Below are 568,733 nucleotides of genomic sequence, written 5' to 3'. Positions count from 1 at the left end.
ATGGCAAACATACATTATGGCATTCGTCTGTATGGCTTCCGTCTATTATGGCAAACATACATTATGGTATTCGGCTGTATGGCAATCGTACGTATGGCAACCGTCCGTATGGCAAACGTATATATGGCTGATGAGGTGTCGTCGCTGTGGAGGAACATCCATGGTGCTATCGAAACAGCTGCGAGAGAGGTGGTTGGCACGACACGTGGAAGACTGCGTAACAGCTGGTTTGATGCCGAATGCCAGAGAGTGACAGATGAAAAGAACCAGGCCGGGAGTCGCATGCTCACTGCGGCAACGCGTCAAAACAGAGAGACGTACAGAGAGACTAGAGCTGCGGAATAAAGAATCCATCATCTATTGAAACGCGAGTACGAGGAGCACGTGCTCGCCGGCGCAGAGGAGCGATACGCCAGCAACGACACACGGAGTTTCTATAAACCGGTGAGATGCAGGAATTTTGCCATGCCTGTGATGTGCAATGATAGTGCAGGCAACCTGCTTACCGACAACACGGCGGTAGTAGCCAGGTGGAAGGAGCACTTTCAGACACTGTTGAATGGAGAACTAAGCGCGGAGATCAGCAGGGACAGGATAAGAAGTGTAAGCGATGGTCAAGGTGTGGAGCCACCAACACAGGAAAACGTCAAAAAGGCAATCAGTGAGCTGAAAAACGGTAAGACTGCTGGGAAGGCGGGATCCCGGCTGAACTTCTAAAAGCGGGGAGCGAGCGGCTGTACGAAGCAATCCACCGGATCATTGTCAGGATCTGGGAGGAAGAACAAATGCCGGAGGAGTGGTTGGATGGCCTCATTTGCCCAATTTTTATAAAGGAACATCGACTGGAGTGTAAAAATAATCGAGGAATTTCATTGCTCAATTCTGCCTACTAGGTACTTTCCCGTATCCTGTTCTGCAGACTGAGACCGTTAGCGGAGTCATTTGTCGGCGAGTACCAAGCTGGTTTTTGTGAGGGTCGCTCCACGACGGATCAGATGTTTACCCTGCGTCAGTTGCTAGACAAGTTCCGGGAGTACAACTTGCAGATACACCATCTGTTTGTGGACTTTAAAGCGGCGTACGATACAGTTAATCGAAATGAGCTGTGGCAGATAATGCTAGAGCATGGTTTTCCGACGAAACTAGTTACGCTGATTCGTGCGACGCTGGACGGATCCAAATCATGCGTTAGAATAGCGGGTGAGACCTCAGCTGCTTTCGTGACGTTGGATGGACTGAAGCAAGGGGACGCACTCTCTAACCTGCTATTCAACATTGCCTTGGAAGGTTGCATTACGAAGGGCAAACGTGGAAAGGAATGGAACCATCATCACGAAATCTCACATGCTTCTTGGGTTTGCGGATGACGTCGATATCATCGGAATCAACCGTAGAGCAGTGGAAGTGGCCTTCAGGCCCTTTAAAAGGGAAGCGATGAGATTGGGACTTACCATTAACACCGCCAAAATGAAGTACATGGTTGCTGGCAGGGAACGTGGGAGCCCAAGTGGTGTTGATGCCGAGTGGAGTTAGATGGGGAACGATATGAAGTAGTGGAGGAATTTATATACCTTGGTACATTCGTGACATGTGACAACGATGTAAGCCGCGAAGTGAAACGACGAGTCGCAGCCGTGAATCGGGCTTTTTACGGATTACGTAACCAGCTGAAGTCCCGTAGTTTGCAAATTCGCACAAAACTAGCGCTCTACAGAACACTAATCCTCCCGGTGGCCCTTTACGGACACGAATCATGGCCGCTAAAGGAAGCTGATCGGCGAGTGCTTGGGGTTTTTGAGCGTAAAATTCTGCGATCTATACTTGGCGGCAAAATGGAAAATGGAGTATCACTGCCCTTAGCCACGTTGGGAATTCCTCCCGGACCGGGCGCCTTTTTGGTCTTCAGCCACTAGCCCCTGCCCAGTAAACCATTTGGTTTGTATATCTCGATTGCAACTGAGATATACGAAATCATATCTGAACGAAAAACTACAAGGTATACAGCCCTAAGGGTTGTACGAAAGGGTGACGTAGAACTATATCAGATCATTAGATCAAGGACTAATGTAAACTGCATTTCTGGCATATGTATGTTTATAAGAATCTGTGAGTGCCATTTTTTAACTGAATTTTTAAAAGAGAAGAACGAAATATTCAAATTCAATTTTTTATTGAATGCATTGGTTGCTTTGAAAATACATGGACGGGGGTTCTTAAGTAAAAGGCCTGCAACCAATGAGACATAGGGATTTCTTTTAAAAATCACTTGTGTGCATCATAAAGGTTAAATGGTAATGAATGACCAGCGCATAGATTATTGTATTGAAAATGATTATGCTCGCTGCTCAAATCCGTTAATATTCGACTACATCTTGGATGGAAAAACCATCAAACGAGTGAGCAGGATTAAGGACTTAGGAGTCAATCTAGACGCAGGGTTGACTTTCAACGATCACGTGAATACGCTGGTTTCCGAGTGTCTTGCACTATTTGCTGTAGTAAGACGATTCGCAACAGAACTGGATGACCCGTATACAATCAAATCTATATATGTGAGCCTGGTACGATCAAAACTAGAATTCGCAAGTGTGGCGTGGAGGCCAATGTATGCAACATACATGAACAAATTGGAAGCGGTACAGAAAAAAGTCGTTAAATTTGCCGTGAGAAATTTGGGATGGAGAGGAAATCTTCCGGAATACAAAGATTTGTGCTGTCTGCTGGATATGGATACTCTGGAAAATAGATACCAGATTGTGGACGTTAGCTTTTTTCTCAATTTGCAGAGAGGACGATACGACAGCGATTATTTGAAATCCAGGATAACTGCTAACCAGAGTACAGTAGTTCTGAGGAGACCAAGGCCATTCACTCTAGAACACCGTCGAGCTAACTACGCGCGCAATGAACCAGCCTATCGCTTTATGCAGCTAATGAATAATTTTAGAAATGTACTAAATTTAAATATGTCGACTGATACTATTAAGGAAAAACTTAGGCTATTTCTGAGAGGTCAATTACATGTACACTAAAACCTCTACATTTTATATTATTTTGTATTTGGTATTATATAATATATAGTTGTATCGTATAGTAGATGACGGGCTAAGCCCATATATCTTGACAATAAATAAATAAAACTCGCTTGTGGCCTTTAAAAGGGCCATTAGTTACAAATAACAGTATAGTCAAAGCACGTTCATCGCAAATATGACGTGCCATTCGAATGTCCTTCTCTTTTGACATGAATGGCAACAGGCACGTAAGTTAGCGGCGTCGATTCACTGTCTTTTGCTCCGAGGAGATTTTACTACTTAACTTTCACAGCTTACCGCTTGTTATATAGCAGAAAATATGGCTCATACGCAAAAATTTGTTTTATTTGTATGAGAGTCCTTATCCTCAAACCATTATAAAATAAATTCATGCCTACAATAACCTCCCATGCCAAATTGGGTTCCATTTGTTTGATTAGTTCTAGAGTTATGAGGAAATTTGTATATCATTTGTATGGGAGCCCCCTCCCCCCCTCTTAGAAAGGGAAAGGGTCTCAGTACACCATAGAAAAAATTCCTGCCTTCTGAAATTTTTATATGCCAAGTTTGTTTCAATTTTCTTGATTAGTTCTCGAACTTTGAGGAAATTTGTCTTTCATTTGTATAGGAGCCCCCCCTCCTCTTACGCCCTACTTAAAGTTAGTCTCCAGCCCCCCATAAAATTGTTGGTCATTTTATCTATCCAACGTCATATCAATTGTTCAGTTTCATACAGTAGCTTAGTAGTTATTAGCATTTGAAATCTTTCATTCAAACGTTACACTTCTATTTTCGTTTTCACAAAGTGTTACCCAGTCCCAATATAGTAAACAAAGACGTAGTCCTACGTCAAAAGTTATATTTTTCGCCATATAAGAACATATATGTCCCAAAGTGGAGGCGATATACGTGCGAAAATTTTGCCAATTATTTGTAATTCTCTTTTGCGTAATTTTTATAACACGCAACTAAATACTCCTGAATATATGATTAAGATATAATCAAATACTGCAATCGTCTATACTGCTTTATAATTCACAGTCATGAATTGTATATGAAGACACGCACGACTGCAAAACAACTTATTTGGCATACTCTAATCATTATACAATTCCAATGTGAAATTCACATGAAAACGATTTAATGTGAACTTTCTATTACGATTTTGTGTTATCTGGGTAGTCACCGTTTGGTGCTACTAAGCCCGTACCTAATAATAATAATAATTTATTCAGCCGAGAGCCGGGGTGGCTCTTGCCGTATCAAGAATGCCTATCCATTGTACTCGGTCCTGGCCAACTTGTCGCCAATTCGTTGCGCGTCTCGGCACACGCAAGTCGGCTGCAACCTGGTCGAGCCATCTAGCACGTTGAACCCCTCTATTCCTGGTGCCGGCGGGGTTCTTGAAGAGAACGGATTTCACTACACAGTCGTCCGGCATCCTTGCGGCGTGGCCGGCCCGTACCTATTCGAGATTATTCTGGCTAACGCGTTGATAGTTAGTTCTGGCTTCACTACCTTCTCACAGGGATAGTCGACGTGACCGTTGAAGTTAAACCTATCATCTATCATTACTCCAAGATGCTTAAGCATACGCGTTGAGGCAATTGCGTGCTCTCCGACAATGATTTCTGTCCATTGTACGGCTTTAAAGCTACTGGTCAGCAGGACCTCCGTTTTGTGGTGGCTATTTGCAGCTTTGCTCCCTGAATCCAGTTTCCTATTAATCTTATTGCCTCGGTCGCTAGTATTTACACCTCCTCCAGTGTTTCGCCTATCACCGATAACTAAAGTGACCAGATTTCTGTTGGATGAATGCGGGACATATTGAATAGCTTTTTTGCTAAATCGATTCGGTAGTAAAGATGGGGTCATTTAGAAATTGGGCACTTCATTTTGACGCTAGCGGCGTTCCCAGTGGTCGTGGATGCTAGCTTTTGGTAGCGTTATATTATTTGCAAACAGTTCTGCTCGGTATATTTTTTTCGCAGTTTAAAGATAACGTGGTTTCGAGATATTCATTATGCAGGAGGAAAAATGATGGTAATTGTGTGCGGTCACCTACAGAATCCATCAACGTGGGCTCGGGAGCTGGCGGGACTGACGGATTATCCTAAAAGAGCTGGGGTGGGAGTAATCGAGGGGTGCAAGGAAACTCTCAGGGCTGTCCGCAAGGCGTAGGCCAGGCATTGGAGTTGAACTCTTGATCGCCAACTGCGATTGAGGGTCATTCGGCAACTCAAGGCTGATCTCAGCATCACGGATTGTGCTTTGGCGAAAAAAACTGAATACTGACCACTCTACTGTACGGCGAATCCGTCTCGGAATGGCTACAAGTGTTACCGTACCGAGCAAGTGGGGAGCCCAGCCGGTTACCGAGCAAGTGGGGAGCCGAAGCTTCAAACAATAAACCAAGGCTAGAATCCGGTCTCGTGGGCTGTGCGGCCGAGTGGTGACGAAACGCGATGCATGTGTCTGACTTAGTGATGACTAAGCTTCAGAGAAGGTCGATTTCAACTTTCGATTTGTCCATTTCCTCGTGGTGTTTTAGCTGCCACAAGTGAATGTTTGACGTTAGCATTTTCATAAAATTCCGCGAAGGCTTTTGACGTAAAAGCCGCATCTCTGTCGGATACGACTGTTTTCGGCATTCCAAAGTATTGCAAAATTTCTTTTAGGACAGAAATTACCCCTGAGGCACTACAGCTTTTAGTGGGACGCAAAATTATGAATCTGGTGAACACATCAATTACACCAAGAACCTGAGTGTTCTGCCTCTTACCCTTCGGGAATGGGTCACAGTAGTCCACATGGATAACCCAGAAAGGAATAGGCTGTTTCATGAGAGTATGGATTTGAAATCGCGTTTCGTCCAACCCTCGTTTGTTGGCGGTGCACTAATTACAACATTTTACATATTGCAAAGCATTCATGTTCTCAAACCAAAAGTCGCGACCTACCAGCTCGATTGTCTTCTCTATAGCAGGGTGGCGCATGTCGTCATGCATAGATTTGACAACGTGAAAACGAACCTTCGTGGGAACTACGAACTTAAGGCCATGTGTGCAGCCACCCAGTCGAAACTATCAACGTTTATTTGCATTATTAGTTCTTGTTCGCTCTCTAGAGCTCGTCGAACCACATTCCTGCTTAGGCTGTCGACATGGTCCATACATCGTCCGGATCTGAACTTCAATTCAAACGAAAACTCCTGGATGGTCAGCCACCATCGTGCGATTCGAGGATTGAGTTCTTTCTTTGTACGTGTCAAGGCCAACGACTGGCAATCCGTGTAAACTGTAAAGTTCTTGTTGAGAAGATAGTAGCGGAATTTTGACGTAGGACTACGTCTTTGTTTACTATACTGGGACTGGGTAGCACTTTGTAAAAACGAGAAATAGAAGTGTAACGTTTGAATGAAATATTTCAAACGCTAATAGCTACTATACTACTGAACGAAACATAACAGTTAATATGTCGTTGGATAGATAAAATGTCCAGCAATTTTATAGTAACATACTAATAATAATTTTTTATACGCTAAATAGTGAAAATGTGTGTAAAGAGTCAAGGTCGAATTTTTCCATACATTTCCCTTGTTATCGCTTAGCTTCACAGGCACGGACGACAATTAGATACACCAAAGGATTTGGATCCAAATGATAACCTTGAGACCACTTTGTAAGCCACACCCCTTTTCCAATCCAATCGGCAACATCGATGGCTATTGACGGCAACACCGGTCCCAAAGACAAGCGGAATCAGAGGGCAATGGCCAACGTGAATCCCACACGACGCACTTAACATTACATTTTGCATTATCCCCATCGCAGACATGCGAAATTGTTCGATAGCTTGCTCAATCAGTGTCGGAAAATCATTTAAGCAGCAGCAGCCGATATGGTTTCCCCCACCACCTACACTAGCTTACAAGCAGCAGCGGCAGTGCCAGTGACTATAAAATGGTACTCTTGGTTCGCCGTCTGCTCATTCATCGCACAATCGCACTGACAGACGGTCAGTATTTACCATCGACGGCTATTGGTGGCGAAAGCAACGGCATTTATAATGAGTATTATATGACACAGTCCTACGTCACCATTTCGTACAACCCTTAGGGCTGTATACCTTGTAGTTTTTTCAGGCTTTCCACGACTGCCAATGCTTCTAACTCGTAGCTGTGATACCTGGATTCGGTATCGGTTGTTGCTTGTGCTTGACGGTTTACGTTGATTTGGATGAGTATTCCTGCCAATCCAAACCTACTCGCGTCGCAATGCACTTCGTGTTCAAGCTTCGAATCATACAATGCTAAGACGGGTCGCCGAGTTAAAGCAAGTTTGAGACTTTCAAATGCTTCTTGTTCCAATCTGCCTCAAGTAAACTGCACTTTTCCTGTGAGCTGCGTCAGTGGAGCTGCAATTTGCCCATAGTTTTGTACAAAATGACGGAAATATCCGGTTAGTTCTAAAAACTGTCTAACAGCTCGTGCATCTTCGGGCGTAGGGAACTTTTCTACGGCTTCAGGCTTACTGTCCCCAGGCATCACGCATCCTTCGGTGACGATGTGTCCTAAATACACAATCGATCGTTTCAGAAATTCACACTTATCAACCTTGAATGTCATTCCGGACTTGGACACCTCAATCAAGAAGCGTTCTAGCATTTCTGGATTTTCTTCCTCTGTTTCGGTGGCAATGACTACGTCATCCATGTAGAACGAAATACCCTGATCTTGCAGTGGTTCAATGATCTTGCTCATTAATCTGCCGAACACACCAAGGGAATTCGAAAGGTCAAATGGTACGCGCTTAAACGGGTATTGACCATCCGGCCTAACGAAGGTAGTGAATTTTCGGGAATCCTCCGCTACGCCTATCTGAAGATAACCGTTCAACATGTCCAGCACACTAAAAAGACGCTTTCCGCTCAAGTTATGGATTTCTTCTTCGACGCGATTTGTAGGGAAGTACTCCGTCTGAATTATGGCATTCAGCATGCGATAATCCACGTACATTCGATGTCCCCCAGTACGCTTTGGCACGATGACAACGGGACTAGCGAACTCTGACGAAGACTCCTCAATGATGTCGTTTTGTAGAAGATTAGGATCCTTTATTTCATTTTGCAAGGATTTCCGTCGGCCTTAAACTACCCATAAGGTAAGGAACATGCTGGACAACTTTATTCTCCTTCAACGAAATGTGCATCTTCTCGATTTCAGTGTACCCAAGCTCGCGCTGGTTTACCTACCGCAAAACAGTCCCGATATTGGTTTAGTAGTTTTACTAGTTTTGCTTTAATGTCAGTCGTGGTGGAAGGTTCAACAATTAGATCGCGAATAGACAGCGTTGTTTTTGCAGGACTTACTTACTTAATCATCTCCAGGCCGTGGTTTCCTCTGCTGTACGAAGAAGTCGTCTCCATTCCACTCGGTCCATGGCCGCAATTCGCCAGCCACGTAGTCTACGTAGGATCCGCAGGTCGCCTTCCACTTGATCGATCCATCTTGCTCGCTGCGCGCCCCGCCGTCTCGTTCCAGTCGGATCGTTATTGAGAATTTTTTTAACCGGGCTGTCGTCCGACATCCTCACGACATGCCCAGCCCATCGCAGGCGACCGATTTTTGCGGTTTGAGCGATGGGTGGTTCCCTAAGCAGCTGATGCAATTCATGGTTCGTTCGCCTCCTCCACGTTCCGTCTTCCATCTGCACTCCGCCTTAGATGGTGCGCAACACCTTCCGTTCGAAAGCACATTGGTCCTCCACGAGCATGGTCCATGCCTCATGGCCGTAAAGGACTACCGGTATAATCAGCGTCTTGTAGATTGTTAACTTCGTGCGGCGGCGAATTTTGTTCGATCGCAGCGTCCTACCTAGTCCAGCTCCAAAGTAGGCACGATTCCCTGCCATAATGCGTCTTTGTATTTCACTGCTGGTGTCGTCTGCGGTAACCAGTGAGCCCAGATACACGAACTCTTCTACCACCTCGATTTCATCACCGTCTAAATGAATCCGGGGAGGGAGGACAGCATTCACTTCTTTAGAACCTCTTCCTTTCATGTATTTTGTTTTCGATACATTAATGACAAGTCCTATCCGTTTGGCTTCAGCTTTCAGTCCGATGTACGTTTCCGCCATCCTCTCAAAGGTACGTGTAATGATGTCAACGTCGTCAGCGAAACCAAGAAGCTGGACGGACTTCGTGAATATCGTGCCACTCGTGTCTATACCCACTCTTCTTATCACACCCTCCAAAGCGATGTTAAACTGCAAACATGAAAGCCCATCACCTTGCCGTAACCCTCTTCGAGATCCAAAGGGACTCGAGACTGCCCCTGATACTCGAACAACACACATTACTCGATCCATCGTCGCCTTGACCAATCGCGTTAGTTTATCCGGAAATCCGTAGTAGTGCATAATCTGCCATAGCTGATCTCGATCGATTGTGTCGTACGCCGATTTGAAGTCGATGAATAAATGATGCGTGGGCACGTTGTATTCGCGACATTTCTGCAACACTTGCCGAAGCGCGAAAATCTGGTCCGTGGTGGCACGGGCACCTATGAATCCCGCTTGATATTGCCCCACGAACTCCTTTGCAAATGGTGATAGTCGACGACATAAAAGTTAGAAGAGTACCTTGTAGGCGGCGTTCAACAATGTGATTGCGCGGTAATTGCAACAATCCAACTTGTCGCCCTTTTTGGAGATCGGACACACGATGCCTTCCGTCCACTCCTCCGGTAGTAGCTCATCCTCCCAAATCTTGACAATGACCCAGTGCAGCGCTCTAGCCAGTGCGTCACCACCGTATTTCAGCAGCTCGCCGGGTAGCTGATCAGCCCCAGCCGCTTTATTGTTCTTCAGGCGACCGATCTCTTCTGCTACCTCCTGGAGGTCAGGGGCTGGTATTCTGTCGTCTTCTGCACGTGCTCCAAGATCTATTGCCATATCGGTACCTCCATGTTCAGCTACATCGCTGTTAAGATGCTTGTCATAATACTGCTTCCACCACTCGATCACCTCACGTTCGTTCGTGAGAAGATTACCGTCAGAGTCTCGACACATTTCGGCCTGCGGCACATAACCTTTGCGCGAGCGGTTTAACTTCTCGTAGAACCTCCGTTTATCGTTAGCACGGTACAGTTCTTCCATCGCCTCGCGATCTCGATCTTCCTGTTGGCGCTTTTTCCTCCGGAAGACCGAGTTTTGCCTGTTCCGTGCTTGTTTATATCGATCCACGATTGTGTTTTTGCAGGAGCTCCTTCTTTTACTTGCACGTTCATAATTGCAATTTCCGGATTTTTATATCTGATAGTAATTGTATTTAGAGATTTCACAACAGTCACACCTTTCTTGTTGAAAAAGTCGTCTCCCACCAGCAGGTCATAATTCAGCAATGCATCAGGAACAATCGAAATCTTCATCTCGTTGGCGTATCCGTCTATTTCGATCGTTGCAGTAACAATCCCTTTGGTTTTACACTCACCTCCACCAAATCCTTTCAATACCGATGTGTCCCCTTCAATGCTCAATCTCAATCTTTTCGCTACCTTTTCTCCCAACAGTGTTCGCTCGCTACCCAAATCAATGAATGCGGTCAATTGGACGCCTTTGATGATAGACATTTTAGCGTAAACCACATTATTCACATGGTGGGGCGGTTCGGTGCCACCTCGGAACGAAAATCCTTTCTTTGTGGGCACTTCCGCGCCAAATGGTCTTCAGCTCGGCAAACGAAACATTGCCTCTTGACTGGGTGTTGACGCAATATGTGGTTGTGGACCCTGTTGTGGTTATTGTCACCTAGGTAACAAACCCTTGTCACCTAAGTGACAAACCGTGTCACCTAGGTGACAAAGTGAGTCACCTAGGTGACAATTGTCACCTGATTCGCGGCGACTCCAACATAGTGACGTCACTCGCCTTGCAGAATAAAAGGGTGATTATCTCCGTGCTCTGCATGGAAACTCAATCCCAAGAAAGTCATTGGTTTTATTAACCATCTAGGGTAATGTCGTGACGGTCGGGCCACTGTTATGGTCAGGCCACCACGATTTTTTCAGTTTTAGTCACTCGAGACATTTATGTTCGAGCATTGTGAAACTTCTTTACGTTTACGTTTCACAATATTGTGAGTTTCAATCGTGTAAAACACGCGTACTGAATTCAGTGATTGAATCTTACCAAAAAAGTTTTTCAGGCGCAGTGAACTTTTCTTCAAGAAATGATTCATGAAATGCAATTAGGTAGGGTAGATGATCCATTAGTTGCGCCACTAAGCACAATATACCTTCATTTTGCTTGTTTATTGAGGTATATGCTTCAATTAATGCTTGTGGGATACAAATTTATCAAATACAAGGTATTTGTCACAAGGCAAGACAATTGTTTTCGTTGTACGAGAAGCTTTATAAAGAAAAAATGAATTTTCCGATTCAATTATATTGTACCAACAGTTGCGTTAATGTTTCCTTAATTAAGTTTAATGTTCCTTTAATTGTGTTATTCCATATACATTGCTAGGTTGCTAAGTGAAAAAACATCGTAGCAAAACTATAGATGAGCGCCTATAGTTGTGCGCTCCAACTGCGCGTTAGATTTTGGAAAATTGGCATTTTAGCAAATAATGCTTTAATTTTAAATGGTGTAGTCTAACTACCAATACTTCTAAAAACCTGTCTTATATAATGAATGTAATTGTTTTATCTAAAATGCTACGGTGACGAAAATATGCATTAATAATGAATAGTAGCGCAACTATTGGTACTACCACAACTACTGGATCAACTACCCTATAGAAATAAATATTGAAAACGTATTAAGTGTGTTATGCTCCATACGAAGGCTATAGAAAAATCGTGCCATTGTAGTGATATTGAATTTACAAAATAGAGTACTTGTACTTATATGGGCCGTTTTTCACGGAATTTTTTGTCTTCACGTAAATGCCTATAATTTTATTATTTTTCGTGTAATCAGTTCAAGATTTTCCAGAAATGTACCTTATTCTTAGACCTTTGTAACGATGTGTTTAGATTTCCGAAATTCTATTTCAAACGGAAGTTATGGGCGAATGCCAAAACATGGCCCAACCACGACGACATTCCCCTAGTAATTAATTGGTGCACAGTCTTACAATAATCTAGCTCAACTCTTGCAATGGATATGAGCGATTCGTAATATGTGTACAGCAATTGCCAGCGGTCAGCTACAAAACACAATCTCCGGAGCCCGGTAGTATGCATAAAAATTAAAAACGTAAACTTAACTTCCCGGGTTCGTCCAGCATCGAAATACTGGGGGATAACGAAGCGGAAACTGAAGATTAAAAGAACAGTCACCAGGGAGGGTGTGCAGCGGCTGACGAGCGATGTCAGCAGTAGGTTTTTTCATGCAATGTAACATCATTTCCTATGTGTCATCCTTAGAAACTGTTTCGATTAAAAAATTAATCAATGCGGGACGCTTAGTAATCCGGGACAAGCCATCCAAACCCGGGACGTCTGGTCAGCCCACCGATAGCACAATATCATCGGCAAAGCCGACAATAAGCAGTCCTCTGGGCAGTTTCAGCGTCAATACCCCATTGTACATCCCGTTTCAAAGCGTTGGGCCGAGGATGGAGCCTTGCGGAACTCCGCCGTGATGTTCATCATCTTCCGCCCTTCTGCGGACTCGTACACAAGCATTCGGTTTTGGAATTAACTTTTCAGAATTCTGCACAGGTATCCAGGCGCGCGCCTGTGTGTGTGTGACTCGAGACTACTGAGCTTGAATTCAGGGCCCTGATGAAGCGGGCATCAATTAACGATAGAATTATCCGGCATTCGGTGAGCGCGAACTGGAGAGAGCTGTTGGAACAAGCTTGTAGACGAGATAAGAGAGCCTCAGCCTGGACTAATTGATATCTTAGTGGTGGCAGAATGAATACTAAGATGCTGCTAAAGAACAAAGCTGATTGGCTACTGACTAACCGTACAGAACAACTTAAGCGATGGACTGATCATTTTGAACAGCACTTTCGAGTTTCAAATGTCGGAGATCAACAAAACCTGCCAACGGGCGACGCCAATCCAATAGTTCATCGCATTAACCGTATCAGCTCTAAGGTGCCATCACGGAATGTAATTGAACCAGGCATCAAAGCAAAAAATCCCGCAGAGCACCAGGGGTGGGACTGCTAACCCATCTTTGTCAGCCCAGATGATGCATCAGCTATTCAGCGTTATATGTGAAACCGCAACTTTTCGACTGGATTGAACTGAGTGCGTGGAATGTTGACCAAAGTCTCTATGATGAAGAAGATTAATTCTTCGTTCGGATTCGATATTTTTAACGATGGAATAAAAGAGGGTAAAAACCATGACCCTTCACAGCTAGCTCACATCAATTTATTAAATCTTACCTTGTAGGAAACTTTTAAGTTTATATCTTGTTGATTAGATTTATAATAAGAGAACACAGCTCCGAGTTGGGGTGGTGGTCTTTACTTAACCGGTTTCATCTGCCATAGACCGTCGTTGAGGTAGTGACAATTCTCCACTCCCACGCCCTTGTTGACTTTGGCACTAAAATGAACAAACATTTGGATGATAAAACAAAATTCACAAACATAAGAGAGACACTCACATATCTTCGGTGGAGAGCGTCGTCTGGCCGATGGCCAGGGCGTGCTGTTTGCCTTCGGCCATAATCGCTACCACCGTGCCCTTGTCGACCGGCGTCATGCAGGCACCGGGCGACGTCAGCCCGGGGCACATGATGTTCGCCCCGCTCAGTACGAACCGAATGGCACCCTTGTCGACCTGCTCCATCGGCAGGAAGAACGGAAACTTGTGGTACAGCCGCAACGTTGGCATCCACGAGCCCTCCCGGTGCCGAAAGAACAGCTGATCACCGGAACTGCTGACCAGTATTTCGATGTGGTCGTGGCTAACAACAGCATTGTGAGAGATTAATAATCAAAATTTTCTTTTGCTTATTAGAAGAAAACAAAGGTACCATTTTACGATGCGAAACTGATCCTTCTTCGGCAGTACCTGATCGATGTGGCTCTCGATGTGCGGAAATTGTTCGATCAGCTTGTTTCGGATGCCCTTCTGGACGGAGGACTTGAGCTGCTGTACACCGGAGATGCTCTCCTTTTCGTCGAACCTGCGCGCAGCGTAGGAAGAGGGTAAATCTTTGTTGTTTTTAACACAATTAGCCAAAGGTGGTACTTACTTTTTAAACATCCTAGCCTGTCGTAATTCTGGAATCGAACAAAGTTATTACTTTAAACAGTGTTTTTTCGGTGGAACAGCCTAAAAATGCTGTAGATAATCCTGCAGGATGTTTTTTTTGGAATACCGCACTAACAAAGTTTATAGCTAGTGCCAATGCCGAGCGGAGCGAGATACATTCGTTTGACGTTTTTGATTAAAATGTGAAGTTTTGCAATTTCCTATTGTCCGACCGTGTGACTGGCGTGGATAAAGAAACATGCACATAATCTTGCATTTGTCAGGTTCTATCAGATGATTGCCGTTTCTCCAAAGAAGATTTAAACGAGGGTGATAGATAGTGCTTGCATTTTGGAATGCACTCGTATTTCAAGCAACAAAAAACCACTGAAAGTAGAGTAATTTCCGAAGAGCTTTTTTATTTTTTCATTTATAAATTTCTGCATAATTTTTTTAAAACTTTAGATATCCGTAACCAGGTAAATTAATTGTACTGATTTCAATTTGACATTATGGAATTTAACCTGGCGAAATAAGATATACCTTCGTTTGACGTTCTTTGGCAGCTACCGGCCGGTGGGCGGGAGAACAGCAAAAACATCAACAAATAAATAGTAATCAAACGAAAATCTATAGGATTAGAATCACATTAGAATGCACTAAAAATTGAATATAGTTTTACAAAACCCTTAGAACGATGGACATTCTTCATCCTCACATGCTGAGCAAGCAGCAGCTGCTGGCAATTTTTCATCAGGTAAAGCGAACTATCATTAAAATTATGTAGCTTTCAAATCAAGCTTGTATAAATTGCGCTTTCAGCGTCACTTCACCATCCCTCGCCTGGAGGAACTGAGCCGCGATGAACTGATCGACCTCTACAGTAAACATTTGCTTCCGCTACCCCGAAGGGGTAGCCGTGCAACCGCGAGCGACCACTCCCGGCCGCAATCTTCAGCAGATGTTGAAATGAAAGATGCTTCACCGTCAGCCAGCAGGTCAAACCCGTCCTCCAGAGTACGACAAAGAATCGTATTCTCAGATTCTACGGACCCACACCGAACGGAATCGGTGGATAACGTCAGTTACGGTGTGAAAAGGATTCGATTGATATCCAGTACGAGTACTAGCACCAGCTCCAGTACTAGTCAGCCACAAACCTCAAACAACAGTAAGCGAACCTTGGAAGTCAGTCCAAGTCAGCAGTTGACTAATGGGGGAACTAACAAACCAGTGCAGGTTCCCAGTAAACGACAGAAAATTACTTGGCCGTAGGTAATAGCTGGTCGTCCTCAATGTGGCACATTATATGTGGCACAAAGTACATGTGAGATTACACATAATATGGGTAAGTATTTGAACAGTATAATATATGACCCTAATAATTTAATTCTAAACACAGAATAATTTATCGATTAGACAGTATTTTCGAGGGTTTTGAAGATGCCTGAACAATACCGGTCTTAAAACCGGCCAGTAGTGCTGCTTGGCTGTCCGTGAAGATACCGATTTTCGCATGTCCGTACTTTTGTTTCAAGCATATTGTTGCACACACGTATAATATTACATATATTTCTGCTTGAAAAACGGTGGGCCACTTTCCTAATCAGATAGTTTCCCTGATGCCAGGTCCGAGGACTCCGGAGCCTGTGCAGGCCCCCATTTTTGAACCATCTGTAAAAAAGCAGATAGTTCCAGATGGAAGATCGGGTCCTCCATTATTCCACATTGAGCAATCTGTTTCAATCACCTCATATGGCTTCCATTCCAGGGTGTCAGATTGAACTTCCGAAGTATGCGAAGATGACCGATTTGGTCACCTTCGAGTATGGTTTTACTCCTTCACAACCGTAGTGCGCCGAGCTCTGCTTCCTTCTTCACATGAAGATGCAAAGGCAGTAAGCATAGCATTGCCTCCATGGCTGCAGTAGGTGTTGTACGCATGGCACTGGTAAGACAGGCCAGGTGCTGAAATTTGTTTAGTTTGGCTTGGGCTGTCACCTCATTCACCTTTCGGCACCATACGACTGCAGCATAGGTTATCCTAGGCCGTGCAATAATAGTATATGACCAAAAGGCTAGTTGAGGCTTCAATCCCCATGCTTTGCCAAACAGTAAGCTGCGCGCCCAGATAGCCGAAGTTGCTTTCTTAACCCATTATGACCCGGGTATACTTAAATTTGGACCAAATGAAGTGAAACTCTGTAATCTATTACATTATGGCTCGAATGTGTCGGGAAACGAAAATTCGTCATTTGGAATGGTTTCAAGGCCAAAATATCGCCGGTGCAATATTTCGTAGGCTCAGTTTCAAACAAACAAATTACAAAGTTGTTTACAGATTTCTTATCGAATTTTGTGATAGACTTTACATATAAATATCAATTTACATGTCAGGTAATGTTTCGTCAATAATTGTAGACTCTTTCATGCGTTTTGGAGACAAAATTTTTTCGCTATTTTTTCAACTTTTTTCCGCAATTTATCACAACTTTGCACTGTTGAAAATACAGATGAAATGACAAAAACTGACAGATTATCTCACACACACATCAGATTGATATCTTATCTCTCTTGTAGTGATATATTTACAATGCTAACTATTGAAATTCAGCAGTAAACAGGTTTTGAAAACGAGGTATGATATATCATACGCTAGGACATAATGGGTTAACAGCGTAATCTAGGTGGGCAGCCCTGTTAAGTTTTTTTATCGAGAATTATTCCGAGGTGTTTGATTTCATTACTGAACTGAGCTTCAGTAATGTGACACCATACAGTATTAGGGAAATTATGGTATGTTTCCTTCGCCTAGTGAATGGTATAACCAAGCTGTAATAGCTTGTGAAGGAGTGCGTCGGCCACCAGTGACCAGAGCAGGGGGGAGAGAACTCCTCCCTGTGGACATCCTTTGATCACCGAAATCGTGACCGACGTATCTCCCAATGGTGCTGTAATTTCTCTGCTCGAGAGCATTGCTTGAACCAACTCATTGTAGTGTGGTCAATTCTCTTTTGACAGAGAGCCGTATTAATTGACGCGAAGGACGTGTTGTCGAAAGCGCCTTCAATTTCAAGAAAAGCACAATGTGCTTTTTCTCCATATTTGAACGATCGATTAACGTTGCTTAGTGCTCAGTGCAGTGCGGTTTCCGTAGTAAAGGTAAAGAAAAGGGATTTGTTAATACACATTCTACTACGGTGGAGAAAATTCAGCAACAAAATGAAAAAACTGCTTCATCAAAACCTCAAAAGTCAGCTGAATCGAAACAGTGTTTGGTTTGTTCGAAAGTAGGTCATGTGGTACGAGAGTGTTTCACCTTCAAGAACATGAGTTTGGAAGATCGCTGGAAGGCAGTGGACCATCGTCAATTATGCCGTCGCTGCCTAAGTTCCCATGGGCGATGGCCATGTAAGCAGGGACCATGTACTGTTCAAGGATGTTCCGAAAATCATCATCGCTTGCTTCATCCCTGTGATATGACCAACGTCAGAACAACAGTAGCACTACATCGTACTCTGCAAGGGCTACCAATCTTCCGTGTAGTGCCCGTGACGTTATATGGGAAAGATCGATCGATGGATACGTTTGCTTTCCTGGACGAAGGTTCGTCTATTACCATGATGGATCAAGCTGTCGCTGATCGTTTAGGAATTGCTGGCAAACCAAATTCACTGTGTTTGCAATGGACCGGAGGAGTTACCAAACAGCTCTCCGATACGCAAGTTGTCAGCCTTCAGATTTCAGGTCTAGGCATGAAAAATCATGCCAGTATCATGTTGACGAAGTCCACACGGTGGACAATTTGGATCTACCCAACCAGACTGTATTATACGAAGAGATGGTTGAGCGCTTTCCTTATCTTCGTGGATTGCCTATTAAGAGTTTTAGTGACGCTGTACCCCGAATTCTTATAGGGCTCAGCAATGTAAACCTTCTGACTTCACTAAAGAAACGAGAAGGTGCACATGAACAGCCCGCTGCGACTAAAAGTAGACTAGGATGGGCCTTCTACGGTGTAGAATCAGCTCACACATCGCGAGTAAACCAGAGGGTAATGCATATTTTCAAGCAATATTCTTCAATGAAAAGTGGGGAATTATCCGTAGCCTCCTTAGTAGTAGAAAAAGAAGATATTAAGATATAAGAAGGCAAATTTTACAAGAAACAACTGCAAGAAAATTTAAAACGGGTTTGTTGCGGCGACACGACTATACAGAATTTTCTGACAGCAGACACACCGCAGAAAAGAAATTAATATGTCTGGAGCGAAGGCTGCTCAAAAATCCGGCACTGTATGAACGCGTTCGTGTACAGATTGAAGAGTATCAAAATATGGAACACGCAAATTTCGCCAACGAAGAAGAACTTTCTGAATTAGATCCCCAGAGGAAACGGTATCTTGTATCTTGTGGCTCGTTGCTAAATTAAAAGGAATTTTGCTCAATTCGAAGCTCCTAAAAGGACCGGACCTACTGACTTCATTGACTGCAGTTTTGCTTCAATTCCATCAACGAGCAGTAGCTGTAACTAGCGACATCAAAGAAATTTTTCATCGGCCTTTTATTCGCCCCAACGATCGTCGATCTCAGCTGTTTCCATGGAGGGACTATGGCGGTCAGCCAATCAAATCAAACGTAGATGAGAGAATGTTATTAGCATGTACTTTGAATCGTATCCAGAATATCTTAAGTCAAGTTTGGGAACGTTGGATTAGAGAATATCTCCCAACAATTTCTTGTCGAACAAACTGGTTTGCGAAAACTAGACCGATACGGCAGATGAGCAAGTAAGAAATAAATGGGTCAGAGGACGGGTTTTGCAAGTTTTCCCAGGTCGAGATAATCGAATTCGACAAACAATGGTGCAGATGACGACAGGACTACCAAAGCGACCGATAGTGGAACTAGCTTTGCTGGACGTGATGGAGTATAGTAATGCTGAGGACCAGCCACCAGCAATACGGGTCGGGAATTGTTCCATGTCCCAGCCTACCCAGCCCAGTAGTTCATCATTTGCGAATGTGTCTCGCCGCTCTAGGTGTAGCGCTAGATTGACAGTTGACATTGTCATCACTGGATCCGGCATTTTACCCGACGCTGCCACAACGGAGTAATAGACCCCAAAATTTGTGTACTGTAAATTTATATTTCTATATTATTAAATTTACTTCATTAAAATAAAAATATAATTTGTTACGCTAAAGAATATAAATGGACTAGAAATGTAAGTAGCAGTTAGAAATGAGATATTCAAGTAGGTACTCTGCCCTGGCGTTTGTGTCCGAGCTGCCCCATATCGTGTGGTGCGCATTTGCGTCGCAGTCTATCACGTACGGCTTGTTGACTGTCTTGCAGTACCGCACGAGTTCAGCAACCTCGGGCGGTGGTATTTCGTCCTTGTCCTCTGGAAAGCAGGCGACCGCTTGATCCAATAATGGATCGAGCCTTGGCGAGCGGGCGTTTTTGCTAAGTTGAGCGGCCGAGTCGCCCACACCGACAGGCTGCGGTTGCCACAGGCGACAGCCGACAGGTCTGCTATTAACTGGTGGCTGCTGCGTACGCCTCTGGCGAGGTTTTCGCGGCGCCCGTCTAGTATTCGCAGGAGTGCATTGTTTAGGCGGCGGCGGGTCACTCCCGGAGGGAAGTTCCGCATTTTCCAACCTCAACGTTGCGGGATCGCATTGTCTGGGTGATGGCGGGGCGCTCCCAGAAGGGAGTTCCGCTCGTACCGTCCTCGACTTTGCAGCAGAGACTGTTGCGCCTGTGTTGATCAGACCTCTGCCAACCTGTCGCATGCGTGCTTTGCCAAAAATGTAGTTTAGCATAAAGCGCTGCTCGGCGATCTGGCTTGCCGATTTTTGGTCAACCTCCATCAATAGTTCCACGGTCATTCCAAGCACAATGCGACGCTTGCGTTGAAGAGCCGTCGTTCTGATTCTGATACTCAAATTTCTCTCGTCCGTGGTGGAAAGTACCTTATGAAGGTGTGAGCCTTCGGCAGGTCCTTCGTGTCGTAGGCCCGTAGTTGTGCCCCTTCCCACGGGACGAGAGTAGATGCCGTTTGCTCCAGCCATTTGACCGTGTTCTGGTCTAAGCAAGCCAGTGTCAAGTTGCCGTTCTTGAACTGGCAGCTCCTGAACTTGGGCCTAACGTCTGGAGTCTCCTGGTCAGATATGTGATCCAGAAGAAAGGCGCGGTCAGTTTGGAGCTGATCCGTAGTAAGCAGGGTCAAGGGATAATCAACCGTAGTTAGGGCTACGCTGCAATAACAACGAAGTGCGGAACAACACCTGGATAAGATCACAATAGATCAAAATGCTGGTCGTAGTGATAATATCCACACACACACACACACACAAAAAAGGGCTACGCTGAAAGCATCCACTATTTCCTTGTATGTGCACGCCGAGGGTAGCTTTGGTGCCGAAGGTCCCGCGCAGGCTCGGCTGCTTGGTCTCTTTTTAGTAGGACCTTTATTGCGGATATTCAGGGACGCCGTATCAGCAGATCGCTGCCTTTTGGTAACGACCTGGTCCCGCTTGCCAGGCTGGACGGCCGGCAGAAGGGCGAGTTCGTCCGCTTCCTCCTTTGAGTAGCCCTCGCTACGATACAACTTCTGCCGTTGCCGTTGTGCGTTGGAGAGACGCTTGGCCACATTTTCGTAAGCCTTAGGTTGCCGCTTGACTTCAGGTAGCGTCAGTGGATCGGGCTGGTTATTCGCGTCACTCTCCGCATTCGCATCACTCTCCGGATCAAGGATGAAGCCGTGAATCCTCCTTCCAGCGTTTTTGAAAGGTTTTCCATGGCTATGGTTGTACTCTGCTGGGGAGAAAATCAACTGTCCTTTACCAGCTTGGAACAGAGGGAGCAATTTACTGCACAGGGTGCTCTGGTACCATGCAGGCTCCGTTCGACCTTGGGAAACTTTATTAGACCCCCCCAAGCATTCATCCCTAGGCATGGATCGCGTTACATCGAGGATTGGGGTCCTCTTCCGCATTTTGCCCAAAATGTAGCATGCTTCTAGACCACTTGCTACATTGAGAGCAAAAGATTTTTACAAGATTTGCCGCGGAAGAGACTCGATGTGCGGTTCCGGATGGATCCACCACAAATTTGCCATGGAGCCATCCGGAGCCGCACGCCGAGCGACAAATCTTAACACTCCTTCTTTATTCTGGCTTGTGACAGACAGCTCGGGTCCCGATCCAATTTCCACATCACCCGCTCACTCTTTTTTAGGGAGCCACACGCGGCGGTTCCTTAGCAAAGGCCCGTCACTGACGGAGTTACAAAGGGAAGCACTTAGGCGTAGAGGGGTTTCGGATAAGTTAGTCCATTTCGTCGAGGCTCAGTACGAGGCGTTCTCGTGCAAGCTTTTGACCGACGGCGTCTTGTCCGACTGCTGGCGTTAGACTGCATTTTATCACCGCTTCTGTTTCTCATCGTTATGGATGAGATATTAGTTGGAGCAATTGACAGTAGACCAAATCGAGGATTGCCTTGGAATCCTCTAACGATGGAGCAGCTAAATGATCTCGACCTAGCCGACGACATTGTCTTGCTCGCACAACGCCGAAACGATATGCATAGCAAGTTAGATGATCTCTCAGAGAGCTCGCAGGCAGCAGGTCTCACATCAGTAAATGTAGCAAAAACTAAGTTTATGGTAGTGAACACAACGCCTGATGGTGGTACCAAGACTGATATAGCCACACGAATCAGGAAGGCCAGGGGTGCCTTTGCAGGACTGCGAAATATTTGGCGCTCAAACTACGTACGAAAACCCGACTTTTCAATTCAAACGTTAAATCCGTGCCTGCGAAACTTCTCAGCGGAGACAATGTAAAAATTGCAGGTATTTATTAATCAGTGCCTGCGATATATCATTCGTGCTTGGTGGCCTGGATATCTAATGAGGAAATCCATCGTCGATGTCATGAACGGCCTATAGCAACAGAAATTCGTGAACGTAGATGGAAGTGGATCGGTCATACCTTGAGGAAAGGAGCAAACGAGATCTGCAGAGAAGCACTCGACTAGAATCCGCAGAGACAGCGTAGAAGAGGCAGATCCAGAGGCTCATGGCGACGCAGCTTAGCCAACGACACATCCAGGCTTTAGACGAGAACCTGTCCTGGCGACAGGTAAAACCTATGGCGGGTAACCGTCAACAGTGGGGATCTCTGATTTCATCCCTGTTGACCCTGCATCAGTTACTAGACAAGTTCCGGGAGTACACTTTACAGACTAATAATCTGTTTGTGGAATTTACGGCGGCGTACGATTCAGTCACAAGAAATGAGCTGTGGCAGATAATGCTAGAACATGCTTTTCCAACGAAACAAATAACGCTGATTCGTGGGATGCTAAATGGACGTCAGAATAGCGGGCGAGACCACAGTTGAATGGACTGCAGCAACACTCTCCAATCTGATATTCAAACATTGCCTTGGAAGGTGCAATACCAAGAGCAAACGTGGAAAGAAACGGGACTACCATCGCGAAATCTCACATGCTTCTTGGTTTTGCGGATAACGTTTATATCATCGGAATCAACCGTAGAGTAGTGGAAGAGTCGCGTCGATTTAGCATTCTGTTTAGCTTCTTACTGGCAATGGTTCAACAATTAATAAATTACTGCAATAATCTGAAAATGAAATAAATTGAAAAGTAAAGAAAAAACCAAATCAACTTATGACTCATACACCCACTTGTTGAATTTGCATAATTCCAGTAACGCGAATACCGACCAGCCATCAACCATTGTCAAGCATCAAAAGAAAGAAAAACCTACCCTCCTTGCTAGCGAAGCGACCGGACCCCATGAACGAGCAAACCAAAACACGCAAGCAACGAAAATAGCCACTTCCTTAAAGTGGAACTCACTTCCTGGACGTGTCACGCACGTGCTTCCAATGCGTGTACTCGCTGCTGGTCACGGGCACGCCGACGGCAATGCGATGCTTTGTTTTAGTTCCGTCTCTTTCCCGAGCAGCGAAGCCGGTTGCTGGATGGATGGATGGATGCATTGCGCGGCGAACACAACCCGAGTGAGCACGTGGAACGAACCGGCAATCGACACACGAACGGGATGGTGACAAACAAAGCCTACAGCAGCGCGACAGCGGATATCGATCCGTTTTTCCGTTGACAGACGGATGGCCGCGGTGAGCATGCGCGTCCTGACGTCACGGACGTCCACGGTTCTTCCTTTGGCAAAGCAGGAAAGGACAGCACTGACTGGGAAAAAATGGCGTCAAAGTGAACGGATTCAGTGGTGGTGCTGCAAGGTCTGTACGCGGTTGAAAGTTAGTGAAAAATTTCGAGGTTTTTTGGCACCCTCGAGGGTTGAAAAGTGCGCTAAACTGATCCGCTAATGTCGAGGAAAGTAAGTGTGGTGTAATTTCTGTTCGGGAATGGTGTGCCAAGGTGAATTTTTGCTCTTGAATCTGGGATTCTTAGTGCGGGCAAGCGTGTAGGTGGGTTCTGCAGATGTTTCAACATCTGCAATCGTAAAATTGGTTCTTTTTCGATGAAATTTGAATGCTTGTAAGATGACTCATTCGCGTTGGGGTGTTTGGGTGGTGAAACGCGAATTGAAAAATCATAAAAGTTTAAAGGAGATTTGTTTTTTGGCAACTGATGGTGAAATCTTTTTTGTTATTTTTTTTTCTTTGTCGCTTTGCCACACAGGAAAATCGATAGAAGGATAGCTTAGGCTTTATTTATCACTGTAACCCGAGACAACCACAAACCGTGTACCCCTCCTGGAGTAGTGGAGGGGTGGTACAGCTGCAGACAGTCTGTGAGCCGATTTGTAGCAGTAGATAACCGCATAACTAAATAAATAAATAACAGAAAAACGGAACGGACAGGCATTCCGTTCTAAATTCCGACCGACGGCAGTCACGAACGTCATGTCGTACTAGAGAGCGAGAGACAGATTACTAAATACAGGGAAAGTTATTGGTGCAAATTGCACTGCAGTTAAGCTCTAGAACAGACAGACAGACACCATGGAGGAACTGTTGATGACTATCGTAAAGGAAGCCACTGGCAGTAAGCAGCAAAACTTAAAACAAGCCGCACAAATTGCACACGGTAAGTTGTAAGTAAGGGGATGACTCATCATCCCTTGACTGCTGTGGAACTTTGACCTGTACTTGTTTGCTTCTTCTCTTCCCAGACAAACTTTTACGCCAACATGGAATTCACCGGGATCCTTCGTACGAGCTTCGATCGGTCTGTTTCACCGCACTGCAGATGGCGCTGGAGACGAAACGGCCAAAATTCGTCACGTACGGACTGAATGGATTGCATGTGAGTTGCTTTAGTTAAGGCTTAGTTTTAAATTGGGACTACGGCTTACGGGTTCATGGCGATTACAATATTTTTGCACTGATCAATCCGTCGAAAATATCCTAATTTGCTAGGAAATACCAACGAGCGGTGGAGAGAAAAAAACAGAGCCTGGAAAAAGTTTTCTGAGCATCGCCCCTTAGGAGAACTTGGCCAAATACCGAAGAACAAGGCATCAGTTGATCGCGCCAACCTTAAGAATCCTTAACCTTAATGAATCGAATCCATATACATATTTTAGTCCATACAGCGGTTCTTAAGATAACCTATGCTTCGTATTTTCCCGCAAAACCTGGGGCGCGTATTCCAAGTATCGTTTTAATTTCTTGCAGAGGTAATCTACGTCAAACTTCAAGCAGACAGCAGAGGCTGGATAGATATGGCTAAAAACTCAAATGAGACTCTCATGAACTTTCGTGACAAATCACGCAACCTTTTCAGTGAATAAGCTGCATATCCCAAGTAACAATTTTAAGTTTTATTTCGTTCCACTAGTGGTTTTCATGACCAATTCCATAAAACCGCTGATAAAACTATGAGGTCCACCAGAACTTTCTGATGACCGCTATAAAACTGCCTTCCGACCAAGTGGCCCACTCTTCAGAAGGTTCTCATACCCTCTATCCAGCTTTTTACGAGCCATAAAATTTGACACTTCAGTAATACATTGCGCGTTTCCTTTCCGTACGTTCCTTTGGTTTTACGGTGAACGTACGGAAACAAAACATGCGATGTATTGCTGAAATGTCAAAAATTATGGCACGTAAAAAGCTGGATAAGAATCAGGCCATAGTTAAAGTAGTATTATCACGCTTTGCTGAAAGCAGCAATAAAACCGATCATGCTTTTCGCTGCTGAACAGCTACCGCCATAATTTAATAAAGCTTTTCGTTACAAAATTATAAAGCATACAGCTTGCTCTGGTGAAAAGGTAAATACATCCGCCAGCTTTGTTAACTTGAAAATATATCTGTGAGCAGAAAAGTTAAAGTTTTACTGTTAGATCATCCCAATTGATTTAGTTTGCAGCGCTCCCGCAGAAACCACTACTATTTAGGTGCTTGCATATTCCTAGGTTTACTGATTAGTAGGGATTATCCCTGAGTTAAGTCCGGCACGACGAGCGGCAGCGAGTAAGGACAGCGTGTACCCAACGTTTGTGCAGGTTGAAGGCCGTCAATATTTTCGGCCAAATATGAAGTTCGGCCATTCGTGTTTCGGCCTTTTGTGATTCGGCCATTTGTGTTTTGGCCATTCGTAGGTAATCCGGGTTTATAGCTCTCCTCTTGGTATTGCGCAATACCATAAAAAACAAGAGGTAATAATTAATACCACAATAAAACCCATATAAAATGCAAGTAAAACCCAGTGGCTTCAGAATTGTTACTTGAGATGTCTGTAGAATTTCAGGCAGCTTTATCGCGATACATCATATAGAAGGGCCTTTTATTGCGTTGATCGTTCACAAACTTCCAGAAAGCTGTGCGGTGCAACCTGAGTTTCCTTTGATATTGCTGAAAACAAACACGAGTGACCCACTTGAACTTATGATTCACTCTAACGTAGCGATTCTAGAATGAAAGCGCACGGTATCTAGAAGATTTAAGACGCCTTGTGCGGCTGTGCTACGATGATCTACTCTGAAAAAATCGTACGAAACAGCAGCGGTAATGGTGTCAAAATCGCTAGCGTGATTGTCTTCTACAGATATGATTAACGGAGGATGATGAGGAATGAGGTACGCCTTTAACTAACCGCAGTGGAGTTGTTGCGACTACGGCGCGATACCGCTTTGCCAGATACCTGGATCAAGCGTGATGCTGCGATATTTTTTATCCAAACCAATTTAAAAGGAGATGAAGTCCATTACATTTAGGTTGGCATCTTTCTTCAGAAGAGGAAACATCTTGAGTGTGAGGATCCTCACACTGTAAACAATCCCTACAAACCCTGTAACGGCCTCGGACTTCACGCTAGAATGGAATCGAAACAGGTACAGTCGTAAGGAGCTCCTTTCGAGGAGAGATAGTCGGTACAGTCAGTGAAGCGGTGGACTTGGTGCCGATGAGGGGCGGCAAGTTCGTCTTCAGTGGTGGTTCTCTTAAAGTGATTTGAGAAGATAGCAGCGTCAATGCTGTATCGGTGACCTTGGAAAGCTGCAGCATTTCTTCACTATTGATGGAAAAGGCTTTTTTAAGCTCACTAATGGCTTCACGAAGGCTGTCTTCAATCGATGAGACAGCTGAGTTTACCGATGACATGACCACTTTGTAGCTCATGGAGGGCATACAAGGACAATCTATGATGATGAGTTTCAAAGCACACGAAGCGTTTAAATCACGATCCACAAGCACTGCTTGAAGAGAAACCTATCGTACATCCGAACATTGGTTGGTTAAGGTAGCCTGTCCACGTCGTAAGAACGAGGAACGACAATACGGCAAAAGTGGTTCCCTTCTGGCTAACTTGCATCATTACTCATTTCATATAACTACTGATTGGGTTTTCGTCAACAACTTCACTGAAACCAGCAATAGCGGGACCAACCGAACAAGATAGCTCAACCGGGTCGAAAACAACTTACCGAGTGGCTCAAGATCGCGTTGAATAGAGACAACAGCTTGAAACAACAAAGATCCCAGATTACTGCCTTGTGGGACCCAGAAGTATTACTGAATCCAATCAAATAAGTTCACACAGAACAGTCCGGCATAAAACCACGCTTGTCTACCGAAATAAAGCTTTAGGTGTTGTTAAAAATTGCACTGTTGAGGATAATTCACCATGTGGTTTCTTATGTCTCGTTTTTCTCCATTTTTGAATACAAACAACATGACAACCGTTGCTCAAACGATTTATTTAACACCAAATTGAGAGGCACGACAAGAGCAGTGTCACAACAACATAAAATAATAGCGGGTGTAGAAGACCACCCTACTGGAAGAGCTTTACATACTTCTTGAAGCCTACAAATGTCCAAAACATTTTAGGAGTAGTTCGCAAATCAAATTGGTCCCACAGTACGTGCTACGGCTTACTGCTACTCCAGACAGCATTTCAAGGAGGTCTCAGTCTGGGTAAATTTTCATTCAGCCAAGTGCAGAGTGCAGAGTCATAAAACCGCAAACAATGTTATATCATCGACGTCAATCTCGTTCAACGATGCAGCCCAGTCTAGAGGGAAAGGTGTTGAACAAGTACATCCAAGGTAAGACGACGATCACTGGCGTGGTCAGACTGGAACACCAGGGGGCATGTGCCCCACCTTCGCTAAATGATCTATTTCAAAACAAACAAATTAACACAGAAGTCTGAAGAATTTAATTTGTTAACCCAATAAGTAAATTAGTTGCGTAAAAACATATCCACTTTCAAGTGCAATTAACGTCCAATTTTAAATCCAATTTCAAGTCTGGCATCAGGTAAAATTTCAAGATTAAATTTGAGCCCATTTTCTTAATTCCTATGAGCGTCAGTGGAATAAATGTTCATATACTTTTCATACTCATTCGCGTACAGGTCGGCATCGTTTGGTTCTTGCTCGGTTTGCAACATTGTAGTACACTGTAGCAAGTAAAAAATCACATCAATATACGTTGAAGGCGGATCCAAACAGGTGAAGAGAATCGATGCCGCTGTCTAAACCGAATACAGTTAGCATGATTACATCACAGTTGCCTGTCATTAGTTGCAAGGAACAATATATCTAGTTCGGTCCTTAAGTCTCGCACATTCTGATAGTACGCACAGATACTATCCGCGTGTCACTGGCATTTGTAGAAAGTTCCGAAAGTTTCGATGGCAGCCTCCGTAATGTCAACTTTAATGCGTTCTGTATAACCTTCAACCGGTAATGATCCTCGAGGAGGAACTGGTTGAGTTCAAAATGGCATCGTACTTGCCTGAGAGTGCTTGTCGGAAGATCCCGTTCCCCCAAGCACAACCGAAAGACCAGTACTACCTAGTTGACCGGAACTATCAGGAGCTCGAGGAATAGATTCGACTCGGGTCGGGACTCGGGAGGCTCAGCGACTCACTTTGTACTGTGAGCAATGCATCCGCCTTGGTCTACACGACAGCGGTAATCAAATGACCAATAATGGGAATTCTGCTGATAATAGGTTCGTGGTAGTTTAACGGCCGTCGCCCACATCAGAGGGTTTAACTTGCTTGGGACTAAATACAACAGTTTCTTCGTGTTTTTCACATGTACTAGACTTATGATGTGTAAACCTTTTCCTAGAAGCATCGAACAAGCAGAAAAAGTCCTTGGTAGAGATGCGGATTTATCCGTGGTTCGACGAACAACGTAGGGATTTTCTTACGGACCTACAAATCTACACTCGAATCGATGAATTTTAATAAACTTTACGGAAACTTAAGCTTTATTCTTTTTAGAGCCGATAGGTACCTATGAAAGTTTCTTATAGAGTTCTTCTGAAAAACAGAACCGAACAGAATAGTAAAGAGGGTTAACCACGTTAATGCTGCTCATCCTGTCAATATGAACTTGCATTTGTCACTTTGACGACAGATAGGACTATCTCTTCACCATTGTATGCATTATTAGCTTTTTCAGTTTCAGGTCTTCGCTCTCTGGCCGTAGTGAATTCACAAATAGTAATAGTGATATTTTGTCTGTTGCAGTACGGTAAATAGGTGAAATATTTTCGTTTCTTTTCTTCGAACATTTTACGGCTCCCATACGATTTTTGAAGTACGTCAGAACTTTAAAATCTTTTCTACTGTCAAAAGAATAAGTTTGTTCTTTATGGCCAAGTAACCGAAATCCATGTTTTGTTTTATTAATAAGCTTCTTCTTGTTACGCTAAAATTAGAAACTGTACTGCTTTCAGAAGGTAATGAAGAGATAACTAAAATACGCAGAAAAGCAACAGTTAAATACCGAAAAGATGACGAAAATGTGATAGATAGTTGACGAAAGACTCCATAACAGCGACAAAAAGAACAAGAACACGACAAAAAGATGTTTAAGAGGCATCAAAAAAAGCTAAACATGCTAAGAAAAAAAACGAAAAGATGTCAAACGATGAGAGAGAAAGACGAAAACACAGTAAAAAGGCAAAGTTTTTGTTGTCTTAAAAACAAATAGTACGACGAAGAACGACGGTTAAAAAGTGACGAAAAGACAACAAAAACATCTGACGACGGAAAGACGCCAAACAAGAAGACAAAAACAACAAAAAGCCGCAAAAAAAGCGCCAAACAATACCAGAAATAGATGACAAAAATACTATGAAAAAAGACTAATAAGACCATGAAAAGACAACAAGACTACAACAGAGAGCTGACAAAAGCATGGCAAAAACGAAGAAAAGGCTCTTGACAATGGCAATGATAAAAAGACGGCGGAAAGGTATTGAAATGACCGTAACGACTGCAAAGAACAACAAATAGACAGCTTAGAGACGACAAAAAGACGACGAAAAGGCGGCGAAAAGACAGTGAAGAGTATGTGAAAAGATGATGAAAGAACGTAAGACGACAAACATTCAATAAAAAGACGCCGAAAAAACGCCAAAGAAACGATAAACAATGACAAAAAAGACAATATAAAACAACGGAAAGTGTAAATAGATGGAGGCAATGGAGGGATGATAAAAAGACGTCAAAATAGCGACAAGAAAGTTACAAATTAAGTTACAAATGATGACGGAACATTCAGTTGTGGAGCAGGGATTACAAATCAAGTTTTTTTTCTCTCAGCGTTTAGATCTGTCGATATTAGAATGATTTTCCATACTCTTCGAATACATCGTCCATTGTTGCTGAATAGAAACCATCATTAAATTATAAAAACAATATTCAAGAAATGAAAAATTTAAAATTCAAACAAGCGGTTCGTGTCTTGTTACACAACCAAATTTATTTACCGTAGCTAACACTGTTTCTCTATGTTTCAGCGCATCATCCGTGATGAGCGATTCTTCTTCGGTCTCGAGCCGGAGGACGATTCACTGTGGCTACCGGCGCAGCTTCTTAGGGCCACCTCCGGAATGTCAACCGTCGGAAATGAGGACACCGTCGTAAATGTTCTGCGTCTTTTCCTCTCGATGGCCTGCTCGCCGACGTGCACCCTAAACGGACGGTTGCTCATTGAACTGCTCTCGAAGTGCGGTGAATGCTGGGAGAATGGTTCACGCGCCGTTAAGGCAGCTTCGCTGGCTGCCGGCAGTCAGTGTCTGCGGGCGTTCTGCACCTTCCTGAAGGACGAAGCGGAAGACATTCTGCGAACGGGTCCGGCAGGAATTATCAATCTCGGCATGGCGGCCGCCGTGTATAACGAGGTCATTCCGGTTATGCAGTGGCTTTGCAGTAGACTGATCGAACCGAGCACGGGCAGTCCGAAACGGACCGACTCGGTAGGGTCGCTCTACCTAATGGAGTGTATTTTGACACTGGTGACTTCGCTGCCTCCGGATGTTCATGCCAATCCACACTTTACGGCTTTTCTGTGGCAAAAGTTTTGCCCTACACTGGCGGCTACTCTCGGATCTCCCGGCCGAGTTAACATGGACAAGAAGTTTACCTACAAGTGAGTTTTTTTTGTCAGTTAAAAACTGATTTTAAAATAAAAATCCGGGTATTTTTTCACAGAGACGCCATCCATCTAATCGAAAGCGAACATCGTGGCTTTTTCACCCGTCCGGGATTGGACGGGCCGCAGGCCCGTTGCATCTATCTGACCAGTATTCAGCTGTTGCGGATTGCTGGAGCACAAGGAACGTTGCGTCCGATGTTGGAGGCCCTCTTTCACCGGATGCTTCTGCTACCCGCGCCGGCAAACCGTGCCGAGCCGCTGCGCTGCGTCCGGGAAATCCTGAAGAGTCCGGAACGGTTGATCGATCTATCCGTCATTCTGTACCCGGACAAATCCCAAGGACAGAGCTGCAGCGATGATATGGCACTGTTCCGACTGTAAGTCGGCCATTTTTTTCTAATTTTTACAAACTATTTCAACCCAATTTTTACAGAATAATCGACGCCATGGAGGAATGTGCGACTTCGTCGCAGAGCGGCGGCACCTCCGTGGACAATTCGATGAACTCCAGCGTGGAATGCATTGTGGCACTGTTGGAAAGTTTGCAAATCCTGTGCTCGGGACGTTTCGACGAAACGGTTATCAGCGATCGCATCGCTGATGCAATCAACAACCGTTACTATCACCTGCGAGAGGCCGACTATACCGGTCCGTTGACGTACCAATCGATGGCCCGACTGCCGGCTCCCTACCGGGATGCCGTGGCCGAGCTACGGCAGAGTGGTTTCGAAACCTCCTCCGAGTCGGAGGTCGATGCCGAGCAGCAAATCGACCCGGAAGGTGGTTCGCTGGGTTCCGGCGATACGGAAGGACCGGAGGATGAGGCACACTCTTCGAGTGATGATGTCTCCTCCAAAGCGGACGGAAACTGGCCCTGGGCACACTTGGAAGAACCTCCACACGTTCGTTCCGATGTTGATTGCGACCGACACCACGCTCGGGAATTCGCCAAAGTAGTCTCCAAGGACCTAGTCCCAAATCTACTGAAGCTGAAAGCTTCCGTAGAAGTCGATGAAGCTATTCAGGAGTTTGCGTCCAGCATCTGTCAGCAAAACAGCATGAACTACTCCGACTACGACTACAATCTAACTGCGTTGAACGCCGATGGCATCTATTTGGCCACCTATTCGGCCCTGCTGCTGGCACTACAGCTAATGAAAGCCGGTCACTACGAGGAAGGCCACGAACCGATCCTAATCCCGTTGTCGGAACAACAATTCGTCACATCCGTTCAAAATGCCGGCGTTCTGGTATACCTTAGCTCCGCCTGGCTTCGCGAACTGTACCAATGCATTCTGGCCACCAATCCGTTAGCTTCGTTAAAAGCCATCGAAAACACCGACGGCTCACACTGTGCTCTGGTGGACATGCTGTACGATGCCGGAGGCATCGGTCCCACCCAGATGCTGTCCGACTGGCAACGTCTCCAGTCGGTAGTTCGCGTTCAAAGCGAACCAAACGGCAAACAATTAGCCGCCCGAAAGCTCGCCCGCAGGCTGCTGACCTGCTGCTGGGATTCGATGGTAACCGTACTGACCGCCGGGCTAGGAGAAGTCGACGAATCACGCACGAATCGACTGATGAAACTGTCGAAGAAGACCCTGCGGGTCAAGAAGAAAACCCGCTGCTCCGGGGAAGCCCTATACGCTCTCAGCCTAGAGGGACTTCACGCCGCAGCGACCTTGAGCAACGCGCTCAACTTACAACACTTGGCGGGTAAAATCCTAAACCTAATTGCGACCAATGTATGCCAGAATTCCGGCCCGAAGATACCGGCCAGTCAGGCACTGTCGATGGATGTGGTACTGTCCGGAGGTTTGGAACTGGGTTCGCACTCGGCAGACTGCTGGCTGCCGGTGTTTTCGGTTTGTCGACACGTAACTCAACTGGAGCACGATTTGTTCAGCTCGCAGAATGCCGCCATGGGCGGCCCCTCTTCGAACGTTGGTAACAACGGAAAGGATGCCGATTCGCCAGCTAAAGCTGGCGGTCAAGTGGACAAACTGAACTTGTCCTCCTATCCAATCGATGAAGACGAAACTTGGTAAGTTTGACATGCTCTTAACCATTTGTTGGATTGAAACCCTCTAATTTTCTCTGGTTTTTAGTGTGGACGTGTACAGTTTCCTGCAAGCTCCGCTGCCGAACGCCAACGCCAACGTGGCAACCATCCTGAAGGCATACTCCGGCCATGAGCCGGTCAATCTCTCGCAACCGGACACGGCTAAGATGCTGTGCGCGCTGTCCCACCAGGCGGACAACCTATTTTCGGATGCTGCCGAACGGCTTAGCCTGCCGGCGCTGCTGCACTTCCTGAAGAGCCTTTGCCGGGCTTCCCGCGAACAGCTGTACCGTAGCTCGTCCTCCAAGAAGGGCAAGAAATCCTGGTGGTTGGGACGACCCTGGAAGGTGAAGAACGACTCGCTGCCGCTGTCGTTGCTGCTGCACCGGGTTGGCGATGTTACACTGAAGGTGTTCCGCGGACCGAGACCGCTGTTGCACATTTTGAAGGTTTGGGCCATCACCGGACCGCATCTGATGGATGTAAGTAATCTGTGTTGAATTTACTGTTTTTGAAGTTCGGTTTCGTTTTTATTCTGTTTAGGGGGAAGGAAACAGTTCACGATTCGAGGAGTTGTTCCCCTACGGTGGGGCCACTTTTCCACTTCCGCAAATGTAGTAACCTTTCCTGACAGCTATTGGCCTCCTGCCAAGCGTTCAGTAGGTCCATCCAACATCTGATCCCTGAAAAGCAGAAATTCATACCGTTCTACAACGAGTGGCTCTTGGTTGATTTGGCGGCTGCTTTCCACAGCCAACCAAAGTGTGGCACTCGTAGTGGGTTCACAGGCCAGACAATTTCGATTGCCGCTCAATATCCGACAATTCGTTTGCAATTGAATTCTTTGGATTGCACCATCTGTCAAACTGTGCTGCATCCTAAAAAGTAATATTCTATGGATATCATTCATTCTTTCACGGCGGGCGACGACACGGTGAAGTGTAGTTAGAAACACGGCATTGTGGTTCCTCGTCGTAATCTGACTGCATGCTGCAGACTTGATTTATACTAAACAACAGTAGTTAATCTCGTATATCGCGAATGGTCTTCTTAAAAGTAACACTTTAAGGTTCATCTTTGGTATTTTCTTGGATTAAAGCTACCAAATTGGCTGTAAAAGCTTTCCATCAGAACAGCGAAAATTCTAACCGGTGCTGAATAGGGGACGAATCTGTCTGCAAAAGACTCCACTGAATTTTGGAATTACGATAGTTTGTGGTTTGCCCAACGAAGCGACTTTAGTAAAGATGTGGATACGTTTTGATGGAGCTAAAGGTCTTGTACGCAGCGAAGCTGAATTGGGAATGACCATCAGAATACAGCGTTCCAATAGCATACGACTGATTAGAGTTACATTAGATTTATTAGTGTGTATCGTGCGCATTTCGGGGACATTCGAGTCCCTTCGAGACACGGCGAAAATAGAGACAAGGTGACAGCTTATCCTGCATACTTTTCGACATCGCTCTTGAGGAGAGCAAGCGGGGCGATAAACTAGAACTGGAAGATGGGTTCGCGATATTTGGGATCGCTAATGACCGCGGAGCACATTACTAATAAGGATAACTCGCAATGCATTTAAGCAGAAAATCGAGTCTACTTTATGCGAAGACCTTTCACAAAACGCTACGCAAGCATACGTCACCGTACGAAGGTATGTAAAAAAATCTTAGATGATGGATCTCTTAAGGTTTTAAAGCTGTGACACTGCTTACGGAGAACATATATGTCCTTGCTGTGTTCGAGCTGAAGGTGCTGCAGACGATATTTGGCCCAGTATAAAATGAATCCGGAGAGTAGTAGAGGCGTATAAACTACAAGCTACAGCTACTGCTTGAAGAGTTTCCCATCGCACATCTTATTTATTTTATTTTATACCAACAGACACGTCCTAATGATAACTTTAATCTAACTGGCACGAAAAATGTTTAAAAAGTTCCCACGAATAGTCCCATGAGTAAGATGAAAAACGAACGCAACTGACACTTGACTAAAAACTCGTTGTAACCCGATGATAGCTCCGTTTCCTGCATAATTTGTTCTTCGAAACGGTATTTGAAGAAACATTCTGTTACGAAGAGGTCATGGTTGAGCTCGTAGATTAATATGGTTGAGAAACCATGGACAATCGGCCCTCGCCCTCAGGATATCAGCTGCAAGGATTGCTCGGCACAGATTTCTCCTGGTTGCTAGAATGTGCAACCCGCATGATTAGCATCAGGCGCACTTCGTATTTTGGTAGCTGGAGTGAGGGTGAATCGAATGAATTTGTGTTGTATTTTCTCCAACCGAAGCAAGCGCACAGTACATATTATTCAAGCAATGTATATCAGTAAAGCTTTTCGCGGTTCTCGAAATTAGGCCAAAACTGCTTAATGCGACTGCGTTTATGTACTGCTTGAGGTGAGCTGTGAGTCAAGGAGGACTCCCACATGCTTGATACAGGACTCTCTTTTAATCTGTTCACTGCCGAGATGATAGCCGAAAAGGATTGGCCGTTTTTTCCTGGAGTACGACACAACTGAATACTCGTTAATGCTGAGCACCAGTCTATTTTCGTTACCCCATCTTGAAAAGCTCTCCAGTTGCTATTGCAGGAACATGCCGTCTTTTACTTTTTTGACCTCGTGATAGATGGTAAATCTTGACGAGCGAGACTTGAATATCATTTGTTGACAATCGCGACAACTGGCGGTAGATTGCGATCCGCCGAGACGACAATAATGTTGGCTAGGACGGCGACTGAAGTTTTTGGACGGCGATTGTGACTAAGGTACGACACTTCGACCGACGATTCGGTGACTGTGTCAATTCAATTCTGATCCTTATCTGATTCTGACTAAGAGTTTTTATATAGGCTTGCTATCTAAGTGGCTTGTGTCGAGAACAGAACGTATTGCGTCTACTCAGTATGTATTATTATAGAGGTTATGGCGAGAAATCTATACGATCATTTTAGGGTGTATCTACCGACATCTATTAATTTAGATTGAGTTGCATACAAGTTATATAGACATATTTGTGTACAAGTAGATTTAAGATTTAGAAGTAACAATTTAGAATTATAGTTTAAATTTAAGCTAAAGGTATTTAACAGTAAGATCATCAGCAAAGGAAAGCCTGGGTCCTCGTAGCGAAAAGTTTACATCAATGAAGTATAGTACGAAGATGAGCGGACCCAGATGGCTACCTTGTGGAATACCGGACCTAGCGATAACCTTGCAGAATTTTGATCCTGCAGAGAGGTCGGTTTAGATTGCATCCGTTTCTAAACTCCTCGACATTGTATCCGTACCATAAGTAGTAAATGAAAGGAGATTCGGCGGGGTTTATCGACGTGGCATGAATCCATGCTGAGAACCGACAATAAATTACTTACAATAGTAAAACACTGGTTCCAAAACTACTTTTTCGAGTAGCTTTGATGCTCCACACAAAGCAGTGATACCTCGATAATTATTATTGATGCCCTTTTTATGACCTTTCTTATGAGCCGGAAAGAACGTCGTTTTCCATAACATCGGAATAATGCCGATAGACGGAGACAAATTGGAAAGATCACGAAGATGAGCTAACAGACCTACGGTGCATTTCTTGAGAAGAATAGTAGATATTCCATCCGGTCCAACGGAGGTGGACGGCTTCTGGTATCTGGTGAAAGCCGGTAGGCTAATGAGGATGCCGGATAATAATGTGGCGAAAACCTGCTGTTTTCTTCAGGAAATTCAGCGGCATCAGATACTTAGGGGACCAACGTGCGAGATGGTACGAGCAAGATTGAGTGTTGCGTGCTGCAACGAGGAAATGACTATTTAGCAAATTTTGCAATTCAAAACACTAAACATTGTATTGCACAGGTTGTATTTGTGGAATTTCACCAAATCTCGGGTAATTTTTCAAATAGACCTAGGGTATGTTGCTGCTTCGTCGTAATTGCCTATTCCCGGCCTATCACACTCAAATTAGGCCATTGCAAATCATTTTAAAAGTTTTTGTCAACCCCACCCGTTTTTGTCTGTATTTCGTAGACTTTTGCATGGTAATTAACAACGTATATATTAAAAGCAAGAATAGATTTGGTTTTCACGTTTAAACTTAAAATAAAAATGTATAAAATCCATTTTTTGCTCGATTAAAAAACTCTTTGTTTTTTTCGCCCCCCCCTTCAGTGGCCCAACACCGGAGGGACAAAAGCTTTTTGAAATTTTGAAATATTTTATAAAGTTTTTGTCCTTCCGGTGTTCGGCCACTGAAGGGGGGGCGAAAAAAAGCAAAGTGAATTTTTTAATCAAGCAAAAAAAACTTGGGTTTAAGCATTTTTATTTAAAGTTTAAACGTAATAACCGAATCTATTCTTGCTTATAATATATACGTTATTGTTTTCTATGCAAAAATCTACGAAAAAAAGACAAAAACAAAGGAATTTTTTTTGACGATTTTCGGAAATTCCATTCTTTGAATTTCCATTTTTGTTTCGTGCTAGAAGCGTTAACTCAACTTGTACACTCATTTTTCGAGTTTTTCAGACTGTAGAACCACAGACAATTGATTTTATAAAAAAAAGAATGACTCATATCCTACAAATTATTTTTCTGCCCCCCGATTTTTCAAGACAATTTCCAAGGGGGGGGGGGTGACAAAAACTTTGAAAATGACTTGCAATGGCCTTATTAAAAATATTAGCGACTAGTTGAGCCCGAATCTTACGATCCGGAAAATATAAATGTCTGTTCAGAATTCCGAAGACTGCGGATACATTCCATTGGCCAGTGTTTGCGAAGATGTTTAATCTTTGTATTAATTCTTTGAGTTCTTATATTGCATAATATAGCTCTAAGAAGTTGTACCTAAAAGAGTCATAGCCGGAAATTGAAACAAATAGTTTTTATGGTCGTATTGGATTTTATTTAACTGAATAAAAACTTCTAGCTGTTTGCAACATTTATGTAATCTGATTAGAGTAAAATGCTGCTTAGAAAATTCTTGATCGTTTGCTATCATTAACTCACTTTTTAAAATTTTGCGACTTGGTTCCGTCTAATTTAACACCGACCATATGATATCGCGACAAGCAATCGAGTTGAGCAGGCGAGTCAAGCAATGGATCATTGAAAAAGCTAAAAAATTTAACAGATGGCTCCAGCATAGACATGTTCTGTCAAACCACTCGACGAACGTCTGTCAAACTGCCTTGCAATCTGATTGGTCCACCTAAAAAGACCGATTCAGATTAACCGTTATCAACCGTTATCAACCGTCCACAACAACGGAACGGCAAGAAATTATGACGTGTAATCTGTATCAGCCTTAAAGTTTACTCTAAATATACAACGCCTTTAGTGTCCATCTATCGGTAAGCATGAGCAAAAGCTACCTACAATCCATTGAGTCAAGCAGTTGGACCGAGCAGTCAAATCGTGCAGTCTAGTCGAGCAGTTAAATCAAGCTATTCAGTCAAGCAGTCCGAACGAGCAGTTAAATCGAGTAGTCGAGTAGAGCAGTCAAGTCGAGCAGTTAAATCGAGCAGTTCAGTCAAGCAATTTAATCGAGCAATTAAGTCGAGTAGTCCAGTCGGGTAGTTGAAACGAGTAGTCTAGTCGAGCACTTGAGTCGAGCAGTCGAATCGAATGGTTTAATCAAGCAGTCGGGTCAAGCGGTTAAGTCGAGCAGCTCATTCGAACAGTTGAGTTGAGTAGTTCAGTCGAACGGTTTATTCGAGCAGTTGAGTCGAGTAGTCGAGTCGAGTAGTCCAGTCGAGCAGTTGAGTCGAGTAGTCCAGTCGAGCAGTTGTATCGAGCATTTGAATCGAGCAGTTGAATCGAGCAGTTAAGTCGAGCTGTCGAATCAAACAGTTAAGTCAAGCAGTCGGGTTGAGTGGCTAAGTCGAGCAGTCTAGTCGAGCTGTCGAATCAAGCTGTCAGTTGAGTCGAGCAATCAAATCGTGTAGTCTAGTCGAGCAGTTGAATCGAGCAATCAGGTTGAGCAGTTGAGGCGAGCAGCCGATTCGAATAGTCCAATCGAGTAGTTGAGTCAGGTAGTTCATTCGAGCAGTTGAGTCGAGTAGTCCAGTCGAGCAGTAGAATCACGCACTTGAATCGAGCAGTTGAGTCGAGCGTCGAATCTAACAGTTGAATCGAGTAGTCTAGTCGAGCAGATAAATCATGCTGTCCAGTCAAGCAATCCAGGCGAGCAGTCGAATCGAACAGTCCAGTCGAGCAGTTCAATCGTGCAGTTAAGTAGAGCAGTCAACTCGAGTAGTAAGTCAAGCATATGTGCATATTTGCGGCTACTTGCAACTAAGTGTAGATCGTATGCAGAGTTGGTGCTCCCGGAATTTTTTGTCACTTAGTATCAACAAATGCAATGTGATAACCTTTCACCGTAGACAGAAACCGATCATGTTTACTTATTCAATTGTAGTGATGTCCGAAATTTTCAATTATTCGATTACCGATTAATCGGCGAGCGTTGTCTGAACTAATCGATTAATTCAACTATTCGTGCTAGTGGTACTCGATTAGAAATATTCGAATATTTTTTTCATTAATTCGATTAATCGAACGATTATGAACGATTAGCGGCCATTATTCGGGGATTATTCGCATTCATATTATTTCCTTTGAACTATTCGATTAATTCAACTACTCGTGCTGGCAGTATTCGATTAAAAATTATTCGAATATTTTTATAATTATTCGATTAGTTGAATTAATCGAACGATTAACGGACATCACTATTCAATTGCTGGACACAGACTTCAACGGGTCTACCAAATTAGAGACTTGGGAGTGACTCTTGACTGTGAGTTGACCTTCAAACCTCACTACAACGACATTCTGACGAAAGCCAACAGACAACTTGGTTTTATATTCAAAATCTCCGAAGACTTTCGCGACCCGCTGTGCCTACGGGCGTTGTATTGTGCACTAGTCCGCTCAGTTCTTGAGTTTAGTAGTGTGGTAGGTTTGTTCGCTACGCACTTCGTTGCCTACCATGGCGTGATGCTACGAACCTGCCTTCCTACACTGATCGCTGTCGGCTACTTGAAATTGATACCCTAGAACGGAGAAGATTCTTCGCACAAGCTCTCTTTGCTGCTAAGATCATCACTTCGGAAGTCGATTCGTCTGAACTACTCCGGCAGTTTTACTACTATGCTCCAGAGAGAGTTATACGTCAACGCAACTTTTTACACCTCGCAGCTCGTAGTCGACAATACGGACAAAATGAGCCAATCCGTGCCATTGCCAGTGCATTCAATCTCGCTTACAGCATTTTTGACTTTAACATTCCATTGCATGTTTTTATGAGAAGACTATCAAGATCCTGTGTTCGTTTTATTTTTCATTAAGACAATATTTTGTCAGATGAATTTTATTCAATAAATAATAATAATAAATAATAATATGTGACAAGTAGTCGAATCGAGTAGTCCACTCGAGCAGTTAAATTGAGCTGTTCAGTCAAGCAGTCAAGTCGATCTGTCCAATCAAGCAGTTGAGTCGAGAAGTCGAATCGAACAGTTCAGTTGAGCAGTCCAGTCGAGCAATCAAATCGAACAGTCTAGTCAACCACTTGAGCAATCGAGCAGTCCAGCGGTCGAATACAACCCATTGCTACGAAAGCATGACGTCCTGTCAGGGACCTGGTTTTAGTTACCGATAAGCCTCTTATGACGTCCTGTCAGAGACCTGGTTTTCGGTACAGACATAAGCCTCTTATATAAATAGATTTTTATGACACACAATGCAAAATTAGTTATTCCCTAATAATTTAATTTGTTGACTATCATACGCGATCAATCAAAGTGAGCTGAGATCTATTTAAATGCTTTTTTCATCAAAGAATTCTTAGCAGCCAAATTTCCTACGTTTTTTCGTACGACGACGAAGAAAACGCATTGTAGTTATTCTGCAGCCGGAAAAACTTGCATGACCAGCAGAAATTTTGTAGAATAACATTTGTCATGACGTCCTACACAAATACATGCGCGCTAGCTTCGTAAGCATTATTGTTATTTTTAGTTCGGACGATGAAAAATTTGATGGGCGGATTTTAATACGGTACGACGAATTTAAGAAATAAATCTGTTGCGTAATTTCAATAAAATGCTTTACTGATCGCTTTTTAGTGAATTCAAAGTGCACAGATCGGAAGGTAAGTGTGTTTGAGTCAAATCAGCACAAGAACTTTTAGAGTATTCATTAAATCCACCTAAGAAATGGTTAAAATTAGAGTGGCTTTTCTTACTACGATGGGAATTAGAAATAAACTCTATGTGTATGACTGAAGTTTTTGGAGCGTATTAGTTTAGGCCCTATTTGTTTATTTATTTCCTGAGAGTTTCAAAACTATCCGACATAAAATGAGTTTTCGGTGATCATTTTTGTCTGTTGCATTTTTTTCTTCGAGTAAGGTCTTTAGTCGTTTTCGGCCAATGAATGCTCACATCCAAATGAACCAATTGCTATTGCTTTTGCAGCAAACCAAAATGTACGAAACAGTTTTTATCAAAATTTATTTCATCAAACTAGTATTGTTATTTTTCCGTGATTCAAATATTGAATAACAATCTTTTCCAACTTGCAGGCCGCCTGCCACAAGGACCGCACCATCTCGAAGCGTGCGATCGAGTACATTCACGACATCATCACCGCCCTGTTGGTGGAACAATCCGAACTGCCCCATTTCCACTTCAACGAAGCGCTACTGAAACCGTTCGAAAACCTGCTCAGCATGGATTCGTGTGACGTCGACGTGCAGGATCAGATCGTCGGCTGTCTGTACGAGATCGTCGAAGCGCACCGCACGGAGATTCGCTCCGGTTGGCGCCCGCTTTTCGGTACGCTGCGAACCGCCCGCAACCGGCCCGTTCACCTGTCCAACATCATCGACATCTTCCACGTGTTTCTCGAGACGGACAACACGCTGGTGTTCGCTAACGCCGGGCTGGATTGTATCCTGTGTTTGTTGTCCTACTTGGAGATATCCGGTAGTGGAGGTGGTGCGAATGGGGTTGGGGCGATTGCCGCCGATGGCGGCGGTAGTGGCAGCTCTGCTGCCAATGACGACAATAACATCCGATCGAGTGATTTTTTATATGATGCTCTGAAATTCCTCGAACGTTGCTCATCGATTCTTAGCTTTATGTACAACATGCCCCAATGTCCGAATTTGCATTCGACCTATAAGATCAAGGGGATTACCTACACTCACATCATCGATGCTAACATTCCGAATTCGATGGAGAATTTTACCTACTTTGGGCAGGACTATTTGCAGAGCAATAATGAGCAGTACATGATCAGCTATCGGTCGCTGCATATCGATAAGGAAACGATTACGAAGATTGATGAGTTGGATAAGCCCAGTGGGGTTTTGAAAGTTTGGTTTTTGCTGCTGGATGGACTGACCAACTCGCTGATTGTTTGTCCGATTGCGCATCAATCGCCGATTTTGCAGTCGATTTTTAAACTGTTTAAATCGTTGCTCGTCAATCCGGGGATTGAGTTTGGATTTTACTGTATCAATCATCTGCTGATTCCGATGATACAGGACTGGTTGCGGTATGTTAATAAAGCGCAGAAAAATTGGAGTTTGATCGAGAAGAATTTCAAACATTGCTGTTGTATGACGACCGATTTGGTTGTGGAGTTCATTGAGAAGTCACAAACGATCGGTGGTCTGGAGGATCGGGTGGTGATCGGAAGTGAGCAAAGTTATCAGTTTAATCAGAATCAGAATCATCAGAAAGAGTCGGTGAAGAAGAGTAAGCTAACTACGATCGTACGGCCGGTGGATAATTTGAAGTACAGTAAGTTGAGGAAGGTGACGGTGGAGGATCCGCCGACGGCGAAACAACAAGCTGCCGGTCTTGGTGGTGGTTATTATGGTGGTAAGATGAAGGATGAGGACAGTTGCAGTGCTACGAAGATTCCGACGGCGGCCATCCTGGCGCTGAAGCAGCTGCTGCTGGTGTTGATCGAGTGTTCGGCCCAATCGCAGGAGACGATCGCCCGGGTCGGTGTCAGCTGTATGAAGCACATCATCTTCTCGACGGGGCACATCTTTAACGAGGACCAGTGGATGGTGATTACGTCGGCGATCCATCGGGCCAGCACGGTCACGATGGCTCCACTGAGGCAGTTGATCTTTGCGTTCAACGAGAATTCGAATAGTTTCTACGGGGATTGTGCGAATGTGAAGGTTGCTGCTAGAAGGGACAGCACGCTGGAGGAACTGCAGAGGGTGCACTCGCTAGCTCAGCAGGTGTTTTTGATGGATAATCAGAGGGATGTGTTGAGCTGTAGGATCAATGGCGGGACTGCTACCGCCGGTGGCGGTGGATTGAATGGGGCGAATGGTGCGGGCACCAGCTCAGATGATCGATCGTATTCGTTCTTACTTTATCCGCTGAATTGTAACACGAACATGACGCAGTCATGCTCGGCTAATGGAGGAGGCATCAGTGCGTCGTTGCAGAGCAACGGGATGAATCTGGATAGCTACATAATTAGAATTCCGTATCGTAACTTGATCGTCGGTTTGTTGGCCAGTCAGATGTTGCTGCAGCTGATTGCCAATATTCTGCTGAACGGACTGACAAACGTTCCGAATGAGTTGAACTCGTGCATCTACAATGGAGGCGACAGCAGCGGAAGTACCAGCAAGGCGCTGTTCCAGCTGGGCTACCGAAGCAAGGAGGTGTTGCTGCGAACGCTCAAGCAATTCCTGATCTGTTCGATGGATTTCGACACCCGGCCCGGGTTGAAGTTCTTGATTCAGAAGGTATCCAACATAGAGAATGCCGCAAATCTGTACAAACAGATGACATCGTCGTGGATCATCAATTTCATGACGCTGGTCGACGTTTATATAAACAACATTCGGGCGTACAATTTGAACGAGGACGACATCAAGTACATTCTGGACTCGTGCAGTCATATGACCGCCGCCAGCCAGCAGTGGAAGAAGAACGAAAACTTCGTCCATTATCTGCTCGCTTTGCGAGACCTTTGGGATCTCATCTCCGAGCACTACATCGACAATTTGGAGGCCAATGGGAACGAGGGGTCACCGATAACGCACATCGTCGAAAACAAGCTCGAAAAGTACGAACGATTCGACGATAAACTGGACAGTTCCGGGAGCGATGAGGATCCAGGATCGAGCAGCCCGGAGGGTGACGGTGGCGGAGGCCAAAACGGTGCGGACGCGGATTCTCCCTGTCGCCAGAGCATGCAGGAGGACATCGATCCGGAGTCGCCATCGAAGAGCGACGAGGAAAGCGTTTCGGTTTCGACCATTGTCGGCAATCATCGGATGAATCCCTTCAACATCGCAGCCAACCAGCAGCAACATTTGCAACACCAGCAACAGCTGCAGCACCAGCAGCAGCAGCAACAGTCGATCTCACCGGAGATTGAACAGCAGCGAACCAACAGCATACAGAAGGATCTGATTTGCAAGCGGTCAGCACTGAAGCAGCTGATCGTGGCCTCGATGGAACTGTTGAAACTGCTTCCGGAGGAACAGGCGGAAATGCTGAACCTTTTGCTCACGCCAAGGATTCGGGAAGCGTTCCGCGCCGTCCAGGAGCAAGGCGCAGGCGTCCTCGCGATGGAATAGAACCGGCTGCTGGCCGTTTCCGGATGCACGGCTTTCTTCTACGTACGTACTTTTGACACAAACACAAACACACACACATTCAAACACACATATGCAAATGAACATTTCGATGGAAGACAAGATATAATCGACTAGACTGAATTCGTTTAACAAAATATTTATCGCAAATTTACAGACAATGCAATGCAAAAAAAACAAGACCCAGAAGTTAAGGTTGAGTGGCGGTTCGAGAAATGAAAAAAAAACACATATTTTGATGATATATAGCTTATACATGATTTATACATTTAAGCCTGGAAAACAAAATCATATATACCTACATATATATACACATTTCCCTGCCGCGGTAAGAAAAAAAAAACATATTACTGTTGATATACGCTAAGGAATTTACCGGAACAAGCCGATTATTCTACCAATATACTTGAGCTATGCCCTCCACACAGCAGCTGTGACAAAAATACACACTAAAACTTCCTTCAACACAACACAACACACACACTAGCAAATAATATGCTCAAGCTATGAACAAACACACACAAAGTATACCCTTCACACTTCAATCAGCCGCTTCTGCTCGCACAAGGCATGTTCTTCTTCTACCTTCTATTACGACAAACTTGTATAACCAAGAAAAACGGAAACCAAAAAACGAAAAAAAGAATCAATTAACGAGGAATCTTTATAATCAAGCAAGCAATCCTCAGCAGCCGCGCGCCCCCTCCCCCTCCCCTATTTAATCAACCATCATAAACAACAGAGGAGGTGTTGGCAGCCGGGCAGGCAGACAGGAGTTGCTATTCGGTTTACTTTCAGTCCTCTATATTCGCTTCTATACGTATATGGTATTTATCTCTCGCTTATAGACACCCAAACACACCCACACTGAAACCAGTTCCACAAACAAACAAACAAACAAACACACTCTTACACACACACACCTTAAAACTCTTAAAACTCTATTGAACTGCTTTCGTGAATTTTCAAAATAAAAAATAACACAATTATATTATCGAACATCTTTGTAAAACTAAGCAAACACAATTCACCCAAGACTGCAACAGTCGAAAGCTAAATGAACCACAACAAACGACCGGAAGAAAAATTGGATTAATTGTTTTCTTTTGAACTAAGTTCCACTAACTTTTCCTCTTACCGTTAAACTTTCCTTTTGTCTCCAGTCCTTCTCTTCTTTCAAAACCGGGATTGCCATTCAGCACACACCCACACAGAGATCTATCTCTAAATGTGTGGTTCTCTCTGAATCGAATCGAATCAGTATATTCAAAAAAGAAAAAAAAAACAATAGAGAGCAGGAAATAAGCAAGTGAAAAAAAAAACTGAACAAAGTTATAATAACGTTTCATTCCTTACAACCAACAGGCAAGAAAACAAAATCCAAGTATTTACCACAAAATCCAAAGCAAAAAATGAAAACAAATCAAGATAATAGAAAACGAATTAGTCTCTCCTCGCAGCTCACACTCTGACTCTGACATGAGTGAAATGGGAACACGGGGGGAGGAAAGGGAATCCGGTATAAGAGAGAAAAGCGAAAAATAAAAAACAAACAAACAAACAAGTGGAAGCCACTCGGTACATACACAAGTACACACCCACTCACACACACACAAACACACATACACATACATACAGAAAAACGTTGAGCTGTCTCGTAAACAATAAACAATTGAAGGTAATTATTATTATATATATTATATATATTTGTGCAAACAAGAATGCGTCGGTTGTTCGGTTGGTTTTGACTAGGAAATGGCAAAAGAAATCCCATTCCCAAAGTTGATTGTGATTTAGCTGACATATGGATGATGACGCAAGTAAACTACTATTCCTTTGTTTTCTTTGACTTGAGTTTTCTTTCCTTTTCTTTGAAGCACAAGTTGCTTAAGTTGTTCTTTCCTTTGAGCTTTGCTTCCGTTGCCTTGTTTCCGTTTTCCTTTCTTAACATAGAGTTATTTTTTACCATTCTTTGGATTTCCTTTCTTTCCTGAGTTTTGCTTAGATTTTCTTAGATTTTTTCTTCCTTTGTTTTGAATTTTACGTCTTTTTCTTTGAGTTTGGCTTGTTTTCTTTCCTTTGTTTCCTTTGATTTGAGATTTTCTTCCTCCTCTCTGAGTTTTCCGTCTTTTCGTTTAAGTTTTGCTTCCTTTGATTTGATTTCCTTCATTCGTTTCCTTTGATTTGAGTTTTTCTTCTTTACTTTTAAATTTTTATTCCTTTTCTTAGATTTGTTCGTCTTTTCTTTGAAGTTTTCCTTCTTTTCCTTAAAGTTTTCCTTTCTTTCTTGAAATTTTTCTTCTTTTGAATTTTTCGTCCTTTCCTTTGAGTTTTCATTTCAACAACTTCCTTTCTTTAAGCTTTTTGTTCTTCTCTTAGATTTTTTCTTCTTTTTCTTTGAGAAGAGAAAGAAGTCTTCTTTTCGTTTCTGTGATTTGAGTTTTCTTTTCATTTTTTTGAGTTTTTTTCTGTTAAGTTGTTCTCTTCTATGAGTTTTGCTTCGTTTTCTTAGGTTTTTCCTTCTTTTGTTTTGAGTTTTTCGTCTTTTTCTTTGAGTTTTGCTTCTCTTCTTTCCTTTGTTTCCTTTGATTTGAGATTTTCTTCCATCTCTTTGAGTTTTCCGTTTTTCGTTTAAGTTTTGCTTCCTTTCCTTCATTTGTTTCCTTTGATTTGAATTTTCCTTCTTTACTTTTGAGTTTTTATTCCTTTTCTTAGATTTGTTAGTCTTTTCCTTGAAGTTTTACTTCTTTTCCTTAGTGTTTTCCTTTCTTTCTGGAATTTTTTCTTCTTTTTTGAGTTTTTCGTCCTTTCATTTGAGTTTTCCTTTCAACAACTTCCTTTCTTTAAGTTTTTTGTCCTTCTCTTAGATTTTTTCTTCTTTTTCTTTGAGTTTTACTTCTTTCTCTTCCTTTCATTTCTTGGATTTGAGTTTTTTTCTTTTAAATTGTTCTCTTCTTTGAGTTTTGCTTCGTTTTCTTAGACTTTCTTCCTTTGTTTTGAGTTTTTCGTCTTTTCCTTTGAGTTTTACTCCTTTTGTTTCCTTTGTTTCCTTTGATTTGAGATTTTCTTCCATCTCTTTGAGTTTTCCGTCTTTTCGTTTAAGTTTTGCTTCCTTTCCTTCATTTGTTTCCTTTGATTTGAATTTTCCTTCTTTACTTTTGAGTTTTTATTCCTTTTCTTAGATTTGTTAGTCTTTTCCTTGAAGTTTTACTTCTTTCCCTTAGAGTTTTCCCTTCTTTTTTGAAATTTTTCTTCTTTTTTTTTAGTTTTTCGTCCTTTCCTTTGAGTTTTCCTTTCAACAACTTCCTTCCTTTAAGTTTTTTTGTTCTTCATTTTCTTTGAGTTTTACTTCTTTCTCTTTCGTTTCTTTGATTTGAGGTTTCTTTTCATTTCTTTGTTTTTTCTTTCTTTTAAGTTGTTCTTTTGAGTTTTGCTTAGATTTTCTTAGATTTTTTCTTCCTTTGTTTTGAGTTTTTCGTCTTTTCCTTTGAGTTTTGCTCCTTTTGTTTCCTTTGATTTGAGATTTTCTTCCATCTCTTTGAGTTTTCCGTCTTTTCGTTTAAGTTTTGCTTCCTTTCCTTCATTTGCTTCCTTTGATTTGAATTTTTCCTTCTTTACTTTTGAGTTTTTATTCCTTTTCTTAGATTCGTTAGTCTTTTCCTTGGAGTTTTCCTTCTTTTCCTTAGAGTTTTCTTGAATTTTTTCTTCTTTTTTGAGTTTTTCGTCCTTTCTTTTGAGTTTTTCTTTTAACAACTTCCTTCCTTTAAGTTTTTTGTCCTTCTCTTAGATTTTTTCATCTTTTTCTTTGAGTTTTACTTCTTTCTCTTCTTTTTGTTTTTTTGATTTGAGTTTGCTTATCATTTATTTGAGTTTTTTTTCCTTTTAAGTTGTTCTCGTCTTTGAGTTTTGCTTCCTTAACTTTAAGTCTTCCTTTCTTTTATTTGAGTCTCCTTCCTTTCCACGGAGTTTCCCTCCCTTTCTTTTGAGTTTTTCTTACTTTTCTTAGATTTTTTCGTCCTTTTTCCATGGAGTTTTTCTTCCTTCCCTCAATTTTTCTTTTCTTTTTCAAGTTTTCTTCCTTTCCTTTTCTTTTCCTTAAAATTTCTTGCTTTTTTGAGTTCGTCCTTTGAATTTTGCTTCCTTCCTCTTCTTTGTTTTGAGTTTTTAAGCTATTCTTTCCATTGAGTTTTTCTTCCTTAACATTGCGTTATAGTTCCTTTTCTTTGATTTTCCTTTTTTCTATTTGCCTTTTCAATCTTTTCTTTTGAGTTTTCTTCTATTTCCTTTGAGTTTTCCATCTTTTCCTTTAAGTTTTGCGTCCTTCGTCTCCTTTGAATTATGTTTCCGTCCTTTTGAGTTTTTCTTTTTTTTCGTAGATTTTCTTCTTCCTTTTTTGGACTTTTCCTTCCTTATCTTTGTGTATTTCTTCCTTTTCTTGGTGTATTCTTTTCCTTCTTTAATTTTTCTTCTTTTTTTTAAATTTTCCTACCTTTTCTTTAGGGTTTTCTTCCTTTTTTTTGAGTTTTTCTTTCTTTGCTTTGTACTTTTTTTCGTTTTCTCTAAGATTTTCTCCTTTTTTTGAGTTTTTCTTCCTTTTCTTCAAATATTCCTTTTCTTTTAATTTTTCTTTTTTTTTCTTTGACTTTTTTTATTTCTTATGAGCTGCTTAATTTAATAAAATTTTCCTTCCTTTTCTTTAAGATTTTCTTTTTTTTCTTTCAGTTTTTCTTTCTTTGTTTTCAATCTTTGAATTTTCCCTCTTCTGGTGGTTTATTGTAGAGCACCGAAACTGAGACTGGAATGGCGATATGGAATGACTGCCGAAACGATTTGGTGACTTATTATGTTGGTTTATTGATTGGGTTATGACTCGATTAGGACTCGATCATGACTGACTTATCGGTGCGAATGGGTTCCGTTTTATACCCGATCGAACCTCTATACATTGATACAATTTATACTTATTACTAGGAAGATTCCTGGAGTAACCAAGTAGTAAAAGACGCGTAAGCATAAAGTATGCATTGCGCGCGTTAGCATAATAATTCTAGCGACGGCACCGCATTCGGTTTATAGGAATGGGCACGTCTTTTAATATGTATACTACACTCTTTTCTTTTCAATTTTACTTCGCATTTTTCTTTTCTGTAGAATGTTTCTTTAGATTTTTACTTTCTTTCTGGTGCTTATTACCAATCTCACTTCACGGTGAAATAAATTTCACTTCCAAACTCACGTCACTTTTTTTACCTATTCCCGATTCCACGTAGAGTGAAGTGAAAAAAATTTCATTCGTGAAGTGAGATTGGCAGTGAAGTGAGTTGCATAATAACCCCATTGACAAGATTGACGGAATAGCGTCGGATTGTTTCATTTGCCTACTCATGCGAACTTGTGCAATAAAATCTACGGTCCCTTATCAATGGTCCGTGGAATAAAAGGGATGCCCTTCTTATTATTTCCCTTGCCGGACGGACGGCCTGTGCTCAAAGGCTAGTGCTAGTACAGTAGTGCACATGTGCCATATTTCCATCTGATTCTGCATCATCCTTGATTCTGCATTCCGATCGGAGAATCGTTCCAGTATCTCAGACCATAGCGTAGGATGGTCGGCCTCCCAGCCAAACATCCAAAGTAACGTGGGCGACGGCGGTTTGGAGGTCGGGGAGGAAGTGACGGTTACGAACGAGGAGTTCATCGAGATCGCCAAATCCCTAAAGGTGAGCAAGGCACCGGGGCCAGACGGAATCCCGAATATGGCCATTAAAGCGGCTATGTTAGAATTATTCGGGGCAGATGGCGGGAAGATGGCCACTTCCCGGACAGATGGAAGCGACAGAACCTGGTCCTATTGCCGAAGCCGGGAAAACCTCCGGGTGTCCCCTCGTCATATAGGCCGATCTGTCTGCTCGATACTGCCGGCAAGGTACTGGAGAGGGTTATCCTTAACAGACTCGTACAGTACACGGAGGGTACAAACGGTCTGTCAAGAAACCAATTCGTCTTCCGAAAAGGCATATCTACGGTGGATGCCATCTTGTCTGTCACTAAGATAGCCGAGGTGGCAATCCAGCCCAAGAGGACAGGTATCCGTTATTGCGCAGTTGTCACGCTCGACGTGAGAAATGCGTTTAATAGCGCTAGCTGATGGGACTCCATAGCCAACTCGCTTCGGAACGTCCAAGTGCCGGTGTCGCTGTACAGGATCCTGGAAAATTATTTCCAGAATCGTGTGCTATGCTACAACACGGAGGAGGGTCAGAAATGCGATCCAATCACCGCAGGGGTTCCGCAAGGTTCCATACTGGGCCCGGTGTTGTGGAACGTCATGTCGAGGTGTTGAAGCTAAAGTTCCCGGTAGGGGTGGTGATTGTCAGCTTTGCGGACGATATCATCTTGGAAGTCTACGGTGAATCTATCAGAGAGGTTGAGTTGACGGCTGCCCACTCTATAAGCATTGTTGAAGATTGGATGCGATCCAGGAAACTGGACCTAGCGCATCATAAAACGGAGGTTATCGTAGTAAACAACCGCAAGTTGGTGCAGCAAGCAAATATCAGCGTCGGGGACTGCACTCTTTCGTCAACGTGGTCCTTAAAACTCCTTGGAGTAATGGTCGACGACAAGCTCAAGTTCGGGAGCCACGTCGACTATGCCTGCAAGAAGGCTTCCACAGCTATTTCGGCATTGTCTCGTATGATGTCTAATAGCTCTGCGGTATACGGCAGCAAGCGAAGGCTTTGAGCCAACGTGGTCCAGTTCATACTCAGGTATGGCGGGCCGGTGTGGTCATCGGCGTTAGGTACCAAAAGCTATCTAGCCAAGCTGGACAGCACCTACCGTCTCATGTGCTTAAGAGTGGCGAGTGCGTATCGCACAGTTTCACATGACGCAATCTGCGTCTTAGCGGGTATGATGCCTATTGGTATCATCATCAGCGAGGACGTAGAGTGCTTCAACCAACGTGGAACTAGATGCATACGGAGTACCACAAGATCGGCCTCGATGATCACATGGCAGCGGGCGTGGTCTAATTCCACAAAAGGCCGGTGGACACATCGACTTATCCCGGAACTATCCGGGTGGATCAACAGGCGCCACGGCGAAGTCAACTTTCACCTGACACAAATTCTGTCAGGGCATGGTTGTTTTAGACAGTACCTGCACAAGTTTGGGCAGGCGGAGTCCCCCGCGTGTCCCGAATGCGTGGACGTTGTGGAAACTGCAGAACATGCTGTCTTCATATGCCCTCGTTTCGCGGGCGTGAGAAGCAACATGATGGCAGTGAGCGGACAGGACACTAATCAGGATAACTTAGTCCAAAAGATGTGCTCTAGCTCGGAGGTCTGGGGAGCGGTCAATGCGGCTGCTACCCAGATCGTACTTGAGCTACGAAACCGCTGGAAAGCCGATCAATGGCGAATAAACAGCCTAACCACAATAGCCCCTCCCTGAAGTAATACCGATAAGGTGGTGCCAGATTGAGGCTGGAGACTCGAGTAGGGTTTTAGTGGGTCTCGACGTCGACGCCATGGTTATTCTGCCTCGATGTAGATCGTGATCTTACAGTTCCTACTTCACTGATGTCACCGTTGCTGTCCAGGAATTGATCGTCCTCGTCACTGTCGTTACTGACAGCACCATTGCCGTTGGAATGAGTGCTAAAGTCCAGTGTGTCCTGTAGCTGGCAAAAGAACGACGGATTAGAGAGAGGTTTGGCCTTCTGAAAACAGGCGGCGTAGGCTGTTTCCAAAGTTGGTTTGGGGGAAAATGTTTCTGCGAAATTCGCACTAATGCATGCATTATTGAGAGATTCTTCTGCTGCTTAAGTTGCACGGTGTATACTTCCGGTCCATTTTCGACAAGCGACACGTAAACCTGATATGCTGAACAACGTGGTGTAAACTTCCTTGCCGCTATACCGCTGCTGGCATGTCGTGTCGTTTAACATACCTATCACTCTGAACGGATTGGTGCTGCTGGTAGGAATTAATTTGCACTAAAATTACCCGGACCGTGACGATACTGTACTGGACACCTGAATTTTCCTTCCTTTCTTTGGAATATTTCTTTTTTTTATTAAGTTTTTCTTTCTTTTCTTTGAATTTAGTTATATTTTACTTTGAGTTTTTCCTTTCTTTTGAACGTTTTTTTCTTTCGAGTTTTTCTTTTCTTGTGCATTTTTTCCTCTTTGAATCTTTCTCTTTTTTCTTTTATTTTTCCTGTTTTCCTTTTGAGTTTAGCTTCCTTTTCTTTAGTTTATTTACCTTTTCTTTGAATTTTTATTTCTTTCCACATATCTTTGCACATATCCTTTCCTTTGAGTTTTCCTTCTTTTGTTGTGAATGTTTCTCTTTTTCTTCGGAGTTTTGCTCTCTCTGCTCTAGTATTTATTTCTTTGCTTTGAGTTTTTCTTCCCTTCCATCGAGTTTTCCTTCCCTTTGAGTTTTTCTTCCTTTTCCTCATATCTTTGCTTTCTTTTGTTAGACTTTTCCTTTCTTTCTTTTGAGTTTTTGTTCCTTTTCTTTGAATTTTTCTTTCTTTTTTTTAATTTTCTTTTGAGTTTTTCTTCTTTTGAATTTTTCTACCTTTTCATTGAATCTTTCTTCAAATAGAAGAAGCCCTTTCGTTCCACGGAATTTTGCTACTTTCTTTCCTTTGCATTTTTCTTCGATTCTTTGTTTTCGTTGCTTTCTTTATTTTGAATTTTTCTTCTTTTTCTTTAAGTTTTTTCGTTTTTCCTTTGAATTTCCCTACTTTCCTTTGAGTTTTTCTTGCTTTGTTTCCTTGTCTTTTGTTTATTCACCGTTTCTCTGAGTATTTCTTTCTTAACTTCGAGTTTTTCATCTCTTCTGTATTTTTTCTTCAGAGTTATGCTTGCTTTGCTTTCTTTGCTTTAATTTTTCTTTGTTTGCTTTGAGCATTTCTTCCTTTCGTTAGAGTTTTTCTTCTTTTCCTCGGACTTTTGCTTTCTTTACTTTAGGTTTTCCTTTTTTCCTTTAAATTTTTGTTCTTTTCCTCTGAGCTTTGCTTTGAATATTCCTTCCTCTTTTTTTGTGAGTTTTTCTTCCATTGCTTTGAATTTTTCTTCTTTTTCTTTTAAATTTTCTTTCTTTCCTTGGTGTTTTGCTTCCTTTGCTTTCTACTAAAGTTTATTTACCTTTCCTTTGAATTTTTCTTCCATTTCCTTGAGTTTTGTTTTCTATCCTCGGATCTTCACTTTATTTTCGTTGTGTTTTCTTTCTTTTCCTTTAAAGTTGTCTACTTTTCCTCGGAGTTTTGATTTCTTTGCTTTAAATTTTCCTTCTTTTCCTCAGAATTTTTTATTTTTTTCACGGATCTTTGGTTTTCTTCCTTTGAGTCCCTGTTTTCATTTGAATTTTCTGCCATTCCTTGAAGTATTGCCTACTTCGCTTTTGATTTTCTTTGGTTGCTCTCAGTTTTCCTTCCTTTCCTTTGAATTTGTCTTTTTCTCGAATATTTGCTTTCTTTCCTTTGAGTTTTTTTCTTCATTTTCTTTGAGTTTTTTTTTATTCTTCTGGTTCCTTCCCGTCCTTTGTTTTCTTTGTTTTGAGTTTTTTTCCTCTTTGAGTTTTCTTTTCTTTAAATCGTTCCCACCTTTGAGTTTTGGTTCCTTATCTTTAGGTTTTCCTTCCTTAACTGAGTTTGTTTGCTTTGATTTCTCTTCGATTTCTTCTGTCTTTCCTTGAAGTTTCCCTTCCTTTCTATTGAGTTGATCTTCCTACCCTTACTTCTTTTCCTTTGATTTGAATTTTCCTTTCCCTTGAAATTTTCTTTCTCTTATTTGAGTTTTCCTACATTTGCTTTGAGGTTTGCCTTCTTCCATTTCTTCGTTTTCCTTGATATAAGTTTTCTTTCCTTAAGGTTCTTCCTTTTCTTAAATATTTCTTCAGTTTTTCGACTTTTGCTTTGAGTTTCCCTTTGTTTCTTTTGAGTTTTTCGTCCTTATACCTTTTCTTTGAGTTTTGCTTCCTTGCTTTCCTTGCTTTCCTGTGTTTCCTTTAATTTGAGTTTTCTTCCCTTTGCGATTTTCTTTCTTTTAAGTTGTTCTCTCCTATGAGTTTGGCTTCCATACCTTTAAGCTTTCCTTCCTTAACTTTGAGGTATAGTTCCTTTTCTTCGAATTTTTTTTCTTTCCTTGGAGTTTACTTTCTCTTCTTTACGGGTTTTCCCTTTCTTTTTAGTTTTGCTTCCTTTCTTACTTTTGCCTCCTATGAATTGAGTTTTCTTCCTTTTCATAGAGCTTTTCTTTGTTTTCTTTGAGTTTTCCTTCTTTTTCTTCGAGTTTTGCTTCCTTCCTTTTGAGTTTTTATTTCTTTTCTTAGATTTTTTGTTCTATTCTTGGAGTTTTTCATTTTTCATGTGTGTATTTCTTAATTTCTTTAATTTTTTCTTCTTTTTCTAGTTTTTCTTCATTTTCTTAGAGTTTTCTTCCGTTCCTTGGACTTTTTCTTTCTTGCATTTGATTTCTTCTGTTTTCCTTGAGTTTTTTTTCATTTCTATTGAGTTGCTTTCTATTTTCTTGCAGTTTTTCTTCCAATTCTGTAAGCTTTTCCTTCTTTCTTATGACTGACTCTTCCTGTCTTCAGAGTTTTTTCTTTTATTTGTGTTTTACTTCCCTTTCTTTGGGTTTTGCTTCATGTCCTTGGAGATTTAACCATCCTTTCTTCTGTGTTAAATAATAAATTCTTAAACTTTTTCGTGGAGGTTTCTTTCCTTTCCCCCAAGTTTTTCGTCTTTCTATTAATTTTTTTCTAATCTTCCTTTATTTTCTTTGTTTTGGGGTCTTTCCTCTTCTTTGAGTTTTCTTTCTTTTAGGTTCTCTCCTTTGAGTTTTACTTCTCGTAATTTTTCTTTGATTTCGTCTGTCTTTCCTTAGAGTTTTGAGTTTTCCTTCCTGTCCTTTGAGTACAGATTTTCTCTCTTTTTTGATTTAAATATTTCCTTCTTTTGAGTTTTTCGTCCTTTCCTTTAGGTTTCGTTTCCTTTTATTGGTGTGTCTCCTGTGCTGTGATTTAATTTTTCTTCCTTTTCTTTAAGTTTTCCTTCCTTACCTTCCTCCGTTTCCTTTAATTTGAGTTTTCTTTCCTTTCCTGGAGCGTTTCTTTCCTTTGAGTTTTATTTGTTTGCTTAAGTTTCCCTTCTTTTCATCGAAGTTTGACTCTATTTTTTTAGTTTTGCTTTTTTTTGCTTTGAATTTTTCTTTCTTTTCGTCGAATTTTCTTACTTTCGATTTGAGATTTCCTTCTTTTCTTTTGAATTTTCCTTTCTTTTCATCGAGTTTTCCATTTCCTCTGAACTTTTTCTACTTTTCTTTGAATCGATTTTTTACCTTTAGTTTCTCTTTCTTTTCTTTGAATTTTGCCTCCTTTGCTTTAAACTCTTTAGTTTATTTACCTTTCCGTTGAGATTTTCTTCTTTTCCTTTGAATTTTTCGTTTTCTTGAAGTTTTGTTTGCTTTGAGTTTTCCTTCCTTTCCTTAGAGTTTTTCTTCTTTTTCTCTGATTAATTTCTGTTCTTTTCCTTGAATCTTAAATTTGGTTCAAATTGCCCTTCTTGTTTATGAGTTTTTCTTTCTTTTCCTTTGATCTCTTCTTTTCCTCGGAGGTTTGCTTTCTTTGCTTTGGTTTCTTTTTCTTTTCTTTGGGTTTCAATACCTTCCTTCGAGTATTTATTCTTTTCTTTTGAATTTTTCTTTCCTTCCTCAGAATTTTCCTGTCTCTTTGAATTTTGCATCCTTTTCTTAAAAAAAGAGCCTTGCAGTTGGCCTCGTGGTATGACGCTGACCTAATAAGCCAGTCGTCGTATGTTCGAATCTCGGCTGGGAGAGGCTGTTAGTGTTAATAGGATCGTAGTAATTGGCTGTGCAATTGTACTGCACTCTAACGGTTGGCTGCACAGTCTGTCGTATTAAAACAGAAGGTAAAGTTTCGATAACGGAATGTAGCACCTAGGCTTTGCTTTTTATTTTAAAATAGAATACGCAAAACTCAAAGGGAGGAAACAAAAACTAAAAGAAATATGAAATTAAATAAAAGAAAAATTATCCAATTGAATTCTACTATGTATATTTCTTTGCGACGGAAGTCGCAAGTCGTAGGCGAAATACGTATCTGTCGCAAAGAAATATTCATAGTAGAATTAAATTGGATAAGTTTTCTCTTATTTAATTTTCGATTTCGTATTTTACTAAGACGCTCTAGAAACTTCAGTAAAAGAAATACTTTTGACTAAAAGCTCAAAAGAAAAGGTGGATAATTCAAAGCAAAGAAAGCAAAGATTTGAAGAAAAGAAAAAAAATTCAAAGCTAAAGAAAGAAAACTCAAAGTATCCAAAGAAAAACTAAAGCAAACTACTAAAGAAAAACCTTTCGTTTTTCTTTCTGTCCTGAGTTTGAGTTTCGCTTTCTTCTTTAATTTATTTACCTTTCTTTTGAGTTTTTCTTCCTTTTTCTTTGAATTTTCCTTCTTTTTGTGTGAGTTTTTCTTCCTTTTGTGTTGGTTATGCTTTCTTTTGAATTTTCCTTCCTTTGATTTGAGTTTTCTTTATGTTCTTTTGAATACTTCATCTCATCTTCATCATCAGTTTTATTTCATTTCCTTTGACTTTTTCTTCTTTTCCTTGGAGTTTTGCTTCGTTTGCTTTCTTCGTTTTAGTTCTGCTTCCTTTCCTTTGAGGTTTTTTCTCCAGTCCTTGGTTTCTCTGCTATGAATTAAGTTTTACTTCCATTCTTTTTAAATCTCCTGCCTTCTTTTGAGTTTTGCTTGCCTTTCTTTGAGCATTTTGCTTCCCGTTTTTCGAGTTTTCCTTCTCACTTGCTTTTCTTAGAGTTGTCCCTTTCTGTAGAGTTTTCCGTCCTCTCTTTCCTTTCTTTGAGTTTCCATTTCTTTGCTTCGAATATTCCATTCTTTCCTTTGAGCTTGGCAAAAAAAAGTATGAAGGTCTGTGCCTTGGGGCGCGAACGCGACATTGACGTAGAACTACAAATAAAGATACAATTCGACAATGCTGGATAGTGAATTTTTAAACGTTCAACAGACTTTATTTTTACTTTATAATTTACTTTATTGAAGTGAATACCATGAAATATCATTTTCATCAATTAACATATCAATTTTATCAGTTTCCTAGAGTTTCTTAGAGTTTGAAGTTCCAATTATACTCGGGAGGTTGGCGATGATGTCGGGTTTTAAAGATAACTTGGGTAAACCTGTTGACCAGTTGATGAACGACATACGTTAATTTGCTCAAAATCTAAAATATTTGTCATAGGACGCACAACTTTTGGTTAACCAAAAAATAATAAAGGATTAAGCTGGGTTATTCGACTTGCTTTCAAAAATATCTGAAGCAAATGCAGAGCATCAAATCGAACGTCCGTAACCTATTGTTGGACAAAACCGTCGCTATACTTTGAGTGCGGTTAATTCTTCGCTCTGAGAATTGTTGTGTTACGTCGTACGCACGAATATTCCGTCTAACTTGTTTAGATACAAGACCCTAAGTTTCGAGTAAATTATTTCAGTATTTCGAAATAATTGTTCTTTATTACGAACACTTTTTACGTTCAGGACATCAAGTTCGTCTAGGTTTGATGTTCAAACTATATAGTCAAATATAAATTATCAAAGAGGAGGGGTAGTTTTAACACTTCTACAAAATTATTTACGCTCAGGACATCAACCTAGTCTAGGCTCAGTCGAAACAAATAATCTCTGATTTGTTAGATGGGGAAATTCTATCACTTTTTCCTGGAAATGTGGTAGTCGCCATCGCGGGTGTGGAAAGTAAAAGCGTGCTTACACTTGATTGCTTGATTTGCTGATTGAGTGCTTATTTCAATAGTGTTTTGGCAAATTCCTCTTAAATTCTCTCCAGCGATCAATGCATAAAAAAATTCTTATTCTTATCTGTTGTGAACAACTGTCTGGGTTTGTTTTTTGTTTTCTTCCGCAGCGCTTTACTTCGCTGTTTAATGGCTTCCGCTACTGTTGAATTCCACCAGGGGACCGCTCTTGGGTGTGGTTTTATTGATGTCTTTGGTATCGCTGTAAGTGCGGCTGATTTGATACAATCTGTTTTTTTCTGTTATAGAGTATGTTTTGTCTGGAAGAAATATGTTTTGCATCGTGTCCTCAAATACACCCCAGTTTGCTTCGCGTTAATTTTCCATCTGGCTGCGATTGAAGCAAGTTATAATGCACTTCAGACTTCCTATCGGACGAATCTTCGTTCTTCAAACGTGTAGAACAATATCTACAATAGCAATACAAGAGAAAACGACAATAGCTACGCACCAATCAATAGAATGCGTGCTGTATAGATGCTGTCTGATTTCGAACTGTATCAGCCGAGTGGACAAAAGATATCGTTACAAAACTCAGAAGCTATAGAACGCAACGTCCGTTACAGAGACTAAGAACTACGTGAAACCAAATTTAGAACGAAATTTTTGGTGGAAACGAAGAAGCTAGCTACAAAATGGTCCAATCGACGGATGCGTTTCAAATCATACCCCGCAAAAATTTAGGAAAGTTTATGACAAATTCGATCAAAGTTTCTTGGTATCACTCTCTATATCTCAATGTTTGTTATTCTTCGCGCCAGCAGAAGGTCGACAAGTGACTCAAAAACGAGGATTATTTTTTGTCCCTGAACCTAGACAAATGTGATGTCCTGAAAGGAAAGTACCCAGCGAGATAAAGCCGGCCACTGCTTGTTTTACTATTCGATGGACATTTTCTTAGCAGAGATATTATAGGTATGTAGCTTAACCGGTCAGCCCTTTGATCCGAATAGCCGCGTTTTCTTGTCGTTCTCTTTGCACAAAACAAGAGCAGTTTCAGTGTTGTGTGCAATATCATTTTACAGGTTGTTGCGAAAAATAGGGATGTTAAAAATATACACGCGTTCGAAAACACAAAATCACGCTTCCGAGTTCCGATCGAGGAATAACCACTGCGACAACCAGTAGACTTACCATTATGTGCGAGAAAATATATACGTAAACAACTCACAAGCCTGCTTTGAGCGTTTTGCCAGCATAAGCAAAGTGAGCGAAAAATATGTACACAAAACAACAACTCGCTGACCGCTGACCGTCTTCGTTGCTTAGCGACCGAGAAAAAATACAGTCAATTCTCTTTTTACACGGTTCGAATTTCAAGCTAACCTAACTAGGGTTTGTTTTCATATGCCCGCGTAACAACACAACCGTGGGTTCCGTGGTTTCTACTCGATTCGCTTAAATTGTTCTTTTCTTTTGGTCAATAGGTGACTGCTTAAGCATTCGAATTCCGGTATCGTTCGGCACCGACCGGTGACGCGCGACGCGGTATCGAAAATAGTTCATTACAAGTGTAATATTACCCTGATTTATCAACTGTGTCTCATTCAGTGTAACTTAATAATGTGCCGGGTAAAAAAAATAAGAAACAAGTGAGTGCGCGATCCGTCGTCCATTCCGGGCTGAAATGAGTCAGCTGTCATTACGCCAGTGACTGCACTGACTAGCTACAGTCAGTTGTCCGGGCTTCAAAGGTCGCCCGGTTCGCACGTATGGTTCGGAAATCGCAGCAACCTGCGACTGAAGCAGATGGATGTGATAATAATTTTTAAATCAGTATGCATTGAAAATAGATTACACACTGGCTGGCGGTGTATGTGATTAAAATCGCCAACCACACCGGGACCGGCTACGGAAGGGGTTCCGCGCGAAGTGTGTTGAAGCATTTTTGTTTGTCGGTCATCGGAGTAGTGTTAGACACTGTTTGCAGTAAATTTCTAGTAGAATGATAAAGTGAAATGTAGTGAAATTATGACGCGACTAGTGGTGTATTTTGTCTTATCACTGTATTTCGGGAAATGATAATTTAGTGGGAACGAAAAAAAACTCTTCGTGGAAATAACTGATAACACGATCGTGGGATCTGTTTTATCAGTTGAACAGAAAAAAAACACGTTTAGCTGCTGGTGCTGATTAGGCCAAACAGTAAGTAAATGTCATTAAAACATACGTAAAATGTTCATCGGTAAAAGTGAAAGTCAGCTTATCGCTGACTTTCGCAAGAACCATGAAGTTTAACATTTTTTTAATGAACCCCTAAACTATCACGCATTGCTTCAAGTGGAAATTCAAGGCCGGTGCAAAACAAAATCGCATCGCTAGCCATTTTATGGTTGCCGACAATTCCACTGTTTTGAGTTGGGTTTACCGATTGGTCGTCCAAATATTTGTTTTAGCGTTTTCTTTCTCGTTGATTGTGACGGGTGACGGTGACGCTTCTTCGGTAGGAAGCAGACGCGGATATTCAAATTTGTGAGTCGGCGGTTGGACCATTTATAGTTTGGACGATATGCGTTCCGAATTCGAAATGTACCATCACGAGTCTTGGTCAAAATTTTGCTTAAGCACTCAATTTGATGTAGAAACCGTCTAAATGTGCCATGAGCTCAGTGCTAAACTAGATTTTTCGTGATTTGTTTAGTATTGTGGAGTGCATTTATCAGTGATAAATGTCAAGTTAGAGAGAATAGGTGTTATAAACGCAGTAAATTACACTGGCAAGAAGTAGCTCTAAACCTTCGCTTTAAACACAGTGGTTTCCCTCGGAAAGCTCGTCTTGTGAACAATTCACTTCAAAGTTGATCTGGACGCACGCGAAACTAGCGTCCTTTATAATCGAATGTCACATTTAAGATTCAAGTTCAAGTCTGGTGAATGATGTTTTCACTGAAGAACATTGCGTCCCAGCATTTTCAGCTTACTCCAGAAAACAGACAGACAATCACAACTAGTTTCCAGAATATATATGGGAGAGCGGAGTCAACTAGAGTCGTTGTCGAACCTTTCCATTTGCATCAGAACAAGATATCGTTTAATATACCATCGGTTAATGCAGAGAAATTGGAGCATATACTGAAAGGAGTTCCATTCATAACCATATTTTACAAGCTGGTGGAGTTTTGATGATTGGAATCTTCCGAATACTAGGTATAACTTTCCTCCAGAGCTCAATGTTTCTGATACCTAAGACCCGGAGCTAACTTTGAGAACCATCGTGCCAGCTAGAAAAAGCTGGCTTCTGCAACGACACCGCGCCAGGAGTTATTTTCCATATTATAATCACTGCCGAATAGATGTCCTGAAAGTAAACTGTGCTGTGGTAAAAGTGCACAACCGTTGGTTGTATCAACCCATCTTGACGGGAACCTTAGCGGAGATCGGGTAACCAACCCCGGTGGAAACTAAGGTCCTATACTAACATGGGAGGAGGCACAGTGTTGTCTCGACACTGAAAGATGGCAACCCCATCCCGAGACTCGGTAGCGTATGCCCTAGTACGGCTACCTATCTAAACCCAAAAAACTAACAACAAGAGTCAAGAAATATCTTCTCGGAATATTCGGCATGGACCAAAGCGACGAAATAAGGACGTGGAATGGAGACTTGGTACCTGAAACCGCAGATCGCTAAACTTCATTGGTGGCGACAGGGTGCTGCTCGATCAGCTAGAACCCCGAAAGTTTGGCATTGTGGGACTGCAGAAGATCTGTCGCAAAGGTGAGCAGGTGTGGAGGATCCGTGGCGGCAAAGCCCAATTTTTCCAGAGTGGTGGAGTGACCAACGAGCTGGGAACGGGCTTCGTACTGTTGGGCAAAATGCAAGATCGCGTAATGGACTGGAAAGCGATCAACGAGAGGATGTGCGTGTTGAGGATAAAAGGCCGTTTCTTCAACTATGCTATCATAAACGTGCCTTGTCCACACGAAGGTAGACCCGACGACGAGAAGGAAGCGTTCTATGCGTAGCTGAAGGCAACGTGCGACAGCTGCTCACGACGGGACATCAAGATCGTCATCGGGGTCATATGAACGCCCAGGTCGGCCGGGAAGCAATATACAGACCGGTGATCGGGTCCCATAGCCTGCACACCGACACGAACGATAACGGCCAGCGATGCATCAACTTTACGGCTTCCCGAGGCTTGGTGATCAAAAGCACCTTCTTTCTCCACAAAGATATCCACAAGGCCACCTGGAGATCACCTGACCAACGAACATCGAACCAAATCGACCATATTCTCATCGAGGGCCAGTTTTTCTCGAACATCACCAACGTACGCTCCCTACGGAGTGCGGATATTGACTCGGACCACTACCTAGTAGCAGTACATGTGCACTCAAAACTATCGACGGTTTATACCTCGCGACAAAGTCACCCTCCTCGCCTAATATTCGGCAGCTAGACAACCAGCGAACTGCCGAAAACTACGCGCGTGTATTGGATGAAGCTCTGCCTTCCTCTGTGGAGCTAGATGCTTCGACCCTCGAAAACGGATGGAGTAGGATACGCTCGGCCGTCAACGAGGCCGCAACCGTGGTGCTAGGTGTGGAAACCTCGAGTGCGCGAAATGATTGGTTTGACGGGAAATGCCAAGAAGCGATAGAGAGGAAAACAAGAGCTTGGGAAAACTATCTGAGCATATCCATGAGAGAGAATTTGGCCAAGTATTGACGAGCGAGGAATGAATTGACCACGATCCTGAAGAGGAAAAAACGCCAGAAGGAGGACAGAGATCGTGAGGAGTTAGAACAACTATTTCGGGCTAATGACACCCGCAAGTTTTACGAGAAGGTGAACCAAACTCGCAAGGCCCACACACCAAAACCTGACATGTATAGGGACGCGGGAGGGGATCTAATCACAAACAAGCGCGAGGTGGTCGACAGGTGGAAGCAGCTCTTCGATGAGCACCTAAACGGCGAAATAGGAGCAGGAGACGTAATGGAAGTTAACCTCGGAGTACCTACAAATGACAACAGTGTACCGGCTCCTGATCTCGAAGAGATCTGGCGAGAAATCGGTCAGCTGAAGAATAATAGAACCGCCGGAAAGGACCGACTCCCGGCTGAACTCTAAAGAACCGCTAGCAACGGCACTTCACTGGCTGATTTCAAGAATTTGGGAAAAAGAGAAACTACCAGAGGAGTGGATGGAAGGTGTAGTCTGTCCCATCTAAAAAAGGGCGACCGGCTAGACTGCTGTAACTACCGCAGCATTACACTGGTCAACGCCGCCTACAAGGTGCTCTCCCAGATTTTGTTGCGTCGTCTATCTCCAATACATGGGGGTCCGTGCTACTACGGAACAAATTTTTACTCTCCGACAAATCCTCCAGAAATGTCTAGAAAGCACAACGTGCCCACGCATCATATTTTCGTGGATTTCAGAGCAGCATACGATACCGTTGAACGCGAACAGCTATGGCAGATAATGCACTAGTACGGTTTTCCGCACAAACTGACGCGGCTGATTCGGGGACACTCTCAAGTCCTTTCGAATCGCGCAGAGGGTTACGGCAAGGGGATGGACTGTCCTGTATGTTATTTAATATCGCTATTGAAGGTGTGATCGGAGGAACGAGAAGAACGATCTTCAGCAAAAGTAGCCAACTCCTAGCCTTTGCAGGCGACCTCGAAAATATTACTAGAAACCGTGGGACGGCGCAGGCAATCTACGCCAGACTAAAAACGGAGGCTAGGAGGATAGGGTTACAAATTAATGCGTCGAAAACCAAATATATGGTAGGAAGAGGCTCCCGAGAAAGTACCGATTGCCTTCCACGGACAGTGACGTTTGACAGCGATGAACTGGAAGTGGTTGATGAGTTCGTATATTTGGGATCTCTGGTCACCGCCGACAATAATACGAGTAAGGAGATCCAACGAGGCATTCATGCTGGAAATCGAGCCTACTTTTCCCTCCGCAAGACGTTTCGATCAAGGAGCATACGCCGCCGCACAACGCTAACGATGTACAAAACGCTAATAAGACCGGTAGTCCTCTACGGACTTGAGACACAGTAACTTTGCTTACGGAAGACATACGTGCACTTGCCGTTTTTGTACGAAAGGTGTTGCGGACTATTTTTGGCGGAGTACAAACGGAAAGCGAAGAGTGGCGGAGACTTATGAATCACGAGCTACAGGCACTGCTTGGAGAGATTCCCTTCGTACACCTGGCGAAAGTTGGGAGACTACGATGGGCCGGCCACGTCGCAAGGATGCCAGACGACTGTGTAGTGAAATCCGTTCTCTTCAAGAACCCCACCGGCACCAGGAATAGAGGGGCTCAACGTGTACGATGGCTCGACCAGGTTGAAGCCGACTGGCGTCTGTCGAGACGCGCAACGAATTGGCGACCAGTAGCCCAGGACCGAGTACAATGAAGAGGAATTCTTGATACGGCAAGACCCCCCCCTTGCTCTCGGCTGAATAAGTAAGTAAGTAAGTAAAGTTTGCTCATCACAATTTATCAGGTTTCTTCCAATGGATATAACTAATTTTTGGTAGGCAATAAGCCTTTGATAAGCCCGAACAATATGCCAAACATCAGCTTTATTGTTAATTGAGCACCACCTATTGAGTTATTCGATGGATTGCTTTATGAGTGTTCTGATTTGATGGGTTCAGGAAGCTAAAAACGCAGCAGAACGAGATGAGCGTAGGTTGATGTTCCCAGTGGCAACAACTGCATTGAAGAGGTAAATTGAAAGGAGCAAAACGAATTACTATAAAGAGCTGTGCCGTAGCGTTGTTAACAATCCGTGGGGCGCCGCGTACCTTGTTGTTATGGCAAAAATCAAAGGGCTATCGATAACTGTGGAGCTTGATCCAGAAAAAATGAACGTCTTCGAAAAAAACTCTCCCCGAGGCACCTGGCCACCTACCTTGTACTTAGACGAATGCGATAACGCCGAGCGTGTAGAGGTGTCCAGCAAGGTGTTCGTAGCCGTTGCAAGAGGTCTGGAAGTGAAGAAGGCGCTTGGCCCAGACAGAATTTCTAACGAAGCCCTAAAAGCCGCAATAGAAGGATTTCCGGACATGTTCAGGGTGGTGCTGCAGAACTGTCTAGAAGAAAGTCACTTTCCGGACAGATGGAAGATACAGAAAGGGCTGGAAAAAGGATCGCAAGTTGACTGTGACTGCATGAATGCGTACACTTTCTGCATTCAACTTGCGCTTCAAACACGATCATTTGATTGTTGTTAGCTGCGCATTTAGCAGTCAATCTGCCGCTTGCGAAAACTGCCATCTGCAATTCGGTTCGCCTCTCAAGAGTCATTCTTTTGCTTTGTGTTCATTTTGAAGAGTGTAAACTGCAAACTGACCGAGAGCCAGGGCTGAAAACAGTTGACAGAAAATAATGAGTTTGAAAAAAGGAAAATATCAGTTCAATATATTCCCTCTATTGTAACACCAATATCAAATCATAGCACACGGAGATATTTGATACCTACATATCCAAAGGCTGATTTTGAATTTGCGCGCGTTTTACTTTCCCTACGCAGTCTAGTGAGCTACTTTCAGTTATCAAAAAAATCAGCATTCCACAAATGAAATGATTTTTTCAGTAACGCCTCTAGACACACAAGCAGTTAACATACATTGCACCTATGTTCGCAAGAATTTAGTTTTAAGATTTTTTACTTAACACTTTAATTCTAATCACAATAATTGTACAACTAAACAAAAAATATTGCTGCATATACCTGAAAAAATTAAATTCTAATAGCGTCTGAACTAACCATTCATGATTCAACACACAATGTAAATTATATTATAAGCATTTTTATGAACAATCTTGATACGCATAGGCGCTCCCGGAAAAAATCATTTAGTTGAAATGAAAATGATTTTCTTTAAAGTTCAGACTCAGTGATATCATGTGTGAGTTGACTGCCACTATCGCTAAAGGAAAAACAAAGTTCACATACTGGACGGCGGCGTTCACGATAGCGCCCTTAATTCATTTATCAGGTAGCACGAATCATAGGTTGCTGATTTCGTAGCTAACTCATTTTGGCGCATTTTAACAGTATGATTTTGAATTTTTGCAGCTCTGCCGAGAGCATAAGGTGACGGTTTTTTTCGTTTTACTTTTTCTCTAAAAATCGGCTGCTATATTTTATTGAAAACTTCTCCAAAGACACCACCGTTGAAAACTTACGCATTTTTTACCCAATTGCTATTTGCTAATGTCCGCTCTTTTTAGAAACTAGGCTACTGTGCGATGTTGACAAGCATGCAGAGTAAGCTGTCCCCTTGCCTTAACCTTCACCGCGTCGCAAAGGGACTAGAGAGTGTCGCCGAGAAGCGCTTGAAACACATTACTCGGTCCAATTTAGCTCTGTAGTCGCGTCAGTTTGTCCGGAAAACCGTGTTAGTGCCAAATAATGCCTGCCCTAGCTAGTTTCAATCGACTGTATCGTATGTTGCTTGGAAGTCAGTGAAACTGTGATGCGCTTGCGCAAAAGGTCCTCCCGACCTTTTGTGCAAGATTAGTCGGATGGTAAAAATTTGGTCCACAGTGGCGCAAAGTGGCTTGCCTGGCATTTTTCTACGAGGCATTGTACCATGTTTACAAAGCTCTGCTGGTAGGCAGTCTTTACTTGCGGTTTTGGTGGTCTTTAGCAACCCGATTTCTCATTTGACCTCTTGAAGTTTGGGATACTATTATCTTTCATGAGCATTTCTCTGTTAACTCCCATTTTGGCTACTTCTGCTACTTCATCATTGAGGTGATCCTCATTGAAGAACTGTTTCCACCTATCGATCACCCTCGTCTCTACATACGTCAGGTTTCGATGCGTAGCGCGTACGATATTAGTGTACCTTCTCATAAAACTTGTGCATGTCATTAGCGTGCTCCATATATCTTCAAGGCTCGAGGAAATTGCCGTATCTTAAACCGAGCAGGACGATTTTGTCGCGGGATATATATCGGCGGTTATCGATGCATATTTTCATCGATAGATTTGGTTTAATATTCGTTGGTCAGATAATCTGCAGGTGACGTTGCGTGTATTTTGCCAGGAAAAAAAGCTTAATGCGGACACAACACGTTCCTTAATTTATCCGTCCGCTCCGGATCAGACGCTGTTGTGAGCCGCTCCCAACCTGTAGTGCAGGCGCTCACTATTTCTGTAGCTGAGTGCCTCCTTCTATATCAGCATGCAACCTTAATTTTCACCGGGTTTGGCTACCCAATCGCCTGATATTTAGGGATAGGAGTTGTTTATTTTATATATGTGGCGGGGTTTATTTTATACAAACAGTTGCGCAAGGCACCGACAACGGTACGCGTAGTCCAGCTGTTCACCCTTCTTTTCGCAGTAATTGTTCTTTTAAATCGCTGATCGATCTACTCGTTTTCGCAGTCTTCTCAAATTTGTACTTGTTGGAATGCTTTTTACCCTGGAACAGAGGGTTCCAATGATTTTTCAGTACACACAAAACTGTTAATGAAGAGCTCCTTTATTCTACTTATTAGACTTAATTATTCGATTCACTACAATTCGCCGTATTTGCCATCGTCATCGCTATAATCACTCACTTATCCGGCACAAGTTCCCTCGCCGATTTCGTAGTCCACAGAAATCGGTGCCGCAAATGTTGTTTACTCTTTCGAAACTGCTTATCAGTCCCGTGTAGCCAATCCAGATATCCGAAAGTACCGAAACATTCATTAAACCTAAAAAAAGGGAAACAACACAACATTGCACCTTTTCAGTGACCAACGTTCAACCCTTCCCTTGGATACTCACTTGGCATGATGATAATCGTGATACTCCGGACTGGGAAAGAACGGCAAATGGTACCCGCAGTGATCGCGTACCGTGTTGACGATGACCAGCGGAAACCAGAGGGCAGCCGTCGCCAGGTGACTCTTCATCAGATGGATTCCGATGATCGGCGGAATCATGTTGCTGATGACGTGCTCAACCGGATGACAGTACATGGCAGTCCAGGCAAACGGTGCCGTCCATTCGTGGTGGGTTTTATGCACGAATCGATACCACGGCCGCAGGTGCAGCAACCGATGCACGTAGTAGAATCCAATCTCCGCAAAGAACAAACAAACGCACAGATCTCGCAGGACTTCGAACGTGCTTGGCAGCACGCGGACGTTCGGAAGATTCGTCTTACCCGCCGTATGGAACCCGATGTAGGTTAGCGGGATGCCGATCACCGTTTGGTTGAACAGAATAGTCTTCATGACGCGTAGCAATCCGGCCCATTCGACCGGTTCGTTCGTTCCGGGTTGCGTTTTGTACTTGCGCAACCATCGCGGACGGTTGAAAACGTCCATCAACACAAACAGACCGCCGAAGGCCCAGAAGAAACCGTTCACCCATGTTGTGAGGGCCCACACGTACAGGAATTCCGGATCATCGCCTGCCAAATTGAGGAAAGTAATTTCAACTTTGAAAAACTAAAAAACAAGGTTCAGCAGACTCACCAATCGTATCCAGTAGTGTGTTCCACTTGGCTTGCAGGAAGGTATCGGAACCATTGTGGAAGCCGTCCATCGATGTCGCTAGACAGGAACTACTTTGAGCTTAATCTACCTGTAACTCGCGCCTCCACCAGGTGCCAATGTGCGACGGCGTGTGGAACGTGTGACACGACCGAGTGGATAAACTTCGCCCCGAACCGAACCGAGTGCCGATTGATTCGCAGCGGCCGGCGGCAGATAAGATTAGATATCGGTTGGCCTTCTATCTAATATCGGATCGAACGAAAAGCACCCCGTCACCAACCAAAAAACCGAGAAAAAAAAGGGAAACTCATCGCCCGAGCCGAAAGGGGATTCCGTTGACGGATTTTTATGTGAATTTTTTCTTCGATCGGTGATTTATGAGGACCGTATTTGGTTCATACCAATTGGGAGAAATTAGGTTGATTGCAAAGATTGTGCCTCGTAAGGTGGTAGGTAAATTTTGGTTAGTCAATTCAGGTAAGGGTCTGTTCTCCTATAAATTTCTAAGAGATATCGCACAGAAGAACGTACTAAACCTGTGGGGGCGGAGTGAAATCAAAAGTTTGCAGTTCTATTTTTGGCAGATTTGCACTTAAAATCCGTTAATTAAAATGCGGTTTATCATGAACTAGTGATCGAATTCTATAGAAAACTATTAAAAACCTCAAATAACGCCTCTCCAAACAATTCTGTAGGCTCACTAGAAATGACAAAGGCATAAATGAACACCAAATGAACTGGTGGTTGGTGCTGACGTTCGCTCATTCGATATCGTCCATATACGGAACACGGCACGGCACACTACGACGAGCACGAGGCAGGAGCACCGAAACAAATTCAACACGCGTGCGCCTTTCCGAAAATGTTTGACAGTTTAGCATCTCTGATATCGTAGGGAGCATCAACCAAAACACGTAAAGCATAAAGAAAGTGAAGTAAATCTGGTATGATAGGTAGGTAGATACGGAAAGAAAATAAGCAACACCGCGCGTACGCGACTGTGATTCCTGCCGTCGCCGCGCTGCCATGAGAGAACGGACGGAGAAAGGAACGATAATGAAGATCAAAGTAAATTGATATATACCAGGTATGTGACCATCGAGGGTTGCATTAGTGTGTGTAGAAAGAAGAAGAAATAGTTCTGAAATATGGTGGAACTTGCATGAAAATTAAAACTAAATTAATTGTAATTAATGAATGCAGCTATATTATTCCAATATAGGAATATATTTTTAAGTCATTTGCACTTGTAGCCTTCTTTAATTATGCGTAAAAAATTTGAGAACATGGGTGACTAACTATTTCGATGTACAATTGATAAATGAATTAATGTTTCTAATACTTCACGATCAATACGGTATAAGGTTGCTTAAAATAAAACACGTTCCGTCCAACATTTTGCTTGCATGATGCTCTTGAATATCTGCCTCTGATGTCTTCTTTTAAAAAATAGTTTTATTCGAATAGATGCTTGTGCTACTGCTTGAAAATCCTTAAGTTGTCACTATTCCAAGATGATACCTTTTTATCATAAATTTGCCCGCTCACGTTGTTTGATATATATGCTCTTGTCTCAACACTACGTAGAAAACCATAAAAAGTAATCTTAGATTGCTACAAAACAGTCTTAGATGATAATTAACACTTTAAAAGCTTACCAGAAATCAGACGAAAAATATCGCGGGCGGATTACAATGTTGCTCATGTTGCTTATTGAACAATCATGTCCGAGCATTTTAAAGAATTTCTTTTTTGTTTTACTACTTGTATAGGAAAGCGATATAAGGACATTTCTTTGAGATATCTTGATACCGCTTTGACGAAAAAATTTCCGCTTGCAATTTGGAATGTTGTACTTCATTGTATTCATGAAAATACATACTAGAAATAATGTTCTAAGCATAAACATAAAAGCTGTAAGAAAAAACTACAAGGTATACAGCCCTAAGGGTTGTACGAAAGGGTGACGTAGGACTGTGTCATATAATACTCATTAAATAATATGTCAAACTAGATAATCTGTCTTACACAATTATTAATAACTGCTTGATAGAAGCTCAGCCAGGTGTATCTGGGACTGGACAATAAAATCGGTGCATTTCTTGAGTCATGAGGATACAAGCAGTTCACTTCCCTACTATTCCCTAGCAATTTAGCAGTAAATAGAGTAAATAGAGCAGAGATAGTTTGAACATTGTTTCACGATCCACTATGTAATTTAAGTATTCACCAGATTTTCACAACTAATTTAAATTGAAATTTTAGATTCAATTTTAGATTCACGAATAAACAAACATTTGTTGCCATCAATGCACTGAGTTGTAGTGTATTTTTGTAATTTCGCTACGAAATTTATTATGAACTTCTTTCTAAACAGCTCAAATAGCATGCGATAATTTTCTATAAATATGCTTACCTGTCATTTCATGTGACGGAATTATAACGGTATGCGATGGATTGATATCTGCGGGCGATGCCTCTTCGTGCGACAAACTTGCAACTTCACCTGCCGAACTAGAAGCACTCTCACGCTTTCGTTTGCGTGATAATCTAGTACGCTCTGCTCCTGTTAAGGATATCCTTGGTTCAATTACTACACCAGCCACTTGTTCACGAATACGTTTACGGTGGTTACGTAAATATAACGCCTGCAACCATTTAGACATAGCGAATTCTTTAACAAATCACTACTGTATTTCACAAAGGTTGAAATAGCAATGAATGGCCAGCCCACAGATCATTGTAATAAATATGTTATGCGTAGTTTGATATTTGAACCAACTTCCTTCAAATAGTTTCTGGCCGTTGGTTACAAATAATAATCAAAACCATTTTGCACATTTGAGATAAATTCTGATTATGCTTCATTTAATTAGTTTGCGGCCCTTAAAAGGGCCATTGGTTACAAGTAACATCAACCTCTTCAGTGCAGTCAACAATCGGTGTTGCCACCAATAACCGGTCTTGCCGCTAAATGCCGTTGGTTTCGCCACCAATAGCTGTCGATGGTAAATGCTGACCGTCCGTCAGTGCGATTGTGCGATGAATGTGCAGACGGCGAACCAAGAGTACCATTTTATAGTCACTGGCACTGCCGCTGCTGCTTGTAAGCTAGTGTAGGTGGTGGGGGAAACCATATCGGCTGCTGCTGCTGCTCGAATGATTATCCGACGCTGAATGAGCAAGCATTTTCCATGGAACGTTGAAACGTTAACCATTTAGAAAAGTGAAGAAAATTCTTTTGATTCTTCAATTACTCTAGTTCTTATAAGAACTGTTTAAGACCACAACGGCCTACTGCTGAATTTGCTGCTGCCCGTCAGTCGATTTGCTTCCATTTGCTGTTGGTTTGCGAAAATAACCGCCAAAATGCTATTGGGTGCCTCGAATTGTCATCGAAAATGACATTAGATGCCGCAAAGGTCCTTGGATTTGCCTCCAATAGCCGCCAAAACTGCTATCGTTACCTCCCGATTGCTATCGTTGTTGGCTCCGATCGCTGGTGTTTGCCGCCAAACGCCGTTGCTTTCGCCACCAATAGCTGTCGATGGTAAATGCTGACCGTCCGTCAGTGCGATTGTGCGATGAATGAGCAGACGGCGAACCAAGAGTACCATTTTATAGTCACTGGCACTGCCGCTGCTGCTTGTAAGCTAGTGAGGTGGTGGGGGAAACCAGATCAATTGCTGCTGCTGCTCGAATGATTATCCGACGCTGAATGAGCAAGCATTTTCCATGGAACGTTGAAACGTTAACCATTTAGAAAAGTGAAGAAAATTCTTTTGATTCTTCAATTACTCTAGTTCTTATAAGAACTGTTTAAGACCACAACGGCCTACTGCTGAATTTGCTGCTGCCCGTCAGTCGATTTGCTTCCATTTGCTGTTGGTTTGCGAAAATAACCGCCAAAATGCTATTGGGTGCCTCGAATTGTCATCGAAAATGACATTAGATGCCGCAAAGGTTCTTGGATTTGCCTCCAATAGCCGCCAAAAATGCTATCGTTACCTCCCGATTGCTATCGTTGTTGGCTCCGATCGCTGGTGTTTGCCGCCAAACGCCGTTGCTTTCGCCACCAATAGCTGTCGATGGTAAATGCTGACCGTCCGTCAGTGCGATTGTGCGATGAATGTGCAGACGGCGAACCAAGAGTACCATTTTATAGTCACTGGCACTGCCGCTGCTGCTTGTAAGCTAGTGTAGGTGGTGGGGGAAACCATATCGGCTGCTGCTGCTTAAATGATTGTCCGACACTGATTGAGCAAGCTATCGAACAATTTCGCATGTCTGCGATGGGGATAATGCAAAATGTAATGTTAAGTGCATCGTGTGGGATTCACGTTGGCCATTGCCCTCTGATTTTGCTTGTCTTTGGGACCGGTGTTGCCGTCAATAGCCATCGATGTTGCCGATTGGATTGGAAAAGGGGTGTGGCTTACAAAGTGGTCTCAAGGTTATCATTTGGATCCAAATCCTTTGGTGTATCTAATTGTCGTCCGTGCCTGTGAAGCTAGGCGATAACAAGGGAAATGTATGGAAAAATTCGACCTTGAATCTTTACACACATTTTCACTATTTAGCGTATAAAAAATTATTATTAGTATGTTACTATAAAATTGCTGGACATTTTATCTATCCAACGACATATTAACTGTTATGTTTCGTTCAGTAGTATAGTAGCTATTAGCGTTTGAAATATTTCATTCAAACGTTACACTTCTATTTCTCGTTTTTACAAAGTGCTACCCAGTCCCAGTATAGTAAACAAAGACGTAGTCCTACGTCAAAAAAAAGACAAATCTTGCGTATGGTTCTACAATTGATGAAGGGACGGTAGGGGAAAGAAATGAAAATTTTTGGTGAAGGAGGGGGAAGAGCGGAAAGGAAGAGGGGGGGGTATTGGTAGCTATGCTTGACAAGTAGTCATTTTGACTCCTACCTTTTGTCCAATACTGGAAGGTGCATGAGTCGAACCAAGCTGTAATCTGAGATTATAACCGGATTCGAACCCACAACACCCTCCAGGGCATGTGGTTCGCTGGTACTTGTACCTTTGAACCATAGAGGCGCTGGACAAAAGGAGACCGCAAAATCCACTTCTCAAGGATAGCTACGCGTGTTGGTTGTGTTATCGACACATATTGTGCCGCTTCCTGCATCAATTGCAGATTACCACCGAGCGAGAAGTTTTTAATCTAACTACTATTTACTTTCAGGACGACGACACTGTGCCGGCCCTTACGACTTGCAAGGTACTGCACGTGACGCTGTTCGTCCGTCAGCGTATGTTAGCCGCGTTTCTCGGCGCGGGTTTTCGAGGGAAGGCCCCGTTCCTATGTAATAGACTAATCTCAAGATTTTAGTCTTGACCTTGGAATGAGGTCATACATATATTAATATTTTTTTGAAACGATGGTTCTACAATTGATGAAGGGACGGTAGGGGAAAGAAATGAAAATTTTTGATGAAGGAGGGGGAAGAGCGGAAAGGAAGAGGGGGGGGGGGGGGTATTGGTAGCTATGCTTGACAAGTAGTCATTTTGACTCCTACCTTTTGTCCAATACTTCTTTCCCCTACCGTCCCTTCATCAATTGTAGAACCATCGTTTCAAAAAAATATTAATATATGTATGACCTCATTCCAAGGTCAAGACTAAAATCTTGAGATTAGTCTAAATCTTGCGTATCCAACGATTTTTTTAAAAAATTAACTAATTTTCCATACAAAATGCTCGAAATCTCAGAACTAGTGTAGATGTGTTAGTGCAAAGTGTATATGACAGCTCGCATTGTCATATACCTGGTATATATCAATTTACTTTGGTGCATCATATGAACCGGGTTTGAATATTCATCGTCAAATGAATGAGGCGGAAAGCATATACAAACACGCGCGTTAGCGCGTGAAGTGTGTTGGTATTCTTATCTTCATTCATATATATATATATATATATATGTATATATCAATTTACTTTGAATGAAGATAAGAATACCAACACACTTCACGCGCTAACGCGCGTGTTTGTATATGCTTTCCGCCTCATTCATTTGACGATGAATATTCAAACCCGGTTCATATGATGCACAGTGTGTTGGTGTGTATAAATACACTACGGATATCGCTAAGAGATGTTCAATTTTACATCGTGCTAAATACAGTCATAATCGCAGCAAACATACAAAAAATACCATATAAAGGTGAAATTTCTGCCAAAAGTGGAACATTAAGGATTTGCCCTTACTTACTTTACTTTAGTGGCAACGGTGCGTTACCGATCCTGCGCCGAACGAATTATGGTCCTCCAGTACCGTCGGCCCTGGGCTGCCGTTCTCCAATCGCCACGAACACCCGCTGAACGTGCATCGTCTTCGACAGCACACACCCACCGGGTGCGGGGTCTGCCGGGGAGCCTACGGCCTCTTCCTGGATCTCTGCTGAAAACATTGCCACATTGCACTACCTTCACTATATCAGCATATTTGTATACTTGGTACAGCTCGTGATTCAAGTGTCTGCGCCACACTCCATTTTCCATTTTGCCACCAAGTATAGATCGCAGAATTTTACGCTCAAAAACCCCAAGCACTCGTCGATCAGCTTCCTTTAGCGTTCATGATTCGTGTCCGTAAAGGGCCACCGGGAGGATTAGTGTTCTGTAGAGCGCCAGTTTTGAGCGAATTTGCAAACTACGGGACTTCTGCTGGAGGTATATAAATTCCTCCAAGACTACTTCATATCGTTCCCCATCTAACTCCACCTCGGCACCAACACCACTTGGGCTCCCACGTTCCCTACCAGCAACCATGTGCTTCGTTTTGACGGTGTTAAAGGTAAGTCCCAATCTCGCAGCTTCCCTTTTAAAGGGCCTAAAGGCCTCTTCCACTGCTCTACGGTTGATTTCGATGATATCGACGTCATCCGAAAAACCAAGAAGCATGTGAGATTTCGTGATGATGGTTCCATTCCTTTTCACGTTTTCCCTTCATAAGGCACCTGCCAAGGCAATGTTGAATATCAGGTTAGAGAGTGTATCCCCTAGCTTCAGTCCATCCAACGTCACGAAAGCATCTGAGGTCTCACCCGCTATTCTAATGCATGATTTGAATCCGTCCAGCGTCGCACGAATCAACGTAACTAGTTTCGTTGGAAAACCATGTTCTGGCATTATCTGCCACAGCTCATTTCGTTTGAATCGTACGCCACTTTAAAGTCCACAAACAGATGGTGTGTCTGCAAGTTGTACTCCCGGAACCTGTCTAGCAACTGACGCAGGGTAAACATCTGATCTGTCGTGGAGCGACCCTCACGAAAACCAGCTTGGTCGGTACTCGCCGACGGAGGACTCCGCTAACGGTCTCAATCTGCAGAACAGGATACGGGAAAGCACCTTGTAGGCAGGATTGAGCAATGTAATTCCTCGATAGTTTTTACACTCCATTCGATGTCCCTTTTTGAAAATTGGGCAAATGAGGCCATCCAACCACTCCTCCGGCATTTATTCGCTCCTCTGCGCCGGCGAGCACGTGCTCCTCGTACTGGCGTTTCTTTAGACGATGGATTCTTTTTTCCGCAGCTCTAGTCTGTCTGTACCTCTCTCTGTTTTGACGCGCTGCCGCAGTGAGCATGCGACTCCCGGCCTGGTCCTTTTCATCTGTCACTCTGTGGTATTCGGCATCAAACCAGTTGTTACGCTGTCTTCCACGGTTTTCGCAGCTGTTTCGATGGCACCGTGGATGTTCCTCCACAGCCCACTTATATCTTCTCTTTCTATCTGCTGGTCTGCGATTCGTTGGTCAAGCTTCCTGGCGTACTCCACTGCCACGCCGTCTGCCGTTAACCGCTGGAAGTTGAAACGCAGTGTCCTCTCAGTGCGAGCTTTCACCGTGTTCGACAGCCTTGCGCGAATCTTACTCACTGCGAGATAATGGTCAGAGTCGATATTTGGTCCCCGAAAAGACCGTACATCGATAACGTCCGAAAAGTGTCGACCGTCAATCAAGACATGATCAATCTCAGAGCTAGAGTCTCCATTTGAATGCCTCCAGGTGTGTTTCCGAATATTCAAGCGTGGAAAGTAGGTGCTACAGATGGCCTCTGGCCGCGGCAAAGTTTATGAGCCTCAGACCGTTATCATTGGTCGACAGATGAAGGCTATGTCTTCCAATAACTGGTCGGAAGAATTCCTCCCTCCCGATCTGCACGTTTGCATCTCCGATGATGATTTTCACGTCGTGTTTTGGGCACTCTCCATAGGTCCTCTCAAGCCTGCCGTAAAACTCGTCCTCAGCAACATCGGATTTATCATTTGTCCGTGTGTCTACCTCACTACCTTAACGGGGCCGCGATACCTACATCCCGCTGATGGGTCTGCCATCTTAGGTATAGCTTGCGGGATACAGCATTTCATATTCAGCCGCCCGTTTCGAGACAGACGCTGTGTAAGCCGCCCCTCACCTGGAGAACAGGCGCTCTAGTTCGCACCTCCTAGCTTAACGGCTTCAGTAAATACATGAAGCATTTCCGGGTAAGGCAACGGAAAAATATCAAAATGCCTAAATTATTTACCGAAAGTTACAAAAAATGCATCAAAGTATGATGTATCAGTGCACCTAATTTCGATCATCAATTTTAGGGGGTGATTCTAATCCCGATCACGTCATGATGAGCTGTTAAAGTACAAAACTATTGTCAACTAGTACCAAATGTTTAGCGTTCATATAGTCTGACAACAATCCCCTACAAGTCATTTGCTACTTGCGTTAATGATCATTATTCCCAGCTAGCATTTTCATTTGTATAAAAAAAGGTAAAAATCAGCATTACGTACAGATATACATGCTAAATAAATCGTATTTCATGCGCAAAATTGGCATATCCGTACTATTTTGGAGGCGATATACGTGATTACGAATAATTTTGAGCGTTACGACTATATAAGTATTTATATACGATAATATCTGATTAAGCGCGAGTCGCTCCGTACTACTCTACGATTTTGTGCTGAAATTCGTATGTATGTCAATCGTTATCATTATATACGACAAAAAATCAACTTAATCCCACTTTATCCAGCTTTAGTTACGATTTCGAGTTTGTTAGGAGATATTTACGATAGTTTTCGTACATTGATATACCAGTTGGTGCTAGCTGGGTTATCATTAGATTAATATTAATAAAATTCGTTTGCTTGAAAGCTCGACAAACGGATAATAAAACTGTCGCCTTCTTTTATCTTCGTTCATCAACAATTACAATAAAATTGGGCCATATTAGACGTTTTCGTAATGTTTTGATTATAAATAACAGTAAAAATCAAATCAGAAAAGTTCCAGACACAACCGCCTAGTTGGCGTTGAACTACGTAAGGCTGGTTTTCGCGAAACAATCTTGGATATTAAAGAATACTATTTACACCAAATACTTTTACCAGTGCCAAAATCGTCGCATGTTCGAATCTCAACTGAAAGAGGCTGTCTGTAATAATCAATAGGATTTGTAGCATTGTCCGCTACAGCTGGCTGCGAAGTCTGTCGTATAAAAACAGAAGGTTAAAATTCCAAATCGGAATGCAGCAGCTAGGCTTTACTTTGTAGTCATTTCACTAGTCTTTACATGTCAAGACGGCGAAACTACGCAACCGCCGCAAGTTTATTTTCCTGGTTTGTCTCGAGCCGAAGCAGCTGCAGCAGCAGCCACAAGCTTGGTGTATGTAATGGTCGTCCGTGCCGGGGAAGCAAGACTACGGAAAATGTATGCCAGAAATTTGAGCTTGAAAGTTTTCGTTGATTTTCACTATCTAGCAATTGGAAAACGATCTTTTCAAGAAAGCCACCTAATTGCCACGTCTTTTATGATCGAAATTCGTGTTAAATTGGAAGAGCTATTAGCGTTCAAAATCTTTTATTCTTTCGTGACGCTAGATTATCTTCAAAGTTTGGACTGACGCCTTGCGGTAAGACGTAATTCTACGTCAGAAGACCTACCATGTTCAATAATCCTACCATGTTATCACGTTGCGAATTAACCTAAAATCCAAATAGCAGTTTCGTTAACATGCATTTTGCGAGTTTATAACTTTGATATAGTGATCGGAATTAAAAGCTGGTAAAGAAGTTGTGTTCATAATTCCGATCAAACAGTTTAATGGAATAAATTCCGCAAATTCAGTTTATTTTCAGCCAAATTTGATATAGAACGGTGATATATGCTTGTTTCTACTTATTATCATAAAATACCGAAGAAGGTAATATCACAGACAAACAGACATAACTCTTGGAAGAAAAATCAACAAAAATTATCGTACCTCACATTTAACCTGAACACTAGCACCATCTATGATCGACATTCCCAAATATCAAATAGCAACATGGGTATCCCTCGAAGTAGCAAGTATTTTTTATGGGGAATTCCCCTTCTTTCGTCAAAAAGCGCCACTTTGACCAAAACGGAGACATTCCCAACTAAGCCCAAATTTGAAATGACGGTTTAATCGGTACGAAGAATGGAAAACGAGTGTTATGTCTGTTTGTCTGTGGTAATATGTTTCCACGCTGCTATGATCTTAGCAAATTTGATCGTGCGCTTAGCACTTAGCAGCTCTGAAAATGCATTTTGATGGCGTTTTTTAATACTGTCTGTCGAATTTAATTTATTTTGAAGTGCATGGTGCCCCAAAGGCAGTCAGTTTCCAACAACTGACACATAAACACATAGCACAATAACTGGGCATGCTCATGTACAACAGATTTTGGCTATTTTGGTTGAGTGATCCGAATTAGGAGCTGATCGCAATTATATGCGGTCACGGTATAATAGAAATGTCGCAGCTGTTAAGTTTTATTTCAGTGCGACAAGCGGTCACAATGAGAACAATTTTGTATTGATACGCCAGTGCACAGTGGTCAAAAATCAAAAGAGCGAAAAGTAAAACTTTTTTTCCTAGCGTGTTTTGCTTTCATTTTAGCATTTTAAAGAAGTCGAAAGTTGATCATGGCTTACAATGATAGAAATGACTTTTTTGTGTTAGGTAATATAGACATGATTACTTCGGCAAAGTTGTAGAAAATATAAAAGCAACTAAACTTGACGAAGAAATAATACTTCTATATCCATCCGGTGCTGAACTATAAAGCATTTTCTTAGAAACTTATTTACTTGCTTATATGTCCATGTCCGGCGGTTAAAATTTTCGTCGTTTGGTTATTTTGTATTTTGTCTTCAATTTTTCGTTTTTTGTTTTGCTAAGTGTACTCCGTCAACTTTTCCGCCGTTATTGTCATCTTCTTGTCGTTTTTAGTTTATTTTAATGTGAGCTGTATGACAGCTTGGGTCATTCGTGGTTTCTGTGGGATTGTAATTTGAACAAAAGTCCTCGGCGTGAGAGATGTGAATGCTAATCACTACACCGTGTTAACCCTTCGTTTTGTTTGTTTCCTTGTAACGTTTGTTGGTCGTTTTCCGTTATTTTGTACTTCTGGTATTCTATCATCGTCTTTTTGTCTCTTTTAAGTGATTTGGTCGTCATTTTTTATTACCTTTGTGGCGTTTTTGGTTTGATGGCATCGTCATTAGTGTTTTTTTTTTGCATAGCTTGTCACTGTTTTGTTAACTTTTATTTGTTTCTCCAATACCTTTAGCCAAAAGCTACATCTATTTACAGTCTTTTCGTCGTTTTGTATGGCTTTTTTTGGCATTTTTGTCAATGTTTGTTACGTTTTTTTGGCGTCTTTTAACCTGGAAATTAAATAAAAAGAAAACTTATCTAATTCAATTCTACTATGCATATTTTATTCTTGACAGATGCGTATTTCCAGGTTTCGTATTCTATTAAGACGCTCCAAAACTTCAGTCTTTTGACCGTATTTTAGTCGTCTTTCAACTTTTCGCCTACTTGTCTTCACTTCTTCGTCATATCTATTCGCAGGCATTTCACTGCCTGTTCGTCGATCGTTCTTTCATCGTCTTTTCGCTTCCTTGCATTGTCTGTTCGTCATATTATCGGTGCTTTTTCGGAACCATTTAGTCGTCTTTTTGTAATCTCTTTACTGCCCTTTCTCCGTATTCGTCATCTCATTGTCATTTCTCTGTTACATTTTTATCGTCTTTTTATGGTCTTTTTCCCATCTTTCCATCGTATTTCCGTTTTATGACATTTTACTGCCTTTTTTTCGTTTTCATTGTTATCTTTCTAACATCTTTCGTCCTGTTTGTTTCCAAGACTACAAAATTGTTGTAATTTTCTTGTCTTTTCGTTATTCTTTTGGCGTCTTTTCGATGACGTATATTCGCCATCTTTTCGTAGTCTTCTTTGTATGTTTTATCGATTGTTCGACAGTTTTTAAATGTCTCTTTCCCATTTTTGTCGTGTTTTTTGTTGCAGTTTTGTGTCGACTTTTTATCGCATTTTTGCCATTTTTTCAGCACAGTTCCATTGACTTCTATTCACGTTTTCGTCAACATTCCGCTGTCTTTTGCCGGCTCTTCGTTGTCTTTTCTATTTATTTTAGTCAACTTTTCATCGCTTTCTGAGCCTTGGGCAAATAATGGAAAACGACGGAGATTTTATTTGTCGCGTAAAAAGAGCATATTGTACAATAATGCATATGGAACAAGAATTCCGTCTACTTGATTAAAAAGAACAACCTTACTCAAGCAACAATGTGAGTTTTATTGCATTCTTATGGTGGTCTTCAAGACCAAATTTGGTCTTAAATACCATCATAAGAGTAGAATAAAACCCAAATTGTTACTTGGGTATTCATTTAATTTTGAAGTTCTATCGCACTACAGACATCATATTACGGAACTGCCAAAATGTGAGAAAAACTAAAAATGAAAATATTTAGCCATTTTGCCGCACTCCAACCAGGAAAATATCAGTATTATTATAAATATCTGCCGCCAAAGCGAAAACAGCTAGTTTTTATTGACAGCATAACAGCAATAAAGCAAATCTTCCATTTTAAAAACACTTCTCGTTAAAAAAGGTATTCTATTCGCTTCTTTCTCTCAGCAACAATAAAGTAGTCCTTTTCGGGATATTATTCATTGCATGTAGCGTACGCGTACTTTTTGTCACTAAATGAAACTTTCAATTTTTTCCGCAAAGTTTATGAAAATCCGTAAATTCGAGCACTTGATCCGTAGATCCGCAGAAAATTCCTAAATCCGTAGATCTGGCATCACTGCCTGGGTGTCTTTGGCTAAGCTGCGTCGCCATGAGCCTCTGATTCTGCCTCTTCTACGCTGTCCTTGCGGATTCCAGTCGAATGCTTCTCTGCAGATCTCGTTCGCTCCTTTCCTTAAGTTGTGACCGATCCACTTCCACCTACGTTCGCGAATTTCCGTTGCTATCGGCCGTTGATGACACCGACGATGGAGTTCCTCATTGGATATCCAGTTGTCAGGCCACCAGGTACGAATGATAATATTCGCAGGCACCGGTTAATGAATACCTGCAGTTTTTGCGTTGTCTCCACTGAGAAGCACCACGTTTTGCAGGCATACAGCAGTACGGATTTAACGTTTGAATTAAATCTGATGACCTGCTTTGAGCGCCAAATGTTTCGCAGGTCTGCAAAGGCACCCCTGGCCTTCCTGATCCGTATGGATATATCAGGCTTGGTACCACCATCGGGCGTTGTCTGGCTACCAAGATATTGAAAGGTGTCTACCTGTTCAACTTGTTGTCCCGCTACTGTGAAGTTGGTGGAATTGTCAGTGTTCACTACCATAGACTTAGTTTTCGCTACATTGACTGTGAGACCTGCTGCCTGGGAGCTCTCGGCGAGCTCATCTAACTTGCTCTGCATATCGTTTCAGCGTTGTGCGAGCAAGACGATCTCGTCGGTTAGGTCGAGGTCAGTTAGCTGCTCCATCGCCAGAGGATTCCAAGGTAATCCTCGATTTGATTTACTGTCAGTTAGTTCAACTCCATAACAACATCCATAACGATGAGAAACAGAAGCGGTGATTAAATGCAGCCCTGTCTCATGCCAGCAGTAACAAAACATGCTAAAAAGACTACGAACAATACAGAGGCAGTAAAAAGACAACTAACAACAAACAATACGACGAAAAAATGGCAAATAAAGACGACAAAAATCGTCGCAAGAAACAACAAAAAACAAAATAAAAGGGGCGATCAGATGACGAAAATACGACAAAATCAAACAAACAAAATACGTCAAAGAAATGTCGATAAGCCGATGCATAAAAAAGACCGAAAGAAGCACACAACGACAACCAACAGGCGACAAAAACACGACGAAAGAACAACAAAAAGGTAGCAAAAAGAAGACAGCAGAAAAAAGGTCAAAAATGCGATCAATCGAAACGCCATAAAAGACGGCAACAAATAGCTGAAACGAGACAAAAAGCGATGTGAAGATGCCGAAAATATGACAAAAAGACGCCAAAACAACAACAAAAATAACAAAAAAAACACAACAAAAAATCACAAATACGACCAAGAGATGACAAAAAAAAATGGCAAAATGAGACAAACAACATGACATGTGCCAAAAATGACGAATAGACGACGGAAAACAAAAAAATACGATGAAGACAATCAAAAAACGCCAAAACAGCGACAAAAAAGAGGACAAAATTTGTTGGCAAAAACAACATTTCGGTTGTCTTTTTTAAATTGCCAGAAGGGTATTGGGGTAAAAGGCAACTGCGAACTGTGTCTTAAAAAATAACAAAAAAAGTTGAAAAGATGACAACAAAAACAGAAAAAGTACAAAATGATAATGCCAAAATAAAGGTGTTAACACAACAACAAAAAAGGCGACGAAAAATGCAAAAACGAAGGTCAACAAATGACGAACAGACGACGAAATAATGATGTTTAAATGGCAAATAGAACATGAAAAGACAACAACAATACGACAGAGACATGACTAAAGGATGGCGAAAACGCGTGAAAAAACTACAAAAAAATAAAGAACAGACAATATAAGCACAACGAAAAGACAGCAAATAGACGGCTAAAAGACAGGGAAAGTATGACGGAAAGGTGACGAAAAAGTGATGACAAGGCGAAAAGCCGATGAGAACAAAAGACGAAGGACGAAAAATACGATGAAAAAACGCCAGAAAAGTGACAAAAATGTCAAGAGATGTAGTAAAATGACGAAGACTAAAAATAGATGCAGAAAGAGATGATTGAACGACAGCAAAACAGCGACAAGAAATGCCCGAACAGACTATCAAATCAGGACAAAAAGACGCCATCAAGTGCAATCAAAAACGCAGCAAAAGACGATAAAAAGGAACAACAAATCGCTGGAAAGAAACAAAAAGACGATGTAAAAATACCATAAAGGCAGATGTTAAAAGGCACGAACCGAACCGAAAGCCCCCATGAAGAAAAATGAAAAATGAAAGATATAAAAGTATAGATGAAACCTCAATAACGAAAGTCGAGAGCAAGCGTTCTTGATTCATATATAAGGTACCCCTTAGGTAGGTAAGGTATATAAGAATGTCTAGTATTATTATTATTAAAACATCAGGTAGTACAAATCGAAAATTATTTAGACTTTTCAGCAAAACGAATAAATAATACTAGTAAACCAGCAAATGAAATACAATTGTTGGTTAAAATTTAATTTGAACTAAAATTTGATTAAACGACGGATTTTTCCTCAGCGAAGTCTGGCATCGCATTGTGGGCAGTTGTAGGTACAATACTTTCAGGTAATGAGGATCCTTGAATCCCGTCCTATTTTGGCGATTTCACTGTCGATTTCCTGCCTGTGAAACAAGACAACCGAAGAAAATTGATAGGCAAAAAAACTGTTTGTTAATTTTTTACTCTTTAGTGATTTGAAAAGGAAAATTACAACAGTCGACTTTCTTTAGGTCAACGCGTAGAATATTTTCCGTTCGATTGGTGCTACAATGTTGGAGTTCGATCAGAAAATCAGGAAAAGTCATAAGCGTCCAAAACCTGGCCACTTTCCGAGTTCAGGTCCAGGACCATAGTCCAGTCCAAATCTAATCCCATTCTGGTTCAAAATTTGATTCAAAATTTAGTCCAAAATACTACGTTTGTTTGAAAGCTGTTATTGCCTAGTATGTCAGTGTGGAATCATTTCGGCATCAAATAGGAGGTTTTCACGACTGAATCTGTGAAATTTCAAAAAATTTCCGGTTGAAACTTATAGTTAGTAATTTTATAAATAGGTCTACCTCATGTTTTTTTTGAGTTGGTTTATGAGTGAAGTCAGGTGAAGGAAATTGTGGAAGAAAGCCCCTTGATAGTTTACTATGACGGTTCGGTTGTCGTGTATTTGGTGGGATCAGAGATAATTGTTTCCTCTGTCATTTAAAAGGCACTTTTGAGTTAATTTTATTAAGTCTTCAAATGCAAATCATAACTCCTTTCTTCGGTGATAAACATGCGGATCAAACTATGGTTTTATTTTCCACAAAATCTGGCATCACTGGACAAACGGTAGGTCCTGTGGGCCGTGGCTCAGTTGTTTGCCTGAAGTTACAACTGAATTTTACAACCAGGTAGTCACCATACCCCGAGTGTAGTGTCGCTACCCCGCGGCCACAAAGTGGTTTTAGAAAAAGCTTCTTCTAACTTAAAATGCGTTCGGAAATCTTCGGAATCGGTCAGTTCAATAAGTGAGTTGTGAGTGTGTTAAAGTTAAAGTGTTAAAGTTTTACAACGGAAAGCTGTGGGCACAGATCAGCACAGTGGAGTAACTGAACGGTTGACAACATGTATTCTAGGGAGCTGTATTGCAACGGCCTGCCGGAAGAGACGATGAGGCAGATCTTCACTTATCTACCGCGGCTGGAGGACCGACGGCCGCTTTCGTTAGTTAGCCGGCAGTTTAACGATCTGACTTTCGACCATAGCTATTTGGAGTTTATTAGGCTAAAAGTGATAATTAACAGTGAAATCTTGGCAAAACCAAATAAAATTATGAGGAGCTACCGCAGCATTTCCCTGGGGCATTTTCCTAACAGATTGAATCTGTCAGAAGAGGACACGAAAAATATACTAACAATGGTTGAGACACCTTGCCAATCCCTGCTGGAATTTTATTGTTTAGGTTCTTATTTCTCAAACTGGCTGGTGATGAAAATTCTTTCGATGTGTACTTCAGTTAAGAAAGTCCATCTTATTCATTGCTGGAACCTATATGGCGATGATTTTTTACCGGTTCTGGTGAATTTGGAGGAGTTAGTATTTAGGGAACCAGCGGAGATTAACGTGGTTCGCCTAGCTCCGAATTTACGTAAGCTTCACGGATGGAGCAAGATTGATAATCTACCGAAGATCGTAGACCAATTGTCACTGGAGCACCTGCGTATGACTTATTCAGTTAAAAACTTCAATGCATTGGAAACATGCGCTGGAGTAGCCAAGCTTACATCAGTATGTGTGGATTGTATTAATCAAAACGCTTTGGAACAACTGTGTCAATTTTCGCCAATGTTGACCGAATTAAAGATGAGTGTCTTCGATATTACATCGTTGCGATGTTTGACTAGATTAACGCAGCTCAAGGTAAATTATTTAAATTATCATGCTGATCCTTTTATCACAATTCTTTTTCGTTACAGATTTTATCTATGAAATGTTATGAATTAAACTTATTTTGGAACGTAGATGTACGCTTGATCAACGTTGAGATACTCGAACTCTTTTTCGCGGTTTCACTCAAAACGGTTTCGCGCGTTCCTATGCGTTTCGACGTTCCTATGCAACATATTTTTCCGAACGTTCACTATCTAAAATTGTGGTGCCATTTGGACCCATCAACCGTCGGAAAGATCAGCGATGGTTTCCCGCATCTTAGAACCGTAGAGCTAACCAGTGAAGATCTGTTCGACTTGCTGGAAGGGCTAACCGAGCTGCGTGAAATTGTCGTACATACTGAGGGCCGACAGGAAGAACGCTGCTATTTACAAACGTTACCGTGTACGTTTGCAAAGTTAGAACAAATAACGCTACAGAACGGTATACTAGAGGTGACCGAAGAAATGGCAAAACAAGTTCCAAACTTGCAATTTGTGAATGCATTCGGTAGTCGTTCAGTGTATCACCACGAAGACCGGCTCCCCAAGCGATGTAAGGTTAGGCGGTACCGCAGTAGGGCCGATATATTCCACAATGTAGGCTGGGGCCGCCCATATTAGTTCTGTACAGTTATTTCAGGACTACGAGCAGCTTGAATCTGGATCACACGTGGCTAAAAACTGTAATTATTTATCTTAGTTATCTTCATTTTTGTAACAATAACTGTTAACTAACTATACCCACTTGAGTCGTAATTTCAACCGAAATTTTCAACCTCACTTAACTATTTCGCAGCTCCTAGAAATCATTCTCCATACGAATTTACAATATTACAAGTTGAGTTTAGGAAAATTTACCTTTTTTTCAAGCACAAATTCTCTGTAATTACTTCAAATTTATAATAAAAAAAATACTTCTGCACTACCACTTGGTTTCAATTAGCTATTTGTTTTGGTTTCTCTCCTTCCGCCTTCGCTTCCGTCGATGACAATTCGGAATGATGACAGTTTTCGCTCACTGTTGAGCGCAGGGTTGCCAGTGGTGCCGTAAACAGCCTCGCCCCGTAATTCTGGTGTGTGTCCGCTACTAGAACCTACGATCTCCTGCTTACTTAGCTTAGTAGCTAGCGGCCGTTTGTAGACATCCTTGGTCGCCAAGATAAAGATTAGACTAGTGATGGAGGATGGAGGAGTGGAAGTTAAAGTTCATGACCTTTCGGAGAATATCAGCAATGACGAGGTTATCGCTTTTCTGCGACAATATGGAGAAGTGATTAGCATTAAGGTGAAGGTCGTCAGAGGCCAGCTGTTTTTTTTTACTGACTTCTGTGCACATCTAATTGTCATCGGGTCGAATTTAAGGTTTTTCATCTAAAAACACAGCAGCGGGTGGCACGAGAAGGAGTGGGGTTTTCGCGCACCGGCAGCGGGAGCTGGTCATGCGATTGCGGCACTACCAGCAGTAGTGGCATCGCCACTGGATTCATCTCGTTTAGCGAACCCATTGCGAGTAACTCGATTGAGTCGGTAGTATAAGTTTACTGTTGTATTAATCCACTTGCGAAGAAAATATTTCTGGGATAAATTTTTTTTTCCATCAATCTATCAAAAAAATAAAGTGGGAATAATATATATAAGAAGTATAAAGAGTAAAGTCCAAAGTGTCTTACTTACTTACTTAATTGGCCTAACGTCTTACGACAAGGCCGGCGCAGTATAATTTCTCCATCTGTTTCGGTCCATGGTAACTGATCTCCAGTTCCGCGGGCACCCAGTGCTCGCCAGATCTCGCTCCACCTGGTCTTGCCACCTCGCTCGCTGTGTCCCTCTTCGTCTTGTTCCTACCGGATTTGATGTGAAAACCATTTTTACAGGATAGTTGTCCGGCATTCTAGCAACATGTCCTGCCCAAGGTATCCGTCCAGCTTTAACCACTTTCTGAATAGTTGGTTCGCCGTAGAGACGCGCGAGCTCGTGGTTCATTCTTCGCCTCCATACACCGTTCTCTTGCACTCCGCCAAAGATGGTTCTTAGCACCCGCCGTTCGAAAACTCCGAGTGCTCGTAGGTCCTCTTCTAGCAGTGTCCACGTTTCGTGCCCGTATAGAGGAATACCAGTCTAATTAGCGTTTTGTACAGTGTGCACTTTATACGGGGGCTTAGATTGTTCGACCACAAGTGTTTGTGGAGTCCGTAGTAGGCCCGACTTCCGCTGATACTACGTCTTTTAATCTCACGGCTGGTATTGTTGTCCTCTGTTGCCAGTGAGCTAAAGTATACGAACTCGTCGACTACCTCGAACTCATCCCCGTCGATTACTACGGTACTGCCCAAGCGGGCCCTATCACGCTCGGTCCCGCCCGCCAGCATATACTTCGTTTTAGACGTATTTATCTTCAATCCAATCTTCTCTGCTTAGCGTTTCAGTCTGGTGTACTGATCTTCCACCGCCTCAAATGTTCTGCCGACAGCATCCACGTCATCAGCAAAGCAGATAAATTGACTGGATTTACTGAAAATCGTACCCCGCATTTCGATCGTCGCTCGTCTTATAACACCTGCAAGCGCAATGTTGAATAGCAGGCAGGAAAGACCATCTCCTTGTCGAAGTCCCCTACGAGATTCGAATGGGTCCGACAATCCACTCAAGATTCTCACACAGCACTGGATCCCATCCATCGTAGCCTAGTATCTAGTAAGCTTACCCGGAAAGCCGTTTTCGTCCAAAATTTTCCATAGCTCTTGTCGGTTTACGCTATCATATGCGGCTTTGAAATCGATGGACAGGTGGTGCGTGGGGACTCGGAATTAGCGGCACTTCTGGAGGATCTGCCGCAGGGTGAAGATTTGGTCCGTTGTAGACCGACCCTCCATGAAGCCGGCCTGGTAACTTCCTACAAATCTATTTGCTATTGGTGATAGTCGATGAACGATGATTTGGGACAGCACTTTGTAGGCGGCATTCAGGATAGTGATGGCTCGGTAGTTCTCACAATCCAGCTTATCACCTTTCTTGTAGATAGGGCAGATAACCCCGTCTTTCCACTCCTCCGGTAGTCGTTCCGTATCTCAAATCTTGACAATCAGTTGATGCAGACAGCCGGCCAACTTGTCCGGGCCCATTTTAATAAGTTCCGCTTCAATGCCATCCTTTCCCGCTGCTTTGTTGTTCTTCAGCCGCCCGATGGCTTCTTTAACTTCCCTTATCGATTGGGGTGGCACATCTTCGTCGTTTGCTGCACCAATGTGGTCACTTCCTCCGCTATCATGGTCCTCCGCCTGCACGCCATTCAGGTGTTCATCGTAATGCTGCTTCCACCTTTCGATCACCGTACGGTCGTCAGTCAAGATTTTTTTTGTCGGAAGATTTGGCCACTGCGACCATTATTTTGATCTATTGTGGTATTGTGGTCGTCAGTCAAGATACCTCCATCTCTATCTCTGCACATTTCGGCACGCGGCACGAAGCCTTTACGAAATCCGTTGAGTATCTGATAGAACTTCCGTGTGTCGTGAAAGCGGTACAGCAGTTCGAGTTCTTCGCACTCCTTCTCCTCTTGGTGGCGCTTCTTCTCCTTGAAAAGTCGGGTTTGCTGCCTCCGCTTCTGATTGTATTGCTCCACATTCTGACGGGTGGCTCTACGCAGCATTTGTACCCGGGCTGCGTTCTTCTCAGCCAATATCTGCTGGCATTCCTCGTCAAACCATTCGTTTCGTCGATTCGGTGCCACACGGCCTAGGACGTTCTCCGCTACGCTGTTAATGGCTGTTTTCACGGCATTCCAACAGTCCTCAAGAGGGGCTTCATCCAGCTCACCCTCTTCCGGCAGCGCGGTTTCGGGAGATAACTCGTAGTTTTCGGCGACCTCCGGTTGCTTCAGTCGCGCTAGATTATACCGTGGCGGACGGCGGTATCGTATGTTGTTCACAACAGATAGTTTTTGACGTATCCTTACCATCACTAGGTAGTGATCCGAATCAATGTTAGCGCCCGGATAGGTTCTGACGTCGATAATGTCTGAAAAGTGCCGACCATCTATCAGAACGTGGTCGATTTGTGATTCTGTCTGGTTGGGTGATCTCCAGATGTACCGATGGTAGAGGTTATGCTGGAAGAAGGTACTACGTATGGCCATGTTCTTGGAGGCGGCGAAGTCGACAAGTCTTAGGTCGTTTTCGTTCGTTTGCGGGTGGGCGCTGAACCGTCCAATCACCGGTTTGAATTTCTCCTCCTGACCAACCGGGGCATTACAGTCCCCGATGATAATTTTGACATCATGTCTTGGGCAGCGGTCGTATTCACGCTCCAGCTGCGCGTAGAATTCGTCTTTGTCATCATCGGTACTTCCGAGGTGAGGGCTGTGCACGTTAATTATGCTTATATTGAAGAATCGGCCCTTGATTCTCAATCTGCACATTCGGGGGTTGATCGGCCACCACCCGATCACCCACTTCTGCATCTCGCCCATCACTATAAAAGCTGTGCCCAGCTCGTGTGTATTGCCGCAGCTCTGGTAGATGGTATGACCATCTCTATACGTACGTACCATCGTTCCTTTCCAGCATACCTCCTGCAGCGCCACGATGTCGTACTTGTGGCTCTTCACTTCTTTAGAAAGCACGTGAAATTTCCGAGGAAATTTAGAGACCGGCAGTTCCATGTTCCTAATTTCCAATCATTAGTCCGTTTTCGTCGCCTGGATCTTTGCCGGTTGTTCCGATTAGAGTTATTATTATTACTTACGGAGTCCATTGCTTTGTTTTTTTTTAGTGGTTCAGGCTTGCAAAGCCCGCAACCAACCCCACAGTATCGCCGGAGGGCCAATGTAGCTCGAAGGAGCCCTCCTCCCCTGTCAGCATACGACCTTGGTTTCCACCGGGGTTGGTTACCCGATCTCCACCGAGGTTGCTCGTATCCCGGCTGGTACCACGAGGAGGTAGGGGTAGGAGTTGCTAGGTAAGAGGCTGTGAACCACTGTGGGGTCAATTTTATGCCCAGTGCACAAGGCACCGATGGTACGCATTACCAAGCCGTTTACCAGCTAAAGTGTCCAAAGTGTCATTCAAGTTATTGGTGTTATTGGCTGCCATCAAGCACCTTTTATTTTACACCTGTTCTTAGTAATGCTGCTGCTGTTACGTTTGTATTTGTACTACAATTATTCGACTCTTAGCAACGTTTGCGCAACATTCATTCCACTCTTTCACCACACTTGCTCTAAACAATGCGGTTGATACGTTTGCGCAACGGTTGCCATGGTTGCCTTTAAGCAACCGGTATTCCACACCTGCTCTTAGCATTGCTGCTGATACGTTTCCGTAACATTAATTCTTCTCTTATTCCATACCTATTCCACAGTTGTTTTAGTTATAACTTTCAGAGCGATAAGTAAACAGAGTGTAAATTGTCGAAAATCGGCGTACTTTTTGTAGGTGTTTGATGGTGCTGTGTAAATCTACTATCCAGCGATTTGTAGTGAACGATTTGGATTCGCAGGTCTAGTATACAATGATCCCGCAACGAAATCGTTGGTCCCAAGACCAAGTGTTTCTTCCCCACGGCTCTTTAGATTTGAATTGTAAAGTATATTTTTGACGGAGCTATCGACAAAACGTACGAAATTGAGACATGTATCGTTTTCAGTTCTCCTGATATACGAAATGTATGCGGTAGGATTTCGGAAAGTTATTTATAAATAACTTTTGTTTTCTTCTTTTTTATCGTTTTAATTTGTATGTCGTTGGATAGACAATATGACCAGCAATTTATGGAACAATTTGGCTCAAATTTGGCATGTGAGGATTTTTGGAGGCATGAATTTATTTTATGATGGTTTGAAATCCCTCACCCCTGTGGATAACGACTCTCATACAAATAAAACAGAAATTTTCGCGTATTTTCTGCTATGTACAAGCGGTAAGCTGTGAAAGTAAACTAGTAAAACCTTCTCGGAGCAAGAGACAGTGAATCGACGCCGCTAACTTACGCGCTTGTTGCCATTCATATCAAAAAAGGACATTCGAATGGCACGTCATATTTGCGGTGAACGTGCTTTGGCTTTAATGTAACTTGTAACCAATGGCCCTTTTAAAGGCCACAAGCGAGTTAAAGTAAGATTATTAAAAACATGTCAAGCTACGCATAATCCAGGGTGGCAACTCAACCAGGAAAACCGGGAAAACCAGAAAAAGACCAGGAATTTTTTTTCACCAGGAAAAACCGGGAAAAAACCAGGAATTTTTACCCAAAACCAGGAAAAAATTAGATGCTTGCTGATTGCTTAATTACTTGTGTTGGTTCGAAAAAAACAAAAGGTCGGCTTTCCCAACTGTCGACGGTCATATGCCCTGACTTTCACCTGTCGCCAGGAGAGGTTTGCATCAATAGTCTCAATCAATTGACGGACTTTGACGGCGTAACCCACCATTAGCCTCTAGGTTTGCCTCTTCTGCTCTCCCTGTGGATTACAGTTGAGTTCAGGTTTCCTGCAGATTTCGTTCGATTCTCTTCTCAAAATATGTCAGATCCACCTCTACCTATGTTCCCAAAACTCTGTTTCTATCCGGCGCTGGTGATATCGACGATCGATTGTTAGGTCACCAAGCCCGAATAATGTATTCAGGCAACGATTAATAAAGACATGCAGTTGTCTCCGCTGATAGATACGCAAAGCACCACGTCTCGCAGGCAATAGACCGGATTTCACGTTAGAATTGTAAATCCGTGTTTGAGTCGGTAAAGTGATCTTATTTGAGCACAAAACATTCCAAAGTAAGATCCAAAAAATCGCCGCTAGTCATCCTGATTTGTGTGTTTATATCGGTCTTGGTACCACCGTCTGGGGTTGTGTGGCTGCCAAAATCTTCCACCTCAACCTCTACTGTAAAATTGGAGGAATTGTTATTGTTCACTCCCACTGACTTGGTCTTTGCCACGTTGACTATGGTCGCAAAGACCTTGAGTTGTAGCAGATACCATCTAAATTTCTCTGCATATCATATTGCCATTGGGAGAGTAATAGAATGTCGTCGGCCAGCTCGAGATCATTTAATTACTCCATTGTAATCCTCGGTTAGGTTTGGTATCAATGCCAATTGAAATTTTATCCATAACCACGAGGAACAGTAGCGATGAAGGTATGTCACCCTGTCTCATTCCTGTAGCAACCCTTATAGGGCCTACAGAAGGATCCAATCCACCGGAAATGTTGCAGTTTTCTAGATATTGCTGAAGAGCTGATGCAACATTTGCGATGACGATACTGGGCAAGCTTTCAGCATCTCGGCTGAAATACAGACTATTCCTGGTGATTTACAAGACTTCATATATCCAATTTCAATCAACGACGGCACCTCCGGGTTGACATGGTCGATGCGACGTACTGTGGGCATCACGCGCTGCTGATTTTTCTAGTCTGCGGATTTTGAGGCACGGAAGAGTTGTTTAAATGTTTAGTTCAACGGTTAAGCTTGTCTCGGTCGGTCGAACGGTCGATCAATAATTAGCCAGCTCTGCCCGTGGCGACATCCTCGCATTGGTGCTAACACCACTAACGTAGCAAAAAAAATTTACCATAAGTGGATATGTCTGCTGGTAGTGACCCTCTTCAACTAGTTAGTTGACCCTAGCTCTTTTGGCGCGTTTACAGCTACAAGCTACAAGCTGCTAGCTTTTCTTGCCCATTAAGCCGACTGGCAAGACAAGTTATTGGGCAATGGTCTGTGAAGTAATCTGTGGTCACATTCCGCAACTCTTAATTTTACAAAATTGAATAGCAAACTTCTAATTCGAGTTACAAAATGACTTAAATTTTAAATAAGTACGAAATTTCTCTTTAAAGTAGTTAATCGTACTAAATTAAGTTAACTTATGAAAACGAGTGGTTTCAATCCTCAGAAGGTATTTTTGGCTCGGGTGGCACGTTCTTCATGTTTATTTTGGACATTTGTGCCTCGCCGCTTTGGCTTCTCATCATCACTTACCTGATGGGAAGGGAAAAGGATCAGGAAGGGAGGGGGAGGGTTTGGAAAACGTCACAAAAACATTTAAATAAAAGAAAACTTGTACTCCCGTATAGAGATGCCAATACTGGGGGGTATTTCGAAAACCGGGTTTTCGGTATTGATGAAAACCGGTAAAAGTTAATAATCAAAAACTACATTTAAAAATTTTGTGATTTGAAGAAGATCTTTCCATAATCAACGAATAAATTTAAATATATGAACTTTCTCTGAAATTCTACCAGTACAGTAAATCGAACAGCAGTTGTGCGATACCTGAGAGGTGTTCCGAGAGCAGCTCTAGAGTCGTAGAGTTTGCAATTTTTCCGGTACAGCACTTCGACAGTAGCCTTGACTGGTTCTGGCAATGCAATGATTTCTTCATTCTTCATGAATTACTCATCGCATAATTAGTACAGCGTACATTTACTTTTTAGATCAGGCAGAGACGTTCGAAGAGATGATTGGAGCCCGTAGAATTGGCTCATCCCTGTCAACAGGCTATTCTAACTAATCAGAAAGTTATTTTTATTCCAGTTTGTATTAGCAACCGAACGAATCCTTCTTCCGTGGTGTGTTCTGACATTTCTCTAGAGTACTCCGTCAATTTTCACTAAAGATTTTTTGAACAGCTTCACTGTATATCGCACATTTTTGTTGTTGCGTAATATTCTTAATTAATCGGCATATTCAAGTAGGAAACCGGACGTGGTTTGCCCTTCACAAAACGCTGCAAGAAATCAAGAAGCATACGCCGCTGTACGAAGCTGACAATGTACAAAACCCTTATTTAACCGGTAGTTCTTTACAGACTTGAAGCTGTGACGTCACTTACAGTGGAAATACGCGCTCTTGTCGTGTTTGACCGGAAGATGCTGCGGATGACATTTGGCGGACCACAAACTGAAAGCGGAGAGTGGGAACGTTTTATGAATTACGAGCTACATACACTTCTTGGAAAGATTGCAATCGTATATCTGGCTAAAGTCAGTAGGCTGAGGTGGGTTGGGCATGTCGTAAGGATGCCAAATGACAGTGCAACAAAAGCGGTTCTTTTCAACAACCCCACCAGCACTCGGTGGGATCGACATGCTAGATTGCTCAACCAGATCAAAAGCGACTTGTAACTACTGGGAAATTAGCGATGAGTGACCCATGGAGTGGACTGAGTTGAATGGAGACAACTGCTTAAAAAGCACGAGGCACTCCGGCTCTATGCTGACAACAGTGAGGTGTTTCAGGGGTTTCCCTTTGAAAAAATTACATGATTGAATTATTATTTGTAGAACTAAAAAAAGCAAAGCAAAGCCTAGGTTCCGTTATCGAAACTTGACCTTCTGTTTTTATACGACAGAATTCGCAGCCAGCTTTTAGAGTGCAGGACAATTGCAGGGCCAGTTGCTACAATCCTATTGACTCTAACAGCTTCTCTCAGTCGGGATTCGAACATACGACGACTGGCTTATTAGGTCAGCACCATACCTCGAGGCCAACTGGGAGAATTATCAATCATGAAATTAAGTTTGCCCTAGACATTCAAAGTTTTACCAGCGATTTAAGCTTCTTTAGTTGTTATTGAATCATGCTAGAAAATACCGGTTTATGATCGTGGAAAAACCAGTAATTCGGTATTGGAAAAGTGCCTGGCAATACCGGTAAAACCGGTAAAGCATTTCTACTCCCGAAGGGATATTGGTCGTCTTCGAAAAGAGCATAAAACTTTTAACTAAGTTAGGAAACTTAGCACCCCCGAGGAGATGACCTAGCAAAGCGTTTAATCCGTCATGCGGAATTGCAAGAGTTTAACCATACCACCCAAAATCTTAATCCATGCCTTTTATAAGTAGGCATGAATGAGTTGGGGGGTATGGCACACAGAACCCTGTGCAGGTCTCTGAGAAGCGCATCTTTCAAAGATGCCGTAAAATGACGGCTTACCATCCCAACTTAGAACCGCAGGTCTGTAAAAGACAGACTTGGATGAGAAAAAGTATCTTGTCCGATTTTGTCTTGATTTTGCTTCTTTCGTAGATTTTTCTCATAATGTTTGCCTTTAGCAGAAGTAGCCGACTCATTTTCATGAGAAAATTCTGCTAGAGAACCGCTGGTTTTAATCCTAGTCAGTGTAGCAAATATAAATTTTTTATCTTTACTCTTTCACATTTAGTGAAAGGGAATAGATTACCCGGCAAACTTTCCAGCATTATATTCAACACAAAAAACTTGTATTTTTCCGTTCTTGATGCTAATTTTGAGTTATATTCGAAAACCAGGATTTTTTCAAAAATCGACCAGGAAAACCGGGAAAAAACCAGGAATTTGAAATCACAGATTGAGTTGCCACCCTGATAATCAAATTTAATACAATAATCTGTGGGCTGGTCATTCGTTACTATTTCAACCCTTATGATGCACTGTGATTTTTAAAAGAAATCTCTATGTCTTAATGGTTGCGGGTGTTGTACTAATGAACCCCCGTCCACGTATTTTCCAAGCCACCATTGCATTCGATGCAGAATTGAATCTGAATAGCTCGCTCTTCTTTTTTAAACATTCACTTAAACAATGGCACTCACAGATTCTCTTAAACATACATATGCCAGAAATGCATATTTCTAAATGCATTAGTCTTCGATCTAATGATCTGATATAGTCCTACGTCACCCTTTCGTACAACCCTTAGGGCTGTATACCTTGTAGTTTTTAGCAAAACGAATAAAAAATACCAGGACTAACCAGAAATCAAAAATACCAGGAAAGGAAATTTGATTTAAAATTTGTTTAAACTACAGATTTTTCCTCAGCGAAGTCTGGCATCACATTGTGAGCAGTAGGTACAATGCTTTCAGGTAATGAATGAGGATCCTTGAATCCCGTCCTATTTTGGCGATTTCACTGTCGATTTCCTGCCTGTGTAGCAAGCCTGTGAACCGAAGAAAATGTATGGCCAAATTTGACCTTGAACCACATTCGTTAATTTTTTACGCTTTAGTGATTTGAAAAACAAAATTACAACAGTCTACTTTCAGCTTTCAACGCGTAGAATATTTTCCGCTCGATTGGTGCTACAATATTGGAGTGCGATCAAGAAATCCCTAAGTTATAAGCGTCCAAAACCTGGCCACTTTCCGAGTTCAGGTCCAGGTCCATAGTCCAGTCCAAATCTGATCCCATTCTGGTTCAAAATTTGATCCAAAATACTACGTTTGTTTGAAAGCTGTTATTGCCCAGTAGATCAGTGTGGAATCATTTCGGTATCAAATAGGAGGTTTTAACGACTGAATCTGCGATATTTTAAAAATGTTAGTCTTTCCGGTTGCAACTTATAGTTAGTAATTTGATAAGTAGATCTATCTCATGTTTTTTTTGAGTTGATTTATGAGTGAAGTCAGGTGAAGGAAATTGTGGAAGACAGCCCCTTGATGGTTTACTATGACAGTTCGGTTGTCGGGTGTTTGGTGGGATGAGAAATAATTGTTTCCTCAGTCATTGAAAAGGCAATTTTGAGTTACTTTAAAATAAATTTTAAAATAAATCATAACTCCTTTCTTCGGTGATAAACATGCGGATCAAACTATGGTTTTATTTTCCACAAAATCTGGCATCACTGGACAAGCGCTAGGTCCTGTGGGCCGTGGCTCAGTTGTTTGCCTGAAGTTACAACTGAATTTTACAACCAGGTAGTCACCATACCCCGAGTGTAGTGTCGCTACCCCGCGGCCACAAAGTGGTTTTAGAAAAAACTTCTTCTAACTTAAAATGCGTTCGGAAATCTTCGGAATCGGTCAGTTCAATAAGTGAGTTGTGAGTGTGTTAAAGTTAAAGTATTAAAGTTTTACAACGGAAAGCTGTGGGCACAGATCAGCACAGTGGAGTAACTGAACGGTTGACAACATGTATTCTAGGGAGCTGTATTGCAACGGCCTGCCGGAAGAGACGATGAGGCAGATCTTCACTTATCTACCGCGGCTGGAGGACCGACGGCCGCTTTCGTTAGTTAGCCGGCAGTTTAACGATCTGACTTTCGACCATAGCTATTTGGAGTTTATTAGGCTAAAAGTGATAATTAACAGTGAAATCTTGGCAAAACCAAATAAAATTATGAGGAGCTACCGCAGCATTTCCCTGGGGCATTTTCCTAACAGATTGAATCTGTCAGAAGAGGACACGAAAAATATACTAACAATGGTTGAGACACCTTGCCAATCCCTGCTGGAATTTTATTGTTTAGGTTCTTATTTCTCAAACTGGCTGGTGATGAAAATTCTTTCGATGTGTACTTCAGTTAAGAAAGTCCATCTTATTCATTGCTGGAACCTATATGGCGATGATTTTTTACCGGTTCTGGTGAATTTGGAGGAGTTAGTATTTAGGGAACCAGCGGAGATTAACGTGGTTCGCCTAGCTCCGAATTTACGTAAGCTTCACGGATGGAGCAAGATTGATAATCTACCGAAGATCGTAGACCAATTGTCACTGGAGCACCTGCGTATGACTTATTCAGTTAAAAACTTCAATGCATTGGAAACATGCGCTGGAGTAGCCAAGCTTACATCAGTATGTGTGGATTGTATTAATCAAAACGCTTTGGAACAACTGTGTCAATTTTCGCCAATGTTGACCGAATTAAAGATGAGTGTCTTCGATATTACATCGTTGCGATGTTTGACTAGATTAACGCAGCTCAAGGTAAATTATTTAAATTATCATGCTGATCCTTTTATCACAATTCTTTTTCGTTACAGATTTTATCTATGAAATGTTATGAATTAAACTTATTTTGGAACGTAGATGTACGCTTGATCAACGTTGAGATACTCGAACTCTTTTTCGCGGTTTCACTCAAAACGGTTTCGCGCGTTCCTATGCGTTTCGACGTTCCTATGCAACATATTTTTCCGAACGTTCACTATCTAAAATTGTGGTGCCATTTGGACCCATCAACCGTCGGAAAGATCAGCGATGGTTTCCCGCATCTTAGAACCGTAGAGCTAACCAGTGAAGATCTGTTCGACTTGCTGGAAGGGCTAACCGAGCTGCGTGAAATTGTCGTACATACTGAGGGCCGACAGGAAGAACGCTGCTATTTACAAACGTTACCGTGTACGTTTGCAAAGTTAGAACAAATAACGCTACAGAACGGTATACTAGAGGTGACCGAAGAAATGGCAAAACAAGTTCCAAACTTGCAATTTGTGAATGCATTCGGCAGTCGTTCAGTGTATCACCACGAAGACCGGCTCCCCAAGCGATGTAAGGTTAGGCGGTACCGCAGTAGGGCCGATATATTCCACAATGTAGGCTGGGGCCGCCCATATTAGTTCTGTACAGTTATTTCAGGACTACGAGCAGCTTGAATCTGGATCACACGTGGCTAAAAACTGTAATTATTTATCTTAGTTATCTTCATTTTTGTAACAATAACTGTTAACTAACTATACCCACTTGAATCGTAATTTCAACCGAAATTTTCAACCTCACTTAACTATTTCGCAGCTCCTAGAAATCATTCTCCATACGAACTTACAATATTACAAGTTGAGTTTAAACACAAATTCTCTGTAATTACTTCAACTTAATAATAAAAAAATACTTCTGCACTACCACTTGGTTTCAATTAGCTATTTGTTTTGGTTTCTCTCCTTCCGCCTTCGCTTCCGTCGATGACAATTCGGACCGATGACAGTTTTCGCTCACTGTTGAGCGCAGGGTTGCCAGTGGTGCCGTAAACAGCCCCGCCCCGTAATTCTGGTGTGGGTCCGCTACTAAAACCAGACCTACGATCTCCTACTTACTTATACTTAGTAGCTAGCGGCCGTTTGTAGACACCCTTGGTCGTCCGCACTAGCGGTTTGCCCGAACGCGCCCGTAGACGGTGAGCAGTTGTTACGAAGTGTTCTTAGATAGTAGTTTCGGGAATACCTTCGGGCGGTTCAAAATTCGTCAATTTTTAGCGTCAGTTAGTCTGGCGACAGATCATTCCTTTTTGTCGTATATTTCGGAAACAGTATCAAACATGACGTCTGTCAGATCCCGCGAAAACACCTTCAAAATTGACTTATCCAACTTTCCAAAGAGACCCCTCGTTCGAGGACCTCCACAAATTTGTGCACCTCCAGTTGGGTCTACAATTGGAGCGGATTAAACGTCTTCAAATGAGTCATGCGTAAAATTGCGCATTTGTTAAGTGTTCGGAATTAAAAGTTGCCCAGGTCAATATCACCAAGATAAAGATTAGACTAGTGATGGAGGATGGAGGAGTGGAAGTCAAAGTTCATGATCTTTCGGAGAATATCAGCAATGACGATGTTATCGCTTTTCTGCGATAATATGGAGAAGTGACTAGCATTAAGGTGAAGGTCGTCAGAGGCCAGCTGTTTTTTTTACTGATTTCAGTACTTGTTTCCACTATCGTTTTGTTTATGCTAAGTTGCTAGTAGTAGGTAATTATAGGGGGTAGGGAACAATTATGAAACGTAGAATCACGTATCTATTTTTGCTGTTGAACTAGATCCGATATTAATTCTATCACATAAAATGTTGTTTACGATGAATTTTATTATCAGAGAATTTTATAAGTATATTTTCGACACTTTACGACCGTTAATTTAATAGTGAAAATTATTGACCAATTTCACGCTCAACATGAATATGTCATCACTCCGGTTTCCTTGGTAACGTATCAACAACGACGGTCGCGGTTTCGAAATTGCACTCGAAACGAAGTAAAGTTTTTCATATCAATTCAAGTGAACAGTTTGGGCAAAATCATTAAAATATCTTACCAGATAACTGTAAATTAAAGTTTTCTGTGTTTCAAGTTAAGTTTCACGAGTAATGTGATGAATGGAACAGCCGAAAAAAATTAAAGAAAAATCGACTGCGAAAAAGTGGAAATATAGTGACGAATTTTAATTGGGCAGAAATCTCAGTATTTAGTATAAGTTATGCCCCAAAACCGTCTTAATGCAAAATGACTCCAGCAGGTGGGGAGAAGAGCCGGCTCATTATCCACGATGTGTTGTTAATCGGGCCAAGATTAACCCTAGAAAGTTGACTGTTTCACTCTCCCTAGGCCCACCGCTTCAAACAAGTGCTGTGATGGTCCCTCCCCCTTCCCGATTCGAGTTTATTTATGAAATGTGGTCTACATGGGTAAAAATAGAACAATCTCACCAGCAGTCCATCGAATGGAATAGAGTTGCGTCATTTTAGTTTCTATAAGTGCTTCTAAATGCCCAAAACCTCGATTTTGAGATCAGGTAGCCGGGAACCACCTAGTATCGCACCTCCTAACTTGGCTACTATAGAGCACTATAACCGGGTATGGCCACGTGGAGGCGCTAAGCTCCAAAACACTTCACAAATAATATTCACTAAAGAGGACATCGTCTCATAGTTCCCTGTACCGTTCTATCTACAAGGATGCGCAGAAAATATTATTATTGGAGGTGATTTCAATTGTGTCGTAGCAACAAAAGACGCAACTGGCTCTAGCTACAGAGACTATAGATTACAGAGGCGCCGAGACACTCAAAATCCGCTAAATTTTGAAACAAAACGGAGAGTACCATCATAAATAAAGGTACTTTACTTACTTATTCAGCCGAGAGCCGGGGTGGCTCTGGCCGTATCAAGAATTCCTCTCCATTGTACTCGGTCCTGGGCTACTCGTCGCCAATTCGTTGCGCGTCTCGACACACGCAAGTCGGCTTCAACCTGGTCGAGCCATCGTGCACGTTGAGCCCCTCTATTTCTGGTGCCGGTGGGGTTCTTGAAGAGAACGGATTTCACTACACAGTCGTCCGGCATCCGTGCGACGTGGCCGGCTCACCGTAGTCTCCCAACTTACGTCAGGTGTACGATGGGAATCTCTCCAAGCAGTGCTTGTAGCTCGTGATTCATACGTCTCCGCCACTCTCCGCTTTCCGTTTGCACTCCGCCAAAAATAGTCCGCAACACCTTTCGTTCAAAAACGGCAAGTGCACGTATGTCTTCCGTAAGCAAAGTTACCGTTTCAAGTCCGTAGAGGACTACAGGTCTTATTAGTGTTTTGTACATCGTCAGCTTTATGCGGCGGCGTGTGCTCCTAGATCGAAACGTCTTCCGGAGGGAAAAGTAGGCTCGATTTCCAGCTTGAATGCGTCGTTGGATCTCCTTACTCGTATTATTGTCGACGGTGACCAGAGATCCCAAATATACGAACTCATCAACCACTTCCAGTTTATCGCCGTCAATCGTCACTGTCCGTGGGAGGCAATCGGTACTTTCTCGGGAGCCTCTTCCTACAATATATTTGGTTTTCGACGCATTAATTTGTAACCCTATCCTCCTAGTCTCCGTTTTTAGTCTGGCGTAGATTGCCTCCGCCGTCTCACGGTTTCTAGTAATGATGTCGAGGTCGTCTGCAAAGGCTAGGAGTTGGCTACTATTGCTGAAGATCGTACCTCTCGTTTCGATGCCCGCTCGCCGGATCACACCTTCAATAGCAATATTGAATAACATACAGGACAATCCCTCCCCTTGCCGTAACCCTCTGCCCAATTCGAAAGGGCTTGAGAGTGTCCCCGAAACGGTTAAAGTTAAAGGAAGTGGTTCCTGGCTTATCACTATGGGAAGGATCAAGACTCGTTGCTCTGGATGCAAAGAACATTCCGCGTCCAGAAATCTATCATGCTTTCTTTCCACAAAGCGCGTCATTCGATAACGAGAGAATCAGAAGACTCATAGAGAGTCAGAATGAGAATCTAGTTACTGATAAATGGCGAATTCTGCAGCGAACTAATCCGAATGGGAAACATGCGGATTGGTCGCTAACAATTGATGAAGCTTCTATGCGTCAACTCGTGAATAGGAACTTCATCATAAACTTTCGGTTCGGCGAAACCCGGCTGAGGAAAACAACTCCGAGGCAACGGTAAATAACAAGTTAGCCTATTGAGGCAAAAATCTCTGAGGCCAGTACTAGCGAAGTCAAAGTGAATCAAGGGTCCGCTGGCGCTGAGTCTCAAAACTCCAAGAATCCTGACAACCAGGGGATCCATGAAGCTAGTGGAACCAAACAGGAGGTTCCACAGAACGCTCAAATGGCTCCCAACAGTGATTCTGGTAAAGAGAAGACTCATCGAGGTGAGTCTCCCATGCCCATGGATCTTGACAGTATGGCGGTGCCAGGGCCGAGTGGAACCAAAACAGTGGTCTCCACAAGTGACCCAGGAAACTCCTGTAAGATCCGTGGAATCTCCCCCCCCCCCCCTCGATTCAAACCGAGTTCGGGTACTGGCAGTAAGAAAACTGCCACCATGAGGTCTAAACCTCCAGGGAATCCGTTTCTCCTAAATGCTAGTGAGCGGAAAATTCACAAAAATGCAGAACACTAGGGTTCTGCAGATAAACCTCCATCATGCGAAAGCTGCATCGGGCATACTTTCCAGCAGGTTTATCAAAGATGCTGTGGACCTGGCCTTGATTCAAGAGCCCTGGGTCTACAAAGGAAGAATACAAGGTATTCAAACAAGAACATGTAAGTTATACTATGATGACAAGCATGACTCTCCGAGAGCTGCTGTCTTGGTTAATTGTTGGTCAAATATTAATTGTTTTCCCATTACAGAGTTCATTAAACGAGACATCGTCGCAATCAGAGTTGAGGTACCAATCGCCAGGAGAAAATCCGATATTATCATAGCATCGGCCTATTTTCCTGGTGATTGTCGTGAGGCTCCCACTCAAGAGGTTGCGGCGTTTGTAAAATACTGCAGAGAAGTCAACAAAGACTTTACCATCGGCTGTGATGCCAACGCTCATCACACTCTGTGGGGAAGTACTGACATCAACAATCGAGGTGAGTGCCTTTTTGAATTTCTCTCGTCAACCAATATCGATATTGCTAATAGAAGCAAAGAACCATCATTCATAAATGCTATCAGGGAGGAAGTCTTGGACCTGACCCTGTGCAGTCCAGTAATTTCGGAGAAAATACGGAGAACTGGCACGTGTCGGACAAAGCATCGCTGTCTGATCACAGGCACATTATTTTCGAATGGGTGGGTGGCCTAGTGTCACAGGTCGCATATCGAGATCCTAGGGAAACCAACTGGGATCAGTATGCGCTTGAGCTCGAATCGAAAAGCCTCACTACAAGAATTTGGTCGGTTCAACAACTTGAGTCGGCCTCAAAGGTCTTAAACCAAACGATAGTCTCTGCTTATAACAGTAATTGTCCACTTAAAAAGGGTTACTTCAACTAGGAATGTTCCCAAAATGGCGCGAAAACTGTTCAATAGAGCAAAGATTACTTCGGACTGGACTCAATATAGGAGAGCTCTAACCGAATATAGTAAAGAACTAAGACGATCAGAAAGGAAATCTTGGGTACACAATTGTGAAAGCATTGAAAGTATTCCAATTGTGGCAAGACTTAACAAGACTCTTGCTAAGCATGATTCGAACGGACTCGGTACTCTCAAGAAAGATGACGGTTCGTTCACAAAATCTCCGACTGAAGTACTAGACTTAATGATGGGGACTCACTTTCCGGGATCTTCCTCAGTTCATGCTGCTGCCAGCTCGGACTCTGATTGTGACATAGGATGTTCTCAAAGAAACTCTTCGGGATCTGAGAGAACAAAAGAGATCGCATCCGGAGTCGCTGGGTTGGTCTTCACTAGGGCTAGGATGGAAAACGCAGTGAGATCCTTTCAACCTTTTAAATCGGCAGGTGCAGATGGGATTTTCCCAACGCAGATTCAAAATGGAGAATCAGCGCTAATTCCATCTCTAATCGAGATTTTTAAGGCAAGTCTGATACTAAATCATATTCCGTCTACATGGAGATTGGTAAAAGTTGTATTTATACCAAAACCAGGAAAACGTGACAAATCACATCCAAAAGCCTTCAGACCAATTAGTTTATCATCAGTATTGTTGAAAATTATGGAAAAGGCATTATATGAATACATTAAGTCTGAATACATGATCAGATATCCATTATCGAAACACTAGTTTGCTTACCAAGCTGGGAAATCTACAATCACAGCACTACACACGCTCGTGACAAAAATTGAAAAGTTTCTTTCATCGAAAGAAACAGCATTAGGTGCGTTTCTCGATGTCGAAGGGACCTTTGATAATGTTTCTTATTTATCAATGGCAAATGCGATGAAGAAAAGACAGTTTGATAACTGTATAGTCGAATGGATCCACAGTATGCTCGGAGCTTGGAGGGCTGTCAACAACGGTGACTGCAACCAGCGGTTGCCCACAAGGAGGGCTTCTTTCACCCCTTCTTTGGTCATTGGTAGTTGATGATCTTCTGAGAAGCTTAGAGGCAAAAGGTTTCGAAGTTGTGGGTTTTGCTGATGATTTAGTCATCATGGTTCGTGGAAAATTCGACGACGTGATATCGGATAGAATGCAAAGGGCCTTAAACCTCACACTATCTTGGTATAGTAAAGAAGGCCTGGACATTAGTCCTTCAAAAACAACAATTGTGTCATTCACTAGGAAGAGTAAACTGAAGTTACAGTCTCTGCACCTTGGGGAAGAAGAAATTAAATGTAGCGTCTCAGTTAAATATCTGGAACACACACTTAGATTCAATAATCAGCCAGGCAAACACTGTCCTATGGGTATGTTCAAAAATGATGGGAAAAACATGGGGCCTCAAACCAAAAATGGTGTTGTGGGTCTACACCGCCATTGTGAGACCTAGGATAGCTTATGCTTCGTTAGTATGGTGGCCTAAAACTTCAGAAGCCACGGCTATCAAAAAGTTGAACAAACTTCAACGATTTGCATGCATGGCCATAACCGGAGCAATGAAAAGCACACCTTCGAAGGCTCTAGAAGCTATCCTCCACCTGCTACCTCTGAATCAACACGTTCAGTTAAAGGCTAAGAAAAGCGCCCTAACACTTAAATGATGGAAAACAATACTCGACGGGGATAAAATCGGACATTTGAGTATCCTGAAACTTCTACCTGTTTATAAGGCACCTGTCTCGCTCCAGCTACCAGCCTACCACTTCCTCAATAAGTAATAGGTAAGCCTGAAGCGTACAGCAAAAGAAACAATGGGGCATACCACAATAGTTCAAAATAATGAACGCAGTGGTGAGAGTACCCAACAGAAGAGGATAAAGGGTTTGGAGTTGTATTTTATTGGTTCAGTACATAACTATGTTTAAATCATTGGATATGTTAAGCTAATTATTAAATTCTAAATATCAAGAAAGTACTTGTGAACTGCTAAAGTGGCGAAAACTGGTGCCGTTACCGTAGTTGAACTAAATTGCAAAAGAAAACAAGGTTTATTAATTTCGATTGATTTAGATCATGTATTTAACAGAGTTAACCATAAAAACCTGAGTTAACCATAAATGAACCTGAACAATAACATGGTAAACCTAATAGCTAAAATCATGAAGTCTGCTTACTCCAAAGTTTTGGTCAATGGAAATCCCTCCGGGAAAATTCCGACAGAAAAATCAGTAATACAAGGAGACCCATTAAGTATGCATCTCTTTGTAATCTATTTGCAAACACTACTAGAGAAACTTGAATATATTTGTACCAATCCCTTGGAACTTGTATAGTAGCTTATGCTGATGACATATCTATTATTCTCATAGATGATGAAAAACTTAGATTAGTACACCAAACATTCGTAGATTTTGAGGAATGTGCTGGGGCAAAACTTAACATAAATAAAACCACCGCAATTTTCTTGGCAGGTCCTTGCTGTGATATGCTACCAACGCCTTCTTCGTTGGTAAAAAATGAGTCAGTCAAAATTTTGGGGATTATCTTTTTGACGTAGGACTACGTCTTTGTTTCCTATACTGGGACTGGGTAGCACTTTGTGAAAACGAAAATAGAACTGTAACGTTTGAATGAAGGATTTCAAATGGTAATAACTACTAAACTACTGAGCGAAACTGAATAACTTATATGTCAAGTTAACTAATGTTTATTTGAGCGCCTTAGTAGAATACCTGCAATGATAAAAAAGAAGAAAACAAAAGTTATTTATGATGTCGTTGTCGTTGGATAGACAATATGACCAGCAATTTTATGGAGGGCGTAAGAGGGGAGCTCCTATGCAAATGAAACACAAATTTCCTCAAAACTCGAGAACTAATCAACCAAATGGAACCAAATTTGGCATGTGGGGGTTTTTGGAGGCATGAATTTATTTTATGATGGTTTGAAATCCCTCACCCCTGTGGATAAGGACTCTCAAACAAATGAAACAGAAATTTTCGCGTATTTTCTGCTATGTACAAGCGGTAAGCTGTGAAAGTAAACTAGTAAAACCTTCTCGGAGCAAGAGACAGTGAATCGACGCCGCTAACTTACGCGCTTGTTGCCATTTATATCAAAAAAGGACATTCGAATGGCACGTCATATTTGCGGTGAACGTGCTTTGGCTTTAATGTAACTTGTAACCAATGGCCCTTTTAAAGGCAACAAGCGAGTTAAAGTAAGATTATTTAAAACATGTCAAGCTACGCATAATCCAGGGTGCCAACTCAACCAGGAAAACCGGGAAAACCAGAAAAAGACCAGGAATTTTTTTTCACCAGGAAAAACCGGGAAAAAACCAGGAATTTTTACCCAAAACCAGGAAAAAATTAGATGCTTGCTGATTGCTTAATTACTTGTGTTGGTTCGAAAAAAACAAAAGGTCGGCTTATGCCCTGACTTTCACCTGTCGCCAGGAGAGGTTTGCATCAATAGTCTCAATCAATTGACGGACTTTGACGGCGTAACCCACCATTAGCCTCTAGGTTTGCCTCTTCTGCTCTCCCTGTGGATTACAGTTGAGTTCAGGTTTCCAGCAGATTTCGTTCGATTCTCTTCTCAAAATATGTCAGATCCACCTCTACCTATGTTCCCAAAACTCTGTTTCTATCTGGCGCTGGTGATATCGACGATCGATTGTTAGGCCACCAAGCCCGAATAATGTATTCAGGCAACGATTAATAAAGACCTGCAGTTGTCTCCGCTGATAGATACGCAACGCACCACGTCTCGCAGGCAATAGACCGGATTTCACGTTAGAATTGTAAATCCGTGTTTGAGTCGGTAAAGTGATCTTATTTGAGCACAAAACATTCCAAAGTAAGATCCAAAAAATCGCCGCTAGTCATCCTGATTTGTGTGTTTATATCGGTCTTGGTACCACCGTCTGGGGTTGTGTGGCTGCCAAAATCTTCCACCTCAACCTCTACTGTAAAATTGGAGGAATTGTTATTGTTCACTCCCACTGACTTGGTCTTTGCCACGTTGACTATGGTCGCAAAGACCTTGAGTTGTAGCAGATACCATCTAAATTTCTCTGCATATCATATTGCCATTGGGAGAGCAATAGAATGTCGTCGGCCAGCTCGAGGTCATTTAATTACTCCATTGTAATCCTCGGTTAGGTTTGGTATCAATGCCAATTGAAATTTTATCCATAACCACGAGGAACAGTAGCGATGAAGGTATGTCACCCTGTCTCATTCCTGTAGCAACCCTTATAGGGCCCACAGAAGGATCCAATCCACCGGAAATGTTGCAGTTTTCTAGATATTGCTGAAGAGCTGATGCAACATTTGCGATGACGATACTGGGCAAGCTTTCAGCATCTCGGCTGAAATACAGACTATTCCTGGTGATTTACAAGACTTCATATATCCAATTTCAATCAACGACGGCACCTCCGGGTTAACATGGTCGATGCGACGTACTGTGGGCATCACGCGCTGCTGATTTTTCTAGTCTGCGGATTTTGAGGCACGGAAGAGTTGTTTAAATGTTTAGTTCAACGGTTAAGCTTGTCTCGGTCGGTCAAACGGTCGATCAGTAATTAGCCAGCTCTGCCCGTGGCGACATCCTCGCATTGGTGCTAACACCACTAACGTAGCAAAAAAAATTTACCATAAGTGGATATGTCTGCTGGTAGTGACCCTCTTCAACTAGTTAGTTGACCCTAGCTCTTTTGTCGCGTTTACAGCTACAAGCTACAAGCTGCTAGCTTTTCTTGCCCATTAAGCCGACTGGCAAGACAAGTTATTGGGCAATGGTCTGTGAAGTAATCTGTGGTCACATTCCGCAACTCTTAATTTTACAAAATTGAATAGCAAGCTTCTAATTCGAGTTACAAAATGACTTAAATTTTAAATAAGTACGAAATTTCTCTTTAAAGTAGTTAATCGTACTAAATTAAGTTAACTTATGAAAACGAGTGGTTTCAATCCTCAGAAGGTATTTTTGGCTCGGGTGGCACGTTCTTCATGTTTATTTTGGACATTTGTGCCTCGCCGTTTTGGCTTCTCATCATCACTTACCTGATGGGAAGGGAAAAGGATCAGGAAGGGAGGGGGAGGGTTTGGAAAACGTCACAAAAACATTTAAATAAAAGAAAACTTGTACTCCCGTATAGAGATGCCAATACTGGGGGGTATTTCGAAAACCGGGTTTTCGGTATTGATGAAAACCGGTAAAAGTTAATAATCAAAAACTACATTTAAAAATTTTGTGATTTGAAGAAGATCTTTCCATAATCAACGAATAAATTTAAATATATGAACTTTCTCTGAAATTCTACCAGTACAGTAAATCGAACAGCAGTTGTGCGATACCTGAGAGGTGTTCCGAGAGCAGCTCTAGAGTCGTAGAGTTTGCAATTTTTCCGGTACAGCACTTCGACAGTAGCCTTGACTGGTTCTGGCAATGCAATGATTTCTTCATTCTTCATGAATTACTCATCGCATAATTAGTACAGCGTACATTTACTTTTTAGATCAGGCAGAGACGTTCGAAGAGATGATTGGAGCCCGTAGAATTGGCTCAGCCCTGTCAACAGGCTATTCTAACTAATCAGAAAGTTATTTTTATTCCAGTTTGTATTAGCAACCGAACGAATCCTTCTTCCGTGGTGTGTTCTGACATTTCTCTAGAGTACTCCGTCAATTTTCACTAAAGATTTTTTGAACAGCTTCACTGTATATCGCACATTTTTGTTGTTGCGTAATATTCTTAATTAATCGGCATATTCAAGTAGGAAACCGGACGTGGTTTGCCCTTCACAAAACGCTGCAAGAAATCAAGAAGCATACGCCGCTGTACGAAGCTGACAATGTACAAAACCCTTATTTAACCGGTAGTTCTTTACAGACTTGAAGCTGTGACGTCACTTACAGTGGAAATACGCGCTCTTGTCGTGTTTGACCGGAAGATGCTGTGGATGACATTTGGCGGACCACAAACTGAAAGCGGAGAGTGGGAACGTTTTATGAATTACGAGCTACATACACTTCTTGGAAAGATTGCAATCGTATATCTGGCTAAAGTCAGTAGGCTGAGGTGGGTTGGGCATGTCGTAAGGATGCCAAATGACAGTGCAACAAAAGCGGTTCTTTTCAACAACCCCACCAGCACTCGGTGGGATCGACATGCTAGATTGCTCAACCAGATCAAAAGCGACTTGTAACTACTGGGAAATTAGCGATGAGTGACCCATGGAGTGGACTGAGTTGAATGGAGACAACTGCTTAAAAAGCACGAGGCACTCCGGCTCTATGCTGACAACAGTGAGGTGTTTCAGGGGTTTTCCTTTGAAAAAATTACATGATTGAATTATTATTTGTAGAACTAAAAAAAGCAAAGCAAAGCCTAGGTTCCGTTATCGAAACTTGACCTTCTGTTTTTATACGACAGAATTCGCAGCCAGCTTTTAGAGTGCAGGACAATTGCAGGGCCAGTTGCTACAATCCTATTGACTCTAACAGCTTCTCTCAGTCGGGATTCGAACATACGACGACTGGCTTATTAGGTCAGCACCATACCTCGAGGCCAACTGGGAGAATTATCAATCATGAAATTAAGTTTGCCCTAGACATTCAAAGTTTTACCAGCGATTTAAGCTTCTTTAGTTGTTATTGAATCATGCTAGAAAATACCGGTTTATGATCGTGGAAAAACCAGTAATTCGGTATTGGAAAAGTGCCTGGAAATACCGGTAAAACCGGTAAAGCATTTCTACTCCCGAAGGGATATTGGTCGTCTTCGAAAAGAGCATAAAACTTTTAACTAAGTTAGGAAACTTAGCACCCCCGAGGAGATGACCTAGCAAAGCGTTTAATCCGTCATGCGGAATTGCAAGAGTTTAACCATACCACCCAAAATCTTAATCCATGCCTTTTATAAGTAGGCATGAATGAGTTGGGGGGTATGGCACACAGAACCCTGTGCAGGTCTCTGAGAAGCGCATCTTTCAAAGATGCCGTAAAATGACGGCTTACCATCCCAACTTAGAACCGCAGGTCTGTAAAAGACAGACTCGGATGAGAAAAAGTATCTTGTCCGATTTTGTCTTGATTTTGCTTCTTTCGTAGATTTTTCTCATAATGTTTGCCTTTAGCAGAAGTAGCCGACTCATTTTCATGAGAAAATTCTGCTAGAGAACCGCTAGAGAACCGCTGGTTTTAATCCTAGTCAGTGTAGCAAATATAAATTTTTTATCTTTACTCTTTCACATTTAGTGAAAGGGAATAGATTACCCGGCAAACTTTCCAGCATTATATTCAACACAAAAAACTTGTATTTTTCCGTTCTTGATGCTAATTTTGAGTTATATTCGAAAACCAGGATTTTTTCAAAAATCGACCAGGAAAACCGGGAAAAAACCAGGAATTTGAAATCACAGATTGAGTTGCCACCCTGATAATCAAATTTAATACAATAATCTGTGGGCTGGTCATTCGTTACTATTTCAACCCTTATGATGCACTGTGATTTTTAAAAGAAATCTCTATGTCTTAATGGTTGCGGGTGTTGTACTAATGAACCCCCGTCCACGTATTTTCCAAGCCACCATTGCATTCGATGCAGAATTGAATCTGAATAGCTCGCTCTTCTTTTTTAAACATTCACTTAAACAATGGCACTCACAGATTCTCTTAAACATACATATGCCAGAAATGCATATTTCTAAATGCATTAGTCTTCGATCTAATGATCTGATATAGTCCTACGTCACCCTTTCGTACAACCCTTAGGGCTGTATACCTTGTAGTTTTTAGCAAAACGAATAAAAAATACCAGGACTAACCAGAAATCAAAAATACCAGGAAAGGAAATTTGATTTAAAATTTGTTTAAACTACAGATTTTTCCTCAGCGAAGTCTGGCATCACATTGTGAGCAGTAGGTACAATGCTTTCAGGTAATGAATGAGGATCCTTGAATCCCGTCCTATTTTGGCGATTTCACTGTCGATTTCCTGCCTGTGTAGCAAGCCTGTGAACCGAAGAAAATGTATGGCCAAATTTGACCTTGAACCACATTCGTTAATTTTTTACGCTTTAGTGATTTGAAAAACAAAATTACAACAGTCTACTTTCAGCTTTCAACGCGTAGAATATTTTCCGCTCGATTGGTGCTACAATATTGGAGTGCGATCAAGAAATCCCTAAGTTATAAGCGTCCAAAACCTGGCCACTTTCCGAGTTCAGGTCCAGGTCCATAGTCCAGTCCAAATCTGATCCCATTCTGGTTCAAAATTTGATCCAAAATACTACGTTTGTTTGAAAGCTGTTATTGCCCAGTAGATCAGTGTGGAATCATTTCGGTATCAAATAGGAGGTTTTAACGACTGAATCTGCGATATTTTAAAAATGTTAGTCTTTCCGGTTGCAACTTATAGTTAGTAATTTGATAAGTAGATCTATCTCATGTTTTTTTTTGAGTTGATTTATGAGTGAAGTCAGGTGAAGGAAATTGTGGAAGACAGCCCCTTGATGGTTTACTATGACAGTTCGGTTGTCGGGTGTTTGGTGGGATGAGAAATAATTGTTTCCTCAGTCATTGAAAAGGCAATTTTGAGTTACTTTAAAATAAATTTTAAAATAAATCATAACTCCTTTCTTCGGCGATAAACATGCGGATCAAACTATGGTTTTATTTTCCACAAAATCTGGCATCACTGGACAAGCGCTAGGTTCTGTGGGCCGTGGCTCAGTTGTTTGCCTGAAGTTACAACTGAATTTTACAACCAGGTAGTCACCATACCCCGAGTGTAGTGTCGCTACCCCGCGGCCACAAAGTGGTTTTAGAAAAAGCTTCTTCTAACTTAAAATGCGTTCGAAAATCTTCGGAATCGGTCAGTTCAATAAGTGAGTTGTGAGTGTGTTAAAGTTAAAGTGTTAAAGTTTTACAACGGAAAGCTGTGGGCACAGATTAGTACAGTGGAGTAACTGAACGGTTGACAACATGTATTCTAGAGAGCTGTACTGCAATGGCCTGCCGGAAGAGACGATGAGGCAGATCTTCACTTATCTACCGCGGCTGGAGGACCGACGGCCGCTTTCGTTGGTTAGCCGACAGTTTAACGATCTGACTTTCGACCATAGCTATTTGGAGTTTATTAGGCTAAAAGTGATAATTAACAGTGAAATCTTGGCAAAACCAAATAAAATTATGAGGAGCTACCGCAGCATTTCCCTGCGGTATTTTCCTAACAGATTGGTTCTGTCAGAAGAGGACACGAAAAATATACTAACAATGGTTGAGACACCTTGCCAATCTCTGCTGGAATTTTATTGTTTAGGTTCTTATTTCTCAGAATGGCTGGTGATGAAAATTCTTTCGATGTGTCCTTCAGTTACGAAAGTCCATCTTATTGATTACTGGAACGTACATGGCGATGATTTTTTACCGGTTTTGGTGAATTTGGAGGAGTTAGTATTTAGAAAACCAGCGGAGATTAACGTGGCTCGCCTAGCTCCGAATTTACGTAAGCTTCACGGATGGAGCAAGATTGATAATCTACCGAGGATCGTAGACCAATTGTCACTGGAGCACCTGCGTATGACTTATTCAGTTAAAAACTTCAATGCCTTGGAAACATGCGCTGGAGTAGCCAAGCTTACATCAGTATGTGTGGATTGTATTAATCAAAACGCTTTGGAACAACTGTGTCAATTTTCGCCAATGTTGACCGAATTAAAGATGAGTGTCTTCGAAATTACATCGTTGCGATGTTTGACTAGGTTAACGCAGCTCAAGGTAAATTATTTAAATTATCATGCTGATCCTTTTATCACAATTCCTTTTCGTTACAGATTTTATCTATGAAATGTTATAAATTAAACTTATTTTGGAACGTAGATGTACGCTTGATCAACGTTGAGATACTCGAACTCTTTTTCGCGGTTTTACCCAAAACGGTTTCGCCCGACGCGGTTCCTATGCGTTTCGACGTTCCTATGCAACATATCTTTCCGAACGTTCACTATCTAAAATTGTGGAGCCGTTGTGACCCGTCCACCGTCGGAAAGATCAGCGATGGTTTTCCGCATCTTAGAACCGTAGAGCTTACCAGTCAAGATCTGTTCGACTTGCTTGGAGGGCTTACTGAGCTGCGTGAAATTGTCGTACATACATACATGTCGTACATGTCGCGCCCACGACGCTGCTATTTACGAACGTTACCATGTACGTTTGCAAAGTTAGAACAAATAACGTTGCAGAACGGTATACTAGAGGTGACCGAAGAAATGGCAAAACAAGTTCCAAACTTGCAATTTGTGAATGCATTCGGTAGTCGTTCAGTGTATCACCACGAAGACCGGCTCCCCAAGCGATGTAAGGTTAGGCAGTACCGCAGTAGGGCCGATATATTCCGCAATGTAGGGTGGAGCCGCCCATATTAGTCCTGTACAGTTATTCCAGGTCTACGAGCAGCATGGATTTTGATCATACTCAGCTAAACACTGTAATTATTTATCTTAGTTATCTTCATTTTTGTAACAATAACTGTTAATTAACTATACCCACTTGAGTCGTAATTTCAACCGAAATTTTCAACCTCACTTAACTATTTCGCAGCTCCTAGAAATCATTCTCCATACGAACTTACAATATTACAAGTTGAGTTTAAAAAAAATTAGCTTCTTTTCAAACACAAATTCTCTGTAATTACTTCAACTTAATAATAAAAAAATACTTCTGCACTACCACTCGGTTTCAATTAGCTATTTGTTTTGGTTTCTCTCCTTCCGCCTTCGCTTCCGTCGATGACAATTCGGAACGATGACAGTTTTCACTAACTGTTGAGTGTTACATGTTTTACAAGGAATTGAGCTTTTGCTAAACCTAAATGAATCCTACTGCCATAAAGACTCATAATGCCCCAATTAAAGTAATGTATGATCAATGAAGTATAAAATAATTGATTTTCTAGATGTTGCACAACCGGGGAACTCGGCTGTCTCATAACCGGGGCGGTGGTCATATTGCAAAAAAATATATAATAATTTTTGAGTCAATTATTTTAGGAAAATTTGTCTGTGTGATGAAATAGAGGTAAAAAACTAAGCTTATATGCCTTTACCTGACCTTTTTTATTCCGTTTGGTACACAAAATAATCTATTGCGAAACATGCGAAGAAACTTTTTTGGGTGTTTTCTCAAACACGTTTCCTACAAAGCATTGTAAATGTTGAACTTTGAACGTTGTTTGCTCAAAAGTTATATTACTATGAGACTAGACGTTGGCAGGGGACAATCCCCTACCAACCGGATTCAAAGCGAAAACCATTTTTACGGGGTTCTTGTCCGGTTTAGGCAACTTTCTGGACATACTGGGTTTGCCGAAGAGCTGCGCCAGCTCGTGGTTCATCCTTGTCCTCCATACACCGTTCTCACATTCACCGCCAAAGTTAGTCCTAAGCACACGACGTTCAAAAACGGCCAGTGCTTTCAAGTCCCCATCGAGCATTGTCCTCGTCTCGTGCTCGTAAAGGACTACCGGTTTTATCAGCGTTTTGTATATGGTACATTTGGTACGGAGGTGAAGCTTACCAGGCCTTAGGGTCTTGTGGAGTCCGTAGTAAGCACAACTTCCGGTAAGAATACGTCTGCGTATTTCTCTGCTGCAGTTGTTATCCGACGTCCTCAATGACCCGAAGTACACCAATTCGTCCACCACCTCGAACTCGTCCCCGTCGACTACCAAACTATTGACAATGCGATCTCGATCGCGTTCGTTTCCTCCTGCTAGCAGATACTTGGTTTTGAACGTATTCACCATAGGGACTTGGTGTCGCAGCACAAAGATTTGATCCGTTGTCGATCGCCCGTCTACAAAACCGGCTTGATAACTTCCTACGACATTCTACTTGCTAGCGGCGATAGACGGCTAAAGATGATCTAAGAAAGCACTTCACAGGCGGCGTTGAGAATGGTGATCGCTCGATAGTTCTCACATTCCAACTTGTCGCCCTTCTTCTATATTGGACATATTCCTCCCTCCTTCTACTTCTTCGGTAGCAGACAGGTAGTCAACCTATTCGGACCCATCTTGATAAGGTCGTTACGTAGATTCCTCTCAGCGAACCCAATGGCGTCTTCCGCTGCGCCGGTAATGGCTGCTTCGAAGTCAATGAGTCGATAGCCGTTTTCGTTCGTCAGCGGGTGTGCGCTGAACTTTCCAATCACCGGTCTGAATTCCTCCTCGTGGCCAACCAGAGCGTTAAAGTCTCCGATGACGTTTTTGACGTCATGTTTTGGGTATAGAATTGAGAGTTTTGCTGTTCCATGTTCCAAGATTCCAAACATTAGTCCTTTTTTGTTGCCTTGGTCTATGCCGATGACTCCGGTCCCTATTTACATTATTTGCTTCCTGTTGTCACTGCTGGGCACAAATTTTCAGTGGCGGGTAAATGTCATTGGTGAGACATAGCAAACGAACATTTGGCAACACTCGTAGTGGAAGAAGAACTCAAAAAACCAAAAACAAAGAAAAATTTATTCTAAGCTATTGGTGAAGTGCGGATTAATTAAAATTGGGATATTATTAAATAAATTGCTTAATCCTAAACTATAAACTTAAAATTTGCTATATTGTTAAAAAATCGAATTTCTCAGCATTGTAAGTAAACTTAAAATTAAATTAAAATGATCTCTAACAAAAACTTAATCTAGAAAATTAAAGCTATAGGCGTCAGGCAAATAAGAACTGTGCACGAGGGTCGAAAAGGTTTGGGGTTTCAAACCCCCCCCCCCCCCTCCTCAGGAGAAAATTTGATATACAATTTCAAGCTTGAAATTTCACAACCAGCTGTTGTTAAGCACTGGAAAATGTACGAGGCTGGATGGCCGGGATGGATCGTGCTGTTTTAAACTCCATTTGAATCGATCGTGGGTTACTCGTCGCCCATTTCCCAGGCATCTCTGAAGTCGCAGTTCTTTACTTAAAAAATGAAAAATGTCGCTTTAGACCTGAACGAACCATCTCGCGCGTTGAGTCGCTGTGTGCCGGTGTCGGTGGGGTTGTTGTACGGAACCGTTCTCCTTACGACGTGCCTGGTTCACTACAGTTTACCGACTTTGCCAGAATGCCAGAATTTCGACTGAATGCCAGATTACACAAAAGCTATGTGTTGCGTGTGCAAACTGACATCCGCCGGAATCCGAGGCAATTTTGGAATTTTGTGAATTCCAAGCGAAAGAATTGTGTTATTCCTTCGAATCTTTGCTTCGATGGTGTTGATACAACATCGACATTGGAGTCGTGCAAACTATTTGCAAAGCTTTTCGCTTCAGTTTTTGTTGAAAGTGCCGCCTCTGAGTCTGAGCTGAGATTGCTTCAGAATCTGTACCGCTTAATTTGGTTTATCAGGGCACGTTTGAAATCACAACGGATATGATTGTACTCGCCGCAAAAAACTAAAATCCTCGTTTTCTGCTGGTCCAGATGGGATCCCAGCAATTGTTTACCGCCGCTGCGCAGATGTTTTGGCAGAACCGTTATGTCGTATATTTAATAAATCTTTTGAACAAAGAAAATTTCCGGCGATTTGGAAGCAATCTTACATGTTCCCAGTATTCAAAAGCGGTAACCGGCAAAATATAAGGAATTATCGTGGCATAACTAGCCTCTCCGTATCGTGTAAGGTTTTTGAAATAATTGTTAGCGCTGTTGTTATTGCTCATACGAAAAGCTACATTTCCTTGGATCAGCATGGATTTATGCCAGGACGATCCGTTTGCACTAATCTTTTGCATTTTACGTCGACGTGCATCTCGCATATTAAGCAGAAATCTCAAATCGACGTAGTTTACACCGATCTGAAGGCTGCGTTTGACGGCGTAGATCATCGAATACTTTTACGGAAACTCTCCCGGCTCGGTGCATCGGAACATTTCGTCGAGTGGTTAAGTTCCTACTTGAGCGATCGAACGCTACGTGTACAGCTTAACTCATGTTATTCCTCCGCATTCGTCAACAAATCGGGTGTACCTCAGGGCAGTAACATGGGCCCTTTGTTCTTCTCGTTGTACTTCACCGACGTAACCTTACTTTTGAGCGATGGATGTAAATTAATGTACGCGGACGATTCAAAATTAAATCTCGCAATTCGGTCTATCGAAGACTGCTGTAATTTGCAAAGCTGCTGGATATTTTCGTGAACTGGTGTCGTAAGAACCGGCTCATCGTAAGCACGGTAAAGTGTCAGGTCATGACATTCCACCGAACTGTCAGCCCAATATTGTTCGAGTGCAACATTGATGGTCATGTACTCAAGAGAGCTGATAAGGTCAACGACCTGGGCGTTGTTCTTGACCCTAGGCTCAGTTTTAACGTTAATCGCTCGACTGTCATTTCCAAAGCAACCCGGCAGCTCGGTTTTTTATCCAAAATCGGACGGGATTTTAGGGACCCATACTGTTTGAAAGCTCTGTATTGCTCTCTGGTGAGACCGCAACTGAAAAATGCTTAGCTCCTACCTAGCGCCTCCACGTGGCCATACCCAGTAATACTCTATTGAGTAGCTAAGCTAGGAGGTGCGATGCCGCATGGTTCCCAGATGCAGACGGCTGAGCCACACGGCCTTGGTAGCAGGTAAGAATAATATGTTAATTTAATTTGGCCATTGCAAATAATTCCAATAGTTTTTGTCACCCCCCCTTGGAAATTGGCTTGAAAAATCGACGGGCAAAAAAATAATTTGTAGGATATGAGTTAATTTTTTTCATAAAATCAATTGTCTGTGGATTCTACAGCCTGAAAAACTCGAAAAATGAGTGTACGAGTTGAGTTAATGCTTCTAGCACGAAACAGAAATGAAAATTCGTACAACGGAATTTCCGAAAATCGACCGAACAATTTTTCTTTCGTTTTTGTCTTTGTTCGTAGATTTTCGCATGGAAATTAATAACGTATATATTAAAAGCAAGAATAGATTTGGTGTAAACGTGTAAACTTTAAGTAAAAATGCCTCAAATCAATTTTTTTTTGCTTGATTAAAAAAATCTCTGTTTTTTTTGCTCCCCCCCACTTCAGTGACCCAACACCGGAAGGACAAAAACTTTATGAAGTATTTGTAATGGCCTTATTTGTTTCGTTTTAGCTCAAGCACCTCCTATTGTTCAATTAAAACTCTAACCGTAACAAGCTTAAATAATGCACATGGATATCGTACGGAAAAATTAAATTACTTATTGGATATTAGATGATGGAAACTGACGCAATTTTTTTTTCATTCGAAGGATTGATGGTGAGATTGTTCTATTTTTCCCATATATGCTTCATTTAACTTTAATTTTAATATTTTATTCCTATCCTATACAGTCATCCCAGTATTATGGGCTAGTTAAGCATGATGATGCTACAAAAATATAGGTAGAAACACAGATTTAAATAATTTACAGTTTATTTATAACTTAATTGGTTATAAACATATCATAATTTGATGTTCTGTAGGCAAACTTATTCCAAAATCACACACTTTTTTGCAGAACAACAAAATGTAAGCATGTTCCATTCCCAATATTATGGGCCACTTTTAAACCTGGTAAGAATTATGGGTCAATGCTCCCAGTATTATGGGTCAGTAAAACAAAATTGGTTTTATTTAGAAATACCGAGCGCGTGTGTGTGAGGGGGGGGGGGGTGTATTTCTCGCGATTTAGTGATCTTGTTGTTTTTTGTACTGTCTGTCTGAGTGAGTTGAGATTAGAACCAATTTTAGCTTCTTCTTCTCATCAAACTGATTCAATCTATAATGGATGGTACTCAGTGCTGTGTTCGGATTTCGAGTAGATTGTCAAGTTCATTCGAATCGCGCAGAGGGCTTCATCAAGGTGATGATCTCCAGGATAGCACATGGCAAAACAAGTATACAAAAGGTAGCTAATGCTATCCGGATACGATAGGCAGAACAAGTTGCAAGAATGCCGAACAACTACCCTGCAAAGTATTTGCCTCACATCCGGTAGGAATAAGACGACCAGGGATGCAGCGAGCAAGATAGTTAGACTAGGTGGAGCGAGTCTGAGAAACTGGAGAGCGTTGGCCCGAGTGCATTGGAGAAACTTTGTTCATCAGGCTTTGTCTTAGAACGGCAAGCCAACTAAGTAGACTAAGTAAGTTCAAGAAGAAAAAAAGTATTTGGTCCTGGCTTATTAGTTTTGGGTGGATTCCAAAAATAACGCGGAACTGTACTGTACGGTAGATTGCGATCCCTTGCAACTTCCCGAATTTTTTCGGTTTGTCTTGCTAGATTAAAAGCGTAATGCAATATATCAGGATCATAGAGCTTCGATTTCTGTATATTGATTTTCCTTGCACGTTTTTTCGTTTTACTGTCGAAAAAAATTACAATTATAGTCAAAAACAACGAATACTGTTGATCTATATGCTTGACCCATAATACTGGGAAAAGTAAATTTTGCTCCCAGTATTATGGGCCATTGCATAATTTCGTATATTAAAGCGGAAAATGCATTTTTCTAGGTGGTTTCACCGTAATTCTATGAATATCAACCCGGTAGCAATGTGACAGCTCCCATACTAATCAAACGTACCTAAAACTGCTGGTTCATGGTTCACGACAGATGTTTGAAAGCGGCGTAAAGATCGTAGAAAGAGTTTATTATCATTTGTTTTGGCAAAAAATCCCTTGTGCATATAAGATCTGAATTGGTTTATTATTTCAATAGAGTATTTTACGAACTGACAACATTATGTCAAGTATCAAAACGTTTCCGTAGTAATGACAATAGCAGCATAACTGGTTCTTCTGTCATAATAACATGCTCTATTTGGTTCTGTCATGTAACAGAGTGTTTTGGTACAACTGCAACGATCTCAATTGCTTAACTTGTTCTGTTAACGAAAAAATCGATCCAGCGATCACGAAAGAGCATTTCATTTTAAATTGCGCAGCGGATAACTTTCAATGAAACACGCAATATTTAAATACTTTACAGCAGACAACTCGTACACAAGAGTGACAACCTGTAATAAATAACGCTTTTTATCTTGTAAACAAATCAATCAAACAACCCACCAAGAATTCAAACAGTTTTACCGAAAACATGAAACGATGCTGAAATAATCAACACGCACTTTTCAAATCGTTGTCCAGACAGCTTTTTGCGTTCACATTTAACGTAACAAAAATTAACATTTCCTTTGGAAATCGAAGGTGCGTCAATTTTGAACGGCTCGTAAAAACGATCGTCGCGACATTTTTGACACTGGCGGGTGTTATGGGAAACTGTTAATAACTGTCACTTTGTTACGGGGTAGATGAATACATACCTATTCCCTCGATTTCTATCTATTTTACGCTCAGACACCCAAATTTACTCTTAAATGTCTTGGACACTTTACTTTTTGTTCTTACAAAGTATAAAAATTACCTTTTTGCCGACCGGTTTCGGGTAAGTAGTTACCCATCTACGGGGCCGAGTCCAACTAATTATGTTGATGAGAGCAGCTACATACTTAACTTTGTTAAGCCGAAGAGCGGCGATACTATTGGAGCATCATCCTCGTTCATCAGTGGCCGCTCAGCTGTGAGGATGTGTAATGACTCCCACCAAATTTACGCCGCTATTCAGCTTATAATTCACAACGGACTTTTTATAACAACCGCAAAAATAACAACAAATCGAAAGTCAATTGGAGCCAACTGACAACTATCGGAAAATTAAGAAAATTAACGCATTTTCTCTTTAATCAAGTTTATTGCTGTCAACCATGCAGCAGAATGTTGCTGCTATCTTCTGAACTCATACTCGATAGTTAAATATTAATTTGTTACGTATAAAACTAACGTAAAGCATAGACTGGCCCATAATACTGGGTGGCCCATAATACTGGGGTGACTGTATACTGGGTACAAGAACACCTATGAAGATTGCGTGAGTTTTTGCGCATCCTCTTAAAGCAGGTGGTCAACTAACGTACCCATTTCTACAATCGTAATGACATGGCCAGGTGTATGGTGTACTTACGGGTACATCATATCAGCCACCCATGATGTGTACGGTTGTCTATGCTATGCTATGCTATGTTATGCGTAGAATTTGATTTTATAGTAGTTTTACAAAATTTGTCAATTTTCAAAGATTATAAAAATCCCGAAAGAGCTCTTTACCAGATTTTAGAGCATTATTTGCGCTTTAAAAAATCTTCAAAAAAAGACATGTTTTGAGATAATTCACAATTTATGATTTTTATCACGTATTTGCAAAGCTTTTTCTTTCAGTGTAATTGATTACTGAAAATACACTGAATTTACGTCATTTTCATAAAATAAATAGTTTTCGAGATAGAATATTTTGTAAAACATAATCTCATTTCTAAATACGCTCTTTTTAAAAGTTTCTCTTGAAGAAAAAATTATTTTAATGTAAAATGATTCGGTGCGTGACTGTAATGTATTAGCAAAACTTCATTGCAATCAAAAATAGTCGAGTCAAACCGTTTGCAAGCTGGAACAAGCTGAAATTGCTCTGTAACAAAATTATAACAAATTTTGATATAAGAACAAAACTTGTAATAATTCTGTTAGCCTCATTATTTTGTCTGATCAAAAATATAACAAATTCTGTTATTTCTATCTAATTGAGACATTTTTTGTTATATCTTTGTTATAATTATTTACTACAAACCGAAAAATATACTTACTCAATTGTTGGTCGACTTTTAATTCCCATATTTTGTATCAATGTCAATCAATTAATTTAAATCTAGAATACTTATATGTAATAGCGGGAGAATCATAAAAATGTCTTAACTGCGCAGAATATGGTACGTTCACGGTAATTTTTATTTATTTGTATAATATTCTGTTTTACGCAACTTGTTTGAACTGTTTGAACTTTGACATTTCGATTGACTTTTAACGAAATGGAATCGGTAATACCATGCTGCATCAAAATCCGGACGGTACCAATATCCGGACACCTTCACTAATTTATCCTTATTAAGCAATAACATATACAATTTATGAGGTGTAGCTATGTGGATTACTTTGCAAATATATCTAAGATCCTTTCAACATAATCGGTGGTTAAGTAGGCTGCGCGAAATAACTTAAATAAATCCAAACGTAACGTTGGTGTCAAATACTATCTTTTTTCTACGAGTTTTTTCAGATTACTAAATAGTAGTGCTTTCGCGATTTAAGGTTTTGGGAACTTATTATTACGAAGAAACCAACTCGTTAGGCTTAGTATCAACAAAGAAGGTCAGTTTTAGTTAATGGAGACGGTGTCATTGGTTAATGTGGTGAAATAAAGTGTATTTTTATAAATAATTACGCTGTCCGGATTCAAAACCATGTTTTTAAATCCGGACATGTTTGACAATTCTTAGAAAATGCGAAAGGACACGTTCAACCAGGCAGAAGGTGTAGTAAGAAAAAGTGTTTCGATCCATGGAACCGTCAAAATATTTGGAATTCCAAAATACTTTAAGGCATTTAATGCAGAAGTACTTAATCACTTTCGTTCTCTGGTTAGGTTAGTGGGTCAGTGTAACACTTGACTAAAAGCGTACCGTTAATAACACCAAAGTGACATTAAAAGTAAAAAATTGTATAGAGAGATGATTATTTACCACTACATTTTACAAGTGATAAGCTGTTTACTTATAGGCATACATTTCTTAGACAAAATACTAGAAAGTTTTGCCTGTCCGGAAAACAATTCAAAAGTGTCCGAATATTGATTCACTGAGATGTGAGGTGTCCGGATTTATGAACAAGACTAGCCTGTTTATTTCTCTTATTTTAATGTAGTTTATTGAGTTTCTATTGTAAAATTGACATGTTATTGAAAATTTAGGCTTTATATTTGATTATAGTTTAATATGCTCCGTAAACAATAATTTCACAACATTCTAGTAATTACTAGAGCACAACATTCTAGTAATTACGGAGCATATTAAAAATATGACCTGCTTAAGTGTCCGGATATTGATGCAGCATGGTATATTTCAAATGACACTATCCCACAGTGAACTCTGTTCCACAATCTATTCAACAGAGAATTCACCGGTGAACCACCCGTGCCACAAACTGACTGCACATCCCTAGTTGGCATTTCTCTTCATTGCACAGCCAACTACGGTTATGGCAAGTGGCAACACCAACACCAGCACAGAACGGTACGTTTCGGGCGCCGAAGCGTGGAAAAGCCGTCTTGGTTTTCGTCGTCGTCGTCGCGACGCTGTTCCTGATGCCAGCGCTAGGTTAGCTCCTGGCCTGGCTGACTGACTGCGGACTAAGCTTGTGGAAAAACCGTGGTGGAGCAATCACACCACACCGACATCGAGTCAGTCGTGAGTGAGTTTTCACCAGGATCGAACGCGTGCGTTGTCGTCATAACGGGACGGACGGTCGGACGGAACAGGCTCGCGTTGCAGTTTTGCCATCTGCCATCATCCTTTCCCCCAGTCAGTGTTAAATAGTGTCCCTATTTTTCCCATCTTCCATTTGGCTTCTCCTGTTATAGGCGCAGTGTCACAGTGTTGTGGAATGAGAAATAGTAAACTTTTCGATTCCGACGCTGTCGGATCGGTTCGCGTGTAATCCTACGTACGTACGGTCAGCTTCCAGTTCCAGTTCCATCAGATCAGAGAGAGAGAGAGGAGTGTTTGTTTGAATTTTTCATCAGCCATTCAGTCATGATGGAAACTTCACAGGTTTCGATTACCATCCATTACCATGTTTGACACCTGCTGGTCCGGTAGGTCTCGAAGGGGGTTTTAAAAAGTGAGGATTTGTCCCTTTACCTGGAGAAGCAAAAACAAAGTGAAGTGAAGTGAGCCAGCTGCTGGGCTGTTTGGTAAAACGCATATGTTTTTATTGAAATGAAATACTTCCAATGTGCAAGGTTCAAAGGAAACCCCGACCGGATGGCATCGGCAAACATGAGTTGAGTAGTGAGTGAGTGCCCGCGCGAAGCAACCAACGAAAACGAGGATCCGTGAAAACTAGTGTGTGCGTTCGGTTTTCCGGTTTTGTGTTGTGTCGTGTAGTTTGCTCCTGCCTGATCCTGTGTGTGGGTTGTGTGTCGGTCGAGTGCGCTTTTTCTTTATTCATACCTGTTCGTTCCGTACGGTGAGTGTTTAATTCCCTGTCGGTCGATTTCCTTCGGTGACCCAGTTTCTCTTGCACCGCCCGCATTCCGTGTACCCGTTCGTTGTGAAGAAGTACACTGCGAATTCAGGATAGTCAAATGCAGGCAAAATTGTCCACCACCATACCAGATAGAGCAGAGGAAGGAAGAAAAAGCCATATAATGTGATTTATCTGCAGTGCGCGATTTTCCGCATAACACGGTGAAGAGAGCTCGTCCTTTCCTCCCACACGATCTCCTACTCTTCGCCTCTGGCTCCGAGTACCGGAGGATACCCAGCAGATCCAGCCCGAAGGAAATGAATTGATAAAATCTTGAATACACTGTAACCATCCTACGCCGGGGAGTTGAAAATAACGAAGAAAAAAATAATACAGCAGAAGAATAAGCAGAAGTGTAACGATGGCCTACATAGCAGTGCAATTTACCGCGGACCGGAATTTGCCGGAAGCACTTGAAACGTCGGTCGATTTCCGCAAAAATCGTTAGGAAGCGTTGTAGGAAGTTTTCCGGATTCCGGTCCCCAGCGTGTCCGTCATTTAATTGGTACCGACCGAAGCAATTTGCAGCACACAGAAGAATCCCAGTCAGTAGTGAGTAGTGCGCTTTGTGGATGTCCTGTGCAGTGCACTGCGGAGGAGCTTCGCAAGTTCGTTCAATTCCGTTTGTTGGAAATAACAACAATTCCAGTGAATAAACGGAGCAGCAGCAGCAGTAAAAAAACGTAAGCTTTTACTGTTTTATTCCCTCTTCTGCACATGTAGGTATCCTTATTTTCGATTCCGGGAAAAGAAAGGGTTTCTGTGCTTGGCGAAGGCGTCTCCGGTTACCGCCGTACCGGAGTAGATTCGTTTGGGAAATAAATTGAGTGCGAAAATGTGCGATCCCCCTCGCTGCCCGTCCGTCGACTGACCGACCAGCACCAGCAGGACTTCACTTTCGGTCGAACCGACGGACCGACCGACACGACCTCGTTTGTTGGATATCCCCCGTTGCTTTTATGGTTCGGACGGTCAGACGACCGGACGCGCGTCGGTGGGGTTGATGATGTTTTTTTTGCTGGCTAAAGGATCAATATCGACATTGTATGTGATATGTTTGAGCAAAATCTTTACGTACATATTGAATATCATTATGGGTGGACTTTCCGTAGCTAAACTGCTTTAATCAAATCTCCGAAATTGGATGATAAAAGTGTAGCTTTGTTTTTTTTTCTGCTGAAAAGCTTTACAGTCATATTTTCCAACCTAATTTCAACTTTTTCTGTTGATAAACATAATCTAATGACAGATTTCGTGTCAACTCGTCCATAGGGCTGGCATTACCTTCTCAGAATTCAATGAAACTTGGTGTGCGCGAAGAGTTCATATAAACAAGCAACTTTGCGTGCTTATTTCTCCGAAATTGCTCACTTACTTTTAGCAGTAGAGAGCCAGGTTGGCTCTTGTCGTATCAAGCATTCTTATACACTGTACGGCTCGGTAGCGGGCTAATTGATGGTCCACGAACTAGTCCAGGTTCAGAATCTGGTTCAAAACCTGATCCACAATCTGGTTGGTGCTTTAAGTTGGACCCAAAATCTGGTCCAGAATATGGGCCTGGTGTAGGTCCAGAATCGGGTCCAAAATTCGATCAAAAATGTAGTCCAAAATATTATTCAAAATCTGATAATTGAAGCCCAAAATCTGGTCTAGAATCTGATGCAGCTCCAAGATGTGAATCAGGTCCAGAATGTGGTCCAAGTTCAGAATCTGGACATAAATGTAGTGCAAACTGGTCCAGATCTGATAAAAATGTAGTTCAAAATCTGGTCCAGAATTTGATGCAGGACTAAAATCTGGCTCAGGCCCTGAATATGATCCAAACCAAGTCTAGAATCTGAGTCCAAAATCTGATTAAAAATTTGATCTAGTCCGAATTCGAATAACAAAGTGGTTTAAAATGTGGCGCAGGTTCTGAATTGGATCCAATATCTGGTCCAGAATATAGTCCAAAATCTAAAAAAATGTAGTTAAAGTATGGTTCACAAACTAATCCAAATCTGGAACAAAATTTGATAATACACGTTTCCTTCAGAATATGGTAAAAAATGTGGTCCAAAATATTATCCAAACCCAGGTCCAAATTTGATAAAAAATGTGGTCCAAAATATGTCCAAAATCTAAACAAAAATGTTGTCCAAATTTGGTGTAGAATCTAGTTTAATCTCTGTTCCAAAATTGGGTACAAAATCCTGGTCCAGGCTCAGATTCTGATCCAAAATACAATCAAAAATGTAGACCAAAATATCTAAAATCTGGTCCGAATCTGATAATAATGTGGGCCTAAATCTGGTCCAGAATCTGATGCAGGTCCAAAATCTGGATCAGGTCCAGAATGTGGTCCAATATCTGGTCCAGAATCTAGTCTAAGCTCTGAACAAATATAGTTAAAGGATGACCCACAATCTAATAGAAATCTGTTACAAAATTTGGAACCAAATTTGATACAACCCATTTCATTCAGAATCCTATAACAAATGTGGTCCAAAGCATTTTCCAAACCATGGCCTAAATTTGATAAAAATGTGGCTCAAAATTTGGCCAAAATTTAATCAAAAATTTTGTTCAAATTTGGTGTAGAATCTAGTTCAATCTCTGTTCCAAAATTGGGTACAAAGTTTGAAACAAAGCTTGGTAAAAAAGTGGTCTACAATTTAGTCCAGATCCAGGTCTCAAAACCTGATCCAAAATCTGGTTGGTGATTTGAAATCTGATTAAAAGTGTGAAATCTGCTTCAAGACGAGCATCCGCTTCCGGTCCAAAAACTGCTAAAAAATTGGTTTCTAAATCTAGTTAAATCTGGTCCACAATCTTGTCCAGAATAAGGTGCTGGCCAGGTCCAGATTCTGATTCAAAATACAATCAAAAATTTAGTCCAAAATATCTTAAATCTGGTCCGAATTTGATAATAATGTGGGCCTAAATCTGGCTCAGGTCCTGAACATGGTCCAAACCAAGTCTAGAATCTGAGTCCAAAATCTGTTTTTAAATTTGATCCAAAAACTGGTCCGAAATCGAATAAAATAGTGGTGTTAATTGTGGTCCAGGCTCAGAATTTTTTCAAATATCTAGTCTTTAGTCTGATAAAAAATGTGGTCCAATATCTGGTCCAGAATCTAGTCTAAACTCTGAAAAAATGTGGTTGAAGTATGGTCCACAATCTAATCAAAATCTGTTCCAAAATCAGGAACCACATTTGATAAAACACATTTCATGCAGAATCTGATAAAAAATGTGGTCCAAAATATTATCCATACCAGGTCTTAATTTGATACAAATGTGGTCCAAAATAGGGCCAAAATCAAATTAAAATTTTGTTCAAATTTGATGTAGAATCTAGTTCAATCTCTGTCCCAAAATTAATTACAAAGTTTGAAATAAAGCTTGATAAAAAGGTGGTCCACAATCTAGTATAGATCCAGGTCTCAAAACCTGATTCAAAATCCGGTTTGGTGGTTTAAATTTGATTGAAAATGTGACCCAAGATCTGCTCCAAATGAACATTCGCTTCAGGTCCAAAATCTGATAAAAAATTGGTTTCCAAATCTGGTTAATATCCCGGTCCACAATCTGGTCCAGAATATGGTCCTGGTCCAGGTCCAGATTCTGATCAAAAATACAATCCAAAATGTAGTCCAAAATATCTAAAATCTGGTCCGAATTTGATAATAATGTGGGCCTAAAACTGGCTCAGGTCCTGAACATGGTCCAAACCAAGTCTAGAATCTGAGTCCAAAATCTGTTCTTAAATTTGTTCCAAAACCTGTTCCGAAATCGAATAAAATAGTGGTGTTAATTGTGGACCAGAATTTGGTCAAATATCCTGGTCCATAATCTGATCAAAAATGTAGTCCAATATCCGGTCCAGAATCTAGTCCAAATTTTGAAAAATTTAGTTAAAGAATAGTCCACAATCTAATCAAAATCTGTTCCAAAATCTGGAACCACATTTGATAAAACACATTTCATGCAGAATCTGATAAAAAATGTGGTCCAAAAAATTATCCTAACCTAAAACCTGGTCCTAATTTGATAAAAATGTTGTCCAAAATAGGGCCAAAATCAAATTAAAATTTTATCCAAATTTGGTGTAGAATCTAGTTCAATCTCTGTTCCAAAATTGGGTACAAAATTTGAAACAAAGCTTGATAAAAAAGTGGTCCACAATCTAGTCCAGATCCAGGTCTCAAAACCTGATCCAAAATCTGGTTGGTGGTTTAAAACCTGATCAAAAATGTGACCCAAAATCTGCTCCCAGACGAACATCCGCTTCAGGTCCGAAATCTAATAAAAAAATGTTTTCCAAATCTGGTTAATGTCCTGGTCCACAATCTGGTCCAGAATAAGGTCCAGGTCCAGGTTCAGATTCTAAACCTGAGTCCAAAATCTGATCTAAAATTTGATCCAAAAACTGGTCTGAAATCGAATAAAATAGTGATGTTAATTGTGGTCCAGGCTCGGAATTTGGTCAAATATCTGGTCCATAATCTGCTCTATATCTGGTCCAGAATTTTGAAGTCCAGAAAAAATTTGGTTAAAGTATGTATGGTCCACAATCTAATAAAAATCTGTAACCAAATTTGATAAAACCCATTTCATACAGAATCTGTTAAAAAATGTCCAAAATATTATCCAAACCTTCGTCCAAATTTGATAAAAATGTGGTCCAAAATATAGCCAAAATCTAATCAAAAATGTTGCCCAAATTTGGTATAGAATCTAGTTCAATCTCTTCTACAATATCTTGGGGACCCATCTAAAATATCTTGAAAGAGAAAATCAACACTAAGAAGCCATTAGCGGATTTTATTCGCGGTGGACTTTTACGAGGTGGAGAGTAACAAAGGGCTTTAAGTGCTCGTACTTGAGCCTAAGCCTGACAATAGCCCGTACCAATCAAAGGATTGTGGGGTTGTCTAGAGAACTTGTCATCAGTTGGCGAAAGCCCGAAGGGTCACGTTGACAACGTGAAGCTCAGTGGTAAAATTGCTTATTTTATTTAGCAAAACGTTTCCTTTTCTACTAAGTTTGACTCTTGAAATAATTGTTACTATGAATCGATATTTTACTGATCCTAACGTGTTCTGAAGGCTAAAAAGAGATAGAAAACTGAGACTGTATATAAAATCAATCTATGTTTAGTGTATTCGATAGTTAAGCCATCCTCAAGGAATGTAATTGAAATCCTCGCTGGTCGCGATGCGAACACCAGTCGACACTGAACATCAAAAGTACAAGTCAGCAATTTGTGTGCACTTGTGAAAAATGCATTGTTCGGCCAGACTCTATGTGACTTAATGAATCATACGGTCAGTTGTTTATTTTGGTCTATTACGTAATGTTTAGTTTTCATGATTAGCAATGTTAGATTCGGGTGCGTACGTATAGTACACTCTATTCCAGAATTGGGTACAAAATCTGGATCAAAGTTTTATAAAAAATGCCTAGTTTAGGCCCAAAATAGATCCAGGTTCAGAGCTTGGCTTAAAACTTGATTCAAAATCTAGTTGGTGGTTTGAAATCAGATTAAAAATGTGGCCCGAAATCCGGTTTATATTCTAGTCCAGTTCCAGAATCCGGACCAAAATTTGACCAAAATCTGGTCAAAAATTCGATCCAAAATATGAACCAAAATATTATCTAAAATCTGGTCCAAATCTGACAAAAACGTGGTCCAAAATCTGGTCTAGAATCTGTTACAGCTCCAAGATCTGGATCAGGTCCAAAATGTGGTCCAAGTTTTGAATCTGATAAAAATGTGGTACAAAATCTGATTTATAATTTAGTCCAATTCCAGACTCTGTTTCAAAATTTGATCTAAAATCTGGTCCGATATTTGATAAGAATGTGGTCCAAAGCATGACCCACAATATAGTCAAAATATGTTTCAAAATGTGGAACAAAATTTAATAAAAAATGTCCACGATATAGCACAGGTCTAAAACCTGATCCAAAATCTGATTGTTGGTTTAAATTCTGATGAAAAATGTGGCCTAAAATCTGGTCCAAGACGAGCATCCACTCCAGATCCCAAGTCTGATGAAAAATTGATTTCCAAATCTGGATAATATCCGGATCCAGTTTCTGAATTTGCATCTACAGCAAAATTTTATCCAAAATTTGATAAAAAATATGTTGCAGAATCGGGACAAGGTTCACGATCTGGTCCAGAATATGGTCCTGGTTCAGGTCCAAATTCTGATCCAAAATTCAATCAAAAATGTGTCCAAGTCTGATAAAAATCTTGTCCAAAATCTAGTTCAGGTTCAGATTGTGGTCCAGATCAGGTCTAGAATCTGGTGAAAAATTAAAAAAAAAGTGTTGGTTCAAAATTTGGTCCAGAATTTGGTACAAAACTGATTCAAAAATCACAAACAAAAGTTGATAAAAAAAATGCCCAGGTAACCAACAAGCATTTCCAATGCAACTTAAATGCAAGCCAAAAGGCATTTAAGTCGCTACTTTAAAACTATTTTGGAAAAATATGCGACTACTTTACTGCCAGCCCTCTTATAGTGCTGAGAATGCTTATTTGCAGCTAGTTACCGACAAGAAGATCTCAAATAGAATTGTGAATGCCAATTTACAACAGCTAAGCAGCCAAAAGGCTGATAAACAGCAAACTGCAGTATAAAACGCCAGGGATGCTAACAAACAATTGATTTACTGCTTATACTAATGCTTATTTGTTACCTGGGTGTGGTTCTCGATGTAGATCAGGTCTAAACTATGGTCCAGGTGCGGAATATGGTTCAAAACCTGACCGAAAATTTGGTTAGCAGTTTAAAAACTTATCAAAAATGTGGCCCAAAATCTTGCTTATAATCTGGTACAGTTCCAAAATCGGGTCCATCATTAGATCCAAAATCTGATTAAAAACGTGGTCCAGGTCCGGAATTTAGTCCAAGTCTAAAAACTGGTTTTGGTCCAGAATGCGGTGCAAAATTTGGGGCAGAATCTAGTCCAAATCTGTTCCAAAATTCCAAAATGTGGTCCAGAATTTAGTCCACGTCTAGAAACTGGTTGGTGATTTTGATTTGATTTGATTTTGATTGATTTGATTTTGATTTGGTTTGGTGAAATTTTTTCAAAAACAATAAACTTGGAAGGCACACTGATTCAAAAAACGAGAGAGAGAGCCAAATTGAGTCTTCGCTAAGGGCGCCACAATGTCATCATGCTACGGCTCTGGCGTCCAACGCCAAATGTTGAACCAAATTTGTCACTTAAAGTAGATGCCAGCAATAGTCGAGTGATATCTGCTAGAAACACTGGGCACAGTCGTCCGGCATCCTTGCGACGTGGCCGGCCCACCGTAGTCTTTCGTCAGGTGTACGATTGGAATCTCTCCAAGTAGTGCCTACAGCCCGTGCTTCATACGCCTACCCTACGGTGACCAGAGATCCCAAATATATGAACTCATCAACCATTTCCAATTCAACGCCATTCAATTGTCACTGTCCATAGGAGGCAAACGTTGCTTTCTCTGGAGCCTCTTACTATCATGTATTTGGTTTACGACGCATTGATTTGTGCCCAATCCTCCTAGCCTCCGTTTTCATTCTGGCGTAGATTGCCTCCGCCGTCCCTAGGTAATGATGTCGAGGCTAGGAGTTCGTTACGTTTGCCGAAGATCGTTTCGATGCCCGCTCGCCGGATCACACCTTCTATAGCAATGTTGAAGAACATACAGGACAGTCCATCCCCTTGCCGCAACCCTTTGGGCGATTCGAAAACACTCGACGAAAGTGCCCCCAAAACACGCACATAACGCATCCACTCGCTCCAGAAGGATAGCTTTCATCGACCGCGTCTGTTTGTCTGGAAATCCGTACTCGTGCATTATCTGCCATAGCTGATCGCGCTCGATTGTATCGTATGCTGCCCCGGAATCCACGAAAATATTTCGGATTTCGTCGGATTTCGTCTTATTTCGATTAGAATCGGACCTTTCAGAATAAGATTTAGACTGATTTCTATTGGATTTGGGTAAATTTGATTGGATTTGATTGATTTTAGACTAATTTGGATCGGATTTGGAATAAGTTCGGTTGGATTCGGATGATTTGGACAAGTTTGGATTTATATTGATCGGGTTTGGCTTGGATTTGGACAATTATCGATTCGATTTGGTCAAATTATAATAGATTTGGATGATTTTGAATGGATTAGATTGATTTTGGACTAATCTGTATTGAATTCGGACAAATTTCGGCATTTGGATTGGATTCTGATAAAATTTGGACCTGTTTCTCAATTGATTTGGATGATTTTTGGTCGGATTTGAACTAAGTTGAATTGGATTTGGACTGATTTCGAACGGATTTGACCAATTTAGATTAGATTCGGATCGGCTTTGGATTAATTTTAATTGGATTTGGCGGGATTAGATTGATTTTGGACAAATTTGAATCTGATTTGAACTGACTTGGATAGAGTTTAAAAAAATTTCGATTATATTCGGATCAGTTTGATCGGATTTAGACAAATTTAAAAGGCATTTCGACTAGTTTTAATTGGATTTAGTCTATTTTCGATTGGATTTGGACCTTTTTGGATTAGATTTGGATTGATTTCCTTCAGATTTGAATGATTTTGAACGGATTCGATTAATTTGGGACTAATTTGGTTTGGATTTGGGCTAATTTGGATCGGATTTGGATTTAGTTGTATTGGATTTGGATGATTTTGATCGGCTTGAATTATTTTGGTCGGATTAGATCGGTTGGGTGAGATTTGGACTTTAAATTAATTTGCATCGGATTTGGATGGGATTTAGACAATTTTCTATTGGATTCGGACTAATTGTGATTGGAGTTGCACTGATTTGGAGTAGTTTTTGAATAATTTCGATTGGATTTGTATTAATTTCAATTTGGAATGACTGATTTTATATGGAAAATTTTTGATTGAATTGAGACAATTGATAAAGGATTGGGCCTAATAAGCCAGTCGTCGTATGTTCGAATCCCGACTGGGAGAGGCTGCTAGAGTCAATAGGATCGTAGCAACAGGCCCTGTAATTGTCCTGCACTCTAACAGCTGGCTGCGAAGTCTGCCGTATAAAAACAGAAGCTGAAGTTTCGATAACGGAATGTAGCCCTTACCACCTAGGCTTTACTTTGCTTTCCTAATGTATTTGGATGGTTTGGAACGTATTAGATTGATTTTGGACTAGTTTGGATTAAATTCAGACGAATATCGATTGGATTTGGATATTTTAGGTCGGATTTTGACCATTATTGATTGGATTTTGATAAGATTTAAGATAAGATTAGTTATTACCCATTGCTTGGGATGATTTTGATCGGATTTGAACTAATTTGAATTGGATTTGAATTATTTTCTATTAGATTTGGATGATTTTCAATGGATAAGATTGATTTTATACTAACTTGGAATTGATTTGGACAAATTTCGGCTGGATTTTGATGATTTTGGTTTGATTTGAGTAATGTAGATTAGTTTTGGACGAATTTGGTTCAGTTTCGATGAGATTTGGACGATTTTGTTCGAATTTAAATCAATTTTGAACTAACTTGATTTCGATTTGGACTCACTTGAATTGGATTTGGGTGGATTCGGGCAAATTGAAATGGGGTTTGGACTAACTTAGATTGGATATTGTCTTAGTGCTATCGGATTTGGTCTAATTTGGATTTAATTTGGACCTTTTAGGATTGGATTTAGATCACTACTTATTGGATGTCGATGGTTTTGATCCGGTCTGGAAGGGGTTTGAACTAATTTGGTTTAGAGTTTTACTACTTTAGTCTGCAATTGGACTTAGGTCTGATTTATACAGATTCGGTCGATTGGATTTAGAACGATTTAGCTTGGATTTGGACTAATTGGATTTAGATGATTTTGGTCGCATTTCTACTGGATTTGGACCAAATTGAATCTGATTTGCACTGATCTGGAGCAACTGTGAACCAATTTTGTTTGTCTATGGATGACTGTGGTCGGATTTAGACTAATTTTGGGTGATATTTTTTGGAACGGTGGTTCTACAATTGATGAAGGGACGGTACGGTAAGCTACGCTTAACAAGTACTCGTTGTGACTCCCACCTTTTGTCCAATTTGTAGAACCAACATTTCAAAAAATACTAATTTACAATGCATTTAGTTTTATTTGGATGGAATTTTGCACTCATTTGGATCGGACTTGGACCAATCTAGATTGTGTTTGAACTGGTTGAACTTGGTCTAATTAAGACGCGTTTGGATTGGATTTGGATGATTTTGAACGGATTAGATTGATTTTATACTAACTTGGAATGGATTTCAATTGGGTTTAGATACTTTTTGTCGGATTTTGACCATTTTGCATTGGATTCTGATAAGACATATGATTTGGACATATTTTTTATTGATTTGGATGATTTTGCTCGCATTTCGACTAATTTGGTTCGGTTTTGAACTAATTTGGATTGGATTTCAACAAATTTCTATTGGATTTTGATGATTTTGGCCGAATTCTTAATTCGTCTGCCTAATATAAGATTTGAGCCGGATTTAGATTGATTTTGATTGGATTTAGAGGATTTTGCTCGGACTTAAATTGATTGGACAAGGTTCGATTGTTGGAATTAAAGATTGTTGGAGAAAAACTTCAGATTGGTTTTGGGCTTATTTGAATTCGATATGCACTGGCTTGGATTTTCGATTATTTTAGGTTTAATTTGGTCGAATTTGGATTACCTTGTATTGGATTTAGAATACAATGAACTGCATTTCGACTGGTATCGGTTTTGGACTTCTTTAGACAGAATTTGGACCAGTTAACTCCGATTTGGATTAAATTATTATGATTTTGGTGTGATTTTAATTGGTTTTGTACTAATTCTGTAGGATTTGGGTAAATTTAGATTGGATTTGAATAAACATGGATCGGATTCAAACTAACCTAGTTGGATTTTGAATTACTTGATTTTGAACGGATCTGATTGATTTTTACTACCTTGGATTAAATTCGGACCAATTTAGTTTCGATTTTGGTCGGATTTAGACCAAGTTAGATGAGATTCCGATAAGATTCCGACATATTTCTAATTAATTTGGATGATTTTGGTCGCATTTGGCCTAATTTGGACCGGATTTGAATTAGATGTGAAATGGATTTGAAATAATTTCTATTGAAACGATTGATTTTATACTAGGGTAAGGAACGAGTTAAGCAGTGTTACCTATTTTAATCAGTTGAACATAAATGATCCGAAAATGCACTTTTTTATTCATATTTTCAAAATCTTTTGATAGGATCATCTTCACAAATCACTTAACCATACATTTGATTCACACAAACACAAACTACTAACGAATTAATCAAATTTTCAGCACTGATTACAACCACTCTGAAAGTCAAGCACTCAATTGTCACATACCATATTATTCAGTTTTTTTTTTCTATTATCTAAGGCTTTGTCACTAGCCAAAAGTTTTATTATTTTCTAACAAAACTGAAAACAAATTCTGAATTGACGGAACCTGTTCACCACTAGCAGCAGCTGCAGCACAACTGATGAACTTTCGTGTTGACTGAAGTTTTTGGAGCGTCTTAGTAGAATACGAAACCTAAAAATAAAAAATAAGAAAACTTATCCAATTTAATTCTACTATGTGTATTTTATTCAATGACAGTTCGAAGTTCGAAAACAGACACTGAGGAAGCCTGCAAGTCGTAGGCGAAATACGTATCTGTCATTGAATAAAATACACATAGTAGAATTAAATTGGATAAGTTTTCTTATTTTTTATTTTTAGATTTTTAACTTTCGTGTTGCCAAGACACTGTTTCGGTTCTGGAAATAAGAATTTTAAGTTTGAAATTAACTGAAACCTCCTATGGTGAAAACGTGGTTCAATACTTTCAAGAGAAATGTATGTTCATAATTAATTTTGCTTTATTAAAAACAACACAAAAGACAGCTTTTTCAATAATTTTCGAAGATTTTCTCAGTGATTTAATAAAGCAACGATGTGTTTCAATGTTATTTGCTTTGACAACACTGTTCTGAGTCGGATCGTTTGTACTGCTATATGTTTACCTCTTTTGTTCTCCCACCATCCTTATGAACGAGTGAGAGACGTCAAACTCGCAGTTTCCCATAAGAACACCAGAGAATAAAAGAGACGACGAATACCGTTTCCCGAACGGTGCAGTGAGTGTATGCCCCGATAAACAATTTAGACAGATGGCATTTTACGCATCTATGCCGATACGCTATGCCGATTACGCATCAGATGCCGATTAGTAGGTCGCGGATAGGAACGCGAATTTACTAAATAGGGGGAAAAGTTCGAGGGATTTTTTAACGGGACGTAAAAAAATTCAGATTTCAGGATTGCTTAAAAAAGCATCTTGCGGGTGAAAATGGGTTCGGTGTGTTCAAAATTAGTTCTGCCGCTCCAACTTCTAAAGCGAAAAATCAAAAGTTTAGCTCAACAATAGTGTCTTCCAATGGTAACATCTTGAAGAACTAAAGATAGCAAGAAGATTGGTATGCTGATATCCCCCACTTAGTCAACCCATCGCTTGTAATAAGGTAAAACGATCAGTGACCCGCTTAGACTGCTTAAAACTAATTCTTTACCCTAACTTACAATGGATTTGGACAATTCTCGATTGGGTATTGATGATTTTGGTCGGATTTGACTAATTTCGATTAGATTTGGAATTATTTGTATAAGATTTGAAATAATTTCGAATGGATTTGGAGGATTTTGGTCGAATTTAAATTGATTTGGTTGGATTATATTAGTCTTGGACTAATTTAATTCGTTTAATTCGTTTTGTACTGATTTCGATTAAATTTGGAAAATTTTCGCTTATATTTGGATTAATTTGGTCGGAATTGGGCCATTGTGAATTGGATTTGAACTGATTCGCATTAAATTTGGTCTTATTCGCTAGGATTTAGTCGAATTCGGATTGGATTTGGACCCTTTTGTATTAGTTTTAAATTATTTTCTATTGGATTTAGATGATTTCGGTCCGATTTGGACTAATCTGAAAGGGTTTCGGACTAATTTAGATTGGGCTTGGACTAATATGGATTGGATTTGGACACTTTGATCGGATTTCTAGCGATTCGGACGATTTTAACTTAATTTGAACTAATTCAGATTGGATTTGTACCGATTTAGATAAGATTTGAACTAATATCTGTCGGATTTAGACGATTTTAATGGGATTTAAACCACCCAACATTGAAGGTTTTTTTTACACTCTTATGATGGTTTTTGCGACCAAAACTGGTCATAAATACCGTTATAGGAGTGCAATAAAACTCAAATTGTTACTTGGGCTATTTGAATTGGATTTGGATTTTGTTGATTTTGGTCGGATTTGACTATTTTAAATCAGATTTAGACTAATTTGGATAGGATTTAGATTAATTTCGATTGGATTTAATCTCATTTGGTCGGATTTTTGCTAACTTAAATTGATTTTGGACCGATTCGGATTGGATTTTGATTATTTGCTATTGGATTTGGATGATCTAGGATGGATTTGGGCAAATTTAAATAGGATGTGGACTAATTTTGATTTGGCATGGACTAATTTGAATTACATTTGGATTGGAATTGAACTTATTTAGTCGGATTTGTATCAAATCGGTCGATTTGAGATTAATTTGAACTGAGTTTGAACTAATTTAGTTTGGATTTGGACTAATTTCATTTGGATTTTGATGATTTTGGTCGGATTTGTACTGGAATTGGACTAAACTGAATAGATTTGCACTGATCTGGGTAGCGTTGAACTAATTTCGATTGTTATAGATGATTTTGGTCGAATTTGGATTGATTTGGATGGGATTTGAACTAATGTTTTAGTTTAGATTGGGCTAGAACTAATTTGGTTTGGAATCGGATTAATTTTATTAGCACTTCAGTAATTAGGTCGGATTTTAAGCTTTGTATCGGTTTTGGACTTCTTTAGCTTGAATTTGCCAACCAACTCCTTTGGTTTGGTTTGGATTGATTTAGAATGGGTTTGAAGTGATTTGGATTGGTTTTGCACTAATTTAATCGGACTTGGCTTAATTCAGATTGCATTGCAGACTGATCTAGATTGGATTTGGATTTATTCAGTTGGATTTGCTCAGATTTGGTCGGTTGAAGTGACTTTGGACAAATTTCGATTGGATTTTTATGAATTTGGTTGGATTTAAAAAATTTTAATCGGATTAGCTTGGTTTTGGACTAATTTGGACCGATTCGAGTTTGATTTGGACACTAATTTGGGGTTTCCGAATTTTCGTGTTACTGAGGACAGACGACGCAACCAAATCTGAAACAGCACCTTGTAGACGACCATTTTATAAATTATTTTATAAATGATTTCATCACAGACGCATTCTAGCTGCGAACAAGTTGTTATAGATGTATCATCAGTTGTATTATTGTTCTTTAAATATAATCAATATAGATCACAATTAGGTTTTCTTGGCTTTCTATAATTTTCTGTAGTTATAATAATTCGGCTTTATAATCAAATCTAATATGCTTATGGTCCGACAGTGATTCTTCATCAGTAACAGGCCATTTGACAATTTTCCTGACAAAATCAAGCGGTCAGATGGAGATCAAGAACCTCCTTACGGTTAGAATTTTTGACGAGCTTCCACTAATATTCGAACTTAATTTCAGCCATATAGTCCAAGTAAAATATTGGGGTTTGTTATACTCTAAGGATGGCTTTAATGACCAAAATTGGTCATTGAAACCGCAATAAGAGTACAATAAAACTATCATTGTTACTGGGGAGTTCACGTTCACAAGTTCACAAGTCAGACCGGAGCAATTGAAATTATTTTAGATCTTGTGAAAAACGAATTCAAAGCGGCTGTAAAATCATATTTTAAGGTCTAAAAAAATTTGTCTAATAACCATGGGGTAAATAACACAAATTTATTTCATCAAAATCAAAACTAGCCGTTGGAAAAAATGTTTACCTATAACATTCTAGATTTTTGGTAGAAACTCACTAAAGAAGCTAGGTAACTAAGGTAAAGATAGCATTTTGTGATTGTTTTTACCTACATACATTCGTTAAATCATACCTACGACGGGTATAAAAAGCGATCGGAAAACATTCACACTTCAGTCAGAAGTATTCAATCGATTTGTGTCGAAAAGTACTCAGTTTGAAGAGAACATTAGTTTGAGTTCAAAGTTCTTCTTTGTGTGATTTCGAATTCATATACAATGCAAAGGATGGATTACGCACTGTGTGTTATGAACCCTCGATGCAAGCCAGCACCGAAGGCGGAATCAAAGCAGAGGATTATAGTAGCTAAAGCCACTACGTCGTCGTCGTCCAAAGTGACCAGTCCCATGCGCTCCATAGTTCAAAAGATACGGAAGCTCTTCAGTTCAGGAGGAAATAAGCGTCAAATTGATGACGCCAGTAGCGGAGAAACGAGGACCGAAAATAAGCAGGAAGTTAGAAAGCAGAAGACAAGCCGATATGTAGCTCCCCTTCCTACGGACGGGGCAATCCTTTATTTTATAACACAGAAGTAAAATTTAATAAATATAATTATTATCAAAAAATCGGTCTGCTTTATCATTTCTGGGGACCAATGGGACCAATTTTGACGACTAACATCGTCATGAAACCTTGAACGCTAATCCTGGGTAGTCTTTAGGAGTAAAAATACAGTAAAAAATATTTAATTGAGAACCGTCAGCAAAATATCACCAGGAAATATACTGACATATTTAGCACGGTCTAAATGCTGCCTTATCTCTCCGGAGACTGATTGTCTGTACGGTTAATTTCGAAACCTCTCTAAAGCCAGCTCCAATAATCATGGGAACTAGAGATACAAACCGTTTTAATTAAGGCATCCAAACTATTGAAAATGGAGCAACACGAAACAAACCCGCTTGGTAAAGCGCTCGTCTCGCACAGCGGGGGACCGCAGTCAAAATTTAATTTAAATTTCTGATTGCTTCCTGCCGCAGGGATATTATCCGGTCGCGGATAAAATCTTTTCCGCCGCGCGCTATCCACCATCGGGACCGACCCGGTCCCGGGGGGTGGGTGTGGGCGTATGAAAAACGAAAACAAAAAAAAAAACAAAGGATCACATTCTGCTCGCTTGCTTGCTTTGCGTGCATTTGCGTGCAATCGGGCGCTCATGCTCGCTCGCTCACTCCCAAGCTGATTAATTACGCTTAAACAGTTTAAACAGTCAGTTCCAGTAGGTACCTCTACCGAGTTCGGTCCGACCGAACCGTGTGTGCATTATACCGCGGAAAACCACCGCGTAATTAAACGGACCGGTTTTGGAAGCTTTTGTTTGGTTTATTTGAAAAACGAAAAAAAAAATGGTGGTCGACGGACGGGTGCAAAACCGACAGCCCGGTTAATTGAAATGTACAAATTATGCACGTGTTATGATTAAATTGACTTCAATTGTGCCAACGTTTTTTGCGTGACATGATTTTGTATTATTTATTGATTGGATGAGGTTTATTTCAACAGAAAAAGTTGAAATTAGGTTAGGAAATGTGGGTGTAAAGTTTTTGGCAGGTATCCAAATGGCCTGGAAAATCTAGAAATCGTAGGATAGCGAATCTATTATTACTTATCACAAAAATACCGGCCTATAAGGTTGAGTATTCTAGTATTCTGGACTTTCAGACGCAATTAGATTAAACTTCAAAATTGAAATTGTACTAAAAATTATACTTTAAACTGGCATTAGGATTTTAAGTGAAATCGGAATTGAATTAGTTTAGGAGTTGGATTTGTAATAAAAATTGAAATTTAATTTGAATTTAAGTTTGAAATTAGACTTAAAATGCGACCTAAACTAGATTTAAATTAAACTGGAGAATTCCAAAATAAGAGTTCAAATTTTATTTGAAATTGACTTAAAATTATACCTAAAATTGGACATAAAATAGACCTGCTATTAAATTGGGCCTTAATCAGAGATGTAATTGAACATGAAATTGCACTTGACATTGGACATTAAATTAGACTTGTCTTTAGACTTATTTGCTGTACTTTAAACCGGACACGGCCACGAAATTAGACACGAAGTTTTACTTGAAATTAACTTGATATTTTTCGTCCCATTCTCTCATTCTCACCAGGGATTGAAAAAGGATCGCAGGTTGAATGTGACTGCGAGAATGCGTACGCTTTCCGCATTTAAGGTGCGCTTTTTGAACGATCATTTGACTGTTTTTTTAATCCAGTCAATACCTACCGCTTGCGCTACTGCCATCTTATAATTCATGCGGTCTCTCAAGAGAAGCTAACAGTCGTTCTCCCGAATTTTTTTGGAATACCTAAAATAAAAAACTTGAATTGGCAAGCTGACAAATAACTTCAATCAAACAAAAAACACAATAAATAACATAACTATTTACTATAGAGTATAGACGATTGAAAGTTCTCTCTTCCCCTAAGCACAAATGATTTACGATCATTATAAGGCGCAAGACCTATTTACCGTGTCAGTAGCAAACGTTTCCAAGATGATTCAGGGCGAGACGGCCGCAGGCAAGCACCGGCCACTGCGGGAGCAGCCCCCCTGCAGAAACCACTTCTATTTAGGTGCATGCATTTTCATAGGTTTACTGATTAATAGGGGTTATCCCTTAGTTAAGTCCGAACGAGCGGTAGCGAGTAAGGACAGCATGTACCCAATGAATGTGCAATTCGGCTATTCGTGTTTCGGTCTTTTGTGATTCGGTCATTCATGATTCGGCTATTAGATATATTATGCCATTTATTATTTCGGCTATTCGTGATTCGGCCATTCGAAGGTAATCCGTTTTTTCACATTTTGTTACGTGATTTTTCCATTCCAGTACCGTTTTCTTGGTTGGTTGTTGGTTATTGGCTCTCACTTTCCTTTCGTTTTTCCTCTTTTTCGCTCGTTTTCCGTCCGATGTTTCCAGTTTCATTGCTCCAGTTTTCCTCGTTTGCTGTCCCTTTTTTTCTATTTTCAGTCTTGTTGAACATGATGAAATGTTTTTCGCTTGTATTCTACTAGTTTCTTTCTTGTTTTTCGTGCTCTATTTTCTTTTTTTTTTTGACGTAGGACTACGTCTTACGGCAAGTTTTGAGATAGGGTGTCATTCCAAAAAATCGAAAAATGCGAGCGTCACGAAAAATGAAAGGTTTTAAGCGCTAATAGCTCCGCGGTTTTCCGATCGATTTTCAATATTCTTACACCAATCGATCGGAAAATCTTCTAAGAATTTACTCAAACGGAGAAAAGTATGGATTCTTGATGTTGAACTATTGAAAAATTGAAAATAATGAACCTATGTTTTACCAGAATCCTCGCTTCGTGATTGGTTGGAAGATTCTATACGATGATCTAAACCTATACCAATTTGATATCTGTGCTTGGGAAGCAAGCCAAAACAAGTGACAAAGCTTCCTGATTTCAACAAGATTTCTTAACCCGGTTCAACCTAGACCATTTTGATGTCCTTGCTTGGGAAATACGCCAGAGAGAGTGACAAAGCCCCCTCGTGCCAACAGATTTCTTACGAACGCGATTAAACCTAGTCCAATTTGATGTCTGTGTTAGGGAAGTGTGCCAGAAAAAATGACAAGTTCGTTATCCCAATAGATCGCAAATTCTTTACTGCGAGACGATTAAACCTAGGCGATTTTGAAATCTGTGTTGGAAAAATGTGCTGCAGTTGTAGTGTACGGTTACAATATGACTCTGTATGAATACGCATGCTTGCCGATTCATTAGAAGTGTAGTGAAAAGATGTGCTGTTGATAAAATAGGATTGAATTGGTAAAATCCTTTCAACGTGGGGAACCATGAGTAATAAAAACAATGTTTAATTTCAGTAAGGTAGCAGGAAAGCAATAGTTTGTGGTCTTGATTTTGTTAAATTGTTTTCAAATGTACATTCTTTTGAGAATTGAACGTATGCAGTGTTACTACTTTGATAAATGTTACATACAACGCATGTAGCATGTATATATGTTGCATATAGCATGTATACATGAAGAATCGAATGATTACAAGCATGAATACATGCTACTATCACTACAAAGACACTTACGTAGTCCTGCGTCACCTATATATGCGGTCGTGTCTTATACACAACCACTCTGATTTTTTCCGTTTTTTTCGTTTCCAGTTTTTAACCTTTTCTAACTGATGTTATCTCCTGTTCTTCCCGGTTTTCGACTTCCACTGTACCATTTTTCCTCTTTTCGATGCCTCGTTTTTTCGTCATTTCAGTCACGGTTATTCTGTCTTTCCCTTTTCACACCGGTTTTCTTTTTTTATCTTCTGTTTTTTACTCTTTTGTTTTGCTTTTCTGCTTTTTCTGTCCCATTCTCCCATTTTTTGATCCATCTTTCTCCTTTTATATCCCGTTTGACCACTTTTTCTCGTTTTCCTCGTTTCCTCTACCGGTTTTCTATTCTTCCTTTCCTTTTTAGTTTTCTGTTTCTGAAGTTCTTGGAGCGTCTTAGTAGAATACGAAACCTGTAATTAAATAAAAAGAAAACTATTCCAATTTTCCAATCAACAGACACTGATGAAGCGTGCAAGTCGTAGTCGAAATACGTATCTGTCGCGAATAAATATAGATAGTAGATTTTAATTGAAACAGTTTTCTTTTTATTTAATTTCAGGTTTCTGTGTTTTTAGTTTTTTGTTTTCTGTTTCTGTTCTCTTTCCTATCTCGTTATCCATCCTTCACTCTCCTTTTTTCCTATTTTTGTCTGTTTTCCTTTCCTTGTTTCTTTTCTCCTCTTTCCAATCCCGGTTTTACCTTTTTCTGAGCCCTGATTGTCCATTTCCGTTTTTATCTTTTTTCTTCCGTTCCAATCAGTCCCGGTTTTCTTATTTTTCGATTTTCTACCCAGTTTTTCTTCTATTTCCATCTTCCTATCATTACGTCCTGCTTTTCTTCACCTTTTCTCACCACGTCACGTTTTTTCAATTCAATTTATTCTTTTCTATTTTTTTCTCTTTTTTTTCTAGTTTTGCTCTTTATGACTTAGAACTACGTCATACCGCAGGCTGTCAATCCAAAATTTGGATTCAACCCAGCGTCACGAAAAAATGAAAGATTTTGAACGCTAATAGCAAGCTCTGCCAATAATGCATGAATTTTCATGGTTTAGAAGTCCTGAAAGTAAACAATTTTGTTAAAGCATAAAACGTCTTCCTTTCAACCTAGTTTATTTTTAAACATTGAATCCAGTCCAAATTGATGTCCTGAAAGTCATCAGAAAAGTGGGCAGCAATCCTTTCCTTTTGCCAGATTGTATCCACATTCGCGACTACGAAGTTGCTATTATTTGTTTGGTTTTTGCGTTAGCAAAAGCGAAGGAAGTATTTTTGCTTTTGTTTTCACGCAAGTTTTGACAATGGGGTTTCGTGTAAGTGCGAACAGGATTAAAAATCTCTTTCGCAGTCGCGAATAGATACTGCAAGATTTTTTTCGGAACTGTTGTCTTACAAGGAAACACGGCTGAAGGGATATTTGTGCAGGTGAAGTAACGCAGCAATTTGTAAAGTGAGGAAAATCAGCGACTCTTTTATCCGAAAATAGTTTTGAATGTTTCAATTGCTGCTTTGCATCAGTTAGTTGTCTGCAATTCTTTACTATTCAATAGTCAAGCATTAATTTCTTTCAAAAATGATGGAGAAGACAACGCAGAAGGGATCCGTAGTGGTGCTAATGTTAATTTGACCGTCAACTCAGTATAAGGTAGTAAGGTACAAAACATTCTGCAAACAACTTTAACTTACTTAGTAGCCTTCAATCATTAAAATGAATAAAACGATCTGAAAAATTATCGACTTGCTAAAATTTGGATTTCTCAATCTGTAGCACAGTCAAGCCATCTTAACATAACAATTCTCGGGTAATATTTCAAATAAACCTAACTGCCAATGAGAGATTCTCTTCGTGTATCCTCTCTTTCGCTTTTTACGGCGATACTAATGGATTTTAACACATCAGCTTTGCATGAAACGGTTGCCCGAGTCACTAATTAGCTAAATGTTTTGAAAATTTTCTTTTCTATGCATTTATGTAGCCGTGAAAAGCGGAAGAGAGGATACACGAAGAGAATCTCTCATTGTCACTTAGGTCTATTTGAAAAATTACCCGAGAATTTTTTGATATTATCAAAATACATATATATGTGAATAGTGTATGATATTAACGAGAGAATTTTGTTAATAGCTGGGTGCGTGAGGGAGATACGGTTCGTTAATTGAATGTTCGTTAGTTGGGCCATGCTCCAAGTTGAATGTCAAAATTCTATTGAACTTTTGAGTTTAAAAATTTCAACAACTGTCAGTCGGCCCAATTAGTGAATCAGCTGAAGTGCAGTCGTGACCCAATTAACGGATTCAGGCTGTACTCCGATTCTGGCACAGGTAAAAATATTTGTTTTTGGCATCACAAATTACACAAATTACATACCAAAAATACGATACAATTATTTAGCACTATTATTTACTTAACACTATTTTACGCCACGCATATGTCAATATAGTGTTAAAGACAAGCCAAGGTTTCTTATCAAAAACCCATCTAACGTAGTTCTACGCCAGCTACGCGGTTGTGTCTGGAATACAATGATCTTTTATGATCTCTTTTCTCCTTTTTCTACTTCCGTATTGTTTTTTTTTTCTATTCTTTCATTTCTATCCCGTTTTTCTCCCATTTTTGTCCAGTTTATTCTTATGTCTTCGTTTTGTTTATTGTTTTTCCTACTTATCTTTCATTTTTCTTCTCTTCTCTTGCGTTTTTTTTTGTTCTGTCTCCTCGTTTTTCCTCCAGTTTTCTTCAATTCCACTTTTTTTATTCGTTTACGTTTTCAATTCTAGTCTCTCTCTCTCTCTCTCTCTCTCTCTCTCTCTCTCTCTCTCTCTCTCTCTCTCATTTCTTTGTTTCTATCCCGTTTGCGCAGTTATTGTAACGTTTTCCTTTGTGCTCTTCTCAATTTTTACTCCCTCTTTTACTTTTCGTCTTTTACTAACTCTCCTCCCTCTCGGTTTTCGTCTCCAGTTTTACCTTTTTCTTTAGTTTTTTTTGACGAAGGACTACGTCTGACTTTAATAGGGTGGCACGTTAGGAAAGCGTGACGGGCTGGTACCGAATGGCCGAAACACAAATGGCCGAATTCCTGGAATGTCTAAATCAACAAAAATTTTATTGGTCATTTTGTGAGACCTTAGACATTTTGAATAAAATTATTCATCTGTTTCTCTCCGCGAATTTGAAACAACCCACTGAAAAACCTTAGTTTCAGAAAAAACAAGACATACTCTGCGTCTTATTTTTTTTATTTTTGTAGATATAGTATAGATAATTGATAGCTGTTTCTTCCCCTAAGCGCGAATGATTTACGTTTATAATAGGGTGCGAGGCCTATTGATCGTGTCAGTAGCAAATGTTTCCTAGATGTCTCAGAGCGAGACGGCCTCAGGCCGCGAGTATGCGCCGGTAACCCGCCATCGGAAGCGCCCCCGCTGAAACCACTACTATTTAGGTTCGTGCATTTTCCTAGGTTTACCTACTAGTAGGGATTATCCCTTAGTTAAGTCCGAACGAGCGGCACTGAGTAAGGACAGCATATGCTCAACATTTGTGCAGGGTGAAGGCCGAATATGACGTTCGGTCATTCGTGTTTCAGCCTTTTGTGATTCGGCCATTTGTGTTTCGGCCATTTGTAGGTAATTCATCGTGACACGTAAAAATGGTAGATTTTGAACGCTTATAGCTCAGCCAATTCTGAATATATTTTTACAGCCACAAAAGATGTGCCTTTCGTATAGTTTTCATCAAAAGATTCAATCAAAATCTTTCATTCTAATTTCATTATTAGTTTTCGTTGCTAAGTTGCTACAGCTAACACTCTCTAGCCACGTCGCTGATAAAACGCAGGAAATGAAAAAAGGAGGGACATTGAAAATTTGTTTGAATGAAGCCAAGATTACTTGATCACAACATCTGTTATGCTGCATAGCATACGTGCTGCTTGTTGTACGTAAATTGAACCATCGCATCGTAAGAATGACACCAACAGTTAGTAACAAATTGACCAAGAAGGGCAAGGCAAATGAATAAGTCACGCCATAAGGAGAGCTAGAGCAGTGTTTTTCAATAGACAATCAGCAGCATGAGCTGTTTAATCAATGATATGTTCAAATGTACTACCGCTAGGTTTTCCTGTATGGCTCACTACCAGAAGTGCTTCACGATTACTTCTCACGGGTTTTAGTTCTCTATTAGTTAGCTGTCATCTAATGAATTGGGTAAGCTGGTTGTCTCTGAAGCTACCAAGGTTATTACCTTGTACACTTACTCTAAACTAATGTTTTAGAATAAGCTCCATGAATCATCAGTCAGCCATTTCAAGGGCAATACGGGACTTCAAATTATTTCATTTCTTCGCTTGGCAAAATAGTTTTTTAATCAGGATCCTTCCTTATTAAATCAACCAGAAACCCTTTCCAACTCTTAAAACAAAAGGTAGAAAAGGAGATGCTATCCACCGCTGCAGTTTCTTAGGAGTCTAAAACCCAATGAGATTAATTTTTTGTAAGGCGCTAGTATTTACTATAAGCTAGGCAATTATCAAAAATCTACTAATTGGCCTGAAGATTATTGAGGAATCACAACGGGTGAATAGTACCGCAGGCTTTTTGTGATCTGCACCAGCATTTTACTGCAACAACTTTACGTAGTCCTACGTTAAACTGGCGGTTGAGTCTTGAAAACAACCTTCCACTTTTTTTTCCTTTTTTCCGTTTCCAGTTTTTAACCTGCTCTTCATATTTTTCGACTTCCTCTGTACCATTTTTCCTTTTTTGGTTCCCCTGTTTTTTCGTCATTTCTGTCACTTTTATTCCGTTTTTCCCTTTCCACTCCGGTTTTATTTCCTTTCTTTATCTTCCTTGTTTTTACTCTTTAGTCTAAACTGTTCTAGTAAACGTGCCTGTTTTTCTTTTCTGCTTTTTTCTGTCCCATTTTACCATGTTTTGTTATAGATTTGACAACTTTTTCTAGTTTTACTCGTTTCTTCTATCGGTTTTCTATTCTTCCTTTCCTTTTTAGTTTTCTGTTTCTGTTCCCTTTTCTATCTCGTTATCCATCTTTTTCTCTCCCTTTTTTCTTCTATTTTTGCCTGTTTCCCCTTTCATTGTTCCTTTTTTCCACTTTTCAATCCCGGTTTTGACCCTTTTTCTAAGTCCTGATTTTCCATTTCCGTTTTTCGTCTTTTTTCTTCCGTTCGAATTGGTTCCGGTTTTCTTATTTTTCGTTTTTCTTTTAAGTTTGCTGTCTATTCCTATCTTCCTCTTATTATATGATGCTTTTCCATCCTTCTCGTTAGGTTCTCTTTTTCTTTTTCGTTTTATCTTCTCCTGTTTCAAGTTTTTTTCTCTCTCTGTTCTAGTTCTCGCTCTTTCTATTATCTCTTTTCTCCCTTTTCCTGCTCCCGTATTTTCTCTTTTCCTTTCTTCCATTTCTGCCTTGTTTTACCCCGATTTTGTCCCATTTTATTCCCATTTTTTCGTTTTCTTTATGGTTCTTCCTACTTTTCCTTCGTTTTTCTTCTTTTCTCAAGCGTTCTTTTTTTGCTCAGTCTCCTCGTTTTTCCTCCCGTTTTCTTCACTTCCACTTTTTTCTTATTTCTTTATTCTATTGCGTTTTCTTTTCTTTATTCTATACGTTTTTTTTTCTTTTTTATTGCTAGTCTTTTTCGCTCTTTCGCTTTTTTTCTCCTTTTCTATACCGTTTGTCCAGTTTTGTCACGTTTTCCTTTGTGCTCTTTTCCAGTATTACACCTTCTTTCTCATTTTTCGTTTTTTGTATTTTTGTTTTTGTTTTCATTACAAATATTTTATAAAGTTTTTGTCCTTCCGGTGTTGGGCCACTGAAGGGGGGCGTAAAAAAACAAAGAGATATTTTTAATCGAGCTAAAAAAATATTGATTTTAGGCGTTTTTACTTTAAGTTCAAACGTGAAAACCAAATCTATTCTTGCTTTTAACATATGCGTTATTATTTTCCATGCAAAAATCTACGAAAAAAGACAAAAACGAAAGAAAATTTTTCGGCCAATTTTCGGAAATTCCGTTGTTTGAATTTTCATTCCTGTTTCGTGATAGAAGTTTTTCAGGCTGTAGAACCTACAGACAATTGATTCTATGAAAAAAATGGTATCATATCCTACAAATTACTTTTTTGCTCCCCGATTTTTCAAGCCAATTTCCAAGGAAGGGGGGTTGACAAAAACTTTTAAAATTATTTGCAATGGCCTAATCGTCTTTTATTTACTCTCCTGCCTCTCGATTTTCGTTGTCGTCTGTTCAGTTGTTCCTCTTTCAGATGACCTGTTTCATCTCTTTTCTGTCACGTCTATTCTGTGTTGGCTCCCTTTTTTTCCCCTTGCTCTTCGGTTATCCTTTTTTATCTCTCGTTTTTGTCTTCTCTCCAGTTTCATCTTTTTCTTTGGTCCTTTTTTCTTGTTTTTCTTTTCTTCTTTTTTATCCCAATATCCCATCTCATTCTCATTTTGTCCCATATTTCTCCCTTTATATGCCACTCTTCCCGGTTTCCTTGTCTCCTCTATTAGTTTTCACCTTTTTCTCGATTTTTCTTTGCTTTTCGAATTTGTATTTTCCTTTTTTTGAACTAGCGGTGTATTTTGATGTACAATTGGGGTACAATTTCAGTGTCCCATTTTAAAGCCAATTTCATGCTCAATTTAATTTCAATTTCGCCTCCGATTGCAAGTCCGCTTTCATTTCCAATTAAGATTCAACCACGCATAAGTGATTTCTGGGATGAAAGCAGTTTTTATGCTCAAAACAAAAGATTTGTTCACGAAAATGTATCATTGTGTTCTGACACAAAGGAAATGTCCCATTTTACGTCTAATTCCGAATCTAGTTTAGTTCCAATTTCACCACCAGGTCGTGCTCCGTAACAGACGTGTTTTCAACCCACCTCATAGAAATAGGAATTATTCTCTTCATGAACCAACGTGCCGTTTTATGAGAGCTTTCAATGATCTACAGCATGTAGTGGTAATTACTATGCCACCAACTACCATTAAAAATAGGCTTAGTTTATATTTAAGGGGACAACTGCATTTCTTTTAATCATTGTATTCATTTGTATTCATTGTGTTAATATTAAGTTTTTTTTTGGCAACGGGCTTGTAGCCTATACCTTAATGACCAATAAACAATAAACAATAAACCACCGATTTCAGATCAAGCTTCTGGCGCTTCAATTTTTGGAAACGATGACTCTACAATTGATGAAGGGACGGTAGGGGTAAGCTTTCCCCTACCGTCCCTTCATCAATTGTAGAGCAATCGTTTCAAAAAATATTAATATATATGTATGACCGCATTTCAAGGTCAAGACAAAAAACTTGAGATTAGTCTGCTTCAATTCTAATTGCAAGCTACCAAGTGCAATTTGAAATCCCATTGAGATCTAATATCAATGTCCCACTTCGAAACCAATTTCTAGTCTAGTTGAATTTTAATTTTACCACCGATTTCATACACAATTTCACGTTCCATTGAGGTCCAATTTTAGGTTCAATTGAGAGTCTAATTTATTGTCATTTTCACCACCGATCTCTAGTTCAATTTATGTCTAGTTTTATGCCCAATATAGTGTCCCATTTTAGGTCCGATTTCATGGATGATTTCATTCCACTTTTGAATCAAATTTCTGGCGCCGTCGTTTATCCTTTGGTTTTATACTCGTATTTTGTTATTTTCTTTACCGTTTTCGGTGTTTTATTCTTCCTTTTAACTTTTTTCGTTTCTAGTTTTCGTCCTTTCATTAACTTTCCTTCTCGTTTTTCTTCTTTGTCTGTTCCGTTTTTCCGCATCTAGCTCGATTTTCCTACTTTTATGTCGCATTTATTCTGATCTTGATCCCGTTTTTATCTGCCGTTTTTCCTCTTTTTTTATCACATGTTTTCTGTTTCGTTTTCTTTTTCGTGTCTCGTTTTCCCCGTTTTTCTTTTCCGTTTTCCCACCTTTTCTCTCATGGTTTTTCCTTCCCCTTCCCCATTCCGTCGTCCCTGTATTTGTCTCGTTTTCTTTTACTTTTCGTTCGTTTTTCCTCCTCATGTCCGCTTTTCTTTTACGTGTTCTGTCTTTTTCAGCCCTGTTCCGTCTCCCTTTTTAACTCGCATCCTATTTTTTTCGTTTACGTTTGTTCCGTTCTTCCTTTTTTATGTCTTTCTTATCTGTCACGTTCTGTGTTTCTTCTCCGTTCACATTTTTGTCATCCGTTTTCATTTTTCTTCTTGTCCTGTTCTCGTTTCTCCTGCTGCGGTATTTTCTCCTCCTGTTCTATTTCGTTTTTTCTTATTTTTGTTCAATTTTGACTTCATTGTTTTACCACTTTCCTCGTTTTCCAAGTCTTATTTCTTTTATGAATTTAACGCAGAAGCTAAAGAGCTTCTAAAGAGTAATGTTTAATTCAAAACTGAGTAGTACCGTCAAACGGGGTAACTTGCAACAGCGGGGTAACATGCAACATATCGCTATATCGATCCAATTTACTGTACTTTTTGATCTGTTACTTCAATTTTTAATCTATATCAGCCACTGAATCTTGTTGTTGTTGTTGTTTTGGTGATTTTTAAAAAATCCCACAAGATGGTGTCAAATTCGTCGTCAATTTTTCGTCAGTAAAACGTTTGTGTCGCCCACAGGCACTTCAAATAAAAGAAACCTTTCATACATTTTTTATAATAAAATCAACAATTAAGAAACAAAATACTTGATTTATGATGACTAGTTTTGTTCATCTTACTTGTTACCACGTTATTCGTAAAACAAGTACTTAAACGGGGTAACTTGCAATAGCTGGTAGCTATAAAAAGCTGTGTTCCGTTACCTTCAAGAGGCACGTTATCATTTAATTTTGCATCAAATAATACTAAAGCACACCTGAAGAGTGTAAGATACTTTCGGTAAGTCGGAAATATGCCAGTTTTTCTCTGGATATACTGAAAATGGCCATAGCGAGGCCAAAACGAAAATAACCTCACTAAGAGAATTGACCAGCAATATGACAGTGTCTAATTACGATCACTCGTAACGTAATGAACATTCATATATTTAACTCTCCCGCTCCACTTCATGACGCGATTTTGCACAATGGATATACGACGTGTAATGCGTTGTTACACAACTCCCGCTTCCCTATCAGGTATCAGCATATTTGGCTCGAGCAGCACGTTCCTCACAATCATGTGGAAGATTAGCATTCCCTAAGTGCCTTACGCAATATGTGAATGGTCCTTAAAAAAGGCAGCTCATAAATTTGTTTCACCAACGTGACATAGGGCATTTATGCGTATATTCATAGCAAAAACATTAAAAATCGCAAGTCGGATTATCATTTGCATATTCGAGTCAAAAAAACTCATACAAATCTTTAAATTCGTTGAATTTCCAAAAAATATTACTTGCAAATTACCCCGTTTAAGGGGTTCTAGTAACAAATTAGTTAAAAAAATCTACTACAGCCAATATTTATCGCAAAGTTTTTCTCAATATGTGAAATTGTTCTATGGTAGACCTAATTACTTTGTATTGATTAAATGTCCTAAAATGTACTACAGATAAGTTTTCACTTGCACTCATAGTTGAGAACTGTTGCAAGTTACCCCGTTTGACGGTACTAATACAAATTATGTTGTTTGGGATACAATATCGAGGAGTCCATCTTAATGAGGGTACTGTCAAAATCTGTAGATCAATTTTTAACTAAAGGGATGGGGAATGTTCCCTTAAAAATATTTGCTGCAGTTAGTTAATATTTGGAAATGTCGATCATAGTTGGTTCTTCTAAGAGTTATGTCAGTTTGTCTGTGGTACAGCTGAAGCGCAATTCCCCTACACAGATATTAAGATAGCCTAGTAGTTCATAGTCGTAAAAAAATTTTTATCTGTTGGGACCAGGAGACATTGTTATTTTTTCTGGCGTATTTCTCAAGCATAGGCAAGCAATCGGTCTAGGTCTAATCGTCGGAATCTTTGACCTGTGAAAGAAGAATGTGGCATTAAAAAATTTCTACCTAATAGAAACTTACCCTTACTAAAAACGGTCGGTAAAAATTTCGATGTCGACGTTTACCGATCGTTAGTAATGTTTGGCATCAAAAAGAAATTACCGATCGTTAGGCTGTTCCAAAGTTCGGTAAATTTTACCGGTACTTTTTTTTAGGTGTTTACCTACCATGGGTTTAAGAAGCGTACGGAAACATACCATTTCAGTCAGAAACATCCTACCGTTGGTGTGAAATCCACAGTTTTTAAACTCTTCTTTGAAATTTAAGTTTTGAAAAACAAACGATGTCTTCGATGTGTAAATTAGATTGTGGATTCTACGGTAATCCAGCACAGGACGGATTATGTTCGTCCTGTTATAAGGCTTCTACGAAAAAAATCAATGTCGCGCAGTCGGATTCGAAAACCTCCGATCAATCCGAGGCCAAGGTCGACGACGGCGTCGACAAGGGCACCAAAATGGAGAAGAAACTGCGCTGCCTGACTTGCCGCAAAAAGGTCGGACTCGTTGGCTGCGTTTGCCGCTGTGGTGGACTTTTCTGTGGTCTGCATCGCTATACCGATAAGCACGATTGTTCGTTCGACTATCGGAGTCTCGCCGCAGCCGAGATAAAACGCAACAATCCGGTCGTGACCGGTGAAAAGATCCGGAAAATTTGATTTTTAATTATATTTTGTATTTTGTAACTACTATTAACTTGCAATGTAATAAATAAAATTACAACGAAACTTTCATTTTTCACTCTTCATAAAGTGGCATCTATAGCTATCTACTAAAATTGAAAAATAAATGGTAGGTAACTTTTTTTGAACGGCATTAGGTTAAAAGGGACCTGCGATAGTCTTAAAGTGAAGGTCGTCAGTGTCCTGTTGTATTTTTACTGTTTTCAGTACTTGTTGCCATTATCGTTTTGTTGAGAATAGAGTTGCTAGTAGTAGGTAATAATCTGTTATGAACAATTCACATAAAACGTTCTTTACGGTGAATTTTATTATCATCATCTATTTATAAGAAATACGCTGAAACTGAAGCCAATGATTTGGCATCATTGTACAAAAACTGCCAGCACTTGCTGCGGAGCAAAATGCTATAGCAGTGTGACTTGATTGTTTTCAACATGATCCGCTTCTGTTTTGTTTACATCAATTTTGCACAATAGAGCGATATATCTTTCAACTTAGTCAGTGTAAAATGCATTGCAAAGCTTTATACACACTGGGTCCGAGTATAATATTCAAGGTGCGTGACAATAGCTTAAGTAGATTTCATAACTATTTCAATACTTGTTAATCAAACATTTAAGCAAAAAGTATGCGTGTTCGATTGGCTCCCTTTTGACAACTCTCGCTGCTCGATTGGCTCCCAGGATGACTGCTTCCGCGTATCTCTCACCTCTGAGTATTTCTAGCTTATTTCTTTGATTTTAAGTCACCGCAAAATCACTATCTTCAGGTTTTGTTGAAAAATTTTCGGTGAAATAATGAAACTGATGAATATATCGCGTAACGTTTCAGCCTACTATTCTTCAGCTATCGTCTGACGCATTCTTCTAGTATTTACGCCACATTCATATCAGTTATTCAGCCTTCATCAGTGGGCTGGTTTTCCTTCCGTCCAACTGGCTTGTTGTCAGAGTAACAACAACAAGCCAGTTGGACGGAAGGAAAACCAGCCCACTGATGAAGGCTGAATAACTGATATGAATGTGGCGTAAATACTAGAAGAATGCGTCAGACGATAGCTGAAGAATAGTAGGCTGAAACGTTACGCGATATATTCATCAGTTTCATTATTTCACCGAAAATTTTTCAACAAAACCTGAAGATATATTTCTAGCTTATGTCTGTCACCAAAACGAGGGGCGCGATATGTATTTTCGTGGTAATAATCGCCCCCCCATTAAGCAAAGACTCAAACCAATCATACCAGATTACATACAAGACGAGCAAAAGTAACGTAGTTGCACCTCATAGAGTTACATAGCGTTAGCGTTACATAGCGTACCACCTATTTACTCTCAATGGACCATTGAAAAAGCTAACAAAATTCACAGATGGATCCAGCATAGACATGTTCTGTCAAACACTCTCGACGAACTTTTGTTGCCTTGATTTTTTTCCTTTGAGCTCCCTTCTTTTTCTATGAGTTATTCTTCCTTTTCTTCAATGTTTTCTTTCTTTATTTTAAGTAGCCTTTTCATTTGAGTTTTGCTTTTGTTTCCCTTCCTTTTTAGTTTTTTTCCTTTCTTTTGAGTTTTTCTTCTTTTTCTCGTCCTACCCTTGGAGTTTTCCTTCCTTTCCTTTCCTTAACTTTTTCTTCTTTTTATTTATTTTATCGTCCTTTCCTTTCCTTTGAGTTTTTCGTCCTACTGTTGGATTTTTTCTTTCTTTGCTTTGAGTTTTCCTTCCTTTTCATTGAATTTTTCTTCTTTGCCTCGGAGGTTGGCTCTGTGCTTTAGTTTTTCTTCGTTTGCTTTGAGTTTTCTTTTTTCCCTTTGATTTTTTCTTCTTTTCCTCGAATCTTTGCTTTTAAATTTTCTTTCTTTTATTTCCTATGATTTTTCTTTCGGATAAGTTCTCTCTTTTGAGTTTTTCTTTGTTATCTTTAAGCTTTACTTTTTTAACTTTGAGTTATAGTTCCTTTTCTTTGTGTTTTCTTTCCTCTTTTTTGCATTTTTCATCCTTTCCCTTTCCTTTGATTTCTTCTGTCTTTCTTTAGAGTTTTCCTTCCTGTTCTTTATGTTTTGCTTTCTTTCTTTTGTTACTGTCATTTGAGTTTTTCTTCTTTTTATTGAGTTTTTCTTTCTTTTATTTGAGTTTTACTACTTTGCCTTTGAGTTTTGTGCTTCATTCCCTTCCTTTGTTTGATTAGATTTGAGTTTTCATTTCTTTTCTTGCGGGTTTCCTTCCGTTCTCTTAAGTTATTCTTCCTTTTCTTAGACTTTATCGTTCTTTCCTTGGAGTTCCTTTTATTTGTGTATTCCTTCCTCCTCTTAACTATTTGTTCTTTGTTTTGATTTTCTCTTCCTTTGAGTTTTGCTTCATTTGTTTGCTTTAGTCTTCTCTGAGCTTTTCTTTCTTTCAAGTTGTTCTCTCCTTTCAATTTTGCTTCTTATCATTGAGTTTTTCTCCCTAACTAGTTGCAGTTCCTTTTCTTTGAGTTTCTTCCCCTTCCTTGGAGTTTTTTCCTTTTCTTTGCCTTTTCTCTTTTTCCTTTGAGTTTTTCTACCATTTCTTTGAATTTTGTTTCCTTTACTTTTAGGTTTGCGTTCTTTCATTTGATTTGAATTTTTATTTTGTTGCTTTGATTTTTTCTTCCTTTGAGCTTTTCTTAGATGATTTCTTCCTTTATTTTAAGTATTTTGCCTTTTCCGTTGAGTTTTGCTTTGTTTCCCTTGGTTAGGATTTTCCTTCTTTTTAAATTTTTTTCCTTTCTTTTGAGTTTTTCTTCTTTTTCTCGTCCTATCCTTAGAGTTTTCCTTTCTTTCTTTATTTTTTCTTTTTTTTGAGTCCGTCGTTCTTTCCTTTAAGTTTTCCTTTCTTTTCTTTGAGTTTTCCGTCCTACTGTTAAATTTTATCTTCCTTTTCTTTGAGTTTTGCTTCTTTCCCTTCCTTTGTTCTCTTTGATTTGAGTTTTTTCGTTTTTCTTTGATATTTTCTTCGAATCTTTGCTTTTTTTCCTTTGAATTTTCCTTCCTTTCTTTTGTGTTTTTCTTCCTTTTCTTTGAGATTTTTTTTTTGACTTTTTCCTTTTCCTGGAATCGTTGTTTTCTTTGGTTTCAATTTACCTTCCTTCTTATGAATTTTTCTTGTTTTTCTTTTGAGTTTTGCTTTTTTTCTTTGAATTTTTCTTTTTACTCGGAGTTTTACTTCTTTGCACTTTCCTTCATTGGAATTTAACTACTTCCATTGAATTTTTCTTGTTTTCCTCGGAGGTTGGTTCTCTTTGCTTTAGTTGTTCTTCGTTAGCTTTGCGTTTTCTTTTCATCCTTTGACTTTTTCTTCTTTTTCTTGATTCTTTGCTTTGAATTTTCTTTCTTTTATTTCATTTGATTTGAGTTTTATTTCCCCTTATTTGAGTTTTCTTTCTTTTAAGTTCTCTCTTTTAAGTTTTGCTTCCTTATCTCTGTTTTCCTTCTTTAACTTTGAGTTATAGTTTCTTTTCTTTGTGTTTTATTTTCTCTTCTTTGCATTTTTTATCCTTTCCCTTTCCTTTCAGTTGGACTTCCTTTGATTTATTCTGTCTTTCTTTAGAGTTTTTCTTCCTTTTCTTAAAATTTTGCTTCCCTTTTTTCTTTTGTTTGCTGCGATTTAAGTTTTCTTTCTTTTTATTGAGTTTTTCTCCCTTTTCTCTGAGTTTTCCTTCTCCTTTCCTTTGAGTTTTGCTTCATTCCCTTCCTCCGTATGATTTGAGTTTTCATTGCTTTCCTTGCGGTTTTCCTTCCTTTCTTTTAAATTTTTCTTCTTTTTCTTAGACTTTTTCGTTCTTTCCTTGGAGTTTCCTTTCTTTCTGTGTATTCCTTCCTCTCCTTGAAAATTTCGTTGTTTTGAGTTTTAAGTCCTTTGAGTTTTGCTTCCTTTGTTTCCTTTAGTCTTCTTGGAGTTTTTCTTTGTTTTAAGTTCTCTGCTTTGAATTTTGTTTCCTTATCTTTAAGTTTTTCTCCCCAAACTTTGAGTTGCAGTTCCTTTTCGGTCTATGACCGACTGTCAAACTGCCTTGCAATCTGCTTGGTCCACCTAAAAAGACCGGTTCAGATTAATCGTTATCAACCTTCAACAACAACGGAACGGCAAGAAATTATGACGTATAATCTGTATCAGCCTTAAAGTTTACTAAATATGCCACGTGGGACATTAGTGTCCATCTAGCGATAAGCATGAGCAAAAGCTACCTACAATGATCCATTAGACGCGAGGCGACGCGCGCGGGTTACAACTATCTAAATATTTATATAATCTATTTATATAAGTGGCTTATGTCTGTACCGAAACCCAGGTCTCTGACAGGACGTCATAAGAGGCTTATCAGTAACTAAAACCAGGTCCCTGACAGAACGTCATGCTTTCGTAGCAATGGGTTGTATTCTCAGTCGACCGCTGAACTGCTCGATTGCTCAACTGGTTGACTAGACTGCTCGGCTGAAATGGTCGATTAGACTGCTCGATTTGATTGCTCAACTGGACTGCTCAACTGGACTGCTCGACTGAACTGTTCGATTCGACTTCTCGACTCAACTGCTTGGTTGGACAGATCGACTTGACTGCTTGACTGAACAGCGATTTAACTGCTCGAGTGGACTACTCGATTCAACTGCTTGTCACATATGCTTGACTTACTACTCGAGTTGACTGCTCTACTTAATCGTACGATTGAACTGCTCGACTGGACTGTGCGATTCGACTGTTCGACTGGACTGCTTGACTGGACAGCATGATTTATCTGCTCGACTAGACTGCTCGATTCAACTGTTCGATTCGACGCTCGACTCAACTGCTCGATTGAACTGCTTAATTCCACTGCTCGACTGGACTACTCGACCCAGCTGCTCGAATGAACTGCCTGACTCAACTACTCGATTGGACTATTCGAATCGGCTGCTCAACTCACCTGCTCAACCTGATTGCTCGATTCAATTGCTCGACTAGACTACACGATTTGATTGCTCGACTTAACTGACAGCTTGATTCAACAGCTCAACTAGACTGCTCGACTTAGCCACTCAACCCGACTGCTTGACTCAACTACTTGACTTAACTGTTTGATTCGACAGCTCGGCTTAACTGCTCGATTCAGCTGCTTGACTGGACTACTCAACTGAACTGCTCGACTCAACTGTTCGACTTAACTGCTCGACTGAACCGCTTGACCCAACTACTCAACTCAATTGCTCAACTCAACTGCTCGACTATACTACTCGATTCAACTGCTCGCAAAACTTCCCTGCGGCTTACAAAAGAAGAACACGGATAATAAAGCATTTACAAGCTGCAGACGTTCTGCAAGTGGCAGAAAATGTCGCCCGTGACCAGAAAACTTATTCCCGCCGTTTGTTGGTCGTCCGCTATGGCGAAAAGTTCAAATTTCCCTCGTTGTCTGTGTTATTATGGTATTAACTCTTCAATCGTTGTGTGACCCTTAAAAGGACAGATTGTTTGATTATCATAACTGCAGCTTAACAATAAACATGCACTAACGCACTTAGCGTAATTTTCTTTTACGCAAACCAGGCCCGGCTTGTTGCAACGAGCCAACCGGAAAGCCTCAGCAGCCAATCAGCCATGCGATTGACGCAAGCACTTCAGCAACTAATTATTCCATCATGGCAGCCAGCTCAAGCTTCAATAGGGAACTGCAGACGTGCTCGACTCGAGCGTGACTTTCGCTGCCCTTGATGTTTTCTCCTTTGCCGCGTCCAGACATGCCAATGAGATGTTGGCAATAACGCAGCTAGCGTTTGAATAATGCTGTTCACCGGCTTACCTCTTTCGACACTACACCAATAATAGGAACCCGTACACGAAACGTGAATTTGTACTAGCAAGCAATGCTTATAGAAACTTGAATCGTCAGCTATATTTTACATAACCATAACCCCAAATCCCAAACGTTTCTGGTCATTTGTGAATTGGAAACGAAAAACACAAGGTCCACCATCGGTAATGTCACACGGTACCGATGTAGCAAGCTCTACGAGCTCCTTTTGCGAATTGTTTGCCAAACACTTTGCCAGTGTATTCAAAAACGGAATCATTCCCGCACAGCAAATCAACGAAGCTCTTCTAAATGCTCAGGAAGGTATTCTAGAAATGCGGATCCTTACGTTTCCTCAGGCAGATATTAAAAGTGCGATATACAAATTAAAATCATCGTGGCAACCTGGACCAGATGGTATTCCGCCTATTATTTACAAGAAATGTTGTGATGCTCTCTGTGCACCTCTCCCTGCTATCTGCAATCAGTCTATATCGCAATCGACGTTTCCAGATGTTTGGAAGGAGTCCACTGTATTCCCGGTATATAAAAAGGGAGATCGTGGCGACGTGACCAACTATCATGGAATTACCTCCTTGAGCAGTGGCTCTAAACTACTTGAGATTCTTGTGAGCAAGCAACTAATGTACGAAGCTAAGCGACACATTTCTACCCTGAGTGATCTACTATCACTAATCTGGTGAAGTTTACATCATACTACAGTCAAAACCTTGAAAATGGTGTTCAAATCGACACAGTATATACGAATCTGAAAGCTGCCTTCGACCGTGCGGATCACAATCTGCTTTTAGCCAAAATAGAACATATGGCATCGAATTTTGTAAACTGGTTAAAGTCATACCGACGATTGACCGCCTCTCAGTAAAACTAGGCGATGTCTCCTCTAGCGAGTTTTGTAATCATTCTGGCGTTCCACAAGGAAGCAACCTCGGTCCGCTATTGTTTTCCTTATTCTTTAACGACGTTTGTTTCCACAAGGATCCAGATTGCTGTACGCTGATGATCTTAAAATAGTTGTGCCGGTAAAATCTTTTGAAGACTGCTGTAAACTACAAAAACTAATCGACATTTTTGCGGACTGGTGTCTAAAGAATGAGATTTTCATTAGCGTGCGCAAGTGTTCGGTAGTCTCTTTTAGTCGCAAGAACGAACCCATTACATGGAACTACCGCATCAGCAACGAAGTACTGGACAGAGTTTATGTAATCAAAGACTTGGGAGTGCTTCTTGATACGAGCCTCCGTTTTCGGGAACACGACTCATATATAACATCTAAAGCTAATCAAAATTTGGGCTTCATATTCACGGTATCCAAAGAATTTAGAGATCCATATTGCTTACGTGCCCTGTACTTCTCTATTGTGCGTTCAATCCTAGAGTATGCTGCTGTAGTTTGGAGCCCTTACACTGGAATTTGGTCCTACAGGTTGGAAGCAGTACAAGCTAAATTCTTACGATATGCTTTGAGATTTTTACCCTTTAATCCGTTAAAGCTGCCGCCGTATCAAGACCACTGCAACTTACTCAACATTGAAACTCTCGACAATGGGTAAAAAACTGAAAGAGTTCTGTTCATCAGGAAAGTTTTAGTGGGCGAATTGGACATCCTCGCTCAAATCAATTTCAATGCCACCCCACGTGTGTTTCGAAACATACAATTTCTTTGCCTGGATTTCCGACGAATCGTGTACGGCCAAAATTAGAACTATGTTTTGCTTGTTTAATCCTGTGTACAGTTTTTTTGATTTTTATTGTTCTAGTTATAGTTTTATACGCCGCTTACGAAGATTAAATGTAATATAGTTAGTTGTAAAGTAATGTTTTATTCATGTAGACGTTCCGATGATTTAATGTTAATAAATGTAAATGTAAAAAAAAATGTAAATATACCATTGCAAGCGACAAGAATCAGTCCCTCCTATTTTTCATAGTCCGTCATTCCATCATCTACGTTGAATAAACTGGAGGATTTCAATTTCAGTTTGAACAAAAGAGCAAAGCCAAGTTCACCTTTTACTGGCAAAGAAAAATTACGCTACGTATTACTATAGCATTGGTGACGGATAGATTTGTGCTGCTAAGGAAAACGCACTTGAGAAGCGTCAACAAGTCGACGCCGTGTATGTTGATTTTGCTAAAGCCTTCGATAGGGTACCACACAATTTGATGATAGCGAAGCTTGATAAAATCGGAGTTCCTGAATGGCTGACACGATGGATACTATCATACCTTACCGGTCGTAGTGCATTTGTTCGCGCAAATGGAACTAGCTCTATTCCATTTGAAATACTCTCTGGACTAACCCAAGGAAACCAGCTGGGGCCGCTGTTATTTCTTCTTTTTGTAAACGATTTATGCTCAACTATAAGGTCTCCTAAGTATATGTTTGCCGACGACCTGAAGTTTTTTCGAGTAATTGCATCGGCAATTGACTGTAGTGCCATGCAATCCGACATCGACTTGCTGTTAAATTGGTGCTCAGACGCATAATCTTGTTTGATTATAAAATGGAAACTGTTAGTATTACCCGAGTCAATTCTGTTCCAGATTTGGGTATTCTCTTGGACAGCAAATTATGTTTTGCTCGGCATGTTGCAATTACTACTGCTAAGGCTTACGCTATGCTAGGCTCCATTAAAAGGAATACGCAGCAGTTCGACGATATTATCTATTGCCTGAAGTCGCTCTACTGTGCCATCGTACGCAGCATTCTGGAATATAGTGTGCTTTGGGCACCCTACCATGCTGGCCATATCAACCAAATTGAACGAACGGAGTTACTTCGGAGTTACTAGAGGTGTTTTGCTAAACATTCAAGCTGTTGTATTGCCTAAGAAAAGTGAGAAGAATGCCGATATTTCTAACAGTTGTATCAATTACCAGACACTGTCAAGCATGAAAGCATGCTTTTATGAAGATATAAAAGTTTGTTGTTCTCCGCTGATCACAATAAAGTTTATTGGCCCAGCCGTATTTATCAAAACAAAAAACATTGGGTTTAGTTTTAATGCGTTTTCCTGCGCATCTGTTGTGGAGAATTAATGTTTAATTTGGTGTTAGCTTGGTTTTAACTGCTATCACTTATTCACAGCAGACAATTTTTCAATGTTACGATTATTGAAATTAAACTAACTGCGGCACCGCTTATGTTGCCGCTGCTAGTACAGCACAGTAAGGAATTATCAAGGCAAATAGCAATCAAAGAGTAATGGTAGGATTTCTTTTAGTTCTCTTGTAACTTTGTTATAGTAGAATTAAATGGAATTTTCCATTGATTTCTGAATTGTATCAAGATTGAACAATATAGTAGAATCAATTTGTATTTAAAATTAACTATAGTCATACCTCGATATAAAGCAACCTCGATTCAAAGCAACTTCGATATAACGTAACTCGATATAAGCCAATTTTTACCTCGATATAACGTATTTTTTTTATATCAATTAAAAAAACTGAATTAACTTTCATTGTGGTGCGACCTCGCACTGCTACTATGTGAAAATAATTTTTATTTTTAAAATTTTGTAAGATAATATATAATTTCGTTATTTAGATTTTCAAATTTCAATTAACATTAATGTATCTTTCAAACTACAGGACCAATCATAAAATTTGCCAGTTAACGGTTTGAAAGGCTCCTCTTTCGTTTGCAATCAATTTCGTGCGAATAGAAATAAATTTCGTTTTTGCTTCGATATAACGTAACGAAAATGAAAATAAAGTTGCTATTTATCGAGGTATTACTGTATAAATAAATTCATAAACCTAAAGCACTGTCAAAGTTGATGAATACTAATCACGCGTAAGTATAATTTGCGACAGCGGAAAAATTGCGGAAAAACAGCGACCAGAACTCCCCATCCCAATAGGTCACAACCTATTTCCCTTATGTCAACTTAGACGAACTTGATGTCCTGAACGTAAAACAACCCTCACGTTCGAGAGTTTGCATCGATATTCTGTGCCTAATCAAACTTGAAGTCTCGTGCGAACTTTGCAGTTACTAGTTAGCAGTCTTGATCTTGACACTTCTATATGCGACTTTTTAGTGGTTTTATTCCACCTTTTCAAAGAAACTAATTTTTTTAAATAAATTGTTTCGTTTTTCTGTTTCTAAATCTTACTTACTAAAATTCAATGTAATAAATTGTTAATGCCTTTTGCTTTATACTAAGAACCCAGTAAGCGTTGCTTCATTTTTTTCTTAGTAGATTGAAGAGACACAAGATTATTGGAGCATTGTTTTTAATGTTTTACAAGAGTTATAAGTGTTGTGCCTCGTCCGTCGTATTGTAGTGCTCTTACGTTAGCACAAAAGTCTAATTAGGGGTTTTTTTTCTAATTCCAGTCGTAATAAGCAAAGCCATTCTAATTTTCATCATTTGTTGGATGGATTTAATGAATACTCCAAAAGTTCTTGTGCTGATTTGACTAAAACACACTTACCTTCCGATCCGTGAACTTTGAAATCACTGAAAAGCGATTATTAAAGCATACTATTGAAATTACGCAACTGACTTTATTTCTTAAATTCGTCGTACCGTTTTAAAATCCGTCCATCAAAATGTTTCATCGTCCGAACTAAAAATCACAACAACGTTTACGAAGCTAACGCGCATGTATTTGTGTAGGACGGCATGATATATGTTATTCTGTAAAATTTCTGCATGTCAGGCAAGTTTTCCTGGCTGTAGAATAACGGCAATGCCTTGTGTGAGTTATTTTCATTCATGAATGACGGAAATTAAAATGATTAGTCGACATTTTCTTCTTCGTCGCTCGAAAAAAACGTAAGAAATTTGGCTGGTAGGACTGATAAAATTTATTTATGATTTAATGATAAAGAGCATTTAAATAGATCTCGGCTCACTTTGATTGATCGCGTATGATAGACAACAAACTAATATATTAGGGAATAAATAGTTTTGCATTGTGTGTCATAAGAATGCTGATATTTTTATAAATTTGTGTGGGATAGGACGGGAAAATCCTAAATATAATCCAAATTACATTACTTTTTCGAATTCTGTTTCGCTGAGGTGCTGTACTCAAATGAGCATCTACTGAGCAAACAATCTAAAATGAAGCGTGCACAGAACCCAGCGCTTGAAAGTCTGCAAATCAGCGAGCCCCTACCTGCCCCAAGCAGAGTTGCCAGATGTTGCTGGGAAAAAGTTCATAATTTCCGCATGTTAATGACAAAACAGACAAACAAATTCTTTGAACAATTTATTTTAAAAAAATATCTTTCCTCAAGGGGATATCGATAGGCTCACTACGTGGCGGCAGTTCCTGGGTTTTGGCGTCCTTTTGGTCCTTTTGGTTGTTCTCCTCGGCGTTGGGTTGTTGTGGTGCTGCATTAGTTGCCACCTCACTGGAGCTTTCCACTAGAGGTCTAGTAGGGTCATCAACAACGGTATCCTGCCTGCGAAAACCGAGCAGCGCACCCTGAACGCTGTCCCTCATCTTGGCGAAAAACGATCCGATTGCCGAGGTCAAGCTCGACGATACCGTGCTGTTGTTGTTGTTGTTGTTGTTGTTCGTTGAATTCGACATTCGGTTGATGTTTTTCGATGAACCCACCGAAGCGACTCTGGCTGTCTGCATCTCCGTAAGTTTTTGGTAACACACAGCACAGAGGCCATAGTTGGCCAGATTAATGTTGAATTCGCAAATTTTTCTGCATACTGGTTCCATTGTTAATATTATAACGAACAAATAGAAATGTAAATGCTAAGAGCTTCTTGATACAAACTGAACTATAATTGAAGCAAGAAATTTTCCACGACCTTTCAAGTCCGTCACGTGTACGTTTTAATTCTGGTGTCGGTCCTTCATTTTGCCTCGGTTCGGTAGTCGCTTTATTACTGACCAGTTTTACGTGTAACGGGTAGGAAAATGGTCAAATTTGAATCTTACCTGCATACAATTTCCGTACATTTTTTGACAGCAGTGATGCCAGATTTATCCGGTTTAACAGGATTTAGCAATTTTCTTCGGACATGCGGATCAAGCACTCGGATCACTGGATTTTCATTAAACTGTTCCGAAAAATTTAACAATTCTTTCCAATTCCCGAAAAGCAACTTCAGAAAACAGTGGATAAGCAATGAAAAAATAACTACGAAAAAAAGACGATGAAGAAACGGCTCGAAAAGACAGCGGGAAGGCGACGAAAAAGAGAAAAGATAGCGAAAATACGATGCAAGATGACAAATGACACAAACCACGGTAAAAAGACATCGGAAAATGCCAAAGCAGCAACAAAAAAGAGACGTTCTAAAAGCGTCTATTACGAAAGCATCAAAGGCTATATATGTGTTGCCTTTATAATACGGCAAAAAAGTGTCGAAACGGCAAAAGTCTAAAAGACGACAAAACGCGATGAAAAGTTGCCAAAAAAAGAACGACGAAAAGACGCAAAAACACGAACATAAAATACGACAAGAAGTCGGTGAAAAAAACGACAAAAACCAATGTTAAAAACTTTGAAAAGTTCGACAAAGAAAAAAACAAAAAGACAACGAATACGAAGAAAAGACATTATAGAACTACAAAAAGGCAGCGAATAGAGAGCCAATAGACGTCAAAAATACAACGGAAATAACATAAGACTACAATGAAAAGACGCCAAACCTGCGATGACAAAAGAACGGCGTAAAGAGGATAAAAAAGTGAGAAAAAGATAGCGAAAATGCGATGAAAGATGACAAAAATACGATGGAAATTACTTAAAACACGGTGAAAATTGACAAAAATAAAGACGTTTTAAAAGCGACCAGAAGGTGGCGAAACTCGCAACAAAAAGACATTATTTATGTTGTCTTAATAATAAATAGAACGATGAAAAATGGCAAAAAAAGGAGCGAAAAGGAATTAAAATAGTCTAAATGACGACAAAAGGCAATGAAAAGTTGTCACAAAGCAAGAAATAACGACGCAAATACAGTAAAAACACTGCTCGGGGTAGGCAGGAGCTCGCTGATTTGCAGACTCTCAAGCGTTAGGTTCTGTGCTATCCACGGCAACAACCTCTAGCTGGATTTATGAGACTGACTTGGATTGAATATGTAATATGTTCGATTATCCGATCAAGGATAAGACCTAAAGTAGTCCAACCAGAACCCAAATAGAGTCTAAAACGAAACAAAATAGTCCAAACCGAGCTCAAGAATAGTCCCCACAAAGAGGCCAAAAGAGTCAAAAAAGGCCCGCAAGGAATCCGAAAAGCATGGTTGCGAATCGAGTGAGAAGTCAATGATGCCTACTCACAAGTGAAAGAGTACGAGAAACGCAGCATTCAACGCTTATACCGCACATGCAGGTGTAAAAAAGCAGCCGCCGATGCTGTGTCCAGACATTCTGCTACCCACACACTCGCGCACGCACATCCTCACGTCATCTTCCTGCATAGCTTATTCGCGAGTCAAAAACTCGTCAGCTGGTGAGCTCGTGAGCTGATTCAGCTGCCCGTGAGGCTGGTGGCGCACTGGGATGCTTATGCCGGCGTGTTCGTTAGAATGAGTACGCGTCTGCGAGAAAATCAGACCACACGAGTGTGAGCTGGGCAACACTGCCGAAGAATCCAAAAGGACTCTAAAGATAATAGAAAAAGTATTTAAAAATACTTCAAACAGAGTCCAAAAACAGCCAAAAAAAATCAAAGATGAGTTCTAAAAAAACTAGAGGCTAAATAAAATTCAAAAAAAGCCAAAAAAGGGTCAGAAAAGATTCAAAAAGCGCCCAAAAAAATTCTAAATGGTCGAAGAAGAGTCCAAAAAAGTACCAAAACGATCCAAATATAACTTAAAAAGAGTCCATGAAGCGGCCAAGAAAAGTTCAAAACGAGTCCGAAAGGAATCGTCAAAAATACGACGGAAATAACATAAGAATACAATGAAAAGACGCCAATCCAGCGATGACAAAAGAAAGGCGTGAAGGGGATGAAAAAGTGAGAAAAAGATAGCGAAAATGCGATGAAACATGACAAAAATACAATGGAAATTACTTAAAACACGGTGAAAATAGACAAAAACAGAGACATTTAAAAAGCGACCAGAAGGTGGCGAAACATGCAACAAAAAGACATTATTTATGTTGTCTTAATAATAAACAGAACCATGAAAAGTGGCAAAAAATGATCGAAAAAGGATCAGAAAAGTCTAAATGACGACAAAAGGCAATGAAAAGTTGTCACAAACGAAGAAATAACGACGCAAATACGGTAAAAACACCATAAAAAGACAGCAAGAAGTCGCTGAAAAAAGCGACAAATCTGTCAAAAACAGAAAAAAGGATGAAAAGATGTTAAAGGACCAGGAAAAGGTAACAAAAATATGACCGAGATGAAAAAAAATGAAACGCGAATATGAAGGAAAAACATTGAAGAGATGACAAAAAGACAAAAAAGTGACAAAATACGTTAAAAAGATGGCGAATAAACAAAACGACGACGAAGTGACAAAAAAATTTAAATGGGAAAAAAGTGACAAAAAGACAATAACAAAAAAATTGCGAGACAATAAAATGATGCGACAAAACGACGATGAAAATAACAAAAGACGCCAAAACCGTAACAAAAAGACGGCAAAAAAGCAACAAAATTAATTATTTGGCACAAAGACCACAAAAATACGTCGGCAAGACCAATGAATATGACAAAAAAAAATTACGAAAAGTTGACAACAAACGGCAAAAATGCGACGGAAACAATATGAAAACACGAAGAAAAATCTAAAACACAAAACAAAACAGCAAAAAAACGACGACAAAAGATTACATAAAACAAGAATTACGACCAAAAAAACGAGAAAACAGAAAAAATTCCAAAAACACGTTTAAAAATTAACAGAAAACACACGACAAAAATACGTTGAAAAGATGGCAAATAAATAAATCGAGGACACCGAAAAGACAACGATAGAATGGCTAAAAAATGATGAAAGAATGACGAACGGAGAGCGACAACAAAAAGACGGCGAAGAGGCAGCGAAAAGACAACGAAAAGTTGACGTAAAAGTGGCAACAATGAAAAAAGGCAACAATACAACGGAGAGGCGAAGAGAAACGTAACGATAGAATGACGAAAAAGTGAGGAAAAATTGATGAAATGACGAAAACAAGAATCTCTGTTGTCTTCTCAACAAACAGAGGACGACGAAAATTGGCAAAAATAACAGTAAACTTGGCGAAACGACGATGAAAATTACGACGAAAAGACGCCGAAATAGAGACAAAGAAGCAACAATAATGGAAAAAAGGGCAAAAAAATTTTAAAACGCACCAGAAAATGAGGAAAATACGACGAAAAGATGGCAATTGAAACCATGAAAAAGATGTCAAAAATACGACAGAGGGATAATAAAAAGACTTCGAACACGATGAGAAAAAAAACAAAGGACGACTAAAAGACGCAGAAAAGACAACGAAAATAATAACGAAAACCGCCCAGTTAGCTTCGCGGTTCGATGCTGATGGTCTAACAAGCCGGTTATCGTATGTTCGAATCGCGGCTAGAGGCGGTGTTGCTAGATAGAGGTCAGTAGGATTGTTGCACTAGCCCCGTAACTGTTCTGTACTTTAATATCCGGCTGTGAAGTTTGTCGATAAAGAAGGGCCAAGTCTTAGAAAGACGTTTAAGGGTATGACGAAAAGAACGACTGTAGCTTAGTCAGTAAAACACTCGGGTACCAACCGAGAGAACGCGGGTGCGATCTTCACCTGCCATTGCCACGATATATTTTAGGTATATGCGTAATTCTCGCTGAAACGGGGCCACTACTGATACGAGTTCTTCAAATATTGGAACTTTTGCGCTTAATTGGTTGAAAATGGTTAAAAAATAAGAATTACACTTTTGATACCTCGAAATAGTGGACCCCTCGTTCGCCAAGGGGTCTAACAGGTTCAAAAAAAGTTAAATGTTGAGCAAACCTTGAGATCTATATCATGTGATATTTCGTAAATTTTCCATGAAACAACTAACAAATAACCTGGATCTGTAAAGAAGAACAGGGCTTTCAAATGGAGTAAAAAATTTTTGGCGGCCATCTTGGATTTTATCAAACAATCGCCGTTTTCACCACGAGCCCCCCAACCGAATTTTATTTTAAGACCACCGTTGGAAAGCTGAGGAAAAATGCTACAAGAAATATCCATAAAATTAGGTGTGCAATCTAACATCTAACATCTAACATAGTGGCCATATCCAAGATGGCCGCAATTTTTTTTTCACTTTGTTCATAGGCCCTATCTCTCCTCTTTACAAAACCGTGTCGTTTGTAGTTGATTTTATAACAAATTATGGAAATATCACAATAATTATATGAAAATTGTGAACCTTGCTACAAATATCCGGTTGTTTTATTCAGTTAATGTCATTGCACACCTAATTTTATGAATGTTTCTTGTAGCATTTTTCCTCAGCTTTCCAACGGTGGTCTCAAAATGAAAATTGGGGTTGGGGGGCTCGTGGTGAAAACGGCGATTGTTTGATAAAATCCAATATGGCGACCAAATCCAAGATGGCCGCCAAAAAATTTTTCACTTCATTTGAAAGCCCTGTTCTTCTTCTTTAAAGAACCGGGTTATTTGTTAGTTGTTTCATGGCAAATTTATGAAATATCACATGATATAGATCTCAAGGTTTGCTCAAAATTCAACTTTTTTTGAACCAGTTAGTCCCCTTGGCGAACGAAGGGTCCACTGTTTCGAGGTATCAAAAGTGTAATTCTTATTTTTTAACCATTTTCAACCAATTAAGCGCAAAAGTTCCAATATTTGAAGACCTCGTGTGAGTAGTGGCCCCGTGATGATAGAGAGGATAGAGAGCAAAAAATCATTCGTTTCATTTATTCAGCAGGTATTAGTTTTATCTGTACTTCAGTTCATCACACATTTCAATTTTTTGTTGTCCTTTTTGTCCTTGACATCACCAGCTTTCCTGCCAGGTACATTATTGGTGCTTTCTCCGCTTTTAGCATCTCCTTTATGCTTACATTTTGAAAGTGTAATGACCGCACCGTGAACGGTACTGGTTATGGTTACCTCTAGTGATGAGGATCTACTTGAGGTGGTGCTTGACCGTCCATGGCTGGTCGAATCCTCCGTCGCACTGCTGGGGATTCTTCCGTCATACACTGGATCAATGTAGTATCCACCGTCTAACGTCGAAATCGAAAACATGCTTTGTTTATCTCAAATGCTTTAGATTTCACTACCTTTTAGGATTACTCGATATTGAAGCCTTTCAACAATAACGGTAAATCTTTCTCACTAAAGGATGTTTTTTTTCTTTCTTTGCAGGTATGTTTTATTTTTCAAGGTAGTTACAAATCATCTGAAACCGTCAACCAACAAAGTAGTCAACAGTGAGTCAATCGGAATGACTTGCCCGTAAAGTATATTCAACATCCATGATATTATTCTGTTCTGAATCCTACCTACTGCATCACGTGATGTAGTTTGACAAAAAATTGTCAAACTGGGATGCACTTTAGTGGTTACGTTTTGCACGCTTATATCTCAGTCACTTTCAATAGATTTTAGAGATATTTGCATCACTCGATCAGACATTTTCCTACGCATTGATTGATATAGAAAATATATGCCCAAACAGTCACTGGCTGCGACTTTGTTCACTGGGACTCGAGAAAAAATGTAGGTACAGAATATGTTCGTCCCAACAGCTCAGGAATTATTTGCACCGATGTCCTGAGAGTACACAAGTTTGTAAACGTGTGAAACTATTTCTTCCCTTCGTTCAATCGATTTTATCATTTAAACGTTGTACCTAGACTAACTTGATGTCCTGAAAATAAACTGTTAAAGAGAAGAACGCAACCACATCTTCCCTGCAATCGATCATATCGATACTTACGCTAACTTGACCCATGTAATTTACCGCGTTACGAAAGCCGTTGCAAGCTCATTAATTTATATTCACTGGAAGGAAGGCGCAATGTGACTAAGTCGTGTTTCGTTTTTGTTTAAAAACGTTCCTGAAAGCCAAACTTTGTTTTTCTAGTAGCATCCTGCTCTGAAACCATTCAAAGCCTGCTCAAAAAATATCCCGCAGCTGACAGATCAATCGATTTACTAAAAACAACATGTGTCTTTGACAGATGCAAAGAAGCATGATCACAGTAACCAATGGAAATCGTGTGCAACAAATTTGCACTAATGCTAACAGAGGCAAATTGTTAACGTGTCTATCAGTCAGTCAGTTTAGTATGTTCTCATACGAATTTTTATGTGAAACTGCTGCAAGTGTCACGAGAAACATATAGCTTTTCATTTCAAAGCTTGCATGTTTGCATAATAACAGCAATCCTCACTTGAACCCGGGCGGACAAACGAAACGCTTTTCATGTTATTCCCGCCTTCCCCGGCGCGGTCCAGCTTATCGAAATCCACTACGCGTGGAGCGGACATGATGGATTAGAGGATACTTTTTCGTTTTTTTTTTGGCCTTCTGCCGAATCCATTCCACCAGGCCAGCCACCGTACGAGCGCGGTGGCCGTGTGGTGTTATGTGAGTGGAATTAAAAGCTTCATCCGTCTCCGTCGGAATGTGCGGTCTGTCTTTTGTTATGGGAAATAGATCGGTTTGAGCGTTTCTTTTTTTTTCGAGCGATTTTTCCCAGCTGGGAAAAATGTATCGAAAAGCGTCCTCCATTACGGTGTGGGCACGTGCGTGGAATCTGTTTAGTCTGCAGTCAATCACAAGTTTTTCGCACGAAACTCGAAACCCTGGCAATGAAGAACAAGTTGAGCTATGAATATTTCCACATACGTGGTATGTGAATTGGGAGGAAAATCTAATCACCACTGTAATCCAACGGCAATCGAAAAAATATGGCGTCGACTCCCTTTCAGTCCCATCAGTAGCAATTCCTGTGTGACGGTATCGGTGCCCTAACAAGTGCCCGAAGATTGCCACAATGCGAACGAGAGTAGACTACAAAGTGTGGCAATTTAATGGCAACGAAATTTATGTTTGTTCGGCACTCGAGCACACACTCACACACACCCAAACTGTTACACTGTGCTGTCAATGTGGAAAGTGATACCCTCCGTTATGCATGTTGGACGCAACAAAAAATACCTTCAGTCATCCCGAAAACAACCCCTCTCAGTCAGTAAACTCAATTTCATTTTCCAACGCTACGCAACGGGGCGAGGAAGACCGGAAAAGTCGACTTCCCGGCTTGCGCCCCTCCCGGATTCGGTTCGGCGTGGAAATCGGTAAAATATCTTCACTACATTCTATTTTATTATCATCGCCAACAACGTTGTGTAGACGGCGTCGTCGTCGAAAATCATGTCCCGAAGGAAATCTCCTGCCTGCCTGTGGAGGGCACTTGTGTCTGATGTGAAACAATGTTCAAGGGGAGGTAAATATTTTGCCTTTCTAACGTGGACGTTCGAGAGCAACGTTCGTGTGCCTGTCGATGACAAAGAAGTCTGCTTTGGCTTCGATACGGTAATCACATAAACTCAGATGTCAACTTATGGAACTGAGGGACAACGCTGGCCAATGCCTTCAATTGTTAAACTCCTTACTATTTAGCATGTCTTATAATAAATAAATCAAAGGTATTAATTTTGTTCTTATACGTAGTAGATTTAAAAGCAAAAGTGTCGTCTTTGTTAATCTAGCGATTCTATCAAGACGCTCATGGAAGAATAAAATACCATAAATATCAGCAAAAATTATACACTATAACATATATGTAATTTTTAATGCAAGTATTGTCAAACTTGTGGAAAATGTGTATTTTAACATACTGAGTAACTTTGTAGAACCTTTAAAAGCACTGAAAAAAGTCATGCGCAAAGTTCTACGTTACACTAAAAGACTTTCCTTACTTTTCCTTGTTCCGCTTACCAACAGTCCAAAATGCCTGAGAAAGCCATCACATAAATCACAAATATAAATAAAAATTAGGCAACTAACCTGCTGGAAGTAGGAAGCAATCTGCAGCTCAAAGTATTAAACATTACAGCGCTTGGGTTGCATTGCTGTTTGGTTCATAAATTCCACCAAATGCTGAGATTTGTGCTCAATGAAAAACGTTTATTCTACACTGTCTGCTTGTCAAAGCACCCGAAAAAGTTAACTCGACACACAGAAGAAAAAAAATCTCTATGACATGCATTTAACTTAATAGGAAAAACTTCAATTCATTTTAATTTACAATCGTGAATTCGCGGCACTCGATTGTTTACACGTAACCAACGGCAACGGGCATAGATATGAACCTAAATAAATGAGCATGAAACTGAATAGACATTTCCACTGATTAACTATCGTTGTTCGTCTTCTACCAGCCGGGAGCCGGGGTGGCTCTTGCCGTATCAAGAATTCCTCTCCATTGTACTCGGTCCTGGGTAGCTTATCGCCAATTCGTTGCGCGTCTCGACACACGCAAGTCGGTTTCAACCTGGTCGAGCTTATCTAGCATGTTGGGTGCCTCTATTCCTGGTACCGGTGAGGTTCTTGAAGAGAACGAATTTCACTGCACAGCCGTCCGGCATCCTTGCGCTGTGGCCGGCCCACCATTGTCTCCCAACTTCCTCCAGGTGTAGGATGGAAATCTCTTTAAGTAGTGCCTGCATTTCGTGGTTCATACACCTACGCAACTCTCCACTATCCATTTGTACTCCACCAAAAATAGTCCACAATACCAGCAAAGTTACTGTCTCGAGTCCGTAGAGGACTACCGGTCTGATTAGCGCTTTGTACATCGTCAGCTTTGTGCGGCGGTGTATGCTTCCAGATCGAAGCATCTTGCGGAGGAAAAAGTAGGCTCGATTTCCAGCTTTAATGCGTCGTTGGATCTCTTTACTCGTATAATATTGTCGGCAGTGATCAGAGATCCCAAATATACGAACTCATCAACCACTTCCAGTTCATCACCATCATTAGCCACTGTCCGTGGGAGGCGAACCTTGCTTTCTCTGGAGCCTCTTTCTACCATATAATTGGTTTTCGACGCATTGATTTGTAACCCTATCCTACTAGCCTCCGTTTTTAGTCTGGCGTAGATTGCTTCCGCCGTCCCAAGGTTTCTAGTAATGATGTCGAAGTCGTCTGCGAAGATCTGAAGATCGTTCCTCGTTGGCTGCTCTGAAATCTGACCCTAAGTCTGCTCCAAGACGAGCATCCGCTTCAGGTTCAAAATCTGATTGATGAAAAATTGGTGACCAAATCTGGTTAATATCCTGGTCCAGGTTCCGATTCTAATCCAAAAAACAATCAAAAATGTAGTCCAAAATATCTAAAATCTGGTCCGAATCTGATAACAATGTGGGCCAAAATCGGGCTCGGATCCTGAAATCCAACGTGTCGACCAAATGAAAGATCTCGGCGTTATCTTAGACAGTCAGTTATCGTTTAGTTAGACGACATATTTCGTATAGGAAATGTGGACAAAGCATCCACCCAAGTAACCAAAAGTTCCGATAAAAGTGGATTTTTAGCTTAATCAGCTACCCAAATGATCACGAATAGAATTCTATTTAGCTTAATTTTTAAGCAATTAACCGTACTTTCAAGTTTCAAGTCGGAATGCTAAGCAACTTCCAAACAGAACTAGAAAGTTCGCAAAAAGTCTGCTTAAGTCGCTGTATAGAATGCTGTTCAGCTCGAAAAAAACTCATTAATCTCAAAATTAAAAAGATTGGACAATTTTCCACTTTTCCCTGTTTTTTCCTTAACTAAACTGTTTGTTTTGGTTATTAATGATAAGCTTAGATCGAAAACCTGGATCAGAAGAATAATGATTGGTTATTAATATCAATTTGTTTTCATAATTTACCTCAGGTTTCGAACTCGAGTACTCCTCTTGGTAACCTAGATACATACCCCTGCTCCATTGCTGAATTATGAGATCTGCATAGATTTCACTCGATGTACTGATTTCTCATTTACTGAAACATCAAGAACTGCCCCTGGTTTCTTTTTGAACTTGAAAGTCATGATCTGAGCTTGAAGTTCAGAAATAGTACGCGTGAAACTTCATCCGAACGTGACAATTCAGAAAAAGTACGCGCGAAACTTTGTGTGAACTTGCGTTTGACAGTTCATGCCAATATCACCCCCAAAAAAGCATGGCTAAAATATAAATGTACGATCACGCTGAATGGCATCCGATCCTACGATGATGCGATGGGTTTTAATACCGGAGCATAAATTTCACTATTCAATCAAAACACTTGATCAAAACACATGACGTTGCAGTGTCTGCGTCGAAGCTCCGCCTTGTCAAATCGCATGTTGAACTTTCAAGTGGCATGATGAACTTTCAAGTTGCTACAAATATTAACGGTACTTTATTAGAAATGAAGTTCGGTTTGGACACGTATTATCATGTTGTTCAACAAAAAAGTCATGCGGAACTAAATTTGAACCAAATACGAACTTCCTATTTCGTTCCTTAAGTGAAATCCGAACTTTTGGTTGCATCGGCAGTCTAGGATTCGTCTTCCGCATCGCTAAAGGCTTCACCAGCGTGTAATGTCTCAAGGCATTATACTGCTCACTCATGCGTTCGACTCTCGAATACGGTTCCATTATCTGGCAGAATGGCCAGTATTAAATTGATTCAAAGCCGCTTCTTACGTTTTGCACTCCGTCATCTACCTTGGCGAAATTCGGTCCGATTGCCGAGTTACGAGACACAACGCCGATTGATCCATTTGGAGACACTTCAGGTGCGAAGGAACGTCGCAAGAGCTTTGTTTGCTGCAGATATGTTGCAGGGAAGAATCGATTGTCCTGCCGCATGGGAGCGATTAATCCAAACGTACGTTCCAACTAACGGACAAAACAGTGCTATGACCGGAGTACAGCGAGTCTTCAATAGAGTTGCCGCTGTAAAACTATCTGCCGAAATAAGTCGTTTATTATAGAGCCGTTAGCACACTTAACGGGTAATGAGCAGTCATTAACTTTTTGTCGGAAAGCCCAATTTCGGAAGCAGTTTTTAGGCACAAAACAGGGATTCTGTATTTAAAAATATATTCGCAGCATTCTTCTCGCCAATCTGAACACAGCAAATATATTTTCAGGAACAGAATTTTTGTTTCAAACAAAAAACTGCTTTTGAAATGTACAAAATCAATTATGACTAATTTCACCTTCACGTAAACAAAATGATCAGTGATGCCAGAGTGATGAGAGTGGTTTGGTTTGCCCAAAGTTGTAAAGTTTTGGATTTGAAAAATAACAAAAATGTGTTTTTTAGGAATATAGTTTTATTTGGGAAATAATTTTATTTCTGTGTTATGAAATAGAGGATGTGTCCTTTGGTAGGCAAGTTTGTCACATCTTCGAGTGTTTTCTTCTGCTTTTTCGAGGGGCTCCCGTTATTGACGGCACCGGACTGATGATTGCTAGGACGGGAACTTTCGCCGCTATTGTTGTTGATTTTGTCCTTGATCGGCGCCGTCTCCAGGATGACGGTACTGGACACTTTGGCCTGGGATGAGACTGGTACCACACTTTGTCCGTCATAAACTGGATTAATGTAGAATCCACCGTCTAACACCGTCGACATTGTATAGCTTTTAAAAGTTCAAATTATATCGATAAACCTCAAACGCTGAACACTTTTGCTATTTTTCACGCCAATGGCAGAATCTTGCTAACTATTTTTCCCAGGTAAATTAACTCTAGCGTGCAGGTATGTTTACATTTACAGGTAGGGAGATAACAAAAGACTCACTACATTTCATAGCACTCGGATCGAAACTAAAAATGCCCAACTCACCGAAAAACAACGTTTAAAATTATGGAGTTGAATGCACCGAAAAAAGTTTCCTCTTGAAATTGCAAATTATTTGTGGTTTTTTCCTCAACAGAAAAACAAAATGTCCGTAAATAAAATATTCAGTATTTTTTTCCGCAAAGAATAATTCGCTATCGCTCACAAAGCAACAGCCAGAAATGAATTTCCTTCCTAACTCGTTGTTCTAGATGAAAATCTCCCCCAAGTATATGCATATGATCTTAACTTGTCCTACTTTGCTGCCCGGTACCAACAGCAACAGGACAAACCAACTACCGGAGAAAAGTGGAGAGAAGTATTTAATATGCGGTAAGCTTTAGAGTTTTTCAAGGGGGTTCAAGCTTTTGTGAATAAATTATGTTTTCTTTCGGTACGCGGGTGAATTTCACCCGTTCCGAGTGCAACAACAGCAGCAACAACAACAAAAACAACAAGAAACCTGTCAGATGGCTTAAACTTATACGGGAACATAACTCCCGTAGGGTGCTGCTGATAGAAGTGCAATTATGTTTACCTTTGTCTTTGCACACTCCGGTGTGTGGAGTGTGGCTGGCCTCTTATTAGAATTAGTCATTTGAAGAAACACCTAAAATCGCTCCTGCAGCAGCAGCAGCAGCAGCGCCGATTTAAGGCATTCGGGGAAAAATTAACGACCGTATTCATCCGGACACCCTAGCCTAAGGCAATGGGGGTTGCATGCGATAAAATCACCGGCATGAGCATGACACCGGCCGACCCCCGCTCCGGTCGTCGTCGGTTTGGTCCTCTTTATGTTGTGTGCGCTCTCTCAAAGTGCACAACAAACACCGTGGTGAGCCGGGCGGCGGGGTTGAATATGTGCGAAAGTGTATGTTTATCTGTGTGTGTGTTTGTGTTGAAATCTATTACCATAGTCAAACAAACCCGCTGAATGGAGGCCTGCAAAGGCTCGGATAATTTCACCGTTATTTTCATGCTTCGCAGTGTATTTTGCACCCTCCTTCCGTTTCAGTGAAAGGAAAGGTAGCGCACCCGGGAGGATGGAAGGCGATGGAAGAATGTTTATGGCTGTGTGTATTGGTGTCTTATCGCTGCAATTCTTCAATGCTTATCCGGATGAAAATAGCTACCTACGTACTAAAGGCGAGACCGAACCGAACCGAACCAAGCAAGCCGGGGAAAAACGTGATAAGACGCGTGGCCATGTGGTACCGTGCCGCCGGCGCGCCGCATGGTTTTTCCTGAAGAAGACCTAGCCACATGGTACTCGGCTGCATGTTTAGAACTGAAGAAATGTGATGCTGTTGCGGTGCCCTCGAACTTCGTCTAAACCGTCTAGAGGGGAAGGTAGCGGGACTGATGATAGAAGGTGGCCGGGGAATGCCGGTGCACTACTCGTAGTGAAATTACGTCTCGTTCTTCGGTAAGGGTTCAATAACCGGACCACGAATGAAGATAATTTGCCGTGGAGGAAATTCTGATGGAATAGAGTGCTCGGTCTGGAGATTGTCAGGCGCGTGGCGTTTTCTTCCCTATCGTGACTTTATGATGTTTGGCCGGTTTTGGATTGATAAGCTGTGAATCCTGGAAGAGCTTGGCATAGCGTTAGAGAGAAGCACGATAAAGATTTGCGTTTTCTACAAACAACCATAAAAACCTTATTAAATTCACCTATTGGGGAAAGGAATCTTTGTCATTAGAGTTAAAATTCGACAAATCTTCGGGACATAATTCAACTGTTTGGTAACATTGTTGTCGGATTTCTTTTCTAATAATTGGTCAGTCAAAGTTTTTGAAACTATATAATAAACTATACTATACCGGATAGCACGACAGTTTTATTTCTACTAATTTAACTGGCAACGATAAGCGCGTTTTACAATCTTTTTAGGACAAAACTCATACTATCATAAAATAAGATAAGGAAAGCAGTGCATATCAAGTTGATCGAACGAGATCATTGTCTCTCAATTTGTATTAAATTGAGATGTTCAAAAAGTGGAAGGTTGATTTCAAGACTAAACAGCCTGTTTAAAGTAGGACTACGTAAAGTTAATGCAATGAAATGCTGGTGCTAATCACAAAAAGCCTGCGATACTGTTCATCCGTTCTGATTATTATTGAGGAAGGCAATTTCGCAACTTTTGATAATAGCCTAATACTTATTAGCACCTTACAAAAAATTAATCTCATTGGGTTTTGGACTCCTAAGACACTGCATCCGGTAGATAGCATCACCTTTTGCTTTATTTGCGGAAAAGGGTTTCTGGTTGATTTAAAAAGAAAGGATCCTGGTTAAAAAATACTTTTGCTAAGCGAAGAAATGAAATAATTTGAAGTTCCGTATTGCCCTTGAAAAGGCTGACTGATGATTCACAGAGCTTATTCTAAAACATTAATTTAGAGTAAGTATACTTGGTAACAACCTTGATAGCTTCAAAGCTTTCCCAATTCATTAGATGGCAGCAAACTAGTAGAGATCTAAAGCCCGCGAGAAGTCATCGTGAAGCACTTCTGGTAGTGAGCCATACCGGAAAACCTAGCGGCAGTGCATTTGAAGCTATCATTGCACACCAGAAACGAAAGTTAAGTGGAAAGTTACTTTTGCGGTTAAGCGATTCACAATAGCATTCGGCAATGTTCTGCAAAGTTGCTCAACTCTAAAAGACAATTAATGTGAAATTAGCGTCCAAGTTCCAGTTTGGCTTGTGAACACATAACACTTTATAATTTTTTAAAGAAAAGAGATAGAAGTATAACTTCTTGAACAAAGTTGTAGCTTAAGAATATATGAGTAACTTTGCCAAAGACATAGTAGGCGTATTTTTCATAGCTTTTGACTCACAAGATGTTTTATGTAAAAACCTACTCAAAATCACTTTTTCGCTAAATTAGAGCCAACATGTAATAGTCAAAAAGAAATTTGACGTACCATAACACAATTTATTCTGATTGTCACGTAAATTAGTCTTCGGATTTCGAATATATTATCCGTTTCTATCTGCACTAGCTGTTCTGGATAAATATCTATCGTTCAATTTTCATTACTTTGCAAACATTGTTAATATGGATGATACATAGTGTCTCCTTGAAACAATTTTAAAAACAAAAAAAAATGTTAGTTTTTTGGTACTTGGTTATGTGTTTGGTATTATTGTAAATTATTATTCAGTTATTTATGTCATTTTTTAATCACAAGTAAATATGTTGACAAGAGGAAAAAGCGAAAATAAAGCTTCTAGAACCTTTTCGAAAATTTCAACCTGCTTATATCAGAATATCGTTGATTTAGAAACACAAACAGTACTAATTTATTTGAGAGAATCAAAAAATGTTTTATTTTCGAATTATTTTATTGTTGTTAGCAATTCTCCAAATTGGCAACCCGGTGGAATTTCCTGGGGGGGGGGGAGGTTCCCTGAATTTACGAATATATTGATTTCGCGTTTCTTGCACGTATTCGCTTAATAATTCTATGGGTAGTACTTCAGCCTTAATAAGATCTGAGCCGAAAAGCGTTCCAGTATTTCACAGTTTAGCCAAGTAATAATTTTGATAAGAGAAACAACTTTGTGGAACATTATGATGCAATAAAACCATTGAATTTGAAGTAATTAGCAAAAGAGTGATTTTGGGTAGGTCTTTATATAAAACACCCTGTGAGTCAAAAACTATGAAAAATACGCCTACTATGTCTTTGGCAAAGTTACTTATATATTCTTCAGCTACAACTTTTTCGAAGAAATTATACTTCTATCTCTTTTCTATAAAAAGTTATTATGTGTTATGTGTTTACTAGCCAAACTGGCACTTGGTCGTTAATTTCACATTAATTGTCTTTTAGAGTTTAGAGCAACTTTGCTGAACATTGTGGGAAGCTATTTTGAACCACGAAAAACTTTCCACTTAATTTTCGCCTCTGGACCACTATGCAATGCATAGTGTGTACAGAAGTTATTTTGACTAACTTCCTCGACACCTAACCAAGGACCAAAAAACGAGACGAAAAGATGGCTAAAATGCATCAAATAAGACGACAAAAAGAGCTCAACAAACAAACAATAAACAAAAAGAAACGCAAAATCCATTTGTCTATAAGAGTTTATTAAATAGTGTAAGATTATTATAAGTGTATAAGGTTATTATTGAATAAGGTCGAACATGTCGTCCGGACCGCTCCTGAGGCACCGCCTAACCGTACATCCCGCGGGCAGCAGGTCTTCGCGGTGACGCGAATAACGATTTTTTTTAATTAACTCCTGAAAAATGCCATTTTTTCATAAAACTCAAATGTGCGACCCCTAAATCGCGGCAACCAATGTTGACGTCATATAGAAGTTTTGTTGTGACACCCTAAGCTATCATTTGAGGGGTGAGCCCCCGGGTTTTCTGACATAGTGCTATTTTGGGACACTCTACTGTGCATTGATTAAACAGTTCATGCTGCTGGTTGTCTATTGGAAAACACTCCTTATGGCGTGACTTACTCATCTGCCTTGCCCTTCTTGGTCAATTTCTCACTAACTATTGGTGTCATACTGATGATACAAACGTTTGCCACTGAGCGAATCTGATCCGATTTTATTTTGCTTTCCATCTTCTCAATCGTTCATGAGCCGAAAATGATTGCAATCATCATTTGAATCAGCTTTAATTTTGCTCCAATAAGTTATGTAACTTCTGAATAAGTTAGAAAGTGTTTGAATATTTAAAACATATGGAGAATAATTACAATATATTTTTATAGCAGAAGTGTAAATACCATTGAGTTAAAACTGAACGATCAGTGAGCGTAAGTGAACCAAGTTCAAACCGATTCCCAGAGCTTACGTTCGTCTTGCTATTGTGTCGGTTCTGATCCAATCAAATTTTTTTCATATCCCTTTTGAATCATTTCTCTTTCGAGTCAAATCGTACCTGCTGATCGTCGACTGTGTGTAAAACTGGGCTCAACAGAATCAGGAGAATTCCGTAATCGTTCAGGGGTCCCACAAGGCAGTAACTTAGGGCCATTACTATTTATCATATTTTTCAACGACGTATGCCAATGCTTACCGGAAGGTTGCAAACTACTGTATGCCGACGACCTTAAAATTTTCTGGGTAATCAAAACCTCCACTGACTGTCAGTTGTAACAAGGAGCCATCGACAAATTTCACGACTGGTGGAAACGCAGCTTCTTGGTGATTAGCGTAGCGAAGTGCTCAGTAGTCACTTTTACAAGGAAAAAGCACCCGATTCAATGGATGTACATGATAGGAAACGAACACGTTGATAGAATAAACGTAGTACGTGACCTTGGGGTTATGCTAGACTCTGAATTGAACTTTCGGGAGCATTACAGTCACATCATTGCCAAAACTCGAAGAAATCTTGGGTTTATTCTTCGCGTCTCAACTGAGTTCCGTGACCGGTACTGCTTGCGCGCCTTGTACTTCAGCCTGGTTCGATCAGTCTTGGAAACAGCAGCCATTGTATGGAGCCCGTTTCGTAGTGTTTGGACAGCTAAAATCGAAAAGATCCAGTCACGGTTCATAAAACACGCCTTGAGATTCCTTTCATGGCGAAACCCAGATGAGCTACCGTCCTACGAAGCACTATGCCGTCTGCTGGGAATGGACACCCTTGAAAAGCGGCGAAACATCCAAAGGACGACCTTCGTCGGCAGGGTTCTACTGGGAGAAATCGATGCACCTTGGATCCTCGCCAGAAGAAACCTCAATGTACAAATGACATTCGAACATTATGAGACTACAACAACACAGAACAGACTACGCACAGAATGGGCCGATCAGATCATTGTGTTTGTTATTTAACCGGTACTATTGTTTGTTTGATTTTAATGTTAGCTCTAGTGTTTTTCGTGACCGTTTGACAATTTTTATGTAAATCCCTAGCGTTATCTCTTAGTTCGTAAGTGTTCATGTAGACCATTTGTCCGATGAATGTAAACAATAAATAACAAATAACGAATCATGGTGTTGTGCATTACCAAGATACTAGTAGAAAACTAGTTATAGCTAACTATAAAACCATAATAAAACTGGCAACACTAGATTTACCAGCTATTTAGTGATTTTGACTGGTACTGGAAGAAATGTCAATAACCAAAATACATTAGTTGCCGCCAAAATGTCCGTAAAAATGACTGGTCTCGTAAATCTAGTATTAATAAAGTAAATTTATTGTCATTACTTATATTACCACGATAAAACTGCTTGGCTGCGATACACCTCTTACATACATACTATAACCAGGCGTAGCAATACAATATGGCACAACAATCAAAGTTGATCTTATTGCGGTTACTTGCCAAACCGCACTAAAACAGTTTAATGGTGCCAACAAGACGGCAATACCATGACCAAACAGATGTATGGCTGATATTATGATGAATATTAGAGTTGAACACCGAAATAATGTGTTTTATGCAAGGTCAAAGCAAATTGTGAGTTGCAAAAAAGAAGTTATTATTATTCGGTTGACATACTGTAAGAATATATTTTAGCAGAAGACTTGCTTTGCACATTTAACCCTGCTAGAGCAGGAACTAATCAGTTTTTGCTTTTTTTGAGGGAATATAGGCAAATCCTCCAGTTGTTGGGAGTAAAAGGTATTAATATTTTTTGAAACGATGGATCTACCATTGTTGGAGGGACGGTAGGGGAAAGTAATGTAGTTTTTTTTTTATGGAGGGGAAAGAGTGGAAAAGAAGGAGGCGGGGTAATAGGTAGCTACGCTTAACAAGTTGTCGTTGTGACCTAGTAGTCTTTTCAAATGCGATCTAAAAGACCACGTAAGAATCTTAAATGAATAGAAAAATATGATTTTAACCATTTATTTAACATCCCTAAACCAGATCGTGGTGTATGGAAACGAGGGCGCCCTTCTATCAGAGTTGGTTCAATAACTTTTTAAACTGATGCTTCGAAGCTGACAGACCGAGTGAGGACTGGCATTACAGGTCCTGGACTGAATCGATCATTGGCAATGGGCAAATGGCCAATGGTCTTTCAAAGAATATACTTCAATCTGCTTGAAGGGAAAATATAGATATGCAAATACACTCGGACTCGATTATAGACAGTCGCCATTTTTTCACTAAACCTATATCCTCGAATCCTCTATATAACGAATCAACAAAAAAAATTCATTGTTTTGTATATACAATTTTGTGTTTTTTTTTTCAATGTAAAAGAAAAATTTTATTTTTGATTTTCACCCCAGTGACGCAGATAACACAAGATCGTAATAGAAAGTTCACATTAAATCGTTTTCATGTCAATTTTATATTGGAATTGTATTGATTAGAGTATCAATAAATTGCTTTGCAGTCGTGCGTGTCCTCATACACAACTCATGACTGTAAATTATTATTATAAATTAAATAAATAATTATAAATTAAATTATACAGATGATCACAATATTACATTATTTTTTAGTCATATATTCAAGAGTATTAAGTTGCGTGTTATAAAAACCGCTATATAAAATGCAAGATAGAATTACAAATAATCGTCAAAAGTTTCGCACGTATATTGCCTCCACTTAGGTACATATATGTCCTTATACGGTGTGAAATATAACTTTTTCGTTCAGATATGACTTCTATATCTCAGTTGCAATCGAGAAATACAAACCAAATGGTTTACTGGGGGCAGAAAATACCTTTCTTTCAACAATTCCGCAGAAAAATTCTGTCGAAAAATCTGCCCGATTATCTTCAAACTTGCCGTATTCTTTCCTTTTTGAAAATAATTAGACACGAAATTTTTCGTGGCCCTTTCTGAGTTAGAATGGTCCCAAAAAATACGCTTTTTACCTACCTTACTGCCTCAATGCTTTTTTAAGAAAGCCCACAAAAATATTTTTCATTTGCTGCGTCAACGATTTAAATCGGTCCAGTGGTTCAAAAGTTATGAAGGAAGGTAGATAATAATCGATTTTTTGAAACCACCCTCATTAAGAAAGGGCCACCCCAGGGGCCAAATAACGAATTAAGGGTATAATTATTTTCAAAAAGTATAAAGTAGAGGGAGTTTGAACAAAATCGGAACCAATTTTTTTGACTCTATACAATCGAGTCTCTATATAATCGAGTCCGAACTGTATACGTACTTTCTCAGACAATCAAACAGCTCTGAAAGCTCTATAATCTGTTGCTTGCACCTCTAAATTAGCCTGGGAAAACCGTGTAAAACTACTCAACAACTATCTACACACAACAGGGAAATCCTCTTTTGGGTTCCTGGGTACTGCACAGTAGTCCAAATGGGTGAAAAGTAGAACTTTTTTCCTAGTATCTTTTGCTTTCATTTTATCATTTACAGTCTTCAGCACTTTTGCTCGTATAAATATCCCCGTTAATCTAAAAAAGTCAAAAGTTAGTCATCGCTTACTATGGTAAACATAAATAAATATCTGTTTTATGTCAGAAACTATAGACATAGTTTTTTTGGCAAAGTTGTAAATAATATAAAAACAAGTAACTTTGCTGAAGAAATAAAATTTCTATCTTTATCGAGTGGTAAACTATAGAGCATACTCTGTACAACTTCTTTGAAAATTAGTGTTAGTTGCATTTTACAAGAATACATTGTTCTAGGCAATTATCGGAGCACTCAAAACACACGTTTTTACAGAAGACCGCCAACCTCTTGGAAGACTGGAAAGGCCAAGACAACACAACAAGAGGTTGGTCTAAATATAAGCATATCTGAAGTAATCAAATAAGCGGTTGCAGGAGTAACCAAATATACATCATCATTTGTTGAGCGTGAGAAATGAGAAATGAGCGAAAGTTAAAATTTGTATTCAAAACTTTATTTTATTTACGATTTTATACTTTTACTTAATTATAAGGTTTTTTTTTCATTTGTTAGTTACGTTCCTTCCTTTCGCAGACGTTTTAGTTTCATATCGGTGATTTTCCCCTTTTCCGGCGTCTTCCTTATTGCCAGATGTTCGATCACGATTATTTTGCCGCCATTTTTTGGGCTTAGCAGCGCTCGTATTTTACGAAGCGAGGAGCGCACGGTATCGGCCATTTTGGTCGTCGAAATAGCTGCGGTGGCGATGTTAGCTGTTCCCTGCATCGAAGCTTCATAACAAGCTGAACACAGCCCATCCCTGGCTGAATTACCGCCGGGAAATCTACACTGTTCACAGTTACACACTTTATTTGTCGGCCGCATGGTTACTCAATGACTCGAAATACAGCGAAGAACTTCAAACTCAAAATGTCTCTTGACACAAGTGTTAGAAACTTTGACTGACTGATGACTGATCAATTTCGTCTTTCCTTTTAAGCACCGTCATAGGTATGTTTTAAATTCTTGGTAGTTGAAAATGGTCATAAAATGCATTTACCCATTTTGATAGGTAAAAGCTGGTTGAAAAGATATCGACTGATTTTGTGTCGTACCTAGAACGAGCTCTAGAAACTTCTTTCGAGAATCGATCGACAAAATGGTAGATTCCGAACAAGTGCATAAATTAGAATTGAAAACTTTCAAAAAGAAATCCTTCCAGTTGCCACTCTTGCTTGCTTCACTCGGAGTAATTATGTAAATTAAGCACTTTTACACACCGATGAGTTTGAATCATAAAACAAGAGATATCAATGATGTTAAGTGCTCAGAGCGAAAAAAAATCTGCTAACGAGCCGGAAACATTTCAGGAAAAGTTCAGACAAACCGTATAAAATGAAACTTATGTTCGTAGTTCGTCTGCTTTATTCCTCGTCCAGTTCAGGTTTTTTTTTGCCGGGCAAACTGCTTCAATCGATTCTCATATCCGTTCGTACTACGAGCTGAAAGCACATCGAATATCCTGTATGTCCACCGCTGTCCTGTCCTGTCCTGTCACAGTCACAGTGCCAGTAATCGTCATCGTTTCATCAGAGCAGATATCGTCATATCTGCATATTTCCAGCACGAACTGAAAGTACATGCTATCTCTACTCTGGTGTAATTTTCTTAACTAACTATCCAACCCACATACACACGCACACACATAACCTACCACGGCTGCTACCAGTCAGTCCAGTCCATAATTGGTATCTAACGAGGTTGGTCCCAATTGGGACCGGCCCGTCGGCCAGTCGGCCGGTCTTTCAGTGTAGTATCGCCGTAGCCACTCGCATCACAGGGACACACTGCCACTGGGAACGACGGACTAATAATAATAAAAATAATTAGAACAGATGTTGAACGAAAATTCAATTATCACGTCCATGACACGTTGGTTGGTCAGGATCGCACCGTGTGCGTTGCAAATGATCCTCATTCACATCGTAATATGCAATGCGTTCGCATTGCATGCACTTTTGGCGGAGGCGCACGGTTGCCCACCCGTTCAGTGGCGTCACACACTCTGCCTAAAACAATTATGTACTCACACATTTACTCGCTCTGATTGATGGCGAAAGTTTTAACGTCACCGGTAAAGTTCATCAGTAACGAAACCACTATGGTTTTATCGGAGTTTACACGAACTTTTTGTGTGCATAAATCAACTCAAATCGAACACCGACATGCAGAGGAAAAGGTTTCATCAACGAAAGATGTTTTTCGTTTGGATCCCTTTGACAAATTTGATACAAATAAGTGGAGCGTTTTTTTTTTGTTGAAGTAAATATATACAGAAGGACAATCTATGATAAAAGAAACACGGCGCTTGCTTGCTTCGGAGATGGATCCACTACTGAACTACTGTACGATAGGACGATGAGAAGGAATGAGATTCTGAGGACGATAGTGATGACCACTGGCGTAGCCAGGTTGGGGCACGTGTCCCACTTTTTATCTGTCAAGGTTAAAGTAAAACACAATAAATTCTGTAACCCAGAAGTCCATCAAAATAATTCCAGAGTCCAGTTATAAATTAAAGCTCAAATAAGGTTTTAGTTTCATGCCCATTTTCAACACAGATTTCAAGTCCAATTCAAATAGAATTTCAAGTGCAATTTAAATCCCATTCATATTCGCTTCCAATTCCTTCCAAGAAAAGACGAACATTTCCATTCTGTTTTTTTTTTGTTTGTCAATTTCTAATCTTTCAATGAATAAAACCTGAAGAGGACATACAGAAATATTCAGATTTGTCAGCTCCCGGTTTTGTCTACCCCCGATTTTATCAGCTTTTTATTCCGATTTTGTCAGCCTATAAACTTTATTTAACTTTTATGCTTTTAAACATGATTTATAGAACTTTTCAGTCTGCATGAAATTATTCTGGCATTCCCTGGGGAGAGGTTTTGAACAAAATGATGGCTTTTTGCGAGTAATTCGGGGTCAAAATTAGGGTATTTTTAGATTAAAAGTTCTACAGTTCCTAAACAAGTGAAGATAGAGGTATATTATATTCAGCAATATTGTATATTTTTAGTATTTGTACAACTTTGTAAAACAGAAAAAAGTCGCCTTTTTTCGCCTATTTTCGAGTCGAATTATTTGACGCAATTAATAGGAGAAAAACTTCCAAATAACTAACTTATGCCTATTTTGTTGAATTCCTTCGATTGATGTCTTTTCAAAAGAACACACTCATAATGGGCTGGTACCGAATGGCCGAAACACATATGGTCGATTCACGAATGGTCGAAATCCGAATGGCCGAATTTCAACAACAGTCACAAAAGGCCGAGTCATGAAAGACCGAATTTTCTCGGAATGACTAAGTAAACAGTACGTCATATATAGTTAATTATGTTAAATAAAAGTGTAGGTGAGATGATTCATCATCAAAAGTTGTTTTGGAAAAATGCGGAAGAGAGAGCAACGCAAAATTGAACCAAATAAACTTAAGTTAGTTATTTGGAAGCTTTTCTCTTATTAATTGCGTCAAATAATTTTAAGTCTACATTCATTTTCGAATCGGAAATTGGCGAAAAAATTGTTGTTAACTTAACTTGTTAGAAAGCGATTGTCAACGTAAACAAAATGGCGTTTATTGCATCCGAAGTACAGTTTAATTGTTCTGTAAACATGACTGAGGGGGATTTTTAAAACAACTATAACATTTGAGGATACAAACAGATACATTCAACTGACACTTGCTTTTACAGGTTTACAGGTACTTTTAAGTAGGAGTTGTTTGATATGCCCCTTGGAAAATATTTAAGCTCAAAAAAGTACTATTTTTCTCCAAAAAAAGCTCAAAATCTCCGAAACTTCAGAAAATAACGTATAATAATGTTCTACAAAAACGTTTATTTTAGCAAGATAAACAACTCTTTAGAACACTATAAACACGTAAAAGTTGACCAGAATAAGTCAGGGATTAAAAACCGTTTTAAAGGGTTTGTCCACGAATAACGCTTGATAGATAATTTCCATGAAGAGATACAAGTATGATGTCTTTGGAAAAGTTATTTGTATTGATATTTACTACAACTTTACCAAAAGTACCAAACCTGTATCTCGAATATACGAGAAAATAAATTTCGTATCTCACTTTTAAGGGAATTAATCACTCAAAGATTTATCTCACAAGAAGGGGCTTGTTATACAAAGAAATGTTTCTAAAGACACTACATGCGAAAAACTTCACGTATTTCGCTGTTGGGATCACTGTGCGTTGCAGAAAAGATAGAAGGTTACCGTCTTTAGCTAAATTTCTTGTAATAATATACTTTAAAACTTTAGGAAATACATCAATGTGCTACATTTAAACTGTAGAAAAATATTTTTTTTATTGTACTTTTAGGGGGATTAATCAAAATTTGAATTCCGCTAGACGACAGAACTTTTAATTTTAAGAAACTCTTCCATAAGTTTCATAAGCTTAAAACCAAGTTTTCCCGCTCAAAACTCTAATGCGCACCAAAAACGGTTCTGGGCCAATATGCTGTGCCCGGTTGATTAGATTGCGCTGAGCTTTCTGTTGATCAATTTAAGGGTTAAAATTTAATTTTCAGTAGAAGTCTTCGACATTGCAAGGTCTTAAGTCTTGAATTTTGATAAAATTCGCCCAATTTTGTCAGTCCAAAATTCAACATGGGGCTGACAAAATCGGAACATTACTTTAGTTCAAGCAAATAGTTTCTTATACTTAGGCATGAATGGATGAAAGTCCGATGGATTTAGAAAACGTGACAAAAACTGGGCAAACGGGTTATAAAAAGAGAAAAAATGCGAGAGAGAGAGAGAGATAAAAAATGCTATGAAAATAGGAAAAATGGAGAAAAAACGTTACAGTATGGGAGGGAAAACAGGACAATAAAAGCGAGAAAAAAGTGCAAAAGTAGTAAATGGGAGGAAAAAGCGTGTTAAAAAACGAAAGAACTGGCCCGAAAAAGATGAAGAACGAAAGAAAGATTAAAGAAACAGAGAAACGAAGAGAAAACCCCTAAAGAAAACAAACAAAACGATGTTATCTTCGTTATTCCTCGTCAGGAAAAGAAGAAACAGAAAAAGTAGAAAAAAATTAAAACGAAAGGCAAAAAAAAACAAAACGTAATGGAAAAGAAGGAAAAGCAGGACACAAAAAAAGACGAAAATGAAAAACGGGATGCAAAAGTGTGAAAAACGAAAACCGGGACCAAAAAAAGTTAAGTTGAAATAAGACAGAAAATGACAAAAACAAGAAAGGAAAAGACTAGAATTGATAAGAACAATCAGGATAGGGATGAAAAACGGGACAGACAGGAATACGGGAAAAAAGAAAAAGGACCAGAAAAAGGGAAAACAAGGGAAAAATAGGCAAAACGAAACAAAAAAGGAAGGACGGAATAGAGAAACCAAAAGCGAGAATAACAATAACAAGAGAGAGGGAGAGAAAAACCGACGAAGGAAACGAGGAAAGAAGAAGAAAAGAAAGAAGCAACAACAAACAGAAGATAAAAAAGGAAAACGAGAACGAAAATGAATGAGGATAAACTGGGAAAAACGGGATCGAAGAGCAGGCACGTGGGGATAGAAAATGGAAGGAGAAGAGAAAAAACGGGACAGAAAAACAAATCAAAACGAAAACGAAACACAAAAAGGAACAGAACAGAAACATAAGGTAAAGAAAAGCAGAACTAAAAATGGGATAAAAAAGTGAAAAAAGTTGGAAGAAAGCATACTATAAATGAAAAACAATCAATCAGCAAAGGGGCGAAAAACGGACAAAAACCAGAAAGTAAAAAGGAAAATTCAGACAGAAGGAGAAAACACGGAAAAGAGCACAATGATAACTGGATAAACAGGAGATTAAAAATTGCTATGAAAACGAAAGGAAAACAGGCCTTAAAAAGGGAGAAAAAAGTGTAAATATAGAAAACGGGAGTAAAAAGTAGGAAACGAAGGGAAAAATCGCCAGAAAAGGAAAAAACACGATATAGATAGGGAGAAAACGGAGGAACCGGAGCAAGAAAATGGAAAAACGAGAACAGAAAAAGAGCAATAACTGGATATTTTTTTGAAACGATGATTCTACAATTGATGAAGGGACGGTAAGGGAAAGTAATGAAGAAGGATTTTTTCGGGAATGAAGGGGAAGGGTGGAAAGGAAGGGGGAGGGGGGGGGGGGGTAATAGGTAACTATGCTTAACAAGTTGTCGTTGTTCCATCCGGTTATAATCTCTGATTACAGCTCGGTTCGACCCATGCACCTTCCAGCATTGGACAAAAGATAGGAGTCACAACGACAACTTGTTAAGCATAGTTACCTATTACACCCCCCCCCCTTCCTTTCCACCCTTCCCCTTCATTCCCGAAAAAATCCTTCATTACTTTCCCTTACGGTCCCTTCATCAATTGTAGAATCATCGTTTCAAAAAAAAATATTAATATATGCCTGACCGCATTTCAAGGTCATGACTAAAGTCACGAGTTTGGCCAATAACTGGATAGAAAAAGAAAAAAATGAAAATGAAATACAAAACAAAAACAGAACAACTACATAACAGAACTGTAAGAGAACGTGACAGAAACGGAGCAGAAACAAGACTAAAAACAGGATAGAAAAGCTAAAAAAGCTAAAACCTTTAAAAAAAATACCAAAAAAAGAATGCATCGAAACGGGACAGAAAATGTCAAATAACAAGACAGGAAAAGAGGAAAATCGGCTTGAAAACAAGGAGAAACAGAAGAAAAAAGGCAAGAAATGGAAAAGAATATTCGGGACTCTGGGCGAAAATCGGGAAAACTAGAAAATAGGGAATAAGAAAAAGTCGTAAAAAATGGATGATAAAAAAGAAAGCCGGAGAAGAGAGGGAAAAGAGAGCAAACAAACGCGACAGAAAAGCCGGAAACAAACGATGTCGAATACCGAGAAAGGATGCAGATAAAAGGAAACAAAACTGTAAAAAAGGGAAAAAAGAGAAAAGACGGAAAACGAGTAAAAATAACTGAACAAAGGGGAAAAATAACTGGACTGGAGAAAGACATCAAAAACTGCTGTCGAAAGAGAAAAACGGAAGAAAAAATGTGATAGAATGGGATGAAAATTAGGACATAAAAAGAGAGAAAAACGGAAGTGACTGGAAGAAAACAAAGAAAATGAGGAGAAAAGGAGTAGAGTAGAAGAAAAACATTGAAACGTAATACATAAAGGAACAGAACGTGACAGAGAAAGAGGACTAAAACAGCGAAAAAGAGGCAAACCGGGACCGAAAAAGCGTCAAAACAAAACAGAAAATGACAAAAAAACAGAAAAATATGAAAACGAGGAAAATAGGAAAAAACAGACAAAAATGGAGAACAATCTGAATTGGGGAAAAAAGGAACTGAGAAAGAGGAAACAACGGACAAAAGGAAAAAAGAAGATAAAAGGGGGGAATAAACGAGGAAATGAAGAAAAGGAACAGGTATATCTCCCGTAGGAATAAAATACGCGAGAATGAGAAAAGGTATAAAGCAAATAGTTTCTTATACTTAGGCATAATTCGATGGAAGACCGATGGATTTAGACAACGTGACAAAAATTGGGCAAACGGGATATAAAAAGAGAAAAAATGCGAGAGAGAGAGAGAAAGATAAAAAATGCTATGAAAAAATGAAAAACGGAGCAAACAACGTGACAGTGTGGGAGAGAAAACAGGACGTAAAAAGCGAGAAAAAAGTGGAAATGTAGTAAATGGGAAGAAAGAGCGGAAAAGCGTGCCAAAAAACCAAAAGGACTGGACAGAAAAAGATAAAGAATGGAAAAAGAAGAAGAGGAACGAAAAGAAAAACCCTGAAGCAAACAAGCAAAACGAGTTTATCCTCGTTGTTCCTTGTTAGGAAAAGAAGGAAGAGAAATAATAGAAAAAAAATGAAAGCAGAAGACAAAAAAACCAAAACTTAATTCAAAAGAAGGAAAAGCAGGACATGATAAGAGGAAGAACAAAACAGACGAAAATGAAAAACCAGATAGAAAGCGAAAATGCGTAAACCGAGACTAAATAAAGAGGGGCCAGGATAGGGGCGAAAACGGCAAAGAAGGAAAAGAAACACAAAAAAGGCAGAACGAGGGAAAACAGGGAATACGAAACAAAAAAGAAATACGAAATAGAAAACAAGAGAAACCAAAAGCGAGAATAACAATAGCAAGAGAAACCGACAGAAGAAACGAGGGAAGAAGAAGGGAACTGATCAGAAAAAGTTGAAAAACGGAAGATAAAAAGGAAAACGAAAACGTTAATGAGGATAAACTGAGCAGAAACGGAGAAAAACGTGATCGAAAAGGAGGAAAAGTAAAACGGGAACAGGAAAATGGAACGTGAAGAGAAAAACGGGGCAGAAAAAATCCAAATGAAAACAAAACACAAAAAGAACAGAACAGAAACATAACTTAACGAAAAGGATGACTAAAAATGGAATAAAAAGAGAAAAAAAGACAAACAGGATAAACATGGAAACAATCAGAACTCTGCAAAGGGGCGAAAAACGGACGGAAACCAAAGAAAGAAGCAAAAAAGGAAAACTCAGACAAGATTGCTAGGAAAATAGCCCTTAAAAGGGAGAAAAAGTGAAAATGTAAAAAATTAGATAAAAAAGCACAAAACGACGGTACTGGACAGAAAAAGATGAAAAACGGAAAAAAGAAAAACCAAGGGAAAACCCCAAGGAAATAAAGGAACTGAGGATAAACTCGACAGAAAAGGAGAAAAACTGTATAGAAGCAGGACCAAAAGCAAAATAGAAAAGCTAAAAAAGACGAAAACCGGGTCCTGAAAACAAGAAAACGTCGACAGAAAATGACACAAAAAGTCAGGAAAAGAGGAAAATCGGCCTGAAAACAAGGAAAAACAGAAGTAAAAAAACAAGAAATGGAAAAGAACAATCTGGACTCAACAAAAGTGGAGAGCGAAAGGGAAAAACAACAAAGAGAAAAAAGAGAAAACGGACAGAAAAAAGGAAAAACGAGAAAGAGAAAATATGGAACAAAAAAAAACAAGGAAAAATAGCAGGAGAGTAAAAATAAAACCAATAGAGGAAACGAAGAAATGATGATATAAGGCGAAAAAAGGAATAAAGGTTTAAAATAAACAACTGGAAAACGGGCTCAGGAAAACGGCGTAAAAGAGAGCACCGAATAAAAACATGAAAACGGAACATATGAACACGAGAAGGAAAGCAGAAAAAACGAGTTTGCTAAAAGCGAAAACTATAAACGAAATAAAAGGGAACAAGAGAAGAGAAAAGCAGGAAAACGAGTAAAAAACAACTGGACAAACGGGATAGAAAAATTGAGAGAAAAGTAAAAACGTGAAAAACAAAACGAAGGGACTGGAGAAAAAAACGGAAAAGTGAGAAAGAGAAACAAAATTTAAAAATGTGAAGAAATATAGGAATATAAATATAGGAAAATAAAATAAGGAATTAAAAGATAAGGATAAACTGGACAGAAAAGGGGAAAATAACGAAAGAGAAAAAGAAGGAAAATAAATGCAGAAAAATGAAGAAAATGGAGAAATAAAAAAGGAAAAACAGAAAAAGCAAAAAAATTGAAAACGAAATACAAAACAAGGAACAGGTCAGAACTGGAACAGAAAAGGAGGACTAAAAAAAGATAGAAAAGCGAAAGAAAACGAAAACCGTGACAGAAAATGGCAAAAAAAAACAAGTATAAGTATAACCATGAGAATAAGAGGAAAAATGGGTCAGAAAACGAGGAAACCCGGAAGAAAAAAGGAAAAATACAGAACAGAAAACAGAGAAACAAGAGAAACCAAAACGAAAAAGAAGAAAAGCAAGAGAGAAAAATGGAAACCGATAGGGGAAAACGGGGAAAATAGGTCAAACGGGACATATAAGGAGAACGAGAAACGAGAAAATGGGATAGCAAAAATAGACCAGGGTAACAAATAAGTCGTAAAATGGGAGCTAAAAAGCCGGACCAGAAAGGGAAAAGGATGCAAAAAGTGCAAAAGCCGAAAACTGGAAACGAAAAAAAAGGGTAAAAGAGAAAAAGACGGAAAACAAGGAAAAAATAAACAAGTCTAAAACATGAGAAAAAACAGGACTGGACACAACAAACAGGAAACAACAAGGAAACAGGAGGGACAGGGAACGAAGAAAAACGGAACAATGAAACGCGGGACAGAAAATAGGAAAAAAGAAAAAAATTGGAAAAATGCCAAAAAACGTAAGGCACTGGACAGAAACAGATGTAGAACGGGAGAGAGAAGAACAAAAACTGCACAGAAAAGGAAAAAAAGGGAGCCATAAAATCGAATAAATAAAAAAAGGGAGCAGACGAAGACGAAAAACTAAAAGGAAAGCAGATGAAAAGACTAACAAACAGAAAAAACTGAAAAACTGAAAAACGAAAAACAGAAAAGAAAATAACAAAAAACGAGTTTAGAATATGAAAAAAAACTGGAAAACAGGAGAAATGAGAACAGAAAAAGAGGAAAAACGGGATAGAAAAAGATGAAAACAAAATATCAAAAAGGAACAGAACAGAAAAGGATAACTAAAAAAAGAACCGCAGGCCTGAAAACCACTTGAATATAGAATCAAAAAAAAGAAAAGGCAGAACAGACATAAAATGAAAATGACATACAACAAGACAGGAAAAGAGGCAAAATTGGTCTGAAAACGAAGAAAAACGGAAAAAAGATCAAAAATAATACAAATAAGACAAAGCAGGTCAAAATCAGGGAAGGGGCAAAATCGGTGGGTAAAAAGAAAAAGAGAAAATAAGAAGAAAGAATGAGGGTCATGAGAGAGAAAAGTGAAAATGTGAAAAACAAAACGAAGGGACTGGAGAGGAAAAAACGGAAGAGAGAAAAAGAGAAACAAAATTCAAAAATGCGAAGAAAACGAAAGGGAAATAAAATAAAGAAATACAAAATAAAGATATACTGGACAGAAAAGGAGACAAACGGGATAGAAAAGGAGAAAAAGAAATACAGGAGCAGTAAAATGCAGAAACGATAAAAAGGAAAAGGAGAAAAACAGAAAAAGCAAAAAAATTAAAACGAAATTCAAAACAAGGAACAGATCCGAACTGGAACAGAAAGAGAGGACTCAAACAAGATAGAAAAGCGAAAAAATACGAAAGAGGAGAAAATCGGGAAAAGAAGAAAAATGATACAAAAATAGGAACAAAGGTTAAAGAGAAGAAAAGATACGGAAAACAAGGAAAAAAAGAAACTAGTGTGAAACATGGGAAAAAACAATACTGAAAATTAGAAAATATGGGACAGGGAGCGAAGAAAAACGAAAGAATGAGACAGGAAACACAAAACCTAGAATAAAAACTGCTTTAAAAATAGAACTGGAGAAAAAATAGGAAGAATTGGCAAAGTGCAACATAACGAAGGTACTGGACAGAAAAGGAGGAAAAAAGGGTGCCAAAAAAATGAACAAATGCGACAGAAAGGTGAAAAAACGGGGCATCAAAAAGAGGAAAAATTAAGACGAAAAACGAGAAGGATAGCAGATGAAAAGAGTAAGAAAGACACCAAACTGGATACGAAAAAAAAACGTCAGAAAAAAAGACAGAAAACAGAATTAATTTCTTTCAATTAATGAAACACGAGCTTAGAATATAAGGAAAAACAGAACTAAAAAATAGGATAGGATACAAAGAAAAACGGAATAACGAAACCGAAAACACGGGACCGAAAAAAGAAAAAAAGATGTAGAAATGTAGAAAACAGAAGGAAAAAATGAGCATGGCAAAAAACAAAGGAACTGCTGAAAAAAATTAACAACAGAAGCGATAAGAAGAAACAAAGGAAAAAATATAATGGAAACGAAGAAAATAGAGATAGAAAATGAGGAAAAGAAGTATACGAGCAGGAAAGCGGAGAAATGAGAACAGAAAAAGAAGAAAAACGGGACAGAAAGAAACGAAAACGAAATATCAAAAAGGAACAGAACAGAACTGGAACAACACGTAACAGAAAAGGATGACTAACAACAGGATACAGATTAACAGACAGAAAATGACAAACAACAATACAGGAAAAAAGGCAAAATAAGTCTGAAAACGAGGAAAAACGGAAGAAAAAGACAAAAACCGAGATCGAGAGAGAGAGAGAGAGAGAGAGACGAAAATGAGGATAAACAGAAAAGAAGAATGACAGGAAAATGGAACAACGGAAAAGAAAATGAAAACGAAAGTCAAAAAGGATAGAACTTGACAAAGTACGTAAAAGTAAAGTAGGGCTAAAAACGGACAGAAAAAAGAAAAAAGAGAGGAAATACGAGACAAGAAAGAGAAAATTAGAGAACCTAAAAGGGAAAAGAAGAATAGCAAGAGCGAAAAAAGAAAACCGACAGAGGAAAGGCCTAACGGAATATATAACGAGAAAAAAGGAACAAAACCAGGAGAATGGACAGCAGGAGACTAAAAAACAGGAACACGAAGAGAAAAAGGAAAACGACTGAAAAAAGGAAAACGGAGAGCGAAAACCAAGAAAATGGAACAACAGGAGAAAAAATGGAGCAAAAAGTGAAAAAAAACAGGACTAGAAAAGTGAAAAACGGAATGGCAAAAGAGGTAAAGCGTGAGGAAGAATTCAGGAGAAACAGTATCAAGTAAAACTTTGTGTCTAATTTCCTGTCCATATCCGGTTTGAAATAAAACTAATAGTCCAAATTAGTCCAAATTTAAGTTTAAGTGTGATTTCTAGCTGAAGTTCAAGTTCAATTGCATGTCCGCTTTAAGCCCCATTTTAGGTCTAATTTAATACTAATTTTAGATTCGATTTTATGCCAAATTTAAACACTGATTTCTAGTCCAATTTGAAGTACTATTTGAATTCCAATTTGCAGTCTAATTTCAAATAAAAATTTCAAATTATACTTCAAGTTCGATTCCATATCTAAAATTCTTAAAGGTCGGCTGCCCCATCGTTTTGCTCGTGCCTGGACACGCCAGTGGACACGACCGGTTTGCATACATCTTTGTCCCAAACTCTCCGACTGGCTGGCACGGCACTCGCTCCTCTAGTGGAAAGTTTCCTTCCATAAAAGATGACGACGACGGATAGCACGAAACGAACCGGACCGGACCGGGTTGTGGTTTTGCCGTTTTTCGCAACTCTAACCTAGTTCTATGTTCGGTACGGTACGTACGTGTGTTTCTGTGTGTCTGATGGATGCAATTTCTGGCAGTCCAGTCTGTCGAAAACCGTAAAGTTTTATCACCACACTTCGATCGTTCTTTGACGGAACGACGACGAAACTTTCGGAGATTTTTTTTCTTGCACATAAAAAGAAGCTACGAAAGAAAGGCAGTTATCCGTAGGACGACTGAAGACTGAAGGAAACATAAAAACCTACGGAACGGAGCAGAGAAAGTTTTTTTTCGTATAATGTAAAACGGTTTCCATTTGAGAACTCTGGCGGATCTTGGGGGTTCGGATTTAAAAGGGCTAACAAAATGGGCACGTAAAGCCGGAACCGAAGGCAGCTTTTGATGCTGCCAAGTGGATAAGGAGGCATTTTTTGCGAAGTTAATCGTAATAAATCGTTGAAATATCGGCGATTATCTAGCAAGAGGCGGAATATGTAAATTGGCTTATACTTTACTATCGAGAAATTTGGGAGAAAATATTCGGATGTCGAGCCATAATTTACCTCAATACCAGATATGGACTCTGAAAGATTTGATATCGTGAACTACATTCAGGAATTTTCTTACTTAAAATTGATGTCCCTTTGGAGAAGGTCGCTGGTTCTCAATAAACGGGCTTACTAACTGTTATTTGAATAATTATAAAATTATTTTCAATCGTCTTAGTAGAATTTAATCAACTTTTCTCCTCAACTCGTTAAACTATTATGGATTGCGAGAGAAACGTTGGATCATGTAACAAAACGTTGTTATAGTCTGAAATCCTTCACAAATTTCCCACCGTAGGCTTGTTAATCCGCGGTTGTCCGTTCGCCACAATGTCATTACTGTTAATTCCGATACACGGACGGAGCTCAACGGCCACAAATCACCCGTCTATCAGGGAATTACCGCCAACAGCCAGTGAATCTGTCTGCCTGACATAATGGTAATGGCCTTCGATAGCACACTGCAGTGCAGAGGCCTGCCGACCGAAAGCCAGAAGCCGGAATGCCGGTTTAACCGCGGCTGCATAGCCGCCGCGGGGTTTTCAACGGAATTACGACCATCGCGAAACGCAAGTGTTGCATCGAATGCGGGCAGGGAATTTACTATCCAGTGCGAGCTTCAGGTGCGCGCGGGTGTTGTGAACCGATAACAATCTAATTGAATAAATTTACTGTAAAGCCTTGGTTGCATTAAAATCGGGTTACTGGGCTACGGATGCAAACCACCGTTTATGCTACCGGATAGTCGGCCAGTCAGTCAACAGTGCTGCTGGAGTGCTTTTTGCATTTGGCTTTGCTTGCTTGCATTTGAAAGTGTTGAAAAATTCGTTCTTCAAATGTTTAGTGCAGTTTAACATATTTCAGAGACAAAATCAGAAGAATTGTGTCTAGAGTTGCATCGTTTGGGTTGAGGAAGTTGAGAAATCGAGGAAAAAATTACTAAAGAAAATTTCAACCAAATGTTTAAAAGCAAAAAAAAAGTCTCTCGGATCAAACTGATGTCTGTGCTAGTAAAACAGTTCGTGACAAAAATAAGACGGCTGAATAGTTATAGTTTTCTTTATTGAAGTCGATGTGTTGGTGCAAAAATTTCGAAAATTGCTCAGGAATTTGATAAGTTTTCCACTAAAAACCTAGCAACTTTTCGAGACGGTAGTACTTTTTTAGATTTTTTTTTTTTGGAAAAACGCCCTGCTAGGTAGAGTTGAATAGTTGTTGATCTTTATAACCTAGCAGCTGGAATTCCTTGTCTTATGTGCATTATTTAGCATTGCTTCTTCTAAGCGATAATTAAAAACTGTTGAGTATGTAAGCTTTCAGAAAACACTACAAAAAGGCGATAAAAAATTTATTTATTACAACAATTTATTTGTACAATGTTCTGAATAAATGGATTAGCGTCAAATTCATATAATATTAGATCATCTTCAGTTTCGGTGGTAGGTTAACAGGATCGCGCCAAGGAAGCTCACGTAGCGTAAGTCGGACAAATCTTTTCTGGATACGTTCAATCCGCAAATTCCAAGACAACTGGTGAGTGAACAGTGAACCAAACCAAATTGCAGTGTTCCAGAATTGGACGAACCAAAGAGCAATAAAGAGCTTTCAGGCAGTGTGGATCCTTAAAGTCATGGGAAATTTTTGAGATAATACCAAGTTGACGTGCGGCTTTCGATATCAGAGTGGCGAGATGTAAGTGAAAAGTGAGCTTAGAGTCAAGAACAACACCGAGATCAGTTACAGAGTCCACTCACTTCAGCTTCAGTCCGTCCACATGACAGTCAAACAATATTGGGTTTAAAATACGGTGAAACGTTATAACTTCACATTTGGCAATGCTGATCACGAGCCAGATCTATAGACAATTTTAGATCATCAGCTATACTAATTTACAGCCAGATGGTAGTACCAGCGTGACGTCGTTGAAGAACAGTATGAATAACAAGGGTCCCATGTTACTCCATTGCGGCACTCCCGAATTATTGGTAAACTGCGAAGATATACATGCACCGACTTTAACGCGTAAGATTCTTCCACGTAGGTATGAACTTAACCATACAGCGAATCGGTAAGAAGCTTCAAGTCGCGAAATTTTACGCAGAAGTATACCGTGATCGATACGATCGAAGTCGGCTTTTAGATCAGTGTAAATGACATCAATTTGTGCTTTCTGTTCCATTTTCGAGATACACGATGAGGTAAACTCCAGTAAATTGGTACATACAGAGCGACCCGGCACGAATCCATGTTGGGAAGTAGAGATGTAATTCTTCGTCTGGGAAAGAATGACGCCGCTAATTATAATCTCAAATAGTCTAGAGCCAACCGAAAGGCTAGTGATGCCACGATAATTTCTGCAATCCCGGCTTCTGAGTCAGCAGCAATTCGATCGGCAAAAACAGAAGCAAAAAATGGTGCAAAAAGTTCGCACGAATCCGTTTCTGAAGTCGCCTCAGTACCATCCAAACAGACATTCAAAGGTGCCGAAGAGCATTTCCTTTTGGAATTGACGAAGTTCCAAAAAATTTTTGGGTTCTTACGAAGGTCGGTCTGTACGCGAGAAACGTAAGATTTATACAGTGCACTATTCAGGCGACGGTAATCATCACTATGACGTTTGAAGCTCTGCCTCGTTGCAGTGGTTTTCAACCGACGATGTTTGCGCTGCGAATGGTTCTTTTGCCGCTTTAGTTCACGCAAACGAACGGTACTCCACGCAGGTGAATTGCGACACTTCAAAAAAGGCAGATTCAAGTTTAACCACTGCTCGAAGATGTTGCAGAAGGTCGCAGTCATGTCGCTAACATCAGAGTAATCATGCAAGATTCCCCAATCGTAGCTCGATAAGTAATCCCTCAAAGCAACGAAATCAATCTTACGATAATTTAACGATCTTTTCTCTTATGTAGTTATCTCTATTGTAGGTAACAACATGAGCAAAAGCAGCGCTGTTATTGCGGGCAGTAGGTATTGTTATGGTAAGAGGCGGATGGTGAGGATCGACAGGGAGGAGCGGAATGATGCTGCCTTCAACCAACAGTCGGTGATCGGGAGAGCAGAACACCTAATCCAGTGTGCGTCCTAAGTGATTTATTTGGAATTGATTTGATTTAAATTGCAAAATCCATACCGTCTCTCAACGCCGCACCGGCAGCTGGGAAATGAGCAGAAGCAGCTAACGAATTTACATCCCATACAAGTCGTGGTTAAAATCCCCACAAATCAGCAAAACGTCCTTACCTGCACATTTACTAAGCAGCTCACCAACAGTTCAAATATGTACCTCAATGACATCGATATTTTGGCTCCGATCTGGTGGTATATACACGCCGAACAGCAGAATAGTCGTTCCTCTAACAGTAGCCCTCACAGAAATCTGCTCCAGATTTTTCCCATTCACAGTCTCGATAATTGAGCTAGGGTGGCACTGCGCAACCGCAATCAACACTACACCAAAGCTGGATTGGTCGCTGTTGCAGGGATTACGATCGCAACGAAAAACGTTGAACGAAACGTTGAATTTTTGCCCGTGCACGTTCTGATAGGCTATTCGGATTCCATTTTCATAGGTGACGTCATGCTGCAATACGGTATCATTCAATGCAGGAAGAATAAAACTGTCAGACAAATACTCGCCTCTGGCGGAAACCCGAAGGTTTCCACCGTCCACAGCAGTACGCAGTGAATTTTAAACATTTGGTCCGTCCTCGGCTGACAGAATGAATTTTTTGGCTGGTTAATAAACTCGCGAAACATCAATCCTGACAATTAAAGCCAAAATTTGTTCGGCGCTGCAGCTGGCAGAATTTAAGGAACAGAGAGATCACTTAGACTGATGTCTTTTGTTCCGCACTCAGAATGTGACCCCGCATAAATGGGTGGGTCACGTTCATCTCGACGACGTTTAGCACTACGTGTAGGCCAGATTGAAGTATCGCACAAGAATGGAGTAATAGCAAGTGGCTTAGGTTTAGAAGTAAAATCGTCGATTTTATTGCTTAGTGCTTCAACATCACCGCACAGTTGCTGAAAATGTGCTGCAAGATTAGGCATAGCAGGAACCTGTGGCTGGCATTGTGTTGTTTGCTCTATATAAGAGCGAATAGCGACAAGATGACAAAAATACGAAGAAAAGACAACAAAAGTGCGATGAAGAGATGACGAAAAAGTGATGAAAGGATAGTGAAAATTAGATGAAAAGATGACGAAAATGCATCCAAAGTTAATGATAAAATAATATGAAAATACTATGAAAATGTGGTGAAATGACGCTAAAACAGCGATAAAAAAATACGACAAAAATATATTCAAAAAGCGTCAAAAAGGCGATAAAACATAATGAAAAAATGACAAATATGTAACAGAAGGTCAACAAAAAAAGAGCATTTTTGCTGTATTGACACGGCGAAAAAATAGACTGCAAAAGACGACGAAGAGGCAACTTAAGGCGGAATAATAACGTCGAACGTCGAAGAGATGTCGAATATACGGCGGAAGAACAACACAGAGACAGTAAAAAGACCACTGACGACGAAAAATGGCAGAAATATGATGAAAGGACAATTAAAAAGTGTCAAAACGACGACAAAAGACCACTAAAAATAAAGACGCGAAAGCAATAACCAAAAGACGATAGCGGCGAATAAAGCAGCAAAAACAAACACAAAAAGGACCAACAGATGACGAAAATACAATGAAAACAACAAAACTACGATAAACGAATGACAAAAAGTTGACGAAAGGACAGCAAATAGCTGACAAAAAGACGACGGAAACATGACGAAAAGGTGATGACAAATAGGCGAAAAGTCTGTTGAAAAAAGATGCCAAAAATAGACTAAAAATAGACGTAAAAACGACGAACAGACCACGGAATAACGCCAAAAAAGCAGCAAAAGCGACTGCAAAAATGATAAAAAGCCGCCGAATGTAGCGACAAAACTGCCAGAAACAGACATCAAAAACGATTAACAGAAGCGGAAAATATGATGAAAAGATGGCAAAAAGGTCACGAAAAGACAACAAAAATACGACAGAGCGATAGCAAAAAGACGACGAAGCAAAAGCAAATAGAAGACAAAAAGACAACGAAGAGGCGGCAAAAAAAAACAGTAAAAAGGCTTTTTTGAGAAAGGGAGAAACAGTCTGATGCGAAGAAGGATTATATTGAATGAACTGAAACATTTTCGAATTAGACCAACAATATATCGGGCTATGCCAATGGCCCACTGGTGGAGGGCTTACTCCTGCACTCTTCCGGTTGGTACCCGAATGGTTTACTCACTAAACTACTGCCGCCCGTTATATTAGATAGTCGCCTTAAATGCTATCATACAAACTAATTTGGCGGCAAACATATATGGTTATTTTGCCGCTAACTCTCTTATAGTGCTGACAATGCTTGTTTACTGACAAGAACAATTTGAATAGAAATTTCGGTTCGGGCGGATAAACTTTCAATAAAGCTTGTTCGATTAAGTTTACCTCTTTCTTAATTTTGAAACGAAATAGTAGGCCTTTCGTCGGTGATGAAACATAGATGACAACACTACGGATTTTTCTTCTGCAAAGGTGCTTAACAGTAGGGAATGCTGGTATGATCAGTGACTCTTGTCTGATTGTCAAGTATCTGCTGGACTTTGGGCAATGTATTGCAAGTGCAAGCGAATGCATTTGGCATCTCTTTGACAAGGGTAACAGTACAGTACTTTTCTGTCACGTCGGCGTAAAAAATCTTCATCTGTCTGTTTGACGTATTGTTCAGCTTGTTCGTGTATACTTTAGCTCATTATTGCAGCACCAAGAATATCACTCGAATTATGTTTACTGCGAGAAAATTCCATGTGAGCATTTCATATAGGTATTACAAAATATGCTCATACCAAAAACATCATCTGAGTTTTGCCGATCGTAACCTTCTATTTCACATTGTGGAAAAGCTAGAAAAAACCATTTCTTTCTTTTGCCAAACATCCTAAGACAGACCTAGAGATCTTGAAGAGGGATAACAAAAATCATTCGACAAGATATCGAATATACACCGTACTCAGTTATCGGTGATAGGTAATTAAGTCTAAAGTTTCTGATCGCAACCTGTTACTGTAATGTCGTCAATATAAATGAAATCTAACTCTGGGGTTAGACCTGCCATTGCGATAGTCATCATTCGTTGAAAGCTAGTGGTTTGGACTAATAGTTAATTCAAACGGCAACCCAGGAAATTGGAAACGACCGTTTTTGGTAGAAAATGTTATAAATTTTCTAGATTCCTTAACTTTCTTGAAATCCAGACATCAAATCTGGTGTTGAAAAAAATTTCGCTCTGCCTAGTTGGTATAAAAATCGTCAATCCTAGATAGCGGGAGTTTATCTGCAAAAGATTCTTGCTGATGAATTCCCGCTACCTGGAATTGATGACATTTTAGACCAACCAGGCTGCTTAGCTGTGTTTTATGTGTTCCAAGATTTCTTCTTAATCATATTTCAGATCGCATTTTGGACCAGATGTTAAATCTGATTTGCGACCAGACTTTGTACCAGGTTCTGGACCAAGACCATATTGATGAATAAATTCTGGACCACTTTTTTGTAAAATTTTGTTCCAGGTTACGGTCCAAAATTTGGAACATATTTGGACTCAATTCTAGATCAGATTCCGGACCACATTCTGAATTTGTACCAAATTGTTGGCCAACATCAGATTCTGACCAGATTTGGGACCACATTTTTATTAGATTTTGGTACCAAATTTTGTACCAGACTATGGACCTGGAACAGATTATAGACCTGTTTTGGGACCACATATTTGATCAGATAGTGGATCAAATCTAGGGCTGTAATTTTGATCAGATTATGGACCACATTCTAGACCTGGACCATATTTTAGACATGGACTAGATTCTGGATCACATTTGTTCTCCGATTTTGCTCTAGATTCTGGACCAGATTTAGGACCGCATCTCTATCAGATTTTAGATCATATTTAGAACCACATTTTTCATGAGATTTGGAGCAGATTTTGCCCTTGAACCAGATTCTAGACGTGAACTTAGACATTAACAAGATTTTGAACTATTTTGGCTAGATTGTGGGCATTTTTCGTCAGCTTTTGGACCAAATTTTTGACCAAATTTGAGGCCATATTTTTGTTTACTCTACACCACATTTTGGACCAGATCTTAAATTAGATTTGCGGCCAAACATTAGACTTGGACCACATCTTGAATCACATTTTTATTCAAATTATGTTCCAGAATTTGGTCCATAATTTGGAACAAATATTGAAACGTATTTGAACTAAATTCTGGATCTGAACAAGATTTTTGACCCCTTTTTCCATCAGTTTTTTTGCCAGACTCTGGACCTGGATCACATTCTGGGCCAGAACTAGATTGTTGACCAGCATCAGATTCTGGACCGCTGGATTCTGGACTTTTTTATCAGATTTGGACCACAGTTTATATCAGACTTCGGACCAAACTCTGGAGCTAGACCAGATTTTGAGCCATATTTTTATCAGATTGTAGACCAGATTTAGAAGTACATTTTTATCAGAACTTCGACCCGATTTTGCATCGTACTTTGGACCACATTTCGGTCCATATATTGCATCTCGGAACAGATTTTGGACCAAATTTCAAACCATGTTTTGAACCATAATTTTCACTATGGACCACCATGGTGTTTGAAACAGATTCTGGCGGTGATTTTGAAACACATTTTCGATAGGATTTTGTTCCAGATTTGTGATCTGGACTAAATTTTTGGACCATAAGGAGGAAACGAAAAGAAGAGCAGGAAATAGTGAACCGAAAAAAAGGAAATATGGGACAGAAAGACAAAACGAAGAGAGAAAAAAAAGAAACTGTGCGACAAAAAGGATGAAACTGAACGTGCCAGAAAAGGAGCGAAAACAGGACAATATAACAGGGGGAACCGTAGAATAAAAAAAACATTCGAAGCGGGACAGAAAATGTCAAAACTTAGTTTAGTTTTGGCTTGGGAACGAGAAAAAAGACGAAAAACTGAACAGAGGAATATACGGACTCAGAAAAAGGGCGAAAAACAGGAGAAAAGGAATAAAGAAAGAAGAAATAGTTGGCAGAAAAAAGAAGAGCGATAGAGAAAGAGAGAGGAGAAAAAGCGGGATATAAAAGGAGAAAGCTGGGTTGAGAAACGATAAAATGGGATAGAAAAAGAAGCAAACAAGAAAAATGGACTAAAGAAAAAAGTGAAACAGAAGATGAAAATAGAAAACCGGAGAGAAAAGGTAAAAAAGGGAACCAAAAACAAAGTAAAGACGAAAAAACGGGATACCAAAAAGAGAAAAACCGGACCAGACGATGACGAAAAACGAGAAGGAAAGAATTGTTGACCAACATCAGATTCTGGACTAGATTCAAGATCACATATTTTATCAGATTTGGACCAAATTTTTGGATAAGGGTTTGGACTACATTTTGGACCAGTTTCTGTACCACATTTTTTTCACATTTGGTATGAATTTTTGGACCAAATACTAGACGTGGACTAGATTATAAAACAGTTTTGGGACCAAATATTTGATCAGATAGTGGACCAAATTCTGGTGTAGGCCCAAATTTTGGGCCACATTTTTGAACCCATTTTTAATTAAATGTTGGGCAAAAGATACTTGCAGTTAAATTCCCGCTACCTAAGATTGACGATTTTACACCAACTAGGCTGTTTACCTATGTTTTAAATTGTGGAAGTCGAAATAACACATTTTCTCCGAATACACTATATACCTAGAACTACCGGATTCAGCGTAATTATTTTTTTCACCTAGCTTTGGTTTTCGTCCCACTGTGCGACGTAAAGGCGACGAAAATGCGATTTATTTATTTATTTATTTATTCAACATCAACAGACTACAATTGTCCTAATGATGGTTTCTTATACTATTACTAATCAAACAATTACAAATATACACAGATTTTCTTAAACGTCATTGGTAGAGAAAGATACAGAAAAGTTTCGGCGGATAGTTTCACGTGACAGATTAAAATCAAAGTCAGCGGCAACTCTATTGAAGACTCGCTGTACTCCGGTCATAGCACTGTTTTGTCCATAGTTGGTGCGTTGAAACGGTAGTCGCAGCATTGCGTCATTCCGCAGTGCCCTGGAACGTACATTCAGATTAATCGTACCTAAGATGGCAGGACAATCGATTCTTCCCTGCAACATATCAGCAGCAAACAAAGCTCTCGCGACATTCCTTCGCGCCTGAAGTGTCTCCAAATGGATCAACCGGCATCGTCTCTCGTAACTCGGCAATCGGAACGGATCTATCCAAGGTAGATGACGGAGCGCAAAACGTAAGAAGCGGCGTTGAATCGACTCAATCCTAGCAACTCCGTTTTGGTAATACGGATGCCAGACGATGGAACCGTATTCGAGAGTCGAACGGATGAGTGAGCAGTATAATGCCTTAAGACAATACACGTTAGTGAAGCCTTTAGCGATGCGGAAGACGAATCCTAAAGTTCTGGATGCTTTGTCCACAATGTAGGAAATGTGTCGTCTAAACGATAACTGACTGTCCAAGATAATGCCGAGATCTTTCACTTGGTCGACACGTTGGATTTCAGTACCAACGAGCTTGTAGTTGAAAATCACTGGTTGACGGATTCGGGCGAAAGAAATAATGGAGCATTTTTCAGGATTCACGTGCATGCAGTTCAAGTTACACCAATCCGTAAAGGTGTCAAGCTCTCGTTGAAGACGGATTGCATCGACATTGGAGCGAATCCTCAAGTAAATCTTCAGATCATCGGCGTAGGATAAACGAGGGCCTTCAAGGACGTGGTTGACATCATTAAAGTATAGCAGGAAGATTAACGGTCCCAAATGACTGCCTTGTGGGATTCCAGACGAAGCCGAAAATGCATTAGATTGAAAACCTTCAACCGTCACAATCAGTTTACGACCTACGAGATAGGAATTAAACCAACGCAGCACACTTCCGCTGATACCGAGTCTTTCCAATTTGGCAATTGCAATAGCATGATTGATTTTGTCGAACGCCGCAGATAAATCAGTATAGATGACGTCCGTTTGAACACGGTCCGCTAAGCTTTCCGCAATATATGATGTGAGACACATGAGATTTGTAGTGGTTGATCTGCCGGCGATGAATCCATGTTGATCATCACTTAGGTATTGTTTGCAGTGTGACAGCAGCGGAGTCATGATTACAAGCTCGAATAACTTCGAAATGGCACATAATGATGAGATTCCTCGGTAGTTATTGATGTCTTTCCGATCTCCTTTCTTATGAACAGGAAACATATGGGCAGTTTTCCATACGGCCGGAAATACCCCGCTTGAGACGGACAGGCTAAACACCAGCTGAAGGGGAATAAGTAGGTCAGCGATGTGCTTTTTTAAAAACTCAGACGGTATGCCATCTGGGCCGGCTTTAGTCGAAGATTTTAACATTGAGGCGGCTCTAGAGATCATTGTTTCGTCGATATTAAGAGTACCCAGCGTATTCGCAGTCATTAGCGCAACATTGTTGGCAGCCTGAGTAACTTGGTCGTCTGGGATCACTTCATCGCAAAACGTTCGCCCGAATTTATCAGCAAATAGTTGACTGATATACTGAGGATCCGAAGCGACTTCACCATTCAGGGTCATGGTTGAGGGAAGGCCCGATTCTTTCCGCTGATCGCTAACATACTTCCAAAAAGTTTTCGGTTTCAACTTCAGATTACGCTGAATTCTGTGTAGGTGTCGTCTATAGCAATCCCGACTGGTTCGTTTGTATACAGCGTTCAATCTGATGTAATGCTCACGCAGCGAAAGGGTGCGGAACTTGGAGTATGTCCTAAGCGCAGCCCTTTTTTCCGTCTTCAGAATACGAAGCTCGCGGGTCAACCAAGGTTTACTGTTTGGCGAATGTACTATCTTAGGTACATGGCGCTCGATTGCGTGCCCAATTATATGAGAAAGAGTCAATGCTGCGTTGTCGGCATCGTTTCCGTCTAGAACACCAATCCAGTCGATAGTTGCAAAGAATTCGGCAATGCTTTGGTGATCAGCATTCCGAAAGTCGTACGAAACAGGCGGGATGATTTTCATATGATCAGAATGATGGTCCTGGAGGGCTAGGATGAGTGGAGGGTGGTGTCTTACTAGCTTAACCAGAGGCGACGGAGCGAGCGAAATCACTGGCGCAACATCCTGTACGCTGACGAAGCAGAGATCTAGACTGCGATTGTTCTCGTTGGTCACGTGGTTGATTTGTCGCAATGTGGCAGAGCTATAACAGTCGAGAAGCCGTAAAGCTCCGAGGTGTACAGTGGAGTGACCGGGATCCGGATGGAGAAAACCATTGCTGGATGGTTGCCACAGTAGTCCTGGAAGGTTGAAATCCCCGATAACAATTAGCTCGTCGGTTGCGGTAGCCACATCGATAACTGACATAACCGACTGGGAGTGAATATCGATTAGAGCGTCATCGTGTACTCGATCAGGCGGAATGTAAATTCCACACACAAAAAGGTTGCTGTTTGCGAGTTCGATACACACCCACACCTGCTCAATACTGCTCCATTGATCATTTTCAATCACTTTTGATTTCAGTTTTTTGTTCACCGCAACAAGCACTCCGCCGCCCGCTGACTTTCGACTGTTTTCGGGCCCACGATCACAACGGAAGACTTCAAATTCGGGACCGAACACCTGACAAGAGTGAGTCCGCGGGTCAAGCCAGGTTTCAGTTAACACGATGATATCGTAGCATTCATCGGATGTAGCCAAGAAGTAGTCGTTCACATTGCTGTTCATCCCTCCGGCGTTTTGATAGTAGATGAGCACGTTGTCGTTGGTAATACGGGCCGCACAGATTGGGTTAGACTGCATGTTGGCCGAACTGAAAAAGGGTGTATCAGGTACCGGGAGTTCGTTACATGAATTGCAAGGGTACTCGCCTGAGGCTACGGATTGGAAGACTCCCGCACCACAACCAACCACAGGACCGGGACGACTGTGAAGAGCGCAGGCTGCGATTAGCTCGACTGAGTTGGAAGGGCCGGGAGCTTCCATATTACTGTCCACAGTGCGGCCCGGTTGCAGAGTAGGAGAAGAAAAAGATTCGTTGCAGTCTGGATTCGCTAGTTGTACATTGCTTGTAGACGAAATAGAGCTGAAATTTTTCATTTCATCAACGAGGGAAAGTCTGGTTTTACACGCATACTTGCCTGAGAGTACAGGCTGAGAGACTCCTTCCAAACCACCGTGAACAGGGCCAGGACGGCTGAGATGACAGCGAACAGATAAACAGGCATTATTTTTGAAGTTGACGAAGGAACATGGCTCAGCTGCTACGGGGTCAGAAGGAGCTCCCATCATGCCTCGTTGCGTGCGTCCTGGCAGTCCAATATTTCCTGTACATCCATGTCCAACGATCTCGAAGCTGGTGAATTTGTCGTTCCAGGAGGTTCCGTTAGAGCTAGACTGACGACTTTCGGTAAGTTTTTTACCCGATTGTCTTCAAATTCCCGAAACCGGATGTGTTCGGGCCATGAGTCACAAGATAGCGCTTTTTCTTTGAGTAGTCCGCATAAGCCGATTTTGAAAGAGACATAATTGAGCGTATTTATGTCCTTTCCCCTAGGAACCAGCTTGACAACTTTAAGTTTTACGTTAGCTTCCAGTTCTAGACACTCCGAAACAAATGAAGCAATTTGTCTCTCTGACGTGGTTGGACGGAAGGCAGATAAATAGATCCATATTAATTCATCTTCGGAGCGAGGATCAGGGCGGATGGAAGTTATTGTACTAGCCGCTTTTGTTCCCATCTTGATGGCGTCATCAACTACGGTAATAGAATTCCCATCAGAGTCTCGGAGACGTTTGGCTGATTTTATAGCGCGATTGGTCCGATGGATGGCAGGCCAGGGATTTGGCGAGGAGAATGGTGTAGGTGTGGTGGGGATACCGTCTACTTTCGCAGATAAAGTTTTCATGTTGTTGTTGAGCTTTTCGATTTCAGCCTGCATGGATTGAACAGCTGTTGGCATAGCGGAAATTTTATTGTCAAAGCCGGTCAACAAAGCGCGAAAGTGCGCGTTAGAAAACAGCATTGCACAGCCATCGCATAACCAAAACAAATTATTGCGATACTGCTCTAGATGCTGTCGAAGGGGTACGTCGACATTAACGCAGATAGCATGGAACGTGGCGCCACAATACCCGCGACAGACAACCGCATCAGCATTTGACACCTTTTTTTGGCAACGCTTGCAGGTCATGGTAACGTCAAAAACGATTTTTTTTTTTTGCTCAATACTTCTTTATCAAAAAATATCTTCCAACTCGAACACCGCGCCGTGAAGACTCAATGGTTCACACCACACAGATGGTAAAACAATACCGAGCAACAGACACTGCAGCACAGCAGACTTACTGAGCCGTACCGTACACACGACGAACAATGCGATGGCGTCAGACTGTTGATATCAAAACCGATACGAGAGAACCACTTTAATCACTCAGATTTCGGGTTTATATTCAACGACTTCAAATGAATTTTACGGTGTATCACTTTGGATCAATAAGCACTTATCGACGGATGGCGTTTGTAATTGATTTACTCGCGAAAACCACTAATAACACAATATTATTCGGAGCGCGTAAAACCACTTGCAGTAAGTAGACGAAACCACTTGCGGACTTGCGATAATAACAATACGTTCAAAAGCGAACAAAAAGACGCCCAAAACATCGACAAAAATGTGACGAAAAGATGGCTAATACGCGTCAAATAAGACAAAAAGAACTCAACAAACAAATTAAAAGAAACGCAAAATCCATTTGTCTATAATAGTTTATTTAATAGCATAAGATCATTATAATTGTATAAGGTTATCATTGTATACGGTCGAACATGTCGTCCGGTCCGCTCCTGATGTACCGCCTAACCGTACATCCCACGGGCAGCAGTTCTTCGTGGTGACACGCTGCACGACTGCCGAATACATTCATAAATTGCAAAGTTGGAACTTTTGCTACCATTTTTTCCGTCACCCATAGTACAGCACTGTGCAACGTTATTTGTTCCAACTTTGGCAAAGTAGACGGTAACGTTTCTAAGCAGCGGGGCGATATTTTCCAACCACGAACAATAATTTCACGCAGATTGGATAGCTCTTTCAGCATACAGAACGTCTCGACCTCACAGGCAAGCTCTACGGTTCTGAGATGAGCGAAACTAGCGCTGATATTTTCGACGTCTTCTGCGAGGTCCGATTCACCCGACAATTTCAGATAGTGAACGTTTGGAAATATATTACGCATAGAACTGTCGAAACGCATAGAAAGGTTCTCGCGCCAAGCCGCAAAATCGAGTTCGAGTATCTGAACGTTCATTAAGCTCATATCTGCGTTTCTAAACAAGTTTAAATCAGGACATTTCAAAGATAAAATCTGTAACGAAAAAGAATTGTGAGAAAAAAGGTTCAACATTATCAGTTAAATAACTTACCTTGAGCTGTGTTAAACTGGCCAAGCATCGCAACGATGTAATCTCCCTGCCATATAGCTTTAATTTGATCATCAGCGACGAGAACTGGCAAAGTTGCTCCAAATCTTCTTGATTAATAAATTTCAGACTTACTGATGTAATCTTGGCTACTTTTGCATATGTTTCCAATCCATCTAAGTTGCTATATGAAGCAGTCATGTGGAGCTGGTTCAGTGGTAATTTCTGAATGATCGTCGGTATGTTATTCAGTCCGTGCCTTTCTTCAAGCTTACGTAAATTCGGCGCTAGCCGAATGACGTTAATTCTTGATGTATGTTGAAGTATTAATTCCTCCAAATGTTCCAAAACCGGTATATCACAATCTGATTCTGTGTAGATAGAATTAATATGGACTTTCTTAAGAGAAGGACACTCCGAAAGAATGTCCAGCACACACCAGTTGTCCCTCCCAAGATCTGAACATTGAAATTCCTGCAGAGAGGCGCAGGTGTTCTCCATAATCAGCTCTATGTTGCACGCGTCGTCCAATGTCAATATGTAGCCACGACGACGCTGCATGTTGATGCTGCGGTAGGATCGTTGAATTTTATGTACCGTCTTTAGGATTCCCCGCTTGCTACCGTTAAGCATCACATTCAGCCTAATAAAGCCCATAAATTTGTAACCGAAAGCCACATCGTTCCATCGGCGGCAAACCAATGAAAGCGGCTTTCGGTCCTGCAGCCACGGTAGATAAGCGAAGATCTGCAGCAGAATCTCTTCGGGCAGGTCGTTGCAATGCATATTGTCAACCGATCGGTTACTCTTCCGTCAATATGTGCCTACAGCCTTCCGTTGTAAAAACCGTTGACACTTTCTGGTTTTAAATTGATCACTTTATATTTTTTAAAACGTATTTATTTGCAACTCACTCAACGAAACTGTTCGATTCCAACGATTTGCTAACGCATTCCTCTAAATCGGATTTACCTAACACCTCTTTGCGGCCGCCGGGTAGCGACACTTGTAAATGACTACCCGCGGGGTATGGGGACTACCTGAGTTTCAAATTTAGTCGTAACTTCAGGCAGACAACTGAGCCACTAGACCTACCGCTTGCGCAGTGATGCCAGATTTTGCGGAAAATAAAACCATAGTTTCACCGAAGAAAGGAACAATGATTTATTTTAAAAATTTACTAAAATTAATTCAAAATCGCTTTTAAATGAAAAGGAAACTATTATTTCTGATCCCACCAAACACACACACCAACCGAACCGTCGAAGAAAACCATCAAAGGGCTTTCTTCTACAATTTCCTTCGTCTGACTGCATTAATAAGTCAACCCAAAAGCATACGGTAGATATATTTAGCAAATTACTAACTATAACTTTTGACTGGAAAGACAAATTAATTTGAAGTTTTTCTGTTTGATTCTAAAATATTTGAAGCCACGCCAATTAACTTGGTTTAAATCGTTATAAATTATTGTCAATTTTAATGTGTTACAGACGATTGTTCATAACTTTCGAATTTAACGTCAAAACAGAAAACTACTCAATACAGCAATTCTGTATTACCCATCAAACAAGACTAATACTAATTCTACTATCTACAATTATTCGCGACAGATACGTATTTCGCCTAGGACTTGCAGGCTTGCTCAGTGTCTGTTTTTGAAATAGTCTGTTTGGAATAGTTTTCTTTTTACTTAATTTCAGGTTTATACTAAGACGCTCCAAAACCTTCAGTCCATTAAGACTAATACCGCATAAATCGGTTTGGTCATCTCTGAGAAACGTGTGACCACTTGAAACCTAGCAAAAATACATTTTTAAGCATAACTTACTGACTCACTTGATTGACTGTTGGAATCGGTTGTGCGGTCCGGGGTTTCCCCGGTGGCAAATGGTTTTCACTATTTTGCTCCTTACTTTCAAAGAAAAGTACTATTTTGGACCAGATTTTGGATCAACTTTTGCACCAGAATTGGACCAGCTTTCGACCTAGACCAACCAGGTTTTTGGGCCACACTTTTTATCACATTTGGACTCGATTTTGGATTAGATTCTCGACTTGAATCAGGTTCTAGACCTGGACCTGAACCTTTACAAGATTTTGGATCAGATTTTGAATCAAATTTACGGCCACACTTTGGACCTGGACCACATCTTGGATCAAATTTGGAACAAATACTCGAAATAATTGAACTTTATTCTAAACCTGGATATTTAGACCATATTCCAGGCCAGATTTTTGACCCCACTTTTTTGTTAGATGGTGGGCCAGACTCTAAACCTGGACCTCATTCTGGACCAGAACCAGGTTGTTAACCAGCATCAGATTCTGGACCAGATTTGGGACCATTTTTTATTAGAATTGAACCAGATTTTGGATCAGATGTTGGATAAGGTTTTGGATTAGATTCTGGACCTGGATCAGCTTAAAGACCAGTTTTGGGACCACATATTTGATCAGACAGTGAACCGGATTCTAAACCTGGACCATATTGTAGACCAGATTTGGGACCACATTTCTATCAGATGTTAGACCACACATTGAACCGTAGTTGAGACCACTTTTTAGATCCATACGTTGCATCCTGGAACAGATTGTGGACCACATTTCAAACCACGTTTTGGATAATAATTTTGACCTTGGACCAGATTTTGGATCAGTTTTCGGAACAGATTCTGGACCAGAATTGGACTAAATTATGGACCTGGGTGTCGGACCACATTTTTTAATCAGATTTAGACCAGCTTCCGGACCACATAATTTCTTCGGGTTTGTTTCAGATTTTGAAATTTCAGACCTGATTTTGGGCCATATTTTTATTCATATTTCAGACCGCATTTTAGACTAGATGTTAAATCTGATTTGCGATCAGACTTTGTACCAGGTTCTGGACCAAGAACATATTGATCATTAAATTCTGGACCACTTTTTTGTGAAATTTTGTTCCAGGTTACGGTCCAAAATTTGGAACATATTTGGACTCAATTCTAGATCTGTTTCTGAACCAAATTGTTGACCAACATCAGATTCTGACCAGGTTTGGGACCACATTTTTATTAGATTTTGGTACCAAATGTTGTACCAGACTCTGGACCTGGAACAGATTATAGACCAGTTTTGGGACCACATATTTGATCAGATAGTGGATCAAATCTAGGGCTGTATTTTTGATCAGATTATGGACCACATTCTAAACCTGGATCATATTTTAGGCTTGGACTAGATTCTGAACCACATTTGTTCTTCAATTTGGTTCTAGATTCTGGAAATTCTGGACCAGATTTAGAACCGCATCTCTATCAGATTTTAGATCAAATTTAGAACCACATTTTTCTTTAGATTTGGAGCAGATTTTGCACTTGAACCAGATTCTAGACGTGAACTTAGATATTAACAAGATTTTGAACTATTTTGGCTTGATTGTGGGCATTTTTCGTCGGCTTTTGGACCAAATTTTTGACCAAATTTAAGGCCATAGTTTTGTTTACTCTACACCACATTTTGGACCAGATCTTAAATTTGATTTGCGACCAAACATTGGACTTGGACCACAACTGGGATCAGATTTGGAATCAGATTTTTAATCACATTTTTTATCAAATTATGTTCCAGAATTTGGTCCATAATTTGAACAAATATTGAAACGTATTTGAACTAAATTCTGGATCTGAACAAGAATTTTGACCCCTTTTTCCATCAGTTTTTTAGCCAGCCTCTGGACCTGGATTACATTCTGGGCCAGAACTTGATTGTTGACCAGCCTCAGAATCTGGACCACATTTGGGAGAAATTTTTTTATCAGATTTGGACCACAGTTTATATCAGATTTCGGACCAAACTCTGGAGCTGGACCAGATTTTGCGCCATATTTTTTATCAGATTGTAGACCAGATTTAGAAGTACATTTTTATCAGAACTTCAGAACCCGATTTTGCATCGTACTTTGGACCACATTTCGGTCCATATATTGCATCTCGGAACAGATTTTGGACCAAATTTCAAACCATGTTTAGAACCATAATTTTCACCATGGACCACCATGGTGTTTGAAACAGATTCTGGCGGTGATTTTGAAACACATTTTCGATAGGATTTTGTTCCAGATTTTTGATCTGGACTAAATTTTTGGACCATAAAGGAAAACGAAAAGAAGAACAGGAAAATAGTGCCCCGAAAAAGGAAATACGGGACAGGAAAAGACAAAAACGAAGGGAGAAAAAAAAGAAAACGTGAGACAAAAAGGATGAAACAAAAAATGGAATAGAACTTGAGCTAGAAAATGAAAGAAAGGCGAAAATCGGGACCGTAGAATAAAAAAAAAAACATTCGAAGCGAAACAGAAAATGTGAAAACTTAGTTTAGATTTGGCTTGGTAACGAGAAAAAAGACAAAAAACTGAACAGAGGAAAATATGGACTCAGGAAAATGGCGAAAAACAGGAGAAAAGCAAAAAAGAAAAAGAAACAGCTAGCAGAAAAAAGAAGAGCAGATAGAGCAAGCGGGATATAAAAGGAGAAAGCTGGATTGAGAAACGAGAAAATGGGATAGAAAAAGAAGCAAACAAGAAAAATGGACTAAAGAAAAAAGTGAAACAGGAGATGAAAATAGAAAACCGGAGAGAAAAGATAAAAAAGGGAACCAAAAACGGAGTAAAGACGAAAAAACGGGATACCAAAAAGAGAAAAACCGGACCAGACGATGACGAAAAACGAGAAGGAAAGAATTGTTGACCAACATCAGATTCTGGACTAGATTCAAGATAACATATTTTATCAGATTTGGACCAAATTTTTGGATAAGGGTTTGGACTACATTTTGGACCAGTTTCTGTACCACATTTTTTTCAAATTTGGTATGAATTTTTGGACCAAATACTAGACGTGGACTAGATTATAGACCAGTTTTGGGACAAAATATTTGATCAGATAGTGGACCAAATTCTGGTGTAGGCCCAGATTTTGGGCCGCATTTTTGAACCTATTTTTCATTAGATTGGGCAAAAGATCCTTGCAGTTAAATTCCCGCTACCTAAGATTGACGACATTTTCAATTACTGTAAATTTTAATGTGCTACAGAAGATTGCTCATAGCTTTCGAATTAAACGTCCAATCAGAGAATGATTCAATACAAGGATGCTGTTACCTCTCAAACAAGACCAATAGCGCATAAATCGGTTTGACCATCTCTGAAAAACGTTTGACGTTAATTGAAACCTAGCAAAAATACATATTTAAGCATCACTTTAGAACTGGTTGTTCGATTCTAGTGAAACTTTGTAAGTAACTTCACGGTTGTTGGGCCTTTCATTTGGTAGTAACTTACTACTGGATTGATTGTTGAAATTGGTTGAGCGGTCCTGAAGAAAATCGACTTATGTGGTTTTCACTATTTTGCTCATTAATTTTAAACGAAAGTCCGATTTAATCCACCTGGTGGTGAAAGGAACCTTCGTTATACCATCTTACTTGTTACTGGAGATAGGAATAGACACTGCTTTGGAACACATTTCAACTGTCGGTTAACGCTCGATTCGATACTGGTACATACGACTTCTACTAACAGATAATAAATGTAAAGGCTTATGGCGTGGTGAATGACCAATTGATTAAAACCACATTAAATAACAATGAAAAAATTTAAAGGATTAAAATACCTTTTATTTGGTGTCAGCATCCTGAAAATCGATGCAGTCGTTCAAATGTTATGAATTAAAAATAAAGATGGGTTAAACGACGATTTTTGGCTCCACCCCAAACGCCAAATGACAAAATACGGGCCAAAAATTTTCAGCAAATGCATAAGTTTAGGTACAAATGAAAATGAAAATGAAACCGCGAAACGATTCAACACTGACCGGATTTTGGATCGTATTGTGAACCTGAATTGGACTAGATAACCTATGAACCTGAATTGGACCTGGACCTGTTTGTAATCCAGATTTTGTATTACTTTTTTAGATTTTGATTAGATTCTGGACCTAAACCAGATTCCAGACCTGGATCTGGACCTCGACAAAATTTTGGATCAGTTTGGCTAGATTTTGGACATTTTTTATCAGATTTTAGACCAGATTTTTGATCAAATTTTAGACCAGATTTTGAACCCTATTTTTGTTTATATCAGACAGCATTTTAAGCCAGCTTCAAATCAGATTTGTGGCCAGACTTTGGATCTGGACCACATTTTAGATCAGAATTGGAACTAGACTTTGGACCAGGATATAGACCTGGACCTGTAAAATTTGTTCCAGATTTTGGTCCAAAATTTGGAACAAATATTGAAACATATTTGGACTAAATTCTGCACCAGGACCAGATTTTTGACCACACTTTTTTGTTAGATAGTGGACCAGACTCTGAACCTGGACCACATTCTAGACCAGAACCGGATTATTTACTTGCGTCAGATTCTGGACCAGATTTGGCACAACATTGTTTATCAAATGTGGACTAGATTTTAGATTAGATTTCAAACAGGATTTTAGACCAAGTTTTGGACCAGATTTTAGATAAAATTTTGGACCGCTTTTTTGTTAGATTTTGTATAAGAATTTGGACCCCATTTTTTATTTTGACATTTCGGACCGTATTTTAGAGCACAATTTGTCCCATATGTTGCATCTTTGAATAGATTTTGGGCCATATTTTGCAATGTTTTGGTTTATACACTGGAGTCGCTGTTTGCGCGATTTGTTTTTATACGCGAAAATTTTTAACATGAATTTTGGAAAATACTCGGGTTTTTTTCACGCAAATTTCGGAATTTACGCGATTTTTTACGAGGTTTTGATTTACATGGAACGTATCCTTCAAGTAAACAGATTTTGGGCTGGACTCTGGACCTGGACTATAGTCTGGGCCTGAACCAGATTGTTGACTTGCACCAAATGCTGGACCACATTTTTTATGACATTTTGGTTCAAAATTGGGTTCAAAATTGGTATCAAATTTTGGATCAAATTCTGGACCTGGTCCTGGACCAGAATAGGCCAGTTTTGGAGCCACGTGTTTGATCAGATAGTGAACCAAATTCTGGACCTGGACCAGATTCTAGACCTGGCCCATTTTTTGGACCCGGGACAGATTCTGGACCACATTTTTTCTCCGATTGCATTCTAGATTTTGGAATATACTTGGACTAAATTCTAGACCAGATTTATAATCACATTTTTATCAGATGTGGACCAGATTTTGGATCAGATTCTGGACTTGAACCAGATACTGGACCTAGACCTTCGGGATTCTCGACAAGAATTTGGACCATTTTGGGTAGCTTTGGACTTTTTTCAACAGATTTTAAACCAAATTTTGAATCAGATTTTGGGTCACATTTTTGTTCATATTTTAGACCGCATTTTGGACCAGATTTTAAATCAGATTTGAACTGGACCTGTAGAACTAGACTTTGAACCTGAACCACATCTTAGATTAGATTTGGAGCCAGATTACTGACCTGGACCAGATTTTGAGACACAAATTTGGACGGATTTTATACCACATTTAGCATCAGATTTTGGACCAAATTCTGGACCTAGACCATATTTTGGACCTGGACTAGATTCTGGACTACATTTTGGTTTGGTGCTAAATTTTGGTTCAAAATTTAGAACAAATATTGGAACATTTGGACTACATTCTGGACCTGAACCAAATTATTTACCAGCATCAGCTTCATCAGCACCGATTCTGGACTACAATTTTTATCAGATTACAATTGATGAAGGGACGGTAAGGGAAAGTAATGAAGGATTTTTTTTCAATGGAGTGGAATGGTGAAGGGGGGAGGGTTATTGGGATTATAACCGGATTCGGAAACAAATGCCACTACATTAATAAGGGGGGTTGTGCAATCTCCTTGTGTCCAAACACCTTGAACACATTTTGGACCAGTATATGGACCACAATTTTTTATCAAATTCTGGTCCAAATTATGTATCAAATTTTGGAGCAGATTCTGCACCTGGATCAGTTTTTGGAGCACATTTTTGACCAGCTTCTAGGCCTAAACCATATTTCGGACCTAGACTGGATTCTGGATTACATTTTTCTTCTATATTGCTCCAGATTTTAGGATAAACTTGGACTAGATTCTGGACCAGGTTTAAACCACATTTTCACCAGATCTTAGACCAAATTTTGGACCATGTCTTAGATCTCATTTTAGCCCATATGTTGTCTCAGGGAACAGATTGTGGGCCATATTTTAAACCATGTTTTAACCATGGATCAGATTCCGGACCAGTTTTCGGGTCACGTTTTCGATCGGATTTTGGATCTAATTTTTAATCTGGACCAATTTTTAAACCACATTTTTGACTAGATCTTGCATCAGATGCTGAACCTGGGCCAGACTTTGGACCATATTTTATACCATATACTTGACCATTTTAGACCATATTTTTAACCATGTTTTGGACTTCACTTTGGATTATAATTTTGACCCGATTTGAGACCATATTTTGGACGAGATTTTTTACTTTGGCACGACATTTCAAGCTTATAAAACTTATTAACCATATTTCAAACTGTATATTGGACCATATTTTGGACCATTATTTTTACCTTATTTGAACCAGATTGTGAACCAAATTTGGACCATATCTTGGACTCATAAGCGAAGAGGTGTATTCGGATAAGTTGTAGGAAATTTAATGCAGTTATTATAAATTCTATTGACAAGGTGAAGCAACTCGAGTAAGGTATAGTAACGTAAGGACGCATGTGAAATAAAAAAAACAAAAAAGTCTAACTTCTTCTTCAAATATATCGAAAACAGACTAATCTCAAGTTTTTAGTCTTGACCTTGAAATGCGGTCATACATATATATATATTAATATTTTTTCGAAACGACGGTTCTACAATTGATGAAGGGACGGTAGGGGAAAGAAACGCTCAACAAGTAGTCATTTTGACTCCTACCTTTTGTCCAATTTTCGTCAAATGTGGTGCCAAATTTTGGTCCAAAATTTAGAACATATTCGGACTACATTCTGGACCAGAACGAAATTATTGACCAACATCAGCATCATCAGCACCGATTCTGGGCTAAATCTGGACCGTATTTTAGATCTTGATTAGATTCTGGACCACATTTTTTGTATCAAATTTTGTTACAGAATTGGTATCAATTTTGGAACAAATATTGGAATATATTTGGACTAAATTCTGGACTTAAACCAGGTTGTTGACCAGCATCAAATTCTCGACCAAATTTGAAATCTAATTTTTCAACAGATTTGGACCAGATTTTGTATAAGGTTTTGGACCATTCCAGACCAGATTATAGTCCAGTTTTGGGACCACATATTTGATCAGATTTTACACTACATTTTGGACCAGATTCCCTGGTCCCTGGACCACATTTCGGACCTGCACTAGATTTTGCACCACATTTTTTCTCCGATTTAGTTCCAGAATTTGGAATAAACTTGGACTAGATTCCGAACCAGATTTAGAACCTCATTTTTAGTGAGATCTTAGATCAGATTTTGAATTGTATTTTAAACTTCATTTATATATTTCATCTTGGAACAAATTTGGACCATATTTTAAACCATGTTTTGGACTCTTAATTTTGATCTTGGAACAAATTTTCGAATAAATTCTGGACCGGATTTCGAACCACATTTTAGATCGGATTCTGGATCAAATTTTGGATCGGATTTGGACTAGATTATGGACCTGAACCAGTTTATACAACAGACATTAGACAGCATTTTATATCAGATTTGGACCAGATTGTAGACTTGAATCAGATTCTAGACTTGGACCACATTCTAGACCACATTTTTTCTCCGATTTTTTTCAAAATTTTGGAATTTTAGACCAAATTTTGGATCATATTTTTGCTTATTAAATTAAACCGCATTTTGGACCGAACCTTAAATCAGCTTTGCGATCAGACTTTGGACCAGATTATAGCCCTGGACCGGATTTTGTCAGATTTCCTGAAGCAGGTTTTGGGTCACATTTTTGGTAAGATTTTATACCCCATTTAGTATCAGATTTTGGACCTGATTCTGAACCTAGCCCATATTTTGGATATGGATTAGATTCTGTACCACGTTTTTTGTCAAATTTTGGTCGAGATTTTGGTCCAAAATTTTGGAACAAATATTCGAACATATTTGGATGAAATTCTGGACCTGGACAAGATTCTGGGCCACAATTTTGACCCCATTTTTTTGTCATTTTTTGGGTCAGATTGTGCACTTGGACAACATTCTGGACCTTAACCTTAACCTTAACCTTAACCTTAACCTTAACCTTAACCTTGACCAGCATCAGCTTTTAAACGAGATTCTGGACCAGTTGTGGGACACCATTTTTATTAGATTTTGGTACAAATTTGGTGTCAAATTTTGGACCAAATTCTGGACCTGGACCAGATTTTGGGCCACATTTTTTGTCAGATTTTAAACTATATTTTAGACCAGATTCTAGATCGGGATTATATTTTGGACCTGGACCAGATGCTAGACTAGCTAGACTTGCTAGACCAGATTTGTTTCTCCGAATTTGTTCCATATTTTGGAATAAACTTGGACTAGATTCTGGACCAGATTTACGATCACATTTTTCCCCATTTTAGGCCAGATTTTGGATCGTATTTTAAACCACATTTTGGCCTATATGTCGGAACAGATTTTTGACGATATGTTAAACCATGCTTAGACTATAATTTTCACCGTGGACCAGATTCTGCACCTGACCTGAATTCTAGACCTGAACTAGATTCTGGATCTGGGCCGCACTTTATACCATATAGTTGACCATTTTTGAACCATATTTTGGACTATGTTTTTTATTTTTAAATGGGACAGAATGGGAGGAAAAACGGAACATAAAAAGAGAAACATGTGGAAAAGAAAAAAGAGGGAGAACGAGACAACAAACGAGGAGACTGGACTGAAAAAGATGAAAGGCGGAAGAAAAAAAAAAGCTATGAAAAAACTAAAAAAAACGCAAAAGTAAATAAGGATGAACTAAACAGAAAACCCAGCAAACACCAACTCGTATATGAATGTACGAAAATGATCGTTATTGACTTTTAATAAATTCAGTATCGTAAATATAGTCTAATAAAACGCGCATAGGTTTATATTCTATCGTATTTGACGATAGCAAGTGATTGACCATCGACTTTCAGTACAGAATTGTATAGCATAATAAAACTAATCGCTTTCAGTCGGATCTTATCGCATACAAAGACTTATAAAGTTGAATTGTTAACGTATATTTTGTAGTACGTATATGGCCTCCAAAATAGTACGCATATGCTAGTTTTGTGCATCAGATACGATTTTGCAGGGTATATATAGGTACATATAACTCATTTATTGCTCTGATATGCATATGAAAATGTTTACTGGGAAGGATAATAAACGGACAAAAGACTATCCGGACTAAAAGGAGGAAACAAAAAGAAGAAAATACAAGAGCAGGAAATTGGTGAACCGAAAAAGAGGAAATACGGGACCGACGTTGACGAAAAACGAGAAGGAAAGAAGATATTGAGGTAGAAATAGTCAAAAAAATACCGTTTTCATCTCCAAAACCATTTTTTCATGCTGTTTCCGTTTTTACAAAGGAAAAAAGAGAAGAAAAAGGACGAAAAACGTAAAACTCCAGCGAAATACATGAGGAAAAATAATATTGAGCATGGGAAAAATGGGATAGAAACGACAAAAAATGTCTGGTCTTGGAAGACGCAAAACGGAACAGATGAAAATATGGACTCGAGAAAAACGGGACAGGAAAAAACAGAGAAAAGAAACAAAGAGAGAGGAAACGACTGGCAGAAAAAAGCGAAAGACAGGAAGAGAGCAACAATATAAACCAAAATGGAGAAGAAGAATAGCGCGAGAGAAAAAGAAAACCGGTAGAGTAAAGAATAATACGGGAAAGAGGTCAAGCGGAATATATAAGGAAATAGTACAAAAAACGGGAAAACAGAACGGATAACAGAACAGAAAAACAGACTAATGGAAAAGGTAAAACGGAAGCGAGAAATGAAAACCGGGTAATAAAAAAGGAAAATCGGAGGGGGAAAGGAAAAAAGAGCCAAAAACAAAATAAACGTGACTGGCAAAACGGAAAAAACGCAGTATCAAAAAGAGGAAAAACGGAATAGACGAATACAAGAAGAAAAGAAGATCAAGACTTATAAAAAACAAAAAAATAAAACGGAGAAAGAAAAAAATAGACGGAAAGTTTGAAAGATAATAAAAATCAAGTGAAAAACATGAGAAAAAAACAAGATTGAAAATGGGAGAAAAAGAGGAAAAAAGGAAGAAAAGTGAGAGTGCGACAGTGGAAGCAAGAAAAATGTAACAAAAAGTGGAAAAACGAGACTGGAAAAGAAAGAAAACGTAGCAGAAAATAGGTGAAACGTGTGTGAAAATAAGACGAAAAATTTGAATTCTAATTTCCAGTAAAACTTTGTAGGTATCTAGTTTCTTACCCAAGACCGATTTGAACTGAAACTTCAAGCCCAAATAAATCCAAATTTAAGTCTAATTTAATGTTTCATGTAAAGTTGGAATTCAAGTCCAATTTCAACTGTAATTTCCCGAGCAGGAGCGAAAAGCAAAATAATATAAAAACAATAACAAACTGTGTTATAATAGCATATTTTGTTATTGAATAGATATGGAGATACATTGATAACACATTTTGTTATTGAGTAGATATTCAAAACAGTGGTTGTAAGATGAGTTTAATAACTGATTTTGTTATCATATCTTATTTTGGCCTTAAAAAGACATTCAATATATATCAAACAATTTTTTTTATTGATTAAAGAGATTTTAGATTATAACTATTTTATAAAATGATTTTTTAATATCTCATATACTACTGCATTTGTTATTCAATACCTTAATAATACTAAAATATGTTATTCTAAACTCTGAATACAGTCATGTTACTGCTTTGTTATTCAAATAACACAAGTACTTATTCTTTTGGCCTTAAAGGAGTAAAATTTTGATATTATTTTTTGTTATTTTACCAACTATGTCAGCCAAAACAAGACCAAATTTTGATATGAGTTATTCGATTTCCAATACCACATTTTGATATTATTTTGCTCTTCGTTCCTGCTCGGGTTCTGCTCCAGTTCCAAGTCCAATTTCTAGTCCAATTTCAACTTTGATTTTAAATCCAATTGCACTCGAAAGTACGGACTTTTAACCCTGATCGACCGGTCCTTTTGTGACAAGTAATAACTCCATTGCTCCAGTCCTAAACATTCTTCTGAGAGGTCGGGCCCCAGCTTTTGTACATGTTGAACTAGATTGTTGATCAGCATCTGATTCTGGACCAAATTTGTTACAATTTTTTTACCAGATTTAAGAGTGGATTTTGGACCAGATTCTGAGCTGGGCCAGAGTTTGGACCATATTTTAAACCATACACCTGACCATTTTTCGACCATATTTTGGACCATATTTCATATTATGGATTATATTTTGAACCAGATTTTTGACACGATTTTGGACAAGATTTTGTACCTTGCACAGCATTTCAAACTGTATATCGGATCATGTTTTGGACCATAATTTTGACCTATGGTTTCCAGGTCTATAGTTTTTATCACATTTTTGACCTTGCACCAGATTGTGAAACATGTTTTGGCCCATTATTTTGGCCGGTTTTTTGACCGTTTGGCATTTTGGTTGATTAAATTTTAAACTAGATTTCGGGGGCCCTTTTTCTGTAAAATTTTGTTCCAGATTTTAATCCAAAATGTTGAACTTGTTTGGACTAAATCTTGGACCTGGATCACATTCTGAACCGGCACCAGATTGTTGACCATCATCAGATTCTGGACCAGATTTGGGACCAAATTTTTTTATCAGATTTGGACCAAATCTTGGATTCGATTTTCGATAAAGTTTAGACCACATTATTTATCAGATTTTGTTCCACATTTGCTATCAAATTTAGGACCAGATTCTGGACCTGAACCAGATTGTATACCAGTTTTGGGACCACATATGTGTTCAGATTCTGGATTTTTGTCCTGATTCTAGACCAGGACCTATTTTTTTCTCCGATTTTGTTCCATATTTTGCAATAAACTTGGACTAGATTCTGGGACAGATTTGAGACCGAATTTTTATCAGATTTTAGACCACATTTAGGACCACATATTTATCAGGTCAGAAAGACCAGATTTTGGATCGTATTTTCTTTGGCTTTTAAACCATGTTTTGAACTGTAATTTACACCAATAACCAAATTTTGTATCAGATTCTCGACCAGATTTTATACCACATTTTCAATCGGATTTTGTATCTGAGTTTTGATCTGGATCAAATTTTGGACCACATTTTCAATTAGACCCGATTTTTAACACATTTTTGATTGAATTTTGAACCAGATTTCGGATTAGGTTCTGAAGCGGGGCCTGATTTTAGACCATATTTTACTTGACCATTTTTAGACCATATTTTGGACTAGATTTTTGACCCGAATTTGGACCATATTTTGAACGAGATTTTGTACCTTGCACAACACTTCAAACTTTATAAACCATATTTCAAACTATATATTTGATCATATCTTGGACCACGATTCGACCATATTTTGGTCTATAGTTTGGACCACAGTTTTGGCCTTCGACCAGAATGTGAACCAGATTTTGGACTATATTTTGTCCCGTATTTTGGACCTTTTGGTATTTTGGTTAATAGGGTAGAGGATCCATATTTCGCCAGGAGCCATATTTCGCCAGTTTGATGAATCCAAAGCCTTTTTACATATTTTTGGCAGACCTAAAAAAATTATCTGTCGAATTGGTAACAATAACGTCATGGACTACCAAAAATAATTAAAACCTTTGACTTGTTACTAATTTATCAGGTACTACTTACAATTTGAAAATACCGCTGGCGAAATATGGATCCTCTTCCCTATTATTTTAAACCAATTTTTGTTCGTTAAACATTGTTCGTGTACAGCAATATTTTCGATATAACGGAACTCGATGTAAAACTGAGTTAATTAAGTTAAATAATAAGTCTAGCTACAAGGCATCCAACTTCAGGTGCAATTTGAAGTCTAATTTTTAGCATCCTTTCATATAAAATTTAAATATAAGTCTAGTTTCTAGTCCGGTTTCGAGTAAAATTTCTAGTCTTATTTCAATCCCAATTTAAAATACAATTTCAAACCCAATTTGAGTCCAATTTCAAGTTTGATTTCATGTCCAATTTTTAGTCTCACAAACTTTCCAAGTCCATTTTCAATTCCAATTTGGGTAAATAACGTTTATTACAACTTTCAGTAAAATTTTAAGTTTAATTTCAAAAGTAAATTCGTATAAAATTTTAAATCCAATTTCAGCTCTGATTTCAAGTCTAATTTGAGTCCAAGTTCAAGCTCAACTTAAGTCTTCCAATTTTAATGTTTATTTCAAACCCAATGCTAAGTCTAGTTCTAGCTACAAGCAAAATTTCAATCCAAATTTTAAGTCCAGTTCAAAATCTAATTTCAACTATACTTTCATGTCCATTTTCTAAATCTAATTTAATTGCAATAATTATTAAAGTACCTCAGCTCCTGATAAATAAAATTCATCCGAAGGAGACCGTGTACCGGTGCGCCCCGTAAAACCAACTGATGGTCTCATGGTGCTAAAATCCAGGCACTGGTACTATTTCAGCAATAATCAAACCATCCTACAATTCAATCCGATAAAATTTTGCCTTTCGTCCCCCGGCACATATGGGATGCCGAACCTGATGTCTGCAACCCGTAAGGCGCACAGATCGTTTTGTTATCCCCTAGGTCAGTTGAATCGCTTTTGAATGACCAAGCCTGAGTGATACGTTCCGATCTAGCAGATCTAGCACCAACGCCCAACACAACAGTAGCAGGCCACCAACGGCCACGACCAGGATTCACGACTCCCCGGTTGACGATTATGGCGTCAAACAGTGAAGCTGAACGTTTTATCGCCACGGGCGGTCGGTGAATCGAGGAAAATCGTAACGGCCTTAATGGCGCACGTTCTGCACGATGACCATTGGCCATTTGTTTCGTCCATTATTTCCCTCCCTCCCGTCCAACAGTACGGAACCGTGCGGTCCGGTCCGGTCATCAAAGGTCTCTCTCTCTCGAATGTGTTTCAGAGGACAACGAAATCGATGACCAATAAAGCGGAAACGATTTTCCCAATCAAAAAAAAAAAACAACGCCGATTTAATTGATGGAATGGAAGGCGAGATTGAAATCGGCCGAAAACGCAAGGATTAACACTCGAAGTGGGAAAAAAATATTTGGAGAACAGGATAGCATACGAAAAGAATGGTGGGCGGCACGAAAACCGCTTCAAAAGCAAAGCACAACAATTTGTTCCCGATTGCACACTGCTGTCTATCGCGGGAATGTTATTATTTCACATCAATTCACACACACACACGGTATCGATTCTGGAACCCATCCAAGTGCTAACAGCATGTAATGTGTCGGACGACGACCGCCAGGATAGACACTAGAAGTTTCATCCATCATCACGTAGGTACCAACAGGGCAACAGGCAACAGGCAGACAGCGCCGAGATTGGTTTTCCGACTTTTCATCGGATTTCCTTTGAACCGATCGGCCGTGATTAAAACGAAAATGCAACGTAGAATCGTAAAAATGCACTGCAGAGAGGAGAAAAAAAATCCTTTCCGATCCCACAGAAAAAAACGGCACGGTATCAGCAGATCCGGACAAAGGCGCACGGAAGTTGTTGAAAACTTTCCTCCCACGCCACGGTTTGTTAATAATGCTGAAAAGACCGCTCGCTTTTAGCTTGACAATCACACAGCGCTTTTTCTGTACTTTGTCCCGTTCCGATGATGGTAAACAACGTAATCCTTTTTTTTGTCTGTTCATTAATTTCTGTTCTTCTTTTTGTTTTGGGAGTTATCACACAAAAGCAGCATGAAAAGCACTGACGTGCCCAGGCGTGGGGCTCCTGCCCCACCTTTTCTTTAAAATTTATTATAAAACAAAATCTCTGCGACACAGAAGTCCGTAGTTTTTAATTTAAAAAGCGAATTCAAGACTGGTTTTGAGTTTAATCCCAAATACAATTTCAACACCAGGCGTGCTCACACAAAACGGAATTAGGTCCGGACTTTCGGGTGCAACCGGATTCAATTCGTGCTTGACATAGGGCATTTGATTGAACTTGAATTTGGACTAATTTGTACTTGAAGCTTCGCTTCAAATTGAACTAAAAATAAACTACAAATCGAACTAATCTGGACTGGAAATTTTACTTGCAATTAGACATGAAATCGGACTTAACACAGTATTAATAATTGGGCTTGAATTTTTTTTTATTTTTAGACTCCAATAAGGACGTTCGATCGCCTTAATGGAATCACTCAAGAGCGACCTATTGGCAACGTTCTTATTCAGTCCTCCGTACTGTACACTTGAAATCGAAGTCATGCAATCGTACTTGAAATTAAACTTGACACATCAAATTAGATTTGGATTATTCTGAATATTGACACGAAATTAGGTACACAGTTTTACGTGAAATTGGAATTGACATATTTGTCTTATTCTCTCATACGTTTTAGCTTTTTCCGTTCTACGTTTTCTCTTTTTTCCTCTTTTTCTCTCGTTTTACTGAACCATGTTCTCTATATTGTCACTCAATTTTCCTTCATTTCCTGTTCCTTTTTCTCTTATTTTCAGTCCTGTTCTTCTTCATGCTTTTCATTCGTGTTGTGATATTTTCATTCGCGTTTTCAGTCTTTAATTATCTCTTTTTCCCGTCTTTTCGTTCCCTGTTGTCGTATTTTTACTCTTATTGCTTCTTTTTACTTCTCGTTTTTCGTCTTCGTCTGATTCTGATTTTGGCTCCCTTTTTCCCTTTTCTTTCCAATTTTTCTTTCTTATCTCCCATAATTCATCTTTGTTTTTTACCGGTTTTACCTCTTTCTTTACAACGCTTTTTCTGTTTTTCTTTTCTTCTTTTTCCGTTCTATTTTCCCGTTTTATTTCTCCTTTTATATCCCGTTTGACCTCATTTCCCGTTTTTCTCGTCTCTTCTATTGGTTTTCTTTTTTCTCTCTTTAAATTCTTATCTTCCTCTCTTGTTTTCAGTTCCGAAAGTCCGTTCTTGTCTAGTTTTCCCTCTTTCTTCCATCGTGTGTTCGCTGTTTCTTTTTTCTCTGTTTCTATTTTCTTTTTTTCGATCTCGGTTTTTGTCTTTTTACTACTCTTTAACTTATGTTTTATTCCATTTTCCGTTCTTGCTCTTATTACGTCCTCCTTTTTTGTCATAGTCATACATTTCCGTTTCTAAACTTTTCCATTATATCCCTTCTGTGTTCTGTTTTCTTCTTTGCTGGCTCATCTTTTTCTCTTTTTTCTGTCCAATTTATCGTCATTTTCTTGGTTTTTTAGGGTTCTTTCCCTACAATCTTTTTTTTCTCTTCCGTTATCCATGGTTTTGTGTTCAGTCTCCCAATTTTACTACCGTTTTCCTTTTTTCTCTTCCACCTCTCTCTCTCTGCCACTTTCGTTGGGATTTTCCTTATTATTTCTTTGATCCTTCAATTGGCTCTTTCATCGACTCTTTCTTTAATTCTTTCTTTTTATGCTTTTTGGACTCATTTGATTCAATTGTTTCTTTGATTTATTCTCAAACATGTTTTTGACTCTCACTTTACTTACTTACTTTTTCTTTGTCTCATTTTTTGATCATTTCTGTGGCTCTTTTTAATGCTTTCTGGACTCATTTTACCTAACTCTTTCTTTGACTTCTTGCTTTGTATTTCTTGTTTTACCCAATTTTTCTTTGGTGCTTCTTTGCATTTTTTTTTATTATAAGGCCATTACAAATATTTTATAAAGTTTTTGTCCTTCCGGTGTTCGGCCACTGAAGGGGGGGGGGCCAAAAAAACAAAGTGAATTTTTTAATCTAGCAAAAAAAACATGGATTTTAAAATTTTTTATTTAAGGTTTAAACGTGAAAACCGAATCTATTCTTGCTTATAATATTTACGTTATTATTTTCTATGCAAAAATATACGAAAAAAGACAAAAACGAAGGAAAATTTTTTTGGACGATTTTCGGAAATTCCATTGTTCGAATTTCCATTTCTGTTTCGTGCTAGAAGCGTTAATTCAACTCGGAGACTCATTTTTCGAGTTTTTCAGACTGTAGAGCCCACAGACAATTGATTTTATAAAAAGAAATTTGACTCATATCCTACAAATTATTTTTTTGCCCCCCGATTTTTCAAGCCAATTTCCAAGGGGGGGGGGGGTGACAAAAACTTTAAATATAATTTGCAATGGCCTAAAGCATTTTGAACAATATCTCTTTCTATGTCTATGACTTTTCCCTCGATTATTTCTTATTCTTTCGTTGATTTTGATTCCTTCTTTGACTCTTTCATCATGCTGATCATTTTTCGTTGCTGCTATTTTGCCAACTTTTCTCTGCATTTTTTGCTATCCTTCATCGTCTTTCAACATCTTTTGATCACATTTTTGGTCGTCTTTTCGTAACTTTTTCGTCATATTTTTTAGTCTCCTTCCTTCCCGTGGTCTTTACGTAGTCTTTTCGTCGTCTTTTTGCCACCTCTCGTGATTTCTTTCAACGTCTCCTTATTTCAAGTCTTTCGCCTTTCAGCTATTATCTATTGTTTTTCTTTATTCGTTTTTGCGTTGTTATTTCATTGTCTTTCTGTTGTGTCTTCGTCATCTTTTTGTGGCCTTTTCATCGTTTTTTGTTGGCTCTTCGTCGTCTTTTCTTCGATTTTTTGCTATCTTCTAATCGTATTTTTGTCATTTTTCCGAATGAACGAGTAGACAAACACTGGATTGAAAAGAAGAAAAACGATAAAGAGTACGTAGAAAACGAGAAAGAAAAACAGGCCAAACAAAAACAGGCCAAACAAAAACGCCAAAACGGAATAAAAAAGGAGAAAGGGGGCTGGAAAATTGAGAAACGTGAACAGAAAAATTAGAAGATGGAGATGCTGAAAGAAAATAAAAACAAAAATTGTGAGAAAAACGGAAAAATCAAGATATAATAAAAGGAAGATCGGAACGAACGGAAACAAAAAATATAGAAAAGGAGTTAACCGAAGAGAAGACAAGCAACGAGGCTGGAAAAAAGCAAAAACGAAAAATAATGCCTCTAAAATAAATAACGAGACTGGGATTAATGATGCAAAATGGGCTACTTATCCTCATTTCTGAACGTTGAGACCGTCATCAATCGATTTGTTGTGTTGAGAAATAGCGGGAACAAAAAGTCTCATCTTTTCGGTCGACTTTGCCCACTGCAGTGCACTGGAAGGAAAATTGGTATGTAAAAAGAGAAGATGGAAAAGAAGAAAACAAGAAATGAGAAACGAGGACAAATTGACTAGAATAGGCGATAACGGTTGTTCCGGGATAAAAAAAGAGAAAATGGAAAAGAGGTAATAAAGGAAGAAGAAAAATTGAGGAGACAATGGAAACGGAAGACAGAAGGGACAAAACAAAAAACACAGCGTAACAGGAATGGAGGGAAAGCAGAACATAGTAAGAAAGAGAGAACGGAACAGACAGCTCTACTTCAATTTTAAGGTCAACTGCAAGCACATTTTAAAGTGTGATTTCAGAAAAGAAAAAAAACTGGCAAAAAAAAATAAAAAACGTGACACAATCGTCACACAGGGTAGAGAGCAAAATGGAGAAAAAAAATGAAAACGAAAGACGAAACGAGATAAAACGGAAAACGTGACAGAAAAGGAGGATAAGCAAGACATAATAAGAGGATAGAATAGAAAAAATATCAGGACAGAAAACAACAAACGAGACGGGAAAAGAGGAAAAACGCTGACAGGAAGAAAAACGGCGAAAAAAGAATAGAAAAGAGAAAGTCAAGACGAATCACAATCAGGAAAGTTAGAGAAAAGGGCGAACAATGACACAGGAAAAGACGAGAAAGATGAAGTAAGAAAATAGAGACAATTAGAGGAAATCTGGGACAGAAAAATAAGAAAATGCTCTGTAGCTCTGCACTCGATAGTGATAGAAATGTCATTTCTTTTGCAAAGTTGTTTGCCTTTATATTTTCTATAAGTTTGTCGAAGAAACCATGTGCCTATCAACTAACACAAAAGAATGGACGTGTATCGAGCCTGTAGCGAACGCGAAACACATAAAACCAATGCTTGCCGTACTCTCATTTGGGTTGTGCTCGGTGACAAGCGGAACCCATACAAGTTTATAGTACTCGACTTAAGCTTTAAGATAGAGCACTGATTACATAGATCCGTTTGCCCCATTTTACCCCATGGGCTCGTGAAGCTATAGAAATTTAAAGCTTGAATATGCTTGATAACTTAGCAAGTAAAGGTCCAAGAGCTTTACGGTCTTCTACAAAAACATGCATTTTGAGTGCTTCGATAATTTCCTAGAACATTGTATTCTTGTAAAATGAACTAAGAAAAGCTAAGTATGAAAAACCAATTTTTAAAGAGGTTTTAAAGAATATGCCCTAGAGTTCAGCACTCGATAAAGATATAAACTTTATTTCTTCAGCAAAGTTGCTTGTTTTTATATTATTTACAACTTTGCCGAAGAAACTATGTCTATATTGCCTAATACAAAAAAGTTATTTTTTTATTTTTACTATAGTAAGTGATGACTAACTTTTGACAGATTTAGATTAAGTGGAATATTTATACGAAGAAAAGTGCTGAAGACCATTAATGATAAAATGAAAGCAAAAGACAGTAGGAAAAAGTTATCTTTTTTTATCCCTAATTTTCGTTTTAAGTCTTTCGCCTTTCAGCATTCTCTGTTTTTCGTCATTTTCCTCTCGTATTTCTTTATTCGTTTATATGCTGTTATTTCGTTGTCTTTCTGTTGTGTCTTCGTTCTTTACGTGGCCTTTTAAACATTTTTTTTTGCTTCTTCGTTGCCTTTTTGTGTATTTGTCGTATCTTTTAATCGTATTGCTGTCTTCTTTCCGAAAGCCTAGGAGCTACATTCCGTTTCGGAACTTAACCTTTAGTTTGTATTCGACAGACTTCGCAGCTGTAATAGTACCGCTGTAATAATACAGGACAATTGCGCGGGGCCAGTTGCTACGGTCCTATTGAGTCTTACACTCTGAGAGACGGAAAGGCGAAAAAACGGAACAAAAACGGAAAAAAAGAGCAAAATGGAGAGAGAAAATAAAAACGGAAGACAAACGGGATAAAACGAAAAACAGATCGTGATTAAAAAGAAGGAAAAGCTAGAAAAGCAAAAGGAAGAACGGAACAGATGAAAAACAAGAGAAAAAACGGGACATAAAGAGGACACAGTGGACATAAAAAAGGAAAAACGAGAAAGAAAAGGAAAGCGAAACAATAAAGTGAGAGAGAAAATTAAGCATTCAGTTTTCTTATTAGAAAACAATGGATAACAAAAAAACAAGAAAACGGACCAATAAAACGAACCGAAAGCGAAAGAAAAAGAAAGGAAGGAAAAAATGAGACAAAATGGGAATAGGAGCGGTTCAAATAAAAATTTTGGTGAGAAAAAGAAGAAAAACGGGAGGGAAAAGGGAGCCAAGTAAACATGACAGATGAACAAACGGGGCAACTAAATGATGCAAAACGCAACAAATAAAGATGAAAACCGATAAAGAGGAGAAGAGGAGAGAGGAAAAAGACAAAAACTTGATATGAAAAAAATCTACTTCAAGTACAAGTTCGATTCCATATTCAATTGAGGAAAACCGCGAAAGAAAAAAGTGACATGGAAAAAAACGAAAAAAAATTGTGACGCAATGGGAAGAAAAACGAGACGCAATAAGAAAAAAATGGAAGAAAAGGAAACTCAACGAGCTATATAGATAGTAGAATTTAATTGGAATAGTTTTCTTTTTATTTAAGGGGGCATAGTACTTTTTATACCATATTTTTTGCTAATTTCAAATATTTTATTCTCGATAACGCGAAAAGCGAATCGATTGGGGTTTTTTGCATTCCAAACATTGCTCTTTATACTAATATTTACAACATAAAAGTAAGGTTTTTAGTCGAAAAAATTGACTTCAAACATTTCTAAAAAATACAAAAATAGTAAAATCAAAAAAAGGATGGGTCAAACACTAGATAATTTTGTTGGCTTTAAAACAAAAAAAGAATCATGAGAATTGCTTGAGCCGTTCTTGAGATATTTATGGTACCGACTTTCAAAACCTGGTTTCGAGAAAAACGACGTTGAACTTTTTATTCGCCGTGTAATCGCTCCAGACATGCGCGGTACAAATAGCTGTAACTTTGTCAATTTTTGGAATTCATTGAAATGACTTGAAACACATATGGTCAAAATGTTAATCTTTCGAAATAATCAATAAAAAAAATTTCGATTTTTTTAAGTTGAAAAAGTACTATGCCCCCTTAACAAGACGCGAAAGTAAACTTCAAACTAAAGTAAACTTGGAACTAAACTTGAACTTAAAATAGGAATTGTTAGTGGATAGAAATTGTGCTTATAATTGGACTTGAAATTAGTGTTGAAATTGTGCATGAAGTTAGAATTGAAGAATGCAGAAATTATTTTGTGTTACATTAAAGTTTACAGAGAAGAGGGGACACGTGCCCCAACTTGGGCATGCCAGTGATTTTAAGTGCAATTTGAATTCTATTTATGAGTAATTCTCGCTGAAACGGGGCCAATTTACCTCGTGTCAGAGTCTTCAAATATTGGAACTTTTGCACTTAATTGGTGGAAAATGGTTAAAAAAAAGTTACACTTTTAATACCTCGAAACAGTGGACCCCTCGTTCGCCAAGGGGCCTAACATTTTCAAAAAAAAGTTGAATTTTTAGCAAACCTTGACATCTATATCATGTGATATTTCATAAATTTGCAATGAAACAACTAACAAATGGTCCGGTTCTGTAAAGAAGGACAGGGCTTTCAAATGGAGTAAAAACATTTTTGGCGGCCATCTTGGATTTGGTCGCCATTTTGGATTTTATGAAAAAATCGCCGTTTTCACCTTAGGCCCCTAACCGATTTTCATTTTACGATCACCATTGGAAAGCTGCGAAAAAATACGACAAGAAACATCTATAAAATTAGGTGTGCAATGGCATTGACTGAATAAAACAACCAGTAATCTGTTGCAAGGTTAACAATTTTCATATAATTATTGTGATATTTCCAAAATTTGCTATGAAAGCTTATAGACGAAGTGACGAAAAAATTGGCAGCCATCTTGGATTTGGCCGCCATGTTGGATTTTATCAAAAAATCGCCATTTCCCCCCATCCGATATTAATGTTAAGACCACCATCGGAAAGCGGAGAAAAAATAGCAGAAGGAACACTCATCAAATGGCCGCCAAAAATGATTTTACTCCATTTGAAAGCCCTGTCCTTCTTCTTTACAGAACCGGGCCATTTGTTCATTGTTTTGATTGCAAATCATTGCATTTCGTCGAATTCTTTTGATTCGTTCTTTCTTGATTTGTTCTTTGATGCTTCTTTAACTCTTTTTGATGCATTTTGGACACTTTATTTTAGTCTTTATGATGTTTTTTACACTTTCTTTGGTATTTTTATTAGTAAAAAAAGAGGGAAAATGGAAGAGAAAAGAAAAATGAGTGAAAAAACGGTAAACAAAGCGGGGAAAACGAAAAAGCAAATAAGGACAAATTGGACCGAATAGACGAAAAACGGGACAAAAAAGGAATAAACGGAAAAGGAGGAAATGAAAAAGAAAAAATACGGGAGCAGGAAAATGGAGCGAGAAAATAAAAACGGAAGACAAATGGGACAAAACAAAAGATAGATAGAAGATAGAAGATAGATAGAATAAATGGGAGGAAAAAACGGGACATGAAGACGACACATTCGACATAAAAAAGGAAAAACGGCAAAGAAATGGAGAAAAAGCTGGGAAGCGAGATAATTAAGCAATGGGAAGCGAAAAAAAACACGGAAAACGATCAGAAATCAAAAGGGACCAATAAGAGGAATAAAGCGATAGAAAAAGATAGAGGAACGAGAAAAGAGGGCAATATAAAAGGAGTGAAATGGGACAAAATGGAACAGAAAAAGGAAAAGGTAAAATTGGTGACTAAAAGGCGAAAAACACGAGATAAAAAAACCCAAGGGCAAACATCAAAACCAAAAACAAAAACGAAAGGGACAAAAAGCGCAGAATAAACGTGACAAAAAGCAATAAAAAACGAAAGAAAAAAGATGGTACAAATGGAAAAACGGGACTGGGGTAACACGTGTGAGAGACTAAGACAAAATATGTCAACCCTTTTGAGTTCCTCAATTCCTCAATTCAAAATCTCAATTCAATTTCAATTCTAATTTCGTGTCCATCTAAGTCTGATTTCTCTAATTTTAAGTACAACTGCAAGTACAATTTCAAAAAAGAAGAAACGGCACACAGGGCAAACTGGCAAACGTTACAATTAAAGAACAGAAAGACGAAGAGCGAAGGGAAGAAAAGCTAGACAAATAGAGGGAAGACTGAACAGAAAAAGAAACAGAAAAGGAGGGAAACAGCCCGTCCATTTTGTTTCGGGGTACGATGCTCTCGTGTCGTAAGCCAGTTGTCGTATGCTCGAGTCTCGGCTGTGCGATGCTGCGGTCAGTAGGATCGTTGCTCTAGCATAAATGTTCTGTACTCTAATAACCGTCTGCGAAGTCTGTCGATGAAAGAGGGTCAAGTTCTTAAGAACATTTATACACATGGGTGCTATGCTTTGAAGCGACAATATGGGAATGGAAAGGGATAGAAAAAAAGAAAAGCAAAACAGGAAAAACGGGCCAAAGTAGTAAGCAAAACAGTAAAAAACGAGAGCTAAAAAAGGAAACCGAAGAACAGAGTAAACGTGACAGAAAAGATAAAAAACGAGTAGGAGGAAATTTGGAAAAAGACGAAAACTGGACACAAGAAAGGGAAAAGAAAAGACGCAACACGGAAAAGAAAATTACAAAAAAATTAGTAAAAAACAACAGGAACAACAGAACTGAAAATAAGAAAAAAAAATAGACAGAAAACGAAAAAAACCCGAACAATGAAACAGGAAAACACGGGAAAGGGAAAAAGAAAAATGATAGAAAAGGAAGAAAAGTGAGAACAGAAATCAAGAATACGGTACAGAAAAGAAGAAAACGGAACAAAATGGAGAAAAATGGTTTCTGGTAAAGAGAAAAAAGCAACAGAAAAGATGGAAAACTGTGAGACAGTAGGACGAAATATGTCAATTTTATGCCAAATAAAATTTCGTGTCTATGTCCAATATTTAGTTCAAATTAAAATCCAATTTCAAGTCCAATTCAATTTCAATTTCAGATAAAAGTTCAAATTTCCAAAGCGCAATTTCAAATAAATTCAAATTTCGAATCTCTTTTAAGTTCAATTCCACGTCTAATTTCAAGTGAAATATCTGATCTAAAATATTTCAAATTGAAGTCCAATTTACCGTTCAATTTGAGATAAACCACAAATAAGTCCAAATTCAAGTTTAATTTAATGCCCTATTGCAGGTAGGATTTCTAGTTCAATTTAAACTCTAATTTATAGTTCCAAGTCTAATTTCTAGTCAGATTTTAATTTTGATTTTAAATCCAATTATACCCGAATAAGTCCGAACTTTTCAGCCTGATTTTCCAGGCCAAAACATACTTCTGAAAGGTTGGGCGCCTAACCTTTCGTTTATGCCTGAGCACGCCTGATGGCAAACAGTGAATTTTCTAGTTCAAAAACAAATCCCCCCTGATTGGTGATAGTTTCCTTGGTAACGACTCGGTGGGTCGCACCCCCCACCGCACCTTCAAGCTGACGATTGACAGTGCTTGCGTACAGCTTTTCCGATTAAAAAAGGCAGTAAATTTTCCTCACTCATCAACGCTTATCCCGCCGGAGGGCACCTGTTTGTGCTCAGCTGGCAGACATTAATTCATTCTGACTCAACCAAATAAAAAAAAAACAAAATGAAAGTAAACGCAAAGGTAAACACCGCCGTCGGTCGGCCACATCTGTACTTGCTTTTCTTTTTTTTTTTTTTTGTTAATCACGTCTTTCAAGTATATTTAAAGAAGTGAAAGAGCGAGAAAAAAGCAATTCCCATTCCAACCAGAACCTAGCAAAGCTAAGGTGTTGCGCGAGTTCAAACGGCGGTATTCGTTCGAGCAAAAAGAAAAGGAAACGATGCGACGTGCTCCGTTTTTAGTGGTTGAGAGTTTTTCTTCTGGGTAGGTTCAACCTAGCAATACCTAGTCTGGCCGTGTTTTACGACGATTGCAATTTCGCACCTTTTAGTACCTGTCTGTAGGTAGTTGTTGCTTGTAAAAGTTGTTGCTTTATTTTCCCGCTAAGCACAAGAAAGCGGTAAGTCAGCCACAGATGCCAACGCCAGAACGATTCTGACACCACCATCCACCCTTCAAGCGAGAGGATGTGATTTGAATCGTAAATTGCTGTGCTTCCGCCGGTTCAGTTGGTTAGCTGAGTTGCTGGTAGGTGTGTCCAACAGTAACATTAATTTTTAGTTTAGTTTTTATCAAATTAGTTTTCCGTTGAACAGTTACTAAACATCACGATTACCATCTGAAAAGGTCCTGGGTATTTGCTTTATTCCGCACTTCATTTCTTTTCAATATCGGCTATGGAATTAGTAAAATAGATATCTCTTTACCCGCACTTCTTGGTCTTGATTTTTACGCTTCAGCTTTAAAAATGACAAATCCTATGACTTCATACTATTTCATTGATCAAAACAGACCCGGGGACAAGCGGGGCACGTTCAACGAAAATTACGTCAGAAACGGTGACTTGACGATCCTTGTCAATAAAAGTTTTTCATTAAGATGAACTTTATTGCCGAAGTTTGCCGAAAATTCAGCATTACTATGCAGTCCTTGCTGCTGCATTGCAAGTGCGATATGTTTTTTACAGCACAGATTTTCCTTCAAAGATGCACTGATTTCGTTTCGCTCCATCTGTCGAACCGTTTTGAAACGGTACCGAAGTCACTGAAATAGTTCCGACACAATGAACGAACGAAACTCAGTTCGAAACCATCATTAAATCTAAGCGCGGAGGAAAGTTAGCTCATAAAAACCGTTCCCCCGAGAGACCGCGGGCGGAAGTTTTCCAACCGGCAACCGACGCAACCGGAGAGAAAGTTCCATATGTTTATAATAAAACTATTTAAAAACCGATTTAAACAGCATTTAAATACTTGCTGCTGCTGCTGCTGCTGATACGGATGGTGCCACCATATGTAAACATTGCTGTAGAGTCCGAAGTTCGACCGGGCATGCTGTTCTCCGTCTCCGGCTAAATAATTGAACGGAATTAAATGTACGGACGAAATTAAAAACACAACCTAGAAAAACACAAACAGCATAACATAACCTAGATGGTGTTTTTTCATCTCGGGGCCAATAAAAAAAACGAAACTTATTTTTGGTGTGCACAATTTCCATAACACTGACTGCGCTCTCTTCGAACGGATCCAGTAGCAGGCACTGTGAAACTGGAACTGGAAATCCACTGTAAACCGTTCATTCGGTTCCAGCATCAGTCGGTTGGTCTATTTCATCCGCCAGATGGCACGTGCCCAGGGTGGGGTACACTGGAACACGTGTCGCACTTTCCGTTTAAAATTTAACGTAAAACAAAATAAATTCTGTAATCCAAGAATCCACTACTGTTTTTGCGATAAGCAAGTTGATTGCGTAAACATAGTTTCAGTTTCAAGAACGATTTCTAATCCAGTTTCAAGTCCAATTCAAAGCAATTTATCTACTGTTTTTCAATTTTAAATCCAATTGTTGAGTTAAGCTAAGAGATGGTTAAAAACTCCAGAGAAATGTCGGAAAATTATGTACTGCCCCATGGACATTTTTTGAAATATGAATTTCTGATTTGTCAATTTACGTTGTTTTTACGTTGTTATTTCGATGTTGTCTTTCTGTTATATCTTTGTCATTTTTTCGTTGCCTTTTCGTTGCCTTTTTGTTGGGTTTTCATGCTTTCTCTGTCGGTATTTTGTCATCTTTTAATCGTAATTTTGTCATCGTTTCGAATTAACGAGCAAACAGACACTGGTTACTGGATGTTAGAGTGAAAAGTGAATGTGAAAAATTATAAAGAAAATGAAGGCAAATAGGACAGAAGAGTCATTTTTTATCCCTTGAAAATAGCGGCAATAAACAATTCTGACTGAAGTCTTTGGAGCGTCTTAGTCGATTTAAATTGGACAAGCTCTTTGTTTATTATAATTCCAGATGAAAAAAATCTGTTTTTATCGAATAAAAAGTGATTAAATAAGGAAGATGACTGGTGACAAGAGAAAAAATGTGGCAAAAAAAAGGAAAATGAACAGAAAAAGAGGGGAAACAGAAGAGAAAAAAATGAAAGAAAAAGAAAGAAAGAGAAGAAAGAAAAACGAGGAAAACGAGCAAAGCAAATTAGGACAAATTGGACAGAAAAAGAGAAAGAACTGAACTAAAAAGAATATGGAAAGGAGAAAATACGGGAGCGAATCGAAATCAGAAAAAAGAGGAAAACGGAGAAAACATGCAAACGGGATAAAACGAAAACCAGAACATGACAGAAAAGGAAGATATAATAAGAGCAAAAGTTTAACAGACGAAGTCCAAAAAAAGAAAAATAGTTAATGGGATAAAAAACAAAAAGAGAATGAAAACGAGAAAAAATAGACCTGAAAATGGAAGAAAAATGACGAAAATTGGAACAGAAAAAAGAAGAACAAGAATTAGGAAAAAATCAGGACTGCAAAGGGTGTAAAACGGGACAGGAGCAATTGCGGGCAGAAAAAAAGAAGAAAGAAGAGAGGAAAGGAGGAAAACCAAAACAAATAGAGGGAAGAGGGATGAAAAAAAATAACATTACAGAGAAGCTAGGAAAATGAGAAAGAAAAAATGGGAAAACGAGACAAGAAAGGATAAATGGAACCAAAAACAAGAGAAACAAAGAAAAAGAAGAATAGCGATAAAAAAACGAGTAAAAATGGGTTAAACGAAATATAAAAGAAGAAAGATGGAACAAAATAGGAAAAGGAGACAAAAACAAAAAAGAAGGGCAAGTATGAATAAGGAGAGATAAAGAAAGACGTTGAAATTAAAAACAATACAACAAAATGGAACAGGAGAAAGACGAAACAATGGAACGGGACACAAAATAAGATTAAAAAAGAGGAAAAGTAAGAGCTACAATTTGAAGAAAACCAAAAAAACTGTACAGTAAAGAAGAAAAACTGGAACAAAAAAGGAAAAAAATTGAATATAGAGAAAGTGAGAGAAATGAGAGGAATGAGAAAATTAAAAAACAGGAACAGAAAAGAGAGAAGAAACAATGAAAACGGAAGACAAACGGGATAAAACAAAAAACCGAACGCGACAGAAAAAGAGGAAAAGCAGGACAGAATAGGGAGAAAAAGTATGGAACAGACGAAATTAAGAAAATTGACAAACGGTTAACGGAAAAAAGGATGGAAAAGATTAAAAATAGACCTGAAAATGGAAGGAAATAGCTGAGAAAGAAAAGAAAAAACGGAGATACGAAATTAAGTGAAAACGAGTAAAAACCAGGAAAGAAAAAATAAGACAGATAAACAAGATAACACGATAAAAAGGAAGGAAAACGGAAGGAATACAGAAAAGTGCGAGCAAACAGAAAATAAAATAAAAAGGGATGAAAAAGTGAAAAAATGTAACACAAAAGAGTAGACCCAGAGGACAGTGAGAGCTAAAAAGCTGGAAAGAAGAGCTGGACGAAACAGGAACAGCAAGTTGAGAAAGAGTAAACAGCGGGAAACAGAAAAGGTGGGAAAACGAGAAAAAAGAACAGATAACAGGAGAAACAAGAGAAATGAGACAGGAAAAAGGGCAAACTGAACAGAAAAAATTAACGGAATAAAACGAAAATAAAGAAGGTGGAGTGAAAAGCAGGAACCAAAAATGGAACGGGAAAATAGAATTCAATTGAAAAAACAGACTAAAAACAGAAAACAAGAACACAAAAGGAAAATCATGACTGAAAAGACGTAGCAGGCGAGAAAGAAAAAGAGAGAGAACGAGACAATAAGGGGCAAAGGAACAAGAGAAACCAAGAGAGCAAAGAAAAATAGTGAGAAGAAAAAAATAAATCCGACAGCGGAAAGTCGGAGAAACTAGAGGAAAAGAGATCAAACGCGAAAAAGATGGGACGAAAAGAAGATGGAAAATGGGACAGGAAAAGAAGAATGGAAAACAGAAAACGGGCCAAGGAAAAGGTGAAATTTTAAGTAAAAAGTAAAAAGAGTAAAAAGAGAAAACAAAAGCAGACGTAGACGAAAAACGAGAAGGAAAATGATAGAAAGATTTCGAAAAAGAGCTGGAAAAAAATTACAAAAAATAAAGTGAAAATGAGATCAAAAACCACAAAAACGGCACAGAAAAAGATAAAAAGGGATCAAAAAGTGAAAAAACGGGACTGGAAAAAAATAAAAAGTAACAGAGAAGAGGAAAATTAAGTCTGAAATAGAGAGAGAGGAACGAGAAGGAAAAAAGTTTGAAAAAGACGTCCAGAGGAAAAACAGGGCTGAAAATAAGAATAAAAGACAAACAAAATAATGAAACAGATAACATGGAACAGAAAAATACGAATAAAAAAGAGGACAAGACAAGAAAAGTGAGAGCAAATCAATGGAACAAAAAAGGAAAAAAATTGAATACAAAAGAAGGAAATGAAAAGGAGAAAATGTAAGAGCAGGAAAATTGAGAAACAAGAAAAAACACATGGAAAACACATTTTTGCTTCACTTCACTAGTTATTCGTTAAAATTGATTTATTTTACGTTAGATGCTTACTCGGCAACGGACTCAGCAGAATGACGTTACTACCCTACTGTCGCGATTATGTTCGTGGGAACTGGTCGAATTTATTATGATGTGACACACATAAAAAACCAAAAAAAAAGACAAAAACGCAGAAACAATGAAAACGGAATAAAACGAAAAACCAAACGCGACAGAAAAAGAGCAGGGCGGAATCAAAAGAAGATTGAAACAGGCGAAACCAAAAAACTGAAGAAAGAGTTAACCGATAAAGGATGGAAAAGTGGAAAAACGGAAACCCTAAAGATGGAAGAAAATAGACAAAAAATAAGAAAGGAAAAGAAAAGAAGAGACGAAAAATAGGATTATAAAAATGAGTGAAAAACACTGGCCAAACAATGGCTAAAAATAAGAAAAACATGACAGAAAATACAAGAAACACGGGACAGAAAAACGAAGAACGAACTGAAGAAAAAAGGAAACAGCGAGCAGAAAAAAAGAAAAATCGTGACAGAAAAGGTGGGAAAGGGACAAAAAACAAGAGAAACCAACTGGAGAAAGAAGAAACTGGAAAATGTAGAAAAGAGGTCAAACCAGATATAAAAGGTAGATGAGACATATTGGGAATTGGATGGAAAGATGGAATAGAAAAAGAAGAAAGGAAAAACAGGAAAATCGAAAAGATGGAAAAGAAAAACGGGTGATCAAAAGAAAAAAGGGAGCAAAAAAAGAACAAAAATCAAAAAAAGAAGAAAGGTGGAGCATCTAAAAGAGGAAAAACAGATGAAAAACGTTAAGGAAAAACAGAAGAAAATCAAAGCAGGGGTACAAATAATACGAGACAAAACATACGAATAAAAGAAGAGGAAAAACAAGAACAGTTAGTCAAAAAAGGAAAACCAAAAGAAAAATGGTAAAAAGGAGAAAATACGAGAGCAGAAAATAAAAAACGAGTACAGAAACAGAGGAAAATGCAGAAGGTACGAAACAGAAAGAGGAAGAAAAGCAGAAAACATAAAATAACTGAAAATAAGACTAGAGCAAGAAACGACGAAAATCGGAAAAGTGGAAAGAACGAGAAAAATGGAGAGATAACAATGAAAAGGCAAACCAAAGTATAAAAAGAAAAATATAACGTGACAGAAAAGTAGAAAAAATAAGGCAAAAAATGGAAGACGAAAACAAAAAAGAAAAAAGGAGAACACAAAACAAAAAAGAAATGGAAAAGAGGAAAAACAGGTCTGAAAATGTTAAAAAAAAAACAAAAAAATGTAACAGAAAAGCATAAGCCTAAGCATAGAAAACCGAGAAAAAAAATTAACTGAAGAGGCGGAAAAACAGGAAACTGAAAGTGGGAAAACGAGACAAAAAAGAATGAAGAATTGCGATAAAAATATAAAACCGATAAGAAAACTAGTAAAATCGGAAAAACAAGCCAAAGGGAATAAAAAGATGAAAGATAAGAAAAAGGAACATGGGAATGGGAGATGGAAAAATTTGACAGAAAAAGAAGAATAGAAAAACATAAAAAAGTAGAAAAAACGGGAGATAAAACAGAAAAAACGGAGGGTGAAAAAAGGATCCAAAACCTTTTATTTTGGTTTTGGATCCTTTTTTCACCCTCCGTTTTTTCTACAGTAGCAGATAAGAAGAAAAAACAAAGCATCTAATAGAGGAACAAGAGGAACAAAGGAGAGAAAAATAAGAGGGAAATGACAACTGAAAAAGACGAAAAACGGGATAAGAAAAAGAGAAAAAGGAATAAGCGGACCGAAAATAGCAAAACCGTGACAGAAAAAGAGAGAGAAAACGAAATAAGAAAAGGTCAACAAAAAAGAACAAGAGAAAAAAAGGATTGCACAAAAAAGAAACTGTTTGAAAAAAATGGAAAAAAGTGGTCAAACTGGATATAAAAGAAGAAAGATGGCACAAAATATGAATGAGATGTAATGTTAGAGAGAACAAAAGAAAAACAGGAAAAACGAGAGATAGAAAAGGAAAACCGAAGAGCAAAAGGGAGACGAACACAGAAAAAACGTAACAAAAAAAAGAAAAAAATGGATCAAAAAGAGAAAAAAGGAAAAAAGTGTAGGGAGTATTTCGACTGGAATGAAGAAAAACTAAACAGGTGAACGAAAAGGAAAGGAGGTAAAGAGTTAGAAAAATATGAAAACTAGAAACAGGTAAAATTTAGACAGGGAAGAGAACCGCCAGAAAACGGGAAAAAATTAAAAAAGTCGGAAAAACAAGACTGAAAGTAAGAAAAATGGGACTGAAAATGAATAAAAACGGAACAATAAGCCGTATGAATAAAAGAGTTAGAGCAAATGCTCCCATACGATTTAAACGGGAAAAGCAAAGTAAACTGTTTTGTTCATACGGCCTATCAACAGAAAAGATGAGAGAAAACGAAAAGAAATTCTGAAAAAGTGAGAATAAAAACCAAGAAAATTGTATAAGATAAAAAGGGATCAAAAACAAGGATGGAAAAGTGAAACAAAGGGTACAGAAAAAAGAATAACAAGAAAAAACGGGAAAGAAAAAGAGCAAAAACGAGACGAGAAAGGGAACACAGAAACAGAAAACAAGAGAAACCAAAAGGAAAAAGAAAAATAGTGAGAATGAAAAAAGAAAACCAATGCTGGAAAAACGGGGAAAAGAGGTTAAACGAGATACGAATGGAACAAAATGGGATTGGGATAAAAAAAAATGGGACAGAAAAAGAAAAACAGGATAAACGGACCAAAGCTAAAGGTAAACGGCGTAGTAACTGGTAAGACAAAAAGACGATAAACGGTAGATGGAACCGGAAATCTGGAGAGCAAATGGAAAAAGGGGGCCAAAAACGGAGAAGAAAAACGGATCAAAAAGTGAAAAAATGGGGCTGGGAAAGAGCGAAAAGGAACAGAAAAGAGGTAAAACGTGTTAGAGAGTAGGACGAAAGTGTCAATCATAATTTTAAGTCAAACTTCGTGTCTAATTTCGGGTCCATGTTCAAGTCCAAAGTTTAATGTTCAACGTCAAGTTCAACTTCGAGTTCAATTGCATGTCCGATTTTAGGCCTGAAATTGGACTTAAAGTCTACTTTTATTCCAATTTTAAGTTAAATTTAAATTTAAATAATTTTAATCTTAAATGCAAATCCGATTCCAAGTCCAATTCAATTCCAATTTCAAATAAAAACTTCAAAGTCCGATTTCATGTCTAATTTCAAATAAACCTTCCAGCCTAAATTTTATTTATTTACAATTTTAAGTTCAATTTCCAGTTCAATTCTCTTACGCCGAGGACCCGGGTTCAAATCACAACCCCGCAGAAGTCACCCAAAGAATGACCCAAAGCTGTTAAAGTGACTATAATCTAACAAAAAAAGTTCAATTTGAAATAAAGCGTTAAGAGTAAATTCAACTCTAATCTAATGCCCTATGTCAAGTCACATTTCAAGTTCAATTTCAGCTCTACTTTCTTGCCCAATTCCAAGTCTAACTTCTAGTCAAATTTCACATTTGTCAGGCCGGAGCTTTCAACCTTATCGGTTGTGATAAGTAAGTCTTCTGAAAAGTCGGGTTTCTCATCTTTTGTTCACGTCCGGCCACGCTAGTGTAATCCATCCGACAAACACCCGTCCGACGAGCGACGACGCATCGGAACGGGGAACGGGTAATTTGATTTTGATTCGAATTGATTGGTGTGACGGTTGTCTCGTCCGTCGGGTCGTTCGGTTGTTGGCTGTTGGACTCGGGTCTGCTTTTAAGGCTCGTTGCTGTTATTTTTCAACTCCATCCGTGATTTAGGAGGAGTTGGAGTCAAGTTTAATTTGACCGTATCCGTGTTTTCCGGAGGACCAACCTAGAAAACAGTTTTAAACTGAGCTGAGTAGACTCAGTTTGATGTATTTTATTAGATTTTTGTAACCGTTTTTTCCCATAAAAATTAAAAACGGTGCCGCGGGAGCGAGATGAACGGCGATAAATCAATTTTCCTGTCTAGTCAATGTCGATCGAATTGAGTTTTCAATCTTCACGTGATGCTGTATTTTTCCTCCGGATACGGTGCACAGCACCGACGTGATCCTACCAGGAGAGAGGGAAATTGACTTCAGGGCTAATATATGCGCATCTGTACCTGTTGCAGCAGCAACAGCAGCAGCAATCTTCGTAAATCCAAATCGGTCCTCCTGTCTGACTGATAAACTCTGCTTGGCTACTGGGTCTGGCAGGGGAGCTTGTTGACATGGAGAAAATGGATTTTCGAATTAATTTCCCCCCGGGACGGGAGCTGGCTTTGTGAGTTGTTGTTCAGCAGAGGAGCAGAGGCGAATTTTATTACACTGCCTGTAAGTAACTAGAATGCCGGGTACAAGTTTGATCGATTTTCATCAATCGGCGAATGTGTCCTTATTATTCGCTGCAAACCATCAGTATTTGAAAAGGTAGCCAACAACAACTGATTGTTTCTAATAAAAAATGATTTCAAATGGAGGTTTATTTGGTATCACAAATCATCAATCGAAGTGTGCAGTCTGTTCGATCTATGGTACGTAACGTAGGTACGTCAAAGCAAATAAACTAGCGCATTAAACTGGAAAGTTCATTGTTTATACACCGGCTATTCATTCTTTGCCGTTTTTGTACGGTTTGTTGTAACGCTGCTGATATCTACAATACCAGTTTAAATATAATGAACTTTCACCGGAGCACGATAAAGTTTTTTATATCCACACCCACTTCTCCTCCTTGTTGGGCTTGCAGCAACAACAACAACAACAACAGCAACCTGCTAAAAAGAACAATAAACTTATCGCAATTTATTTGCCTCATTTAGTTTCCACTGTTTTTCATCGCGTCTGCATTCGAACGAAACGAAGCCGGAGTATAATAGTTGGCAGCCAACCATAAATTAGGTCGACAATTTATCCTAGGTACTGGGTTGATCCATTTCAAGCCAAGCGCAGCTTGGATTAAGATGATCCGGATCCTTTCCGGAGCCAGCCATCGATCATCACTAATTACCGTACCGTGCTGTTCCCTTCCTGAACCGAAAAGATTGTCGCTCGCCCACCGCGCCGCCGCGCCGGATCGGATGTCGTAAAATATTTAGCTGAGCTGCTCCGCTGCTCTCGGAGTACTTTTAGTTAGTTGGGAAACTTTTCCGGGCTGTGGGTGGTGGAATGCCGGGGAGTAAGAGCAAATTAAATAATAAAAAGGCTATTTGTTATAGAGCAACCAACGCAGCACAGCCCGTCGTCAGCTGTTGGTCGTCGTCGTCGTCGTCAGTCGAACTTTGGGTACGTTGGGTTATGCCCAATTTGGTGCCTGGTACAGCCGGCTAGTGCAGGTAGCGAAGCATAGATTTTACAGTCTAGAAGTGCTGAATTATATATGGACACCAATTACGGTGTGAGTGTGTGCCTCTATGGAGGCTAAAGCGAAAGCTTTGGAACGCACGTACTCCGTAATGGCTTCGGAATTACAAATTTATTATTAATTACAACACAATCTGGAAGCGGGCGCCCAGGCCAGTATGCGCTGGAATTTTTTCCCAAAACTCAATTTACATCGGATAAATTTAAAGACGCAGTAAATCAGAGAACCTTCGTGAGATTTTTAATTTCATTCATTATTTTTCCTTTCTCTTACAGAAGATGCCCGGTATCGTCGTGTTCCGTCGCCGGTGGTCGGTCGGGTCGGATGACCTGGTCGTTCCTGGACTGTTTCTCTTCGTCATCCATCTGATATGGTGAGTTGAATTGAGTCCTGCTTGGCATATTTTAGTAGATAAACGGCAGTAAAATACACATAAAAAAGAGCGAGGGCTGTCTGATAAAAGCAATTTAACAAAATTTTTACTCATAGATCTCTTTTTGTTTGATTAGACTATGAACTTTTGGAGAAACCCAATGACTTGATCTAGAACCTTCCCTTTTCTAATTTTCCACTTTATCCCCTTCAAGTCTTGTCCCACTCTTTTTGGATACTATAAAAACCTTTATTTCATTACTTTCTTCTACCATCCCCTCCGTTAATTGTACAATCTGAAAATGGAATTAAAACCTAGCAAAACTTAATCGTCTGTTTCTGTTCGACAAACTTCGCAGCCAGCTGTTAGAGTACAGGACAATTGCGAGGCTAGTGCTCCTATTGACTCTAGCAGCCTCTGCCAGAGTCTGAGATTCGAACATAAGACGACTGACTTGCTAACAATAGCGTGGCCAGACAGAAAATAATGGTGGGGCATCCGACCTATCAGAAGAATGTTTTAGCTTAGGGAAATGGAGTAAAGGCGAATACAGGCCGATTAGGTTGAAAACTCTGCATTTTTTCAGGTGCAATTGGATTTAAAATTAAAACTGAAATTGGACTTGAAATCGAACTTGACATAGGACATTGAATTAAACTTCAATTTGGACTTATTAGGGTTTGAAGCTGGAACTGGAAATTGGATTTGAAAGTGGATTCAAATTTAGAGTAATTTGGACCGGAAGATTTACTTGAAATTAAACATGAAGCCGAACTTAAAACAGATTAACAGAAACAGAGTTTTTATTTTCAATTGGACTTGAAATTGGAATTCAAATTGTACTTTAAATTGGATTTGAATTGCATTTAAATTTGTTTTAAAATTGACATGAAAAGAAGAATTAAATTAGACTTTAAATTGGGTTTAAAATCGGACCTGCAATTGAGCTAGAAAATGGTCTTGACCTTTACCTCTACCTTTACGTTTTACCTCTTTTCTGTTTCGTTTCTACTCTTTTCCAGTCCTGTTTTTCTACTTTTTATTCCGTGTTCTCTCCTTTTCTGTACCATTTTCTTAGTTCTGCTCCCATTTTCCTTCCATTTTTTGACTTTTTCTTTCGTTTTCCTCTTTTTTTTAAATTTCAGGTTTCGTATTCCATTAAGATGCTCCAAAAACTGCTTTTCCTTGTTTTCTGTCCAGTGTTTCCTGTTACTTTGTTTCGTTTTTCTTCGTTTCCCGACCCATTTTTTCTTATTTTCAGTCCTATTTTGCTACATATTTTTCGTTGGTTTTTTTTTTGTTTTCTTTCCTGTTGAGACATTTGACACTCGTTTGTCTCTTTTTCCCTTATTTCGTTCCCAACATTAATCTTTTTTAACTCTTTTTATCCTCTCTTTTCACGTTTTTTGCCTTCGTCTGTTGTTTTTCCTCGCCATGATGCCTCGTTTTTCTGTCACATGTATTCTGTTTCAGGCTCCCTTTTTCCCTTTCCACTCCGATTTTACTCCGGTTTTTTATCTACCGTTTAATGTCCAGAACCAGTAGAGTCTGGTTAACCTTCCTTATTAGTCCGTTTTATCTGTTTTATACTTTTTCTGTCCAATTTTCCCATGTTTTGTCCCATATTTCTTCTCTCAACCACTTTTTCTCATTTCGATTTGCTTTTTTCGCTCTCGCTATTCTTCTTTTACCTCTTTATTTCTCTTCTTTTCCGTTTTCCGTATTTCCTATCTTGACTCGTTTTCAGTCTCTGCCACATTTTCCCTCCTATTCCATCAAGTTTTTTCTGTCCCGTCTTTCTTATATTTGTTTCGTTGTCGTTCCTTTTCATTCTAGGATTTTCCTTTTTTCTGCCCGCTGTTACCTCTTACTCTGTTTCGTTTCTCTTCATTTCCTGTCCTGTCCTGGTATTCGACCTTTTTAGTCTGATTTACTCTTGTGTTTCTCTTTTCTATTCAGTTTTCTCTCTTCCGGTTTCCTCGTTTTCTACCGTTTTTCCTTTTTTCTGTTTCCTCATACGCTATTCCTTTTCTCTCTTCTTCTTTTCCCGTTTTTTGCCCTTTTTCTGATTTTCCTCTGTTACGTCTTCAGTGTTCCTCGATTTCAGGTCCGTCCTCTTTTTCTGTCTGTTTTATCACTTTTATCCCGTTTCGGCTAACCCCTTTCTTCGTTTTCGCCAAGTCCATACTCTCGTAAAGTTCCTTTTCTTCCGTTTCTGTAACGCTCTGCTTATTTTCCGTTATCATTTTTCGCACAATGTTTTCCACTTTCCGGTTTTCCTCATCGTCTGTTCTCGTTTTTCCATTTAATGCTTCCATATTTTCTCCATTTCTGTTTGCTCCTTTCCGTTTTTTCTTCTTTTCTGTCTTATGAGTTCATTCTCTTGCTCGTTTTCTTTGTGGTTTTCCTTCTTTTGTCTCATTTTCCTTCTTTTCTCTTTCGTTCACTTTTTTCTATAAAATTTGCTAGTTTTTTGCTTCGTTTTCTCTAGTTTTATCACGCGTTTTCCACATTGCGGCTGTTTTCTGATTTTATATTCCGTCTTTCCACTCATTTTGTCCCGTTTCTTTCTTTTTTTCGTGGCATTTTTTATACTTTTTCTTTCTCGCGCTTTTCCTCCTGTTCCGGAACTTGTGGTGATCCGTCAGGGAATCCGAGATTTCCAAGGAGTAATGTGATACGCTGATATTTCCGAAAGGACGATTTAACTTGAAACTGTGACTTTAATTAAACTTCGACCCGAGATTCAAAATTAAACCAACGTGTGGTTCCGAAAGCGAAATAGCGTGTATTATTTCTCGACTGGTTCGATCGATATAAATTTGATAACTGAACTGACCTGCCTCAAGAAAGAAGGCAGTACCTATCGGAATACAATTTGGGCGGGCAAGAGAGATCAATTGTTAGCGTTAATAATATATATTATAACGCAAGCGATAACGAACAATGTTTCCTGTTTTAGCTTACTGATCGATTTTTATCGTTTTTATGAAAATAGGGTTTTATACTAGATTTGCAGATAGTGCTGCAACACCTCCGTTTCTATCCGTTTTGTCATGTTTTCCTTCGTGCTCTTTTCCGGTAACCGCTCAATGATTTCAATAATTTTAGTATCAAATGAAAGTTTTTGCTACCACAAAAGTATTACGAAAGTACATAAGAAACATAAGCAGACAGCTTTACGTAGTTTGGTTTAATGGGGTATGAATTTTTGAATTAGGCATTTCAGAATTCAGAAAACCCGATTTTTTTAGATATTATTAAGGAACAACAAAAAATGTTGTCATGAAAATTTTATCATTGAAATATTAGAAATAGATGAACAAGAAAAATTTCATTTTACAGAACATAATCGTTCGACTTTTGTTTGGAATTTTTCAACTTGATTTTAAAGTCGGACATGAAATTATATTTTAAATTAGACTTGAAATTGAATCTAAAGTTTCCTACTTTTGATTTCTGATATGAATTTGATTGAAATTGCACTTGAAATTGTATTTGGAATTAATCTTGAAACTATATTTTGCATTGACATATAAAATTGGGCTTGAAAGCGGTGTTAAAATTGGGCATGAAATTACATTTAAATTGGAACTTTTTCTCGAAACTGGAAGTATTTTTACGCTATTCAATTTCTTACCGCAAAAATAGTGCTCGATTAAATTGAAAACTGCGGACTTCTCGGGTACAGAAATTATTTTGTTTCGCATTAAATTATGCCCCAGCTGCAGCACGCCAGTGTTTGTTAGACCGGCTTACCTTGAGGCCATCTGGAAGGCTCCTGTTAAAACTACCGCTCTAAAAAATCATTGATTTTGTAACGTAAGTGTTCTCATGATTGACCCTTTGCCCTATGTAACAACGCAAACTTGACCCCCCTCCGTCTCCTCAGTGCATTACGTAATTTGTGTTCGAAGCCTAAGCGCTAATTATAAAAATAAAGTTGAGTCGTCAGAGAAAGTCTAATCAGTTCTGAAGACACAAGACAGTTGGTAAAAGTAAAATGAACAGTAACCTTTATTTTCCCGTAGTTTTTTTATCTAATTCTCAAAAATTCTTTCAAATGAAACGTGAAAATGTGAAAATTAGTGTGTAATTTAGAACATCAATCCGTTTGCTCAAATTTTCTAGAGCAGAAGGCTAAAATTAATGTAGTATATACTAATTTGAAGGCGATCGATTACTTTTACGGAAACTTTCCTGACTTGTTGCATCACAACATTTTGTAGAATGGGTTAGTTCCTACTTAGGAGATCGAACGCTTCGTGTACAGCCCAGCTTATTTATTTCCTCCCCATGCCCTAACAAATCGGGTGTACCACAAAGCAGCAATATGCGGTCATTGCTGCTCTCGCTGTATTTTAACGACGTGGCATTACTTATGGGTGTTGATCTTTTTTGGAAAGGGCTAAGGGTCTGATGGTGATTAATGATTAATTGGAAGAACTAGAAAATTTCGATATGTAGACAAAAAATATATCAGGATGTGCAATGACTGGGAATCGAACCCAAGTTTCTCGGTTGCCGGTTGTACTGTGAAATCTCTACACCACCGGCGACTAACGGCAACGCACTGGCTGTTTCTACCGCTTTGACCGAATAGATAATTGTCTATCTTCTCTGCAGTAGAAACAAAGAGTAGTCACATAAAAACAATGTTGCCACTGAGTAAGTTTGTAGTGCGTGAGTGGAATGGTAAAATTGGAAGAACGTAACAAAACTATATATTAGATTATTAGTTCATCAACCGGAACTATGCAAACTCCCCTCAAGCAAGAACTCAAGTGAGCAGAAAAAATTCATTTGTGGCACCCATCAATCGACAGTGCATTGAAAGTATATCCAGTCCCTCTACCGCTTGACATTTCAATCCTCCTAGAACGCCGCACATGGGTGGTATCTGGGAACGCATGGTGTGATCGGTAAAGGAAGCGATGCGAGCACTGAACCACGGAAGAAAGCTGCCGGACGAGATTCTGGTGACAATTCTTGCGGAAGCGGCCAATATTATCAATACGCGTCCGCCTACAACATATAACCTACTCAGTGATATTCCTGTGGAGGACCTGTGCCGATACAAACGTGAAAGGTGGGCCAACAAAATTTGCTGAGGCACTGCAGAATGACTACCAGCGATCACAGTACCTCGCTGACAAAATGTGGGTAAGGCGGCCTAAAGAGTAGGGTTTATTTCTAATTCCCGTCGTAGTAAGTAAAGCCATTCTAATTTTCATCATTTGTTGGATGGATTTAATAAATACTCCAAATGACCTTATGCTGATTTGACTAAAACACACTTACCTTCCGATCCGTGAACTTTGAAATCACTGAAAATCGATTATTAAAGCATATTATTGAAATTACGCAACAGACTTTATTTCTTAAATTCGTCGTACCGTTTTAAAATCCGTCCATCAAAATTTTTCATCGTCCGAACTAAAAATCACAACAATGTTTACAAGGTTAGTGCGCATGTATTTGTGTAGGACGGCATGACAAATGTTATTCTGCAAAAATTTCTGCTGGTCATGCAAGCTTTTCCGGCTGTAGAATAACGACAATGCGCTGCGTGAGTTATTTACTTTTTATGAATGACGAAAATTGAAACAATTAGTCGACATTTTCTTCTTCGTCGCACGAAAAAACGTAGGAAATCGGGCTGCTAGGAATTCTTTAATGAAAAAAAAGCATTTAAATAGATCTCAGCTCACTTTGATCGATCGTGAATGATAGTCAACAAACTAAAATATTAGGGAATAACTAATTTTTCATTGTGTGTCATAAAAATGCTGATATTTTTAATAATTTGTGTTGGATAGGACGGGAATAGGCAATTACGACAAAGCAGCGACATGCCCTACTTAAAATTAGAAATGACATTTTTTGTCTTATTTTTTCATACGTTTTACCTCTTTTCTATTTCGTTTCTACTCTTTTCCAGTCCTGTTTTTCTACTTTTTGCTCCGTTTTCTTTCCTTTTCTGTACCATTTTCTAAGTTCTTCTCCCATTTTCCTTCCATTTCCACTATTTCTTTCGTTTTCCTCTTTTTTCTTTTCTGTAATTTCAGGTATCGTATTCCATTACGACGCTTCAAAAACTTTAGTCACAACTTTTCATTGTTTTCTGTCCAGTGTTTCCTGTTGCAGTGTTCCATTTTTTCTTCGTTTCCCGATCCATTTTTTCTTAATTTCAGTCCTATTTTGCTACATATTTTCCTTTTATATTTTCTGTTTTAGGCTCACACTTTCCTTTTCCACTCCGATTTTACTCCTGTGATTTATCTATCGTTTTTTCTGTTTCTTTTCCCGTTTTTTGCCGTTTTCCTGATTTCCCTCTATTTCGTCTTCAGTTTTCCTCGATTTCAGGTCCGTCCTCTTTTTCTGTCTCTTCTTTCTTCGTTTTCGCCTAGTCCGTACTTTCGTAAAGCTCCTTTTCTTCCTTTTCTGTAACGCTCTGCTTCTTTTCCGTTATCAATGTTTCTCACATTTTTTCCTCTTTCCGTTTTTCCTCTTCGTCTGTTCTCGTTTCTCCATTTTTAAACTTCCATATTTTCTCCCTTTCTGTTGGCTGTTGGCTGTAGGGGGGGGGGTCATAACAGGGGAGGAGCCCTTAACTCCTAAATGCCTTGACCGTTCTTCATCAAACTTGGTACACATGTTCCTTGACATAAGAGAATCAGCACTGGGGGTCAACAAAAAAAGGGGGGAGGTTCCCTAATAGGTGGGGGAGGGTCCCTAACAGGGAGGGTGAGGTCATAACTCCTAAATGCCTTGACCGTTTTTCATCAAACTTGGTACACATGTTCCTTGACATAAGGGAATAAGAACTGAAGGGGTTGACAACAGGGGGACCGAAATGTTTGGGCGATTCGCCCATAAGTGACGGTAGGACAAAAGGAGGAGCAGATGACCGGAGGTTGCTGACGAGAAGGGGTGACTAACGCCCATATGACTGTAACAGTTTATCCGTACAATAGAAAAAAATCAAAATACGAAACACTAAACTGCAATGCTCGCAGCTGTAGGTTTGTCAAGTGTAATTATGCACCGAATCAAAGCGGCCTGTATAAAAAGTGTTCGACCATTAGAGCTAATTGTTGTTGGTGGACTCTGTTTGAGTCCCAGGGGCAATCATTCAAACAGCGTAGAGTTCATCTGAGAACACCATGTTTTTCCCATGGTCAACTTTATGTGGCATGCTCCAGAGTGGGTTCGGCCTATAATTTGTGCATAGGTACTTGCTCCTGGTGGTGAAACTAAAAACATTGTTTACAATCAAGTTTGTCTTGAAGTGAGATGAAAGGAATGACAGGTTTTTATTATCCATGGAAGAAACTCTGTTACACCTTCTACTTTTTTTGAAAAGGACAATAACAAAACTATTCATTTCCTACGGGTGGGATGGCCATTGTTAAAAGCGAAAGCTGCAAATCGGAAAAATGGCTTTGTTTTTCCTTCTTTATAGGGTTTTATAGGGATTTCCGCAAAGCAAAACAAATGTGCAGGTGGCCGGGTAGACAAAAGAGGGGTAGCTGGGGATAATATAAATGGGGAGGAACGTCCGAAAGAGGAACAAGCGTTGTATTTTTGCATTATAAGCATTTCGGTAACAATAACCGATGTACAAGTGGCTGTGAGACAAAGGCTCCCCGAGTAAGATCGGGCACTCAGCTAGTATATGTATAAAAGTGAGCGTGAGTATGTATCCACCATAACTTCAGAACGCCTTGACCGATATCCACCAAACTTGGCACACTTTACTTACTTTTAGCACACATATTCCTTGATATAAGGGAATCAGCACTGAGGAGTTGATAAGAGGGGGAGGTCGTAACAGGGGATGGAGGAGGTCCATAACTGCGAACCACCTGGACGGTTCTTCATCAAAATTGGCACACATGTTTCTTGGCATAAGGGAATCAGAACTCACATGATTGACAAAAGAGGGGGGGTCATAACAGAGGGGGTTCGTAACAAAGGGGAGGCCATAACTCCGAAATGCCTGGACAATTCTTCATCAAACTTGGCACAAATGTTCCGTGACATTAGGGAATCAGCACTGGGATGTTGACAAAAGGGGGGAATCCCTAACAAGGGGGGAGAGATCTAAATAAGTAAAAGGGGTTACATTTCTCTTGCATTTAAACCGATTGCAGTTGTGCAACTTACTTGGAGGAAAGAGGGGGTTTCTACAGAGGAGGAATATATGGTAAATAAACCTTTGTTTCGTTTCCATTATAGCGATTTTCGTTGAGCAAACCGATGCATAATTAGCAACGTGACAGAAGAGGGAGTTGACTGGGAAGGAACTGACACTTCAGGGGGACGAGGAATATGAGTATGAATGTATGTTCCGCCATAGCTCCGGAACTTCTGGACTGTTCTTCATCATCATCATCAAATCGTCGTTCATCAAACGTCATTTGTCTGTCAAACACATGTTTTTTGGCATGATTAAGGTTGACAAAAGAAGGAGATGGTCTTTTACAAGGGGCGAGAAATATGTAAAAAGTTCAAATAAGTAAAGGGGTGCGTTTCTCTTGCATTTGGAACGATAGCAGTTGCACAAGTTGTTTTATTTCTGAATGGGGGAAGTTCAAAAACGTAAAAAAGGCTTTGTGTCGATTTGTAGGGATTACCGAGAAGAAGACAGATTTACAAGTGGTTGGGGGACAACGTGACAGTAACTGACAAAGGGAGTAGACATATTCAAATGAAAAAAAAGGGTTTTGTTTCTTGCATTATGAGAGTTTTCGTTACAAAAACAGATGTACAAGTGACTGAGTGACAAAGGGAGCCCTAGTGAGACGAACTTGTTACTTCTTTTGCTTTTATCAGGTAGATGCGGAAGTAAAATCCATCGTCTTTATAATCTTTCTGTCAAATTATTTCCATTTTATTGAATATAGGATATTTTAGCTCTCAATTCCAAGCACTAGCATTTTTCGTTGCTATGTGTTGCAAAAACAGTAAAAGTTTCGTGGCTTGCTAGTAGTGTTTCGACGAGCTACGCCCTTTAGTTACGTAGATGATGGAATGATAGAATCTGAAAAAAAGGCCAGAGACTACTTGATCTCATAATTAGTTTTTACGAAGCGTTCAAACGTATAGTACGTGAATTTTACCGGTTAGCTCACTAATTATAAAAAACGCGCAAGGCTCGTAAAACATCCCCAAGGGTGATAAGAAAAATCGGCGTAAAAAGATGCAATGCACATATATAAGGCCCTGAAGCAGGGCGAATTCCTGCCGAGACTTTTAGTCTAACTCACTACAACAAGCGCTCCCAAAGGTCAAACCTCTGGAAATATACACTGCATTCAGGAAACTTGGACAAGTTCGTCATCTCTAATCATGTACTTGGTAGCTGTATACATGGTAACTCGAAGTAGATGTTTCAAAACTAGTTTTATAGCTGAAGTTTTTAGAGCGTCTTAGTAGAATACAATTAAATTAAATAAGTAGATTAAATTGGATAAGTTTTCTTCTTTTTTAATTTTAAGTTTTATAGATCATCCACCAATCGGCCTTTTTAAGAATTACAAAATAATTGTTGAAGATGTCTTAGAATTAATTTTCTTTTCACTAAAATTAATTTATTAATTTCTAAAGGTATCAGCGAAACTAGTTAAAATTGTTCATTTGCGTTTGTACCTAACTTAGAAGACTTAGAAGAAATTTTTAGTTATTCAATTTTAGTTTTGTTCTAAGTTTGGTAGATATTTTTTGTAACTCGATCAATACAATTTCAAATACAATTTTGATGCAATTGTTACGTTTCGTACAGTCAGTACACAATCATAGGTCACCACTAATTGAGGGTCATTTTAGCTTTAACTTTCGATTTATGTTTGATTAATTGATGAAATAATTATTCATAGGTAGCACTATTAATTTGATCAATCTATATAGGTACTATACAAACATAAATCGGCAGTTAATGTTAAAATGACCCACAATTACAATTACAATCACATCAAGTGAGAATTAGTTAGATCGAATGTTTTATTCTAAATCGATTTTGAAGAGGCTGCAGTCCTTACCATCAATACCCATTATTTTGTGTTTTTTTTTTTCAATGCAAAGACAATTTATTGATCGACTAATGTAAATATTTCTAAGGTGAAAACATGTTACTAAGACGCTCAAAAACCCAATGATTAATTTGATTACTAAGGTCTTTTAGAAAATCGTTCAGTTATGAGCGCGAAAACGTATTTTCGTTATATAGTCATTTATTTTTCGTATCATAAAGTGCACCCTAGAACGTAGGTACCAGTATTTAGGGGAGGGACCAGAAACCCATAAAATGATTTCTTCTCGAAAACCCTAATATAAATTTAATGAAATCAAGATTGCAACAGACAATCGGTCAAAAATCCTTTTAGAAACCTACAAACCGAAATTCCAATTTTGCTACCGAATTTGTACTGCAATTCATGAATGAATTGTTGTGAAGTAAGTAAGTAGTAGTAAGGGGGAGATCCACCATCATTTCAAGGACTTGCCAGTGTATGTGGGTAGACTTACAGTAGATCCAAATTTGATTATCAAATGAATATCACACTAATGCTGTTAAAGAAGGACCAAAAGGGGTTTGGCGGACCCACAAGCAGAGACACTTGTGCGCATTCCGGGGTTTTAAGATTTTCCTTCAAACATTAGGATCCTTCCATGTAATAATCAATTTCGCTGCACCAGCTTTAACCCACGTGATGGTTTGTTTGTGAGAAGTAGAACTTGTCATAACTGTTTCAGACCTTAAGGACTCCGGTTGGCAATCCACTCCATCATCCACATGAATGAATTGTTGTGAAGGGTCGAAAACTGAAAAAGACAAACACTGTCCGCAGTTCAGTTGCCATGTCCACATGACCTGACAGGCGAAAAAATACTAGTAGGAGTAAAACTGTATACGCTGAATGCGTTTTATATTCGCCTTCAGGCAGGGCTGTTAATTTTTTCGAGCGCTGGCCAGGACGATCCGCTTGCACAAATCTTATAGATTTCACGTCGACATGCATCTAGTATCGGGCAGAAGGCTCCAATTTTTGTAGTATATACTGATTTGAAGGCAGCATTTGCCCGTATAGACCATCGAATACTTTTACGGAAACTCCCCTCAAGTAAGAAAAACTCAAGTGAACAGAAAAAATGTTGTGGCGACATGTGTAGTGGGACAATTTTCCGGATAAAATGAGTATTATCACGAACAATCTACAAAACGCCAACCTGGGCAGCCATTAGAGAAGGTCAAGAAGAATAGTCGCTTCTATAAGAGTTCACTAGTGACAGACGCTGAAGGCGTGCTGCGTATGGACAGGAGGCTAGCGAGTTCCTAGGAACTCCCCTTCGACAAAAACTATCATCCTATTGCGACCACATGAGATCACACAGCGGTTGATTCAACAAAGCCATGTTCGGGAGTTTGGGCACGCAATCTCGGAGACGGTTTTCAACGAAATGAGACAGGGGTAGCTAAGGTAGCTAATAAATGCATGTGCAAAGTGCAGTATATAAGAGCCTTCCCAGATCGCCGAGGATAACTCCGTAGGCATCGATTATCTGGGCCCGGTGGAAATACTTAGCGAACGGAGATAGCTGATAGGAGAAGCGTTGGGTGACCGTATTCACTTGTTTGGCCATGCGGGCAGTGTACCTTGAAGTGGTGCACAGTCTGACGACGGAGCCTTATCAGATAACCATCGCTCGTTTCCGTAACATGTTCGGGCGCCAAGTCATATCTATTCCGACAATACTACGTGTTTCCATGGAGCAAACGAATGGCCAGTCCCTCTACTGCTTGACACTTCAATCCTCCTGGAAACCCCGCATATGGGTGGCATCTGGGAACACATGGTGCGATCGGTAAAAGAAGCAATGCAAGCACTGGACCATAGAAGCAAGCGGCCGAAATTATCAGTACACGTCCGTTAACTTACCTGCCACAGGACTCGGTACCAGGGATGGCACAATCACTTTGATTCAATTCACACTCATTTGACAGTACCATCTCATTCAAGCAGAATTTGAAAAAGCTATGGGACGATTGAAAAACTAGTTGTTATCTACAACTTTTCTGAATGAAGTTGGGCTGCATCTTTTGTATTTACGGTACTACAATGCTAGTAGCTCATTAGTATCGAGTGAGTGAACGTTCACTTGGCAGTAATTTTTTGACTTACAATACTTTATGGTTTCCAAGGAATGGAATCCGGCCAATAGCTCGGAGCGATTCTTATCAATTGAGGAACGTTGCTCGATTGAGAGGAAAAAACTGAAGAAAAATGGCGGAAGCGACAAGAAGGAGAAGCATATTCTCAGCGTTTTACAAAATTTGTTATTGAAATACACATGTAGCCTAAAGGACGTAATGTTTAGTGTTTAGGGAAGTGTTTTGTATCAATTTTTTTCTGATGGATTTCTCAGGGAATAAAAATATGTGTAAGGGGACTAGGGGTATATCGTAGCTCCAAAAGTGCAACAGATTTTTACCTAACATGCTCGTCCTGAAACATAAAAATCAATAAAATATGTTTAAATCGTAAAGTTTTATAAGGCCGTCGAAAATTTGTTTTCAGATTCGTTAGGGTAAGGGTAAAAATCAGGGGTTTGAAACGAACGTCAAATGCATATGGTTGCAGTGTAACCGTTTTTTCTGACGTTTCGGTCCGAGTGACGGCTAACGCTTTATTCAATGGAAATTCTAATTGCCGGCGAACTAGTTGAAGGATGCTCTCTTCATTCCTACATGAGAAAGAGATAGCATGATTACATACCCTTGGTAAAAATGCGCGACAACAAATGCGCAAAATCCGCCGACTGTTTTATTTTAATGCAAAACCGGCACGACTCAGAACAGTGTAAACACTTACCAACTCCCTAAATCTGTTATTTCGGATCCCAATCCTGACGATCGGCAGGCGGATTTTTTCGCTGGAGCGGTCGGTGCTAAGATATCGCTTTTTACGCACGTTTTGACGTTTGTGCACACGTACACTACTAGATCGATGAACGTTTGATTGCAGTGCAAGCGTTTCTTGAATAAATTCGTACTTCTCATGGCGCATTTTGCTCCGTCTCGAGTTGTTTGAAGAAAATCGTTTAAATCAAACAAATAATAATGAAATTATAAAATTTTAAGTTGGTTGCTGAATACGGAGAGCATTGTTCATAAGAAGACCAGTTTATCGGTACGTAATACTGTTTATTGGCAGCGTAATATCTTACGAAATTGTAAGAAATAGGCTTGAAAATATCTTTTCCATTATTCCTAGGATTTACGTAACACAGAAAATTTGAATGATCTACACTGCTTTATAATTGAAAATAGAAGTGATTGGCAACTTAACTAGCATTCAAAAGTGAGTGTTTCGTGAAATATTACGGTGGTGCGTTTTACCCTGAAGGAAGGAACCTTCCCGTAGGAACCTTCTCGACAACAATGTGAATAACCAAGAAAAAATCATGCACGGTTATTCCAAGGTTTTAATAAATTTAACCGTTTTTTTTTCACTTCGATTGACACAAATCGAAACGTGCAGCACTTTTGCTGCTTATTCCAACGCTCAGGTTGTAACCTTTTCCCATATCAATTTGAATAATTCAAACGACAGTTTTCGCGCTTAGGGGAGCGTTCTTTTCAAACGAAGATTGACGAACGTTATCCCAGAACACTGAACAGAACAAAGAGACAATCAAGATAAATTCAAAACTAATTACACCGTTTGACATTATCGGGAGCAATTTATTTCAGCTTTAAAACGCCGAAAAGCAATACATCCAAGGATACAAGGCATTACACCATTGGCAGGGAGTCCGCGTCTCCATGGGAACGAACGGCTACACGTTTGTTTTTTCTTGCTAAACTACGTGGCTATATAAGAGGCTCTCTAAATTAAATTGGCAATCACGATCACGATCCGGCCGCTGGTTGCTGGTTTTTGCCGCCGCTCGCTGATATGAGAGCTGCAAAAGATGATGAAAACGATGCGCTAACGAGTCCAAGTAAAACAATCTGAAAAGAAAACTTCCCGACCCCCGCCCGGCACCCGGTCGGGTCAATCGCTACGTCGGCCAGCCAGTCCAGTTGGGTCGCCGGTGGCGATATAGAAGATACTGACCCGCTGCTGGCTGCTGGAGAAATCCAAAACAAAAAGCAAAAAGAAAACCGTATTCCTCCTAATGGTGTTTCTGCAGCTTTCAGTGTCGACGCTACGACACTCGAGACTAGGGCTAATGAAACTGGGATTTTTTTCTCGGTTTTTCCTTTTCCAATTATCCGATTGCCAAAGTGGATGGAGCCGCAAGGTTTTCCATCCGGAGGCAAAACGTAGAGCGCACGACAAATGGGTGGCAAAATGAAAAATGAAACTAATTTGCTTCTGGCCTGTTCTCCATTACCACTTCATTAGTTCGTGTGAAAGGACTATCATAGAAGAAGAAGACGGGGGCGGGGGGCGGGTCACGATCTACCACGGAAGGTACCTAGAACTTTTAGAAGTGGGTCTCCGATAGTTTAATATTTCAACGAAGGAACGAAAGAAAAAACAATACCGGACATTTTTTTCCTGTCACCTTCGGTGAAGCTAAAAGGTCACAGGTCAGACAGAGGACAAACTGCTGGCTGACCGACAGATCAACGACGAGGCACATCCAATTGGCTCTCGTTATATGTACGTATGTACACTTCGGTACGTGTCGTGTTGTTTTTTCTCGACGAACCGAAAGCGGCATTTATGAAGCTGGAAAAAGCAACAAGCACACTGCGCTGGCCTGGCACGGCCGGGAAAGCCGTCAATGTCACTCTCAGAACAGCGAACAACATTGTGACCATTAAGCCGTAAAAAGCCACTTTCCGCTCGGTATTGAGGTATTTCTTCCGTACGGGACGTCGGCGGATTCTGCCAACCGCAACACAATTGACAGTCGGAGGCATGCCAACCCGGCCAGCCCAGTCAGCCAGGCAGTGACCCACATCCGCCCGGCGGGCGGCGGCCGTCAGTTTCGGAGCCACCGACATGTAAAGTATGTTGGCAAACAAACGCACATCTATCTGCCAGTGCCAATAGTGGAACGAACGGAGCGGGACATTCCGCCGATCCTGGAAATGGAAACAAAGAGCATACGAAAAAAGAAGGCATTTTTAAATTGGATCTAGTTCGTGCGGCACAGCCGACGACAAGCCGGCCCAGAACAGCATCATTCCGGAACAATGTTTGCCGGTCGAATTTTATTATGTCGCTTGAAGATTTGCTGTTCTGGTCCTACTCTTCTGTGATTGTTGCCATTTTCCTGCTCAAGGCCTTTGACATACTTTCAGTCACTTAGAAATGATTCACCACCAACCAGGCCGGCCGGCAACTCCACTCCTTTGCGGTGCGAGGATAACGCAATAAAAGCTTCGTCAACAGAGAAGCAGCAAACAAGCAGAAGAAGAAGAAGCGATCCAATTCAACACAATGCAAGACAACAAGTGAGCTTAAACAAAAGCACTTCACACTTCTAGTGGAGAGAATACTACTCTGCTAGGCTGTTAGGATGTCAACGGTGGCAACGGTGGCAACGGTTCGAGGTCGTAACGCACAGACAACCTAACCCGGGAAGGATACTTTGTGCTTTGACAATTTTGTGGAGACACTGTCCAATCGGTTAGAACATCCCGTCCGTTTGTCTGTGCCGGGGAATTTTCTTCATCTCGATTCAACTTCCCACGCCGAAAAAGAACTAGAAAAAAATACGCAAAGAAAACAAGGCCAAACTGGAGGCATTGTGGTACACCATACAGGCACCATTCTCGGCTCATTTTCCACCGTTTTATCTTTGTTACATCGTCTTACAAATGGGTGTGTAATCTTAGTGAAAATGAAAAATCAGAACTGATTTGGGTGATTTCGATGGTGAGTGTAACATATTGTTATCGTTGAAATTTTCACGGAAATGCGTAATGCTTTAATGTCTAGTTTAAAAGTTATGCCCCAGAAAGTTGCTTTACCCTAAACTGAACAATTGAAGAAATTGGTGTCAGTTTAATTGTTCTGCACTCTATTTGGTCATACTGCTTAAAAAGCCTGAGTTGTGAGTCAAACTGGTGCTATGTTGAATTTTGTGGCATTTACTACCTAAAAACAGCGTTCAATCAATTCAAACTAAACTAAAAATGTACTAAAACTTGACTGAAAGTGCTTTGAAACCGTTATGAAATCACTCTATAGTTGCTCTAAAAATGCTTTGAACCTTTTCCAAAACTACTTGTTGTAAAATTTCCCTAATTTTTTTCTGGAACTGCTTGAAAGTTGTTTCAAAACTGTTCCAAAACTACTCAAAAATGCTCACAAGCGGCACCGATACTGTTCAGAAACTGATTAAAGCAGTTGCACAAACTAGAGAAACTGTTTACTCTGAAACTACTTTGTATTTTGAACTTGTTGGAAACTTGTTCAAACCCATCCGGAAACTTCTGTAAAAATTCAAAACTCCTTCAAAACTAATCAGAAATAACTCTTCAACTGCTTCGAAACTGCTCAGAAAATATTTTGATATTGTTCTGAAACCCCTCTGAAACTGCTTAATAACGTTCTAAAACTGTTGTAAAACTTCTCTGAAATTGCTCCAAAATGTAATAAAACCGCTTTGTAACTTGTTTAGAACTTCCTAGAAACTGCCCTTAAACTATTCCGAAATTACTCTGTAATATTTCTAAGACAACTCTGAAACTGCTCTAAGACAGTTCTAAGCCTGCTGTAAGTTTGCTCCAAAACTATTCAGAAACTGCTTTGAATCCCTTCAAGACTATTTTGAAACCATCCCTGAACTTCTCTGAAACTACTTCGCAGAACTCCGAATACACCCAGAAGCTGCTCTGAAAAGGCTCTAAAACTCCTTCACAAACTGCTTTAAAATTAGCTATGTTAAAGCTATTTGATCGTGTTCTAAAATTACTCTAAAGCTATTTTGTAACTGCTCTTAGCCTGATGTGGAACTTCTCAAAAACTGGTCTGAAACTACTTTGTAACTGCTCTGAAACTGTTTTAATTAGTTTTAAAACAGTTGTGAAACGGTTTTAAAGCTGCTTTGAAACTTTTTTGGAACTACTCTGAAATTAATTTGAAACTGCTGTGAAACTTTTCTGAAACTGTTTAAAACCACTGAACTGAACTCTGGAACTTCGCTGAGCTTGCCCTAAAATTACTTTAAAACTGCTCTGAATGTTTTTGGAAACAGCTCGAAAATGTTTCAAAACTGTGGTAAAATTACTTAAAATCTACCATGAAATGCGCTCAAAATGTTGTAAAATTGCTATAAAACTTATCAGAAACTTGTCCGCAATTTCCCAGAAACTACCCATAAAATATTCAAAATTACTCTTGAATCTGAGTTCTGAGATAGCTCCGAAACTGTTTCAAACTTGCCCCGAAACTGCGTTGAATTTGCCCTGAAACTGTTCCGAAATAATTCTCAAACTGCACTGAATATGTTCTAGAATTTGTCTGGAACCATCCTAAAACTGCTCTGAAAATGTTCTGAAAGACCTTCAAAAATGCTCTGAAACAACTCTTCAATTGTTTTAAAACTGCTCAAAAGCTATTCTGAAACTATTCCGAAGCTACTTCCCAACTACTGTCAAAATGAACTGTAACTTCATATAAACTGGTTCGAGACACTTTTAAATCCGCTCTCAATTTGTTGCTATATAACTTCGAAAATACTATGAAACTACTCGAAAATGTTTTGAAACAGTTGTTTCACAACTACTTACACAACAACTTTGAAGCTATTTATAAACTGCTCTAACAATTTCCCGAAGCCACTCTAAAATAACTAAGAGATCTTCTAGCTATTCAAAAATGAAATTACTTTGAATTTGTTCTTAAGCTTGTCTGTAATTGTTCATAAACAGCTTTGAAATTGAAACTGCTTTGAAGCTAGTCTGAAAAAATGCTTGTAACTGTTTTCAAACTGCTCTGAAACTTTAGAAACTTATTTGAAACTATTCAAAAATTACGTGTGTAAAATTTACCTGATATCACTCTATAATAGTTTGGAAATAGCTCTGAAACGGCCTTGAAACTACTTCAATTTGTTCTGCAACTGATCTGAAACTCCTCAAACACTGGTATAAAACTTCTCCAAAGTATTCTGTAACTGTTTAAAGCAGTTTTTTAATCAACCAATCAACAATAGAGCCACACTAAAGCTAGTCTGAAACCATTTGCTTTATAATTGCCCTAAAATTGCTTTAAAGCTTATTTAAAGCTGCTCTGGAACTACTTTGTAATTGCTGTAAACTTGCTCTGAAGCCTTTCAAAAAAGGTCTGAAAGCAACTAAAGCTGCTTTAAAACAAACCCAAAACGGTCCTAAAATTGCTTTAAAGCTGTTCTAACACTACTGCCCTTTTTGCTGCTTTTCAACTGCTTTAAAACAGAATGGAAACATAAATTCCTCAAAAACCTACTCTGAGACTATTCCGAATCGCCCTGGAATTGTTCCGAAATAGCTCAGAAAACTCTCTGAAACTAATGTAAAAAACGTTCTAAGGTTTGAAAACTGCTTAAAAACTGCTGTAAAACGTTTTAAAGCAGCTGTAAAACTACTTTGAAACTAAGCACAATCTTGTCTGCAAGTTTTTCGAAACTGCTTTGAACTTGTTCTGAGATAGGTCGGAAATCATTCTGAAACTGCTCTAAAGTTACTCGAACTTATTCTGAAACTTCGCAGAAACCGCTTTAAAACTACTCTTAAATTGCTTTAAAACTGTTTAAAAACTTCTCTTGCATCGCTCTTTAACTGTCTCTAAACTACTCACAACCTACTCTGAAGCTACTTTGTAACTGTTCTAAAACGGTTCTGAACGTGTCTGAAACTGTTTAAAAACTACTCTGAGATTACTCCAAATCGGTCCTAGAATTGCTATGAAATAGCTCTGAAACCAGTCTAATACTGATTTGAAAATGTTCTGCAGCAGTTTTGAAACTATTTCAAAACTTCCATGAAGCTGCACTGAAATTATCCTAAAACTGTTTTGTAGCTTCTCAGAATTATCAAAAGTTTCAAAGCAGGCTTTAAAAACCATTTCAGGTCAAGTTCCGGTAAGTTTCAGCGCAATTTAAGAGTAGCGCCATTTTTGATCAGTTTCGGTGCAGTTTTTCAAATATTTCAAAAGATTTTCAAAGCATTATCCGTGGTTTGAAAGCTGTCTCAAAACTATTTTATAGCAATTTTCTAACGCAGTTATGAAACTGCTTGGAAACTTTTTAAAACCTGCTTTGAAACTTTTCTGAAACAGCTATAAAACTGCATGAGGTTTGAGAGTTTTACCGCATTTTTAACCCTTTATAAGGCCGTGGCAATAATTTTGCCACCAACGAAAAATATTTGTTTTGCGTCTATAGTGACATGAATATAATTATAGAAGCAAAATAAAAAAATTTTGTTGGTGGCAATATAGTTGCCACTGCCTTATAAAGGGTTAAAGCAGCTGAAAAGAAGTTTAAAAGGAATTTAAAAAATCTTCAGAGCAATTACTAGTTAAAAAGTTTTAAAGCAGTTTCAAAGTAAATCCAGAGCAGCTTTAAAGCCTTTTCAGTGCGAGTTCAAGAGAAGTTTCAAAGCACTTTTAGTTAACAGAAACTTCTCAAAAAGTGCTTTGGAAATGCTTAAACTTACTCCGATACTTGTTTGAAACTTTTTAAAACTTACTTTCGAACTACTCCAAAGTTGCTCTGAAGTAGTACTGAGGTAGCTCTAAAACCACCGACAATGCTCTAAAACCGTTTTGAAATAATTATGAAACTGCTCAAAAACTGCTGTGAAACTGCCGTAAAATGTTCTGAAACTGCTGTAAATCCACTTAAAAATTATTCCGAAAGAACCCTGAAATTACTTTGAAATTTTTTCGAAGTTGCCCGGAAACCTGCTTTGAAAATGTTCTTAAGCAGTTATGAAACTGCTTTGAAACTGTTAATAAACTACCTTGAAACTTCCCTGAAACAGCTATGAAATTACTCTGAAGCTGCTCCAAAACCTGTCCGAAATTGTTCTGTTTCAGCGATACTTCAGTGCAGTTTTAGAGCAATTTTGGAGTAGTGGAAAAAAAGTGTTTGAGCAGTTTCAAAACAATTTAAAAACAGTATAGAGGCTGTTATGTACGTAGATATGGAGGGAACCCACCATTAGATGCAGGCCCTGCCAGTGTGTATGGGTAGACTTACGGTGCACTCCGAGCAATTTTAGTAGTACTTTTTCAGAGCAATGTTAGAAAATTTTGAGGGTAGTTTTAAAGCATTTTCAAAGCGGTTGCCGGGTGAAAAGTTTCAGAGCAGTTTCAAAACAATTTCAGATCAACTTCAACCTAAAATAGTGTTTTTCCTAAAACAGCTTCGAAACTGCTCTGAAATCAATCTTGAACTCATTCGAAACAAACTGCTCAGAAACTATCACTAAACTGTTTTGGAACTTCTTTGTAACTGCTTAAAAACTTCTCAGAGATTTATCCCAAACTTCTTAAAACTACTTAGGAGCTACTCTGAAGTAACTCTGAAACAGTTATGAAATATTTGCGAACTGCTTTGAAACTGTTTAAAAACTGCTCTGAAACTTGCTTGCAACTACTCTGTGTCTGCAGTGTAACATTCTCCAGAACTGCTTTGAAGCTATTCTGAAGCTGCTCTGAATGTGCTGTAAAAACGTTCTGAAGCCGTTGTGTTTCAGTGTTCTTTTCCGAGTAGTTTTGGGAGCAATTGTGGAGCAGTTGATAAAAAATGGGGCTGAGCAGCCCAAAAGCAGTTTTAGAGAGTTTTCAGGACAGTTTTAGAGATGTTCAATAATAGTTTTTGAACACTTCAAAATAAACCTTAAACAATTTCAGAGAACTTCTGATGCATTTTTAGAGCAATTTAGTGAGGTTAGAATAGGTTTAGAGTGGTTTTTTGTTTTGTTTTTTGTGAGTGGTTTAGTTGAAGATGGCACTTGAAGAGAAGTTTCAGAGCAATCTTTTTTTGAGCAATTTTGAAAAACAGTATAGAGAAGGTTCAGAACAGTTAAATGAATTTTAGAGCATTTTTGGGATATTTTTAAACCTGTTTCATAACATGTTCATGAGCAAATGCAGAACAGTTCTGAAATACTTTTTGAGCAGTTTTATTCCAGTTTTGAACAGTTTTAGAGCATTTTTTGGGCACCTTCAAAGAAGTTCAATATTAGTTTTTGAACTCGTCGGGACAATTTTGAAACAATTTTTGAAAAAATCGTAAAACTTTTTCAGAACAATTTTCAAACGAACAGTTAAATGAAGTTTTAGAACAGCTTCAGAGCAGTTTTGGAGAGCGTTTGAAGTATTTGAACAGGTTCAAAGCGGTTTCAGAGCATTTTCTAGAACAAGTTGTGAAAAATTTTGGAACTGATTCAGAGCATTTTCAGGGCAGTTGACAAGAAGTTTCAGAACAGTTTTAGCCACATTTAGACAAATTTTCAGGACAGCTAAAGAAAATTTTTGGAACAATTTTAAGAACAGTACAACAATCGGGGTCTGCCACAAAAGACGATCATTAAGACTGTCGCCGTGGCCTTTTAACCCAATGCCCTTCTGGAATACAAAAAAAGAACAATTTTATAGTATTTTGGGACAACTTCCAACCTTTTTTCAGCGCTGTTTTGGTGCAATTTTAAAGCTACTGAAATGTATTTCTAGGCAATTTTATTTTAGTTTCAAAACAATTTCAGGCCATTTTTGTAACATTTACAGAACAGTGCACTATGGGCCAGAAATTAAAATTTCAGGACAATTATATTTGCGATTAAACGGCATGTCTCAGCTCAATGTGGTCTTCGACAATTTTTTGAATGAAAAAATTATGCATATTTTGAAGGGGTCATCCAATATTTATGTGTTACTTTAACAACAATTTAAGTAATAACTTTTTGAGTAATTTTTTTTTCACCTTTTTAGTTTCAAAATATTAAAGATAAACCAATTTCAAGTAATTTTTCTGAAGATATCAAACTTCTACCTTTTACCCATTTTGAGCAATAGACCTTTGTTTATAAACGACCCCTCAAATCACACTTCTTCAGGTAACATGTTTATTTCGACAGACAGCTCAATGTGATGTTCTAGACAACATTTTGCACATAAAAGAGGAATATTTTTGCTGATAACTATTTTGCTTTTTCTGCATTAATTAATAAGAAATAACTGTTTTTAGGCTAAAAACCGTCTGATGACAGATGCGTATTTTTTCAAGGGTGGTGTCTTCGACGAAGTAAAATAATAAAATATAGCGCATCTTCCTGCATGAATTCACCTATTAGGGTGATACGAACTTTTGTTTTCTTGAATAATTTAAAAAAAAGTGTTTTTCTCCAAAAGTTGTAGAACATACTAAAATAAGCAACTTTGCTGAAAAAAGTAACTATCTATCTCTTACCGGTTGCGAAATATAATGATGTGTTAAAAAAGAGCACTTAAAAATCAATTACACTCAATAACTTTGCACGTGATTATTTTATTGCTTTCAAATGTTCTACAAAGTTATTCAGTATGTTGAAATACATATTTTCTGTGAAGACCGTCTGACGCTAGGACGCATATTTATTAAGTTATAAAATGTATGAAAAAAAAATCCGCTCTATTCCCAGGTATTCTCTGAAATACACATTTGGGCAGATAGCTTTAATAATTCCCTACAAATTGGTATGCAAACTAATTGCAGATACTTGCAGATGGCTAAAATATTCGGATTTTTCACCAACCGTTTTTTTACCTAAAATCAATTATATCTTAATAATTAATGCATATAAAGCAAAATAGTCTTCAGCAAAAATATTCCTCTTTTATGTGCAAAATTTTTTCTAGAACATCACATTGAGCTGTCTGTTGAAATAAACATGTTACAAGAAGAAATGTGATTTGAGGGGTCGTTTATAAACAAATGTCTATTGCTGAAAATTGGTAAAAGGTAGAAGTTTCATATCTTCAGAAAAATTACTTGAAGTTGGTTTATCTTTAATATTTTGAAACCAAAAAGATAAAAAAAAAGTTTACTCAAAAAGTTATTACTTTATTTGTTGTTTAAGTAACGCTTAAATATTGGACGGCCCCTTCAAAATATGCATCAATTTTTTATTCAAAAAGTTGCCGAAGACCACATTGAGTTGAGACATGCCGTTCAACCGCAAATATATTTGTCCCGAAATTTTATTTTCTGGCCCATAGTGCGTTGGTGGTACATCTCAATAAGGAATTTTCAAGCCAATTAGCAATCAACGAGAAAGGTTTGTAGAATAAATGGAATTTTTCATCGACTTTCTCGTCGATTGCTGAATTGTACCAAGACTTATTCGAAAATAAGTGGAAATTGTTTCGACCAATCACGAAGTGACAATTTCTAGTTAGACCGAGTTAGAGTTATTTTCAACTTTTCAATGACGCGCATTGAAAATCAATAGCTTTCTATATTTTCCAATTCGATTTTCCGATCGAATGGTGTAAAAATTTTGGCAATTTCTTGAAAATTGACTGAATTATAAGCCGAAGCGTGAAAACGCGTTGCCACTTTGAAGACGTCATTGCCAACAACCAAACACGAAGCGAGAATTTCTAGGTGGATTGGTGCAAAAATATTGAAAATTGATCGGAAAACCGCTGAGCTATTAAGCGCTTAAAATCTATCATTTTTCGTTACGCTCGCATCTTTCAATTTTTTGGAATGACACTCTATCTCAAAACTTGCCGTAAGACATAGTCCTACGTCGAAACGTAAATGGTAAAGCTACAGATTTTTCTTAGGCCAAACCTGGCCTCCCCGGGGTACGCTGCATCGTTCAAGAGTTACGCGAACTTTTAGAATAAGTGATGTCCGAGAAAATCGGAAAATTTTCCTTTGTAGTATTCTAGGGAAATAAGAGAATAGATTCGATTCTATCTAGCCGAATGTTCCGCTTCCGGGTGCCATCAATGGCACAAAGCTTCCGAAAGTTTCGCGATACCATCTGGTGTGCCAAAAGGTAGTCATCCGGGACCTTCAGTATTTCGGTTCTATTCGCTAAAGAGCTATGCATATTGCATACCTTGGGATTGGTTTTGCAGATGCTTTCAACGAATTGGAATAATGAAAGGAATTTGGTTTAAAATTTTTAGACCAGCTGTAAAATCCTGCAACTGTAACGAAGAATCCCTTTGCCACTAGGTGTATTGTTGTTTTGTGTTGCTTTTCCCCCCTCCTTGACTTCTGGAGTCTACTCGACACATTGCGCATCCCACTTGAAGGTTTGCTCCTCTCGAAACTGTTTATGTATACTTATATATTACATGTGGTGTAGTCCTTCAGTTGCAAATATTTTTCGTGCTTTTTTCTCCTATCCTGCATCTGCAACGTCGTAAAGAAAGCGAATGCCAGGGTACGTACGATCTCTGCACTCCGCATAAGAGCGGGGGGACACCCGCATTGTACAGTCCTTTGGAGACCGCTTGCCGTGGCTCGACTCGGCTTGGGCTATGCAAGTTTGCTGTTTCTTTTCTTTGTTGAACGACTAACAGAAGAAGGGAACTCGAAGATGCATCTTTCTTCGGGTTTCGGTTGAAAGTTTCCCCTTATCACTATAGCAGCTAGCTGCTAGCAGCTTTTTTCATTTCCGGTTTTCCTGTTTTTGTTTCTCGAACAATAATGTGCCAACCAACGGTTGTATTTATTGCTTCCCTTTACTTTACTTGAACAACAGGCAAGAAAACCGCTATGAATTACGTTTCGTATTCTTCTCCGGAAGTCTACTTAGTTTCAGTCTTCATTTCAAATAGGGTTTAAAGTTTTTCGCTGTTGCCAGAAGTCCCTATCCGTCACTTTAAATGTGGTTCCGGAACTGAAAATAAACTCTCCTGAATAGTTGAACCTTGAAGAGCCACTAAATTAATATTTCAAACATTCAACTCACACACCATTAAAAATTCAATTAGTTAAATCCTTTCCGTTTGTTTGTACTGTGTTTATGATCATCCTCACTGCGTGGTTGCGGGACGACGACGAAAACAAAAACGAAACATTAAATTTAAATGCTATTATTACCTTCCCGGGTACCGGAATCATCCTTGTCCCCGGCACCAGCAGTACCCAGAGGACCCATCCAAACCGAGTCAAACATTTCTAGTGGTGGCAATAAAACTGTGCTTCTGCGTGGTTGGCTTGGTCCGTTTATTGTGCAGAATTTGCGATATTATACTTCCGTTCCGTTCTATCGTCGCACTGACGGTTTCCAACTTTTGTTCGAATGATTTTCGTGACACTTTTTCATGATGCACACACAATAGAGAGAGCGCGGGATCATAACCGGTTTCGATAGGAAAAAATTACCATTCATGCCATTGCATCATCGGGGTAGCAATTAGCGGGTAAATTTACTCATTTTGTGCCTTCCAACTATGGCGATTCTTTACATAATTGGTGAAGAAGAATACAACAATTGGGAAGGTTCAAAATGTAAACAAATTGAGTAACTTGTTTAATCCATAAAAGTTCAGCCGGGGGGTAACTCCCACTCGGGTCCTATTTCCGATTTGAACTTGGGCTCTTCAATTATCGGAAATCCAACACGCTTCAGATGAGCTTTCACAGCTTTCGGATGTTTAAAGCAGCCATAAATCATTCCCGATTGCGTCAAACAATATAATTAATTTTTAATCTATCATTCATGATTGTATAGAGCTCTCTTTGTTCTCTGTTCTGTGCACTACTGCTGCTGGCCTGGGATAACATCGCTCGTCAATCTTGAACGGTTGGAAATGTGTCCAACAACCCCCCGTCGTTGGTTGTTTGGCGTCACTTGTCCCGATAGCAGCGCCAACAACTGTCGTTTAAATTATTCGAATTGGTTTGGAAAGAGGATGATATGGCAAGCAGTATAAATCTCCTGAACCAATTTCCATTTGCATCGATTTAAGTGAAGAGGTTAATTCGTTTAACCTTGGAATAAGGGTGGCTGCTTTTTTTTCTTAGCCTTCGGAACTGAAATAAATTCGATAATTTGGCACGGCTTAATCGAACGGTAAATTATTCGGTCATGGTGCGTTAGTTTCTCGGCCAAGACTCACGAACGACAAATCGTGTATTATTTTATTTTTTTAATTAAGCAATTGAAAATCCGAAAACAAGCGGAAAACATTTTCGGTTTCTTTTCGGTAACAGTCACAAGAATTACTTCGAAAATTCGATTTCGATTATTACTTCGATTTCGGACCAACTTCTATAAACAAACCGCAGGAGCATGCATGGGAAATTCGCCTTCACACATTTTTCGTTCTGATTTTTCTTTAGAGTTTACCACAGTCGTTGGAAGTTTTGTGTAAACTTTTTTTTCTGAATTTATGATTTGTTTGCATTTTCAAGAAACAAGATTTATTTTACGACAATATAGGAAGTTTTTAAATATGCAACGTCCGTAAAAACCGCAAAAACTTCCGTTAGAAAATGTGAATATTTTTAAATATTGCTTTTATTCCTAACACCACGAGCTATGGCCGTGCCACCGTGAATGGAATTTCGAAAAATACCCTCCTGTGAAACGATCGACCGATATTACATTTAACCTCAAACGGAATTCAGACTGCAAACTGTATAAAAGGAGAAGTTCACAAAAGCTGTTACTCTTACTGGGATATTCACAGCTTTTTTGACGCTCCTTTTCCATCTTTTTGTCCTTGTTATCATTGCAGCGTCCGTTAGTCATTTTTGATTGTCATTTTGGTATCTCTCAATTTTCTTCTTGTTTTTCTTGGTTGTGTTTCCAACGTCTTTTTGTCATATTCTAGCACCGTCTTTTCAGCATTTTTTCTCCCTCTAATCCGAATTATAAAGCAATCAAGTTACAAAGTATAAAGTATAAAGTATAAAGTATAAAGTATAAAGTATAAAGTATAAAGTATAAAGTATAAAGTATAAAGTATAAAGTATAAAGTATAAAGTATAAAGTATAAAGTATAAAGTATAAAGTATAAAGTATAAAGTATAAAGTATAAAGTATAAAGTATAAAGTATAAAGTATAAAGTATAAAGTATAAAGTATAAAGGATAAAGTATAAAGCATAAAGTATAAAGTATAAAGTATAAAGGATAAAGTATCTATACCTATAAAGAAGGATTTCTGTCTGTCTGTCTGTATGTTCCTTATAGAATCGAAAACTACTGAACCAATCGGCATGAAAATATGCATGTAGAGGTTTTTTTGGGGCCAGGAAAGGTTTTAGTGATGGTTAGAAACCCCTCCCCCCACTAAGAGGGGGGGCTCCCATACAAATGAAACACAAATTTCTGCATAACTCGACAACTAATCAAGCAAATACAACAAAATTTGGCATGTGGGTGTTTCCGGTGACAAGAATGTATTCTATGGTAAATTGAGACCCCTCCCCTCTTTATAAGGGGAATTATAACTCCTCTCCTCTTTAAAAGGAGGGGCTTCCATACAATTTTCCTCATAACTCGAGAACTAATCAAGCAAATTGAACCAAATTTGGCATGTGAAGGTTTTCGAGGGCAAGAATATTTTCTATAGTAAATTAGGACCCCTCCCCACTTTAAGAGGGGGGGCTCCTGTACCAAAGAAACACAATTTTCCTCATAACTCGAGAACTAATCAAGCAAATGGAACCAAATTTGACACGTGGGTGTTTTTGGAGACAAACATTTTTTCTATGATGAACTGGGACCCCTCCTCACTTTAGGAGGGGGGCTCCTATACAAATGAAATACAAATTTCCTCATAACTCGAGAGCTAATCAAGCAAATGAAACCAAATTTGGCATGTGAAAGTTTTCGAGGGCAAGAACATTTTCTATGATGAATTAGGACCCCTCCCAACTTTAAGAGGGGGGGCTCCTATACAAACGAAATACAAATTTCCTCATAACTCGAGAACTAATTAAGCAAATGGAACCAAATTTGACACGTGGGTGTTTTTATAGAAAAAAATATTTTCTATGGTGAATTAGGACCCCTGCCAACTTTAAGAGGGGGGGCTCCTATACAAATGAAATACAAATTTCCTCATAATTCGAGAACTAATCAAGCAAATGGAACCAAATTTGGCACGTTGGTGTTTTTGGAGACAAAATTTTTTTCTCTGATGAATTGGGACCCCTACCCACTTTAGGAGGGGGGGCTCCTATACAAACGAAATTCAAATTTCCTCATAACTCGAGAACTAATCAAGCAAATAGAACCAAATTTGGCATGTGGAGGTTTCTGTAGGCAAAAATATTTTCTATGGTGAATTAGGACCCCTCCCAATTTTAAGAGGGGGTGCTTCTACACAAATAAAATACAAATTTCCTCATAATTCGAGAACTAATCAAGCAAATGGAACCATATTTGGCATGTGGGTGTTTTTGGAGGCTACCATTTTTTCTATGATGAATTGGGACCCCTTACCTTTTTAAGAGGGGGGGCTCTCATACAAACGAAATACAAATTTCCTCATAACTCTAGAACTAATCAAGCAAATGGAACCAAATTTATCATGTGGGTGTTTTTGTAGGCAAGAATATTTTCTATGGTATATTTTCTATGGATTTCCCCACTTTAAGAGGGGGTGGGCTCCTATACAAATGAAAAACAAATTTCCTCATAACTCGAGAACTAATCAACCAAATGGAATCAAATTTGACATGTAAGTGGTTTTGGACGCAAGATTTTTTTCTATGGTGAATTGAGACCCCTCTCTTCTTTAGAAAGCGAGTTATGGCCCATCTTTCTATGGTATATTTTCTATGGATTTCCCCACTTTAAGAGGGTGGGCTTCCATACAAATGAAATGCAAATTTCCTCTTATCTCAAGAACTAATCAATCAAATGGAACCAAATTTGGCATGTGGGAGTTTTAGATGGCAGAAATTTTTTCTATGGTGAATTACGACCCCTTCCCCTTTTAAGAGGGGAGCTGCCATAAAAATGAAATTCAAATTTCCTTATAACTTGAGAACTAATCAAGCAAATGGAACCAAATTTGGCATGTGGGAGATTTTGGAGTCTTGAATTCATTTTACGATAGTTAGAGACCTCTCATCCCTGTGGTAGGGGGATATGGACTCTCATACAAATAAAACAGAAATTTTTGCGAAACTCAAAAACTAATCGAACTCGAGAAATTCGAGACTCTTCCATAAAACATTAGTCAATACAAGACCACAAAAACTATCTATAGTAACACTAGATCATTCAGGACGAGACGGTCGCGAGTGTTGCCGGTGACCCGCCGTCGGAAGCGCCGCCCACTGGGGGGCTTGCAAAATTCGAGAAGTGACAAAAATCATCCGAGATTCATGATTTATGTACAACACAGGTTAATTTGTGGCAATACGAAGTTTGTCGGGTCAGCTAGTAATGTATAAAGCATTAGGTATAGAATTAAGAGATAAAAGTAAATGTTGAAAGTAAAAAGTACAAAGCAAGAAGTAAGAAGTAAAAACTATTGCAAATCATTTTGAAAGTTTTTGTCATCCCCCCCTTGGAAATTGGTTTGAAAAATCGGGGGGCAAAAAAATAATTTGTAGGATATAAGTTAATAATTTGTAGGATATAAAAGGCTCTGCAGCTGAAAAACTTGAAAAATGAGTGTACGAGTTGAGTTAACGCTTCTAGCATGAAATAGAGATGGAAATTCAAACAGCGGAATTTCCGAAAATCGCCGAAAGTCGGCAGTCGAAAATCAAAATTCTAAATTATAAGATGAATAGTTGAAAACCGAAAATCAAAAGTTGAAAGTTGAAAGTCGCTATTCGAAATTCGAAATTCGAAAGTCGAAAGCCATAAATCGATAGTCGAACGACGAATGGCAAAAATCGAAAATCGAAATTGGAAGATTGAAAGTCAAAAGCCTATAGTCAGAAGTCAAAGATCAAAATTCGAAAGTCGAAAGCCAAACTCCAAATTTAAAGCCAAAAGTGGAAAGCTAACATTCAAACTCCGAGGGTAAAAAGTCGGAAGCCGAAAATCGAAAGTAGAAAGTGATAGATCTGAATTCGAAATTCGAAGGTCGGAAGTCAAATGGTGAAAATCAAAAGTCGAATTTTGAAGCAAGAAAGTCGAATGTCAAAAGTCAAATATTCGAAACCGGAAATTGAAAACTGAAAGACGAATGTCGAAAACCAAAAGCCAAAACACGAAAGTCAGAAGTGGGAAATCGTTGCAAGACGAAACTCAAATGTCGAAATTCGAAGGTTGAAAGCCGGATGACAAAAATCAACAGTCGAAAGTCGAATTTCGAAGGCTAGAAATCGAAAATCGAAAACTGAAACTGAAAGTCGAATGTCAGAAACCGAATGATGAAATTTAACGGTCGAAAGAGTCGAATGACCACAATCAAAAGTCGAATTTCGAAAGTCGGAATTCGAAGGTAAAATATGGGAAAGGAAAAAAGCCGAAATTTAAAAATTCATACGACGAAAGCAACGAAGAATCGAATGTAGTACAACGTCGAAATTGTAAATTCAAAGTTCGAAAGTCTAAATTTGAAATTCGAAAGTCGAAATCGAAAGCTAATATTCAAAATTCCAATGTAAAAAGTCGAAAACCGAAGGTCAAAAGACGATATATTACATTTTTATCGTAAGTTTGGAGCTTATGCAGTCTTTTTATCGTATTTTTTGTCTTTTTTGACGTTTCTGGCATTTTTTGTCGTCTATTCATACTCGTTTCTTCATCGCTGCGCCGTTTCATCGGCGTTGTTTCGTTTCATTTTTCGTCATCTTTTCGTTGTCTGCAATTTCATCATCATATTTTCAACGCCTACTCTTCGCTTTTTGTTGTTTTTTGTTTTGTTTGGTTTTGTCTTTGAGCTTTTGTCGTTCTGCCGTCGTCTTATCCTCGTATTTTAGTCTCTTTGTCTTAATGCTAACCTATTCACTTTCTTTTTGGATTTTTTGTTTTTTATTCAGTCTTTTCTGTTATCTTTTTTGTCTGTTTGTAATCTTTTCAACTTCTTCACTTTTTTGGGTTTTTTTTTGCAATGTTCTTTTTCGTTTTTCTCTTCTTGTTTGTCGCTGTTTTGTCAGGGTTATGTCTTTTTAGCGTTCGTTAGTTATTTTTGGCTGTCTGACACCAATCTTTCCGTCTACCTAATTTTTTTTTTGTGTTTCCAAAGACTTTTTGCAATTTTCTAACGTCATTTTAGTGTTTTTCTCCCTTTTTTCGCATTTTTGTCGCTAGTTTGAAGTTTTTGCAGTTTTTTATCGTCTTTTTTGGATTTTCTGACTGTTTTGGTATCTCTTTATTATTTTTTTATAGTCCTCTCTTAATCATTTCGTAATTTCTTCGTTGTTTTTCAGTTTGGTTTTTCTTTAGTTTTTTTTTGTTGTTCTTTTTTGTCGTCTTCTCGTCGGCTTATTTTTGCATTTTTTCAACGTCTTTTCTCGATTTCTCTTGTTTTTTGTCGCAGTTTTGTCATTTTTTCAGTCTTTTTAACATTCGTTTGTCATTTTTGGTTGTTTTACGCAGGTTTGAATTCTTTGTGTTTTTCCAACGTTTATTTTTTTGTTATTTTTTCGTCCGTTGGGCTTTTTTGGAATTTTGCGTCTTGTTTTTTTTTCATTTTATATCATTTCTTTGAGTGTTTTTTTTTTCTCACGGTCTTTTAGTTTTTTTTCGACGTCTTTTCGGCATGTTTAATTGCTTTTAATGGCTTTTTTGCCATCTTAGCGGTTCTTGTTACTATAGTGACATTTTTTTATCGTCTTGTTTCGTTACTTTTTTGATGTTTTCTATCGATACTTTTCCGTCATCTTTTCGTCGCCTTTTTGTTGTCTTTTTGATACGATTTCAGTGTCTTTTTTGCCGTTTTTTTGCTGTTTTTTCATTATATTTTCATTCTTTCCTCGTCGCTCTTTTCTAGCATTTTTATCGTTTTTTTTTCGTCCGTTTGTAATCTTTTCACCAGTGGATTGTTTTTATCTTGTTATCGTTTAATTTCCTTGCCTTTTGTAATCTTTTTGTAGCTGTTTCATCGTTTTTTTTTTGTCTTTGTGACATTTACTTAGTCATTTTTGGTTGGTATTTGACAGGTTTCCGTTTTTTCGTATTTTTTAAATGTTTTTTTTCTGTGTCTTTTTCGTGCTTTCTTCTTTGCTTTTTAGGCATTTTCCTAACGTCTTTTTTCGTTTCTCTCTATTTATGTCGTCGTGCACTGTTTAGCGCCCGATAAGCTTTTTTGGCATCTTTATGTCTTGCTATTGTCTCATTTGGTGTTTTACGACGTCTTTTCCTCATTTTATACCGTCTTTTTTTGCGTTTTTATCGGTTTTTGTACACTTTTATAAGGGGTTTTTACCCTCTTTTAGTTTTTCGTTATCTTTTTGGCGTGTTTGGTTGTTTTTAATGGCATTTTTTGTCATCTTTTTTGGCGGTTCTGGTTGCTATTGTGACGTTTCCTCTATTCTATTCTTTTGTTACGTTTTCCACGTTTTCATTGTCCTTTTGTTACCTTTTTATCATCCTATCTTGTCGGATGTTCGCAATATTTCCGTTGTATTTTCATCGTTAATTTGTCCTATTCTAGTATTTTTATCGCTTTTAGCAATCCTATCATCATTTTTCCGCCGTAGTTCTAACACCTATAGCTCGTTTTTTGTCGTTTCTTGTCTTCTCATCGTCTTACTTCTTTGCTTTTTTGTCTGTTATCTAACGTATTTTTTCGATTTCTCTTTTTTTGTCTTTTTAGCATTTGCTTGTAGTTTTTGGTTGTTTTTTGCAATTTTCCAACATCTTTTTGTCGTTTTTCTCCGTTTTTGTCGTCGTCTTGCAGACTGTTTAGCGTTCGCTAACCTTTTTTTGGCGTCTTGTTAGTGTATCATTTGGTGTCTTCAAAAGTTCTTTTCGTCAAAGACGATATAAAGACTCTTCAAGTATTTTTATCGTTTTTGAGCATTTTCCTGGTGTCTTTTTTCGTTTTTCAGCCCTTTTAAATTGTATTTTTGACGTGTTTGGTTGCATTAGATGGCGTTTTTTTCTGAAGTTGCCTATATATCGAAAATAACAGCTAGTGCTAGTAAAATTATAGCTAATAGGCAGTGTTTAATTGCTTTCTGATTAGTTTCATTTATTTTGAGACGAATCAAACAGTTACCAATGCAACGATAATGCTCACATAGGCCTACGTCACCCTTTCGTACAACCCTTAGGGCTGTATACCTTGTAGTTTTTTGTCCTCTTCTCGTGGCTAATATCTTTGCTTTTCGCGTTTTTTCAATGTCGTTTCAATTTCTCTGTCTTTTTTGTCGTTGGTTTGTCATTTTTTTTAACATTCGTAAGTCACTTTCGGTTGGTCTTCAGGTTTTCTGTGCCTTTTAAACGTTTTCTTGTTATTTTTTTGCAGGATTTTTAGTATTTATATCACTTTTTGTCATTTTTTTAATGTCTGCTTTCGGCATCTTTTTCGTTTTTGTTATTCTTATTTGCTTTTGGTTATTTTTTCAACGCTTTTAGTTTTTTTTTTTTGGCGTTGTCTTGTAGACTGTGTAGCGTCCGTTAGACTTTTCTGACGTCTTTACGGCTTATTATTGTCTCATTTCGATGTCTCTACGGCATCTCTTAGCGCTACAGCGTTTAGATCCCTTTTTGGGCATTTCCAATGTTTTTTTTCTTCGCCTTTTTATTCCTTTTCGTCGCCTTATTCAGCGTGTTTGCACTAAATAAGACATTTGCATTTGCGTTATTTTTTCTACGTTTTCTTTCGATACTTTTCCATCATCTTTTCTTTTTGACGGTTGTTTGCAAATTAACCAAACAGTTTAACTGAAGTTTTTGGAGCGTCTTAGTAGAATACGAAACCTGGAAATGAAATAAAAAGAAAACTTATCCAATTTAATTCTACTATGTATATTTTATTCTTGACAGATACGTATTTCGCCTACGACTTGCAGGCTTCCTTAGTGTCTGTTTACGAACAGTTTAAAGTTTTTTCGTTGTATTTCCGTCGTTTTTTCGACATTTCTCGTTATCTTTTTTTTTTTGTTCTTTATCCCTTTGTTCATGTTGTTTAGGTCTTTTTTGTATTTTTCCCTATTTTTAACCTTTAACTGCAGTCTTGAAAAATTTTCGTGTTTTCTCTATTTTTTACCGCCTCTTTATCATTTGTTACTGCCGTTTCATCATCTTTTCGTTGTCCATTCGGCACTTTTTATCGTTTTTCTGTCGTATTTTTGTCGTGTTGTCATCCTCCAAGACATTGTCTTTTTTGGTTCTTCCTCGTCTTTTTGTCGGTTCTTCGCGGTCTCTCCGTTGTATTTCTTGTTTTTATGACGTTTTCTGAACGTCTTTTGCGTCATCTTTCCGGTATATTTTCATTGTCTTTTCATTTTCTTTCTGTTGCCTTTAATCGAAAACAGGGGATCTCGATTTTTTTAAGTATTGTTTTCATAAGTCTATGAACTACACCCCTATTTATCTATACCTATAAAGAAGGATTTCTGTCTGTCTGTCTGTCTGTCCGTATGTTCCTTATAGAATCGAAAACTACTGAACCAATCGGCATGAAAATATGCATGTAGAAGTTTTTTGGGGCCAGGAAAGGTTTTAGTGATGGTTAGAAACCCCTCCCCCGACTAAGAGGGGGGGCTCCCATACAAATGAAACACAAATTTCTGCATAACTCGACAACTAATCAAGCAAATAGAACAAAATTTGGCATGTGGGTGTTTCCGGTGACAAGAATTTATTCTATGGTAAATTGAGACCCCTCCCCTCTTTTTAAGGGGAATTATAACTCCTCTACTCTTTAAAAGGGGGGGCTTCCATACAAATTTCCTCATAACTCGAGAACTAATCAAGCAAATGGAACCAAATTTGGCATGTGAAGGTTTTTGAGGGCTAGAATATTTTCTATAGTAAATTAGGACCCCTCCCCACTTTAAGAGGGGGGGCTGCTGTACCAAAGAAACACAATTTTCCTCATAACTCGAGAAGTAATTAAGCAAATTTGGTATGTGGGTGTTTTTGCAGACAAAAATTTTTCTATGATGAATTGGAACCCCTCCCCGTTTTAGGAGGGGGGGATCTTATACACATGAAATACAAATTTCCTCATAACTCGAGAATTAATCAAGCAAATGGAACCAAATTTGGCATGTGAAAGTTTTCGAGGGCAAGAATATTTTCTATGGTGAATAAGGACCCCTCCCCACTTTAAGAGGGGGGGCTCCTATACAAACTAAATACAAATTTCCTCATAACTCGAGGACTAATCAAGCAAATGGAACAAAATTTAGCACGTGGATGTTTTTGGAGACAAAACTTTTTTCTATGATGAATTGGGACCCCTCCTCACTTTAGGAGGGGGGCTCCTATACAAATGAAATACAAATTTCCTCATAACTCGAGAGCTAATCAAGCAAATGAAACCAAATTTGGCATGTGAAAGTTTTCGAGGGCAAGAATATTTTCTATGGTGAATTAGGACCCCTCCCAACTTTAAGAGGGGGGGGCTCCTATACAAACGAAATACAAATTTCCTCATAACTCGAGAACTAATCAAGCAAATGGAACCAAATTTGGCATGTGAAAGTTTTCGAGGGCAAGAATATTTTCTATGGTGAATAAGGACCCCTCCCCACTTTAAGAGGGGGGGCTCCTATACAAACTAAATACAAATTTCCTCATAACTCGAGGACTAATCAAGCAAATGGAACAAAATTTAGCACGTGGATGTTTTTGGAGACAAAACTTTTTTCTATGATGAATTGGGACCCCTCTCCACTTTAGAAAGGGGGGCTCCTATACAAATGAAATGCAAATTTCCTCATAACTCGAGAATTAATCAAGCAAATGGAACCAAATTTGGCATGTGAAAGTTTTCTAGGGCATGAATATTTTCTATGGTGAATTAGAACCCCTCTCCACTTTAAGAGGGGGGGCTCCTATACAAACGAAATACAAATTTCCTCATAACTTGAGAACTAATCAAGCAAATGGAACCAAATTTGACACGTGGGTGTTTTTGGAGACAAAAATTTTTTCTATGATGAACTGGGACCCCTCCTCACTTTAGGAGGGGGGCTCCTATACAAATGAAATACAAATTTCCTCATAACTCGAGAGCTAATCAAGCAAATGAAACCAAATTTGGCATGTGAAAGTTTTCGAGGGCAAGAATATTTTCTATGGTGAATTAGGACCCCTCCCAACTTTAAGAGGGGGGGGCTCCTATACAAACGAAATACAAATTTCCTCATAACTCGAGATCTAATCAAGCAAATGGAACCAAATTTGACATGTAATTGGTTTTGGACGCAAGATTTTTTTCTATGGTGAATTGAGACCCCTCTCTTCTTTAGAAAGCGAGTTATGGCCCATCTCCCCTTTAAGAGGGTGGGCTTCCATACAAATGAAATGCAAATTTCCTCTTATCTCGAGAACTAATCAATCAAATGGAACCAAATTTGGCATGTGGGAGGTTTTGGAGTCTTGAATTTATTTTACGATAGTTAGAGACCTCTCACCCCTGTGATAGGGGGATATGGACTCTCATACAAATAAAATAGAAATTTTTGCGAAACTCAAAAACTAATCGAACTCGAGAAATTCGAGACTCTTCCATAAAACATTAGTCAATACAAGACCACAAAAACTATCTATAGTAACACTAGATCATTCAGGACGAGACGGTCGCGAGTGTTGCCGGTGACCCGCCGTCGGAAGCGCCGCCCACTGGGGGGCTTGCAAAACTCGAGATTGTGCCAAAGATCATCCGAGATTCATGATTTATGTACAACACAGGTTAATTTGTGGCAATACGAAGTTTGTCGGGTCAGCTAGTATATTATAATTGCTTTAAAATTCTAAATACTTTCAGCCCAAAATTGTTTGATAATTTCAAAAAATCTATTGTTACCAATTTATCTTCAATCGACATTTTAGATTCGGTTCTGTGTAGTATAGAAACACAGTTAGGTGACAGGGAACGGATTGTTTACCTGTTGCTAAGCACCACTGTGAATCCTTCCATAACTTTAGAAACTATGTTTGTCGACAATCGACAGAACCAGACAGGACCAGTAACCTCCTTTTTAACTAGAAAGTTCCGATAATAACTAAGCCTTTTAAAAGTTCTGTGAGTAGTGAAAGTACATGAAATAGTAAGTTTGTAGATTTATGTTAAAAACTTTTTAGGAAAAAGCATGGTTCTGTTGTAAAGATTATAGCAAATCATTCTACCCTAATGTTACCGGAAAGAACACTCAGTAATTACTGCAATTGCCGTCCCAAAATTACTTCCCCCTTCGGACGCAAAAAGGTCAAACTGAAATCGTTGTCAATCAGGGAATGCTAACAGCATATAAATCCTAGTTTGACAACAACCGGTGGCACCTGAAGAAAATGGTCTGCCTTGGGGCAGCGTGACCACGCAGTGATCCCACCCACACCCACAACCCATGCTGACGGTCCCTCGCGATTAACAACAGGGTTGATGCGTGGGAAATGGCAGCTGCTTGGCAGAGTGAGCTCGTAAAGTACCACCTGCTTGTGAACAGTAGGTAGGCACGCAATAAAGAAAAACCCGGGGTCAATGTCGGGTTTCCTTTCTATCACCGGAATAAAAAAAACGAAACTGTCTCGCGATGATTGATTTGGGAGTCCGACAGCCGAAGGCTGTTTTTTTTCTCAATTTACTGACGTTTATAACAATGTATAGTGACAGCGAGCAAAACATTTAAGGCATTTAATAAACGATCCATAAATTGTTAACTGAAGCGTAACTGGCAAGATTTTCCAGTTGAAATTGTCTGCATCTGATACTATGTTTCTCAACTGATTACCAGATTGATCAACCAAGTCTACCAACTTTGATTAGCACAATCCTTGCCATGTTGCATCCCATGATTCGAAGTGAAATGATTTCATCATCGGCACACTATCTTCTACACTATATAGCTATGTATATCCATATAACACGCCAGCTCGAGCATCGTGATAGCTACAAGCTACAAGCTAACATCCTGTTCTGGCCTCATTCTCTCCTTTTGTGGCACAACCAACGTGGTCGTCCCACAACGAAGTTTAACGAGAACGACGGGTCGGAAACATTATTAAATTTAATAAACCAGTCGTCGGTCGGTAGGTATTCTGTGCCTGCCGAGGCAGTAAACACATGCACACTATCTCAGACACATACATACGAAATGACGAGAACAAGCTGCTGCCGGCTGGGGACGAGCCTTCCTTGCCATGCCTTTGATTTATACATTTCCGCTCAGTTAGTTAAATATGAAAATAAAAACAACCCTTCCTTGGCAGTCCTTCTCCTGCCAGGGCAAACCTGGCAAGTTGGCAAGCCAACATGATGAGATTTGCACTATGCTTCATGCCGCTGGTTGATGCTGGTGGGGTAATGCTTATTACACTAGCTCAGGAATCACTCCTTTTGACTTTTACTGCTGCTGGGTGGTTTGCTAGTTGGCCGCCAAACTGTGTGAGTGTGAAGAGCCATGCCGGAGAAAGAATTTCTTTCTCGTTAATTGCTGACCAGGGGTTTAACAACTTTGGCGCTACTGCCGCAGATTTTTATTTTTTAGTACCTATTCATTACGAGCTTTTAGTTTGGATTTTATGGGAAAGTCCGACAATAGTCCGTACAAGTGTTTGACCACCACCTGAACCTGAACAAAGTTTGAACGGAAGTGGTTCTCTAGAGACCTAGTTGTACTTCCCTTCTACATTTTTCTATTTACCCGTAGAAACCACTGACTATCTTTGCAGAGATTCTGCTTGAAAAGTTCAATTTTGAAGTTTTATTCCGAGCGTTTCTTGTCCAGCAACGAAATTCATTTCTGGTTGATTTGTATGAACATTTCATGCCATTTTCTATGCAGGATGGGAGCAAGTTTCTCAGAAATAAATATTTCCATTAATATGTCAACAGATTTAAATGATGAAAATTTCGGTGATGTCTTCTAAAATAACACTGATAATTAAAAAATCAGAAAATGATATGAGATTTAACTAACTAAACAGGTCAGCAGCCTAGAGTCGTCTCCATTCAACATCTTGGGCCACTCGTCGCCAATTTTCCAGGCATCTCGGAAGTCGTAGATCTTTTTCGTCCTGGTCGAGCTATCTTATACGTTGAACCCCTTGTTCCTGGTGCCGGTGGGCATTCTTACGACGTGCCCGGCCAACCGTGTTCTACCGACTTTCGCCAGATGTACAATGGGAATCTCTCCAAGCAGTGCATGAAGCTCGTGATTCATACGCCTCCGCAACTCACGGTTACTAGCGATCCCAAATACATGAATTCAACTACCACTTCTAGTTCGTTGCCGCTAACAACGGTTACAGACCGTGGGAGGCGCGCGTTCGTCTTCTATGAGCCTCTTCCTTTCATACATTTGGTCTGCAGCGCATTTATTTCTAGCCCAATATTCCTAGATTCCGCTTTCAGTCTGGCTTTGATCGTCTCCGCAGTTACAAAGTTCCTGGGTATGACAGCAAAGTCATCTACGAAGCCCAGGAGTAGACTGCCTTTGGTGAAAATTGTGCCTTTCGTTTCGATGCCCGCTTGTCGGATCACCCCCTCGATTGAAACACATACGAAACACACGTACGAAAAACTTCACTCGATCCAATGTAGGATGTAGCTCTGATTAGTCGCGTCAGTTTGTCCGGAAAATCGTGTTCGTGCTAGACATAAAAGCTCTTAAATCGCCTAACCAACGCTAAATAGTCTACTAGACAAAAACAAAAAGAAGAAAAACGAAAAAAGATTGTTGCAAACAGCTAAGAACAAAGAAAAAAATTACAAAAACACAAAAAGAGGCCGAAAAAGCATTGCAAAACGACGAAAACAGGAAAAGACGATAAAAATGAGAAAAACGTGTTGGAAAAATACAAAAAACGTAAACCTGCCAACCAAACCAAAAATAACAAACGAATGCTAAAAAGACAAAAAAGATGACAAAAAAATAAAAAATAAAAAAGACAGAAAATATACAAAATAACAACAAAATAAGCCGGCGACGACAAAAGAGAACACCAAAAAACGGCGGCAAAAATACGAAAATATGATGATAAAATTTCAGACAGAAAAACTATAAAACATGGTAAAAATGCCAAAACAAGGCCAAAAAGCCAAAAAAAAAGTCAACAAACAGGCTACAAAAATCCCAAATTAGCAACAAAAATCCAAAAATGGCTACAAAGATACTAGAAAGACGTTACAAAATGACAAAAAGATGTTAGAAATCCCAAGAAATAAAAGACGAAAAGACAACCGAAAATAACTGACAAACGCTAAAAAGATAACAATGGCAAAATCCTGACAACGCAGCGAGAAACAAGAAGAGAAAAATGAAAAAGGGTTTGCTCATGCAGAGCAGCCTTCGGCCGGGTCATCATAAACAAACAGCAATATCAGTAAAAACAAACAAAAAGACGGGGTCTGCCAAACGCCGGGTACGAAGATATTACTCCAAAGCTGCTGATTGATCTTGACAACCTGAATCTCACGGTCTCACGGTTGGAATATCTATGGGTTTGCTCAGCCAATAAAAAAGCTCTTACATCAGTGTTTACAAACGCCAAATAGTCGCTGCTGGACATTCAATTTATCCGGAGCTCCCCATATGGGTGAAGTATGGGACCGGCTGGTGCGCTCTGTTAAAGTGGTAAGCACTGGACCCTGGCTGGTCGGCCGGCAGAAGGGCAACCCGAGCAGGGTTTTAGAGCAAATTGAAAACAAAATTTGACATCTTGATGTAACGGATTTTGAATACTCGGTGTGATTTCATTTTGGTCGACTTAGCGGTTAAAATATCAAAATTGATTGCAAAAATTCCACGCCGTGAAATTAAATTGAATACTGCTTTTGCTATCAAAAATATCAAACGGAATACTTATCTTGCTGTTACCGAATATTAATAGGAAAGCAGAATTAGTTATCATTTTACTATCATATCATCATCATTTTGCTATCATCATATAATTTGAACCAACCATTTTACTAGAAAAAAATTAAAGTGAGAATAGATTAATTTGAATATTGAAGGTTTATTTACATCATATATAGAATCTACCAACACATTTTCTTTCAATAAAAATGAAAGCAAAATGATAGCAAAGTCTGATACATAAGCGCCATTTTGAGTTGGTAACAAAACATGTTTTCTATTTGATATCAACAGCAGAATATGTAATAATTTTGATATACTTTTGTTGTCAATCCTTGCTCGGGAAGTTATCGCATCTCATCGTAAGAGCAGCACATGTTGCGATACCACTTCTGCCATCGTCGTTGCGAGCTGGAGAATCGTTTGACAGCTTCGCTTGAAGTCTCAGATTGCCTCTTAACATCTCAGGTGGCGTCGCCAGATCGGAATGGTTATCCGTGCAACTCTCCTCATTCCTTGGTTGAAGTCCTTTTACATCTCTACGTCCATCACTCAGCCAGTATTATCCGTATCCATCGAACTAAAAAAACTCTACAATTCCACTGTGGTTCGGGTACAAAGACCGGATGAGTATGCCGCATTTGTTGATTAATGTTTTTAACATGAGACCTGAAGATGGAACTTTAACTTTAAGGCGGCGTGCGATTCAGTCTAACGAAATGAGCTGTGGCGATCCAAACGGAACTGATACCTAGGTGGAGCTGGTTAGGGAACGTTATGAAGTGGTTGAGGAATTCATATGCCTTGGTACGCTAGCGATATGTGACAACGATGTAAACCGCGAAGTAAAACGACAAATTGCAACCGTGAATCGGGCTTTCTACGGATTACATAGTCAACTGGTGCACGATCAGAGAATCGGAAATTGGAGACGCCTGAAGAAAATTAGGAATTGAAAAAATACACTTACCACCAGAGGAATAACATAGATCCCGATAACAGCTCGCAAGTGTGTAGTTAGCAGAATATATGCATACGCAGCACCCGCAGTTGTGTATCTCACGTTTTCGTCAGTGGAGTAAGCGTTAGGTGCTGTACTTCTCACACTCGCTCGCATGGGCGTCTCGCTCGATTACAACATATGGTTGTAAGTATCTCTGGTAATAAAGGCTAGGTGATACTCGAGACTCTCGGGGATCAATTTAAGACATTAATCAATGTCATACTGCAAAAAGCCAAAGATATAACGCCTTATTCCGCTTTCTGAATCATTCATTCGAGCAGATTCCGCGTAATTTGACAAGATTGGTTTGACTGATGTTTTTGGAGCGAAACCTGAAATGAACCACGGTCGCCGAGGTCATCAAGGTGAATAATCGTCATCAAAAAAAAGGAACTCTGAAGTCCACATCGTCAAGAAGCTCAAATGAAAATCAGTATACTACGTGAAGGTAGACAAAGGAAACAAGGTGGCTGTAATGGACAAGAAGGACTACGTTAAACAGATACTAGAGAAAATCAACACCACATTTGTTGCTCAGCACCTTACATTACTCAGGATAAAAGGACAACCCAAAATTCACAAACCAGGAACCGAAATGCGAGGTATAATCACGGCAATCGGATCATTCACGGAAAACATTACCAAGTGGTTGGTAACCGAGTTCCAAAGAATGCCAATAAAATTCCCGAGCCGGTCTGTTAACAGCACACGAGCATTCGTCGAGCATCTAAAAACATCGGGACAACTAGCAGAAGACGACATAATGGTCTTTTTCGATGTTACGGCCTTATTCCCGAGCGTCCCTGTGAAATAATCGATAAGCCTCTTGGAAGGCTGGCTATTAGAACAACATGTGGATAACGCATGGAGAAGAAAGGTGGGAGGATACTTGAAGCTGACACTTTTGAGTATGCAGCAGGATTACTTCACTTTCAGGGGGAAATCACTACAAACAGTTGAAAGGTGAACCAATGGGCAATCCACTATCACCGCTCCTCTGTGAGTTGTTTATGGCTTATCTTGAAAGTAAGATGAGAAAACCAGTTACTACCAAAAAGATGGTGGCGATGCGACGTTTTCAGCATAATCAAGAAGCCGACCCGATGCCGACCCGTACGCGAACGAGTGTGAAAAGCATAGCATCCAACGCTTACTTCATCACATACATTCGGCTACCAACAAACTCGCGGGCGACCGGCCCCTAGCGTCGTTCTGCACAGTCCGCTCACGAGACCCACACCCACCTACCTTGTCTGATAGCTAAGAATACACACTCACAGGAGTGTTAAAAAGTAATAACTTAACACAAAAATTAGAAAACTAACAAAAGGAAAAAGCAGAAGAGAAAAACAGCAAAACGGGAAAAACTGAAAAGGTAAACTAGACAAAAGGAGAAAAGACGAGGCAGCGAAAGAGGTTAAATACGGAAGGAATAAGTAGAAAAACAAGAAACAAAAATAACGGAGATAAAATAGCAAGTAGAATAGGAAAAGAGGAAAAAATCAGAGGGACACGACCGCATATGTGGCTGACGCAGGACTACGTAAAACTCTTTGTAGTGATGGTAGCATGTATCCATGCATGTAATCATTCGATTCATCATGTACACATGCTATATGCAGCATATATACATGCTACATGCGCTGTATGTCGGCCGGCATGTTACAATGTAGTAACATTGTAAACGTTCAATCCTCAATAGATTTCAGAGTTATTTCTATGTTCATTTGGAAACTAAAGAAATTAAAGATTGTTTTTATTACCAACCAACTTCAACCACGTGAAAAGATTTTAACAATTCAATCCCATTTTGTAAACAGCACATCTTTTCACTACACTTCCAATGCAATTATAATTATAAATTATAAACGAGCATTACAGCTGTACCGCACTTTTCCAACACAGATTCAAAGACTTTAGTCATTTTTTCTGGCACACTTCCCTAACACAGACATCAAATTGTACTAGCTTTAATCGCGTTCGTAAGAAATTTGTCGGCATGAGGTGGCTTTATCACTCTTTCTGGCGTACTTCCCAAGCAAGGACATCAAAATGGTCCAGGTTTAATCGCGATGTTAAGAAATCTTGTTAAGACGAGGAAGCTTTGTCATTTGATTTGGCTTACTTCCCAAGCACAGATATCAAATTGAATTGATATAGGTTTAGATCATCGTAAAGAATCTTCCAACCAATCACGAAACGAGGATTTCCAGTTGGATAATGCTTCATTATTTTCAATTTTTCTCAATAGTACGTACTTTTAAATCAATAGGTTTCATTATTGGTGTGGATGTTTAGAAGATTTTCCGATCGATTGGTGCAAAAATATTGAAAATCGATCGGAAAACCGCTAAGCTTTTAGCGCTCAAAATCTCTCATTTTACGTGACGCTCGCATTTTTCGATTTTCTAGAATGACCCCCTAAACCAGCAACCTTCCTGAAAGACGTAGTCCTACGTCAAAAATATGGCTGATGGGGAGAAAAATGGGGAGCATAAAAGGACTGTAGAAAATGGCACAGAGAATAAGGAAAATGGGAGAGGAAAGCGGGAGCAAAATAAGAGAGCGAGGAGAGGGGAGAAAATGCTTCAAAAAAAAGGAAATTGTCGCATTGTCAAACGTCACAGTGAAAAGGACGAAAATTTGGAAAAATGGAATAGATAAAATGAAAAACAAAAATAGAAAATGACGAAAAACGCGGAAAACAGGAAATAAATGAGCACGAAGAAAAATGTCGCTGAAAAAGACTAGAGCGAAAGGGAGAAAAAACAGAAAGAAGAAAAAAGTTAAAAGAGGACAGAAAAACGAAAAAATGGAACGAAGAGCGAAGAAAAACTGGGAACTGGAGACTTCTAAGGGCAAAAAAACTGATACCAAATTGAGTTTGAAATAGACTAATTAAATATGATCATCAAAACCCCAAAATAAAACACGCGACAGAATCATTTCAAAAAGCGGACAAAAAAAATGAAAAACCGAAAAGAAACCAGAGGAAAACCAAAAACTTGAGAGAGAGAGAGAGAGAGAGAGAGAGAGAGAGAGAGAGAGAGAGAGAGAGAGAGAGAGAGAGATGGAAAAGCCGGAACTGGAAAACAAGGCAGAAAGGAGCAACATAAGAAAGAAAACGAAACGAAAAATAGGGAAGAAACCCGGAACCACCAACCAACGCAAGAAAATAAAAAATGTAGACGCAAAGAAGAAAGAGAACAAAAAAGGAGGAATGATAAGAGAAGTAGCCGGTGATAAGAGAAGTAGCTGAAACGTTTGCATCTAACATTCGGAATATGTTTTGCAAAAACCATATTGATGCAGCGATCCCCCTAGTGTGGTTGGTTGCCGATTTGATGCTAGACTCAAGGCAAGCAAGCAGAAGCAATGTTTCAAATAAAACCTTTCCTGCCGATGTGTCGCGACCGAATGACGATGCGCAGCAAAAGGCAGGCAATCATAAGGGAGCTTAACCCATAGCTCATCTACTACATATTTCTGTCATCCGTGCTAGGGAAGCATTGACGTGGGAAGACGAAAAAATGAAAATAATGAAATGATGAATAGTCGTCTAATATTTTCTTTATTAATCAACGTCTGTTAAGGAAACATGTAATCTACTGTATTATAATAAATTTTTGAAAAATTTGCAATCGAATGATACCAATATCTCTAGAATCTATTGACGGATGACTGAGTTATAAGCGTGCAAACTATAACCACTTTTCGTTATATGTTCCCTTTTCGTTTTTCTAAAGTGCACCCCTATATAGATAGAATAGAAATCAAAGACGTAGTTCTACGTCAAAAGCAAAAAAAAAACGGATAAAAAAAAGGCACCCAAAAATTTTTAAAAACTGCCGAAAAATGGGAAAACTAAAGGAAAAAGCAGAAAAACGATGGAGAGAAATTATATGGACAATAAGGAAAAATTAAAATGGGAAATAGAATATAAAAAGAGACGAAATCAGAGAGAAGAAAATTTAAAACTAGATCACTGTTGAACTGATGTTTGTTTGTTGTTGACTTATTATGTAAGTTAGGTTAAGTATTTGAATTTTTTTTATAACAATTGCCTTCCCAAGGGACGAAGGAAATGGTAGAAGAAAGTTTATAGGAGCTCCATGACGTTACGGGGTGCGAAGGGGAAAAATGGGAAATTAGACAAGATGAGGGGATAAAACAGGACAGGAAAAGAGTTAAAAGAATGGAGAGAAAGGGAAAATATTAAATCGGCATTGAGACAGAAAACCGATGAAAACCCAGACAAACCAGAGAAATAGAGAACAGAAAAAGGTAAAACGGAAAAGAAAACGGCACAGGAAAGAAGGAAACAAGACTGAAAAAAGGAAAAATTGTAACAAAAACCTGGACAAAGAAGAGAATATTAAACAAAAAAGGTAAAACGAGTGAGAAAAGACGGAGATTAGACAGAAATGATGAAACCCCTGAAAAACTAGCATCAGTCTAAACATAAGGCCGTGAAATTTTAGAAGTTATTAAGCAAAAATCTGGTTAATGCGTTAAAAGACAATATATAGGTTAAAAGCGTTCAAATAAGGAAAATGGAATCTCGCAAACGGTGTGCCAGCTAGTTTGTTAGCACACGGTCGCTACATTCCGGGAACGGAAGCTGCAACAAGCATCACATCAATCAAACCACATCCCAGCATCAACAGAGCAGAGCAAACAGCACGAAACAGAGAAACCCGTGTTTGCCTTGTCGACGAACCTCCTCGCCAGCCAGCAAATTCGACGGTTTTAGTGGTCTCTCGATTTGATTAGGTTTGTTTGCAAATAATTTCACCTCACTTTGCCTCGTTCACTCCGGCCGGCACGGCCGGCACGGCCGGAAAAACCATTCCCAAAGCCTGACAAAATACGTTTTGTAGATTAAGAAAAAAACGATTTTCAAAACAACATTTTCAAAAAAGGATGTTTTAAAACGACGGCGACGACGACGTGCCTCATTTTAGAGAGTGGAGTTCGTTCGTTCCTGTTTGTTTGTTTTGAGCCAAAAACTTAACCCCCAAACGGATGGTGGAAGGAAAAGTTTTCCGACGATGCTTTTAATTGGTCCTTGAAAGAGGCAACGCCTCTTTTGAAGGGAAGGGTAGGGTAGGACGTGTTTACCTAATTTGGCCAATTATTATCGGACGGAAAATTTCAAACTTTGCTGTGGGCACGTACGCACTGAACTGTGTTTGATCGTTGACTTTTCCCTGTTTTTTTTTTTCTTTGCAGGCTCCTGGTGCTAGCTGTGGTAACTGGTTTGTTCCAGTACGACCTCTCGGTACGATGCATAGAGCTGCTGTGGTACTTTCAAATTGGCTATCTGGTGATTTTGGGCCGTAAGTTTTGTTTGCCCTTAAAAATTGTTAATTGTTAATGATTTTTTACTTTGACGGTAGTTTGTGCCCTGCTGGAGTTAGCCATCTGTATCGTTTCGATGCGAGGTAGCATCCTGGACACGGGACCCCGTGTAGCCATGCCCTACCTGCTGTACATACGGATACTAGTTATGCTGGTGGATCTAACCTGGTTGATATTGGGTGTCGTGTGGATGAGAGACCACTATCTGGATTGTCCGATCCAGGAACCGAAGGAAACCATCCTGGCGGTGATCATCTGCAACCTGTTGGTGATCTTCAGTATGGTCACCACGATCTGGTGCACGTTCGATCCGGCCGGTCGATCGTGGGTGAAGATGAAAAAGTACCAACGATCGATGCGGGAGTCCGAGTCCCGTTTCAACTACAAACGCAGCGGCAGCCGGAGCCGTAACTGGCGCCAGCGCAAGGTGATACGAGCCTACCAGGACAGCTGGGACCACCGGTGCCGGCTGCTGTTCTGCTGCATGGGCAACAGCGATCGGAGCCGGAATTCGTTCACCGACATTGCCCGGCTGTTGAGCGATTTCTTCCGCGATCTGGACGTGGTACCGTCCGATGTGGTGGCCGGACTGGTGCTGCTCAGGAAGTTTCAAAAGCTCGAGCGGGATGCCGTCGTTCGGCAGGTGAGTTTGAACCCCGCTTGCGCGCACAAAGTGAAGTAAGTGAAACTGATGGCGTTATTTTCCAGCGAAAAAACGGTACCTACGAGTTCCTGTCGGGTGTTCCCATCACCGCCAATACTCACTTCCTGGCGTTGAACGATTCGAAGGACTACGACCACTTTCAGGTCAGTTTCAGTAAGCATTTTTCGGAGTCAAGATAAGAGTTTTGAACGTTTTCAGACTGTGATTCGCTACATGTACTTCGCCCAAGGTGCCTACGGTTGGCCCATGTTCCTAATGAGTCACTCGCGAACCGGGGTCTGCCAGCTGGGATCCGAGCTGACCTGCTGCCTGTCGTGCTGCCGGCGAAAATCCGGCGTAGATGTAATCGAGGACAACTGCTGCTTCTGTAACTATGCTGCACTGAAAAAGATGCTTCAGGTTGGAGAGGTGAGTGTCTTCGAAACTAGGTCGAATTAGCTCCGCTAATCATTCCGGATAATCTTCACAGGTGGAGGTTATCTACGCAACATATCACGTAGACATTGGAGAAACGCCCTTCTTCGTTGCGGTTGACTATAACTACGGTAAGGTGGTGGTCAGCATACGGGGCACACTCAGCATGAAGGATGTCCTGACGGATCTCAACGCCGAAGGCGAGTGCTTGCCATTGACACCCCCGCGGGAAGATTGGTTGGGCCACAAGGGCATGGTACAGGCAGCAATCTATATTAAGAACAAGCTGGAGGAAGAGAATCTCATACAGCGAGCGTTGGCTCACAATCCAGCGCGGGGGACACAAACCTTCGGTTTGGTCCTGGTAGGGCACTCGCTGGGCGCCGGCACGGCGGCAATTTTGGCCATTTTAATGAAACAGCAGTACGATGATTTGCACTGCTACAGCTATTCACCGCCGGGTGGACTACTGAGGTACCAACTTTATCGTTTTTTCTTTTCTGACACGAAAAATTCAAATTGTTCTCAATTATTTTCCAGCATGCCAGCCGTAGAGTACAGCAAATCCTTCATCACGTCGGTGGTGGTCGGCAAGGATGTGGTGCCTCGGATCGGCCTGCACCAGATGGAGGCCCTGCGAGCGGACCTGATCAACGCCATCCAGCGGAGCATCGATCCGAAGTGGAAAACGATAGCCTGCTCGGTTATCTGCTGCTGCTGCGGACCGGAACCTACTTCGGTGACGGAAATGTCCTCCAAGGTTGAAAACGTTCGCCGCTACGAACAGGACCGGAACAGTGCCCGCCAAAGCACGGTGCATCCGAACGACAACTCCATCGCCCTGACGCTGCACCATCCGCTCTACCCGCCCGGACGGATCATTCACATCGTTCGGCATCATCCGAGTCAGGAAGAGTAAGTAGAGCTTCCACAGATTCCACGTTGGAATATTTGCAAACTTTTGGCGCGATGCTATCGCTTGTGTGCTTAATTTTCCAACACACGCACACAAAAACACTATAGCTTGCAGCACCAAACAAACCGTTTCGCGTTTTGCACGGACAGCAACAGACAGCAGCAGCAGCAGCAAACAGGCCGTGCTCGCACATTCTCCCTTCCATTACGAGAAAGTCATAATTCCAAAACAGCATTTCCTGCACAATCTATGGCACTCTATTTTCCGAAATTGGCACATTTCCGCCGCTCTGTTTGACACTGGCTGGCTGCCACAGTCTCGCTTTCGCTGGCTGCAGTAACACCCGCCTCACACAAGTCCTGCTAATCCCGTAATGCATTCTACTGTTCCATTTCGGTGAGCAAATGTGGCAAATGGTCTGCTCTTCCTCCAGCTGATGGCACACTTTTTCAAAGAACTTCTACTACATGTGGATTGTCAAAGTACGATGCGAATGGTGACAATTTCCGTCAGGTTGCTTTGATTGCACCAAGTTCCTACACTGAAGGAAACAAACCAATTCAAATTCATTTTCAATGAACTTCAAAATAGGTACACTTTCCAACATACCGAGCATTCGACCCCGTTGATTTATGACTAGTCCTGTAAGCTGGTTTCCTCTAACGGACGTTACTACTCTCTGATCCACGGTGCCATCCATCATTCGTCACGTGAGCTGCCATACTTCCCGCCGCAGCGCGGCCGGAATATTTCGAAGCAACCGTAAACCGTTCCATCATCGTACGATTCCACCAGTTTCGAGCCTGGCGACCTGCTTCCTTTTCATGGCTCACGGGTTACCAGCAGCCTCTGTACTCTGCTAACCCGCTCAATGGACTGTGTGTGGCAAAGCCACCCCAAAATAAACGATTAACCAACCTTCCCCATCCGAATCCGACCACCAACCAACAGCACAGCACACAAACACTCTGCTCTGCTCTGCTCTGCTCTGCATCATCACCCGCGTCATGGCCTACTTTTGCATTCAAGCTTGTTTTTCACTTTTTGTCTCTTTTTTTGTGTCTCCTTTTTCCCACGTCTTGTTTTTTTCTTCTTCTTCGTCATACTCCTATTAAATCGCTGTATTCTGTGCTCGCTCCGCGATCGCTTGGGCCCGACCGGCCGGCCGGCCTCCCTTCCGCCACAGACACAAGTACGAGAAAGGTTGGAGGTACGCTCGCTTAGGCTTTACTCTTTAATAGTAGCACGAACAGACAAAGCTGTGGCCCCCCGAAAACCGACCGAGAAAAAAAACCCGAAATCCTATTTTAGCTATTTTAGCGCGAAGCCCCCGCAACCACACCCGCGCAGCTCGGTTTCCTGTAACTTGCCTATATAGAAAAAGCAGACTTTTTTAAAAATAGAAACCCCGGTAGCTCTCTAGCTAGTCACCCTATCTCGTAGAAGACATTTTCGGTCTATCCAGTTTGCTTTGATTCTTTTCTGTAGTCCTGCTTGCTAGATTGAAACTTTTTTGCCTTTAACAAAAACTGGTAGAGAAAGGATATAACTTCAGCAGTAGGGGAAGGGCGGTAAAGACGGACACTGCGGGAAAGACGGACACTTGTCATATTTCATAAACAATAATTTTTTGAAGCAAATCAATGATGGGAAATGTTTCTATAGATTGAATTAACACTTTTGAACTAAACTGCCGATTTTTAGCAGCGTTGCTGACAAATTTATAAGCAAAACAAAGAAAAAATGCGTATATACGCTAACCGATGTAATTTTGTGCGTGAAGAAAATAGCTGGTAAATCGCTAAAAAACAACATATTCATGCCAAACCGACGACATTGCGTTAGTTTGATCTTTCACTGAATATCCATTGGAAACCCAGTGAATTTTTGAATATTCAGTAAAAAGTTATTGAAGTTTGAAAAAATGGTATCCAAGTCGGGAAAGACGGACACCCAACGGTAGGGAAAGACGGACACACAGATTTTGAACAAAATGGGTTCACAACAACGCCCAACAACGATTTAACATTGCAAATACTTCCATATTCCATCAATTTTGCTGATTTGACCGAATACTTAGCGCAAACTGGTTGGAGTGTCTTACTCGATTGCGATGATGTTAATGAAATGGCTTTACGGTTTTGCAATATCATTTCTCAGTGGTTGAGTAGGAATGTCCCATTTGTAAAACAGCCCGCCACCCCGCCGTGGTGCACCCCTCGTCTACGGCAACTGAAGCGGGAACGTAACCGTGCTCAACGTGCTCGTCGCCATCGGAGAACGCCATTGACTCAGTCCAATTTCAAACATGCTAGTGATAAATATCGCCGCCTGAATGCTTCATTGTATAAATCGTATGTACTGCGAGTGCAAACTGATCTTAAGAGGCAACCGAAAAACTTTTGGAATTTTGTCAACTCCAAACGAAAATCCTCTTCGATTCCTTTGAACGTTTGCTACGATGGTGTTGAGTCCAATTCAACTTCTGACTCTTGTGAGCTGTTTGCGAAATTCTTCGCTTCCGTCTTTGCTGATGAAAAAGCTACTAATAGTGATGCTGAAATTGCGGCTGCGCACGTTCCAGCCGATTTGGTGGATTTGGGTTTGTTCAGCATTACAACCGACATGGTTATAACCGCCACTAAAAAATTAAAGCGTTCGTTCTCTGCGGGACCTGATGGGATTCCAGCTGTAGTTTTGAGCCGTTGCATAGCGGTGTTGGCCAATCCTTTATGCTTCATATTCAATAAGTCATTCGCACAAGGAAGATTTCCCGAAGTTTGGAAGGAATCGTTTATGTTTCCAGTATTCAAAACCGGCGACCGTCTCAACGTAAGGAATTATCGAGGAATCACTAGCCTTTCTGCAGCTTCTAAACTGTTTGAGATAATTGTGAGTGGTGTAATACTGTCCCGCACTAAGAACTATATTTCAACGGTGCAGCACGGTTTCATGCCTGGTAGATCTGTTTGCACTAATTTGCTGGAGTTTACATCGATGTGTATCTCGCATATGGAGGACAAGAAGCAAGTTGATGTTATCTACACTGACTTGAAAGCAGCTTTCGATCGAATTGACCATGCAATACTATTACGAAAACTGTCTCGACTTGGTGCCTCCCAACAGATGGTTGAATGGCTGAACTCATACCTCAGTGGTAGGGTACTTCGTATGAAACTGGGTAGTAGTGTTTCATCGGTGTTTACCAATAAGTCTGGAGTCCCTCAAGGAAGTAACATGGGACCTCTACTCTTCTTGCTATTCTTCAACGATATTGCGTTGCTGCTGGGAGTTGGCTGCAAGTTAGTGTACGCCGATGACCTGAAATTGTTTGCATCGATAGGAAATATAGACGACTGCCGCCGCTTGCAAGATTTGCTTGATTTATTCACTGACTGGTGTATACGGAACTGGCTCATTGTAAGCATAGCTAAATGTGAAGTGATGAGTTTTTACCGCATCAAAAACCCGATCACCTTTGGTTACACTATCGATGGTGTTGAGTTACGCAGAGTGGACCGAGTTAGTGACCTCGGCGTCTTGCTGGACACCAAACTGACGTTTAATCTACATCGTGAGTTGATTATCTCCAAAGCATCTCGACAGCTTGGTTTCATCTTTAAAATTGGTCGGAACTTTAAGGATCCACACTGTCTTAAATCATTGTACTGCGCCCTAGTACGTCCACTACTGGAGAATTGTAGTCTTGTTTGGTTTCCTAAACAGCTAACATGGAATCTTCGGATTGAACGTGTGCAACGGAGATTTATCCGACTAGCATTGCGACACTTGCCCTGGGAACATCCGGATATCTTACCTGCTTACGTAGATAGGTGCCGTTTACTCGACTTGGACACCCTTGAACACCGACGCAAGATGCAACAAGCAATATTCGTAGCAAAAACTATCAATGGCGAAATCGACTCTCCAAACTTGCTTTCCATGATTAATTTTTGCGCATCACAACGACCGTTGCGATCAACTGGACTAGTTCAAACGCAGTTTCATCGGACGGCGTTCGGATATAGCGAACCGATAACTGAATGTATCAGGACCTTTTCTAATGTAGAGGAACTTTTTGACTTTGGTTTACCGTCACACTTGTTTGCACAGAGATTGCGTAGAGCTTATTTAGAATAAGATTTTATTCATGTAGACAATTTTAAGGTCAGATGAATTATATATAATAAATAAATAAATAAATAAATATTATATATGTAAAAGTAACCAGAAGTCATATAACAGTTGGAATGAGCCAACTTTTAGAAACGATTAATTCGTCACCAATTAAAATATTGAAGTGAACCATTCTATTTTCTCGCTCAAAGGGGGGATCGGGAAGGGGGTTTCCCAAACCAATTCTTTTCTAAATACATTATGAAATATGTTAATTTTTCTTAATACTGATAATTCAACGACGCGTGACACCTTTTTGCGAGTGTCCGTCTTTCCCGCCCATGCGCAGAAACTCTGATTTATACATGATGTTTATAATATTAAAAAATGCATAAATTTTGGAAGAAATTTTCCAGTACACGTTGTAACTTTATTAGACAGAGACTTAAAGGTTCAGTTTATACGAAAATTGGAATCAATACAGTTATATTTGAGTAGATATTGAGTCTTTACCTTAAGGTGTCCGTCTTTACCGCCCTTCCCCTACAGTAACTATCAATATAACCCCACACGAATGTGCATGTTAGGCAAATATTTAGCGACTTTTTTCTTTATCCTATTCTTGTAAAAGAAGAAACATTTAGTGCTTACATTTCGTGACGACTTTACCGGAACGTTCTGTGGACGTTCTGTGGAATGTGTGATTAATTAGTTAGAAAATAGAACTAAAAGCAAACTTTTTCTCCGTTTTCTGTAAAATGTTTTGACTAGTTTTTTTTTCAGCAAAATCGAAATTATTACAATGAGAGCAAAAAACGCAAACCGATTTCAAAAATTATAGCTAAATGACTATGCCGTTTCGTTGAACAAATTATAGAGTTTCAACAACCTTTTTTTTAAAAATCGGTTATGCCTTCCGGTTTTTAGCTGACTGAACTGATGACTGACTAATGACGGTTAAAAACTGTACAAACTAGAATCTGCATTCGGCATTGTACTTGCACGGGGAGAAAGTGATACAATAATATTGGATAGTATTATATCGTCGACCATCGGCTTTCGGCCTAGTAACTACGATTTGATTTTGGAAACTTTTTTTTTGCATTATGGTGCTGTAGAAAAAGACTGTACCTATCATAGATTTGCACACACACAATTAGAAGCAGTGAAAATTGCTCGTTTCGAGTCTACATTCCGATCGGGCCCGTTCCGATCGAGTCCGTATGGTGTGCAGAATTTGCCTTCGATATTTACAGAAGTTAGACAAAATGATTGGGACATGGGCTTTTTGACAAAATTCACTCATCTTCAATTTTTACAAAATAATTGACTTAATTTTAATTGGGGTTGGAAATATTTCGAGAAAATCAGTTTTTAGTTGTTTCGACCCAATTGTATTCGGCAGTCAATTTTTTCTAATTTTCCTAGAATATTTTGAGTACTCAATGAACACCGGAGATATCCCGGGGCATGTCGGAAACTATTTTTTCATCACTTGTATCTTCTTCTATCATGAAAATTTTATAAAACACTCAAGTCTTTTTTTACACAGGAGATACGTGCCGCGGAAAAAAAACCGTGTTAATTCGAAAAATGCTGTAAAAAACCGCGTAATTCGAAAAATGATGTAAAAAAACCGTGTTAATTCAAAAATGATAAAAATAAACCGTATAAAAAGAGACTTTCCAGTCGATTGGTGAAAAGAGAACGGGAATCCGTTAAGAAACAACCAAGTTATATTAGACAGTATAATAGAAGTTGATTCAAAATAGCGTCGAAGATCTATGCTCTGCATTCGGCATTGTACTATCGTGAAGAGCATAGGCCTTAAGGGAGCACAGAAGTTTTTCGACTTTAAAACAATTTTTTATTAGTTATGTTGCGGTTCGCTTCTATTTTTAGAGTAAGAAATAGAGGTATTCAACAGGTTCTGAAAACATTGTATGAAAGTAGGCACTTAAGTTTCACGGTAACGTTCTGCTGAAATCGGCTTAGTAAAAAGAAATGACCCAGTAAATCGAAATCCCACTCTAAGGAGAAGAGGGATTAAATAATGTTTAACAAAAAGGAAAGGTTTGGCGATAAGCCAAACCAGGCATTATTTGCGATTACGCTACGCGCGTAGCCCGATTACCAAGAACGATCAGGAATGGACCAGGCATTTCGCCAAACCTTTCTTTCTGGTATTCTCAAATTTGGCAGAACTATCCCTGAGCTGTACATACTGGATTCGATATTGCGAAATCAGCGAAATACCTCCGTTTTACTTGGACAAACGATTGTAGTTGAAGAGACGCCATAATCTAAGGTCTCAAGTGAAGTTTCGGTTTTTTTCGGTTATCAAAATCGGTACCATAAATATCTCTCTTTTTTCGTTTTGAAGCCAATAAAATCTATTTATATAATCTTCTATTTATATAAGAGGCTTATGTCTGTACCGAAAACCAGGTCTCCGACAGGACGCCATAAGGGGCTTATCGGTAACTAAAAACAGGACCCTGACAAGACGTCACGCTTTCGTATCAATGGGTTGTATTCTCAATCACCTCACTGGTCGACTGCTGGACTGCTCGATTGCTCAACTGGTTGACTAGACTGCGGGACTGAACTGGTCGATTAGACTGCTCGATTTGATTGCTCGACTGGACTGCTCAACTGGACTGTTCGATTCGACTTCTCGGCTCAGCTGCTTGATTGGACAGATCGACTTGAATGCTTGATTGAACAGCTCGAGTGGACTACTCGATTGCTTGACTTTTGACTACTCGACCCAACTACTCGACTTAACTGCACGATTGAACTGCTCGACTGGACTACTTGACTCAACTGCTCGACTCGGCTGCTCGTATGAACTGCTTGACTCAACTACTCGATTGGACTATTCGAATCGGTTGCTCGACGCAACTGCTCAACCCGATTGCTCGATTCAACTGCTCGACTAGACTACTCGATTTGATTGCTTGACTCAACTGACAGCTTGATCCAACAGCCCGACTAGACTGCTCGACTTAACTGCTCGACTTAGCCACTCAACCCGACTGCTCGACTCAACTGCTTGACATTACTGTTTGATTCGACAGCTCGACTTAACTGCTTGATTCAACTACTCGACTGAAACGCTTAACCCGACAGCTCGACTAGACTAGTCGATTCAACTGCGCGGCTAGACTACTCGATTCAACTGCTTGACTGGACTACTCGACTTAACTGCTCGGTCAAACTGCTCGACTGGACTGCTCGATTTAACTGCTTGACTTGACTGCTCGACTCGACCACTCGATTCAACTGCTCGACTCGACTGCTTGACTCAACTGCTCGACCGGACTGCTTGACCGAACAGCTTGATTTAACTGCTCGAATAAAGTGTTCGACTGGACTACTCGACTCAACTGCTCGTCTCGATTGCTCGAATGAACTGCTCAACTCAACTCTCCGACTGCTCGACTCAAGTGGTCGACTAGACTACACTGAAGTCGCTTTTTACGCGTTTTCTGCGCAGTTTTTTATGCGACTATTTTTACGCGAATTTCGGAATTTACGCGGTTTTCGGAATTTACGCGGTTATTTTTATGCGGTTTTCAGGATTTTACGCGGTTTTCGGAATATACGCGATTTCTGGAATTTACGTAGTTTTTTACGCGGTTTTCGGAATTTACGCGGTTTTTACGAGATTTTCGAAATTTACGCGGTTTTTTTACACGATTTTCGGAATTTACGCGGTTTTGATTTACGCGGGACGTATCCTTCGCGTAAAAAGCGACTTGCGTGTACTTGATTCAACTGCTTGACTGAACAACTTGATTTAACTGCTCGACTTGACTGCAGTGATGTTAAAAACTCAAAATCTCAAAACTCATCAAAAATCAAAATCAACTGTGAATCATGTCAGCTTGATCCTATGCATAAAAAAATCACGCGTGCGTTTTCCTGTTTTCATAGCAAGAAACACAAAACTCACACGTAGGGTAAAGAACTAGTTTTAAGCAGTCTAAGCGGGTCACTGATTGTTTTACCTTATTACAAGCGATGGGTTGACTAAGTGGGGGATATCAGCATACCAATCTTCTTGCTATCTTTAGTTCTTCAAGCTGTTACCATTAGAAGACACTATTGTTGAGCTAAACTTTTGATTTTTCGCTTTAAAAGTTGGAGCGGTGGAACTAATTTTGAACACACCGAACCCATTTTCACCCGCAAGGTGCTGTTTTCAGCAATCCTGAAATCTGAATTTTTTTACGTCCCGTTAAAAAATCCCTCGAACTTTTCCCCCTATTCAGTAAGTTCGCGTTCCTATCCGCGACCTACTAATCGGCATCTGATGCGTAATCGGCATAGCGTATCGGCATATGCGTAAAATGCCATCTGTCTAAATTGTTTATCGGGGCATGCACTCACCGCACCGTTCGGCAAACGGTATTCGTCGTCTCTTTTATTCTCTGGTGTTCTTATGGGAAACTGCGAGTTTGACGTCTCACTCGCTGTTCATAAGGATGGTGGGAGAACAAAAGAGGCAAACATAGAAGTGCACACGATCTAACTTTAGAACAGTGTTGTCAAAGCAAATAACATTGAAACACATCGTTGCTTCATTAAATCACTGAGAAAATCTTCGAAAATTATTGAAAAAGCTGTCTTTTGTGTTGTTTTTAATAAAGAAAAATTAATTGTGAACATACATTTCTCTTAAAAGTATTGAACCTCGTTTTCACCATAGGAGGTTTCAGTTAATTTCAAACTTAAAATTCTTATTTCCAGAACCGAAACAGTATCTTGGCAACACAATAGTTCATCAGTTGTGCTGCAGCTGCTGCTACTGGTGAACAGGTTCCATCAATTCAGAATTTGTTTTCAGTTTTGTTAGAAAATAATAAAACTTTCGGCTAGTGACAAAGCCTTAGATAATAGAAAAAAAGATAGTGAATAATATGGTATGTGACAATTGAGTGCTTGACTTTCAGAGTGGTTGTAATCAGTGCTGAAAATTTGATGAATTCGTTAGTAGCGAGGTGGCGATTGCTGAAGAGCAGCTGAAAAATGTACGTTTTTGGACAACAATTTTTAATTCATCATATTTCTTGTCGGAAACCCAGTAAATTGTGTTTGTGTGAATCAAATGTATGGTTAAGTGATTTGTGAAGATGATCCTATCAAAAGATTTTGAAAATATGAATAAAAAAGTGCATTTTCGGATCATTTATGTTCAACTGATTAAAATAGGTAACACTGCTTAACTCGTTCCTTACCCTATTTCTTCCCGCTTGATCAAATTCTGCTTTGCTTCAACTGCTACCTGGAGCTATGCACATATACATACAAATTCCTTGTTGAACAGCATAAGCATTGTCTCGTGCGATACGTAGCTGTGAGTGAGCATGAGGAAATGAAACTCTAAATAAATCGCATACTTAAGCTAAAACGCACATTTAACTTACATGTTTATCTAATTCTTATTAGGCTTGTTACTTTCTAGTTAAGAAAATGTCGATTCCCGCGAAGGAAAAACGTAAATTTCGCCAATATATTTGCCATCTTAATTCATGAATGTGTGCTAGCTTTTTTCGCAGCTGATGTTTTCTCTGGCGGTTAATTCTCTTTCGCTCTCTGGTTCGTTGTATGAAATACCAGCTGTGGAAGAAGTAAGCAAAATGCTCACAGCTGAATTTGGTTCACATCGCATAGCAACAGAAACATCGCGTGTATAATAGCGAGAGAAATTCATATGTGAGTTTCTCGTTTGTGATAAAGGTTGAAATTTCATGTGTTTGAAATCTCATTGAGTTTTTCGCTGCTATGAACTTTTCAACACTCCTTGACTGTTCGACTTGACTGCTCGCCCCAACTGCTTGACTGGATTGCTTGATTCGACTACTCAACTCGCTTGTTTGTCGCGATATTATATGGTCGCTGTTAAATCAGACCGGACCAAGTCGCAAAATTTTAAAATATAAGTTAATGATAGCAAACGATCAAGAATTTTCTAAGCAACATTTTACCTTAATCAGACTACATAAATGTTGCAAACAGCCAAAGTTAGAAGATGATTTCGAATGCAGCCAACTTTGAATGCGTTTTTCTCGAAGTCAGAATTATGCCACTCGGTTCTGTCTAACTTAACACCGACCATGGATCGGTTTGCGGCAGACAATAGATGGTTCAGAGCCACTCACACAAAAGAGCCATATTGCCCGCCTATAGAATCAGCACAGTGGAGATAATGTTTTTATTCAGTTAAGGGGACATAAACGACTAAAACATTCAAAAATTTTATTTTTTTTTTCAGATTTTGATTTGATTTTGTAATGATCCGACCACGGGAAGTGGCCGAAAAACTATCATACACATAAGCGTTCCAGTGCGGCGTGGAACAACCTCGACGGAATAAAACGCCGCTTCTGGAAAATCACGTTTTTTAAACTTTATGTACCGTTTTCTCAGAAACTACAGAACGTATTGGAACAAACTTTTATTGCTTCAACTATCTTTTCTTCTGCTTTTTCGTTTTACTTCGTTTAACATAAAGGCAAAAAAAATTATAAAAGGATTCCCAAGAAAATCAATCTATCTATCTATCTAAATATATAAAAGTGGATGTATATTTGTATATTCCGCCATAACTCCAGAATGCCTTGACCGTTCTCCACCAAACTTGGCACACATGTTCCTTGTCATAAGGGAACCATCACTGAGGGCTGACAAAAGGGGGAGTGGTCTCTATCAAGGGATGGGAGGTCCAAATAAGTAAAATGGGTTGCGTTTCGTTTTCATTTAGATCGGTTACAGTTGCGCAAGTGATGGCCCCCGAGGAGTAATATATGAAAAAACGCTTTGTTTCACTTCCGTTATAGGGATTTTCAGAAAGCAAACAGATGCAGGTCGCCATATGAAGAGATATGGATTTCCCGGAAAGAATCTGTGCAGCGTAGGTTTGTTCGATACGCGCTACGTAACCTTCCGTGGACGAATCCGCAAGACCTGCCTCCTTATAAAGACCGGTATGCATTGATTGGCATCGAAACATTGGAAGATCGACGAAATGCCAACCAAGCTGTATTTGGTGCAAAAATTTTACAAGGTGAAATTGATAGTCCTGCTTGGTCAACTTCACATCAACGCACCACAGCGCATTCTAAGGCCCAGACAGTGGCTACGACAACCTCCTAGAAACACTGTATATGGCAATAATGACCCAATGTTAAGTGAGAGCGAACGATTCCAAGAGTTTTATCATTTATTCGATTTTAACGTGTCTACAAAGACCTTCCGTCAGCGAATTTACAAAAGCATGTGATATATTACGTTACTTTAGATCATTAAGACCATATGCTGTCAGATGATTTTTTATAGAATAAACAAATAAATAAACAAATAAGTGTCTACGTGCAGATGGAAGACCTGAATGGGAAGAATTTGACAGAGGGGGAGGGTGAATGTATTATCCGCTATAACTCCGGAACGCCTGGACGGTTGTTCTTCAAACTTGGCATACAAGTTTTTGACATCAAAGAATCAGCGCAGGGGGGGGGGGGTAGTAACGCAAGTGGGTCTAGGTCTCTTACAAGTGTGGAGGAACGTTCAAATGGATAAAGGGATAAGTTTCTCTTGCACTTGGAACGACAGCAGCTGTACAAATAGCTGGACGACAAGATGAGGTTTCTGAAAGAGGGGAACAGGCTGGCTATTGACATTGGGAGGCTCAAAAACATAAAAAACGCTATGTCGATTTATTGGGATTACCGGAAAGAGCAAAGATTTACAAGTGGCTGGAGGACAACAAAAAGGGGGAGCTGACAAAGGGTAGACACAGTATTTTCGTTAAGTGACAGAAGACAAGTAGCGATGATAGGTATCAACTACTGGGTTGCAATGACGGGCGTGAGCGACGACCGTGGCTGATAACTAAATGCACACTGGCAAAAACTTGTCGCAGTGCATGGGAACATCAGAAACGGAATCCGAAAAAAGTGCTAATGCATGTGTGTTCGTTAGAAGAAAATCACGAGAGAAAATTGGACCACACGAATACGGACTTCACAACACTACGTTTCAGTTTGCTAATTCTTATAATACAAAAAACAAAGCTTTGTATCTTATTTAGACATATCTGCACCTCCCCTTGATTAACTCTCCTCGGTCAGCGCCCCCTTTGTCTATAGCAACTTGTACGTCTCTCCGAAGATAATGAAAGAGAAACAAAAGCCTTCCTTATATTGTTCTCCTCCCGTAGTTGTGACCCTCCCATCTTTTCACACGCTCTACCTCTTATCTCCCAGTCACATGTACAACTTCTAACGGTCCAAATGCAAGATAATCGCAGCCACTTTTACTTATTTGTACCTCCCCCTCCCCCCTTTTTAGCGACCACCCTTCTTTTGTCAACCCTCTGTGCTGATTCACTTATGTCAAGAAACATGTACGTCAAGTTTACTGTAGAACAGTCAAAGCGTTCCGGAGTTATGGCGCAACTCGATAATTTTTATATACTTAAATCTGTTGAAACCCTACATATTCAAAGTTGATTTATTTGAGATCCCCTCTGAGAAAATCCCCTCTCCAATTTTTTGATATTATGCACAGAAAACCACCTTCTTTAAAAAGCAATCAACCGATTTTAATTCTGCTCGCATCTTTCTAAGATACTAACATTTGAAAACGGCCTATTTTTAACACAAAATCTATACCTATAAAGAAGGATTTCTGTCTGTCTGTCTGTCTGTCTGTCTGTCTGTCTGTCTGTCCTGTGTTCCTTATAGAATCAAAAACTACTGAACCAATCGGCGTGAAAATTTGCATGTAGAGGTTTTTGGGGCCAGGAAAGGTTTTAGTGATGGTTAGAGACCCCTCCCCCCACTAAGAGGGGGGCTCCCATACAAATGAAACACAAATTTCTGCATAACTCGAGAACTAATCAAGCAAATAGAACCAAATTTGGCATGTAGGTGTTTTCGGTGACAAGAATTTATTCTAGGGTAATTTGAGACCCCTCCCCTCTTTATAAGGGGAATTATAACTCCTCTCCCCTTTAAGAGGGGGGGGTTTCCATACAAATTTCCTCATAACTCGAGAACTAATCAAGCAAATGGAACCAAATTTGGCATGTGAAAGTTTTCGAGGGCAAGAAAATTTTCTATGTTGAATTAGGACCCCTCCTCACTTTAAGAGGGGGGGCTCCTGTACAAATGAAATACCAATTTCCTCATAACTCGAGAACTAATCAAGCAAATGGAACCAAATTTGGCATGTGTGTGTTTTTGGAGACAAAATTTTTTTCTATGATGAATTGGGACCCCTCCCCACTTTAAGTGGGGGGGGGCTCCTATACAAACGAAATACAAATTTCCTTATATCTCGAGAGCTAATCCAGCAAATGGAACCAAATTTGGCATGTAGGTGTTTTTGGAGGCAAGAATTTTTTCTACGATGAATAAGAACCTCTTCCCACTTTAGGAGGGGGGCCTCCTATACAAATGAAATACAAATTTTCTCATAACTCGAGAACTAATCAAGCAAATAGAACCAAATTTGGCATGTGGGTGTTTTCGGTGACAAGAATTTATTCTATGGTAAATTGAGACCCCTCCCTCTTTATAAGGGGAATTGTAACTCCTCTCCCCTTTAAGAGGGGGGGGGTTTCCATACAAATTTCCTCATAACTCGAGAACTAATCAAGCAAATGGAACCAAATTTGGCATGTGAAGGTTTTCGAGGGCAGGAAAATTTTCTACGGTGAATTAGGACCCCTCCCCACTCTAAGAGGGGGGGCTCCTGTACAAATGAAATACAAATTTCCTCCTAACTCGAGAACTAATCATGCAAATAGAACAACATTTGGCATGTGGGTGTTTTTTTTGGTGACAAGAATTTATTCTATGGTGAATTGAGACCCCTCCCCTCTTTATAAGAGGAATTATAACTCCTCTTCCCTTTAAGAGGGGAGGCTTCCATACAAATTTCCTCATAACTCGAGAACTAATCAAGCAAATGGAACCAAATTTGGCGTGTAGGTGTTTTTGGAGGCAAGAATTTTTTCTGTAATGAATTAGGACCTCTTCCCACTTTAAGAGGAGGGGCTCCTGTACAAATGAAATACAAATTTCCTCATAACTCGAGAACTAATCAAGCGAATTGAACCAAATTTGGCATATGTGTGTTTTTGGAGACAATTTTTTTTTCAATGATGAATTGGGACCCCTCCCCACCTTAGGAGGGGGGGTCCTATACAAACGAAATACAAATTTCCTCATAACTCGAGAACTAATCCAGCAAATGGAACCAAAGTTGGCGTGTAGGTGTTTTTGGAGGCAAGAATTTTTTCTGTAATGAATTAGGACCTCTTCCCACATTAGGAGGGGGGGCTCCAATACAAATGAAATACAAATTTCCCCATAACTCGAGAACTAATCAAGCAAATAGAACCAAATTCGGCATGTGGAGGTTTTTGGAGGCAAAAATATTTTCTACGGTGAATTAGGATCCTTCCACACTTCAAGAGGGGGGGCTTCTACACAAATGAAATACAAATTTCCTCATAATTCGAGAACTAATCAAGCAAATGGAACCATATTTGGCATGTGGGTGTTTTTGGAGGCAACCATTTTTCCCATTATGAATTAGGACTTCTTACCTTTTTAGGAGGGGGGGGGCTCCCATTCAAACGAAATACAAATTTGCTCATAACTTTAGAACTAATCAAGCAAATGGAACCAAATTTAGCATGTAGGAGATTTTTGAGTCTTGAATTTATTTTATGATAGTTAGAGACCTCTCACCCCTGTGGTAGGGGGATATGGACTCTCATAAAAATAAAACAGAAATTTTTGCGAAACTCAAAAACTAATCCAACTCGAGAAATTCGAGACTCTTCCATAAAACATTAATCAATAATAAGACCACAAAAACTATCTATAGTAACACTAGATCATTCAGGACGAGACGGTCGCGAGTGTTGCCGGTGACCCGCCGTCGGAAGCGCCGCCCACTGGGGGGCTTGCAAAACTCGAGATAGTGACAAAGATCATCCGAGATTCATGATTTATGTACAACACAGGTTAATTTGTGGCAATACGAAGTTTGTCGGGTCAGCTAGTTTAATATAAGTGTAGAAGTAAAGTAGATAGCCAGTTTCTTTTTTCACCAAAAGTTGCGCCTTGTTGAGCCTCAAACGTCATCTAAAGAAGCGTTTTGCGAGAAATACAAAATAAAAAAGTCATGGAAAAAAATCTCAAAATAGCACAGTCACCCTAACTTGATTCAGGAAAAACGCCCTAAGATGGAAACAGTGCGAGATAGAGGAATATCGTCTTCTGCAATATTACTCAAAATACTTCAAGCTATAAAATTGCTGAAGTAAAAATTACTCTATCTTGTTTGGTTTTGAAGATAGTTTCTGGATCTTGGTTAATTTAAGGGTCACCCTAAAATAGCTCATGCCAAAAAAGCGGCATACTAAATCAAGATTTTGTTGCTAACATGTAAATAGTCTAAAATCAACGACTACTGAGTAAACAATTTATTCCACCCAATTTGGCTTTCTGTGCCATAGTACACTGGTAAGTTACCAATGTTACCTTGGTAACTACCAAACACGGCCGCTGCCCACACAGTGCGACATGATTAGGTTTGCTTTTGTTGCTTACAATACGTATTACATGCAACAGTGTGTCTCTTCCGCAAACGACAGCATGGTTGTCATGGCTCATCTGTATCCATGATAAATAACTACAATAACTTGTTGTTGTCCTTACTTTCATGCAACAGTGAAAAATTTTCATCACATTTTGACCCAACATTTTTCAAGTAAGGACAATATCGTCGTCTGTTGTGCGTTCGTAATTTTTGATTCCCTGATTAGGACCAATTTTTTTTTCTAAAACTGTGCAGTTTGGCTTGAATTTGTTTTTCAAATTTTGTGATTTTTTGTTTGGTCTTATTATGTTATAAAACTTAACATATTTGACGTGTTTTTTTTCACATTTCTGCTCATTTCTGCACACCACCGAAGATGGTTCTTAACATTTACCTTTCGAACACTCTCAATGCTCGAAGTTCCTCCTCGATAGTACAGTCGAACCTGCTATTATTAAGTCTCATAGATATGAATGATATGATATGATATGATGAATATCATAGATATGAAAATTTTCATTCATTTTATTCTTCATTGCAATTCATTGCAATTCTGATAAATATTAAAATATTTGCAAAAAATGTGAGACATTCTTGTAACTTGTTGTGGCTTCCAGATGCTGTAGTTGTATCTGATGAATACAGTGGATTAGTCAAAAGTTTTCAACTAGATTTACCGAATTGCTGGACATAATTTGACCGAGAATCGATCTATGTAGTGCATTTTCAATGGAAGATACAAGATTTTTTCGGTTGAGCAAACTCAAGCTACACTCAAGTCTCTTTTTGCACGTTTTTTTATGACGATTTTTTAATTAACACGGTTCTTTTACATCATTTTTCGAATTACGGCGGTTTGTTAGCAATATTTTAAATTCGAGCGGTGTTTCCGACGAATTTTGGATTTTAAATAGCTTTTTCGGTTATTTTTGAATTAACGTAGTTTTTTACAACATTTTTCGAAGTAACGCGGTTGTTTTGACAACATTTTTTGAATTTTCAGTTATTTTGGTTTACGCGCCACGTATCTCCCGTGTAAAAAAAAGACTTGAGTGTATTATGTAGTCAGCTCGCGGTATAGATTTTATTGCTACTCAACTAATTCTAGAGGATAAAAAGCGAATTATTTTCAACTGTGGTTCAACTTCAACATAAACTGAATTTTCTTACATAGATAGTAGTGCAAAATACTCATAAAAAAATCGTGTAGTTTGTCACCAGATGTTTTCCGAGTTTTATTATACTATCGAGCGTGATGCAAAATTAGGTCAATTCGGTTTGCCAATCAAATTGTATTGAGTCGTCGTACATAATTCAGAAAGTTTCACTCGCTTCGTTCCTTACGTGACCGTAAGTTTAGCACCAGCTGTACAAACTCTTGTACTCACGAACAAAAACCAGGAAAATTTAATTCTAAATCAAGTTATCGCCTCATAGACAACTTTTCACATCTTCAATTTTCTTACCCACTAGCTTTCTTGCACCCCACCCACTGTATCTGTAGGATCTCTTATGCAACCCCCTCCCACTGTGGGAGTCCCACATATGTAGTCACTAGTTAGTAGGTGGTATCGAGAAAAACGTTCGAACGTTTGTCATCCTCGTGCCCGTAATGAAAATTAGTTTTCTCAGCTTGATTGTGCTCGCTGCTTCTCTGCGATGATGATGACGGTGTTAACAGTCGACCTCTGCCTAACAGTTGATTTAGTAGAACAATTATTATCAGTTCAATTCAGTTCAGACCTCCAAAACGAGCTTTCCTTTTGTTTTCCCTTTGCTGATTGCCTCCATTTTTCCGCTGTGAAAATCGTTGTATTTTTTATTTTGTTTTGTTTTGCCTCTTATACACCGAGATAGAATTCATTAAAAGTAACTCGATTATTGTGTCGGCAGCAGCGTATAATTGGGTTTAAAAGTTCGGAGATTTATGCGCTCTCTGCTCCGTGTTCCCTCTGGCCTGGCCTGGTCTGGCCTGGCCAGCAAATAAACGACGCTCTGTTATGGGTCAAACTGCCCCGACAGAGCAAACACAGTCCATCTCCGTGGTGTGCTCCGTGTTCCGTTCCATTCATTCCGTCGTTCAGTGGTTGAGCAAAAAAAATAAACGCTGACAAGTGTCCAAATAATGTACAAACAACAGTTAAACGGCTGGTTGGCAGAAACTGAGGACAGTTTGCCAATTTTGTCGGTTTCCGACGGTGGTTTTTATCGCGCCCGGGCTCAAGGCCCGAGCGTTGTTTGGTTTCATCTGGTGGAAAAATGATAAAGCTACTGTGAGATTGTTGAACAAGGCCGTGCATAATTTTCCTTTTTTTTTTCTTGTTTTTCATTGCTTATTTACTGCTTGAAGGAGTTTTGCTTGTACTGCTAGTTTAGTCAATTTTTCCAATAATTTGGAAACTGTCCCCTTTTAGAGACTGTACAATAGTTAGATAGAGTAAATCATCAACTCCCAACTGTATCGATTTCACTAACGACCTTTTCCTTTCGTCCATTCCATGCCATCGCATCGTACCTGTCGGTACAGACAAATGCTGAAAAAGCACGAACCAGTGTACCAGGCGATTTGGGCCAACAATACCGACTTCGACGAGGTGCTTATCTCACCGGTGATGCTGCAGGACCACATGCCGGACAAGGTGCTGGCGGCACTGAACAAGGTAAGACTGCCACCGGCAATTCCGGCAAACCAACCGGTGGCGACGACGACGACGACGACGACGACCGCGGGCAGTGATGGCGGTGGAGCAGGAGGAGGAGCAGGAGGTTGTTGTCGCAAAGCGGACATAGACTCCGCCCCGGCGGCGACGTTGCCGCCCGTGGTGCCACCGTCGCCGTCGCCGTCACCGTCGTCACGAATGCCGCTGTGCTGTTTGGCTTGATTTTCTCTCTAGCCTAGCTGGTTGTCGTTTTGCATTTCTTTTAATTCTCTTACGAACGTTAAGATATTATCGATGTAGTGAAATAATTTAGTTTTAAAGTGTCGTATTTGCTAGATTGTAGCTGTTAGCAATAGTTGCCTATATGTATGTGTTTTATGTTTAATTATTTTATTCAGTTTATTAAAACTTAACTTTATTTTGTGACGATGTATAATTTGTGTTTTGATGGAAATTGTGAACGAAAACCACTCATAATAATGGTGTATAATAGTAGTCGGGAAGGAATTTTCCTGGTAAAATAAAATTCCAGGTCTTTTCTCGGTTTTTCTGGTAGAGTTACCATCGTTAATAATAATGAAAATAAAAAACAAACCGTGTAAAAAGTACTTGAGTGTAGTCAGTAGGCTATGTTTATGAAATTTTTGAACCCCTTCGGTCGATTTTGTACGATAATATTATAAAATGCGCATCACTTGATATACATGCGAGCGTTGCCTTGGTTACTTGATAACCAACTAGTGACGATCGCTTTTAAGGTTTCATTTGTGCATTTCTATCGAATATTTGCTAGAAGGCTAGCAACCTATCAACCTCAACCTCAACTTATTTCTACGCGCACACGTTCCCAATTCAATCGACCGTTATCTAATCTAATCTAATCTCACACTAACGCAGCCAATTCTTGAAGGCATCCTGGAAAATGACGATTACTTGAATCAATCATACATACATACATAGATACATAGATAATGATTTATTTACAATCGTTGGGAGTATCTTTGCTAATAAAGGTTAAGTGATACTCCGGACCCTCAGGGATGAACTAATGGCATTTAGACCAGAAGCCAGGCTGCAATTGGCCAAGGATATAGCGCCTTATTTCGCTCTCTGAAAATAGATTAGTTTGCCAAAAATATTAGTTTAAATCATATAATACTTGAAAATAAAGTTTAATGGTTGCCTAAAACTACATTTGTAAGGTTAGGAACTGAAAACCGCACGATCCCGCACCTCCTAGCTTGGCTACTCAATTAAACAAATTGAAGTATTTCCAGATATGGCCACGTGGAGGCGCTAGGTAGGGGCTTGGGATGGCTAGAGCTATGTTGGGCGCTTCTTCCTAGTTGCCTTCCCCATTTCATACCCCGTTCCCAATTCAATCGACCGTTATATTCGTAAACTATTCACAAGTAAATTAATTGCGTTAAAATAGTTCCAGTTTCAGGTTTAGTTAAAAATCCAAAATCAATTCTAGTTTTAAGTCTCCATTTTCAACACTGATTTTAAGTCCAATTTTGACTCTAGTTTCAAGTCTAATTCCAAATACCGTGGACCCACGCTCGTTTGACCGTTTTTAATCTGAACACTTTTTAATTTGAACCCCGCTGGTTTGCACGACGTGCAAATTAAAAATGGTTCAAATGTCATTCTCAACATAACATCATTTACTTATGTAGACAATGCACATAAACACGATTTGTTTGTACTGATCTAGCGTGTTTAATCTGTTTCCCAACGATTACGATAGAAATCCGATCGGAGAATAAATATTCAGCGCTTGCAACTGCCAACTGAATCAAGAATCAAACCACCAAAACAATAACAAAGAGCAGGTCCAGTTCATACAAGTTTAAGCATTTTTAGGGTTGCCAGTTGTCCAAATTAAAAACTAACCCCGTTAGTTTGCATCTAAGAGAGATTCGCGGAGAGGAAAAAATCTAACGTCAGATGCAGCCAGACGTTATCGTTGGTCAACAATAGAAAAGTATTGATATTTCTGATAAGTTTGCTGCTGGTGTTTTTTGTAAAAAACAAACATCTGAAATTGTATTAGTCTTGTTTTCCTCAATTGTAAATTAATTATTTTGAAAAAACTGAAATACCTGTGGGCCAATTAGCACCAAAATATGTTATTATAAAATGCACACTTTACGCATCCGATGAGAAGTTCACGCACAAGTTTGATTTATTTGGCCGAAAATGTAAGCAAACGTAATAGGAAGAAGAAGAACAGTCAAAGCATGAGAAAAAGAAGACTGTCTTCGCAACTCTCTCTCAGGTTTACATGAGGAATCGTTCAAACGAACAGGGGTACACTGTACAATGTCATGTGCAATTGAAATTAAAGTCCAATTCATATCCAATTTGAATTCCTACTTTAAGGTCAATTTCATATCCATCGCTAAGTCTAACGACAAGTCCAATTTCAAGTATAATTTCAAGTCCGATTTCAAATCCAGTTCCAAGTTTTAGAGAAGAGAAAAAACTTGGCCTGAAAATAAGAAAACTGAAAGAAAAGCATAACAGAATAGGATGGAAAATGGGACATGAAAAGAGAAAAAAGGTGGAACGAAGAAAACGGGGGTGAAAGAGGTGGAACTCGAGGCAAAAAGAGGAGACTGGACATAAAACAAAAGAAAAAATCAGAGGGGTTGTGCACAAGACACGACCGCAAAGTTGACGTTGGACCACGTAAGTCTCTTTGTAGCAGAGATGCCAGAAGTGAAGACATGTCTTCATTTTGAAGACATTTTTGTTACAAAAAAGTGATATGTCTTCACTTGAAGACATGTGAAGACATGTCTTCACCATGCAGTTTAAATGGGCGGAAAGCCGAAGGAAGACAAATGAAGACATTTTTCCTTGATTCGTGAAGACTTTTCAAAAAATCACCTGGCATCCCTGCTTTGTAGCGATAGTAGGATGCATCCATGTATGTAATAATACGATTCTTCATGTAAACAGCCTACATACGTAACGTTTATCAAAGTACTAACATTGTATAGGTTCAATCCTCGACCGATTTTGGAGTTATATCCATGCACTGATTGAATCTATTTTATTAACACGAAACCAAGCCAGTAAATAAATTTTTATGATCTGTTTCTACGTTGAATAGTGCTTTTCCTCAGTTAATCGGTAGACGGTACACGAGTTTTCAAATAGTTGAAAGGTCTGCGCAACTTTTCTGCGGGTTACAAAAGAACACTGATAATAAAGCATTAACCAGCTGCAGACGTTTTGGAAGTTGCAGAAAATGTCGCCCGTGACCAGAAAACTTATTACCGTCATTGGTTGGTCGTCCGCAATGGTGAAAAATTCAATTTTTCCCTCGTTGCCTGTGTTGTTATGGTATTAACTGGGCAAGAAAATATAATAAACTCTTCAATCGTTGGGTGGCCCTTAAAAGGACCGATTGTTTGATTATCATAACTCCTGCTTGCAATAAACTTGCACTAACGCACTGTTCGGTAAATTGGAGTACCGATAACCGCTAACCAGGGACGGCTTATTACAACGGACCAACCGGAAAGCCTCAGCAGCTATGCGATCAACGAAGCCGTTCATGCATGGTCTTGAATCACGATGAAATACCACTCCAAGTGGCCAGCTGCAAGTAACGTAGGATGCTCTGGTCGTTTTGTTGCGCGAGCAGCATATTTCCTGCCAATTCCAAAACTTCAGCAGCCAGATATTCCATCACGGCAGTGAAATGAGTGCTTCAGCACTAACACACACACACACGCTCAGTAGCCGACCGGGAAATGCAAATGTGCACGAGTTGACTTTTGTGCGCCCTGGCAAACGATGTTGGCAGTAGCTCAGCTAGCGTTTGAATAATGCTGTTCGCCGGCTTACCACGTATTATGTACCAGAGCAAGCGACAAAAATCGGCCACACCTATTTTTCATGGTCCTTCATTCTATCATCTACGTTAAACAAAATAGAGCATTTCAATTTCAGTCTGAACAAAAGAACAATGTTGCCAGTGAGCCGTTTGCCTTTTGCTGCCAAAGAAAAATTACGGCCAAGTTCCAAGTTTTCTAGGTTTCATCAATAACCGAAAACCGTTCTTTAAAGAACGAACAAATTCTTCTATGAAGATGCAAAAGATGTTACTAAAATTTTCATTTTATTAAACCCATGGTTGTATGCATTTTGACGCTTGACCGAATACATTGTATATTTGTTGGCTGCTTCTTACCTTTCGAGACGGCCAACTCAACCAGCAGCAACAAACGAACAGAAGCGCGAGAGGTGATCAGTTAAAATTATTTGATAAGAAGCGAACAATTAGAATCAGTCTAAAGTAAATAGAATTAAAATCAGTGAGCGAAAATTCCTCAAATCTTCATGAACATTAGGTTTTGTCCTTAAAAGAACAACTTGTCGACGTGATACGTTGGAAATTGAAGCCTTCTTTTGCATCTTCTTGGGCAGCAACAAAACAGCTTGGATGTTCGGAAAGACACTTCTCATAGCAGTGGTGACACGGGACAGCAATTTGTTCAACTCTTCATTGTTGCGGATGGCCAGCTGCAAGTGATGATAATTCTGATCGTTTCGTTGTCGCGGGCAGCATGTTTCCTGCCAATTCCGGAACTTCAGCAGCCATATATTCCTTCACGGCAGCGAAACGAGTGCTCCAGCTATAACACACGCTCAACGACTACTCAACAATTTTCGATCGGATTCTATAGGGCGTCAATTAAATACAATCATAAGGAAGCTTAACCCATAGCTTATACCGTATATATTTCAGTCATCCGTGCTAGGGAAGCACTTACGAGGGAAGGCAAAAATATGAAAATAATTCAATTTTTCAATGACGCGCATTGAAAATCAATAGTTTTCTGTATTTTCAATATTTTCCAAATCGATTTTTCGATTAATTGGTGTAAATATCTTGGAAAACTTTTGAAAATTGACTGAATTATAAGCCGAAGCGTGAAAACGCGTTTCTACTTTGATGACGTCATTTCCAACAACCAATCACGAAGCAAGAATTCTGGTAAAACATAGGTTCATTATTTTCAATTTTTCAATAGTTCAACATCAAGAATCCATACTTTTCTTCATTTGGGTCAATTCTTAGAAGATTTTCCGATCGAGTGGTGTAAGAATATTGAAAATCGATCGGAAAACCGCTGAGCTATTAGCGCTTAAAACCTATCATTTTTCGTAACGCTCGCATTTTTCGATTTTTTGGAATGACGCCCTATCTCAAAACTGTCCTACGTCAAAAGAAAAAAAAACGGCAAAGAAAACCAGAAAAACAATAAAGAAAGTCAGAACAAACTGGATAGAAAAAAATGCAGAGAAAAAATTAAAACGGGATGAAACTCAGAAGAACGAGACAGAAAAAACTGGGACCGAAAAAAGAAATGAGACAAAACTGGATAAAAAATAACAGAAAACGAGGAAAATAGGAAAAACGGACCCGGAAACGAGGGAAAAACAAAACCAAAAGAAAACGGGACAGAAAATAGAGAAACAAGAAAATCAAGAGTGAAGAGCGGGACAGGGAGAAAACGGAACAGCGAAAACAGGGGGCAAAAAAGGAAAAACTAGAGAAAAAAGTGGGAGCAAAGACGTGACAGAAAAAAGGAAAAACGAATAGGAAAGACTGCACTCCTTACGGAAGAAAGAAAGTTGACAGAAAAGGTGGTAAAACGGAAGAGAAAGAGAGGGAAAACATGAGTAACCGAAAAAGAATACCGAGAGGAAAAAAACCGATAGAAAAAACGAGGAAAGCGGGAAAAAGGCCAAACATGAAAGAAGTTGGGACAAAGTGTGGGAATATTAGGACAGAAAAACAAAAATAAGAAAAGTAAACTAGCAAAACGTACTAATGAAAAAGTTTAAGCGTGAGAAAAAAAGACGATACAAGAAAAAACAAACGATGGAATGAATGTAACACAAGAAGAGGAGAAAAGAGGAAGAACGGAACAGACAAAAACAAAAATCGAGAGTGAAAGGAGATAAAAACAGTAAAAAAACACAAAAATCGGATTCAGAAAAACTGAAGGGAAAGGAAGAAAAACGGGTAAGAAATTATTTAAAAAAAACTGGTAAAAAACAAGAGGTAAAACAGAACTGAAAATTATAATAAATGAGCGCCGAAGCGAAACGATACAGAAAAGGAGAAAAAACGAAAAAAATGAGAAAAGCGGAAAAAGGTGTGAGAGACGAAAACTATAGTATTGGTATAACTTCTGGTCCAAATTCAGGTCTTCTTTGATGTCCAATTTCAAGCTGTTCGTGTTCGCTCCGAATGACTCCATGGCAAATTTGTGGTGGATCCATCCGGAGCTGCACTTCGAGTCTCTTCCGCCCGCGTCAAATCTTGTAAAAATATTTTACTCTCAATGTAGTAAGCAGTCGAGGAGCATGCTATTCTGAGCGAAATGCGGCAGAGGACCCTCAGTGTAATGCGACCCGTGCCTAGAGATGGATGCTTGGAAGGTCTAATTTAGTTTCCCGAGATCGAACGGAAGCCTGCATGGTATCAGAGCTTCCTGTGCAGTAAATTGCTCCCTCTGTTCTAAGCTGGTAAAGGATAGTCGACTTTTCCTCCCAGTAGATTACTACCATCGAGATGGAGAATACCTAAATAAAATTGATGGGGAAACCAACAACCCCCAAGTTGGTGCGTAACACGGAGGTAGCTCGGAAGTGCGTAGTCCAATCGGTTTTAACCTCGACAGCATGTCGCTGGAATGAGAACTCTCGGCTTCATCTCTGATCCTGAACTCACCAACAGGGAATGATAACCATCCAGATCCGGCGAAGCTACCTGAAGTCAAGGGGCAATCTGAGACCTCCGGCGATGCGCTCAAGCGACTGTCCAACTCGCAACGATGACGGCTATGATGAAGTGGTATCATAGTACCTAGCTACTCAATAGACGAGGCGCAGGAACTCGCCCTTCTCCCGGCCGAGTCTGACAGGTCTTTTCCGCTTATTTTGATACTGATTTTGTAATGATCCGACCACGGGAAGTGGCCGAAAAACGATCGAACACGTAAGCATTCCAGTGCAGCGTGGAACAACTTCGCCGGAATAAAACGCCGCTCCTGTAAAACTACGATTTTCAAACTACATCAAAAAGGTACATATTTTTCTCAGAAACTACACAACGTTTCGGAACAAACTTTTTTTGTTTTGTTGGTAGAAGCTTGACAAAGACTTTTATAACTTTTAAGCTTTGTTAACTAAACACAGCTTAAGAAAAAAGAAAAAGAGCCCTGTTAATTGAGGCGAATGACGTATTATCGAAGGCACCTCCAATGTCAAGAAAAACACACAGTGCCGTCTCTTGGTATTCAAGCGACTTCTCAATTAGCGTCACTAGGCAGTGAAGTGCGGTTTCCGTAGATTTACCGCTTTGATAAGCATGTTGATTGCCATGTAAAGAAGAGTTCTTTACAAACTCGTTACGGATGTGATTATCCGTGATTTTTTCCATCAACTTGAGAAGCGTTGATGTCAGACTAGTTGGTCTGAAAGCTTTTGGCATAGTTTTATCTTTTTTGCCTGCCTTAGGTATGAACACCAACTTGCTCTTGCGCGCCGACGTCGCTTCCAGTGGACACTGTCGAACCAGGGAAACGCGTGTTCATAAGAATCTTCAACGTTTCCCTAGTAGTAACAGTGAGACTGCTATGTTCATTTTTCAATTGCTATAGGCCAATTGTGAATTGTCTAGATGCTTTCGCAAAACTTGACTGGATTTTCTTTTGGCTTTGCGAAGCTCTGCGTTGTGTTTGGCGAGAGATGCCCTGTAGGCCTCCCAATTAGACGTGATCTTAGCCCTGTTGAATAAACGCCTAGCCTCCCGACGAAGGTTGCTGAGCGATTCATTCCACCAGGGCACGTCACGGCAGACTGTCCGCGTGATTAACGGACAGTTTGCAGTATAAGCATCAATAATCCTACTCTGCAGGTCATTGGCTGCAGCGTCCTGCTCAGCTGGTGTGCATATATTAATGTGACAGGAATTTCCAAGAGTTTCCTAGATGTTTTCTGAATGAACTCCAGTTGGTTTTCTTCGGATTTCTGTATATTTTCTCTCCTGAGAGATTGAGGTAAACAAAAACGATATGCCTGTGGTCTGATAAACTTGGTTCGTCAGAGACATGCCAGTTTTTGACCTTCTCAGCTATAGAAGTGCTGCACAGAGTGAGGTCTAGGACCTCACCTCTGATAGCATTAACAAAAGTGGGGACATTCCCTACATTTCATACATTGACATTGTTAGCAGTTAAGTATTCAAGTAGATACTTACCCCTGTTATTTACATCCGTGCTGCCCCAAATCGTGTGGTGGGCGCTGGCATCGCAGCCGATCAGGAACGGCATGCTGAGGGCCCTGCAGTACCACGGATGGCGGTATGTTGTCCTTGTCGCCCGGGAAGTATGCGGACGTCACGACCAGGTCCTGATTCCCCGTCGTTGTTGGCACTTCCAGTTTGACAGCGACGACATCGCGTTGAATGAATTCTGTAATGGAAGAAAATTGTATTTCCTTTGTTAGCAGAATTGCAGACCTAGGTTTGGTCTGCGTGTTACAGTAGATTAACTTACCGTAGTTTCCTAGGCCGAGAATTCTCGTGCCGTGAACCCAAGGTTCTTTTTTTTTTTTTTTTTTCCATGTTGGGTATTTTTATCACTGCGACCATTTGTTTGATCTATTGTGATATATCCCCCGTTTTATTATAGCTATGTTGTCAAGATGACGTACCACTATCAGAAGTGATCGTCATTGTTTGACTAATAGCATTTGTCCAGCCCGGTGATGCACTTCGGATGAAGTGCACTACTGCGCTGGGAGTTGTTCTCCAAATATCAGAGGGTTCTAACAGCCCTCTTTCAAAGAACCTTAATCTTTTATTGAGAATTGCCGGACATCGGCATAACAGGTGTTCCGAGTCTTCTTTTTCTATGCCACAGAAGCGACATATATCATCTTGAAGTTTTCCCATTAGCTTCAGATGATATCGGCTCGGACAATGTCCTGTTATAAGACCAGTATAAATGCTAAGATCTTTCTTCGAAAGCTCCAGGATTTTGCGAGTCATTGAAACGTTTGGAGAGATAAACCGTTTCGACTGCCTAGCAATGAAAGTGTTATTCCAATTTGATTCCACTTTCGCACATTCCCATGCTTTTAGCTCCATTTTTAAAGCAGAGGCAGATAAACCACAGAAGGGCTCAGGTCCTACAAATTGATGAGATGATCCGAGTCTTGCAAGCGCATCAGCTCTTTCATTTCCATCGATTCCACAGTGACCTGGGACCCAATACAGGTTGACTTGATTACGACAAGACAATTTTTGGAGTAATTGAATACATTCCCAGACAAGTTTTGATGTGCATGTCGCCGACTTTAGAGCGTTTAGAGCTGCTTGGCTGTCTGACATGATGCATATATTTGAATGTCTATAGTTCCTGCGCAAGCACACAGTCGTACATTCTATAATTGCTTGTATTTCAGCTTGGAATACAGTTGGCCATCTGCCCATAGAAATTGACATGTCTATTCCTGGGCCAGTCACTCCTGCTCCAACTTGATTGTCCATTTTTGAACCGTCTGTATAGAAAACTGTCGAGCCTGGACGAAGATCGGGACCACCATCTTCCCAATAATCACGTCTAGGCTCAAATACCCGAAATATTCGATTAAAGTTGTATTTTTTCTCCATCCAATCTTCATTATTATTTACAATAGGATTAATACTAATAGTTTTTAGAATACTGAGATGACCTGTTAGATCACCTTCAAAGAGGTTCATTGATCTTTTGATTTTTAGAGCACTCTTTTCAGCTTCTAATTGTATAAACTGATGCAATGGAAGTATATAGAGTAAAGCATCCAATGCCTTCGATGGTGTACTTCTCATTGCACCTGTTATTGAAAGAGTGGCTAGCCTTTGAAGTCTTTCCAGCTTTTTTTGGGTAGCTTTCTCTTTCGTTTTTGGCCACCAGACCAACGAGGCATAGGTAATCCTGGGTCTGACAATTGCCGAATAGATCCAATAAATCATCTTCGGTTTCAGTCCCCATTGCTTACCAAAAGTTCTTTTACATATCCATAGAGCATTTGTAGCTTTGTTTACTGCTTGCTCTAGATGTGTGTTCCAATTGAGTTTTCTGTCAAGAAATACTCCAAGATATTTGACAGTGTCTGAAAGTTTTAAAAGTGTTCCTTTCAATCTGATGTTGTTTAATGTAAATTGTTTTCTTCTCGTAAATGGTATGATAGTAGTTTTATTGGCATTTATGCTGAGGCCCTGCCTATCACACCATGATGAAATCAAATTTAAAGCCATTTGCATTCGGTCAGCGATAATAGAATCAAATTTTCCTCGAACAATTATGACTATATCATCTGCGAAGCCAATTATTTCAAAGCCTAGCGCTGTCAACTTTTGAAGAAGATCATCAACTATTAAAGACCACAATAAAGGTGATATTACGCCTCCTTGTGGGCACCCTTTTACTGCTCTAACGCTTACAGATGAGCTTCCAAGGTTTGCTGATATCTCCCTTTTTGATAACATTTCGCTAATCCAGTGGATAATGGATATATCGAAACCACGTTTCGTCATAGCCGTAATCATTGAATTATGAGATGAATTATCAAATGCGCCTTCTATGTCTAGGAAGGCAGCTAGTGAAATTTCCTTCGCTTCAAATGACTTTTCTATTTTTTTTACAACAGTTTGTACTGCTGTTATCGAAGATTTGCCTTCTTGATATGCGAATTGATATTTGCTCAACGGATCTTGAGCTATATATGATGACTTTATATGCTCATCAATTATTTTTTCCATTGTTTTTAAGACAACAGAGGATAAACTTATCGGCCTGAAGGATTTAGGTGAAGTTTTATCCTTCTTATTAGCCTTCGGAATGAACGTGACCCGTACTTGTCGCCATACTGCTGGTATATGGCCTAGTATCAGGCTTGATTGAAAAAGGTTTGTTAGAATAGGTGTTAAAAACGCCTTGCCCTTCTGCAGTAGTACAGGAAGAATTCCATCCCTACCCGGCGATTTGAAGGGTTCAAAAGTGTCAATCGCCCATTCAACCTTGCTTCTCGTAAAAATTTTTTTGGCCAAAGTACAAGCATCATTCCTGTTTCTATCTAACCCAGTCATTTCATTCGCTATTTCGTGAATGTCTGTCCTGGTTTCAAGATTTACAGTTCTCAATGCCGGTGCACTTTGGTCTCCGCATGTATTAATGATTGAACAGGGAAAATGTGTTCTCATCATTAATTCTAATGTTTCCTTAGTTGAGTTAGTAAAAGAGCCGTCCTCTTTTTTCAATGTACCTAACCCATTAGAATGATCTTTAGCGAGGATTTTCTGCAATCTAGCGGTTGCTGGAGTATTTTCAATGTTTGCACATGTGTGCCTCCAGTGAATCCTCTTTGATCTTCGTATTTCCCTATTATAGGCAGTGAGAGTTTGTTTATACTCCTCCCACTGTTGTGTTCGTTTAGCCCGGTTAAATAATTTCCGAGTTTTCTTCCTAAATTTCTCCAAAGTTTTGTTCCACCAAGGTACATCTCTATTCGTAGAGCGTTCCTTTGCAGGACAGCTTTCGTGATAAGCTTGTTGGACCAGGTTTGAAAGTTGTTTTGAGTTGTCCTCAAGTTCTTCACATGTCCTTGAGCAACCTTTCAAATTCTTGACTCCAACCTTCAATTTCAAATTATACTGATCCCAGTTTGTTTTCCTGGGGTCTCTTATAATTTCCTTAAGTTGCTGATTAGCTTCGTAATCAAATATGATTTGCTTGTGATCGGACAAGGATTCTTCGTTCGATACGTGCCAGTTTTTTATATTATCAATCATCGTTGGACTGCATAGTGTTAAGTCAAGTACTTCTTGCCTTATTGCGTTTACAAAAGTTGGCTTTTCCCCTTTATTGCATATATCTATATCATTTGATGATATAAAGTCTAAAAGGAGTTCACCTCTGTTATTGGTATCTGTGCTAGCCCAAACAGTGTGGTGGGCGTTTGCATCACATCCAATTAAAAATGTTTTGTTTTGTTTCTTGCAATAAGAAACCAAATTTACAACTTCTGATGGAGGTATTTCACCCACGTCTCCTGGAAAATATGCCGATGCTACGCAAATTTCAGTCTTGCCGTGGGTCGTTAGAACCTCCATCATTATTGCTGTGAGATCTTTTGTAATCAATTCTGTGATTGGAAAACTTTTTATGTTTTCACTTACCAAAATGGCAGCTCTTGGCGAGAGCTCACCTTCGGCATAAATCAATTTACACGACTTTGTAGGAATTCCTTGTATCCTACCTTTATAGGTCCACGGCTCCTAGATCAGTGCTACATCCAGGTTGCTTTCTGTGAATCTTCTACAAAGTACAGCAGTTGCTCCCTTTGCATGATGAAGATTCACCTGGACAAACTTAATATTTTTTCTTTGTTGTTTTATATGATTTGTGGTACGACCGGGCTGTTTTGGGTTTAGTCCTGCACCGTTGACACCACTGGATCCTGGGATTTGACTGATTATATCAGCATCGCCAGTTTCGTCTTCGGTCTTATCGATGTCAGGCTCACTCCTAAGCGCTGATCCCCCACTTGATTTGTTAATTACAATTAAATTAGAATTTTTATTAATTTTTTCCATCTTAATAGTTTTAATTTGCTGGATGAAAGAATCAACTGTTCTTTACCAGCTTAGAACAGAGGGAGCAATTTACTGCACGGGGTGCCCTGGCACCATACAGGCTCCGTTTGACCTTGGGAGACTTAATTAGACCCCCCCAAGCATTCATCCTTAGGCACGGGTCGCGTTACACCGAGGATTGGGGTCCTCTTCTGCACTTCACTCAAAGTGCAGCATGCTGCAATGTTGCTTGCTACATTGAGAGCAAAAGTTTTTTATAAGATTTGCCGCGGAAGAGACTCGGTGTGCAGATCTAGATGGATCCATCACATGTTTGCCATGGTCCAGCATTGCACACCGAAAGACAAATCTCAACACTCCTCCTTTATCCTGGCTTGTGACAGACAGTTCGGGTCCCGATCCAATTTTCCCATCACTTGTTCACTCTTTTTGTGGAGCCACGCGTGTTAGTTCATCGGCAAAGGTCCCTCACTGGCGGAGTTCTTGGTTCTTGGATGAAGACAGCTGCAGTAAGCTGCTGGTTTACGAACCTTCGACCAAGAACACTAGAAGCGCCCTTGGCATGATGAAGGTTCGCTTGCACGCAGCGAAGACTGCCCGCTATGTTACTGATTTGCCGTCCTTGGCAGAGTCCTTGCAGTCGACTGGAGACCGAATTACGGCCGGCGCTTTTCGGTCAATTCTGATGTTTGCGAGTGGTTGGTGGTTGATGCAGAGCTCCTTTTCGGGAAACCTTGCGAACCTTCGCAACCGTCGCGGACGTGCGGACGTTGGTTGGTGGTTGATACAGATTCCCCTTACGGGGAACCGTGCGAACCTGCGCTACCATTGCCGACGTGCCTGGAGCAGGTGGTTGCGAAACTCCCTCGGGAGGTCGCCCCGCACGAACCTTCGCTGCTCCTGGCGTAGAGTCCCCTAATAGGCAACTGGCTGCTCCTCGGCCAACCTTTCGAATGCAAGCCATGCCAAACATATAGTTTAGCATAAAGCCCTGCCTGACAATTAGGTTAGCAGACAGCGGGCCTTTCCCCAACGCCAGTTCGACGGTATTCCCTGTCACGCTGCGACGAAGTACTCGCCACATTTGTGTAGTGAAGCCGTCGTTCTGATTTTGGAGCAGACGTAGGATCCTCTCACTCGAAGTTTCCACACTGCTCAAGAAATATACCATGAACACAAGGAGCCTCGGGAGGTCCTTCATGGTGTAAGTTCTCAGCAGCGCTTCATCCCACGGCTAGAGAGTAGGTACCGTAGTCTCCAGCCATCCCACTGTCTCCACGACGGCACACACGAGGAGCAGCTAGCCGTTCCTAGGCTGACAGCTCTTGAACTTTGGCCGTAAGGCTGAAGAGTCTTGTTCCGCAATGCAGTTCAGGATTTCTTTGCGAATAGCCGTGAGCTGATCCGCAGTAAATATAGTGGATGGGTAATCACTCGACGTGACTGCGATGCTTGCGGCATCCACCATCTCACTATACGAAACGCCTGTTTGACGTTTGAGCACAGGCGGTTTAGTGCTTGAACTTTTTGCGCTAGTGTTTGGCGACGCAGTCTCCTCAGACCGTTGCCGCTTGCTCTGCTCGAGAGGTTGCGGCAGCTGGTCGGCAGGGCAGAGGGCCAGTTTCATGACCTCTTCCTCTGTGTATCCCTTGCTGAGATACCGCTTATGCCGCCTTTTCTGTGCACTGGAGAGTCGCTTGAGACCACCACGAGACGACATTGGTGCCCCATCATCGTTTGGTCGCGTCTCCGGATCGGGAAGATTATCCGCTCGACTTTCCACACTCCCTCTTGGCGAACTCAGGAATAGCGAGGAGACTGAAGGTCCTCCGTACAGCGAGTCGCTGTCGAGGTTGAAGATTCCTCCAGCTCTTCATCCTTCGGTCGACTTTTTGCGCTCCGGCTATAGGTTCCGGCTTTGGAAGCCAACCGGTGCCTTGAAGTGTTGAATTTTTTTCTCCGTATAGAATCCCACGAGTTGAGGGGAAAGAAAAATTCGCCACATCAGAGCCCCTCATGATGCAGTAAGGGCAGATTACTGTGAAAGACGCCCTGGTACTACGCAGCCTCCGTTAGCGGCTGAGTATTTGTAGAACCCCCCACCATCCATCCCTCGGCACGGGTCGCATGACACCTTGGATTAGGGGTTTTATCCATTTTCGCTTTACATTATAGCCATGGAGAACAGCTAATAAAAACCATCCTCCTTAGGGGCTTTGGACCCTCTGCTCTGGTTCCCAGTATTTTTGGTTTATTCGAAGCTGTTCCTACTGAGATCCGTCATTTGCAGGCGGAGGATTTACTCAGCCTTCGCATGAGTGCCCCCTTCCCTGTCCGCATACGACCGGTTATCCGATTTCCATTAAGGCACGTATCCCGGATGGTACCACGAGGAGGTACAGATAGGAGTTGCTGAATAAGAAGCTGTGGAACTTCGTGGAAGTTCTGGAGCACATAATTCGGCCATTTACCATCCACAGGCATAGTTATAGTGAAAGGACAGGAGGTTTTAATGTTCTTTTAATCAAAAACAGTAGATTACTTATATTTATAAGAAAATAGTTATAAAATGTGAAAGTTGTATGTCAACAAAGTATTTATTTAACGAAAGAATTTAGAAACAGCCCGAAAATACCGTCCCGTACACTACATCGTCATCAGCTAGACGTCCCACAAAAGTCCCGCACGCACTAGTAGTGGAATAAATGAGGCGCATGGTGTTACCAAACTGGGCGACCGACCGCTTCGCTTTTGTCACCATCAAAGGTATTAATTCAACCCGTTTCGAGATGCCATCCGGGGTGCCGCAAGGTAGTCGTCTAGAGCCTTTGACATTTGTACCATTCGTTGACGAACTGTGCAGTCGTTTAAGCTGCTCTAAGCTTATGTATGCCGACAAATCGAATCGTGTAATGATCTACAGTTTTTCCGAAAAGTATGAAGTGCGTCATTGACAAATTCGGTAGATAAATGCTCTCTGAAGAATCTATCAAGAAGCGCAGGACAACCCGGTCCTAATAATCCACTGAATTGGATTAAAAACTGAAAATTATATTCATAAAAACAGACCTGCCTCCACTGGCGTACCCAAAGGTGGGTCATCACCATTTTAAAACATTCCTGGCCTTAGGAAAATGGGTGTTTTTGGTAGTATTATGTTCAGTATGCTTTTTTCAGAAGAAACACGTATATTTGAATTTAAATATTTGGATTTTCTAAGTCCAAATATGTTTTGTAGAATTAGTTAAGTGTCTCCGCTCTGAGCACGGCAGTGTCTACCTCTTTTCGCATTTCAGGAAAGAAACTAGAAAAAAATAGTTAAATAATAGTAACATGACTAAAAATAGGGCAATATTAAAAGAGCCAAGATGACTGCCTTGTGAAAGGATTTTGGCGATCGGACTGGTTGATATCAATGCAACCAATGTGGCAACCGGTCTCCGAAAGTAACAAAAACCCAAAAAGGGCAAAAAGAAATACTTTCCAACAAATCTAAAGGTGTAAGAAAAACGTTGGGCTATCAGAATTCGCCCCACACTTCATAAATAAAAATTCCAACGTAAAAAATTAAATGCAATATATTCCGTATTTACAATAGAACCCACTCATTCATCACAGCGGTTAAAGCTCTTCATCTTCTCTACTGTGAGCTTGTGAATACAAACTTAACTTGGCACGTACACCCTTACATCCGTAGCGGTGCACGTCTAAACTGCTGACAACCTGCCCCAGAAGCAGTTGGTTTTCGTTCAAATCAATACCCAGCTCCGCTGCTTCTATCAGTATGCATTCCTTCATATCACCCTGATCAAGTGGACGTAACACCACTCTTTGGATATCAGCTTTCAGCCGTCGAATATCTTGGACACCCGCGGCGAAACTTCCTTGAAACAGATAGAGCGCCGTCAGCTTTAGATCATCTTTTTCAGCCACCATCCGCAAACGGGCATCGATTTTATTGACCAGCTCAACATCCTTCGCTTCCAGATGATCGATAATAAACAAACTGTGACCACAGTTCAGTTCAACGGCGGACGTTCCATGTCGTAACGAGTGCAAATAGGATTGGAACCTGGCGAATTGTTTCTCCGCCGTTAGACCTCCGAACCACCGATATCGGTGGACATTCGAACGCCACTGAAAGTTGGCAGCAATTAGGTCAGCCATCAGACTTTTGCCGACTCCCACCGGACCAACCAGAACCAGCGAGGAGAACGGGTTGTGCCGATGTTGTTCGAAAAAATCCACTATTTGACCGATAGCAGCCGACTGACCAACCAGACGTGCTTCCAGTGCTCTTGTAACGTTTGCCAAATTCAACTCCTGGCCGCAATAGTCCTCCAAACCGTATAGCAGTAAATTGTACTGTCGTTTGTATTTTACGTAGAAATCTTTGCGTAGATCTTCTTTAATGAGAACAGTAAACATAACAGCCAGTAGGATGACAAGAGAACCACAGAACAGCGAACGAATCCCCAAGAAGTGCTGTAACGGTCCCGGCTTGCCGGCATCGGGATCAACACTGACAAGTTTCCGAATTTTCGGTTTCACTTTTCCGTCGTTCAGCTTTTGCTTTTTCCGACTGGTGGCAGCAGGCGTTTGCTCGACCGCCTCCGGCGGTGCCAGAATCGCACTACCGGCGGATGTGTCCACATCCATCGGTTGGGGAGATGGCATGGTTGGTGCCGGTAGGGCAAACCGGAAATCATAGTGTTTCTTCTCCGGGCTCGCCTGATAGTCAAAAATGAATGCGGCCGGCGGTGGTGGTTCCGGCTCCGATTGATCGGACGACGACTGAAAGTCGGGCGGGTTTTCGTTAGTTTGGTTACTCCAATTGATTGTCCTTTAATTTTACTTACCATAATGGGCGAAAATTTCAATTACATATATGTGTAGAAGTTTTTTTAAAGTCTTGTATGATTAACGGTTTCACGTAAAAGTTAACAACGTTTGACTTGAACAACGGACAATGAAAAGGAAAACAAGGGAAATGTCAAACAGACTTGCTTTGCGCGCTACTGCTCGAGGGGCACGCAAATGGATATTTTAAATCGATGTAATTACAATTGTAATAATCTGTATAGGGGAATGTCATAGTGGATGGCTCGCCTTTTGGTATTCGCCCAATATTGTCAATTGCAAGGAAAATTGTACCATCCAAAGTGCGATATCGCTCATAAAAGTGCTATTTTGCATTAAATCGTTTCGGTATCTTCGGCGCACTTTTTCGTTATATTCCAAGCAATAAGTGCGCCGAAGATACCGAAACGGTTTAATGCAAAATAGCACTTTTATGAGCGATATCGCACTTTGGATGGTACAATTTTCCCTGCAATTGACAATACTTTCATTTCACATTTATGGATCAAAAGGTCTGTGCCATAAAGGAGAAAGAAACTTTCATTTCAAAAGCAAATTTGGAATTTAAATACGTCGTGTCAAAAGACTAAGAATAAGCTATAGTTCTGGAAAATCTTAAACTGATTTCATGCATGAAAAATAATAAAGTTGGGGGCATTTACGTGAAGACAAAAATGTTGTCAGCCGGGTCATGTTGTACAGATTGAACCGCCGCTGAATATCCGAGAAATATTGCTCTTTGCATTGAAAGTTGGATTTTGAACACACTTGTCCAGTCACACATTTTGTAGGTGAGAAAAGTTGCCAAAATTTCGTGGGAAAAAAACCATGAATCTTGGTTGATTTCTATTTAAATTGTAATGCTTACATAGAGTTGTTACCGACGCAAAGAATAATATAAAAATAGTTTCTAAATACATAATTCCACGCATAATTCATAACTAATAATAAATATGCAGCATATATGAAATAAATGAAAAATTAAATACTATTTGCTTTCCCTACAACTGGTACTGGCGCCACTGCTGAATCCATCAATGTCAGCTCAGATGGGAGAGTTGTAATGATGGGAAATGTCGGTCAAAATCTATAACGATTATTGATAAAGTTTTGTTATCGTTAATAATTAATAACGATAATATGGCAATATTAGCAAAAATACGTAAGAAATAGAACAAAAATGTTAAAATAATAACAAATCAAGAAGAAGATTTCACTTTAAACCCTCCAATTTTCGATATCCTTCCATGACGATAAAGTTTGATGGTATTATCGATATAAGATTACTAGCGATATTATCAGTAGCACACTTTTCATCACAGTTTTGAAGGTTGCACTTAATAACTGTGCAGTCCAATTGAGTGTGAAGAGCGCAATACATATTGAAATTCCATATCGAAACATGAAAAAAATGAATTCCGCGGAAACGACCCATATAGGGCACGGGAGGGTATTTTTGGCCCGTTAAACGATGGCATCAATTTTTTCGGCTTATGGACTAGTTCTAGTGAAATAACAGGTGGTTTTGACTTTCTTTGAATAAAAAATAGTAGATAACTTACAGTCTTGAGAAAATAGTTATAACATATCAAAATTGTATGTCGGTCAAGTATGTTTATTGGCGAAAGAAAAGACAAATAGGCTGAATTTAGAAACCTGCTGAAAATATCTTTCCGTACTCTAAGTACAAATAGCTTATTTTTAATTATATTTTTGAGAAATTTTCGCGATTTTATAAAATCAATACGGCAATAAACAACAATAATTCAGACACTGACGAACTGACATGACACATAGAAGAAAATCCTTTAAAACCCATCGTCATACACATGGGGCGAATCACTTCAAATTTATTAAAAAATATTTAATATATTTATGCATATTTTCATACTTCTACCCGGGTGCTAAATATATTTACCGGTATTGATGAATATTTTACGAAAGTTTCCACCTTTTTCAATACGATCTTGAGCTGTCAAGTCCCATAACAGTATGTGGCAAGAGTTGTTATGATTAGGTGGACACATTTAAAATAATAAATATATTCCCCAGGTAGCCAATAAGCATTTCCAATGCAATTTAAATGCAGGCCAATAAGCATTTAAGTTGCCTTAAATGCTACTTAAATGCTATTTTGGCAAAATATGCGGCTACTTTACTGCTAGTCCTCTTATAGTGCTGACAATGCTTATTTGCAACTACTTACCGACAAGAAAATTTTAAATATAATTTTGGATGCCAATTTACAACTGTTACGCAGCCAAAAAGGCTGATAAACAGGTACCTGCAGTATAAAATGCCAGGGATGCTAATAAACGATTGATTTACTGCTTATACTAATGCTTATTGGTTACCTGGGTTATCACATATTGAATATTTATGCAGGAAGCGATTTACCCCGTGGTCCTACACATTTTACTTGCACACTAGCCCCCGCTGTTATGCATTTTGCGGAGTAGCTTGCATTTGCATGGTTTTACCAAGGGGTCGGTCACTCAGCACAGCCGTTTTTATGTAAGGCGACTTGAAACAAGCCGAACTGTGCCGATGCTGTACCGAAAGTGCCGAACTGCAAGATTTGTTAAATTCGTTCTGATCTGATAGATCTGGCAACCGTGCGAGATGATTTTGACAACTGGCAGTGCTCCCATTTCATCTGTAACATTGAACCGGAGGTGTGTAAAGCCATATAAATGTTATTTTTATAGGGCTTTAGAGGTGTGCCGCTTGATATTTCTGGAGTGCCTGGGCACAATGTGCTGAGTGTCCGACCCCTTGGGTTTTACGCTGTAGGGTTTTTGACATTTGTATGGTTTTATGCTGAAAACTCGAAGCAACACTCACGTGCCGCGGTGTGGTCATGTTGCGGAACATGCTTTTTTGAAAAATGAGTGGTTTTTGATTAGACGATGGAATTAACGCGAGTGTCCCGTCTGTTAGTCTGTGATTCAGGTGTTCATCGTATTAATTTTGCTTTATTTCATCACATTTCACCTTACTGACGTTCTCTAGCGAATATTATGCTTCTGCCACAGAGAACAGATTAACAGGCTCGAAGGAAGTAATCGATTTTTTGTGTGTAAAATCTGTCGGTAGCGCCCTCCAGAAATAGTTTGCCAAACGCATCAAAAAATATCCATGCACCTTTATCAATATTTCTTTGTGCTGGAGTTACATAGCAGCGATGGCAGCGACATCAAGATTTAGTTTGCCACTTACTGCTCGAGGGGTGCTTTATTGAAGGATTACTCGTAGATTACATAAAAACCTTTTACACACTTTTTGTTAATTACCTGGTAGTCTGTTCTCTGTGCTTCTGCGCTTAAAATTATGCTGGCCCAACCATGACTGCACAAGTGGCCCGACCTTTACAGTTAGCACATTTGTAGCATTAACCCCTGTGCCCTACCCAAACACCTTACTGGACGGGATTTTTCTAGGGTCTTCGCACAGACAAAAGGACGGCACAATCGCGTTAATTCCATCGTTCAATAAAAAACCACTCATTTTTCAAAAAATCATGTTTCGCAACATGGCCACACCATGGCGCTCGAGTGCTGCTTCGAGTTTTCAGCATAAAACCGTACAAATTTAAAAACTCTACATTATAAAACCCTGCAAATGCAAACTACTCCGCAATACCGTGTACCCCCGCTGGAATGACCTTCCTTAATCTGAACATTTTTAATCTGAACCCCGTTGGTATCAAGGCGTTCGCATTAAAAACTGATCAAGCGTCATACATAATTGACGGTTAAGTTGACCCGGCAAATTGAAAAAAAGTAAAAAACCTTAATACGTTTCCTCTTGCTCAGCAGCTTTGGCAATATAGCTCATATGCAACTTTTCTCTCTCCAACGCTCAAAATAGACCATTTTAATTGATACTGTCGAGCAAATTTCCTCTTGTACAAACTGGATGTTCAGAATACGCGCATATTCGACATGTTTTCAAAACGTTTGTTTTCGTCAAATCAAAACAACAAGGACATAGGGTGCGCGCCTTGCGCGTATTTGAAAATAAATAGAGTTACCAAATATTCAGATTAAAAATGAATTCGCCTGATCTGAACGGGGTGTTTTTCATATTAGCGGGGGTTGAGTGTATGCATAGCAGAAGGTGCTAGTGTGCAAGCAAAATGTGTAGGACAATGGTTTTTAATGGATTTTCTTCTAAGTGTCATGTCAGTTCGTCAGTGGTCTTCGTATGGAACACATCGATACATTTTCAATATTTATCTCGATACACCGTACCTCAGCACTGACCTGGCAACGTTGACCATCAGACGTCTCTTACTGCTGCTAGGACCATAGCCATTCAGCATAATGTTGGACAGCGCAGTAACCGCCATTTACGGGGGGGCTCCGTAGCCGCAAGCTTACCAAGTCTGCTTTGACTAGCGAATGGTCGTGGGTTCGAATCTTAGTAGAATCAAATAGTAGAATAGTAGAATTCGATGTCAAATGATTTTAGCATGGGTTAATTCTCAGGCCCCTCATTTACCCTTCCTTCATGCTGAATTCTATTACCCACTGAAGCCTCTTGACAGTGCAAAAGTCCTATAGTTTAGTGTACTGGTCAGAGGAACGAAGGAGTCCTCGCCAGGGACGGCTATAATATGGGATAGTGCTGGCAGCGAGAAATAAGTGGGTAAAATAGAAAAAAATAATCCACATGACTGGTGAAGTGCAGCCTATTGTCTGCAGTGACACCCAAGTACTTCACACTACGTTTAGAGGCAATCACTTTTCCCCTACCGTAATCTTGGCTTCAAAGGCAGCCTTACGATAAGATCTACCACTGTTAGGACGATATCGTTAACGAGGCCGATAATCTTGACACCATTGGGCAGCTTAAGTCCCAAAATCTCATCACACATGATGTTCTAAAGCGTAGGACCGAGAATCGAGCCTTGTGGAATACCCGCGGTCGCTTTGTACTTGTTTGCACCGTCCGGCGTGTCGTACAGCAGCGGTCCGGTTTCCTCATCTTGTGCAGTGCCAGCGCGATCGCTGCCCAACTAGCGCTGTTGAAAGCGTTTTTGACCTCAATAGCAGTTCCGCCCTCTCTATGACTGACTTGATGGCATCGACAGTGAACTTCCCTCTGCGGAATGTTAACTGCGTCCTTGCCAGCCCAGTATCATTTTGCACAAAGGTCGTTAGTCTGTTTAGGAATACCCCCTCTAGTAACTTGCCAAGTAGGTAAATCCCCCTGTACGATAAGGGATCCCCTGGTAGTTTCTCCGGCTTCGATAGCAGTACCAGTCTTTATATTTTCCATTTTTCTGGAAATTCGCATACTTGTAAGCAGTTCTAACTTCTGAAGCGTTTCTCTAAACATATCAGGAAATGCTTGGATCGCCACCTGTAGTGCGTCGTTCGGAATTCCGTCAGGACCGGGCGCTTTCTTAGTTTTTAGACCCCTGGCAACTGCAACGAGCTCCTCGTCCGTGACCGGAGTGAGGGTGAAATTGGTCTGACCGTACGAGGTCGGAGCTCGGAGGCCACGTCACTGGGTTGTGCTGTGGAAACAGGCCTTCCACAATGGCTCGACTTGAACACATATGGAAACATGGTTTTGTACTGCTGTATGCTATCAACTTGATCCGCACTAGCATGGAATTCGCTCTGTTTTAGGACTCGGACTCGGTTTGCGATTTGATTTAAGACCTTGTTTAGGACATGATTTGGGACAAGTTTTGGAGCTGATTTGGGGCTTGGTTTGGAACTGCATTCGAGACCTAGTTTGGAACATTATTTTTGACCTGTTTTGAGAATACTTTTGGTGTGATTTGATTCTTGGTATGGGACATGATTTAAGACTCGTTTGCCTGATTTTGGGATTTGATTCATAATCAAGTTTCGCACCTGATTAGGGACATATTTTGCATATTTTCTACCTGATGTGAGGCTCGGTTTGGGACATGATTTGCGACCTGGTCTTCTTTTAATCTGGCACTTCTTTTAAATCTTATTTTGGGACTTGTGGCTGTGATTTGGGACCGGCTTTGGGCTTCGTTTTGGCCTTGATTTGGGAACTTCATTTGAGACCTGGTTTTGGACATGTTTTAGACCTGATTAAGGACATGATTTGTGACTAAATTTGCGACTTGTTGCTAATCGAGATTGGGATTTGAAACTTGATTTTAAATTATATGAGATGATTTGATTTGGTAGGGACTCGTTTTGGCTCTAATTCGGGACTTGATTTGGAATTTGATTTGAGACTTGATTTGATACATGATTTGAGAACTGGGTGAGACTTGATTTGGAACGTGTTTTGGAGCTAATTTGAGGCTTCATTTAGAATTCGATTTGAGACAGTAGCGTAAACTGTATACAGTTTACGGACCGCTCATACAGCATTACAGCATGCAATTTGGGGTCCTTATCTTATCTTGGACTTGATTTGTGACTTGTTCTAGTTCGAATTTGGGATTTGTTCTGGCCCTGATTAGACACTACTTTGACATTTGATTGGCGCCTGGTTTTCGACCAGAATCTGACCATATTTTGAACATGATTTGGTTGGTATTTGATCCAACACCCGATTTGGGACTTGCTTTTACTTCAGTTTGAAACCTGATATAGGACATGACGTTTCAAATCGATACAGCAGGCACAAAGGCGAAGAACAGCTGTAAAAGTTTTATACTGAAACATCAAAGTCCCTCAAAGGGGCTCCGAGCGCACCTCTGTTTGAGTCATATTGAAAATTGTGATAAATAAAAATTGGTTTTCGCGAAGCTCTTTTGGAGGACTGGTGCTTGAGAAACTGTGTTACGGGAAACTAAGTAACGCTTTCGGGAAAACTTCTTTTCGGAAATTTAGTACGTTCGAGGAACCAGTACATTTGGGATACCATTTTTCGGCGAAACTATTTTCGTAACAACGGGTTTCGGGAAAAAGTCGTACAATCTTAATAATCTATATTACTATTGTTATTATTAGAATCCCTTTAAAATGGACAAGAAAATAAGCATTTTTTCTATGTTGCTTAAATTATGATTTAAATGTTATCTGCAGCTTATGTGTCTTAGAATGCTTGATATATCTATTCTCTTTTAATAATTCATTACACTGCCTCGTAGCTTACACAAAAATTGAAATGTTTATGTTCGTTAGTAGTAAAAAGAAAATAAGCGTCCGTCACATAATCTCAAATCTGCGGAAAAAATAAGATAAAATTCAGTTCTGTTTGTCCATTCGTCCGTGATGTCAAAATAAAAACAGTACTTTTATCCAATAAGCGTAACAACAGTGTTTTGTGTTTCGACCTAACTCGATCGTGGCCGGAAATGTACATACCAAATGTCCAACACGTACACACACACATACATACCGGCTGCCGGCCAAGCTGTGACGAACCGCTCGCTATACAATCATTATGTAAAATTGGCATTCATAAGCATCATCTTTCGCTTTTCCGCTACAACACTGAAATAACTTTTGCACCCACTAAAGTCTAATCTCTTTTTGTTTGACTGTTTCTGTCAGTTTTCAAATTTTCGGTGTGATATTTCTTCACGTCAAATCCTATGGCCGCCAGTTTTTTCTACCTAAAATTCTGTCTCTTTCGAACTTCAATATGCTACTACTTCTTGGCTTTTGAAAATATACTTTCCGCGGCTTCCGTTTACTTAAACTTATGCGTTTTTTTCTTGTAACAAAAAAAAACGTTGCTGTTGAATCTCCAAAGGTTCAACAGCAACTAGGATTTTAAGTAAAATTTCTACAGATTTCCTTTTTCCTTTCTCTCCTGTCGTCTGGAAATCCACGTTCACACTCAATTCACTCCAAAAAAAAAACTCATACAACTTGCACCACCACCACAATCACATCAATGTTCAAAATTATCAAAACATCGACCACCAACTTTTCAACACTCTCATCAGTTCGTCGCTCAATCAAGCGACGAAAGCCAAAGCCACCACCCGGTCGGGTCCAATGTGGCCATCACCAACAACTGCTGCACCGTCGATCCGGAGCAAAAAGCCCCACAAGTGAAGGAAACAACGACAACGACAACATCGGCAACAACAGCTTGTGTTGTGCTGCTGAACAACGATTGCACCGTTTCAACGAAATCAGCAACGAACACTAGCGAAGAAGCCGTTAAAGATACCAGGTAGTAAGCCGCCCCCCATCCCTCCTTGGTTGGCTGATCACGGTAACCGAATGGCGTAAACGACGACGACGGACGGTTTATTTTCTTACTTTCGGTTACTTTGGTTGCCCGTTTTTAGCCCTTCTTTTTCACTCGAATTTGCCCCGTGCTTTGTAGGTTCGAAAATGGTTTCGTACGGGGTAGGTATTTTGCATGTTTTTAATCTTTTTTTTGAAAGAATAAAAATCACGGTTAAGTTCAAGGTATGTGCCGACTTTTTTCCTTTACCATAAATTGATGTTTTTCCTAATCCAGTTCAAACTTTGAAATGGCGTTTTTCTGTAAGTAGTTTTCTCGCTCTAGTCTTGTGAAATTCTTGGTGAAAAGAGTCACAGAACTGATTCAAGACCTTTCTATACCGCAGGTTATAACCACCGTTGGCCCCCGTAAACCCCAGCGCCAATCATCGAACGCAAATTCATCGATCGCTTCGGAAGCGGCTTTCGACGGGCTCCTTCCGGACGGGCAACAACTTATTTCGGCCATTCAGCCAGCCGGTGTCTCCTCGCTACAAAGCCCAGCCTCCCCTTCGGGACTGCACAAAATTTGCCTGGAAACTTCGTTCACTAGTCTTCAGTCGCCGCTGGATCACTACCAACACAATCCACCCAGTAAGGCCTCTTCCGTAGCGGGCAGCATCCTGGGCGTGCGCAGTCAGCTCTCCAGTACGGTGGATGACAGCGGAATCCCCAAGAGCCTATCCGGTCCGAGTGAGGCGACTACGGTGATTTTGAACGATCCCCTCCTTGCTCAATACCACAACCAACAGCCGAGGGCGTCCAGTTCGGCTAGCAATGCCACCACTGCCAAGACGGTAAACTTCAGCGCATCTCCAACGATACGGCCAACGCTACCACCACCGACGGTAGTTCCGAGTGACGCTCAAAAGAAACCGAACAGCCTATCGTGGAACGGAACCCGGCAGAATTCCTGCGAGATAAAGAAAGTGGACCTCATCCATGACGACTGGTTCGGACTGGCTCCGCTGGCGAGTCCGGAAAGCCTGTCGGAGCTTTCCAGTATCAGCTCGCGAGCTAGTTTCGGAGCTAACTTGGCGTCCAGTATCGATCGGTATCTGGAAAAGATAACGGAAAGCCACGAAGGGGGACGAAGGGGTGATGGATCCGATCCGCTGCTAGAGTCGCAGCTGCACACGCCGAAAATCATGCGAAGAACTCCGAAGGTCAGCGGAAATCTTTCGATGTGCGCTGAGGACATGAAAACCATCAACAGTTACAAGCGAATGGGTAAGATCTTCGTACTTAATCGGGCTCCCTCGGACAGTGACTCCACGATGGACAGCTACGAGTCGGCACATAACGTAATCGTTCTGGATGGCAATGGAATCATCGGACTGGAGGAGCTTGGCAGCACCGGAGCAACCTCTCCGATCAAGGAGAACTCAAAATCGGCGGATAACCTGGACGAGTTTAACTCACGGCAAGCCTCGGCAGGAAACGGTGCGAGCTGCAGTAGTGGCGGAACCAAAAAGACCTCATTTACCGTTAGTGATAGTGCAATCCAGCACGAATGCACCTCGAATTGTCCCTCGTGTCCTTGTCGGCGCTCTCCCGGTGGACCATGTTGCCAGAAGTTCAATCATCGCGATTGCTACAACTACAAGTACACTTCGTTCAATATTTTTAAGTTCAATAGCAGTAGGGATAGCGGTAGTGCGCGAGGAAGCAAAACGGCCAGTTCCAGCGACACCTATCACAGTGCCATGTCTTCACTGACCGGCGAACTCGACCACCACAGTGGCACCAGTACAAACAACTTCAACTCTAGCAGCAGTAGCAGCAGTAGAACCCTCCAGAATACCTGCCTAAAACCGGGAGTACTAGAATCTCATTTCCCCGTCTATCCGGAGACGGTTTCGGACGAACGTCTCTCGCTGCTGCCGAGCACTGCCGAAGGCAGTCCCGTTCGCCTCTCAACCGTGGCAACAATAAACAGCCAACGTTTGAACCTAAAAAGCCAACTCTGTTCATCGGGCAGCAACAACAAGCGCCACAACGAGGACGACCTGAACGCATTCTGCCGCAACGAGTCGCTCCCGCTACTGGCCAATCTGGTGGAAAAATCGTCCCCAACCAAGTACGTCCGCAAGAAACATTCCGCCGTTTACCCGAGCGAAGCCGGCCATCCGATCGCGACCGCAGGTTTCAGCGCCAGTGCCAGCGGCACCAGCTGCAGCAGCAACGGCGGTGGCAGCATCGCAACCATCCATTCGTCCTCATCGTATTCGTCCGTCACCTCGTCGTCGCCCAGCCGGCAAACCCAGAAGAACGAAAGCAGCGTTTGAGACCCCGAAATGCTGTGAAATGCTAGTCCAACCAAACTAAACTAAACTAAGAGTTTCAACCCTCCTACCAAAAGCGCGAATCTCGGAATTAAATTCTAGTCTACAACCAGTCAGCCAGCAGTCATTTTCTCGTTCCCCTTCTTCTTCGGTCTTCACAGTCTTCAAATATGAAAGGTAGCCTTAACAAGTTGTGAATCTTGGCAGGAAAATAGTCACACAGTCTAGTCAGCTTCGGTTAAATAACGACGAAACAAAATAAACAAAAACTCACAGAAATAATACGATCTTGAATATATATAATGTGCCAAACCAACAACAAGCAAGGAAGGCATTTATTGGCTAAGCTTAGAGACACGGTAGGGGAATCAGAAAAAGTCAATTTTACTATACAAAATAAAACAAAACACAAAAACAGAACCACTGATGTCGACAAAATTGAGTGTGTTAAGCAATTGTGGAATGATAAAACAAAAAAAAACTAATTCTTTAGACACTAGCAATTATACAAAACAATTCAAATTCCAGGAGAAATTACTATTGTAGCAAAAAAAAAAACAGAAAACAAACAAACCAACTTGATATAAAAAAAACACTAGAGATGAACACGAGATATAAAGTTTAGAATTTTTACATTCAACTTCAACTTGTATTATAATTGTTACGATTAAATCAGAACTAAACCAAAAATAAACAAAAAAAAAAGCAGAACAGAAGACGAAATGTTAGAGAATGGTCTGAATATTCTAAATTTTTGTACATACAAACACTCCTGCGCTGCGCATGATTTAGTGGATTGCAAAAAAATAAAACAGAAGAAAACAAAAACAGTAGCGGCAGCAGCAGGACTGTTTAAACCCTGAGAGACATGGAAACAATAACGAATAAAAGCACACATACACACACACACACTTACACAGTTTGGCAGTTCGCCGGTCAAGATTTAATCGGAAAAAATAAATAATGAAACACCTAACCTAATTGAAGGACAGTTTTAGTGAAAAAGTCATTCGAGAATAAGCAGCGGCCACACATTTTGTGCGCAGGCACGCATGCATTTTGCAACAACTAAACCAGAAAAAAACACAAATCTTAAAACTAAAACTAAATACAAATGCAAGTAGGTCATGTCATGTCATGTCATGTCAGATCGATATTGAAAAGGCGGGTGGAAACACAAACTGGAAATTATAGAAAGCAAGCAGAAAGAAATGATAAATTAAAATATATATCTACTAAAATCCTCTCACATTAAACATACAACAAAAACACAGAACAGTATATAGAGCATTATTACTGTTTAGAGAATATATTTGTTAGTTGATTGAGATATCAAACGAAAGTGGAATAAAACTAATTCTCCGATCATACTGGTGTTGATTGGTTTGTTGTTTAATTTTCGTAAGCGAAAGAAAATGGTCCCCCTTTCTCCTCACAAAAATCCTCTTAAAATTGGGCTGTCTGTACAAAAATTTTGAAAAGTGACCATCTGTGTGTAATAAAATAGGAAATGGAGCGCCCCTCTGAAGTCACTGCTTTACCGACTGCATAGAACTGTCATTTCATAGCTCTGATGGCACAATCAGCTGACGCGCTGTTTACAAACAGCAAACAGCTGTTTGTTACTCAATATTTCAAGCACCCAAAAGTTTTCCCGCATCACACAGCATGAGCCTGTTGGTCAAATCCGGCTTCCGCAATTATTGTATTAAACAACCGAGTGCTGCAGCAAGCCAGCTGCTGCTGTCGACATTGCTCACAAGCAAGCCCGAGCAATGTCGGCTAATCGAGCGCCTACGGGTGCTGCCGAAAATACGGATGAGCTCGAAACCGCCGGATAAGGAAGCCGCTGTACTGATACCGTTGTGCCGGGTGAACGATCAGATCAGCCTGCTGTACACGGTCCGGTCGGTCAAACTTAGCCAGCACCGTGGGCAGGTGTCCTTTCCGGGTAAGTAGAACCGCAGAGGTGGCATAATCTAACGTGAAGGGTCCCTCTGTTGTATGCGATTTTGTGCCTTACAATATTGTCTGTTACTAACAGGCAGTGAATTTATGTAATTAAAAAATAGCTGTAATTGTTTATGTCTTTGTTTACTAAACTGGGTAACATAAAGAATCTGACTAAAGAAATGACACTGGAGCTCAGTCACTCGCGGCCTCCTGTCATCATTAAACCTGATTTGCTCAACGATGATTGTTGTGCGTGACTCTGTTTAATGTTGCTTGAAAAGGTTCTAACAATATTTTTTTCGAGCTCAACATTTGGGCGGTTTTATAAACTGTACGCTACAATTTGATTGCCTGGTGTTTTTGTTAGGCAGCACGGATCGATTTCGTGATGATACGATGATATTTGTTGCCTTTTGCTAGCAGTCAATATTTTCTCCCGCCTTGATCAACTGATACTTCGCAAGTTTTCGAGCAAAAGATTCAGAAGGTTTCATTGAGATTCATTCGCACTTGGTTTCGACGAACCGAAAATGACAGGGGCTTGCGATGGGTGCCATGTTTTTGTTGCCAACATCCTCAGCACATCTCGACAAGGTTGGCAGCAAATTTACCTGTCAGACGGGCGCTATTTCCTGCATTTCTTGCAAATAGCGCCCTTCGTTAAGTCGACTGTCAAACACCGTTCGTTAAGATAAGGATAGCACCCCGCTGGAAAATGAGTAGCACTTTGTGAAAACGAAAATGGAACTGTAACATTTGGCGGTGCTCCTAGATAGAGTCAGTAGGATTGTTGCAATAGCTCCGTAACTGTCTTGTACTCTAATAGCTGGCTGAGAAGTCTGTCGATAAAGATGGGTCAAATCTTAGAACCCCAAGGCTTTGCTTTTAATCATCCAGTTTGCACGCAGTAGGCCGGTTTAAATACCACGCTGAAGCCTAAAAACCAAACTAAACCTAATCTAGATATTAACCGTACCACCGTCAAAAGATAATTCGAAATTTGTCTGTCAGGCACGGAATTTTGTAAGGAATTTTTAGAAAACGCCGATACCCTTCATCTTTTTCTATACAAAAACCAAAAAATACGGTCTCCTCGATTTCTATGTAACTAGCCTAAGTCTGACTGCACATTCCAAAACACTCGTGGACAATACTACGGGACGCAAAGCTATTTTTTGGTGTCGGAGACTAACGAGGTTACAAAATAAATAAGGTAACAAACCCTATTGTCCAATCCCACACACAACCTTTACTAAAAACCTGTTCGCGTTACCTGCCGTTATTCCCGAAAAAAGGTTAGGGTACCGCGACAGTAAACAAACCCTGCTAATGCCCACCGGATGGAACCTGGCGAAACTAGCCGAAGCTGAATCGTCGGTCCCGTCGTAAAGTCCTGTGCTTGACAGGCAAATCAGTCTGGGGAATGAGCAATTTTAAAGATAACCATCTGAGAGACGACACGCAAGATTGGAAAGAGCTAGAAGTTAGAAGACGCAAAGTGATACATGAGACGACGAAAAGTGAAGTAAACTAGTATTCGGAAAAGATACAATAAGTAGAAGTAAAGTGGAAAAAACACGGTTAGAAAATATCGCGCTAAAGCGAGGTTAGATTACCTAGTGGAACGAAGCAAAAGACCACCAGCACCCTCCTTCAAACGGAGGTCTTCCCTTAGGGCTTGAGAGCGCGACCGTCGTCAGTCGGCCTCAACACGTGTCGACCATGAGTGCGTGATCCGATTCTCCGAGCAACGCACCGAGCGAGCAGGCAGTTGCTACCACCCGTGGCCCTATACACCATCGATCGTAGGAACCGATCGCCGAAGAGCCAACCGTATGCTATACCCACCGCATAAGCAATCGTTACTGTCCGTGGATTCACCACCGTTCGTACCGGCTACCGGATGTCGGACCCGGTCGAACTAACACATTCGATTCACCGTTTGCCACCCACCTCGTATCTGGTACGGGCTATCTGTAAGCGGTCTACGAAACCGCTAGTCTAGCGCAGTCACCTGTTCATCGGAACATCAGAGACCCTTCGTCGACAAGAAGCAGCAGGCCGTAAGAAAAACTGAAGAAAACTAACCAACCAAACGTGTAAATGAAGATTTGTTAACCTTCGAAATGGTGCTTGCTGCGATATGTGTCCTCGGAAAGTGTGAGTCCCCGAATGTGTAGGACGCCTAGAGGACACTGCATTAGCCGATGGTTGCTCTTGTCCCCCTGTTGAGTCGGCCGGGACCGACCGGGATTGTATTGCTAAACACGCTCCTTCACGGCAAGTTAATCCTTGCCTGGCGCTTAAGTGAAGGTTGTCACTGCTCCCTGCCCCAAAACCCATCGCGCCCCGATACAGGACGCGAAGGTTATAACCAATCGATTATTTAGATTAATCGAGTATGCAGCGCCGATAAATCTATGTCGATTATTGGCCGCCTAAAAAGTAATCGATTAACTGAAAAAATCGGACATCACTAGGCCTGTGAATTCCGCCCTGATGCTCTCTTCCGCATAGAAACGTCGAAGCGCATTGCTGGAGTACTCGCCTCCTTGTTCGGAGCGGATAACCCGCGGTTTTCGGGCAAACTGGTTCTCTACCATTCTGACGTACTCCCGGATACGTTGTTCCATGTTGGAAAATTAGGTAATATATGCCTGACCGCCAACCCCCCGGCACGTCGCCATTTTTCTGTGACTGAATCTGAAACGTCAAAAATAATGGGCGGGAAATCACTCCATAGAAAATCAATGCGACGCCATTGTTGTTTGGGGTACAATACTGAGGGGTCCAACTTAATGGGGGTATTGTCAATCTCTGTAGACCAAGATAGCGATGTCGTGGAGGTGCTGACCGCATTTCAAGGTCATGACTAAAGTCACGAGTTTGGTCAATTTTCATAGGAACGGAGCCTTTCTCCGAAGAACCGCGCTGAGAAACGCGGACTAACACGCTTTCGGACGAACAGCGTCACACGCAGTACCTTACAAGTCGTAAGGGCCTGCATAGTGTCGTCGTCCTGAAAGTAAAAAGACGTTAGATTAAAACTTCTCGGTCGGTGGTTTCTACAGTAGGTGAAGGAAGAGCCACAATTGTGTGTCTAAAAATAGACCAACCCATGTCGCGCTATGGTTAATAAGGGGGGTTGTGCAGACTTCTTTTGTCCAGCGCCTCTGTGGTTCAAAGGTACACGGGTACCAGTGAGCGACACGCCCTGGCAGGTGTTGTGGGTTCAAATCCGGTTATAATCTCTGATTACAGCTTGGTTCGACCCATGCACCTTCCAGCATTGGACAAAAGATAGGAGTCACAACGACAACTTGTTAAGCATAGCTACCTATTACCCCCCCCCCTTCCTTTCCACCCTTCCTCTTCATTCCCGAAAAAATCCTTCTTCATTACTTTCCCTTACCGCCCCTTCATCAATTGTAGAATCATCGTTTCAAAAAAATATTAATATATGCCTGACCGCATTTCAAACCCAGGCCCTGTGGCTCACCGGTAGTGATGATCCTTTTACCCTTTATAAGACCGTGGCAATTATATTGCTACCAACGAAAAATATTTGTTTTGCGTCTATAATGACATCAATATAATTATGGAAGCAAAATAAAAAAATTTTGTTGGTGGCAATATAGTTGCCACTGCCTTATAAAGGGTAAACCACAGCGGATTGGACAAAAAGAAGACTCCACAAGCCACTTGTTAAGCATGCGACGTACTTCAAACTTCACCTACACTGGTGGGTTGAGTTTAATCTAACTCGTTTTACTAGCGGGATGACGAAACCACAGAGGAACTTGCTACTTACTGTTCATGGGAATCTATGATTCCAACCATCCAGACTTTTGTGATTGCCTAAATTTGGGACCTTGTCATTTTCTTCCCAGTAGTTTATTTTCTCAGTCTAATTTTTTGTATAACAAATATCGTTTGTGGAGTACTTTAAACCTCAGTAACATTAGTAAAACCAAGGAATTGAGTTTGAACCGGAATAGATTAAAAACTACTTTTGGTATGTTTAAGCAACTAGTAAACTACTTGGTTGGTTAATGGCTGAATAATTCGTAAAACAGACCCCATAGTGGTTTTTAGCCTCTTATCCAGCAACTCCCATCCCACCTCCTCCATGTGGTACCAGCCGAAATACGAGCAACCTTAACGGAGATCCGGTAACCAACCCCGGTGGAAACTAAGCTCATATACCAACAGGGAATGAGGTACAGTGTTGTGTCGGCACTTTAAGATGGCAGCTCCATCACGAGACTCGGTAGCGTAGGCCTTGGTACGGCCACTTATCAACGTCCAACACTCTAAAAAGAGTCAAGAAAATTCTACTAGGAACATTCGGTATGCACAAAGGCGATGAAATAAAGATGTGGAATGGAAACTTGGTACCTGGAACTGCAGATCGCTAAATTTCGTTGGTAGCGTCAGGGTGCTGCTCGATCAGTTAGAACATCCAAGGTACGGAGGATCCGTGGCGGAAAAACCCGATTTCACCAGAGCGGTGGGGCGACCAACGAGCTGGGAATGGGCTTCGTAGTGATGGACAAAATGCAGGATCGCGTAATAGACTGGAAAGCGATCAACGCGAGGATGTGCGTGTTGAAGATAAAGGGCCGTTTCTTCAACTACACCATCATAAACGTGCATTGCCCACACGAAGGTAGACCCGACGACGAGAAGGAAGGTTTCTATGCGCAGCTGGAGGCAACGTACGACAGCTGCTCACCACGGGACATCAAGATCGTCATCGGGGATATGAACGCCCAAATCGGCAGTGAAGCAATGTATAGACCGGTGATCGCCCCATAGCCTGCACACCGACCAGAAGCACTTTCTTTCCCCGTAAAGATGTCCATAAAGCCAACTAGAGATCACCTGACCAACGAACCGTGAACCAAATCGACCATATTCTCATCGAAGGCCGGTTTTTCTCGAACATTACCAACGTATGCTCCCCACGGAGTGCGGGTACCGACTCGGACCATTACCTAGTAGCAGTACATGTGCACTCTAAACTACCGACACAAAGCCGCCCTCTTCGGTTAAACATTCGGCAGCTAAACAACCCGCCAGTTACCGAAAACTACGCGCGCGTACTGGATGAAGCTCTACCTTCCTCTGTGGAGCTTGATACTTCGAGCCTCGAAAACGGATGGAGTATGATACGCTCGGCCGTCAACGGGGCCGATACCGCTGTGCTAGGTGTGGAAACTTCGAGTACACGAAATGATTGGTTTGGCGGGAAATGCGAACAAGCGATAGAGAGGAAAAAAGAGTGGAAAAGCTATCTAAGCATATCCACGAGAGAGAATTTGGCCAAGTATCGACGAGAGCGGAATGAGTTGACCATCATCCTGAAGAGGAAAAGCGCCAGAAGGAGGACAGAGATCGTGAGGAGCTAGAACAACTATTTCGGGCTAATGACACGCGTAAGTTTTACGAGAAGGTGGACCTAAACCTGACATGTGTAGGGACGAGGAAGGGGATCTAATATCAAACGAGCGCGAGGTGATCGACAGATGGAAACAGTATTTCGATGAGCACCTCAACTGCGATATAGCAGAAGGAGATGCAACGGAAGTTAACCTAGGAGTGCCTACAAACGATAACAGCGTGCTAGCTCCCGATCTCGAAGAGATCTGGCGAGAAATTCGTCAGCTGAAGACTAATAGAGTGGTCAACGGTGCCATGTGCCAGGAGGTGCACTCCCAGATTTTGTTGCGTCGTCTATCCCCAATAGCAAGAGTATTCGTAGGGTACTACGGGGCTTTATGGGGCCCGTGCTACTACGGATAAAATTTTTCATCTCCAACCAATCCTCCTGAAATGACGAGAGTAGAACGAGCCCATGCATAATATTTTTGTGGATTTCAGAGCAGCATACGATACCGTCGAACGAGAACAGCTATGGCAGATAATGCACGAGTACGGTTTTCCGGACAAACTGACGCGTTTGATCAAAGCTACCCTAGAGCGAGCGAAGTGGTACACTATCGTGGACACTATCGAGTCCTTTCGAACTACGCAGAGGGTTGCGGCAAGGGGATCAACTGTCCTGTATGTTATTCAATATCGCTATTGAAGGTGTGATCCGGCGAGTGGGCATCGAAATGAGAGCAACGATCTTCAGCAAGAGTGGTCAACTCCTAGCCTTCGCAGACGACCTCGACACCATTGCTAGAAACCTTGGGACGGCGGAGGCAGTCTACGCCAGACTAAAAACGGAGGCTAGGAGGATTGGGTTACAAATCAATGCGTCGAAAATCAAATATATGGTAGGAAGAGGCTCCAGAGAAAGCAACGCTTGCCTCCCACGGACGCTGACTATTGATGGTGATGAACTGGAAGTGGTTGATGAGTTCGTATATTTGGGATCTCTGGTCACCGCCAACAGTAATACGAGTAAGGAGATCTAACGACGCATTAAAGCTGAAAATCGAGTCTAGTTTTCCCTCCGCAAGACGCTTCGACCAAGGAGCATACGCCGCCGCACAAAGCTGACGATGTACAAAAGTGGCGTAGGCGTATGAATCACGAGTTGCGGGCACTATTTGGAGAGATTTCCATCGTGCATCTCGCGAAAGTTGAGAGACTACGGTGGGCCGGTCACATCGCAAAGGATGCCGGACGACTGTGCAGTGAAATCCGTTCTTTTCAAGAACCCCGCCAGCACCAGGAATAGAGGGGCTCAACGTACACGATGGCTCGACCAGATTGAAGCCGACTTGCGTGTGTCGAGACGCGCAACGAATTGGCAACGAGTAGCCCAGGACCGAGTACAATGGAGAGGAATTCTTGATACGGCAATAGCCACCCCGGCTCTCGGCTGCTAAATCATCAATCATCATTGTGTACAATGGCCTACCGTTAGCCCATATAGCATGTAGTTGGTTGAAGTCGCCAGAAACTAAAATGATGTCACCCACTACCGTTTTGTCGCCCAGTTCAGCAATAGAAGCCAAGTGCGCATCGATAACAGCCACGTCGATGCATTTGTCTGGTGCAATACACACAGCACAAAGCAGAATTCTCAAGCCATGAATGATGGTACTCACGCTTATCTGCTCTAACAGATGGAAGCCGTGTGAGGTTTGCAGTAGAGCACACGGATATTGTTTCGAAACGGCAATCAAAAGATTTTTTCTGCTTGTAAAAGACTTCGGAAAATGTTAAACGAGTCGCCAAACAGTTGTTGGAAATTAATACAATCGTCCAGTCCAGTCTATCAGCAAGATCAAGTCAAGATTGCAATCACTTGTCACTAGGCAGAACTCGTTGATTTTGGTACGTAATCCTCGGACTTTCTGATAGCAGTTTGGGTTCCTTGTGGTGTGGTGAAATGAACAATCACACAGTACGGGTTGCGCCGAAGAATTCACAGAATACTCGCCTCTGGCAGAAGCCCGTATAGGACCCATCGTCCACAAGAAATCGCATAGATACATTAGAGGTTGGTTCGTCTTCACCGTTAATAGCAGACTCGACGTCAAGAATTAGTTTTTTGGTAAATCCACCAATTCGTGGAACTGCAGTCTAGACGGCCACGAAGCAGGCGATCCACCAAAGCAGCATGTTTTAGCTCCGGGTCCAACCCAAGTTTGTAGGTTACATACGTGTCTGTTCCTTTTTTGACAAGCCGAATAGTAGCTTATAAAACTTTTTGGGTTAAGAATCGTGCTTCAAAAGTTTGCGAGAATACGTGAAAAGCGCAAGTTGGGACGTCGACATCAGCTGGGCACGGAATTTTAATTACGGCGGTGATTTGTGCTAATGTTTTCTCGCGTTCGCATGAAGCGTTCCTTCAGGAACCATTTTCAAAGCTTACCCGAGCGAGCATTTGGAAACAAATCGGATATATTTGTCGACTGGTTCAGGCACTTTGTAGCGCATACAAAACCGTCTAAAGAAAAATCCTGTTTTGCTCATTCTAAATGGGCCTACAACGCATACAAAAATGTTGCCGTTACGGTTGTTTCTTTTGCAATTAGATGCAATTTACTTCTACGTGTATTGCGAGCCTGAAAATAAAAGCCCAGACGGATGCGATATATAACGACTCAAAATCCGGATTTGACTAAATTAACCATCAATTCCTGTAATTTTTAGTTTTTTGACTTGGTGCTTCGAAGGAACTTGTTTCCGGCTAGAATCATGCCTCTCTGAGAGAGCACTGCGATTTAAAATTAATTCATATACATCGAGACCATTTTCCAATATATCTGGTATCCCACAAGGAAGCATTCTGGGTCCATTGCTTTTCATTCTATTCTTTAATGACGCCGCCTTCTGGCTCAAGAATAACTGTAAGCTCATTTATGCAGATGATTTAAAACTTTACTTCGCTGTGCAGGCTATGAAAGATTGTGAGCATCTTCAATCATTGCTTGATGTATTCACCAGTTGGTATAGAAGAAATAAGTTACCGTTTAGCACCGACAAATCCTAAGGGCATCCTCGCATCCTAAGGGCTATCACTTTTGCTTATCAAATTGATGGTATCACACCCTCGCGAGGTCGCGAGAGTAGATCAGAGAAACGATCTGGACATTCTGCTAGACACGAATTGTATCGAGAACGGATGCAAAGTCTGCAATCTTGCTCTTCCGGCAATCTGGATCGGAGCTTCTCTCTAAGGGCTTGGACTGTTGTACGAACTAAATCAGCAGGTTGAATGGTACCGACCAAAAACCAAACTGGTCGCTCGTTTCGGCTTCGAAGACGTTGAGATCCACGTTGTAAATAACTCGCTTGACGCTACCATGGACAGTGTTTGCTTGAAATTCGCCGATAATCAATTTAGTCTTCTGAAGTACCGACAGCTACAAGTTTTGTCTCTTGAGTTGCTGGTTGAAAAAATGTTTCTCAGACTCAGTCCGAGACGATTGTCTTGACCGATGCTTCTTTGGGATCTTCTTCTTGCAAGCGGTCTTCTCATGATTAGCGACGACGCTGAGGTTGGGCTCACAGGCAAATCGGAATCTGAATCGGAATTTCGATTATAACTGGGTTGATCAGAATGTAAAATGTAGAGGATCATTGATGTGCTACAGGGTAGTAATTGAGGACCACTATTCTTTTCGTCAATAATGTTTGTCCGCATTAATTTCCAATGGTTTTGTAATGGTTGTTGTCCGAAATGCTGCAGATTGCATTAAGCTTCAGCGGCAGCGAAATTTTATGACATTCAACAATCAAAACATTATATTTTACCTGCACTTTCACTGAACAACAGTCAACTCCCCAGATGTATTTTGATTTTTTGATTAACTAAAGAGCATGAAGGATTCGAAAAGTCATAATTCTTTAACTTCCTCCTTGCAGGCGGCATCAAAGACCCGTCGGACAGCAGCTACGAAGCGTGCGCGGTACGCGAAACCGAGGAAGAAATAGGCATCCGGCGGGACCGCATCGAAGTGTGGGGCTGTGGAAACGTACTGATACCTAATTTTGGACCCGCCATCACACCGGTCGTGGGTATGCTCACCGACGGGTACGACCCTCGCGCGGTGGTACTCAATCCGGACGAAGTGCAGAAAGTATTCACCGTTCCGATCGAGACTTTCCTGCGGGATGGTAACCGGAGGCACACGCAATTCCGGGCTGGCTACACGGTGCCACTGTTTCTCGGTGGTGAGGAAGTTGTGTGGGGTATGACGGCAGTTCTGACGCATCTTTTCCTATCGGCACTTTTGCCGAAGGAGCTGTATCCGAGGAAAGTTCCTTTCCTGAAACAGTACAGCTGCAGCTGATAACAGATTAAGGTTAAGTGTGTTAGATTAGTGTGATAGATACAACAGGTGTTAATAATACAAAACAACAAACACAGGTTTTTCGTGTCGAAAAAAACATTTATTTTTCTTTATTACTGTCCTCCAATTACAGCATGTATAAAACAAGTTGTAGTAAATAAATTACAACAAAAAAGAAAAAGTAATAACTCTGATCAGTTTTTACCAGCGAATAAAGTTTTGTTTTGTTTCCGTTAAGAAAGCTTGTTGATGCATGGGTTTCGTTTCGTTTGTTTACTCTGTTCCACCATCATTCAATCAATCAATATAGGTTTATCCATCCTTTTTAAGCATCTAACTACATGCTATCTATTATAGCTCGCTTCTAGTTCCTAGAAAGAAGTCTGCTGCTGTCTAGTTTAGTGTGTTGCTTTATTACGTCTGTGTGATAGCTTAATCGATATTATTGAAAAAATAAAAACCGTTTTTTTTTTCTCTCTATTTTTGCTGCTGAAATTCTTCTTGTTCGTTGCTACAAACAAATTCTCTGAATTAAGTGATTTATTTACACAACCGCAAACGAGTGGCTTGATTCTGTTTATTTGTTTCTTTTTTTTGTGATTTAATTTTACACTTTATCAATTGCTTCTTTTAGTTTATCAACTTAACTTAACAGTAAATGTTTGCTTCTAGTTTTTTTTGCCTAATCCAACTACTACTGCTGCTTTCTTTTCGTTTAAGTAAAAACGTACAAATTGTGATTATTTTTTATGTCGCTACTGTGCTGTCCTGATTTCTTTCTGCTGTTAGATGTTAGTGTGTATGTGTGTATAGTAGATTCGTTGAATATATTTGATTCAGTTGAATAAGCGCTGCAAAGCAGCGTTAAGTAGTTCAATAGGAGATAGGGAAAATTATACCTGGCAATGGCACATTTATAGTACCTTGAATGGGGGAATAAATCCAAAAAAAAACAAAAGATTACCACAGGAAAGTTCAGAAGCATATTTGATAGAAATTCAACAGTTATGAGGAAAAGAGTAAAAGTTTGCACATTAGTTTATTTATTTGATTTATTACGCGTAGGTTGATTTAACTTGCGTATTATAATTATTTTTCTCTCTCTCTCTCTCTGCTGTGTGTCTTTTCTCTCTACCAACACAGTAAAATTAAAAATATAGGATAATAAACAATGAATTTATCAACTAAATTCTACTTAGATTATTCTTTACATTTGTTGTTCAACTCTCTTCTGCTTCATCTGTTATCGTTGCCGATCTAGGATGGCCATGGTGAAACGAAACAAAAAAAAGTGACAAATCGTCGGTAAAGTAGTTCGCGTGTGAAAACGTAACAGTTGGTTGACAGCACCCCGGCGGGCGCTGCCCAGACAAAACACGTTGTTTGTTGGAGTTGTTATTTTCTCTGTGACGGATTGATTCGGTATATCGCGCTATTGTTTGTAAATGGTTATCAAAAATGTGTTTAAACCGTTACGGTCGATCCCAGCACAGTGCTGCTACATGGTGGTGTTGAGGTTGCCCTACTTATACTGTCCAGAAAGAGCGGATCCCAATCCGCGATCGTCAACCTCCTCCTCCTTCCCGTCGTGCTTCTAGTGCTCATTTAGATCAATCGGGATCGATGTGGTGAACGTTGGTGTCTCCAGCTCTTCGTGCTTCTTCATCTTCAGCATCTGTTGTTGTTTGTTGTTGTTGTTGTTGTTGTTGAGGGCGTTGGAAAAATTGGAAATTGGAATGCGCGGCACGTTGCGCAGTGGGTGGCAGAAAATGAAACGAAAATTATTTCACTGAACTTACTTATTGGTTTTCTTTTCTTCAGTTCACTTAGCGATTTGAAGGTGCACCTTAACCGTAGTATACCGATGGTGTGTACGAAAAGCATGCACACATAAAAAGGAGGCAAAAACAATACCTACTATTGATATGGAAATAAATAAGCCACAGTTTGTTGCATTTATAAGTAAGAAGTAACTATGATACAATGATACGAATTTGCTTTGAAGATCGTTGGAAAAAAACGGCACATGGAGAATAAGCGATAGTGAAAGTGAAAAGCAATACCAAACGAGACAGGCCCGCCCCGTTGCGTTGGTCGTGTCAATCAAATTTGATTAAACGAACGATTAGTTACCATATGAAACCGCGAAATATGATACACCAGAATGTCTGTATACATCCGAGAAGTGGTTGTGTGGTGTTGACGGTAACAGAGGGAACATTGCTAATGCATTTATGAAGTGGCAGTAAAATGGTAACAGAACATTGTTACAGTCCTCATCACTCACCACACGACCGGAATTGGTTAACATCTCATTAGCATGATAAAACAAATTTTTAAAACATATCCCAAGCAAACCAGTTGGGCATAAAAAAGTAATAAAATTAAGTTGGCACAAAACTTCTGGACGACCAACTTCAAGGTAGTTCTCACGTTTGGCTGAATACAGTAGAACAGGTTGGAATGACCCATTTTATGTCCCCAGCACGTGTGACCATTGAAAGCTGTCCGCTAGGACGCGGAGGTTTTTTCTTTTGATTTACCGTTAATGACATTAAGTTTGCAAAAAAAAATTAAAGAGGCTCATAAATTAGATCAGAAATCGATTTTAGGTTTCGTTCTGTTATGCAATAAAAGCCCCCCGAAAAGAATGAGTGACTAATTAATCCACGGCCCGGAATTTGCATAGAAAAATGAAATCACTTCCGGTCCAGTTTGTTTATCAGCGCAGCACCACCTAATACTGAACTGAACGTGCCCTTTGCATGAAATCACCCACCCGTTGCGGTGTTGTTGTTGTTGGTGTGGACGAGATTATACCAAACACCCCTCGATTTCTGTTATCAGTTAGTCATCCCACAACAATGCATCATCGTCCTGTAGCAGTTTTTTTTATTCGTCGGTACCTAAGCTGTTTGAGTTGGCTCAACCAACGCCGATGATGCCGATGCGGGTGGTGGCAGTCAAATTGGTACGGGATGTTTGTTTTTGCAGCGAGATATAAAGAAAACAACAAACATGTGGCGGCGGCGATTCAGTGCCCAAAATTAACGCGTATTCGCGTATTCCAAACAGCAGGAAATTTATGAAAAAAAAATTAAGTAAACAATTCGCCAACTCTACTCACATGAGATAGAAACTTGTGCTTGTGCGCGGCGAGTGAGGTGAAGTAAGTAAATCTTAACGCCCGGTTAGCTACTGTTCAAAATGGTTTATCTGTTATTAAATGATTTAATTTAATTTAATTTATTTTACTCATTCTTGTAGAGTAAGGATTATCCTTCTTAATTTCTACAATTGGAATTCATTTGACCACATGCATATTCACATCGTTTCTCATCTGACTTATACTTTACTAAAGCACATTCATTTCTTTTCATTTAACTTATATTTAATTCCTTCCATTAAACCAATCTACACACTCCCAATGGAACCTTCTATGGGATTGACAGTTCTTAATATCAGGCGGAAGATGGTTCCATAAATTGATTTATGAATTGACAAAAGCCAATTACATTGCAAAATATTTACAATTCTTAAGCTGTCAATTATTAGTTAAATTATTGACTATGTCCATTGCATTTTTTCTGTCCACACTTCTGTCTAAATACTGCAGAGGCTTTCCATAGTCATTACGAAAAAAAAGCGGCCTTCTCCAATTCTTTCACACTATGAATTCGTCATTTTAAAACGCACTGTTTGTTGTCTTCAACAAAGTTGTTGATTAATCATTCGACCAAGTTAAGAAATATATGAGCACTGACTTCAATGGTCAATTCCATTCACAGAAAAAGATTTTCCTACTATGTCAGGATTTGAAGCTTTTAAAATATTTATGTCTTCAAAATTTTATAAAATTTTAGACATAGTCATTTACATTAATTTTATTTGAAAACATTTTGTATTAAAAACTTCTGCTCGGTCTATGGCAAAAGAATTATTTTATTAGAGATTCTAATCATTAGAATAAAATTCGACTTTAAAAATTATTTGAATTCACTTTGGATTTTATTGGACGTTCCTGTTTTATCCTGTCATGATTATTTTGTGCAACCGTGCAAACTGGACTAGATATAATATTAGTTTTAAACCTTGCTAAATCGTAATGCAAAGATGTCGCTGGTAGTTTGCTTTCGCCGAATAAAATCCTAAAACGTTCACATCTTCGGTAAACTTGGCTTTAAACGTGAACGAAGGTCTATGGGTTAATTAATTCAATTTCATAACACAGATTTTAATTATGTTTAACACCTCCTTGAGGGGTGTAATGCAGAGATGGCGCTACTGTCTATCTTCGTTGAAGGAAATCTTACACTAAGGGTCTACTCCAACATTGTTCAACAATGAAAATACCGTCTATTGATATGACGTACCACAAAGATGTCACTCTAGTCTAACATGGAACTAAATAAAGTGCGGAGACTACTTACAATTTGCCCTAGAACAAGTGGCTTTATTCGCACCTCAGGCAAGTAACATTCTTATAACTTGCCCTGGCAAGAGGCTTCATTGTTGGTAAATGCAAAATACAGTAGAAAGGAAATATGTAGAAAAGTTTTGCTAAGGTCAGTAAATATCAGGGAATCAAAAATCACGAACGCAGGACAGACAACGATATTGTCCCTTCTTCAAAATGTTGGGACCATATATGATGATAGTTTGTCACTATTGCATGAAAGCTACGACAACAACAAGATATCGTAGCTGTTTATCACGCCAGACTTCGGGTCAAAGCAAGCTAGTCGTTTTCTTAAGTTTTCTGCTGTTCGTCCCTTTTGTTCAGGTTACTGATAAAGCATTGTCGGTTAAAGCCGACTTGCAACAAACACATATCTTATTATATACTTGCTGCAACACCAAAACAAACGCTTGTGAGAGTGAGTGCGTATCAAAATATATTCTCACCGAAAGTTAGCCTACTCATACCAGTGAGGCAACATTTGTTTATCCCTTTATTTTGCTATCGTGATACATTCTGTTTGCTACGTATGTTTGTTTTGTAAGCAGAGATTAACCAGTTTATCGCTCTTCGGTTTTGTCGTTTATTTCTGTAACAATGATATTTTAATTCCGTGCTCAACATCGAATAGCCTGATTCTACCAAGTATCGAACCCACGACAAACGAGTAGTCAAGGCACCCAGCCTTTGACATTAAAGGATTAGTTACGGCTGTGCAAATGGCTCTGTAGCCCATTTTCTCTAGATGAAACAGTAAAGAGTTCAGGTCTTAGACAAAGTTATTTAGCAGGTAAAGTCATATAGTTTACCAATGCAAAATCTGTCACAGAGATGGTAATTTAATCATTTTCATTTCATTTTTATTTTCATTACGTGGCCATAGAACCAGGTTTCCAGTAATGAATCACTGTTCACACTACACTAACAGATGGCAATAGATCAGTATCACAGAATATCCCAGAATTCATAATCTCTGTGGCACAACCTTAAACTGCATTAAACGGCTGTAGTTAGCTTTCATCAACACCTTTGCCAAAAGTGCGATCTCTGAAGAAACTTTAAACTGCTGTTTCAACTCTGGAACCAATCCGATATTATTAAACTGCAGCAATCAACTTGCTAAACAACTTTACTGAAGGTTCATGCCGAGAATCTCCGTAACACGGTCTTAGGCTGCTGTAATGCAGTCAAAGGGCAAGGTGCAAGCTCTCTAACTAGGGCTTCAAATAGCTAACAGCTATGCTTCCAGCGGCAGTACAGCGCTGTCTCTAGAATCGATCTGATAACGTTAAATGCCAGCATTTGACTTGCTAAACAACTTTGCTGAAGACGAAACCTATAAGACTTCATTTAAAGGAGCTGGATTGCAGTGTATCATTTGGAGTTAATAAAAAATAAACACTTTATATGATCATTCAGAATTCTTCAGGTAGTATGACAAATCACAGCGTCTAAATACAAAACAACTTTGCCGAAGACGCGAATTCTCTTGACCTTTATTTACCGAATCATTGCAACGCGATCTTGGGCAAATTGCTTAGTCAGATACTATCTAAGAGGCTGACAGTGTCAATCAAATATCCACTGCCTGAATGTGAGCACTTTAGCAGATATGGGAAGCCAAAAAGTGCCCACGGCGAAATTTCCGTCCACTACTACTCAACGAAAATCTTATGAGCAGGTAAGAAAGGACATCGAAAATTTACAACCTATTTACAACTCGTTTTGAATATGATATTTTACTGTATTTTATAGTGGAACATTTATTTTGAATGGTTTTGAAAAAGAGTTCCCAGTCTTCCTGAAGAAATTTTCTTGATTAAATCCAAATGCTAAAAACTTTGAATTTTCGCCAAAGTTATTCAACATGGCACATACTGCCATGCGTTATTTCGGTTTAGCTTCCAGTCTAAGGAAGTTTGCCAGACTGAAACTTTTGGGAGAGCAGATTTCTTTCAAATCATGTTCGGTACTGTTATCTATTATCATCACTAATTCAAATCCCAATGAGTGTGCGTCTTCGCCAAAGTTGTTCAACAAAGCAAGAAACGTCATTCGACATTACGGGTCGGATTCGATTATGCGAAGTCTTCACATTTTCCCGCTCCGAATGATCCAATGATTTTTTGTATGTCATTTTTTGGTACTTAAATGTCATAAAAATTTAATCAACTTCTTAATGACAGAGAATTCCTTTTCTGCGATTATTGATCCACCTTCCTTAAAAAATCAGAAAAGTCAGAAAAGAGTCAGAAAATTCCTTTCTCTTTTTTTTTGCTTTTTCATGAAAAAAATTGCCTCAGAAAATAAAATTTACTGTAGGTTATAATACAGACAAACAGACGAGACACTCGCGTTAATTCCATCGCCCAATCAAAAACCACTAATTTTTCAAAAAAACATGTTTCGCAACATGACCACACCGCGTCGCGCGTGCGTTGCTTCGAATTTTCAGTATAAAACCATACAAATGTAAAAGCCCTACAGCGTAAAACCCTCTAAATGCAAGCTACTCCGCAACATGCATAACAGAGGGTGCTAGTGTGCAAGCAAAATGTGAAGGACGATGGTTTTTGAAGGATTTTCTTCTATGTGTCATGTCAGTTCGTCAGTGGTTATAATTTCGTGAGAAAGTTGTTCACGTAACTGATCCGATAGTGTTGTGATAATGAACCAGCAGAGCTAAACGAAATTATTTTCTGCAAAAAAAGGTGTGTGTTTTTTTAACCATCGGATCAGCAGTTTCTACCATGGTTTTCTGCGAGCAACGCAAAGCGCCTTGGGTATAACCGTCTTTAGACATTACCCTTCTTTATCGACCGACTTCGTAGCCGATTATTAGAGTACAAGCAAATTACGTGACTAATGGAATGATCCTACTAACTTTAGCAGCATCGCCCAGTCGAGTTCGAAGACACGACGATTAGCTTGTTAGACCAGCTTCGTACCACAAAGCTAACTAGGCGGAAGCATTTCATACACAAAATTTTTATCTCCAAACTACACCGTATCCGGTCAGTTTGAACATAATTGGGTTCAAACTTCTGTCAGAACATGCTTGTTACCCGAGAAGTACACATTAGTTTAAATTTAGTTGAAATTTGTTTCATTTGTATGAGAGCCTCCCCTTCCAGAGATGGGGGAAAGGGCTTCGAACCATCATAAGAACCTTCCCCGGCCAACCGTAGAAACATTTCTTGCCTTCAAAAACTTCCGCTTGCCAAATTTGGTTCCGTTTACTGAATTAGTTCTCGAGTTTGTATGGAAGCATCCCGATGAAGAAACTTCCAGTTTCTTAAACCTTGCAAGCAGGATAATACCGTGAACAACTCGATCAAACACGGCTTGCAAGTCTGTATACACTGTACCAATTTAAACTTCGTTGTTCATGTTACGCAGACAGGACAAGACTAAATCAACGAGATTCGCAGGTTCTGAATGCCCTATTTTGATTAACGGAAATGTAGCGTCGACGATTATTCGCGAGCACCTTAGACAGCCGCCTCGGCAATTGAACAAAGTTGTATGATACAATCGTTAGAAAGCATCATATCTAGAAAACGGTTATGTCTATTTAATATCGGGTTAATTTACGTCAGACCATGCAAACAGAAACCGTCTAAAATTTAGAGAAATCGTAGAGTCACTGAGTAGATGTTCACTGATAATCCTTACGTCACCTTCACTGCTATGAAATAGATTACGCTGCGATGCTCAGAGAAAGATTGACCACTATAACTTTTACCCACTAATGCTGAGTGGTTTCATAAATAGCAAAAAGCACAACTCAATTTACTGGAGATGGCGACCAGCCACGGGATTTTCTGCTGTTTTGCAGAATATGATCATGTTTAAATACGGAAAAGTCCTTGCGAATGATCCTTCTCCGTAAGTCGGGCTTCCGTTAAAACGATTATGTCAAAATCCGACGTAATTTTGACTCGAAGTCCCCGCACATTCTGATAGTAAGCCAGTGGTCGTTCGGGAAAGTTGCGGATCAGGTACTGAGCAGGAAACGAGAACCGCGTCATTGGATGAATTATCAATAGAATTGCCGCAGTTAGAGGCCCGTTTCGTACACCCCCACGCAGGGGACCGGGACAATTGTTTTAGCTGTCAGAAATGGCTCAGCCACGGCGGGGAGCGCCGAATAACTCTAAAACTGTTATTAGAGCTTCAGAGGTTGATAATTTAGATACCGCCAATGAGCGGCTTAGCAACGCACGTTTCATCGGAGGTCCGCCGACAGCAGCTTTAGGAGCTAGAGGTGTGAAAACCTTCTATCGAACTGCTTCGTTCCATCTGCTTGCCATTGACCACTAAAGGCTTGTTAAGCTGAGTCATTTCCAGCAATTTGCATGGTTGTACATCCAGAAAAGGTAGTTGTGGGTAAAGACCTCTTCAATAGGACCACCTTAACTCAAGTTACTTTGAACGGTGCGGTGAAGTCAGCGAAAATAGCGACAATAATCGAGGTGAGTAGCAAAATAAATCAAAAACGATATATTTTTAGAACTTAACAGAATGCTAGAAACATTAAAATGCTACGTCGCAAACTAGATACAAAAAAATTAGATGGTTTGGGAGTTAAAATTCCATCGCGTTGGAAGGAATCCGGAATTAATCTAATAACAAATGGCAATACTTGACTGGACGACTAATTGGGCTAAAGAATTTAAATGAAAAGGGCACAACTAGTCAGCAATTGGAGAAACGCTTTAATCTAGAGCATCTAGACTACATCAACAACCACAGGAACTGGTCATACAGGACAACTTTGCAGAAGACACATACTTTCTAGAATTTTTCAGATTGTTTGACTCTTACTCAATCTTCTTGAGAGGGGCCCCCATTTAGGAAATCTGAATATTACTCCGACTGATTAATTTATTAGAATTGCGCAGCAAATTTATAGAAAATCGACTACGTAAGTAATGGTTTGCGTAAATGTATAGTAGCAGATTGAATTGTTTATTTCTTTAGCCGATATTTTGTAGAACTTTGAAATGTGGTTTGTGTTTTTCGTACTCGTATTTGTCTAAGAAAATATTAAAGGACGGTTTTTTGCAAATCAAATTTCTAAAAAAAAAAGACAAATTACAAGAAAATTCTAAATTTACTGGGATTTCTAACACTAATTTTAACAGGCGGAGATAAGTAGAAGAAGCTTTGATATAGCGAAAGGCGAGAAATAGAGAAGATCCTATCAATGGAAACATTTATTTTATATGAGATAATATTAATACAGAATATCTATGAATGGATAACGATGAGATCAAAACAGTCTTCGATTATTTTCAGCGCAGTTACAGAACGAAAGCATTGATTCCAAAAAATATACAAATAGAAACTCAGTATGTCAATTGCTCAACAACTTTTCCGAAGACAGAATTTTTACCCGCCTTCATATTTATTTTTAAAATCCTAGGTTTTTGTAATTTCAGTATTAATTTTTTGAAAAACAAATGGCGATGTCATATCACGAAAATATTGTGGAACACCTTTTTTCTCTACTACTAATAGCTAGCCCAGCAAGAGATGAAACAGAAATAGAAAGATTGAGACAGGACAGCAAATTTACAGAAGACAACAGGACGCACACACATTTACAAAACACACACAGACGACACACAGATGTGTTTTTGCTGTTGCCAATTGTTACGACATACCTTGGTATCACCCTTTGCCTATAACAACAAATCGAGCGATTCACACGTTTTTTTGGTTTGTTTTGATGATATTTGCAAATCCGATGATGAAAACGGTAGCAAAAGAATGAAATGAAAATATAAAAAGAAAAATAAAAGGATGACATTGGTTAGTGTGGGTCAATTTTCGAGTGGCACTCCTCCGGTGCGCGGTTACTTACAAGGTTGAGTGAATCAAAAATCAAAAACCAGAAAACAAAAAAAAACATATGGTAGTGAGGAACATTATGAATAAACTCAACCGTAAGATCCAATCCACATTCCCAGCCACCGCGAAGGCTGCTAGTTCCGTAATCAGACAAACGTAAAAAAAACTAAAAAAAATCCAACCAACCTGCTGCAGCTTGTAGTGATTGATGATGTCCTGATCGGCCGGACAGGACTGCAAGAAGGCATCCAGCAAATACATATGGTACATATACCGCCACAGAGCCGTCAGGTGTTTCTAAAACGATGGTAACGTTTTCCTCTCTTTTTTTCAATTCCTTTTGTCAAGGTGCTACTTACTGGTATCTCAAAGTCGACAAAGTACTTGCCGGCCACCCGGATGTGCTGCAGCCGCGGCATCAGTTCGCAGTCGAAGCAGCACATGGTGTCGCCGGTTAGGAACCGGGTACCCCGCGCCGCCAGATGGTCGTTGATCTTCCGCAAGTGCGCCAGCAGGGCGTTGTTCTTGTTTTCGTCCTTCTTGACCAGCATCAGCTTCAGCTTGGAGTACAGGTTCTCGATCAGGGTGGCCACTTCTTTGTCCTGGAAAAAACGAATTTTATCGTTCAAATGATCTGATGATAGCTCGGACAAGAAAAAACGGGCCACTAACCTGCACGAACAGATTGTAACCTCCGGGCACTGACTTCATGATGTGTCGCTCGATTTTGTCGTTCTCCAGGATGGCCAGCCCGTTGTCGATCAGAATGGGCGGTGGTGTCGCTTCGAAGTTGGTACGAAAATCGGGCGGAGGTTTCTGCATGTCCACTGTTGTGACCTGTGGAATGAGCAAAAAAGGAAAACGTTGGTGAAAATTAACCCTTTTGACATATTCGTCGCAAATTTTTTAACATATGTTTGACCGTTCTGAACGTTTACACACATTCTTGACATATCGAATAAAGTTTTATCTGTAATCTGTAAATAGTTGACCTGCTTTCGTCTCACTTTGAACACTTTAATGGTAAATTTTTGACACATCTTTAAAATACTTTTACCACATCTTTGACATATTTTACATCATCTAATCCAGTTCTATCGGTTTACACTCATTTTGGTTACTTTTTAGCAACATTTTTAGCAGGTATTGAATTTGTTCGCCTTTTTTCCTTTTCTTTTAGACACTTTTTGAATATATTTTCATTATTGTTGGCAATATCAGTCCTTGTTTATCTAACTTTTAATTCATTTTTTAAATCTGTTTTGAATATATTTCTGCCATTTTAGAGTTTTCAAACACTTTTGACACATCATCGTCAGCTTTTTTGTCATTTTTTGCCATAGTTTTAACATGTGTAAACCTTTTGAAATGCAACACGTTTTCAACACATTTCCAAAAAATTGTTACATTTTCCCATGCGATGATATTATTTTTGTATGACTGCTCTTTGTTTCTACCGCCTTACCTACTCGAACAGTGTGCTAGAAGCAAAGCAGTGTGTTGCCGACGATCGCACGGCAAGTCTCGGATTAAAATCTCCAACGGAAGTTTTTTCTTTTTTCTTTATTAGTATATGCCTAGAGGTGGTCAGGACGTAAGCACATAAAACATGATGTAAAACGTTCGGATACCAACCGAAATAGCGTGGGCTAGAACCCCATCTGCCATTGCACATCCCGATTTATTTTTGGTCTATATCGAAATTTTTCAGTTCATTAAATCAAACATTCTTCACATCAGATACTTTCTTCCCTAAAAATTGTGAAAGACCAACTATACTCTACTCATTTTTTAGACATATCTTTTACTATATTTTTGACAAATTCTGTCCATATTTTAACAAATTTTCGAAGTTTTCAAGGGTTTTCACAGATTTTTGAAATATTCTCAACGCTTTTTTTAGATTTGTACTGTTTCTGGATATATTTTTACATTATATTGACAGTTTTGACCCATTTTTGACTTATTTTGACAGATTGTTGACGTTTTCCATCCTATTTTTGCATAAATTTTTGACGTCTCTAAAATTTTTGAACAATTTTAAACAATTTTTATACTTTTTTGACAATTTCAAAAATTTTGACACACTTTCAACACAATTTTAGGCTTATTTATGACACATTATTGACATACATTCTCTGCACGTTCGACATATTTTTGACATTTATCATTTATAATTTTTTTTGATTACTGCGATGCCTGGGAAATTGGCCCTAATTGAATACCGACGCCTGCTTCGAACGGCAAGTGCATCCTACCTCGCTTCTATGCTGAACGATGACGACAACGACGGCGCTTCAAGCACGGATGATGTACAATACGCATGCTCAAAAGAGCGATACTGCAAAGGGGTAAAGTGCAGAACAGGCTGAGCTGAGCCGGCCACGTCGCAAGAATGCCGGACGACTGAGCATGAATTTATTTGGATGGGAAAAAGCCTTTTTGAGATGCTCTAACGTAAAGTCTCACAAAGGCAAAAAAACTCGATCACAAGGTTCACAGGCATTTATAATATACAAATTCAAACACTGACAATCTAATCAATTTTCTTAATCTATTTCTAAAACTAACACTAGTCATGGAAAAGTCAAAATAAATAAAACTACGGGTTCGTTTTGTCCATATTCAATGCGCTGGTATTGCAGTCTTAAAAAACCCTAATGAAGGTTTCTAGGTGAAATGTCAATACTAATTTGTGCAAAGATGAAAGGGGAAACCAGCTCGCTTGTCACACGAGCGCACCAATCACGGAAACCGTTTATATGCCGCTGTAGTTTGATGCAATCTGCCATCGAGCGTACAACACAGTAAAGTTTAAGATCGTCAGCATAAATCGACCTGATGGTATTACGTAGCACAAGTCACTAAAAATAATGGAAATAGTAATGGACCCAGGCTACTCCCTTGTGGTACACCCGAGCAGTTTCGTGAAACTTTTGCGATTCATGGCTTCTTATTTTTTCAGATTGGCTTCGACCAACAAGGTACAATTTTAACCATTTTACTATTGCGGGTGAAGCGTCAAGACGTTCAATTTTTGCCAATAGGATAGCGTGGTCTACAGTATCAAATGCCGCTTTTATATCTGTGAATCTTCTTATATATAAAAATGGATTTCTGTCTGCCTGTCTGTCGGGATGTTCCTTATAGAATCAAAAACTACTGAACCAATCGACGTGAAAATTTGCAGGTAGAGGTTTTTGGGGCCAGGACAGGTTTTAGTGATGGTTAGAGACCCCTCCCCCCACCAAGAGGGGAGCAACCATACAAATGAAACACAAATTTTTGCATAACTCGAGAACTAATAAAGCAAATAGAACAAAATTTGGCATGTGAAAGTTTTCGAGGGCAAGAATATTTTCTATGGTGAATTGAGACCCCTCCCCACTTTAGGAGGGGGGGCTCCTATACAAACGAAATACAAATTTCCTCATAACTCGAGAACTAATCAAGCAAATGGAACAAAATTTGGCAAGTAAAAGTTTTCGAGGGCAAGAATATTTTCTATGGTGAATTAGGACCCATCCCCACTTTAGGAGGGGGGGCTTCTATACAAACGAAATACAAATTTCCTCATAACTCGAGAACTAATCAAGCAAATGGAACCAAATTTGGCATGTGGGTGTTTTTGGAGACAACATTTTTTCTATGACGAATTGGGACCCCTCCCCACTTTAGGAGGGGGCTCCTATACAAATGAAATACACATTTCCTCATAACTCGAGAACTAGTCAAGCAAATAGAACCAAATTTGGCATGTGGAGGTTCTCGGAGGCAGAAATATTTTCTATGGTGAATTAGGGCCCCTCCCCACTTTAAGAGGGGGGGGGGCTTCTGCACAACTGAAATATAAATTTCCTCATAATTCGAGAACTAATCAAGCAAATGGAGCCATATTTGGCATGTGGGTGTTTTTGGAGGCAACCATTTTTTCTAAGATGAATTAGGACCCCTTACCTTTTTAGAAGGGGGGGCTCCCATACAAACGAAATGCAAATTTCCTCATAACTCTAGAATTAATCAAGCAAATGGAACTAAATTTAGCATGTGGGTGTTTTTAGAACAAAAATATTTTCTATGGTGAATTAGGACCCCTCCCCACTTTAAGAGGGGGGGCGCCTATACAAATGAAAAACAAATTTCCTCATAACTCGAGAACTAATCAAGCAAGTGGAATCAAATTTGACATGTAAGTGGTTTTGAAGATTTTTTTTCTACGGTGAGTTGAGGCCCCTCTCCTCTTTAGAAAGCGAGTTATGACCCATCTCTCCTTTAAGAGGGTGGGCTTCCATACAAATGAAATGCAAATTTCCTCTTATCTCGAGAACTAATCAAGCAAATGGAACCAAATTTGGCATGTGGGAATTTTAGATGGCAGAATTTTTTTCTATGGTGAATTACGACCCCTTCCCCTTTTAAGAGGTGGGCTTTTTTGTCAGTTGCATCCAATAGATCGTTCCAGTTCCAGATTGAAAGAAGTTGTTTGAAGCCCAGAAAGATCCCAAGATATCTTCAAAAAGATGAAGATCGAATTGATTTTTAGAGTTCTTAGCTCAAAACTTTGTGGGCATATCCTGACAGACGCCATCAACATCGACTGTAGGACCCTACCGCTTTGATAGGAAGACGATGCGCTGTGATTGGTGGACTCATTGTGATCAGTTTTAAGCCGACATGGTGTAGTAAACACTACCAGCAAAAATTGATCAATCTGAACCGTAATTGTTGTTTAAAAAAACGACCATAATATCAGACCAGATCAGATAGAATTGAAGCTCATTTTCCTTCATGACAGCGCTCCATCACATACGGCAAAATTGGTTTGTGGCACGATGGATACGAAAAATTCACCCGGTGAATATTGCACGAGACAAGGATGTAATGTACTTCGGGTATAAAGCGTTCTCTATAAGGTTCGGTTCGGCTCTATTAGGTAGAGGACAATTTCAATAAATTTCAATAAGAATAAGAGTTGTTTGATGTCGGATCGTCATTGGCAATAAAATTGGAAAAAAATTATTTTTAAGTAAAATTTACACCACAAATAGCAATTACATATTTGAAATCAATCATGTGCAATTCCAACCACGACAAAAAACAACACATCTTTATTTTTCGATGGTATCATTTTAACTCGTAAAATCCCCCTCACGAAAAAAAGAATTATAATTACATTCATTACGTCATACGAGCATCCTGCCTACGTTTCGTTGAGAGAACCGAGCAAAACAGATACCGTAAATGTATGGACAAGGCTATGTTTTGCCTTTTTTCATATGAGGCGTTTCCATGATCTAACCTCACATTCAAATACTGAGGCCGCCGCAGCTGCGGCCGGTAGACATCTACTCGGCGCGCAACGCAAGTTGATTGTAAATGTATGTAAACGCCCTCAATTATCACACGTTTATCATCTAATTTATCCACACAATCACTGCCAGTGCTTGTAAGGTATAGCAGGTAGTTCGTAAGATTTTATTCGTACAATTTTACGACTAACGCGGGGGTACGGGGAAGACGATGGCGATTAACGCCAACATGTCTTAGTACTTGTTTTCGAATCACATGATTCCACTATTTTTGGGACGGCTATTCAAAGTCTGAGTAGAACAGAGCAGTAGCAGAAACGCCAGATGGCTTTTGGAAATGTTTTCGCACAAAATTATCTACTAAGATATCGTACTGGTGTTGGTTACAAATCAGTTCTGTTTGGTTCATCAACAATACTGAACTGCAAGCAAGAGCAGCATCGGATGAGCTGAAACAGTTTAAATTTAGCCAACCAATTGAATGATGGTGAAATAGACCAATATACCGACCGACTCGAGTGTAGTTTACACGAATAATTTTTATGGTGGAAATTGAGCAAACTCGCATCGGATGTTTCGTGGTTTCGAAAATAGCTGGACGCACCCGAAGGGGGAGGTCACATGGAAGCGGAAAGTTTTGCGTTTAACCTGTCAATGATGATTACCAGCATTTAATTGCACACACAATGAGCAATTGATTTGATCTATGACCACCTTTTCGTAATTGACAGCTGGAGGAGAACCAGCCCAGTATGGATTTATAATTCAATATCATTCAAGATTGACGACGAAGCGGCGTCGTGTTGATGAAATGACTCAGAAGGTTTGCTTTTTCCACTAGCTTATTTTCTACACGCTTGACAATTAAACATCCTGCTATAATAGTCCTCATAAATTGTTCTATTTATGAACATGCTTCAGATTATCTGCAATTCGTTATTCTCCTACGCATTCGGTGGAATCAATTTCTTTCAGGTGGAATCGTTATCGACCGCTGATATTATAAAAAGCAAACAATCTTATCAGTGTGTGCTTTATTGTTTGGACTATGTTGTGTAAACAATCGGTACTTTTGCGGAATATCCAGTAAAACTGATGGAATTTGGCGTACAAATCTAACAACGGTCCTATTAATTTTAAAATGTAACTGAACGAAAAATTGTTGAATTTGAAACTAAATATCCATGAGCGAATCTATTTTAAGCTACAACCCGTTGAGTCGATGATTCCAAAAAAGGAAAAAAGCTTGAATCTAATGTTTTTTTTTCATCGTTCGCCGTCGCCGTTCCGGCGATAAATCTAATCCAACTCTCAGGAGCTATTCGTGAGAGTTTTCGTTATCGCCCGCCGTCTCAATGATGGATTAGCCAATTCATCGAAATCGTGAAACGATTATAGATAGAGTGAGCGATGAAGTAATCACTCGAACGAGTTTTATTTCTCCATTTTTCAATGCGTCCATATCCTCTGCGCCACCAACCAACCCACCGGACACCTTTCGGTTGTTTGTCCGGTGGCCGTTCGTTGGTGCAACGAAACTGCCGACAAGGTCACAACGCCGACTTTGCGGCGTTCAGCTCGGCTGGTTCCGTTGTGACCTTCCAGCACTGGCACTGCACCGGACTGGTCGGTTCCGACCGAATGACATTGTTGGCGAAATTGTCTGGCCTGGCAGTGCTTGCTTTCGATATGGACTATCATAAAGTAATAAATAAATATAACTGCGATGACGGACCGGGTCTCGCTTGGGTACCGACCGGTCGGGGGCCCCACCTGCTGTGGTGGAAGGAAGGAAGATTTCATTGGCATTGGCACTGGTGATCGTAAAACAAACAAAACACGTGTGACGGTCGAAAAATAGACACTCCGAGACGGCCGGCGGTTATTGTAACGATGATGATGATCGCATGTGATGTAACTTCGTGTTTATTTTTTTGCATGCCCGATACGGTTTAAGCTGGCGCAAGGTGATGATCATCGGACCGAGGGAAGGCGCGGCAAGTGTCCGTCCGCACTGCGTGACCGAGTGACCTTAACTGGGGTGAAACCGACTCTGGCCATACTCCAGCCATACTAAATTGAAATGCTTATCGTTTTAACGTATTTACGCAGATAACGCAAATATGCTATATGAACGAACATTTTTAACAATGCATAGAGGTCTTTTAGACCACATTACTCTCTGTCTTGACTTTTTTTAATTTCACTTCATAAAAAAACCAAAAAATTGATGAAGCCACATGCGGAAGCGTATCTCGACCTGGTTTAGCCATATGTGATGGAGCTTTGTCATGAAGAAAAATGACCGTTTATTGTTGGTTTTCTGATCGTCACCAAATGCAGGATTTTTTCCAAAGCGATTTAGTCCCAAAGCCAAATCACTTTTCATCCCAATAACAAAGCAAATGAAGAATTTCTTTCGTATCGGGAGAGCAGAATTTCACACGTGCTATTGCGTCTCTCCATCTGCTTGTCGAAATCGACTAGCAACAGCTAGTTGATTGATGCTCAAGCGCTCTCTGGTTCAGTTTTTTGTTTGTCTGTGAATCATCTTTGTCCGATAATGTTAACTGATTATGCAATTTCGTATTTTTTGCGATTTTTCATGTTTCTTTGCCCGCACCATGAAATTTACTAAGCGCCAACCTTCGTCAAATTATTACTGCTATACGGCCTCCATGGCAGCATAAAGTTTGATCCCGATTGGACTTTCTCCGAGTTGGCTAAGGTAGCCATGTGCCGGAAATCATCTATACCTATAAAAATGGATTTCTGTCTGCCTGTCTGTCTGTCCCTATGTTCATTATAGAATCGAAAACTACTGAACCGATCGGCGTGCAAATTTGCATGTAGGGGTTTTTGGGGCCAGGGAAGGTTCTTATGATGGTTAGAGATCCCTCTCCCAACTAAGAGCGGAGGCTCCCATACAAATGAAACACAAATTTCTGCATAACTCGAGAACTAATCAAGCAAATGGAACAAAATTTGACATGTGGGTGTTTTTGGAGACAAGAATGTTTTCTATGGTGAATTGAAACCTCTTCCGCTTTAGGAGGGGGGGCTCCTATACAAATGAAATACAAATTTCCTCATAACTCGAGAAGTAATCAAGCAAATGGAACCAAATTTGGCATGTGGGGAGATTTGGAGGCAGGATTTTTTTTAATGATGGTTTGGGACCCTCACCCCTGTGGTAGGGGGATAAGGATTCTCATACAAAAAAACAGAAATTTTTGCGTAACTCAAAAACTAATCGAACTCGAAAAATATTAGACTCTTTCATAAAACATTAATCAATAACAAGACTACAAAAACTATCAATAGTAACGTTAGATAATTCAGGGCGAGATTGCCACATGCCGCGAGTGTTGCCGGCGACCTGCCGTCGGAAGCGCCGGCCACTGCGGGGGCAGCCCTCCGTAGAGATCACCTCTATCTAGGTTTATTTGTTTTCCTAGATCTACTGACCTCTATTACGTTCCTTCAGTTGAGTCACCCCTGCGAAATGGCACTTTTTACGAAAAGATTTTCCGTGAAATGGTACATCCCGCGTAAGGGTTTTCGCGAAATGGTATTCTGCGAAACTCTATATTCCACGTTATGATCAACCGAGAATTGGTGTTCCGCAAAATGGTATTCGGCGAAATGGTTTAAAATGATGGCGAATATTTAAATGCTATCCGCTTTATTTTATCAGGCTAAGCAATGGGGGGAGTTGTTTTCTACTTTACTGTGAGGAAAATTTGTATATTAAAACACTCATGAATTCCTCAGAAACTTGCAAAACTCGAGATTGTGACGAAGGTTATCCGAGATTCACGATTTATGTACAACATAGTTTAATTTGTGGCAATACGACGGCAATTTGTCGGGTCAGCTAGTATAGAATAAAACTGAAAAAGGTGCATAGAGTAAGGGGGGGTAAAAGTGCGATTCAATGATTTATCGGTGCAGTTTCCGAGTAAATTTTTTACATTGACATGGATGGGTGACTACTTTGACAGTTTGAATCTAACGTAAACTTTGGTTGCTTACAAAGCATAGTTGCTGAGTTATGTGCAAATGTTATTTTAGGGCGGTTTTGATGTAATTTTTCGTTTTACGGCAAATACGATATCAACAGGAGGATATTACTTGTTGAAAATTTGTAGCAGCGTTTTACATCATTCACATATCTGTTTTGAATATACGGCGAAAATAATTTACAAAATATATTTTGCTTTTCCGTAATTTGATCTAACCCCGGCAAGCGCCTAGCGGGGTAAAAGTTCGATTCACGGACGGGGCAAAAGTGCGATTCATGGACGAGGCAAAAATGTATAGCTAATTATATAAAGCTTTGGGCATTATATTACAGATACTAGAAATGAAAGATCTGCAGAAAACTGTGTGCTCTACAAATATTGGCCGAAGAAAAACAATGTATTTCCGCTGATGAAACAAAAAACAAACGTTTGGAAAAGTTTCGATCTAACGGAGGCTGCAATACACCAGCGCAAAATAGAAAAGGTACAAATTGAGAATATTCCATACCGAAACATAAGGCAGATTGGAGATAATCTGGTTTTGTTAGCTACTGCTGGGTTAATTTCATGGACTCTAGCTACGAACTTTTGCCGCGTGGTATTCGCACTTTTGCCCCGCTAGTGGGGTAAAAGTGCGAATCTGCACTTGATCAGAAGAAAGAAGAATTTATTTTGCAAAACACTATTACCATAGATGATTTATAGTTGAATGTGAAGACATTGAGTTACTGCATCACTATAAAATATATTATATTGTTGTCCTTTTTTAAATCTCACGAAAATTGATGACAACTTCAAACATCGCACTTATGTCCCGCCCTACTCTATATTAAAAAAAGTGAGACAACTCAATACGTAATATAAAAAATGTTGGAAATATACCTTTTAAAAATAGGTTCAAAATGTGTCAAAAATATGATAAAATTAGTCAAAAAGTGTCGATAATGTTAAAAATGTAATTAAAAAATTTATCCAAAATGAGTCAAAGCAATATAAAATGCTCAATACGTGCCAAAAATGTTCCAAAAGTGTTTTATTTTTTGTTTGTTTCAGATGTTTTAAATGATTTAAAAATGTATCAGAAATACATAAAAATTCATCAAAATTTTATCACAAAAGTTAAAATTATTGAATATGTTTTCATAACGAGTCAAGGGCATGCCAAAAAGTTTACACATGTCAAAAATATAAAAATATATTGAATTTGTGCCAAATGTTAGCCAAAATTATGTCAAAAGTTTCTGTAGCTAATTCAAAAAGGAAAGATGCAGAAAATATATTAAAACTAGGTAAGAAAAAATGTCAAAAATTAAGTAGATCAAAATCAAAATTGTGTCGAGGGTCAACAATTGATTGAGCATGAATCGGAAGCATGTTAAAACATTCTAAACATAACGAAAATGTCAACAATATCAAAAATTGGAAAACAAAAGTTGATAACTTGCAAATGCATTTAAAATAAGTAAATGATGTGTAAAGCAAAGCCCTGGGCTTAAACGTCTTTCTAAGACTTGACCCTTCTTTATCGACGGACTTCGCAGTCGGCTGTTAGAGTACGGGACAGTTACGGGGTTAGTTGAACAATCCTATTGACTCTATCTAGCAGCACCGCTTAGCCGTGATTAATATAACAAAGACAATGAATTTGTGTCTCCTGTTAGTCAAAAAAATGTTAAGCAGGGTTAAAACTTAATAAAAATATGTAAATCTGCTGAAAAATGTCAAAAACTGTGCACCATTTTTATCTTATTGTCATTTTCCCAGGTTGCTGACTGCCGATCTGCTGCAACTAGTTCTGGTGTACCACTCAGTAGCAATTTGGGGCCATTGCTATTCTGTATCTACAACGACGCAGTATTACTACGCAATGCAAGTGAAAAACTTTTCTTCGCTGACGACTTGAGAATCTATTTCGTAGTCAAAAAAATCGAGGAATGCAGAACTTTTTTTCCTGTCTGGACTCATCACTGCGACCAGCATCGTTGATATTGTGATATCGGCCGGGTGATCTGCGAATCACTGTGATTTACTGGCGGGACGACGACACTACCCGAGCAGGAGCCAATACCTCATACATACCAAATGAATATCAAATTCAGCTATTACGTCTAAATTTGATATTCATTAGTGATCGCATTTTTTAAAGAAGAAGAAGATATGATACCTCGATATGTTATTAATAAGTTATTTTATATTTTTGTACTATTCCAAATGAATTACTGAATAAGCTATGAAGCTACAAAGAATGACTTGTAAATGCCTCATTGAGATATGAAACCTTAACACGTCCCGTGTAGCAAAAACATTTGATATTATTTAGATATTGTAATAACAAAACCAGTTATTATTTAAGTGTTTGTAGAACATTTTTAGCTATTATTTTAGTTATTTTACCTCTTATGTCAAGCTCGTCAATATGAAATTCAGGTATGCAGTTATTCACCAAAAAATATTTGGATCAGGAATTCTTTAGTAATTTTCTCCTGCTCGGGTACGCAGGCCCTTGCGACTGCGCGTGACGCTGTTCATCTGTCAGCGTGTTAGCCGCCATTCTCAGCGCAGATGCAATTACTCAACCTGCCAAGTGTTGGTAGAGGCAGCAATACGTCGCACGCTTAATAAGGGGGTTGTGGAGTCAAAGGATCATTACCACCGGTGAGCCACATGTGGCACAGAGTGGGTTCGAATCCGGTTGTAATGCTCCGATTACAGTTTGGTTCAATCCATGAAATCCCCCCCCCCCCCAGTTTAGATAAACGATTGCGGTACACAACTTCTTAAGCGTTGCTTCATATGACCTTCCCTTACCCCCTCATCTTTCGATCTTTCCCCTTCCCTTCACGCCTGGTCTCAATCCGTTAGATCCTATCCATTCTTTGTTTCATTACTTTCTTCTACAGTTCCCTCCGTAAATTGTAGAAATTACCGTTATAAAAACCTAAAAAAAAAGTTTATTTAGATCCAAATTGTCCGATGAATGAGTTGACTATGATTCTGAGAGGGGAAAAGCGGCAGCTAACCTGGGCGTACCCACAAAAGATAATAATGTCCCGTCTTCCGATCTCGAAGAAATTCGGCGAGAAATCGGACAGCTGAAGACTAATAGATCCGCCGGAAAGGACCGATTCCACTAGCAACGACACTTCATGAGGTAATTTCCAGGATTTGAAAGGAGGAGAAACTAACACAGAATTGGATGGAAGATGTGCTTTGTCCCATCTACAAAAAAAAAGGCAATCAGCAGGATCGTGGCATTGCGCTGATCAACGCCTGGTCTGGTTCAGATTTTTTGGCTCGGGTGGCACGTTCTCTATGGTCTGGTTACGTCGTCTTTCCCCAGCAGCAAGAGATTCCGTAAGACTTATGCTTTATGGGGGGCCGCGCTACTACGGATCAAATTTTCACACACGGACGATTCATCCAGAAATGACTAGCCTAAAACGTGGATTTTAGGATGACGTACGATACAGTCGAGCGCGACCGGCTATGGCAAATAATGCACGAGTATGGTTTTCCGGACAAACTGACGATAGCTGATCAAAACTCGGGACCACTTTCGAGTCGTTTCTGATCACACAGAAGGCTGTAGCAACGGGATGGACTGTCCTGTATGATATTTAACATCCCGGTGTGTCATCCGGCGAGCGGGCTCGAAACGTGAGAAACGAAATTCGGCCTTTGCAGATGACCGCATTACTAGGAACTTTGGGACGGCGGAGACAATCTACACCAGACCAAGAGAAGAGACAAAGAGGATTGGGTCACAAAGCAATGCGTCGAAAACCATATGGTGGGAGAAGGCTCCAGAGAAAGCAACGTTTACCTCCCACGGACAGCGACTATTGACGGTGATGAACTGGAAACGGTTGATGAGTTCAAATATTTGGGATCTGTGGTTACCGCCGACAACAATACGAGAAAGGAGATTCAACGGCATATTTAAGCTGGAAGCCTACTTTTCTCACCACAAGACGCTTCGATCAAGGAGCATTCGCCACCGCACAAAGCTGACGATGTACAAAACGCAAATCAAACTAGTAGTAGTAGCCCTCTACAGGCTTGACTTTGTTCTCTACGATAGTAACTTTGCTTACAGAAGACATACGTTCACTTGCCGTATTTGAACGAAAGGTGTTGCGGACTATTTTTGGCGGAGTACAAACGGATAGCGGAGGGAGGGGGATGACAGGAAGACTACGATAAGCCGGGCTCGTCGCAAGACTGCCCGATGATGCCTCGGCCAGGGTGAAACCGACTTGCATGTGTCGAGACGCGCAACGAAATGGCGACGAGTAGCCCAGGACCGTGTAAAATGGAGAGAAATTCTTGATACGGCAAGAACCACCCCAGCTCTCGGCTGGTAAAGTAAGTAAATAAGTACATTTTTACTGTAATTTTATACACATTTTTACTGTGTGAATTTGTTCTTATTTTACCGATTAATTTTTTGGCAAGTAGCTGACAATATATATGACTAAAGGGGGCCTTATTTTCCAGTTGTATGTCAGGAATTTTGCGAAACAGCAATTGATTTGCGCAGTGGGCATGGTGTCCCGAATATGTCAAATGCATTTCAACGCTCAGTTTTCTGAAAACCGTGACCGAAGTGGAAAGGACGAGTGACAAAGAGAATCTGTCGATGTTACTTGGGGCTTTGGATTAAATAAAATCTAAAAAAATGAAATTAAATTAAAAGTAAAGTACTCAAGTTGCTTCCTTGAGGAACACTACAGTTGATTTTCTTGGCATTTTCTCTAAGGAGGGATTACTATTTGCCTATCTTTCTAGCAACAAATGAATTTCACAACTCGGTCTTTCGAAGTCAAGAACAAATCAATCCAATTTATGAGGCTTTGCGTCTCATTCAGTGAGATGTGAAGCGTATTCCGGGGAAAGAGCATTGTCGTAATGGGTTGGTTTTAACTTGGAACGCTCGAAATGCATTCCCCAACGCTTTTACATGCCTGGAAATAATAGACTTTGTCATTAATAGTGCTTTGGCGAGTCCATTAAAGCGTTAAAGTATTGAAACCAGCCAAATACTGCATTCCAGATAAAACATTATCACCATAAATTTCGTCCTAAATGATATGCCTTTTTCGAATAAGTTCTAACCAAATTCAAAACATCCCTGCGGTGTTATAATCTAGAACTCAGAATTAATGAATCAACTTACCTTAAGACTGATGGTTTTCAGCTCTGCCAGCAGATACAGGTCCATAAAATATTCTTGGCAAAATAGACACGCGCCTTTACGTCTGCCATCTATCGTCGAAGCCTAGAAGAAAAAACGAAAACAAAAACACATGCAAATTAGTATGACTATAACGCTGAACGCTGACGTAAACAACTAACGAAACCAGTTTTCCACCGCTTCTTTCCACCCCGACAAAAACGAACGTTTTACCGGTTATCAAAATTCTTTCCTTCCATAAACTCTAAGCCCTTATCGTTATGCGAAAGCGGTCGACCATGCCGCCGATGCCGACCACACGAGGGCCGCACATTGTGACATGTTCGAACTTAATTGATAATTGCTTTTCAAACAACATACACAGGCTCTAACCGAACCGAACCCAACTAAAGTCTAGCTAGACCGTTGTTGCTGGAGCACAAGGAGGTGGACAAGAATTTGATGATCTAATTTATTATTGCCTCGATCATAATCGTAACCCACTCCACTGCTGTCTCTGTCGGCCGACTGTCGGCTTGCAAAATAAATTATTATCTGAATAGTGTGTGTCGCGTCGATTCGTTCCTCCCTTTAGCAATTGAATGCGAAGAATGTGACCACCACCGCCGGCCGTCAACATCAGCATGATCCGGAGCGGTCGATATTGGTGATAACAAACCGCGCAGAGGCTAAAAGTGTATCGCTTGCGTCGTCGTCGTTTGTTGGCTCTGCTTGTGAAGAGCCTTGCACGATAACTGATAAGATAAACGTGCTGCGATAACAATTGAAACAATTGTCGCAATATACTGCTTCACCGCGTTTGGCCGGAGGAGATTTGAACCATGTAGGCCACGTGAGAGTGTGTAAATTTCCCTGCGCCGAATGTGGTCATTTTTTTTACCGTTGAATTTCGTAAAACAACCGGATGACACGATTCTGTCGCCATTCCGGGTAATCGTCGTGTAACTGTGTCGCGCTATGAGGTACGACCGACCTCCAATGGGCGGGCGGTCGGTGGCCCGGCGACGGCTGAAGCTTTATGCATTTCGTGATCAAGGCTGTAACTGTCTCGCTTTCGCGCGCGCTCGTTTGACCATCATCCTACCTAGGTTCCCCGTCAGTTCCGTGGATTACCATTATGGGAAATAGTCACGAATCATCGGTGTAATGGCTACTAGAGCTCTAGCTCAAGCCAGCTGCAAGCTGAAAAGCAAAGCAAAGCAACACAACACATTCACTACCAAGCGAGAAAAAAAAGCAACAGCAAAACAAAGAAATACGAATGATGAGTGGTGTTGTGATTTGTGGGGTGGCTAGGTTAGGGGGAGCGGTTCCGAGTGGGGGGTGGGGAGCCCATCTGAAAATCGTATTTAATGCTACTAGCTGCCGGGGAAAGAGAAGCATTTAAAAAGCACAGTTACAACATTACAAGAGAACCACCGGGGAACGCTGGCTGCTGGCAGCGCCGGGTGGCTGGGTGGAACGGTGGTCGAGGATGAAAACAAAAACCGACGAAAACGTGGTTGAACGAAACGGGGAAATACTAGCAAACTGTGGAGTCCATAACAATAACAAATCCGAGCCGCCTGGATGGGCACGAAGGCAAAATGCGCATCGCGCTGCTGCAGCAAGCAGCAACAACAGCAGCGCCGCGATCTATGCGCGGTCTCTCGGTGGAAAAAGAAGAAAAAATGGCAATCATAATCGTGCCCACTACAACCATCAACCACAAAGGGCCGTGTCCGATTGTTAATTCCATTAAAGCGCGCTGGAAATGTCTTTGTTGTGTGGTCGAAGCTGCTTTGCCTAATAATTTCGAACGCTGCGCTGCCCTTTGCTTGCTTGCTTGCTTCTTTGCCAGCCAACAACAAGATTCGGTAGCGGCTACGAACCGACTCGAAAGGCCATAAACCTAAAATCGGGCCATTTCAGGTTGAACCTTAAGCCGACCTTCTGGGTAATCCATTAGTTATTAGTCTAAAGCGTATATTTTTATGAGAGTGCAAGTCGGGTTAATGGTCGGTACCATCCTAGCTGGGTTGAAAGAAAACTAATCAGTGTTGTTCGGACTCTTGGGAACTTTTAGTTTTATATCATCCATTTAAGCTACTGGATTTGTGAATTCAATTAAGAGTTATTTATTTGAAACTTTATTTGCATAAAGATTTGAAACGTTATTGTGCAGCACAATTAATAGCCTAGCTAATAGGAGATACATATTTAAAAAAGAGTAATAAGCCTAAGTTGCTATCTTGCGGAACATCAGACACGTTAGCGGATCAAATACTAGCGTTTAGGTTTAAAAAGAGCAGTTTGTCAAAAATTGATTCCGAGCGTCGAGCGTACAACTCACAAGTCAATAAAAAAGTTCCATAAGATAATTCCGTTCAATTTTACAAAATGTAGGGGAATGTCCCCGGTTGTGAAACAGGTTTTGTTTTTTGTCATAGCTTTTGACCGGATTATCCAATTTCGAATCTTTTCAAAGCATTTGAAAGATTGAAGACTTACGTATCTTTTTACTAAAGACAGCATATATTTTTCGCTTGAAACAAAAAATTATAGCGAAATTAGAAGCCAAAGTATTTTTTAACCAAAAAAGTGTCCTCGGTTGTGAGATACTTCGGAAAATCCATTACGAAGAAAAGAAAATGGAATACGAAATGAAAATGAAATACTACAATAATTTATTAACGAAAAACACCTTAAATGCAAAGTAATTTATCAGTTTCTTATCAATGCATGTAAAAACAGTTTCAATCAAGGCATGTAAAAACAGGAAATTCGTGATCTTAAATATGCAGATTTCGCTCTCATGTGTCTGGAAAGCGTTTTGAAAGTGTTTGTGATTGTTGAAGTTTTGAATAATTGATATTTTGAATTTTTCATAGCTGGAGAACTTAACTGTTTCATACCAGTTTGTAAAAATCTATATAATATTTTTTGAGTCAACTTGAAATTTGTCTTTGTGTGTCCAAAACTTAGGTTAGATGCATTTTACTGCCTTTTTCTGTGCTTTGATACACAAAAAAATCAATCTCAAAACATTCGAAAAAACTTTTTCGGGTAGTTTTTTTCGAACACATTTCCTTCAAAATATTCTACAAGTTGTATTTTGATTGTTGTTTACTCAAAAAGCTAGTATACAATCGGATGAGACGTTGGTAGTAACTTACTTGGCAGTGCTAGTTTAATAAACACGTCAAAAACGATGGGTGTTTTACATCCGGAGCCATTTCACAACCAGGGACAATCCCCTACTACAACTTGTTAATTTGGCTCCGGGACGAGCTCTTAACCAGACCACCAAAATGACTCCCTCTCGTATCTTATCGTATGAAATCATAGGCTATAGTAAACTTATCTCCTTACCTCAAACATGCAGAGGTTTTTCACAGGAAATTTCACAACTCAAATCTAAGAAAACCGAACTAAAAATCAGTGGTTTATTCAAATAATGTTTTGAATTTAGGTACAACCACAAAAATATGCAAATATTATCATTTAGCGTACTTGTAATTTTGATATATCAACAAAAATTTCGATTAAACTTAATTGAAATCGATTGTGGCCCTTAAAAAGGCCGTTGATTACAAAGGACTTGATTACAAAGAACAGAGCCTAATCCGAAACTCCAAACTGAGAATCGCGCATAACAATCTGACTCTAAGATGCAAAGTAACGTTAGAAAAAACGAGTACGCTAAGCGGGAACGACACAATATGCATCTAAAAAGAACTTAATTCCGCCGGTAATCGTGCAGACTAAACAAGTTTCGCACTTATACAAAGAGTTCGTTTTACTAGTCCCCTGTAGTTCAATGGTTACGCAGTATCGGCGAATCATGGGGTCTTGGAGAAAAATTGACTTTAAATTCATGATTATAATTGGTTCCCATTGCAGCTTGGCTCAAACCACGGATCTCCTAGCTTGGTAAAAGGGCACGATCTACGAACCTAGTAAGTGCTGCTTCAATGTCCCTAAATTTATCTAATTTTCTGCTCTTTCCCATTCGGCTGTTGTCCTATTCGCCTCCCATCCTTCCCGGAGGAAACTATGAAACACAATACTTTCATTTAAAAAAATTGAATTTCACAACTTTCCACGAAAATGAACTGCCACAGTTAGAGTGAGTCAATTTTAAACGGTTGACGGTTGCAGCAGCTCAAGAATAAGAACGCAAACAGGACAGAAGGACGATAGAACAGGTTGGAACAGAATTGGATATCATCAAAACGACGAGCTTACTTTTTAACTGAAGTTTTTGGAGCGTCTTAGTAGAATACGAAACCTACATTTAAATAAAAAGAAAACTTTCGAACCTGTTTCGAAACTGTTTTCGAACTTTGGAAACAGACACTGAGGAAGCCTGAAAGTCGCATAGCATAGCAGCATAGCATAGTTTGACCGCCCGTGAGTTGCCCGCGATTGATCTAGATCAGCTGAGATTGCACAAAGAACCATCAGAATGATGCTTGGGAGTAGCAGATCTTTCTCAGTGTGCATTCTCTGGTGATCTAATTCTTTGTGATGATCAATAGCAAAGCTGGCCACGCCCATGCAGGTCAATTTGGGAGGGAAAGGAATGTTAGTCCGACACTTGCTGCTACCAGAGACCGAGGAATCCCCTGCATCATCCACAAGTGTCATAGGAAGGAGTTGTTGTTAGTAGAAAGGAATTGATCTGGATCCACCGAGGCAGGTGGTGCGATCACTGTCATTTGAGCTCGCGTACGATTTGAGAACGTTTTTGGTTACGTGGCCATTGCGAAACAGGTAGTGGAGATCCGACCGAAGGTATGCGCTATCAACATATTCGATTCGTTCGAAATCCCGCGCGGTCAGTTAATAAATACCGATAGACATTTGATGCTATGCACGAAAGCTGTCCTGAGACAAACGGGCTCATTTTGGCATTAAATCGAAAACATTGATTGCGTGAGATACCGTTTGGCATCCTTCGATCATAGAACTTGCTTAAAAACTCTGACTACTTTCTTAGGGAGCTGTATAAAAGCTATCAAGCTTTTGATATTTGATAATCATATGATAGAAATAACGCGCGATGTTCCTAGGTAACCGATTTTACGATTAAAATGCACGTTTTATAAGATTTCAATAAAAGTTCCGGTTTGGAAACGCACCATTGCTAAGTGTGCTCAAATGAATTCAAAATGGCGTTCTAAAACAACCGCTGCCGGAAAAATGCAACGAGCGAGACACGAAAGCAAACGATGCTAAATTACCATACGAAAAGATTCTCAGTATGTAAGCACCGGTTATATGAGACTAACCTGGATATTCGGAAATTTTCGTGTAAAGCCAGTAATTAAGAAAATTAAGATCAAAAATATATCTTTTTTATTAATGAAATATAATGGTAATGGTACTACATAATGAACCATTTATATCGAGAAATATTATGCACATGCGAGATTTACGGTGGCTTGACAACCTCGTGACAAACTTAAATTTATTATACCTGAAACTAAAAATCAGGCACAATGAAGTGTGCCAATATAGTCCCTAAGTTAATAAGCATTTCCTCCTATCAACACTAATATGCAGAGATATAGCTTGACCAAACTCGTGATTTTAGTCATGACCTTGAAATGCGGTCAGGCATATATTAATATACTTTTTTTTGAAACGATGATTCTACAATTGATGAAGGGACGGCAAGGGAAAGTAATAAAGAAGGGTTTTTCAGGAATGGAGGGGAAAGAGTGGAAAGGAAGGGGGTAATAGGTAGCTACGCTTAACAAGTTGTCGTTGTGACTCCTACCTTTTGTCCAATGCTGGAAGGTGCATGGGTCGAACCAAGCTATAATGGATAATCCATGCTGCCTTGCACAAATTTAGCCGCCGTGAGTGACCTGTTTGTCATTCCGGTTTGGTGCCTTCCGAGCGTTGTACACATGCAATTCAGAATGTGTCTTTTTTCTGCACAAAATAAACCAAAGCTTCCGCTTTAGCGTGCAGGGCACTACATTCGAAATACCTATAAATTGATTGACTTGACAACCTTTATGTCAATCAATTGATTGACAACCTTTATATAGCCAGTAGCGTTTCTAGGGTTGACAAAAGGGAGATATATGAAGGGATGTAACCTAAGGGGGCATACCTTATTGATCATTTAACAAAAGTAACCATTAATTCGTTCGAGAACCCGCGGCCGCAGAACATGTGGCCTATCCCACCCCCTCCCTCCCAAAAACTGGCAGTCTATACACGATATAATATATTCGTCTTATATTAGAGTGATTATTCAAAGCATCTGAGATTTCCAGTGAAAAAGAAAAAATTAGTTTAAATTATTTAGCAGACCTATGATGCTGTTTGCTCCAAAATGGATGATGCAATCTAATCTGTCAAAATATTGTGCTCAAAAGTGAAGAATGTGAATGCACTGGTCTATACTAACGTATTTTTGTTGTGTATGTGAAATTCACAAATTGGATCGATTCAGTTTCGAAAAATATCATTTTCCTAATCAAAACTTATCCAATGCATAATAACCTTCCAATACATTGTAAATGATTAGTTTATATACCTTCAAAATAGCAAGTTGATGCGATTTTTTGTTTGGGTTGGTTTATGCGGAACATTTTTTACAAGCGTTATTTCCGAGTATTTTTGATTGCGAACTTTGAAACCCTGTTTAGACTAAATAGTGTGCTAATATTATCTGTGTTCCATTCTAAGTTATGAATAAATATGTTATGTTCATCATTTTGAATTTAGGTCACTAGTTTCTATAGATGTAATAACTTTTCACAAATAAACATTTTTGGTTTTTGGCACAATCTCACCCCGGATGGCGGTGCAATGAAACTTTTGAGCTTTACAATTGTGGACATCTGCTGCAATAGTTGAATTGCAGGTTTTCATTTTCTATATGTTGATTGGCCCATGGTGAATACTGCTATACGCAAATAACACGATTTCAATTGGAACAGTAACTAAAAGTAATCGAACGATGATTGTCATCGGGGATAATAATAATTAAGAGCAATAGAGTAAGGAGAGGTAAAAGTGCGATGCGGGTAAAAGTGCGATTCAATGATTTATCGATGCAGATTCCGAGTAAATTTTCTACATTGGCATGCGGGGTGACTACTTTGACAGCTTGAATCTAACGTAAACTTTGGTTGCTTACGAAGCATAGTTGCTGAGTTATGTGCAAATGTTATTTTAGAGCGGTTTTGATGTAATTTTTCGTTATACGGCAAATACGATATCAACAGGAGGATATTACTTAATATTTTTTTGAAACGATGATTCTACAATTGATGAAGGGACGGTAAGGGAAAGTAATGAAGAAGGATTTTTTAGGGAATGAAGGGGAAAGAGTGGAAAGGAAGGGGGGGGGGGGGGTAATAGGTAGCTATGCTTAACAAGTTGTCGTTGTGACTCCTATCTTTTGTCCTATGCTGGAAGGTGCATGGGTCGAACCAAGCTGTAATCAGAGATTATAACCGGATTTGAACCCACAACACCTGCCAGGGCGTGTGGCTCGCTGATACCCGTGTACCTTTGAACCATAGAGGCGCTGGACAAAAGAAGTCTGCACAACCCCCCTTATTAACCATAGCGCGACATGGGTTGGTCTATTTTTAGACACAAATTGTGCCTCTTCCTCCACCTACTGTAGAAACCACCGACCGAGAAATTTTTAATCTAACGTGTTTTTACTTTCAGGACGACGACACTATGCAGGCCCTTACGACTTGCAAGGTACTGCGTGTGACGTTGTTCGTCCGAAAGCGTGTTAGTCCGCGTTTCTCAGCGCGGTTCTTCGGAGAAAGGCTCCGTTCCTATGAAATTGAGGGATATTACTTGTTAAAAATTTGTAGCAGCGTTTTACATCACTCACATATCTGTTTTGAAAATACGGTGAAAAGAATTTACAAAATATATTTCGCTACAAAAACTATTTTTATGCCAACGTAAGAACCGATAACTCAATATTTAGTGAACGGGACATAACACTAATAGTTCTTACAAACGTTTGTAAAAACTATTAGTGTTATGTCCCGTTCACTAAATATTGAGGAATATATTTCGCTTTTCCGTAATTTAATCTAACCCCGTCAAGCGCCTAGCGGGGTAAAAGTTCGATTCACGGACGGGGCAAAAATGTATAGCTAATTATATACAGCTTTAGGCACTATATCACAGATACTAGAAATGAAAGATCTGCAGAAAACTGTGTGCTGGGCGAAGAAAAACAATGTATTTCCGCTGATGAAACCAAAAACAAACGTTTGGAAAAGATTCGATCTAACGGAGACTGCAATACACCAGCGCAAAATAGAAAAGGTGCAAATTGAGAATATTCCTTACCGAAACATGACGCAGATAAAAGATAATATGGTTTTGTTAGCTATTGCTGGGCTAATTTCGTGGATTCTAGCTTCGAACTTTTGCCCTGCTAGTGGGGTAAAAGTGCGAATCTGCACTTAATCAGAAGAAAAAAGAATTTATTTTGCAAAACACTATTACCGCAGATGATTTATAGTTGAATGTGAAACATTGAGTTACTGCATCACTATAAAATATATTATGTTGTTGTCCTTCTTTAGAACTCACGAAAATTGATGACAACTTCAAACATCGCACTTATGCCCCGCCCTATTCTAAATGAAATGACTAATTATTGCCATAAATATGAAATAAATAAATTTTTTCAGAGTTCTGTAAAGTCAAAAATTCGTTGATTGGTGTCGAAAATAGGAACGGTCCTAAATTATTTCCATGGGGTACACTAGAGATATTACCGTAAGTAATATTTTCCCCCGATTTTCACGCTCAATCGCGGTTTGTAGTCAATAATTTACGAATAACGTTCTTTATTCCACATTGCAGTACTCGTCGTAGTAGTTATTTTACTGAAATAAATTCAATATTCGTTGTCTTACTGACACATGACAGGGTGTAACCGAAACACGTTGTAGCAATTTCACGGTGCAATGACTGAAAAGTCACGGCTTTCAGTAGAGGTGGTTTGCTTTTCACTTCTACTGCGCGCGCTGCATTTCATTTCTCCTGCCGGATGGATACCGCCGGCATTCGACGAAAATATGCTTCTCCGAAGCTGTTGTTGGCCATCTACTTCTAGAGAGTCGGTGTCGGCTGACGCTGAATATAATGACATCATTCTTCCTGGCGCAGCAGAGCATATGCGCGATTCTTTGGCCGCTTTGGTTGTGACAGTCAGTGTGTGAAAACCATGTGCGGCATGCGGGTGCTGCACTACTCGCTCGCATACGCTGCCTGCCGGATGAGTTGGGTGTATGTTTACATTTGCCGGGTCAAAGCCAGCGCAAACAAGGTGGCGACGTGGCTAATTAAAAGAAGTACTGAAATTGAAACAGTTTATTGTGTACTGCTCCTGGCGGTGCTGGTGCTGGCACTGCTGCGCAGCTTCGCAGTACAAACTGCCATGCATAAATAAACATGGCGCGAGAGGGATGTTCATTCAAAATAATTACTTTAGTTGTGTTGTCGAATAATAAGAAGCGAACATTGTTGCTGGCCAAATGTTTACGTAACACATTTGGTTAGATTGTTCTGGTTTCACTTGGATATTTCATGCATTCACCAGTTTGACCTACAGCAATGCTCCGAACCCAGACCAATCCCCCTGCCCGGTCTGCCGAAGCGTACTGTTTATAACGTTCTGGCCCACTGGGCGTGCAACTGAAAACAAATCGCTCTTTTTCGTACGATGCATCCATCTTTCATGACTCAATATGGCTTTCGGAGGTAACGATCGGTACCACCGTGATGGCGATGTTGATGTTGATGGCCACACCGAACCAAATTGGTTTGCCGTGCCGAGCAGCGCCAGCGGCGGCGTCCTTTAGAGCGGAGTTGGCACAACACGATGCCTCTTCTAGCTAGCCCGGTGATGAATGCCAGCAGCAGGTGCCAAAACAAGGGGGTTGTCCTACCTTCCCCCCCTGCCCGTTTGCTGGACGAAACGAAGAAGAATGCTTCGATGAGCATCGAAATTGCATGTCTAACATATCTTTTACGAGCAACATGCTTCAGCAAGTACCACTGTCGATGCGGTTGGGTTAGGCACGAGAGCAGGATTAAAAGTGAAACGCATTCCGCCGCTACTACCGTCGCCACAAATGTTTCCACACCGGCGTGCGATGACGTCGGTGCGATTCGATCCGTCGGAAGAAACCGAAGTTCCTCTTCGTTCGACGAGCAGTTTAAAGGGCTCTCGTAGAATGCCAATGTAATAGCCCGTAAATCAAATGAAGGTCAGCATAAAATGTTCAAAACAATTTTCAATTTAAACCATCTAAGAGCGGATAAAACACGCACGGGTGATTCCGTCTGTTTGTTTGTCTCATTGGAGCAAAATTTCACTAATTTAAACGCCATCATTGGCGCGGCCCCAATTGGCTCCGCCTCGAAGAGGCCTCATCACAGTGAGTTATGTACTGTTCACATATCGCATTCATTCGTTCATTCATTTCAAAGCAAAGTGGGTAATAGTACACCATTTGCATACTCACCAGTTAAGCTTAATTATTTTCTACCTCAGCCCCATCACCACCGCCCCATTCCGGCTCCATCCGTCGCTCCACGCTCGAGATGCCTAATCATGTGATCATGTTGGTTGGAGCCCGTGATAATACCTTGCACGGCTCATCGCAACATGGGCACGAGCAGCGACGGCCACGGTTGGTGCCGTCCCTGGTCGCCGTCCAGGGGATGACGCCGGAGGTGCGGGAAACCGAGCGTTGATCGCTGATAATATTTCCATGCAAAGACGCTAAGCTGCCGCCGCAAACCCATTATCATCAACGGCAATTACAAACCATCACTGGCTCTGAATAAGTGTAGCTGCTGGTCCAAAAATTGGTGAAACAAGCAGGTATGCCCCCCTCTCCACCTTGGAGGAGTACTGAATAATTGAAAAAAGATGCGATCTTCGGTTCGGCTGAAGCAAACCGTACCGACGCGACGCGACTCTATCATTATCGCGAGTATCGGTATGGAAAGCGAAAGTGAAAGCAGAACATCACATCCAGTAGAGTGACCTTCACCTATGGCCACCATCGCACCATCGTCGGGAAGCCCCGCCATTGGACGACAAAGCCGGATTTCGGCTGTACTTATGCTACGCACACAGTAAAAGCCATTTCCTTTGGCAGGCGAATCGATTTTCATTTAATTCTCCCTTCATTGTTTACTACCAGTCAGCAGTTCGAGCAATGGGGCTCTGAACCAACCCGCCAATGTGCAGCACCAGCAGTAACGCAACAACGGACGGTCAGTGGCTTGCGCCGTATCAAGACAACGTACTGGCTAGCTGGCTGGCTTTTCACCGGAACGGAATGCTAGTGTTGTATCGGAAGTAATTAATTGACCACGTAATGGTGCAAGACGACTCTGACCGTGGGGCAGCAGCAAGAAAAGAAACAACATTCAAGAGGCAGGCGTGCAGATTCCCACACCGACGGCGGCGACGGCGTGGCAGTGGAGTGTCCGCGCGGTGGAGGTTGCTGCGGCCGGACACGTGATAGATTAGTGTAGTTTCAAGCGTCGATCGACTCGTCCGATAATGGCCTTTCCGTGTGGGAGCTCCCCAGCAAACGATCGCGAGCGCGGGCAAACACACAAACAATGCAATGCCCGGGACAAATGCCTATTCGGTTGTGTGTTGTGCATCTCTAGGAGAGATTGACCGCTGCGGTGTAACAATGCGTGCCCGCAGGAGAGACGCCAAATGCTGCTGGTTGGATGGGAAAATTTCAGGTCTATACATCCGGTGACGCTGCATTTGGGGATAAGTAAGCAGAAAAAAACGTTCGTTTAAAGTAGAGGAGTAGTTTCACGGTTTGAAAAAAATTATTGAAATTAATGGCCGATATCAATCTGACAGGCTGAGAAAACTATTCTAAAATAATGAACAAAAAATGGTGACCATTAACTAGAGCCCGTATGTGATAGTTTCACACAATTGTTTCGATTTTTTATACTGCCAAAGCAATAATTTTTTGCCTTTTACGAAGGACTTTTAGGTACAGAATATTTAAACATTGCTAGTAAAGTTAAAATGACGTTTGGTTTTCAAACCTCTCTCGTTTTTCAATAATTCAATTTAATTTTACTGGATCTGTACTGCCGCTACTCGCATAACAGTCCATTTTCTATGGAGTTTCCTATATAAATGAGACTGTTATGTGGGAAGCGACAGTGTAATCCTATATCAAAGTAATCCACAGGATTCAGATCTCCTGACGAAACAAGCCATTCTAGTGATACTATGAAATGAGGTAAATTCTGACGACACCACTATTGTGTTGCTTTTTACTGATTGTTTATTGTTATTATTATTCCTTTTTCTCGGATTATCCAACTGGTCGCTTAATAGCGTATAAAACTCTGCGCTGGGCCTTTTTGTGATGTCAGCAAAGTGTCAGGGAGACCTCAAACATCAGTTCTACCCTACGCGACAGGTAATGTCGCCCACTAAAACACAGCTAGAGCCCCAAGCATAGCCGTCAAAGCCTATGCCCGCAGGCGGAAGCGTTCCGGCCCTGCGCGAACTCCACGAACTGACTCTAAGATCTCTCTGCCAAAGGCCGGAATGTCATATTTTAAATATAATGACGAAAATGATGATGAAGATGATGATGATAATGATGATGAAGATGATGAGAAGAAAAATGATAGATCGAATTTATAAATGTGCTTTGCCCTGGACTTTTTGTACTACTTGAGTTGTAAAATGTAGTCTAGTGAAGAAGTGGAGGAATCGTCAGCCCCGCCTAACACCGTTCCTTAACCGCGCGCTCGCTATCAAGTTTCCAACACAAACAACCACAAATGAACTAATAGGAAAGACCAATTTCGGAGTATTAGTGGTTATCAACTTATCAGAGCAAATTTAACCTTTCATCCCCCCAGCATTTATGGACTGTCCCAAGATATAAAGTAAATTGAGCGCAGCCCAACTCGGACGTTCGCGGTAGTCGACAGAAGCTTTAAAATAAAGAGTCGTACCCGCCTCCCAACCCTCGAGACCAAAGAGCTAGTGCAGTATTTATAACGGAAATCCGTCGCCAAACCTCGAAAAACGACCGCTAGAAACACTATTATAGAGCTTGCTAATTTGCGTTTTTGTTAGTGGTTTGTCTTCCCCCAGTTTGAAAAACCCTAGAACGGCGTCATGGAAAAACCAACAGGAGCAGCAACAAATCAACGGTCAACAACAACGGCATAGTGTGCGTACGGTAGCTGGCTGTCAGCAATCTCAATAGTGAATTAAAAGTAATATAGTATAAGAATTTACCTAATTTTCCCATCTGCTACCTAAGCACCTCTATTATTACCCGTAATCATAGTAGAGTGCTCCTTCGGCATCCAAACCGGATCTGGTATCACGCTTACATCCCCTTATTAACCCTATTAAAGTTTCGGCCGACCCAATCAATCTGACATTTTTCGGAGATATTTGTGACAGCATAAAACACAGAATTACAAGTCAGCAACACGGCTTTTTAATGGCCGCTCTACTGCCTCAAATCTACTGGAATTTGTAACTTTTACTCTGAATGCAATGGACAATGGCAACTATTTGACAGAATAGACATACCATTATTAATCTTTACCATTATTAAATTGGAATAGAACCGAAGCTCTTGAAATGACTTCAGTCACATTTAACGGAACGCAACCAAATTGTTCGCTTTCAAAATGCCCTCTCAAACTCTATTCAAGTCACCTCTGGGGTTCTCCAAGGTTCCCACCTAGGGTCACTTCTTTTCATTTTGCGTGTAAATGACATTTCCTTTATACTTAACCACTCAAAAGTACTTGTATATGCAGACGACATGAAAATATATATGAAAATAAAAATGCCCATGACGTCGCAGTATTTCAGAATGAAGTCAATGTATTCACCACTTGGTGCAACATCTTTACTGAACCTGAATGTAAAAAAATGTAACAGCAGGAAAATTCAAACTCCCTCTATTGACATATATTTAAGAAACAATTTTGTACCAAAATGTAAAATTGTAAGGGATCTAGGAGTAATCTTAGACTCAAAACTAACATTTACAGAACATTACAATACCATTATTAACAAAGCAAATAGAATACTGAGCTTTATCAAACGCTTCAGTCATATTTTCAAAAACCCGTACACAATAAAACTTTTATACATTACATATGTAAGACCTATTATGGAATATTGCGATATTGTATGGCACCCACTGCGTTACACGAAGGACGTATTGAATCTGTTCAGAAACAATTTCTACTATACGCGCTTCGAAAACTTAACTAGACTAGTATTTCCATTATCATCTTATGAAGCACGCTGCATGCTCATCCATATGCAAACACTTAAAGAACGTCGCGAACATGCAATGCTTTACTTTATCAACATTATTTCTCATCCAGTCCAGTCAGCAGAATGGCTTTCTCAACTAAACTTTTATGTGCCGTGTCGTAACCTTAGAACTAGAAAAATATTTATGGAAAAATCATATAAGACCAATAATGCGAAAAATGGACCAGTCAATAACATGATGCGCCTTTATAATCAAAATTGCGAAAGAATTGACATCACTATGTCCAGAATCCAAATTAAACTACGACTTAGCCATAGGAATAATGTATAGTATATAAGTAAACATTGTAATAATATTGTTGTATGTAGTCTACAAAAACTTGACAAATAAATAAATAAATATTGAAATATTTAACCCCAGAAATATTCTTCTATTAATTATCAGAGATCCCCGTACTGGTTTTATTCTTAAACGCAGTGGCGACTCGTTCGCATGTTCATAGGATATGCAACAAAATTCCGCCCGACAAAATTATTTGCATTACTCGTTCATGATTTCGTTTGCACCGACGCATATGCAATACAAATTTAGTTTAGTTACGAAGCTGAAGAGCAAAACGTTCAGGGTATGAAATGGGGAAGGCAACTAGGAAGAAGCGCCCAACATAGCTCTAGCCATCCCAAGCCCCTACCTAGCGCCTCCACGTGGCCATACCTGGAAATACTTCAATTTGTATAATTGAGTAGCCAAGCTAGGAGGTGCGGGGTCGTGCGGTTTTCAGTTCCTAACCTTACAAATGTAGTTTTAGGCAACCATTAAACCACACGACTTTAATTTCAAGTATTATATGATTTATACTAATTTTTTGGTAAACTAATCTATTTTCAGAGAGCGAAATAAGGCGCTATATCCTTGGCCAATTGCAGCCTGGCTTCTGGTCTAAATGCCATTAGTTCATCCCTGAGGGTCCGGAGTATCACTTAACCCTTATTAGCAAAGATACTCCCAACGACTGTAAATAAATCATTATCTATGTATATGGGAAGCGTTTGGTACGGGAGGTCCACGCTTTCTTCCTTCCCTTGATTTCAAGGAGTTTGATGGAATTAGGTATTTTTTCTAGTTCCACTTGATTCCTTGGAATTCTCTCTGCGGTACATGCTGCGCAGTTGGCCTGGCCGTTGACAAGAAAAATGATTGATTCAAGTAATCGTCATTTTCCAGGATGCCTTCCAGAATTGGCTGCGTTAGTGTGAGATTAGATTAGATTAGAAGCTGAAGAGCAAAACGTTCAACACGACGTTTGAACGTTGCTTTAGATATCACAATGAACAAGCATACCAACACATTATTCCTGGTATTGATTCTTGATACTGAATTAGCACCAGGAACAATGTGCTAGTACGAAGGAGATAAAAAGAGAATGCCAAACAGCTTCTATACTCGAAAGCGCGGGAGCATTATTGTCATTAACTCGTTCATCTTTTGCGGTCACTTAACTACCATATATCCCTATGATCTGCGCTTTGATTTCAGTTTGATTGGTTACGAAACTAATGAGCAAAACGTTCAACACGACGTTTGAACGATGCTTTAGAGATATCAATGAACAAGCAGGCCCACACATTATTCCTGGTGCTAATTGCTGATACTAGCACCAGGAACAATATCTTGGTACGAAGGGGATTTGAAAATAGAGCGCGGTTGGCATGCATTATTCGCAAAAATTTCTCATTAATTCGTTCATCTTTAGCATTGAACAACTTACGCATATTGCTTGTGGTGTTCTGCAAAGTTATAAACCTATTTGTCAACGTGTGCGGGCATCGCAATAAGGTGGTTATTCTTGAATTTGGTTCAATAGGTAAATTGAACGAAAAGTTTTTGGTTCGTAGTTAAAATTCAGATACGAGTTTGTTGTTTGATGCTTAAAATATAGTACAGTAGGATTTCGATCGAACCATGCCAAATTCGAAATCCCACTGTATTGATTTGTATTTCTCGCTGGTTGAACAGGTAAGCTAAACCCCCACGAGTCGCCGCTGCTTAAACGGAATAAAAGCAGTTTCTGAACAACGCAACAATAGCGTTTGATAAATTTTTATCCCGAGTCCCACTTGAAATCACAAAAGTATTTTGACATATACCCACATTCAGAAGTAAACGTGACCGCTGTTCATTTACTGATTAGTTAAAAAGCCCAACACCACGACAAGGTTCAGTTTTATCGTAGGCAGCTTTTGACTGATTATTTTATTATTTATTTATTTTTTTCCATCTGGCCAGTTAGGACTCCATGAATTGAATTGGATGGGGAAAGCCCCTTTGAGATAGTCTTACATACGCCATTCTCAAAGCGACGTGAAGGCACCATCATCATTTATTCGTTAGACACCGTTTGCATAGTTCACAAAATGGTTACATTCAGTTACATACAATTACGCTCAAATCTGTAGTATGATTTAGGTTACGTAACGTTATGTAATATGTATGTCTACCCTATTCCGTTTCACTCATGTTCCGTTACACATATTTCCGTTATTTTGGGCGCACTGCCTAACCTGTCAAATTAGTACGCGCCAAAATTCTTCAGTGTGTGTGTGTGTACGAAAGTTTATTGTAACCGACATGATAGGACATGAAAGATGATTCCGTATTGTACCATACCATTGTTGGAGATGGACGCAATAAAGTTCAGTTGCATGATAAAAGTGTTTCCGTCATTTAGTTTTCCGTCCTCCATTGTTTTATTGTTTAAATTTCGTCTCCACAAACCATACACTACTCAAGAGTCGGTCTAATTTCTAGCCGGAGTCAAAACATATTACAATAATCATTTTAATCTTATCTTAAAACTATCGATGGACTGCATGTCCAAAGTCAAAATGTACGTAAAATTTGTTAAAAATATCGCACATCGCCCTTACGGGTTCGTTTTGGCCGTATTCCGTGCGCTGGAATTGCAGTTTCAGAAAGAGCCACGTTCTAAGTCTTCTAGGTGGGATGGTAATATTAATTCATGATTTTATTTTTGATTTTTTACATTTACATTTATTCATTAACATCATCGGACAACAGGATCTACATGATAAAACATTACATACGATCAGTCAAAATTAATAAAATTATAGATACGATTTCTAAAACAGTTACACGTAGTACAAAATTCAAACAAATGATACACATTATTGAATATAGCACACATTGCTCGAATTGGTTCATTTTGACCATAAGCCGTCCGATGAAAAGTCAGGCGTAGAAAGTTACTGGATCGTAGAGGTCTCGCAGCTGTATTTATATCCTCTTGCGCCAAAATGTTGGGTGCGTCTATTTCACCATAAAGCAATTTAGCGATAAATATAGCACACGTGCAGTTTCTTCTATTAGCCAAGGTATCCATGCTTAATAATCTACAAAGACTTTCGTTTGGGGGGAGCTCAAACGGGTTAGTCCATGGAAGGAATCGCAATGCTAATCTAATGAACCTCTTTTGTACAGCCTCAATCCTTGTAGACCACGTTGTAGTATAAGGACCCCAAACAACTGCAGCTGTTTCGAGGGTAGAACGAACTAACGAGTAGTAAAGTGATCTCAAACAATAGGGGTCACGGAAATCCTTCCCAATTCTCATGATGAACGCCAAGTTTTTGTTTGCTTTTGCGACAATGTAGCTATAGTGGCACTGGAAAGTCAAATCGGTATCCAACAACACCCCAAGGTCCTTCACCACTGTTTCACGCTGAATTGGCAGGTTATTAATAGTGTATCAGTAGGCTAAAGGCGGTTTTTTCCTCGTAAACGTAATTACCATACACTTTGCTACGCTAATAATCAGATGGTTGCACGTGCACCATCCGAAAAAGAAATCGACTAACTGTTGAAGCCGCGCGCAGTCGCCCTTCGACCGTACGACGGAAAAGATTTTCAAGTCGTCAGCAGACAGAGTTCGACAACCAACTGGAAGCGCCAGGCAGACGTTATTGAAGAAAAGCGAGAATAACAGCGGTCCCAAATTACTGCCTTGCGGCACACCCGACTTAATCTGGAACTCCTGAGACTTCAAGTCTCCAAGCTTTACTGATAGAAAGCGGTTGGAGGGGAACGATGTTAGTCAGCGTACGAATGAATCAGACGCTCCCAGGCGTCGTAACTTTGCTAAAAGCAGACGATGGTTGACACGATCAAAAGCGGCTTTAATATCAGTGTAAACAGTATCCACTTGAGCTTCTTTTTCTTTCCTTTCTTATACATGGGGAAAACGAATGATTTCTTCCAAACTGCAGGAAACGTTTCCTCACAAAGAGATCGATTGAATATTTTGCATAGTGGATACACGAGTGGAATTGCACATTTTTTCAACATGTTGGGAGGGGAAATTGCCCTGTCAACAAAGTAGCCACAAAAACTGCTCTGGAAATGTACCGTTCATGAGCACCTTAAAAGAAATCATAAATTCCACTGGGTGCTCATTGAGTAATAAAATTAGTATTTACACCATTTTCGTTAATACCACAACTATAAATTTCTGTTTAGTTTGTTCGCTGTCCAGTTTTTCCTACTAGCTGGGGTCTGTAATTGTCCGATACCAGGGGGCTCTCTGTGTGAGCTTTTTGGTAACGGGGATGTGTGGAGGGTTACTTAAAAATAGAAGACCCCAGGTTACTCCCTTGAGGTATGCCCAAGCAGTTTGTGAAACATTGCGATTCATGACTTGCTATTTTTACAGATTGAGCTCGGCCCACAAGGTATTATTTAAACCGTTCTACCATGTTGAGCGAGGCCCAAGGCGCAATTTGAGCCAATAAAATACTGACCAGTGCGATCAAATACCGCCTTTGAATCTGTGTACATGGTATCGACTTGGGCTTCTCCTTCTACACGTCTACCCAGCCAGCACCAACTCTCGTATATCAATGTACGAAAATTATCGTAAATATCTCTTAACAAATTCGGAGTCATAAATAAAGCCTAATAAAGCGCGCACAACTTGATATTCTATCGTTTATAATGCTAGTAGCTGACAAAGATACGACTTTCAGCACAAAGTTGTATAGCTGTATGAAGCTGGTCGCGCTTAATCGGATCATATCGTATTGAAATACCTATATAAGTGTATCGTTAAAAACTATTCCTCAGTACGTATATCGCCTCTAAAATGGTACGGATAAGCGGCTTTTCCGCGTCGATTACGATTTGTTGGATACATATCAGAGCGTAACATATGAAAATGCTGACTGGGTAGTGCAGGGCGAAGTAAGCTGAGCTAAGTTTGTTGTTGTTGACTTGCCTGAGAAAAAACTATATTGATCCGTTGAAATATGTTTTATGTATGTTTTGGCCTCCCGTACTAGGATGCTACCAACTAGGACTTTACGAGAGTTTGCTACGTTTTGTTTATCGTTTTGTTTATTCTAATTGTAGAGAGCTGAAGCATGTTTAAGTCGGTCAGCAGCGTTACTAGCGCTTGGTAAGGATGATTCAGTAGGATCGGGAATCGCCTGACTGATGGGTGTACTTTGCCAAACAAGGCAGGGTTGGTTGTAGTCACCAAATAGTAGATGGACTGCGTTGTGGGATTAAAGAGTTTGTAACGAGAAGCGCAGAGTCGATGTGTTTCTGAATAACGCTAGCATCATAGGAGATGTCTGGTGGTAGGTATACAGCACCCACACAGATATTAGTTTCACAATAACGAATGTTCACCCACAATTGCTCGAGTTCAGAGCTGACACTGGCTTTTTGTTTTGTGTCCACTACCAAAGGAGGGCTCCGTAGCCGCAAGGTTACCGAGTCTGCCTTGCCAAGCGAGTTGTCGTGGGTTCAAGCCATTCGATGTCATGGGACTTTAGCATGGCTTTATTCTCAGGCCCCTCAATTACCCCTCCTTTATGCTGAATTGTATATTACCTACTGAAGCTTCTTGACAGTGCAAATGTCCCTCCTATAGTTAAGTGTACTGGTCAGAGGAAGGAATGAGTCCTCGCCAGGGACGACTATAATATGGGACAGTACTGGCAGCGGGGAATGTAAACTAGATCAAGCTTTGAAGGAAGGATAAACCCCAATACACACAAGCACGCATAAAATTTAATCAGCATATCGCTCACTCAATAGCGATTATAGCAAAAAGAAATGCAGTGCAGGTTACAGCAATCACCCGTTCGATATCACATTAGATCAACTATACTGGTCGCAGTGATGAGTCGACATATGGAAAAAAAGGGATTCCACTGACACTGTACATTGATCAAAACAATTGAAGCGATGTAATTTCGTCATTTAGTTAGGTTTCGGTCAGAATAACAACAAGATGGTCAGCATCGGACACGGTGACAAATAGTTCATCGATCTTTGTACTTAAATCTCTGACGTTTTGGTAGTACAGTAATGATTTGTATAACATGGTGGGTGGTGCTTTACGCCCATCGCGATATCTCAGTTGTTCAGTAACCAATAAAGTTGATTTTTGGTACATTGTTAGCATGTAGAATAACCTAGTCAACTGCCAAAAATCAACTTCAACTACTACATCAGAAGGTCAAATCTACTGTTTAGTAGAATAGAAGAAAATTATTGCAAGTCGTAAGGGCCTGCATAGTGTCGTCGTCCTAAAAAGCGGAATTAAATTGTGATATTTCGAGTTTTATTCAACTTTCTTGTTCTACTAAGACGCTCAAAATCAAACTTTTATTAATTTTAAAACTGATGTCTGTGCAAGTAAAACATTTGGTTTTCGTAGCAAATGTACTAAAAATGACAAAAATAGGTGATGATGTCGCATTTGACAATTTTTCAATAGCACCTGCTTAAAAAACAATAGTTTTTCTTTATTAGACTTGATTGATATCTACATAAAAAACGATTCAGATTTCCATGAATCATAGAAATATGTTTCAGTCAATCGATTTCATTGCTAGTCGATGAGGAAAAGTTGACTGACGGGGCACAACGATTAGCAATAATAAGCAAACGCACTCTCGCTTTTCATTCGTTGCAGCGCAATTGTTTGCAACTGTTTTGTGTGCCGGTGGAGTGAAAGAAAAACATTGTGATTGAAACATTACAATACGTTCAAGGGGCGGCCCACAGCCATTCTTCAATCATTGCTTACTTTCTTCGTCCAGGTAAACCAGGTCAAATACCTCGACAGCAAACATTCACTTCGAATCGCTCCAATTGAAGCAGAAAAACGGGCGAATGAGCCCGCGCGGCGGCGGCATCGACAGCGGCGTATATGCGCAATCGTCGAATTTCAATAACCTTCACGCTGTGCGCTTGATGCCGATCAAAGCTCCCCAAACGACGACGGCCACTTAATAAGCACTGGACGGGACGGGACGGCGGCAGCTGTACATTCAAATTCTCCGTTCCCCGCCCAGGCGACGCCGGCTGCTAGCTGCTGGCTTGGCCAGCGCGCCGCAGGCAACAATCGAGAAACGCTTATTTACATGTACGAATTGCACCAAACGGTCGGTCATCGTGCACATCGCATCACACACGTTTGCAATTGAACAGATCTAAAGCTGGGCAGCCATGACTGACTTTCCGAACCGAAAGCTGACTAGCTCCAAGCTAGCCCCGACGACGACGACGAGTGCCTCCGCAAATAGTGTGTCCCCGCGAGAGATCAGGGCGGAAAGGGCGCCAGTGGAAACGACGACGCACGATGGGTGGAGAAAACTATAATGATTGAATACAATAGCTGAAATAATTGAAAGCCACAAACGCATACAACAAACTGACTTGATCGCTCTTTTTGTACAAAATTTATGCAACGTTTTGTTGGGAGGCCTATGCTGTGCGTCGATTCTCTGCAGTTCAGCTGGGAGATTTGTTTTGATCATTGGGAAAAGATGAATTGAAGTGTTCAAGAAATCTTTTGGAACGACAAGCATTCATGATGTGATGCACCCTGATGTGGGGCTCTGTGATGTTCTGGAGCAATGCTGTTGTTGGCTGAGTGGCCATTGAACTGATTGATTGAAGCATGGTTTAAGCATTACAAAGTCGTCAACACTCAACAAACGAAGCACGAGGTGTGGGGACCACACCCATCTGCAGCGCAAACCGCGTCACGTCGTCACATGACGTCGTCGCACCCAGCTAGTGCCCCGGTTGGAGTCATTGTCCCCGCTGGCGCTGGATAGTTTCGTAAATTCGCACCTCTGAATCACTCACTCATTCAAGTCACACAAAAAACAAAAACATTTCGATGCAAATGGCAAGTAAAACGTGGCGGTCGGTGGAGTGGAATGGAGTTCGCCACTAGGTGCCCGAACAACGACGTCCGACGACGTTCAATGACGGTTTGGGGTGACGCGGGGCATCGAACGATACATCAAAACGAAAGCGGTCGTTCCTCGTGGGCGTCACGAAACGAATTTTATTGCGTAACCGTGAGTTCTCTTCCCTTCTTGAGGGCTGGGATCTGGTGCCTTATAATTTCCTCGAAGTGTTCCCCCCATATAATTAAGTGAACCGTGTGTCAGCGGTGTAATTAGTAGGCGCGCTCCGTACGGTCATCTGACCTTTGCGACTTCTGTACGATCCCAATCCGTAACCGGCTTAGCTGGTCCCGCCATGACTGTTCCTGACCACGTCATGCTAAGCTGCTAAGGCACGTACGATTTCGCAACCAGCCGAGATGCCAACAAACCCAGTCCTAGTTCCATAGTTCGGTCCCATCTAGAGAGAAAAACATGACAATTGAATGAGTAAATTGCTGCTGCTGTTGCTGCTGTACATACCCAACAAGCACGCTAACAAGCGAGTTTTGAGTGCCGTTCTGTTGGCGTCATCACATCGGATCAGCTTTGAAGGTATTTTTTCGCTGATTTCATTCTTGAGCTATGCTAATTGATTGTCATTCCGTACAGGATCTTTCCTTTGCTGAATAATGGCGTTTTAATGGCGGTTGGTTTGACAAGGCAACAGCAAAAAATGGTCATTTGCGTAAGGCCTGGTAGGCTTAGGATTGACGGTATATTAATCCAAGTTTGGCAGACACGCACATGAAACATGCATACCAAACAAATTCTTTCCACGAGCGAAAAGCAAAATTCCTGTCAGTTTTATGCGCAATTCTGTTGGTTTGCTTTGGCTGATCGTTCACCAATAGTCCTCAGTGTTGCTTATAAATACTTCTAAAAAAAATTCCTTCGACGTTTCGACTTCGAAACCGCGGCGTAAGTTCTTAGGGTTCAGAAGCGCCTATTTATGTAACGTTTGATTTGTTCACGGTTGAAGTACCGCTTGCTGTAAATTCGAACTGCTTGAAAAATGCAGTTCTTTTTGTAAACGAAAAAGACTTTTTTTGTGTTTCAACTAGTTTTCTTTTGCTGACTGTTTCACTATCTCTTGTCCATGATGTTTGTAAACTATTTTTTTCTAGTGTTTCGCCAACGTTACGGTTTTAGGTTTGTGGAGAATTTATTTGTTGAAATCATTAAGACTGAATTATGGAAACTATTTAAACAGGCTAAAAAGAAAACTATTTGAACTGCGCAAATGAAGCGGAATTTGAAATATACAGCCTTAGTACAGCCAGCATTGCAAATTTAAAATAAAAAGATTGTAATTTTCTCAAAAAACTGATGTCCCTAAGTAATTCATTGTTATTTCAGGGTATTTTTTACAAAATTATCGTACAGGTCAGTGTCAAAGGGTGCTAGAGCTCCTTGAAATTTTGTACTCGGGCACGGTTTATGGTGTTACAAAGGAAAGAAATGGTTCGAAATTCCCAAGTCTCCTATTTTTCCAGAAAACCTTAAGGAAAATTTGCTTAAGCATCGCAGAGCAAAAAAAAACTTCCAAGTAACAGATGAATCGCCAATTAATTGCTGGTCAGCAAAACTAGCAGCGACCCTAAGTTATTTCTCTGGGGGACACAGGAGACACGCCTCTTGTGGTAGGAACCGGTACCATTGATACATAATAATATTTACATGTTTATGAAGAACTGTAACCATCGGTTACAATGCGTGAACTAACTTCACCAATTAAATTTGCCTCTTCGATCAAATTTACACCCTGAGTCAGCTGTCTACTGAGTATGTGATTTCCCCCGAGGTCTGGGACGAAGGGGTCACACACAAACACGGGAAAAGTCTCGCTGGCACAGTAAAACGTGCCTGAGCAAGCTGTCCACAGAGTGAGTGATATTCCTCCAGGTCTGTCGCTTTTGCATCTAGGATGGAGCCGTCAACTGGGTGAGTGATATCTTTCCAAGTCTGTCGCATTGCGTCTAGGACCGAGGGGTCACTCACGTGGGGAAGCTTGCTGGAGAACCTGTTAGTAAAAGGATTGATCTGTCAAACGGGTTAAAGCTGGACAGATACGTATGGCAGGTCATGTTGATAGAATGCCGGAGAATTATCCTGCAAAAATGGCTTTTGCATTGAATCCGGTAGGAACAAGCCGAAGAGGTGCCCGCGGAACTGAAGACCAGCTTCCATGGTTCGAATTAGATAGAGGAATTATGCTACGTAGGCCTTGTCATAAGACGTCAGGCCAACTAAGTAAGTAAGGTGTGGAATGGCAGCAGAGAACTTTCAAGAAAACCAGCACTTGGGACCGAGACAGGAGGAGGAAAATATTGAGGTGCATTAAGTCCAATCCTGGCATCTCCATCCGGGATATGACTAGCAGGCGCGTGGAATATCCTTGCTCGACAAGGCTCTTACAATGGTCTTACAATACCAGTAAACATCCGAATCGGCAATTGAAGCAGAATTTGGTAGGCCAGAAGCGTGCAAGTTTGGACGAAATTTAGCGGCTTTACTTTTATGGACGACAAAGCCTTTGTGAAAGTGACCTCCAAGCAACTTACCGGTCAAGAGTTTTACATTGCAACTGAGTGTGGTGATATGCTAGTCAAGTAGGTATCAGTTCGTGTTTGCTGATAAATTCGCAAAGAAGGCTATAATCTGGCAAGGAATATGTGGACCGAATCGTTGATAGAATACGGAAATATTGTCAGCGAACAGTGAAACTGCCATGCAGCTTCAACTTCAACTTGCATAGGCTTGCATTGACGAACAGTAAAAAGACTAAAAAGCATTTGTTCTGGCAGCTTTTGTTTCAGCCCACCCTCCAGCACACAGTCAGAGATCAGGCAGAGTGAATCTCGACCCGTGAGTAGAAAGTTTTGGAGCCACATCGTCGTTTGTCGACTCACAACGAGTCGGCGTGTTGAGGATAGACGAGGATCAGGACTGAACCCTGCTAGCGCATCGTTCAAGTCCTGCTCCTCCCCTACTCTCCTCTCCACCTCATTTGTTTCTTTGTTTTTCGGCAGAGAGAGCTTGCACGGTAAGAAATCATCCACTGCATCAGTGACCGGCTTGATGCAGCAAGGGCAAATTGCTGTCGAGGGCGCCCTGGTGCTCCACAGGCTCCGTTGTGGCGAGAGAATTTATAGAACCCCCTCCACCATTCATCCCTCGGCACGGGTCGCGTCACACCTTGGATTAGGGGTTTATCCATTCAAGTTTTTACATAATAGCCATGGATAACAGCTATTAAAACCATCTCCTTTAAGGGCTTTGGACCCTCTGCTTTGATTCCTGGGAGTCAAGAGAACCATCCTGCAGGCGGAGAGTTTACACTTCAGCCTTCGCGTGAGTGCCCCCTTCTCTGTCCGCATACGACCCTAGTTTCCACCGGTTGTCCGATTTCCGCTAAGGAACGTATCCCGGATGGTACCACGAGGAGGTCGAGATAGGAGTTGCTGAATAAGACGCGGTGGAACCTCATGGTGATTCTGGAGCGCATTATTCAACCATTTACCATCCCAGTAGGAAGGATGTGGAGGGGCCTGAGAATAAGCCCATGCTAAAGTCACTTATAATCGAATGACCTGATTCTACTAAGATTCGAACTCACGACCACTCGCTTGTCAAGGCAGACTCGGTAACCTTGCGGCTACAGGGTCCCCCTCAACGCTTACACTTACGCTTATAAAAGAAACAGCCGCCCTTGCTGTGTGCAGACATTCTGCTATCCACACACTCGGGGACGCACAGTCTCACATCGTCTTTCTGCGTAGACGTGTTTTATGATCGATCCGTCTCACAACATCTTATCGCGTAGGGTATAGTTAACAAGAAATGGAAAAATAAAGTTAGTTCTAGTCTTACGGTGAAGTCGGAGTGTTCTTTAAAAGAAAGGTCCTACAGTAGCTTATTCGCGAATCGAAAAACTCATGAGCAATCAGCTGCCCGTGAAGCTAATGAAAAACTGTGATACACATTTTGCATTACTTTTTCTTTTCTTCGTCATCTTCGCCCTCGATTCTATTCATGGGCTGGAATGCGAACCCTCGCGAGTAATTGGTATGAACTGCTCGGGCTTCAAAGCTAAACACACACTCGCAAAAATTCGTTGTAGTGCATGAATAAATAAGAGCAAGTGTCTGAAAGAATCAGTGCACTTCTGTGAGGAAATTAAACCATACGAGTGTGGGCTTCGCAACACCGATCCGAAAGCAAAGCTTGGGTACTACACTCCGTACACCTTCTGTTTTTATACAACAGACTTCGCAACCAGCCGATTCTGCAACCTTTCGGTTACGGAGCTCCTAATGTTACATTCGGGCTTGTGTTACATTCGTGCTGGTATTACATCCGGGCTCGTACTGCATTCGGGCTTGTGTTATTCGGGCTAGTTGCTTTCGGGCTAGTGGTATTCGGGCTAATGTTATAGAATCCACTGAGGCCACCACCACTAGCGAACGGTTTCGTATTCAATTGATGCGATTGATAATGCCGAGTAGGGCGCGAATAACGGCCACAAGCCACGAGCAGAGGCTCATAAAGGTGAGTCTACAGCATGACTAAGCTCGACCTCACGTTGCCAAACCCGTTAAAACCAATAAACCTACTTGGAAACACTCAATGCGGGTAGTCCAACTCCGGTATTACCTGAAAAGATGAGAAAAATAAAGAAATATTTTAGAACAGATGGCATAGACTTTGTATTTTTGGACACGCATGAAATTTTATTAATAAATTTTCTACTTTTAGATGATTCCCAATTCAAATTGCTTTTTCACCTCCCATATTCACCAGATCTTGATCTTCTAGATCTTGTCCTTTCCAACTTTTACCTGTTCGCAGATCTAAAAAAGAGATGCTCTAGGAAGAGATTTAACTTGGAAGATAAGGTTGCGCCAGCAACTGGAGCCTATTTTTAGGCCCAACAGGCATTAAGAATCGAGGTTTGAAAATGTGGAAGTGATTAAATCCATGCAGAATATGACTATGTGAGTAAAATCGAGTCCCGCGTTGCCTAATAATGCTGTTTAGAGCATTGGGGATAGTCCACTGAGACCAAGCATGATCGGAGGTTATCTTAAACCCAACCTTTCGGAAGATTCAAATTTCAATAAACTAACTGTTACGAGGTTCTTTGGCACAGCTTATCGAATTGCCATGCTGCTTTGTTTGTTAACTGGAAGGTCATTTTCATTAAAAGTAAACATTTTCATGATTATCGTACGTAATCAATCTTTCAATTAAAGAATATTATACATTACCGGGGGCAAAATGGTTATGGGACCTTCAACGTCCAAATAACTTCAGCTTGGTGGCTGCTTGTAACTCTGAGCAGCTGGTTTCTAAATTGAATGGCCATAATTACGATTGCACACTGTAGCAGAGTACTGCACGTACATATGCACTGGAATAAATAAAGAAACAAAAACTATGGCAAAACGTGACTTAATTTACCTTTTCGTTCGAGTGTAACTGTATTTTACCTTACATGATACGTATACGTGGATGAGCCCCGAGGAAACGGGGAAGACAGATTAAGGCGAAAACAGAAAATTAAGCCACCGGTTCCCCCCGCTCCGCCCCAGCTCCGGTTTGAGATACTGCCGTTACAGTGTCGCTTTTATTGCCTCGGTAAGGTGACACTCGGAGAATCGTGAGAAGTACGAACTAAGTGAAACAAAAAAAACTGAAAAACCTAACCAAACTAGGAGCGGCGACATGATCTGCTCTGAATGTCTGAAAGTCGCTGAATGTGATCGTTTGTTGTTCGACGACGGTACAGTGGCCCTCAAAGCATCGAGTCTTTCGTCGATTCTCGTCACGTTTGTGGGCAAATTAGAGAAAACGTTCGCTGTCTTTTTCGAAGGTTGAGGGTTTGTTTTCCTACGAATTAGCACTTCGGGTTTGGAACTGGGTCTTGTAAGTCGATGCCATTCTCCGGAGGTTTCAACCTTCACGGCAGAGGAGCGCCATTAACGAAACAATAAATCAAACGTGACACTTTACACACTTTAGAAAAACAACAATTTGCCCCTGTGCTGTGCCTGGTTGTGCCACAGAAAACACAAAAGCCCGGTGCAATAGCTACAAATACATATGGCCGATAAGAAAACCCGATCGTTTATCTGCTGTTGCTGCGGAAACGGTGTCATTGCTAGGAGAAAAAAAAATGAGCGCGAGAAGAGCCACGGTAGTGGACACAATAGCCTAGGTTTGTGCAAAGGCGCAAACGTAAGTCAGTCGGAGAAAAGGTGGCACCACCGCAGCGGGGTGTCACTTTGGATGTCTACGTTGTTGACAGTGCGGCAGATGTCAACGAGTATGCATGCGAAGATAAGCGCCTGCGACATTGTATTTCTCCCCTGCCTCGCTTTAAATTAATAGCTCTGATCGGACAATGCTCTGCAGACAGCAGACACAACACGAACGTTGCGTGTTGTTCGATCGCGAAGTTCCACTTGCCGGTGCATCGTGGAACGTTTTGCAACAATTTGATCTCGTTTTTAAATTTTGCATAAAAAATTAAAAATGAGGTAGAAATATACTCACTAGCGTGCCCAGGCTGGAGAATACTGGGGTACGTGCCCCACCTTCTTTTAAAAAAGAAAATAATTTCAGTAACCCACGAGTCTGCAGTTTTTTATTTAATCTACAACTAATTTGGCGATGAGTAAATTCATTGTGTAAAAATAGTTTCAAGTTCAATTTCATGTACAGTTATGCATTAAATTTCAAGCCTAATTTGAGCTTTATTTCTAATTCAAATTCTAATTTCAAACCTAAACTCAACACTGGTTTCAAGTTCTTTAAGTCTAGTTTCAAGTTCAATTCCAAATACAATTTCAAGCCAATTTATATCAAAGTTCACTTCCTACTATAAGTTCAATTTTAGATTAAATGATGATGGAAAACTCCGGTTGTTCTCAATCGCGCACCTGCCATCAATTTTTCAACACAAATCTCGGACCATCAGTGGTTATCAACTCATCAAGGCTCGATTAATGGAACAAATTTCATCTTCCATTCACCTGGTGTTTATGTACTGTCCCAAGATAGGTCTACAAAGTAAATTGAGCGCAGCACGACCTGGGCGTTCGCGGTAGTCGACAGAAGCTTTATGCCATAGAGTCGCACCCGTCTCCCAACTCTCGAGAACAAACGGTTAGTGGGCGCAGTATTTAAAACGGTAATCCGCTGCCAAACCCCAAAAACCTACCGCTACCAAACGTACCCCGTAGCCTGCATAGATACATGTTTGCAACTGCGTAATACGGTCGAATAACCAGTCATGTCAACGATAAGACGTCGAAACGTTTTTTTTTTCACCCTTCCGAATTTCTAAAATTAACTTAATTTTCAATTTTTTGTTCCAACTTTTCTTTAGCGGTTCACTTTACCTCTTATTTAATAAAGGAGTTTTAGGAGATTCTTATAACAATTAAACTATTCAAGAGTCCGATTAATTGATTAACTATTGGTTACCAGAGATCTCCGTATTGGCCTTGTACTTATTCAGAATGAAGGCACTTTCTGAACAACGCAAAAATCACATTTGGTAATTTTTACCCCGAGTCCCACGTGAGCTCACAAAAGTATTCTAATATATACCCACAGCTAGAATTAAACGTAACCACTATTCATTTCCTGATTAGTTAAAAACCCTATACCACGCCAAGTTTCAGTTTTATTGTAGGGAGAAAAAAGCTCGGAGAAAATCGTGACATAAACTGGACTAACGGAATAACAAAAGAGAGAAACCACGAGAGAGAGAGAGAGAGAGAGAGAGAGAGAGAGAGAGAGAGAGAGAGAGAGAGAAGAAAGAGAAAGAGAGAGAGAATAAAACTAGCGTAAAAAAGTAAAACTAAGGAAAGTGAGGAAATGTCTAATGCGAAAACAGAATGATTGAAGAACTGGAAAATTTCGATAAAGGTCGATTCATCTGACAATTTTTGTAATATCTACATGTATATGAAACTTAAATCTAGAACAAAACTATTGCAGCATCCTAGACCTTGTCAGTCTTCTCTACTAAAAGCGCGTGAAGAAACGTCTCCAAGGTCAAATAATTCTTCGATCAGCGTTAAGGTGCGGATGCATGACGTCAGTGGTTCATAAAACCCGTACATGGTCCGTTCTCGGACCGGAATCTGGTTGTCACTAAATTCGATGAGCGAAACGGTCAACGTGAAGCACGAAAATCAATACGGGACAGCAGAGCCGGGGCATCGATTTCAGTTGCTTGTGGAATCCTTCAACGGCTCTCTAATGTCTCCAAATCCAAAGGCTGACATGGGTCTACGTAGCGGGGAAGATAGTGAGGTAGACGCCAGGGTAGATATCTCAGGGCGATACGAACAAATCTTCGTTGAGCACGTCCAATTCTGGCCGCTCCAACACAGGTTATGAGGATGACACAGCCATTCTCAAGTATTGGCCGTACCAACGCACAGTACAATGCATTCAAGCAATGGGGATCTGTGAAGTCTCGCGAAATTTTTGTGATGAACCCAAGTTGTTGCGAAGCTCTAGAGATGACAGCAGTATAATGTTGGTTGAACATGAGCTTGTTATCCAACAGAACTCCAAGATCGTTGATCTTATCAACGCGTCCGAGAATAGCTCCGTTTATCCGGTAATCAAATGAGACGGGCATATTACATCGGTGGAATGTTATAACCACACATTTGACAATGCTTATTGTGAGCTTGTTTATATTACACCAATTAGCAAAGGTGTCCAACCGCGCTTGCAATCGGTAGCAATCAGCGATTTCAGATTTCACAACGAGGTAAATCTTTAGATCGTCGGCATATACCAATGTGCACCCGAAAAATGGCAATGTCGTTAAAGTACAAGGCGAATAGCAAAGGCCCCAGGTTACTGCCTTGCGGAACACCAGACGTAAAGTACGGTCTGTTAGATATTAGCTCAACCATGAACTCAATCTATTAAATACACCGAGTTTAGAGAGCTTGTGCAAGAGTATTAGATGATCTACTGTGTCGAAAGTGGCCTTAATATCTGTATACACAGCGTCAATTTGAGTTCTAGCTTCTATCTGTGAGATGCAGGTACTAGTGAAATCCATCAAGTTCGTCGCCACAGAACGACCTGGCATAAAACCATGCTGGTCGACTGATATATGGGTTTTGGTGCTGTTCCGAATTATACCACTTACGATGATTTCAAAGAGCTTTGATCCAGCAGAAAGGCTAGTCATGCCTCTGTAGTTCCTAACATCTCGCTTTTCTCCTTTTTTAAATACGGAAAACATATGGGACTGTTTCCACAGCGTTGGAAACTTCCGTTGCTTAAACGATTTGGTGAAAATTCAACTTAGAGGCACGGGAAGAGCTGTAACGCAACCACAGAAAATAATGGCCGGAACACCATCGCACAGTGAGGCGACTCCATACAAATGCTGGCCAAGCAAAAAAATCTCTTTAAATCAAGGATAATATGTGGTTCTTAAGTAATTTTGGGGTGCTGAGCCCGAATTTCAGGTTTATTTTGCATTAGAACGTATATTTTTTATGTTAGGGAGAATTTTCAACTATTTTTCAAGTATTTTTTAAGTATAAAGACGTATAAGAAATGAGGGTCATTTGGAAAACTATTGCAGATGGATTTTTACAGGATAAAACATTATATAATACAATACAAAGCAAGTATGAGCTTTAATAATCAACACAAAATCCATATAAGTTAATATTAAAATCAAATCAAAAATCAAAACTTTTCCCCTTATTAGTTTTCTTAATCTTCTTTATCTCCATCTTCTTTTTCTTCTTCTTCCTTTTCTCCTTCTGCAGAATCACTCGCTTCACGTTTCGTCTTCAATAGTAACATAGCGTTCTCAGAAAGATTTTTCTAATTACATTTTTCCGTTTCGAAGAAGCTATAAGCTTTATCCGGAGAAATAAGAAGACGAACAATTCTATCACGATTTGTATTTTCACACTCATTTTTGCATGTAAAATATTGTCTTGTATTTTTATCACTATTTTTAGTATAAGACAATAACCTTATTTTCGTGAGGGTCAATACCGGTGTAGTGGCTAGCATTCACGCCTCTCACACCGAGGACCGTGGTTCAATTCCCAACCCCGCAGAAGTCACGAATGACCCGAGTTGTTAAAGTGACTATAATTAAACAAAAAAAACTTATTTTAGTGCTTCTTCTGTCATTCGTCCTATCAGCAATATAGTTGTCTAGATTCATTTATGATCGCGAATTCAAATTCTTTGCATTGCAGTGGACGTATTATATGAGACTATACCCTGACATAAAGGTTTTTGGTATACAAACAATAAGTATCGATTTTTTCTGAAATAATGTGTTCAAGAACTAGCTATAAGAAAATTTCTCAACCTTATAGGGTAAGAACCCCACAATTCGCCCCCACCCCAGAATTCGCCCTCCCATTGGTATTCCCGTGATTTAACTCTATATATAGTTGAATTATAAGTTGTTAGTTCAATTTATATTCAATTTAACTCAGTTTTCAGTTATTTGAATAGAATTCGTTGCATTGCTTTATGTATTTTAATGATTTAATGTGGTTTGAAAAATAGGTATTGTATTTAAGACGCGATTTTTCCATTCTCAAGAATGAGCACGAAAAATAAAATTGAGGAAAAGTAACGGAAAATCGTATCTCCTTGCACTTTTTTCGCATCAATTTGGTTATATCTGATTCAAACTTTATAATTGTGCTTCTATTTTAATATTTTATCGCAATTCTGCTGAAAATAGAACATAAATGCACTGGGCGAAAACTGGGTATTGTAAATCATATGAGTTCCAAAATTCGCCCGGGTCGAATCTCTATATACTTAACCGAACTTACTGCGTGAACCAGTTTTCGCCCTCATCTATCAAACATATACAAATATGCCACACATAAGCAAAAGCAAGTCACAATCGATTAGTTTGTTCGCTGATTTATGTTTATCAAAATGGTGAGTAAAAGTACCGAATACATAATATTTTGATGCAGAAAGCACATCATATCTTCATTTGAATTCATCTAACAAAAGAATTGCCTGCTAAACATGGGCTAATGGGATTTCTACCAAACGAAATGTTGAATTAGCAATAATCGACATCGAAATTGATAATAAGATTAAAACTGCACGAATTATTAAGACGCGCATAATATTCTCGAAAAATTGAGAATTCTCAAAAGAATTCCAAGTTACGTCAAAAAATATCCTAGTTGAGTAGGTAAGATGAGCATGCTTACCAGTTACCAGGAATATTTAATACAGTAAACCGGCATACCCATTTACAGACCGTGATTTACTAAACAATTTTTTTTCTTTATCTTTTTATTGACTACATAGCATAGCTTAGTTATTTCTTGGGGAAAAGGTTAGGTTGTGGACTCGAGTCTCACCTTCGATTAGTCAATATATATATAGCCGAATATCAAGATTTTCCAGTTCATCTAATTTTTTATTGTTCACAGTAAACATATACTCTTTCCCAAAAAAATACTAAATAATGACATAAGTAATCATTTTATAAGGTTTTTTAAACTACTAAAATAAACATTGTACCATTTCGTATGCACTGAATTGTATTTATTCGCCCACATATCAATAGTGAAAATAAATTCAACAAATGACCAGAAAAAGAACCAACAGGACCATTCATTTTAAATATCTTTGACGAGTGCCAAAAGCCTTTTTTTACTGCAATGAAAATAAACATTTAGTAATAACCCACCTTCTCTGTGTTTTTTATTTTTACTGAATCAGGTATCAGGAGGTGATCATGATCAGTTTATTTCAATTTAGATTTACATTTAACGAATTCCTGAAACAAATTAATTGCCATATTAAGCACTGAATAGACATAATCTCAACGTTAAATAAATAGTAACAACAATTCTACCAAAATAATTGATGCTATTTGGAAAATTTGCAACAAATAACAAGTGGACGAAATTTGGGTCACATGAGGGACGAATTTTGGATCGCTATGGGCGAAATGTGGTACTATAGGTTCCTGCTCAAAATTGAGTCTTTTACTATCAAATTTAAATTTTCGCCATTCCGAATAGCCAAAATAGATAGAATATTAATATATAGTCATACTTGTCTGAGTTCAGGGCTGATTTTATAATAATATGGCGATTTATATATTTTACAGCATAAAAACCTGATAAAAGGGGCGAATTCTGGGGTCGTTACCCTAATTAATTTCATATCTATACCCGTGATTTCAAAACTAATACCAGGATTGGCATAAGATCTTTGAGCTGTATTTCCGTCATTACTATCGCTGTATCCTCCAGATTTCCTCCAACCTCTAAAATCTAGTCAATATGCAATATGGACCATACATTCGAAGCAGCTTATCCAACCATGTAAAGGAGATATCCCATAATTAAGATATCCTACGTTTACTTTGAGTGTTTGCATTTTGTCTATATTGTTGAATTCTGATATAGTAGCCTTACAAGCGTAATATCTGTGCTCTGCGCTACTCTGCGCTAAATGAGACTATATCCATTTGAAAGCTCATATTTTACGCCAACTTTTACCGGTAGTGTCAATAGAGGCGAACCTTGGCTTCAAAACTTTTAAGCGTGTTTTACGCGAAAATATGGCACTTTTTTAATGAAAATTAAAATTGTGGCATACTATGATAAAATTACAGCATACTCAATCAATGGGCTTTATTCAGCACCATTTTTTGAAAAACTTTTTCTTAGACATCGTTGAAATCCGAGCTACTATTAGACCTCTAGAATGTTTTGAAATATTGGGTTATTTTTCAAAAAAACGCTAAAACATGCTGAGATAGCATACTTTCAAGATTCATAGAAAATTCAAATTTTATCATATTGATCTAAAATTTTGGATTTGAACACTTCAATAGTGTAGAATCACAGGAAAAATACAACGGAGAGTCGAAATGAACTTTCATTTTTTGGCTGCTGGCCAGCGATTCCCCACTGTGCATCGGGTCCAGGTGAGTAGGAGCTCTTCGATTTCTTTGCACCAGAAATTACCATGCCGGGAGTCCAGATCAACAGCACAATAGAAAATCCTTTCCTCTAAAAGTTTACGAATGTCCAAAAGTTTTTTGGATTAGTTCGCAATCTGAATTGCGTCCGCAGTACGTGTGTACGGTGTAGAGAGAACTATTTAGCCTACGGTATGCATCGCTGGCAGATTTGAAAGCGCGTTTATTCTGAGGTGTTCGTTGCTTACGAAGTAGTTTCTGCTTTGCGTTTCGATGCCGTTTCGATCTGTGCAACTCACTATCACTCCAGACAGGTTTTGAAGGAGGTCTACTTCTGGGAAGATTCTCGTTCAGCCAGGTGCAAATAGCATCGCAAAACCGCAATGCCATATCATCCGCATCGATCTCGTCTAATAAAGTAACCCAATCCAGAGACAAAAGGTGGTCCGCAAGAACATCAAAGGTAATACGACGATAGTTCAGAGGCGCAATTTCGAAACTGACAGCTGGAACTTCAAAGGGGCATGCCAGTATAGGCAAGGTTTCAAGTTCAGGAATTCAAATCCATCGACCACAGCAGCGCTAGCAGCAGGAAGCGGGAGAGAATTGTTGTATTTTACGCCATCCTCTCCATTAAACCAAGAAATTTGCGGTTGGTTTTAATCACCACAAATGAGAATTCTCTCTTCTGAAGACCCCTTGTCACGTAATTCAGGGATTGAGAGAATATGCTCATCGATAAACTTGACAACTTTACTTCTGTCAGGTGGGATGTAAACTGCAGCAAGCCAAAACTTCATTCCTTTGATGACAGCAGAAACACAGACTTGTTCGAGACAATTTCCATGTCTTAAGTTGACCAGCGAACTAGGGAACTGTTGAGCAACAGCAATCAATACGCCACCAAAACTACTTTTGTCACTATTCTTCAAGCTACGATCACAACGATACACGTTGAAGGCGGATCCAAACAGCTGAAGAGAATCGATGCAACCGTCCAAACCGATTTCTGTTAGCATGATTACATCGTAGTTGCAGTCATTCGATGCAAGGAATAAGTCGTCCACTTTAGTTCTTAAACCTCGCACATTCTGATAGTATGCACAAATACCATCCACGTCATTGGCGTGTGCAGAAAGCTCCGAAACAAAACTCCCTGCACGTGGAGATTCCAAGCTGGAAGCGGGAAATACATCAGTGGAAGGAATGTCCGGATTACAATTGCACTTGCCTGCCTAACTGGGTTGGAAGACCCTCTCACCACACAAGGGGATATCGGGGAAACGGCAGGTGTGGTTCGCACCCATGTTCTTTCGGTTAGTATCCGACTGTTTTACTAACTAAACTACTGCCACCCGTTACATAAGGTAGTTTAATACCTAATTTTGCTTTATTCTCCCAATTTTATCAAATTTGATTATATCTGTGTGCGGGGAGTAGAGTAGGGCGGGGCATAAGTGCGATGTTTGAAGTTGTCGTCAATTTTCATGAGATATAAAGAAGTACAACAACATAATATATTTCATAGTGATGCAGTAACTCAATGTATTCACATTCAACTATAAATCATCTGCGGTAATAGTGTTTTGCAAAATAAATTCTTCTTTCTTCTGATCAAGTGCCGATTCGCACTTTTACCCCACTAGCGGGGCAAAAGTGCGAATGCCGCGGGGCAAAAGTTCGAAGCTTGGATCCATGAAATTAGCCCAGCATTAGCTAACGAAACCATATTATCTTCAATCTGCGTTATGTTTCGGTAAGGAATATTCTCAATTTGCATCTTTTCTATTTTGCGCTGGTGTATTGAAGCCTCCGTTAGATCGAAACTTTTCCAAACTTGTTTTTTGTTTCATCAGTGGAAACACATTGTTTTTTTTTCGGCCAACATCTGTATAGCACACAGTTTTCTGCAGATCTTTCATTTCTAGTATCTGTAATATAGTGCCTAAAACTGTATATAATTAGCTATGCAATTTTACCTCGTCCATGAATCGCACTTTTGCCCCGTCCGTGAATCGAACTTTTACCCCGCTAGGCGCTTGACGGGGTTAGATTAAATAACGGAAAAGCGAAATATATTTTGTTAATTATTTTCGTCGTATTTTCAAAACAGATATGTGAGTGATGTAAAACGCTGTTACAAATTTTCAACAAGTAATATCCTTCTGTTGACATCGTATTTGCCGTATAACGAAAAATTACATCAAAATCACCCTAAAATAACGTTTGCACATAACTCAGCAACTATGCTTCGTACGCGACCAAAGTTTACGTTAAACTCAAGCTGTCAAAGCAGGCACCCATCCATGCCAATGTAGAAAATTTACTCGGAATCTGCACCGATAAATCATTGAATCGCACTTTTACCCCTCCTTACTCTATATACCTGGAGCGTACGGCAGTAGTTCAGTAAGTAAAACAGTCGGGTACTAACGGAAAGAAAGTGTGTGCGAACCCCACCTGTCATCGTCCCGATATATTTTTGGTCCATATCGAAATTCTTCAGTTCATCCAACTAATCGTTCTTCGCATCAGACATTTATTCACTTTCCAAAATGACCGCGTATAGTTATATACAATAGATAGGAAAGGAAAATGAAGGAAAAATTGTGACAGAATGGAAGAGAAAACGACATGTGAAAAGAGAAAAAAGTGGAACAGAAGAAAACGGGAGAAAACAAAGAAAATGAGTTGACCAAACTCGTGATTTTAGTCATGACCTTGAAACGCGGTCAGGCATATATTAATATTTTTTTGAAACGATGATTCTACAATTGATGAAGGGACGGTAAGGGAAAGTGATGAAGGATTTTTTTTTAGGGAATGAAGGGGAAAGAGTGGAAAGGAAGGGGGGGGGGTAATAGGTAGCTATGCTTAACAAGTTGTCGTTGTGACTCCTATCTTTTGTCCAATGCTGGAAGATGCATGGGTCGAACCAAGCTATAATCAGAGATTATAACCGGATTTGAACCCACAACTCCTGCCAGGGCGTGTGGCTCGCTGGTACCCGTGTACCTTTGAACCATAGAGGCGCTGGACAAAAGAAGTCTGCACAACCTCCCTTATTAACCATAGCGACATAGGTTGGGCTATTTTTAGACACAAATTGTAATAAGGGGGGTTGTGCAGACTTCTTTTGTCCAGCGCCTCTATGGTTTGTAGAATCATCGTTTCAAAAAAATATTAAGAAAATGAGACCAAAAAAGATTCACTGGACATAAAAAGGAAAGCGGAAAAAAAGAAAAATGAGAGAAAATCAGGAAAAATAATGAAGAAGATGACAAACTGGACAGAATGGACAGAACGGGAGAAAAAAGGGACAAAAAAGGATTAAATGGGTTAGAAAAGGAGGAAAAGCGGGACACAGTAAGAGGAAGAACGGATATGACGAAAACAAAAATAAAAAAAAAATTAACGGGACAGAAAACAAATGAGACTGAAAAAAACGGAAGACGAAATCAAAAACGGAACAGAAAAAAGAAACTTAAGATTGAAAAGAGCAAAAAACGGGACAGGAAAAAGGCCGGCAAAAAAGGAAAAAGAAGGAGAGAAAAGGAGAAAAAATGAGGCAAAAGAGGGAAGGAACATAAAAAGAAGAAAAAACGGGAAAGAAAAGGTGGAAAACCAAAAAGAAAAAGAAAGAAAACAAAACATGGAAAGCAAAAACGGAACAGAAAACGAAGAGAAACCAAAAGGAAAAAAGCATGATAGAGAGAGAATAAAGAAAGCCGATAGAAGAAAATAGCAAAACGAAAATAATATTTAGCAGAGAAGCAGATGTCGACGACTTCGAGGCAGACCCCGTACCCGTTGCACTATGGGCTAAAAAGGAGAGAAAAAACGGATGCAATTAAGAATTATTTCCCGTTTGGTATCGTCGGTTTGGAAGCGGGAACTCAACCAAAAAAATTTATGTGCTCTAAACTAAATAAAATAATCCCTATTCGATTCTGTGGTCTTTTTTACACAAAATGAACAGGTTTTCAGGTTTTGTTTTATAAAAATCCTTGCTTGGAATAGTCCAATAAAAGTAAAGAAATGTTCAAAATAGGGGAAAATGAGCAAAATGGGGCACTTTTCGATGACAAACAGTAAATGGGTCGGCTCTACGCGATTTCCCGGAAAATTTTACATATGATTACCTATATTTTATCAGCATACGTATCTTAATTGCATCCATTTTTTCACTCGTTTTTGACCATAGTGCGTTGGATGAGCGCTGCTGACGTGGATGGTAGAGCAGCAGGCGTTAGGGACGACTGGAGAGCGACAGCCCAAGACCGAGAAATGTAGAGACGGCTTCTGAATTCGGCATAAATCCGTTAACCGATTATCGCCGAAATAGTAAGTAAGTAAGAGGAAAACAGGAAAACATAAAAAAGAGGTCAAACGAGATGTAAAAGGAGAAATATGGGACGAAATGGGAATGAGATGTAAAAATGGGACAGAAAAAGAAGAAAATAAATACAGGAAAAACTGACCAGAGGTAAAAAGGAAAATAGACGAGAAACCGGAGAGGAAAAAACCTGAGAGCAAAGGAAAAACAGAAAACAATAGACAGAAAAAGAAGAAATGGGGCATTTAAAAGAGCAAAAATCGAACAGACGAAGACGAAAAACGAGAAGGAAAGAGAACAAAATCAGAACAGTGAGAGCTAAGAAAACGGTACAGAAAAAAAGAAAAAGTAAAACTAACAAAAAGTGGAAAAAACGAGACTGGAAAACAAAAAAACGGAACAGAAAAGATGTAAATCCTAAAACGTGAGAGAAAATAAGACAAAATAAGGTACCCCGGGGCAAGTGGGAACGGAGCTTATAACTCTCTTCAACCTCATTTTCTTCAACCGAACCTTTCTAGAAATGAAAGATACAACTCAAACGCATGTATTAAAACTATAGATTATTTATAACAGGCATTCCAAACATCAAAATTGGACTTTAAATTTGAGCGTTATTTTCAATTTGCGTTGTAAGTTTGACACACCTTTCTATAAATGACATTTTGGCCACTGGTTTTACGTAAAAGTACATATTTTTCTGACAGTAGGTAAACATAACGAGTGTATTAACAAACAAACACCCGAAAACTAGTTGTTTAATTTGACAAACGGCATTGAAAAAATGGGTCGAAATAAGGTCGGTACTTCAAAGCACCCGGGGCAAGTGGGACCTATTAAAAATAAAGTGTTTTAGCACAAAACTTCCTGTCTTAATACATTTTTTAGATGAACTACCGAACATTTTCAGTTCAATTACATAATATTTATACCAGTAAAGCTTTAAAATAAAACCGAAAAGGACTAAACCAAGGCGCCCCAAAAAAGAAGCCTATATGCACAGCTTCTGAAGGAACAAACAGTTTGGTCACATTTTGGTTACACCTAAACGATGTTAATTAAATTTGGAAAGGCAAATTTGATATCATTAAGCAAATCTGCAACTGGAATTGAAACAATAAAGTGTTGTGGTTATTATAGCGTAACTATCTCTTATGAGTAGCTCTACCGAATTGGGCATGGTATAACAAACAGATCATAATCGTATTTTCGAGCTATTAAACAACGGTTAATCCTAAATTACGTCTCGCAAGAATTGGATACAACGACATATTCAACTAAATTTCAATACAATAATGCTTTACAGCGTAATTGCTCGCGATCTGTGTTTTATATAAATTATAAAGTCGCCCGTTGTGATCTGAGTTTGTTACGCTATTTTTGAATGAACCCTTCGTACAAATATTGTTTTTCATTGCTTCTTGCAATGCTTTAACATTGCTGTATATTAACTTACACAATTTACCATTATTTAATGCTTTTTAATCAAATTTGAATATAAGTCCCACTTGCCCCGGTAAATGGGGCAAGTGGGACCTATCGCCATAATTTTGAAAATTCTCCTCCAGATTCATTTCATGTAAATTGATAGACCTTTTTCGTAATTAATCCTTCGAAGTGATACCACTAAAGAGTTTCTATGCTGAAAGAATTTTGAAATAATCATAGGTATAGAAAACATAAAGGAATAAACCCAAACTATGCATTTTTTAGGTCCCACTTGCCCCGGTGTACCTTATGTCAATCGTAATTTTAAGTAATATTTCGTGTCTAATTAATTTTGTGCCCACGCCCAAATTCAAGTTGTCTAATTTAGTGTTCAATGTAAAGTTCAATTTCAAGTCCAGTTGCATGTCCCATTTTAAGCTTAATTTACCAAACCCACAATCGTCTTCGTCCTAGATATGGAACGCCTTAAATAAATGGACGGAGAGCCACAATCTGTACACTACACCCATCGATCTGCTGAAAATCCAGCCGATATTGCTGCCCTTTTCGCATCTTATTTAAATGGTCTGCCTCAGGTTGATGCATCGATTCCGCTTCTGTCGTTGTCACCAAACACCAAAGTCCTTGTTAAACTTCGGTTATTCGAAAAGGTTCTGTGCCTTCCGCCCGTTTTCTTTAAGGAACTGCGCAGAATCCCTCGCAGCTTCTTTGAGCATCATCTTTAACAAACCGCTCAGCAAAGGTGTTCTCCCCACTTGCACGAAGCGGCTGCATAAATACACATTCATAAGACCGATAGACCTCATAGACTCGTCGTTGGAAAATTGAAACGGGGCGCTTTTCCCGATTAGTTAACAACGTGGATTTTTTCGTACAATTGTAACCGAAGGGCGTCGGTGCGAATTGGAGTCACCTTTAATAGCAGCCGTTTAATATCTGCTCTGACGTCCCACAGGGCAGCCACCTGGGACCGTTGTATGACTTATGCAACTTGCTCAAAGCACCGAAATTTACTATCGCTGATGAGCTAAAGTTCTTCCGTGCGATAATTTCAGTTGTTGGCTGTATTGCACTCCAGGAAGACATTGGTCTGCTTCTGGGATGGCGTTGTGGAAAAAAATGGAATAGAAACTAACAGCAAGTGAATTGGACAGAGAGCAGGCCGTCAATGGTTTGGGTATTACATTGGACAGTATGTTAACCTTCTCGGAGCATATCTCATCATGTGTGGTAAAAACATTGGCTGTGTTAGATTTCATCAAGCATAACACTCAGTAATTCAGCAGCATATACTGCAGCTTAAAGTCTAATTAAATGACCTTTGTCAGGACAGATTTCAAGTTAAATTTCAACACTTATTCGTAGTATAGTTGCTAGTCGTAGCATGTTCACTAGCATAATAGTCGAGAACTTAAAAAAGTAGACAGAAAACTGGCAAGCCAACGCACATTACGTTCCAACCGGATACGTAACCAAATCTAATTGTATTTTTATAAGCAAAGCCTTCTAATTAAATACGTTTCTACCTCTACTCGTACAGTATTTGGACTGTCCAGCGGCTGATTGCGTCATGCTTGGAGCCAAATGCAAATACCCGCGCAAACAGACGAATGAACAAACAAACAAACACTTGATTCACCTTAGTTAGGAAAACTTCAACGAACCAGTGCTAATTCCAACTCAAACAGAATGCTATTCACAGCAACAAAATGGTCGTAAAAATCGAATATGTAACGGTCAATCAACGGTTTCAAAACTCCCTTTTTGAATAGCAAACATTAGAGAATGCACTTCTACTGCGGTGATTCAACCACTTCTAGACACTTAGAGGACCTGTGAAATGCTCGTTCAAATACCAGTCCAAAAATATTGAAAATATATTTAACCTTGCCAAACCGCGCGCGCCAATTGTGCCGCAGGATTTGATTTGGAGTGTCTTCCAAAAACAAACGAAAAATGCGTCGTTGAAGTGTCTTGTCTGGGACTGGCCCAACCAACCAAACAGTGATGAATCATCGGAATTCTTGTGCGTGCGATTCATTCGCCAAAAATAGACTCTCGAACATTCGAGACGAGCGCGAGTGGCTCGTGGAGCTAACTTCATCCCGCAATGTATGAGGGCCTGCCGCAATGCATTATTGCCTGAAGCCTGTTGATTCCACACCAACAACTTCTGGTCCGATTGAAGTAATCGCAATCGCGGTTACACAACATTTCACGTACACACACACACTTAAGCAAACAAAAAATGTGAACTTTATAGGCTCGCTCTCGCGTGAAGTAATGTAAGGTAAAGTCGTGTGATGTGTGTCTTCCCTTTGAGAGTTGTTGTTACACCAACAACTGTGTGGTTGCAATACGTACGTACCGTCCGTTCGTCCGTGCCATGTTGCGGGTCGATCGACCTTCCGCAAAACTCGTGCCCACGTGGTGTGTGTTGTGTGCAATGCCGGTGCAACCGCTTTTGATAGCTATCAACGAACGAACGCCACACCACCAGGCACCACCTGTTGCAGCAGCTGAACAAAAAGTGCAAGTTAACAGCAACAACTATTCCTATTCCGTGCCAATTTGCTGACACGAAAGTCGCGTCAGCAGCGGTGGCGGTTGGTTGGCTAACCCATGTTGGCTTAGCTACCTATAACAACATAGGTCTTGGCTTGACGTATCCGCGCGCACATCATCATCATTATTTCTAAACGAAAAGTTTAAGCCCCAAGCATGCAAGTGCAGTGCAATTTTGCATTTCTCGTTTCACCGTGTGGTTTATGACCGATTGCGGAATGTTGAGCTCCGAAACACGACGACGGTTTCCCTTGTACTCACTCCGTTTGTTTTCGATGGAAAAAATAACAATAAATGAATCAGAAAATGTGTGATTTTTAACGATGTTGTTGAGCTAATTCGAAAAATAAAAATTACTGCCGCTTTGCGGAACTATTTTCATGTACTTGTTGCTTTGCAGCAGGTGCAACCAACTTACGTCACGGACATGAGCGAATTACGAATGCTACAGTAAGTTTCCTGTTAAAGAAGTAATTACAAAACTAATAAATAACTAGTAACAGGAAAGGATAACTTACTAGGGTATCTTTTGTATTGGCTAGTGCTGTCGTAGCGAGAACGTATTCTACTTTACTATCACCCCATACTCAGGCTAAGCGCAAAAACAAACGCGGGCAGTTCCCGTGAGTCCCGGAGCCAAACTCTCAGGTAGCGCTTGACCAAGAACAACTCCTGCATAATCATGCCAGGAGATGGAACGCAGAATACAAATGTATTGAGACTTTTTGGCTGGTACCTAAAGCAGTCCTCGTGTCATGTTTGGAAATCAATTCCAAAACAAGTTCCACTGCCGGACCCACTCCATACCAGAAATTAGGTCTACTGCAAGTCTCAAATCAGGTCACAAACTAATTCCCAAATTATGTCTTCAACAACTCTCAAATAAGCCAGATTCTTGGACTCTTCGACTCTTCTTAGTTTCTCAAACTCTTGAACTGTTCATGATCTCTTTATAGACTCTTCCTTAACTCGTTTTTGACATTATCCTTAAGCTCTTCTATGTCTCTTCTCGGATTCTTCTGGCCCTCTTTTCCAACATGTCTGCAAATTTTTCTTGGTCTCTTCCAAGAGTCTTCTTCGGTTCTTCTCTTCTCTTCTTGCATGCTACTTGGGCTCTTCTTGAACTTTTCGTAAGCACTTCTTGGGCCCTTCTTAGACTCTTCTTGATCACTTCTTGTACGCTTCTAAGACTTTTCTTGGATTTTTCTTGGACCCTTCATAGACTCTTCCTCGATCACTTCTTGAGCTTATTACTTGGACTTTTAAATTCTTGAACTCTTGCAATCCGAGACTCCCTGGGCTCTTGGACACTGTTGGACTCCACGCACTACCACCATTCTTAAACTCCTGAACGCTTGTTGATCTCTTTATAGGATCCAACAACTGAGTTAATTTTACAGGAGACGCAATTGTCTAAAAAACTGTATAATAAATTCTATACAATTATCTATACTCGACAGAATTAGAGGTCTTCAGCGTATAATAATTTTGGCGACTTTAATTGCCGACATAAATCGTTAATAAATAAAACGAATAGCACAATGGCCCCAGGACGCTGCCCTGAGGTACACGGGACTGAATTTGGAATGGGGTAGAGCAGATACCACAAACCTTTGCTGTTGAGCTCCGATCCGTAAGATAAGGCAGGATCCATTGTGTTATCCATTCTGGTTACCCTATTCTTTTGAACTTCTCAACCGCCAGAATGTGTGGAACCTTGTCAAAAGCTTTGGCGAAATCGACATACACAGTGTCGACCTGTTGTCGTTTTTCCATTTTGTCCACAAGAGTCGAAACGTAGCTTAGCAAGTTTGTTGTAGTCGAGCGTTTTTTTATTAAACCATGTTGATCTGCAGCAATTATGGATTTAACAGATTGGTAGAGTTCATCGTGCACCATACTTACAAACACTTTAGGTAGACAGCTAAGAATGGAAATCCCAGGATAGTTTTCCACCTCGTTGGTTGGTTGGTTTTTATTTGTTAACGGAGACTTTGAATCATAAGATTCATTCGTCTCCGCCACCTCGTTGAGAGAACCAGATTTTTGAATCGGTGTGATTGAGGCAGATTTCCAAATGGTTGGAAAGTACACCTCTGCGATCGAACGGTTAAACAGGATACTGACACGCTAGGATACTGGTACGCCAGAGCACCAGCACAATTGTTCACAAAGAACGGTGGCAACTCATCAGGACCGGGTCCTTTTGGTCCATCGATGGATTGCAGCTTAAGCAGGACATCGTGGGGCGAAAAATTCATTCGAAACATATTTACATCATACTGCGGAATACTGTCCAAGTACGCTTCAGACAACCCAGTTAGCACCAACTCGTATGTCAAAGTACGAAAATTATCGTAAATATCACTTAATAAATTCGAAATCGTAATTAAAGTCTGATAAAGTGCGCGAAAGTTGATTTTCTATCGTATATAATGATAATAACTGACATACATAAGATTTTCAGCACAAAATCGTATAGCATTACGAAGCGAGTCGCGCTTAATCGGATATTATCGAATATAAATACATATATAGTCGGGTTGTATAACATTTCGCCGAAGACCATATCGCGGAGTACCGTTTCACGGAATACCAATAGTCTCAGAGGAAACAAAAAAAGGTAAAAGTTGAAAGTCATTTCGAAGTTGAAGTTGAAAAGATAAGAGCTTGCAGTAAAAGCTATAGAAGTTTACAGTTTAAATGAATAATAAAATTAAAGATTTGTGAAAAGATAGGTGTTTGAAAAGTTAGAGATAGTGAAAGGTAGGAAAACAAATAAAATTTTATAAATATTTAAAATGAAACTTAAAATTATGGAAATTATAGGACAGATAGTTGGAAGTTGGAACAGAGAGGAGGAGAAACTAACCTATAAACCCAAGAACATTAAAAATGTAAGTTTGAAACAAATTAAAACTTAAATCTAACTATATACAATTAAAATAAATTGCAGCTTTAAAGCTACACCAGTACGTGCTGCTAAAAGACAGGTGTCTTACTACTTTTCCTCGAAAGTTCCGCCAACAATATCTGTATGTACTGCTGATTTTTATCTTTTATATACATATGAAAATGCTAGCTGGGAAAGGTGGTGAGTTATTACTTGACACACTTTGAAGGAAAGACGAGAACATATTCACGGACTCCTGTAGCGTAGCCGCAGCGATTCCGTGGTAACGCATGTTTTTCGGTACCCGTTTGGTAGATTGACGATCTTTAACGTAGCACCAGAACGATTTTGGAGCGATTTCGAAGATTCCGAAGATTAGCATTCCACCACGGCAGATTTTTACGAATTTCACGTTTGCTTTTTCTTAACGGTACATTTGTTAACCGTTCTGAAGCTTCTCAAAAACTGTTCTGAAATCGACCTGAAACTGTTCTTAGAACCTATTCTTAAACTCAAACGACTGCTCTGAAATGGTTTAGGAGTTGCTAGAAAACCTCTCTAACAGTATTCTAAAATTACTCTGCATTTTTTATACCTGTCCGAAATTACTCAGAGACTGCTGAGGAAAAAGAATTGCCCTGAAACATCTTCCAGGAAACTCCAAAACTGCTTGAAAACTGCTTTTTTGTTTGAAAACTGCTTCGAAACTGCTCGGCAACCGTTCTGAAACCATCTTTGAAAATACCCTAAACCACTTGGACCTGTTATGAAACTGATCTGAACTGTTCCGAAACTATTCAGACACTGCTCTGAAAATACTCTGGAATAGACCCAAAACTGTTCTAAAATTACTCTGAAACTACTCTAAAATTGTTCTGAAATAGCTTTGAATCTATACCTATAAAAATAGTTTTTTGTCTGTCTATCTGTCGGGATGTTCCTTATAGAATCAAAAACTACTGAACCAATCGGCGTGAAAATTTGCATGTAGAGGCTTTTGGGGCCAGGGAAAGTTTTAATGATGATTAGAGACCCCTACCCCCCTAAGAGGGGGGCTCCCATACAAATGAAATAGAAATTTCCTCATAACTCGAGAACTAATCAAGCAAATGTAACCAAATTTGGTATGTGGAAGTTTTTGGAGGCCAAAATATTTTCTATGGTGAATTAGGACCCATCCCACTTTAAGAGGGGGGGCTCCTATACAAATGAAATACAAATTTCCTCATAATTCGAGAATTAATCAAGCAAATGGAACCATATTTGGCATGTGGGTGTTTTTGTAGACAAGAATATTTTCTATGGTGAATTAGGACCCCTCCCCACTTTAGGAGGGGGGGCTCCTATACAAATGAAATTCAAATTTCCTCATAACTCAAGAACTATTCAAGCAAATAGAACCAAATTTGGCATGTGGAGGTTTCTGGAGGCAAAAATATTTTCTATGGTGAATTAGGACCCCTCCCAACTTTAAGAGGGGGTGCTTCTACACAAATGAAAAACAAATTTCCTCATAACTCGAGAACTAATCAAGCAAATGGAACCAAATTTGGCATGTGGGAGATTTTGGAGTCTTGAATTTATTTTACGATAGTTAGAGACCTCTCACCCCTGTGGTAGGGGGATATGGACTCTCATACAAATAAAACAGAAATTTTTGCGAAACTCAAAAACTAATCGAACTCGAGAGATTCGAGACTCTTCCATAAAACATTAGTCAATACAAGACCACAAAAACTATCTATAGTAACACTAGGTTATTCAGTGTGTGCGAGTGTTGCCGGTGACCCGCCGTCGGAAGCGCCGCCCACTGGGGGGCTTGCAAAACTCGAGATTGTGACAAAGATTATCCGAGATTCATGATTTATGTACAACACAGGTTAATTTGTGGCAATACGAAGTTTGTCGGGTCAGCTAGTCTTATATATAAAAATGGATTTCTGTCTGTCTGTCCCTGTTCCTTATAGAATCGAGAACTACTGAACCGATTGGCGTGAAAATTTGCTTGTAGGGGTTTTCGGGGCCAGGGAGGGTTCTTATGATGGTTAGAGGCCCCTCCCTCCACTAAGAGGGGGGGCTCCCATACAAAGGAAACCCAAATTTCTACATAACTCGAGCCCGAATCAAGAAAATGGAACAAAATTTTACATGTGGGTGTTTTTGGAGACAAGATTTTTTTCTATGGTGAATTGAGACCCCTCCCCAACTGAAATACAAATTTCCTCATAACTCGAAAACTAATTAATCAAATGTAACCATATTTGGCATGTGGGTGTTTTTGGAGACATGAATTTTTTCTATGATGAATTGAGACTCCTTACCTTTTTAGGAGGGGGGCTCCCATACAAATGAAATACAAATTTACCCATAACTCGAGAACCAATCAAGCAAATGGAACCAAATTTAGCATGTGGGTGTTTTTATAGGCAATTTTATTTTCTATGGCGAATTGAGACCCCTCCCCTCTTTAGGAGGGGAATAATGACCCCTCTTCCTTTTAAGAGTGGAGGCTTCCATACAACTAACAGTTTTCTAAAATTTCTCTTACTTTTTTATACCTGTCCGAAATTACTCAGAAACTGCTGAGGAAAAAGAATTGTCCTGAAACATCTTCGAGAAAACTCAAAACTGCTTTTAAACCGTTCGAAAACTGCTCCAAAACTGCTCAGAAACTATTCTGAAACTATTCTTCGAAAATACCCTAAACAACTTTGAACCTGCTATAAAACTGATCTGAACTGTTCCGAAACTGTTCAGACACTGCTCTGCAAATACTCTGGAATAGACCCAAAACTGTTCTAAAATTTGACTGAAACTGCTAAGAAACTACATTGAAGCTGTTCTTAAACTGTTCTAGAATTACTCTGAAACTACTGTAAAATTGTTCTGAAATTGCTTTGAATTTACTATAAAATTTTCCTAAAACTTCTTTGAAGCTCCTTTTTTACACTTCTGAAACTACTTCGAAACTCCGCGAAAACAGTTCTAAATGTACTCTGAAACTACTTCGACGTTGCTTTGATATTCCTATTATTACTATTCAATACTTTACAGATACTGAGGTAAAATTGTTATAAATTGCTATGAAATTTCTCAGAAACTGCTTTGACATTTCTTAATCTCACAGCAACTATCTAGAAACTACACTGAAACAGGTCCATAACAGCTTTAAAACTGCCACACAAACTTCTCTGGAATTACTCCAAAGCTATTATAAAAATTGTTCCGAAACTAGATTGACTTTGTTCTGAAACTTGTCTGATACTACTATGAAGTTGCTCTAAAAAAAATTCGATGCTGCACTACTACCGTTTCAAAACTGTCCCAAAACTGCCCGCAAATTGTTTCGAAACTACCCACAAACTGTTCTGAAACTGTTTAGAAGCTGCTATAAAACTGCTTTGAAACTACTCGAAGGAGTGCTGTGAATGTGTTTGAAGACTGCTCAAAAATCGTTCTGAAGTTCTGAAACTTCTCAAAAAACTTATTCTGAAGCTTCTCAGAAACTGTTCTGAAACTTTTCTATTTTAAAACTCCTTCGAAGCTACTCTAATGCTACTTTGAGGCTACAGAGGCTCTGATTTTTTTTAAAACCTATCTAAAAGTGCTTTGAAACTTCTTGAGATAACTCCAGAACTATTTAAAAAATGAGATATTTATGTTAGATTAAAACTTCTCGGTCGGTGGTCTCTACAGTAGGTGGAGGAAGAGACACAATTTGTGTCTAAAAATAGCCCAACCCATGTCGTTACGTTAATGAGAGGGGTTGTGCAGACTCCTTTTGTCCAGCGCCTCTGTGGTTCAAATTCGGTTATAATCTCAGATTATAGCTTGATTCGACCCATGCACCTTCCAGCATTGGACAAAAGGTATGAGTCACAACGACAACTTGTTAAGCGTAGCTACCTACCTACCAAAAAAAATCCGTCTTCATTACTTTCCCTTACCGTCCCTTCATCAATTGTAGTACCATCGTTTCAAAAAATATTAATATATGCCTGACCGCATTTCAAGGTCATGACTAAAATCACGAGGTTTGGCCAATCCGCCATTTTGTTAAGCGTTCGAATTAAAAAAAAGGATGGGTCAAACACGAGATAATTTAATATACATACTTTCATGTCGTTTTGGAATTTTTCAATTCGGATAAGGCCCTCAGCACCAATCCATGGTACCGCACATCATGTTTTTTTCGAATTATCATGTTCAAGGAGCCGTAGGGGAGAGGGGAAGAGGTTCACATTGCAAACAAAATTGTAAATCTTTTATACCTATAAAGAAGGATTTCTGTCTGTCTGTCCGTATGTTCCTTATAGAATCGAAAACTACTGAACCAATCGGCATGAAAATATGCATGTAGAGGGTTTTTGGGGCCAGGAAAGGTTTTAGTGATGGTTAGAAACCCCTCCCCCCACTAAGAGGGGGGGCTCCCATACAAATGAAACACAAATTTCTGCATAACTCGACAACTAATCAAGCAAATAGAACAAAATTTGGCATGTGGGTATTTTCGGTGACAAGAATTTATTCTATGGTAAATTGAGACCCCTCCCCTCTTTATAAGGGGAATTATAACTCCTCTCCTCTTTAAAAGGGGGGGCTTCCATACAAATTTCCTCATAACTGAAGAACTAATCAAGCAAATGGAACAAAATTTGGCATGTGAAAGTTTTCGAGAGCAAGAATATTTTCTATGGTGAATTGGGACCCCTCCCCACTTTAGGAAGGGGGGCTCCTATACAAATGAAATGCAAATTTCCTCATAACTCGAGAATTAATCAAGCAAATGGAACCAAATTGGGCATGTGAAAGTTTACTAGGGCATGAATATTTTCTATGGTGAATTAGAACCCCTCCCCACTTTAAGAGGGGGGGCTCCTATACAAACGAAATACAAATTTCCTCATAACTCTAGAACTAATCCAGCAAATGGAACCAAATTTGACACGTGGGTGTTTTTCGAGACAAAAATTTTTTCTATGATGAACTGGGACCCCTCTTCACTTTAGGAGGGGGGGCTCCTATACACATGAAATACAAATTTCCTCATAACTCGAGAGCTAATCAAGCAAATGAAACCAAATTTGGCATGTGAAAGTTTTCGAGGGCAAGAATATTTTCTATGGTGAATTAGGACCCCTCCCAACTTTAAGAGGGGGGGCTCCTATACAAACGAAATACAAATTTCCTCATAACTCGAGAATTAATCAAGCAAATGGAACCAAATTGGGCATGTGAAAGTTTACTAGGGCATGAATATTTTCTATGGTGAATTAGAACCCCTCCCCACTTTAAGAGGGGGGGCTCCTATACAAACGAAATACAAATTTCCTCATAACTCTAGAACTAATCCAGCAAATGGAACCAAATTTGACACGTGGGTGTTTTTCGAGACAAAAATTTTTTCTATGATGAACTGGGACCCCTCTTCACTTTAGGAGGGGGGGCTCCTATACACATGAAATACAAATTTCCTCATAACTCGAGAGCTAATCAAGCAAATGAAACCAAATTTGGCATGTGAAAGTTTTCGAGGGCAAGAATATTTTCTATGGTGAATTAGGACCCCTCCCAACTTTAAGAGGGGGGGCTCCTATACAAACGAAATACAAATTTCCTCATAACTCGAGAACTAATCAAGCAAATGGAACCAAATTTGGCACGTGGGTGTTTTTGGAGACAAAATTTTTTTCTATAATGAATTGGGACTACCCACTCCTATACAAATGAAATTCAAATTTCCTCATAACTCGAGAACTAATCAAGCAAATAGAACCAAACTTGGCATGTGGAGGTTTCTGAAGGCAAAAATATTTTCTATGGTGAATTAGGACCCCTCCCAACTTTAAGAGGGGATGCTTCTACACAAATGAAATACAAATTTCCTCATAATTCGAGAACTAATCAAGCAAATGGAACCATATTTGGCATGTGGGTGTTTTTGGAGGCAACCATTTTTTCTATGATGAATTAGGACCCCTTACCTTTTTAAGAGGGGGGGCTCTCATACAAACGAAATACAAATTTCCTCATAACTCTAGAGCTAATCAAGCAAATGGAACCAAATTTATCATGTGGGTGTTTTTGGGGGCAAGAATATTTTCTATGGTATATTTTCTATGGATTCCCCACTTTAAGAGGGGGGGCTCCTATACAAATGAAAAACAAATTTCCTCATAACTCGAGAACTAATCAAGCAAATGGAACCAAATTTGACATGTAAGTGGTTTTGGACGCAAGATTTTTTTCTATGGTGAATTGACACCCCTCTCTTCTTTAGAAAGCGAGTTATGGCCCATCTCCCCTTTAAGAGGGTCGGCTTCCATACAAATGAAATGCAAATTTCCTCTTATCTCGAGAACTAATCAATCAAATGGAACCAAATTTGGCATGTGGGAGTTTTAGATGGCAGAAATTTTTTCTATGGTGAATTACGACCCCTTCCCCTTTTAAGAGGGGAGCTCCCATACAAATGAAATTCAAATTTCCTTATAACTTGAGAACTAATCAAGCAAATGGAACCAAATTTGGCATGCGGGAGATTTTGGAGTCTTGAATTTATTTTACGATAGTTAGAGACCTCTCACCCCTGTGGTAGGGGGATATGGACTCTCATACAAATAAAACAGAAATTTTTGCGAAACTCAAAAACTAATCGAACTCGAGAAATTCGAGACTCTTCCATAAAACATTAGTCAATACAAGACCACAAAAACTATCTATAGTAACACTAGATCATTCAGGACGAGACGGTCGCGAGTGTTGCCGGTGACCTGCCGTCGGAAGCGCCGCCCACTGGGGGCCTTGCAAAACTCGAGATTGTGACAAAGATCATCCGAGATTCATGATTTATGTACAACACAGGTTAATTTGTGGCAATACGAAGTTTGTCGGGTCAGCTAGTATTAGTATAAAATGCAATGTTCAGAATGCAAAAAACCCAAATCAATTCGCTTTTCGCGTTATCAAAAAAAAAAAATATTTGAAATAAGAAAAAATATGGTGTAAAAAGTACTATGCCCCCTTGAGCCACTCCATATCTGCTTTCAAGCTACTCTGGATCTGCTCAGAAATTGTTTAGAAACTGCTCTGAAACAGATTCAAAATTACAGGAACTGGCCAGAAGCTTCTCTGGAACTAGTCTAAAACTGTTCTAAAAATTTTCCTAAAACTGCTTTGAATTTGTTTAAAAACTGGACGACAGCCCTTCTCTTGGACTGTGGACTTGAACAACATCCAAAGAGCCATTGGCTGCAATCATTGCAAACGACTGGTTTGACGCTGAATTCAGGAGGGTGATGGATCAGGAGAACGTGAAAGGTCTGAACAGAACGGTTCCCGCAAAGGCACTGTGCCGCGAGCCGAAATTTGTCGGGTTAACATTGTCAGTATCAGTATCGTCGGACGATCGTGAAGTGCCTGGTGCGACAAATGGAAAACAGGAGCTAGCCCCAACGATAGGCGAAATTAACGAAACCATCATGCAGCTGAAAAATAACATCTGTGGGCATTTGCAACTTGGTTTTGTTGAAGGGCGGTCATCAACAGATCAAATATTTACACTGCGGCAGATCCTCCAAAAGGGCCGTGAATACCGAATTTCACCATATGTTTGTTGACTTCAAAGCTGCATGTGATACCATCAACCGAAAATAGCTAAAATCAGGGATGAGAACGGTTTCCCCAGAAAGCGGGTGAAATCGATTCAATCTATGATGGATGATACGCAGTACTGTGTTCGAATTTCGGGTGGATTGTCAAGTTCAAAGCGGTTTAAAGTTAGGTTAACGGTATATATGTGCAACATTCGACGGCGATAAGTTTGAGGCAGTTGACGAATTTGTCTTACTTAGCTCACTCACTGGCAACGGCGGACAATGGAGACAATGGAGGCGGAGTGGAGACGGAGGATGAACCAAAATTTCTCACAGCTCTATGGCGAACGCAGTATTCAAAAGGTGGTTAAAGCTGGATAAGTACGATGGGCAGGACATGTTGCTAAAATACCGGACAACTACTCTGCAAACAAGGGTGTTTGCATCAAATCCGGTATAGGATCAAGATCGGATCGGAAAGACGCACGAAATAAGCTAAGACTTTATATATTGCCGCCAGTACAAGGAGGAACAAAATAACAAAACAGTGAAAAAAACTACTTAACTGATAGCACTCACTGGGAAATGCTGTGTCCTATATCTATAGCTCACACACGAGTGACACCAGAATAGGATACAATAGAACTATGGCAGATAATGCACGAGAATGGTTTACCGGACAAATGGAAGCCAGCTTGGAGCAAGTGATATGCCACGCGCGTGTTTCGGGGGTACTCTCGAGTTCCTTCGAATCGCGCAGAGGATTGCGGCAAGGGAATGGACTATCCTGTAGGTTATTTAGCTATTGAAAGTGTGATCTGGCGATCGAGCACCGAAACGAGAGGCACGATCTTCAGCAAAAGTAGCCGTCTCCTAACGTTCGCAGACGACCTTGATCTCATTACTAGAAACTTTGGGACGGCAGAGGCAATCTACGCCAGACTGAAAACGGAGGCTAGTGGGATTTGGTTACAAATCAAGACGTCGAAAATCAAATATATTGTAGGAGGAAGCTCCAGAGAAAATAATGTTCGCCTCCTACGAACAGTGACTATATACGACGATGCACTGGGAATGGTTGATGAGTTCATATATTTGGGATCTCTGATGGTCACCACCGACAATACGAGTTTTTCTATCCTCAAGTCCAATACGCACCCCCATACGCCATTTACAGTCCCCTAACTATTCGCAAGTACATTCACGTACGCTAGGTTTCGATCATCTCAAATAAGGCAAAATTAAAAACTACAAGGTATACAACCCTAAGGGTTGTACGAAAGGGTGACGTAGGACTATATCAGATCATCGGATCAAAGACTAATGTAAACTGCATTTCTGGCATATGTATGTTTATAAGAATCTGTGAGTGCCATTGTTTAAAGGAATGTTTAAAAGAAAAGAGCGAAATATTCAGATTCAATTCTTCATTTAATGCAATGGTTGCGTTGAAAATACGTGGACGGGGGTTCATAAGTACAACGCCAATCTTTGAGACATAGAAAGTTTATTTGAAATTTGAAATTTCTTAATGGTAATGAATTATCCCCCTACCACAGAGGTGAGGGGTCTCAAAGCATCATAAAATAAATAAATTCATGCTTCTTAAAAACCCCCCATTAGTTCTAGAGTTATGAAGAAATTTGTATTTCATTTATATGGGATCTCCCCTTCTTAAAGAAAGCCAAGGTTCTAATCCACCATAGAAAAAATCCCCCCCTCTGTTAAAAGACGGATGGGTCTCATTTTACCATAGAAAAAATTCCTGCCTTCTAAAACCCCCACATGCCAAATTTGGTTTCATTTGCTTGATTAGTTCTAGAGTTATGAGGAAATTTGTATTTCATTTGTATGGGAGCCCTCCTCCCCCTCCCTCGTAGAAGGGGAAGGGGTCTCAGTATACCATAGAAAAAATTCTTACCTTCAAAAACCTCCACATGTCAAATTTGGTTCCATTTGCTTGATTAGTACTCGAGTTATGAGTAAATATGTATATTATTTGTATGGGAGCCCCCCTCCGTAGCCGCAAGGTTACCGAGTCTGCTTTGACAAGCGAGTGGTCTTGGGTTCGAATCTTAGTAGAATCAAGCCATTCGATGTCAAGTGACTTTAGCATGGGTTTATTCTCAGGCCCCTCCATTTACCCTTCCTTCGTGCTGAATTCTATATTTACCCTCTGAAGCCTCTTGACAAAGCAAATGTCCTTCGTATAGTTAAGTGTACTGGTCAGAGGTACGAATGAGTCCTCGCCAGGGATGGCTATAATATGGGATAGTGCTGGCAGCGAGGAATAAGTGGGTAAAGTAGATCAAGCTTTGAAGGAAGGGTAAACCCCAATACACGCAATCACGCATACAATTTAAAATAAGCATATCGCTCACTCAATAGCGATTATAGCAAAAAGAAATGCAGTGCAGGTCATACAGCAAACACCCGGGCGATATTACAATAAATCAACTATACTGGTCGCAGTAATGAGTCCACACATGGAAAAAAATGGGAGCCCCCCTTCCCTCTTAGAAGGGGAACTGGTCTCAGTACACCGTAGAAAAAATCCTGCCTTCGGAAACCCTACATGCCAAATTTGGTACCATTTGCTTGATTAGTTCTCGAGTTTTGAGGAAATTTGTGTTTCATTTGTATAGGAGCCCCCCCCTCTTACGCCCTCCTCAAAATTGCTCTCTTACCCCCTATAAAATTGCTGGTCAGTTTATCTATCCAACGACATATAAATTGTTTAGTTTCGTTTAGTAGTTTAGTAGTTATTAGCATTTGAAATCTTTCACTCATACGTTACACTTCAATTTTTGTTTTCACAAAGTGCTACCCAGTCCCAGTATAGTAAACAAAGACGTAGTCCTACGTCAAAAAAAAGTCAAGCAGGAAAAGGCACAAGTACGGAGAGACTTAAAACTAGAAAGGCATAAAAAAAACTCAACTCTTTAGACACGGGCCACTCTTCTTATCCAGCTTCAGTAGCAAAAAAAAAGCTTCACTGTGCAGAATCCAACCAAAGCGCATTGCAAATACCCTTTTCAGGCACACACAGACACAATCACATACACACACACGCACACACCAATACAATCGGGCAACCATCATTCATTAATGATGAATATGGCCAATCTCTGCCGGCTCGCGGTTGCCACTGCTGTGCTGCGCTGCGCTGGCGCTGGACTGGACGACGAAGTCAACTGCGCACGGCTCGGTACGCTGCACCGCGCCAAGAGCGCCACGCCAACACTAACAACGACGACGGATGACATCGCTAGCCTGTGAGGAGGGACTCTGGCTGGCTGGTTCACTGGCTAGCTAGCAAAACCGGTTTCTGGTTTGCGCGCTTGCAAACTGCGGGACGCAATAAAATTCCCTTTCATTTCATCGTCGTCGTCGTCGTCGTTGTCGTCGTCTATATCATCTCACCCGGCTTTGGCTCCACCACTAGTATCTGTTGCCTGTAACTGAGTGGCGAATTGTATGGAACCGACTTGACTTAGATGGGTTCAAACGGGAGGATGTTGCATAGTGAGTGGCTGCGTGCATATATTGTAAGAGGTTACAGTTTTGATAATGATTTACTGTCCATGTGAAGCATTGCTCTCAACTGCAATTTAGTTTTGCGGATGCTGTGATTAGCCGTAAAATTTGAATCTAGAAGTTTAAATTATTATTTTCGGGTCATCCTTGCGGGCATTTGCCATCTCTAAAAAAAAACCTCTAAACGGTGCCATTCCATTCGGCATTCAATTAACTTTTTGCTACATTACTCCATTCACTCGGTCTACGAACGGACGACGACGCCGACAACACCGAGGGTGCGCTCATGGACGAATCCATGAGTGGCTCCCAAATATGGTTATCGCATGTGGGGCAATCGCCGGTACGGGGCGACATGCCTTCTGCTTGTCTCTAGTTGGCAAGAAACCTCCTAGGACGGTTTCAACCACAACGAGAGGTGTGTGAGAAAAAGCTGGATCTAGTTGCCATATGTGGTGCGTTGCGAGGTTTTTGTTTTGTTTGAATTTATTTATCCGCACACTAGATCGTTTGGCTAGCTTTCTGTGGTGTTACGTAATTTTTTTTTCATCTTTAAATAGTCGCAGATTTGGACGCATTTATCAGGAGAATTCGACCAGCTTTCTCACTGAAACATAGCTCACATTTTATAATACAAAAAACGTCGTCCGCATATCTACACCACAGAATTATTTGTAAGAGATTTGTATCCTTTAATTTATTTTCTATAGTTGCCATGAATAGTTCAATAAATAGACCCGGTGAAGGGGGTTTCCCATGGGTTCTCCCATAGTCTGCTTGTAAAGGGAAAAACACAGCTTGGAACCCGTCAACTAGACATTTTGCTATTTTTTCTATTGGAGCTCCCACTTCTGAAACAATTTTTCAAATTTCATTGCCTGTTTTGCAGATTGTTGTGATTGGTTAGATCACAATTATCGGTCACATGTCGTCCTGCATGAGCGAGCCTTTTACTTGCATCCGTCCGACGTCACCCGCATAGAACTGGCGACCGGTTGTTCTCTACGGGCATGAAACATGGACAATGCTCGAGGAGGACCTGCGAGTGCTCGGAGTTTTCGAACGACGAGTGCTACGAACGATCTTCGACGGCGTACAGGAGAACGGAGTATCGAGGCGGAGGATGAACTATGAACTCGCACAGCTCTATGGCGAACCCAGTATCCAGAAGGTAGCTAAAGCTGGACGGATACAATGGGCAGGGCATGTTGCAAGAATGCCGGACAACTACCCTGCAAAGAAGGTGTTCGCCTCAAATCCGGTAGGAACAAGACGACCAGGAGCGCAGCGAGCAAGATGGTTAGACCAGGTGGAGCGAGATCTGGCGGAGAGTACTCGGTGTCCGAGGAATTGGAGAGCGGAAGCCCTCAACCGAGTTACATAGAGAAACTTTGTTCAACAGGCTTTGTCTTAGGACGGCAAGCCACCTAAGTAAGTAAATTCCTTCTAGTCTGGCCGATGTAAACCTTCTCGAAATGTGGGCAACTGATTTTCTGTGTTCTTCAACCGGGTCTTTAGTTGATCCCAACTTATTTTTGAGCTGGTTGTTTTGGGTCGTGTAAAAGCAAAGCAAAGCCTAGGTGCTACATTCCATTATCGAAACTTGACCTTCTGTTTTTATACGGCAGACTTCGCAACCAGCTGTTAGAGTACAGAACAATTGCAGGGCCATTTGCTACGATCCTATTGACTCTAACAGCCTCTCTCAGTCGAGATTCGAACATCCGACGACTGGCTTATTATGCCAGCATCATACCTCGACGCCAACTGGGAGGCTCGTGTGTGTTTGCATGCGTCTCTTCTTTTCTTGGAAATAATGTTCTGGATTGTCGTTTCTTTATATCCGTTCAGTTTTGCAATTTCAAGAATGTGTGTTAATTCTTTTCGTTTCCCTAGCTCACTTAACGGTAATGTTTGCATCCTATGTATCATGTGATAGAAAGCTGCCATTTTATGTTGGTGGGAGTGGTTAGATGAGCTAGGTATAACTCGTTTGGTGTTCGTTGGCTTTCTATAAATTTAAATTTCTGTTTCTGTGCTTTCGATTTGTCTGATTACAACGATATCCAAAAAAGGAAGTTTTCCATCTTTTGTGTGTGAAGTGTATGTACCTGTGTGTGTCATTCATCGCTGCTAGAATGGTTTCCAGTTCTCCCTTTTTGACTATGCTGAAAACGTCGTCGACGTATCGCCACCGTCTTTTTGGGAGCACCTTATTTTGTTCCAGCTTACTTTCAATATTAGTCATGAACAGCTCACGCAGAAACGGTGATAATGATTCTCTCACCGGAATGTTGGGAATAAGGCCGTAACATCGAAAGAGACCATTATGTCGTCTTCTGCTAGTTCTCCCGATGTTTTTAGGTACTCGACGAATTCACGTGTGCTGCTGACAGAACGGCTCGGGAATTTTATAGGCATTCTTTGGAACTCGGTTACCAACCACTTGGCAATCTTTTCCGTGAGCGATCCGTTTGCCGTGAATATTTCCCGCATTTCCGTTCCTGGTATGTGTATTTGGGGTTGTCCTTTTATTCTGGGCAATGTAGTTTGAAGTCCGTAATTTTCCGATATCATCTCCTAGCGCTGGTTGGCATTCTTTAATTGTACCTACGGTTAACTCGCTTCACTATTTCGGGTGGTGGGCCAGTTCTTTGCTGTCTATATCGGCCGTTGTTGATTTTCTCTAACATCTGATGATCGTAGTCCTCCTCCTTGTCCATTATAACCTCTTTGTTACCTTTGCTGTTGAAATTTCCTCTCGCCTATCTTTCTCTTCCTCTCGGATTTACACTTCGTGGCGATTAGTACTTTTGTAAGGAACAGTGAGAAGCTGTGGGGGTATTCTTGAGCCAGTTTTTGATGGAGGTGGTAGCATTCCAGTTTTAAGGTTCAATTTCCTGTAGAAGTTTTATAATGCTCTCCTTCATCCACTGCGACTCGTTGCGTAATGTGTAAAGGGCTGGCTTTAATCCTATGACTAATTGGGGTTAGGTGATATTTTAGATATCAGAAAAGCGATATCCTTCGGTAAACTTGCTGGGGCCTTTTAGAGTTCGAAGTTCGTACCCCTGAGCTCCCGTAAAAACTGTAAAATTGCTTTGGTTAATTTAGTTCGAAAAAAGACACTGAGGAAACCTGCAAGTTGTAGGCGAAATACGTATCTGTCGTGAAAAAAATATACATAGTAGAATTAAGTTGGATAAGTGGCCGTGGCCGGCGGCCCGTTGTACAGAAGGCGTTCTTGCTGTCGGTCCATTGTTCTACAATAGTTCTGAACTGGCAGATGTAACGGCATCTGTAACGGCGACGCGGCAAATCTTACCGACGACAAAATGGTGATCCCGATGGGGGAAGAGCGAAGTACTTATCACTACATTGTTCATGCGCCAAAGCCCTGCGAACAATTTTCCGTTCTTGCTCGCATCCCAGCGCGTTCAAGATCTATGTAGTTAGAGCCAATCTTTGCGTTGAAGTTGCCTAAATGTGCCTAAAATGCCTGTTAGTGGTCATGTTTTTGGATATTCTTAACCACATTGTTCAACAGAAGGTAAAAACTCTACTCTTTCAATTGCAAGTCACAATCTGGGTCAGCGTAAGGTTTCATATGGCGTTCTTTTTGAAGCGTTTGTTCATCATAATCAGTTTTATCCATTATGACAATTTTATTACCCACATCTGCTCTTAAATAACGGACGAGTTTTTCACATAATTCTTGAATAGCCATGTCAAATTTTTTCTCTCTCGCGTTTCAGATTGATCTCACCTTCATTTACTTCTTGAGTTCTTCGCTTACTTATCTTCTGCAAGAACTTTACTCCAGTCGCCCAGCCGGTCCTGTGCTGGTCTTGGTCGCCAATGCCTCTCGAATGTCTCGACACTAACCAGTCAGCCTCGCGATGTAACAGAGGGTGGTGATGCTGTCATCCTATGATTGTGCCACGTTCTTAGGCATTCAATCGAAATTTATTTAAATCATGAGTTGGATACATAGTTAAGACCTTTTCCAATGTATGATGATCCTTCTGCAAACTTTTTCGCTTCAACATTCACTTGCACATTCTGAGGTGGCTGAGTTGGATTTGGCTCAACAATCAGTGCAGCACTATCAGTGGGAGGTTTCAAATGAACGAATTCATGCTTGTTGTGTTGCAATCTTATCAGGAGTTTTTTTATTTGCTACAGATGTCAGATTGTCGGAATGTTTGCCGTTGGCAAGTCTTTGACAATTGCGACAATGAAATGAAATACGAGTCACGAAGTACGACAACAGCCGGACTATTTAAGTAGTGCGAATTTTTAATATGAAATTTGAATATAACGCTTCGGACATCTAAGCCCTGATATATCTCTCTTTTTATTATAGCTATGTTCTCAAGATGACGCACCACTATTAGAATTAGTCATTGTTTGACTAAAAACATTTGTCCAGTCCGGTGCTACACTTTGGATCAAGTGCACTACCGTACTGGGAGTGGTTCTCCAAACATCAGAAGGTTCTAATGCCCCTTCTGTGGAAAAACCTTAATCTTTTATTAAAAATTGCTAGACATCGGCATAACAGGTGTTTCGAGTTTTGTTTTTCTACGACACAGAAGCGACATATATCATCTTGAAGTTTTCCCATAAGCTTCAGATGATAGCGGCTCGGACAATGTCCTGCTATAAGACCAGTAAAAAGATTTAGATCTTTCTTTGAAAGATCCAGAACTGTTTGGGGAAGATAAACCGTCTGCTATTCCAATTTGATTTCACTTTCATATATTCCCATGCATTCAGCTCTATTTCTAACGCAGAAGCAGATAAACCACAGAAGGGCTCAGGTCCTACAAATTGATGAAATGATTCGAGTCTTGCAAGCGCATCAGCTCTTTCATTTCCATCATATCTACAGTGATCTGGGACCAAATATAAGTTGACTATTTGATTGTTGGACATAATACATATATTGAAATGTCTAAACATTTTGCGCCGTAGCACACAGTAGAACACTATAAAATTGCTTGAATTTCAACTTGGAACACAGTTGGTTATCTACCCATAGAAATTGACATGTCGATTCCTGCGTCAGTTATTCCTACTCCCAGTTGATTGTCCATTTTCTGAACCATCTATGTAGAAAACAGTCGAGCCCGGACGAAAATTGGAACCACTATCTTTCCAAGAATCACACCTAGGCTCAAATACACGAAATATTCGATTTCGATTCGATTGAAGTTGCACTTTTTCCCCATCCAATCTTCATTATTGACCACAAAATACTGAGATGGCGTGTAAAATCACTTTCAAAGAGGTTCATAGCTCTCTATTGATCGTCAGAGCACTCTTTCTAGCTTCTAATTGTATAAACTGATGCAATGGAAGCATATAGAGTAAAGCATCCAACGCCTTCGATGGTGCCCTTCTCATTGCACCTGTTACTGAGAGAGTGGCCCGCCTTTGAAGTCTATCTTGCTTGCTTTTGGCTACCAGACGGTTTTGGTTACCAGACCAACGAAGCATAGATAATCCTGGATCTCACAATAGCCGAATAGATCCACTGGATCATCTTCGGTTTCAACCCCGATTGCTCTCCAAAATTTCTTTTATATATTCATAGACAATTAGTAACTTTGTTTACTGCCTGGTCTAGATGCGTGTTCCAATTGAGTTTTCTGTCAAGAAACACCCCAAGGTTTTTGACAGTGTCTGAAAGTTTTAAACTTGTTCCTTTCAATCTTATATTATTGAATGTCAATTTTTTCCTTCTCGTAAATGGTATGATAGAGGTTTTTTTGGCATTAATGTTGCGGCGCTGCCTATGATGAGATCAATTGACATCAAATTTAAAGCAATTTGCATTCATTCAGCAATGATGAAATCAATTTTCCACGAACAATTGCGACTATCATCTACGAAGCCAATTATTTCAGAGCCTACGGCTATCAACTTTTGAAAATCATTAACTATTAAAGATCACAATACAGGTGGTATTAATTACGCTGATAGATGAGCTTTCAAGGTATGCTGAAATCTCTTTTTGATAGCATTTCGCTAATCCAGTGTCGGATAAATCGAAACCACGTTTCGCTCTAGCCGTAATATCGTTGAATTATGAGATGAATCATCAATGCGGCTTCTATGTCAAGAAAGGCAACTAGTGAAATTTCGTTCATTTCAAAAGACTTTTCTGGTTTTCTTACTACCGTTTGTACTGTTGTTATTCAAGATTTGCCTTCTTGATATTTGCTCAGAGGAGAACGTTTCTTTAGTTTAGTTAGGAAAAGAGCCGTCCTCTTTTTTCAAAGTACTTAAACCATTAGAAAGATCTTTAGCAAGGATTTTCTGTAATCTGGCATTTGCTGGAGTATTTTAAATGTTTTCACTTGTATGTCTCAAGTGAATCCTCTTTGATATTCGTATTTTCCTATTGTAGTTAATGAGAGTTTGTTTATACTCCTCCCACGAATTCGTTTAGCCTGGTTAAATAACTTCCGGGTTTTCTTCCGAAAATTTCTTAAGTTCTTTATATGTTCAAGAACTTGAAATCTTGCCTCCAACTTTGAGATTCAAATTATACACACATTACGATAGTTAATCCTTTTAATCGTTCATAATAAGGGTATCGTAGCGCACTTTTTCAAACCGGTTTACTTTCAGGACATCGTATTGCGGCATTAGTTTTGGTTTAAGCGAATAAATAATCTCCGTCCTGTAGGAACGATAAAACTTGGTTGTTTTTTATCGTTGACGGAAATAACTGAAGTTCCAATAGCTGGGATGCATGTCTAATTGATTCTGGTCCTGCGAAGTAACACGATCATGCCGAAAATGTATGGAAAACTTTTACCTTCACACTTTTCGTCGAGTTTTACTATTTGGCAATCAAAAAACAATGTTGCACTAATTACCATACAATTGCTACATCTTTTATGAATCGATTGGTACGCAAACCATTGAAAACCGTTTAGAACTGGCAGAGTTATTAGAGTCCAAAATATTACATTATTTCATTACAATCGCCTGAATCTAAATTTTGGAATGGCACCCTGCGTAAGACGTAGTCCTAAGTCAAAAACGTTGAATAGCAATTTATTTGACCGCAAATCAAAGCAGGCGAAAATTATTCATTGTATAACTAAATTTTCGCAGAACGTGAATTAATTATCATTAAGTTCATTCAACACTATATGACGAACTTGTTCGAGAGTGGATTGACCGACTACGTGCGCTGTGCAGGTCACCTTTGCCGGGTGTGCCCATATTTTTTTTGTCTGTTTGCTATGCGCCGCAATCAAAACATTATTGACTCACCTTGATGATTAACTCAATCTCCGGCACGTCACCGTTGCGGGTACCATTTTCCTGCTTCTCGTCCGACATCGTTCCGGCTAAAGAATACAGCTCCTCGTCGATTTGAAGTTACACACCCGTAATCCGTGAATCCGTCTGCTGATTATCAAACAGACAATGGAAGAAAAAATCCCCTTTTGGTTCAGGAAAAACTACTCCGGAACAGAATATTCACTTCTTTTATATTTTTTTCGTTACAATCTTGCCACTTTTTGTTATTTTTCTTACCGCGATCTTCACAGCTTGCTTTTCGTCACGCAAACACACCAGAACACAACCTTCTTTATTTTTTGCTTTTGCTGTGGTTGCTTCACTTCTCACTACTGGACCGTGGTGTTAGTGCCGAGGCAAATAAAAATGCACTTTTTACTTTACGAGCTGCTAGCGAAGATTTTAAATTATGAGTACCACTGCGGAATGGACTCACCAAAATCCTCACCGTTCGCTTTTTACGAATTTCCTCTCAAAAATAACACCGAATTCGGGTTGGTTGGTGCCCTGACTGAACGGATGCCCCGGAATGAAACGGATTTCCGTGTTCGCTGACTGAAGCCTACGGGAAACCGCACCGTCCAACAAAGTCGTACAGAGGCAAAAAAAACCTACAAGAACCTGTGCACCACCGAGTGCTATTTCACTTGCACCTAGTGCGCAGCTAGCCGCGGGCCTCCGTGTGTGGAAGAGGGAGAAAAAACAAAACCGTTCCGCGAAAAAAAACACAACAGCAAACGAACGAACCGTTTCCAAAGACGACTACACGCGATGACAGTTGAAAAGAAACTGCTGAACACTGACTGACTGCGGCTTTTCGCTGGCTGCCGTTGCCGTTGCGCTACGGGCGGAAAGCGAACGAGAACGAGGCGCGCGCTGGAGAAAAGCGAGTTGCGAAAAGCACGCCCCATCACTTCACACACACTGTTCCAGAGAATGTGTGTATGATGCAAGTGTCCCTTTACTTCCCGGTGTTGATAAAAAAGCTTTTCTGAAAAGGAAACATGCGTACGGGAAATGAGCGATTCTTAACTTTTCGTCGGAAAGCCCAAGACTCTGTTTTTAAAAACGTATTCACTGCTAGTGATGTCCGAAATTTTCGGTTCGAAACTAATCGGTTAATGTAACTATTCGTGCTGATAGTGTTCGATTAAAAATATTCGAATATTAATTTCTTCGATTAATTCGATTAATCGTACAATTATGAACGATAAACGAGCTTTATTCGGGGATTATTCGTACTCATTGAACTATTCGATTAATTCAATTGCTCGTGCTGGCAGTATTCGACTAAAAATTATTCGAATATTTCTTGTGTTATTCGATTAGTTCAATTAATCGAACGATTAACGGACATCACTATTCACTGCGTTCATCTTGCCAATCTGAACACAGAGAATATATTTTCATGAAGAGAATTTTGATTTCAAACAACAAAACTGCTTTTGAAATTTACGAAATCTATATGACGACCTTCAGTCCTATCCAATTTCATGTTTAATTTGACGCCCAATGTTAAGTCCAAATTTAAGTCCAATTTTTGTATCCGGTTTGAGTCAAATTTCAAGTTTGAGTTTATATACCATTTTGTGTCAAATTTGAAGTGTATTTTCAGCTCTGATTTTAAAATTGATTTCAAATGCGATTTCAAATCCAATTTGAAGTTTTATTTATGTAAGTCGTTAACACAAGTCTAATTTCATGGATCACTTCAAATCCTATTTCATATCTGATTTCAGTTCTGACGGCAAGTCCAAATTTAAGTCAAATTTTGAGCTTACTTCGATGAGCATTTCCTGTCTATTTTAGGTCAAGCTTCACTTCTTAATTGGCTCAAATTTGAGATCAAATTCATGTTCAAAATTATATCAATTTTAAATTGAAATTCAAGTTTCATTTTGAGTCCAATTTCAGTTGCAGGGGCACGTGTTCCGTCTTCTCTATATGAAATTTAATATATTTAAAACATTCTCAACCTTCCAACCTGAAATTTCGGAATTTTTAATTTACCCGGCCGCCATATTTGCGATAAGTAAATTAATTGAATATGACCATATATTCATATTAATTGAATATGACCATATACTATATTACCTGCCTTAGCAGAACATCCGTTCATAACAATGAGCCTATCATGTCAAAAAGAGTTGAACATATTCAACGATTGGTCATGCTTCCCAACTCTTGTATGAAGGGCCAAAAGGGAATTGGTCGATAAGCAACATCATTTCCACGTACCAGGAATTTAGAGAATCTCCTTCCAAGGGCTAAGTCACCTGAGTCAATCGTTGAATAAACCGTCTTAGTGCAGAATGACTCCAGCAGGTGGGGAGAAGAGCCCGCTCATTATCCACGATGTGTTGTTATTCGGGCCAAGATTAACCCTAAAAAGTTAACTGTTTCACTCTCCCTAGGCCCACCGCTTCGAACAAGTGCTCTAATGGTCCCTCCCTCTTCCCGATTCTAGTTTAATTATGAAATATATGGTATATATGGTATATGGTATATGGTATATATGAGTAAAAATAGAACAATCTCACCAGTAGTCCTTGGAATGGAATAGAGTTGCGTCTTTTTGGTTTCCATAAGTGCTTCTAATAATTAATTTATTTTTTTCTTCTGGTATCCAATATCCATGTGCAGTATTATCACTCGTATTGGCCAAAGTTTTCACTATATAGCAGGAGCAGCTTCATAAGCTAAAACGAAAAATATAATTAAAAAAACTTATTTTATGCTTACCTATTAACAAGGTCGTATGGCTCCGCCGTCTGCCCAAAACCTCGATTTTCAGATCAGGCAGCCGGGAACCAATTAGTACCGCACCTCCTAGCTTGGCTACTCAATAGAGCATTACCGGGTATGGCCACGTGGAGGCGCTAGGTAGGGGCTTGGGAAAGCTAGAGCTATATTGGACGCTCCTCGTTTGCCTTCCCCATTTCATACCCATTTGCGATAAGTAAATTGATTGCACAAAAATTTGTACATTGTAAGCTTCGTGCGGTGATGTACGCTTCCCGATCATGTCTTGCAAAGCGTAAAGTAGTCTCGATTCCCTACTTTAAAGCGCCACTGAAGCTCCTTATTTGTGGTGTTATCCGCGGTCATCAACGATTCCAGATATACAAACTCATCCACCACTTTTAGTTCGTCCCCGTTAATGACTACCCTTCATGCAAGACGCATATGTGTGCCCCTTGTGTATTTGCCTTTCATGTATTTGGTCTTCGGCGTATTTGTTTTTGGCCAAATCCTCCTCAGTATAGCGTAGATTGCCTCCGTCATCCCAAGTATCTGGCTATAAAATCGAAGTTATCTGTGAAACCTTACTGACTTCTAACAGCTTAGAGCCGAGGTAGCTCTTGCCGTATCAAGAAAGCCTGTTCACTAAGCTCATGGCTGGTCCTGGCTCCTGGGCTACTCATCGGCAATTCGTTTAGCGTCTCGACACACGCATGTCGATTAGTAACCGACGGTTACTACCTGGTCGAGCCATCTAGCTTGGGTTGGGCCCCTCTATCCCTGGCGCGCCAGTGGGGTTCTTGCAGAGAACGGATTTCATTGCATTATCGTGCGACATCCTTGTGATGTGGCCTGCCCACCGGTATCTCCCAACTCTCGCCACGTGTACGATGGAAATCTTTCCAAGTAGTACTGCAACTCGTCGTTCATACGCCTACACCACACTCCGCTTTCAGTTTGGATTCACCCAAAATTGTCCGCAACACCTTTCGTTCAAAGTTACAAAGTTAATAAGCAAAATTACTGTAGAGGACTACCGGTCCGATTAGCGTTTTATACATCGACAGCCATGTGCAGCAGCGTATGCTCCTTGATCGAATCATCTTGAAAAAAGATTAGTAAGCCCAACTTCCAGCTTGAATGCGTCGTTGAATCTTCTTACTCGTGTTAGGTATTAGGCGGTGATCCGGTATCCCAAATATACGAACTCATCAACCACTTCCAGCTCATCGCCGTCAATAGTTACTGTCCGTGGAAGGCAAACGTTTTTTTCTCTGGAGTCTCTTCCCACCTTATATTTGGTTTTCGACGCATTGATTTGTATCCCTGTCCTCCTAACCGCCGTTTTTAGTCTGGCGCAGATTTTCCCCGCCATCCCAAGGTGTCTAGTAATGATGTCGACGTCGTCTGTGAATGCTAGGAGCTGGCTTCTTTTGCTGAAGATCGCTCCTCTCGTTTCCATGCCCACTCGCTGGAGCACACCTTCAATGACTATATTGAATAGCATACAGGGCAGTCCATCTCCTTGCCACAACCCTCTGCGCGATTCGAAAGGACTAGAGAGTGTCCCCGAAACGCGCACGTAGCACATCACTCGCTCCAAAGTAGCTTTGATCAGCCGTGTCAGTTTGTCCGTAAAACTGTACTCGTGCATTATCTGCCATAACTGTTCTCGTTCAACTGTATCGTATGCTGCCCTGAAATCCACGAAAATATGCGTGGGCACGTTGTACTCTCGACATTTCTGAAGGATTTGTTGGAGAGTAAACACTTGATCCCTCTTTATCCCTTTTTTCCCTCTTTATCGCTTGTTGGCATTCCCCGTCAAACCAATCATTTTGTGCACTCGAGATTTCCATTCCTAGCACCGAGGTTGCGGCCTCGTTGATGGCCGAGCGTATCATACTCCATCCGTTTTCGAGGGTCGAAGCATCTAGCTCCATAGAGGAAGGCAGAGCTTCATCCAGTACGCGCACGTAGTTTTCGTCAACTGGCGGGTTGTTTAACTGCCGAATGTTTAACCGAGAAGAGCGGCTTTGTCGCGAGATATAAACCGACAACAGTTTTGTGCGCACATGTACTGCTACTAGGTAATGGTCCGAGTCGATACCCGCACCCCGTAGGGAGCGTACGTTGGTGATGTTCGAGAAAAACCGGCCCTCGATGATAATATGGATTTGGTTACAAGTTCGTTGGTCGGATGATCTGCAGGTGGCTTTGTGGATATCTTAGTGGGAAAAGAAAGTGCTTCTGATCACCAAATTTCGGGAAGCTGAAAGTTGACGCATCGCTGGCCGTTGTCATTCGTGTCGGTATGCACGCTGTGGGGCCCGATCACCGGTCTATGTATTGCTTCCCTGTCAACCTGGGCGTTCATATCCACGATGACGATCTTGATGTCCGGTCGTGAGTAGCTGTCGTTCGTTGCCTCCAGCTGCGCATAGAACGCTTCCTTCTCGTCGTCGGGTCTACCTTCGTGCGAACAATATACGGTTATGATGGTATAGTTGAAGAAACGGCTCTTTATCCTCAACACGCACATCCTCTCGGTAAACGCTTTCCAGTCCATTACGCGATCCTGCATTTTGCCCAATTGTATTACGAAGCCCGTTCCTAGCTTGTTGATCGCTCCACCGCTCTGGAAAAATTGGGCTTTGCCGCCACGGATCGTCCGCACCTTCTCGCCTTTGTGACAGATCTCCTGCTGTGCCACGATGCCAAACTTTCGGGGTTCTAACTGATCGAACAGCACCCTGTCGCCACCAACGAAATTCAGCGATTTGCAATTTCAGGTACCAAGTCTCCGTTCCATGTCCTTATTTCGTCGACTTTGTTCATGCCGAATGTTCCGAGCAACGAAGAGCTACATAGTTGAGAATTTTCAAAGACACTAAGAAATACAAAACGATGTTATATTGTTCCAGGCTATATTGTTTCGAGGTTATATTGTTATTCAAAGGCGCACTCATCAAAAATACACTTGTGCTATAGTTTTAGCTTGGTGTATTGTTGTTCTGGTTCTGGTGGTGTTGTTCTGCGTTGAAATTTTTTTTAAACATAAACCAAAATATCTCGGAGGGGGGAGGGGTGGGGGGTGCCTGGGGGCCTTGCCTGGGTACGTGGCTGATTGATGCCCCTGGTGCGATGCAGTTGTTAAAGATAACTGTTGTCGTCACACTGTCTTCCGGCATCCTTATGATATGTCCGGCCCACCATAGTCTACTGACTTTTGCCAGATGACGATGAGAATCTCTCCAAAAAGTGCCTGTAGCTTGTGATTCATACGTCTCCACCACTCTCCGCTTTCAGTTTCAGTTCGCCAAATATCGTCCGCAGTACTTTCCGTACAAACACGACAAGGGCGCTTATGACCTCCGTATCACGGCTTCAAGTCCATAAAGAATTACTATTTTTGTACGGCGGCCTTAGAGTGACTATATACAGAGTGGCGACAATGTCAAAATTGGAATGATAATTATCTGTCAGTGTCATTCCAATCGAGCAGACAACCTATCCAACGCGTATGCAGGAAAGAGAAAGAAAAACCTAGGATAAGCCGCATTGCATACATTTGGGATGACTTGGCGCCACTCTGTATATAGTCACTCTAGGCGGCCTATGCTTCTTGAACGTAGCGTTTTGTGTAGAACAGAGTAGGCACAATTTTCTGCTTAAATACGCCGCTGGATCTTTTTCTTAGTGTTGTTGTCTGTGGTCAACAGCGATTCCAAATACCCGACTTCATCCGGTATTTCTAATTCGTCGCCGTCAACAGTTACCGTCTATGGGAGGCATGCGTTTGTTTCCTTTGAGCCTCTTCCTTTCATGTATTTGACCTTCGCCGTATTTATGTTTAGCCCAATCCTCTGAGACTCCGCTGTCGTCGGATCACCCCCTCAAAAGCGATGTTGAATAGCATGCAAGATAAGCCGTCACTTTATCTCAACCCACGCCGCGTATCAAAGGCACTCGAAATTGTCCCCGAGATGCGCATAAAGTCGTCGCTCGTCGTTCGTCGTTGCAGCCTGATCTGCTGATACCGATTCTCGCACATCCGCTCGTGAGTTGAATCGAGGGTGAAGATAAAGAAGAAACGAAAAAGACATGCAAAATTTATATCCCAATGCGCCACCAGCCTCAAGGGCAGCTGATTCCCCACGAGTTTTTTGACTTGGGAATAAGCTATACATGAAGACGATGTGAGGGTATGCGTGCGCGAGTGTCTGGGTAGCAGGATGTCTGCACACAGCACCGGCGGCTGTTTCTTTTACGACTGCGTGTACGGCGTAAGCATTGGATGCTATGTTTCTCATACTCTTTCGCGTATGAGTAGGTATGGTTGATTTCCCATTCTCAGCCGACGTAACAGGATCATAATTAAAAATTTTTGGCACCCCCAGGCCCCCTCTAGGGAAATTTCCTAGCTACGCCAATGGGACTTGTTAAAGAGTGTTAATGGTTCGATCTGGAACAATAAAATTAGATGCGCATGCCATAAATATTATCAGTTATCTTACAATCTAGAACCATTTGTGAAACGGTTGCGTTGGGAAAAGCTCAGAACTGTAAGCTGATCGGAGACTTGGAGGTGAGACTTGTCGCCTCGCCTGCTCCGAAAAAGTGAGTATTTAAGAAAATACGCCATTTTTTCATGATTTCATTTAAAATTTCACGCTTGAGTTGTCATCGTAGTTCCACGGGTCTACGTATTGCGACACGGAGCAGTGCAGATACTCGTGTCCGCACACAGCGCCTTGTTGTATGTGCCCACCATCCTTGTCGGTATACGACCTTGCAGTTTCCGCCAGGGTTGGTTACCCAATCTCCACTAACGTTGCTTGTAATCTCAGTTAAGAAGGCAGAGACAGAAATTGCTGTAACTTAACAGAACGGGTACAGCGAGTCCTCGGGTTAGACTAGTACTAGACTGTCACAGTCTTTTACTTTACTCATTCTGGAGAGTCAACTATTAAAACCGCATTTAACATTTATGTTCAGTATTGTCAATTGATTATGGATGGATTATCGTTGCTAAATGCAAATTTTTAAATTTCTCCTTATATTCCCATCGTAATTCTTATACATTGAAATAGTAAGCTAGAAGAGTCACATTTCGAATGCTCGCGCTAGACTATGGCAGACATTTAGGTCGAAACTAACAATTCCAGTCCAGTGTACCGCAGTTAACAAAATAAATAAACATGTATAATAGTTTATCACCTTATCACACATTTGTTTTCTACCCTTCCGCCCAGCTCTAGATGTACAATTGAAAATAGTACTGTTAAAATAAAATATTTATTGAGAGTGCTTCGAGCAGAATAATAATAAAACCGAACATGAACTGGACTCGGATGTTTTATTGCCCATTTTGGAATGCAGCTTTAAATAACCTACTTTAGGTTTTTGCTCATTATCACTGTAGTTTGTAGTCAATCATTCAATTATTTGAACTAGTTTTTCAAAAGTTTTTGTAGTTCCCTTTCAATTCTGTTGGAAAGCGTATCTCTGAGAATAATAAATAGAAAATAGTAGAATTTAAAGGAATACGTTCATCTTTTTCAATCCCAAACAATTGATGCCAGCCATTACATGATTGTTTATTTAATATTACAATTATCTCCAGTTTATTCCAAACTTTTTTAGTATTAGTTCATAAATGTTTATACAAATGAATAGTACAACCATTATGTACCTAGAGAGCTAATCAAAGCTCTCTCTATTCGAAACCTAGATACTTTCTGTTGAAGAAAGCTGACCGAGTAGTTTTTTTTCTCTTTATTTTCAGCCGTGGCCGAGTAGTTAGTACTCACTGGAAGTGATAAACATTTGTTTTAGAAAATAAAACACGCATTACAAATTATTTTCAGCCACTTCGTTCAAAACAAACATTTATTTGCTACCTTTAAATGCTTAATACAGTTTCAAATAAATACATCATTCAATGGAATATGCAACCACCCGGGGCCAGCCAGCCAGCCCGCATCACTGAAGGCAAACACTGTCCGTAGGATGGTTGCGAACAAATCCCGTATTATTTCCGACTAAAAGGAGGGTCGCTCTCTACTTTCACGAATGCCCAATCATTTACCAAAGCAGAATAAATGCAAATTTTGACCGTTTTGACTACTAAGCACGGGGAAAATTGAAGGAAACTGATGGTGTGGTGGTACAACAGTTTTAGTCCTCCTGCTTGGCCGGGTAGCTCAGCTCGTAGAACAGCTTTCCCATGCCAGCGATTCCGGCGAAACACAGCACCACTGTCGTATAGTATAGCGCGCTGTCCATTGGGCCGCCCTTTAGGAAAACCGGCTTGCCGTCCGGTTTCTGTGAATCAAAAGCAATTTCGCTTTAGTTGTGTTACATACTGGTAAACTATGGCGAGTGACGGGCACATACCTGGAATTTAGCCTGGATGGCCTTTAGCCTTTTGTAGCCTTCGGCTACCTCGCCGGTTTCGGCCGCACGGACTGAGGTCCGCGAAAAGTGGCGGCTGCTTTGCAGGAACACCAGCTGGGCGACGTTCTGTTGGGAGATTTTTTTATTAACATTTAGACATCGAGAACTTTTATCATTACGTAATTGAGGTTACAAAAACTGTAGGGCTCAAGCAGAGCCCAATAAGGGCAATTCTAAAAATTAATTCGGGAAATATACATTCTGTTTTACCTTTACGCTCATTGCGACAGAGTTTGCTAACACTTTAAAGGGTATAAATGTAAAGTTTTTAAAGTTGTAAACGAGCTGATACTTTAGTTCTCCACGAAACAGTGCGAAAGACGACGAAATATATGAAAAATAATATCTGTCAGATTTAGATCAGTTTCAAAGCGGCCGAATGTCAAATATTAATAAAAGGAACCGGCCATGCAGCTCGATTTGTGTTTGACCGATCAACCGATTGCGTACCCACACCAAGCAACATCAACGGCAACCGAATTGCAAGAGCAAAAGCAGCTGCATGAAGTATTGCCCTTTGCATTGAAAGTTGGATTTTGAACACACTTGTTCAGTCACACATTTTGTAGGTGAGAAAAGTTGCCAAAATTTCGTGGGAAAACCCCATGAATCTTGGTTGATTCCTATTTGAATTCTAATGCTTACGTAGAGTTGTTATCGACGCTAAGAATAATATAAAAATAGTTACTAAATACATAATTCCGCACATAATTCATAACTTGAACAAATATGCAGCATATATAAAATAAATGGAAAATTTAATACTATTTGCTTTTCCTACAACTGGTATAGACCAAATCAAGGTGACGTCATCTGGCAGATACTGGCGCCCTTGTTTACAAACAGACCGCAGAGTCCAAAAAAGTTTCAGCCGTTTAAACGGCAAGTTTGTTATTTAAACCGAGTTTAAACAGAATTAGGACTAAATTTAAAAGCCATTATGCCTGTAAAATGTTAAAACACACGCTACATTCGCTATAAACGGAAAGGAAAGTTTTCCAAAATGTAAACAAGGGCGCCAGTATCTGTCAATTGACGGTATGATGATTTGGTCTATTGGCGCCACTGCTAAATCAAATTTCAGCTCAGATGGGAGAGTTGTAATGATGGGAAATGCCGATCAAAATCTATAACGATTATTGATAAAGTTTTTTATCGTTAATAATTACTAACGATAATATGATAGTATAATCAAAAATACGTAAGAAATAGAACAAAAATGTTAAAATAATAACAAGCCAAGAAGAAGGTTTCACTTTAAACCCTCCAATTTTTGATATTCTTCCCTGATGATAAAGTTTGATGATATTATCGATATAAGATTACTAGCGATATTATCAGTAGCACACTTTTCATCACAGTTTTGAAGGTTGCACTTTATAACTGTGCAGTCCAATTGAGTGTGAAGCGCAATAAGCTACAGAGACTATCCACCTTTTCCCGCGCTTAATGGCGGCTAGTGGGTATACTTTTCGACAATGTTTATTTGCTTTTGGAAACTCCGCTCACGCCCAGATAACACAAAATCGTAATAGAAAGTTCACATTAAATCGTTTTCATGTCAATTTCAAATTGGAATTGTACAATGGTTAGAGTATGTCAAATCGAAGTGAACAATAAGTTGTTTTGCAGTCGTGCGTGTCTTCATATACAATTCATGACTGTGAATTATAAAGCAGTATAGACGATTGCAATATTTGATTATATCTCAATCATATATTCAGGAGTATTTAGTTGCGTGTTATAAAAACTACGCAAAATAGAATTACAAAAAATTGCCAAAATTTTCGCACGTATATCGCCTCCACTTTGGTACATATATGTTCTTATATGGCGTGAAATATAACTTTTTCGTTCAGATATGATTTCGTATATCTCAGTTGCAATCGAGATATATAAACCAAATGGTTTACTGGGCGTACGCTTGAAAGTTCTACAACAACAATCAGTGGCGACACGTCCGCATGCTCAACCTGTTCATAGGACAGGCAACAAAATTCAGCCCGACAAAATTGTTTTCATATCACTCCTATCACTCGTTCATGATTTCGTTTGAACCAACGCATATGCAATACGAAAAATTAGGTAAATTATTAGTTTAGTTTACAAAGCTGATGAGCAAACCATTCAACACGACGTTTGAACGTTGTTTTAGAGATCTCATGGGTGGTAAATGGTTGAACAATGCGCCCAGAACCACCATGAGGTTCCACAGCCTCTTATTCAGCAACTCCTATCTCTACCTCCTCGTGGTACCATCCGGGATACGTTTTTTAGTGGAAATCGGACAACCGGTGGAAACTAGGGTCGTATGCGGACACAGAACGGGCACTCATGCGAAGGCTGAAGTGTAAACTCTCCGCCTGCAGGACGGTTCTCTTGACTCGCAGAAACCAAAGCAGAGGGTCCAAACTCCCTAAAGGAGATGGTTGTAATAGCTGTTATCCGTGGCTATAATGTAAAAACTTGAATGGATAAACCCCTAATCCAAGGAGTGACACGACCCGTGCCGAGGTGGAAGGGTTCTATAAATTCTCCCGCCGCAACGGAGCCTGTAGAGTACCAGGCCGCCCTCCACAGCAATTTGCCCTTGCTGCATAAAACCGGTCACTGATGCAGTGGACGATTTCTTACCGTACAAGCTCCCTCTGCCGAAAAACAAAGAAACGAATGAGAGGAGAGTAGCGGAGGAACAGGACTTGAACGATGCGCTAGCTGAGGTTCAGTCCTGATCCTCGTCTATCCTCAACACGCCGACTCGTTGTGAGTCGACAAACGAAGATGTGGCACCAACTCTTTACTCACGGGTCGAGATTCACTCTGTCTGATCTCTGACTGTGTGCTGGAGGGTGGGCTGAAACAAAAGGAGAGCCGAACAGTTATGGCCAGTAGGATGGCTGTACAATCGCTCAAACAATCTAAAAATATATAACGTCGAGTATCTGCCCCTGGGTTACTGGGTTAAAAGTTGCTGAGTCTCAATAAGAGAGATCTCAGCAAGCTTACCGGTCTTGCGAAAGGACATTGTCCGAGTAAATATCATCTTCGGAATCTCAGTTCCCCAGATAACACAAAATCGTAATAGAAAGTTCACATTAAATCGTTTTCATGTCAATTTCACATTGGAATTGTATGTCAGAGTATGTCAAACCGAAGTGAACAATAAGTTGTTTTGCAGTCGTGCGTGTCTTCATATACAATTCATGACTGTGAATTATAAAGCAGTACAGATGATTGCAATATTTGATTATATCTTAATCATATATTCAGGAGTATTTAGTTGCGTGTTATAAAAACTACGCAATATAGAATTACAAATAGTTGTCAAAATTTTCGCACGTAGGCGTTTTTGACAAGCTACCCAAGTAACAACGGTAGCTGAATTGCAAGAGCAATGGCTGTTTACGGGTTGGTTTAAGGCGATCAAAGCTGCATAAAGTAAGCACTTAAATGGTGTTTAAATAAGCGATGTTTAAGCTACTTTAAGTTTTTCAAACCAGTTCTCTCCCAAAAGCTCATAAACAAGCTTAATAGTGGATTTTTCTGCTAAACAATCTGCTTCTCAACAGCCATAAACATCAAACCGTTTTACGGCTGCTTAAAGGTGTTAAAATGTAGAGTGGAAGCTTTCATTAGGCTCACAGCTTTCAAACTACTTTAGGGCTGCTTAGAGGTGTTAAAGTGGCTTTACAAAATTCTACCAAGTTTTTTTTCGGCTCACAGCACACTTACTGTCAGATCATAGAATTTCGCAATTCGGCTGACAGCAAAAGCTTATCCGTTATCGACATTATCGACTGCTTCACGCTAGGCGGGCTAGGCTTCAGGTGTAAAGATATTCTCACTGTCTGTTCTGCAGATGCAAATGGGGCGGATCATACGGTGAGTGCTTATGAATCAAAAGATGGCGGGTTCAATTCCCGGAAAAAAGACATGCATTTTTAATTAGCTATAGCTTACTTATACGAATTAAAGTTATTCGAAATTAAAAATATCACGTTCGAAACATGTTTACAGCAAAATAAAAAAAGGCCGCGCTTCATTTTTTAAATTTAAAGATAGATTTTTTTTGGCTGCATAAAGGTTGATGAAGCATTGATTAAGCGACTGGAAAAACAGATTGCAAAACTATTTCTCGTTCTAAAAATAGAATTGACAGCATTGCGCAAATTGGCTATTTAAAAGCGCAAAAAAGTTTCTATTAAGCTTCATTGCAGCTTCGAAAGCAGCTATTAATTAGCCTGAAGCTTGATAAAATCACCAGATTTAGATGTTTAAGAGCTGAAAAAAGGTTTTTATTTCTAAACCTAAACCATAGATCAGCCACAGGTTGAATAAAATCAGCTATAAAAGCGTTTGATCAGCCTGAAATTGTTACTTGGGTATCGCCCGCTTAGAGGCGCTGCATAAAAAAAGTGATGAAAAGTAAAATCGCTGTCAAGCTCCATACATTTTTGAAAAAAACTGAAATAAAATGCAGTTTTTGATTAACCCTTTCAATTGTCAGGATTTTAGATAGCGAAATATTGGAAGAAATTTGTTTATCTACGTTAAGGTAAGTGAAAATATTCAAATTAATTAACTTTATGGCAGAAAAATGTTAATGTTTGATTTTGTACCGCATGAAACTAAAGTACATAGAGTCAGCTGTAAAGTTTACATATCCTGGATAGAGAATCACCAATTATTTTCAGTCTTCAGCGTTTTCCAATGTGTTTTCAAATGCTAACGGATTTATTTTCTTGATTAGCATCATCTGCGTCAAGAACCAAACATATAACCTATCACCCAGATAACACAAAATCGTAATAGAAAGTTCACATTAAATCGTTTTCATGTCAATTTCACATTGGAATTGTATAATGATTAGAGTATGTCAAATCGAAGTGAACAATAAGTTGTTTTGCAATCGTGCGTGTCTTCATATACAATTCATGACTGTGAATTATAAAGCAGGATAGACAATTGCAATATTTGATTATATCTATATCATATATTCAGGAGTATTTAGTTACGTGTTATAAAAACTGCGCAAAATAGAATTACAAATAGTTGTCAAAATTTTCGCACGTATATCGCCTCCACTTTGGTACATATATGCTCTTATATGGCGTGAAATATAACTTTTTCGTTCAGATATGATTGCGTATACCTCAGTTGCAATCGAGATATACAAACCAAATGGTTTACTGGGCAGTTCGTAACCATAAATACACTTGCGAAGCTCTAATAATCTCCCGAAGCAGAAACACTATATCAAATGAGAGGTAATGCTTTTTCTTACCTTTATTATCCATTTTCATCATTCCCACTGTTGGTAATTCAATAAAATATTACATTTAACGTCGAGTTCCATATAGGTGCCAGCAAGCATTTTGGGAATTGCACTTTTTTTTGTAGTTCCAATAATCACAACCAGGTAGCGAACGGTTGCTCTTAGTTTTGCTCGCCTCCTCTATCCTCTATCGCCTCCACTTTGGTACATATATGTTCTTATATGGCGTGAAATATAACTTTTTCGTTCACATATGATTCCGTATATCTCAGTTGCAATCGAGATATACAAACCAAATGGTTTACTGGGATAGCATAGCTACGTGTATACCCTAATGTTTGTTTTATGATTAAAATATAGAAATGCGATCATAAAAAAGCTGCGTATTATTGCGCTCTTCACACTCAATTGGACTGCACAGTTATTAAGTGCAACCTTCAAAACTATGATGAAAAGTGTGCTACTGATAATATCGCTACTGTGTTACCTGACTCACTGCGAAATGCGTTGTATTCGCGGTATCGTGTTGGTTCGAAAGGTTTCGAAAAATATCGCCCTTGTATCGAAAATATCGTTAATTTTGATCACTAAAAATAACGTACTTAAACGTTATATTTCATGTGCCAGTAGTACGCAATAATTGTATTGTGAAACTGAATTGTTATTTATGCAACTTTTTACAACTTAAATGCAATAACAAAAGCACAACTTACAAAAAATCGTTTGTTATCGATATTAACTGCATATGCGTTATAAACGAATAAAGCGCATTGTTACGTTTTATTTCAATAATACGCATATTCGCAGTGAGTCAGGTAAAACAGTAGTAATCTTATATCGATAATACCATCAAACTTTATCGTCATGGAAGAATATCAAAAATTGGAGGGTTTAAATTGAAATCTTCCTCTTGATTTGTTATTATTTTAACATTTTTGTTCTATTTCTTACGTATTTTTGCTTATATTGCCATATTATCGTTATTAACTATTAACGATAACGAAACTTTATCAATAATCGTTATAGATTTTGACCGACATTTCCCATCATTACAACTCTCCCATCTGAGCTGACATTTGATTTAGCAGTGGCGCCAGTACCAGTTGTAGGGAAAGCAAATAGTATTTAATTTTTCATATATTTCATATATGCTGCATATTTATTCAAGTTATGAATTATGCGTGGAATTATGTATTTAGAAACTATTTTTATATTATTCTTTGCGTCGATAACAACTCTACGTAAGCATTAGAATTTAAATAGAAATCAACCAAGATTCATGGTTTTTTCCCACGAAATTTTGGCAACTTTTCTCACCTACAAAATGTGTGACTGGACAAGTGTGTTCAAAATCCAACTTTCAATGCAAAGAGCAATAATTCGAGCAAAATGGTAAACCCCATCCGTCTGAAAGGTCGAAATATTTGACGTTTTCTTTGAATCGATCGATTCGAAACTCGAAACGTCGTTCAGCTCGTCGCTGCGGTGCAGTGCGTAGAATTATTTCGTAAACAAACTTTTGCAAAATAAAATCTTATCAACCTCCGTCGTTGCTGTATTATAGAAAATGTCTTTAATTAATGTAGTTCTAAGGTAATAAAATCAACAGTTTCCATTTGACTTGTTTTAAAATACCACGCACCGTTTATACAGATCCACCCTTCAACCGGCGATGCGCTCCGCCTTGGTCCGATCATTGCACACCGGAAGCACCCACTGTTTCCACTACACACCAGTACTGTGCGCAGAACCACTGAAGAAAAAGAAAAAAATCGATCCGCAGGTTCTGAAACAGCGCGAGGAACGTAAACGAAAGCGGCTGGAAAAAATGATCCGCCGGCTGGAGAAAAACGCCCGCCAGCTGAAACCGGTCGAGGAGCTGGAAGTGCCGATCGAACTGCTCGACGAACAGGACAAGCGAAAACGAACGGGCGGCCTGCAGGTCAGCGAGCAGGAACGCGAAAGCCGGATACTGTTGGAAAAGCAATGGGCCAAGTACAAGATGGAGGAAAAGCTAGCCTACTATCAGCTGATCGACCGAGTGCTGGCGGCACAAACCAAGGCACTAAACGAGCTGCGGCTGGAATCGGAAGCGCTCTACCAGCAGGCAATACAACCGGATCTGCAGCAAGACGGCGCCGGGGGTGGTTTGCTGCCATTGAAAACGGAAGGACCCGTCTCGACGCCCCCCGTCGCTGGTTACGAAATGCCCGACGGGGAGTATATTGATGTGTCGAAAAAGTGGGAGTGAGTTTCGGGGGGTGCAAAAAGGTGGTTAGTTTTCAATAAACAGAAGTATTTAGAAAAAGCTTTATTCGTTTGTTACTTTAGCGTGGTGAAGGTGTGTGCTGCTTTGGCACTCGCTGCCAGCTTGCTGGCTTGATCGGTACCGATAACTGACGCCAGTCGGAGCAGGTCGTACTTGGTGTAGAGTACGGTCACTGTCATTGAACTAGCATCGATTCCGTCCTTCCGGTTTTGATAATCGTTAGCCATTAGGTTGATCATTTCAGCGTAAAATGAAGGATAGGTTGGCAGCTGATAGAACACCAGATGGCGGATGCCCTTGATCCGGGGACGGCGGAAGAAGTGCGACCGCTCGGAGTACAGCATAAAATGGCTGCTACCGTGGAAGAACATGTCCCGAGCACGCGCGATTTTGGCATCCTTCGAGTACTCGCATATTTGCACGAAACTTAGTTCCTCCTTTTTGAAGTAGTTTCGCAATCGGACGTAGTCGAAGTAGGACGGAACGTACAACAAACAGCGGGCCATTGTGATTGAGCGGAGCTGCGGTAGCAAGACGCTTGTGAAGTGTAGAAACTTAGCATCAAATGATTGTTCCAATGATTTCACCTCAATACGGTGAAAGGTTTGTGGGACTTGCACGACTACATGTCGGATGGAGCCACCTTTGACCGGATTGGCAACCCGAACTTTTCCCCGATAGTTACAACATTTGTTGTTGAAGATGGATCGAAATTCTGGCAGATCGTGAGAAGCCAGTAAAACCGTTTGCCGATAGAAACGGGACCAGCCGTTAAGACACCAATAGCGGACGCGGGAAAAGTCTGTGTGCTCCGTACTTTGCGGCTGCAGGTGAAGGTGATCCATCAAATGGATCACGTGGTCCCAGTTTTGAGCCAGACAAACTTCCGCTTGATCCAAAATCAGCAGCTCAATCGAAGCGAGAAAGTCGTAATCTCGTTCCGACTCTCCTTCCGCGCCGATAGTCATGCGCAGGCCCAGTGGCGAAGCCACAATCAAATCCGAATTGTAGTATTTAGTGTACAGTTTCATCGAACTTTTACCGAACGAAATTCCGATACGAAAATTATCGTCCGTGTTGCCGGCGAACGTTCGCTCGTAATCTTCCGGCTTTGGATTGTGTTTCGGGAAGTAAAGTGTGTCTCCGCCGTATTCCGCCTGAAAGCGCTTGTAGTTGGTGACCGCTTTCGAATCATCGCCAGCGAATAATTGTTTCAGGGTTTCGATCACTTTCAAAGCTGCGCTTCGAAAAGGCACCACGATCAGCACTTTAGGACGAACCAAACCCTGATCGCGATATTCGGGAACAACCGTCTCCTTCTTCGGGGTACTTTTCTTCTTCTTCTTTTTGTGACTGGTGGCTTCTGCAAGTTTTAAATTATGGTGTAATATTTTTGAAGTTGCTTTCAGTATATGGTTCAAGGCATGCAGGCAGTAGACAAATCGAATTTCCTCTCCGTTGTCCAAACTTCTCGCCGGGTAGAACAAATCCTGATAGTTGTTCAGCACTGAGAAACATTCCGTCTGAAGATCGGTAAAAAACGAACCATCCTCCAACCGACGTTTAATCTTAGCCTTTATATACAGCTCTTTATCAAGATCCAACAGTTTAGGAACGCTTCCTTCGGAAGCGTACGTTTCATCATCCGCCAAAAGAGTGCTACCTCTGTTATCCCTTTTACCATCCTTTGGAATCTCCACCATCAGTTGTCCTAACTTTCGGAACTTGACGGTACTTTTTTGCACCACAACCGGCTCCGCAGAAAGGGACTCCAGCATCTGATTACTAATATTGTTGCTAACGTGAGCCAAATAAGGATCCCCTTCCGGTTCGGTTTGTTCCTCATCCGTTTCATGACCCAACTCAACTTCCCCATCCGAATCGGACGAGCCGTTCTCTCCACCACTGTCCACCTGCATTTCCTGTTCCTGTTCTTCCTCACTTTCGCTTTCACTTTCATCACTTTCGATCGCCTCCTCCCGCTTGGCGGTACCTTTACGACCGCCGTTCAGCGTCTTCATCAGTACCTCGAAATCGTCCTCACGTTCCTCGAGTTCGTCACCCGACGACAGAAGGCCATCATCCTGTTCAACAAGTTGCTCCTCAACGGATGGACCGTTCATTTTGGTCTTGTACTTGCGCTCCGCTTCCTGCTGCCGCTTCAGGGCCTCGTTTGCCTCCTTGCTGCGCTCGATGTGTTTTAGGTTTTTCTTGAAACGGGAAACTGGTGCCCGCTGGGCACGCTCCTTACGGCGTTGTTTTTTCATTGCCACCGAGAGAAACTGCTGGCCCCGGCGACGACCACCGGACGGTTTGTGCTTGTTGACCATTTTAGTTCACTTTATTTTAGATCACTTGCTTCGAAAAATATATAATTTTAAACTGATAATGATGGTGGTAACTTCACGTGCTAGCAGCAGAAGAAATAAATAAAAACAAGTTTTTAACTGACGTCTGGGTGTCTGACCCTGATCGCAGAGATGCCAGATTTTCCAAAAAAACGAGAACACTCGAAAAGGTACTGTTGAAATATTACGTAACACAGAAGGTGATGATGGGTAAAGCGGGGTACGCTGCTGAAAAGAAAACAGCTCAAGAAAAAATCTTACTATTGTGCTTCCCGAGAAAATATTTCGTTTTCCAGTTTAATATAGTTGTGCGCAAAGGTAAATCATATATTATAGGCGAATTCGAGCAAAACTAAGAGCAACCGTTCGCTACCTGGTTGTGATTATTGGAACTACATAAAAAGTGCAATTCCCAAAATGCTTGCTGGCACCTATATGGAACTCGACTTTAAATGTAATATTTTATTGAATTACCAACAGTGGGAATGGTGAAAATGGATAATAAAGGTAAGAAAAAGCATTACCTTTCATTTGATATATATTGTTTCTGCTTCGGGAGATTATTAGAGCTTCGCAAGTGTATTTATGGTTACGAACTGTTAGGTTATATGTTTGGTTCTTGGCGCAGATGATGCTAATCAAGAAAATAAATCCGTTAGCATTTGAAAACACATTGGAAAACGCTGAAGACTGAAAATAATTGGTGATTCTCTATCCAGGATATGTAAACTTTACAGCTGACTCTATGTACTTTTGTTTCATGCGGTACAAAATCAAACATTAACATTTTTCTGCCATAAAGTTAATTAATTCGAATATTTTCACTTGCCTTAACGTAAATAAACAAATTTCTTCCAATATTTCGCTATCTAAAATCCTGACAATTGAAAGGGTTAATCAAAAACTGCATTTTATTTCAGCTTTTTTCAAAAATGTATGGAGTTTGACAGCGATTTTACTTTTCATCACTTTTTTTATGCAGCGCCTCTAAGCGGGCGATAGCTTGTCAAAAACGCCTATTGACAGTGTAAGCACGTGTAAGTTTTTTATGTTTATGCTCTTATTCTTTGCTTAGATAACATTTGTTTTGTCCTATTACGTACAGACTTGCAAACAACACAGTTACAATGTCTTACGTTAACCGAAAATGATAAAATTTAAATGTTGATTGCGTTTGTAAAAAATTTGTCCATGTTTGAACGGGCAAACACGAAGCAAGCTACCCTAGCATTCAGCTGATGAGCGAGAGAGAAATATTGTTGTTTTTCTCATCACTCTTGCGTTGACAGTTTCTTACGAGATTTCGTAAGAGTGTAAAAGAGATACAGCAAAGTTTCGTTAATTGGTGGTTCGTTAATTGGGCGGTTCGTTAATTGGGCGTTCGCTAATTGGGCTATGTGACAACTTGAATGTCAAAATTGTATGGAATTTTCGAGTTTAGAAATTTCTAACAACTGTCAGTCGGCCCAATTAGCGAATCAGCTGGAGTGCAGTCGTGGCCCAATTAACGAATTCAGGCTGTACTTTGACTACGAGCAACCAGAACAGAGCTGCGCGCAACTGTTAGAGCAACCGTAACGGTGCGCTGCTAAACCCAATTTAGCAGCTCTCTGTCAACACTCTGTACCGTATACCGGTCGCTGCTAAACGCGCTGCTAAAATAGTAACCGGGCTTTCGGGAAGCAGCGCGTGCACAAATTTAGCAACCCGATAACAGCGCTGGAGAAGGCTGCTATCTCACCCAAAGAATTATCAAATGCGGATTATTATTGAAAATTGTGGATCAAATGAGAATTACTATTAAAAACTGCGGTTCGGGGTATATTGTTGTTGTTGTGAATGCAAGTATTGCTTTCGGATAGCAATCTGTTTGTCTGTCTGTCTGTACGAACCTTACAACTCAGAAACTACTGAACGGATCGGCGTGAAAATTAGCATGCATTTGTGGCCGGGAAAGGTTCTTATGATGGCTTGAGAAACCTCCCCCTGGAAGGAGGGGGGGAGGTCTCATGCAAATGAAACAGACATTTCTGCATAACTTGGGAACTGGTCAAGCAAATGGAACTAACTTTAGAATGTGGAAATTTTTGGAGCCAGTTTTTTTTCTATTATGGTTCGTGACCCCTCTCTCTTCTGGAAGGGGGGTGGGCTCTCGTACAAATAAAACATAAATTTCTGCATAACTTGAGAACTAATCAAGCAAATGAAACCAAATTTGGCATGTGGAGGTGTTTGAAGGCAAGAAATGCTTCTATGGTGGCTCGAGACCCCTCCCCCATCTGGAAGAGGGGGCTATCATAGAAATGAAACACATGGCGGCATCAAGAACGCCCTCATCACCACCAGGCACCAGTGACGAAACCCTTGGTAAAGTGCGCAGCGTTCGGAGGTAGTGGATTTCGGATGAAACGTAGAGGAAGAGCGAGCGTGAACTTGATCAGCTAAGATAGCTATTCATCAACGATACACCGAACTAGAAAGAGATGTTAACCGAGATTGTAGGTGAGTAGAGCCTGGACTAACTCTCTAGCCGAACAACGAGAAACCGCAACCGCCAATGGTGATATCCGTTTGTTGTACAAATCGCTCTACATTTGAAAACCCGAATTTTCAACCCAAACAATAAATCCGTACTACTGGCTGTATGCCTGCGAAACAAGGTGCGTCTCAGCGGAGACAACACAAAACCTGTAGTTGTTTATTAGTCGTTACCTACAATAAATCATTCAACGGCCGATAGCAACAAAAATTCGGAGAAATAGGGGGAAACGGATCGGACACACCATGAAGAAAGGAGTGAACGAAATCTGCAGAGAAGCACCTGACTGGAATGCGCAAGGACAGTGTAGAGGGTCGGTCGAGAGTGGAGATCTCTGATTTCATCCTTTTATTCTACCGGACCGGCGGACACGAAAACATAAGTAAGGTGACAATTTTTTCATTCCCAGTAGCCGCAATTAACGATCTGGGAGCTCGGGTATTTATCCTTTTTCCAGTAACCATCTGTTTGAGTTCGGCCGCTAAACGAAATAAACGTTGGCAGCTTGGTTGCCAGCTTCTCTACGTCCTTCACAATGCGCATGAATAATGCATGAGTCCGAAAGAGGTCGCGGAATTACTCGGCACTGTATGTAGAATTGTTCGAGAAGTAATCGTCCTTCAAACGCTCTGGTTCTTTTTGTGCCGACCGATCGATATTCGGCCGTCTTACAGTTCGTTCCTTCGCGTACGTACCATTTCCGTCGCTTCCATACCTGTTACTTGTGTCTGGAATAACATCCACCCATAATGAGGTGTCTAAATAGTCAATTATTTAAATTTATGATTAATTTTCATTGGTTTACAAATTGGTTCCAAGCAACTGTATGGTTTTTACCGGTACGGAATACGGCAACTAAAATAACAGCCGCGATAGCAACGACCGGTACGAAAACGAGTGACTAAAAATATAGCAGCGCTGTTCAAAGTCACCAGAGCAACTAAAATACTAGCGCACCGTTACGGATGCTCTTAGGCGCACAACTAAACCGACGAAAGAAAAATTTTAGATAATAATCGCAATATTTACCGAAGAAATTTTGACAACTCCAATATGAGCAACCACCTGTCATTTTTTCTTGTGGTAATAATTGCGCCGGATATTATTCCGTCCGGAAAAGTAAGGTTTTAATTCACTTGCGTGTAAAACTGCCCCATCTGGACGTGAAACAATATTTCTTATGAGGTGCGTACTGCTTAAGAAATCGTAAAAGAAATCGGTTTCTTGAGCATTTCTTGTCCTATCTTTTTACCCATTACTTTTCAGCAGCGTACCCCGCTTAAAGCTACAGACGGTAGATAATCTACAGACGCCTAGAGAAAAATTACCAATTCGGCAACACTCTTTTTGTTTATTTTATTCAAACAATTTTGGCTACCAGTACCAGTCAGAATTGGATCAATCTTCCTATAATCAGCAGTAAGTTGCGTGAATCGCGAGGTATGTTCCGTGAAACTTCGCGAATTACGACGCATATTTTGCAAATTGAACAAGCCAATTGATTTTTTTTAAAGCATTATGTGATATATTGAGGGTAACTAATTCATATATTGTTAGTAAATCAATAGTTTAAGTTTTAACATTTCAGGTATATTACAAAACTTAGTCTTCCCTGCCTATGCGAAACACAAGTTTGTTTACTTTGCTCATTTGGAGCCTCGATTTGACGGTTCGATTAGTGTTTTATCCCGATAAAAAATCCCCCCTACTTTTCCTCCGATTTAGTAGGTTCGCGTCGGCTGAATCGCCCGATTTTGGACCCGACGAATCGGTCGATTGTTGCAATGACGCTTATGGGAGTTTAACAGGGCGATCTACCGATTCGTCGGTATGTTTAATCGTTCGACTAAAACCGATTAAATTGGCTGTTTAGTCGGGTGATGAAATAGAGGTGCCTGATGGAACCAAATGAAATAGGTTGATTAATCGGGAGATAAAATTTGTCAATACTGACGAAATAGGTGGATTAATCGGTGTATGCAGTTAACTTGCCTACCAAAGCCGATCAGATCGGTGGAGGAATCAGAGGACGAAATATGTAAATTATACGAAATAGGTGGATTCATCGATGGAGAAAATTTTGTAACCTACGGAACCAGACGAAATAGGTCGATTATTCGGGACATAAAATTTATCAATACAGACAAAATAGGTGGATCAATTAGAGCATTAAATTGAACAGTCTTAAACTAAACCTAATTCTAATAATAATGCTCCTAATAATGCCCTGAAAGTGGCCATCTTCAACAACTCCTCTTGCCTCAGCAACAGAGATGCCCACCATGCGGGATCGCTCGACCAGTTCAAAAGCGACTTGCGACTTCTGAGAAATTGGCGACCAGCGGCCCAAGACCAAGTTGAACGGAGAAGACTACTTGAAATAGCACGAGCGACGCCGGCGCTATGACAACCTGTAACAATCAAAAGGTAATTAATTGGAATCGAAAAAAAAGCTGTTCGTTGAAGAAATTTCTCTCTTCGGAACATACACGAACACTTATATAGACTCCTATAGTTTCATTTCACTAACCTGCTTATCAATAATCAATTTCCTTCATCAAACCAATCGATCAATTTCCTCCGCCGAACCAATCCGTTTGCATCGTGACAAAGGAGATGAACTTGTCGCAGAACCTTTTCGATTCCATGCCTGATTGACGGCGACGCCGATCCGGACGGAGCTCCATTAAGGAAGATATCAACCGAGTCAAGAGCAGCTTATTACTAACAACTAACCTCTATCTCCGTTGTGCGGCTCCACAATCCGATAGGAAAAAATAGTCCCACAATAATTTTCAGTGCCAAATTCCAACTAAAATAGTGATAATAAGTTACAAATTCAATGCAGTTGTCTTTTTATGCAAAGGATACTTACCTAGCTATTCAAATAAAGAACAACTAAATTAGAAGTAAACTGGCCTTGTTTAAAATTCAATCGGATTAAGCTGTCAAAAGATCATTCTGTACAGAGTAAACCGGTCACCACCTGATTTAATCGTTACCCGACGGTAACAGATTAAATATACCAATGCGTCGGGTGCCGGAGACAACCACCCAACGCGATCCGACGAAGTCGGTTGATTAATGTGTTGATTTCTTTGGCATCATATTTCGTCGGTAGACGCGTAAAACAGCATCTGTCAAAATTTTCTATTGGGATGTCACGCTCTTTGCGCGTCTGTACTTTATCTACCGTCTGTAGGTAAAGCCTGCACCATAGATCATTTTGCGGTGACGTCATTTTGCCGTCAAATGACACCACTTGGTGGTTTGTTTACATGTTTTTTGTCACATCCAGCAGTTTCGATTTAAAATTTCGTGAAGGATTACTGCATCAGTTGCTTTAAAATGCATGTAAGGTGCTTTCTCTTAAATAAAAACTATAATTTTTTATCATTATCTACCGGACAAAGATAGAAAACTCTTTTTTTTTTTTTTTTTTTTTTTTTTTTTTATTGGGGCAAATATTCGATTACATAAAATACTTAAGAGTAACTATCCTATATCATATTGTGTGTTCAATCACAAGTGGTGACTTTTCAACACTATTAGAATTGCAATATATACTATTATTCTGATTTCTTATGATTTGTTACGACAATTAAGATTATTTAGCAGTAGGGATTACAACCTAAATGTAAGGGAAAAAAATATAAATCTTAACCTAATATCTAACCTAGCTAACTTATGATCTATAAAGAGACCTAATCATAGCAATAGAGGATTGCAACGATTTTTGACGGAAATTTGAAATAATTTTGTTCGACATAGTTTCTAGGGTTTCAACACCAGTAAGTCTATGTAATTCTAATGTACTAAACCAAGGAGGACGCTTCAAAATCATTTTCAAAATTTTATTTTGAATCCTCTGAAGACTCTTCTTCCTTGTAATACAACAACTTGACCAAATCGGAACGGCATATAACATCGCCGGTCTAAAAATTTGTTTGTAAATCAATAGTTTATTTTTCAGACAAAGTCTAGAATTTCTGTTAATAAGAGGATATAAACATTTCATATATTTATTACATTTTGCTTGAATACTTTCGATGTGGTCTTTAAAAGTAAGTTTTTTATCATAAATTAATCCCAAATATTTAACTTGGTCAGACCAACTCAAAGCAACTCCATTCATCTTGATAATGTGATTGCTATTTGGCTTAAGGGAAGAAGCTCTAGGCTTATGAGGAAAAATAATTAATTGAGTTTTACAAGCATTGGGAGAAATTTTCCACTTTTGCAAGTATTTGGAGAAAATATCCAAGCTTTTCTGCAGTCGACTACATATGACACGAAGACTTTTTCCTTTTACGGAAATGCTTGTATCGTCGCAGAATAACGACTTTGTGCAGCCAGCCGGTAATTCAGGAAGATCAGATGTGTATATGTTATACAGGATTGGGCCCAAGATCGAGCCTTGAGGCACACCTGCTTTAACAGGAAATTTATCAGATTTAGAATTCTGATAGACAACCTGTAAAAATCGATCAGTTAAATAATTTTGTAAAATTTTTACAATGTAAATTGGAAAGTTAAAATTTAGCAATTTCGTGATTAAACCTTTATGCCACACACTGTCGAATGCTTTTTCTATGTCTAGAAGAGCAACTCCAGTAGAATAGCCGTCGGCTTTATTAGCTCGTATCATATTAGTAACTCTGAGCAATTGATGAGTAGTGGAATGCCCATGTCGAAAACCAAATTGTTCATCTGCAAAAATGAAATGTTCAGTAATATGTGACATCATTCTGTTAAGAATTATTCTCTCAAATAATTTACTTATGGATGGAAGTAAACTAATTGGCCTATAGCTTGAAGCCTCCGCTGGATTTTTATCTGGTTTCAAAATAGGTGTAATCTTAGCAGTTTTCCATAAGTTAGGAAAATATGCTAATTTAAAACAGTTATTAAATATTTTAACCAAAAGTTGATAAGCGATTTCAGGGAGTTTTTTAATTAAAATGTAAAATATCCCATCGTCACCAGGAGCTTTCATATTCTTGAATTTCTTGATAATTGAACGAACCTCATCCAAGTCAGTTTCAAATACTTCATTAGGTGAGACGTTATAAGTAGAAATTTGATCATATTTTTGAGAGACATCGTTTTCAACTGAGCTCACCACGTTCAAATTTAAATTATGAACATTTTCAAACTGCTGAGCAAGTCTTTGAGCCTTTTGTTCATTTGTTAATAGAATATGATCGCCATCTTTAATTGCTGGAATAGGTTTTGATGGTTTCTTCAGAATTTTTGACAATTTCCAGAAAGGTTTTGAATAAGGCTTCAACTGCTCAATCTTATTCGCAAACTGTTCATTCCTCAAAGCAGTAAATTTTTGTTTTATCTCTTTTTGTAATTCTTTATAAATAATTTTCATAGCAGGGTCTCGAGTTCGTTGATATTGACGCCTACGTACATTTTTCAGCCTAATAAGCAATTGAAGATTGTCATCAACAATTGGAGTATCTAATTTCATTTGGACCTTCGGAACAGAATTGTCTCTGGCTTCAATAATAGCACTTCTCAAAGCTTCCAAAGCTGAATCAATATTGGTTTTACTTTGCAAACTTACTTCATGATTCAAATGATTCTCAATATGAGACCTGTATCTTTCCCAATTGGCCTTGTGATAATTAAACACAGATTTAATAGGGTTTAAAATTGTCTCATGTGATAAACAAAAAGTGATTGGGAGATGATCCGAATCAAAATCAGCATGAGTAATTAACTCGCTGCACGCATGACTTTGGTCGGTTAGAACCAAATCAATTGTAGAAGGATTTCTTGTAGAAGAAAAACATGTAGGCCCATTTGGACATAAAATGGAATAGTATCCAGATGAGCAATCATTAAAAATAATTTTTCCGTTAGAATTACATTGAGCATTATTCCATGATCGGTGTTTAGCATTAAAGTCACCGATAATTAGAAATTTTGAGCGATTCCTTGTAAGTTTTTGCAAGTCGCCTTTCAGAAAATTTATTTGTTCGTTTGTACACTGGTAAGGGAGATACGCAGCCGCAACGAATAATATTCCAAGTTCCGTTTGAACTTCAATCCCCAAAGCTTCAATAACTTTTGTTTCAAGATGAGGAAGAGTGCGATGTTTAATTTGACGGTGGATAACAATAGCAACTCCACCGCCAGAACTTTGAATTCTATCGAACCTATGTACCACGTAGTTGGGGTTATATTTTAGTTTGATATTTGGCTTTAAAAAAGTTTCGGTAATAACTGCAATGTGCACTCTATTGACAGTTAAAAAATTGTAAAACTCATCTTCGTTCGCTTTTAATGAACGAGCGTTCCAATTTAGAAATTTTATAGAATTATTTAAAGTCATTGCTGAACTTCAACTTCATTACAATTTCATATGTATAATTTGTTCCAATTCGAATAGCTTCGGTCATGGAACTTGTTTGCAACAAAGAAGTCATTAGAGTAGACATTGCTTGTTGCAAAAATAAAAGTTTATCCTGGGTAATCATACCTAGGTCATCATTAATGGCATCGTCCCTAGGTGGCCCAGGATTAATGGTTTTTTTGGAACTGCCTGGAATAACAGGTATGTCCAAGTTTCCGGCTAAGACCGAAGCATATGATTTACCTGACCTAGCTTGTACGGGTAGGTAATTCACAGGTTCTGCACTAACTACCGGTGGAATTTGCTCACGCTTAGGATTTTGTTTACCCTGATTTCTTCGCTGTAAAATAGCGATTCTAACAGGGCAATCAAAAGAATTACTTTTATGATTATTACCACAATTTCCGCATTTAAATTGGTTTTGCTCCTTCACTGGACAATCGTCCTTTTTGTGTGAAGGACTGCTGCAAATCATGCACTTGGAGTCCAAGTGACAATTTTTTGTGCCGTGACCATATTTTTGACATGAGCGACACTGAGTTAAATGAGGAATATTTCCTCCAAACTTTTTGTATAGTTCCCACTTTACACGCACGTGAAATAAAACACGTGCCTTTTCTAAAATATTTAAACTATTTACCTGATTTCGGTTAAAATGAACCAGGTAAAATTGCTGTGAAATGCCCCCGGTTTCCCGAATTTGACGTTTTTTCTTCATTTGAATTACTTGGATAGGGGAAACGCCAAGTAATTCCGTTAATTCAAATTTGACCTCATCAACGGATTGATCGGTTGAGAGACCTTTTAAAACAGCATTGAATGGTCTTTCATTCCGGCTGTCGAATGTATAAAACTTATACAACTTTTCAGTTAAATACTGAATAAGCAAATTAAACGAGTCTTCCGTTTCGGCCAGCACGCGACACTCGCCTCTACGGCCGATTTGATAATTGACCTTAGCGGTAGGAACTCGCAAAGAAAGCTCCTTCCGAAAATTTTGAAATTCGGTAACATATACCACAATAGGTGGAATTTTACCCCTTTTGTTAACGATATTTTTTTCATTAATAATATTAGTATCTCCGGCTTCTTGCTCGGAGAGAACGGAAAATTGATTTTCACTAGCAACGCTAGAATTTAGAGAGGGTATATCCCTCTTTCTCTTCCCGAGGCGAGCTTTCTTACTTCGACCTGACATTTAGAAGAAATAAAATAGTTTTTCAAAAAATAGGTAGACAAAAATGGATACACTAAAAATCTTTAGCCTTTCGGTAGCCTTTAGAAAGACTGATTACACACGTGGTGAATTTATAGGTAACCTAACCAACAGGCACCGCAAAAGAAATAATTTTAAACCCTGGGTAAAAACCAGGAGCTAGTAAAATATGCGACCGATCTGAACGACAGCTCGAATCACGAAGATAGAAAACTCAATTCAAACTTTAACACCATGTAAACAAACCACCAAGTGCTGTCAAAAAAGTGTGGTTAGGAGCTCCCGTGTAATGATCTATAAGGTTTTGCACGAGCGAGCATAACCTCACTTCTTTGACGTCTATCAGTGGTTTGTTTACATGGACTTAGAACATGGGTTAACACGTTGAAACTGAATATTGCATAAAGGCCTTAACGGCAGTAAGAAAAGCACAAAAACTGCCATTCCGAGTAGTTTGGAGGGGGACACTGCTGGATAATACGCTTTTAAAACGTTTAACTCCAATTTATGCATATCGCGTTCGTCTAACAAATAGTAAACAAACCACGAGTGGATGTCAAATGGGTGAATTGCGTTCATTCCGGTTCATTCGTGACGTCACCTTGCAAAACCTTATAAGGTTTTGCAAGGTGACGTCACGAATGAACCGGAATGAACGCAACTCACGCATTTGACATCCACTCGTGGTTTGTTTACTATTTGTTAGGCGAACGCGATATGTAGAGAGTCTTAGCGATATGCATAAATTGGAGTTAAACGTTTTAAAAGCGTATTATCATCCAGCAGTGTCGCCCTCCAAACTACTCGGAATGGCAGTTTTTGTGCTTTTCGACTATAAATATTCGAATATTTCGTTAAATTATTCGATTAATCGTACGATTATGAACGATTAATGGGAATTATTCGCATTTTTTCATCCCCTTTGAACTATTCGATTAATGAATTACTCGTGCCGCCAGTATTTGATTGCAAATTATTCGATTATTTCATGTTCTAATCGATTATTCGATTAATCGAGCGATTACCGGAGATCACTAAAAGTAGAAATTGAATTTATATAAATTGCATTTTTTCATACCGCAGTAATTGGTATTAATTATTTTGAATTAATAATAATGACCGTATTAAAACGTGTTTAAAAAAATTAAAATGGCATTCAGCTTCCTGTTAAATGAATAGCCTCACTTTCCGAGCGTACTTTTTTTGCGTATTTGATCTGTTTGATCTGCACAGAAATCTGCTGGCGCAAACATTTTAAAACCGAATGTATTTGATAATCTCACGAATTCCATGCTGTTTTGCAAACAGTGTACTGGCCCCACAAAATATGTCAAAATTTATTCGATTTTGTAACACGGGTAACGTCTCAGATCGAATTTTTGACATCAAATTTGACAAACAGTGCACAGGGCAAGACAAATATATCTGTCAAATACCAAAATTTGCCCAAATTCCGACAGGAAGAAAAGCTAGCAAACAATCAGTAACAAACCATCGTTGCTTTGGTAGCTTTGTTATGGGGTAGGAGCGAGGTTACTTTTTGCTGGAGCAGCCAAGTGACAAAACCTTTGGCTCCTCTGGCGCTAGCTACCCAGTAACAAAGTGACAGTTATTAACAGTTTCCCATACACTGGCGGGTGTCAGTGTCAAAAATGTCGCGACGATCGTTTTTACGTGCCGGTCAACATTGACGCACCTTCGATTTCCAAAGGAAATGTTAATTTTTGTTACGTTAAATGTAAACGCAAAAAGCTGTCTGGACAACGATTTGAAAAGTGCGTATTGATTATTTCAGCATTGTTTTATGTTTTCGGTGAAACTGTTTAAACTGGGTCCTAAAATTTGTGATAAAAAGATGATTTTTTTAGAAGGAACGATAAAGCTTCCCATTATGACTACCAGAGTATAGTTTTTTTTTAAAAAAGATGCAGAGCATTAAAAAATTGAAAAACAAAAATATTGTAATTTATTCTCCCTTGACATTAGAGATCTTCCTTGACATAACGAAAATAACACGTTTCTGGCAACAATGATAACTTTTTGTCACTGGCAACTCTGGTTTGACATAAGGTTTTGCAAGGTGACGTCACGAATGAACCGGAATGAACGCAATTCATCCATTTGACATCCACTCGTGGTTTGTTTACTATTTGTTAGACAAACGCGATATGCATAAATTGGAGTTAAACGTTTTAAAAGCATATTATCCAGCAGTGTCGCCCTCCAAACTACTCGGAATGGCAGTTTTTGTGCTTTTCTGACTTGCCGTTAAGGCCTTAAGCAATATTCAGTTTCAACTTGTTAACCCATGTTCCAAGTCCATGTAAACAAACCACTGATAGACGTCAAAGAAGTGAGGTTATGCTCGTCCGTGCAAAACCTTATAAAGCATTGCACGCAGATGTCAGTGCGTTTTTTTTCTTACCAGGTTTGACAGTGTTGTGGGGTTTGTTTTGATTACTTATTCGCAAGACCCAGAAGCAAAAAACTGCAAAAAGGACAAAAATATATGTTGTACAGAACTGTTATCATTTTCCTGCTTCGGAAAAGTCGGGTATTTCCGGTTCCCGCAAACAAGTGGGACGAATTACAAGTAATAAACCCACTAGCAATAAAATTAGGTTACAAAGGGAATCAAAACAAAACACACAAAAACGTCAAACCAGAGTTGAGGTTAGGCACCGTGCAAAGGTTTATTAGAGCAGTTGATCGTTTTGACAGTTACAGCTTCGCAGTTGTCTCTTGTGCTTGTCTGCGTTTTGCTGGTCGTGAGGAAGTGGAACATCAAATTTGTACTAGTTATCGGATAAAAGTTTTGATTCGGGCAATGTATTCCAATCCATCGATTCACGGTGCTAGACTTTGTCCAAATCTAGTTTACGCTAAGAACGACTAAACGATGTCAAACTGATTGCCAACAGTATAATCTCGGTACAATCGACCCCGCAGAACAGTATGAAAAAAAAAAACGCCAGTCGAAACTGACGCCGTATAATCAATCAGATTGGTATGTTCTGCTACTCCGACGTGAATCAGCAGTAGGGCGAACGGCTGACCAAACATTTCTATGCGTTTCTAACCAAACACGGTCGCATCTCGATGGCGGGTTTTGCATCCGAAAACTGACTTTTTGCAACTTTTGACTTTTTAATACACTATCACATGAACGTGAAGGTAAACAAAAAGTTTTCCGTGATATTTCAAGACATACTATGGTTTCTTTTTATAATTCGTGTTGTCTAGACATCGCTTGACACAACCATGCACAACTATAGTTTGTCTATATAAGGTTGCCCAAATGTTTATTTTTTGTTCAAAATTTTACAAAATTAAAAAAAAAGGTTTTTAACGGCAATAGCCTAAAAATATAAAATCGAATATCAAAATATGTGTTCCTAACCCTAACCTCATCGATTCAAGCTAAAAACGACATAGGGCTTTAGGACCCAATTCTTGGTGGGTTGTTTGATTGATTTGTTAGTTTACAAGATAAAAAGCGGTATTTATTACAAGATTGTCACTCTTGTGTACGAGTTGTCTGCTCTAAAGTATTTAAATATTACGTGTTTCATTGAAAGTTATCCGCTGCGCCAATTTCTCAGAAGTTGAAAGTCGCTTTTGAACTGGTCGAGCGATCCCGCACGGTGGTTTTGATCCAGCTATTTTGTCTGTATTGATAAATTTTATGTCCCGAATAATCGACCTATTTCGTATGATTTACGTATTTCGTCCTCTGATTCCTCCACCGATTTGATCGGCTTTCGTAAGCAAGTTAACTGCATACACCAATTAATCCACCTATTTCGTCGGTATTGACAAATTTTATCTCCCGACCTATTTCGTTTGGTTCCATCAGGCACCTCTATTTCATCACCCGACTAAAGCGGGGTACGCTGCTGAAAAGTAATGGGTAAAAAGATAGGACAAGAAATGCTCAAGAAATCGATTTCGTTTACGATTTCTTAAGCAGTACGCACTTCATAAGAAATATTATTTCACGTTCAGATGGCGAAGTTTTACATGCAGGTGAATTAAAACGTCACTTTTCCGTACGGAATAATATCCGGCGCAATTATTACCACAAGAAAAAATGACAGGTGGTTGCTTGCATTGGAGTTGTCAAAATTTCTTCGGTAAATAGCAAGATTTTTTCTTGAGCTGTTTTCTTTTCAGCAGCGTACCCCGCTTAAACAGCCAATTTAGTCGGTTTTAGTCGATCGATTAAACATACCGACGAATCGGTAGATCGCCCAGTTAAACTCCCATAAGCGTCGTTGCAACAATCGGCCGATTCGTCGGGTCCACAATCGGGCGATTCAGCCGACGCGAACCTATATACTAAATCGGAGGAAAAGTAGGGGGGATTTTTTATCGGGACGACCGGGTTGTCTGTTTGACGTTTGGCTTATCCGCCCTTTTCAAATGTTGGTCGACAATTTTGCAGGTAAATAAAACTAGTTTTGACATTGTTGAGTAAAATCGTTGAACACCAAAATTAATTAATAATATCTAAACCTAGAGTGACTATCTAAACCGATGTGTTCCAAAAGACAACATAAAAACTGACGGCGAGATGGATCGATTCTGGTCTTAGCCGAGGGAAACTACGTACAAAAAAAACGATGTGTTCAGTAAGCCAATTTGCTGTCTTTTTTCCAACAAATCAACGTCGAAGAGTGTAACTTTTACGTCGCTGTAAGTATGATCATGAAATTTGGATTTAAAAGCTTTATATACCTACAAAAGTAACCTTGAAAAGAACAGGATATTAACCAAAACACAGAAAATATCGTTTGGCTTGGAAGAACTGATCGGCTGACATAATGAATTCTGACAAGTTACATATCAACGACCTACCCGACGAAGTGCTGCGGCATATTTTCGCTTTTCGGCCGCAGCTGGAGAGCCGAAAACCGCTTTCCTTAGTGTGCCGACGGTGGAACGATGTGGCATTTGACTATAGCTATTTGGGCCATATTAAACTAAACTGGATGCTTGGTATGGACAGCGTAAAGAAACAGCATAAAATTTTACGATGCTATCGGATCGTTCACCTGCGCTGTATGCTGCACGGTATTTTGGATGAAGCGGACGCCGAAGAAATAGTGGCATTATTTGAGAACCCTAGCTCAACCCTGCAGGAATTTGTATATAATGAAGCCTCACGTGGCTCTTTGGCGCTAAAGCTTCTTTTCAAATGTCCGCACGTTAAGAAGGTTTACCTGCCCGCTGTCGAGGACGTCCCGGATGATAAACTACCGGTCCTAAACGAGTTGGAGGAATTGGTAATCCCAAGCATGTCAAAGTTTAACATCATTCACTTAGCTCCGAATCTACGTAAGCTTGAAGCCAGGAATGACCTTTATGATCTACCGATGGCAATTCAGAAATTGCCACTGGAGCATCTGCAAGTGAATTTGACATTCTTTAGCGCTGATCTATTTCAAAAAAGTTCAAATACAACCAAACTTACGACCGTTGAACTACTTGGAGGGTATATCGATCAGAAAAGCTTGGAACAACTGTGTAGGGTATGTCCATTGTTGACCAAATTAAGGGTTTGTGTCCGATCGAAGAGTACATCATTGCAATGTTTAGCTAGTCTGACCTATCTTAAGGTAAGTCATTTTAAATCTGCATTTTAAATTTTTTCTCACAATTCTTTTTCGCTACAGGTCGTTGGTTTGCACGATGTTAGTAATGAATTATTTGCAAACAGTGACGTTTGTTTGTCCAGCGTTGAAACAGTCGAGTTAGATCTAACTAGGCGCTTGCATTTCGGCGAATATCTACAACAGATTTTTCCCAGTGTTCACCATTTAAAATTTACGTACAGCGCGAGTGCATTAGACTGGGATTTGATAGAAGAAATTGGAATCATCAGCAATGGTTTTCCACATCTTAAGACGTTAGAATATTCGCAGCTAGGTCAATCGTTTCCATTGGAACTGCTTGAAGGGCTTTCCGATCTACGTGAACTTATCGTGAATAATGCGCAACTTTCAGGCAGCGACTTTCCACCCATGACTATAGAACAGCTGACGTTGAAAGAATGTGAATTGGTAGTAACGGACGAGATGGAACATAATTTACCAAATTTGCAATTTTTGAATTTACACGGCATAGTACGGATAACTGACGCCGAGAAGCTGCCATCAAGCTGTACGATTAGGCGGTTTGGTCGGAACCGTAGCGACATATGTGGTATTAGGGATAAGTCCGCTATATTTGGACACTTTAAGCCTTTCAAATGAAACTTACTAAACAGCGGCTTTTTCTTTCAATGTGGAGAAACCAATGTTGTAAGCGAAAAAAAAATACAGAGCAGCAAAATTTCCGCTGCAAGGTTAAATTTAAAAGATATAGACAGTATTTTGTGTATAAATTTGCTCAAATCGAACACTATCCTCTATGCTCGGAAGGAAGAAAAATGTCAAAGAACACTTTCAAACATCTGCACAAATCTTGTGAGTCCAGTCTTTTTAGGTTTGCTGTATAAATTACAGTTCAATAACGTTTGCATTTACATTGACAGTCACCATTTACATTTACATATATTCTCAAAAAGCTTTCATCCCATGTTGAATGAAATGTGAGTTAGTTGTTAAACACGAGTCCAAAATTAAATAAGCCCGTCAGGTCAAATACAAGCGATTATTTCACTCGTTATTTTAGAAAGTAGACACATTCTAGCGTCACGGGACATCATCCTTACTATGCAAATCAGTTACTATTTCATCAAATCCCTGGCATTCAAAGGGAAGATTATGTCCTCGTTATTTAACTATTTTACAAAGGTATTTGCCAAAAAATTAGTAAATTATTATGCCTAATAATTTGGTAATGTATTTAAAATTATGACGTTGACGATGCTTAAAAGTAAATTTACTGTAGTGAATAACGTATAGCGTGAGGAAAAAAGTTTAAGTACAAATCTATACTGTAAAAATGTCAGAAGATGGTATTTAATATATATTTTTTTTACATCCAAAATGATCGATGAGCGAACGGAAGCATTTTCTCGAGCACCGAAATGTTCCACAATCCATCGTTTCACTTTTGCCCATCCTTTCAAGCTCTCACCTTCTGTATTCTTCCTCGCTTCAATCGGCTTCGTACTGCTTCGTCAAGATCGACGGCTAGGTCAAGGTCATTTAGCTGCTGCATCGTTAGAGGATTACAAGGCAATCCTCGATTTGGTCTACTGTACCTACTGTCTTTTATTAATTATTTTTTTTAACGAGTAGGGAAATCTGTTCAGCACCTTAGAAGATACGGTACTATCAGACACCTGAGAAGACAACTCAGGGAGTGGGGTTTGGTATCCCGACCCCCCTAATGGGGCGTGAGGACCCAGACCCACTAAAACCCTACTCGAGTCTACAGCCTAAATCTCCCTTGGCACCACCTTATCGGTATTACTTCAGGGAGGGGCTATTGTGCTTAACGCACACTCTTAGACAACTACCAGATTATGGTAGTTAGGCTATTTACTCGCCGTTGATCGGCTCTCCGGCGGTTTTGTAGCTCAAGTACAATCTGGGTAGCAGCCGCATTGACCGCTCCCCAAACATCCGAGCCAGAACACATCCTTTGGACTAAGTTGTCCGGCGTAGTGTCCTGTCCGCTCACTGCCTGCATGTTGTTTCTCGCGCCCACGAAACGAGGGTGCAGATACTGTCTAAAACAAGCATGCCCTGACAGAATCTGTGTCGGGGGTCCACTCTGCAAGCACATGAGACGATAGATACTTTCCAGCTTACATAGGTAGCTTTTGGTTCGCAACGCCGACGACCACACCGGTCCGCCATACCTATAAGTATTGACTGGACCACGTTGACTAAAAGCCCTCGCTTGCTGCCATATACCGCAGAGCTATTAGACATCATACGAGACAATGCCGAAATAGCTGTGGAAACCTTCTTGCAGGCATAGTCGACGTGGCTCGCGAACTTGAGCTTGTCGTCGACCATGACTCCAAGGAGTTTTAAGAACCGCGTTGACGAAATAGTGCAGTACCCGACGCTGATAATTGCTTGCTGTACTGACTTGCGGTTGTTCACCACGATAACCTCCGTTTTATGATGCGCTAGGTCCAGTTTCCTGGATCGCATCCAATCTTCAACAATACTTATAGAGTGGGAAGCCATCAACTCAACCTCTCTGATAGATTCACCGTAGACTTCCAAGGTGATATCGTCCGCAAAGCCGACAATCACCACCCCTACCGGGAACTTTAGCTTCAACACCTCGTCATACATGACGTTCCACAACACCGGGCCCAGTATGGAACCTTGCGGAACCCCTGCGGTGATTGGAACGCATTTCTGACCCTCCTCCGTGTTGTAGCATAGCACACGATTCTGGAAATAATTTTCCAGAATTGTGTACAGCGACACCGGCACTTCCCAGATAACACAAAATCGTAATAGAAAGTTCACATTAAATTGTTTTCATGTCAATTTCACATTGGAATTGTATAATGATTAGAGTATGTCAAATCGAAGTGAACAATAAGTTCTTTTGCAGTCGTGCGTGTCTTCAGATACAATTCAATATTTGATTATATCTTAATCATATATTCAGGAGTATTTAGTTGCGTGTTATAAAAACTACGCAAAATAAAATTACAAATAATTGTCAAAATTTTCGCACGTATATCGCCTCCACTTTGGTACATATATGTTCTTATATGGCGTGAAATATAACTTTTTCGTTCAGATATGATTTCGTATATCTTAGTTGCATATCTTAGACGGGCAAGCGAGATATATAAACCAAATGGTTTACTGGGTTGGACGTTACGAAGCGAGCTGGCTATGGAGTCCCAGCTAGCGCTATTAAACGCATTTCTCACGTCCAGCGTGACAACTGCGCAATAACGGATACCTGTCCTCTTGGGCTGGATTGCCACCTCGGCTGTCTTAGTGACAGACAAGATGGCATCCACCGTAGATTTGCCTTTTCGGAAGCCGAATTGGGTCCTTGACAGACCGCTTGTACCCTTTGTGTACTGTACGAGTCTGTTAAGGATAACCCTCTCCAGCACCTTGCCGGCAGTATCAAGCAGACAGATCGGCCTATATGACGACGGGATTTCCCGGCTTCGGCAATAGGACCAGGTTCTGTCGCTTCCATCTGTCCGGGAAGCGGCCATCTTCCAGGCATCTACTCATTACTGCTTCGAATAATTCGGGAGTCTCCAAAATAGCCGCTTTAATGGCCAAATTCGGGATTCCGTCTGGTTCCGGTGCCTTGCTCACCTTTAGGGATTTAGCGATCTCAATGAGTTCCTCATTCGTAACCGTCGCTTCCTCCCCAAACTCTAAGCCGCCGTCGCTTACGTTACTTTGGATGTTCGGCCGATCATCCTACGCTATGGTCTGAGATACTGGAACGTCGGCCGTGGGACGGTTCAGCGGCTTAAGGCTCGTGGCGCGGAAATAGGTCCTCGATGATTCGCTCTAGCATCTCTGGCGATCGCTTCGCGGGCGCTATTACGCCCTTGGTCTTTGCCTGCAGCCTCGTTATCTGACCGACACCATAGCGGACCGCCTGATGGTCACTGTGAGTGTAGCCATTGTCTACCCTCCAGTCTCCTATCAGACCAGGACTGTCGAAAGTGACGTCGATGATAGACTCCGCACCGTACCTACTACAGGTACTTGTGTTGTCGACGTTGGCCAGATCTACGTTAAGCTTTGCCAGAGCTTCAAGCAGAATCCGACCCCTATGGTTCGTGCGACGACTTCCCCACTCTACCGCCCAAGCGTTAAAGTCGCCCGCAACAACCACCGGCCTTAAACCAGTCAGCACAACAGATACTCGGTCTACCATCCGCGTAAACTGCTCGATAGACCAACTCGGCGGAGCATAACAGCTGCAGTAGAACACTCCACCCACTTTGGCAACCGCAAATCCCTCGTCTGCAGTTGACAACCTCCTGAACCGGGAACCTGCTTGTCGTCCATATAGCCGCCGTCCCAGGCCTATCCGGGACCCAGAAGCAAGCTTCCGACTGCTTGAGCACGCTTGGTGGGCATACCGACCACCCCACTTTTAGCCTAGCAGCTTTCAGGGCTTCGTTTCCGTCAGTTAGCATATTGTGACCTGGGTCTCGGCCGGACTCTTGCGTAGGCGAACCGCCTCGGTTGCCACCACAACTCCACTTTGCTCTTTGAGAGCTTGTACGACCTCACGCACTTCGGTGATCTCGTCCAGGTTCTTAAGCTGGAGAGTCACTTCTGGTGTGAGAGCACGTACCTGCACTCCGTCCCCGAGCACTCCTTCCGCAACCGACTTGCATGCGAAACTCTTCTTGGTGGCGTCCTTCTTTAACTCGAGGATCATATCGCCCGTGCGTGAGCGGCGGGTGTTCCGCACGTTCGCGCCCAACTCCTTGAGTAGGGCGTCTCCTCTCCTGGCCTTCAGAACCTCCGAGTGTTTCGACCCGTTGGTTTTCAGGATAAGATAAGCTGGTTCATTGGTTAGCTCTGCCAACCCGCTAGCCTGAGGGCTTTTACCGATCGGGCGTTTTTTCGGTCCACCAGAGGTGCTATCCCCCGGGAACTATCTCAGATGCTTGGCGGTCGCCTGGTAGCGCTATCCGTGGCCTCTTGAGCCGCGTTGCGGCACTCTGTCAACGGGCAGGCATCCGTCTGTACTGCCTTCGACGCCTTCACGGTCACCTTCTTCGCCTCTCCTGCACGCGCCACGAGGTCGTTGTGCGTTTTGGTCGCTGCATTCAAGGTTCTCCGAAGCATGAGCAAGCTCTGCTTCAGGTCCTTGGAGAAGTTGCCGCGACCTGACGTGAACTCGATTATTATATCGAGCTGCTGTGACGTTACTAACACTTTAGGTACAGCGTCTCTATTCTTTTCCATCGCTATGATTAGCGCTGGGCCGCGCTCCTAGTTGCATCCTTCTCCACCCTTGGTGGGAGAACGCTGGTACTTGCTACACCAATGTGGTCACTTCCTTCGCGAAAACGCCTACCGCTAACCAAAATGTTAGCTGAGCTCATTAGCTGTTAGCGGATTAGCGGAATTGTGCCCACCTCTGTACGTCTAAAACGAAGTATACGCTGGCGGGCGGGACCGAGCGCGACAGGACCCGCTTGGGCAGTACCGTGGTAGTCGACGGGGATGAGTTTGAGGTAGTCGACGAGTTCGTATACCTTGTCTCACTGGCAACAGAGGACAATACCAGCCGTGAGATTAAGACGTATTATCAGCGGAAGTCGGGCCTACTACAGAGTCCACAAACACTTGCGGTCAAACAATCTGAGCCCCCGTACAAAGTCACATTGTACAAAACGCTAATTAGACCGGTTGTCCACTGCAGGCACGAAACGTGGACACTGCTAGAAGAGGACCTACGAGCACTCTGAGTTTTCGAACGGCGGGTGGTAAGAACCATCTTTGGTGGAGTGCAAGAGAACGGTGTATGGAGGCGAAGAATGAACCACGAGCTCGCGCGTCTCTACGGCGAACCAAGTATTCAGCAAGTGGTTAAAGCTGGACGGATACGTTGGGCAGGACATGTTGCTAGAATGCCGGACAACTATCCTGCAAAAATGGTTTTCGCATCAAATCCGGTAGGAACAAGACGAAGAGGGGCACAGCGAGCGAGGTGGCAAGACCAAGTGGAGCGAGATCTGGCGAGCACTGGGTGCCCACGGAACTGGAGATCAGTTACCATGGACCGAAACAGATGGAAGCCTTGTCGTAAGACGTTAGGCCAATTAAGTAAGTAAGTATCATACTCCATCCGGTTTCGAGGGTCGAAACATCTAGCTCCACAGAGGAAGGCAGAGCTTTATCCAGTACGCGCGCGTATTTGGTGGTGGCTGTTGCATTTGGTGGTCAATTGTAGATCGGGAACTAACGCGGAAAAATAACGGGGACACTTCCGTGTAGCATCGAAACGGTAGTAGGTAGTAAGGTAACCAACGTATTTTGGACCCCAACAGCAGCTCTACATAATTTGGACACTTACCCAGCAAAATCAAATGAAAGTGTCCGAACTATGTACAGGTACGGGTTTCCGTTTACTAACCGGGCGGTAACATTATCGCCTATTAAAACACGTGTTTTCCAGTTGGCAGTCTTACCGGTCTTACCGACCGCCCGAATGTCCTTTTACCACGAAAGCACGTGTGGGAACCGTGGGAACGGAGCAACAATTTGGCGTGACATAATACTTTGTTCTTCATAGTTCCAACGTGCAACAAAATAAACTCCATGCAACGTAAATATTTACGAAACATTGTTTTGTAACAAGTTACTGTCAAAATTGTGCTTATCATTCGTCTTGCATTATACTCTGTGCTCGTGTTTTTGCGCGTCTTTCTATTTGACCAAAACAAATTCTAAATTCTTTTTAAGACCAAGAGCCAAATCGTTCTTAGCAATGGTTGTGCCCTCGACGACTTCTCGCGATGCCGTTTTGGAGTTGATCAAACAGAAAGACTCCATCGAGGCCAAAATCAACGACCAAGGAAAAATCCTGCAGGCAGTAAGTTCTTAACAAGAAAAACCTAAAAAAAAGCTTCGTCATTCAGTTCATCTCCCGTGTTCAGAATCGCGTCGGCATGGACGACCCGCTGGTGGACGGCGACGGTTACCCGCGGAACGACATCGACGTGCACCAGGTCCGACAGGCTCGCCATCAAATCATCTGCCTCCAGAATGACCTTAAGGCTCTGATGAAGCAGATCGAGCACGGTTTGCACACGGTGCACGGCGAAACGGCCGCCCAGCGGCAGGAACATCCCGGCTCGACCAAACTGCAGTCGATACCGCCGTTGGAGGCGGAAAATGGCGCCGGAGGTAGCCGCCAAGTGGCGGCCACGCGGCCAGTTAAACCGATCGCCAAAGTGAACGTCGTTAGTGAGGGGTCTCCCGCACAGGAAGCGGTAAGTTTGCTTTTTTCGTTTAGGTCCGGAGGACCTTTTAAGAGTATTTTTTAATTTTTAGGGAATTGCTTTGCGGGATGAAATCATCGAGTTTGGAACGGTTAATGCAGGAAATTTTCGCGATCTGGGACAGATCGCCGTTGTCGTGCGAAATTGCGAGAATAAAACCGTTCCCGTGCGGGTTCGGCGTGACGGCGGAAAGCTGGTCGACTTGGTACTGACACCGAAGAGCTGGTCCGGCCGTGGTCTGCTCGGTTGTAACATCGTCCCGATGGAGTAGTAGTGAACCGACTTTCCTTTTCTTTCATTGTGTAAATAAAAACAACCAAATCATTCTATCGATGCATTTATTTTTTTGTTTGTTTGATTACCCCTTTCTAAAAATATTTATCGTGCGTTATGTTGCTACAACACGTATATTGGGTTTCTCCACCTCCCTCCTCCCCCTAACTGGGGGAGGACCAGCAGCAGGAGAAGCGAGAAATTAAAAACATGAGCAAAAACAATTGTTCAGCTGTTGTTAGCCAGTGTTTTGTTTATTCTATGGTCTTGTATGTGTGTCTCGTGTGTGTGTGTCCGTATGCTTTAAAATTAACCTTCAAATTGTGGGCAGAACTCTGCGCTTTTAAGTCCCTTTCTACTATTATTTTTACGATAAATCAAACGTGACTCTTTCAAAGGAATAAGATAAGGTTGAAGTTTTAATCCTACTATAAAACAATATTACGGATGTTTTTTTTTTGTATGCAAGTTGTGTTATAGAACCAAGAAGCAAGGTGTGGTTGGGTAAAAGATCCGAAGAGATTAGTAATAACTTCCGTAACCACCCCACTGGTTGTACCCGCCGTAGCCGGGCTGGGAATATTGTTGATTCCAGGTGCTGTAACCATAGGATGAGCTGTCCCCGTACTGATACTGACTGGACTGGGTGGCGGTCGTTCCGTAGTACGACGGATTGGCGTAGCTGTAGCTTCCGGCGGCGTAGCTAGTTGTCGAGCTGGTACCGGCCACCGCGGTCGTCGAGGAGGTTTCCTTCGCGGGGGTTTTCTTCGGTGGTGATTGCTCCCTAAAAAACCCGCGAATGATTAATTATTTCTAAAAAGAGAAAAAAAACACCAACAAACCTCTTCTTTTTCGCCTCGTTCGCCTTAGCCATAATCAGTTGCAACGATTTCTGCGCCTCCTGCAGACCCTTGGCTGTGCTACCGAAATCCTCCAAAAACTCGACCTTCCGCTGAGCAAACAGTACCTTCTGATCCGGTTCGATGCCGTCGCGTGACATGAACTGATCCATGATGTCCAACACTTCCTTCTCATCCACATTTTCCCGCTGCAAACACAGATCAATCAACTGCAGCGCGACGCGCGTGTTAGAGGAATCCTTCTCCAGATAGTTTCGCAGCACCTCGTGTGCCCCGTTCAAATCTTTCTTGATTTTATTGAGAAATCGTGCATACTTGATCACAACATTGCCGGCGATCGTCCGGTTCTTGGCCTGCGCCAGATAGCTCTGATACAGCTGAATGCACTTGTCGTAATCTCCCCGACGACGTTCCAAATTGATCCGCCTGTACCCGACCTGCATCAGATTCGGACAGACCTTCTCCAGATTGGCAAGAATTTCCGCCGCTTTGTTCCCGTTGCCTTGCGTCTCTTCGAAGGCGGACCACATCATGTGCAGACTCGGCTTGTCCGGATGGTGAATGGTACAGGCACGCTCGTAACCATCCCGAACCCGTGGAATCATCTCCGGCTCGTCCGACCGGCCGTCCAGATAGCGAATCAACTTGAGCCAAAAGTCGTCGTACAGCGCGCACGCTATCAAACACCGCTCGAACAGCACCAGAATGCGCTTTTCATCCCCCTGCTCAATCTCAAAATCGAGATACTCTTTCCAATTCTTCAGCTGGCAACGTTCCAGCGGTTTAACGTGGAAATATGGCCGCTTAATACCTTCCTCATAGGTCCACCGGGCCGTCACGGCCGCGACCGTCGCCTTGTGGATCTTCTTTCTGCGAGAAATAATCTTATCCTTGATGGCTTCGGCTTCCTCCGGACTGTTCACATGGTCATCGGCTTCCTTTTCCTCCTCCGGATCCACGTCCATCTTTTCGTCGGATTTTTCCTCCACCGGTGGTTCTTTGTTCTCCTTTTCGTCCTCCTTCGTCGTCGTTGACTCCGGTTTTGCGTCCGCCCCCTCCGCTGATTCATCCTTCTCCTTAGGCTCCGGTTCCTGACTTTTGTCGCGTTTGTCCTTCCCCTTCGACGACGACTTATGCTCGTCATGTTTGTCTTTTTCTTTGTCCGCCGCTTTGCGGTCTTTGTCTTTATCGTGCGAACCGGCACGTTTCTTTTCCTTTTCCTCCTTCCGTTTGCGAGCGGATTCCCGCACGTACGCACGCAGCTCGAGAAACTCTTCCTTGCTGACCAGCGTGTGAACCGGATAGGTGTTGACTACCTCTTTGAAACTGCAATTTTTCCCCACAAATTAATAATCAAAAGTAAAAAACAAATCAAGTCATGTTAGAACTCACTGATCGAAGTGGTTGGCATAGCCCTGGGTGGGTGTCGCTAGCAGTCGGTCGTGCAGTGCCACCACCCGGTCCGTCCGTTTCGCTTCACTTTCCCATTTGATGTACGCCTCCCACAGCTTGTCGGAGCGGAATTCCAGCCCGCAAGCGGCCAGTGCCCGTTCGAACTGCGACCGGATCAGCGTTTCATCGTCGGCATTATTCGTCCGCACGTGAGTCAGATAGTGAATCCACAGATCGACCGACAGTGGAATCGCCTTCAGTCCCCGCTCGAACACCTACCGAGGCAGCCATCATCCGAGAGATAGAGAAAAGAAAGAAAGAAAAAAAGACGGATGGCGGAAAAAGAATTTCCGTTGTAAATATTTGACTTATCTCATTGCACTTACATAGGTGAGAGCTTTTTTTTTATTTTGGTACGTTTTTAGGTCGACTAAAGTCTTGTTTTGGGAAGGTGCGTGAGGCTGCGCAAGTTTTAACCGGCGAAAACCCTACAAATCTGAGCTCCTACTCCTAAAGGGTTATTTCATAAATTACAAATCAAGCTATGCTCTGTGCCCTATTATAGTACATTAATGGTGATTATTTGCATTACTGGCGTCTCTTCTGTTAAGCTCTTTCTCTCACACACCGGCAGCCTGGCCAGGCCTGGCCGCGGCGCCGCTCCGGCCGGAGCTGCTGCTGTTGCGCTGGGATTCCTAGTAAAATTAAAAATGGTTTTCACCACGGCCATGAATAATGAAATGTATTTGTTTCATACAAACCAATCCGTTGCTTGGATACACGCCGTACCTATATGCTGGCAGTTTAATATTTTGTTTTCGACTTTGTCATCATGACCTACTTGGTTCCCGACTAACTTGTGTTTAGGATCTTTTAGGATGGGAAGAACGTTTTTCATGCATTGGAATGAAGTCGCAAGCTTCCAGTTACGTTAAGATATTATGAGGATCTTGTAATTTTCCCTATCGTTCAGATATAAAAAAAAGCAAAAACCTTTGAAACTTTACAAGACGATGTGAATCTTCTAGTTTGTGTTCCAAATAGTTTTCCGCTGACTATCACTAATTGCGAACAGATTTGTGGAAATTTACCAAACCAGTTTCGTTGATGAACGAATGAAAAACGAATCAACTCACTACGGCAGATCCTCCAAAAACGCCGTGAATTCAGCGCTCGCACACACGTTGATCTCAAAGCTGCGTATGATACCATTGACCGAAAAGAGCATGGATATGGACATGATTATTATCAACAGAACACCTGTGGCGATGGTTGAACGGTACACCAGCCTAAAGCGCGAAGCAAACAAAATTGGATTGAAGCTGAATACCCCTAAAACAAAGTACATGCTGGTCGGCGTAACCGATACTATGAGCGTCACAAGCATGCGTTTGAAAAGATTAAACTCCCATACAAAGCGTACTCAGTGCAAGTCGCTCATTAGACCGGTTGTTCTTTACGGGCATGAAACGTTGACAATGCTCGTTTCAGGATCTGCAAGTGATACACTGCCGCTATTCGCATAACAGTCCCATTTATATAGGAAACTCCATAGAAAATGTGACGGTTATACGAATATCGGCAGTACAGGAGTGCGGTAAAAAATGAAAACCGATGTTCACTCCAAAAATTCCAAGCCAAAAAATCGTCATCAGAGAGCTTGAGAACTAAGTGTTCCTACCACTATGCTAACCAGTATTGAATATCTTCTACCAGTGGCTATCAATCAATCAATCAATCATTTTCGTTTTCAGAGTGGCGTTTCAATGGGTGGACTGAAAGGCTGCTTGATACCTTCACTGAACATTATCTCAACGGAGTTATCATCATTGTCCCCACAGAAAGCGGACTGCCAAGCTCTGCTTTGCGCAACTTTGGTGGATTTGAAATCTGAGGAGCTTCCGTAACATTCTCCTACATTTTCGGAAACTATTTTGAGCAAACATCCGTTCGTAAGGCACAATCGGCTTATCAAGAAAGGTCGCAAACCGACACCAGGAACCAAGGCTCAGACATTTTTCTAATGCAGACATGTCGTCAGCACTGATTGTTGGTTCGCTGCGTGAAATAACTTACAGCCTAATCACAATAAGTTTGGTAATCGCAACTGCGTGTCATGAATTCACCATTTATCACGGCTTCATAAACCACTACCTAACCACTTATCTAGAGAAGGCAGCAAGTCACAACCCTTGCAAAAACTTTCGACACCTTCAAGAACTGTACTTTAATACTTTAATATATTTTTGTAAACGACTCGTGTCTTCAACATTAATATTTTGTTCGAGTAATCCTACTGGATTCGCATGCGCGTTAACAGTTACTAACTTTATTTTTTCGGCAACGGACCGATTACAGAACTTGCAGACTGCAGGACCTCAGATAGCTATGCCGTTGAACAGTAGATTCGACAGCCCGTCACCTTGCTTCCAATCATCTAACATAACAAATGTGTCCGATAACTCACACATGGTGCTTGACGTGCAACCATCAAGGATGACACGTATCGGCCTAATTAGTTTTGTTCGAATCCGCCACAACTCATTTCGCTTAACTGAATTGTACGCCGCCTTGAAGTCTCTAAACAAATGGGATGCAACTGAGAGTTGCGTTCACGAAATTTAGTCGATTTTATGGATATTTGAAAAAAAAAACTGCACTGCACTGGTATACGCCAACAAAAGTTGCCTGACTTTTTTCATCCACTGGGACAACTGAAACCCTTCGCCACAGTCGAGCTATAGTAGTCGGCTATCCTGCACAGGGCTTCGAAAGGGATCGCAAGTTGAATGTGACTGCCGTGAATGCAAACTTTCCGCATTCAAACTCCGCTTTTTGAACGATCATTTGACTGTTTTTTTAATCCAGTCAATCTGCCGCTTGCGCTGCTACCGTCTTACAATTCATGCGGCATCTCAGCAAAAGCAAACAGTCGATCTCCCGTTTTACTTTGCGCTTTGAGAATACGAACTGCAAACTGATTGGAAGCATACTATGACGTATTTTTTCGTTTCTCTTTTTGTCTCCAAATCGGCTGCTCACAGTAATAGTTTGTCACCCGGACGTCAGTCCGACGCAAGCAAAATATTCGTTTGTATTGGACAGAGTCCGATCGACTTCTTCCATGCACATGTAGTGGTTGTTTTTTTTTTGTAGTATTGAATCATACGATTGTGCGGTTGCTTTTCGTTAGAGTGGTGACTGCCAGTCATTTGACTGTTTTGCAGTCATTCGCTGCTCCAAACGGTAAAGGCAACTTGATCGAAACGAAAATGTTAAAAAGCTTTAGAACGCGTTCGTTCTACTGCGTGCAATCGGCGTTTGACTGAGCAAACTGCCAGTTGTGTTATGCATAGTGTTCATATTCCAGCACCAAACGGACGTGGTGAACTTGAATGCACGTTGGTGTGACTGCGGTAGAAAAAAAGGATCGGTCGAAGCCCTGATCCTGCATGCCACACAGCCACACACAAGGTGCTTTCCCAAATCATTGTCCCACACAATAAAAACAGCATATGACAGCAACCGCCCAGTTAGCTTCGAGGTACGATGCTGGTCTAACAAGCTAGTCGTCGTATGTTCGAATCTCGGCTAGGCGGTGCTTGCGAGATAGTCAGTAGGATCATTACACTGGCCCCGTAATCTTCCTGTACTTTAACAGCCGGCTGCGAAGTCTGTCGATAAAGAAGGGTAATGTCTAATGATGGTTTAAGCCCACGGCTTTGCTTTTATGACAGCATAAACCAACAAGAACTCAGAGGAGCCAGGATGGCTATGCTGTTTCAAGCCGTTGTGTCCACTCAGCTCGATCTTGGTCCACTCATCGCGGATTTCTGTGGTGTCTCAGACAGCAGTCGCAAGTCGCTTTCAACCTAGTCGCACGTTGGACTCCACTTTCCCATTCTTCTGACGTATGCCGCCTGCCATCGCCTGCTGATTTTCGCCACATGTACGATAATAATCTCTTCCAGTATTGCCTCTGATCCATACACCCTTGCCACTCTCTCGGTTTTCTGCTTGAATGTACCGGTGTATCTCCTTACTAGTGTTGTTGTCCGCGGTCATTCATCAGCGATCCGAAATACACGAACTCAACTACCAATCCGCCACCGTTTGTATCATGTTCCGCTGCAAAATCGAGAAATATGTGATGCGTGGCCACGTTGTATTTCCGACATTTCTTCGGCACTTCCTTACGAATCCTTGGGCTATCGGTGACTTTCAAGATGAAATAAGCGAGCTGAAAAGCTGTGAGATGACTGAGCAAGACGACCCATTCCAAAAGCATCATGCGAGCGGCGGCACGACGAGATCTACTGGAAGACTCATATTGAGGATCTGGCTGGATAAACAAATACCGGAGTACAAACTACAACACGTTACTAATTTCAAAACAGCGTTCAATACAGTTAAACGAAATCAGCTCCGGCAGAAAATGATTGGTTTGCCGACAAAACAGGTCCAACTGATGCCTGAGGTCAGAGGATGCACTTTCAAATTTACCATTTAACATTTCTGTTGGATATGCATACTTCTTGGATAACATGGAAAGCATCGGGACAATAGAAGTTACAAGATTGTGATTCAGTGTCAACCCAATTCAACTCAACATCGTATAACTTGTTACGTTCGTGAGATGTGACACCGATATAGGGAACTGTCTCAACTTCTTCTCCTCCTTCTCTAGCAACTCAGAGCCGCGGTGACTCGTACTCGGTCTTGTGCTACTCGTCGTCTAGTCGTCTCGACACTCACAAGTCAACTTCAGCCAGGTTGAGTCACCTAGCACACGTGTGGGTCCTCTATATTCCTAGTGCCGGTGGAAACCTTCAAAAGACCAGATTTCACTGCACGGTCGTCCAGCATTCTTGTTCGAATCTCGACTGAGCGGTGTCGCTGCAGAGTTAATATTATCTTTGCCCTAGCCCCGTAATTTTTCTGTACTCTAATAACCGACTGCGAAATCTGTCGATAAAGAAGAGTCAAGTCCTGTAGGACGTTTATACCCATGGCTTTGCTTTGCTTATGTTATGATGAGGATCGCTCTAAGTTAGCGGTTACCTTTTTTGGCTCGTGAACCCCCTGGCGAAGTTCTCTATACTTGTCTGTAGCGAACTAAATCTTTGGCGAACCACCATAAAGCTCGTTGTTCATACGCCCGCACCGCCAAAAATAGTCCGTAACTCTTTTGCAGGGTGGCCACTAAATTCCTTGACAAAAAAAAACCGATATTTTCTTGATCCGATTTGCCTATTTTCCAACGAAAATTGTATCTTTTTTCGATTACAAAATAAAGAAAATATAAACTGCTAAAAATTTAGAGCAAAACTCAGATGTCGAAACTAAATTGGTAAGATGCCGCTCAATCAATCGTACCGTACATCTTATATATTTTCATCTAAATAAATTTTATTCATCGCCGAAGTACAAAAAATAGTTTCCTCACCATCAGCAACGATTCTCAAAAATCATAGGGCTCTAATCTGTATGTCGAGCCGTTCGACATACTCGACTCGGTCACTGCCGGGTGACCAAAACAAAGCAAACATTAACTACAACAGAATATACGACGACCTTCTACCGCAGAAGAAAATACAGGCATGCCAATATCTGCATTTTCTCGGGCAGCCAAGTAACACTTTAAGGTGCTTCTCAATCTGGGACTGAATTTGCTTGTTACGGCAACTAAACCAGGCAAATCTGTGCTGGATTTCATTACGGTACAATAGGAAGTGAATTAGCAGACGGCCTTGCCAGACGTGGCGTTTAACTCGTTGTTCATTAATTCAGATTCTAGATTCATTCTATTCCGAGGGAATGTTCTGACGGCATGCTGAAGAGCGGGCTGAAACAACGAGGAAGCCGTACAACTGCTTAACTAATCTAATAAATATATAACGCATAATCACCGGACTCATGAAAAACCATTAGCAAAGCAAATATTATTTTCAAAATCTTGATCTTATCTATTATGAGTATTTTTATAAACCAAGTTGTTCCTGATAGTTATAGAGATTGTATTCGGGAGTGTCGAACTACAGTTGGCTCGGGATGCCAGAACTTTCAAAATCTTCCAGTAACATTCTAGCAACGAACACAGCTTGAACGTTGGAGCGTAATTTATAAATTCCCGATTAGAAGAAATTTTCGTCAAATTCCCTACTTTTTCCCGCATTTCCGCAGTGCACGACCACCCTGTCTTTGATTCAAATATGGTAAATCACGTATACTTTCCGTAAGCAAAGTTATTACCTCGGATCCGTAAAGGACTACGGATCCGGCCAACGTTTTGTATACCGCCAGTTTTGCAGAGGAAAAGTTTCCTGTTGAATGCGTCGTTGCATCTTCTTACTCGTGTTGTTCTAGGCGGTGACCGAAGATCCCACAGTTACCATCCGTGGGTGACGGGAAAGTTGTCCTCTCATGAGTCTGTTATACTCATACATTTGTTTTAGAAGCTTTGATTCTTAGTCCGATTCTCGTAACCTCTGCTTTTATTCTGCCGTAGATTGCTTCTGCCGACGTTTCTAACGATAACGTTTGCGAAGCCTAGGTTTCGATGTCCGTTCGCCGGATCACGCTCTCAATGGCGATGTTAAATAGCACACGGGACTGTTTATTGTCTTACCGCAATCTGGCGTGGGTACTTTGTACTCCCGATATTTCCGCAAGATCCAACCGATGGTAAAAATCTGGTCCGCGAGTCCAGATCCTGGAAGAGAACCTTGTAGGCGGATTTTACTAGCGCTATCACCCTTTTTGCAGATGGGAAAAATCACTCCTTCCTCCGGTAGCTTCTCCTCCTCCTTGGGCACTCCTAGGTAAACTTCTCGGAGGTTTACTCCTAGGTTAACAGGTGTTTAATTCTTCACGAGATCTGTCCTCCTTTTGGCCTTTTTTTCTCCACAGCATCGTAATTAACTGGTCGCTTGCTCGTCGGTATTTGGCCAAGCGCCAGCGGCCTCTCCGATGGCCGAGCGTACTCTGCCCTAACCGTCTTTGAGGTTTGAAGCAACTAACTTCTCGGAAGAAGGCAGTTCATCCTCCAGTATTCGCGCGTAGTTTTTGGCAGATTGCAGGTTATCAAACTATAAGAGTTGCCAAAGCGTATAGAAAAATATCATCGAAGACAGTATGTGTTAGGGACGAAGAAACACCGAGAGAGCTCGGAAGCGGCCCCTGGTGAGGAGGAAATCGTTGGTCACGTGCCAGTAAGACTGGGACACGGCTGGCAATGGGCGATGGACGCACTGATTCACATCGACTTTCTCAACCTGGTTGGTTGACCAGGACACATGGTAGAAGTTGACTTCCACTTGATCAAATTTCTAGCGCAGCTTATGTTCCGAACACAACTACCGAGCGAACGCTGAAGTTCCAGAGGAACTAATAATCTCCGGAGATCAAGAACGACAATCTGGTCATCAGTGTAGGATGCACAAAAATCAAAACCTACTAGCAGAATTACTTGTAGCGATCGCAACCTGCCCAGTTGGGCCAGAGCTTTCGTTGAACGAATTTAGAAAGCGTTATAATCGCCTCTATACCACCTGAATTCGATGAGAAATTGGGTTTCGATCAAAATCGGGACGTCGATCGGGACGTTTCTGGCAGGAACGGGCCCAATAGGAACGTAGAATCAAGGCGATTTCTTCGTAATACATGATGGATTTTCGCCTGCTCCAGCAGCGGACGAATACCTGTTTGAGTCTTCGAATTGCGATTGCAGCGAGTTGATCAGTAACCCATAAAAAATATCCAAATTTTTCATATCAAATGGAGTACCTCGAATAGCCTTCCAAATGATCTCGTTGGTACATTCAGGTTGATCTGACGAAGAATGGGGGAATCTCAGGTTATCCGAAACAACCATGGCGCATGTTGTTTTTCGGCGAAGTTGAAAAGTATCGATTCAGATGAGTTGGTAACGATCCTCGTAGCGAGTATTCCTCATTGGCCGTCGCTCGAACTAGTGACCCGTAGAGCGCTACCAAACATTCAATGCTGTTGAATTATTCACATGTCAAGTCATTCGCATAATCAAACCTAGCTCCCTAGAGGCTTTGGCAACATTCTGCATTCCGATCGAGCTCGTTCCAATCAGAAACGTCCTGATCAACGTGTGTTATAGCATACGATGTATTCCGATCGAAGAGCAATTTCTGATCAGATCCGGCTCCGATCGGTATGTAGAATAGAGGCCAATAATGAAACGAGTTGTTTGAAAGTTAGCAATCGCATTGAGTTTGTAGTTGAAGTGTATCGGTTGATTTTTTCTCGTAAAAGTAATTACAGAATTACAGGTGGTCGGGTCAAACAGCTTACGATTCGTTTCGTACCAGCTTGCAAAAACATTGAGCTGTTGTTGAAGAAACGCCGCATCACTCGCGTATTCGACAGTTTTGAACAATTTTAAATCATCTGCAAAAGCTAGACGCAGGCATTCTATCGAATAGATTACATCGTTAAAATACAACGCAAACACCAGCGGAGCCAGATAGCTACCTTATGCAATCCCGGAAATAGCAGGGAACGAAACGGAAATCTTATCATCGATTTTCACAATCAGGGTTCGTCCTGTTAAGAATGATTCTAACCAGTTCAACAAATTGCCGCTAAAACCATACCTGTCCAATTTAGCAACAGCGATGCAATGATTAACTTTGTCAGACAGCGGACAGGTCATACATAACTGACTCAGAGCATCATTATTCCAGTCAACGCAAAATTCGCTCTGCGAAACGGTGTTGGTAAGTCGACTATCGCTTCAAGCGAGCGACGGCCTACGTCAAGTTCGACAGTTTCCTTGCTCGTAGTTGCAGATTCGTGGGCCAAAATAAGACTAATAGGCGAAAGCTTCTACTGTATTAATCTGTACTGATCCTTGCAGGTAAAAACCGCCTTGGAGCGCAGCACAAGTCGCCGAAATATTCGATGTTCGTTGAGAACGTCATACATCGCCGTCACGTGATTTATTGCTGTTTGGGGGAACTACGGAACGCATATCTCCGTAACAGATCAACAGGCACTCCTTCATTAATTCGCTTTTTATCTGCGCTCAGGTTTTTATGGATGACAAATTACTTCTTTCATTTCCTCCGACAGTCTCATCTGTTCCCGTATCTTGAAAATCATCCAATGCTCCTCTACCATTCTGATAATATTACTGATTACTCGTTTCTATCATCAGTTGTAACTTTTGCGGATTGATGTTTAACCGATTTGGGTAGTGATCGGAGTCAATATCCGCACTCCGCAGGGACCGTATTTTAGTGTTAGTGCTTATTGTTCGTTAATCTCCTGGAGATTTTTCGTAATCTTGGCGTAAAATAAGGCACTTTTGGTCCCCGGAGTCCGTAATTTCCTGATGTTTTCGTTGAAATCATAATCAAGAACTCTGTGAAGCGGCCTGTTTAAAGTGTGTTAATTTTCTCGAGGATAAACAACCTAAAGAACCTAGATAGGGAGTTAAAAGTTGGTTATGATTAGTTAGTGGGGTCTCAGACCCATCTTAAATATTGCGCATATTTCATTCACTTCATTTTCTGAACTATTATATACTTACTGCAGTATGTGCGAGAGCGGGACGACCAGTTAAAATAAGCTATTATATTTACACTCTATCGATAATAGTAGTAGGTATCAATAAAATACACTCGACTGCCAAAGCAGAAAATTGCTTTGCCAGCCCTGAACTTTAAAAACTCACAAATAATCACCAAAAATATAAGCGCTTTTTTGTTCTAAAGTAAAATACAATCTCGTTTAAAACTGCTAACATGACAATTGTTCACTGATCTAATCTGTGATGCCTAAAACGAGTGAGTAAACCGTCCGTGCGTTGGTCGCGAAAAGTTAGTCCCGTTTGGTTCTAAACTGCTGCTTTCTTCTATCAGATATCAGATCAAAGGAATGAATTCGATGATGTTCGGTCATGAATCGCGCCAGACCAGCTAGTAATCAAGTAACAAAAAGAAAGCAACACAACTCATGAACGAACATCCTGTTTCCGTTGAGCGTGCCGTGTGATCAACTGTCCAAACACATGTCCAATTTCTTTCCAATCCAGGATCGGATTGCATATAGGTCTTTCCGCTGTATATTATGGCAAAATTTCTTGTTCGAGATAATTCACAATACTTGTTTGGCTAATAGAAGCCGCCCGGTAGCTGGTTCGGATGGCCGGAAAGTTTTCTCGTTCCGCCACCGCGAATCAGCCCGGGCAGCTGTACAACACATAATGACAACAAATTTAATAGAAAAAAGTAACATTATTGCAGCTCGTAGCCTGCGGCTTTCCCCCGGAAGGTGTTTGGTGATGCCAGCCGATGTGTGAAGTGCATTTGTGATCGGAAAATGTGTTTTTTAAACTATTCTTTTCGGTTCTGATCGACCTTTCAGAGCTAGCTAGGCAGAGACGCGTGAATTCACACACAATGAAGAGCAAGAGAAGTCCAGAGGCCAGATCGGCCTGTGGCCGATCTGGTTGGGGTACGACGACGACGACGACGCTCACACGGACGCCATGCCATCACGTTTTTTTTTCGTTTTGGTTTTTGAAAGGTAAATAGAATAGAGGAACAACATGAAAACAATGCTACGAATCGATTGCCACTTACCTCTTCGCACTTGCGCTTGCTGCCCTTACGTTTCTCGTAGTCGGCGTACTTGCGCCAGTAGCCGTAACAGTACGGATAGTGCGCCAGGAAGGCGTCGTACGCCTCGCGGGCCGCCTCGATGTCATTCTGTCGGTGAAGAAGTAGGAAGAGGAAAGCGTTACTATTAATTACGTTGTGTTTAAACGGGATTTTTGACTACCTCTTGGTCTACATATTGCAGTAAATAGGTCCAGGCGGTAAAATCGGATGAATCATCGTTGACGGCTTTCCAATATTTGTCCAAATCGGGTAATTTTTTCTTTTCCGGCTCTGTTAAATGTGAAAAACAAGCTTTTTTAAATGGATTAAATAGAAAATAAGTTTCGTTTCGTTTACCTGGAGGAGGATCAACTTTGGTTTTCTTTTCCGGTGCTTCGACCGCCTTTTCTACCGATGTCTCTTTCTCCAATTTTCGCTTGGTTGATTCCTTTTTGTCTTTTTCATTGTCCTTCGGCTTTGCTGCGGATTCGCCTTCAGCAACCACCGTATCTGCTGGTTTGCTTGCTGGTTCCGAAACCGGTGGTGTTTCAACCGTTTCCTGTGCAATTTTCATTTTTTTAGACTTTGGTTGTTCGTCATCCGCCACGGTTTCGGTCTTCTTGGTTTCCGGAAGCTCTTCGTCGGAAACGTTATCCGTGTCGGCAGGCAGCTCGGCTTTCTTCGCAGCTGGCAGTTCGTCATCCGAAACGTTGTCCGTATCGGCCGGAAGCTCGGCCTTTTTTGCAGCCGGTAGCTCTTCGTCCGAAACATTATCCGTGTCAGCTGGCAATTCAGCTTTTTTGGCTGCCGGCAGTTCTTCGTCGGATACGTTATCCGTATCCGCGGGGAGCTCTGCCTTTTTGGCTGCCGGTAACTCCTCATCGGACACGTTATCCGTGTCGGTTGGCAGTTCGGGAACCAGCTTCTCCGACGAGTGTGGCAGCTCATCTTCGGAAACTACTTCCGCGTCTGCTGGTAGCTCGGCCAGCCGAGGTCCGGGCAGCTCGTCGTCGGAAACCTCCTCGGCGTCCTGAACTTGAGTCTGCGCCGGTGGGGGCAGTTCATCTTCGGATACCATCTCCGCATCTAGATCTGTATTTTTGGAATCTTCTTCGGTGAACCCGTTTGCAAGACCTTCGGCCAAAGCATGGTCACTGCTGCCGGTGACATCGTCCGAACGGTCTCCGTTTAACTCGGACGCCGGTTGGGCTTCCAGTTCAGCTTGCAAAAAGACGTTATCTTCGATAACAATCTCAGCAGGTTCGCTTCGCGCTGACGGCAGACTGTTGGCGTTTTCTTCTGCAGCCAAATCGGCCAGAAATAGGTTTTCTTCTGTAACAACCTCCTCCGCTGGTTCTTCCCTTTCAGCGACGACATCAGGCTCATGGAACTGATCAAATAGGTTCGTAGAACCCCCTTCCTCGGTTAATTTGTGCTGTTCGCCTTCCAAAACTGGAACGATTAACCCTTGCAGCTGCTCCATAACCTGGTTTGTGTCCGGCTCATCCGAGTCCATCTGAAATTTTAAACTCATGTTAATATTCTACTAATGAAAAATCATCAGAACTACACTAGTAACGTATCAGTTGGCCCTTGCGAAGTCTTCTGCGACAAATAAACCACCCGCAAGGGTGGTTCATTCGTCTCGGAAGCAAACGGAACAACGCCACGTTTGCTCTTTCATACACTCGCATTTGTTATCATCATAAGAAGCACACAGGAAAAAAAAAAGTAAACACACAATAAAATTTCGTCATACCTCTTCGGCAACCGTTTTCTCCTGCACCTGTTCTTCCACCTCCTCCGGTACGGCGTCCACCTTTCTGGTACGCCGGGACGATCTGGTCGGCGCTGGGGCAACGGCTAGCTGTGGGGTTTTGCCTCGTCTGGAACGCGTTGATCGGCGACCTGCGGGCGAAAGCATCAAGAAAAAATAACAATCGGACGAAAATTCGGTTTCCACGCAACGGAACAGCAAAAGTGCAAAACAGCACACACGCAACAGAGTGGAAGTCTGAGTATAGAAAATTAATGGCGGAAGCCCCGCCGTCTGCTGCTGACAGCAGCCTCACGCGCCGAGCAGACATCGATTTTGATTCGAAAATTTCACACCGAAAAAACACTCGTTTCGCGCAAACTTTACCTTCTTTCAAACGAACGCCGTTTGCACTTTCGAATGGTGATATTTTCGGTGGTAAAATTCGTCAATTTTAAGCTTAAATTACCTGTTTCATCCGGAACGGCAACGTCCTCGTCACTTACGCTGGCCATCTTTTTTTTCTTCACGCTTTTTGTTCGCACTTTCGCAGTCGGCGGCGGCTGCTGTCGCCTTCGTTTGACTTTGACGTTCCCTCTGACGTTGTCAGTTACGGGGGGTCGCTCAATTAATGCGACAATTCAGCCAGCGATTTGTGCAACTCGCGCTACATGTTTTTTGTAGAGACTACCTGATGAGGAGACCGTCCAATTTTGCATTTGCCCTGGATGGAGTTGGTTTACTACAAAGTTCACACTTTGTAGGCGGCTTTTTGTTCTCAAACAGGTGCTCTTTATTTAACGAAGTTTGTCCCAGATCCGCAGGGAAGCAATATGTATCGGCCTTTCCGCGTGCGTAATGGCGGCTAGTGGGTACAACTTTCGAAGAACGTTAGCATGCCTTTGGCGACTTTATTCACGTCAAGCTAACATTTCCACCCTTGATTGTTGTTGTATAGAACTATCAAGCGTACGTGAGCGGAGTTGCCAAAAGCCAACAAATATTTTCGAAAAGTGTACCCATTAGACACACGGGAATGACACTTCCAATACCAACCTGTACAAAAAAAACGTAGCCAACATAGAGCGGGCCCAAGCTGACAGCTTCATAGATGGGCTCAAGCTGACAACCGAGTCGGATGTGTAAATTGTTAAATTTTGTTAGTTTTAGTTTGATTTTAGCCAAGGTTTTAGCGTCACATGGCTGATGCCAGGCAGGCAATTGATGCGAAACAAAAGAAGCTGTGAAAATGGTTAGTTAAATTCGTTTTGTGAAATCGCTTTACGTTTGCCGCCTTTTTCATGTGAGCAACGAAAATGTGACGTCATATCAGCCCCCTGATTAGACACCATGGAGCGCGCGAAAATGTGGATAGATCGGTGATCAGGCCCCATAGCATGCACACCAACACGAACGATAACGGCCAGCGATGCACCAATTTTGCAGCTTTCCGAGGCCTGGGTGATCAGGCACCTTCTTTCAATGTAAAGATATCCTCAAAGCTTGCGGAAGATTAAACCGGACCAATGAACCTTGATGAATCAAATTGACCATATTTTCATCGATGACCGGTTTTTCTCATTTTTCTGGAACATTACCAACGTACGCTCTTTACGGGGTGCGGAAATCGACTCAGATCGTTACCTAGTAGCAGTACAGGTGCGCTCAAAACTATCGACGCTTTATACCTCACGGCAAAGCCGTCCTTCTCGGTTAAACATTCGGCAATTAGACATCCCGTGAGTTGCCGAACACTTCGCGCGTATTGGACGAAGTTCTGCCTTCCTCTGTTGAGCTAGATGCTTCGACCCTCGAAAACGGATGGAGTTTAGTGATACGCTCGGCCGTCAACGAGGCAGCAACCTCGAGCGCATGAAATGATTGGTTTGACGAGGAAACTATCTAAGCATTGCCTCGAGGAAGAATTTACCAACTATCGACAACCGTGGAATGAGTTGATCCCTGTGCTGAGGAGGAAAAAGCGACAGAATCCACCAGCGTCGGTTCGGCAGCTGGTGGGAATGACGGATTATCCTAAAAAAGCTGCGGTGTGAGTAATTGAGGGGTGCAAGGAAACTCTCCTGGCTGTCCGCAAGGTGCAGGCCAGACATTGGAGTTGAACTCTTGATCGTCAACTGCGGTTGAGGGTCATTCGAAAACTCAAGGCTGATCTCAGTATCACGGATTGTGCTTTGACGGAAAAACGGAATACTGACCGCTCTACTGTACGGCGAATCCAATGACTAATAAGTGTTAGCGAGCAAGTGGGTGGCCCAACAGAAGCCTCAAACAATAAACAAAGGCTAGAATCCGGTATTGTGGGTTGTGCGGCAAGGTGGTGACGAAACGCAATGCATGTTTCTGACTCGATGATGAATAAGCTTCAGAGAAGGCCGACTTCAGCTAAACTCGGGGATTAATTTCCCAGATATCCCCAAAACCAATCTCGAATCCGATAGTATAATCAATATATATAGAATGCCAGTGTCGCTGCAGTGCGCGTGGTAAACATCACACATATTCAGATAATGTATTTATATTATATATGCATATGTGTGTGTGCCTGAGATTCATCAAAAGGGGAATCTCATTGTCAAACTTTGGCAACCAGTTTAAAATTTCAAATATGGCTGCCAAGTAATGTGATTGGAAACTTCGTTTGCTGCAAATTTCTGAAAAAATCGGTGAAAAAGGGTGCAGTTGTGGGATTCAATTCATCCGGACGAAAAGAGAAAAAGAACGTTTAAAAACATTTCACTGGCATGAAAACAGCGATGAGCGCACTGATGACAGCACCAACCAGCGCACAGATAAAGAACAGATAAATAACAATGAGCAACTTTGACAATTGAGATTGCTGACAGCTACCGTACGCACACTATGCCGCGTATACGTATACACGCTATTTGTTGCTGCTGCTGTTGGTTTTTCCATGACGTTTTTCAAACTGGGGGAAAACAAATCACCAACACAACCGCAAATTAGCAAGCTCTTATGAAGTTCCCGATTCACAGACTTGATACAGATTGTTAGCATCATGTTTACCACAATGAGTCCTGTAGTAAAACAGCGACACTGGCATTCTATATATATATTGATTCTACTAATCCGATACAAACGCTACCGCGAGCCGGGTTCGTGATAAAAGGTCGTGACTTGGCAAGGGATCTGATTCATTGGCATCTTTGTAAAAACCAGGTTTTTTGTTACAGATAAGAATTCGCAAATACACAGAGGATAGGTGCCTGACCAGACGGAGTTTTTGCCCTTTAATAAGTTCCATGATAGCCTGCCGGAGTTCCAGCATGCATGCTACAAAAAACAATGGACTTCAGTTCATCTCAAAACAGCTGAGTGTACCAAATTGTCCCCGGGTTCGTCCAGTATTGAAGCACACGGGAATAATGAAGCGAAAGCTGAAGATGAAGAGAACAATCATCAGCGACATTGGTCAGATGACGAGTTCGAGGTGCCGGTTGGTCGAGCCCGGGGCGGAGACTAGGGAGGGTGTCACCGGCTGACGAGCGGTGTCAGCAGTAGGTTTTTTCATGTAATGTAACATAATTTCCTATATTTTCATCCTTAAACTGTTTCGAAAAAAAAAAACTAATCAATGCGGGACACTTTCCGGGACGCTGTAATCCGGGACAAGTCATCCAAATCCGGGACAGTCCCGCATGATCCGGAACGTCTGGTCAGTCTAGTCATCGGCTAGATTGCTGTTATTACCTACGCTGGTCAACATCACCTAGAAAAGGTGCTTTCTCAGATTTTTTCGCGTTACTATCCCCCATAGCAAGAGAATTCGTATGGCAGTATCAGGCGGGCTTTACGGAAGTCTGTGCAACTACGGATCAAATTTTACGGATTTACCGGACAAACTAACGCGGCTGATTAAAGCTACCATAGAGCCTACTTTCCCTTCGCAAGACACTTCGATCAAGGAGCATACGCCATCGCACAAAGCTGACGATGTACAAAATGCAGATCGATAGTCCTTTATACGGACTTGAACCAGTAACTGTATTTACGGAAGACATACGTGCACTTGCCGTGTTTGAACGAAAGGTGCTGCGGACTATTTTTGGCGGAGTACAAACGGATAGCGGAGAGTGGCATAGGCGTGTGAACCACGAGTTGCAGGCACTACTTGGGGAGATTCCCATCAAATCTGGCGAAAGTTAGGAGACAAACGTGGGCCGGACACATCACTCGATTGTGCAGTGAAATCGGTTCTCTTCAAGAATTCCACTAGCACCAGGAATAGAGAGGACAAACGTGCTAGATGACTCGATCAGGTTGAAGCCGACGTTCGGAGACGAAATTGGCGACGATTAGTCCAAGACCGAGACAGTTTCTACCAAAACTGGTTCATCTTATTCCAAATTTTCCACTCGATTTTTGAATTCAAGGTGAATTGAGCGAATTGAGCAGCCCGTCAGATAAATTTGGTCGTTTACTGTCGATCAAAGTTGATCGGCATAGTCGCGCAACGCGATGGTTACGCGCAACAAAATTACGTCGCACGCGACGTATACGCGTTGCAATCCATCGAACCGGCAAAGACTGGTTGTGATTTGTGTGATTATACGACGATTTAGAATTGTTTGAAACTCGGTACGGGTCGGATCGAAACTGGTTTTCCGGGTTGAATCTCGCCTTAATTAATCCTCCTTCCTAACATTGTGTCTGTGGCAACAACGGTGATTGTTGTGCAGACAAGCTATCCGTCTCGACCAGCCTACTTGTGCATCTGTGCCTTTGGAGATTTTTTTTCCTGATGGGAACCGGGAGTGAGTGACCAAAAAGAAGAAAGAAAGTGTCAAACAAAATACAGAGTGAAAGTGAGTGAATTGGCCAGCTGTCAAAAAGTCGATAAAAAATTTTCTCAAACATCTTCCTGTTTGGTTTTAGAGAATGTTTCAATAAATTAACGTAGAAAAGTGTTCTTTTAGAAAACAAATCACGCTGAACGGTGGAAAAAGAGAGGTGCAAGTGTTGAGTAATGTTTTGTTAGTTGCAATCCACGGTGCGGTGCTGTGCTGTGGGAAACGCTCCAGTGAATACCTCAAATCGGGCGGTCGCGTCGCGTTCTTTTCCATAGAAAAAAAATAAGCAAACAAGCTTTCTTTCCTGTTCGGTTGTGCCACTGTGCGGAAAGATTTTGCGGTCACCGCCCCAACCTTTCAGCCGGCCAGCAACTTTTTGGTGAACGGGTGGGGGACTCGTTCGTGAACGCTCGCAGTCATCATGACACTGCACTCGTGGTTGCGGCGTCGAGAAAGCGGTTTTCCGGCGCGGTTCGGAGATGGTGACTCGGTGCACCGTGCGATCTACTACTCGCTGGAACCGAAGAAAAGTTGGAACGACCAGCGGAATGCGTGCAATACGTGCGAGTATGGCGGTGCCTACAATCTGGAGTTCTCGCCCGATGGGTAAGTGTTTTTGTCATTTTTCTAAGATCCGGTCCCCAAACTTTCGTACGGTCGCCCACTGATCATTATTAGATTAGATACTGCAACTAATTACCATTCAGAAAGTGTGCTCGATGGTTACATACGCATAGGTACGAAGTGCGCGTCTACCTCCTCGACCGGTCGATCTTGAAACCAATTTCGATCAACTGCGTCTCTCGTTCTCGATCGTGTGAGTTCTTGCCTTGCCACAGTAGTGGCACCAGCTAGTGTGGCTAGCTAGTGAAGTTCAAGTTTAAGATAAATGGCAATAGCTAGATGTTGTTTTTAATAGCAACATGATCGAGGCACGGCTGTGCCTCATCGGATCTGTTTGAACTGTATGCTGGAGTTGGATTTTCATCAACAGTATGATTCCAGCATTTTAAGAACAACTTTCTTTGTCCACGCCACCGGATTCGGACAACGCAGGTGTTGTTCGCCGAACCGTTGAGTAGTATCTATGTTAGAGGCAATTAATTTCCACAATCAAACGACAAGTTCAAGTTTGTGGTCATTATTATCGAACGTGTAGCACGACCGCGGTCAGTCAGTGGCTGTAAAATGCAAAGTACTAGCATTAAGTTTATTAGCTTTATTAGGAGTACGCTATAAATTAAAATCTACACCTAAAAATAAGAACGAACAGACATGCTCATTTATTAGCGAGCAAATTGGTAAGTGGCAGTTTTATAGGATTCCCCTTTTAAAGATGGTTTTTTGTTAACATTGTTCGAAACCTGTTTCGAAGTAAAATCCCTATTACCTATATAGTGGACGATTATGATGCTTGATCACATGACTGGTTGGTTGGATCCAGCAGCAAGTTGATCGTTCTTTGAAGATCTACTTAACCACACATATACCGAGTGCCGGTAGTACATTGCCTGACTGTCCGAGCTGCTGGGGGCAAAATCTGACCGCAATTTGATGCGTCTCGTGGCAGTTCTCAACCGAACTGCTGTTTCGTTGAGAATCAGGTCCAGTTCATGACATCATTATTTTTCAATCGCAGGAGGCGTAAAGTTTTCCAAGTCAATTCAGTTGGTTTTCCAAGAAAAATATTAAATGGGATGAAATTGTTGTTAGGTAAAATTAAAAGGATTTATGACTTTCGTGAGCTTCTGTGCCTTTGTTTAGTTGTCATAAATAATTAACAAGTTTTTTTCTTCTAGTTCTTCGAACTAAGAAAAGAATAGCAGCAATTATTTGTCGTTATTGTTTCATGAAAACATGACCTTACTCTGTTCAGTTGTAAATTATTCCTAGAAGAAATTCTAATTAGCAAGTCAAACCAAATACCGGCAGAATAAAGCGATACAGACAAATGAGACTGGACTGGTAAAATCGATTGGCTCAAGTTCAACTATTGCCATTCAAGATTCAACCACGAACATTTTCGGAAATGAGGTTAGTTTTTCAACAATGTAGAAACTCGAAGTAAGAGGGGAAATGCGACATAATTTGCACTTAAGCGGACGCTAATTTTAGTATAAATTTGCAGATATTTGGCAAATCTTTCTTCCGAGGTTTCCAACTATTCAACTGGTACCGGTTCTACTGGGAACGCCAAAAACGCTTCCGCATGAGCTGCAGATATTAGGTCGGATGAATAAAAAAGTTAGAGTAAATGCTCCCATACGATTTAAACGAGAAAAGCAAGGCAAACTGTTTTATTCATACGGCCTATTGACGCCAAGTAAAGTAAGTGAATTTATTACGGCTTCTATCTCCAACAAGATTGTAGTCAATTCTACAAAAAATCGTCTCGCATTGCCAACGACCGTTTTGAAATGAGTTTGGACAGATTTCACTGCTACCTCCCACAAATCGCCAAAGTCGGAAGCGTTAGGCACTGTAAAACACCATCCAATTTTTAACTCATTGGTTTTGAAATTCCAAAAATGTTACTCTTGGTTGAACCTGGAAAAATTAGTTCGGAGTTATTTCAACGAAACTGCTGAGCCATTTCTACTTGACCGATAAACCGTCTAAGAGGCGGTAGGAAGGCCTCTGTGCCTACGTTACGTTGCTTTGATGCTGCAACGGTGTGCTGGACTAGAGATTTTGGCAAATAAAATAAATCGAAATTGATTTTGCGTTTTATTGCTTTTGGTGGTAGTTGGTTTCCGATTCGTCTTGAGGCATTGGACAGAATTTATAGTGAATTCCAAGACCTGCAAGCGGATATTGAAAAGTACGATGACACTGAAAAGTTAGAGGAGTACCCGGGAGAGCAGGCCAATTTCGAAGCGGGATTTTGCTAGGCGAAAGTGTTTCTGCTGATGAAGCGTTCCACAGATCCGAACCAGCCAACAGTGTTGAATACATCACTCACAGCCAACAATCATCAAGCATCGACAAGTATGACACTAACCAGTCGCGCTCGGTCCCGCCCGCCAGTATATACTTCGTTTAAGACGTATTTATCTTCAATCTAATCTTCTCTGCTTTGCGTTTTAGTCTGATGCTCCACCGCCTCAAATGTTCTGCCGACAGCATCCACGTCGTCAGCAAAGCAGATAAATTGACCCCGCATTTCGATCGCCGCTCGTCTTATAACACCTTCAAGCGCAATGTTGAATAGCAGGCAGGAAAGACCATCACCTTGTCGACATCCCCTGCGAGATTCGAATGGGTCCGACAATCGCCCTGAGATTCTTACACAGCACTGGATCCCATCGATCGCAGCCATGATAGGTCTAGTAAGCTTACTCGGAAAGCCGTTTTCGTCCAAAATTTTTCATAGCTATTTTCGGTTTACGCTACCATATGCGGCTTTGAAATCGATGAACAGGTGGTGCGTGGGGACTCGAAATTCGCGGCACTTCTGGAGGATCTGCCGCAGGGTGAAGATTTGGTCCGTTGTAGACCGACCCTCCATGAAGCCGACCTGGTAACTTCCCACAAATCTATTGGCTATTGACGATAGTCGATGGAAGTTGACTTGGGACAGCACTTTGTAGGCGGCATTCAGGATAGTGATTGCTCGGTAGTTCTCACAATCCAGCTTATCACATTTCTTGTAGATAGGGCAGATAACCCCGTCTTTCCACTCCTCCGGTAGTCGTTCCGTATCCCAAATCTTGACAATCAGTTGATGCAGACTGCCGGCCAACTTGTCCGGGCCCATTTCAATAAGTTCCACTCCAATGCCATCCTTTCCCGCTGCTTTGTTGAGCCGCTGGACTTCCCTTATCGATGGAGGTGGCACATCTTCGTTGCTTGCTACACCAATGTGGTCACTTCCTCTCCTGGTGGCGCTTCTTCTCCTTAAAGAGTCGGGTTTGCTGCCTTCGCTTCTGTTTGTATCGCTCCACATTCTGACGGGTGGCTCTACGCCGCATTCACTGCGTTCTTCTCACTCAAAATCTGCTAGCATTCCTCGAATGGCAAACCATTCGTTACGTCGATTCGTTGCCACACGGCCTAGGACGTCCTCCACTACACTGTTAATGGCTCTCTGTCCCAGGGGTGTTTTGGTGGTTTACAGTTTTTGATCATGTAAAAAAGCTATTAATTAACAATTCGTCAAACGTAACTATACACCTTGTAAAACAATGTTTTTACTACGTTATAAAATCAAAATATCCATATTTAAATGCCTCAAAAGTTTTATCGGTCGATTTTAGTATCGGAAGTCATGGAGCACCTGTGCTATCATGGGACAGAGAGGGTTAAGGATGAATTCATCCAACTCACCCACTTCCGCGCTTGGCAGTTGGAAGGGATTATTCTACGGAAGTCTCTCCGTAGCACTGACTCGATTCGGTTAGCTTCATTTTCATAGCAGGGATTCCAAACTGAAGTGCAATATTCTATACTAGTTGAGCCCGAATCTTACGATCCGGAAAATATAAATGTCTGTTAAGAATTCAGAAAACTGCGGATACATGTCATGGGCAGTATTTGCGAAGATGTTTAATCTTTGTATCTTTGTTCTTTGAGTTCTTATATTGCATAATATAGATGTAAGATGTTGTACATAAAACAGTCTTAACCGGAAACAGACACAAATAGTTTTTATGGTCATATTGGATTTTATTTGACTAAATAAAAACATTATCTCTACTGTGCTGATTCTATGGGCGGGCAATATGGCTTTTTTGTATGAGTGCCTTTGAACCGTCTATTGTCTACCGCAAACCGATTCATATGGTCGGTGTTAAGTCAGACAGAACCGAGTGGTAAAATTCTGACTTCGCGAAAAACGGATTCAAAGTTTGCTGAATTCGAAATCATCTTCTAACTCTGGCTGTTTGCAACATTTATGTAGTCTGATTAGAGTAAAATGTTGCTAAGAAAATTCTTGATCGTTTGCTATCATTAACTTATTTTTTTAAATAATGCGACTTGGTCCGGTATGATTTAACACCGACCATATGATATCGCGACAAGCAATCGAGTTGAGCAGGCGAGTCGAGCAGTCGAATCAAGTATAATCGAGTCAAACAGTTGGGTCGAGCAGTCGAGTCGAACAGTCAAGTCGAGCAATCAAATTGAGCACTTGAGTCGAGCAATCGAATCGATTGGTCAAGCAGTCAAGCAGTCGGGTCAAGCGGTTAAGTCGAAAAGTTGAGTCGACCAGTTCATTCGAGCAGTTGAATCGAGGGCAGGGATACCAGACTTGCAGATTTGTCTGCAAATTCCAGATTTTTGGAACGGTCTTGCAGATCATTATAAATTTGCAGATAGTTGCAGTTTTTCTGACTTTTATTGTTTTGGTGCAGATTTTTGTTCGAAGCTCTTTAAACTTTTACAGACTTCCTAAAAAAATGTGCAGATTTTCGCAGATTATTTTTAAACCAGAAAATTCGAGTAGCCGAAAAACTGCTCGATTTTTTTGGTTTTCGAGCAGTTGCAGACATTTTTTTTAGAAAATATGGCATCTCTGATCGAGGGATCGGGTCTAGCAGTTGAGTCAAGCAGCCGAATCGAATAGTCCAATCGAGTAGTTAAGTCAAGCAGTTCATTCGAGCAGTCGAGTCGAGTAGTCCAGTCTAGCAGTGGAATCAAGCAGTTGAATCGAACAGTTGTGTCGAGTAGATGAATCATGCTGTCCAGTCAAGCAGCCCAATCGAGCAGTTCAATAGTGCAGTTAAGTCGAGCAATCGGGTCGAATAGTAAGTCAAGCAAATGTGTCAAGCAGTCGAATCGAATAGTTCACTCGAGCAGTTAAATCGAGCTGTTCAGTCAAGCAGTCAAGTCGATCTGTCCAATCAAGCAGTTGAGTCGATCAATCGAATCAAACAGTTCAGTCGAGCAGTCTAGTCAATCAGTTGAATAATCGAGCAGTCCAGCAGCCGACCAGTGAGGTGACTGAGAATACAACCCATTGCTACGAAAGCATGACGTCCTGTCAGGGACCTGTTTTTAGTTATCGATAAGCCTATGGCGTCTTGCGTCCCAGTTGGCTTCAAGGTATGACGCTGGCCTAATAAGCCAGTCATCGTATGTTCGAATCTTGGCTAGGAGAGGCTGTTAGAGTCAATAGGATCGTTGCAACTGGCCCTGCAATCGTCCTGTACTCTAACAGCTGGCTGCGAAGTCTATCGTATGAAAACAGAAGGTCAGGTTTCGATAACGGAATGTAGCACCTAGGCTTTTAGCTCTTAAGCCTATGACGCCCTGTCAGAGACCTGGTTTTCGGTACAGACATAAGCTTCTTATATAAATAGATTGGAGCGGACTAATGCACAATAAAGAGCATTCAAGCAGTAAACATCATTGACGTTCTTGCCGATGCGTCGATACGATGAAGCAGGAAGTTGACGTCATTGATGTAGGAAAGGAATATCGAAGGGCCGAGAAGGCTGCCTTGTGGGATTCCTGAATGGGCAGTGAACGATGCTGAGAGACTGCCGTCAATGTTCACCTTGTCAATGCCAATACCGGGGGGTATTTTGAAAACCGGTTTTTCGGTATTGATAAATGCAATACCGGTAAAACCGGTTATAGTTAACATTTGAAAACTGCATTTAAAAATGTTATGATTTGTAGAGGAACTTTCCATAATCATTAGTAGTCCATTTTTTGGCATAACTGATTGACTAGTTCATTAAAATAATAATATTTAACAATGCGAAGAGAATTTACCGTGTCATGTTCTAAACGAGAACAAATTTTAATGAAAATCTTCCGGAGGCAGAGAATCTTCATTCGGTGTTCACAGAGAAAGGAAGAATAATTACAACCGGTAAATTAGAAATGTGGCTAGGAAAACCCTTGTTCAAGAGTTTGTTTTAATAAGCTACTTAGATACTGACATTTATGATAAACTAGCTGACCCGACAAACTTCGTATTGCCACAAATTAACCTGTGTTGTACATAAATCACGAATCTCGGATGATCTTTGTCACAATCTCGAGTTTTGCAAGTTTCTGAGGAGTTCAACCTTAGATGATTCATTTTATCAGTTACGTAACTATGAAAGCATCCCAGGTAACCAATAACCATCACCAAAGCTATTCAAATATAGGCCAATAAGCATTTAATTTGCCTTAAATGCTACTTAAATGCTATTTTGGCAAAATATACAGCTACTTTACTGATAACCTTCTTATAGTGCTGACAATGCTAATTTACAGCTAATTACCGACACGAAGAATTTGAATACAATTTTGGATGCCAATTTACAACACCTATGCAGTCAAAAAGCTAACATACAATAACGTGCAGTATAAAATGCCAGATGCGCTGATTTGCTGCTTACGTTAAGGCTTATTAGTTACCTGGAATGGGTAGTTTAATATACAAATTTGCAATTTTTCCTCACAGTAAAGTAGAAAACAACTCCCCTGTCCCCTCATTGCATAGCCAGAAAGCGGATAGTAATGTTCGCCATGATTGTACAACATTACGCCGAATATCATTTTGCGAAAAACCTTAAGCGGAATGTACCATTTCACGGAAACCTTTTTTGTGGAAAATACCATCTCGCGATCCTCTCCTTACTCGCTGTCGCTCGTTCCAGGAAACCTAGGTAGACCTAGGAAAATAAATAAACCTAGACAGTAGTGATTTCTGCGTGAAGTTGCCTCCCCACAGTGGGCGGCGCTTCCGAAGGCGGGTCGCCGGCAACACTCGCGGCCGTCTCGTCCTGAATGATCTAGTGTTACTACACTCAAGTACTTTTTTACACGGTTTGTTTTTTCGAATATTGATAACGGGGCTATTTAGGGACCATTCATTTATTTCTCAATACGTTTGGGAGAGGCCCGACATTCGTCACGTATTGTATCCTAAATTGCACCGTTCTTGAGTAGTCGGAAAAAAAACCGTGTAAAAAAAGACTCGAGTGTATAGATAGTTTTTGTGGTCTTGTTATTGATTGATGTTTTATGGAAGAGTCTCGAATTTCTCGAGTTCGATTAGTTTTTGAGTTTCGCAAAAATTTCTGTTTTATTTGTATGAGAGTCCATATCCCCCTACCATAGGGGTTAGAAGTCTCTAACTATCATAAAATAAATTCAAGACTCCAAAATCTCCTGCATGCTAAATTTGGTTCCATTGGCTTGATTAGTACTCAAATTATAAGGAAATTTGTATTTCATTTGTATGGTAGCCCCCCCTCTTAAAAGGGGAAGGGGTCGTAATTCACAATAGAAAAAATTTCTGCCATCTAAAACTCCCATATGCCAAATTTGGTTCCATTTGCTTGATTAGTTCTAGAGTTATGAGGAAATTTTTATTTCGTTTGTATGGGAACCCCCCCCCCCCCCCCTCCTAAAAAGGTAAGAAGTCCTAATTCATCATGGAAAAAATGGTTGCCTTCAAAAACACCCACATGCCAAATATGGTACCATTTGCTTGATTAGTACTCGAATTATGAGGAAATTTGTATTTCATTTGTGTAGAAGCCCCCCGTCTTAAAGTGGGGAGGGGTCCCAATTCACCATAGAAAATATTTTTGCCTCCAAAAACCTCCACATGCCAAATTTGGTTCTATTTGCTTGATTAGTTCTCGAGTTATGAGGAAATTTGTATTTCATTTGTATAGGAGCCCCCCCTCATAAAATGGGGAGAAGTCCTTATTCATCATAGAAAAAATTCCTGCCTCCAAAAACACCTACATGCCAAATTTGGTTCCATTTGCTTGATTAGTTCTCGAGTTATGAGGAAATTTGTATGGAAGCCCCCCCTCTTAAAGGCGAGAGGAGTTATAATTCCCCTTATAAAGAGGGGAGGGGTCTTAATTTACCATAGAATAAATTCTTGTCACCGAAAACACCCACATGCCAAATTTTGTTCTATTTGCTTGATTAGTTCTGGAGTTATGCAGAAATTTATGTTTCATTTGTATGGGAGCCCCCCCTCTTAGTGGGGAGAGGGGTCTCTAACCATCACTAAAACCTTTCCGGGCCCCAAAAACCTCTACATGCAAATTTTCACGCCGATTTGTTCAGTAGTTTTCGATTCTATAAGGAACATACGGACAGACAGACAGACAGAAATCCTTCTTTATAGGTATAGATTATAACTGAAAGTTCAGTTGACAGCAATTCGACAGCAGCAGACTGGTTCTAGCACTGCGACAAAATCTTCTTTCTTCACGAATTCGTCATCGCTTAAGTTAAGCGTATCGTTGCTTCTAAGATCGGATAGAAATGTTCGAAGCGATGATTGAAGCCCGCAGAATTATCTCAGCCCTACCAACAGGTTATTCTAACTAAACATAAAGTTATTTCTATCCCAGTTAGTACTAGCAACCGAACGAATTTCTTTTCCGTGTTGTGTTCTGACATTTCTCTAGAGTACTCTGTTAATTTTTACTGAAGATTTTCTGTACAGCTTCAATGATATTGCACATTTCTTCTATTGCGCAATATTCTTAATTATTTGGCGTATACAAGCAAGAAGTCTGACCTACTTTGCCCTTCGCAAAATGCTACGATCAAGAAGCATACGCCGCCGTACGAAGCAGACAATGTACAAACCCCTTGTTTAACCGGTAGTTTTATTACGGACATCGCTCACGGTGGAAATACGCGCCCTTGTTGTGTTTGATCGGAAGATGCTGCAGATGATATTTGGTGGAGTACAAACTGAAAGCGGAGAGTGGCGGAGGCGTATGAATCACGAACTAAAGGCATTGCTCGGGGAGATAAATTCAAACGGATTCAAACTTTTATAGTGGTTTGCGGCCATAATTTGCTGAAGGCACTGACTCAGAATACTCTTTCACAATCGTGCGAATTAAACATTCGAAACATTACACATTAACGCAAACATTAACTTCATGTTGGTCGAGCCGTTTTCAAGTTTGCTCTCGAACAGCGTCTCGATTTGATAAGAAGCTTTCCGTTGCGTATTTGGACATTCCCTGAAATTTGCGAAAACTGCAAAGCCACAATTCATAAAACTTGTCCGTTCAATTATGCTCCTCTTTAGCTGAACTGCAAAATTAAACAATGTTTATATTTTTACACTCGAACAACAAACAATCATGAATGTATCCATAGCAACTCCGTCAGGGCGAACTCGACGCTCCTCCAATGAATGTCAAAAGATTGTGCCCACTTGTGCTCAATATTCGCCATTATCGCTCGTGGAAAGCTGGATAGCTATGGCGCAACACTATAATTTTAATAGTTTTTTCCCAGTCTCCTTCTTCCACAAAAATATGGATCGCAGTAAGCAACGCGTGTGGTTGGCGGGTTATTTCCAAGAATCCTTTATTGTGGCTGTGAAGGTATTAATAAGAATAAGATAAGAATAAGTCTCCTTCTTCCACAAAAATCAGTATGGAATAAATTAGTTCGAAAGTTAATACAAATTTGACTAAATCAAATATTAGTTTGATTATCCCTTCGAAGATTGCTTGACAGACTTCTTTATAGGTACTATTCCACCGTCATTTTTTCCACATCACGATGGCGCAGCAAACACTAAAGTACTGGACTTCACTTGTGTTTTTTTCTAACTCGATCAAAATAATCAAATTGCCAATGCCAAACTTGATAAGCTTGGCACAGGTGGCCCGTTGCTAGGGATGCTATACCGGTTTTACCGGTATTACCGGGCTATTTTCCAATACCGAATGACCGGTTTTTCCATGATCAAAAACCGGTATTTTCGGTATATTTTTGCATGATCAAAAAAAAAACTCAAGAAGCGTGAATCGCTGGTAAAACTCTTGAAGCATAGGGTAAATTTAGTTTCATGATTGTAGGAGGAGTAAGGAGTGGTAAAAGTGCGATTCAGTGATTTATCGGTGCAGATTCCGAGTAAATTTTCTACATTGGCATGGATGGGTGACTACTTTGACAGCTTGAATCTAATGTAAACTTTGGTTGCTTACGAAGCATAGTTGCTGAGTTATGTGCAAATGTTATTTTGGAGCGGTTTTGCTGTAATTTTTTGTTATATGGCAAATACGATATCAACAGGAAGATATTACTTGTTGAAAATTTGTAGCAGCGTTTTACATCAGTCTACATTACAGATACTAGAAATAAAAGATCTGCAGAAAACTGTGTGCTCTACAGATGCTGGCCGAAGAAAAACAATGTGTTTCCACTGATGAAACAAAAAACAAACGTTTTGAAAAGTTTCGATCTACCGGAGGCTGCAATACACCAACGCAAAATAGGAAAGGTGCAAATTGAGAATATTCCTTACCGAAACATTACGCAGATTGAAGATAATATGGTTTTGTTAACTACTGCAGGGCTAATTTCATGGATTCTAGCTTCGAACTTTTGCCCCGCGGTATTCGCTCTTTTGCCCCGCTAGTGGGGTAAAAGTGCGAATCAGCACTTGATCAGAAGAAAGAAGAATTTATTTTGCAAAACACTATTACCGCAGATGATTTATAGTTGAATGTGAAGACATTGAGTTATTGCATCACAATAAAATATGTTATGTTGTTGTCCTTCTTTATATCTCACAAAAATTGATGAAAACTTCAAACATCGCACTTATGCCCCGCCCTACTCTATTGCCTCTGTAAAATTACATTCTTCTGCCGGCGTTTACCTTTTGATAAGTTTGATAAGTAGTAGCTCAGAAAAGCTGATAAACAAAAAAAAATATTCACGACGGCCAGCTCTCCTTGGATGTGATAAAGCTGTGTTAACATATGTTAACTAAGTCTATGCCACTCGTAGACGGTAATGCAAATAATAAATAAATACATCCATTCTGGCTGATTTCGATTACATGATACCTACAGTAAAAATGACATGCAATGGGTTGGCTAAACCGGCTGCGCCGGTCGTCTCAATCCTTGATCTTGTCTGTTCGCACGGAAGTCCCTCGCCGGGCACGTGCGAGGAACTGCGCAGACCGAGGATACGCTCGGTTGGCTTCACCCCGTCAGAGCGCTTATCAGCAGACCGAACGTCTACGGGCAGGTGGACGTAGGTAGATGATCGAAACATTTCAAGGAATACCTGCAACAATGTTTGGCTCCGTTGGTTTTAATGCTCGCCGCGAAGGGAACATTCCATGCTACCAGCGCTGCATATCAGAAACCCGTTGAGATGAAACGCACCGCGGCGGCGGCGGCGCGGGCAAGGATATGGGCCCCGAATCAGGTGCCAATCGGCTTCACCAATCAACCCAATACCGGCACTAATGTGCGTCTGCGCAAAGACGATGACTCTAATAGTGGATGACTGCGCAAATTTGTTTAGTCTTAATGTTGAGTACATAACATAAGTATTTATCAATGGTAACCGGGAGGACGGTTGTATGTGGGCTTACACGGATACGTCCACAGAAAAGTGGTATAGATTCCGACCAGTTTGCTAAATTCGAATCGAATATAGGTTATTGAAGTGAAGTCGTTTTGTGAACGGTCGCATGATATGACGATGCCATAACGCGATTCAGCAGGTGAATGGCAAAATGTGCCTGTGTGTCGGTGTCGGTGTCCGTCTGAACAAATGAAAAAGTTCAAGAACTAGAACAGCAATAAGCCAAGGTCGATTAAACCCGGAATTTAGGCTCGATAGTTGTGCTCGAACCGCGTGGGGCGGTTACGTTACGTAGCTCCGTGGGCAACCGAGCGGCGCAAGTCAGTCCCACATTTGCTACCATTTTCCAACCCATTCCATCTCATAGTAGCAGCACTGCGGGGGACTTGCACTCGAATTGGATAATTTTTTGTAATTAATGTGCTGGTTTGGCGTGTTAATTCGATACCCGCCTTGTTTGACCTACACTAACGTTGAACACGTACGGAATGGTCACCCCAGCAATTAGACGTTAATTCATTATAGGAACAGCTCATTTGAAGCAAATATTTATGCCAGATTTATGCTAAAAACTGTTTTTAGCAAAGAAACGTACAAAGTATAACAATGCCGTAGGGATTGCGCTCATTTGCATGCAGTCAAGTACAAGTTTAACATTTGCATATACTTATTTATCACGTACGAGAATCTCCGGGTTAATAGGTCAAAAGCACTCCCAGCACTCCTATAGCTAGTGCTTATGGCATCGATCACCTATCGGCAGCCGGTTCAATCTGATAAACATAGACCCTGTCAGCACCCGGTTTGGTGGCTTGTTAATCCTGGTGCTAGTCAAGCCTAGTCAACCGTATCGTGCACGCTAATCTTGCAGACGAGACGGCGCCTGTCGGCGTCGGCATCGGCAGCACCGACTGCTGCTGCTTGTCTGTCGGTCCGTCTAAATCCATCCAAAGACTTAGACGCACCAGCCAAGGATCAAGCGAGGAACTTGCCGGACGCCAGATGGTTGGTTCACTGTCATTTTTTTTATATTAAAAGCAGAACTAAGCACGAACACAGGAGGCAAATAATTCAATGATTGGCAGTGAATTAGGTCTGATTTACGATTTACTATGACGGTATCGACTGGTTCCGTTTACCAGTTCGTGAGCTCACCGGCGGCGGCGGCGGCGGCGGCGGCGGAGCTTACCTTGCAGCCCATCGAGTGCATTGCATCGCAAGTATTGGAGCTGTCTGAACAGGAAAAAAACAACAGCGATTACCATATTGACAGATCTACACCACACAGCACAGCTGTGTGGTTCCGATTACATCAAGAAGTACCATAATAAATTCAAACATACGATACGACAACATTTAGTGCCAAACCCACTGAAACATATTTTAAGCCGTTGCATTTCGCTGTACACCGCGACAACCGGACGTGACCGTCCTTGGCAGCGGGCAACGCTGCCCTACCTGTCCGGTGATCGATTCGGTTGGCGCGTACCGAACCCACACAAACTTCTCCCGTATTGACTCGCTGACTAACTGCGATTCGATCGGACGGACGGCTTGGAGGAGTTCACACAAGTGTCCTTGACATCTGCGAGATCAGCAACAGGTTTTTTCTTGCCGCCGTGTGTTCTAGTTAGGTAAGGTGCCTTGTAGGAATTCCTACAAAGTAGGTTAGTCCGGGTAGAGGTTCGTCGCGTCGCGTAAAAGTGACTTTATGTTACACACGAGCACAGCGCGCGGATTGGAGTGTCAATTGGATTGCGCGGCAGCCAGCTAGTCGGTGCTGTGGGGGTCGGATTTACGGTCAATGTATAATGTGCTGATTTAATTAAAGCCTGCTTGAGCTAATATATAAAAAATGTATTTTGCTTTATGAATTCATATTTTTTTCTAAGAAGAGGTTTGGTGTTTGGAACTCTTTCTGCTATTTAATTTTAGTTTATCTGTTTGCCAGTTTATTAGGATGGATATCCCATTAACCACAGGGACAACAAACTTCAACATTGGAATATTTACTTTTTGGTTTAAATGACAAATCTGCCCACGAAAAAACAGCAGTCCGTCGTACCACCAGAGATAGTGCTGATGGCATACTTTTTACTCATGTATGAAGAAATCAAAGACTGGCGTATCTAGTTTCTTTAATAATAATCTAAGCTTTTATGCAACAAAACTTAGATTATTAAAGGAACTAGATATGCCAGTCAGACACACACGCACGCACGCACGCACAGTTGTCTAAGAGGGTGCGTTAAGCACAATAGCCCCTCCCTGAAGTAATACCGATAAGGTGGTGCCAGGGGGGATTTAGGCTGGAAACTCGAGTAGGGTTTAGTGGGTCTGGGTCCTCACGCCCCATTAGGGGGGTCGGAATACCAAACCCTATTCCCTGAGTTGTCTTCTCAGGTGTCTGATAGTACCGTATCTTCTAAGGTGCTGAGCAGATTTCCCTACTCGTTAAAAAAACACACACATGCACACACACACACAGGGGTAGAAGAATGGGACCCTTTATCCCCTCGCTTCGGCGCTAACCGGTATAGCCACCCACGTTCTTGATGAGGACGATACACAAACATCACCACGGGCACCGAATCCAAGATGTGACGCGACCTGCGTCGAGGGATGCATGGTAAGGGGGATCAAAATCAAAATTACCTCACTGCGAACGTAACCTGGCGGACACCGGGGCGCATCCGACCAGTTCGAAGCCCTTACTGCGTTACGGCAGAGCACTGGCACAGCGGACTACATACTTCCCTAGCTACTCGTGGGATCCGAAATGAGTTTTCAAGAATTAAAAATAAAATCAAATACAGGAGAAGATAGCGATAGCGCGATGGCTACGCAGGACAGCGATGCCTGCGTGTTCGATAGGAAGGAGAAGCTGTGCAGATCGCCAATATTGAAGGATGTGGTCGCACAAATGTTCAGCGGCAACACACAGCAGCAGATAACTCCAAAAGAGCAAGGCTCAATGCTAAACTTCACTACGCTCACCCAGAAGTCAAAGGAGGACAGCCAACAAACAACAAGCTGCAGGCTGTCAAAGAAAAGCCGCTGAAGCTGATCGAGTTCATGAAGCAGAGAAGTAACATCCATGGTGAGATCAAGAATCAAGCGGCACGAACCTTAGCGAAGGTGATAGATGCGGAAGTGGAGCAGGTGGCCTTAATTAAGAGGCCTGTAGTCGCCGAGGAGGCCATGGCAGAGAAGGAAGTAGAGCATGCGGCCTTGATTAAGAGGGCTGTAATCGCGGAGGAGGCCCTGGCAGCGAGGACCGTAGAACAAGCGGCGTCGAGAGCCCCGCGGACAGAAAAGTGGGATCGGGAATCGCCAGGCGATAAGGTAAGCTTAAAAAAGCGGAAGAATGAGCTGAAAGGCGACCACGGAGAGCAACATGAAAACAGAGCGGAGGAGCAGTGCGACAGGGAGCAGGGTGAGGCTAGCGGCTGACGAACCATCCCTAAGCAGAAGGAGGAGAGTGAAAAGAAGAAAAAGATGAAAGAAGATCGGCAGAAGCAGACGCAGAGGGAAAGGTTGGCAGAACGCGAAGAAGCGGAAAAAATGCGAAGAATAAGGAGAGACCCCAACCTCGCCGGATCCGGAGCAAAGGCGACGCTCTCATTGTTGGAGTGAAGGGCGAGAAGATGACGTAAGTCGATCTGCTCAAGGAAATGAGGGACGACTCGAAGCTGAAAGAGCTAGGGGAAAATGGCGTGAAAACCCGGAAAACTCAGAGCGGCGAGTTGCTCTTCGAGCTCAAGAGAGACCTAGAGGTGAAAAGCGTGGCCTTCAAGGTGCTAGTCGAAACAGCGCTCGGTATCGAAGCTCAAGTAAAAACGTTTGTCTCAGAAGACGATCGTTGAAGCGAACAATCTTGACGAGGTCACAACGGAGAGTGAGGTGAAAGCGGCGCTAACAAGAGCGGAATACCTGGGCGACGTTCCAATTTCTATTCGACTGCGGAAGGCATACGACAGTACGCAGACGGCGTCGATTCGCCTGTCTATAGCGGCGGCAAACCGGCTTCTAAAGATGGACAGAGTCAAGATCGGATGGTCGGTGGTTAGTTTTAGAGCCATCCCCCGTGAACCCAAAGAAATGGCGAAATGCTTTAAATGCATGGACTTCGGTCATCAGGCGAGGAATTGTCCGGGCCCCGACAAATCGAAGCTGTGTCGGAAATGCGGCAATAAGGGACATGTCGCGAAGGACTGCAATAAGCAACCGAGGTGTATGTTGTGCAAGGAAGACAATGACCACGTGACGGGAGGCTTTAAATGCGCGGTGTACCAGAAGGCAAAGGCAGGCCTACAATAATGGAGGTGATTCAAATCAACCTCAATCACTGCGTCACTGCACAGCAACTGTTGTGGCAGTCGACAACTGAAACGAAGTGCGACGTTGCAATCATAGCGGAGCCGTATCGAATTTTCTTCGATAACGGTAACTGGATAGCAGATAGAGCAGAAATGGCCGCGATATTGCTATCGGGCCGATATCCGCGATATTGCTATCGGGCCGATATCCAATTCAGGAGGTGGTTACAAGTCGATACGAGGGTTTCGTGGTCGCCAAAATTAACGGAATCTTCGTGTGCAGTTGCTATGCTCCCCCAAGATGGACGCTGGAACAGTTCCGCCGCATGCTAGACGAACTAACTGGAGAGCTCATTGGACGGAGACCGATCGTCATAGGAGGTGACGGCCTACTTGAAGCACTGGTAACGCTTGAAGTAGAACTGAGCCACGTTGGAACCACCAGCATCTTCCGCAGAGCTGGCCGAGAATCTATCATCGACGTCACCTCCTGCAGCCCGTCTCTGGGAACCGACATTAACTGGAGAGTGTGCGAAGAGTTCACTTCAGTGACCACCAAGCTATACGGTACACTATTGGTCCACGGAACCCCGTGGCAGCACAGACAGGAAGAATTCACGAGCGGCAGTGGAAAATGGATGCATTCGACAAGGATCGACAAGCCCAGAATCGTAATGCTGATGAGCAGACCGAAGCGCTAACGAGAGCATGCGACACAACCATGCCGTGGAAGGTGAACCCCAGAAACCGACGGCGTCCAGTCTACTGGTGGAACGAGTCACTCAACGCATTACCCATTAGGATCATGCCGAGACTAGAGAGGAAAGAAGAAGTGACCTCTGCGTTGCCAAGGCGGCACTGAAATATGCGATTAAGCAGAGCAAGACAAACTCCTTTAAGGAGAGAAGTCGATTCCAACCCCTGGTTCGATGCATACCGAGTAGTGATGGCAAAGACCAGGGGCCCAGCAATGCCAACCGCAGGATGCCCAGATAAGCTAAAATGCATAATTGAAGGCCTCTTCCCGAAACACGAGCCTACGTCCTGGCCCCCTACCCCCACCCGGGCGCTAGAGGATGAGAACGTTGACAAGAGAAGAATCTCCAATGACGAACTAGTCAGAATCGCGAAAGATCTGAAGATGAAGAAGGAGTCAGACCCGGATAGGATCCCGAACGCAGCTCTTCAGGGGGCAATCCATGCATTCCTGGATATGTTCCGCGCGGTGATGCAAAACTGCCTAAAACTAGGAAAGCTGCTAGAAAGGATTAACCTGAACAGGCTATCCATATACACGGAGGGCGAGTATGGATTGACACAAAGACAGTTTGGGTTCCGAAAGGGAAGGTCCACGCTAGATGCGATCCGGACTGTCGTCGAGACAGCAGAGAAGGCGTCCAAGCAGAAACGCAGAGGAAACTGCTACTGCGCAGTGGTCACTATCGATGTTAAGAATGCATTCAACTGCGCCAGCTGGGAAGCCATCGCAGCAGCGCTTCATAGAATGAGAGCCCCCGACTATCTGTGTCGAGTTGTGAAGAGCTACTTCACGAATCGCGTGCGAGTATACCGGACGAACCTCGGAAAGAAAACGGCCATGATCACGTATTTGCGCCTGAATCAATCCGCAGGGTGGAGAGTTAGATGCAGAACGCGAAACTGCAAATAGCGCACCATAAAACGGAGATACTACTGGTCAGTAATCGGAGAGCGGTCCAACGCGTCGGGATTACCGTCGGAGAACATATCATAACCTTAAAACGCGAGTTGAAGCACCTGGGTGTGATGATCGACAATCGGCTAATATTCAACGGTTACGTTGACTACGCATGCGAAAAGGCAGCGAAAGTCATCAGTGCACTGTCTAGGATCATGCCGAATAACTTTGGATCAAGCAGTAGCAAAAGGCGCCTCTTAGCCAGTGTATCATCGTCGATACTGCGGTATGGCGGACCAGCCTGGATTACAACGCTCCAAACCCAGCGCAACAGAGTAAAGCTGAGAAGTACGGCACAACTCATGGCCATTCGAGTCGTGAGCGCATATAGGACTATCTCATCAGAAGCTGCGTGCGTAATCGCTGGGATGATTCCCATCGACATCACCCTGAAGGAGGACTACGAGTGCTATAGGCAAAAGGAGGTCAGAGAAATTAGAAAGCTGATGAGAGCAGAATCAATGGCTAAGTGGCAACAGGAGTGGAACACGACACAGAAAGGTAGATAAACCCAAAGGCTCATTGAGACTCTCGGTTTGTCTGGTTATGGTTACTTCAGGCAATACCTTTATCGATTCGGGCATGCTAGGTCGCCCTTATGCCCGGAATGTGGGAACGTGGAAGAAACAGCAGAGCACGTGTTTTTTGACTGTCCCAGATTTGCTGCATGGCGGGAAGAATTAACGGTCTTAACGTCGGAACTACCACAATAGATCAAAATAATGGTCGCAGTGGTCAAATCTTCCGACAAAAAAAACGTCGGAACTATGGTGGACGAAATGTGTCGCAACGAGAGCATTTGGAATGCCGTCAATAGCACAATCGTCCGCATCATGTCTGATCTGCAGCGTAAGTGGGGAGTTAAGTTTTTTTGGATGAAAGGTTGCCTAGGGAACAAACGTCTCTGAGCCGCATATGACGCCCCAAAACAACGCGATCCGGGGCGCGGTAAAACCCTAGACTGGGTTCATATATGTGGGGATGGGATTTATCCCGTAATAGTCCCAATACGCAGATCGGTCCTTGTTGAAATAGGCATAGCAAAGAAACCCTACGAGGGCGGCTGTGACGGGGTGCACGTTAGGACTGTCGGCACCTTCTAATCGGTACACGTCTCGAAGGGTACTGCGAGCTAGCTGCGCAAATGACCAGCAAACGTTAGCCTGCGTTGATAACTGCAAAGTGCATGAGCACGGCATGCCCTCGATATGCCTGAAGGAGTAACGCTAGAAAGCGTGATACTTGGAAAAGTGCAAGAGCACAGCCTCCCCCTGATGTAATACTTCATTGTGGTACCGGGGGGATCCAGGCAGAAGGCAAGGAAGAGGTTTTGGTGGGTGAGCGTACCACACAACGTCCGGGTTGGCTCCGGATAAGCATATTGGTTTTCCGAAACCTTGTAAAAAAAAGACATTGCTCAGTTCGTCGAACCCTATCGATTGGTATATGACACTCGATCCTCCGGGTCTCGGATCAATTTCGTGTTTTTCGGTAACAAAGGTAAAAACTGAGAGTGAAGAAAGCACCGGGGCCGGATGGAATTCCCAACGTGACCCTGAAAGCGGCAGCGCAGATGTACCCAGACATGTTCAGGGCAGTAATGCAGAAATGTTTAGACGAAAGCCACTTCCCAGAGAGGTGGAAGATACAGAACCTAGGGTTGCTGCCTAAACCAGGGAAACCTTCGGGAGATCCAGCATCGTATAGACCCATATGCCTGCTGGATACACTTGGAAAACTACTGGAGAGGATCATTTTGAACAGGTTGACGGTATGCTTGGAGGGTGATCACGGGCTCTCAGAGAAACAGTTCGGGTTTCGTAAAGGGAGATCTACGGTGGGCGTCATTTGCACAGTGATCGAAAGAGCTGAGAAGACGTTCAAACAGAAGCGTAGGGGTAACCGATACTGTGCAGTGGTAACGATTGACGTTAAGAACGCGTTCAACAGTGCCAGTTGGGAGGCCATTGCACTAGCGCTCCATAGAATGAGCGTCCCTGACTATTTGTGCAGGATCTTGAAAAGCTACTTCGAGAATCGGGTGCTGTTTTACGAGACAAACAAGGGACAGAGCACGATCAGGACTACAGCGGGAGTCCTGCAAGGTTCTATCGTGGGTCCATCTCTCAGGAACTGTACACTAAAACTGGTTTTGCCTAGAGGCGCGGAGATCGTTGGCTTCGTAACAGGAGAGTCGCTGGAACAAATAGAAATGCTGGCAACCGAGTCGATAGACATTATCGAAAGCTGGATGCAAGGGGTGGAATTGCAAATAGCCCAATATAAGACGGAAGTGCTGGTGGTCAGCAACTGCAAGACAACTCAATCAGCGGAGATTGTTGTGGGACAGCACACGATAGCCTCGAAGCGACCGTTGAAACACCTAGATGTATGGATTGACGACCGGCTAAATTTCAACTATCACGTCGACTACACTTGCGAAAAGGCGGGAAAAGTGATTAACGCACTGGTCAGAATTATGGCAAACAACTCGGAACAGCCGAAAAGGTCGAAACAGCAGCAAAATGCGCATGTTAGCCAGTGTATCTTCTTCGATGCTGAGATACGGTAGACCTGCTTGGATAGCAGCACTTAAAACCAAGCGGAATAAGAAGAGATTGAACAGTACGTATCGGCCCATGGCAATGCGGGTCGTGTGCGCGTACAGAACTATTTCTTCGGAAGCGGTCTGCGTCATAGCTGGAATGATTCCCATATATATATATATATATATATATATATATATATATATATATATATATATATATATATATATATATATATATATATATATATATATATCTATATTTATATCTATATATATCTATATATATATATATATATATATATATATATATATATATATATATATATATATATATATATAATTTTGGCAAAAGACAGCGAATGTTATAAGCGGAAGGATACCAGAGGAATTCGAAAAGCTATGAGAGCGGAGTCAATGGCAAAATGGAAGCTAGAGTGGAACTCCGCGACTAACGGAAGATGGACGCATAAGCTAATACCGGTGCTCTCAGCCTGGGTGAACAGGAAGCATGGAGAAGTGAACTGATATCTGACACAATTTCTTTCGGGACACGGTTGCTTCAGACAGTATTTATACCGACTCGGGCATACAAGGTCACCCTTTTGTCCGGATGCGGCGATGTTGAAGAAACACCCGAGCATGATGTGGTCTTTGTATGCCCCTGATTTGAAGCTGTGCGCGATATAGGGGTGGTAGGGGCAATATGGGCCACCTAAGCAAAACGCGTCATAAAACATGTAGCGCGTAATCAAAATTCTGGTAATTGCCATAAACTTACGATTTGATATGTCTTTGATAAATTAACAATGTTAGAATATTGATTAACTATGAACAGCCATCAAATTTGAATGTTTAAAAAATGATACTTTTTGCTTCGTTCAAAAACCATACGGGGCATAATGGGCCACTATACGGGGCAATATGGGCACTTTAGTTGAAGTTACCATTTTAGCCAGTTTTTACTAGAAAATAACATAAAAGATTATATCAATACAAAGAAAAGCGAAATGGTGACTATTTTCATTTCATTTAGCGGTTGTTTTATGATTGTTTTTATTTACCGATTTTTTTTCAGTTGAACAACATAGGCAACATGGCGGAGAAGTGGCAGGTAGATGAAAGACACCACTTTTGCTCTGTAACCGCTATTTTCGGGTTGATTGTTGCGTGCAATCACGCAGCATTATACTTGACTGTGTCATTTTAATGTTTATATTACTTTCCAGCGTTTATGGGTTATGTACAAACACATTGCCAGGTATGCTCATTATGCCCCTTACAGCTATACTAATCAAAAATAATTATAATAATTCGATAAAACAAAAAAAATATCTCAATTATACAAAGCGATTGTTCATATATGGTAATAGTAACCATATATGGAGTGGAGAAGTCCAGAGCACGCAACAAATAGCTATAGAGCTTATTTTGTGGGTTGCAATTCTTATAGCATTTTTACAATCTTGAGTCGGCTCGAGTATTTTCTCAATATCTCAGACATGTCAACGAATTTGGATGCAGTTTTTGTTGAAATGCTTATTAAGAACATTATCAACAAGTTCATTAATCAAATTAGCGAAATTGATTGTCCAATATGCCCAAACGAACGGTGGCCCATTTTGCCCCGTATGCTCATTATGCCCCTATTACCCCTATTCGCTCTAAACGTAGACAACATTGTTGAGAAAATGTGTCTAGATGAGGGCACTTGGAACGTCGTCATTAGATCGATTTCAAGAATTCTGGTTGAGCTGCAGCAAAAATGGGGCAGATCAGCAAGTCGGTAACGCCTGGGTTACCCTTCGATAGAGGGGTGATGAGCATATAGAGGACAATGTGGCCCATTGAATGAACGTCTCTAGGCCGCATATGACACACAGATCAAAAGTAACGCGATTCTGGGCGCGATAAAACCCTAGACGAACTCATATGTGTGTAAAAATAGTCCCTGCACAGGGATGAACAATATTCAGAGTGGCAATGGAAGAAATCCTGCGATTGTGACTGCGGGGTGCGCGTTATGTTGGAGGGCACATCCTTATCAGGTCACGTCTCGACAGGTGGAGAAATTCCGCTACGGAGGCCATGTGCGTGCTGTTGGAGGGCACTTCTGATTTGGTTCCCGTCTCGGGTAAAGTTCCTGTGAATGCGGTCGCGATGCTAGCTACACTTACGCAAAGAAATCCTGCGAGGGTGGCCGTGAAGAGATGGACGTTAAGTTGGTCGCCATGCCAGCATCGGTGCACGTCTCGACAGGTAACGGAGTAGTGCCTAGGCACGCCCTCCTTCCGAAGTAATTCCTAGCGGCGGTCTCGGGACGATTTAGGTCCAGGAGGAGTGAGGTTTTTAGTGGGTTAGAATCCCACACCGTGCTACGTGAGGCAGTGCATCATCAGTGTGCCAGGCATATTGAGCTTTTTCTAAAAAAAAACACGCACGCAGTTGCAGAGTAGTTCTAGAGCAATTTGAGATCAAACTCTAGGCAGTTTTGGAAAACCTTTAGAGTATTTTCAGAGAAGAAGCGAAACACAGAGTTGTTGTCAAGAGATGCTCCAAAAAACACAAAGAAGAGGACTAGGTTAAAAAGAATTGTTTAATAAAGCTCTTGGTAAATATACTAGGCTTATGTTATTCACAATCTTATACTCAATTTATTTCTTACTTACGGAAAAATAATAAATTGGGTGTGTACACTTCCAAATCAACTGCATTAATTTGGGCTACTGAAAACAGCAGCTGTGATAAATTAAAATAATTTACTTGTTTACACTTATTAGCTTTTCTCACTTTGCTTTTACTTACCATAGTGATAGTAGGTACTTTAAAACCACATTTTTGACAAACCGTAGCTATGGTTACGTTACCTACCCCTAGATGGGAAGCAATGAAAACGCGACTACGGATCGATGCCGCTTCAGCAACAAAGGGGTAAACAAAGGTCTACAAATCTAAAACACATGTTCGGCCGCAGCTTGTTCCGGTCTGGTGTGCAGCCGCCCAGACCAGACTTAGCTGTCTTGTATCTGTTTGATGCAGCCGCCACTAGCCAGCCGGTCAACAGCAACAACAATAACAACGAGTTACACGAATATACCGTATAATTCTGTACTCATCATGAAGAAGCGTCATTTTATAGATGCGTGCCTCATATTTTACGACCGCTCTCGGCCGTTCGATCGATGGTGGTTTAGATTGTTTTAAATAGTTCCACAGCTTTACTTTGTGCGTAATTCTGTCAGTTAGAAAAAAAAACCTTAAAGGATTCTGCCCTATAACATGCCCTATACGCCGAGAGAATCATTCACCTGTGTGATTGGTATAATTAATAGTTGAGTGCGTTTATTAGTCATAAAAATAAAAGCATTTATGAAGGGTTGCCGGCTGGTTGAATAAGTGTTTTTTAATGTGTCGTAAATGTAAACATACCTACATATTTATGGATTACAGTTATATCGATTTTTGAGTTTACTACTGCATTAAGTGGTGATTGTAACTTGCCTTTTAAAATGGTTGTTCTGAACGTCACTCTAACCTCAATTTTTTCAAGAACCGCAAAAACAAACGGGAAATAAATTAAAGTTTGACAAATCGGAAGCCAGCTCCGATAGGACCTTTCGATAAGTTGTTCAATCGATCGGTAGTCGATATCCGCAACTTGTACAACTAACTAAACGATCGATTTACTGCTACTGCAATTAATAATTCAGCAGCATTCCAGCCACTGGTATGTACCCGGTTGTTGAAGCGGTTCGACCAGCATAAATTAGCACAAAAAATTCTACCAATAAAAACGCAGCATTACCTATTTCTACCCATTCTGAGTCAGCTTGCTCTTTATGACGATTAGCTTTTAGTCAGTTCGCCTCGCGGTAAAAGATCTTCCGCGTGAACCTGCCAAGCCAAACCAAGCCTAGCCAATGCTAATATAATGCTCATCGAATCTACCGCTGCACAGGTAGGTAACGGACAAGTGAAATAAAACTTGGCCTAGGTCGCTTAAAATGCAAAGAAGTGCGGGACTGTGTGTTTCATAGTCGGTTGCGTTTTACAAGCACTGTTTCTTCCTTATGGACGCGGCCGGCGGGTAGCGCAATAAAGCTATAAGCTTAACTTTCAAATGTCAAATATCGCCGTCGTCGTCGCGTCAGCGTAATCATTGAGCAGCAATCGATCGATTACATTTCCTGATGGCAGCTTTTAATCGCTACGATCGCCACTTTTAAGTGGTGATTTGTTACACCTTTACATTGTAAATAATAACTGACCTGCGCGCAGAGCGCGCGGCTAATCGATCAACTTAATCACTGTTTTTTAATCTATTCGTTGTTTTCTTCTACTTTTGACAGTTCGATTCTGGTGGCAGCCTGCGAGAAGAAGACAATCGTGCTGTTTGATCCGGTCACCGAGAAGCAAATGTGCACCATCAAAAATGCCCACAACGATAGTGTTAATTGTGTCAAGTAAGTCTCCAGCATTCGCTACTATACAATAACAGACGTTACCTGTTGTAATTTAAATGATATCTGCTGCAATTATCGAAGCAGGCGGTTGGTTTCTATTGACAACTTCATACTGAACTAATGGCGTGGCACGTTGTTCGGTTCGTCACCGCGGGCGTGCCCAGGCTGAGGCATACTGGGGGTACGTTCTTCTCTGTAAAATTTAATGTAAAACAAGATAGTTTCTGTAACCCACACGATCGCAGTTTTTAATTTGATCGGTTACTATCCTTGCGATAAGCAAGTTAATTGCGTAAAAATAATTCCTGTTTGAAGTTCAATTTCTATTCCAGTTATAAAGTAAATTTCAAGCTTAGTTCCAAACACGATTTCAAGCGCAATTTAAATCCAATTTCAATTCCTACAATGTACCTCAATTTTGTGACTTGAATTTTAGGTTCTCAATCTTCTGACCTAAATTTTCGCACTTTAAGTTTGGAATCGAATTTTGGAACTTGAATTTTGGAAATTGAATTTTGAAACTTGAAAGACTTGACTTGAGGTTTTGGGATTTGAATTTTGGGACCTGAATTTTGGAGCCTAAGTTTTAGGACCTCAATTTTGTGACTTGAATTCTGGGGCTTTAAATTTGGTACCTGAATTTTGGAACTTAAATTTTGGGACTTGAATTTGAGTACTTTTGGGACACTCGAATTTTATAATTTGAATTTTGGGGCTCAAATTTTAGGTTCCTAATTTCTTTAGGGACCCAAATTTTTAGGGGACCTCAACTTGGTGAATTGTATTTTGGGACTTGAAATTTGCAACCTGGATTTCGTTACCTGAATGTTGGAACTTGAATTTTAAGACTCCAGGTGTTGAATTTTTGTCAGGTTGTGGGGTTTGAATTTTAGGACTTGAAATTTGGAACCGAATTTTGGAACCTGAACTTTGGCAGTTGAATTTTGAAACTTGAATTTTGAGACTTGAGGTTTTGGGACTTAAATTTTGGAACCTGAATTTTGGAGCCTAAATTTTAGGACCTCAATTTTGTGACATTTTGGGAATCTGGGGCTTGAAATTTGGTTCCTGAACTTTGGAACTTGCATTTTTAGACATCAGGTTTTGAATTTTGGTCATATTTGGGACTTAAATTTTAAGATTTAAATTTTGTGACCTGAATTTCGGAGCCTAATTTTTAGGATTTCAATTTTGGGAACTAAATTTTGATACATCAACATCAACAAGGTTTCGAATTTTAAGTTTTGGGTCGTGAATTTGGGACATTTGAATATGGAGCCTAACTCTTGGGACCTAAATTTTAACCTCAATTTTGAGATTTTAAAGTTTGGGACTTCAATTTTGACACCACAACACCTTAACAACATCAAGGTTTTGAATTGGAGTTTTGGGACTAGAATCTGAGGACTTGAATTTAGGGTCCTTAATTTCAGGACATAAATTTTGGAACCTGAATGTTGGGACGTGAATTTTGAGGCCTAAGTTTTGAGATTACAATTTTGGGACTTAAATTTTGAAACTTTAATTTTACGATTTGAGGAAGTGGCATAACTAACACACCAATTTTGTTTCGCTTTAATGTTACCACATGTATGGATGTAACGGAGCGTATTAGGGGAGGCACGGCAACATTAGTAGCAGAATAGATCTACAAAAGTGGATGATTCAAACAGACCGGTGACAACACCTATTTCTACTTTGTAGATATCTTCGGAAAAGAAACAATTTTTATATCAACGTACGTTCGAAGTGGAAATCAATCAGAAAGCGAAGAGTTCAGAAAAAATAAGACGATTCTTGGTTGGGTTATTCAGGCGTATAATGAACAACATCATATGTATTAACAGGCGCTATAAATGTCTGGATTGAGAAACAAGATGCAGCTAAGGAGCATAATACACGGTTTCAAGCTAAAAAATCAGCTGACATAATCACTTTTGGACACCCAGCCAACAACACAAATAATATCATCAAGAAACAATAGTGTTCCCGGGCTAGATAATTTAGGAATCGAATTGCTGAAATGTGGGTTGGAAAACACTGCTCTTCAAGTTGACGAATTTATTTGAATTACTATTAGATAAGCTAAGAAGCCAAGTCGCGCCAATTTACGGTTATCAAATGGCTTTCCAACAAAAACGAAGCGCATCTGATTAGATTTTTGTTTTAAGGCGCATTATCGACGAAATGTGGAGTTTATATTAATGTTTCATGACGTTTTACAGGAATCTAAATCCTTCCAGAGCTCCAGGTTAGGTCATGTAGGCTCTACTCGCAGATGATATTCTATTTATATGCGAGCATGAAGATGTACAAAGGCTTTTGGATGTCCTAGAACCTTTGCTACATTCCATTGGATTGGAGATCAACAACAAGTCAACACGAAGAGTAATCATACACAATCCTTATAATATCAATAATACGATGCCAGACACCGTTGCTCATTTTGGGAAATATGAGCTTAAAGTAGTGACGAACTTGCGATACCTCGGAGCCTACGTAACAAGCAGCTCAATACGGAGCGCTGAAATAGCGGAGGAGAATAGAGAATGGCATGCTCTTCATACTAAGGAGTCTGAGCAAAGATGATAGTTCGACAAACAATGTTGATTCGCAATGGGATGAAGCCGGAGACAAGACACACGAGACAGCACTCAATAATGAGGATGCAGAGGCTACAACGTACGGTGCACAGGATAGTAGAAACATGTCTCACCTGGCCGGAAATGATAGTCCTCATATAGCGCACAATCGGTTATAGGGGGCCGCACAATTAACAACAAGATTCGTGTGGCAAGACTGATTACTATGTACACATTCTAAGGAGAGGAAACGCGGGCATCCTCAGAAAGGCGCTGTAATTCAAGCTGAATGGTACAAAATGGAGTAGAAGGCCTGCATACTTATGGCGAATTATTGGCAGGAGCGAAATCCCACTAACAGTATTGCAAGAGGCAGCGACGAATAAAATGAGACTAAAAGATATGACAAAGAAACTGTTAACTACTGATAGTTATCAGTTAACAATAAACATCAGTGTCACTAAGTATCAGTAAGGTTATTGGTATTATCTTCGCTGTTATTGGTATTTACTGATACAGTTACGTCGTCCCGTTAGAGAAATTAGTTAGATTATACTTTTATGTCGGTAGCTTCTTGATCGTAGCGTTTTGCGAAAAACAAAATAGGCTCGTTTTTCCGCTTGAATGCGCTGCTAGATCTTCTTACTACTGTTGTTGTCCGCGCTCACCAGCGATCCCAAATACACGAACTCATTATGTGCCATAGTTGGCCTCGATCGACTGTATCGTACTCTCTACATTTTTGTAAGATTTATCAGATGGTACAAATTTGGTCCGTAGTTGCGCGAGCTCCCATGAAGCCCGCCTGGTAAACTACAATGTAAACTTACATTGTAGTTTATCGATGCGTTTTTCTAGTCTGTCAGAACATTATGATAATTGTGAACATATCATTTGTTCAATCAATGACGTGTGTTTGAATCTTAATGAAGAATCGTGCAGACGTTCCGGAGCTATGGCGAAACAGACATTCATACCCACGTTCCTCGTCCCTTCCTTTCGGCCCGTTCCTAGTCAGCTTCTGTCACGTAGGTAACGTCGTTTGTCAAACACATGTTTTTGGCACGCAGGAAGGTTGCCAAGAGTGGGAGACAGTCTCTTATAAGGGGGAAATAAGGTTTAAATTGGTAAAGGGGTGCATTTCTCTTGCATTTGGTACGATAGCAGTTGTATCAAGTGGCTGGATTTCTGAAAGGGGAGAATCGGTCCGGCATCCTTACGACGTGTCCAGCCCACCGTAGTCTGCTAACTTTCGCTAGATGTACGATGGGAGTATCCCCAAGCAGTGCCTGTAGATCCCCCAAGCAGTGCCTGTAGCTCGTGATTCATACGTCTCCGCCACTCTCCGCTTTCAGTTTGTACTCCGCCAAATATCGTCCGCAGCACTTTCCGCTCGAACACGGCAAGGGCGTGTATGTCCTCCGTGTGCAGCGTCACGGCTTCAAGTCCATAAAGAACTACCAGTCTACATTGTTAGCTTCGTGCGGCGACGTACACTTCCGGATAGTAGCGTTTTACGGAGGGCAAAGTAGGCCCGATTTTTCGCTTGGATGCGCCGCTGGATCTCTTTACTAGTGTTGTTGTCCGCGGTCACCAGCGATCCCAAATACACGAACTCTTCTACAACTTCTAGATCGTCGCCGTCAACGGTTACCGTCCGTGGGAGACGCGCGTTTGTTTCCTTTGAGCCTCTTCCTTTCATGTATTTGGTCTTCGACGCATTTATTGTTAGCCCAATTCTCCTAGACTGCGCTTTCAGTCTGGCGTAGATTCCCTCCGCCGTCGCAAAGTTCCTGGTTATGATATCGAAGTCATCTGCAAAGCCTAGAAGTCGGTTACCCTTGGTAAAAACCGTGCCTCTCGTTTCGATGCCCGCTCGTCGGATCACCCCCTCAAGAGCGATGTTGAACAGCATCCAGGATAAACCGTTGCCTTGTATCAACCCTCGCCACGTCTCGAAGAGACTCGAGAGTGTCCCAGAGATGCCTACGAGACACATCACTCGATCCAATGTAGCTCTGATCAGTCTATAAAGATGTGATGCGTGGGCACGTTGTACTCCCGAAATTTCTGCAAGATGCAAGTAAAAATGCTCTGTGTTGATTTATCGGGATTACCGAGAAGAAGACAGATTTACAATTAAATTAAATTAAAATTAAATTAAATTAAATTTCGGCAGAAAGCTCTTGCTGGGATAATCTAGCTTCACCATACCGGAGATAGCCGGAATGTATGACTAAAATGCCTAAATGTACCTCTAACGCTAAGTAACTCAATGAGATGCAACTGCGTTACTGATGTTTGTCTTGACTGCAATCTGGCATAATTGGTTTGAGTCTTCGTTTGATGACACATAACACATTCCAGCGTTACGGGACACAATTAGGACTCATCTTTACTTTGTGGACTGCTTCCTGTTTCCACAATTATCTTCTACTTGAAGGCCAGAGATTTGATGAAATAGCAACTGATTTGCATAGTGGCATGGTTTCCCGTAACGCTGGAGTGTGTCTAATGCGATTCTTACCACAAAAATATGACGTGCTGACCGGGGTCTGGTTTTGGTTACAGACACAATAAGGCACTTATAATATTAGATTACGATAAACTTTAGCTGAAATAGAACTCAGTAGAAGTAAATAACGCAAAATAGAAACAAACATTCGTTTCAGATTTTAAGCTAAGCAAAGCCTAGGGGCTACATTCCGAATGCGAAACGTGACCTTCTGTTATTTATTCGAAAGACTTTGCAGCCAGTTGTTACAAGAGATTTGCGGGGCTGGCTGAGATTCTAACTTACGTCGACTGGCCTATTTGACCAGCGTCGTACCTCGAAGACAATTGAGAGGATTAGAGGGTTTCAGATTAAAATAAAACTTTATCACGATTTTATTTTAATCTCATAAAAAATACTGGATATCATGGGAGATAAGAAAACAGAATTTACTGTTTATTGCAAAGCTTTGGATTTTAAGTCCAACTTCAAGTATAACTTCAAGTCCGATTTCAAATCCAATTTCAACTCCAATTTAAAACCAATTCATTTCTATTTTTAGGTCCACTTTTAAGTTAAGTTATGGTGGAAAACTCTAAAGAAAAGTCGAAAAATTATTTTCTGTCTCATTGAATTTTTTCCTCTTTCATCAATTTCTAATATTGATCAAATTTTCACGAAAACATTTTTGTTATTCCTGAGCTATTACTGCACTCCGCGATTGATTTGCCTTAATCAGCAAGATTGCACAAAGAACCAATTGAATGGTATATTTTGTTGGTCTGAAAAACCTGGTTTTCCTTAAATTTTACCTAATTCTAAAATTCATATCTCATTAACCAAACAACGTAGAGCAAACAGTTTTTTATGAAAATGTTAGTAAAATTTTTGTTAGCATATTCTCAGATATAGTTCGTTTGCCTATTTATCCTCTGTTCATCTCATTTTCATTATCGTCATTTCGTCGTACTTTCGTTATCTATTCATCCCACTTTTTCCATCTTTTTGTCACTCTTTATCGGTTTTTCGCCATCTTTTCTCCGTATGGTTTTTGCCTTTTAATAGTCTTTTCGTTGTTTTTTCGTCGTGTCTTTGTCGTATTTTTCAGTTCTTCGTTGTCCTTTTACCGTATTTTCCTCATCTTTTCTGCGTCTTTTGCACTGCCATTTCGCCATTTATTAAGTCGTCCCTTCATCACCCTTTCTTCTTCTTTCACCCATCATCGTTTCGATGCTCTTTCGGCATCTCTCCGTTCCCAAGCAGCACAGTGTTGGCGCTTCTTGTTGCAGTAACTTATTTATGACTGAAATCAGTCATATATCGGTTGCTACAACTGGTTTGTAACAACTGCGCTAGTAGGGTTGTGAGTTTCTTGTCATCTTTTCGAGGTCCTTTTTGACTTTTAAGTTGCAGTTTTGGCGTTTTATTTTTGCTTTTCATCGAATTTCCTTCGTATTTTTGTTGTATTTCGTTGTCTTTTCATCGTCTGGTTTGGGGTGTCATTTCGTCTTATTTTGCTATCTTTATCGTCGTTACGTTGGAATCGATGAAGAGCTTTTTGTCGTTAGTTTTTCGTTTTTATTTGCTCGTCACTCTTTTGTCGTCTCTCCGTTATTTTTTGGCGTTTCTGCAACAGTTTTTTTTGGCGTTTTCGTTATCTCTTCATTTTCATTGTCCGCTGTCATTTCATCATCTTTTTATTGTCTCTTCGTTGCAATTTTGTCTTCTTTTCGTGTTGGGTCATAAATTGTGGGACACTTGTTCTGTTTGGACTTGTTTAGGTCTTCAATTTTGAGGCCCAAATTTTGGAACCTGAATTTTGAGGCCCCAACTTTGGGACCTGAATTTTGGAGCCTCAATTATGAGACTTGAATTTGGTGACTTGAATTTTTGGGAACTTTGGGACCTGAATTTTGGAGTCTAAATTTTGGGACCTGAATTTTGAAGCCTCAATTGTGGGACCTCAATTTTGTGACATCAATCTTGGGACTTGGAATTTTGAAGCCAAAATTTTGGGATTTGAATTTCGGGATTTCAATTTTGGGATCTAAATTTTTACACCTCAACCTCAACAACAAGGTTTTGAAATTGGGTTTTAGGACTTGAATTTTGAGATTTTCGAATTTTGGAGCCTAAATTTGGGACCTTAATTTTGGAACCTGAATTTTGGGGCTTCAATTTTAGGGCTCGAAACTTAGCACCTGAACTTTGCGGCCTAAATCTTAGGTCTTGAAACTTTTTGTGTTTTAGGACTTGAATTTTGGGATTGCCATTTTGGAACCTCACCTTTAGAACCTAGAAGAAAACGAAAAAAACGGGACAGAAAAAGAGAAAAAAGGAGAAAACGGTATAGAAAAGGAGGAAAACAAAAGCCGAAACTACGGGAGCAGGTAAATGAAGAAACAAAAATAGAAAAAGAGGAAAAACGAGACAGTAAAGATAATAAAGAACATAATGAGAGGAAAAACGGAACAAACGAACGACGAACGAACTAAAAATTGGATAGAAAAGGGACCAAATAAAAGAAACAAGTCTAAAAGCAACAAAGAACGATACAAAAAAGAGAGAAAAAGAGAAACGCGACTGAAAACGAGAAAAACTAATCCTGGAAAAGGGTGAAAAACGGGACAGGAAACCAAGCCAAATAGAACAAAGAAAAAGGAAAAAATAGAGGGACGATGAGACAAAAAACGGGAATACAAAAAACAAAAGGGGGAAAGAGAGAAAAGAAAACCGATAGAGGAGACGAGAAAAACAGGTGAAACTGGTCAACATTGGGGGATAAAAATGGAGAAATAAGTAACAAAAAGCGGAAAAATGAGACGATAAAAGAAGGAAGGAAAAATAATACACTCAAGTCTTTTTTTACACGGTTTGTTTTTTTCGATTACTCGAAAACGGTGCAGTTAAGGAACTATTTATAGTCTACGTGAGGAATGTCGACCTACTCCCAAAGGTATTGAGAAATAAATGAATGGTCTCTTAGTTACCCCGTTCTTAATACTCAAAAAACCAACCCGTGTAAAAAAAGTACTTGAGTGTAAAATAAATAAGGAAAACTGAAGAGGAGAAGGGGTGACAAAAACAGAATCAAAGGAGAGAAAAAACGTAAAAGCGGGCCATCAAAATGAGGTAAACGAAACCGACGAAGACGAAAAATGAAAAGGAAAGTTTAACTCTCGTAGTTAAAAACACAAAAACTGAAAACGAAAAAAAGGAAAAAGTGAAGAGTCAAGCTGTGAAAACTGAAAAAGCGAGTGAAAGGCATTCGGAACAACAGGACTACAAATAAGAAAAAATGAAACAAAAAACGAAGAAAAACAACGGAGCAGGACACGCGGGATAGAAAAAAGAAGAACATGAGAAAGAGGAAAAACGGAGAGCCAGAAAACGGTACCGAAAAGGAGAAAAAACAGATTAAAAAACGGGACTAGAAAAAGCAGACCAGAAAAGAAGTAAAACATGTGAGGGAATAACATGAAAAATGTCAATTTTAATTTCTAGTAAAACTATGTGTCTAATTTCCATTTATTTTAAATTCAGTTGCACCCAAAAGTCCGGAATTTTTAATTAGGTTGGCAAAGGTCGGCATTTTTGTGATAAGTAAATTCCAAAAGGTCGGGTGTCCCACCTTTCCTTCATGCCTGGGCACGCTAGTGTTCGGCGGCATTGATGTGTGTCGTTCGTGTCTCATTTAGATCATTTCCTCGAGATAGTGCCGACCAAGCTAGAGGATGATTACAGGCGGCCAGAGTTGATGAGGCAAATAAACGTGCAAATAATTTGCATCTTGACGATAGTCTTTGATTTTTCCTCAATTTAATCACGTCTTATCGTTCGCTTTTGCAGATTCCTCGACAATCGTATGTTCGCCACCTGTTCGGATGACACGACGGTCGCCCTGTGGGACACCCGGAATCTCAAGTCGAAAATCCGCAGCCTGCACGGACACTCCAACTGGGTGAAAAACATAGAATACTCCAAAAAAGACTGCCTGCTGGTGACGTCCGGTTTCGATGGGTCCATCTTTACCTGGGATATCAACAGCTACACCGAGCACGGGTTCGTCTACCAGAAGGTGTTCCACACGCCCGGACTGATGCGATGCCGGCTGGTGCCGGACGAAAACCGGCTGGTGATTTGCACCACCGGTGGCTATCTGATCATTATTCACAATCTCAATCTGGCCTCACTGGCGATGGATCTGAGAGGATTCAGGGTGAGTGTCCTCTTCAGGGGATCAGAGTCACTAACTAAATGCCTGAATATTACAGCCCAACCTGTACCGACTGATGCAATCGCGACAGCAGTTCATCCCTAATGCAGCCCGATACGGTCACGCCTTTTCCAAGAAGCAAAAGAGCAACCGAGTCGAGCTGGTTAGTGACTTCCCGGAAGGTAACGACGCGGAAGTGATCAGCTCCCTACAGGTACGTAAATCCTTTTAGGTAGCCAACCGTTGCTTGCGTCGTTTAATTGTTTTTGGCCAAACACCCACTCTACTGACTGGTGGCGGCGAACATAATGTAGCGTGAAATTCATTAAACCACGGTAAATTATACAGTTTATGCGCATAATCGGATGATCACAGTCTGACAGTCCGGCTGCGGATGGGTACGTACGGTTTACCGCCAGCCAGCGAGAGGGTATTGACTTTTAGCGAGTCACTCGGTTTTTCGTTGCTACTGCAGTTCCTAGCCTGCGCTGTAGTACTGCGTCGTCCAAAAAAAACCGGGTCAAAAAATTTTCAGGTAAATTTTGACCAAGTTGAGTCGAATACGTGAATTTGAGTACGCGATTTTCTAAATTCCCGTTTGCAAAAAATATTTTGACTTAGTTGTATCGAACAACAGCCCACTGTGGCCGACTGCAAGCTCCGCCAGTCACCACTTCACGGTACTTAGAGATAATCCACCGTGTGCTGAACCTCACTCACACTAGGTGACCTTGACTTTGGAGTCGGCTGCTGCGTTTTTTTTTGCAAATTGAATTTAAAATACTGCGAAACATACGATTATTTAATTTAAAATACTGCGAAATATTCATTCATCACGATTAGCTATCATGACTGATGTCCCATTGTGGTTCCCAATGATTATCACGGCGCGCTGATTGAGCCGTAAAGTTTTGAAATTTTTCGTTCGTTTTGCAGTCGTTCTTCTTAGTGCTTTTGATGGCAAAACTGATTGAATTTGAATAGAATTGAAGGCACTACTTAATGAAGATCCAAGTCCCAGTGGGAGTGAAATAGCAAACAGTCCCAATCAACATCAAAACTGAATATTTATGACCTAGCGATTCCATTCTGGGCGATCGGTGCACATCGATTCAATTCGATACTGATTTGCCGATCGTGGCGACTAACATAATGTCCCCTTTTCAATATCCGACAGGTAGAGCAAACAGCTGTAGCAATTTAGCATCCAATTATACTACCGAGACAGCACTACGTTACCAGTTTAGTAATGTTCGAGTACTACGGAACCTATCGTCATCAAAATCAAGACACACAGTGTTAAACCAAATTCGATTAAAGTACAGCATGGTTCGTCTCCTGCGATAGAGTTCACCAGTGTCCGAAAAAGCTGACAGCATTGTAAAATCGGACGAACAAATCTGTCCTAAGCCTCCCAGTTCTAGCGGCCGTTCTCAAACGCCTCCTTCTCCACATTTTGAAGTTTGTTGGGAGCGTCTAGTACAATCCGTAAAGAAGACCTTTAAAGATTTGGCAGTTGGCCAGAACCTTAGCCGGTGGTCGGTGAAAAGATGGATGTCGGCATGTTCTTCAGCTCTGTCGTGGCCTTGACGATCAGCTACTTCTCCGTTTTGGCCGTTTTGAAACGCAACTTTTCCGGTGGACTGGATGCATGGCATATTGGTTGAAGTCCCTAAAAATAGAAACGTAATTGAGACAGGAGAAAATAGACGCTACTCTCCGGCGGCAGCAAGCTGGATTCCATGCTGGTCGATGCTGGTGTAGACCATATCACAACGCTCCGCATTATATTGGAGCAGATCAACGAATTCCAGGACTCTTCTGCTGGAGTTCGTTGACTTCGAAAAGGCGTTCAACCGACTCAACCACGAAAACATCTGGGGCGCACTTAGGCGTAGAGGAGTTGCAGAGAAGCTAGTCCATCTCATCAAGGCTCAGTACAAGGAGTTCTCGTGCAAGGCGTTGGACAATGGCGTCTTATCCGACCCTATAAGGATTACACTGCTTGTGTGAGACAAGGCTGCACACTATCGCCGCCGCTGTTTCTCATCGTTATGGATTAGATATATTAGTTGGAGCGATTGACAGTAGACCAAATCGAGGATTGCCTTTGAACCCTCAAACGATGAAGCAGCTAAATGACCTTGGGCTTGGCTTGCTCGTACAACGCCGCATCGGAATGCACAACAAGTTACCTCTCCTAAAGCCCCTAGGCGGTAGGTTTCACAGTCAATGTATCAAAGTCTATGGTAGTGAACACTGACAACTTTACAGTAGCGGAACAACAGACTGAGCAGGTGGAAACCTAACGGCCGATAGCAACAGAAATTCGAGAACATGGCTGGAAGTGGTTCCGACATACCTTGAGGAAAGGAGCGAACAAGATCTACCAAGAAGCACTCGACTGGCGCATCCGCAAGGACAACGTAGAAGAGGCAGACCCAGAGGCCAGTGGCGACGTAACTTAGCCAACGACATCTGGGCTGTTGCACAGAACCTATTCTGCAAAAGCGATGGCGGGTGACCGTCGGCAGTGGTGTTTTCTGATTTCTAATAAAATAGATAGCAAAACGTAGTTTAGCACGTGTTTATTGAACGGTAGCTAATTAAAGAAGAAAAGGAATAATTGCTAACAAAAGTTAATGACCTGTTCAAGATATAGGAGTAACACAACGAGTCGATCTGTTACTGTTAGTAACGGTTACACTAGGGTTGTACATCTAACACCTCCGCTCAACCCAATAGTCCGAGTTTCATCCGCTTATGATATCTTGGCTCCTCCGCGACACGGACACAAGATTGGTTGTCTTCGAATAACGGTATAGGGTTGTGAAACGTGACTCCAAGCTCCATGAGTAGATTTTTGTTCCAGATCGCGTCACAAGCAGCTTGAATCAGAGAGATGTACTCCGCTTCACTCGACGAGAGTGAAATAGTTGGCTGCTTCCGAGTCATCCATGTGACAGTAACTGCATAAACCTGGAATACCTTTCCGGAAACGGATCGTCAATCTTCTTTGTCGTTGCCCCAGTCAGCATCTGCGTAGTTGTTCTTCACTGCGCCTATCTAAGATTAATCCCATAGTTACGGTCCCTTTCAAATACCGTAGTATACGCTTCAGGCGATTCCGATGAACATTTGTTGGTGCAGATTCGAATTTACTAAAGAAGTTCACAGCAACGCTTATGTCTGTTCGTGGCGCATGTGCCAGGTACGTCAAACAGCCGATAAGCTCCCTGTACGGTTTCTTCGCAGTTTCCGGTTGATTTTCAATTTCCAATTTTAAATTGGGTTCCAACGGAATCGCAACTGGTTTGCATTCAGCCATGCCGAACCTTTGCAATAAATCAGTAATGTATTTAGGTTGGCTACTCTTTACGGTACCTCCGCTGAAATCTCGATCCACCTTCAAACCAAAAAAGAGTTTCAACTCGCCCATATCAGGCATCTTATATTGTTTTGATAGTTGCCTTTTCAACTTGGTTACCAGACCGATTCGATCTGAGACAATAATAATGTCATCGACATATAAAAGCATGTAGATAACAGATCCCTGCCAATTCATTTGATAGAGACAGCTATCCACGTTAGACCGCTTGAATCCAAGCTTCGTTACGAATAGATGAAATTGATCATTCCAGCTTCTCGGGGCTTGCTTCAAGCCGTACAATGATTTCCTGAGACGACAAACGAGATCCGAATTGACACTTTCAAGACCTTCAGGTTGTCGCATATATATTTCTTTTTTTAGTACGTCGTTGAAAATGGCAGTCCGAACATCCATCTGGTGCATATGGTATCTTTTCTTGTTCGCTACCAGAAGCGTCCTAACGGTAGTAATTCTGGCTACGGGTGCGTACGTGTCGTCGAAATCGAACCCTTTTCGTTGTGAGTAACCTTTTGCCCAGCGGGGTGCTATCCTTATCTTAACGAACGGTGTTTGACAGTCGACTTAACGAAGGGCGCTATTTGCAGGAAATGCAGGAAATAGCGCCCGTCTGACAGATAAATTTGCTGCCAACCTTGTCGAGATGTGCTGAGGATGTTGGCAACAAAAACATGGCATCCATCGCAAGCCCCTGCTTTTGCCACTTACCGGGTGTCGCAACCTTTCGTTGCGTCGCACCAATACATCCAACTGCAGCGATAGTACGCACCTTTCGTGTACCACTCTTGTTCGCACGACATGTATGACGTGCCGCCGGCGTGCGTCGGGATCGTGTTGAAACGTCAGTGGAGATCAAAGATAAACAAAATCGAAAATTGAAATATGCCCGCGAGTGAAGCAGCGAGTTTAGTTTTTGGCTATTTTCCATAAATAATAGTATATATAAAACTTATAACTAATATCACAGTGGTAGAACTTACAACTAGTATTACGGTGATTAAGTTTATAAATAATAGTACGATTTAAAAGGCTATAAAAGAGTTAGTACGGTCAACCAGCGTAGCATTTAGGTTTGTATATGCAGTCATTTTGCTGAATCATGCAATTGCAATTAGATACTTACACTATGTTAATTGTGCTACAGCTGCTGTTCGGGAATCAAATTGCTGAAAAACAGTGTTGATAAAATATAGCAAAAAACAAGCATAAAACACGGAAAACAGTATTGACACACCGATTGCGTAGCGAAGTACTGAAGGGACACTAAACGTAAGTTTCTCTTATGTCTACGGCTAACAATACTTACTATATACATAAAAACATACAAAGAACTTAGCGATATGAATAACAAAAAAACAAATCTAATCAATTGTGTTATACAAAATTTTATAATCTCGTACCATAGGAATTTTTTAACGCTGCTGTTAAATACACGTTATTAAATCGGAAAACCGGTTTTGCCATATCGCAACACCGGGCCTTGTAGCGATCTACATTTCCTGCATCGTCGTATTTCATCTTGAAGACCCACTTGCCAGTGGGACTGGGGCCCTCCAGTGACCCCAGTCTCCTCGCTTTCTCAGTCCATCGATTGTTGACGGAAGGTCGTCTACAAATGCTTCCGCATTCAACGCAAAAGCCATTACAGCGTCGTCTGTCGCTTGGGAACCTCCAGTAGAACCTGCGAGACACGAACTGCCAGTATTTGCTTCAAAGCCAGTAACGTAATCGATAAACTTACCGGGGAGTCTGCGCTCCCGTCCACTTGCCTCATGGACATTTCTGCAGGGCAGTTGTTCACTTCTGATTGTAGGAAGCGCGCCGGCAGCTTCGTCCCATTCTGTATCATTAGAAACACTATTTTCGGATAGTTCAGCTTCTATAGATCCAGTCGGCGCGGACAAATCATCCTTCTCCAGATCGATTTCACCCTCGTCTAAATCGTACATTGCCTTTACCGGTTCCTGATTCTGCACTGCTTTCTTATTCTCGTCGAAAACAACATCACGAAATGTAAAAGTAGTCTTCTTCCTAGGATTCCAAATTCCGTAGCCATTGGTAGCATGTCCGACGCTTCTGTTGTGGCAGCCACGTGAAAGCGGTTGAACCAAATACCCGCATTTTATCCACGTTCGGTTTCTTATTGTACCACATTTCGAACGGGGTTTTCTTTTTCTCTAGAGCAGCAGTTGGGCTTCTGTTCAGCAGTGAGCATAGCGTCACCCCACAATGATTTCGGTAAACCAGCATCTAATAGTATAGAACGAGATTTGTCCAACAGAGTGCGATTTAATCGCTAGGCAACTCCGTTCTGTTGCGGACTATACAAAACAGTAGTCTCCATACGGATTCCCTCAGTGCGGCAATATTGGTATACTCCCCACCGTTGTCGCACCTGAGTCTCGATACCTTTGTGCCGAAGAATGACGTTGCCTGTGCACAATATTGTTCAATCTCGAATTTTCACCGCCGTTTCAATCATATCGTGCTTCCAAAGATTTTTCAGATTGACCTCTCCTAGATGGCTACAACTTCGATGCCATAAATCGAAGCTGTCGACTTTCGTTGTCATAGCGCAAACATCTGCTGATCACGAGAATACACGACAAGGGTATACAATTGGTCTTTTTTGTATCCGACGCAAACAAGCCTTCCGAATTGTCACTTTTCTCCCAGCAATCTTCACGGTCATACCGATATCTTCCACCCGACGAACAGAAAATAGATTACATTGCAACTCAGGCACGAACAAAACATCCTTTACCACTGACTGTTGCCTTTTTCCATCGATCAGCATGTCGACACGGATTGTGCCTGCGAACTTGGCCAAAAAATCTTGACCAGATTGAGCAACAGAAATGTACACTTTTCGTTCCAGTGGATGCAGCTCGTCGAATAAAAATTTGTCTGTTGCACCAGAATCTAAAAACCATGCAATTCGCTTGCTTGACGTTTCAATTGACGTAGAGAATGCACTCACGCCCGTGGTAGCCGTGGTGGTAGCAATAAACAAAGTGTCACTGTCATACGTAACGTGTGCGTTACCTTTAGACTTTCGGTTCATTTTTCTCTTTTGCCATACACTTGTTTCGCGTTCCTTCTCCCTCGTCGATCGATAATCGGGACAGTTAACTCGCTTATGTCCGAACCGGCCACATTCAAAACACTTCAGTCCGGATTTCTTTCCAGCAAAAACCGTTTCGCTTACGTTATCTTCTGCAGAATCCGTTTGATTAGCACGTTTTACTGACTCGTCCATTTGCCGCTTTTTGACATATTCCAAAGTTAGCTTCTCCGGCTGAATAGTTTCCAAGGCCGTAATCAGCGCGTTATAATACTCCGGCAGCGCATGCAAAAGTTGGCAAACGACATCTTCCTCGTCAATTTTCACTCCGGTAGCCTTCGTTTCACGTAGCACTTTTTCGAACTGTAGCAGGAATGGTTTGACATTTTCGCCTTCGTTCAACCGTAGCCGCTGGAACCGTTTCTTCAGGAACAACTTGCCGGCAATACCAACGCGCTCGAATGCGTTCTTCAAAGCGTCCCACGCTTCTTTCGTCGTTCGCTTGTCCTTCACGTAATCCAGTTCCTGGATTAACAATTCGATCGTTCAGTTTCTTCTTCTTCTCCGCCTTGACAGCCGCTGTGTCTTCTGGGTGATCCATCCTGTTGTACTCCTCGTCAGCAATCGCTTTCTCCAGACAGTCCAACAAATTTTTATCCTCCATCAGCGTCTCGATGCGAAACTTCCAGTTTCCGAAATTCGTTCCATCGAACAGCCACAGTTTTTCTTCACTCATTTTCACGTGTCACGCAATGCACCTATATTCCTGCTAGATTTTTCTTCGGGCTAAGTGCTGAGCTCATAACCTAATAAAATAGATAGCAAACCTCGTTGCAGCAGTTAACTGCTCTCCGGCCAGTTGGTTCGAATGTCCAACGCCGGTGTTTATTCAATGCAATGGTCTTAAAGGCGGTTGGGTTAAACAGCAAAGCCTAGGTTTTCACTAGACAGTACAGCTACCCTTGATAAAATGGTTAAGAGCGACGCTGGGGGATTTATAGGATCATCCGGCTTGTAGATTGAAAATTTCTACTCACCCAATGATGGTGAGCAAGATCTCGTCCTTGAGTCGGTCTGTGGTGATCACGGAAGCCAACGTTTTTTTTTTGACGGAGCACACCATGCGTTCCCATACCACACCCACATGCACTTCGTTTGTACAAGCTGTGTCGATACGACGAAGTGGAAGCTGCTCTTGGTGTTTTTTACTGATCGCCTTGAGGTTTGTGTGGCACAAATAATTGTAGTATTAAAACGATGTTGTACATCAAAGAGTCTTAGCCGTAAACTGAAGCAAATAGTTTTTATGCTCGCACTGGATTTTATTTAACTGAATAAAGACATTAACTCCACTGTGCTGATTCTATAGGTGGGTAAAATGGCTCTTTTGTGTGAGTGGCTTTTAACCGTCCATTTTTGGGCTGCGAACCGATTCATACGGTCGGTGTTAAGTCAGGCCGAACCAAGTGACAAAATTTTTTCATAGTTTGCTGCTCTGTATGGTTTATAGCTATCAATCGTTCGAAAAAAAAATTATAACTCTGGCTGTTTACAACATTCAGTTGATCGTTTGCTCATTAAATCGGTTTTCAAAATTTTGCGCCTTGGTCCGTTCTGATTTAACACCGACCATATGATATCGCGACAAGCAATCGAGTTAAGCAGGCCAGTCGAGCAGTCGAATCAAGCAGTCGAGCCAAGCAGTCAAATCGAGCAGTCTAGTTGAGCAGTCAAGCAGTTTAATCGAACAATTGAGTCGAGTAATCTTGACGAGCAGTTGAATCGAGTAGTTGAGTCAAGCAGTCTAGTCGAGCAGTCGGGTCAAGTGGTTCAGTCGAGCAGTTAAGTTTCGCAGAGAAATCGAGCAGTTGAGTCGAGTCGAGCGGCAGAATCGACAAGTTTAGCCGAGCAGTTGAATCCAACAGTAGAATTGACCAGTTAAGTCAAGCAGTTGAGGTCGAGTGGCTAAGTTGAGCAGTTAAGTCGAGCAGATGAATCAAGCTGTCCAGTCGTCAGTTGAATCGAACTGTCAGGTCGAGATCGAGCAGCCGATTCGAAGAGTCCAATCGAGTAGTTGAGTCAAGCAGTTAAGTCGAGTAGTTTAGTCGAGCAGTTGAGCCGAATCGAGCAGTGAAGTCAAGCTGTCCAGTCAAGCAGTTGAGTCGAGCTGTCAAGTCGAGCAGTCGAATCCGACAGTTCAGTCGAGCTGTTCAATCGTGCAGTTAAGTCGAGCAGTCGGGTCTAGTAATAAGTCGAACAAGTGTGTCAAGCAGTCGAATCGAGCAGTTAAATCGAGCTGTTCAATCAAACAGTCAAGTCGATCTGTCCAATCAAGCAATTGAGTCCAGCAGTCGAATCGAACAGTCCGGTCGAGTAGTTCACTTGAGCGGTCCAGTTGAGCAATCGAGCAGTTCAGCAATCGACCAGTGAGATGACTCACTGAATAGAACTCAGGGGCCTGTTTTTTATTACCGATAAGCCTCTTATGACGTCCTGTCAGAGACCTGGTTTTGGCTACAGACAAGCCCCTTATATAACTAGACCAGATAGAAGATTAGATCAAGGACTAATGCAAACAGCATCTCTGCTGGCATGAGTATCTGTGAGTATCATTGCCCCCGCATGGCTACAACAGGTGCGCTACGGATACCGCTCGTGAGATTCAGACCATCGTTCGTTTCTTGTTGCCGGCTGAATTAGCCAAAATGCCGTCACACGATGCACATAATTATGATGGCATTCAAGCTCTAACTAAATGTTTCAGGCCAAATCTGAGTGTTGTGGCACCGATGCACCTGCCACTATCTCATCGGTAAAGTAACGTAGCATAAGATTGAATTGGCGCAACCTAGATTGCAAAATAAACATCTTGGTTCGCATAGTGTGAAATGAAAACAGAGTTAATTTAGAAAAATTATAAATTGAAGATTGATAGAAGTTGAAGTTATTCTGCCTCGGTTGAAAAGTGCTAGAAAGCGGATTTATGAACGTTTTATGCAGAAATCAGCCATCGTAAACTGTAAGCGAAGCGCGATGCGAGTTGTAAGTTAATAAGGGAACTTGGAATTAGTCCTCCTAGACGTTCGGGTAAAATAGAATTACGCGTCGTAATCGATAGACGATTTATCGTGAAAAAGCTACTCGTGTAAGGATAACTGCCTTTCATTAATGAAAATTATTGTATAAAATTTATTTAAGTTTTAAGCTGCAAAATAAAAGGCTACTCTAAAAATATAGTTCACCCACGATCCTGTTTTGGAGACTTAGATCGTTAGCAGAGTCCTTCGCCGGCGCGTACCAAGCTGGTTTTCGTGAGGGTCGCTCCAAGACGGATCAGTTGTTTACTTTCTGCGTCAGTTACTAGACAAATTCTGGGAACACAATTTGCAGACCCATCATCCGTTTGTGGACTTTAAGACAGCGTACGATTCAGTCTAACGTTTGACTTACTAATTACGCTGGTTCGTGCGACACTGGGTGAGTTAAAATCATGCGTTAGAATAGAGGGTGAGACCTCAGCTGCTTTCGCGACGTTGGTTGACCTGAAGCCAGCGGATGCACCCTCTAGCCTGTAATTCAAAATTGGCTCAGAAGGTGCAATACGAAGAGCAAACTTAAAAAGAGGTGGAACTATCATCACGAAATCTTACGTGCTTCTCGATTTTGCGGATGACATCGATATCATCGGAATCCACCGTAGAGCAGTGGAAGAGGCATTTTCAATGAGAGTTCAAATACCGGTACCGAGGTGGAGCTGGACGGGGAACGATATGAAGTGCTGGAGGAATCCATATACCATGGTACGATCGTGGCATGTGATAACGATGTAAGCCACAAAGGCAAACGACGAGTTCAGTTGCAGGCGTGAATCTTACTTTTTACGGATTACTTTGCCAGTTGAGGTCCCGTAGTTTGCAAATTCGCTCAAAATTGGTACTCTACAGAATACAAATCCTACCGATGACCCTGTACGGACATAAATCATGGAAGGGTAAAGTAAGGTGATTGACTGCTTGAGGTTTTTGAGTGCTAAATGGAAAATGGAACGTTGTGCAGACACATGAATCACGAGCTGTATCAAGTATACGAATGTGCTGATATAGTGAAGGTACCACCATGTGACAGGTTGCGGTGAGCTGAGCACGTGGCCAGAATGCCCGACGAAAGTGTTGCCAAAACTATTTTCAGCAGATAACCAAGAAGAAGCCATAAACTTCGGGGCAGATCCCGCACCCGATGGATGTGCGCTGTCGAAGGCGATGCACGGTTAGCACGGTTTTCGAAGGGATTGGAAAACTACAGCCCAGGACCGACAGCACTGAAGGATAATGAACCGTCGCCAATAAAGTAAGGAAGCTGTAGAAGAAAGTAATCAAACAAAGCTGTTGATAGTGCATCCAGGGCGAGACAGAACGTGAAAGGTAAAAAGCGAAAAATTAGATTGACGAGTCATTGAAGGAACACTTCGTAGTAGGTTCGGCGTATTGAACCAAGCTTCAATGGGAGTCAATTATAACCGGATTCGAACCTAACTCTTTCTCCCAGGCCTTCTGATTGTGAATAGGTAAACGGAAACCTTGTGTGGAAAATGAAGTTGCGAAAAATTGGATAAAAATGTAAATTTTTAGACAACTTGGATCCTGAGCGGAAGGTTGATTCGAAAAAGTAATATTTTGAACTAGATAATAGGACAGCAAAAAAAAACAAAATGAGGTCATTCTAAGCAGCAAATTCCTTCGTGCCAACAAGTGATGATAAATTGACCCATTCTACCACCGACAGGAGTAATGGTTGCATTAATCAATCTTAACATTCTACAACCTTACGAGAATACAGCATACAGTGATGGGGTTGGCGCATGTTGGTGGTGAACGATTTGAGCTGCGGTCTGCTCCTTACCATCCATGCTGCATCATTATTGCAGCTGCATATGGCTAGCTAGCTGTGCGAAAAGCTTACACATATAATTGTTATAATTAGTATTCACAACGGTGTTTATATGGTTAATTAAATTCGCCTCGCTTCACGGTTCGCACGATGCATACTTTATGAGATGTGTGTTGTGTATTTTTTTTTGTTGATGACCGATAATAACAACAACGACATACCAACCAACCGCACTGCAGCCGGGCTGTGCTGTGAATGGTTCACTGAATTTTGGACTTTAATTATATTTTAATGCAAACCGGGGCTCGGTTTTGCAGCCGCATCCCATTGTTTGGGTCAGTGGTCGTGTGGTCGCGCTGGCTGGTTGTTCGGTAGGTATGCAGGAATGACATGCTGTCACGCTCTTAATGTTTACTATTTTGATTGTGCCATTAAACGCCTACTGTTTCCTAGTTTTTATATACATATAGAATGAAACCCTTTACTTTTTACTGGCTGCCTGGCAACCGTTACTAAAACACTTCCTCGATCGTTGCAGATTCACCCTCAAGGCTGGTGTGCGCTAAGCAGAAACATAAGCTACGATGAAAGTTCTGAGGTAAGTTCAAACCAATCGCCTTTTTCTAGGTCAATTATTTATTATCTGTTGCATATTTTTCTTCGCAGTGGAGCTGCGTACACGATATTCAGGAAATCTCGCTGGAAGATGACGCAGAAAGCGATGGCGAAGATGATTCCACCGGGGCGGCAGACAGCGCCAGTGGTGAAGCAAGCCTCAATCAGGATGCTTCAACGGCTGGAGAAGGTGGCGGTGGTGGTGCAGAAGAAGGCGGAGGAGGGGCCGGTTCGGGTGCAGAAACTCAAGCTGAAGCAGCAGCTGCTGCTGCTCTGGTCAATGCAGCCGTCGGAGAACCAGCCGAACCAAATAACGTTGCCAATGGCAATCGGAACAATAACAACAACAACAATCAAGGGAACAACGCCGATTTCCCGACGCCGAACTCGGACATTTGGGCGGCGGAAGTTTCGCTGCGCAACCGAAACCTTCGGGTGGAGAATACTCGTTCGCTGAACATGGCTAACGTGTACGGTATCACCAGCGGTCTGTTCCCGCTGACTCCGGTGGAACATCAGAACAAATTCCAGCAAACCATCACGGTGAACGTGAACCGCATGCTGTACTACATTGAGGAGCCCAACAAGGGCAAAGGGTTCATCAAGGAACCGTGCTTCTCCTCGGACGGGCGTATCATCTGCTCGCCCCACGCGCACGGCATCCGACTGCTGGCGTTTAATGCCGAGTGCAACGAGCTGCCCTTCATCACCGATCGGGCCAACGAGGGCCCGAGACAGTTTCACGAAATCAAACGGAAGCACTGCCACTCGGACGTCGTGGTTAGCAGTAAGTTTAGTCCCAAGTTCCCGCTGCTGGTATCCGGCTGTCTGCGGGGTAAGATCGTATGGCACCAGCCGGTGCTGTAAGTCGTTTCTCGTTCGTTTTTCTCGATGCGTTATTACTATTATTTACTAGCAGTTTGACTGTGTAGGAAATTATTGACTACCACCATCCTACTTAATGGTACTTACTGTGTAACGGAAACATCACAGGTCGAAGCATTTTTCCGTGTTTTCGTCCCGAAATGATCTGCCGCTCAAGCAAGCAAACAAGCAACGTGTGACTTAATCTATAAGTCCCTGGTAAGCACATTGCTGTCCTTCCCCGTGGTGCGTGTGTGCACGCGAGCATTTACATTATCCTTCCATTATTTCTGTTACACACACAGACACGTGCTAACAAGTGCGCCAGCGGCGCTGATTCACTGACGTTGTTTCAGCCGATTTTTAGGTTATACGTAATTTATGTTGATGATGAAGAACAAAATATTACACTAGGTAGTAAGCTAATTGAAATACAAATTACGTAAAATATCAATATGCTATAGCAGAAAAATCGGTACAGTTTTTGGTAGTGAAAGAAACTCCCGAGTCGCGTCGCGTCGTTTCGATAAAACTAGTTTGGTAGGTTAATCAACAGCGGTCTCAACTGCTCAGCTAAATTCAAATTACTTTGCGCGCGATTTGATACTTGTCACATCTCACATCTCTCCACGTCGCGCCATCCGTTTTGCGCATTTTCTTTTCATTATTTGACCTATTACTATTTCGCAGTCAGGTTCATATTAAATATGGGTCCATTTGGTAATGGAACAAAACCAAATCCGAAGGATCAATATCCGTAAGTCTGGTCAGTTTAGTTCTGATGTTTCACCCAAACATTAGTTCGCTGGGAGTTTTACCCGTAAATAATCGCTCAAAGGTAATGGCCCAAGGAAATCTAAAGGGTCAACCAGAATGCTGCGTCCAAGCATCCGTCAGCGCGTTATTCTGACAGTTTCCCCATAGGTTTACCGTCAAATTGATGCTGACGGATGCGTTGAAGCAGCATTTTGTTTGGCTCCTAACGCACTATCTACCCAGGGTGCGTTAGGAAGCTTCCTTTTTGCCAAAGGCTCCGGCCGTTTTAGTTGTCCAACTAGTCGGCATCCTTCACAAGAATTTAAAACATAAGTAAATATATCATTCATTTTGGGCCACCAGCAATAATGCCTTAGTCGCTATTGCATTTTTGTGCGTCCGTCCTTGGTTTTTAAAAACTGGTCCATTTAGTAATGGAACAAAACCAATTGCGTGAATTTCGGCTCCCAATTTCGGTGTTCGAAAAATAATTTTACACAAATGAATGCTTTAATGGCGTTTTCATGGAAGAAAACAATTTCGAAGGAATTCTCGAGCTTCCTGTGAAATACTACACAGTAGGCGGCGCGAACTTCGTTCGTGGTTTTTATTATTATTATTATTATTATTATTATTATTATTATTATTATTATTATTATTTATTAGAAGCCAGGAAGGCTTCTGCCGTAGTCGAGGAGCAGGGACGTATATATAAAACAATCGGGACAAAGTTGCAATCAAAAATTCCACAGATTCGCTAACATCCGTCGCTTCGTATAAAGGATACCAGTCAACAGCCGAAATATCTTCGTGAGCGAGTCAAAATCAGCCCTTTTGAAGTCGAATTTCCTGTCGTCGTCGAAGTCTTCGAAGTGAGTGAGGCCGGCACAAAAGAGGACGGCGGTGAAAGGAGGATGCTGAGAATCAATTTGGATCAAAAGCTCCACAGTTTCCGACAATTTGCAACAAGTTGCTGCATCTTCATTGGCGAAGAGAAGGTCCAACGCTCTACCATTTACATTCTTAATCGTATTTAGTTGTTTTAGATTCAATACCGCTAATCCATCTAGTAGGGCAATACTGGAAGTTGAGAATGTTGATTTATACGGATCTGGGAAAACGGAACTAGCGGCACTAGGGCACGACCATGCCAAACCGGGTTGATTGAAATCGCCAAACATCAAGTGCATATCGGACATTCCTGAGGAGTTTACAACTTCGTCGACAGAGTTAATGAGCCTTCCAATAACGCTTGCCTCAACTGCAAGATCAGGAGGAACGTATACCACACCAACATCGTTCGTTAACCCCACCATCTCTTAATTTTCCAGAACGAATGGGATCACGATCTTTACGATAAACGGTGTAACCATGGCCGAAGAGCTGAGGTGATTGAATCTCGTCATTTAACCAAGTTTCCGTTTGAACAATTACATCGTACTCTGCGTCACAAGCAGCAACATAGAAATCTTCCACTTTGGTTCGCAAACCTCGTGTGTTTTGATAGTAAAAGCTGATTACAGTGCTTTGAGGTGATGATACTTGCACACGTTTGAAGTGAGCAGCGACTGCCAGAGGTGATAGAGACAACGTAGCCGACTCTGTTTCAATACGTGGCGATGAGACTTCCACAACTTTACAGCGATCCCATCCTACATTGATACGCTGCCGCTTAATTAGGCACTCAAATGTTAACGCATCTGTTTCCAGTACAGCGCCAGCAGAGCGGCTATTATTCTTGAATTGCCTAATTACCTTTATATCAGCAGATATAGTTTAGTTTATCCAGCATATCCTGAGTAGCCATATCTTCAGAAGGCCAAATATTTTGACCCTAGGCTTGAGCGGCTTCAAAATTGCGCTCTCCGCCAAAAAAATTGATGCAGCCTCGACAAGTTTTAGGGCTCTCACATCAACAGCAGCCTCACCATTCTCCTTGTAGTGTACTGTCTTAACGCAAAAAGCCACAGGATCGATTTTCCCACGAATATCGCTTTTCGTCACGTCAGAATTCTATGCTACTTTTAGTTTAATTAGAAAAGTCTGCTCAATTTAATATGAGATCTGCCAACGATGAATCCGCGATATTGATCGATATTTTCCACGCCGCCAATAATTTATTGAAGATCTCCAACGAAGATTAGCACCAAATTGATCGTGTCACCAAATTTTGTGACAAAAATAACGGCATCTTTCGTTGCAATTGCCCGTTTCATCGGGTTGACAAGGCAGTGTTTATGCTTTATATGGTTTCGCGTTGCAATATGACCTGTTCATGAACTCTTTAGAAGAGTGAAAAGATTAGTGCTTATGAAGGGACCGTGAGAGACTTTCTCACGTCCCTTCTGATACCTGGAAAAATCGTTCGCGTGTTGTCTGTACAGTTTGTGCTTTAATGGCGTTTCCATGGAAGAAAACAATTTCGAAGGTATTCTCCAGCTTGCTGTGAAATACCACTTAGTAGGCGGCGCGAACTTCGTTCGTGGTTTTTAGTCACGTACACGTTCTCGCAACCCTTCGCTTGCAGCCTGCAGGTGCCTTTTTCCGCGATAGCTCGTTATTTCTCAATCGGCCTGAATTGGAAACAATTGGGTGATTTGAGGTTTTCGGTACAAACCCTGGCTGACGTCCCGTTCAAATCATACCATCGCTATATAATCCGATTGCTGCAGTCAGAGCTTGCAATATCTACACATTCACCCCGGGTCGTTGTTCGATAAAGTTTCAAAGAATTTAAAGAATTCATTCCTAAGATAGTAGAGTAAACATAGATCAGCGGATGCAGCTTCTCGCAGAACTGGTAACAAAAAAAAACTACAATGATATCTCACCAACACTGTAAAATTCTCAAGAGTCGCATAGGATATAATGATGGTATGCTCTTTAGGATACACGTTTTCACAGTTTTATTTGAATACAAAGGATTCATATTGGCAGATCTATGTTTACTCTACTATCTATAGTTAGTAACTATTCAAACTAGTTGAGAATATTTTGGTCCCATTACTGCATCACAATAGGTTACGGGAAAGCACGAACTATTTCCTGCAAGACAGAAGATTTTCTCAAGATGTCAAGGGCGAATATCGGGTTACTGATCAGATCGAAAACAATCAACATGCATTGATTCGGCGGTCGAAGACCGCGAGTGCACCAGAATCATCATCAGAAGGTGAGCCTCACGTCAAAGGTCTCATAGTTGAAACGCATTTGTAACAAACATTGTTCGGTAGGAAAAGAAATGGCGGAGCACGATTTCGCCATATTGGAACTGTTGTTCAGCAGCCTCACGAATGCCGGATAAAAGCTTGAGGAAAATCTCATAATCGCGTTGATCCTGAGGAGTCTTTCACCACCGCTCTGGAGACCCAGTCGATGAGGACCTGATCCTGGAACTTCCAGCATAACCCTCTAGACGAAGCCGCGAGGGAGCCGTGTTCCGGAACGTTTTCGGTGATGACAATCGGCCAGGATAGAAAGATGTCGCTGGCCTGCCACCACCGCCAGAAACCAGGTCACATTCCGAGAGATTGTCGACAATTTGCCCGGGACAATTTGTCGACAATACTCCGTTTACTGTAGAAACCACCGACCGAGAAGTTTAATCTAACCTTGTTTTTACTGGCGGGACGATGACACTATGCAGGCCCTTGCGACTTACAAGGTACTGCGTGTGACGCTGTTCGTCTGTCAGCGTGTTAGTCGTGATTCTCAGAGCGGGTTTCTGGGGAAAGGCTCCGGTCCTATGAAATAGACCAAAGCTCGTGTACATTAGGCGGAGGAAGAGGCACAATTTGTATCTGAAAATAACCCAACCCATGTCGCTAGCTTAATAAGCCACATACCCTGGCGGGTGTTGTGGGTTCGAATCCGGTTAGAATCTCAGATTATAGCTTGGTTCGACCCATGCACCTTCCAGCATTGGACAAAAGGTAGGAGTCACAACGGCAACCTGTTCAGCATAGCTACCATTGACCCCCCGCCCCCTCACCTTTCCACTCTTTCCCTTCCAATTAAAAATTCTTCGTTACTTTCTCCTGCCGTTTGAAAAAATATGTCACATTTGCCATTTGGCAAAGGAGAAGACTCTGAATGCTATACAATAGGTCGTGTGAATAAAAGAGTTAGAGCAAATTCTCCCATAAGATTTAAACGGGAAAAGCAAAGTAAACTGTTTTATTCGTACGGCCTAATGACGTAGGGTAAGCAACCCGAGGTGAGTTTCGTCGCTGGTGTAGAAAAATGCAACTGTTATTTTTGACATAAACGGTTGCCTGGTGACGTGTGGCATCCATACGGAAGCTATAGCAACGCTCAAACAAGGCCACTACAACCTGAAGTAACCGAACGAGGTTATCCTGCTGGCTGGTGAAAGCCACAAGAAGTGTTGCAAACATGAATGACATCAGAATTTCGGATACCGGGACCTGAACGCGATTCACCGGACTGCAGCGATCCACGAGTGCGAAGTGAAGGAAACGTGCGAATGTTGCTGCAAAGGTAAAGGTTCCCGTACACCGTTTCCTTAAGGAATCGAAATGGTGCATACGGATTCCGGTACTTCATGGCAATTATCGACGACTATTTAAGGTATTGCACTCTGTTTCTATTTAGAGAAAAGTCGGAAACATCGGCCAAAATTCACGAATATATCGATTCGGTCAAAACCTAATTCGGCCGTAAACCAAAAGTGGTACACTCCGATCAAGGAGGAGAGTACAGCAGCGAGGCAATAGGATCGTTCTACCGTCGAGAGGATTTCAAGGCGCAATACACGGCGGCTTACGGTCCGCAATAAAACAGATAGCAGAGCGACGGAACCGGTATTTGGTCGAGATTAACCGGTGCCTACTATTCGATTCCACCACCCGAAAAGTCTCCATCAGCAGGGATGCCACATTTGTTGAAGATAATCACGATGAGCCTACCGAAAGCGTTCAAGAGGAGCACACGATTGGATTCTACTCCAAACTGAAGCCAACCGCAGCCGAGACGCCCGATGATGATAAAGATGACAACGGTGAGGAAGAGATCAAATTCACGAGCCTGGGAGAGTTGCGACTATTCCTCGGAATTCGGATTGTAAAGCAAGACGAACACTACATTTTGAACCAGGCCGGATACATCGACAGGATCGTGGAGCGGTTCGGACACGATTCTACCTACATGAAGCAAAAGGAAGAAGAAGAACAGCCTACCAACGAGTCGTACCGAAGCTGGGTGTGTAGTTTGCTACACGTCGGGGTCAACAGCCGGCAAGATATCCGCCTTAGCACATCACTGCTACTAACTCGTCGATTACCTCAAACCGGTACTGCCTATAGGTGGACTCTATCGCGCTCGGTCCCGCCCGCCAACATATTAATACGTTTTAGTAGTATTTATCTTCAATTCAATTCTCCGGGCCGTGCTTTTAGTCTGGTGTACTGATCTTCTACTGCCTCGAATGTTCTGCTGACAGCATCCAAACGTTGACTGGATTTATTAAAAATCGTACACCGTATTTCGATCCCCGCTCGTCTTATAACGCCTGGCGCCTTCCAGTGCAATACAGAATAGCAGGCAGGAAAGACCATCTCCTTCCATCTCTAGTAAGCTTAGTCGCAAAGCCGTTTTCGTCCAAAATTTTCCATCATCCATTTTCAAATCAATGAAGAGATGTGTGGGGACTCGGAATTCTCGGAATTCAGTGGCGTAGGAGTAGAATTTTAGGGGTCGATCGAAGTGACAATTGGCAGTAGAAGAGTAGAAATAGCACTACTTACGTGCTTAACGGTTAGTGCTATCCCCCTGGAAGTTCTCTATCGTCCAAGCAAGCAAGCAAAGACATCAAATTGGTCGTCGTAAAGAAGCTTCGGCCTATTGAGACGGGGACACCCTGTCACTGTTTTTTTCTAAAAGGAAAGTAATCGAAAGCACAGTAACCAGATGTGTTTATGAACGTGTATTTAACTGTGATGGTCCCTGCCTTCGTGGCGATCACGAAGAAAATGTATGGGGATATTTGTCCTTGAGATTTTTCGTTAATTTTCACTAATTAGTGATTGAAAAAGCAAATTACAATAGAAACCACATAATTCTAAACCATGAAAATCCATTCATAATTGGCAGAGTTATTAGCGTCGTTTAAAATCGTTCATTTTTTCGTGACGCTCGCGTTTTTCGCTTTTTTTGGAACCTTACCGTAAGATGCAGTCCTGCGTCAAAAACGTATTTTACACGGGTTTTGTAAAGAATTCCATACAGATGGTTATGGGAACTAGTTTTATATTAGTCTATCGGTTTTCACTGATACGTCAAGCAAATGAAGCATCTGAGGGCTCCCCTGGACAATCTGCTCAAGACTGCCAGAAGTCATTCGACCAATTCAAATCCATTCTACGGTCCGACCTGCTGCTCACTCACTGCGATCCATCAAAGGAGATTATCTTCGCAGCACATGCATCAAAAATCAATGTATGGTCTTTGTGAACTACGGAAATGAACTATGGACAAGTTGAGCAGAACCCACGCAAAAGTTATGGAACTTATGGTAATAAAAACATTTTTATTGACAGCTGTTTTGCAGATGGCTGAGCAAATTAAATTTAAAATGGTTCACATTCGCTTGACTCTTAGCTAATTGTATCCAAGTGTAAAATAATACAATAAAGATGTTCGTTTGCCCGATCATGTATCGCAGTTAAACTATGACTTCGACCGAGTTGGTTGTCGTCTGGTATATTCTAACAATATCTTTCGTAACTGAAGCATCACCGGTTCTAAGCTGTTACGAAAGTCATTGCTGTTGCCAACCGTATCGCTTGTGCGAGACGACTTCGAGCCAGAATAACAATTTTCGTATTTTTCTGGAAAATAATCACCATAATGGTAACAAACACAGGCCGAGGCCACACAAACACAAGCCGCCAGCTTACCACGCTCCAACACATCGTCCCCGGCCACACCCTCAGCACCATCAGTTTCCTCAGCCGGTACGGCCAAATCCTCAACCATATCCTCAGCCAACTCAGCCTCAGCAGAACCCGGACGAAATATACCAGCAAGTGCCTTTCGAGCCATACGTACCGCCGCCGCCGTCGGCGACGGCTGATAACAACCCTCAGGAACCAACCGGAACCGATTCGGCCACATCCACCGGTAGCCTGATCGGCGAGCTCGTAGATATGAGTCTCAAAATAGCGGACAAATTGAAACAAATCGCACCGAGATCCGGGAACGGGTTTGACGTTTCCTACTAGATACATCCTACCTTATAGAAATACAGATTCTATACATACTAGAAATAAACTAAAGCAGCCCATTATCGTACGTTCGAATTTTTACAGTTGGTCTGATATTCAGTTTGGCCATTAGTTATTAGTCATTGTTGCAAATTTCGAATTTTGAGTAGATTTTCCAAGCTAAAATTAAATTCCTTAGTTTTAATATAATATTTACTACAACCTGATATGACAAACATCTGACATTTGTGCAAAAGTATTTTTTCATTATATACCAGATTGCTATGATT

The 568,733-nt window shown here is 40.6% G+C and overlaps 16 protein-coding genes across 19 annotated transcripts; 9 read left to right on the top strand and 7 right to left on the bottom strand.

Annotated features, from left to right (window-relative positions):
• Positions 1-13,417: 13,417 nt before the first annotated feature.
• Positions 13,418-14,440, bottom strand: LOC128732621 (malignant T-cell-amplified sequence 1 homolog). The gene is made up of 4 exons (XM_053825912.1): positions 14,267-14,440; positions 14,045-14,197; positions 13,673-13,975; positions 13,418-13,611 (listed from the first exon to the last, which is right to left on the bottom strand). Exons 1-4 carry the CDS (start codon positions 14,275-14,277, stop codon positions 13,530-13,532), a joined length of 549 nt encoding a protein of 182 aa, XP_053681887.1. The 5' UTR covers positions 14,278-14,440; the 3' UTR covers positions 13,418-13,529.
• Positions 14,441-14,962: 522 nt separating this feature from the next.
• On the top strand, positions 14,963-15,540 carry LOC128732330 (ashwin-like). The gene is made up of 2 exons (XM_053825575.1): positions 14,963-15,022; positions 15,088-15,540. The coding sequence occupies exons 1-2, from the start codon at positions 14,963-14,965 to the stop codon at positions 15,538-15,540; spliced, it is 513 nt and encodes a 170-aa protein (XP_053681550.1).
• Positions 15,541-24,286: 8,746 nt separating this feature from the next.
• Positions 24,287-44,881, top strand: LOC128732618 (brefeldin A-inhibited guanine nucleotide-exchange protein 3). Its single transcript, XM_053825905.1, has 7 exons — positions 24,287-24,371; positions 24,457-24,590; positions 30,554-31,185; positions 31,248-31,568; positions 31,625-33,235; positions 33,300-33,735; positions 41,843-44,881. The coding sequence occupies exons 1-7, from the start codon at positions 24,287-24,289 to the stop codon at positions 44,879-44,881; spliced, it is 6,258 nt and encodes a 2,085-aa protein (XP_053681880.1).
• A 23,433-nt stretch (positions 44,882-68,314) lies between these two features.
• Positions 68,315-69,294, bottom strand: LOC128732329 (fatty acid hydroxylase domain-containing protein 2-like). The gene is made up of 3 exons (XM_053825574.1): positions 69,225-69,294; positions 68,530-69,160; positions 68,315-68,456 (listed from the first exon to the last, which is right to left on the bottom strand). The coding sequence occupies exons 1-3, from the start codon at positions 69,292-69,294 to the stop codon at positions 68,315-68,317; spliced, it is 843 nt and encodes a 280-aa protein (XP_053681549.1).
• Positions 69,295-155,633: 86,339 nt separating this feature from the next.
• LOC128732328 (uncharacterized) lies at positions 155,634-156,008 on the top strand. Its single transcript, XM_053825573.1, has one exon. The coding sequence runs from the start codon at positions 155,634-155,636 to the stop codon at positions 156,006-156,008; it is 375 nt and encodes a 124-aa protein (XP_053681548.1).
• Positions 156,009-253,581: 97,573 nt separating this feature from the next.
• On the top strand, positions 253,582-349,292 carry LOC128733182 (uncharacterized). The gene is made up of 11 exons (XM_053826856.1): positions 253,582-253,676; positions 300,768-300,874; positions 300,935-301,539; positions 301,605-301,703; positions 301,759-301,968; positions 302,030-302,448; positions 302,515-302,889; positions 304,077-304,100; positions 320,191-320,193; positions 321,156-321,288; positions 347,352-349,292. Exons 1-11 carry the CDS (start codon positions 253,582-253,584, stop codon positions 349,290-349,292), a joined length of 4,011 nt encoding a protein of 1,336 aa, XP_053682831.1.
• LOC128733183 (uncharacterized) lies at positions 337,546-338,909 on the bottom strand. Its single transcript, XM_053826857.1, has 2 exons — positions 338,818-338,909; positions 337,546-338,752 (listed from the first exon to the last, which is right to left on the bottom strand). The coding sequence occupies exons 1-2, from the start codon at positions 338,818-338,820 to the stop codon at positions 337,580-337,582; spliced, it is 1,176 nt and encodes a 391-aa protein (XP_053682832.1). The 5' UTR covers positions 338,821-338,909; the 3' UTR covers positions 337,546-337,579.
• A 1,665-nt stretch (positions 349,293-350,957) lies between the features above and the next one.
• Positions 350,958-361,330, top strand: LOC128732327 (mitochondrial coenzyme A diphosphatase NUDT8). The gene is made up of 2 exons (XM_053825572.1): positions 350,958-351,240; positions 360,573-361,330. The coding sequence occupies exons 1-2, from the start codon at positions 350,958-350,960 to the stop codon at positions 360,998-361,000; spliced, it is 711 nt and encodes a 236-aa protein (XP_053681547.1). The 3' UTR covers positions 361,001-361,330.
• Positions 361,085-451,870, bottom strand: LOC128740915 (chloride intracellular channel exc-4). 2 transcript variants are annotated; one of them, XM_053836495.1, is made up of 7 exons: positions 451,070-451,870; positions 385,826-385,927; positions 371,988-372,152; positions 371,675-371,917; positions 371,502-371,612; positions 371,129-371,146; positions 361,085-362,675 (listed from the first exon to the last, which is right to left on the bottom strand). In XM_053836495.1, exons 1-7 carry the CDS (start codon positions 451,136-451,138, stop codon positions 362,595-362,597), a joined length of 789 nt encoding a protein of 262 aa, XP_053692470.1. In that variant the 5' UTR covers positions 451,139-451,870; the 3' UTR covers positions 361,085-362,594. The 2 variants fall into 2 exon arrangements, with proteins under 2 accessions (XP_053692470.1, XP_053692479.1); XM_053836504.1 differs by lacking the exon at positions 371,129-371,146.
• Positions 451,871-459,701: 7,831 nt separating this feature from the next.
• On the bottom strand, positions 459,702-460,645 carry LOC128745290 (cytochrome c oxidase subunit 7A, mitochondrial). The gene is made up of 3 exons (XM_053842323.1): positions 460,511-460,645; positions 460,241-460,366; positions 459,702-460,168 (listed from the first exon to the last, which is right to left on the bottom strand). The coding sequence occupies exons 1-3, from the start codon at positions 460,520-460,522 to the stop codon at positions 460,022-460,024; spliced, it is 285 nt and encodes a 94-aa protein (XP_053698298.1). The 5' UTR covers positions 460,523-460,645; the 3' UTR covers positions 459,702-460,021.
• Positions 460,646-467,054: 6,409 nt separating this feature from the next.
• Positions 467,055-467,871, top strand: LOC128745284 (39S ribosomal protein L40, mitochondrial). The gene is made up of 2 exons (XM_053842317.1): positions 467,055-467,168; positions 467,229-467,871. The coding sequence occupies exons 1-2, from the start codon at positions 467,143-467,145 to the stop codon at positions 467,824-467,826; spliced, it is 624 nt and encodes a 207-aa protein (XP_053698292.1). The 5' UTR covers positions 467,055-467,142; the 3' UTR covers positions 467,827-467,871.
• A 26-nt stretch (positions 467,872-467,897) lies between these two features.
• LOC128732326 (U3 small nucleolar RNA-associated protein 25 homolog) lies at positions 467,898-470,174 on the bottom strand. The gene has a single exon (XM_053825571.1). The coding sequence runs from the start codon at positions 470,172-470,174 to the stop codon at positions 467,898-467,900; it is 2,277 nt and encodes a 758-aa protein (XP_053681546.1).
• Positions 470,175-484,801: 14,627 nt separating this feature from the next.
• On the top strand, positions 484,802-487,236 carry LOC128741594 (uncharacterized). 2 transcript variants are annotated; one of them, XM_053837568.1, is made up of 3 exons: positions 484,802-485,009; positions 485,079-485,932; positions 485,990-487,236. In XM_053837568.1, the coding sequence occupies exons 2-3, from the start codon at positions 485,138-485,140 to the stop codon at positions 486,566-486,568; spliced, it is 1,374 nt and encodes a 457-aa protein (XP_053693543.1). In that variant the 5' UTR covers positions 484,802-485,009; positions 485,079-485,137; the 3' UTR covers positions 486,569-487,236. The 2 variants fall into 2 exon arrangements, with proteins under 2 accessions (XP_053693543.1, XP_053693618.1); XM_053837643.1 differs by having other exon boundaries at positions 485,074-485,932.
• Positions 487,237-492,675: 5,439 nt separating this feature from the next.
• On the top strand, positions 492,676-493,569 carry LOC128741734 (26S proteasome non-ATPase regulatory subunit 9). The gene is made up of 3 exons (XM_053837772.1): positions 492,676-492,830; positions 492,895-493,230; positions 493,292-493,569. Exons 1-3 carry the CDS (start codon positions 492,726-492,728, stop codon positions 493,508-493,510), a joined length of 660 nt encoding a protein of 219 aa, XP_053693747.1. The 5' UTR covers positions 492,676-492,725; the 3' UTR covers positions 493,511-493,569.
• A 2-nt stretch (positions 493,570-493,571) lies between these two features.
• LOC128741471 (pre-mRNA-processing factor 39) lies at positions 493,572-508,672 on the bottom strand. 2 transcript variants are annotated; one of them, XM_053837356.1, is made up of 8 exons: positions 508,627-508,672; positions 508,161-508,309; positions 506,759-507,917; positions 506,583-506,692; positions 506,384-506,509; positions 495,765-496,039; positions 494,355-495,698; positions 493,572-494,296 (listed from the first exon to the last, which is right to left on the bottom strand). In XM_053837356.1, the coding sequence occupies exons 1-8, from the start codon at positions 508,670-508,672 to the stop codon at positions 494,035-494,037; spliced, it is 3,471 nt and encodes a 1,156-aa protein (XP_053693331.1). In that variant the 3' UTR covers positions 493,572-494,034. The 2 variants fall into 2 exon arrangements, with proteins under 2 accessions (XP_053693331.1, XP_053693415.1); XM_053837440.1 differs by lacking the exons at positions 508,161-508,309; positions 508,627-508,672 and adding an exon at positions 507,972-508,045.
• Positions 508,673-513,024: 4,352 nt separating this feature from the next.
• LOC128736009 (DDB1- and CUL4-associated factor 10 homolog) lies at positions 513,025-560,920 on the top strand. Its single transcript, XM_053830495.1, has 6 exons — positions 513,025-513,592; positions 538,241-538,354; positions 547,280-547,649; positions 547,705-547,860; positions 559,524-559,583; positions 559,652-560,920. Exons 1-6 carry the CDS (start codon positions 513,408-513,410, stop codon positions 560,465-560,467), a joined length of 1,701 nt encoding a protein of 566 aa, XP_053686470.1. The 5' UTR covers positions 513,025-513,407; the 3' UTR covers positions 560,468-560,920.
• Positions 560,921-568,733: the final 7,813 nt, after the last annotated feature.

Source organism: Sabethes cyaneus, chromosome 1, assembly GCF_943734655.1.
Source record: "Sabethes cyaneus chromosome 1, idSabCyanKW18_F2, whole genome shotgun sequence".
In the NCBI taxonomy this organism is placed as follows: domain Eukaryota; kingdom Metazoa; phylum Arthropoda; class Insecta; order Diptera; family Culicidae; genus Sabethes; species Sabethes cyaneus.
The sequence above is the reverse complement of the archived record's forward strand: the minus strand, read 5'-3'. Positions and strand labels throughout refer to the sequence as shown.

Excerpts from the sequence above, each read along its gene's own strand:
- LOC128732621 (XM_053825912.1), bottom strand. Across the intron at positions 13,976-14,044 it reads CAGTTTCGCATCGTAAAATG|CCACGACCACATCGAAATAC; the intron begins GTACCTTTGTTT and ends TGCTGTTGTTAG. Across the intron at positions 13,612-13,672 it reads ACGCTCTCCACCGAAGATAT|TGCCAAAGTCAACAAGGGCG; the intron begins GTGAGTGTCTCT and ends TGTTCATTTTAG.
- LOC128732330 (XM_053825575.1), top strand. The coding sequence starts at position 14,963 with ATGGACATTCTTCATCCTCACATGCTGAGCAAGCAGCAGCTGCTGGCA. Across the intron at positions 15,023-15,087 it reads TGCTGGCAATTTTTCATCAG|CGTCACTTCACCATCCCTCG; the intron begins GTAAAGCGAACT and ends TTGCGCTTTCAG.
- LOC128732618 (XM_053825905.1), top strand. The coding sequence starts at position 24,287 with ATGGAGGAACTGTTGATGACTATCGTAAAGGAAGCCACTGGCAGTAAG. Across the intron at positions 24,372-24,456 it reads AGCCGCACAAATTGCACACG|ACAAACTTTTACGCCAACAT; the intron begins GTAAGTTGTAAG and ends TTCTCTTCCCAG. Across the intron at positions 24,591-30,553 it reads ACGGACTGAATGGATTGCAT|CGCATCATCCGTGATGAGCG; the intron begins GTGAGTTGCTTT and ends TCTATGTTTCAG.
- LOC128732329 (XM_053825574.1), bottom strand. The coding sequence starts at position 69,294 with ATGGACGGCTTCCACAATGGTTCCGATACCTTCCTGCAAGCCAAGTGG. Across the intron at positions 69,161-69,224 it reads CACACTACTGGATACGATTG|GCGATGATCCGGAATTCCTG; the intron begins GTGAGTCTGCTG and ends TCAATTTGGCAG. Across the intron at positions 68,457-68,529 it reads CACGATTATCATCATGCCAA|GTTTAATGAATGTTTCGGTA; the intron begins GTGAGTATCCAA and ends CCCTTTTTTTAG.
- LOC128732328 (XM_053825573.1), top strand. The coding sequence starts at position 155,634 with ATGTCTTCGATGTGTAAATTAGATTGTGGATTCTACGGTAATCCAGCA.
- LOC128733182 (XM_053826856.1), top strand. The coding sequence starts at position 253,582 with ATGCCCGGTATCGTCGTGTTCCGTCGCCGGTGGTCGGTCGGGTCGGAT. Across the intron at positions 302,890-304,076 it reads CATCATCCGAGTCAGGAAGA|ACACAAGTACGAGAAAGGTT; the intron begins GTAAGTAGAGCT and ends CTTCCGCCACAG. Across the intron at positions 321,289-347,351 it reads TGCTGGCGGCACTGAACAAG|GTTATAACCACCGTTGGCCC; the intron begins GTAAGACTGCCA and ends TCTATACCGCAG.
- LOC128732327 (XM_053825572.1), top strand. The coding sequence starts at position 350,958 with ATGAGCCTGTTGGTCAAATCCGGCTTCCGCAATTATTGTATTAAACAA. Across the intron at positions 351,241-360,572 it reads TGGGCAGGTGTCCTTTCCGG|GCGGCATCAAAGACCCGTCG; the intron begins GTAAGTAGAACC and ends TCCTCCTTGCAG.
- LOC128740915 (XM_053836495.1), bottom strand. The coding sequence starts at position 451,138 with ATGTCGGACGAGAAGCAGGAAAATGGTACCCGCAACGGTGACGTGCCG. Across the intron at positions 372,153-385,825 it reads TGAAAACCATCAGTCTTAAG|GTCACAACAGTGGACATGCA; the intron begins GTAAGTTGATTC and ends CTCATTCCACAG. Across the intron at positions 371,613-371,674 it reads TTGTCGACTTTGAGATACCA|AAACACCTGACGGCTCTGTG; the intron begins GTAAGTAGCACC and ends CCATCGTTTTAG.
- LOC128745290 (XM_053842323.1), bottom strand. Across the intron at positions 460,169-460,240 it reads CCATCCAGGCTAAATTCCAG|AAACCGGACGGCAAGCCGGT; the intron begins GTATGTGCCCGT and ends TTTGATTCACAG.
- LOC128745284 (XM_053842317.1), top strand. The coding sequence starts at position 467,143 with ATGTCTTTAATTAATGTAGTTCTAAG. Across the intron at positions 467,169-467,228 it reads TTAATTAATGTAGTTCTAAG|ATCCACCCTTCAACCGGCGA; the intron begins GTAATAAAATCA and ends CCGTTTATACAG.
- LOC128732326 (XM_053825571.1), bottom strand. The coding sequence starts at position 470,174 with ATGGTCAACAAGCACAAACCGTCCGGTGGTCGTCGCCGGGGCCAGCAG.
- LOC128741594 (XM_053837568.1), top strand. The coding sequence starts at position 485,138 with ATGAATTCTGACAAGTTACATATCAACGACCTACCCGACGAAGTGCTG. Across the intron at positions 485,933-485,989 it reads CTAGTCTGACCTATCTTAAG|GTCGTTGGTTTGCACGATGT; the intron begins GTAAGTCATTTT and ends TTTTCGCTACAG.
- LOC128741734 (XM_053837772.1), top strand. The coding sequence starts at position 492,726 with ATGGTTGTGCCCTCGACGACTTCTCGCGATGCCGTTTTGGAGTTGATC. Across the intron at positions 492,831-492,894 it reads AAGGAAAAATCCTGCAGGCA|AATCGCGTCGGCATGGACGA; the intron begins GTAAGTTCTTAA and ends TCCCGTGTTCAG. Across the intron at positions 493,231-493,291 it reads GGTCTCCCGCACAGGAAGCG|GGAATTGCTTTGCGGGATGA; the intron begins GTAAGTTTGCTT and ends TTTAATTTTTAG.
- LOC128741471 (XM_053837356.1), bottom strand. The coding sequence starts at position 508,672 with ATGGCCAGCGTAAGTGACGAGGACGTTGCCGTTCCGGATGAAACAG. Across the intron at positions 506,510-506,582 it reads TGCAATATGTAGACCAAGAG|AATGACATCGAGGCGGCCCG; the intron begins GTAGTCAAAAAT and ends CTTCACCGACAG. Across the intron at positions 494,297-494,354 it reads AACGAGGCGAAAAAGAAGAG|GGAGCAATCACCACCGAAGA; the intron begins GTTTGTTGGTGT and ends CGGGTTTTTTAG.
- LOC128736009 (XM_053830495.1), top strand. The coding sequence starts at position 513,408 with ATGACACTGCACTCGTGGTTGCGGCGTCGAGAAAGCGGTTTTCCGGCG. Across the intron at positions 538,355-547,279 it reads GATAGTGTTAATTGTGTCAA|ATTCCTCGACAATCGTATGT; the intron begins GTAAGTCTCCAG and ends TCGCTTTTGCAG. Across the intron at positions 547,861-559,523 it reads AAGTGATCAGCTCCCTACAG|ATTCACCCTCAAGGCTGGTG; the intron begins GTACGTAAATCC and ends CGATCGTTGCAG.